Source organism: Eubalaena glacialis, chromosome 12 (assembly GCF_028564815.1).
Source record: "Eubalaena glacialis isolate mEubGla1 chromosome 12, mEubGla1.1.hap2.+ XY, whole genome shotgun sequence".
NCBI classification, from domain to species: domain Eukaryota; kingdom Metazoa; phylum Chordata; class Mammalia; order Artiodactyla; family Balaenidae; genus Eubalaena; species Eubalaena glacialis.
In genome coordinates this window covers 16,671,781-17,248,496 of record NC_083727.1, presented here as the reverse complement: position 1 = coordinate 17,248,496, position 576,716 = coordinate 16,671,781, and the positions used below count along the sequence as shown (strand labels likewise).

At 40.9% G+C, this 576,716-nt stretch overlaps 2 protein-coding genes across 2 annotated transcripts; both read left to right on the top strand.

Annotated features, from left to right (window-relative positions):
* Positions 1–117,350: 117,350 nt before the first annotated feature.
* Positions 117,351–421,116, top strand: UST (uronyl 2-sulfotransferase). The gene is made up of 8 exons (XM_061206883.1): positions 117,351–117,837; positions 236,828–236,871; positions 295,281–295,436; positions 306,912–306,991; positions 317,231–317,384; positions 357,631–357,728; positions 359,609–359,766; positions 418,165–421,116. The coding sequence occupies exons 1-8, from the start codon at positions 117,585–117,587 to the stop codon at positions 418,446–418,448; spliced, it is 1,227 nt and encodes a 408-aa protein (XP_061062866.1). The 5' UTR covers positions 117,351–117,584; the 3' UTR covers positions 418,449–421,116.
* LOC133102617 (serine/threonine-protein kinase 3-like) lies at positions 328,040–355,444 on the top strand. The gene is given in 5 exon segments (XM_061207659.1): positions 328,040–328,452; positions 332,161–332,167; positions 332,584–332,809; positions 332,812–333,226; positions 355,258–355,444. Coding segments are annotated over 5 exon segments (1,248 nt in total).
* Positions 421,117–576,716: the final 155,600 nt, after the last annotated feature.

The following is a 576,716-nucleotide window of genomic DNA, read 5'->3' as shown; positions in this document are numbered from 1 at the left end:
TTTTTTAAGGAACCTCCATATTGTTCTCCATAGGGGCTGTATCAATTTACATTCCCACCAACAGTGCATTCCCACCAACAGTTTCTCCACACCCTCTCCAGCATTTGTTGTTTGTAGATTTTCTGATGATGCCCATTCTAACCGGTATGAGGCGATACCTCATTGTAGTTTTGATTTGCATTTCTCTAATAATTAGTGATGTTGAACAGCTTTTCATGTGCCTCTTGGCCATTTGTATGTCTTCCTTGGAGAAGTGTCTATTTAGGTCTTCTGAACATTTTTTGATTCAGTTGTTTGTTTTTTTAATGTTGAGCTCCATGAGCTGTTTATATATTTTGGAGATTAACCCTTTTTCCGTTGATTCGTTTGCAAATATTTTCTCCCATTCTGTGGGTTGTCTTTTTGTCTTGTTTATGGTTTCCTTTGCTTTGCAAAAACTTTGAAGTTTCATTAGGTCCCATTTGTTTATTTTTGTTTTTATTTCCATTACTCTAGGAGGTGGATCAAAAAAGATCTTGCTGTGATTTATGTCAAAGAGTGTTCTTCCTATGTTTTCCTCTAAGAGTTTTATAGTGTCTGGTCTTACATTTAGGTCTTTAATCCATTTTGAATTTATTTTTGTGTATGGTGTTTGGGAGTGTTCTAATTTCATTCTTTTACATCTAGCTGTCCAGTTTTCCCAGCACCACTTATTGAAGAGACTGTCTTTTCTCCATTGTATATCCTTGCCTCCTATGTCATAGATTAGTTGACCACAGGTATGTGGGTGTATCTCTGGGCTTTCTATCCTGTTCTATTGATTTATATTTCTGTTTCTTCGCCAGTACCATATTGTGTTGATTACTGTAGCTTTGTAGTATAGTCTGAAGTCAGGGAGCCTGATTCCTCCAGCTCTGTTTTTCTCCCTCAGGATTGCTTTCGCTATTTGGGGTCTTCTGTGTCTCCATGCAAATTTTAAGATTTTTTATTCTAGTTCTGTGAAAAATGCCATTGGTAGTTTGATAGGGATTGCAATGAATCTGTAGATTGCTTTGAGTAGTATAGTCATTTTCACAATGTTGATTCTTCCAATCCAAGAACATGGTATATCTCTCCAGCTGTTTGTGTCATCTTTGATTTCTTTCATCAGTGTCTTATAGTTTTCTGAGTACAGGTCTTTTACCTCCTGAGGTAGGTTTATTCCTAGGTATTTTATTCTTTTTGTTGCAGTGGTGAATGGGATTGTTTCCTTAATTTCTCTTCTGATTTTTTATTGTTAGCGTATAGGAATGCAAGAGAATTCTGTGCATTAATTTTGTATCCTGTAACTTTACCAAATTCATTGATTAGCTCTAGTAGTTTTCTGGTGGCATCTTTAGGATTCTCTATATATAGTATCATGTCATCTGCAAACAGTGACAGTTTTACTTCTTCTTTTCCAATTTGTATTCCTTTTATTTCTTTTACTTCTCTGATTGCTGTGGCTAGGACTTCCAAAACTATGTTGAATAACAGTGGTGAGAGTGGACATCCTTGTCTTGTTCCTGATCTTAGAGGAAATGCTTTCAGTTTTTCACCATTGAGAATGATGTTTGCTGTGGGTTTGTCATATATGGCCTTTATTATTTAGGTAGGTTGCCTCTGTGCCCACTTTCTGGAGAGTTTTTATCATAAATTAGTGTTGAATTTTGTCAAAAGCTTTTTCTGCATCTATGGAGATGATCATATGGTTTTTATTGTTCTATTTGTTAATATGGTATATTACATTGATTGATTTGCATATACTGAAGAATCCTTGCATCCCTGGGATAAATCCCCCTTGATCCTGGTGTATAATCCTTTTAATGTGTTGTTGGATTCTGTTTGCTAGTATTTTGTTGAAGATTTTTGCATCTGTATTCATCAGTGATATTGGTCTGTAATTTTCTTTTTTTGTAGTATCTTTGTCTGGTTTTGGTATCAGGGTGATGGTGGCCTCATAGAATGAGTTTGGGAGTGTTCCTTCCTCTGCAATTTTTTGAAGAGTTTGAGAAGGATGGGTGTTAGCTCTTCTCTAAATGTTTGATAGAATTCACCTGTGAAGCCATCTGGTCCTGGACTTTTGTTTGTTGGAAGATTTTTAATCACAGTTTCAATTTCATTACTTGTGATTGGTCTGTTGATATTTTCTATTTCTTCCTGGTTCAGTCTTGAAAGGTTATACCTTTCTAAGAATTTGTCCATTTCTTCCAGGTTGTCCATTTTATTGGCATAGAGTTGCTTGTGGTAGTCTCTTAGGATGCTTTGTATTTCTGCGGCGTCTGTTGTAACTTCTCCTTTTTCATTTCTAATTTTATTGATTTGAGTCCTCTCCCTCTTTTTCTTGATGAGTCTGGCTAATGGTTTATCAATTTTGTTTATCTTCTCAAAGAACCAGATCTTAGTTTTCTTGATCTTTGCTGTTGTTCTCTTTGTTTCTATTTTGTTTATTTCTGCTCTGATCTTTATGATTTCTTTCCTTCTGCTAACTTTGGGTTTTGTTTGTTCTTCTTTCTCTAGTTCCTTTAGGTGTAAGGTTAGATTGTTTATTTGACATGTTTCTTGTTTCTTGAGGTAGGATTGTATTGCTATTAACTTCCCTCTTAGAACTGCTTTTGCTGCATCCCATAGGTTTTGGATCATCATGTTTTTGTTGTCATTTGTCTCTAGGTATTTTTTGATTTCCTCTTTGATTTCTTCAGTGATCTCTTGGTTATTTAGTAACGTATTGTTTAGCCTCCATGTGTTTGTGTTTTTTACATTTTTTTCCCCTGTAATTGATTTCTACACTCATAGACTTGTGTTCGGAAAAGATGCTTGATATGATTTCAGTTTTCTTAAATTTACCAAGTCTTGATTTGTGACCCAAGATGTGATCTATCCTGGAGAATGTTCCATGTGAACTTGAGAAGAAAGTGTAATCTGCCATTTTTGGATGGAATGGGCTACAAATATCAATTAAATCTATCTGGTCTATTGTGTCATTTAAAGCTTGTGTTTCTGTATTAATTTTCTGTCTGGATGATCTGTCCATTGGTGTAAGTGAGGTGTTAAAGTCCCCACTATTATTGTGTAACTGTTGATTTTCTCTTTTATAGCTGTTAGGATTTGTCTTATGTATTGAGGTGTTCCTATGTTGGATGCATATGTATTTATAATTGTTGTATCTTCTTCTTGGATTGATCCCTTGATCATTATGTAGTGTCCTTGCTTGTCTCTTGTAACATTCTTTATTTTAAAGTTTATTTTATCTGATATGAGTATAGCTACTCCAGCTTTCTTTTGATTTCCATTTGCATGGAATATCTTTTTCCATCCCCTCACTTTCAGTCTGTATGTGTCCCTAGGTCTGAAGTGGGTCTCTTATAGACAGCATATATACCAGTCATTTGGCAAGACTGTGTCTTTTGGTTGGAGTATATAATCCATTCACTTTTAAGGTAATTATTGATATGTATGTTCCTATTACCATTTTTAAAATTGTTTTGGGTTTGTTTTTGTAGGTCCTTTTCTTCTCTTGTGTTTCCCACTTAGAGAAGTTCCTTTAGCATTTGTTGTAGAGCTGGTTTGGTGGTGCTGAATTCTCTTAGCTTTTGCTTGTCTGTAAAGCTTTTGATTTCTCTGTCGAATCTGAATGAGATCCTTGCCGGGTAGAGTAATGTTGGATGTAGGTTTTCCCTTTCATCACTTTAAAGATATCATGCCACTCCCTTCTGGCTTGTAGAGTTTCTGCTGAGAAATCAGCTGTTAACCTTATGGGAGTTCTCTTGTATGTTATTTGTCGTTTTTCCCTTGCTGCTTTCAATAATTTTTCTTTGTCTTTAATTTTTGCCAAGTTGATTACTATGTGTCTCGGCATGTTTCTCCTTGGGTTTATCCTGTATGGGACTCTCTGTGCTTCCTGGACGTGGGTGGCTATTTCCTTTCCCATATTAGGGAAGTTTTCGACTATAATCTCTTCAAGTATTTTCTCTGGTCCTTTCTCTCTCTCTTCTGCTTTTGGGACCCCTATAATGCGAATGTTCTTGCATTTAATGTTGTCCCAGAGGTCTGTTAGACTGTCTTCATTTCTTTTCATTCTTTTTTCTTTATTCTGTTCAGCAGCAGTGAATTCCACCATTCCGTCTTCCAGGTCACTTATCCGTTCTTCTGCCTCAGTTATTCTGCTATTGATTCCTTCTAGTGTAGTTTTCATTTCATTTATTGCATTGTTTCTCTGTTTGTTTGTTCTTTAATTCTTCTAGGTCTTTGTTAAACATTTCTTGCATCTTCTTGATCTTTGCCTCCATTCTTTTTCTGAGGTCCTGGATCATCTTCACTATCATTATTCTGAATTCTTTTTCTGGAAGGTTGCCTATCTCCACTTCATTTAGTTGTTTTTCTGGGGTTTTATCTTGTTCCTTCATCTGGTATATAGCCCTCTGCCTTTTCATCTTGTCTATCTTTCTGTGAATGTGGTTTTTGTTCCACAGGCTGCAGGATTGTAGTTCTTCTTGCTTCTGCTGTGTGCCCTCTGGTGGATGAGGCTATCTAAGAGGGTGTGCAAGTTTCCTGATGGGAGGGACTGGTGGTGGGTAGAGCTGGCTGTTGCTCTGGTGGGCAGAGCTCAGTAAAACTTTAATCCACTTGTCTGCTGATGGGTGGGGCTGGGTGCCCTCCCTGTAGGTTTTTTGGCCTGAGGCGACCCAGCACTGGAGCCTACCCGGGCTCTTTGGTGGGGCTAATGGCAGACTCTGGGAGGGCTCACGCCAAGGCGCCCTTCCCAGAACTTCCACTGCCAGTGTCCTTGTCCTCACTGTGAGACACAGCCACCACCCCACCTCTGTAGGTGACCCTCCAACACTAGCAGGTAGGTCTGGTTCACTCTTCTATGGGGTCACTGCTCCTTCCCCTGGGTCCTGATGCGCACACTACTTTGTGTGTGCCCTCCAAGAGTGGATTCTCTGTTTCCCCCAGTCCTGTTGAAGTCCTGCAATCAAATCCCACTAGCCTTCAAAGTCTGATTTTCTAGGAATTCCTCCTCCCGTTGCCGACCCCCAGGTTGGGAAGCCTGACGTGGGGCTCAGACCCTTCACGCCAGTGGGTGGACTTCTGTGGTATAATTGTTCTCCAGTTTGTGAATCACCCACCCAGCAGTTTTGGCATTTGATTTTATTGTGACTGCGCCCCTCCTACCGTCTCATTGCGGCTTCTCCTTTGTCTTCGATGCAGGGTATCTTTTTTGGTGAGTTCCAGTGTCTTCTTTTCGATGATAGTTCAACAGTTAATTGTGTTTCCGGTGCTCTCACAAGAGGGAGTGAGCGCACGTCCTTCTACTCCGCCATCTTGAACCGATCGATTAACTTACTTTTCAATATATACATCCCTCTTGGGCAAGTAAGTTGTGTTTTTAAATAAAAGGAATAGAGGAAATGTTGTAATTTTCTTTTAAAGTAAAAATTAGGACCCAGTTTAATGAATACAGAATGTATTTTAAAAGGTAGTGGAACAGAATATTTGAAATCAGGCCTGTTCTAGAAAAATCTAAGATATTTGTAACAAAATCATTATATCTCCTAAATTCATCGTATTTCTAGTACTTAAACACTCCTAGCCCACCGGAGAGGAAATCAGAACAATATTGGCTATAGAAGCTGACCAATGGGATTGACTGCCCAACAAATGTGACAGGAACCTTCCGCCCACAAAAGTACCATGTCTTTTTTCCACAAACTCACCCTGCAGTGATTACGTATGTGTACTTGAGAATGCTTCCAAAGGTTTGAGCAATCCATCTGGCAAAAGCATTTGACATTATGGGATTTGTTATTGTGGTGCTGTGCCAGCACCAAGACTTATTTAATTGCATTAGTCATCAAGCAGCAGTGCCACTAATCTTGGATCTTACTGAGTGCCGTCTGGATTATATGTGTGAGAAACGAAACAAACAAAGCTAAACAACTACAAACGTCACCCATATTTAAGTCTGAGGTCTGGATGTTCTGACCCCAGCTCCCAACCAGTCCTGTGGTAAAACTGTAAGGGTCACCCCCATGCAAAAGAAGCATAATTGAGGTCAAAATGGTGAGAGTTGAAGCTTCCAAAAGGCCTTGTCTATCCAAAACACAATTTCCCAGTCACATGCTAAAGGTCTCCAAATTCTTACTATTGGGTCTTACTATACTATTCTGTATATTTGAGTGATACTTCCAAGAAGTCCCAGTTTAAACACAAATATGTTACCTGGAATTAGTTACCTGTTAACCCCTTAGTTCTCTGCTGTGATCTGTAAGAGCTAGCTAGCTTCCTCCAGCTGGATCCTGAGGGAATTGAAGTCAAGTAGGTTGGTTGTTTCGATGGGTTCAAAAATGCAAAGGCTATAACCATGAGATACTGCTGGTTAGAAATAACAGGGTGATAAGGATGTATCCTGAGAAGCTAGACTTAGTAATGAGGGGGAAGAGGGAGAACAGGGAAGAGGAAGAAACTTCCTACTTTATGACTTTGCCTATCTCTGATCTGACATTCGTGACTACTTCCCATACCAGATGTCATGAGACTAAAGCCTAACCATTATTTTGTGAAGCCCTTTAGCTTTGCCAATTGACACATTAGAAACTTACTCAAAACTTCCTCCCAACTCTCTAAAAGTTCAGCCAAGAGAAAAGAAGTTAAAAGGCAAGGCAAAGAGGAAGATAAAAAACAGACGTTCAGTTTCCAGAAAAATCAACTTCCTTCTTTGTCTAGAAAATCTCCCTTTCTGCAAAATGTTGCCCTATTTTGGAAGGTTTTGTACTTCTACCTTAACACCCACTTGGAGTCCTCTCTGTACTTCTCTGTGTATTCTAGGATAAAATAACCAAACTCCTTATTGCCTGTGGCAGGAGGACTAAAAAAGTATTTAGAAGTGATTGGGCAAAGTTCCTGACAGAGACTAATATGGGTGGGTAGCCTCCCAATGGATGGATAACTGGCTAGAAGCAGTATGCGGAGCTCTGGTGGGAACTTGTGAGGTAGAGGAGAGGGACACACACAATGAACCACATCAAATGATTCACTAGAAACATTCTTCCCGCCCACTGTTGATTTGAGACCTCTGTCCTAAGAAACGTAACTTCAATATCACCTGAATATAAAATTTTGGTTTACTTTAATGGGCACATAGATATTAGTTAAAATATCAGATTTTGTGATATTAATCTTCATGATATAAAATAAACACTACTACCCTCTCATCCCTTTTAAACTGCCACTCTTCTACCTTACAATAAAATTGGCTTTCCCAGCAAGGGTCTGGGAGGGAAAATATCACTGAATAAGGTTACAAATATAATTCACATGCCTATGATTTTTATTTTAAAAATGGAAATCAAAGCAAACTTCATTCATTAGCAAAACAAACCGAGGACTTGTTTCTCCACCAAAATAAACTTTTAGATGCTCTGATTACATCAAGAGCCAAAACAAAATTTTTTTTAGTTGGTCTTCTCTAAGAGCACTCTTTTGGCTGCTATGATGCAATCATCTGTCACATCTGGCCTGGCCCACCTTAGTCCTCTCTGCCTGGTATGGAAGAGAGTGGATTGATTGCAGCTGTACAACAGAGTCACTGGCTCATCCAGTCAAAACTTATGAAGAACTTTAGCCTGGATCTCAAAGATTTATCCCTCAAAATGATCCCAGTGATTGCTCTGACTATACCAAGAAGGTCCTGAAAAGGGCAGGGTTTGGAACACCACAGGATCATATACATGCTTCCTTCACAACTCATCCTTCACCTTGGCAGGCAAACGTCTGCAAGTTCAGTTCAGGACTTACAATTATCAAGAGACTGAGACAAAGTAGATTTGGCTCCCTGGCTTGGAGTGGATTCCTGGCCAAAAACCCAGGGCAATGACTTGAGTGGTCAGATTTCCAAAATATAAGAGGAAATAGCAAGGGCAAAGGAGAAAAGAGAATGGTGTGTGTGTGCGTGTGTGCGTGTGTGTGTGCGTGTGTGTGTGTGTGTGTGTGTGGTTTCAGAGGTGTGTGTGAGTGAGAAAGATGGGTAAAACAAAACAGATTAGAAACCATGCCTCGCCTCTGCTATGCTCTGTGCTGGATGCCACTTGTTCACCTCTCCAGGTTCACTTTCCACCTTTTCGAATGTGATCTTGCTCTAGAAAGCTGACCTTTTACAGACCTCATCAATAGGTTCCCATGCCCTCTGACTCCCAGTGGTTTCAACCACTGGAAGGCCCTGGCAGGAGTTCTGAAAGCTAAAGAGAGTAAAGCTGTACTTGGCAAGGGTGTGTCCGCCTATGAAGGCCACACCTCCTGCCAGGTGGCTTCTCCATGACACCCTCTCTGGAATTTCATGACTTTGCTCCCCTTCTGCCTTTCACACCTAAGGGTGGTAATGGTGATAACAGACCTTTGCTGTTGCCAGTTCTGGGATCCGACACTATCCTCTGTTGGTTCCCTTAAACCTTGCCCACACCTCAGTAAATTATCCCTTTATTAAACTCTCCCCAAATCAAATTATTTGAGCGTGCCATTGGTTTCCTATCAAGACTTGGATTGACACATGTTCTAAATACAAGAGTTTTTGCAAAGGAAGTGTTGGAGATTGAGCTTAGGAAAGGCAGGTTAGAACCATAGTAATGTTATTTCTGGCTCCAGCGTTATTGATGCCAATGGAACAGGCCTATCCTTTTGTCTCCACACACAACACAACATAAACAAAAAGAAAAAGCAGTAAACTAGGAGTCAGAAGACTTAGAATCCAGCCTGGAATTTACCCCACACTGGGTATGTGGCCTTGGTCAATTAATTTAATTTTTGTATGACTCAGTTTTCATTTATGTAATGGAAATAATCTGCTCCATATACTTCACAGCACTGTTAGGAGATTCAGATAACATAATGCTTTGACAAAAGCCTTCTCCATATTTATCTACTGTAAAAATTCTGTAGGCTCTTCCAGGCCTAGCAGCAATATCAGCTACTTTGAAGATTTCCTTGAGTCTCCCCATAAGAATTAATTCTCTTTCCTTTGTTTTCACGTAGCAACTGATCAAACCTCTATTAAAGCATCTATCCCATTACATTATAGATGAGCGTTTATAAATGTATTACGTTAGTTACATGATCTGCTCTTTACAAGTTGTATTCCAAACACCAGGCATGAAGATCTCAGCATGAGTTCATGAAGGACTGCATAGCACAGGCTCTTCTCCTTTATTCTCATGTCTCCGTCATGTTTATATACTACTAGTTATCTCACCATCACCTTGTTTTGCTCTACAATAGCCTTGCTCCACAATGCCCGTCCCACTCATAACTTCTAGGAGTAGCCCGAAGGACTGCACAACGCCACACTAGCTGAGCCAGGGATAAACTCCAAAGGCACCTGAGCAGACAGCTAGCCATGTATTGTCTGGTTTGGACCAATGAGCTATCCCTATCAAAGTTTTTTTCTAAAAATTTGAGCTATTCTGTAGTCAGTCAAGAGAGCTTTGAAGCAGGAAGGTACTAGAAACCTGGGACATGGGCATTTGTGAGGTCATGTAAAAGCTGATGAGTAAGCTAAGGAGGTGAGCCTGCAGAGGGGACAGAACAGAGGAGGCATGCGGAGATGAGTGAGGTGAGAGGCCACACCGTGCCGGCAAATGGGAATTCTACTCCGGGGCTTTATAGACCCTAGGAGGCTGGGTTATGTTGTGTTCACCAACCTTAGATTCTGTGACGCTTCTCCGTGTCCCTCTGCATCTCCTGTGTGTGTGTGTGAGCGAGCTTCAGGGGGTTTCTAGTTCTTGGCAGTCCAGTGAGCTCCGACTGGAAGATCCATCTTAGTTTTCTTTCATGGTCCCGACAGGGTTGTTGAGATAGTGAGTGAGTTGAGCCTGGCATGATACTAACTCTGCTCCTGGGGGGATCTGCTATGGCCACTTTGAATTTGTCAGATACGGCTTACGGCTCGTCCTATTTCTTATATGCATGAGCTTTCTTCTTGTTTACAAGGTTTTCACAGCTTGGATGAAATCTTCTTTCTCTCATACCTGCTGAGCAGATGTCTCCTTTCCTTTGCCATCAAGTGTCACAATTGTTTTATTCTTAACCACTTTATTCCCTTAGCTCATTGTCCCTTTTCTCTACCTCATAGGTGCTCACATGTCACACATGTGATAACTTCTGATAACCCACATGTCTCCAGGGAGCAAAACAGAGTAAGAACAAGCAAAAAAAATGAAGTTTTAAAGCAAACAATTATAATACTATAGGCAAGCCGTAGGCCTGGGGGACCTCCAGTCTTTTTTTTTTTTTGGAATTTTTGAATTTTATTTTATTTATTTTTTATACAGCAGGTTCTTATTAGCTATCTATTTTATACATATTAGTGTATACATGTCAATCCCAATCTCCCAGGTCATCCCACCACCCCCCGCCACTTTCCCCGCTTGGTGTCCATACGTTTGTTCTCTGCATCTGTGTCTCTATTTCTGCCCTGCAAACTGGGAACCTCCAGTCTTAACCCTGTCTCCCACATCTGGGACAGGGGCTATACTTCTGGGCTCTTGGTTGACAGGGATTCCAGTGGGCCCAGACTGCACTGAATCAAAATGATACAATTGATCTGGGACCCCCCTTATTGAGTTGCTTCTGGGGTCTGATGAAGAGAAACCTTAAACTGTGTCCCAAAGCAGCTGAGCGCCATCCGAATTCCTAAGAATTGGAACCAACTGACTCTTTTCCAGTATTCAGGATGGGAAAGTTTCTAGGGGCAGTTCTATTACCCGGAGATGCTCAGAATCAGAACTTGTCATATGGCTCTAAATTTGATATCAGTTTCTGTAGCAGTGGTTTGAGAAGTGCTGAAACAGAGGGGGGAAGTAGGAACCTAAAAGAGGAAGAGGAGAAAAATGGCCTTGGAAAAATGGCGGCAGATTTGCTGCTTTCTTACTGTGAAAGTGTTATTTTTCAGCAACTACCTTGTGTATAAAGTAGTTTCTGTGGCGAAATCCCACCCTTTGAGCTACAGTTTAAGTGTGTGCATTCTGCTTTAAGGAACTTATGCTAATGGTTTCATTAAATAGTTATCCATAATAATAAATTCATGAAATACTTGCTTAATTATTAAAGAAATGATGTAACATCCAGTTATAGAGTCCACTAATTGCCTTTATAAATATTGTAAGTTGCAAACTTTCTTAGAGAGGTGGTCTTTTTATTTTTCTTTCATTTTTTTGCTTCATAATGGCTTTCATGATAACAATGATAGTACAGAAGAAATATTGACAGCATGACCAACAACTGGGCTTTACTTCCAAGGATCATAAGTGATCATCAGAGGTTATGCAATGGCACTTGAAGGAGGGAAAAACGGAAGGAGGAAATCTAAGTTTTTCAGTCAGATGTTCTGTTTGTTTTGACTGGGGCCCTTTCACCAGCTCTCCAACGTCTGTGATCAGGGATTCATTGCAGGCAGCTGTGTTACCTTTCAATACGTGAGCAAGCCAATATCCTTCAAACCTCAGAGTGATGAATATCACCCCCAGTTACAAAGAGGTTTGTTCCTTGCTTTTTTTTTTTTTTTTATGATTGATTTTTTTTTTTAATTTTTATTTATTTATTTATTTATGGCTGCATTGGGTCTTTGTTTCTGTGCGAGGGCTTTCTCTTGTTGCGGCAAGTGGGGGCCACTCTTCATCGCGATGCGCGGGCCTCTCACTATCGTGGCCTCTCTTGTTGTGGAGCACAGGCTCCAGACGCGCAGGCTCAGTAATTGTGGCTCACGGGCCCAGCCGCTCCGCGGCATGTGGGATCTTCCCAGACCAGGGCTCGAACTCGTGTCCCCTGCATTGGCAGGCAGATTCTCAACCACTGTGCCACCAGGGAAGCCCTGTTCCTTGCTTTAAAGTGAGAATCCAAACCTTGAAGTTTATGAAAAACCTTATTGAAAAAACAGTGAGTGGTGAAATACAGTTCAGTGTCACAGTTTTTTAAAAGAAGAATATGGGCATCTTTAAAAGGAGGTAATGATAAACACATTTAACCTGTTAGTCCCTAGTGAGCTGTAAATCAAGTTCTGAGATCTCAAAGCCTGAGGTAATCATGTGTGCCTGGGCAAGGATGGCCTGAAATCATATTCTGGTGACATTATAACTTTGGCATTGACCTAAGGTTGTTATTTAATATCTCCAAGCCTCAGTTTATCTGCAAAAAAGGAGAGTGGTAGGATTATTTCTCAGGATTAATATGGAAATTAAAATAGATATTTTGTAAAAGCTCAATAGTTGCTGGTAGAGGTGTTCCCACATATACGACTGTATATCCCAGTTCATCTGAACCGCATTCAACTCCCGAAGTTATGACATCCAAATAGTGGTGTCTTACTCTGTTCAGGCTGCTATACCACAATACCACAGGGTGGCTTGTAAATAATAGAAATATATTTCTCACAGTCCTGGAGGCTGAGAAGTTCAAGATCAAGGTGCCAAGGATTCAGTGTCTGGTGAGCCCGTCTTCCTGGTTCATAGACGGCTGTCTTTTCATTGTGTCCTCGCATGGTAGAGGGATAAAGGGTCTCTCTGGGGCCTCTTTTATAAGGGTACGAAATCCCATTTATGAGGGCTCCACCCTCTTGACCTAAGCACCTTCCAAAGCCTTACCTCCAAGTACCATCATATTGGGCCTTAGATTTCAATATAAGAATTTTGGGGGGGACACAAACATTCAAGGAACTCATAGTCTTGTTGGAAAGACAGACAGTAACAATTCAGAATGACAGATTCTCTAGTAGAAGTTACCACTGGAAAGTAGTGAGGGGATAGTGGATGCCAGGTGCAGTGGTTATTACTTTTCTGTTTTAAGAAAAGTATTTTTCAGTGTCTCCTGTGAGATAGGTTAAGGTTAAGATGGTGAAATATGAGCTGGATTAGAGAAATGTTAGACAGTTTGCAGCTGGCTGGCTAACTAGACCCAAAGGATATTAATGAATAGTCAGTTAACCTGTATAGATTTCTAGTGGTAGACCGCAAGGCTCTGAGCCCTTGTCTTATTCAGCTTTTGTATTAGTGGTTTAATAAAGTCATAGAAGGCATACTCATAAATATATGCAGCAGATACACACCTGCCAAAAGCAACTAATTTAAATGATAATGGAATCAAGATTTATAGTGATTTAATCTGTTGGGATATGGCATCAAAATAAATCAGATCCAACTTAAAAAAGGAAGAAGCCTTCATTTATGATTGTACTGTTGTATCCTCATAAACATCCTTACTGTTTGTGCTGGTTATGTCAATTTCTTTTCTTGCACCTAAGAGATCCCCAACTGAGACAGCTGATAGCATCAAGTTCTCGGGGGCCTAACCCGGGAGAACTGTGGAGCTGCTAGGGGGTAGATGAGGGGAGAAGATTGGACTCTATGGCTTCCTACATAGGTAAGGGAAGTGTGTTAATCAATTTTGTTTGAAGTTGAAAATAACATAAATAAAACTAAAAAACAAACAAAACGCATTGCATGTCATACTTACAAATCCCAGAGGTAAACCTGTGTGCAGCGTAGTTGGAGCCAAGTGCTCCCTGTAGGGAGAAATCTGCCTCTCTCAGTCTCTTGACTTTTGTTTCCTGTGTGCTGTATTTATTCTTAGATTGGTTCTCATTATATGGGGATAAAGATGACCCTCAACATCTCTGACATATTCTACTAACTTAGCAGAATGAAAACCCCTTTCCCATTAGTTCCCCCAGAGCCCTAAGGTGGGCTCTCATTGACCTTAGGTCACATCCCAACACCAGTCACTGTGGACAGGGTAGGGTGGCCATATGTAGGTCGTGTTCCCATTCTAGGTTTGGAAGGGTTAGTAGCAGCAGGTAGGATCATTTCTATCAAAACCACATGAGGTAGGTTCCCACACAAAGAGGCATCCTATGAATAGAAGCGGAGGGAAATGGATACTAGATAGGCAGACACAACAGATGATCAGCCTGGAGGTAATATTCCCACTGTACTATTCACAATAACACTGGATAAGACGGGATGGAAAATGGTTAGAAGAACTGCGATGAAAAAACTAAGGGGAGGCGTGAGAGCTGTTTTAAAGCTTGTGAAGAGTCTTCCTGGAGAAGAGGGCGCTGGCTTGATTTCTTATATTCAGAGGATAGAAATAAGATTACTGGATAGAAGATTCTAGGAAACCAGTTTTAGTTCAATATGTGAAAAAAATTCTATAATGACTTATGTTGTCCAACCATGGTCAGTCACAGAGCAAGCTCTTCCCAAAGGGAGGGACTGATCACGAATTCCTGTTGATGAAGACCCTTCCATTGGGTGGGAAGCTGAATTAAATGACCACCAAGATGTCTGTTTTATCTTTAAGTTCCTATAACTCTTTGATTTTAAATGATATGGCAAGCATCCAATGCATTACCTAGACAGATTTGTTGGAATCCAGCTATTTCAACCTGCCAAAGCCAGAAATTTGAACCCTCTGACCAAGTTAATTAGGAGTGCCTGTATACATGGGGATGTGTCAGTATAAATGTAATCTTTATGAAAGTACTTCTTGTTGCTGGAAAGGCCCATGTAGCTTCTGGAGAGTTATTTTGCATTTCTTGGCTTAAGTTGAAGCACTAAGAAGTCTCAGAAATGCACCCAATAGCCTGACTTGAGATTTCCATTTATAAATACTTTGACTGTATTATGATTAAAGGAAGTTGATTAAAAGGAAGGAAGATAAGTTTTAAGTTCTGTAATGAGTGGATCTGGTGAGTTTGGAAAATTCCATATTAAATGCTTCTCTCATTCACTTATAGTCTCTGAATGATGATAATGATAATGATTATAGCTTTCATTTGTCGAGTGCTCACTCCTAATATTAATAGCTAACATTTATTGCTATTACTAAAAAATAGCTGATATCATTTACTGGGAATGATTCCAAATACTTTATATGTATTATCTCATTTAATACTCGTAAGACCCCTGTGAGGCAGGTACGAGGGTTATCGTCATGTTATCAATGAGCAGATGGGGGTGCAGAGTTTAATAGCTGGTCAAGTTCATACAGTTGTAAGAAGCAGTACTGCGATGTTCCAGAAATGGTTTCACATGTGTTATCTTCTTTAAATCACAGAACAGCCCTGTGAAGAAGGTATAAATAGTTCCATTTTTAAAATGATGACGATAAGTATCAAGAAGTCACTTGTTTAAGGTTATGTCACCTAGCTATCCGGTAGTGATCGGAATTGGAGTCAAGCTGCCTCTGAAACTTGTGCTTTACTTTCTCTTATATTCTGGAATCCAGAATGGTGGATGCAGCCCTGACTGGATTGGTCTTGGACTCCGCTGTGAACTAGTCTTTTCTTTGGGACAGCTTCTGTCACATTGCCCTCTGCTGGTCTGGGGTGTAACTGGTGGCATCAAGTGTCTGCTCAGCTCCTCGGGGTTCCAGAGAGGGGCAAGAAAATCCTCAGAGTTCGTCACCTGCCTTGTCTTCAGATTGTTAGTTCCTTGGGTGATACCACAGTTCTTTTGTTTCTTAGCCTGTGGATTTTCAGGGATTTCCCCAAGAGCAGAGTTTCTTCACTTTCTGCTGCCAGGGACCATTAGGGAAAGGAGCTGGGGAATCATTTTCCTGGAGCATAAGTTTATGTAGCAGTTGACAGAGATTAGGAGAATGGAGTGAAAGGTCAGTGACCATGACTTATCGTCTTAGAGTGTCCTGTGCCTTATAACAAATCTGTTGTATTTTTAATCCCGTTCAGAAGAAAATGAAACATCTGGCTACCCAGGGGCCTCTGTATCTTTGTAATTAATCTGAGGTACTAAGTTATATTGTGTAGATCAAGAATTCAAGAAACAAAATAATCTCCCTAAATTCTCATGAATTATGTATATAACATCAGTATATATGTGTATATATATATATATATATATATATATATATATATATATATATATATTTACATGTATAGGATCTCTACTAAAGTATGTGTTCAGAATCTCCATTTGTCTGTCTGATCTCTTTATATCTTACTCCATGTTTTAATCTACACCTCATAAATTTTATTATGCTGAATACAATGACTTTTTCCAGTGAACATTCTGGAAACTGTCCTACAATGGTAGTAGTGACTTGGATTCTGCGTGAAAGGGTCATTCCTAAAATGGTGCCAGGGGAAGAGGGTCCTGAGCTGAATCAGCACAGGAAAGAGCAGAGTCAGTATGGAGAATTGGACGAAGGTCATGGATGGGAAGGCAACAAGCCCGGGGATCAAGAACAGAACAGAAATAATTAGAGACTCGGCTGTGATATCAGCTCCCAGATAATGATAAGGTCCCTAATAGATTTGTCAAAAAAGCATAACATCAGCTACATTTTGTATTTGCATTTGTTTTCTTTGTTTTTATTTTCATAAAGATAGAAAATAAAAACAAAGAAAACTTGTGAGCTCTTTGTAACGGTTTTTCCTTTGTGCCATCTCTATTCCGGATGGTATCCTGTCTGCCCAGGCTCACTTCTTCTCATGGCAAGTTTCTCAAAATGAAACTCCGTTTAGAACTTACAAATGAAGGAATAAACAAATGCACAAGAATTTAGAGACTCGATGCAAATATAATCTCAGCCACACAGAGTTTAACTTCATCTGTTGTTGTTATCAGCTGAATCTTAGCTGCTGCTTTCACAGCGAGGCTGTCCAGGTCTCAGAGGCATTCCCCATTATATGACTCCGGAAGCCCCGCCAAGGACTTCGGGGAGCGCAAATGTTGTTTGGTCCATGATATCTTTAAAAAGTGTTTCCCAGAATCATGAAGGAAGAGATCTCAAACACCTGACTGGAGGTTGTTTATCTAGAATTAGTAACCAAGCTGAAAGCGCCGCATACACCCAGCAGTGTTACAGAGAAGTTTGTGGAATCAGCTGAGAGATGAATGATACTTTATTAATTTATTTTTAAAAAATTTTTATTGGAGTATGTTTAATTTACAATGTTGTGTTAGTTTCAGGTGTACAGCAAAGTGAATCAGTTATAATACTTTATTAATTTAATCTCACCTTAAATCACTTGGCTCTTTGGTTCGAATACTTTCGCACTTTCTCTTTTCCATGTTTATCTCAGAGGTCCTAAAGCATTCTTTTTTTGTTTACAGGAATGTGGTGATGGTATCATTGGCAAAATAACATAGTGGGAATAAACCTGCTAATTTATGTTACTCAAAACATAAGCTATTAATTTATGAGTAACTTGTGAGTAACATTAACCTGAAATTTCTTATAAAGCTCCTTGCTTGCCCCTGTCCACTTACGTAGAGGTCTAGCGCTACTATCATGAGTAATTACCACTCCCTGCGTGTCATCCGCCTCCAGTATTAATTTACTTCCCTCATCTACAGTGAAATTCAGATGCAGGATGGGAAGAGGGTTGAGGAGCACATAGAAACAAGCAGCTCAAGACTGACTTTGCAAGCGGGACCCTGCTCCTCTTCCATGTGGTGCTCTCATGCATGGGACTGGCCCAAGTAGTTCAAAGGGTCAGTGGTGGATTAGGAGTAACAACAGATGTACTGTGGATGAAAAGGAGAAACGAAAGGGAGAAGTGTCAAACTGTAGTTACATATGCTGGTTCTTCAGTAAATCCAAAGATATTCAAGTGCCGACTGTACACTTAACACCATGCTCAAACGTCACTGTGGTAACATTTCCCTAGGGAGTTAAAATGGCTTGCAGACTACTGAGTCCTCCAGATAAACCTGCATTTTATATAATACCCTATATGACTATGATGTAGACAGTCAATGAGACATCCTTCAAAATGCTGTTTTGGGTACCATTTGGAGCTTGGTGTGGAAAAAATAATTTTATCATCCTTTTTTTGGGCGTATGTGACTTAGTAATGAAATTTACTATTTAATAAGTGATTATCCAATAGTACCATTTTTTGGCAATCATAATAAAAGATATTACAAGGGGGATCAGTTGTGAAAACCATAGAAAATAAGTACATATTGTGCATATTGACACATGAACTGATTTGAAAATGCAGGTGAGAAAGATTGTGTTATCTTGGAGAAGCCAGAATGGGGGTGGGGTGGAGGATAGTTAGTAATAGGCGGGCTAACTGAGCGTTTGGCTATGCCAGGGGCCCCAGAGGCAGGCAGGGGGGTTAGTATCTGCTTAGGCATGAATAGGCTCTGATTTATTCTGAGGCAAAGCAGAAATCCCAACTCACGGGCAAAGACAAAGAATGAGTTTCAACCCATTGTTTGCCTGTTGCTACAGTTGACTTTTATGGGCTTGGTCACAGTTGTAGGTGCTCACACCCCAGGGAAAGGAAATAATTTTCGATTGTCTATTTATGAAGAGTTTTCAGATAGGTTATGAAATTGAAGCCTCCAACAGTTCTGTAAAATGGGTATCATTTCCCAATTAGGTTAAGGAATATCAATTGTAACTAAAAGTTTCCATTCAAACTCAGGTGTCCTGACTCCAGATTTAGTGCCTGGAATTTAGTTATGCTATGCCCTTGGGAAGTAGCTGTATATTAATTATTTAGGTCAATTTTAAATTTCTCCAGAGCTGAACAAAATTGGGATGACCCATATTAAGAGTTATTCTTAAGAGATTGGTGCAATAGCCTTCTACTGAAATGAAGATTTGCTTTGCAACAGAAATTGCTAAAAATTTTGTAAATCAAGTTAACAGAACCATTTGGATAATGTTAAAAAGTATTTACCTAAACATGTTTTACAGCTTCATTTCCTAGAATCCAATTGTTTAAATAACTGCACCATTGTAAACACTCAAGTGTAATTTTGCTAAGGAGTTGATTCTGACCAGAAGCAATCAGATTGGTTAATTACTAAAAGGATGATGTAGTCCTTGGGGGGGAAAGTACTTAAATATGACATTTGAAAAACTTTTCTAAACATTAATGTTAAATCTTTAAACTATTTAGAGAGAAAAACTAAAGATTTGTAACGCTAGGGAACTTGCCTACATTTCTTTGTCTGAGTTCAAAATAATTATCATGTAATTCCTATAGATCATACGGTTCTGAAATAAAATAAATAGTATGAAATAAATGCAGGGAATTTGATAAATTATGATCCCCTTTAGGAGCAAAAGGATTTATTTATTTATTTATTATAAATTTATTTATTCATTTATTTATTTCTGGCTGTGTTGGGTCTTTGTCGCTGCACGCGGGCTTTCTCTAGCTGCGGCGAGCGGGGGCTACTCTTTGTTGCGGTGCGCGAGCTTCTCATTGCGGTGGCTTCTCTTGTTGCGGAGCACGGGCTTTAGGTGCACGGGCTTCAGTAGTTGTGGCACGCAGGCTCAGTAGTTGTGGCTCACAGGCTCTAGAGTGCAGGCTTAGTAGTTGTGGTGCACAGGCTTAGTTGCTCCACGTCATGTGGGATCCTCCTGGACCAGGGCTTGAACCCGTGTCCCCTGCATTGGCAGGCGGATTCTTAACCACTGCACCACCAGGGAAGTCCAAAAGGATTTATTTTGACAGCATTTTTATTTGCACCAGTTGTTCTAATAAAGATAATTTTCATATTTAAAAAATTATGAGGTTCTGATTTTTCTCCTTTATGGAACACACCTATCGAATAAGACAATTTGAAAAACTTACAGAGCCCTCCTAAACGGAGGCATTTAAAAAAATATGCCTGCACTTTTTCTGCCAGCCATTGGTGGTTGAAAACGTGTAGTGTTGCAGCAAGAGCCTGAGGTTATCGTAATAACTGAGTGAAAATATAATAATGCACTTGAAAGCTCCTGGCATGTGGTAGAATCTCAATAATCAAGCATTAAATTCTTCATGGAGCTGGATATTTATGGGAAAAAAAGAATTCATTTGGAATTTTACCTTCAAAAATCTTAAAAATTTACTTGGCTCCAAACTTTCAGCAAACATATATTGTGTCCTTATGCATTTGTGACCTCAGAGCCACGTGCTATTTTCCCACAGCAGTGTAGTTCATGTGCCAGTGATTAACTGCAAGCATTGTTTATTTTGTCTTCATTAGCAGGAGCTGACAAGAGACCCAGTTTTCTTTTATTTTTTATTTTTTATTTTATTTTTTATTTTTTTTATTGTTTAAACATCTTTATTGAGGTATAATTGCTTTACAATGGTGTGTTAGTTTCTGCTTTATAACAAAGTGAATCAGTTATACATATACATATGTTCCCATATCTCTTCCCTCTTGCATCTCCCTCCCTCCCACCTTCCCTATCCCACCCCTCTAGGTGGTCACAAAGCACCAAGCTGATCTCCCTGTGCTATGCGGCTGCTTCCCACTAGCTATCTATTTTACATTTGGTAGTGTATATATGTCCATGCCACTCTCTCACCCTGTCACATCTCACCCCTCCCTGTCCCCATATCCTCAAGTCCATTCTCTAGTAGGTCTGTGTCTTTATTCCCGTCTTGCCACTAGGTTCTTCATGACCTTTTTTTCCCCCTTAGATTCCATATATATGTGTTAGCATACTGTATTTCTTTTTCTCTTTCTGACTTACTTCACTCTGTATGACAGACTCTAACTCCATCCACCTCATTACAAATACCTCCATTTCATTTCTTTTTATGGCTGAGTAATATTCCATTGTATATATGTGCCACATCTTCTTTATCCATTCATCTGATGATGGACACCTAGGTTGCTTCCATGTCCTGGCTATTGTAAACAGAGCTGCAATGAATATTTTGGTACATGACTCTTTCTGAATTATGGTTTTCTCAGGGTATATGCCCAGTAGTGGGATTGCTGGGTCGTATGGTAGTTCTATTTTTAGTTTTTTAAGGAACCTCCATACTGTTCTCCATAGTGGCTGTATCAATTTACATTCCCACCAACAGTGCAAGAGTGTTCCCTTTTCTCCACACCCTCTCCAGCATTTATTGTTTCTAGATTTTTTGATGATGGCCATTCTGACCGGTGTGAGATGATACCTCATTGTAGTTTTGATTTGCATTTCTCTAATGATTAGTGATGTTGAGCATTCTTTCATGTGTCTGTTGGCAATCTGTATATCTTCTTTGGAGAAATGTCTATTTAGGTCTTCTGCCCATTTTTGGATTGGGTTGTTTGTTTTTTTGTTATTGAGCTGCATGAGCTGCTTGTAAATCTTGGAGATTAATCCTTTGTCCGTTGCTTCATTTGCAAATATTTTCTCCCATTCTGAGGGTTGTCTTTTGGTCTTGTTTATGGTTTCCTTTGCTGTGCAAAAGCTTTTAAGTTTCGTTAGGTCCCATTTGTTTATTTTTGTTTTTATTTTCACTTCTCTAGGAGGTGGGTCAAAAAGGATCGTGCTGTGATTTATGTCATAGAGTGTTCTGCCTATGTTTTCCTCTAAGAGTTTGATAGTGTCTGGCCTTACACTTAGGTCTTTAATCCATTTTGAGTTTATTTTTATGTATGGTGTCAGGGAGTGTTCTAATTTCATACTTTTACATGTACCTGTCCAATTTTCCCAGCACCACTTATTTTTTTTTTTTTTTTTTTTTTAAACATCTTTATTGAAGTATAATTGCTTTACAATGGTGTGCTAGCTTCTGCTTTACAACAAAGTGAATCAGTTACACATATACATATGTTGCCATATCTCTTCCCTCTTGCATCTCCCTCCCTCCCACCCTCCCTATCCCACCCCTCTAGGTGGTCACAAAGCACCGAGCTGATCTCCCTGTGCTATGCGGCTGCTTCCCACTAGTTATCTATTTTACATTTGGTAGTGTATATATGTCCATGACACTCTCTCACCCTGTCACATCTCACCCCTCCCCCTCCCCATATCCTCAAGTCCATTCTCTAGTAGGTCTGTGTCTTTATTCCCATCTTGCCACTAGGTTCTTCATGACCTCTTTTTTTTTTTTTTTTTTTTTTCCCTTAGATTCCATATATATGTGTTAGCATACTGTATTTGTTTTTCTCTTTCTGACTTACTTCACTCTGTATGACAGACTCTAACTCCATCCACCTCATTACAAACACCTCCATTTCATTTCTTTTTATGGCTGAGTAATATTCCATTGTATATATGTGCCACATCTTCTTTATCCATTCATCCGATGATGGACACCTAGGTTGCTTCCATGTCCTGGCTATTGTAAACAGAGCTGCAATGAATATTTTGGTACATGACTCTTTCTGAATTATGGTTTTCTCAGGGTATATGCCCAGTAGTGGGATTGCTGGGTCATATGGTAGTTCTATTTTTAGTTTTTTAAGGAACCTCCATACTGTTCTCCATAGTGGCTGTATCAATTTACATTCCCACCAACAGTGCAAGAGTGTTCCCTTTTCTCCACACCCTCTCCAGCATTTATTGTTTCTAGATTTTTTGATGATGGCCATTCTGACCGGTGTGAGATGATACCTCATTGTAGTTTTGATTTGCATTTCTCTAATGATTAATGATGTTGAGCATTCTTTCATGTGTCTGTTGGCAATCTGTATATCTTCTTTGGAGAAATGTCTATTTAGGTCTTCTGCCCATTTTTGGATTGGGTTGTTTGTTTTTTTGTTATTGAGCTGCATGAGCTGCTTGTAAATCTTGGAGATTAATCCTTTGTCCGTTGCTTCATTTGCAAATATTTTCTCCCATTCTGAGGGTTGTCTTTTGGTCTTGTTTATGGTTTCCTTTGCTGTGCAAAAGCTTTTAAGTTTCATTAGGTCCCATTTGTTTATTTGTGTTTTTATTTCCATTTCTCTAGGACCTGGGTCAAAAAGGATCTTGCTGTGACTTATGTCATACAGTGTTCTGCCTATGTTTTCCTCTAAGAGTTTGATAGTGTCTGGCCTTACACTTAGGTCTTTAATCCATTTTGAGTTTATTTTTGTGTATGGTGTTAGGGAGTGTTCTAATTTCATACTTTTACATGTACCTGTCCAATTTTCCCAGCACCACTTATTGAAGAGGCTGTCTTTTCTCCACTGTATATGCTTGCCTCCTTTATCAAAGATAAGGTGACCATATGTGCGTGGGCTTATCTCTGGGCTTTCTATCCTGTTCCATTGATCAATATTTCTGTTTTTGTGCCTGTACCAAACTGTCTTGATTGCTGTAGCTTTGTAATATAGTCTGAAGTCAGGGAGCCTGATTCCTCCAGCTCCATTTTTCGTTCTCAAGACTGCTTTGGCTATTCGGGGTCTTTTGTGTTTCCATACAAATTGTGAAATTTTTTGTTCTAGTTCTGTGAAAAATGCCAGTGGTAGTTTGATAGGGATTGCATTGAATCTGTAGATTGCTTTGGGTAGCAGAGTCATTTTCACAATGTTGATTCTTCCAATCCAAGAACATGGTATATCTCTCCATCTATTTGTATCATCTTTAATTTCTTTCATCAGTGTCCTATAATTTTCTGCATACAGGTCTTTTGTCTCCTTAGGTAGGTTTATTCCTAGATATTTTATTCTTTTTGTTGCAATGGTAAATGGGAGTGTTTTCTTAATTTCACTTTCAGATTTTTCATCATTAGTATATAGGAATGCAAGAGATTTCTGTGCATTAATTTTGTATCCTGCTACTTTACCAAATTCATTGATTAGCTCTAGTAGTTTTCTGGTAGCATCTTTAGGATTCTCTATGTATAGTATCATGTCATCTGCAAACAGTGACAGCTTTACTTCTTCTTTTCCGATTTGGATTCCTTTTATTTCTTTTTCTTCTCTGATTGCTGTGGCTAACACTTCCAAAACTATGTTGAATAATAGTGGTGAGAGTGGGCAACCTTGTCTTGTTCCTGATCTTAGTGGAAATGGTTTCAGTTTTTCACCATTGAGGACGATGTTGGCTGTGGGTTTGTCATATATTGCCTTTATTATGTTGAGGAAAGTTCCCTCTATGCCTACTTTCTGCAGGGCTTTTATCATAAATGGGTGTTGAATTTTGTCAAAAGCTTTCTCTGCATCTATTGAGATGATCATATGGTTTTTCTCCTTCAATTTGTTAATATGATGTATCACGTTGATTGATTTGCATATATTGAAGAATCCTTGCATTCCTGGAATAAACCCCACTTGATCATGGTGTATAATCCTTTTAATGTGCTGTTGGATTCTGTTTGCTAGTATTTTGTTAAGGATTTTTGCATCTATGTTCATCAGTGATATTGGCCTGTAGTTTTCTCTCTTTGTGACATCTTTGTCTGGTTTTGGTATCAGGGTGATGGTGGCTTCGTAGAATGAGTTGGAGAGTGTTCCTCCCTCTGCAATATTTTGGAAGAGTTTGAGAAGGATAGATGTTAGCTCTTCTCTAAATGTTTGATAGAATTCGCCTGTGAAGCCATCTGGTCCTGGGCTTTTGTGTGTTGGAAGATTTTTAATCACAGTTTCAATTTCAGTGCTTGTGATTGGTCTGTTCATATTTTCTATTTCTTCCTGGTTCAGTCTCGGCAGGTTGTGCATTTCTAGGAATCTGTCCATTTCTTCCAGGTTGTCCAATTTATTGGCATAGAGTTGCTTGTAGTAATCTCTCATGATCGTTTGTATTTCTGCAGTGTCACTGGTTACTTCTCCTTTTTCATTTCTAATTCTATTGATTCGAGTCTTCTCCCTTTTTCTCTTGATGAGTCTGGCTAATGGTTTGTCAATTTTGTTTATCTTCTCAAAGAACCAGCTTTTAGTTTCATTGATTTTTGCTATTGTTTCCTTCATTTCTTTTTCATTTATTTCTGATCTGATCTTTATGATTTCTTTCCTTCTACTAGCTTTGGGGTTTTTTTGTTCTTCTTTCTCTAATTGCTTTAGGTGCAAGGTTAGGTTGTTTATTCGAGATGTTTCCTGTTTCTTGATGTAGGCTTGTATTGATATAAACTTCCCTCTTAGAACTGCTTTTGCTGCATCCCATAGGTTTTGGGTCATCGTGTCTCCATTGTCATTTGTTTCTAGGTATTTTTTGATTTCCCCTTTAATTTCTTCAGTGATCACTTCGTTATTAAGTAGTGTATTGTGTAGCCTCCATGTGTTTGTATTTTTTACAGATCTTTTCCTGTAATTGATATCTAGTCTCATAGCGTTGTGGTCGGAAAAGATACTTGATACGATTTCAATTTTTTAAAATTTACCAAGGCTTGATTTGTGACCCAAGATATGATCTATCCTGGAGAATGTTCCATGAGCACTTGAGAAAAATGTGTATTCTGTTGTTTTTGGGTGGAATGTCCTATAAATATCAATTAAGTCCATCTTGTTTAATGTGTCATTTAAAGCTTGTGTTTCCTTATTTATTTTCATTTTGGATGATCTGTCCATTGGTGAAAGTGGGGTGTTAAAGTCCCCTACTATGATTGTGTTACTGTCGATTTCCCCTTTTATGGCTGTTAGTATTTGACTTATGTATTGAGGTGCTCCTATGTTGGGTGCATAAATATTTACAATTGTTATACCTTCCTCTCGGATCGATCCCTTGATCATTATATAGTGTCCGTCTTTGTCTCTTGTAATAGTCTTTATTTTAAAGTCTATTTTGTCTGATATGAGAATTGCTACTCCAGCTTTCTTTTGATTTCCATTTGCATGGAATATCTTTTTCCATCCCCTCACTTTCAGTCTGTATGTGTCTCTAGGTCTGAAGTGGGTCTCTTGTAGACAGCATATACATGGGTCTTGTTTTTGTATCCATTCAGCCAGTCTGTGTCTTTTGGTGGGAGCATTTAATCCATTTACATTTAAGGTAATTATCGATATGTATGTTCCTATTCCCATTTTCTTAAATGTTTTGGGTTTGTTATTGTAGGTGTTTTCCTTCTCTTGTGTTTCTTGCCTAGAGAAGTTCCTTTAGCATTTGTTGTAAAGCTGGTTTGGTGGTGCTGAACTCTCTCAGCTTTTGCTTGTCTGTAAAGGTTTTAATTTGTCCATCAAATCTGAATGAGATCCTTGCTGGGTAGAGTAATCTTGGTTGTAGGTTTTTCTCCTTCATCACTTTAAGTATATCCTGCCACTCCCTTCTGGCTTGCAGAGTTTCTGCTGAAAGATCAGCTGTTAACCTTATGGGGATGCCCTTGTGTGTTATTTGTTGTTTTTCCCTTGCTGCTTTTAATATGTTTTCTTTATATTTAATTTTTGATAGTTTGATTAATATGTGTCTTGGTGTGTTTCTCCTTGGATTTATCCTGTATGGGACTCTCTGTGCTTCCAGGACTTGATTAACTATTTCCTTTCCCATATTAGGGAAGTTTTCAACTATAATCTCTTCAAATATTTTCTCAGTCCCTTTCTTTTTCTCTTCTTCTTCTGGGACCCCTATAATTCGAATGTTGGTGCATTTAATGTTGTCCCAGAGGTCTCTGAGGCTGTCCTCAGTTCTTTTCATTCTTTTTTCTTTATTCTGCTCTGCAGTAGTTATTTCCACCATTTTATCTTCCAGGTCACTTATCCGTTCTTCTGCCTCAGTTATTCTGCTATTGATCCCATCTAGAGTATTTTTAATTTCATTTATTATGCTTTTCATCGTTGCTTGGTTCCTCTTTAGTTCTTCTACGTCCTTGTTAAATGTTTCTTGCATTTTGTCTATTTCCAAGATTTTGGATCATCCTTACTATCATTATTCTGAATTCTTTTTCAGGTAGACTACCTATTTCCTCTTCATTTGTTAGGTCTGGTGTGTTTTGACCCTGCTCCTTCATCTGCTGTGTGTTTTTCTGTCGTCTCATTGTGCTTATCTTACTGTGTTTGGAGTCTCCTTTTCACAGGCTGCAGGTTCGTAGTTCCCGTTGTTTTTGGTATCTGTCCCCAGTGGCTAAGGTTGGTTCAGTGGGTTGTGTAGGTTTCCTGGTGGAGGGAACTAGTGCCTGTGTTCTGGTGGATGAGGCTGGATCTTGTCTTTCGGGTGGGCACGTCCACGTCTGGTGGTGTGTTTTGGGGTGTCTGTGGCCTTATTATGATTTTAGGCAGCCTCTCTGTTAATGGATGGAGCTGTCTTCCTGTCTTGCTAGTTGTTTGGCATAGGGTGTCCAGCACTGTAGCTTGCTGGTCGTTGAGTGAAGCTGGGTCTTGATGTTGAGATGGAGATCTCTGAGAGATTTTCACCGTTTGGTATTACGTGGAGCTGGGAGGTCTCTTGTGGACCAGTGTCCTGAAGTTGGCTCTCCCACTTCAGAGGCACAGCCCTGATGCCTGGCTGGAGCACCAAGAGCCTTTCATCCACACGGCTCAGAATAAAAGGGAGAAAAAATAGAAAGAAAGAAAGAAAGAGGATAAAATAAAATAAAATAAAGCTATTATAATAAAAAATAAGAAAAAAAATTATTAAGAATAAATTTATTAAGAAAAAATTTTTTTAATTTTAAAAAATAGATTTATTAATTTTTTATAATAAAAAATAAGAAAAAAATTATTAAGAAAAAAATTTAAGAAAAAAAAATTTTTAATTTTTTAAAATAAAAATATGAAAAAACTTACTAAAAATATTTTTTTTAATTTTTTAAAAATAGAAAATAAGGAAAAAATTATTAAGAAAACATTTATTAGGGAAAAAAATTTTTTTAAGTAAAAAAAAAACAAAAACAAAAAAAACGGACGGACCTAACCCTAGGACTAACGGTGAGAGCAAAGCTATACAGACAAAATCTCACCCAGAGGCATACACTCACAAAAAACGGAAAAGGGGAAAACTTAATATATCCTGCTCCCAAAGTCCACCTCCTAAATTTGGGATGATTCGTTGTCTATTCAGGTATTCAACAGATGCAGGCACATAAAGTTGTTTGTGGAGCTTTAATCCGCTGCTTCTGAGGCTGCTGGGAGAGATTTCCCTTTCTCTTCTTTGTTCGTACAGCTCCCGGGGTTCAGCTTTCGATTTGGACCCGCCTCTGCATGTAGGTCGCCTGAGGGCATCTGTTCTTCACTCAGACAGGACGGGGTTAAAGGAGCAGCTGTTTCGGGGGCTCTGGCTCACTCAGGCCCGGGGGAGGGAGGGAAGGGTACGGAGTGTGGGGCGATCCTGCGGCGGCAGAGGCTGGCGTGATGTTGCACCAGCCTGAGGCGTGCCGTGCGTTCTCCCGGGGAAGTTGTCACCGGATCACGGGCGCCTGGCCGTGGCGGGCTGCACTGGCTCCTGGGAGGGGTGGTGTGGAGAGTGACCTGTGCTCGCACACAGGCTGTTTGGTGGCGGCGGCAGCAGCCTTAGCGTCTCATGCCCGTCTCTGGGGTCCGCGCTGATAGCCGCGGCTCGCGCCCGTCTCTGGAGCTCGTTTAGGCGGCGCTCTGAATCCCCTCTCCTTGCGCGCCGTGAAACAAAGAGGCAAGAAAAAGTCTCTTGCCTCTTCGGCAGCTGCAGACATTTTCTCGGGCTCCCTCCCGGCTAGCTGTGGTGCGCCAGCCCCTTCAGGCTGTGTTCACGCCGCCAACCCCAGTCCTCTCCCTGCGATCCGACCGAAGCCCGAGCCTCAGCTCCCAGCCCCCGCCCGCCCCGGCGGCTCAGCAGACAAGCTTCTCTGGCTGGTGAGTGTTGCTCAGCGCCGATCCTCTGTGCAGGAATCTCTCCGCTTTGCCCTCCGCACCCCTGTGGCTGCGCTGTCCTCCGTGGCTCTGAAGCTTCCCCCCTCTGCCACCCGCAGTCTCTGCCCACGAAGGGGCTTCCTAGTGTGTGGAGACCTTTCCTCCTTCACAGCTCCCTCCCACTGGTGTAGGTCCCGTCCCTATTCTTTTGTCTCTGTTATTTCTTTTTTCTTTTGCCCTACCCAAGTACGTGGGGATTTTCTTGCCTTTTGGGAGGTCTGACGTCTTCTGCCAGCGTTCAGTGGGTGTTCTGTAGGAGCAGTTCCACGTGTAGATGTATTTCTACTGTATCTGTGGGAAGGAAGGTGATCTCCGCGTCTTACTCTTCCGCCATCTTGCCCCTCAACCCTTGAAAGCCTATGTTAATGTTCACAGTAGTGATACTTCATTTCTATTTTATATTTTTCTGTGCTTTCCAAATCTTCTATAATAAATATGTATTACTTTTATAATCAAAAAGAAAAAATTCTAAAATGTAAAGTTAGTTAACAGGAAAGAGGTGATTTGTATGCCAACCAGCGAGTAATCCCAAGTTTGTGGCGAGACCCAGTTTTCTTAGCCTCAGCTAAGAAAGGAGGAGTCAGCTTTGATAAACTTGCAATACTTCAATTTCAGTGAAATAGTGATCTGGAGGCAAAGCCAACACATGAATCGACTGTTTCTCAATTCATATGGAGGCCACATCTAGATTGCACAGGTACTCCATTTTCACTTGCAAAAATGTCAGATAATTCTATTGTTTCTTAGCCCAACTACCTTGTCCCATCTTTCCCCTTTCATATAGAGAAAGGAAATTTATATTTAAATGAAAAAATAACTGACAACTAGTTTATTGATTGTTTTAATGTCTTTATCAAAGACCATATTAGTTTTTATTTGAGAAGTCTTTTTAAAGTACAAATAAGAATACTCAAATGTGTATTGAGAAGTAATCTCTAATAAACAGTAAATGTTCATTGAACAATAATGAACAATAGCATCTAATAACAATAGTTGAACAATTGAATAATAATGTCCAATGACTTGTGACACTGATCAAAATGTGGCTCCTGAATCTTTCCAGCTGTATCAAATGAATAATCATGATTAACCTGGAAATAGCTTTAGGGTTTTTACAGATTTCTTAATTTAGAAAATATTAACAAGGTGTTGGGGAAACCAAAATGTTTATCCCTCTAGTTTCAATCCTGTAACAGTTATATGTCAACTTAAATGTCTCTTGTAGCAAATCTAGCCAGCCAGCCAGCCAACCACTCTCCCATGATTGTACTAGACACAATGAGGAAGTTGAGGGAGAAAAATTCTCAAGAAATTTGGAGATACCAGACATGAAAAATGTGAGATCATAGTGTAAGGGAGGAAAACCTTTTCCTCTACCCTCTTACTTTACTCTCTTATTCTGAGGCCTGTGAATTAAACTGACAAAAGACAGAGTAACAGAACAGGTTTATTTCATATAAACATGGGGAGCCTCACAGAAAAGAAGTAAAAACCCCCAAAGTGGTTAGGTCTGGGAGCTTATATACTGTTTTCACAAAGGATGATAAAGTGTGGAGAAGTGATAAGACAAAGGAAAAGGGGTTTGGGCTTCTAGGGCAGTAAATTATGGGAAAGTAAACACATGGAAGAAACTAATGGAAGATAAGAGTAATTTGGTAAGATTTGTTGTGCAGACTCAAATCAGTGCTTTCTCCAGTGATGAGAATCATCTCCTCTTCCTGGTATGGGAAAAGGGAGAGGGGACACTTTCAGAAAGGGAAATTTATGCCCTGCTTTTAGGTAGCAAGGGAGAGGGCAGAGAACTCCTCCTGTGTCTGCTGTTTCTCAATTGCCTTCAGCTCAAAATAATCCTTATGCCAAAGTGACATATTTTGGTGGTGGCATATTCGGACACCCTTCAATAGCATGGTGCAAAAAAAGCAAACTAAATATAAATCCCAGCCTGGGTCTCCCTCTTACTACTAATGTGTCATTACAGATGTGGTTTAACTTCTCTGATATTAAGCTATCTTATCTAAGATGGAGATGATGATATTGATCCCACCTGTAAGGTTGGAATAAGGACCAACTGAGAACTGCATGTGAGCCCTTTATAAACTGTTAAGAACTTTATGCATGTTGAGTATTACATGTTAAGTGCACCATGTGGGGTAGACTCCAAATCAGTTTTTACCAATTAAAAAAAAAAAATTGCACCTAGAAATTCTGATATAAAGAGGGGTGGGTGCAAGAGAGGTCTACTCTCTCAAGAAGTTTATTCCTTTTTCACATCTATAAATCAATGCAAATAGTTTTATCTTTTATCTTAAAATACATTATGATATCCTTTAAAAATTATGCCTAAGATTCTTATGTGCTTCTCTCCCCCTCATCCCTACCCCCAGTTGACAAGCTTTGCTCAAAATGGAATAAATAGTTCTCCAGAAAAGTATTAGTGATGGCTCAAGTTTTAGTGACAGGCCTCCTAGAGGAAATGGCACTTAAACTGGCGCTGAAGGAAGAAAAGGCTTGGCCAGGATGAGGACAGAGAGAGAATAGTCTTCGAGAATAAAGCAAAAGCATAAGCAAAAACAAAGAGATGGCAAGAACAGAGTGTGAAGGGAAATTTAACTGTGAAAATATCTTAAAACATTTCAAAATATAACCCAAAAAGTAATTTAATATTTAAAAATGATTCCTTCTGAGAAGTCACTTCAATGAAGCTCTTTGTTCTATGAGTCCTGGCTATTTTGTTTTATTCTTTATCTTTCTGAAGAGCATGATCTAATTAAATCTATTATTTTGAAGACCAAGATAAGTGTCAAAATGGCCACATGTAAAGTCCTTTAAAAGAATGCTCTTCTTTTATAACAGAAGGCAGCCTTAATTTGGCTGAATGCAATAGTAATTTTTCTTTTGATAAGAGCTTTGGGTAAAAAAAATAGTTATCCAACTTTTGAAAAATGCCAACTCTTCTGAAAAATGCAGCAGATTTTTTTGAATCAAATGAAAATGACCTTTTTAGACACAGGATGCCAAGTAATTCATGAAGATGCCCAGCTTTGTTTTAGCAGCGAACCAAGAAGGTGCACTTTGACAGAGTTTGACAGAGTTTATTTTCAAGTTGGTGAAAAGGAAAGGACAGTGAGATGCTTTCCTGTATTACCAGTGAGATGCTTTCCTGTACTACCCGTAGAGCATATTTGTCACTTCACCAGACTTGATAATGAGATGGACTGAGCCTTTCTAGAGACATTTGGGATAGAAACTATTATCACACACGTGAATAGTATCCTTCAAATCTCTTATGTTCAACATAAACATTAAATGTGTTCTTCCTTCTCTTTGGAAGATTCTAGGGGCGTTCGGCAAGAAGAGGCTGCTGACTGGAGTCCAGAACCGAACTAATCAACTCTCTGAAGTCAAAACAGTGTCTGAATGATGAGTCCTCAGGCAGATTTCAGGAATGTAGAACATTTGGTGAGTTTGCATATTGTACCAGGAGCCTCTTGTTTTCTATGCAGGTTAAACCAAAACCAAGAATGTTCTGGGGAACCAGAAACTCTTGGGCTCTAATACTGTTCTTTGAAAAGCCCTCTTTCACTCCTTCACTGACAAATGCAATCAGATTCCTGCAGTGTGAAGTGCATTGTGCTGAGGGCTAGAGAAGACAAAGGAATATGAACACATAAATCTGTGTCTCAGGGGAGTGTTCAGTTTTTAGGGGAGACAGGCATACATACAAATAGATATAATGAGATTAAATAAAAAATTAGAGCCATGACATGCATTCATTCTCTCTTTCAACAGATTTTACTGATCATCTGTTGTCAGCTAGACACTCTGCTTGCCTTGTTAGGAAGTTTAGACTTCATCCTATGGGCACTGGAAGCCATTAAAATGTTTAAGCAGGCACTAGCTTGACAAGATTGTGTTTTAGAAGGGCCTGTCTATTCTAAAGTGGCAAGATTAGAGTCAAAGCAACCAATGGCAGTTGTTTCAATGATCAAGGCAAGAGATGATAGTGGCCTGAACTAAGGCAGAGGAGTAGAAACGGAGGGAAGTGAACATGTCTGAGGAAGTACTGTTGGAGAACTTGGGCATTGATGAGATGCAAGGAAGGGGTAGGGAAGGGGAAAACCCCAGACTGGGACTCCGCAGAAGATGGGTGTGAGCCCATGTTTGGGAGGAAATCTGGACATAACACTGGGAAATAATACTGATGTTCTGGTTTCACTTAAGGCAAGAAGTGGAGAGGACTTTCAGGGAGAATTTAAGGATCTAGGGGAGTTTGCTTAGTATACAATACGGCAATGTTTTCCACAATGGATCATGACCCATCAGTGGGTCAAGAAATCAATTTAGTGGATTTTGACTACCATTACTTTTACTTTCTTAAGATAATTAATTAATTAATTAATTTTTGATTGCATTGGGTCTTTGTTGGTGCATGTGGGCTTTCTCTAGTTGCGGCGAGCAGGGGCTCCTCTTTGTTGCGGTGCGTGGACTTCTCATTGTGGTGGCTTCTCTTGTGAAAGAGCATAGGCTCTAGGCACGCGGGCTTCAGTAGTTGTGGCATGCGGGCTCAGTAGTTGTGGCACACGAGCTTAGTTGCTCTGCGGCATGTGGGATCTTCCCGGACCGGGGACCCGTGTCCCCTGCATTGGCAGGCGGATTCTTAACCACTGTGCCACCAGGGAAGTCCTGTTTTTACTTTTAAAAGCAGCTTTTTTGAAGTATAATTTACACACCATAGCATTCACCTATTGTAGGTGTACAATTCAGTGATTTTCAATTTATACAGTTGACCGTTGAACAACAGAGGTTCGAACTGCGCAGGTCCACTTATACACAGATTTCTTTCAATAAACATATTGGAAAATTTTTTGGAGACTTGCAACAATTCGAAAAAACTTGCAGATGAACCACGTAGCCTAGAAATATCAAAAAAATTAAGGAAAAATGTATGCCATGAATGCATAAAATGTATGTAGATACTAGCCTATCCTTACATGCATGTAAGGTGAGTGAGTGATATTTAATCTAAAATTAATAATGTGTTAGGGTTTTTTTTTTTTAACTATTTTTAACTTTGCTTTCAAAGAATTATATTACTGTACAGTATGCCTCTCTCTCCTGTAATTGGAGCCTATTATCACAGGTAAGTGGATTTTTAAAAAATGTAACAGTGTTTCCAATACTGTATTATGAATATGACTGTAATATTGTATGACATAAAGTTTTTTATAACGATTCATTCATTAGTCTATATGCTAGGCTACTGTGAAGCAATTGTATTGATTACACTAGGCGACCATAAAGCAATCATATTGCTGCTTCTTTGTTATCAATGCATGAATTGTTATACCTGTAAATAAATATGAATTTCTTTTTCACATTATCTTTTCATTTTTGATGTCTAGTGTTAGTAATACACATAACATCTACAGTGTTTTGTATCATATAAGACAATACCGATGTAGGTACTGACAGATGATTCATCTTGTAAACAGATGATGTAAACTTATGGTATAGATAAGTATAGTATAGTACTGTAATTGTGCTTCCTCTTCCTTATGATTTTCTTAATAACATCTTCTTTTCTCTAGCTTGCTTTTTGTAAGAATACAGTGTATAATACATATAACATTCGAAATGTGTGTTAATTGACTGTTTATATTATTGGTAAGGCTTCTGGTCAACAGTAGGCTATTAGTAATTAAGTCTGGGGGGAGTCAAAAGGTATACATGGATTTTAAATTGCCCAGGGGGTCAGCATCCCTGACCCTTGCGCCGTTCAGTGGTCAACTGTGGTTGTAAAGCCATCACCACAATCCAACAGTAGAACATTTTTAACACCTAGCAGGTTTCCTTGTGTTGTTTGAAGTTCATCTCTGCTTCCATCCTCAGCCCTAGGCAACCATTGATCTGCTTTCTGTCTCCTTATATTTGCCTTTTTTGGACGTTTCATATAAATGGAATCATAGAATATGCAGTCTTTTGTGTCTAGCTTATTTCCCTTAGCATAGCATTTTTGAGGTTCATCCATGTTGAATAGGTATCAACAGTTTGTTCCTTTTATTGCTGAATGGTCCGTTGTATGGATACATTGTGTTACCCATTCACCAGTTGATGGACATTTGGACAGTTTCCAGTTTGGGGCTAATATGAATAATGCTGCTATGAACATTTGTGTATAAGTCTTTGGGTGGACATGTCTTCATCTCTCTTGGATATATCCCTAGGAGTGGAATTGCTGTGTCATCTGAAAAGTTCATGTTTAACTTTTTAGAAACTGCGAAATTATTTTTCAAAGCGGCTGCACCATTTTACATCCCAGCAGCAATGCGTGAGTGTTTCAGTGGCTGCACACTCTCCAACTGGTAGTGTTAGTCCTTCTGACTATAACTCTTCTAGTGGGTGTATTGGTATCTCATTGTGGTTCTAATTTCCCTAATGACTAATGTGGTTGAGTACACAATGAGCTTATTAACCATTCATATGTCTTCATATCTTTTGTGCATTTTGTAACTGGGTTATCCTCTTATTATTGAATTATGAGAGTCCTGGATATATTTCCTTACTAGATACAAGATTAGCAAACACTTTCTTCTAGCCTGTAGCTTGTCTTTTCATTTTCTTAATGGTATCACATTAGAAGCACAGAAGTTTTTAATGAAATCCGATTTCTTAATGTTTCTTTTATGGATTTTGCTTTTGGTCTTCTATCTAAGAACTCCTTCCAACCCAAGGTCACAAAGATTTATATTCTCTTCAAGAAGTATTATAGTTTTAGCTGTTATATTTAGGTCTCTGATTCATTTTGAGTTAAATGTTGTGTATGGTATGAGGTAAGGATATAACTTCATTTTTTTTTTTTTGCATGTGGGTGTGCAATTGCCTCACAACAGTGTTATTTATTTAAAAAAGACAGTAGAATGCATTGCACATTTTAAAATAAACTGTGTATATATTCTATGTGGTTTCTGAGTTATATCAAAGAAAAAGATTTAGTATTTTGCTGGTTTGTGATCAAAATATCTTCAAAGCTACTGCAGTATGGCTTCCAGAGTGTACAGTGCAAAAATTTGGGAAGGAGGAAAAGGAGAAGGTAGGAAGCAATTGAGGTTGGAAGCCCAGAGTCAGGACTTAACGTCTAGGGCGATGACCAAGTTCAGAGTGAGTGATATGAGCTGGTGAGGGCCCTATAATATTGGGGAACTTGGGCTCTAGACAAAAGCCAATCATGAGTAAAAGAAATCTATGAAAGTATAATGAAGGGAGTGTGTAATTCTAACAAGGAGGATTAGAGTAAATTCCCCACTGGGAGAGAACATTTGAGTTGGACTTGAAGGATGAATAGGCTTTATCAGGCATCCCAGGGAGGGAGGCACTTCACTCAAGGGAAGAGCAGAGGTAAGAAAAGGAATAGATCAACTGGGAAGAAAAGAGCCACTAGCCCATCGTGGTGAGAGACGATAGAAAAGTAAGTCAACTGTGATGAAAATTCCACTAATGTAGGAAGCTGGGTTTGAAGTTTTTAAAACCAAAACCTTACTTGGTCTCACCACCTAACTAAATAAAAACTAGTGTTTGTGTTTTGCAGTCATCTTCTATTTAAAAGTTTGATTAAAATAATTAAATTAATGTTTGTTGTATATACATGTAGGAAAGACTTTTATCCATTCACTGTTCAGTCTTTCAAAATTTGTCTTTTTTCATTCTTTAAGACTCGCTTTTTTCCAAGTGATAAACTTTTAAAATTGGCATTGCCTGTAATGACAACCTGTCCACCCTTTTCATTTTTACTTAAAAAAAAAAATCTACAGCATCACGAGAAATTAGAATATCAGGCCTGCCCCTCTGTGTTGTCCTTCTTCCCCAACCTTAATAATCCATGTCAATATTTAAACCCCTTTAGTAGTAGAACATTCTCTTCACAAGGTTAATGGTACATTCATGTGGGATCTTTAACTCTTCCAGTTGTAATTTGAATTATTTTCTGCAAGTTAATTTTAGCCTACAGGCCAAAAAGAGGTGTGGGCAGGTGCACACCATTTTACAGGTCACAAATATGTTTTCAAAATCCCTATTGGATATCTATCACAAATATCGATGTCTGTCATTACCTTGCTTTTTGGCCTTGAACAAATATAATTTACCAGGCCTTGATTGCCTTACCTGTAAATTCAGAAGCTTGGACTATTCTAAGGTTCTCTTCCTACAATAGAAGCATGACTATTTTAGCCATTCCCATGGACATCTTCAGCATAAATTATTTTCACTTATACAAGCCAAGATCCAAAAGCAACAGATAAATCCACCAACTGGACAGAAAAGTGTGATGAATAAGAATAATGGACATTCATACACATTTATAAGAAATAACATTTCCTTTCATACTAAACTTTTAAATCTTAAACACATTAAATATATTGTATTTTCTTTTGCAACTGGTTTGTACCGGATGTGATTTTTCATCATAGGCAGCAGCATGCACTTAGCCATTTATTTATTCAGAAAATATTTCTGAGCCACATATTGCATGTAGATTCTGTCCTGGGTCCTGTAATGGGCACAGACATCCAAAAATGATCATCTAAAGATCGAATAAGACAGCTAGGGCAGGGACATAAATAAGAATGGTACCAGTCAGTCTGTGTGATCACTAGGGTCAGGGAGTCACAGATAACAGCTACCATAAAGTACAAGGGAGTGAGTGCTCATTTCCAAATGTGATGAGGAAGACCACAGACGGCAGCATCTGTGGATGAGGAGAAAAAGGAGAAAACTCCTTTGCATCCTAATGAGCACCTGTTCCCAAGAATGTTGTAGACTATCTGAAGGTTAAGTCAACCTGGCAGAAAAGCACCTGCATCATCTGTGTCAGTGTGAGCCCGTGGACCAAAACAGATCGCACTTTAGGGCCGTAATACTTGACAGTGTCTCCTCAGAACATTTTAGGGTGTTTTCTATAAATGGCCTGGATTTTGGCACTGCATTTATTGCCTAGTATTTTCTTTTTTGGCTGTCAGTTTAACCTCAGAGCTACATCATAGAAGTATAGGAACTACACATAGAGGTTTAAAAATATTTACCGTAAATTGGAATAAAACTTAGGAAATAGACGATATTTTAGTATGCTATTTTAAATATCACAGTTCCTCTTTTTTAAAAGCTGGCAGAAGTAATAACTTAGTTATCTGAATGTCTTTAAAGACTAAGACATAGCTTTTTCCTGACTTATTTTTAGTCTTAAAAAAGAACGTTTTTTTAAAATCCAATTTTGGAGGCGGTAGAGACACTTTATAACAACCATATGTATGAACTTACATACATATTCAGGGTATAGTAGAAAATAGTGTTGTAGGGAGAGGCCAGGACTCAGAGATAATGTCTAGTTCTGTCATTAACTAATTGTGAAGCCCTGGATGAGTCTCTTAAGCGTACTAACCCTGGGTTTTCTCCACCATAAAAGTCAGGGGACTGAAATAAATTATCTCTAAATCCCTTTCTAGTTCTGATAATTTTTGTCTATATTTATAATTTATTCTGTGTAGAGGCAAATAGCCAAGTTTTATAGAGTAATATTTACCCATTAGTACAAATACTAAGAACGTCTCCTTGAATTGAAGCAGATCAGCCTGGGAGGACTGCCTGCGTAAAGAGATGTGAAATGATATGTCTGTGTTTGTGTTTGTGTGCAGAGCTGAAGGCTGAAGTCCAATGACTCTCTTTTTGCTTTGTGTCAGCATCGGTACTAATCAAATGGTTGAATTAGCTCTGAACCCCTCGCAAATCAACCTAACTCATTTGCGAGTGGGGAAATTCTGAGGAAGCAATTGCTTAGCACTTAGTCTGAGAGCTGTAAATAGAATCTGATTTAATTGCTCAATAATACAAAAATAATTTAGCTCCCAATAATAGAGTGGAAAATTTAGGCAGTCAACAAGAAAAACAACCCCACAAAACACAAAAGCAGTATCCAGTGGGAGACAAAGTACTTTGACCAAGCACATTTTCCTGGGGTTCCTGAAATCATCCCAGAGGCAGCTGTCTCCTCTGCCTACATTCAAGCCCCGTCCTATTTGTAGGTTTCAAAAGTAGCAATGCAAACGTTTCATCAACGTGTTTGGCGTGTGATAGACCTGTACTAAAGGATTATTTTGCCATGAGTCCTAGTTGCAAGGAATGTGCTAAACTCAGAAGAGATATTTCTAGGACACGGTGCCTGGGGATAACAGGCATTCCTACCGCAACTGCCTCAGACCATGGTACCAGATCCCTGAGCACTGGTTTTCTTTAAGTGATGCCTAGAGCATCCCAAGCTGGGACGAGACATCAAAGGAAACTGACTGAACGAATGCCCTGCTCGAGTTATTAAGTGTGTTATTAAGCTGACATAGAGCTTGTGAGGAAGGGCTGAGACTTTGGGTTAGTCGAGGACAAGAGCCTGTTACCCGTTCTGATAACAAGCTATCTTTATTTCTCCAAGTGTGTTGATTGATAATTTGGGCTGGGGAGTGCGCAGTGGTACCAAGAGTACAAGTCACTTAGTAGAGGGGGCCAAAAGGGGCAAGACACAGAGGAGGAGAGAGTGTCAGACTACAGCAGAGATAAGTCATGTGAAGTGGTGGACAGAACAGGGACTGTGAAGCCAGACAGAGTCAGGTGTTCATCTTGGCTCTGCCACTTCCTAACTGCCCGGTTTATATCTCAGTCTCCTCATCCGTAAATCAGTAATAATACCCCCTACCTCATGAGATCTTGTGAGGATGAAATAACGTGTATAAAGCGCCTCAAATACAGTGAGCATTAAAAGAAGTGATCTTTCTCTCCCGGCCCTCCAGCAATGTTATTGTGTCCCCCCAGATTCATATGCTGCAGTCCTAACCCCCAGTGCCTCAGAACGAGACTGCATTTGGAGACAGGGTCTTTCTTTATTTTTTCTTTTTTAAATTGAAGTGTAGTTGATGCATAACACTAAATAAGTTACAGATGTACGATATAGTGATTCACAGTCTCCAAAAGTTATACTCCATCTATAGCCACTACAAAGTACTGGCTATATTCCCCGTGCTGCACATTTTATATATAATATCAATAGTTTTTACTTCCTAATCCTCCACCCCAAATAGTCGCTCCCCCCCTTCTGTCTCCCCACTGGTAACCACTAGTCTGTTGTCTATATCTGTGAGTCTGCGTCTTTTTTGTTATATTCACTAGTTTGTTGTATTTTTTAGATTCCACATATAAGTGATACCATACAGTATCTTTCTTTCTCGGACTTATTTCTAAACATAATACCCTCCAAGTCCATCCATGTTACTGCAAATGGCAAAATTTCATTCTTTTCTATGGCTGAGTAGTATTCCATTGTGTGTGTGTGTGTGTGTGTGTGCGCATACACCACAGGAGATAAGGTCTTTACGGAGACAATTAAGTTAAAATGAGGTCATTAAGGTAGGCCCTAATCCAATATGACTGGTGTGCTTAGAAGAAGAGATTAGGACACAGATGCACACAGAGGGAAAACCATGTGGAGAAGCAGGGAGAAGATAGCCACCTAGGACTTCTAGCCTCCAGAATTGTGAGAAAATAAATTTCTGTTGTTTAAGCCACCCAGTCTGTGGTATTTTGCTATGGTAGCCCTAGCAAACTAATGTAAGCACCAACCCCTACCCCACCTCCAGCAGAAGGGCATATGGCAAAATATGGCCACTGTGGGGAGAGAAATCTAACATCCAGAAGTAGCTGTAGCTTGTAGGTAATAGTATACCAGGGACATCTAGACTCATGCCAAACCATTTGGTGTGTCCTATGTGAAGGAAAAACAAATACCATGAATGTGAAGTAAGTCAACATTATCCAAGCAAGATATAAATCTCTGATAAAACAAACTTTATCTTATGAGTAAGAGAAAATAAAAATTTTAATAATGGGTGTGTTAAACCATTTATACATAAAACCAGACATTATTGGAATTACGTGCTGAACAGACTAAAAAGTACAGTTGACCGTTGAACAATGTGAGGGTTAGGGTCACCTATTCCCCCAACCCAGGGTACAGTCGAAAATCATGTACTGCTATCTCCGTGTCAAAAAACAAAGGAATCAGGCTTCCCTGGTGGCGTAGTGGTTGGGAGTCCACCTGCCAATGCAGGGGACGCGGGTTCGAGCCCTTGTCCGGGAAGATCACACATGCTGCGGAGCAACTGGGTCCATGCGCCACAGCTGCTGGGCCTGCGCTCTAGAGCCCGCAAGCCTGGAGCCGGTGCTCCACAACGGGAGAGGCCACCGCAATGACAAGCCCGAGCACCACGGTGAAGAGTGGCCCCCACTCGCCTCAACTAGAGAAAAGCCCGGGTGTAACAACAAAGACCCAGTGCAGCCAAAAATAAAATAAATTAATTAAAAAAAAAAACCACTATTCACTTATTCACTTAAAAAAAAAAGCAACAAAAAACCCAAAGGAATTGATAAATGACTCATCCAAGGGCAGGAAGCTGAAACAGTTTGGCTAGAGTAGGATTCAAACCCTAGTTCTTTTGATTCCACATGTTGTGATCTCTAATAGAACACAAGCTTTCCCCCACGCTCAGGTCATTTAAAGATCTGTAAAATGAAGTACTATATTCATTGAAAAAAAATTCCACATATAAGTGGACCCGTGCAGCTCAAGCCAGTGTTGTTTAAGGGTCAACTGTAGTTATTGTTGCCATTACTGTAATGATGGCTAAAAGCGATAATAGAAATCTTAATTAACTTAAAAATCCCAGTGTGTTGGTTTAATAAGGTGCTTCAATTTAAACCCCACGTGGACATGAGTAGTCATCTTTTCCTACCAGTCTAACTCATTGAAAACTCTCATCAACCTTACTGCTGCCTGGAGGGAAGGCAGGTGAATAGGATGCACAGGGAAGGGCTTTCAAAACAATACCTTCTCATCCAGAACACACTTCAGTGTAGCTGTTGAAATGCTTTAAAATGCCTTTTCAATGTGCCAAAGGATGAGTAATGAACTTTGGAGGGCTGTGTGCTTTCTTGCTGATTTGACTGTGAATCTTTTTGTAGAAACTTAAGCCCATTTTATTTATTTATTTATTTATTTATTTATTTATTTATTTATTTATTTATTTATTTATTTATTTATTTATTTATTTATTTATGGCTGTGTTGGGTCTTCGTTTCTGTGCTAGGGCTTTCTCTAGTTGCGGCAAGCGGGGGCCACTCTTTATCGCGATGCGCGGGCCTCTCACTATCGTGGCCTCTCTTGTTGCGGAGCACAGGCTCCAGACGCGCAGGCTCAGTAATTGTGGCTCACGGGCCTAGTTGCTCCGCGGCATGTGGGATCTTCCCAGACCAGGGCTCGAACCCGTGTCCCCTGCATTGGCAGGCGGATTCTCAACCACTGCGCCACCAGGGAAGCCCCCATTTTATTTTAATGACTGCAAAGTGAGGCAGGAATGTAAATTCACTCTAATGAACAGGATTGTCTCCTTAAGGAAGGCCAGCACCATCACCTCTAACCCGAATTTAAAGGAATACGAATCACTGAGATTAAACAGATATTAACATTTTGCCATATTTCATCGGAAGGAAGGGAGGGAGGGAGGGAGGGAGGGAGGGAGAGAGGGAAGAAGGAAAGGGAGAGAGAGAGACAGAGAGAGAGAAGAAGAGAGACTTTTGGTTTCATTTCCAATATGTAAAGAGCTTGGAAGTCATAGCTCCCATTCTCACAACAAGAAAAAAGCTGAACAAAGTGATAATCAATGACGTTTCTTAGATGCATCAGAGAACTGAGGTCACAGGGCATACTGCCTCCACCAAACTGGAGAGACAGGCAAATAAAGAAAATCACAGCCAGAATCAGCTTATTGGGAGCAGAAGCTGTTAGAGCCAGTAACTGTTAGGAACACTTAAAATGGTAATTTTGACAAGTTGCTGGAGGCTGAAGTGTGGACTAGCTTGAGAGTTAAAAACTCCTGGGGGTTCAGTCTGGAGGAGATGTCGCACTTTTGTGGGTTTACCTCCAGGAGTCGCACTAGGATCTCCCAGTGAAGATCAGAGAAAACTCCTTTCCTGTTTCAGCAAGGAGGAGGGGGAAAGTAACGTTCTGAATTATGCCTGGAGAAAAAGTAATCATTTTGAAATACATATAGAGTGTTCTCCATGACAAAGACCTGTCCTCTAGGGCAAACTACTTTACCAAGCTTTATCTGACCTGGGGAAAGGGCAGTTAGACAACTCTAGGCCCCTCTAACTTTCTTCTGTCTCATAAGGGGAGAAAAACTGCCTAAGAAACACTTCTCAAGGTCAAAGTGCAGGGACTCTAGGTACTGAGAGATTGATATCTAATCATAGGATTGTGGAATACTTCCCTTCCCCAGCATCTTAACCACATCAACAGGGCTCCAGTATAATAATGCTGGATTACAATGAAGGAGCTGTAAGGCACAGACTCTATTTAAGAAGGAGGTCATAGGGAAATTCAAAGACAACAGGAAAGAGAAACAAACAAGGGAGCTAGAGGAAACTGAAGTCCCTGGCACCAACAGCTACAGAAAACAGATTAACATAAAACCTCACACTAAAAGCCTAATTGCCTTAGTTCCTGTTACCCAATACATCATGTCTGACTTTCAACAAAAGATTACAAGGCATGTTCAAAGGCAAGAAAAAACATAGTCTGAAAAGAGAAAGCAAGCATCAAAACCAGACTCAGCTATGTCACAGATTTTAAAATTATCAGATATCTAATTTTAAATAAATATGACTAATATGTTAAGGGCTCTAATGGAAAAAGTAGACAACATGCAAGAACTGATGAGTACTGTAAGCAGAGAGATGGAGACTCATTTGATGACGCCAGCATTACCCTAATGCCAACGCCATGTAAAACATCACGAGACAGGAAAACAACAGACCAATATCTCTCATGGACACGGATGAAAAAATACTCAACACAATGTTAGCAAATCCAATCCAACACAGACCTAAATGTAAAATGTGAAAACTATAAAACTTCTAGAAGATAACATAGGAGAAAAATCTAGATGACCTTGGATTTGGTGATGAGTTTTTATGTACACCACCAAAAGTGTGATGCATGAAAGAAAAAATTGATTAGTTGTACTTTATTAAAGTTAAAAATTTCTACTCTGTGAAAGACACTGTAAAGAGAATGAAGATAAAAGCCACACACTGGGAGAAAATAGTTACAAGATATGTATCTGACAAAGGACTTGTATCTAAAATATACAACTCTGGAAAATCAATAATAAGGAAAGAAACAACCCAATTTAAAAATGGGCAAAAAATCTGAACGGACCCTTCACCCTAGAAGGTATACAGATGGTAAAAACACATATGAAAAGATATTTACCATCATTTTTCATCAGAGGATTGCACGTTCAAACAACGAGATACCACTTAGAATGGCAAAAATCCAAAACACTGGCAATACCAAATGCTGACAAAGATGCAGAGCAACAGGAACTCTCATTCACAGCTGGTGGGAATGCAAACTGGTACAGCCACTTTGGAAGACAGTTTGGCAGCTTCTTACAAAGCCAAACGTAGTCTTACTATACAAGGCAGCAGTCATGCTCTTAGCTGTTTATGCAATTGAGTTGAAAACTTATACGTCTTCACAAAAATCTGCATATGCATGCTTATAGCAACTTTATTCATAATCACCAAAAACTAGACACAACCAAGATATCCTTCAACAGGCAAGTGGATATACAAACTGTGGTACATCCAGACAATGAAATATTATTTGATAATAAAAATTAATGTGCTATCATCCCCCACCCCACCCCCAAATGAGGGAGACTTACGTGCATATTGCTCCGTCAAAGAAGCCAGTCTGAAAGAAGACTCCATACTATATGATTCCAACTGTATGACATTCTGGAAAAGACCACCTATAGAGAGAGTAAAAGGATCAGGGGTTGTCACAGCTTTGGGGGATGGGTGGAAGGGATGAATACGTGAAGCACAGGGGTTTTTAGGGCAAACTAGGAGAGTGTTCTGTATAATACTCTAATAATGGATACATGACACTATTTGTCAAAAGTCATAGAACTGTACAATGCAAAAAGTGAACCTTAATGTAAATTATGGACTTTAGTTGATAATAATGTATCGGTATTGTTTCATTAATTCTAACAAAGGTACAACAGAAATGCAAGATGTTAATAATAGCGGAAACTGTGAAGGGGACAGGGTTCTATAGCAACTCTCTGTGCTACCTGCTCAATTTTTATGTAAATCTAAAACTGTTCTAAAATATAAAGTCTACTAAAGAAAGAAAGAAAAAGGAAGGAAGGAAAGAAGAGGGAAGGAAGGAGGAAGAAAGCTTTACAAGTACATATGAAGTTCCCCAAACCCATCCCTTCTTCCTCTCTCTCCTTCAAGAGGTAACCATGGTCCTAAAATTGGTGTCTTTTCCCATTTTTCGTTTTACATTTGTAACATATATACACACCCACATACTTTAATAAACAATATATAGTATTATTTTGGTGTTTTACAATTTTATATAAATGACATACTGTATACATTCATTTTGATCAACTATATTAAGGTATAATATACATACAAAATAAAACCCATCAGTTTTAGGTGTGAAATCTGACATGTTTTAATAAATGTATACAGTTGTGTCACGACCACAGCAATCATGATATAGAAATCTCCTTTGCAGATACTTCTCCCACCCATCACCTGACCTTGCAATCACTGACATGCTTTCTATGACCATAGTTTTGCCTTTTAAAATTTAAAGAATTTTAAAATTTAAAGAATTTTATCTAAATAGAATTATACAGTATATATGCTTGTTTCTGGTTTCTTTTCACTTAGCCTAATACTTATGATACTTACTCATCTGTGTTTATCAATAGGCCATTTCTTTTTATTTCTGAATGGTACTTCTTTGTATTGCTACTTCACAATTTGTTCATTTATGTACCTGTTGATGGACATCTGAGTTCTGTCCAGTTATGGGCTATTACATGTAAAGCAGCTATGCATGTTGTGTACAAGTCTTTCTATGAACTTATGCTTTCATTTCTCTTGGGTAAATACCTAGGGCTGGGATGGCAGGATGGTAGAGTAGGTTTATGCTTTTAGGAAACTGACAGTCTGCTGATGATGTTGCATTTTACATTTCCACGTGCAGTGTATGATAATTCCAGTTGTGCCTCCACATTGACACTCGGTAATAATCAGTCTCTTAAATTTTAGCCATTTTAATAGGTGTATAGTGGTACCTCATTGTGGTTTTGATTTACATCTCCGTAATGACCAAGCATGTAGAGCATTTTTTCATGTGTTTATTTGCCATCTGTGTATCTTATTTAGTAAAATATCTGTTCAAGTCTTTTGCCCATTTCCTTTTGGGCTTTATGTCTTATTATTGTACTGTGTGAGTTCTTTACACGTTTTGAATACAAATTCTTTATTAGAAAATATTTGAAAATATTTTCTCCCAGTCTGTGGCTTGCCTTTTCACTTCCTTAAGTGTCTTTTGAAGACTGAGAGTTTTTAACATTTATGAAATCCAATTTGTCTGTTTTTTTTCTTTTATACTTGTGCTTTTAGTGTCCTGATTAAGAAACATTTCCTAACCCAAGGTTACTGTGATTGTCTTCTATGTTTTCTTCTAAAAGCTTTATAGTTGTAGCTCTTCCTTTTAGGTCTATAATCATTTGGAATTAATTTTTGTATATGATTTGAGGTAAGGAACAAGGGTAATTTTTTTGCATATGGACAGCCAATTGTTCCAGTGTTATTTGTTGAAAAGATGATCTTCCCCCCATATCAAATTCCTTTGATACCTTTGTCAAAAATCAAATCAATTGACTGGGTGGGAAGTGGGGTGACGTCAGCAGATTTTCAGAATGCAGAAGTGAGAAGTGGAGCGGTCCCTTTTCTCAGTATGACAGTCATTTTACTGAAGAAAATTATATTTAAAAACAGTCATTTAAGTTTTCTGGAAATTGTCCCAAGTGTATACAGCAAATGAAGAAACATTCATTCAAGAAAATCTACTAAATCTTGATAAGAGGAAGAGTCTTTGGCATCTGAGCCATGACCGGCTCTTCCCCCCTTCCCTCGCCAAGCTGCATCTTATGGAAACACTGCTCTGGGTCCTCTACTTCAGGCAGCTGTGGCAGAGAACTATATAGGGGTTCCCTCTCCCTCCTGTGTCCCAGAACAGGGCTATAGCTTCACCCGGGGAGGGGTAGGCTGCCGGTATTTCTCATCTCCTCTCAGCCCTGTGCTGCAGAAGCTCCATTCCTATCTTATGTGGCCTAGAGGACTAAGGCTCCCTTCCTAGACTCTACTCATAGGGTGGAAACACTATTTCAGGACCAGCAGTCTGAGAACAGTGGAGTCCCCTTCGCTTCCTCTCCAGCTCGCTCGTCAGGCAGAGATTCCACAAGGAAAAGGCCAGCCAAAAAGGCCAGAGATTACTACCTACCCCCTCCAGCATCCATTAGTAGAGCAAGGATGTCACTCTAGGATAAGGAGGCCATTAACTGCACCCCAGCTCCTGTGAAGTGGTGCAGAGTTTCTGCCCAAGGGGAGAGGCAGGCTTTAAGAACAACTTATGGCAACAAATTAAATAACTCAGATGAAATGGATAAACTAGAAACACAAACTACTGAAACTGACTCCAGAAAAAAACCTGAAAATCAGAATAGACGTCTAAGAAGTAAAGAGGTTGATTTAATAATTTAAAACCTTCCCATAAAGAAAAGCCCAGTCTCAGATAGCTTCACTGTGAATTCTTCCAAACATTTAAAGAATGAATACCAATTCTTCATAAACCCTTCCAAAAAATAGAAGAAGCAGAAATATTTTCCAAATTATTCTATGAGGTCACTATTACCCTGATACCAAAACCAGATAGAGACATGAAAAGAAAAGAAATTATTACAGATCATTATTCCTTATTAATACAGATGCAAAAATTCTCAGCAAAATGTCATCAAACTGAATCCAGCACGTAGGAAAAGGACTGTGCACAATTACCAAGTGGGATTTCTCCCAGGAATTCAAGATTGATCTAATATATGAAAATCAAATATAATATGCTGTAGTCCTATAATAAAAGGCAAACACCTCAATAGGCACAGAAATAACAGGTATTTTTCAAATGGCCAATATGCACAAGAAAAAAATGCTCAACGCCATTAGTCATTAGGAAATGCAAATCAAAAACAATTAGATGCCACTTTGCACCTGTTAGGATGGCCATAATTTAAAAAAAAATATGGTAAGATGTGTTGGTGACGATGTGGAGAAATTGGGACCCTCAGTCATTGTGGGTATGAGTGTAAAATTGTGCAGCAACTTTGGAAAACACCTGGAATTTCCTCAGAAGTTTTAGCATAGAGTTAGCATATGATCTATCAATTCCATTCCAAGGTATAAAGCAACAAGAAAGTAAAACAAAAATTTGTACATGAATGTTCATAACATTTTTAACAATAGCCAAAAGTGCAGATAACCTACATGTCCATCAACTGATGAATGAATAAACAAACTGTGGCATATTCGTACAATGGAATATTATTTAGCAATAAAGGGGAATAGAGTACTGATACACGCTACAACATGGATGAACCTTGAAAACGTTATGTTAAGTCAAAGAAGTCAGACACGAATGGCCACATATTGTTTGATTCTACTTATATGAAATGTCAAGAACAATCAAATCTATAGAGAAAAAAGTAATTTATTAGTTGCCAGGGGCTAGGGGAAGAGAGGAAATGGGAGTGACTGCTAATGTGTATGGGTTTCTTTCAGGGGTAAAAAACATGTTCTAAACTTAGAATCACTGTACAACTCTATGAGTATACTAAAATCCAATCAGCCATAGATTTTTGGGCCTACTTACGGAATTTCTATTTTATTCCACTGATACATATGATTGATCTCTATGTCAATATTTACAGCAATCCTACACTGTGTTAATTACCTTACTTTTTTAATGAATGTTTAAATCAGGCAGTGTTAATAGTCCAAGTTTGTTCTTCTTTTGCAAAAGATTTTGGCAATTCTAGATCCTGTGTCTTTCCATGCACATTTTAGAGCCAGCTTACTAATTTCTACAAAAGTCTGCTGGAATTTTGATTAAGAGGCATTGAAACTGTGGGTCAATTTATGGAGAACTGACATCTTAACTGTATTGAGTCTTCCAGTGTGCATGTGCATGACGTATCTTCCCATTTTTTATGTCTTCATTTATTTTTCTCAGTGATGTTTTATAGCTTTCCATGTACAGGTCTTGCACATCTTTTGTCAAATTTATCCCAAAGTATTTTATAAATGATGTTTTTTAAAATTTCAATTTCCAGTTATTGCTACTATATGGGTATATGATTGATTTTTGTATAGTGACTTTGTATCCTGCAACCTTGCTAATCTCATAATTTCTAGTAGCTTTTTTGTAGTTTCTATAGGATTTTCTGCATAAGTGACCATATCTGAGGATAAGCTAAAAATAACAGTTAACCACAACAAGCCCCCAGAAGTATTTATCAACTGTAGTCAGGCCCTTCTCTGGATCTCTCTTCCTAATTTAGCATATTGAAGAAAAGTGAGGACATCAGACACAGGAGTAAATGATCAATACACAACTTTTCTGTTTAGAGACGTTCTTATCGGTGCTTACAGAGAGTTTTCCGGAAGGCAATTTGACAGTATATGTCAAAAGCCACTTAGGAGTACATATCGTTTGACCTAACTGCCTAAAAATGGAGAAAGGGAGCATAACTTTTGTGCATTTTCATGGTTTGGCTTAGGGTTGGCCATGTTTATTTTTAATACTTTGAGGATAAAACAATTTGAGTTGAGAATAGATATTTTTGTTATGCCCTGCAGTAAGAACATCACCTTGAGCACTGAGCTGTGGTAATAAGCCAACTATGCTTTATGTTAATTCATGATTTTTATTTTTAAACAGAATTTGCTCTAGCAGGTACTTTCCTTTTAGAAGATCTGTTCATCAAGGTCACTCTGTGTGATCCATAGTTGCCGTGCTAGTCACCTTACAAATAGCATGTTCTATGGTTTTTTGTCCTGGGCTGATAAGAGTGTGGATGCACTGGGCAGAGCATTCTAGGAGTTACCCAAGGGAAAAATTAATTACTGACAAATAGCGGGTGACAAGCATGGTTAGGGTATTCTACATGGTTTTCTCTTTCAATCCACCATTTTCAGCATTTACTGTGTGTCCTTATTAGATCTGTCCAGGGAAGATGGGGATAAAAAAGATGAAATAGACACAGTCTCTGTACTAAGGGCTTTGTAATATAGTGAAGAGGGTCTGTTCTTTTTGGTGGGACCTCAGCTGCTGGACTGCTCTTTCCTCCATCTTTTGGCTTTGACTATAGATGTAATACCAAGTGCTTCAGTAGCCATGTTGTGATAATGAAACAGCAGTTGTGAGGACAAGAAGCCAACATACTAAGAATGGTAACATGGAAATATAGAAAGCATCTGGTTCCCTAATGACAGTATTGGGCTACTGTACCAACATCGAGACCACTGCCCTCTTAAGTAAACAATAAATGTCATCATGGTTAAGGACAGGTCTTCAGTTACCTACAGCTGAAAGTGTTTCTCACTTTTACACATGAAATACCAGGGAACCAGAAGTTTTGAGCCTGAAGCTACAGTATAAAATTTTACATTAGGTTTAACTTTTTCCAACAGTAACTTGCAAAATTTTAAAACATTCCTGCCCAACTCCACTGGCACCACTTTTGCTATAGAATGCCTCTTTTTCATTTGGGCACATTGTTTCCGAAAAGCTACTGAGCCTGGCGCTTTTCCTATGATGAGTAAACTAGACATTTCAGCAAGGAGAAAACAAATCTAGGCAGAAGGCAAAGCTGGAGGCTTTTCCTTCTGCCGTGAGGTAGGTATTTTCAGCACCATCCTTAGAATTAATTAATTAAAAGAATATGCTAAGTGTTTCCAAGGCTTGTTCTGAAATGACTCCTTCAATTAGAGGTTCTTTACTTTTGGCTTCTTTAAATCTTGCTGGTCCATTTTTTTTTACACTTAAATCAAGGAGCTTTTACATTTTTCTAGACCTTCAGGCTATTCTGCTTCTATAGCTGCCACTTGAAGGGCAGAAGAGAGGCAGATCAAGACTGAAATTTTTAATTTCTCTTTTCCTTTTTAGTTTTCAAATTAATGAGCTGTATGCAAATAGATGGGTGGAAAATGGGCTCAGGTTAGTGTCTTCCTTCATCTTCCTTCCTTCATCTCATGCTCACCCGTGTCATCTGGCAGGCTGGGGCCTGCATAATGTTCCATTAATGATCCAATTTGGCCCATGTGAACTTCACCTCCTGTCCACATCTATATCAGCTTCTGCTTGGGAAGGCTTTGCATTTTCTTCATGACTGGAGATCATAGTGGGCGCTATGACTGAAACATCTGTAGGAAAATGAAGTAATGGGCCTGCTAATATGCTTGATGGCCTTAATAGCGTTAAAAACGAATGTGCTTAATGCTCGTTTCATTCATAGCTGCCCTTGGCATTATGGATGGCAAGCCCATGCATTATGCTGAGACAAAAATGGCCCAAATGTCACTGCAAGTGTGAAGAAGAGTGAAAGAAAAATATTATAGCAGCATCATAAAATTTCATCTCAAATCTATCTTCATCAGAAAGAATTACATTAAATGAGAAAAGAGGCAGCCACCCAGGAGACGGTTGCTGGCTTGAAGGAATTTAGCTCGTGTGTAGAAAAGAAGAAATCCTGGAAGGCTGTGCTGAGGGATCCAGTGAGCAAGACCAATAATATGGGAGGAAGAGACTCTTCCGGGAAATAGGGGATTTTTAACTGGGGAGGTCACCCTTTCCTTTCATGGTTACGGAGTTTTCTCCTCATAGGATAGGCTGTGTTCCACACCTTCCCAGACCTCCCCTTCTTGGCTCTGTGTCATATTCCTCAGGGCACTATTTACCAGAAGTAGTTGGGTGAATGAATTCAGTTCACTACCTCACAATTAGCCCTACACGAGAAGCTATCTCTGATGAGATTCTCTGCAGAAAGGTCTCAAGGATCATGGACGGTCTGGACACTTGGCACCACTGCAGGTTCTAGCAGGGCCCTCTGATATTGGAGGCAAGCTTTTGCCACCTCCAGAGGGGCACAGGGATGGCCCTGGGGAGACAATTAGCAATAATGTTCTAAACTCTGAAGATAAACTTCATAGCAACTCTGGGGCCTCTTTTGTGGATTCTGTTCCCTCAGCTCTCAGAGAATCCTAGGGGGAGAAGGATAGTCTTTCCATCTCCCGCAGGGATCCAAACAGTGCTAGAGGCCCAGACAAGGTAGAGGCTAAAGAAGAGTAAAAGAAGTCCTCAGAAAATGAAGTCGCTATGTCAAAGAGACATCTGCACCTCCATGTTCACTGCAGCATTATGCACAACAGGTAAGACGTAGAAACAACCTAAGTGTCCATCAGTGCATGAATGGATAAAGAAAATGTCACACACACACACACACACACACACACGCACGCACGCACACGGGCAATGGAATACTGTTCAGCTCTAAAAAAGGAAATTCTGCCATTTGCAACAACATGAATGGATCTTGAAGGCATTGTGCTAAGTGAGATTAGTCAGACAGAGACAACTACTGTATGTTATCACTTATATATGGAACCTAAAAAAGCCAAACTCATAGAGACAGAGTAGAATAGTGGTTGCCAGGGATGGAAGGTGGGGGAAGTGGGGAGATGTTGGTCAAAGGGTACAAACTCCCAGCTATAAGGTGAATAAGTTCTGGGAGTCTAATATATACCATGGTGACTGTAATTAACAATACTGTACTACATACTTGAAAGTTGTTAAGAGACTAGATCTTAAGTGTGAATCATCACAAAAAAATGGTAACTATATGAGGTGTTGGAGGGGTTAACTAACCTTATTGTAGTACTCACTTTGCAATATATACATGTGTCAAATTATCACCTTGTACGCCTTAAACTTACAAATGATATATGTCAATACCATCTCAAAGCTGGAAAAAAAATAGTTTGATTTGATATATTATGGTAGGAAGGATTTTCTAAAGGTGAATAATTTTCATATTATATTGGAAAGTTCTTTTCTGCTCTGATAAAATTAAACTATAATTATCAATTTAAAAAAGTCCTCAGAATTATAGAAGCAAACTGTGGACATGAAGAAACTTTTTACTTACTGATAACAGGCATCGGTGTAGAGACACTGCCAGGGGTTGGATCCAGAGATAAACATGGCCGGTCAAGCGCTAGCATCTGACATGGCTGCTACACTGCTCCTGACTCAGCTTTGCAGGGCTCCTGCCTCTTAGTAAGATTGCTGAATGACTTTTACCATCAACTCAGGCAGGAGGTTGTGATGTTTCCCGGAAAGGAGAACTTAAAAAAATTTCTCTCTGTAGAATAAATACTAGCGATGTAACCGTTGGGATTTGTGAAAAGTTTGGGTTTCAGCCAAGGCATGTATATATCAAGGTCATGAAGGTTCATTTCTCTAAATTTTCATCACAATTTTAATTTGGCCACAGCATCTTTGACTGTACTAAGCATTTGTGTTTACTTACAGCTGCTCACCCCCAGGTCTTAAAAAAAGCATTCTGTATTAGTTAGTTTTTGAGGACCCCTGGGACTTTCCTTGGTGACAGGTAATTCAGAAATTTTAAAAATTAAGGAATAAAGAAAATGATGAGAAACAGTGTGTCTTCTGAATGATTCTGGATAATCTGAAGAGAGTCCAGCTACCAAAGCTCTTTAAAGCTCGGATATTTCATTTATTGCCCAACCACACCTAAATAATTGCTTTCACAACTGATATTTGATTTCATCGTATTTGAGTTTTTTCCTTGGAACGAGTTTATAAAGTGAACTATCCCAGATGAAAGTAAAATTTAATTTCCCAACTTTATTTTCTAAATGGCTTATTGATACTCTTTATTCATCACTCAATTTTGAGGACACATTTAAAAGGGGGAGATAAATATAAATTATAGTACCCGTAATATCTTTTTTACTCTCAACTACTAAGAGGAACTTCATTTTGTTAACATGTAAGAAGAAGTCATCCTCAAACTATAATTCAGTAATGCTGGGTTTTTTTCATGAAATAAAGGAGCAGCTGAAACTTGGCTTAATAGTCCCTATTTTCTGACACCTTTGTTACTAATCCAGATGTTTGGAGTTGTATTTGCATAGATCAGAATTTTAGAGAGGGTTTTTTCATGACCAAAAATATGTAATCTAGTGAAGGGCAGCTAAGCCATGTTAAGAACAGCAATTCTTTCTTTAGATATCGAATACAAGTATAGTGTTTTAAAATGCCGTAATTAAGCATAAGAAGTTAAAGTGGAAAGATGAATTTACCAGCAATACTAAATTTCTTTTATAATCTTTAAAAAAAATATGTGGAAGTACTATGTGTCCAATATTTTAGTGCCTTATCATATTTAGTTCTCTCAGTTGCCGTATGAAATAGGCATTATGAATTCCTTCTTACAGACAAGAAAACCAAGGCTCAGAGTGTCTGAGGGAACTTCTCAAGGTCACAAAGTCAGGAATGGTAGGACTGAGACCGCAGCTTAAGCTCATTATCTTTCCACTACATTATGTTCCCATCCTTTGGAACAGCCATGGAAGAACCAACCAAGACAACTATCTCTTTGTCATGAATATGATATTAAATTGAAGGCAGAAAAATATCAGTAGCTTCTACCCAGAAGAAAATCTGCTTTGCCTGATCTGTTCTTCATCTTTAAACTTCTATGCTCTCTCCTTTTACCTGCCCATCACCACATAAGGCATGTGGACTCGTGCTGGTGCAGGAAGAAAATGTCCTCAACTGAAGAAATTACATCAAAATATTAACAATGGTTGTGTTTAGACTAGGGAAAATTTATTCCTTCTTTCTACATTTCTATATTTTATAATAAAAAATACACCTTAAAAATAAGATTTAAAATGCATATTTCTATTTTTTTTTAATTAAAAATATGTCTTTAACAGGGGAAAACAAAGGATTAGATAAGTTATTGAGATGTAAGAATTTTGGTGGAAAGTCTGCTGGCTATGAAAACCCAACTTGTAAACGTACCAAAATTTCGGAACTAATTTAGCTGTTATCTCTTACTTGATTTAATTTCTTTCACAGCCTTTGGATGTACTTCCGAGTGTCTTGTGAGGACATGTGACAATGCTCGGCCATCATTCTCTGGGTTTCAAGGGCTCTTCTTGCTTAATCTTGTTGGCATTAACCTTCTTGCCCTTCCCAGCCCTTCATTTGCCTCCAAGGTTTTTCCAGGACAGTGATGGGTTTATTTTGTTTTTTCCTCTTTCCAGTATTAGGTCAGATTATGCTCCGATGCTCCAGAGTACACTCTTTCTTTAAACACACACATTTTTTTCTCCTATTACAAAAGTAATGTTTTGGAAACCTTAGAAAAAAATAGGTGAACCAAACAATGAAAAAAAATGCCATATATAATTTAATTACCCAGAGATGCTTTTGTGTATTTCCTTCCATTACTTTGTCTATTCATGTGTGTGTGTGTGTGTGTGTGTGTGTGTGTGTGTGGTTCATAACAAATGGGACAGAATTTTTTTAAAAATCCCAATTTAAAATAGAATGGTTCAGTCTAGATGTAAAATGAAAACCTAAGATATGGTTTTATTGTGCCATGATTGCTTTAAAGACACCTCTCTACAACTTTTGCCAACTCTCCAGTAGTTTATATAAAATATCAAAAACTAAATTTGCCTCTTAGCTTTATCTGTCTTGAAGGAAGGTACTTTTCTCCCCTTGAACTCACTTTCATGTATAAAATAAGAGCTTCCTTCTTCTCCACTGGTATGTCCACCATCTCCAGGATGTACTGAATAAGGAAGCTTCAGAATTCTTTCCACCTCTTCACCAGCTCCCCCCTTTGGAAGAAGGAGTGACTTTCTGCCTGGAAAGATGGGAGAGCCCAACAGGCTGTGAAGCAAGCCAATGCAGAAGTGGAACTCGGCATCAGAAAACAGGCCGGTGTCTATCTCCTCCCCATTCCATTTTCCCCTGTGGTGAGCACAACAGGAAGGGCACCTCCTGCCTGAGGTTCTCCAGCTGCACTGCCTACTGGTTGCAAGGGCAAGCCAGATTCAGCTCACCCTCCTAACTCTGCTGCACGCTGGGTCCTCCCAACTGTTGCCTGTGTGTATGTATCCAATTGGTTAAAACACAGCAGGAAGGAGGAGCATGATTATCAGCACCCAATTTCAATAATGGTCTCTATAGGATACACTCTGTGTGTTATAATGTACACCTGTGCAGTGTGTGTGTGGTATAAGTGTATATTATTTCTCAGAATTTGAATTGCAAGTAGATTTTTGTCAGTTGCAGGAAGACGTTTTGATTTCCTTTAGGGCTCCATAATTAAGCTTCCTAGAATAGCTCAGAAAACAATTCTGCAATTATGTCAAAGCTAACCTATAACTTTAGTATAAAATTTAGCAAAAAATAAGTTGAATAAAGTGCCATTCACATATACACTGAAACCACCAACGCATGCTCACTTAGTTGAGAACAACAGAGCAAATTGAATAGACTTAGAGCCAGTTGAGTTGTTTTCTAGCTGAGGGGCTGGCTAAGGTGCCTTTATTCCCTCTGCCTTCCTCATGTCTCAGTGTCTCTAAACACCATGAGGTGCTTCCTGTGGGGAACTGATCGGGAGCATGTCATCCCATTCTGTGATGGTAATTTTATGTGTCACCTTGGATCATGGCATGCCCAGAGATTTGGCTAAACATTATTTCTGGGTGTGACTGTGTGTTTCCAGATGAAATTAGCATTTGTATCAGTGGACTCAGTAAGGCATTTGCCTTCCCCAGTGTGGGTGGGCATCACCCAATCCCTGAGGGCCTGAGTAGAACAAAAAGGTGGAGGAAGGAGGAGTTTGGCCCTTCCTGCCTGGCTGCTTGAGCTGGGACATCCGTCTTCTCTTGCCCTTGATGCTTCTACTTCTCAGGCCTTCAGACCCAGCTGGAATCTATACCACCAGCTCCCCTGGTTCTCAGGCCTTTGGATTCAGATTGAACCACACCACTGGCTTTCCTGGGTCTCCAGCTTGTAGATGGCAGATTGTGGGGACTTTTCAACCGCTACAGTTCCGTGAGCCAATTCCTTATAATAAGTCTCTTCATATTTGTATCTATATATTTCCTATTAGTTCTGTTTCTCCAGAGTGCCTTGACTAATACACATTCTAAGTCCCAAATGGAATCTGTTCTTTTCAAAGAAAGAGGGGTCTCTGAAACAGAGCTGTGGCCAAACTGCCAGACATCCAGACAGGATAGAGGGATAAGAAGAGAAAGAGGACATACTCAGAATTAAAGAAACAAAACAGGGATGCCGGGCCTTGTCCCTATGACCCAGACATCAGTGTGGATAGATGGGAGATGATCTGAAAGCTGACCAAACATGATTCTAAGCATGTGTGAAACTCATATGGGGAATCTGCAAAGTGAGGCTTTGTAGTAGCTGGGGACCCACATTAGCAGGTAAACACTTGTTTCAGTAAAACAAGAATTACACCAGAAGCTATACAACCTGAAAACAGGAACATCAGTACTAGTAGAAAAGGTAGAAATGACAGAGAGAGAGGGAGGGAGAGAGAGAAAAACTGTCAAGGGTTTTAGTGATGTTTGCAACCTCAAAACACATTCTGTTGCAGAGCCTGGCAGGGTATATTTGCCCGTTTATGTAATTTAGAATGTTCTGTTCAACCATGATTTTCTAGGTTGAGCAGAGGTAGGTTAGGACATTGATATTCATTGTTGCACATTGTTGTCCAAGATCACACAGCTAGTAAAAGGCAGATCTGGGACCCAGACCCAGACAGTGACTCTAGCATCCCTGCACTTAACCACTGCACTCAGTGTGTCTATAGATACAAACAATGAGTCCTCCTAAAATGAACTCCCAAGAGGTTACCAAACCAGAAGCCACCTTTTCTCTCTATAGATACATGTCAAAGAGAAATGTTGACATCTGACAATCCTTAACAATTTTACATTTATACATTTTTAACTAGGGACTACTTCTTTCAGTGTTCTTAAAATTTTCAAGGTAATGCTACTTCAAGTAAAATAGCCACAACTGGGAATGTCAGCAGAGTATGCTATACAAAATAAAACTGGCAATGTCTTTCAAAGAATGGTCAAATGTGTTTTGTCATTGCACAGACGGTCTCCTTCCATGGCAACATAGAAAAGAGCTTCCTTTCCATCCTGTTGATGAACTCCTTTGTTAAGAGTATGAAAAATAGAAAGAAAGAAAAAATAAAAGTTTTTCAATTTCTTTTTAATAGAGGGGTTAAACGTAGTGTTTCATTGATCTGTTTATTTTTTGAAACTTAACAATTGGCTCGCTCTGGGTCCTTTCCCATCCAGCCACACTCCTCTCAGCTTCTAGGTTGAAAAGGGGTGTTCTCATTATCTAAACACTCATTACTGAATCCCTAATGTTATGAGGTTCAAAAGATGACACAACCTGGAAATCTTTAACAATAAACTGACCATATTTATAAGAGAATTCCTACTCAAACAGTTTCAAAACATGTTTTACAACCTTTGGTTATCTGAATATTGATGATGGTTTGTTTTTATTAGCATGCTACAAGGCAAATTCACTCAAAAGAAAAATGGCGAATCTTGCCATATATAGAATTTCATAAAGTCATTGAAATGAATGGCAAAGAATGGCTTCACTCACTCACAAAGCCACTGGCAAATAAGTTTCCAGCAGAGTTAGAAGACTTGACAACTGAAGAAGAGACATTCGACAAGGATGATGATGCTTTGAAAAGGAATGACTTGAATATCAAAGGATTAAGAAAAGATCTTGTAAAATATGAGGAAATCCTTGAATATATTTGTGGAAAAAAAAATGACCACCTTTCTAGTTTGCATTGAAAGTCCAGTGTGAAGAATGTCAAACTGTGCTATAAGATAACTTTGCTGGGACAAATTTATACCCCTTAACCTTGCTGGGACAAAATACTTAATTCTTCCTTTAGCCTAAGAATTATCACATACATGCAATGATAGGCTAACATTTTTAAGGTAATATAAAACTGATTTTCATAATTTTGGCTTCATTTTCAAGATAACAGCCTAATCAAGCTTTCTTTTTGATTTTCTATTTACTATTAAATGTTGGTTCCTATATTGTGCAGATTTACTTTTAAGTGGCTCTTTCCTGGTACCAATTATTCTTGGATAATGAGGACTTTCTGTACTTTATTCTGACAGAGCAGGGGCTAAATGGGGTTCATGAGGCTAGATGGCTCGCTCATCTTCAACTTCACTTCAATAAAAAACTCTTCTGAGGACCCACAGAGTCTGGAATTCCATGAGTTGAATTACTTTTCACCTTGCTTCACATCCAAGGTTTATCTCCTCATGGCTAGGTTTGATGAACGCTTTGCAGACCCACAGAAACAGGTCCATGATGACAGTCCTAGATTTAGTAGAGACTCAGTAAAGAGCAGCTCTCCAGAGTAACCCTGGCTGCCCAAAGTCAGGGGTCCTCAGTTAGAAAGTCCTTTTCCTCAGAAAATGCTTCTGACTAAATAGTTCACATTGCCGTACACAGAGAAGTATTAATTAAGCTAATGCTTGGAAAAGCATCTTTTTCTTTGCCCCAGCAATTCACCTTTTAAGTTCTTACACACTGTGGATATTACTGAAAGGGTAGCTGAAATGATCTTCTGGCATAAATCAGTTTATTTACTTATGGATGCATCATGGTGTTATTTTCTTGCAAAAAACTTAATGACAACCTATTATTTTAAAAAAAACTCTCTCAAAAATGATTTATTATAAACACATTCAGCTGCTAAGAACTCTTGTCTCTCTCTCAAGACCTAAACCTTCCTCTAAACTTTGCAACCAATTTTCTCCTGTACAATAATCTCAAATTGATGAGTAAGTGTAAGGAAAGTGACTAATGCTAAAGAGTAATCCTCAACTGGATAATTTTTTACTTGGGGAGATTCCATTGAAACTGAGCAAATATCTCTAAAAAAGAGTAAAAATTATTTTTTTATTTGATAAAATCTTTATTTTTTTACCAAAGCAAAGACATTGATAAAGCAAATACAATCTGCAATAATAAATACATCTCAATAGAGGCTAAATATCATTAACTTATTACATAATTTAGACAGTAAATATGGTCTATTTTTGCTTCTTTCCAATAGAATACATTTGATCACATTTTTTTTTTATACAGCAGGTTCTTATTACTCATCAATTTTATACACATCAGTGTATACATGTCAATCCCAATCGCCCAATTCATCACACCACCACCACCACCCCCCGCGGCTTTCCCCCCTTGGTGTCCATACGTTTGTTCTCTACATCTGTGTCTCAATTTCTGCCCTGAAAACTGGTTCATCTGTACCATTTTTCTAGGTTACACATATATGCATTAATATACGATATTTGTTTTTCTCTTTCTGACTTACTTCACTCTGTATGACAGTCTCTAGATCCATCCACGTCTCAACAAATGACCCAATTTCGTTCCTTTTTATGGCTGAGTAATATTCCATTGTGTATATGTACCACATCTTCTTTATCCATTCAACTGTCGATGGGCATTTAGGTTGCTTCCATGACCTGGCTATTGTAAATAATGCTGCAATGAACATTGGGGTGCATGTGTCTTTTTTTTTTTTTTTTTTGGATGACCGCAACAAAAGCAACAATGATTGCAATTACCAAACACGAAACACACTCATACTATGTCATAATATTGACATTCAGTCCAGTAATCCCCCACTGTAACAGCTCCTTTACTTTGCAGTGAAAATTGATTTGTATATTTTTTGCCTCTGAGTCCTTGTGGGATTTTATTTTTTATTCAAACAGAAAGTCACAAAAATTATAATCATCCTCATCAGTTCACTCAGTCCCATGTAATTAATTTTTTTTTCATCTTGATCTTTTGTTAGCACTTTTATGAATTCATCAGTTTTCCATTAGAGTTCTGAAAATGCTTATTCATTCAGTTCAGCAGTACAGTCAGTTACCAGAAACTTGTACTTGTCAGAGTCTTTTCCATGAATTCCTTGAAGATGAAACCCTTTTATAGGAACATATTTGCAAAAGCATCAGAGTACACCCAGAACTGTCTGTAATTGACAAAAGACTTAAAAATGACCACGGTTAAAGATTTGATGAAAGTTCATAATAATGCAGTTGACAAGAAAATTAGTTATTTCTGAGATATACATTTTAAAGTAATAACTAGAATTATGACTTATAACATTATACCAGAACATATAAGATTTTTAGAAATTTCATGTAATGTCTGAAACATTTATATTAACATATTTCCATACAAATAACCCAAAGAAAGTTTAGTATTAGTTGTTTTGTTTGTTTGTTTATACTGCAGGTTCTTATTAGTCATCAATTTTATACACATCAGTGTATACATGTCAATCCCAATCACCCAATTCAGCACACCACCATCCCCACCCCACCGCGGTTTTCCCCCCTTGGTGTCCATACATTTGTTCTCTACATCTGTGTCTCAACTTCTGCCCTGCAAACTGGTTCATCTGTACCATTTTTCTAGGTTCCACATACATGCGTTAATATACGATATTTGTTTTTCTCTTTGTGACTTACTTCACTCTGTATGACAGTCTCTAGATCCATCCACATCTCTACAAATGACTCAATTTCGTTCCTTTTTATGGCTGAGTAATATTCCATTGTGTATATGTACCACATCTTCTGTATCCATTCGTCTGTCGATGGGCATTTAGGTTGCTTCCATGACCTGGCTATTGTAAATAGTGCTGCAATGAACATTGGGGTGCATGTGTCTTTTTGAATTATGGTTTTCTCTGGGTATATGCCCAGTAGTGGGATTGCTGGATCATATGGTAATTCTATGTTTAGTTTTTTAAGGAACCTCCATACTGTTCTCCATAGTGGCTGTATCAATTTACATTCCCACCGACAGTGCAAGAGGGTTCTCTTTTCTCCACACCCTTTCCAACATTTGTTGTTTGTAGATTTTATGATCATGCCCATTCTAACTGGTGTGAGGTGATACCTCATTGTAGTTTTGATTTGCATTTCTCTAATAATTAGTGATGTTGAGCAGCTTTTCATGTGCTTCTTGGCCATCTGTATGTCTTCTTTGGAGAAACGTCTATTTAGGTCTTCTGCCCATTTTTGGATTGGGTTGTTTGTTTCTTTAATATTGAGCTGCATGAGCTGTTTATATATTTTGGAGATTAATCCTTTGTCCGCTGATTCATTTGCGAATATTTTCTCCCATTCTGAGGGTTGTCTTTTGGTCTTGTTTATGGTTTCCTTTGCTGTGCAAAAGCTTTGAAGTTTCATTAGGTCCCATTTGTTTATTTTTGTTTTTATTTCCATTACTCTAGGAGGTGGATCAAAAAAGATCTTGCTGTGATTTATGTCAAAGAGTGTTCTTCCTATGTTTTCCTCTAAGAATTTTATAGTGTCTGGTCTTCCATTTAGGTCACTAATCCATTTTGAGTTTATTTTTGTGTATGGTGTTAGGGAGTGTTCTAATTTCATTCTTTTACATGTAGCTGTCCAGTTTTCCCAGCACCACTTATTGAAGACACTGTCTTTTCTCCATTGTATATCCTTGCCTCCTTTGTCATAGATTAGTTGACCATAGGTGCGTGGGTTTATCTCTGGGCTTTCTGTCTTGTTCCATTGATCTATGTTTCTGTTTTTGTACCAGTACCGTATTGTCTTGATTGCTGTAGCTTTGTAATATAGTCTGAAGTCAGGGAGTCTGATTCCTCCAGCTCCGTTTTTTTCCCTCAAGACTGCTTTGGCTATTCGGGGTCTTTTGTGTCTCCATACAAATTTTGAGATGATTTGTTCTAGTTCCGTAAGAAGTGCCATTGGTAATTTGATAGGTATTGCATTGAATCTGTAGATTGCTTTGGGTAGTATAGTCATTTTCACAATATTGATTCTTCCAATCCAAGAACATGGTATATCTCTCCATCTGTTGGTATCATCTTTAATTTCTTTCATCAGTGTCTTATAGTTTTCTGCATACAGGTCTTTTGTTTCCCTAGGTAGGTTTATTCCTAGGTATTTTATTCTTTTTGTTGCAATGGTAAATGGGAGTGTTTCCATAATTTCTCTTTCAGATTTTTCATCATTAGTGTATAGGAATGCAAGAGATTTCTGTGCATTAATTTTGTATCCTGCAACTTTACCCAATTCATTGATTAACTCTAGTAGTTTTCTGGTGGCATTTTTAGGATTCTCTACATAGAGTATCATGTCATCTGCAAACAGTGACAGTTTTACTTCTTCTTTCCAATTTGTATTCCTTTTATTTCTTTTTCTTCTCTGATTGCCGTGGCTAGGACTTCCAAAACTATGTTGAATAATAGTGGTGAGAGTGGACATCCTTGTCTTGTTCCTGATCTTAGAGGAAATGCTTTCAGTTTTTCACCATTGAGAATGATGTTTGCTGTGGGTTTGTCATATATGGCCTTTATTATGTTGAGGTAAATTCCCTCTATGCCCACTTTCTGGAGAGTTTTTATCATAAATGGGTGTTGAATTTTGTCAAAAGCTTTTTCTGCATCTATGGAGATGATCATATGGTTTTTATTCTTCAGTTTGTTAATATGGTGTATCACATTGATTGATTTGTGTATATTGAAGCATCCTTGCATCCCTGGGATAAATCCCACTTGATCATGGAGTATGATCCTCTTAATGTGTTGTTGGATTCTGTTTGCTAGTATTTTGTTGAGGATTTTTGCATCTATATTCATCAGTGATATTGGTCTGTAATTTTCTTTTCTTGTAGTATCTTTGTCTGGTTTTGGTATCAGGGTGATAGTGGCCTCATAGAATGAGTTTGGGAGTGTTCCTTCCTCTGCAATTTTTTGGAAGAGTTTGAGAAGGATAGGTGTTAGCTCTTCTCTAAATGTTTGATAGAATTCACCTGTGAAGCCATCTGGTCCTGGACTTTTGTTTGTTGGAAGATTTTTAATCACAGTTTCAATTTCATGACTTGTGCTTGGTCTGTTCATATTTTCTGTTTCTTCCTGGTTCAGTCTTGGAAGGTTATACCTTTCTAAGAATTTGTTCATTTCTTCCAGGTTGTCCATTTTTTTGGCATAGAGTTGCTTGTAGTAGTCTCTCAGGATGCTTTGTATTTCTGCGGTGTCTGTTGTAACTTCTCCTTTTTCATTCCTAATTTTATTGATTTGAGTCCTCGCCCTCTTTTTCTTGATGAGTCTGGCTAATGGTTTATCAATTTTGTTTATCTTCTCAAAGAACCAGCTTTTAGTTTTATTGATCTTTGCTATTATTTTCTTTGTTTCTATTTCATTTATTTCTGCTCTGATCTTTATGATTTCTTTCCTTGTACTAACACTGGGTTTTGTTTGTTCTTCTTTCTCTAGTTCCTTTAGGAGTAAGGTTAGATTGTTTACTTGAGATTTTTCTTGTTTCTTGAGGTAGGCTTGTATAGGTATAAATTTCCCTCTTAGAACTGCTTTTGCTGCATCCCATAGGTTTTGGATCATCATGTTTTTGTTGTCATTTGTTCCTAGGTATTTTTTGATTTCCTCTTTGATTTCTTCAGTGATCTCTTGGTTATTTAGTAACGTATTGTTTATCCTCCATGTGTTTGTGTTTTTTATGGTTTTTTTCCGTGTAATTCATATCTAATCTCATAGCGTTGTGGTCAGAAAAGATGCTTGATATGAGTTCAGTTTTCTTAAATTTACTGAAGCTTGATTTGTGACCCAAGATGTGATGTATCCTGGAGAATGTTCCATGCGCCTTGAGAAGAAAGTGTAATCTGCTGTTTTTGGATGGAATGTCCTATAAATATCAATTAAGTCCATCTTGTTTAATGTATCATTTAAAACTTGTGTTTCCTTATTTATTTTCATTTTGGATTATCTGTCTATTGGTGTAAGTGAGGTGTTAAAGTCCCCCACTATTATTGTGTTACTGTCGATTTCCTCTTTTATAGCTGTTAGCAGTTGCCTTATGTACTGAGGTGCTCCTATGTTGGGTGCATGTATATTTATAATTGTTATATCTTCTTCTTGGATTGATCCCTTGATCAATGTGTCCTTCCTTGTCTCTTGTAACATTCTTTATTTTAAAGTCTCTTTTATCTGATATGAGTATAGCTACTCTAGCTTTCTTTTGATTTCCATTTGCATGGAATATCTTTTTCCATCCCTTCACTTTCAGTCTGTATGTGTCCCTAGGTCTGAAGTGAGTCTCTTGTAGACAGCATATGTATGGATCTTGTTTTTGTATCCATTCAGCAAGCCTGTGTCTTTTGGTTGGAGCATTTAATCCATTCACGTTTAAGGTAATTATCGATATGTATGTTCCTATGACCATTTTCTTAATTGTTTTGGGTTTGTTTTTGTAGATCCTTTTCTTTTCTTGTGTTTCCCACTTAGAGAAGTTCCTTTAGCATTTGTTGTAGAGCTGGTTTGGTGTTGCTGAATTCTCTTAGCCTTTGCTTGTCTGTAAAGCTTCTGATTTCTCCATCGAATCTGAATGAAATCCTTGCCAGGTAGAGTAATCTTGGTTGTACATTCTTCTGTTTCATCACTTTAAGTACATCATGCCACTCCCTTCTGGCTTGTAGAGTTTCTGCTGAGAAATCAGCTGTTAACCTTATGGGAGTTCTCTTGTATATTATTTGTTTTTTTTCCCTTGCTGCTTTCAATAATTTTTCTTTGTCTTTAATTTTTGCCAAGTTGATTACTATGTGTCTCGGTGTGCTTCTCCTTGGGTTTATCCTGTATGGGACTTACTGCGCTTCCTGGACTTGGGTGGCTATTTCCTTTCCCATGTTAGGGAAGTTTTCGACTATAATCTCTTCAAATATTTTCTCTGGTCCTTTCTCTCTCTCTTCTCCTTCTGGGATCCCTATAATGCAAATGTTGTTGCATTTAATGTTGTCCCAGAGGTCTGTTAGGCTGTCTTCATTTCTTTTCATTCTTTTTTCTTTATTCTGTTCTGCAGAAGTGAATTCCACCATTCCGTCTTCCAGGTCACTTATCCGTTCTTCTGCCTCAGTTATTCTGCTATTGATTCCTTCTAGTGTAGTTTTCATTTCAGTTAGTGTACTGTTCATCTCTGTTTGTTTGTTCTTTAATTCTTGTAGGTCTTTGTTAAACATTTCTTGCATCTCCTTGATCTTTGCCTCCATTCTTTTTCCGAGGTCCTGGATCATCTTCACTATCATTATTCTGAATTCTTTTTCTGGAAGGTTGCCTATCTCCACTTCATTTAGTTGTTTTTCTGGGGTTTTATCTTGTTCCTTCATCTGGTACATAGCCCTCTGCCTTTTCATCTTGTCTATCTTTCTGTGTATGTGGTTTTTGTTCCACAGGCTGCAGGATTGTAGTTCTTCTTTCTTCTGCTGTCTGCCCTCTGGTGAATGAGGCTTGTGTAAGTTTCCTGATGGGAGGGACTGGTGGTGGGTAGAGCTGACTGTTGCTCTGGTGAGCAGAGCTCAGTATAACTTTAATCAGCTTGACTGTTGATGGGTGGGGCTGGGTTCCCTCCCTGTTGGTTGTTTTGCCTGAGGCAACCCAACAGTGGAGCCTACCTGAGCTCTTTGGTGGGGCTAATGACAGACTCTGGGAGGGCGCACGCCAAGGAGTACTTCCCAGAACTTCTGCTGCCAGTGTCCTTGTCCCCATGGTGAGCTACAGCCACCCCCCGCCTCTGCAGGGGTCCCTGCAACACTATCAGGTAGGTCTGGTTCAGTCTCCCCTGGGGTCACTGCTCCTTCCCCTGGGTCCTGATGCGCACACTACTTTGTGTGTGCCCTCCAAGAGTGGAGTCTCTGTTTCCCCCCAGTCCTGTCAAAGTCCTGCAATCAATTCCTACTAGGCTTTAAAGTCTGATTCTCTAGGAATTCCTCCTCCCATGCCAGACCCCCAGGTTGGGAAGCCTGACGTGGGGCTCAGAACCTTCACTCCAGTGGGTGGACTTCTGTGGTATAAGTGTTCTCCAGTCTGTGTGTCACCCACCCAGAGGTTATGGGATTTGATTTTACTGTGATTGCGCCCCTCTTACCGTCTCATTGTGGCTTCTCCTTTGTCTTTGGATGTGGGGTATCTTTTTTGGTGAGTTCCAGTGTCTTCCTGTTGATGATTGTCCAGCAGCTAGTTGTGATTCTGGTGTTCTCGCAAGAGGGAGTGAGAGCACGTCCTTCTACTCCGCCATCTTGGTTCCTCTCCTCCCCAGTACATCTTAATATTAGCCTTCTCTCAATAATTTAGATGTTGGTTTGCCAGACTGCCAGTTGTCTTGTCCTGTTGCTAGTGTGTTTCACTCTTGACTTCCCTCCTTTCTAAACACATGGCTCTAGAAGGAGAATAGAATGATAAGAACTAAAACTTAAATTCATTAATTTCAAGAGTTGTTTGGAACTCTAATTCAAAGAGCTGAATTTAAAAAGTTAATAGATTTGGGACTGTTTTATGTATGTATGTATTTATTTATTTATTTATTGTTGACTGTGTTGGGTCTTCATTGCTGCGCGCGGACTTTCTCTAGTTGCGGCGAGCGGGGGCTACTCTTCGTTGCGGTGTGCGAGCTTCTCATTGCGGTGGCTTCTCGTTGCGGAGCACGGGCTCTAGGCGTGCGGGTTTCAGTAGTTGTGGCACGTGGGCTCAGTAGTTGTGGCTCACGGGCTCTAGAGCACAGGCTCAGTAGTTGTGGCGCATGGGCTTTGTTGGTCCATGGCATGTGGGATCCTCCTGGACCAGGGCTCGAACCCATGTCCCCTGCATTGGCAGGTGGATTCTTAACCACTGCACCACCAGGGAAGTCCCTGGGACTGTTTTTTATGCGCTTCAATTATTTGTACCATTCCTGGTGAATTTTCTTTCTGCATGATAGATGTCTACCTTCCCGTACCGAGTGTTAAGACATGAAATATATCATTCACTTTACTTTTTCAAAAATCAAGTTAAATCTAACTCTGAGAGGAAAGTTAATAGTAATCATTATTGGGACTCGATTCTCTGTGTCCCATCTTCCCTTCCTGCTAGCCAGGACCTTTTGAGGGCTTCTGAGATCTTACAGTAAAGCAGAACATTTGGGAAACTCCACTGCTCTGTGGCCTGTAAGTGCTTGATATTACAGTTGTCGATGACTTTATAGGCCTTGGAAATTGCTCCAGTTTTAGTTCCACCCTTGGGAAGGGTACTCAGTGCCTAGGGACTTTTCACTCATGGTACTCTGAGGTTCTGTACCTTTCCTCAGTCACTAAGAGTTAAAATTTAACTACTGTTCCCTTCTTGTATTAATCATTCTCTCTTGTCCCTTATCTTCTCCCTCACTCCCAAAGTGGATACCTGTCTCACTTTCCTCTGTCAAAATCTCTTAATATTTTTTTTTTTTAATTTTCAAAAACAAAAGCCAGAAAGAGAGGTTGTCTTCAGGCAACTTTCACTTGACTTTGAAACATAAACTTCTCTGAGAAGAAAAATCCCAAAGTTCATCTCACTTCCTGGAAAAGGATTAAAAAAAATAATAAACAGGAAGAGCCAAATATATCTCAATAATTATCATTTAAGATATGGTTTATAATTAGATAAAATGTAAGAAACATAACAATGCAAAATAAATGTAATGAGTAAGATAATGAATGAAGGATATAAAATGGAGGTAGAAAAAAGTTGTTGGCAATCATTAAAAATTAAGTTGTTTTGGTTTAACCTGACCTTGCTGACAAAGATTGCCTATGTTAACACGACTGCTGGATTTTTCCCCCCCATTCAAAGGAGACTCTCCAGCCTTGATATTTAACTTTTGACTTCGAAACTCAATTCCAGCAACATTCAGTGTTCCTCCAAGGGAGGGCATGAGACCAAATGTCCTGTCAGAATCACCAAGTGCAGATTCCTGGACCCTCTCTAAGACTGCTGCTCCTGCAATATTGATGACTTTTCAATATTGATGACTTTTCAGTATTGTGGTTGGAGCAGTCCACACGCTCTGGAGCAACACGTGAACCAGTCAAAGCCAAATACTCTTTCAGTCACTGGCCAGTTGAAAATTTCCATCCCAGGACCTCCATCCTCTTCTCATGCCTAACACAGGTTCCTCTTTCTGGTTCTCCTAGTTTCGAGGGACTTGCTTGTGTCCCTCCCTGGGCAGAAGCAGCGAGGGCCAGGTGAGTCACCTATCTGATTGGCTCCTGACTGGCCCCGGGTTGGCTTTCAGCGGCTCTGGTTATGGCCACAAGCATCAGTCTGTCACCTGATGATTATCCACCTCATGAGTAAGTCTTTGCATCCTGGAGCACAGTCAAAAGAAGTTACTCGTAGAATTCTTATCTTTAAATATTTAGTCTAGCTTTTTGAACTCACCTTGGGCTCTGTGCTAGGTGACGCTCTTCTCCAGCACCTCACCAGGAGTTACCACAACTTTCTGTTTTCAACATTTCTCTTGCTTCTGAGAATTCACCTCTAATCTGCACCCCATTTCTCAATGGCTCAGCTCCACTTTGATATTTAGGGTTATTTGTTATTTAGTAAACCTGTATAACAACTCTCGAGTGGGTTATGACTAGGGTGCCCTTGCAAATCCAAATTGGAGCCCTGTTGAGAGTGAAAAGGATGCTATTGATAACGCTGGGACTGGAGTCAAGTCAAACAAAATGATGATCATCTTAGTGATAACAGGCACTGTGAGAAGTGCTACAGTGCCAGGTTTTCTTTCCTTTTTTTTTTTTTAGTGACTGTTCTCAGCTTTCCCCTAAGCCTCTATTTCTGCTGACAGTTGCAAACACTTGATTTTGGCATTTAAAAAGAACCTAATTCCAATTTAAAACTTACCCCAGTCTCTCTAGAGGCAAATGTTCAGGCTCTCAGAGACTTGCCCATCTCTCCTTCTTTCTTTCTCCTGGTAACATCTGGGTGTTGGGGAAGTTTCCTGAAGATTGTGCATTTAAGCAAGGATCCTCTGGTCCAAGGGCTATTCAGCAGTCTTTGCTGAGCCTGTTGGCCTTTGGTTGATGGGCAGCTCAACCCTCTAGGTCATGAGGTGCAGAACTGTGTCCTTGTCGCATCTGCTACCCAAATGGCTGCAGTGGAGCGCCTCCCAGGGTTGTCAGCATTCTCTAGGCCCAGGAGTCACTTGCCCTGCTATCTTGCCCCCATCCTGGCTCCCATACTGCTACAGTCCCTCTGAGTCCCGCCTCTATTTAGAAGCAGGCCAGCTTGAGAGGGTCCACCTCCCAGCCTTGCTTTCAGGTTCTTTTGACTTCTTCTGGAGCACTTCCTGGCAGATCTATCACCCAGTTAAGTCTGCATACTCTGCCAGGGCATGGAGGGTGTCGTCTGGACCCCAGAGGTACCACCCACGGACTCTGGCTGGAAGGGGTGGGTAGAGGGGGAGTTGCTTCTTCAATTGTTAAATCCATGATACATTCTCACCAGCTACCTAGTTCACTGTTTTAAGGGATTTACCTATTTTAACTCTTTTAATCTTCACAGCAAACATGTAGTGTAGGTAACATTAATACCTTCAGGTTACAGATGAAGAAACAGGAACAGAGAATAAGTAATTTGCCTGAGGTCACCCAGCAAACAAGGGACAGAGCCAGGACTTGGGTCCGGGCAGCCTGGTATCAGGATCTGTACTCTGAACCACTATGCAGGGAGAAGTTTTGGGATTAGGCTGATAAAATGTGATTATTGAACAAGAAGTTTCCTCCTAAATAAATTATTTAGGTGTTAAAAATTCTTCTGACATGAACAGATACTCTGACACTCAGTATTTTGGAGACTCTAGGTCAACCCTTTTACTCTGTTAACCTAACTTTTCATTAAAAAGCAGCATCTCCTACCATTGTAACTCATAATTAAAATAATAACTTTACTGACTTGCTGTTTATAAACCCCACTGATACAATAATTTAGTAAATAAATGTGATTTCTTCAGAATTAGGCATGCTGATCTCACGTCTTCTCCTCTTAGGATTTTAATTAATTGGATGCCAGTAAATATTGGAATAGTTTTTAGTGCTTTAAGTGTATACTTTTTTTTAATGAAATGTCTTTTTGAATACTTGTGGTTTTCTTCTTTTCTTTCTTTTTATTTTCTTTTCTTAACAAAGCAAATAGTTATTTCCAATACAGAGAAATTCGTTACTCTGGCTTGGATGTTCCCTTATTGTTACATCTCTAATTTAATCTTGTACTAATTCCAGAGAACAATTGTGCAATTTCTGGATCTTCTAAAGTACGTCCCATTCATTTCCTGAAGCCTTGGAAACTCGTTATGCATAATGCTTTCCTCCCCAAGCCTTTATTCATTTTTTAATTCTTTTTGACCAAAAGTTTGCACTTCTCCCAAACCTCTGTGTTTTTAAAAAATCTTCTTTATCTTATTTTTTCAGTTATTAGGTGAATTTCTACTATCTTTCTGTCTCTGTTTTTTCCCCCGGGTTGTTTTGGTGATTCAGTTTCTGGCCTTCAAATGTATAGTTGCCACATTTTTACTGCCATTGACTATAAAATTCTGCCCAGTTACTAGGCTGTGAGAAAGTAGATGCAAAATTGTTCCTATTGCCTGCTGCCCAGCTGTGTGGCACTGGCACCAGAGTCCAAGAAAGCATCCTTTTTTCCCTGTATTTCTTAGATTCAGGAGGCTGTTCAATATGCATCATCTATGGGACCAGCCAAGTAATTGCCTATCGATAACCACCTAAAACCTCTTACTTGTTTAAATAAAGTTAGTTTCACTTTCATTTTGCTTCAACTTCCACATAGAGAATGCTATTTATCTTTTTCCATTGGTATTTAAATAATTATTATCCTAACCCTGCAGGTTCAGTGAAGCGATATTGCCATTGGTGTTTTAGGTACAAAGGAGTTGCTCTCCCTTTGGAAATAAGCAGCATTGGCTTGCTGAACCTTGGCTGGAATTCGAAGACCCAGAAACTGGGCTGGGGACAGAAGCAGAATTCGATGAAAAACAGAGAGATAAGGCGCAGCACCCTGCAGAGGAAAACAAAATAAAAGTCATCCATCTTGTCCAATAGCATTAACAATCCAAATGAGCCAAGCAGAGAGTCAATTTGGTAGGCATTGGAGTAAAAACCAGAAAACACCTAATATATTAATTCATTTTTCTCATTTGATTCTCAAAGTCTCATGGCCAGAAAGGGACAGAGCTGGAATCTGATCTGCGTGGTGGGAGCAGAGAGCCTCTACACATCATATCTATGCTTGACTGCCTTCTGGTTTCCAGTCTTTGAGAGGTCGTCACCTGCCCTAGGTCATCCACTGATACATGGGGATCCAGGCTTGCCACATTCTCTGGCTGCTCCAGAGCCTTCTACACTCTCAAATACTCTACTGAGATCGGGGCAGGGACCCAGAGACCTGGAAAGGGGCTGCTGACCTGGAAAGGGGCTGCTGCAGTTGACTTTTATAGGACATCTGTAGAGTGGGCATTTGGCCCAACTTGTACACAAAACCTCAGTGAGGATGATTTTGGGGTGTTATTGGTGCTTTTGCTTGTATCACAACCCTTTAGAATGCTCATTTTATTACCTTGTGGTTATGTTTTTTTCTATTTTGAGTAGATACATTATTTTCTTTCTGGCTGCTTATTTTCTTACCTTTTTTGTTTTGGGTCCAATTTACCACAAAATATAGATGTTCCCAGTAACTTTTTTCATGTGTCTTTTTGTGGCTTGATAGTTTTTTATTGCTAAATAACTTTCCATTGTATGGATGCACCACAGTTTATCTATTCACCTATTGAAGGCTATCTTGGTTACTTGCAAGTCTTGGCAATTAAGAATAAAGCTGCTGTAAACATTCACATACAGGTTTTTGTGCAGACATAAGTTTTCAGTTCATTCAGGTGAATATCAAGGAGTACAATTTCTAGATCATATGGCAAGGGTATGTTTAGTCTTGTAAGAAACTACAGACTGTCTTCCAAAGTGGCTGTACCAGTTTACATCTCACCAGCAATGAGTGAGAGTTCATTCCTGCTGCTGTGCATTCTCACCAGCATTTGGTAGAGTCCGTTTTGTGGATGTTAGCCATTTTAATAGGTATGTAGAAATAACTCATTGTTGTTTTCATTGGCAGTTCCTAATGACATATGATGTCGTGCATCTATTTTTGTTTTTTGTTTGTTTGTTTGTTTGTTTTTGGCTGTGCCACGTGCTGTGTGGAATCTTAGTGCCCTGACCAGAGGTCAAACCTGTACCCCCTGCAGTGGATGTATGGAGCTCTGACCACCAACCGGACCGCAAGGGAATTCCCAGATGTTGTGCATCTTTTCACATGCTTATTTGCTATCTGTTTGTCTTCTTTGGTGATGTGTCTGTTCAGATCTTTTGCCCATTTTTTAAATTGAGATTTTTGTTTTTTTACTGTTAAGTTTTACAAGTTCTTTGTTTTGGATACCAGTCCCCTATCAGATATGTGTTTTATAATTATTTTCTCCCAGCCTGCGGCTTGTCTTTTCATTCTCTTGAAAACAATGTTTTTCACAGAGCAGAAGTTTTAAATTTTAATGAAATCCAACTTAACAATTTTTTTCTTTCATGGATCATGCTTTTGGTATTGTATCTAAAAAGACCTTGTCAAACACAAGGTCATCTATATATTTTCTCCTTTGTTATCTTCTGGAAGTCTTATAGTTTTGCATTTTACATTTAATTCTGTGGTCTGTTTTGAGTTGATTTTTGTGAAAGGAATGAGGTCTGTGTCTAAATTAATTTTTTTGCATGTGGATGTCCAGTTGTTCCAGCACCAATTGTTGAAAACACTGTCTTGTTTCCATTGACTTGCCTTTGCTCCTTTGTTAAAGTTCAGTTTACTTTATTTGTGGGGGCCTATTTCTGGGCACTCCGTTCTGTTTCATTTTTCTATTTGTTTATTCTTTTGCCAATGCCAACTGTCTTAATTGCTATAGCCTTAGAGTAAATCTTGAAGTTGGGTAGTATAAGTCCCCTGTGTCTTCCTTCAATATTGTGTTGGTTATTCTGGGTCTTTTGCCTTTCTGTATAAACTTCAGAGCCGGTTTGTCCACTTAGAGGGGTGGGATCGGGAGGGTGGGAGGGAGACGCAAGAGGGAGGGGATATGGGGATATATGTATATGTATAGCTGATTCACTTTGTTATACAGCAGAAACTAACACACCATTGTAAAGCAATTATACTCCAATAAAGATGTTTTAAAAATATTTAAAAAAATAATAATAACTTGCTGGGATTTTGACTAGGATTGCATTGAATATATAGATCAAGTTGGAAGAATTGACATCTTGACAATATTGAAGTCTTCCTATATTCACGCACATGGAATATCTCGCCATTTATTTATATCTTCTTTTTTTTTTTAAGTATAATTTCTCCTGAATTCACTAATTAACTCCTCTTCTTTCTTTTTTTTTTTAAATTAATTAATTAATTAATTATTTATGGCTATGTTGGGTCTTCGTTTCTGCGCGCGGGCTTTCTCTAGTTGTGGCAAGCGGGGGCCACTCTTCATCGTGGTGCGCAGGCCTCTCACTATCGCGACCTCTCTTGTTGCGGAGCACAGGCTCCAGACGCGCAGGCTCAGTAATTGTGGCTCACGGGCCCAGCTGCTCCGCGGCATGTGGGATCCTCCCAGACCAGGGCTCGAACCCATGTCCCCTGCATTGGCAGGCAGACTCTCAACCACCATGCCACCAGGGAAGCCCTATTTATATCTTCTTTGATTTCTTTTATCAGAGGACTTTAATTTCCTCATGTAGATATTATACCTATTTTGTTAGATTTATACCTAAGGATTTCATTTTGGGTGCTAATGTAAATGGTTTTGTGTTTTTAATTTAATATTCCAATTGTTCATTGCTGGTATATGAGAAAGCAATTAACTTTTGTATATTAATCTTGTATGCTGCGATCTTGCTATGATTGCTTATTAGTTCCAGAAGGTTTTTGCTGTCGTTATTGATTCTTTGAGATTTTCTACACAGACAATCATGTTATCGGTGAACAAAGGCAGTTTTATTTCTTCCTTCTCAATCTATATACCTTTTATTTCCTTTTCTTGTCTTACTGCATTAGTTTAGGACTTTCAGTATGATGCTGAATAAGAGTGGTGAGAGTGGTTATCCTTGCCTTGCTCCTCATATTAGAAGAAAAGCATCTACTTTCTCACCATTAAGTATGATGTTAGCGGTAGGGTTTTTGTACATGTTCTTTATCAATTTGAGGAAATTCCCCTCTATTCCTAATTTGATGAGGTTTTTTTTTATCATAAAAGGATATTGGGATTTTGTCAAATGCTTGTTCAGCATGTGTTGATATGAGCATATAATTTTTATTCTTTAACTTGTTGTTATGATGGATTACATTAATTGATTTTCAAATGTTGAACCAGCCTTCCATACTTGGAATAAGTTCCAGTTGGTCAGGGTTTATACATCATTTTATGCATTGTTGGATTCAATTTGCTAATATTTTGTAGAGGATTTCTGTACCTCTACAAAATATTAGTGTTCGTGAGAGATATTGGTCTGTAGTTTTCTTTCTTATAATGTCTTTGTCTAGTTTTGGTATTAGGATTATGTTGGCCTCATAGAATTAGTTAAGAAGTATTTCCTGTTTCTATTTTCTCCTTACTCTGTTTACTTCTAGACTTATTCATAAGCCTCAAAAGAGTCAATAATCCTAAACTCATATGTCTCATTTGGTATGTTGCATCATATTTTATGTAAGAGAACAGGGACAGCTAGTAGCTTTTAATTATTTTGTGGCCTTAGCTTTTAACATTTAGTAAAACTCCTGTTCAAGCCAGAAATATCTTATTATCAACATTAGCATAAAGAAAAATTTTCTGAAAGTCATTCTTGCCTTGGCATTAGTACCAAGATTGTCAATAAATGCCTGTCTATTTGTTTGGCATCATTGTAAATTGAGCAAAGTAGCTTTCAGAAAATTTCCCTTTATAGGGATAATGCTAGACTGAAGAGATGTATGCTCAGAAAATAAGCAGCCTTTTGTAAGGAAAATTCCTCTGAATAAAACCGCCTTCAAAATACTTTGCGACAACAACAAAAAAAGAGCTTCTGCAGGAAAAACCAGAAACAAAACTCTGACTCTAATTCCAAGGCCAATGATACCACACTGTATATAATACACTTCCTTTTGTGCAAAAGTAAGAACATGAGTGTAAAGGGAACATTTATGAGAGCCAGCATGATCGATTTGAAGAAAATAACGGCCAGAAACTGCAATCCAATTTTTTTCCTGTCTCGAAAGTCAATGAACCACAGGCATCTAATAAATCAGTCAATTATACTCAGATGCCAGACTCTACAAAAGATGTAATATTAGGTTTTGCAAATCATTCCTGTCTTACAGAGATTTTATGACAGTAAGTTCCACTGATTAAAATGCCAGTATAAAACATTGCCTTTCATTCCAATAGCTAGTGCAGACTCATCCTCTGTAATGATGGAAGGTAATAATTAGATAGTGGGCAAAACCCACATGTTAGCAAACAACAACAACAAAAAAAATCAGACTGCTCAAAGAAAATGGAAGAGCTGATGCGGCACAGCTGAGGTGGTTTCAGGCTTAGATCCCCAATGAAAACACCCAGAGCAACACCCAGATCCCTCAGATGGCAGTTGCTGTGCATGTTTCCATGATAACTCCAAGGACTTGGCTGGGGACTTATCACTGGGGTTGTAGAGTTAGGATTTCTCTGAAAGGGGAATTAAAAAATTTTTTTAGTTAAAAAAAAAATTTATTCCTAATTTTAAAAAATGGAGATCATTTTTAAAGCCTTTGAGTTCTTTCTCAGCCCCACTGCCTAGGGTACCATTGCACGGCATGACAAATTCCCCTTTGTATTCTGTAGTCTGACCTTTTCGGATAGACCAGGCCAGAGGCTTCCTGACTTTACAGTAGGGCTGGCTTAGTTTCTGTCACCAGCCAAAAGTTCCTAAGAAGGAGTCTGGGCCTGAGTGAAAATTCACTTTTGGGGGGAAGGATGCTCCTAACAATGATGGACTAGATAAAAATCATTATATAGGACTTGCCCTGGCCCCCCTTTGGACCTTACCCCTTTATTTGTATTGTCTGCTCCCATTTTCCTCAGCCCTGACTACCCAGGAAAGGAAAAGGAAATCTCTGTCTCCAGTCTCTTTCCTCATTCTAAGGGAAAGCTCTGCTGAAAAATCTATAGTAGGCCTAATATTCAATCACGAGAGATGCTGTGCTAAATGCTTGACCCGTATTGTGAGCAATCTTCTGTCTCAGACTGGTCTGGACAATGGCTGTTAGGGACTGAATGCTTGTGTCCCCCCAGAATTCATGTATTGAAGCCCTAATTCCCAGTGTGGCTGTATTTGGAGATGGGGTCTCTAAGGAAGTAAGTGCAGCCAAATGAGTTTGTAAGGGTGGGGCCCTGATTTGATAGGATTAGTTTCCTTTTAAGAAGAGACACAGGAGAGCTCTCTCTTTCCCTTCCTCTCCCCACCCCGACCCTCCATCTTTCCACACACATGAGAACAAAGCAAGGAGGCAGCTGTTTGCGTCAGAAAGAGCGCTCTCTCACCAGAAACCGAATTAGCTGGAACCTTGAACTTGAACTTCTCACCTCCAGAGCAGTCAGAAAATATATTTCTGTGGTTTAGGCCACCCAGTCTATTGGGTTTTGTTATGGCAACCCCAGCAGACTAACATTCCCTCAGAGAGGGAGATAGCCATTACATAAGATTCTGTCAGACACAGATGGTATCAGCCCTGGCAGTCCAGAAGCCTGCAATAAAAAACACCACATCACTGACCTTCATGTTTGGAGTGATGGCATTTTCTCCTATACATATAAGTGTGTCTGGAAATCCTAAGATAAGACAGCATTTTTAGTGTGACTTCTGGGTAATGACTGCCCTTGTGTCTGCTTAGCTTGTTATGAAAGCAGCTCAAGCTTCGTGACACAACTATTGGACACACTGAGCATTGTCATAACATCTACAGATGGGACACAGATGGTCAGTAACTTTCACCCAGACTAACTAACCTGTGGGTGATCAGGAAAGAAACCACAAGGGACTGGAAATTGAACTCTGCTTCTCTGCTTGATCCTTGAGTGCCACTTTTGGCAGCAAAGTAGAGAATTTATTTTGACATCTTTACCCCATCAAAGTCTGTGGTTCTTCCCGACACTCCTCACCACCTCATTTGGTAACCTGCAGCCTGTGCTAAGGTTGTGACTAACGGCCCCTTCTCATTAGGAGCAGCTTAGAGGGAGTATATGCAGGTTGTATAAGGGGAGCGAGGCGTGCAGGCACTGGGCTGATTGTGATTTGTTCATTTTTTACAGTAATCAGTGAAATGTTGATTGATTCATTCTTATTTTCGTGCTCTGGTTGTTACTGCTTACTGTGAATATTCTTTTCTTTCAGTTGTGTCTCTTTACTGTTTTTTTGGTTTTTTTCTTTTTTTTTTAAACTTTGGATTTATTTATTTATGGCTGTGTTGGGTCTTCCTTTCTGTGCGAGGGCTTTCTCTAGTTGCGGCAAGTGGGGGCCACTCTTCATCGCGGTGCGCGGGCCTCTCACTATCGCGGCCTCTCTTGTTGCGGAGCACGGGCTCCAGACGCGCAGGCTCAGTAATTGTGGCTCACGGGCCTAGTTGCTCCGCGGCATGTGGGATCTTCCCAGACCAGGGCTCGAACCCGTGTCCCCTGCATTGGCAGGCAGATTCTCAACCACTACGCCACCAGGGAAGCCCTCTTTACTGTTTTCTATCCTCCAAATGAACATTCTCAAAGAGACCTTTGACCCTGAATCTATTTTTAGTTTATTGTTTCTGAAATACAATACATTGAAATCTAATTACTTGCATTGTTAAAGTATATCAATGGGGACACTCTTTTAGTTACTCATTTTAAAATAAATTCCCAAGGAGCTTCAGGTTCATCCTCTATGACTTTTCAGATGTTAAGTGAATAAGCACAGTAGAGATCCTGGTTTGGAATCCAGTATTAGGTTTTGTTTAATGGAAATACCGTGTGTGAAGCCCCTCTACTTCCACTCTGGCAGTTCTGTCAGTGGTACCTCTACCTAATGGGTAAACGTTGAACAGTTGGTGCTCTGGAGGGGTTTGTCAATATCCATGGTATAAACACTCCCCCACCACCTATTTCAGGCCGCCAACATGGTGTCACTAATGTGGTGTTGGTAAGAGGTGCATACAGTTGGCTTTCAGGCTCCTGCTTGGTATGGATCCCAGGTCTAATTATGTCATAGAAAGGGAGATTTAACCTCTGCACCAGATCTTTGATTAGACCCCTGCTCTTAGGGGTTCCTTGTGCCTTGAAACCAGCCTTTGTCACCTAACCATGCATCTCTGCTGTGTGCACTAGCTCCCCAAACGTGATGGAGAAAATACACCAAGTCTTTAAAAATGCAGCAGAATCTGACAGTCTTCCCACACCCTTGCTCCCCGAGGCCACATCCCTCACCTCTTTAGTTCAAAAGCAATATTTCTCCATAGAGAACCACTTCCACTCTGTCTGTATGATCCAGTTTATTCAGTAAGCGTGGATGAGTACAATTTTCTGCCTCAGTGGAAGATGGAATGACATTGGTGAAATTGTGATACACAGTTAATTTGGTTTATACAAAAAAAAAAAAAAAAAAAGAGCAAGGGAGACCTTCAGTTATCTGCTCATGTCAAAAATAAGGAAAAGGTTTATTGTACCTATCGTATGGCACATCCATTGGTCAGTGGTGGTCGAAAGGACTGTGGTTTTCTCACCAGGGCAGCTCTGCCCTGTGGTTTCAGGAATTGTTCCTGCTCTCTAGCCTCATGCCTACTTCTCCAGCATTCCCCAAAGTTCTGTGGGTGGCCCACTATCCTTTGAATAAACTCCTTTTCTACTAAGTTGAACAAAGTTGGCTATTGCTTGCAACTAAGAAGTGTTCAGGCTCTGAAGCTACACAACTTTGGGTCAACTCCCAGATGCCAAACCTACTAGTTTGTGTCCTTAAGCAAATTTCTCTATATGACTCAGGTTCCTCAACTGTAAAAGTGGGATAATATCTCTCATGGCGTTATTACGAGGCTTAAATGAGTTAATACATATACAGCCCTTAGAACAGTGCCTGGCACATAGTAAGCCCTCAATAACTGTTAGCTATTATCATCATGCTGGGTACATTTTAGCAAAAATTGGTTGATGTCAACCAACTCCAGATACAAAGGAGAAACAAACAGGCATTAAACCATTGCTTTTTATGACACTTATTTTACATTTTCTCAAACATAAGAAACCGCTTCATAGTATAATAGCTTCAAACTTGATACAGAACAGAGAATATGTATTTAGTTTTTCCGTGGAAATCAGCAGTTTAGAAGTTGATCACTGTTTAAATCCAGCATCTGTTAATGTTTAAAGCAATTCAGAGTTTTTCTCAGAGCACATGATTTTAGACAAAAACAACAAACAAAAGTGCCAGAATGGGCTCACTATCTGGTTTGCATAAAATGAAATGATTTGAATAAAATCTCTATATGAACTGTGTGTGTGCTTCTTCAGTTCCATATGAACAAAATCTTTTATTATCCTTCTCAAAAATTCCTCTGATACTTGCCATTTCAAATTCTGGAATGGCTATGCTAATTTTAATGTCCCATTCTTGTTTCCTTCTTGGCAAAATTCATTGTTTTGCTTTAGTGTTCTAATTTTTTTTTAATGTTTCCAACATTTCTAACACATGGGCAATTTTTAAAACTCTGGCCTTTTACATTTTTTCCTGTTCATTTTGATTCAAAAAAATAGGAAGGAGGGGAACCCCTTGCATTTTCCAAAGTATATTTTACAATGAACACAGTTGGCTACTGGCTTGGCTAGAGATGATTCATTTATTCATTCAACAAATAGACACAGAGCTCCTATCTTGAGCAGGACAGGAATAGATGCCAGGGATGTCGTGGTGAACAAGGCATGACCCCATCCTCAAAAAGTTTACAATTTAGTAGGAAGAGAGACAGGGAAACAGGCAGTTCTAATACCCCTCCACTAGAGGTAAATTCATTGTGTTGTGGGAGCACAGCAGAGGGACACCCAGCCCAAACTCAGCGGGTCAGGAAAGGATTCCCACAGGAACTGACATTTAGCTGAGACTTGTACAATAAATAAGAATTAGCCTAGTGAAGAACAGTGTTTTTCTTTAATATGCTTGTGTAAGTGTATATAATTAAACTATATAATGCTATGAATATCTTTTATGAATCTTTTCTTTTAGAAAAGATGATCACAATTTTTAGTGTCCTATAGACATTTGATTTCTTTTGACAAGCAAGATGTAAGCATAGCAGATTCCGCAACTGAGAATTTTACATGTATTTGCAGCTTAAATTGTACCCCTGATTTTAAAATACTTTAGAAACTTGTCTTAGTCAACTCAGGTTGCTATAACAAATACCACAGACTGGGTGGCTTAAACAACAAACATATATTTCTCACAGTTCTGGAGGCTGAAAGTTTGAGATCAGGGTGCCAGCATGGTGGAGTCCTTGGTGAGAACCCTCTTCCTGGCTTGCAGAGGGCTCCTTCTAGCTGTATCCTCACATGGGAGAGAGAGACAGAGAGAGAAAGAGAGAAAGCTCTGGCCTCTTCATCCCCTTTTAAGGGTATCAATCCTATCTTTGCTTATGACCTTGCCTAAACCTAACTACCTCCCAAAGGCCCTACCTCCAAATAGCATCAGGGACTAGGGCTTCAACGTGTAGATTTTGGGAGGACACAAACATTTAGTCCCTTGCAATACTTTACTATGTAGTTATTCTTATGTTTTATTTTTCCTGTGTGAGAAAGTTTATTTTCATCACATTTCCCTAGCAATAAATCAAATTCATTAAGAACGAAACAGTGAATTTTTAAGCCCAATAAACATAATAAACTACAAAACTGTTTCTTTAATTCACATTGAAAATTCATACATAAAATTGAAATGGATTTTTTTATAATTACAAATCAGAGGGAACAAAATTATTTTCTATCTTTGCTCAAGATACTTCTGCAATGTATGCAGTGGCTATTTTGAAAGAACAACCATGAGGAAAGATTGCACCCATATCTCGTATTTGTTTTGAAACATTACATTGCATTTTTCAATTCTAACATACTAAAACATGACATATCAAAATTGTCAGCTCTCATCAGCCTTGCCTCTCTCTCCTTCCTCTTATATACAGTGCTTCACAGGCTAAGCCCCAACCTCAGTCAACCTGCTCACCTGCAAATGGTTGAAAATATCCTTTCCACCAGGTTGACTATCAACACTTTAATAATAGCCACAAACCTCCAGAGGCACCCAATACTGCTCAGTAACCCTAAGTTTCCCCAGTATGTTTATTATTCCCCTCAGTGATGTCTATTTCAAGTCTTCTCCCTTCTGCTTCAGCAGCCCATGCACCCTTTCCCTCCCCACTCTCAGCTGATGACCTTGTCTTATTTGTCATTGAAGTAACAGGAGTATAGCTGAAGCAACTCTCACAACCACAACTGCATGTGTGAGAAAATGCTTCTATTTTTCTGTAACTGAATTGAGTTTTACCTCTAACTGTTATTCCATGGATGGCAGAAAATTGAATTCCAGGATCTGGAGTCACTTCAGGACTTTCTCAGTACTTTCAAACTCAGTGCATTCAGGACTGTTGTGTTTCCTTTATTCTTTCCAGAGTGGCATTTAGAATCTGGGGTATTTATGTAGTGTAATCAGGAATAGGTATATATTCTAGCTCTGAACACTGAAAGGCCTAGAAGGAATGACCAACCTAGTAGTAATTTTGATCTAAAAATAGCATTTCCCACTAAAAGATACCAGGGCTTCTAAATTTAAGACTACAGATTTTACTTAATCTTTTCAATATGAAATTCGTTTCTTCTTCATTCACACCACAAATCCTGGTTGTCAAGAACACTGGATATGAAGAATTAGAAATTCACATAATTACTCATTTGATTTATTCCAAATCACAAATAAAGCAACCTAAGATGAACAATACCAGTATTTCGAACATACTATATAGCACAGGGAACTCTACTTAATGCACTGTGATGTCCTAAATGGGAGGGAAATCCAAAAGGGAGGGGATATATGTATATGTATGGCTGATTCATTTTGCTGTGCAGTAGAAGCTAACACAACATTGTAAAGCAACTATACTCCAATAAAAATTAATTTAAAAAAACAATACCAGTATTTTTAGCAATATAACTATGAAAATACTTTCAAAATAATTTTTTCAAGAGCTTGTCTTATTTTTTTGCAATTGTACTATTTCTATGTTGTCAGGCAATGTAGTCTTTACATACTTTCCTCTTTCCCTTCTATTTCTCAGTTAAGTTTAATTTATTAGCTCTTCAGAGCTTACCACCAGTCTTTATGTTAATGTCTTTCCTATAATGTTGGTTGTCTGAAGCTCATTCTTCAGTTTCTTAAGGAAGGACTCATGGGAATAGTATTTCATGAGTTCTTGAATTTTGATCACAGTTTGTAGGCTTTAATACTTGAAAGTCATTTTGGCTCAGCAGTTGTGGCTCACGGGCCCAGTTGCTCCGTGGCATGTGGGATCCTCCCAGACCAGGGCTCAAACCCGCGTCCCCTGCATTAGCAGGCAGACTCCCAACCACTGCGCCACCAGGGAGGCCCCTAGAATATATTTTAATGTTGGTCATCCTGGGTTGGGTTTTCCTAGGATTGCACTATGCCTTTTCAATATGTAGTGTCAGTTTTATTATTGTTGTTACATAGTATAGGAAAGCATTTTTTCTTTTCTTTTCTTTTTTTCTTCTTCTTCCTCTCCTTCTTCTTCTTTTTCTTTTCTTATTATTTGTTCTGTTTCCTTGATCAGAGCTACTTATATATGTATGTTGGGTCTTCTTTGCCTGCCTCCTATGTTTGTCATTTTCTTTCTAAGCTTTTTTGCCTCTTTATTCTTTAATTTTTATCATAAATTTTTACTCTTTTTAATCTTCAACTTTTCTTAAAGCATTATCTATTCTGTATATTCAGTCTGTGTTTCTTTTGGCTTAGATTTTATTTTAGAAATAAATTCTTTTCTTTAATTTTTAATTCTTTCCTGAGTTCTGTTTCCTCATTCCTGAGTTTTTCTTCTGATCTATTCATTTAGATATTATATCATTTTCTAAATGTGTTTTATATTGTTTTGAAATATTTGTTTATGTTTTCCATCTATTTGAAGACATGTCTTTCTGGCTTGCTTTCATTGTTTTCAGGGATATATGGCATTTTCTTTTCTTTTTTTCTTATAAATTTGTATAATTCAAGCTTAGTGCTTTTCTGTTGCTCATTTTTACATGAAATTAATTTTCCTGAACTTTAGATTAACTTTTCCAACTTGGTAGATATAGAACTTCCTCTTTTGTTGTTTGTGATGTGTTTGAAAATACAGTGGCTTACTTTCTGAGATTTCTTGGCTCTGTCACCTTTTCCTATTTTTCTCCAGACCTCCCTTTTTCCTTTGACTCTATTGATCCCTCTCCTGCTTAGTTCTTTTGAGCAGGAGAGGGTCCAACTTACAGTAACAGAAACTAACACCAATTCTCCAGTAAAACATTATCTTCCAGAAGGCCATATATACTCTAAATCAGACCTTTATATGGTACGGTGTCCCCATTGTTGGAATACAGGGTCCATGAACCTGTGGGTAGAAGCAGGAGGGGTCTTGCTTACCATCACTCTCAGTGACCACTCAGGGAATCTGTGCTTCCTGTCTCCACAGTTCTGTGTTCTGTGGGTTTGGGGATTCTGATTCACAAAGAGAAATACTTCTACCAAGTGACACATCAATAGTCCCACCGATCAATAAGCCATGACTGTTGTCTAGGCACTTTGATCTTCATGTAACAGGGAACCAGCAGGAATGAAAAGTAGTTATTATCTTATTAGGGACAACTGACCCTAATCCTTATAAGAAGGTAGGGCTGCTGTTATATAATGGGGGAAAGGAAGAAAATTTTCGTCACTTAGTGATCCACTTGTGCATCTCTTGGTAGTTCCCTGTCTGATTTGATGGTTAATAGGCATGTGCAGCAGTGCTGGCCTGAGGAAGACATGGTGGCCAGCAGCTCAGATCCCTCAGTGATGAGGGTCTGGGTCACACTACCAGGTAAGCCACTGAGACCAGCAGAGGTGCTAGCTGAAGGTGAGGGGAATATAAAATGGATAGTGGAGAATGGATTCACTGAGCTTCAGTTGTAACTTCAAGACCAGATGCAGTTCTTCTTTTCTATTAACTATTTTGGGGGCTGTAGTTCACTCCTTTAACCTTTTGCTTACAAGTTTCTCCCAAGAAAAGAGGTCTGATGGAATCCAAAGGGGCTGCTTATGGAACTTATATTAAAAAGTATATTCAAAGGCCATATAGGATGCACAGCTGTGGATGCTGTTATATACTGCTCAGAGTTTCTGTTAGGAATGAAGGACTTACTCCCCCAGTTGCTGGAAGTGCTGCTAGCAGCCCCCTGTTTTCAGCCCTGTTTTTCTTTTTAACTTTTTATTTTATATTGGAGTATAGTTGATTACCAATGTTGTGTTAGTTTCAGGTGTACAACAAAGTGATTCAGTTATACATATACATGTACCTATTCTTTTTCAAATTCTTTTCCCAATTAGGTTGTTACAGAATATTGAGCAGAGTTCCCTGTGCTATACAGTAGGCCCTTGTTGGTTATCCATTTTAAATATAGCAGTGTGTACATGTCAATCCCAAACTCCTCAATTATCCCTCCCCCCTACCCTTCCCCCCTGGTAACCATAAGTTTGTTCTCTAAGTCTGTGAGTCTGTTTCTGTCTTGTATATAAGTTCATTGTATCATTTTTTTAAGATTCTGCATATAAGTGATATCATACGATATTCCTCTTTCTCTGTCTGACTTACTTCACTCGGTATGACAATCTCTAGGTCCATCCATGTTGCTGTGAGTGGCATTATTGCATTCTTTTTAATGGCTGAGTAATATTCCATTGTATTCATCTCAATAGATGCAGAAAAAGCTTTTGACAAAATTCAACACCCATTTATGATAAAAACTCTCTAGAAAGTGGGCATAGAGGGAACATACCTCAACATAATAAAGGCCATATATGACAAACCTACAGCTAACATCATACTCAATGGTGAAAAGCTAAAAGCATTTCATCTAAGATCAGGAAGAAGACAAGGATGTCCACTCTTGCCACTTTTATTCAACATAGTTTTGGAAGTCCTAACTATGGCAATCAGAGCAGAAAAAGAAATAAAGGAATCCAAATTGGAAAAGAAGAAGTTAAACTGTCACTGTTTGCAGATGACATGGTACTATACACATAAAATCCTAAAGACACTACCAGAAACTACTAGAGCTCATCAATGAATTTGGTAAAGTTGCAGGATACAAAATTAATGCACAGAAATCTGTTGCATTTCTATACGCTAACAATGAAAGATCAGAAAGAGATATTCACGAAACAACCTCATTTACCATCGCATCAAAAAGAATAAAATACCTAGGAATAAACCTACCTAAGGAGACAAAAGACGTGTACTCTGAAAACTATAAGACGCTGATGAAAGAAATTGAAGATGACACAAAGAGATGGAAAGATATACCATGTTCTTGGATTGGAAGAATCAATATTGTCAAAATGACTATACCACCCAAGGCAATCTGCAGATTCAATGCAATCCCTATCAAATTATCAATGGCATTTTTCACAGAACTTGAACAAAAAAATCTTAAAATTTAGATGGAGACAGAAAAGACCCCGAATAGCCAAAGCAATCTAGAGAAAGTAAAACAGAGCTGGAGGAATCAGGCTCCCTGACTTCAGACTATACTACAAAACTATAGTCATCAAAACAGTATGGTACTGGCACAAAAATAGAAATATAGATCAATGGAACAGGATAGAAAGCTCAGAGACAAACCCATGCACCTAAGGTCAATTAATCTATGACAAGGGAGGCAAGACTATACAATGGGGGAAAGACAGTCTTTTCAATAAATGGTACTGGGAAAACTGGAGAGCTACATGTAAAAAAAAATAAAATAAAATTAGGACATTCTCTAACACCATACATGAAAATAATTTCGGCCCTCTTTAGGAAGTGACTCACCTGAAAAGAGCTGTCTCACCTGAACTCATACTCCCTTTCCAGGGCAATCCACATGCAATGACTGACCATTGCAAGTGAACAAAGGCCCAGCCCCATTTACTTAACTTGGAAGAAGTCTGAAGGGCCATCCCAAGCTCAAAGATAGACCAACTTTTCCCACTGCCCAATTCATAGGAGTTGGTCCCAAGGGTGCTCCCTAATAAACTTCCTGTATGAAAACCAGTTTCAGAGTCTGCTTCCAGGGAACCCAACTTGCATCAGTCAGTTAGAATCACCCTTGACTTCATATGACAGAAACTCTACCACCATAGCTAGACCAACTGGGCTTTTATATATCTCTAAATAAGTGCTGCATTGTCTCCATGCTGGCATCAAGGAACTAGTTTCCTTCTAGCTTCCTGCTGTATTACTATTAGACTGTGGCTTTCATTTCCATATAAGAGGATGGTTGCTCCACTTCCACTTTCATGTTCTAGGTGAGAAGAAGAGTGGAGAGCAAAAGACAAAGGAGCATGCCTTTTAAAATTTTTAAAGAAGTCTTACCTAGCGACTTATATTTCAATGGCGAGAATGGATCACTTTGCCATCCTTAGCCACATGGAAGACTAGGCAGATAATTTGACTGGGTATATTGTTGCTCTGAACTAAATCAGGGCTCTGATAGTTAAAAATAAGGCAGAATGAGGTTACTGACCAAGTAACTAGTAGTGTCTTCCTTTCCTCATAGCATGTAAACTCCTGAAGGGCAGGGACATTACTTGTCTTCTTTACTTCCATATCCACAATGCCTAGAACAATGCCTGACCTCTAACAGAAAACTAGTAGTTGATGAATGAATGACTGAATCATTTTTACTTCAATTGAGTTGTATTTCTATTATCACATCATATTGAAAATATAATGATCTGAAGAATGTGTGGTTTGGCTAAGAAGAGGAGAGGAATCCCATAAACAGAAATTAAATTTAAAATTTCCTTGTGGAAAGGATAATGAAACGACTAAGATTAAGTAATTTAATTGGTCCTTTGTCATTCTTAAATGAAAAGCATTGCAAGATTTCAAATCAAAAACAGACCAGTATACAAAGCCTTTAAACAATTTAAGAGGAGCCAGGATTATTTGACCTTATATCCCTGGCACTGGTGTAAGAGGGATCCCAAGAGGATTTGTTGAGTGCACGCTGATAGAAGTGAGTGTTGAATGAATGAGACAGAAGTAGTCTGGCAGCTCTCATGTTCTTATGTAAAATAATCTCTCAAATATTTGAGAGAATGCACATATAGTTTAGTCATGTGAGTTATGATATTAACACGTATATAGTCCTAAGAATATAGGCAGTGGAGGCAAGCTGGTTCAAACAACTTTGTATTAAGAGAGCATTGTTAAATTATAATATGAGTGTACTTTCATAAAGAAGTGCTAAGTAAGAGTTCTTCAAAATCTTTTTATATTATTCTCTCTTTTTATGTTTACTCCTGTAAAAACAGGAGTAACCTTAACTTAAAGGGAAAGATGAGAACAGCTAGTTAGGAAATCAGTCTTTGTCTCTCTGTGTCTCCGTCTCTCTGAGTCTCACTCCTTAATTCCTTGAAAGCAGAAGAGAAACTGAAAGTATTGAGAAAATCAGATTTGGTAATAATTCATCAAAATACAACTTATAAATCCTTTAAATGGGTTTGTGCTTAGGAAAAATGGGAAAAGACATGGGGAAATCTGAAAATATTTTGTACTAACCAATGTACTCAGTTCCTTAAACTTTCAAAACATCCTAGCAATTGCTTTTAATTTTCAAACCCCTGCTTATTTCAGTGAGAATTAAATTAGTCTACTTTTAAATAATTGAAACATCTTTCATCAAAATGCAGATTTGTAAGATTTAGTTCACATCCAAAGAGAAATTGATTTTATAAGCAATTTGCATTTAATCACAGGGTGTTTAATTTGCATTTGGGGGAGCCTAAACCTGGAAGGATTTTTTTGGATCAAGTTGCAAATTTGAAATCACAAAATTAAATGACAAATTAAATGTGTTAAAAACTTTGGAAAATGTCTTCTATTTCTGTTAATAACTTTCTAAATATTTATTTGAAAGCAGATTCTCCCAGTATATTCAAACCAGTCACATAATACTATTTAGAGTCGTGAGTCTTGGACACATATGAAACTAGAATCCAAACTGTGGGCCTGAAAGGTGTAGGTTCGGAAGTCTTCACCTTCCCAGGCATGTGGAAAGGGCTGTGTGGGTAGCACTTCTAGAAAGGTATTGGAATGAAGAACCAAGGCACACAGTGTGTGAAGGGAAAAGAAATCGATGCTCAGCGGGCCAAGACTTCTGAGACGCCCCCAGCTCCCCCTCAGCTCCTGGGAAACCAGGGACATCCTTTCATCTCCTACACAGTATGCCAGGTGGGGAAGGACTCACCCTGAAGAAAGAAAGAGTATGGGGAAATGATTTAGGGTTGCCACGGAGGGCCTGTTGCGTATGTTTTGATGTGATATCACTGACAGTTCTATTCCTTTTTAGACCAAGGCTAGAGTCCTACATAGACTGTGGTATGGTGACCCGAACAAAAGCCATCCCCAGCGTCTCAGTGAAATGGAGGACATGGGACATAGTGCTTTCAGCTTAACGCAATCATACCACCAATAAGGAAAAAGCATCTCTTTGAAGGGAGGCAGGAACATGAGTTGACGGTTATTGTGAGGACAACCATCAAAGGTAGAAGCAGGCACCTGACACATTGGGAGCATGTGGCACTGCCAGCTGCAGCCACCTTGGACATCACAAAGCCAGGTGGGAAGCTGGTGGAAGATAGTAATTTATGAGATACTAACGAGAAGGAATTTGAAAGGACTGGGTCCCAGTGAGGCCACTGATGTCCTGGGAAACATGAAGTAAAATGGAGACAGATCAGACTCCTGACCATAAACAATTCTCCATTGATCTTGTCTTGATGTCTAATGTTTCTCAGCATGGCCTCTGGACCACCTGCATTAGAATCACCAGGGACACCTGTTTAAGTTGCAAATTCCTAAGCTCTACTCTTTTTTAAAAAATTTTCTCTCTTTTCTTGTGGTAAATATACATAATATAAAAGTTATCATTTTAATCATGTTTAAGTGTTCAATTCAGTGGTATTAAGTACATTCACAATGTTGTGAAACCATCACCATTAGTCAATCCAGAACTTTCTCATCATCCCAAACCGGAATTCTACACCCGTTAAACAACAACTCCCCATTCCCTTCTCCCTCACACCGTGGTAACTTCTGTTTTACTTTCTGTCTTTGGATTTGCTGAGGCCCACTCTTGAGTGGAGAGTGGCAGAACTGACCAAGGAATCTGCATTTTAAAGACATATTTCCCAGGATATTCAGGTATATTGAACACTTAAAAAACCACCAGCTAAGCAGTCACCTGACAAATTAATTACTCTAGATTTTGATGACCCATATGACCCAGCAATCCCACTACTGGGCATATACCCAGAGAAAACCATAATTCAAAAAGACACATGCACCCCAATGTTCATTGCAGCACTATTTACAATAGCCAGGTCATGGAAGCAACCTACATGCCCATCGACAGACGAATGGATAAAGAAGATGTGGTACATATATACAATGGAATATTACTCAGCCATAAAAAGGAACGAAATTGGGTCATTTGTTGAGACGTGGATGGATCTAGAGACTGTCATACAGAGTGAAGTAAGTCAGAAAGAGAAAAACCAATATCATATAGTAACGCATGTATGTGGAACCTAGAAAAATGGTACAGATGAACCAGTTTGCAGGGCAGAAGTTGAACACAGATGTAGAGAACAAACGTTTGGACACCAAGGGGGGAAAGCCACGGGGGTGTGGGGATGGTGGTGTGCTGAATTGGGCGATTGGGATTGACATGTATACACTGATGTGTATAAAATTGATGACTAATAAGAATCTGCTGTATAAAAAAATAAATAAAATTCAAAAAAAAACTAATACTAAACTTTCTTTGGGTTATTTGTATGGAAATATGTTAGTATAAATGTTTCAGACATTACATGAAATTCCTAAAAAAAAAAAAAAAAAAAGCCTGATCCTACTTCAATGCCGGAATCATCTGGTCTTCCAGTAGCCTCGATGCTCACCAGCTGAATAAAGCCTTTAACAAATTAAAAAAAAAAAGATTTAAAAAAAATTTATTTTATTATTTATTTTTGGCTGTGTTGTGTCTTCACTGCTGCATGCGGGCTTTCTCTACTTGCGGCAAGCGGGGGCTACTCTTCCTTGCGGTGCGCAGGCTTCTCATTGCGGTGGCTTCTCTTGTTGCGGAACACAGGCTCTAGGTGCGCGAGCTTCAGTAGTTGTGGCACGCGGGCTCGGTATTTGTGGTGCACGGGCTTAGTTGCTCCGTGGCATGTGGGATCTTCCCGGACCAGGGTTCGAACCCGTGTCCCCTGCATTAGCAGGCGAATTCTTAACCACTGTGCCACCAGTGAAGCCCATAGATTTTGATGATTTTCTAAAGTTTGCACTTAAACATTTTTGAGATGAAAACACCATTATTATCAGACAGTGAAATGAGACCCAAAGAGAAAGCCAAGTGTGGAGGGGGAAGCTTGGCTACATGAACATTGACTCCCCACCCAACCAGTGGGTTGTCACACTAGTAGAAAATGCCCACATAGCCAGTCTTTCATGATAAAGAATAATAAAGAGAAGAGCTTAGGGGCAGAGGAAGCTGAACAACACAGACCAAAAGCACTGGGATAAATCACTAAAGCAGATTCAAGTTTGCTCCAGTATTTTCTGGGATCAAAGCTCCCCCAGCTGTGGCCTGAGAGACCTTCATTCTGAACAGTTCAGGAAGTCTTCTGATTTCACTCTTTCTCCAGTGCTTTTCCTCTCCAGTTCCAACTTTCCTGGAAGGCTAGACTACTTCTTTTTCCTTACAGAACACATGTATTATATATATGTATATGAGGGAAGCAGGTCAAAAATTTGACTCAGTAATAACTTATGTACTGAAAAAATAAGATTTCTCTATTTGGTATATAATCCATACAGTCTTCCACAGCTCCCAATCACTGGCTAGCCATATGAAATGAATGGAATGCCCAATATGGTTTAAAGCTTAGTCCAATCCAGTATTTTATGTTGGCTCCCTATTAAATCAAATAGTTTTGTCTCTCAGATAGACCTCCCCTCCCCTAAGGTAATGTCAGGGTACAAGCAGAGAAGGGGGACTCAGCGTCCTTGGGTAAGCTGTCCTATGGTCCCTTGGGCAATGTCCTATCCACTTGATTGCTGGGCACCCTGTTGGTCTGCGAGGCTGAAGTCTGAGGTTGTTGAACTCATGGTCTGTCCTTTGGGCACAGGATCTTCTCCCAGCACCACTCCCTGTGCTGACGCAGCTTGACCTTGGCTCCTGTTGGCTGCATACCCTGAAGCCTTTGCCAGGGTCTCCATCCAGCCAGCTAGACTGGCTGTCCACTCCCAGTCTTTATTGTGGGGTCACCTTGCCCATGGCTGGCCCACCAACTCTCAGGCTCTGCCTCTTCTCGATCACAATATTCCATAATAAATTTAAAAGCAGTTACCCACAAATTTAACACTTATTTAAATGTATACTTTATATCAATCTAGAGTTAGTACTTAGCTATATATCCCTTCCTCACCCTCAAACTCTAAGACTCCTAGCATGCTTTCCCCTTTGTCCCTCTCTTGGTTGACCATCCCCAACAAGATTTCAGGTTCACTAGCTTCTTCTGATTTGTGTTATACCAGATCTATCTAAGCTTGATATAGAAATAAATATCTTAAGGAAGTTTACTTCATTGTTTAATTCACTCTCCTGGTACCTGGGGATACTTTCTTATTTGCTTGAGAAATTTTAGTAAAAGTAATGAGCGATATTCATTTGGCAAATATTTACTGATCACCCGCCATGTGCTGAGCACTGTGCTAAATGATGGGGAATATAGCTCCTTACAAGATGGATAAGGTCTCTACTGACGTTGACCTACCACTGCAATCATGACATACATTTCTAGTACTGATCAAAAGTTTTTTGGCAAGACTTCTTTAACTAGTTGAGAATGGGTAGACAATGGTGAGTTGGTTAAAGCTCTTTAGCTTTGGGTACTGTAAGAGTGAGGATGTTTTGATTGTAAGGTGTAGACCATTCAGTTAAAAATAGCTTAAACAATATGGAGTTCATTATTCATATTTCAAGAAGTCTGATGATAGGGTTTTGCCTGTGTTGGTTAGTTTAGTGGTAGAGCAATCTAGGGAGATCAATCTTCCTGGTTTTCTCAGGGCTGAAGGGTTTCCTGGGACACAGGACTTTCAGTGCTAACACTGTGACAGTCTCGGGTCAGCTGGGATGGTTAGTAACCCTATCATATCATCAAGGGTCCCGTTTTGGCTTTTGTCCTCTTGGAGCAGCTCTAAGCATCATATCTTCATTGGACAACTATCAAAATCAGGACAGTTAGTGAATTCCTGCCTATATTTCTTTGTATAAGAAAGAAAAACCTTTCCAAAAGCCACCTGGCAGAATTCTCCTTTTATCTCATTGGCCAGGGTTGTGTCATAAGCCCGTGCCTATAGGAATAACTCTCAAGAGATATGAATGACCATGATTGGCTAAGATTAATCAGTATTTATGACTTGAGACTGGGAAGGGGCATATGAAACATATATCTTACAATATGTGAACACATGTGATATAGAAAATGCTGATATTACTTTACTAATAGTAGAAAAGAAGAAGTGGAGAGGAGGGCTTCTCCGTAGACAACCAATGCAACTAAGAAAATTCATAGACATTCAAAGAAACAAAACAAATGTACAGGTTTTAAAAAAAAGTTAATGGAAACTGATGCCAGGTGGACCCAGATATTGGATTTTAGTGTAAAAAGACTTCAAAATAAATATTTTCAAAGAATTAAAGTAAAATATGTTAACTATGAGTCAAAATTAGAAAAATGGAAGCTCTGAAGAGAACCACATGGAAATTCTGGAGCTGAAAAAGTGCAATAGCTGAAATTAAAAATTCACTAGATGGATGCAACTTTAGATTCAGGAAAAAGAATCAATGAATTTAAATATATATATATATATATATATGTGCACATATATATATATATGTAATTAGATTATTCAGTAAAAACAAACTAACAAAAAGAAAAGAGATGAAAACAAATGAACAGTCTCAGACATATATGGGGCAATATCAAGTACTTCAACATGTATATAAATGGGCTCACCCAAAAAGGAGAGAGAAAAATGGATAGAAAAAAATTTTGAAGAAACACAGTCTCTCAAATTTCCCAGTGTTGTGAAAAAAATTAACTTATGGATCAAGAAGCTCAAAGAACACCAAGTTGGCCAAAAACAAAGAGAACCATGCCAAGAGACATGGTTAAACTGCAGAAAGACAAAGAGAAAATCTTGAAAGCAGCAAGAGAAAAATGACAGATCGCATGCAGGGAACAATAGTATGAACAGTGACCAACATTATAAATAAAATGAAAAATAAAAAAAAATACAGAAAAATCAAGAAAGGCAAATGTCAGTTTTTTGAAAGAAGTCAACATAATTGATAAAACTTTAGCTAGATTGATCAAGAGAAAGAGGACAGATAATAATTACCAATATCAGGAATGAAAACAGGATATCACTATGGAAATTGTGAAGAAGGAAGAAGAAATTTGTACTAGTTTTGCTGTTTCACCTCAAACTGCAAAAGTATAGCCACAGTGCATGATATGTGCTTAGTTAAGATGAAAAGACATTAAATTTATACAAGAAGATATTTTGAGAGAGGCCATATTCATAGAACATTTATTACAGTATATTATTATCATTGCTCTATTTTATTATTAGCTGTTGTTAATCTCCTACTGTGCCTAATTTATAAATTACACTTTATTATAAGTATGTATATATAGGAAAAACATAGTATATATAGAGTTTCGTACTATCTGTGGTTTCAGGCATCCACTGGGGGTCTTGGAATGTACCCCCCCCCCATGGACAACGGAAGACTACCGTACTCGTAAATTCCTAAGTAGGATGACAAAGTCTGTGTAAAATTTTTTCCCTGTCCGTCCGCATTAAACTAGTACAATAAAAAAAAAAAAAACCAAAAAAAAAGTTGGAAAAAATAAAACAATATAGAGTTGCTTAAGCATATTAAATTTAGGAGGTTTATACATGAGAAACAAACCATGTGAAACTTAGATTTAAAATTTTCCATTTATAATCACATTTAAAATACTTGAACATAAATGTAAGAAAAGATTTCAAAGTCTTGCACTGAAAACAGAAAATATTACTAAGAGGAATTACAAACTGCCATATAATTCAGTGGAGGAAAGGATTGTTTCTTTCAATAAATGAAGCTAGAGTAACTGAATAGCTATATGGAGGGAATGAATACTCTTTCCTCATGCCATAGACAAAAATTAATTAAAAATGGATAATGGACCTAGATAAAAGGGCTAACGCTATAAAACTTCTAAAAGAAAAAAAAAATAGAAAAAAATCTCTGTGACTTTAGGTTCAGTAAAGATTTTTTAGAGAGATCATAGGAAGCATTAACCACAAAAGAAAAAGTTGATAAATTGGACAGCATCAAAAATTTAAATGCATGCTTGTTGAAAGCCACAGTTAAGAAAATGAAAGTACAAGGACAGATTGGGAGAAAATATTTGTAAAATATATATTTGAAAAGGAATATAAAAAGAATTCTTACAGCTCAATAATATGACAACTCAGTAACAAGACAAACAACTCAATATATGTATGTCAATCATACCTCAATAAAGTGGTTTTAAAAAATAAATAAAATAGACCCCCCCAGATGGGCAAAAGAGTTAAATAGATACTTCACAGTAGAAGATACAAGAGCCCAAAACAAACATGTGGAAAGATGTTCAACATCACTGGAAATTAGGGAAATGCAGACTAAAATTATAATCAGATACCTCTACATGCCCATTAAAATAGTTCCAATAAAGGAACAAAGAACTCAAAAAGGTAGACATAGAATTACCATATAATCCAGCAATTCCACTCCTAAGAATATACCTAAAAGAATTGTAAACAGGGACTCATATTGCTGTGCACCTATGTTCAAAGCAGCATTATTCACAATAGCCAAAAGATAGAAACAGCCTAAATGTCCATCAACAGGTGAACAGATAAAAATGTATGTACGTACAATGGAATAGTATTCAGCCTTAAAAAGAATGAAATTATAATAAATACATGCTACAACATGAGTGAATCTTGAAAACATTGTGCTAAGTGAAATAAGCCAGACATAAAAGGATATTAACTGTATGATTCTACTTATATGAAAGACCTAGAATAGGCAAATTCATAGAGACAGAAAGTAGAATGGAGGCTCCTAGAAGCTAGAGGGAGGCTATAGGGAATTAGTGTTTAATGGGTACGTAGTTTCCATTTGAGAAGATGAAAAATTTCTGGAAATGGTTAGTGATAATGACTGCACAATATCGTGAATGTACTTAATGCCACTGAACTGTACACTTAAAAATGGTTAAAATGGTAAATTTTATGTTATGTAGAGTTTACCACTAAGAGTTCTGCTCCCAATTCCAATGTAAGGAGTATTTCCCCACACCAAGCAACAATTCTCAGACGCCAGCTGGATGTCTGTCCTACAGTTCAACTCAATCCTGACACCATTTACTCAGAAATATCAATAGTATCAGATTTCACAGATTAAAGGTTCAGTCTCACAAGACTGCCCTCCACTTCAGCTGCCAGTCACAAGTCCAGGAGGTTACCTGTGCTTCTGACTAAGTGGCTATAAATCAGAGGTTCCCACAACCCCCTCCTTGGGTTCGATTAATGCTGGAGCAGCTCATAGGACTCAAGAAACCAGTTTACTTACTAGACTGTGGGTTTATTACAAAGGATATTAAAGGATATGAATCAACAGCCAGATGAAGAGATGCATACATCGGGCAAGTCATGTGGAAAGGCAGAACTTCTGTGCCCTCTCTGAGACCACCATACTCCAGCATCTCCAAGTGTTCACCAACCCAGAAGCTCTCAGAACCCCATCCTTTTGGGTTTTTACAGAGGTTTCATTAAGCAGGCAGGGTGATTAAATCATTGGCCATTGGCTATCCATTCATCCTCTAGCCCCTCTCCGCTCAGGGGAGGGGAGAGAGGGGAAGAGAAAGGGAGACAGAAAGTTCCAACCCTCCAATCACCTAATTGGGTCCCTTGGCAACCAGCCCCCCTCCTTAAGAAATCTAGGTGCTTTTTCCAAAAGTCACCTCATTAACATAACAAAAGACAACTTTATTACTTTCCTCACTTAGGAAATTCCAAAGGTTTTAGGAGCTCTGTGCCAGAAACTGGGAGGAGTGAAATATGTATTTCTTATTATGAATTACATCACAACCACAATAAAAATGGTTAAAATGGTAAATTTTATGCAAAATTTACCACAAGGAAAAAAATTAAGTACAAAACCCAAATGAACAAAATACTACTACATGACATGGGTGAATCTCAAACACCTTCTGACAGAAAGGAGCCAGAGAAGAGAGTACACTCTATGATTCCACTTGTGTATTTACAAAAGCAAATCAGTGGCTGCCTGGTGCTGGGGGTGGTGCAGCAGCAGTCACATTTGGGGGATGATGGAATTGGTCTCAGACATGATTGTAATGATGGGTTGCAGGACTGTTTAAGTTTGCTAAACCTTGTCAAAATGTGCAACTAAAATAGGTGAATTTTATGCTGTGTAAATTATACTTCACTTACACTGAAAAAAATTCCTTGGCTTCCCACCTATTCTATTAGCACTGTAAACTGGCATTGATAAAGTCAGTTTTCAAACTCTATAACTTCCTCAAAATATTTTTAGGTTCTAAACAACAGCATTCCAAGAGGATCCCATATTATGAGTTTTGTAAGGATGGGATATAATTATCCATTTTCCGATGGACAATTTCTAGTTAGAGAGATGCTTCCCCTTATATTTAGTCATATGCTTCAGTTTCTACTGTCTAGTGCTTCTACAGGTACTAATTTGGTGGTGGTGGGGGGTTCTAGGTTTGTCTTCTTTTTTCAAATGAAAGAAGAAATACCCTATTTAAATAATATTTTATCTTCACAGAGTTGTTCAAATTTTCAGACTGAAAAATTTCCCCTGAAATTCCTAATTTAAGGAGTAATTTCACTTTCCAACTAGCTAATAGGACGCTATTATAAGATGAAGATTTACATTTAGACCTCGCTTAAACTGTGAAATGGGATTTGTTATCTGCTATCCTTGACACCCTCCTTCTACCTCATCGCTCTTGGCTTTCCAGACTGTGGGTCAGCATCAAAACCTACCTGCTTTGTTTTCTCTCACATCTCATTAGCACCCAAATTAGACTGTGTGCTAAAATGACTTTAGAAACTAAACCAAGTTAATGCATCTGTTCCAGATAAAACAGTTACATTTTCTGGATATATGCCCAGGAGTGGGATTGCTGGATCCTATGGTAGCCATATTTTTAGTTTTTTAAGGAACCTCCATACTGTTCTCCATAGTGGCTACACCAGTTTACATTCCCACTGAGTGTAGGAGGGCTCCCTTTTCTCCACACCCTCTCCAGCATTTATTATTTGTAGACTTTTTGACGATTCTGGAAAAGACGATAACTCTAATTCGAAAAGATACATGCACCCCAGTGCTCATAGCAGCACTATTTACAATAAACCAAGACACAGAAGCAACCTAAATGTCCATTGACAGATGAATGGATAAAGAGGATGTGGTATATATATATATGATGGAATATTACTCAACCATAAAAAAGAATGAAATCATGCCATTTGCAGCAACATGGAAGGACCTAGAGATGATCATACTAAGTGAAGCAAAGACAAAGACAAAGACAAATATCATATGGTATCATTTCTATGTGGAATCTTAAAAAAATGATATTTACAAGTGAACTTATTTACAAAACAGAAACAGACTCAGAGGCTTAGAAAACAAACTATGGTTACCAAAGGGGGAAGGTGGCAGGGGTGGTGGGTGGGGGAGGGATAAATCAGGAGGTTGGGATTAACAGATACACACTGCTATGCATAAAATGGATAAACAGCAAGGACCTACTGCGTAGTACAGGGAACTATATTCAATATCTTCTACTAACCTATACTGGCAAAGAATCTGAAAAAGAATATATATATATATATATATATGTATGTATAACTGAATCATTTTGCTGTACACCTGACACTAACACAACACTGTAAATCAACTATGCTTCAATAAAACAAAACAAAACAAACAGCCTCCTGGAAGAACTTAAGGGGATATTCCAGTGAGGGGAGTTTCAGGTCGATCTGTGAGGCCGACATTTCTGAAGAAGCTGGTTCTCAACGGCTCTCATAAAGCAAGATGGAGTGGGTGTTGGGGGCCTTGCAGTAAGGCAGGCCCTGCAGAGGGATTTAGTTATAGCCTCGATATTACCAGCAATAACAGCTCTATGGGGCTGTTCATCTTTTGAGAAGTCTGATACCCATGAGCTATTTATTTATTTATTTATTTATTTATTTATTTATTTATTTATTTATTTATTTATTTATTTATTTATTTATTTATTTATGGCTGTGTTGGGTCTTCGCTTCTGTGCAAGGGCCTTCCCCAGTTGCGGCGAGCGGGGGCCACTCTTCATCGCGGTGCGCGGGCCTCTCACCGTCGCGGCCTCTCCCGCTGTGGAGCACAGGCTCCAGATGCGCAGGCTCAGCAGTTGTAGCTCACGGGCCCAGTCGCTCCGCGGCATGTGGGATCATCCCAGACCAGGGCTCGAACCCGTGTCACCTGCATTGGCAGGCAGACCGTCAACCATTGCGCCACCAGGGAAGCCCCCCATGAGCTATTTTAATCCATTTATTCGATTGCGGCAGGGTTGCAAAGTATTAGTGTGGTTTTCTATTCCCATGTATTTCTCTTCTCATTGGTGTCCTCACCTGAAGCCTGCAGAGGGAACTCCAAGCCCACAATGAAGCAGAAACCAAGCCTCAGAGAAACTGTTGGCCCAAGTATGGAACCCAAAGATTTGGATTTATGCTTTCCTAGTCCATCCCGACCCGCCCTCCTCCCTCCACTGCTCACCATGCACCCCCGTGCAGTTCTGGGGCTGGAAGGGACAGATCAGTTAGGCAGCGGTCCCCAACCTTCTGGGCACCAGGGACCGGTTTCGTGGAAGACAGTTTTCCCATGGACGGGGTGGGTGGGGGTTCCGGCGGTACTGCGGGCAGTGGGGAGCGATGGGGAGCGATGGGGAGCTGCAGGTGAAGCTTCGCTCACACGCCTGCCGCTCGCCTCCTGCTGTGCAGCCCGGTTCCTAACACGGGTCCATGTCCCGGGGGTTGGGGACCCCTGAAGTAAGGGACAACTGGGATAGCAGAGGAAGCTGTGGGGGACTGGATTTCTCAGGAAGGAAAGCAGTCTTTTAAAATTTCATCATTACCTCTGATCTCTCGGTCCAAGCCAGAGGCAGATTTACAGGAAGCTAACGAGGCCTGTTGTAAGGCCTTCCCCAGAACTGCCCATTGCAAGGTCTGGAAAGGGCTCTAGCAAAGCATTCACGTGGTCAGATGTTTTTTGTGGTGAGTATGGTCTTGGAGTGACTTTTGGACCATTCTACATGTCTTAAACTATAACAAACAAAAGCTTTAAGATTAATAATGCTTAAAAATCGAACGGGAGAAAGTCACTTTAGGAGAAAAATGGGCAAAGGATAGAAACTGAGACCCTTGGATAGATGCTGTTAGTTATTTAACAATACCAATTAAGAGTGCTGTTCCTTTCACCCTGCCTTCCCTTCTATCCCATTTCCCTGAAGTATGATGGTGTCAGTGTGGCAGTGAGCATTTTTAGGACACAGCTAAGGGAAAGCTGTTGGGGACACATTTAGATTGGTTTTCTTGGGATGGAAGATTCACAGTCACCTGTGATTATAGGCATGTAGTCCCTAGGTGTTAGTGTAGCAATGGCTTCAGGATTCTTCCAACTGCCTGCTACACCACCTCTCCTCATGTCATGAAACGAAAGTGCAGGGCAAGGGGACAGATCGCTACCTGACCTTGTGCTGCAGGTAGTGGAAAAGAAACAGTATAGGTAGGGTGTATATGTCAATCTCAATCTCCAATTTATCCCTCCCCGCCTTTCCCCCCAGTAATCGTACATCTGTGACTCGATTTCTGTTTTGTAAATAAGTTCATTTGTACCATTTTTTTAGATTCCACATATAAGCGATATCATATGGTATTTGTCTTTCTCTGTCTGACTTACTTTAAGGACCTACTGTAGAGTACAGGGAACTCTATGCAATACTCTGTAATGACCTATATGGGAAAAGAATCTGAAAAAGAGTGGATATATGTGTATGTATAACTGATTCACTTTGCTGTACACCTGAAACTAACACAACATTGTAAATCAACTATACTCCAACAAAGATTAAACAAACGAACAAAAAATGTAGGGAAGCCTGTCCTGTGAAATTGTGTAAGTGATGCCTTTGATTCTCACCAATGCACAGTCAAAACCGAAGCTGTCTCCTGTTATGAATATTCTTGATAATGCAACATATATAAAATGCCCTGTAAACTTTTTTCTCTTATGAGAAACTTTTCTCTCTTTTTTCTCTTATGACAGAAACTATGTAAAATAGAATTTATCAAAATTCCTACAGTAGTAGGGCAGAAACCTGTAGCTATACTACAAAGAGCAAGTATATCTGTGTGTGATGTTACATGGTTACATCCTAGATATCAAGAAACATTTTTCAGTCATCCATACTAGAGAAAGGACTGAATTATCTTTCTATTTTCTGTATTAAAAAATTATTACAAAATTGTTGTCACATGAAGAGGTGACCAAAGTTTATGCAACTAAAATATGTAAGGAAAATAATATAATAGAGATGTTTCAGTCAGTTAATAAAAATATCATGTAAATGCTCTGGATTTTGTTATGTTTATGGTATATATCAATGTATTAGTCAGGGTTCTCCAGAGAAGCAGCACCAGTAAAATATATATAGGTATATATAAGAAGAGTTTTATTATAGAAATTGACTCTTGCAATTATGGAAGCCAAGAAGTCACAGTCTGTGACTGCAAGCTATAGAACTAGGAAAGCTGGTGGTATAATTCAGTCTGAGTCCAAAGGCCTGAGAACTGGGGGACTGATGGTGTAAGTCCATATCTGCATCCAAACGCATGAGAGTCAAGAGTGCCAGTGTCCAAGGGCAGGAGATGGATGGCTCAGCTCAAGCAAGGAGAGCGTGAATTCAGCCTTCCTCCACATTTTTGTTCTATTCAGGCCCTCAGTGAGTTGAATGATGCCCATCCACATTGGGAGGGCTGTTTGCTTTACTCAGTTCAGTAATTCAAATGCTACTCTCTTCTGGAAACACCCTTGCCAACAAACCCGGAAATAATATTTCACCAGCTATCTGAGTATCCCTTATCCAGACAAGTTGGCAAATAAAATTAACCATCACAGTTAGCTTTATAATGTTCACAACTTCCTGTAATTATTTTTGTCATCTTAAATAAATATTAACTCCCATGCTTAATTCTGTATTCATAATTTTGTATTCTTGTCTTTAAGAGGGCCTCCCAAGCTGTATTAGTTTGGGGCCCACAAAATCTGCATCATTGGTCCCCTCATTTGATTATTTTTCTTCTTACTCAGTTTAGATTCCAGCGTCCAACATTGTACTCCTCCTTTGCAAATACCCTTAAAACCACTGCCTTCCCCCCTTTCCCTGGTAAAACTCCAGCTCAGGTTAAGCACAACTAAACACCTACACAGCACCTGTACACAAGTAAGCAAACTGGACCACAGGAAAACACAACACTGGTGCCGACAAGATTCACTTTAAATTTGGAACCACCCATTGCAAATGAGCTCAGTACTGTTCAGCAATCTCACTACACTTTCTTCATGTGTGTTTTCCACTCTCTGAAACAATCATGCCACAGCATGCTCTCTTTATTCAAACCTCCTACGTCTCCTCTTGCCCACATCTTCATTCTCAGTTACCTCATATTCCATTGGTAAAACAGGTGCCACCACCCAAGAATTTCTCTATTTCCGTGCCAGTAAATTTCTAACATATGCTCTCTTTTTCAATGGATAAATTGTCTGCTCCTGTTAAAGACCAAACCCTCTACTTAATTCTGGATCCATCCTTTTCCTGCAAATATGACCTGTCTTTCCTAGATCATCAATTCACCCCTTTCTACTGGATCATTCCTATCACCACACTAATATCTCCTGCCTTCAAAAGAGACAGAGTGACAGAGACAGAGACAGATAGAGACACCAGAGAGACAGAGAGACTTTCTAAACCCCTATAAACTTTTCAGCTGTTGCCCCATTTTCCTGCTCCCTTTCACAGCAAACAGATCGTCTCAAAGATGCTTCTATAGACGTTTATAGCCAACCCCAGCACACACACACTCTCCAAATCAGACCATTTCTCACCACCTCCATCACTGTTATTCAAGTCCAAGCCACCATCATCTGTAGCCTGGATTACTTCAATCAATGCCTGCATCTAGTTCTTCAAAGAGCAGCAAGATCAATATTTTAAAATGCCAAACCTGATTAAAACCTCTATCATTACTCCGACAACTTCTTACCACACCTGCAATGAAATTGAAACCCCTTACACCTGAAACTAACACAACATTGTAAATCAATCATACTCCAATAAAAATTTTAAAAAAATTTGAAACCCTTTGTCCTGGTCTACAAGGACTTCCACAATCTGGCATCTTTCTTTTTCTCTAATTTCATCTCTTGCTTTTTTCTACCTCATTTACTATGCTCTGTAGCACATCAGATTGCTTGCTATTCCTGGGGCAAGTGAATTCCTGCCTGGGGGGACTCTGTGCTTTCTGTTCCCTCTACTTGGTGTAGTATTCTCTAAGATTTTCATGTAGCTTTTCCCTTAATTCCCATTTACTAAATTCTGCTCAAAATTAACCTCTTCTAAAAGTCTTCCCCAACCACTCTATCTAAACTAGCACTTCCTACCTACGTTCTCAGCTTTGTTTTCTTCTTAGCACATGTCACTACCTGGCATTCATATCTGTTTATTCATTACCTGTCTTTACGTTTACTCTTTGTCTCCTCCACTAGAATACGAGTTCCATGAAGGCAAGGGCATTATCTATCTTGTTCTCTGCTATATCCCAGGGCTTAGGACAGTGCATGGCACATGGTAAAAACTCAATAAATATTTTGAATGAATGTAAGAGTGAATGAATGGATTAGCTCTTCAATCTATCCTATCAGGTTTTAGTCCCAGTGATACCTCTGAAATTGTCAAAGTCACCAGTCAGCTCCATGTTGCTCTCTGCTATTTTCTTGATGTGTGAATAGGTTATGGTACAGGCTAAGTTGCTAAAATAGAGACCCCAAATACAGTCATTCTAGAGAGAAGTTAATTTCTTTCACAGTGGAGTTCAGAGGGAAGCGGGCATTCCATAGCAGATGGGGGCAGTTCTCCACAAAAGCATTCAGGGATCCAGGTTCCCTTCTTCAGTTTCTCTGATATTCCTTAGAGTACTGTCTTCATGTGCATGATTGAAACTGGGTCACTTCCATGTCTACATTCCAAATAGGAACCAGGAAAAGAGAGTCTCTGCTCTAACCTCTAAGGAGCATTTGCCACAGTTGATCATTCTCTCCTTCTTGAAATGCTTTTTTTTATTCCCTTGGCTTCAGTGACACAGTGCTCTCCTGGGTTTCCTCCTACTCTCTGCCGATTCTTTCTCAGTCTTTTTTGCTGGCTCTAGTTCTTCTGTTTGACCTCAAAATGTTGGACTTCTCCAAGGCTATGTCCTGTGCCATCTTCTATTCTTTTTATTTACGTGCTTCTCTAGTTAATTTTATGCAATCATATGATTTTATATACCATCTAGATAGAAATAATTTCTGAATTTATGCCTTTAGCCTTGACCTCTCACTGGAGCTCTAGCATCATATATCTAACTTCCGACTTAACATAGCAGATCGTAACTCCTGGTTGCTTGTCCTCCCCCTCCACCTCCCGCAAGCCTGCCCCTGCTCCAGCTCCAGTCTGCTGCACCTCAGGAAACAGTGGCACCATCGATCCAGTTGCTCTGGCCAAACCCTAAGTATCATCCTTAGGTTTACTCTCCTTCACCTCCTCACATCCAGTCTATTGGCCAGTCCTATACTCTCACCCTCCAGAAAACATCCCAAATTTGTTAGCTTTTCTCTATCTTTTTTTAAAAAAAACCCTATCTACATTTATTTATTTTTATTTTTGGCTGCGCCATGTGGCTTGCGGGATCCCAGTTCCCCGACCAGGGGTTGAACCCCCGGCCATAGCAGTGAAAGTACAGAATCCTAACCACTAGGCATCCAGGGAACTCCCAGCTTTTCTCTGTCATCATCATTACCATCCCTGGACTACTCATATCCTTTTTTTCACTCCTGCTCCCCAACAACCCATGCCCACACAGCAGCCTGAGCGATCTTTTATAAACATGAATCAGATGCTACTCGCCTAGCCTCTCCAATGTTTTCCATCTCCTGTAGAATAAAAGACAGAGTCTTTACCCTGGTCTACAAGGCCGTACAGGGACCGGCCCCACCTACCTCTCCAGGCTCATCTCCTGCCACTTGCCCTCTGGGTGATCCCACTCCCACCACAGAGGCACATACCAAGTCCATTTCCATTTGGGGGTTTTGGATGAGGTATTCCCTATGCATGAAATATTTGTGCCCCAGATCTTCCCCAGACAGTTACTTTTCATCCTTTCAGTCACATCTCCAATGCCAACTCCTCAGAGAAGTCTTCCTTGTCCACACAGCCTTCAGTATATCCTCCTTCTCAACACATCACTCTCTGTCACATCACCCTGTCTTATACCCTATGTGGCATAATATATTTGTTTATTGTCCATCTCCCCTCACAGGGAATATAAATTTCATGGGAGCAGGCTCTGCCTTGGGCTCCACTGTAACACCAGGGCCACACAAATATTGGGCCCTCAGGAAGGACTGGCTGAATGAATGCCTGAATGTGGCTCAGATTTTGGAACATTCTCAGCATCTCAGGAGTGCTTTAAAGATCATAACAGTCTGAAGAAAGGTTTTTTATTTCCAATGTCACTTAAAGACTTTCTGTACCGCTTTAGTACCATAAAATCTATCCTTCTCTTCTGACATAAGGATGAAAATTGATGTTCTTATTTGGTAGATGCACCCAGAAGTATTTAGGAGAGACCACAGTCTGTAGTGTAGAGATTCTTAATCTGGGTCCATGGTCCCCTGAGAGGTCCGTGGATGAGCTGAAATTATATGCAAAAATTACATGCATTTTTCTGGGAGGTGAGTTAATAGATCTGTCAGATTCTCAGAGGGGTTTGTGGCCGAAATAAAGTTCACTTTATTGTAGAAAAAGTATTTGAGATAGAGTCACAAGATCTGTATTTGAGTTCTGGTATTGCCACTTACAAATAATATAAATCTGTGGAGACTATGTAATCTATTTGCATTCTAGTTTCCTCATCTCTAAAAATAACCTTTTGTATTCTAATTTACATGTACCTGGCACTGTAAAGAGGTGTTTAATTCCATCACTGAATGCTAGGTGCTTTATTGCATCTCATGGGTAATGACACTGAGGCTCAGCGCACACTTGGGTTACTTGCTCAAGATCATCTTCATCCCCAGGGAGGTTCTTGACCAAGACTCACGCTCCTTCCACCATCTGAATCGGCTGCTCTTTAAAAGGAGTTTGCACTGTCATACATGCTGCAGTCCAGTTTCCCTGGGTAGGATAATTTCTTGGACACTTCACTGCAAGTACCATAGGAAAGCAGCTCGCTGGTGATGTGCTTCTTCCCCAGGTAAGTCTCATCCTGAACCAGAAAAGACTGTGAGTTCAGGAGTGCAGACCTTATTTTCCATTCCTTACAGAAGTGAAAACTGAGGTGCAAAGAGACGAAGTAACTGACCTTGGGTCAGAAAGCTAGTAATTCGCACAGCTGGAAGACTATACTTCAAACTCTAATATTTTCTTAAATTTTCTATTAAGATGACCTTGGGAATCTTTGTTTAACTAAGATTTTTGACTAGAGAGCTGACTCCCTATCTTCATAGTTCATTTTCTGGCTGTTCTTCAGAAAATTATTTTAAAGTACTTTGGAAAGCTTGAGCAGTATTTTTCCCTAAGAGGACAGAAAGGTATGTGACATGCCCATTGAACAAGGACTAATGACATTGTTAAGCAGGGAGGGAAAAATAATATCACTTCTACATCGATTTCGGCTCTTACACATTAACATCAGACAATGACCTCTAAAATGAGGAAAGCACCAGCTTAACATTGTGAATTGACAAGGATCTTGGAAATGAGGAATTAAGGTTGAGTAAAGACTCAACTCTGCAGGTACACGGCTGAGTAAGAGGCAGCTGAAAATAACACAAAAGCAACTGATGAGTATTTGACTTAAACTTTTTCCCTTTCACTCTATCTATACCCATGTCTATGACACTTTGTAAGAAATAGGTAGCAGAGTAAGACAATATTCAACAGAGCCTTTAGGTGGCCAATGATAGCATATTGTCCAGTCCCAAGAAACAGCTGTGCAGTACAACATTTGATTTTAAATACGTTTGTCCTTAACTATAAGTTAAAAGCTCAGTTTTTAAAAGTTTGTGCCATTGCATAGGCGCTTAAATATAAGCAATAGTTTGTTGGTAGCTGAGTGTTTGGCTTTTATTATCCTCTCATCCAAATGTACCTCTAGATCAGGTAGACTTTCTAGAGAACATTTGGGAAAAGGGCAGGAGCTATGAGCCCCTGATTGTTTTCAGTGCATTTCTGCCCCATATTATCATGGCAGCTCTATAATTGCTTTCTTTCTCTTTCTTGTCCTTTTGCTTCCCCTTCCTCTCTTTTATTAATGCCTTAGTCTGTTGACCAAATAGCTCATCCACTTTACTCCACAGATTTGCCTTGGAATAATTTTGGCCATCTCTAAAAATCAAATCTTCAAAGGATGAGAATAAGTTCCCTTCAAGGAACTGCTGATACCAAAGGAAATTTAAAAATAAAAGGGCCAAAGGTGCATAATGAAGATGATATAGTTTGAATTATTTCTCTGAATTATTTTCCTTGTCTTCTAGTTTCTTTCCCTGTAGCTCTTTCATCAATATGGACAAAGAAAGCAATTCGGGTTCATGGGGGCTGAGCAGGAGGACAGAGAACAGAGAAAAGGAGAGAGAAAAAAGCAAGTCATGAGAAACATTGGTCTTAGCTGTCCCCCTCCAGGGCCAAATCCTGTTCAGGGAAGTTTGAAAACAGCCAGATAGTTTGGGGCTACCATGGGCCGGATGTTTGTGTTCCCCACAGATTCTTGTGTGGAAGCCCTAGTCCCCAATGTGATGATACTGTATTTGGTGGTGGAGCCTTTGGGAGATTATTAGGTCAATCTCATGCATGAGATTAATGCCGTTATAAGAAGAATAAAGCGTTCCCCACCTCCCGCCATGTGAGCATACAAGTCAGGGTGTGGAATCTGCTGGCACCTTGATCTTGGACTTCCCAGCCTCCAGAACTGGGAGAAATAAATGTTTGTCATGTAAGTCATTGAGTGTATGGTATTTTGTTATAGCAGCCTGCACTGACTAAGACAAGGGCATTCCCAGAATGGCGGGGTTTCTTTGTACTTCCTTGGAACAGATGTGGGATACATGAAGCCTCTTGGAGAATCACTGGGTTACCATAGTGCCAACCAGACAGAGGCTAGAAGTGGCTGAGGAAGGATTTGAAGCCGAGATGGCCTGATGGCCCCTCAAGTCTGCCTTGGGCAAGCAGGACGCCCTGAAATCCAGAAAAGTTCCTGGGTCCCTCGAGGTGGCGGAGGGGGCACAGAAGGTTCAGAGCTGGTGGTCACGTCATTTGGGGTGAGACTTTGAAGCAGAGGCTGTAGAGCAGATGGCCCTAAACTAGGAGCCACACCAGTCAGAAGCAGAGGCGCAAACAGAGAGCCGTGGACTGCAATGGCCGTGAGACACGGCGCCCGCGCGCCTGCCTGTGGAGCACTACGCTCGCCGCGTGGAACCATCTCGGCCAGGAAGAGGGGGAGCCTTTGCAGGGAGTTTGCACCTTGAATTTGACTGAATATTAACCCCAAATGACCAAGTATAGTAAGTGTGCCCTGAAAGAGATTGTTTCCAACCAAAAAAGGCTGAGCTAGATCAACTCCTGCCATCCCTAACCCCTACCCTTTGAGGAAGTAGGACCTGAGTAAGATGTGATCAGTTACAGGAAATAAAGTGTCAATTTTTATACTTTAAGTAATGCATTGGGACTTAAACAAATATCCACACTTTAAATGTGACAACACTCATTTGGATTAATAATTTTTTAAAAATCCCATTACTTTATTTTCGTATCTTTTAAGCAAGGCAGATGAGTCAATCAAATCACTCATCTAATTAAAGGCAAAAAAGATATCTTATGATAAATGAATATTTGGGGATTCATATTGGTACTCAGCTACATGGAAAGCACCAGGCATATTTCATAATAAACCAGTAACACTGCATTACACAAAGTTCATCTGAAAAAGAATTATTCAACTAGTTATTGGAAATAATGTTTTTAGAGGTCCCACGTAATTTCCCACTTTCCCAGGCTTTTCTTGCCCCCTGCAGACTCCTTGGTCTCTCTGCTGGGACATCCAACTTCCTCCCACGGAAAATGTGCATCAGATACAGTCAATGTAAAACCTGCACAAGGAAATCAAATCCAAGAGTTCAGAGTCACACCACTCTTGGATCGAAAACAATAACCAATTGAATCATCTATTTTTCTTATTTGCTTACAAATAACTCTCAAATCTAAAAATCACTTCTACACTCAAAGGACAAAGGTTTGTAAGACAATTTTAAAAATCGAAGAAAAATTATTCCTTTGGAAATGAATATTGGGCTTCTCTAAAGATTTGAATGACTTTGCTATTTACAATGTGTAACAAACAATTTATCATGTAATTACATGCTGCCTTGCATTATTATCAAATTGCTTCACTTATGAACACTCCTGTCTTCCAGAAAAGATTGCAAATTCTTCGAAGGCTGAACAGCTGGTCTTAACACTTTTCTGTTTTGCTTCATGGCAATTCACAGAGTGGTAGGCACATAATAGTGCTAAATATATATTTATTGGATGATTGCAAAGAATGTATTGATTTTACACTATATTAACATAGATTGAGCCTGGTCAAGAATTTTTAAAAGAAAAAGATAAGCAAAAAATTGAATGCAGTTTAGAACCTCTTAGGAGCACTGTGAAAAATAATTCAGCCAGAATATCCACTCTAAATTTAGTGTAATAATTTGTACTGCAGAGATTCAAAAAGATGGTCCAAACAGCAGTCTGCACTGTTAAAGTAATAGAAGTCTTACTGTAAGGTAACACATTCAATATTTGGACATATTAAGGTTTTTCTTTTTTCATTAATTGTAAACAGAATTAATTTTTTAGGCTTTTTATGTAGACTGAATGAAGACTCTTAAAGAAAATTCACTGTAGGAAGAAAATAGCCATCGTGGGCCCACCCTTTTCTCAGAGTTGGAAGCTATCACCAAATTGCAGCAATGAGGCTTCACTGTGCTATGTTAGGACTAGGAAACAGTGTCTGCACTTAACAGTACCTTTTTGGATAAGTGGTTTCTTTCTGCAAAATGTAAGCCATCTCTGTCTTTTATGCATTCCCTATATTAATATTGTTTTCTCTGCAGGATCTGTTTAATTATAATAGAATCAAGAATTTCTGCTCAACACTTGCCTAAGAGCTAAGAGGCCTGTGAGCACTGGCTCGAAGGGGAGAATCTCTAAAGAACCTTTAGACAAAACTCCAGTTGGTTCCTGTGATTGGGGTCCAGTATTCTTAGCAATGATGCAGTTTCACAGATCTCCGCTGTCCCTCTCCAGGCACGGTTGCCACTGTCCCCCAAACACATCTCTGTGCTCTTTCTGTCTCAGTTAGTTCTCATTACTTGGCATGCCCTCTGGGCTACTGCCCAGCTATAAATCCTACTCATCCTACAATCCAGCTCACGTACCACCTTTTCGGGAAAGCTTTTCAGACTAAGTCTCTCGTATCTGATATTCGTTATTCGTATCGTCTATTTCCTCATCTGTAAAATGGGGAAAATAAGAGTATCTGCAGCATGAGGTTGTTGTGAAGATTAAATGACAATTCAGGTAAAGAGATTAGAACATGCTAGGAATGTAGCAATACTAACATAGTCTAGCTATTATTTTAAATACAAAATACTTGAGGTAAAAGGCCCTTTGGTTTAATGCTTTCTTTGTTTTTCTGCGTATTTGTTTGCTTGCTTTCTTGTTTATCTGTTTATGCCTTGTCTCCTCAGGAGAGGGGTAAGAGTCATAAGGGTGCAGGGGTGGAGAGCACCTCTTGTTCTTTGTGTGTGTGTGTGTGTGTAGCTGTGCGCAGAAGGATGTGCTTGCTGCACACTGGGAGCATACGGGGAACCTAAGACCAAGTTCCCGTCCACTCAGTGGACCAGGGACCCACAAGACTGGAAACCAGCAATGTTTTAATGTTGTTATTAAAACCTTATTCTTTCATTTAACTTCTCAAATCCGAGGCAGAAAAACAGAACAGGCTGGCTTGTAATTTATCATTATTACAATAGGGACATTCCAACTCAACAACTTTCCTGAATATATATATATATATGTATATTCAGATTATTTTCCATTATAGGTTATTACAAGATATTGAATATAGTTCCCTGTGCTATACAGTAAATCCTTGTTGCTCATCTATTTTATGTATAGTAGTTTATATCTGTTAATCCCATACTCCTAATTTATCCCTCCCCCCTCCCTTTCCCCTTTGGTAACCATAAGTTTGTTTTCTATGTCTGCGAGTCTCTTTCTGTTTTGTGTATAGATTCATTTGTATTATTTTTAAAATTCTACATGTAAGTGATATCATATGATATTTGTCTTTGTCTGGCTGACTTACTTCACTTAGTATAATATTCTCTAGGTCCATCCATGTTGCTACAAATGGCAATATGTCATTCTTTTTTATGGCTGAGTAGTTTTCCATTGCATATATAAACCACATCTTTAGCCAGTCATCTGTTGATGGACATTTGGGTTGTTTCCACATCATGAGGCATTCTTAATCACAGGGAGCAGTTGAATTGTTAATTAGACTATGGGCCATGGAGGTGGTGAGGGATTACTTCATTCATTCATTCTTTTTTTCCCCTCAACAATATATTTTTCATCTCAAACAACTCCTTTAATGATCATTTGAATGTTCCAGGAGGATGCAGACCTGCTGTCCATTGTGCCTCCATCTCTCATCCCCAGTTGGCCAGCCATGGAATAATGAGATGTGACCCATTGAACTTAAGATCCTTCATATTAAAACTAACCTTCTCATTCAATAAATATTTACTGAGTGACCACTACCTGTCAGACTGTTCTAGGTGCTGGGGAAAGAACAGTGAATGAATGAGACAAAATCATGGCCCTCATGATGCTTGTTTTCCAGTGAGGAGAGATACACAACAGATAAAAATACCAACATGTCAGATTATGGTAAGTTCTACGGAGAAAATTAAAGAAGGTCAAGGGAATAAAGAATGCAGGTCATGTGTACATTATGTATAGGGTAGTCAGAAAAGATTCCTTGGCTAAGGTAGCATTGTGCGGAGACTGAAGGAAGTCAAAGGGCAAACAAACCATGTGGAGATCTGGGAAAAGAACTTTTGAGGCAGAGGGGACCACAACTGCAAAGGCCCTGATGGAGGAGCAAGTTTTGTTGGTCTGATGAACAATGATGAGGTAGGACGAGTAGGGAAAAGTGACAGCAGATGAAGTCAGAGAGACAATGGGGCCAAATAGAAGGGCACTTGTAGGGCACTAGAAGAACTTTGGCTTTGACTCTGAGTGTGTTGGGAGCCACTAGCAAGTTCTGTGCAGAGGAGTTACCTCTGGCTGCTGTGAAGGGGATGAAATACAGAGTGAAAGTCTGGGATCAAGAAGGAGGAATGGCAGGGACCGCTGATTGCCACTTAGTAGTCACTTGTCCTTTCTTACTTCAGTAATAGGACCCTGATTCTTCTGTGGCAGCAGTGTGCCCAGCTGAAACCTCTATTTCCCAGCCCTCCATTGCAGCTGGACATGGTCCTGTGACTATGTTCTGGCCAAAAAAGTGTAAGAGGATGATTCATAGCATTTTGGAACACTGCTTTAAAAGAACCCACTCTATTTGGAGGAAGACTTTTTTCTTCTTTTGCTTCCTCCTGTTGCCAGCCTGGAATATAAGCATAAGGGGTGGAGCTCCAGTGGCCATCTTGAATTATACAGTTACCTTTAAAATGAAACCACATGCTGAGGATGGTGAAAGCTCCGATGGTTCCTTGATGAGAGCATGGAGATGCCTCACCAACTCTGCACTGCCTATTTCTGGACTTGTTTCATATGAGAAGGAGATACACTTCTATTTTGTTTAAGCCATTGTTATTTTGGGTTTTTCAGTTACACACAGCTAAACCTAAATACAACTGACATAGGAGGCCACTGCAGTAACCCAGATGAGAGAAGATGGTGGCTTGGACCAGAGTGGTAGCAAAGGAAGTTGGATGCTGGATATTGTTTTGAAAGTAGGGCCTATAGGATTTGCAGATGGGTTAGATACAGGAGTGAGAGAAGGAGAAAGACTAAGGAAGACTTCTGGGTTTTGCCCCTGAGTGATTTGATAGTGCCATCATTTATAGAGGTGCAGAAGCCTTGGGCGAGAGCATGCTTGGGTGTGGGGTTGGGTGGATTCAAGAGTCTAGGGCAGTGACAGACTAGCCTTGCTAGAAGCAGAGAGGGACACAGTGAAACAGAAGGAAGGGTAGAGTGAGGGTTTAGATTGGTGGGGAAATGAGGTCACTCCTGTCCTACTGCTCTTATTTTCTCAATAAAGCATGAGGCCAGGTCATCAGCTGAGACAGAAGAGATGAAAGTAGTGGGAGTAGAAGAGAGAAGTATGAAATAGCCATTTTAGAGAGTGGGGTTGCTGGACGGCAATGAGTGAGCGTCCAAGGAAATTTGTGCTAAAGTGAAGCAGTTAGCGGTGCTGGGTGCCTTCTGCAATCCGGTCCAGTGGCACTGCTGTGTTTATCTGGGTTTTGCCAGACAAGTATGTACCATTTAAGGTGAAAGGAACATGCGAATGAAAGGGTGTCTGCAAGATAGGGATCAGAACGATGGATCAGGAATCAGAACTAGACAAAGGAGGAAGTAAACATACGAGATGGGTGATGGATTAAAAAGTTGAGGGTTCTTGAAAAGACTGAAAATTGCTCGAGTGTGGGCGCTTGTAACATGAGCAGAGGAGAGAAGGTGATGATGGCCAGGTGTTGCGATTGTTGAAAATGAGCGGCTCAGGTGAGAGAGATGAAAATCACCAGAGAGAGAAGGGATGAGAAAGCTCAAACTATTAAATAAAGGTATTAAATGAAGTATGTTGCATTATAAGACTAATAATAAATATTGTTCACAAATTCCTCTAGTTAGTTGGTTTGTTAACTAGTTTGAATAAAGATACCATTCATCAGTATAAGTACTTTAAATTGAAAGGTTTTTTGTTTTGTTTTGTTTTTTTGATGGGACATTTATAGGATTTCAAAGAACAAAGTTTTACCCAAACATCTAAGTTTTTGTGGGGTGAAAATATAAAGCAATTTTCTCTATGTAAAATTTCTTCATATCTTAAGATCCTTTCTTTTCCCTCTGTGAGTTTTTTTAGGCAGTTAGTCCATTAACACAATGTTTTAAAAACTGACCGGTTTTTCCCGTCTACAATTTATTTATTTATTTATTTATTTATTTTTGGCTGCATTGGGTCTTTGCTTTTGTGTGCAGGCTTTCTCTAGTTGCAGCGAGCAGGGGCCACTCTTCGTTGAGGTGCGCTGGCTTATTGCGGTGGCATCTCTTGTTGCAGAGCACAGGCTCTAGGTGCATGCGCTTCAGTAGTTGTGGCACGTGGGCTCAGTAGTTGTGTCTCGTGGGCTTAGTTCCTCTGCAGCATGTGGGATCTTCCTGGACCAGGGCTCAAACCCATGTCCCCTGCATTGGCAGGTGGATTCTTAAACCACTGTGCCACCAGGGAAGTCCCCCCTCTAAAATTCTTCATGTCATAGCTTATTTTTTCTAAGCCAAATGTTGCCACCTGGTATTTTCCTCATAACTTTTTCACTGTTTTTTAAACTCTTATTCCCATATTTAGTTATTTTTTAAGATGTTTATTTCCTTTCTTCCTGCTCCAACTGCCTGTTATTACCTCGCTCTTGCTCAGATTCCATTCCTTAGGAGAAAGATTGGGAAGTTTCCCAACTCATTCTGTGAGAGAAGTTTCTAGACCCTGGGGGTCTCATGAGCACAGAGGATCTTGCACATTATCCTACATCTAATGAAAAACATCCAGATGATAGGGCCAGGCCTCAGGTACGGGTCCAATTTGTCACAGGTGGTCTCTGAAACATTATGCAAATTGCTTTGCTCCTCCCATCTCCTAGTCCCTCGTCATTAACTCAAAAATTATTAATTGGGAGCCTATTCTCAGCTACTCAGCGTGCTGATTAAAGTAAATCACATTAGTGGGCAATGCCTGATTGGCTTAATTCTCTCAGGGGCACTCACATTTGTAAAATGTGCATATTAATCCAAATAAATCTCTGATTCATGGAATCAATGTGAAACAAACCATTAACACTTTATTTTAGGATTTTCTGTGCTAGAACACAGGGACTTCCCTTTTCTTTCCGCCTCAAAGCAGCCTTCCTATTCATGAGAAAGTGGGCCAGGACAACATAAAATTGGGAAGTAGAGTATGTGTGTGTGGATGTGTGTGACACCACTCACCTCATCCACAACTGTCTCCAGTTGATGATCTATGTGTCTTCTTCTTCGGGAATCAGAGATACTCACGTCTGGATGATGGTTAAACCGTATTATTCTTAAATTGTAAACTCTTGATCTCAGGATTCTACTCCCTGATTTTCCATAGAAACTTTCTCAGATACCGAACTTTATAAAGGTTTTCAGGAAAACAGTCTTGGAATCATAGATGTCCCTGGCTCCTGGTTCTTCCTTTAATTGGTTGTCAGTCACTGGAATGTACAGAGTGAATAGGAAACCAGAGGTGAGAGGCAGGCACAAGGAGCCTGGAATTTCCATTTCTGTTTCTCAAAGTGGCCTGGGCTAAATGCGTGTATCCCATCCTCCAGTCACCGTGCAAGTTATTAGGAAAAGCACCCTGCCTGGGAGATAGTACCATGCAGTGGTTATTATAGTGGGCTTGAGCGTCAAACAGGTTTGAGTGTGGCATGCAACTCGACTCCTGGTATCTCCGTGACCTTGGGCAAGTCACTTAAGTCTCAGGTGGCACAGCTTCTATATCTAGCAATGAATTATTCTTATTGAAAGTGTGGCTGATGAGAGCAGCCCTTTCTGTGCATCACCCACCCTCGCCAGCGGATCTGTGTTTGATGCAGCTTTCCTGCCCCGAAGGTGCTGTTTCAGGTCCAGAAACTTCCCTTGGAAGGAAGGGAGGCAGCGATGAAATGGGTATGTAAGGGCTCTTTCCTCTTCATAACTGCTAGAGGAAAGACCTCCTTGAGTCCGCCCTATGACACCCCTCCTCACCCCCCTTGCCTTTCTGGTCGCTTCGTGGATGAGCAGCTGTAGAGCGAAGGCGAGCAAGAAGCAAGCATCCTCCTCTGTTTCTCTTCCAGGAGTTGGGGCGATGAGCCTGGCCCTATGGAGTCATGTTTTAATTATAATTTACACCACTTGCTCTTTTACCATCTCAGCAAAGTCTTGAACCTATCCCCAAGTACCTTTCATCGGCCTTTTGTAAGCAGCTCGGGATACAGAAGGAGAATCAAGTTTCTGAAATGAGAAAACAAACAAAAACCAAAAACCATATAGTACTAAAAGAAGTCGTGTTTCTTCCTGCCAGTGAGTGTTTACGAGAGGGAAGTCAGCGGGGCCCCCAAGAGGTCGCTGGTGGCGCAGGAACTGAGGCCAGATTGTAGAGAAAGGGGGAAGGAAAAAAAACCCAGAAACTTTCTTCCTTGTTGCGAATAATCGCCGCCCCCCCTCACCCCCCCTCCCCCGCTCCAGGCAGAGGCAGTAACGTGACACCCGAGAGAAACCCGGAGACCCGAGCCGAGAAAGGGAGGGAAGAGGGAGGAGAGAGAGCGGCGGAGAGCCGGAGGGAGAAAGGGGAGGAGAGGGAGGAAAACCCCTGTCAAGGAGGTGGAGCGAGGGGATGGTGTCCGCCTCCCGTTCCTCCCTGCCGTTTTTTAGAGGAGCCTGAACCCGGACAAAACACGCCGAGACCGACAGACACAAAGCCGGGGGGTCCACGCTGGCGCTGGAGGCGAGCCCCGGCGGCCGCGAGCGAGCCCGAGGCGCGGCGGGGCGCGGGGCACGGGGGCGCTAGCGGGCGCGGGCCGGGCGCAGGCAGCGCCGCCGAGCCGGGGCCGGGCACCTCGGCCGCTCGGGCCGCGGCGGCGGGGACCATGCCGAGGAAAGTCTCCTGAGCCCGGCAACTTCGGCCCCTCCCCGCCCCCACCCGGGCTGCCCTCGGCGCGGCCCTGTTCATGTGCAGCCGGCCGGCCAGGCTCTCCTCCTCGCAGGCGGATGGGTGACCTTTTCCTGGCACGGGCAGGCTGTGCAAGGCGGCGGAGCAGGCGATGAAGAAGAAGCAGCAGCAGCAGCATCCCGGCAGCGGCGCGGATTCCTGGCCCCATGGGGCCCCTCTGGGGGGCGCCCCTCCCGGCCTGGGCAGCTGGAAGCGCCGGGTCTCCCTGCTGCCTCTCCTGCGCTTCTCCCTCCGGGACTACGGTTTCTGCATGGCCACCCTGCTGGTCTTCTGCCTGGGCTCCCTCTTCTATCAGCTCGGCGGGGGACCCCCGCGCTTCCTGCTCGACCTGCGGCAGTATTTGGGTAAGGAAGGGAGACGGGAGCGAGGGCGGCGCGCGCTGCTCGAAGTTGTGCAGGGGAGAGTGGGGCGCGCCGGGCACTTTGGAGCTGCCCCCGCCGCCGCCTCCCCGAGGCTCCCCAGGTGGGGCGCCGGCGAGCATCGGTGCGGCGGCCGCGAGCGGCTGCTGCCTCCAGCGCGTCCGTCTGTCTGCGCCTAGGCGGGGGCGCCGCGGGGTTGATGTGCCGGGCAGGTACCCCGGGGCTGGGCGCTGCATACCTTCCCCCGCCTCCGCCACCCTGTCTGGGCGGAGTGAAGGCGTGTGAGTGTGTACGAGTGTGTGTATATTCAAGCCTGGCAGAGTGGGGAGAGGCGAGGGGCAGCGACAGCCCGTCCATGGCAATACCGACCACAGTCCCGGCTTGTACGGCGCTCGGGGTCGCGCGGGTGGGATTGGCTCCTCCCCACGGCCCGTTCTGTGAATTGTGCCCCACAAGAGCTCCTGCCCCCTGGCCTGGGTGGTCCAGGGGCAGTTTTCAGGCTCCACGCTGTCCCTGAGCTGCCTTGTGCTTGGGGCACCCCCTGCCCACCCCACTGTCCTCAGCGAATGAGACGCGGGGAGCCGGGGTCCGGGGCGCGAGTCACCCTGGCCAGCAGTGTCGCCTACTTCGACTGAACGATCCTCAGCGCTGTGTCTCAAGTCTGAACTTTTGGGATGGGGGGCGGGTTGTGCCTGGTTTATTAGGAGCGAGGTCGCCTATTTTAGCAGAGGTAAGGAAGGAGTGTGCGAAGAGAGAAAAGAGCGTCTCCAGAGAGAGGGCGTGACCCGCAGCTCGGTGGTCCGGGCGCGGGGAGAAAGGTGCCAGGGCCCAGCGAGCGTACCTCCAGGCCCCCGGTGCGCGCCTTGGCTAAGGGAGGATGCACATCTCTCACAAGCCTGTGGCCAGAAGAGGTCTGGCGGGGGGCGGGGGCCGGGGCGGGGGCGGCGGGGGGAGAGGCTGGGAGGGATCCAGCTAATCGCAAACGTCCAAGGGGATAAACGTAAGCCCCCGGCAAACTTCGGCATCTGCGTGACGGGAGCGAAGGCGCAAAGGGAAGCCCCCGGAGCGCTGGAACCGTAATGGGCCAAACGACTCCGGCGGCGGGAGGCTGCCACCCTCACCCACAGAAATCCCTTCGTCGCAGAAACCACAGGTCTGGATAGTAGATCGTTTTCGAAGGAAAAAACCACTTCAGCAAAGTGACAAATGTGTTAGAGCGTTTTCAAATGTACACGCAGATAAAATAATGTTTTTTTCCACGTAGAGAAGCTCAGATTTTAAAAGTTACACTTCTTTTTCAGTAGAAACTTTGGGGAACTACGGTTTTTCTAAGATGCTTTAGGGAAAATTAAAGGAAAATATTGCCCAAGTAGATTTCCAAACATATCTGGTTTCTTAGAGGATTTGGGGTAATACGCACTTTTGCTAAGGAGTCAACTCTCTGCTTTCGAGTTCTGTGTTTGGAAGTCTCACGGCCTCATAGGCTCTCCGATTCCTGCTAGTACCACACAGGTCACAATTATTACGATTACCGACAATCACTGTTAACTGGCATAGGGAGGGAAGTGATTTGGAAGCTCAGGGGCCTTTCTCCATAAACTCTGATAATGAATTCTTTGGTGAGGTTCTTTTAAAGCAAAATAAGCAGGCAAGTGATGTAGGGAAAGTACAGTGGATAGGGAAGGAAGACATCTGTGGTGTCCTCAGGAGCACTTGGCTTTGGGCAGGGCGCTGGAACCACATGGGCCTCGGTTTTTCCATAGGTAAAATTCTGGGCGGGACCAGATTGTCTCTGACACCTCCACCCAGCTCTTAAAATGTTATGGTTCTGATACCCTTCTTGGGGCTGGGGAGCCTGGGAGGAGGAAGGAGCAAAGGCATGTAGTGAGGCTAAAATCAGGAAACCGCAGCATCTAGCATGTTAACCTCTTGAAAATTCAGCCAAATATGTGTGGTATCCAGAATTTAGTGTGCTTTCATTATATATTTCAAAAAATGAGGCCTGATAAATTTGGGGGCTTATTTGGTGGAAGGGTGAATTCACAGCATTCACTCAGGGAACCGGGAAGAACTGAAGGATGGAATATTGCTCCTGTTACTAACTCATCATTGAGTTTCTGACTGATGTAACAGGTTAAAAAATGACATCATTGTGAACTGAAAATAGGATACCCTTGGCCAAATTTGTTTCCTGTTGTTTTGTTATGTAAACATAATGATTTTCAGGAAAAGCAGGCTTGTGGTCTTTAAGAGGATCTAAAATATACCCTTAATAAAATAAGGCCAAGGTATCTGCAGAATTACTCTCCCCTTGTTTCCTCCATTCTATTATTTTAGTGTCTGTGAAAACAAAATTGTGGTTAGTAAACACATCCTCTCAATTTTCCTAGGTAGCCAATTTTGGAGGCAAGTATTTTTCTTAAATATAAGTTCATATAAAGTCAAAATTTTCCAAATCAAAATAATATTTATAGCAATATTTGTCTTGACAGGATATTATTTTTAATATACTTGTATAATATATTACATCTGACATAGCAGCTACTAAATAAATATTTGTCAAAGTGATGACTGCACCTATTGTATCAAATAGGTAGTGTGATATTTAACATATTGAATATTGAATATTCTCACAGGAAAAAAAAAGGACCATTTATGATAGAAGCTAACATTTATTGGGTGTGTGCCAATCAGTGCACATGTAGAATGAAATTGTATTAGCACAGCAATATCATAGGTAGGTGCAGCTGTTATTCCCATTTTTGATACGGGAGAAGGGAGGGCAAAGAAGTTCACCGACTTGCTGAAGGACGCATAGTAAGTAAGGCAAGATTTGAACCCACATCTTGCTGAATCAAGTACCCATTGCATTAGCACTACAAGCAGTTAGAGAGAAAAAGGAAATAGAGCCAAGATGCGAGTGGAAATCTAAAGGGCTAACTGGCAAAAAAGGATCATTTTTATTTCCATAATTTCACTTTCCTTTTCTTGATACTTTTACTGAGTATCTTGAGGGGCCAACAGAGAAGGGAAATAATTCAAGCAGCTGGCCTGCTCTTAACTCCACCTTCCTGTATTCATCTCCGTGACGCTGCTTCCATGTGCTAGGCAACTGAACTCTCCCAGAGCCACACAACTGGAGGTGATGTGAATTGGAATCAAATTAAATCTTAAATTCCTAATTTCTTTCTCTCTTTCTTTAGCGGTCATTCTCTGTCTGGGCCAGTAGTTCTCAATGTGCCGTCCCTGGACCTGCAGCGTCAGTCAGCATCACCTGGACACTTGTTACAAGAGCAGATTCTCAGGTCTCATCCCAGACCTATGGAATGAAAGAGTCTGGGTGTGGGACCCAGGAATCCATTTTAGCAAGTCTTCCAGGTGATTCTGATGCCTGCTTAAGTTCAAGAACATTGTTCTAGAGTCAAACATTGCTTTCACAAAGTTTCCTATGTATTTGAGAGAAAGAGGGGGGGATGAAAGAGAGAAGAGATTTATAAAATATTTTAAAAGTGATGGACATGGTTTCATTTTTTAAACTTCAGCTTTTAAAAATGCGTCTGCTTTGCTGCTTGCGCCCCATTGTTTCAAGGGAAGGACCAGCCAACAGCTGCAGCCCCAGCTGGCTTTCGAGTTTCTGAGGTTAGAAGATGCACGGAATGAGGTGAAGGGGGGCAACCAGAAAGCACAGTGTGGAGAAAAAAGGGAAAAGAGTCAGTAATGGTGCTTTTTCTTCTCACAGGAACTGGGATCAGACAGCTTCTTTTTTCTAGTCAGTTTGGGGAAGGGCAAAGTCTGTTCTTTTTAAAGATGCTTTTTGCTGCAACAGATTTATTAAAAACAAAAAAGGAAAGTAAGTAAGTCAGGGAGAGGAAAGTTATGCAGGCATAACTCTTGTCTTGCTTCTTTTCCTCCTTGAAATGGGTGGAGAGAGGAGAGCATAAAACACACAATGGGATAAATAGATGAATAGAGCAAATTGCTATACTTAACTTGGAGACCATAGTCTTTCCAGTTCAGTGAAATTATTTCATTTATTTTGAAGTGGCATTCAGACTTTGACTTGCTATGGAAAACCAACCAAAATAAAATAAAATCTCCCGCAGAAATTAGATTATGACGCAGCCTCTGCCAGTAGCCTCATTACTTATGAGCTGTGGAAATATCAAAAACTTGGAATAACACTCGTTACATCAATGTAAACCGAATAAGTCAGATGGCTTACTACTGATCCTGTACAACCGGCAAACTCTGATGATTTATTATCAAGACTTGGGTATGTGATTTAGCCTTTATGGGGACTAAATCTGTTGGATTGATCTCAAGTTGATAGGCTTTCCTTTCCATTTTTAACTTATACTATTTAAAATGGAGATATATTACTTTAGTTTTCAGAATTGCTAATCTTGATATGTATATTATATATGAGCATGGCAATTTTGAGTCAAAAATGAAAGAAAAAGATGTAACTTTATTGAACTTGAAGTTCTCTGAGTTTAAATGAATTTAAAGGAAAATGTGAAAATTGAGGTCCAGACCTGTTACAGAATAGTTTCTCTAAACCTTAAAAGTCAAATTAATTTTCCTTCTGCACATCACGCATGGTTTAAATATAGTACTCCAGGCCCCAGACAGCAATCTAGGAAATGAATGCATAAAATATGATGTTATCAATAGAAATTGTTGACATAAAAAGAAAATGACATTCTTGTTCATAGCTGCAAATTTATCTTACAGGGTTGGTTGGGGACACAGTAGCACTGTATTAGAAGAAGACAGAAAATGGAATTCAACTATGGCAGACTGTTCTGTAAACACACAGCATGAATGAAACACACAGCATGAAACTGTTTTTAACATAGACTCGTCTCAGTATGAATTGTTTTAAAATACAGATAAATATGCATTATCTGGATACTGTCTTTCTTCAAATTCCCTGTCATCAGTCCAGGTTTAAAACACTAGTTGGTTTTGTATTTGAGAAACTAGAATGAAAGTGCTCAATTTTTTGAGTCCCCAAAGAAAGAGTATCTTTTACTTCCTTGCAGCTGTACTGATGGGGTCAGTGATGGACAGTGAAAAGGCATCTTATTTGACAACTGTAGCTGCTAGAATGATTAGGAATTGTCACTTGCCTTTTTTTTTTGGAAAGAAATGAGACTTGACCACAAATAAATTTTGTCTTACCTATGTTTATTTTTATTATAGAAACTCAACTTTAAGCAGTGATATACATAAATCCTTTTATTTGTCAGAAATGGGGACAGAAACACTAGCATTTCACCAAAAATTCTTAGTTGCAAAAGTCAAAAGAATGTAGCAACTATTGTGCAAGAACGTTCCAAACAAAGCACATTTCAGTGTATGCTATTAATTTTTAAAATAACTTTATTGAGCGATAATTCACAAACCATACAGTTCACCCACTTAAAGTTTTTAATAGGTTAATAGCTTTTAATTGTTCTTAGTATATACCTAGATAAGGGAAACCATTACGATAGTCACTTCTAGAACATTTTCATCACCAGAAAGAGAAACCTCGTTCCCCTTAGTTATCCCTTCACTATTCCTCTGTCTCCCCAAGCCCTAGGAACTAATCTGTTTTCAGTCTCTATAGATTTGCCTCTTCTGGACATTTCATAGAAATGAAATCATATAATATGTGGCCTTTTGTGACTGGCTTCTTTTACTTAGAACATTGTTTTCAAGGTTCATTCATATTGTAGCATGTATCAGTACTTCATTCATTTTTATGGCTGAATAATATTCCATTGTATGGATATACCACATTTTGTTTATCCATTTATCTGTTTCTCATTTCAGTTGTTTCTATCTTTTGGCTATTGTGCATAGTGCTGCTGTGAACTTTTGTGTGTAAGTTTTTGTATGTACACGTATTTTCTGTTCTTTTAGGTGTATACCCAGGAATGAATTGCTAGGTCATATGGTAATTCCATGTTTAATTTATTGAGGAACTGCCGAGCTGTTTTCCACAGTGGCTGCACCATTGCACATCCCCACCAACAATGTACGAGAGTTCCAGTTTCTCTACAACCTCACCAACACTTGTTCTTTTTCATTATTTTGATTGTAGACATACTAATGGATGTGAAGTGGCATCATATTGTGGCTTTTTTTTTTTTTTTTTTGCATTTTCCTAATGATTAGTGATGTTGGATATCTTTTCCTGTGCTTGTTGACCGTTCATATATCTTCTTTGGAAAAATGTCTATTCACACCCTTTGCACATCTTTGAACTAAGTTGTCTTTTTCGTTTTGAGTTTTAAGTACAGTATCTGGGTATAGAGTAAAACCTAAATAAATTCCTAACAATTGAACACAAAGACCTCTTTAAAAGAATCTTGGGGGTCTTACAGTTATGGATGACTTTGAATAGTAAACACTTTGCATTTAGCTCTAATGTATGAATATTCATAAATAGGTAGCACTTAACTATTTTACAGATGTCACAAAGATTATTGTGACTTATATGTGGAATATGAGTGTAGTCAATCTTGAGCAGCAGACTATAGTACAATGGATATGAGTATTCTGTCTTTGTGTTTGCTCACTAGAAAGGAGCTGATGAGCTCAGCGGGGGGAAACATTTGGGTACGTTATGTTCCTTATACACTGTACTATGAGGCTACCAAGGAAATCTTGAGAAATTTGGAATTCATATGCAATTCATTTTTATTCACATTGTGGTATAATATACAGGACAAATATATAGTCCTTCAGTAAATTAGTAAAATAAGTTAGGAATTTAACTTTAGTAAAGTAAGTTAGGAATTTTTAGGAAGAAATTTTTTTTTCCAAAAGTGTTAGAAATTTTCAGTAGGTTTTAAAATATATATTATCAAAATAAGAAGCTTTAAAATAAGTACAGTCAATTCCATGCTGCCTGGTGAGAGACTCAATTTGAATAATTTGTGACACTCTCATATTAAAATTATCAGGGAGCCAGATAGCAGTTTAGTGTTGAGGGTATGCTGCACCTCTCGGTCTATCTCAGGTTTTATAGCGGTTGTTTGTAATTTCCCAAAGCTAGCCACTGGCTCAGTTTTCTTGCCTCACTACCTGCCTTTGCTTCTGCTATTGCCTCTTTGCTGATAGTTAAGGAAGCTCAAATTCCAGTGATGATCTCTGAACTCCTGTAGTATTTATTTCATGATCACTTTCGAAGTTTTGACATTCTACCTTGTATTGTGATAATTTGTGGGCAAGCTCCTTGAAAGGAGGAAGCTCGTTCAAGTACTTGCCATCTCTACTGTGACACCTCTGCTGGGTACTCCACAGGAACCCTTAGGAAGTGTCTGTTGATTCCATATATTTGCTCAGCAGACTATTCTTTACTAGGGTTCCATATTCTGCTTTGTTTTGCCCTTACTTTAAGTAGAGACCATGGGGCGGTGTGCCAGGAAAGACTCAAGCCAGTTGATTCTACACCCCATCTCTTTCTGGCTGTTTGAAGCATATGCTACAAGCAAAGATGTTAAAACCACTATGACATATACTTCTATAAACATTTCCTTCTGTGCATGGGGATAATTGTCCACCTCTTACCTGTGGGGATTTGGACTTACATTTATAGAGCTTTCCCTGTAATTGAGAATGCCTGCGGTCATCCTAGAGATTTGGCTGCATACTAGAATTCAAACTTCTTGTTTCTTGTCATTTTCCTGAACCCTGAACCAGTTTTGGGAGTTTGCAGAATAGCAGTTTATCTCTTGCTCTAAGTCAGCGTCTTCCTTAGGTAGCAATTTGTGTTAGATTAGCTAGTACGTTTCAAGCATGACTTTGACTCTTTAAGGAGATGAGACCATAAGATGATGTGGTTTTTGAAATAGTGACTGAGCAGATTTTAACCTAAATGGCAAAATGATAGATTATAAGATTAAGGCTCAATGCATGAACCCATTGACCCTTGTTTAATGAAAGATAGGGAAATAACCTTAAGTCATGGCCTCGATTGAATAATTCTTAGTTCATTCATTGAGAGATGATTTAAATAACCATTTACATTAAGCTGTAATACATTTCTGGAAACACCATTGATGTTTTTCTAGCTCAGTGCATATGACTTTCACAGTCGTGATGAAAATAAAAATGAAGGTATTCTGAAACATATAAACTTCTTTGTTCAGTCACTCAGCAAATATTCATCGAAAGCTTTCTGTGGGCCAGAAGCATCCAATACTAGAAAGAGTACAGGTTTCAGAGCAGAGATCTGGGTGTGATCACTGTGCTACCACTTATTAGCTGGGAGAATTTGGGCGATTCTCTTAACTTCTCCGAACCTTAGATGTTTTGGTCTATACGTTGGGATTAATAATTGCTATTTTATAAAGTACTTATCTGATTCAAGGCATGGCATTTGATTTCAACAAGTGCCAATTTTCTCACCTTATTCTTTGCTTCTCTCAGATCCCCTTTTCTTTTGGCCCACACACGCATGCACGCACACACTTGCACAAACACACATACTAGTGGAGTGTGCAAATTCATTCATGGTTTGCTTCCATTTGAAAGAACCATTCTACCCAAGAAATATGAAATTACTGAATCAGCATTTTTGTGGCTTATCTTGTCACCCTTACCCTCAAACTGGTGAGGGCTCTTCAACAGCTGATAAGCTCCAGTCATTTGCCCTGTTAACTTTACACACAAACCTTTCTGCTTCTCATCCTCTCTTCTGCTTCCTGGAAACAATCTTTAAAAAACATATTCTTTGCACAGCCTGCTTTCCTCTGTTTTGAGTTTATCCACGCGTTCCCCTCCCCCCTCCCCCGCATTCGCAAAAGAAAAGTAGTTGTACAGAGGGAGTATGGCGCAACTCACTCTCTGGGGTCGCCAGCCGTTCTAGGACTGGACTGGTGATCCACATGAATCAGACCCTTTCAAACGATCATGGTGCCAGGCATACACTGGGACTGTTGCTAGAGCTTCTCCCACTTGTGATGGAACTACCGCGTCCAGTAGTCTGGCACTGGTTTTTCTCTGGTTCCCATTTCCCTTCCATTGGAAGTCAGGGCAAGAGCAACGAACCAGAAAGTAGCAGATCATGTCTTTGTCAGAAGGCTGGGGAACTTGCTTCTGTTTTCCATTCTCCGCTTCTTCACGTTGCCTTGACCTGCCCAGACACTGATGAGTGTAGGGGCCAGAGCCACAGGGCCATTACTATCTGGTGTGGATGGTTACCCAATTCCTTGAGAACTTGAAAACAAATGGGATCTTACATTATTTGATAGAAAGTTAAATTCTGTCTAGGGAAACCATGACCTTGCAGCTCCAGCACAGAGCTTCCTGTTTTGACACGTGGGGTGTTTGACACAGATACCTTCTCACTGGATAAGCAGAACCGTCAGGCAAAGCTGTGCGAGTAGCTGGAAGGGCCAGCGGACCTGGGTCTGGAGGAGTCCGCAAATAGTTCAGTGCTGTTAAGTCCCACGAGCCTCCTAAGCTTATGTTTCTTCACCTCCAAAATGAAGACGTTTGATTAGGTCCGGGATTCTCAATTGTTTTTCTTTCCTAGGACCCTCATCAGCAGCAGTGTTTCCGTGTGGTCTTGATGGTCTATCCGGGAATATGTCCCAGTGGCCAGGAAAGGGAGAATGGGTGTGGCTCTGGGGTTCTTTAAAGAAGCTCTCTAGATGATGCTGCCTCTTTTTTCTTTTCTTTTTTTTTAAAATTTATTTATTTATTTTGGCTGTGTTGGGTCTTCGATTCTGTGCGAGGGCTTTCTCTAGTTGTGGCAAGCGGGGGCCACTCTTCATCGCGGCGCGCGGGCCTCTCACTATCTCGGCCTCTCTTGTTGCGGAGCACAGGCTCCAGACGCGCAGGCTCAGTGGTTGTGGCTCACGGGCCTAGTTGCTCCGCGGCATGTGGGATCTTCCCAGACCAGGGCTCGAACCCGCGTCCCCTGCATTAGCAGGCAGATTCTCAACCACTGCGCCACCAGGGAAGCCCCTCTTTTTTCTTTAGAATGACTGAATTAGGCGCTTTCTAAGGTCCCACCTACTTTAAAATCATGTGTTGAAAGAGTTAAGAAGCCATTTAACTGTAACAACTGAAACTATAGGGTATTTCCTTTGGAGCCAAATGTTTATTTAAAAGATTGCAGTAGTCAAGTGACCAAGGCAAGAAGAATATGCCAAAACATTTTAGGCCATCATTTTCAAAGTCTTAATCATTGTTTCGTTTTGTTTTGTTTTGATCTTAATTAAAATTAGCAGCACTCCCCATCCCAGCCCCCATCACCAGTTTGCCTCAGCCTATCTGGGCAATAAGGAGAGGATCTTGCTTCAGAAACTGTGGGAAGCAGAATGTCCTTAGGAAGGCAAAGAGAGAAAGCAGAGTAAGTCATGGCTCTCCAGAATTCAGAGTATAACTGTGATAGGAAGAAAGAAGGAAAACAAGTAGGGATAAGAAAGCTGTGTTTTCAAAGAGGATTCTCACAGTCTTGGCCCAGCTGCCTGCTGCTGGTCATCCCATTCCATTGTGGACAGCTCCAGTGGCTGAGGGAGTTCGCACAGTGTGGCAGGCTACTTCTTTGTGGCTTCTCTCTACTTCTGCTAGTTCTTCTGGGAGCTACATAGAATAGTCTGTTGGACTTCATCCTCTTTCAGAAAATTGAAGCTATGAAGGTGACTGTAATGCCCCCGCCATAAGTCTTGTCCAGAAAAACAGATCTATCTTCCAATAGTTCCTCATCTGAAGTTACTTTCAGATGCAGAAAGCACAAACAATAAATGAAAAAAAGAAAACAACATAAAAGCGAAACCTTCTGAACAATAACATCCCATAAACAAAGCAGAAAGACCCAGATTGGAGACAGATGTTTCTCTAGAAAATGGGATTAGTATGCAGATATGTAAAAGATCAATAAATCAATAAGAAAAGGAGAATTCATGAGATAAACGGGCAAAGAATATGAGCAGGCAATTCACAGAAGAGCAAACACAACTGACCAATAAGCACATGAAAAGATGAAATGATTTTCATTCCCTTATGCATCTTAATCACTTTCCTCTGTCTATATGGCCCTTCAGTGGCCTGTAGAACGGAGGAATTCTCCAGTTCCCTTGGTTTGTGAGCCTCCTTTATGGAGAGGAGTATCAGAAGTGACTCTCTTCTAAACTGTCTTCTTTTGAAATGACTGTGCCACATCCACCCCTGTTCTATAGTCATGACAGGTGACTGGAGCCGGGGGTGGGAGGTGAGGGCGTGCAGCTCTCTGGAGCTCTGTCTCAGGTCCTGAATACAAGACTTGCTGAGTCCTTGGTGCCACATTTGTGTTGAATGGTCTGCCCCCTGAGATGCCCTTCTCCTCACTCAGAAGCACAGCCAGCAAGCCACTCCCAGTTCACAGCAAATAGCACCGTGCATTCTGCTCTGCTTCCTTCCATCCCTGAGACTTTGCTGAGTTTGTAAGAAGCAGAGGACAGAAGGAACTGACGTGGTGCTTAGAATGCAGCATCTTGCCTGGAAGTATTTTCTCAGTATTCCAGAGAACAGTGGAACTGACTCATCTGGTTGGAGTTTTACAGAAATGTGATTGCAGATTTTTTGCGACTTCATTCTGCTTTAGTGTCAAAATTCAACCAACGATGTGCCAGAAAAAGTGTGTAAAATCACATACAGATTTAGACGCTTGAAGAGGAAGTTATTTTTACTATAGTGGGGAAGAAGACAGAAAGTGATGATTGGCAGAGAATCCAAGGCAGGGCTGAGTCAGGAGGCGAGGCTGGGGCACACCTGCATCTCCAGTCTTGCCGGACTGGCCTGAGAATTGTGGTGTGGTTGCCTCTTAGCAGGTCGAGTGAGGAGTTCCGGTGTGGAGGACCTGCCTGGGGGAGGAGGATGTTGACGTAAACTCTGCGTGTGATGCCAGTTTAAGCCGTGTGGGGTTAATGTTGGTTCCTCCTGAAAATGTGTGTGTGCTCTCCAGGGTCCCTCCTTAGAAGCCGCTCTCTAACTAAGAGCTACGTAACACAAGGAGGTAAGAATGGAGAAACGGATTCTGGAAAGCTCCATAAACATGAAAACCAAATGGTGCAGCGCCTTTAGTTTGCTTTAGCAGATGACAGGATTGAGGTCGTATTATTTTCCTTGCCCGTGCTTTTCCCAGCTCAGAAGGCTGCTCTTGTGTGCTTGCCCAGCGGAGATCTGAGGCCTTACGGAGTCTGAAATGTTTGTGGTCGTGTTCTTCTAGTCCTGTTGTGAGATGAAGAGGTTCCCAGAAATAAAGGGAGGGAGAAAGAAATATGTGTTAGCAGCCGTCATCTCTATCTTTTTATTGCTCTTTTCACCTGGGCAAATGATACCTGCAGCTACCATTTAGTGATAACATTTCCAGTCTCATGAGTTTGTAGCTTGATGGTGAACTTTTCAAATACATTTAGACAAGGCTTTATTCAAGCCTTCTTGTGTCTTGCTCTCCTGTTCCTTATGGCTGGGGAGAGGTGTGTAGGTTTCATGAGCCTGCGTCTTGAAACGTGCACAGTTACGGTGGTGCCACTCTGTTTGTGACCTGCACTCTGGCATAGAAAGTGTGGGTGTGGGCACATTCTTAGGTGTGCTCCCTAGCTTGGATAGGGAGAACCTACTAGAACATACTTTGGTTATTGGGCGGGCTTCTACTTTTGTGTTTCGTTTCTTTTATGGCATAATGCATTGCTGTTTCAAAACACAGCTCCCTTTCGCCAGATATTTCCCGGCCACCTTGTTGGAATGATAGGTGACTTTTTGTTAATTTCAGAGTAAGTCTTCCCCACAAGGCTTACACTTCATTGAAGTTTCACATCAATGAGACTTAAAGGATCAGAGAACATGAGTTTTCCTATTGCTTTCATATGCCCGCCCTCCTTCCCATTTGGGTTCTCTCTGTCATCTCTTCCATCTAATCAAGTTCATTCCTTCAACAAATGTTCATCAAACTCCATTACGCACTGGGTGCTGGAAGTAGTGTGACTAATAACTCTGTCCCTGCCCTTGGGGGGCTGCATTCTACTAGGAGGGGCAGAGAAGGACTTAGGATAAATGTAAAGAGTGATGAACAGGGGTGTCTGGGAAGCCACAGGAGGAGAGTAGAAGCAGGGATTAGATCTGCCTGGCTGTGATTAGGCTAATGATGTCTTTGGTTAAGACCCTGTTTATGCCAGTAGCTAAGGGGTTCTCAAATCTGGCTGCACGACAGAATTACCTGGAGAGCTTTGGAAAATACTGATTTCCATTCATTTGGTCAGGGGTGGGGCCTGGGCATCTGTATTTGCTTAAAGCTCCTCATGCAATTCTCATAGGCAACCAAACTGGAGAACCTCTATAGTTGATAGATGGCCGGATAGCTTTGTGTGTGCGTTAGGTCTTCTTGTGGTACTATTCAGAGATGCTTAGCCTATAGTCTTTTATTTGGCTGTGACTTATAACACTTTAGCTTTCAGCTTCTCTATACCAGCTCTTCTCAAACTGTACTGTGCGTTCAGATCACCTGGGAATTTGTTAAACTGTAGGTTCAGGTGCAGTAGGTGTGGGGCGGGGCCTGAGATTCAGCATCCCCAGCAAACTCCCAGTGTCACCAGTGCTGCAGTTGGAGGACCACACCTTGAGTAATAAGGGTCTACGCTGTAGCATGTTTGGAATGTGATTAATACTTGTAAACAGAAAAATGAGTGAGGGTTCATCCTAGCCCACTAAAGATCTGTGCTATTAAACATTTTGTAAGTTTCTTTTAATTGAATTCTCATTCACCAATTTGATTGTTCGAATTTGAGAACATCAGATTTTTCTTAAGAATCGCACAGTTGCCTGATTAAAGTTTAAAATGTCTGCTTTTATTAATTTCTGCAATCCATAGTATTAAAATGCAGGCTGTTTGGAGATTTGTGAACATACAGATTTGACTTAATGTCAAGTTCATTAATAAGCATAGGAAGTTAAACAGTTGGTCTTGGATGTAAAGTTTCTTCAAACAGTTATTGCAGATTCTTGCACTGTTTTAAATTTTAATGATGTCAGAATTCATTGCTAAGTGTCCTATTATCCAAATACTCCAGGTAAAGTTTTTTGGTTTTTTTTTTATGGTCAGAGTGAATAATTGGATATAAATAAAGCAAATAATTAGAATGACTCGGTGTAATGTTTTGAAAACACAATTTTAATAGATAACTAAAACCCTTACATGCTCATTGTAGAAAACTGGAAAATAGAGAGAAGAGCACAAAGAAGAAAGTAAAAAGCATGTTAATCCCTTTACTCAGAACTGCTTTGGTTTGGTTACATTCTTCCTCTACTCAGCAGTACCACAAATGTTATTCCATGTCTTTACATATTTTTCAACAACATTGGTTTTCATAGTGGCAGAGTTTCTTATGAATGTACAGTAATTCCTGTAGCAAGGCCTTTTGATATTTAGCCTATGTCCAGTTTTTCATGATTCTGCATAAAGCTGTGATGAACAGTATTAAATTTTTGCACACTTCTCTACTTCCCTGGGAGAAATTCCTAGACTTGGAATTGCTGGGTTAAAGTGTGCACCTATTTAAAAATTGCTTTTAGTATAAATTGCCATTTATCTCGGTGTGTTTCACCAGCAGTCTGTTTTGCTCATATTTTACAAGCACTGGATATAATCTTATAAAACTCCTCACCCATTCAGTTGGTGAAAAATTATATTTTAAGCTCTAATTCACATTTGTTTGAATATTAGTGAAATTGAACAATTTGACTATGTTTTGGGAATTACAGTTTTACCCTTTCCCATTTTTTCCCATAGATGTGTTCTTTCTCTTACTAATTTTAAGAATTCTTTAGAGATGAAGGGTATTAGCCCTTTACCATACATGCAAATATGTTTTTTTAAATTGCTCTTTAGTTTTTAAAATCAGTTTATTTTATTTTTCCTTTATGCTAATTAAGTTTTTTCCATTTATTATTTTTCCTTTGCTTTCATGCTTAGAAAGGCCTTATATCCTGTCCCTATATTTTCTTCTAATTCTTTTGTTGTTTCACCTTTTCATTTACTTTTTACATCCTTTCGGCGTTTATTTTGGTATAAATTAACTCAATCGTTTTGCAAGTCTAGCTGGAGACAAAGTCATACTTGAGTGATGTCATTCTTTAACATTAAATTCATTTTTCAAACGTTGAAACTGATTTCAAGCTTAACTCTTTTTAGAGGGTTTGAAACCCCTGTTTGCCATTTAATTCCTAAACTTTTGGGAACAAGGTCCCCCAGCTTCCAGCCCACTGCCATTGTTTCTGGAGAGAACTTTTGAGAGTCAGTGGATTGTGGAATCGCTGGCAAGGCCAGGCAGACAAGACCACTCTCCTTGCCCACGCTGCCTGAGTTGCCTGAGTGAGTGTGGGACGAGGCAAATTGATAGGTCTTAGCCTCTTGATTCCTTTCGGGTCTCTGGAGTAAAAAGTGAGCACACCCCACCTCCAGACACATGCATCCTTTTCAGTTTAGCTAGAAACCTTAGGGGGGTGGTGATAGGTGAGCTCCTCATCAACAGCCTGGCTCAAGCCGCCCTCAGCCCTTTGCAGCACCTTGTAATAAGGACAGCACTCTTTTAAACACTATTTTTATAAGCAGCTAGATAAGTTTAGTTCCTGTGTGTTGTTATTCTTTTTAATGTTTATAAAATTCAAGAGACCACAATTTGAAGACACAGACATTTAAAGGCCAACCATATGGTCTAATAGAGCTATATTTTCTTCTTTGGAAATCAGATTTCTTCTGTGAATTTACCTTTAACAGGATGTTTACTATTACAAGAGGCAATGTAGTGTAAAAGAGCATTGGGCTTCAAATCAGAAGTCCTCTGTTTGAGTCCTGGCTTTGCCAGCGTGCAGCTGTGTGACCTTGGGTAATTCACTTAACCTCTCTGAGTCTCCATTGAAACTTTAGAGGGACTCTTTCTGTTCCAGAACAACAACCACTAGATTATAAAGAGAATGCTATCTGCTACTCTGCTGACTGGAATACTGTGAAAATTTGCATTTTTAATATCTGCTAATACACATCTTCATTTTAATTATCCAGGCAGAAGCCTAGCCAGAGCAGGTGGCACTCCAGAGTGTAGGAGCCAGAGGGATGTTACTTACTGTGTGATGTGTGTGTGTTGTGTCGACAAACAAACAAACAAACACATCCATCAAAATTCTGTCTCTAGGCATTCACAAACAGTGGTTATTTGTTGTGTGTATTCCTGCCCTTTCTGTAATTTATAGTTTGTGTGTAGGAAGAAGACCTCCAAAGATCATGTAAATTGCATTTTAGTCTATCGGATATTTTTATTCTTTGAAAGAATATTCTTGCAAAGAATAGTTTGATGACTAAAACTTCTAAAACATTTACCCTGTGATCATTTTATAAGATTTTAATTTTTCAGTTTTATTTTTCAAACCTGAGTGTGCCAAAGACACAAAGATTTTCTCAAGAGCTGCTAGTCGAGTCTCTGTTATAGATGTATAAATTCATTACTTTCATATATGTGTTTGTAGCAGTAGAGATTCATTCACATCCCTTGGGGAGCATGGGGGTGAAAATAGGGAGAAGGGGAGGGCTTCATGGAAGAAGTGACACGAGCTGGGTGTTGAAGCATAAATAGGAGTTTGCCTGACAGAGATGTGGGAAAAGGGCATTCCAGAAAGAAGGAACAGCACTGGCAAAGGCAAGCCAGTGGGCACAGTTGTGGCCCCTTTGAGTCCACTGAGTAGTACGGGTGGCTGGTGAGAGACTGTGACAGAGAGAGGGGAAGTGGGGTTGCTACAGGGAGGCTTCTAGGGGAAAGGGTAGATTGTAAAGGAACTTGTATCTTATACTAACTGGCAAGCAATGGGGAAACCACTGACACTTTCAGACCACAGTGTGATAGCAGATTTGTTATTCATGAAGATAGCTCTGGAAACAGAAAGCGACGCAGAGGCTAAGCACGTGTCTGAAATGGTCCTCAGATTTGAATGGTGTTTTAAAGATCAAAAAATACTTGCACGCGTGTCACCAAGCTCACTTCGTTACTTTCCCGAATCATGGGTGTTAAGCTCGCTTTGCAGATGAGAAACCTGAGCCCAGAGTCGTTTGAAGGGCCCTGAGTTGCTCCACTGATGGGGTGGGGAGAATTTTGCATTCAGTTTGGGTCTGCCCAGGCCCCAGAAATCTCTTCCGTTTCACCCCATGCCATATGGAAGCGTATTTCAACAAAAGTACTCAAGTATTTTTCTCACTCTTTTAGCTTGAACTTTCAAAGTACTTTTAATCTTGATAAAGAAAGCTTGACAGGAAAATCAGCTTAACTCTTATCCTGCAGGTGTTTATTTAGTATACTATAGTCATGTCGAGTTGCCTCTTTGCTGACGTTTTCCTGTTATGATAGCGTTCTACAAGTTGATGGTTTATTTTCTCTGAGTAGCTGAAACGGGAGGAAAAATCCGCACTGCGTTTTTATTAGGATAGGTTATAACATCTTGATTTTATGTTTCATTTATTTCAGTAACTTTGATCATGCCATTTTGTCATAGATTAAGTTGGTATTTAGGCTATGATTTCTTGCTGTTTTAAAAATGACTTTTCACTGTGTATGGCAGGTTTATTTTCTCTGCAGCTTTACTGAAGACTCTTTAGAAGTGACTCCGTTTATGTCTCACCTGAAGGCCCATATTCTGGGGCTATTGATCTCACATTCCAAGTGTAGCTTTTTGTAAAGCAGTTCAGCTCTTCCAACCCCGGCTGGAAGACATCCAGCCCTGCCTGTGCTGCCACCTGCTCTGTGACGTTTGAAGCAAAATGGTCTAATTGTTTTGGTTTTGTTTTTGTTTTTTAAACCAGAAACAGGTTTCTAAATCTCCAATTTTGTTAAAACACAGTTGGAGGAGAGGTGTTCAGGTCACAAAAGCATTGAACTGTGCTAAGATTGCGGTGGGTGGGTAGATAGTCCTTGAAATGATTTTTTGATCCCTTGAATTTCAGGACACTTTTTAAGAGAAGAGGCAAAGGGAAGAAAGCCCAAAGGGATGCTCCATGCCCTGAACGAGACTATGTGAACTTGCCCAGGGTCTGGCACTTATTGGGTGATAGATGTTTATTAAGGTAATTAGAACATGTGCCTGGAATGAGAGAGTTTTTGTAGCTGAACATTAAATATATATCTGAAGGCAAAAAGGAATAAAGTGTGTCATGTCATCATTATTTAATGTAAGAAGCATAGGTGTTCATTGGGAACGGGTGGCCTCTCTTTTCCTCCCTTCAACTTATAGGAGAAATTGATTTGATCTTAGAGTATTAGAATAGACGATGTCTTCTACAGTAATTTTTTCCAGAAAGTGACATGTTCTTCTTGAGGCTGTGCCATACACTGGCCCTTTATAAAAAGTGAAAAGTGTGCTATAAAGTCCCTCGTCAGCAATTGCATTTCCCTGGGGAGCAAGCTGTCACAGTTGAGTTGTCTTGCTTTTCAGTGGGTTTAGGTGTTTAGAAAATGGATATTGAACTTGGCCCTGATTGTTTCTCTCAAGTGTCAGTTTCTTTGGGCTTATATTTGGCAGGAAGGGGAGAGCAATCTGTTGAATGACGTGCTGGAGTGTAGAACTTCAGTGTGGCTGAGTGAGTCTGTGTGTCGAGATGGTGGATGTCTAGGCAGCAGGAGCAGCGTTCAGGTTCATTCACCCTCCCTTGGGCTGAGGAGGCTGCTTGGGATCTGCTGGGCCTGCTGGGGGCTTGCTGGGGGCCTGGCCTTAGATGGGACCCTCCTGGACTCTCAGCATCACTCCTGATCAGCAGGAATCAGGCTCTGGCAGCTGAGATCTGGGCCAGGATCTTTGTCAGAGGGAGAAGTTCTGAATAAACATATTTTGAATGCCTTAATGCCTGATCTCTCAAAGGCCTTTTCAAAAAAAAAATATCTAACATATTTGTCAATGAGAGAATGGAATTCATTTTACTAGTTTTTCTTCTACAATTTTAATAATAATAATAATAGCTATTATTATTATTATTGAGGACCCCTTTTTCCAACTGAGCAAACTTTTGTTAGTCTTGCCATAGTTTAGACCCTCTTGGGTACGTGATCTCACAAAAATATCTGAGGAACTTTGAAAAAATCATAGAAAATAAAGGATATTGGGCAATCAACTGTAAAGGAGGTTAGAATTTGGGACTTAAATTTCTTTCCATATCTTTTAATTTCATCCAAATTTATATGAATTGGAAAATGGTCATTTTTTTCATGTTTGGAATAAGATGACACGCATATTAGAAGTCTAATTTATTTTTCAGGTGTACATGAGGTAAATGGAAACACCAGAAGACTGTTTTACACACACACGCACACACACACGCACACATGCACGTATTTTTTGTACACCGGAAAGGTAAATATTCAAGTCTTTTCCATTGGGTGACATTTTGTTTAAATATTTTTGCAGAACATTCATATTTTCTATTTTTACCTTTTGAAAGGGACAGTGTAAGGGACAGATGTAAGAGTAAATTTGTGAATTTGCACCAAATGCCAGGTGTAGGGTTCTGTGACATCTCAGAATAGGGTTTCGTATGCCTTTGGGCATCGTGCACTCAAAGACTTTCCAGGAGGGACTGAGAAGGGATTGTCTGAGAGAATCAGATTCTCAGTCGTCAGCTGCCCAGTTATTCTTTTCTAAAATTGATCTCCCTGAGAACATCACACCGGCTGTCGTTTCCCACCAGTTCCCCCTTGATGCCCTCCCCCCACTTTGCATGAGTCTTGCTATGCTGGGTGCCAAACACCGCCAGGTGCTAAAGGAAGAATTCAAAGGCTGGTGTTAAGGAAATGAATGACTAGTGAAGGTGATAAACCTTTTTCCAAGTCAGGTGGTTTCAGTTCGTTTTTTTTTTCAACCAAAGTGAAGGAGTTCAAGCTATCAAGGAATCAAGTTATCTCTTCAAGTAGATGATCCACAGATCACTATGGGCTTTAGAAAGCGTTAAAGAAGTAAGTGGCAGGGCAATAATATAACTCGTCCCTTTCCTATCTACTAATTTGTGTGAGCAAGTCTTCTCAGTGTTCACACTTATTAAAATGAAAAATAGGAATAAAAGTGAAACAAGTAAAATTCAGTTATAGATACATTAACTAGTTAAATACCACAGCCCTGTTCATCTCATTAATAGATGCATTTTCAAGAAAATTTTACTTTTGCTTTTTAATCATTATTTGTGAAATTTGTGAAACCTTTATGTTGTTTTGATCAGTTGTGAACCAATGGCAATCTTAACAGTAACTCAATTCAGAAGACATTTTTGAAACCCTTAGACATTTTGGTCACAGGAAACATTTAAAGATAAACTTCAATTTACATATGTGTTTTCATTGAGCAAAATAGAATAGAGTGATCAAAAAATATTCTCAAACATAAAAATATGTTCTGTTAGAACAAAAATCTGTAGGGGAAGTGTAATGAAAATACATTGTGTTAGTGGAGAAAAATGAATGCAGGAAAAGCCAGTTAATTCCTTCCTCCGCCTTGTCCTTCCTTCATAATGGACTCACCTCTAACAAGGATTTCCCAGTGCTGAGGATAACTTACATATACCTGAGTTATCTTCTCCCACTCTCTCCTGGTCTTCCAGGAGACCGAGGTAACTAGTGTTCTCAATCATCTATTTTCTGTTCTCTGCCAGGTTTTGCGGGGCTTGAATAATCTGTGAATTTGAGAGCCTTCTTTAAGAAGAAGAATTAAAAATCATGAGTTAAAAATGCCCAACCAGCACCATGTCACCCAATTCGAGATGTTGTATGAGGAACGGGAAATTGGAGAGGAAGGTGACAGTGGTCTTAACCCATTGCAGTTACACAGCTTACCATTGCAGAGTTTACAAAATCACGTGACCATGTGTTTATTGCTAGTAAGTTTATTTATGCAAGTAAGGGCTCCTGAGGCTTAAGCTTCAGTAATTTCACTGTGAATCTGCCTCTCTCTGTGTGTGTGTGTGTGTGTGTGTGCATTCTGTTGGATATATGTGTAAAATGATGTAATTGTTATATTTTAAAATGTTGATATATATCATGCTGGCAATCACATCCCTTGAAGCTTTTTAAACATATGAAAAATTCTGGATGTTAACCTAAAATGTGCTAGGGCATATAGAGCTTTTCAAAATTCTTATGGGGTTATGTGAGCACAAAAGTCTGAAGACCAGCACGGTACAGGATAGTCCATGCTGTTCTAACACTTAGAAGGAGAACGCGTACCTCAGCACCATGGGTGGAAATGAATCCCCCAGTGTGTTGGAAGGTTTCTGAATGGAGGAAACGGTCCTGGTCACCAAAGGCTGTCACCAAGTCTTGCTACTTGAGAGCATGGCTGCACATTGAGCTATGTCCTGGCTTCACATCTGCTTGCCAGGGAAGCATAGAAAACCAGTTTCCTCCATCTGTCTGCCTCTCCTTCCCCTTACTGCTTCTCTACTCCCCTCTACCTGCCCAGCCTATCACTGATCTGAGTTACACCCTGGATTAAGAACAAAAATTAAATGTTTCTATCTGCAAGGCTCTTAGATCTCATTTGGAGCATTTAACTCTGAGTCTTCCAAACTTGACATTCCCACACCCATTCCTTAGCAAATAGAGAGCCCTTAAGTTGCCCGTTTCTAAGAGGCATCAGGGATTATAAATAGCTCGTAATTTTTTTTTCATTGCCCCAGTAAAAATCCTGTTCCATTTTGGTGGTGGTGGTAATGGTGGGTAGAACTTAACTTGATCCTGATAACATTTATTGGATGTTATTTAACTGTGCCATGCACCTTATTTCAATATGTTTGTAAATTCTTTGATGACAGGGTAGGGACTATGCCTTACACATCTTTTTTTGATTCCTCACCGAATCTGGTGCCATGTTAGTACTTATCAGGGAAAATGCAATATAGATAGAATTAAATTGGAAATTTACTGAATTTAGATTGCATTGATGTATTCATTTAGTCAAAAATATTTATTGAGGGGCTTCCGTGGTGGCGCAGTGGTTGAGAATCTGCCTGCCAATGCAGGGCACACGGGTTCGAGCCCTGGTCTGGGAAGATCCCACATGCCGCGGAGCAACTAGGCCCGTGAGCCACAGTTACTGAGCCTGCGTGTCTGGAGCCTGTGCTCCGCAACAAGAGAGACCACGATAATGAGGCCCGCGCACCGCGATGAAGAGTGGCCCCCACTTGCCGCAACTAGAGAAAGCCCTCGCACAGAAACGAAGATCCAACACAGCCATAAATAAAATAAAATAAATTTAAAAAAAAATTTATTGAACACCTACTATGTGCCAGGGGGCTTCAAGGAGCTTGTAGTCTAGTGAAAAAAAAATTCTAATGTTAATTGTCTACTGTGGGCTTGTGGCAATGTCATTTTTAAAAATTTTATCATCACAAAATCCTATTCATTTTACTGATGGATAAGCTGAGGCTTAGAGATGTTAAGTACCTTTCTGGGTCAGCAGAGATGCGGGATTTGAATCCACACAGTCTCACTCCAGACCACGAACTGCTCCATTGTCAGTCTGTGGCAGTGAAAGACAGACGGCTGGCCATAGTTTTAACCTTATTGGAAAAGAATCCCAAATATGGGGACCATTTTTATGATGTCACAATTAATTATCTACACTTGATAAAATATGAACTTTATACTTGGGACTGTAGGAGAATATGACATATATCTTTGTCTTTTTTTTTTTTAACTGAAAAAATAAGCTGAAAACTTTGTTATTTATATTTTCTTTTCTGTATTTTTTAAAGGATATGTGAATTTCAGAGAATCGTTCTTATTTCTCTTGGCTGAAGTAATGGGGCAAATTTAGCTCATCTCAAAGAAACAAGCAAAAATGATAGATCTTTATTTTTTTCTTTCATTTGTCTATTCATTTATTTTATTGAGGTATAGTTGATTTACAATATTATATTAGTTTCAGGGGTACCATGTAGTGATTTAATATTTTGATAGATTATACTCTATTTAAAGTTATTATAAAATATTAGCTAAATTCCCTGTGCTGTGCCATATATCCTTATAGTTTATTTTATACATGGTAGTTTGTACCTCTTAATCCTCTACCCCTATCTTGCCCCTGTCCCCTTCCCTCTCCCCACTGGTAACCCCTAGTTTGTTGTCTGTATCTGTGAGTCTGTTTCTGTTTTGTTATATTCATTCGTTTCGTTTTTTAGATTCCACATATAGGTGATAACATACAGTGTTTGTCTTTCTCTGGACCGATCTTATCTTTAAATCCCAGCACGATGCTATTCTGAGCCAGGGCAGTTGTGACATTTACTTCAGACCTCTGGTCCTGCTTTCCAGCAGAGATGTGCTTTCTGGTTCTCGTTCAGGCATTTAGTGAATCTTCTTCCAAATTGAAAAAAAAAAAAAAAAAAAAGACCATTAGCTTCCATTTTGCAACACATTCAACCCTTTTGTCAGCAAAAGTGTTTGTGGTGGATTTTTGAGGGTAGGAGTGTGGTCAGTGATGTAACTGAGAATTTCTGGAACTTGGAAATAGAGCTGTTTTATTGTGACGACCAGTTTTAGCAGAATCATCTAATTCTTCTCTGCACTTGGTTAAAGTGTAACAAAGTTTAACTAGACTCAGGAGTTGGAGTTGAGCATTTTGAAAAGACATACTTGTAATCAAAAGTATTGTAAAACCTTCATTATCTGGAGTGCCAGTATATAGAAGAACATCAGCTCCAGGCAACAGTGTTTTCTGGAAGGAGAAGGTTTGCACCTTTAACCATCATGCTGCCCCTTTTCTTTAACCATGTTGATGGAAATCTCTCTAAAGCATATTACACATTCTTTTCTTCTCACATGGAACTGTTATTCATTGTTTGATTTTTTTTTTAATGACTCACAATCATTGCTAAGGCCTTGAGTATGGAAAGCAGCTGGTATTCAGCTGTGTTCCCTGGATCTGCAGGTGGGGCTGGTGGTCCTCACCACATCTACCCCTTGGTCTGCTTAGCTTTGTGAACTCTTGTAGTTTTGCTGTCTCCTGCCTTGTCATGTGGTGCTTTGCCCTGCTCTCAGGTGGCTGCGAGTAGCAGCTCTTTTCCCACCGTTAACTTGCTGCTTCTAATAGCCAGCGAATTTAGACAACAAATAACAGAATCCAGTGGAGTTGTTTGTAAAACAAGGGGGGCTAGCTTCAGTAGAGCTCTAAATGCACGCTTGATGTTTTCTTCCCTGCAAACAGGAACCGTGTCTGATTTTGTTGTCACTTTATCTTCAAAGTGTCCGGCTCACTTACCAGCTTAGTAGCGACTATATTTAATGAATACATGATGAGCATTCATGAACCTTAATCTCCTCGGCTTTAGACCATTAGCTCATCAGAAGCCTTTTTTATTTGTTTAACTCCTGTTTTCAGCTGTGTTTTAGATGCAGGAGCCTGATGGATAACTCTGATTAAATAAATGATTTGATTGAATTACGTGATTTTGATAGGTTTTTCTCAGATAATACCAAATCAAACATAAAGCCAAACAAACATTAAAGGTTCTTTTTTCTAAAACAGGGCATGACTATTTTATTTTGTTTTTTTAAAATTTTTTATTAATTAATTAATTAATTTATTTTTTGGCTGTGTTGGGTCTTCGTTTCTGTGCGAGGGCTTTCTCTAGTTGCGGCGAGCGTGGGCCACTCTTCATCGCGGTGCGTGGGCCTCTCACTATCGTGGCCTCTCTTGTTGTGGAGCACAGGCTCCAGACGCGCAGGCTCAGTAGTTGTGGCTCACGGGCCTAGGTGCTCCGCGGCATGTGGGATCCTCCCAGACCAGGGCTCGAACCCGTGTCCCCTGAATCGGCAGGCAGACTCTCAACCACTGCGCCACCAGGGAAGCCCAGGGCATGACTATTTTAAATTGACTTCCTTATGTTTACATATCAATAAAATCAGAATCTCAAAAATAAAACTAATACAATAATAATAATAATTTAAAATTCAGCTTTAATTTAATTTTCCATGTAGAAAGAGGGCAGGAGACGCTTTCTGGGGTGTAGGGCTGGTCTCTTTTCCTGTAAGGAGTACAGAGTCCCAGTTCCCCAATTTTTTTCTTTTTCAGGTCACTCATGCGATGTTGTTAACTTCTTTATTTTCTTTCTTAAAAAATAATTTCAGAAGCAAGGTAGGGGGATTTTGGCCTATTTGAGATACTTTCTGTCTTATTTACTTATATCAAGTGATTTGACTAAATGGTTTAAAGTCCTGAGTATCCCAGGCCCTGGCTGGATATCCTGTACCGTGGTGAGAAACAGAAAGAAGTATCCCTTTGGGGATAACTAGTTATACAAGGGTGCCCATCCTCGGGGAGGATGCAGGCACCATGGCTTGGTAAATAGAGCATGGCCTCCCTTTCAGCCCTGCCTGCCCCCCGCCCCCCAGACCACCTCGTGCAGCGCACACTGGTGTGCACAGTGGTCATGCCAGGCTCCCGATGTCACGGGGGGGACTTGGCAGGAGGATCATTCTAGGGTCACAGGTCTGAGTCCTCCACTTTCAGGGCCCATCCAGGATACCTGTGGTCTGCAGGCACATAAGACATCATCACTGACATTGTGTTGACTCAGGGACCGAAACCCAGGGCCTTGGGGCAACTTATGAGGATTATAAAGCCAATACACGGTGGGGTGTGGCCTGGAGCCAGAGCTCTGGCCTTTTCTGGCGTTGCCCAAGTCTTGTCCTCTCCATCCTGTCTAGAATGCGCTGACCGCCGCTTATCCTCCGCTCTCTTCTCTCTGTCCTCCATCCCATGGTGGGCACAGAAACCCAGCCCCTCTGCCCTGTGCTGTAAGGCCCTGCCCCAGCCCCCCTGGGCCCACGATGTGCTGTCCTTACCAGCTGTAGCACCCATGTGGGACTTCTCTCTTTTCCTGCTGAGTGACTAAGCTTTTACTTTACCAAGTCGTTTCTTTGTGGAACTTCTTTTTTTTTTTTTTCAGACAGAAAGTATTACCAAAACCTCCTGGAAAATTCCTCATTATTTCTGAAACATCACTGGACTTCCGTTGACTCAGCATTTTTGTTCTAATTTTCAAGTGTGGATTTCAGACACCATTTCATTGAGGGAATGAAGTAGACATGAGGGGAAGTATTATGTAATATTAAATTATCATCACAACACTCTCAGACAGTACTTTTAGACTTTTTGGGTGTTTTCAAGGAAATCTCCTAAACATTAGTTTCTCCTGGAGGTTCCTCACTGGATGTTTTCAAGGAAATCTCCAACTCTATAGAAGAGATGTGATGGAAGGACCGGAGAATTTAGTTAACTGACTCCAGTGAGAATGTTGGCATCTGGAGGAAAGAGCATGGGTTGAGGGGTTCTTGTTCTGGCCTGCCTCTGTTTCTTCCATAGTCACAGGGAAATAAATCCCACTCAGCCCATTCTGTGAGCTGATGCAGTACATGTGAAAGCACTTGAAAAATTCAGAAGCTTTAGAAATGTAGGTATCATCCTTACTGGAAATATAAATAGGACTTTGAGGTAAAAGAGGACCTTTGGTCTAAATAAGTTTAGGAAATAGTGAATTATTCTCTTCTTGGAGATTCACAGCATATTTTAACATATTAAAGGTTCCCCCAAGCCCTACAGGTAAGAGGTCCTATTTAATTCTATTTAACTTTAGTCTTTCTCCAATTTTTTTCCTCCTATAAAGGATGGAAAACTTTTCCTCTGTCCTTTTATATTATGTCACTGGGGCCTGTGAATTAAATTGGCAACAGGCAGATTAACAGGAGAAAAGGCATACAAATTAAAAAATTTTTACATATGCAGGGGCTTCATAGAAGAGAAGTAAAACCCCAAAGAGGTGGTTAGACTTGGGGACTTATATGCCATTTTAACAAAGGGTGATAAATTGAAGAGAAGTGACTAGACAAAGGAAATAGGGATTTGGGCTTCCAGGTGAGTAAATTGTGGGAAGGAGACTAGAAAATATATGATGATAATAGTTGTTTAGTAAGGTTTGTTATGCAGACCCAGTTGTCTCTGGTAAAAAAAGTCATTTTCAGAAACATTTTCCTCTTCCTGGTACAGGAGAGGGGGACATCTTTACAAGTAAAACTTTGCGTCACCTTTACGAAGGAAAATTTGTGCCCTTCTTTTAGGCAGAGAGCTGGAGGACAGAGAGCTCCTCTTATGTCTGCTGTCTCTTAATTGCCTTCAGCTAAAAAAATAATCCTAATGCAAAGTGGCATATTTGGAGGGTGGTATATTCTGATCCCCTTCACTCCCATGTTGTTAGTTGCCTCTTTCAACTGCTGTGAGTGGAATTCTTGGAGGGCACATGAACTTAGTAAAAAGACTTTATGCTATTTATTTTGGCAGCTTCCTTACTGATTCTCAGGTTTATTCCACCTGAGAAGTCTCCAGGCACTGAGTTATGGATCAGTGAGGTATTACTATGTTTTATGATATACTGTACATATACAAATACATGTACAGATACAGACACATGTCTCTAACTAGGTAGGAGTGTTTTGCCAGACTCAGTTAAGTCATATTCTCCTTGTTGCCAGAGCTCAATTTTCAATCAACCTTGCAGAGAGTATTTTTCTCCTGGAAACTGGCTTACGTACACCTTTTCCCTAAAGAAGTAGAACTATCATTATTTTTTAAGAATTCTTTCTTCTTTGGGGAAATTATGGACGTATTTTCTTCACACAGCTACCAAATGGTTTTGATATTTTATTTTATTTCATTTCATTTCATTTCATTTTTTTGGCTGCACCCCACGGCTTGCGGGATCTTAGTTCCTGGACCAGGGGTTGAACCTCGGCCCTCGGCAGTGAGTACACGGAGTCCTAACCACTGGACCTCCAGGGAATTCTAGAAATGGTCTTGCTATTTTAGCGCTGACATTTATATGTAAAAATAGAGCTTCTTAGAGTTTTAGAGCTGGAAGAGGCCTTAGAGACTGTCTTGTCCAATGACTCTCAACCCCCAAGCATGTTTTTAGCATGACAAAGAACATACACTTGGGAGTGAAAGCCTGGGGAACTTTGAAAAAGCACACATTTCCTTCTAATCTTCCAGTTTCTCCTCCTCCGTCATTGCAACCGTGAGATCGCTCTGCCCAACAGGAACCTGTCACATGCCTAGGGGGCTGGGGACAGAAGCGTTGCATTACAGATCCATTTCATCCCCACATTTACAGATGAAGATGGCGAGGCTGCCAGGTTCAATAACTTGTTCAAAGTCACACAACTTGGCCTAGAGCCTGGCTGCTGCCGATCAACCCACTGCTTTTTTTCCCTACGAGTTTTTCCCAAATGTCAGCGAATTTTGAACTACTTCTATAATTCATGCCATATCATGTACCCCCCCATCTACCATCAAAGACTGACTTTTATATGTAAATAATTTGTAAGAGAAACTTTATATCAGTATTCTATCTGGAAATATAACAACCAGTTCCACTTGCTATGAAAAAAAGGTAACATTAAAAATAATGCAATGAGGGCTTCCCTGGTGGCGCAGTGGTTGAGAATCTGCCTGCCAATGCAGGGGACACGGGTTCGAGCCCTGGTCTGGGAAGATCCCACATGCCGCGGAGCAACTGGGCCCGTGAGCCACAACTACTGAGCCTGCGCATCTGGAGCCTGTGCTCGGCAACAAGAGAGGCCGCGATAGTGAGAGGCCCGCGCACCGCGATGAAGAGTGGCCCCCACTTGCCGCAACTAGAGAAAGCCCTCGCACAGAAACGAAGACCCAACACAGCAAAAATAAATAAATAAATAAATTAAAAAAAAATAATAATAATAATGCAATGAAAAGATACATTAAATTTTAACTCAATAAAGTTACCTGTTCAACGTTCTGAGCCTGAACCTTTCGCTCTGCTACAAAGATTATTCAGTTATAGAGATGTTAATATATATTTGCCCCAAACTATGCCTTTCTTGTGCAATCAGAAAAATTGAAAGAGAATTTTGAAGGCGATAACTTTCTCCATATTTAAGTCTAAGTAATGTTTGCCCACTGACACATCATCTAAAATCCTCTCAGATTCCCCCAATGAGTGATCTGTGTGCCATATATTGGGTGCTGGCTCCCAAAATGGAGGACCATGTCTAGCAAATCATTAGTTTGTATCCAGACTAGTTATAAGATCATAGACTTAGTTGCAATCAGAATATGCCGTTGGAAAGAAGAGCAAGTGAGAGGTTGAATAGATATTGGCTGTTTATGTTGTGTGTATATCCACTGAACCACTGGAAAAACTCAAAACACAGTGCTTGCTACATAGTAGAAGCCCAATAAATATATGTTGATGAATGAATGAATGGAAAGTGATAGTGCTATATCAAGTCAGGTAGAATCAACAGACTGTGGTACTAGCAAGTTGCTGTGTTTTATCCAAAATCACCTTAAAATTCTTGGCAGTGGGCATGAAGTAAGGAAGACCCAGTATCAGCAGAGCATGGCCATGGACTATTTAACGAATTTTGTGAAGAGCACATATGCATACAGGCATTAAGAAGGCTTAGCCCTTTATCGTTTATAGTCTATGTCACACTTTCCTGTATGTTATCTCGGAGAGGCAGTGCATCTTGAGAAGATCAGTGAAGACCCAGATTTGAATCTTGATTTTACTACCCAGTAGCTAGGTGATTTGAGGAGAACTGCATAATCTTTTTATGGGACTCCTTGAATCTGAAAGTGAGGTTATTATAATGCCCACCTCAAAGGTTGTTGTGAGGATTTAGTAAGGCAATACATATGAAAATACCTTTTTGAAGACTAAAGTACTATACTCATTTGTCTTTATTGAAAGTACATACCATTAAAATGACCAGTAAACCTCAATTTATTCAGAAAGATTGGCGTACATGGAATTCCGATTATTTTAATATTCTGGATAATAGAGGTATTATAAATGTCTTTCTAGTTAAAAGAATTACAATAAAATATCCTTACTATCAAAGCTATATTGAACACAATTAATCCCTTGGATGAGAATTCCAGATATTGCTGTATATTTCATGACCAGCACATGAACACTGAAATGGGATGTAGAAAAATACAGGAAGATAACTGACTGAGATAGGTTTGGGCATCCAGTTAGAGTCATTTATCTTCCTATAGTTTACTCTAAAAAAAGTAGTTCATAAAACACATGTTTACTTATTCTCGATCCCTGAGTATAAAAAAGTATATGAGTTGAGGAACTGACATGGGATGTCGGAAAGTAGAATTATAGAATTCTCTTTTTATGGGTATTTTGGGGGAGTAGAATTTAACAAGAATTAGTTTATTTTGCCCTGTTAAGACAAAAAAAATTAAGCCAGTTTTTTTCCATAATATAATACCTCTAGAACCCAAACTTAAGACTTTTTGCTTAGTATAAATTCTTACATCACAAATCTTGGTAATTCAAGTAGTGACAGTGCTATTAAAAAAATTATAATCAAAGCCACTAACATTACATGGTAAATCTTTTTAAGTAGTTTCTTCCTGTTAGGTCATATTTTAATAGTTTAACCTTCTTGAATTTTAGTTAAGTTTTAATAATAGATTTTTAAACTAAAATATACACATATATATGTATACGTGTATTTAGTTTTATTAATTAATCCAGATAAGCCTCAATGGGTATTTAAATAATAGAGATATAAGTCACTTTGAGGAAGAGCTATTATATGAAAAGATCACTAAAATACATTAGTAATTTCTTTTTAAAATGCTGTTATCATGCTATTATTCATTTTATAAAGTTCTGCTCATGTCCATAAAATTGGACCATTCCCAAGGATCCACTCTTCATCCTCTTATAATAATTATCTGACACATCTAATCTGGATGACTATGATAAAAAATATGATCCAAGATGCTTTAATATGTCTTATGAGCTCTTTAAAAAATGATAAAATTCTTGAATGATGCCAGGCATTAGAATAAAACTGTCAAGAGAAACTCAACTACTTTTGGCCCTGACAGACTTTGCTTAATTTTAGGACCAACTCTTACTCCTTTATTAAAAATGTTCTGTAACTATCTCATCAACATGATGTCTGTTAGCAGATTATTTTCACTTAAGGGCTAAGCTGTGACATTGGAAGGGAACAGTTGTGAATGCCAGTTCAGTTCAGGAAAATGCTGTGGTTAAGGGCTGGCCCATTTTCACATGGAGTGATATTATTCAGGTCTCGTTTTGTGGTACTTATATTGTAAATAATATTTTCAAAGTCCATGTAACTACCTGAGCCCTCCAGCAAATGGTACCAGCCTACTTGTTGTCTTAGATCCAGATGTCTAATGTTTAAATATGGGAGGAAATATCTCTGGTTTGTTGAAAGTTTTAATTAGGGTTCACTTTGCTGCTAACACAGCAGAGTTTAAGCTACTAGATTCTTGGTGCAATACTGTTTCCACATTTCTTTTTCTTTCTAGGATGCTCAATTATTTCTTCACCTGAACTTTAACAATCATTTGACCTGAATGATCTAGAAACTTGCTCCTCAACATGCAGTCTGTGAATCAGCAGGGTGAGATCACCTATGGACTTATTAGCAATGAAGACTCTCAGGGCCAAGCCAAACCCATGGAATTAGAATCTGAATTTAATATCAATAGAATGCACTATTTGAGCATACTTTTATTTTTTTGATAGGCCAATATTAACTTTATTATAATGCATGGTTTCACGGTTCCCCCTGCTTCTAAAGCTAATGATAATGTGTAGAAAAATACTTTTTTTGGCTCGGTTTGAATATGCATTTTTTTCCCCTTTAGAGTTAGCAGCTTGAAAATTTTAACAAATAATATCCAGGGTGACTATCAATGAAGTGTTGTTGAAACCAACAGCTGTGTTTGTGTGTTTTTCCAAAAATAATGCCTCCTAGGAGTACAAACACTACGATTTCGCACTATCTTGTTGTTCCTTTATCAGCATCACCACCCAAAATAGCTAATCAGTATCTGAATAATAAAGAGATTGTATGTTTTCTTTATTGACGGGAGGCACTTAGCATAAGAGACTGGTAAGTGGAAATTTTCAGTTGCTTTGGAGTTTGGGCCGAGGCCTCGCAGCAAAGTTGAGTGATATGTGCACACATGTTAGAAAGAATGTCGACATATTTGTGCAGGACTTCAGAAGCCTGATGCCTTCCCTCTGGGACAGTACTTTTGAGTACCAAGGATCTAGACCTTTTACAGATCACACACACACACGCACACGCACACACACACACGCACTGTTTTCCAAAAGTCTTTTCCAAAAATTTTATAAACTTTTTGCTCATTGAATTAAAAGAAAATAATGTAACACTGAAAATATTTTGATAAGGAAAACTCATAAAATAAAGATCACACATGTCAGCTAAACACCAAAAGTTTTTTTCTTAGTCATCACGATTTCAGGATATTTTTCAGTTTTCAGCTCCTATTGTTTTTCTCTGGAAAAGCTGATTCTTTTAGCACTTTTCTTTCTCTGGAAACAGTAAATTCACATTGTTGTCATATTTATCCTTAAAGTGATTTCAGACTTTAGCTGCTATGGTGATTTGTTCACTGTTCCTTTGGCTGCAGCCTATCTCGGTGGATTTAGCAGTTATTTTAGCTTTCACTTCATGCCGGTGCTAATCTCACTCCTTGCCCTTCTATACCTTTCTGCTAGAATGACAGCTCCTGGTGAGCAGAGACTCTGTTTTGTTCCCTACTATGGATCTCCATTGCCTAACCATGCCTAACATCCATCACTATCTTTTTGCTGACCATGAGCAGTGGTAGGGACCACAGGGTCTGAAAAAGAGACCAGTGATTCAGATGGAGACAGGTCAGTGTGCCCATGGGTAGCTGGGATTCCTGCCTCTCTAATCTGATTCTGAGGTCCTTGCTCTTAGTCCCCTCCACATACGTGTTCATGCCTGGTGAATCTCACTCCCCGTCATTCGGATGCTGTAGTGGCGCTGTGGTGTGCCGTCCAGCACTTCATCCCCTGAGTGTTGTTGGCTGCTGAGGGCTCACAGCTGGGCCCCTCCTTCAGCCTTGCTCTGTGCTGAAGGCACCCTTCCTCGCCCAAGGTTATGCCTCTTTCCTGGGGGAAGCCCACATCCAATGCCTAGTTGGTGTGAGGGTGCAAAGGCCTGATCCCCTTGCCTCGATTTGGGTCAGCTCTGAAGAGCCATCCCAGTTCCGGAGCTCCCCGTGGGACTGACTAGCTGCGGTCTCTGTTGCAGTTGCATTGCAGTTGACCTTCTCCTTCTGCCCAATCCTGCTTCCCTCATGTCTTACAGGTCCTGCCTGAGAGCATGCAAATCTCTGCCTGAGAGTCTGAGCATCAGCTAAAACAGGTGCTTTACGTGAACCTCAGTGAACCTCAATAACCGGGTTACACAGTCAGCTAACTGCTGAATCTAGACTGGAGCCTGGCTCAATTGAATGCTTTTCCAGTCCCGGTGTTCTGACTCATTCCGAGGCCGTGGTTCTCAACAGGGTGATTTGATTCCCCAGGAGACATTTGTCAATGTCTGGAGACTTGGGGGTTGTTAACTGCATCTAGTGGGTGGAGACCAGGGATGCTGCTAAGCATCCCACAATGTACAGGACGGCCTCCACGACAAGGACTGTCCGGCCCCAAATACCTGTAGTGCCAAGGCTGAGAAACCCCGCCCAATGGATGCACGAGACGGGGGGAGTAAAAATTAAAAAGTGCACTTCCATGGAGTCAGTGTTTTAAAAAAATCTTCCATTTTAAAACTATTATGTGGATAAATGTATTTTTGTTACATAGGTTTTGCAGACTTTCCATTTACCAAAGGCCGGCGCATAAGTGTGTAGGGTTGTAGAAAAGCCACTCGAAGTCAGTATTTCCACTCCTTTGCTCCCTGGGGGGAAAACGGGGTCTACTCTGTAATCTTCAGGCTGGCAGCAGTTCTGATCATGAAGCCTGTGGAGAAGCATTTAAATACAACACTCCTTTTGTCCTGGGTCTTATGACTACTTGTCCTAGATTTTCTGTTTTTCTTGGGATGTAAATAGTAAATCCTTCCTCTTGCTTCTGTCTTAAGTAACAATAAAGGGGAAATGTGAACCTAGGAATTCCATATCAAGGTCCTGGAGTCTAGGTTTCCTGTTTTTTCTTGACAGTCTCATGTGTTAAATGGGCACTTGGATCTATTAGCACAAAGCTCAAGAAAAGATTGTTGAGCAAATGAAGAAGTCAGCACTAAAGAGTCATATGACAGGATGTATGATGCTGTGTCTAAGCTTATAGGTTGACTTTAGGACATTCAAATGGGAACACCATTGGACTTCCCTGGTGGTGCAGTGGTAAAGACTCCGAGCTTGCAATTCAGGGGTCATGTGTGGGTCTGATCCCTGGTCAGGGAACTAAGATCCCACATGCAGTGCTGCCAAAAGCAAAACAAAACAAATGAGAACACCATTCTCAAATAGTTAATCTAACTAACTCCAGTGCTGGAAAGCAGCATGCAAGAGGACATAATTTGCACAGTGCTCCAAGGAAGTGGGTAAATGATGTCTGGAAAGAAGGGCAAGAGGCAGAAGGGTCAGCAGGTGGCTGGAAGGAGAAGATGCAGGCTCTCCCCAGCTCCATTCAAATTTTGTAAAATTTCAAGATATTGGGATTAATTGTGGATGATGACCTGGAGAATAATCTGTTTCCTGTTAGTGGAATTTAAAAAATATTTTCTCTGCTTCAGTAACTGCACCTTGGCACTATGCAGACCAAAATATATTCAAGTTGCATTGAGTTTCATAAACTGAAAAAAACCAAGAGGCTGTCACTTGTCCAGAGATGGTCCTGTGCTGGCGGTGAGGGCTTGCAGACTTTCCTGCTAATTCCAGGACCCGGGCTTCTGTGTCCAACAAGACCCAGAAGTCCCCCGGGCCTGAGGTGTGGAAACTACTCAGCCTCCCAGGCAGTTCTGATTGAAGGATCAAGACAGATTTGGAAAATCCTCCAAAAGGGAACATGTGAGGCCGTCTGGACGTCAAGTGCCTCCCGTCTGTCCCTTTTCTGCTGTCATCTTATGACTCGATACTGTCCAAAACTGCCTGAGCTCACGATTCAGATTGAGACCCATTTAAGTCTTGTGTAGCTGGAGTTTTCAATTTTATGGGAAATTTTATGGTTTAACGTCTTTCTACATTTTCTGAGATCTATTTTTAAAATAGGTGAGGGAAAAAAATCTATTATTTGAAGCGGCATTGCTTTAACTACCTTTTGCTGCACTCTTCAAAAATTAATGTCATGTGAGTAGGAACTCTTAAACACAGCTGTTGGGAATGTAAATTTGCAAAACTCCTTCCTGGGGGTAGTTTTTCATATACCCTTTGATCCAGATATTCTTTAGGGAATTTATCTTAGGGAGATAATTATAGATGTAGTTAAAGATCTAGCTAACAGATATGTTTATTACAGTATTGACTGTAATAATGATTAATTATAAACAACCTAAATGTCTAGCGAAGCAAGTGTTTGTTAAATAACTTATTGTACGTTTATAGTATGGGTTGTGATACGGCAATTGAAAAGATATAGTAGAAGACTATTTAATGACATGAAATGATTTATGACATTAAGTGAAACAAGATTACGGTGGTAGGGAATGATCCCTATGTAGTTATCCTGAAAATGTAGCTAGTGGTTATCTTTGGATGATAGGCAGGTTATTTGTTTTTTTCTCATCTGTGTTTTCTATCTATTCTACATTGAATAGGAGTTACTTTTGTAATAAGTAAAAAAAATAAAAATTACTCAAAATGAAAGTTGTATGTGTGAAACATATATAGAAAAGTACACAGATTATAAATGTTCAGCTTATTTTCTCACAAAATAAATACACCCATATAGCCAGTACCCAGCTCAGCTAGAATGTACAGGGCCCCGGAAGCCCCCTTGCTCACCTTCCAATCACGAATACCTGCCCCACTATCCTCTACCAGGGATAATCACTGTCCTGACTTCTAACTGCAGTGGTTCATTCCTGTTTTCGAACTTTATATAATTGAAATCATGCAGTATATGTGCTGTTGGGTTCATGGCTTCTTCTGCCCCATATTGTGCTTGTGAGTCCTTCGTATTGTTGTGTGTACCTGCAGTTTGTTTAGGTTCATTGCTCTGTACTATTCCATTGTGTGAATATACCAGTTTTAATCCATCTCTTGTGCTGTTGAGGGACATCTGGGTTGTTTCTGGTTTGGCTCTATTATGCGTAGTGCTGCTGTGAACACTCTTTCCGTTAACACATTTCTGTTGGAGAACACCTGGGAATGGAACTGTTAGTTCACATGGTATGTTTCTGCCAAAGTTTTCCAAAGTACCTGTAGCAGCTCACACTTCCACTCTGTATTTTTTCCCTCTGTATTTTCTAATACCACAAAATTTCCCCAAGCTGTTTTGAACTCTCCTGGATTGTTTGATGCCATCTTACTGGAAATAATTTCTACTCTGTTGTGATTGCAACTATACTTTGAATATCAAATAAATGTTCTAGAAAACTGAGTCATTGTCTACATTTTTTTAGAATCTTCTCTTTGCTCAGAACAGCTTTAAGTTTCTTATGCTTCTTGTGCTTGAAGAACAGGTGACAAAGTTTTTCTTTTAATAATTGTATTATTTGAATTGCAAGAGTACCACACTCTTCCATTCCCATTGGCAGAATTTTACTTACACGGAAGTTGATTTTTTGATTTAAAAAATTCTGGAGTGGTATGGCTAGAGGTACAAAATCCTCTTATAAGTTATTGTCAGTCTTGGATTAGGAACCAAAGATTTGATGATCGTATAGATGATATTTTTTTAGCCAATGTTCCCCCACTTCTAAGCAGAAATACTTGATAAACTGCTGGGAGGCCAGCAAGATCCACTGGCAGAAGATTTAATTCATATAATGCTTGCTCTGGACCGACAGCCAAAACATTATCCTGCTCTGGCCGGACCCGGACAGGACTGGCTGCTGGTGTTGTCCTAGAACACCTGATGAATTCACAAAAGCTTTGGGTGGAAGGGCTTTCATTTGAGGCCCATAAAAACCTGGAAAAATTAATAAAGTATGGAGGTCAAGGGCACTTATTCCATCTGTTTTTACCACGTTCTCTACTCTGCCATGGGTGTCCTTCGTCCTTTTAAAACTTCCTTCTGGGCTTGTCCCTGAGTGCTCAGGCCCACAGTTCTCTTTGCAGGCTGCTTGGTCTTTCCTACATCTTAAGGAAAGGCCATCAGTCATCTATCTAAATACTGACTCACACTGCTTTTAAGTATTACAGGGTACTGGTTGTTGAGGCAAAGCGTAATGAATCTGGAGTATTTTGACTTCTGTTTCTGGTCAAATTGCAATGAATCATTTCTCTAATTTTTTGCAATGTGATTTGTAATACTTTTTTTATAATGAAAAAATAAATCTCAAAACTTTACAAAGATGTCGTAAGAAATATTTGGGAGTGTCAGGGCTGGGGTAGAGGTGTGAGCTGAGTGGGGAGCGCTGATGACAAGGGGGTGTCACTGGCTCGTGTGTAAAGGCATAGTGGGAGGAAGAGGCTGAGTTATCCCGTCTTGGGCCTTCCCCAAGTTCTCGGACGAGGCAATGAGACTTCTTGCTGGTTAACTTTAAAGGTTGCCTTGCTCAGAAGAGCGTGTGTGTCGTGGATGTGCTTCTGATTGTGACACAAAGTGCCTCCTTGTTGGACTTCTTGGTCTTAGTGTGAACATGTTTTCTTAAAGGCTAGGTTTTGGGCAGGGCTCAAAACTCTTTACTAGGGTTTAACAAGTTTTTTTTCTCTACCATATATGAAAAAATTCCTCTCAACACCTGCTATATTTTACCTAGGGATTAAAAAAAATTATACCCTTAAGTGGAATAACTTCTTCAGGTGGGGTTGTGGAATGGGTGGGAGGGACCTCGGCAGGTCTGTAGTCTGGGGTTAGTTTTGCTCTAAAATATTCCGTCTTTGCTCAGATTATGTATTCAATATTTTTGCATTCTAATGGAGCTATAAAACCATGCTGTGGACTTGATTTGTATAACTGTTATGTCAGGTGTGATACATTTTATGTAATAATACTGATTCACTCACTCTGCGCATTCATTGTGGGCCGGTTAAAGTGATATACAACCGTTCATTTTGTTTTACTTTCACAGGTAGTTTATTATAAGCAAAACAAAAGGTTGGCTCTTAACTACACCTGCATATACTATCACCAGGAAAATATTTATAGTTCAGCTAATCTTGTTTAGGCCTAAAGTAACTGTGGTTTAATCAGTCAGCAAACAAGGTAGGGCAGCATGGGGGATGATCTCACTAACAATTCCTGCAGAGAAGCGAGGGCAGAGTGCCCCCCTTATAACTTTCACAGCCCAAGAAATGTAAAGGTGATTTTGAATTCTTATCCAGGATGAGGATTGAGATAAGAATCCACATGGGACTTTGCTGTTTTCTTCAGCACATGCATCCACATACCTAGAAGGGAGGTAGGGTTTCGATTTAAAAATGCACATTTCTTTTTTTTTCCTTGCTTCCAAAATTTTATTGCTTTGGTTTCCATGCCACTTTTATTTATCCTTATAGTTTGAACTTTTATTTTTTGTTGTTGTTGTTGAAGTATAGTTGATTTACAATATTATATTAGTTTCAGGAGTACAGCATAGTGATTCAATATTTTTATAGATTGTACTCCATTTAAAGTTATTATAAAATATTGGCCATATATCCTTGTAGCTCATTTATTTTATGGTCATTTGTATCTCTTAATCCCCTACCCCTATCTTGCCCTTCCCCCCACTCCCCACTTGTAACCACTGGTTTGTTCTCTATATCTTTGAGTCTGTTTCTGTTTTGTTATATTAATTCATTTTTTTAGACACAAACATTTCTTGATCATTGTCTATAATCTGAAGTTTTGTAAATCAAATCAAAATGGTTTAAGAGTGGAAAGGGAGAGAGAGTGAAGCATACTGAGCTTAAAGAATGTGCTCCTAGGCCTCAGAAGTGAAACCCAGGGACACTTGCCTCTAAAGTACAGGCTATTTTAACCACATGGTATCTCCTTAAAAGCCAATGTTCTGTGATAATTTAAAACAGTTTAAAAAGCACTATCTTACATATTGTTTTGTTAATTTTAGTTCTCACAGATTAATCCAAAAGTTAATACATTGGAAAAGCAAAGAAGCATGTTAAGAAACAGTCCTAATATTTTATTCGTTTATTCAACAAACTTTTATTGAACACCTAGTATATGCTGGGTCTTTTGGCATGCATTGGGAATACAAAATCTAGAAAGAATCAAGCCCTGCCCTGAAGGGAAGACAGGGGGATAAATGAGTGCGCAGAGTACCGGGTGATAAAGTATATGATGGAAATTGTACTCATAGGATGTTGTGCGAGCACAGAGGGGCAATGGGATTTTGTGGAAGGAGTAAGCAGGGAGGGCTTCCCAGAGGAGTTGATGCTTGCACTGAGTTTTGAAGGATGAGGAGGAGTTGCTCATATGAAGGAGGGAAGGAAGCCAATCAGACAGAAGGAACATGCATTTGTAAGCCAATGTGATGATCCTTGAGGATTGCCCATCATTCAGTATGTCCAGAGCCTAGTGCCTAAGGAGATGTGTGTTAGGGAGGGTAGGAATGGTGGCAAGTGATGCGGCTGGGTAGGTAAGCAGTGGGCAGTACATAATGGAGCACATCAGTGTACTCCATTGGGAAGGTAGGAGTTTGGCCATCATCCTGAAAGATGGCAAATCATATTAAGTAGGTGGGCAACAAGGTCAGATTTGAGTTTAGGAGTGTTCACCATGAGGCCAAGGTAGGGAATGGTGTGAAAGAGGCTGACCTGGAGACTGGGAGCAGATATAGGAGTGATCCAGATGAGAAAAGGAAACAGCCTGAACCCAGGCAGGCACGCTGGCGAAGAACAGAATGGGATATTAGAGAAGGAGAATCTGTGGGCTTGGTAGATTGACTGTGGACTGGGGGTACGTCTGCGCTACACAGCTCAGCTTTGAGCTTGCCTCAGAGCCAAGGTGAGAGAGCAGTGGCTATTTTTAGAATGAATAGGTTTTGTTTGTTTGTTTTCCAACTTGCTGAGATAGGGAATACTTGAAGAGGAGCATGGGGAATGGGAGGGAGGTTAATAGGTTGTATTTGGGGAATATTGAATTTGAGGTGTAAATAGTTCATCTCAGAGGAGATGATCCACAGATGGTTGGGTCAGGTTAGGGGCTCAGGAATCCGCTCGGGCTGGGAGATATGGACTGGGGAGACATCAGCATATTACTGCTGAATAAATTGGAGGATGTAGATGAAGTAGCCTTGGAAGTGGGTATACTAAGAAGATCTAGGACCAAGCATGGATCCTTGGAGACCACCCACATTTACTTGATGAGCAGGGCAAGAGGAGTCACAAAAGGGCATAGGTGCAGGAGGCCAACCAGGAGTGATGTGATGGAAGCTGGGAAGGGGTAAGTTTCTAGAAGGGGTGCTCACCAGGGTCAGGCACTGCAGGGGTGCTCAGCACTGTGCTTGGTGCAGAGTAAATGCTCATAAGCATTTGTTACTGTTGACTTAGGAACACAGAAGAGAGGGAAATGACTGAGGCTTGGCGTGGTCAGGAAAAGCAATGAAGGAGGAGGCAGGATTTAAACAGAGACGTTAATGGAGCTTCCCTGGTGGCGCAGTGCTTAAGAATCCACCTGCCAATGCAGGGGACACGGGTTCGAGCCCTGGTCCGGGAAGATCCCACATGCCGCGGAACAACTAAGCCCGTGCACCACAACTACTGAACCTGCACTCCAGAGTCCGCGAGCCACAACTACTGAGCGCACGTGCCACAACTACTGAAGCCCTTGCGCCTAGAGCCCGTGCTCTGCAACAAGAGAAGCCACCGCAATGAGAAGCCGGCGCACCGCAACGAAGAGTAGCCCCTGCTCACCGCAACTAGAGAGAGCCTACGCACAGCAACGAAGACCCAACACAGCCAAAAAATAATAAATAAATAAATAAATTTATTTTAAAAATAATAATAAATAAATAAAGACTTTAAAATTATATATAGAATTTAGATAATGGAGGGAAGGTAGGCAGACATCCCAGGTCAAGTTAGTGACTTAACAGTCATGGCAGTGACAAAGTGACAGTGGTTTAGGAGGAGACGTCTCCACTTGGAGTGGAGGACACGTCTTTGGGACCCATAGGAAATGAGGGTCAGCTGTGCCCTCAGGGCCACTGCAGCCTGATCTCTTATGGGCAGCCTTCTTTAATCTCCATGAAGCCTTGTCTCTGCGCAAACTGGGAGCCGTCACTCCTTCCTGATTGATGGTCCATAACACTTAATCCATATGCCACCGTGACGTGTAGCACTTTCTGTCTTGTAGCTAGTTGTTCACAAGTCAGATCTCCCCAGAGTGACCCTAAGCTCCCAATAGCCAGGGCAGTAGTTTGTTCTTCTCTGTATCTGCCAATCACATGACACGGTTTTGTCGCAAAGTGGTCAGTTAATAGATGCCAGTTGAGAGAATTGATGAGGTGGGAGGAGCTGGCGGGACACCACACTGAGAGGTGAAACTCCGCTCTCGCAGTTTCCTTCTGGTTCAGGGAAATCAACTGCATCCTCCCTACTTAAACCATCCAAGAAAAGACTTGTTCCTTTTTGCCTCTTTTATCTGCACTTTGTCTCTTTCATTCCTCTTCTCTCTTTCCCTTTCTCCATTTCTCTCTATCCCTTTCTCCATTTCTCTCTTCTTTCCTCCCTTTCCCTTTGTTTTCTCCCTATCCCCTTACCCCCTCCTTCCCTCCTTCCTTCCTCCCTCTGTTTGTTCCCAGTTTCTTATCTCTTTCCTCTTATCCCAATTGCTATTTGTATGCTCATTATCTGAATGTACCCAGAAGCTCATATGTGTGTACTCAATCTTTATTTTGCCCATATGCAAAATACAGGTGGCATCCTTTTGATTGGTGGGATCCTTTTCATTGGTGGTTAGTGAAATACTTTATGAAATATTTATATAGAAGCCTCAGGCCTATTATGTGAAGTAGAATTAGGAGGAGGTAGCAGGGCAACTGTCTCTCATACACACACATACATACGTTTTAATAAATATAAATGCTCTCAAACCTGTCAGATGTCAATGTAAAAAATATTTCATTAAAACTGAAAACCCAAAGAGGAATACCAGAACTTTCTGAACCCAGAAGAGTAAGATACTTCATGAACTTTTGGTTTGAACATGGACTTCATGAACAGAGGTTAATGAAAATTCTGGGCTTTGGAGTCAGAAAGACCCGATAAAGGCTCTGCCACTTAGTGGCTCTGTGGCCCTGGGCAATTACTGACCCTCATTGGGCCCAGGTGTTTTCCCCTGTAAGTCAGTTCAGAAGCCAGCCTCATAAGGATTTTGTGAGGCTCAGTGACATAATATTTGTAACTTACCTAACACAGGGCCTGTATCATAACCAGCACTAAGGTCCCCTTTATTCCTTAAATCCACATTTTTTACTTCAACTTTCTTCCTCTTCTGTCTTTTGTTTAAGGACAAAACATTGAAAATCAGTCAAATAATCATTTTATGCAGAGAAAGAACTCCTTTTCCTCCATTTATTTAAGTATCTGGCTTTGGGTGTGAGCTGGAAAGTGTCCTTGCCTCATGGTATGAGACTTGGGCTATCCTCTGTGGCCTGCCTTAACGGTTATGAGGAATGATTATATATTTGTTTACAACAGGCCACTTTGGATTTCTTCAAGGGATATTTGTATCATCTGTGAATCACAATGAGCAATATTGCCAAATACAAAGGAGCTGTGTTTTTCTATTGTAGTTACTGTTTTTGTTGGCAGACAATGCAGCCTCCTTACCCACCCTCTTTTTGATCACAGCCAATGATTGCATAACATTTTTAGATCAGTTTTTTTTTTTGGGGGGGTGGGCGGACAGCTGATTGAGACACATGGCTCTAGAGGAATCCTCACAGAATCCTAAGACTCTAAGGGGATTCAAGGAGACAACTTTTCCACTTGCTTTCCTCCAGCGAGGCCTATGTTTAAATTATCTAAGAAAGATATTGGTAAGTCCTTCTGTTTTTAAGAATTAGAAGGCTATGCCCACTTTTCCCTTAAAACTAAATTCAAAGAGAAACATTTTTGAATAAATGAACAGATTTTTTTGAATTAATAGAATAGTAGAGGATGGCTTGCATTTCCATAAGTAATAGTTCAGGAGTGAAGCTGTCTTAACAGCTCAGTCTTTGGAAAGTTAAATGGCAGGAAGAGCACTTGGAATTTGAAAGCATGAGGATCTAGTTTTGCTGTTTATTATGTCTATTGATGCAGTCAGGGTAGATTGTTCCCCACTTGGGTACTTTGTAGTTTTGATTTGTGGGCTTATCTTCAGTGGACTTCATCTGTGGGATTCCTTGGGGTCTGGTTAAGGCTATTTCTGTACAGAGCGGTGTTATGTTTACTGCTGAGTGGTGCTCTAGGATATCTCTGACCTGAGACCACTATGTTAATCTCTTATCCCAAGGGTTCCTAGACTCACCCTAGTGTAGATTTGATTTCAAAACCCAAATGAAAATCAGCTTCTCAGGGAGACTTCTTCTTTTTTCATTCTTTTTTCCGCACCTGAAGCTCACACTGAGACAAGCGTCCTTACTGTCTCACTGTGCTAGTGGGTAGACTTTGTATCTAGTTCATCCTTTTAGTGTAGCCTGTGAAGTTCTCAGCTTTACATGGGGTTCTCAGTTTTCATTCTACCCCACTTTGGGGTCTAAGATCAAACTCTCGATCCTCTTTGGCCATTAAAATCCGAGCTCCTGGGTCTGTGTCCTCTTTCTTTTTGGCCTCTGGACGTATCCTGTTCTCTCCCTGAGCTCAACCAAGCTTGTAAAATGTTTATTATATTTTATCTAACATTTCTAGGTATTTTATGCTGGGGAAGTTTTCAGGCTGTCAGGTTCAATAAATGGAAGTTGAAGTTTGAAGATTTGGGTTACAGTTACAGCTCTGCTAATTGATTCTCTAGCTTTGTAGGACTGACTCCACCTCTCTGAATTTGTTTTCTCCTCTGTAAAGGGAGAGGAACATCATAACCTCATGGGCACTCCACATATGGAAAAGTTTTAGAAGAAAGCAAATTCACGCTGGGAAAACAGCCTGTAGTGCATGTCGTGGGTGCCCTGCCCACGTCCTTCTCTGGGCTGGTGTCCCCAGTCCCCAGCTTCAGGTCTCAGGCGAGCCTTCCCTGAATCCTTGACTGGATCAAATTACCCTATAAACTGCTTTCCTAGCTCCTCATCATCTCCCCTACTTAATTACGTGCTCCATGAGGCCAGAGAAGTTGTATGGTTTTGGTCTTCACTGTATATTCAGGGCCTACAGTGGCCTCACACATAGGATTCAATAAATATTTGTTGAATGAATAAACTAAAGGAAATGAGGGAAATGCAGGAACTGAGCAACAGGGCAACTAGCCCACTCTTGGGCAATCCTCCTGGAACTCTAGAGATGACTTCTGTGAATCTCTGAGCCATTCTCACATCAGGAGGGGTCAGATGGAGTGGCTCATACAGAGTTTTGCAAGTGATCATGCTGTGATCTCAGAGATGGAGGGATTGGAAACTCTCCTTCCCGTCACATGGAGGAAACTCAATTTGATGATGCTTATAAATCCTCCCTGCAAGATGATCCCTTCTAAATGTTCCCTCTAATTTTTAAATGTAGTATTTTTCCAGGGTGGTGTCCCTGTGTGTCCCTGTGTGTGTGTGTGTGTGTGTGTGTGTGTGTGTGTGTATTCATTTTGAGGAATTCCACATGACTAAAATTCTCCATCAGAGGGTTGATATAAATATGTGCATAAAATAGACCATTTTATGTAGCTAAGGGCTTCAAATTGTTCTCCCAGATATTTTTTTTGTTTATTTCCTATTTCATTTTTGAAGGACATTCTTCAGTATCCCAAAGTAATTATGCAATTTGGTTGTTTATGTAAACGTCTTCAAGGGATTCTGCAGAAGAATTATTTCAGTGTTTATGTTGTGTAGAAATGTTCAGAAATCATGTAAATTAGAAAAGAATAGGAAATGAATAATCTGCCTGCAGATTTGATTCCATGATTAGCCATCCAAAGTCAACTGGAAAAAGTCCGAGACACTGGAAAATTAGGGGAGGTTTTTTGTTTTGTTTTTCTTCTAAAAGGTATGTAGAAAAGACATGAGAAAAGTGGGGGGGAATGATTCTCTCTTAAAACCTTAGTGTTCTCAAAGTCATTTTATTGTAAGTGAAAGTAACAATAAAATGGTGAGGATTTCTAGAATACGTTTCCTAGAAAAGGGAGTACATCTCTTTTTAGGGCTATTCACATTTGGAGGGGAAATTGAAAGCTGATGTAATTTTCCAACACTATTCCAGAATTCAGGCTTTAAAGTTTCATATTCTTAAACTTTTCATTTCCTTAAAATCAGTTGGCACTTCGGAAATTTTAATTTTATTCCGTTGTATCCTGAAAAGTAGTGAATATCCAGAGGACTCAGATTATGAAGGCAGTTAGAACACATGTTTTATAACTTCAGAACATTTTTTGCATTCTTATCTCTACAAGAAAACTTTATGGAGCCGGTGAATGGAGATTTAAACTGCAGGATTCCCCGTTAGGTGCTCTGAGCAATTCTTGTTCTTTTCTTATTATTTTTACAGAGGTCGTAGAGCTTATTCAAGGGGAAAAAAAAGGTGGGGACTCAAGTTTATAGGAGCCAGGAACTGTTTCTTTGCTGGCCTAAATATACATTTTGAGAAATCAAAGGGCCAAGTTTTCCTCTTATCACTGTTTATGATGCAATTGATGCTTTGTTTGAAAGCAGCGGTGCTTTGCTGCTTATAATCTGAACCAAGTTTATCCAGATTGAATTTTGAGAAGAATCCTGAATTTGGTTAACCTTTTTGCTACTGTAGGCTCATACTTAATCAGGCCAATTTTTAACAGTTGAGATACAATTAACATATAACATTACATTAGTTGCAGGTGTATAACATAATGATTCGATGTTTGTATATATTATGAAGTGATTACCACAATAAGTCTAGTTAACACCCATCACCACACATAGTTATAAATATTTTTTTCTTGTGATTTTTTTTTCTTCTTTTAAGATCTGCTCTTTTTTTTTTTTAAACATCTTTATTGGAGCTTTACAATGGTGTGTTAGTTCCTGCTGTATAACAAAGTGAATCAGCTATACATATACATACATACATCCCCATATCTCCTCCCTCTTGCATCTCCCTCCCACCCTCCCTATCCCACCCCTCTAGGTGGTCACAAAGCACCGAGCTGATCTCCCTGTGCTATGTGGCTGCTTCCCACTAGCTATCTATTTTACATTTGATAGTGTATATATGTCAATGCCACTTTCTCACTTCATCCCAGCTTACCCTTCCCCCTCCCTGTGTCCTCAAGTCCATTCTCTACGTCTGTGTCTTTATTCCTGTCCTGCCCCTAGGTTCTTCAGAACCTTTTTTTATTTTTTTTTTTAGATTCCATATATATGTGTTAGCATACGGTATTTGTTTTCTCTTTCTGACTTACTTCACTCCGTGTGACAGTCTCTAGGTCCATCCACCTCACTACAAATAGCTCAATTTCGTTTCCGTTTATGGCTGAGTAATATTCTATTGTATATATGTGCCACATCTTCTTTATCCATTCATCTGTCGATGGACACTTAGGTTGCTTCCATGTCCTGGCTATTGAAAATAGAGCTGCAGTGAACATTGTGGTACATGACTCTTTTTGAATTATGGTTTTCTCAGGCTATATGCCCAGTAGTGGGATTGCTGGGTTGTGTGGTAGCTCTATTTTGAGTTTTTTAAGGAACCTCCATACTGTTCTCCATAGTGGCTGTATCAATTTACATTCCCACCAACAGTGCAAGAGGGTTCCCTTTTCTCCACACCCTCTCCAGCATTTATTGTTTGTAGATTTTTTGATGATGGTCATTCTGAATGGTGTGAGGTGATAGCTCATTGTAGTTTTGATTTGCATTTCTCTAATGATTAGTGATGTTGAGCATCCTTTCATGTGTTTGTTGGCAATCTGTATATCTTCTTTGGAGAAATGTCTATTTAGGTCTTCTGCCCATTTTTGGATTGCGTTGTTTGTTTTTTTGATATTGAGCTGCATGAGCTGCTTGTATATTTTGGAGATTAATCCTTTGTCAGTTGCTTCATTTGCAAATATTTTCTTCCATGCTGAGGGTTGTCTTTTCGTCTTGTTTATGGTTTCCTTTGCTGTGCAAAAGCTTTTAAGTTTCATTAGGTCCCATTTGTTTATTTTTGTTTTTATTTCCATTTCTCTAGGAGGTGGGTCAAAAAGGATCTTGCTGTGATTTATGTCATAGAGTGTTCTGCCTATGTTTTCCTCGAAGAGTTTGATAGTGTCTGGCCTTACATTTAGGTCTTTAATCCATTTTGAGTTTATTTTTGTGTATGGTGTAACGGAGTGTTCTACTTTCATTCCTTTACATGTAGCTGTTCAGTTTTCCCAGCACCACTTATTGAAGAGGGTGTCTTTTCTCCATTGTATATTCTTGCCTCCTTTATCAAAGATGAGGTGACCATATGTGTGTGGGTTTACCTCTGGGCTTTCTATCCTGTTCCATTGATCTATATTTCTGTTTTTGTGCCAGTACCATACTGTCTTGATTACTGTAGCTTTGTAGTATAGTCTGAAGTCAGGGAGCCTGATTTCTCCAGCTCTGTTTTTCTTTCTCAAGATTGCTTTGGCTATTCGGGGTCTTTTGTGTTTCCATACAAATTGTGAAATTTTTTGTTTTAGCTCTGTGAAAAATGCCAGTGGTAGTTTGATAGGGATTGCACTGAATCTGTAGATTGCTTTGGGTAGTATAGTCATTTTCCCAGTGTTGATTCTTCCCATCCAGGAACATGGTATATCTCTCCATCTGTTTGTATTGTCTTTAATTTCTTTCATCAGTGTCTTATAGTTTTCTGCATACAGGTCTTTTGTCTCCTTAGGTAGGTTTATTCCTAGGTATTTTATTCTTTTTGTTGCAGTGGTAAATGGGAGTGTTTCCTTAATTTCTCTTTCAGATTTTTCATCATTAGTGTATAGGAATGCAAGAGATTTCTATGCATTAATTTTGTATCCTGCTACTTTACCGGATTCATTGATTAGCTCTAGTAGTTTTCTGGTAGCATCTTTAGGATTCTCTATGTATAGTGTCATGTCATCTGCAAACAGTGACAGTTTTACTTCTTCTTTTCTGATTTGGATTCCTTTTATTTCTTTTTCTTCCCTAATTGTTGTGGCTAAAACTTCCAAAACTATGTTGAATAATAGTGTTGAGAGTGGACATCCTTGTCTTTTTCCTGATCTTAGAGGAAATGCTGTCAGTTTTTCACCATTGAGAACAATGTTGGCTGTGGGTTTGTCATATATGATCTTTATTATGTTGAGGTAAGTTCCCTCTATGCCTACTTTCTGGAGGGTTTTTATCATAAATGGGTGTTGAATTTTGTTGAAAGCTTTTTCTGCATCTATTGAGATGAAGATCTGCTCTTTTAACCAGGCTAATCTTTAGGCCTTTACCCTGTGATTATATGACTTTAAAAGTTATTGCTCTCCAAGCTTATTTTTGAAATTAAAAGAGAAAAGAATTTACTTTCCTAATATTTCTAATTCATTTCCTTTTTTCTCTGTTAATCTCTACCTATTGAAAGCTGGGCAGTATTAGAGTTTTGAGGGTGGAAAAGAGAGGAGCAATTGAAAGTTTTCCAAAATGCGGAAGAGTTAGTTTGGCTAAGCCTGGAAAGTTCGTCTCTTCTGGGTCTGGTCAGTACCTCCATCACCTGCCCAGAGTGGGAAGCATTAACCTTTTGGCTAATATGTGGATGCAGGTGATTTGGGCAGGTGGCTGGAAGAAATGTCTGATGAAGCCTCTGCTGCATGGTCTGATTGGGATGGAGAGATGCTACATTTTCCTCATTGTCCTTCCATCCTTGGGCCTTCAAATGAGCCATCAAGGAATAGAGGGAAAGGTATGGGCTACGGGGTTAGTGGTTTCTATCCTAGGTTTCAATTTCCCAGCCTTGTGGTCATTTACAAGTTACTCAAGCCTTTGTTTCTTTGAGGTGAAATGGGGATAATAATGAACTTACAAGAATTGAATGTCTATGAAAGCACCTGTTGCTTAGTACCTGTACATTAAATACTGGCTTCCTTCTCTTTTCTAGAGGTAAGCAGGTCAGGAGTGGGAAGACAGGGGGCTGGACCAGCAGGATGAATTGTGCCAAGGGGAACTCAGGGTAAGATATTATATGGGACATTTATAGAGGTAGCTGTAGTTTTATTTAGCTTGAGTGTTTGGGTGGGTTGGGCAAAAAGAAGCCAGAGGGGAAGGCCATATTTTCATATTGAGAAATAGTGATAAGGTGACCTGAAACCACGATGTGACCTGTGTTGTATGTCTGAAAGAGATTACAGGGTCACTCTGGAGGATTGTTATATAAGGAGAAGATACTGGCTATGGATATCAATGCTGTGGTTTTAAAGATGTGAGACAGGAATGTGAATAGGCCCTCTGAACTCTCTTTCTGGCTGAGAAGAAACCAACCAGCAAGGAGAGATAAGACGCTCCTGGGATTCACAGCACCACGCTACAGGCCCTGGTAGATGAATACTTACTTGTGAGTGGTGAACAGCAGGAGCTGGTGGGGAAGCCTGGACGGCAGGCAGGGCTGGGCTGGTATGCGGTCAGAGCCATCAGTACTAGGGGCGAGAAATTCCAAAGATCAGGCACCTTTGTTCTCGAGGGGGCTGGAGTTTCTATGGGTGTTCTAGGGAGATTGGTGTAAGGAGCATTAATGCTTGAATCCTGAGTGTCAACTCACAGAAAGGGTGTTTCAGGCAGGCCTCGAGGGAACCAAGTGTCTGTGAATGAGCAGGGTCTCCTTGGGGACACTAAGTCTTCTTACCCTTTCACTCATGTGCCCTGGCTTTGGGGACAGCAAGAGCAACAGGCGCCCTAGTCTTCCACCTTCACAGGCCAGTGTTGTCCTGCCTTTTCTTTCTTTTCTGTTTTGTACCAGTGCAGGATCCCCAAGGGGAAATGGCTTTTGCCCTGTCCTAGTGAAGGGAGGGGCTTTCCACCCCTCCCCCAAGGCAGCTCTCCTTACCTGGGATGGCAATGGGGTGGGTGGGAGGGCTTCCTGCCCCTTCCCTGGTGGCATGCTGCTTTTGCCTCCCCTCAAAGCCGGGTCAGGTATGCAACGTGGGCAGTTTCTTGCCCCTGCACAGCAAGATGGCTTTTGCTTGCTGTTAGAGACGGGTCGGGACACAGGCAGGCTTTGTGCTTGTCTGTTATGGATGGAATGGTTGTGTGTCTCCCCCAACCCCCAGATCCATATGTTGAAGCCCCAACCCCACTATGATGGTATTGAGGTGGGCCCTTTAGGAAGTAATTAGGGTTAGATGAGGTCGTGAGGGTGGAACCCCTATGATGGGGTTAGTGTCCTTCTGTCCTTAGAAGAGGAAGAGGCATCAGACTGTTTTCTCTCTCCACCCTATGAGATCACAGCGAGACAGAGACCAGGAAGCAGACCATCACCAAGAACTGCACCGGTCAGCACCTTGATCTTGGACTTTCCAGTCTCCAGAAGTGTGAGAAATAAATGTCGATTGTTTAAGCCACCCCGTCTCTGGTATTCTGTTATAGCAGCGCAGGCTGGCTGAGACACTGTCCCTCATCTGCAGCTGCTCACCACCTTGTATTCGTGTCAGGCCCAAAGCATGCATGGGCTTCCCCAGCTGCCCCTGCTCCCCACCTCAAACCTCAGCAGCTCTGAGCACTGAGGGAGCTCGTCAGGTCTTGGCTCTGTCCCCAGAGTTGCTCATGGGCATTCAGTGGAGGTTTGTGGAAAAAGAGTTATGCCTTGTAGGGATCCAGGGATCCCTAAATTACCACACTAACCTACACAGAATTTGTTAAAATCTCAGTTTGCTTCTCACCTGCTTTTCTGGCTTCCACCTCTTTCTCTCAGGCTTTATCAAAGGTAAGACAGCTGATGTGTCCTTTCTCCCCACAAAGGCACTGGCCACCCTTTGGGGCTCAGTTCATCTAGCTGCCTTTGACCTCAACATTCTTTTTTTTTTAAATTTAAACAGCAGATTCTTATTAGTCATCAATTTTATACACATCAGTGTATACATGTCAATCCCAATCGCCCAATTCATCACACCACCACCACCACCACCTCCTCGCGGCTTTCCCCCTTGGTGTCCATATGTTTGTTCTCTACATCTGTGTCTGAATTTCTGCCCTGCAAACCTGTTCATCTGTACCATTTTTCTAGGTTCCACATATATGCGTTAACATACGATATTTGTTTTTCTCATTCTGACTTACTTCACTGTGTATGACAGTCTCTAGGTCCATCCACGTCTCAACAAATGACCCAATTTCGTTCCTTTGTATGGCTGAGTAATATTCCATTGTATATATGTACCGCATCTTCTTTATTCATTCATCTGTCGATGGGCATTTAGGTTGCTTCCATGACCTGGCTATTGTAAACAGTGCTTCAGTGAACATTGGAGTGCATGTGTCTTTTTGAATTATGGTTTTCTCTGGGTTTATGCCCAGTAGTGGGACTGCTGGATCATATGGTAATTCTATTTTTAGTCTTTTAAGGAACCTCCATACTGTTCTCCATAGTGGCTGTATCAATTTACATTCTCACCAACAGTGAAAGAGGGTTCCCTTTTCTCCACACCCTCTCCAGCATTTGTTGTTTGTAGATTTTCTGATGATGCCCATTCTAACTGGTGTGAGGTGATACCTCATTGTAGTTTTGACTTGCATTTCTCTAATAATTAGTGATGTTGAGCATCCTTTCATGTGCTTCTTGGCCATCTGTATGTCTTCTTTGGAGAAATGTCTATTTAGGTCTTCTGCCCATTTTTGGATTGGGTTGTTTGTTTTTTTAATATTGAGCTGCATGAGCTGTTTATATATTTTGGAGATTAATCCTTTGTCCGTTGATTCTTTTGCAAATATTTTCTCCCATTCTGAGGGTTGTCTTTTCGTCTTGTTCATGGTTTTCTTTGCTGTGCAAAAGCTTTGAAGTTTCATTAGGTCCCATTTGTTTATTTTTGTTTTTATTTCCATTACTCTAGGAGGTGGGTCAAAAAAGATCTTGCTGTGATTTATATCAAAGAGTGTTCTTCCTATGTTTTCCTCTAAGAGTTTTATTGTGTCCAGTCTTCCATTTAGGTCTCTAATCCATTTGGAGTTTATTTTTGTGTATGGTGTTAGGGAGTGTTCTAATTTCATTCTTTTACATGTAGCTCTCTGGTTTTCCCAGCACCACTTATTGAAGAGACTGTCTTTTCTCCATTGTATATCGTTGCCTCCTTTGTCATAGATTAGTTGACCATAGGTGTGTGGGTTTATCTCTGGGCTTTCTATCTTGTTCCATTCATCTATGTTTCTGTTTTTGTGCCAGTACCATATTGTCTTGATTACTGTAGCTTTGTAGTATAGTCTGAAGTCAGGGAGTCTCATTCCTCCAGCTCCGTTTTTTTCCCTCAAGACTGCTTTGGCTATTCGGGGTCTTTTGTGTCTCCATACAAATTTTAAGATTTTTTGTTCTAGTTCCGTAAAAAATGCCATTGGTAATTTGATAGGGTTTGCATTGAATCTGTAGATTGCTTTGGGTAGTATAGTCATTTTCATAATATTGATTCTTCCAATCCAAGAACATGGTATACCTCTCCATCTGTTGGTATCATCTTTAATTTCTTTCATCAGAGTCTTATAGTTTTCTGCATACAGGTCTTTTGTCTCCCTAGGTAGGTTTATTCCTAGGTATTTTATTCTTTTTGTTGCAGTGGTAAATGGGAGTGTTTCCTTAATTTCTCTTTCAGATTTTTCATCATTAGTGTATAAGAATGCAAGAGATTTCTATGCATTAATTTTGTATCCTGCAGCTTTACCAAATTCATTGATTAGCTCTAGTAGTTTTCTGGTGGCATCTTTAGGATTCTCTATGTATAGTGTCATGTCATCTGCAAACAGTGACAGTTTTACTTCTTCTTTTCCAATTTGTATTCCTTTTATTTCGTTTTCTTCTCTGATTGCCGTGGCTAGAACTTCCAAAACTATGTTGAATAATAGTGGTGAGAGTGGACATCCTTGTCGTGTTCCTTACTTAGAGGAAATGCTTTCAGTTTTTCACCATTGAGAATGATGTTTGCTGTGGGTTTGTCGTATATGGCTTTTATTATGTTGAGGTAGGTTCCCTCTATGCCCACTTTCTGGAGAGTTTTTATCATAAATGGGTGTTGAATTTTGTCAAAAGCTTTTTCTGCATCTATGGAGATGACCATATGGTTTTTATTCTTCAATTTGTTAATATGGTGTATCACATTGATTGATTTGTGTATATTGAAGAATCCTTGCATCCCTGGGATATATCCCACTTGATCATGGTGTATGATCCTTTTAATGTGTTGTTGGATTCTGTTTGCTAGTATTTTGTTGAGGATTTTTGCATCTATATTCATCAGTGATATTGGTCTGTAATTTTCTTTTTTTGTAGTATCTTTGTCTGGTTTTGGTATCAGGGTCATGGTGGCCTCATAGAATGAGTTTGGGAGTGTTCTTTCCTCTGCAATTTTTTGGAAGAGTTTGAGAAGGATGGGTGTTAGCTCTTCTCTAAATGTTTGATAGAATTCACCTGTGAAGCCATCTGGTCCTGGCCTTTTGTTTGTTGGAAGATTTTTAATCACAGTTTCAATTTCATGACTTGTGATTGGTCTCTTGATATTTTCTATTTCTGCCTGGTTCAGACTTGGAAGGTTATACCTTTCTAAGAATTTGTCCATTTCTTCCAGGTTGTCCATTTTATTGGCATAGAATTGCTTGTAGTAGTCTCTTAGGATGCTTTGTATTTCTGTGGTGTCTGTTGTAACTTCTCCTTTTTCATTTCTAATTTTATTGATTTGAGTCCTCGCCCTCTTTTTCTTGATGAGTCTGGCTAATGGTTTATCAATTTTGTTTATCTTCTCAAAGAACCAACTCTTAGTTTTCTTGATCTTTGCTATTGTTCTCTTGGTTTCTATTTCATTTACTTCTGCTCTAATATTTATGATTTCTTTCCTTTTGCTAACTTTGGGTTTTGTTTGTTCTTCTTTCTCTAGTTCCTTTAGGTGTAAGGTTAGATTATTTATTTGAGAGTTTTCTTGTTTCTTGAGGTAGGCTTGTATAGCTATACACTTCCCTCTTAGAACTGCTTTTGCTGCATCCCATAGGTTTTGGATCATCATGTTTTTGTTGTCATTTGTCTCTAGGTAGTTTTTGATTTCCTCTGTGATTTCTTCAGTGATCTCTTGGTTATTTAGTAACGTATTGTTTGGCCTCCATGTGTTTGTGTTTTTTACGTTTTTTCCCCTTTAATTCATTTCTAATCTCATTGCGTTGTGGTCAGAAAAGATGCTTGATATGATTTCAGTTTTCTTAAATTTACTGAGGCTTGATTTGTGACTCAAGATGTGATCTATCCTGGAGAATGTTCCATGCGCACTAGAGAAGAAAGTGTAATCTGCTGTTTTTGGATGGAATGTCCTATAAATATCAATTAAATCTATCTGGTCTATTGTGTCATTTAAAGCTTCTGTTTCCTTATTCATTTTCATTTTGGATGGTCTGTCCATTGGTGTAAGTGAGGTGTTAAAGTCCCCCACTATTATTGTGTTACTGTAGATTTCCTCTTTTATAGGTTTTAGCAGTTGCCTTATGTATTGAGGTGCTCCTATGTTGGGTGCATATATATTTATAATTGTTATATCTTCTTCTTGGATTGATCCCTTGATCATTATGTAGTGTCCTTCCTTGTCTCTTGTAACATTCTTTATTTTAAAGTCTGTTTTATCTGATATGAGTATTGCTACTCCAGCTTTCTTTTGCTTTCCATTTGCATGGAATATCTTTCTCCATCCCCTCACTTTCAGTCTGTATGTGTCCCTAGGTCTGAAATGGGTCTCTTGTAGACAGCATATATATGGGTCTTGTTTTTGTATCCATTCAGCAAGCCTGTGTCTTTTGGTTGGAGCATTTAATCCATTCACGTTTAAGGTAATTATCGATATGTATGTTCCTATGACCATTTTCTTAATTGTTTTCTGTTTGTTTATGTAGGTCCTTTTCTTGTCTTGTGTTTCCCACTTAGAGAAATTCCTTTAGCATTTGTTGTAGAGCTGGTTTGGTGGTGCTGAATTCTCTTAGCTTTTGCTTGTCTGTAAAGCTTTTGATTTCTCCATCAAATCTGAATGAGATGCTTGCTGGATAGAGTAATCTTGGTTGTACGTTCTTCTGTTTCATCACTTTCAGTATATCATGCCACTCCCTTCTGGCTTGTAGAGTTTCTGCTGAGAAATCAGCTGTTAACCTTATGGGAGTTCCCTTGTATGTTATTTGTTGTTTTTCCCTTGCCGCTTTCAATAATTTTTCTTTGTCTTTAATTTTTGCCAATTTGATTACTGTGTGTCTCGGCGTGTTTCTCCTTGGGATAATCCTGTATGGGACTCTCTGTGCTTCCTGGACTTGGGTGGCTATTTCCTTTCCCATGTTAGGGAAGTTTTCGACTATAATCTCTTCAAATATTTTCTCGGGTTCTTTCTCTCTCTCTTCTCCTTCTGCGACCCCTATAATGCAAATGTTGTTGTTTTGAGTGTTGTCCCAGAGGTCTGTTAGGCTGTCTTCATTTCTTTTCATTCTTTTTTCTTTATTCTGTTCCACAGCAGTGAATTCCACCATTCTGTCTTCCAGGTCACTTATCTGTTCTTTTGCCTCAGTTATTCTGCTATTGATTCCTTCTAGTGTATATTTCATTTCAGTTATTGTATTGTTCATCTCTGTTTGTTTGTTCTTTAATTCTTCTAGGTCTTTGTTAAACATTTCTTGCATCTTCTTGATCTTTGCCTCCTTTTTTCTTCCGAGGTCCTGGATCATCTTCACTATCATTATTCTGAATTCTTTTTCTGGAAGGTTGCCTATCTCCACTTCATTTTGTTGTTTTTCTGGGGTTTTATCTTGTTCTTTCATCTGGTACATAGCCCTCTGCCTATTCATCTTGTCTGTCTTTCTCTGAATGTGTTTTTTGTTCCACAGGCTGTAGGATTGTAGTTCTTCTTGCTTCTGCTGTGTGCCCTCTGGTGGATGAGGCTATCTAAGAGGCTTGTGCAAGTTTCCTGATCTGACCTCAACATTCTAATGGGCTCCAAAAATGATGACTTCATGGATTGTTTGTTTCTCTTTTTTCTTATTGTTAGGGGAGAGTGATAGACTCTTGTAGCTCTCTATATCCCAAGCAGAATGGAATTGGGAAGTAGTGTTTAGAAATTGAAAGCGAAGAGCTAGGGATGCTGATGGCCACTGTTGTAGCATTGTTTCTAGAAGGTCTTCCTTTCCTTGAATATCTCAGCCTGAAACAAGTTTCTCTTGCTTCCAAACTTTTTTCCTATTTGTTTGGATACTCATTAGTGAGTCTCAGGATTAGAAGAGCCCATAAATGTCACTTTGTCCAATCCTGCATTTTATTCTCAAATTCACATTCTGCCCTGTGGCATCTTTCCAATGGTTATCTTGACCTTTTATTTAAATCTTATATTGTTCAGCCCAGTGTGTATATATGTCCATCCTCAGCCCAGCTTTGCTGGTGTATGTCAATTGGTGTCCACAACAATGTCATGAACAGAAAATTTGATATCAGTCTGACTGGGAAGGAATGTTCTCTGCTGGAGGACAGGGAGCAGACAGCAGAATTTGTGTTTTTACCACATTTTTTAATGTATTGCCAGAGTCAATTTTAGGATGAAGTTGAGTTAAATTAGTAGCTTGAAGAGAAAAGTCAGTAGCCAGACGTAAGCTGAACATTAACATTTTTGAACTTTGACCATAGTATTGAACATTATGGCTGACCATCTTGAGGTTAAAAGGTTAGAAGGAGGGTGGACTGAACAGCAATGTATTTTTAGTCTGCTTAGAATTATAGCTGCTTTTGGAAATTTTTGGTAAGCTGCCATGGATCAGGATTAGAATAAAGGCCATAAATATGGTTCAAAAAATGTCCTCGACATTTCATTATATGGTTTGCTATTGGCTTTAGTGGTAGTGCATTATCTGAATTGATGTAAATAGTGTTTAAGTTTATCTTTTCCTATGAGTAATAAGTATTGTATGTAGAGATTTCCATTTCTATTACTTAAATAGATCACCATAGTAGTTTGGTACATGGTTGCCTTGCACATAATTACCGCATGGCTGCTATTAGGAAAATTGTGTGGGTAAAATCAACCCTGCTATTTGGTTATGTCTGAACCTTACTGCCCGTCTGCTAAGCAATGTGGGGTCAAAATAAGTACCAGGATAGTTCTGACTTTGGCCTTTTTGGAGGTGAGTTCAACTCTTCTCTTTCAATTCTAAAAACTACAATAGGAGGTGTCACCAGAGAGGAAAAGCAATTTAAAAAACCCCCAAACTCACCAAATTGTTATTCCTAACACTGCTTTGCCAGTGATCCTTACTCTGGGGTTAAACTACTTCTTTTAAACCAGTACTCCTTCATATACATCATGACTTACAGGTTACAGTTAAGCTGCAAAATAATTCTTAAAACAAAGTTGAGAGTGTTGTATGCTAATTAGTCTGCATTAAGTCATGAAAGAAATTTTGACATATGTAATATAGCATTACTGAACTTTTGCAAGCTGGCATTTTCACATTGTGTAAAGGGTACATCGGTTTATCGAAGACATTGCTTTTCTGCAGTTGTTGTGTCAGTCATCTGTTGCCACAATGCTGTGTAACAAACAACTACAAAAAACTCACTGACGTACAAAAAGATACATTTATGAGTGCTGGGCAGTTTTTGTGGTCTGGCATGGAAGACTCACTCATGTGTTTGCGGTCAGCTGGTGGGTCAGCTGGGAGCTGGTTGGCCTGGGAGCACCTAGGACCACTGGGTTCACCTCTACAAGCACTTTTATCTTCTGGTTGTTCTTTTAGCAGTAGCAGGGTGTTGAGAATGTGGAAGGGCAGAAGGCCATTTGAGGCCTAGGCTTGAAACCAGTACACCATTTCTTCTGCCATATTCTGTTGGCTAAAGCAAGCCACAAGTCAAGCCCAGGTTCAAAAGTGGGGAAAGAGACTCTACTTCTTTATGTCACATAGTAAACAGTATGCATAAGGGGATTGGTGAGAATTGGCACCAAATTTACAATCAGTTTGTTCTGGTTACTACTGCTTTTCCACATTTCCTAAAACTTAGTGATATAAAACAATATCTGATTTTGCTCACGATTTGGTGGTTCAGGCATTTGGGAAGGGCTTAGCTTGGCAGTTCTCATTTGGGAGTCACTGGCACTGGGTCTGCAGTCATCTGAAGATTCAGTGAGGCATCCTGGATGGCTCCCTCACATGGCAAGCAGTTGATGCCTATGCGTGGCTTTTCCGACATGTAAGTAGTCAGACTTCTTACATGACAATGGCTTCCCTCAGAGTGGTGTCGCAAGTGAACAAGGCAGAAGGTGAATGGCCTTGTCTGATGTAGCCTGGGGAACCACATGGCTTCACTTCCAGCACTTTCTATTGGTAACAACAAGCCACTAATATCAGCCCAATTCAAGCAGAGGTGAAATAGACTCACCTCTTGGTGCAAGAAGTACTGGAGAATTTGCAGACATGTTTAAAAATCTCCACAAATCTACAGCAGTTATTCACGGAGAGAAATCAATTCCCTCATTCTGTGATGTTAAGTCACAGTACTATGATCTTTACATCTTTAGCACTCACCATTCCTATTAAATAGTGCACTTATAATTTTCATACTCAAATTTCTTATTTTGTATAGTTCTGTATATTATAAGGTAACCCAAGAAATGATTAAGGGTAGCTGTTTACTTCATTCCAGATTCTCAATGATCTTTGAGAAAATGCATACATACGTACTTTCTACATAGTTTAATTAGTGTATATATTTGTGCTTTAGTTTTTTACAGGTTATTTTATAGACAAAAAAATGCTTGTAACATTTATTTTAATTATCTAGGAATTCATCAAGCTAATACTAGCATAATTGGCTTAGCAGTTTCCCAGTTTAGGTAGCTCAGTTACTTACAATTACACTAACTTGATGGCGCCATGTTTGGGTATCTATTGCTATGTAACAAATTACCCCCAAACTTAGTGGCTTGAAACAATAACCATTTATTACCTCATGCAGCTTCTGTGGGTTAGGAACCCAGGAATGGCTTGGTCCTTCGTGAGGTCTCTCGTGAGGTTGCAGTCTAGCTGTTGCCTGGGCCTGCGGTCTCATCTGAGGGTTTCACTGGGGCTGGAGATTCCGCTTCCACCTTCACTCACTTGGCAGCTGTCAGGACGCTTCTGTTTCTGGCCACTTGGATCTCTTCACAGGGCTGCCCAAGATATGGCCGCTAACTTCCCCAAGTGAGTGATGAGAGGGAGAGAGAGAGAGAAGGAAAGAGAGAAAAAGGGAAAGAGAGAAAGAGATGCTGACCAAATGGAAGCGAGGTTTTTTTTATAACTTAGTCTTGAACGTTATATACCTTTACTTCTGTCGTACTCTGTTGATCACACAGACCAACCCTGGTACAGTGTGGGAGGGGACTGCACATGGGTGTGAATGCCAGGAGATGGGGGTCATTGATGGGGTCTTCTTGGAGCTTGTTTACTACACATTGCTGTAAACATCTTTGCACAGATTGCTTTTTATTGATGAATGGAAAGGAGAAATTTACTCTCAGCATATCCCCCCAGTGTGGAATTACCAGATCATAGAGATCAACAATTCAATGGCACCTTTTGAAAAAAATTGTAAAGTATTCTTATAAATATTTTTTGTGTTGTAGGATATTCTTATATTTAATTACATTGCAATTATTCTTATATTTTAAATGAGTACACAAAATACTTCAGAACATTTTACAAAGCACTTGGCTGCTGGTGCCCTCGGTAAGCTTTGGTTTGAGAAAAAGAGAAATAAGGGGGGGAACTGCTGGGTGCCATCATCTCCCAAAGCCTTTTTTTTTAAAATTTAGTTGCTGGTTTCCATAAACTAGGCCACACTGACCCCAACCTAATATAAGCCACTGCCATTAATAGCTCGTTTAATGGAAGAAATTTTAATTGGCAAGAAACTTGACCATTACAAAACAGAACATGCTCTCCGCCATTCAGGCTGTTACAGTTCTGCTATCTTTACCACTTTTGAGACAGCATAAAGGAAATGTGCTCCAGACCAGGGTACTGAAAGGACTGTTCTATGTCAGGTGATTTTTAAAGCTTTTATTACAATCTGTGAACTAATTTAATATGTTATAAATGAATACTCCTACGTTTTGTGAGTTCACACCCCTCCCTTCGCCATTTATATAAAATATAACTGATTCATTTTCATGTCTGTAAAAGTCTTTCCAGCTTTTCCAGAAATACATTGGATTCATTTACATGATGCACTTTCAATCATTTCAAAATTTCATGAATTTTATAGCACCTTCCATGTTGTGGGCTCTCAATAAATTGCCATGACCAAGTTAAATGATGGGGTAATAAGGATAGAACTCTGGTCGTTTACACTAATGACAAGGTTTGCATTTATAATGAAGTCCGGCCCCCGAGGGGCTGGGAAGAGTACCTGTAAGAGGCATATGTGAGGAAGGGCTGCATTTTAAAGCTTGCAGTGAGGATTATGCTGCACGAATAAACCAGGCTGTGTGTGGGTGGTCCTCTCTCTGCCCCCTTCTGCTTTTAAAGACTTAGAAGAGATGCCAGAGTACCTATAGAAGTGTTTGATTTAAAAGGTTTAAAAGAAAACACTCCAGTTTGCCTTCTTGTAGGGGCATGCAAGGGAGTAGAGTTTGCAACTGCGTGGACGGATAAAGAAAAACTGAGCATTTAACAGAATTAAAAAAAAATCATGCCAGAAGGGCCCTTGACCAAGAAATTCTTACAGGTTTATGACACCTGGTGCCTGAACTCCATCTGTGACAGCAGGGTTACAGTTTGCAAGCCCTTAACCCTGCAGCTGATCTGGTCAGCTTCTGGCTGCACTGGGGCCTGATGCAGTTTGCTGTAGTTGTTTGTAGACTTCACGAAAAGAAGATGATTATTTGTAGATTTCCAGTATCTCTACTAGATTTCTTCACTTTTTTCTTTCTCACAAGGAAACTTTCCAGGATACATAGCACACCAGTATCTGAATGGCATTCTCTTTGACATCTCTGTTTAGGGGTGGTGGAGGCTTCACCCATATGGAGGGGTCAGGGTCAGCCCATTGTTGCTGCTTATGGGTTGGAGAGTGCCTGCATATGCAAGGACTAAGCTATGCCAAGTAACCCCGTTAAGGATGGCTTTATGTATCATAATGTGTGTGTGTATGTGAACGATAGAATACATGTCGATAGTTTGTAATAATAAAAGATTGAAAGCAACATAACCGTCCATCAGAGGCACTTGATAAATAAATTGTGGTAGATCCACACAGTGGAATACGACACAACTATAAACAGGAGGTACCAATATGGGATGAACTCCAAGTCTTGTCAAGTATAAAAAGCAAAGTGCAATACAGAGCATATAAATGACGTATTTATTGTATTTAAAGTAAAGGAAAGATAGAGTATATAATACTAGATTGCTTGAGTAGTATAACATTTTCTAAAAGGCTATATATGAGCTAATAATACTGGTTGCCTCTAGGGAGGAAACTGACTAGCTGGAAGACAGAATGGGAGGGGTACTATTCATTGTATAGCTTTCTGTGCCTTTTGAATCTTAACAAGTAAATAAGATGAAAAAAATGTATTGAAAGAAAACAGTGTTGTAACAAAGATGGCAGAAGTGAACCAATCCCTGGAGGGCAGAGAACCAAGCCTCTTCTACTCCCTTTTTCTTTTGCCTTTATGTTCCCAGTGCACAGTGCTTGGTGCATGGTAGATCTTCAAAAATATTGTTAACTGAAAAATACATACCACATGGAAAATCACTGTTCATTTTTATTTTAAAGTGTATATTACAATCCTAAAAATCAATGCTGTTCAATGAGAAAATTGTCTTGGCCAGAAAAAAAAAAAAAAGGAATTCAGAATGAAAAGTTGTCTGGGTCAGGAGTTTGGATTTGGAACCATATTTTTATCAATGTTTGTTAACAATTTTCCTATTCTGTGTAAAGCCCTGTTGTCAGATTTAAATAGTTGATTATGTGAACTTAAATTATAGAATGAGAGGATTTTATCACTAATTAGGTGCTTATAGATGTTGTAGTTAAAGGCAGGCTGAGTCCTGAGTCTCCTTCTTTCCACTCAGCTTCCCTCCTTCTTCCCTATTTCCCTCTCTGACATTTCACTGCTCATGAGTGGTGGACCTGATGGGCCTCCCACCAGATGGTAGACTCTTCAAGGGGGCTTGACTATGACCTACTAGGCGCCATGATTCTGCCATGCAGGGGACTGTTGGGTACCTTGGGATAGCCTGGATGTAAATGGAGGGATTGAAATTGCATATTGTGTTGTTTTCACCCAGATTCACACACTTGAGTTAAAATTCTCAAGAGAGGCTAAGAAAAGTAAGCTAATGACTTATGCGCCATAGTCCCCGGTTGGTCCCAAACAGTGAATTCCGGCTCTGCAGTCACTGTGTGGGGAGAATGAATGACACCTGATATCAACACAACATTTCAGGTGAAATATGACTGTGACATCCGGAGACAGACAAGCGGATTGTGCAGAGGGGACCCTTGTGCTCACCTGAGAGGACTTTCTCACTCTGGAAGAAGAAGATAATTAAATTCCAAATTGAGCATATATTACTGAAGGAAGAGATAGGATAAAAAGGAAATGTCCTTTGTGACCCCTGGTAGGGACTTCTGTACAAACTCTAATGTGTTAAGGGAATTAATAGAGTTCTATGCAGCTGTCTATACATGTTATATAGCCAATTCCAGTTGAAATAAGTTTTTTTGAGATACCAAACTAAAATAAAAGAGCAATGCTATCAAGTACATAAACAGAGATGTATGAAGAATGGATTGTAAAGTATTAAGCAATTAAGGTTTACATCCAGTTATTTACATATAAGAAAACCAAAGCTGATATTAAATGGCTTTTATATAGGAGAAACAGAGAATAGAATATGGAACATTTATTTCCTTTTTGTTGTATTTTAAATTTTTTCTTAAACAAACAGCAAAATGTTACCCATCTGTGGGGTAATAAATGGTCCTTGAGATGAGAGTGAATCTCTCTTTCAGGTTTAAGGTTTGGATAATAGAGTTTTCTGTGTTATTCTCACACCACCACCCCCCAGCAGATGCAGAATTTTATAGCCTATCTCACTTTGAAGTCATGGCCCTTACATTTGGGGCTCTAAGAGTTAACTGGGAAGCTTGTAAACATGTAGATTCCTGGGCCCCATTCTTGGGGATTCTGATTCAGTAAATTGGGATTGGCACCCAGGAATATGAACGTTCTTCAAACATGCTAGGAGATTTGGATGCGGATGATGTATGGACTATTCCTTTAGAAACCCTGTTCTTGTGTTTCTATTGTTTTCTTGTTGTTGTTTTTCTATATAAAGGCTAAGTTTTACTATAGAGCAAAGCCAAGAAATATTAAAGCTGAGGTCGGCAACCTACAGCCCATGGACCAAATCTAGCTTTCTTCCTATTTGTGTAGATATAGTCTCATTGGCACACCACCATGCCCAGTTGTTTACGTATTGTCTGTGACTGCTTTTGCGCTACAGGGGCAAAGATGAGTGTTTGGGACAGAGACCAAAATGGCTTGCAAAACCCAAGATATTTGCTATCTGACCCCTTACAGAAAAAGTTTGCTGACCACCATGTTAAAGGACGAGCTTGTACCCAATGTATTACATATATTTCCCTAAGAACAAATAAGACCTTCACCAGAAGACTGTGATATTTAGTTGGTAAGTTGGGAGTCTGTTTCCATTAGTCAGGAAAATTAAAAAGACTCAGAATGCAGTAAATTCAAAATATAAGATTAAAGTAAAATGGCATAGAACTTGAAGGAGAAGATATGCCTCAGGCCACTGAAATAAATGATTTATTTCACTTACCAAAGCATGGCTTGGGGTGAGGGATATACCTGGCCCCCTACTGGGTGTGACTCTCCTTGTGTTCTCATCTCACTTTTCACTGGAAGTAGACAGGTGCATTAACTAACCTAGAGAAGGAGGTAACACAGAGGTCTTCATTTTTCCATTGACAGAGAACACTGTCATTAATTCAGTTAGTAGGAAATGGATTTCTTGGCCTTGATAATTAAGCTGGCAAAGCAAATTTGGTTCCAACGTTTTAATGAGCGAGGGTGGGTGGCCAGCAAATTGCAGGTTCAGACATAAATGTTTCAAACGTGGGTGGCTGGCTTTTAACCCTGGGGCAAATTCTGTGATTGCAAGGAAGTTTTAGGCTGGTAGCCAAGTTCAAAGAGTATTTGCCAAATATTAAGAAAAATGTAAACTACTCTAAGGAATATTATATTATTTGAGGACAGGATTATGTTGTTCATTGAGTGTGTTCATTGAGTGGGATATAAGTTAACATCATTTGAGTCCATTCAAATTATATATTTGTGAATACTCATATGTGTGTATTTGTGCTTGCACTTCATACACAGGGAATTATCTCGAAGGAGAGAGAGAAATGAGAAAGGAAAGGAATGGATTTGTTTCTCTTTTCCTATCTTCTAGTGCCTAACTGTTAAGGTATTCAGACCCATATAGTACTTTCTGTCCAATTTTGGTTTTCTATCTGGGGGGTAATCAAAATCTGGGTTCTTATGTAATGCAAGACCACTGGATGGGGGAAAAATGAGTTGGACCCAAGAAATAAAGGGTTAATACGTTCATTGAATTTTCACTTACTTAGGGAGGTTATAGTTGAAGCAGAGTCCCGCTGGGTTCTGTGAGTGAACCTCACATCACAAAGAGAGGGCAGATTTGCAAAAGAAGGTAATAGATTTCAATTTAGGTTGCTTTTCAGCCTGAAAAATAGTCTGAATTCAATAGCTGATCCTGTTAGCAGAGATAGTAATGAAATGCAAAACAAGTATGGCTTAAATGTTAAAGGAGACTGTAAAATACCACTGTAGCTTCTTGGTTTACTCTCTCCCATTACTCAGTAGAACAAAATATGATTTGACATAATGTTCACTGTGTAGTTACCCTGGGCTCAGAAAACTAGCCTGTTGCCTCATACTTCTTACATTTGCAAAAGCAATCAAGACTGTGACTTGAATTGGACTGGTAAATCTATTGACTTAGAGATAGAAAGATATTGGAATCTCTTACCTTACTTTCTCTTATTTCCCTACTGACAACTTGCACAGGCTTTGTACCTTTTCTGATCGAAGGGTATCCAGATGGATATTAATGCATTTTATGCTCTTAAAGAAGTTAAGAATTGGAGTTGTATCTTTTGCCAATTGTTTTTAAAAGTCAGTATGTTGTGGGTGTTAAAAAGTATTATTTTGTATTCGTATTGTTACCAAGGGTCTTGCCCCAGAATCATACTCCTGCCCCTCCCTCGAATGGAAGCCAATTACTCTTATCTAAGTTTCAGGAGGAAGTTGCAAAGAGAAAAAAACAAGAACTGGTTAGAACCAACTAGGCCCAAGATGGAGGAAGATTCCAGTGGACGTTGAGCCTCATTATATGCTCATTGTAATATGTTAGCATGCTAAATGACACACCCACCAGTGACTTGACCATGACAGTTGCTATGACAATAACCGGAAAAGCCCAAACAAGGACCAAAAAGGAGTGTTGCATCCATTCTGGGTCCAAAGCACACCTTGTTCTTGGATAACTCATGAGTATTCCTCCCACTCTTTCCAATTCCCTCACTTTTACCTTGACCGTCCTATATATTTGTGTCTCTGCCCAAGTTGGGTTGAGAAGTTGATTTGCGAACTAGGTTCCCACTTCTCCATTCTCTGCCCATTGAATCAAGCTTGTGCTGTTCCAGTTTCAGCATCGGTTTCGTTATTGGCTGCACAAATCCGGTCGGAAGAAGAACTTCCCTGGCTGAGACAAGGGGTCTCGGCCTAGGCTAGGACCCCAGCACGGGTCTAGTAGACCAATTCAGTAGCAGTGTTAGTAGTAACTTATGTTCATGAATAGTGAGTGTGATCGTCAAGGTTAGTGATAGTCTCTTCTTTCATTGCACCAAATGTAGTGTAGGCTGTCTGGAACCTCTCTGTGAATGAAAAAGGAAAAGTAGCATCTTCCACTGAAAGTTCTTCTGATTAAGAGTAGCCTTGTTATCCACGCCTCCTTCCATGAAACTCTTATTCCCCAGCTATTTTGGGTTTTATTACCCTTCAGTGTTCTTCCATGTGCTGCTGCTGCTTTTTCTTTCTAGAATGCCCTTGCAGTCCATTTGTGCCTGCTGGTGGCTTCCATCTCTTAGTCTCAGGTGTTTCACATCATATTGCATGTATTTGCTCATTAGCCTCAAGGTCAGGTCTGGTTTCTCTGTATATTCCCAGTGTGTTGCAGAGCTTGGCAAAAAATAGGTGTTCAGTGAGCACCGTCTGAAGGTATCGGTATATTAAAATCTCTAATCTTTTTCCTGTAAAAAATACTTCTTTAGAAATGATTTCAAACTTCTAGAAGAGTTACAAGAATAAAACAAAAATTCTCATATACCTTTCACTGAGATTCCCCCCAAATCAATAGTTAACCACACTTGCTTCACTCTCTTTCTTGCTCTTTCTCTCTTTCTATGTCTGTGTATGTATACATAATACATACATAACACATGTATGACATGTAACACATGTATCTCCTCTATATATGTTATTTAATTTTCTGAACTATTTGAGAGCTGGTTGAAGACACAATGTCCCATTACCCTTTAAACCTTTAATATATATTTCCTAAAAAATTAAGAGTTCTCTCTTATACAACCACAGAACAACCATCAAAATCAGAATATTAACATAGATATAATCCTACTAGTAAATGCTTTGACCCCATTGAAATTTTGTGAGTTTTCCCAATAATGTCCTTTATAGGTCCAAGATCTGGTTTAGAATCATGTATTACATTTAGTTGTCATGAATCTTTAGTATCTTTCTGTAGCAATTTTTTCCAAGTCTAAATCAATAACTTTGTAGAATGTCCCTTAATCTGAGGTGGTCTGATGTTTCCTCATGGTTGGATTCAGGGTATGCTTTCTTGGAGACAGGAATAAATACCAGAGAAGTGATTCTGAGTTCTCAGTGCATCATGTTGGGGTACATTTTGTTGACTTGTCTTATCACTGGTGATGTTAACTTTTAACACTTCAATAAAATGGCACCTGCTGGATTTCTACATATAAATTTAAATAACAAGTATCATGCACTTGTTAGCTAATAAGTAGTTAATAAATATTTTATGAGGAGACATTGAAAATTATATAAATATTCTGTTCTTCATCAGATTCTTATGCCCTTATTTTAATATCCATTGACAAGTCTTGATAAAATCAATTATTACTAAATGTATTGAGTTATTACCAGGTTGTTACCAATGGTGATTTTCTACATTCTCATTTTTTCTACTTTTATTGTTTGACACTCCACTATAAGGTAGAATTTTCTCCTCTTCTTTATTTATTTAAATATAGATTCATGAAGTCTTATTTGATTCAGTGGATTATAACTCATTACTATCATTATTTATTTCCCAGAATTGGCCAGCAGTCGCTCCGTCAAGCTGGCTTCTGTGTCCTTTGACATATCCCCATCATTCTTAGTGCACTTCCTTTTTTTATGGTCCAATAGGATGTTCCAGACTCACCTTGTACTTTCCCTGCCCTGGAATCAAAATTTTCTCCAATGGTATCTGGTTCTTTTTAGTAGGGAATAGTATTTAAAAACCAAGATCTAGGTGCTAGGTATGCACTTTGCTACTGGAAGGTCATTGCTTCTAGGCCATCAGTGAATGAACAGAGCTAGAAAATATGTGACATTACGCACACACACACACACACACGCACACACACACATTTCTACACCGATTTCTGTATCTATCTGTATCTAGTAATGCACACAGTCTGTAAAAACAAGCCTGGTATACGGTCTCAAGGCAGGTTTTTGACATATAGAGCCTAAGTAGCCATGGCCCATGCAACACTTCTGTGGGGGAATACAAGTAACTTGGTATTTCTTAAATGATATGAGCAAAACTGATTTTCCTTCCTTTGGGAGGGGGTTTGTAATCTCAAAGGTAAAAAATAAATATATAAGCCTAAGACATTATTTTTGCATCAAAAGTCAGAATCTTACTGGAAGAACTTGAAAAGGCAAACTTTATATACTGTGGTTAGTAGAAAACAGTTTTTTTGGAAAGAGCAAGTAAGATTTTAATTGTTTTTATTAATAAGCTAATTAAATAGGCTCACCATTAAAAGGAGCTGATGCAAAGTATTCATGGCTCTTACAAGACTCATGGATGTTTGTGTTTGTGCGTGTGGGAGTGGGTGGGTGTATCTGCATGTACGTGCACACGCTGAGAGGAGGGTGAGTTTGCCACATCTTCCCGCATCACCAGAGAGGTATAGATAATTTCCTTTAGTTTTAGAAGAGACGGTTGCAAGAAACCATTCTTTTAGTTGAAAAATGTGAAATAGGACACAAAGTGCTGATTTTTGGAGACTTTTTCTGACATAATGGCATGCTTTTCCAGACTGCGTAAAAGTTTATGACAAAAACCAAAAGGATGATTTAGAAAGGTTTTTGTTTAAAGAAAAAACCCTAAATATAGCAAACTGAAAAAAGGAAGTTTATCGCTGACTATATAAAATTTACCCTTGGGGAAAAAAGGTAATCTATAAGTTAATATGCAGTCCTTTGCTCTAAGAAAGCCTTTTGTATCTCCAGCTAATATCAGGTATTCTTGAAATCAATAGTAATCTGATTGCCTACAGAGAACAGTTGCCCTCCTGTGCTTTAAGCCAAAGAGGAACTGTGCACTTTTGTGATAAACATAATTTAGAGGAGGATTATATTTTCTTCCTTAATTTATTAGCTACTGGTGCTGCCTTATTCTGTTACCCATATTTCCTTTTCATTATTCAGTTGATAGCACAGAAAAAGAAATATGATATTAGGATTGGTAGCAGTACACCTTAATTTGGAAGGGTGGGAAATAAAGACTTTCTTAAAACTTGTCTCCTTAATTAGAAAGATTAACTAGTGTGTTTAGAGTTTCGGTTAACACTACTCTCTGGTGGATTCTATCTTGTGTACTGTAGACTGGAATGAGAGGGATTTTTACAGATTTTAGATTCAGAATGAAGTGATGTAACCAAGACGGCAGAGTAGGAGACCCCAGCTCTGCCCCCACCACAAAGATCAACAATGAGACAGCTATCCACAAACAAAACCAGCTCTGGGAGAGCTCTGTAGTCCACTTAAGAAACTTGAGCAACACAGTGGAACAAAAAACTTGAGAATAACCACACAAAAGGGAAGGAAGAATGGGTTCATTTTGCCTGCATCATTGCATCCCTTAAGCCGGCATTCCTCAATTTGAAGAGGGAACTCCCCAGATAGAAAGAGTTTGCTTTGCTGGGAAAGGGTGAGCAACCAGCTCCCTCAGTCTTTTGAGGCACCACATGAAGGACGTGCTTTGGTTTCATCCCAATAGCCTTTGCAGTCTCTGTGGATCACTCACAGTGCTCACCAACCACCACACAGTTATAGATGGTGTGGACACTAGTGGCCTCAGGGGATGAGTCATCATGTCCCCCTGGGCCTGGAGCCACCACGCTCCCCCACGTTTAGTACCCTGCACCCCTAGACCGAGGGTTACAGCATGCTCTAGCATGCCCCACCCACAGGTGAAGATCTTTCCTTAACAAAGTCAGTCCATAAAGTCTGAAAGAGGTGACTGCTTCTTCAGATGTTCAAACATCTACACAAGGTTACAGGGGTCATGAAGACTCAGGGAAACATGACTCCACCAAAGGAACACAACAAACCTTCAGTAACTGACCTAAAGAAATGGAGACACAGAAATCACATGACAAAAAACTCAAAATAATTATTTTAAGGATGCTTGGAGAGCTACAAGAGAACAGATAATAAACAATTTAACGAAATCAGGAAAACAATACAAGAATAAAATAAGTTCAACGAAAAAATTAAAAAAACATTTAAAAAGAATCAAACAAATTTTGGAACTGAACACTATAGTGACTGAACTGAAGAATTCAATAGAGAGCTTCAGCATCAGACTGGACCAAGCACGAGAAAGAATCAATGAGCTTGAAGACAGATCATTTGAAATTATTCTGTCAGAGGAGCAAAAAGAAAAAAGAATGAAAAGAAATGAAGAAAGCCTACAGGATTTATGGGACACCATTAAGAGAAGCAATCTATGCATCATTGGTGTCATAGAGGAGAAGAAGGGGAGAAAGGATTAAAAGCTTATTTAAAAAATAATGGCTGAGAACTTTCCAAACCTGGTGAGAGATTTGGGCCTCCAACTTCAGGAGGCTAATATGTCACACCAAAATTTCAGTCCAAAGCTATCTTCTCCAAGACACATTATAATAAAACATCTAAAATCAAAGACAGAGAATATTAAAAGCAGTAAGAGAAAAACAATATTATTTCATACAAAGGAACTCCCATGAGGCTATAAGCTGATTTCTCAACAGAAATGTTGCAGGCCAGGTGAGAGTGGAATGATATATTCAAAATGCTGAAAGAAAAGAACCACCAACCAAGACTATAGTTGACCCTTGAACAACACAGGTTTGAACTACATGGGTCTATTTATCCACAGATTTTTTTTCAATAGTAAATACTACAGTACTACATGATCTGCAGTTGGTTGAATCTGAGGATGCGGAACCATGAATATGGAGGGCCAGGGAATACAGAGGGCACACATATACAGAGGGCCAACTATAAGTTACACACAGATTTTCGATTGAGAGGAGGGTTGGTAACCCTAGCTCCGGCATTGTTCAAAGGTGAACTGTACTTTACCCAGAAATAAAGGTTCTCCCTAAGAAAAGCTGAGGGAGTTCATCATCACTCAACCTGCCTTACAGGAAATGCTGAAAGGAGTTCTCCAACCTGAAATGAAAGAATGCTAACTAGTAGCATGAAAATATGTAACACACTGGTAAACGTAAGTATTCAGTCACATTCAGAATACTCTAATGCTGTAATATGGTAGTGTGTTAACCACTTAACTCTAGTATAAAGGTTGAAGGAAAAAAGTATGAAAAATACCAATACCTACAATAATTTGTTAATGGATGCACAATATAAAAAGATTTAAGTTGTGGCATCAAAAACATAAAACGTGGAGGGGGGGGAGTAAAAGGGTAGAATTTTTGTATGCAATTGGAGTTTTGTTATTGGCTTAAAATAGACTGTTATGTCTATAAGCTATTTCAAGTAAGCCTCAGTAACCACAAAACAAAAATGTATAGTTGATATGCACAAGATAAAGAGAAGCGACTCAAAATAGGACCTTTTTGGGTCAAAATCATCAATTTACAAAGGAAGACAGCAAGGAGGAAGAAAGGAACAAAGGAACTGCAAGACAGCCAGAAGACAATTAACAAAATGACAATAGTAAGTCCTTCCTACCAATAATTATTATTTTTTTCAATAATTATTTTAAATGGAAATGGATTAAATTATCCAACCCAAAGGCACAAAGTGACTGAATGGATAAAAAAATAAGACCCAACTATATGCTGCCCGCAAGAGACTCCTTCAGGTTCCAAGACACACATAGGCTCAAAGTGAAGGGATGGAAGAAGGTATTCCACACAAATGGAAACCAAAAGGGAGCAGGGGGGAGCTATACTTACATTAGACAAAGTAGATTCAGAGTGGATGAAAGAAGAAAAACTTGACAAATACAGCTCAAGTGATGATTAGCTTATGTTTGATGTTTTTATTTCTCAAGGTAGAGTTCTAGTCTTTCACCACTTGTCTGTAGCAATTATCCTATCACTTATAAATGATCAGAAAAAAAAAAATTCACGTTAGGTTTAAAGAGAAGATTTGGAAGTCTGAGGATGGTTTTGACTGATACAAGGAGATAACAGAAGGAAGCTAAAATGCAAGGAGGAAATGAGAATGAAGGACCGATAACACCAGGGAAATCTGAAGATGTACTTAATGTTCTGAGTATTTTTCCACTACAGCAGGTATCTTTGGCCTGTTAGGAGCATCTGAGCTCATTTAGCTTCATGAACTTTAGATCATATTTCTGGAGCTCTAAGTTCAAGTTATGTTGATGAAGTGTGCTCAGATGGCCCAAAGAAGTTAGGTTTTAGGGGCTGAATGACAAGAATGTGTTGGATAAACCTGGCTGTTCTCTAGCTCTGAAAAGAAGATGAATTGGGCCAAGGTCTGTGCTATAGCTACTGGGTGATTGTGCAATCACAGATATAGTAAGAGACAATTCCTTGGCCTCCTGCTTGACAAACTCAGGGCCAACATACTTGACACAAAACACAAGTTTTCTTTGAAGGCTTATATTGTGCACTATAATACTAATAGAGAGCTTTAGAGATCAACTTCTGCTGGATGGGTGGGGTGGGTACTATTTGAAAACATCCAATCACTGTCACACTAGAGAACACCGATACACTGAAGGGGCCATGCACTACTGGGAGATGGTTTTTGCCAGAAGGTACTCTCCTCATTTATTTTCACTATCTCTGGATCGAACTTGATGGGGATAGATTGTGTTTTCTTAGTAACAGAATCTGGTCAGTACAGCTGTCTGGGTTACTTGAATCATTGCAGAATGTTATTGGTGTGTGTGTGTGTGTACAGCATCTCCTTTCTAGAGTTGAAAGGCAGCTGGAAGATTGGGAGATTGAAAGTGGGAGAGTCGTGGGTTGGCAGGTTGGTCTGACTAATATGTCCCCCCTAATGGTAGGCCAGTATATTCTGCCACCCTAGTTGGAGCCTGAAGTCACTTTATTGGCCAGGCTGTCTTGAAATCGCTTGTTTGGCTTCAATCATAGCACAAGACCTACCCCCTTCCTTCAGCTTCAAACCAGCAATGTCAGGTTGTGTCCTTCTCATACTGTATTCCTCTGACCTTGCTTTGGTGGTCACAACTCCTTCTCTGACTTTCTCTTCTGCTTCTCTCAGTGATTACATCAGGACCAACTACAAAATCCAGTATAATCTCTCCACCTCGAGATCTTCAACTTAATTACACCTGCAAAGTCCCTTTTGCCATGTGAGGTAACATATTCACAGGTTCTGGGGATTAGGACATGGATATCTTTAAGGACCATTATTCTGCCTACCAACAAATACCAAAAAATAAGGGCATTGCTGATAATGGCTAAATGCAGATGATCTTGGTCTCTCTACAGTGTGAGCAATTAACAGGACGTACATCTGGTTTGCTGGCAAATGGACTTTTGGACATTCCAATTATCATCAAAATAGATTCAACTTTTATTCTATGTATAGAGTGGAACAAGATTCTGAATGAAAAGAATTACATAAGATTTGTTCTTTAATTCTGAGAGAGGAGTCCGTGGCCTCTTATTGGAAAAAAAATGTCTAAACTTCAAATGAGATGATCTCAGCAAGAATATTCATCATGATCCTGGTCATCTTGCCATGTTATCAATTTTTAAATTATTCTAGTTTGTAAAAAGAAATGTAATTGTTAATTAAAGAACTTGCTCTTTATTTATTAAAATAGTAATGTTGACATGATATTTAGATGAACATATGTAGTTTTCTAAAACATAGGATAGGAACATTTTACCCTCAAGCATGTATTTTTTTAAAGTGTTTTTATACCTTTTTTGAAATGATTGGATTAAGGAGAGTGGGAAAGTCTATAGCAGTCCATTTTCATTTGTTATTTTGAGAGACAAAAAATTTTTCATAGAGGTTGTCAGTTGTTTCCATGCATTTACAAGTGAGTTTGAGCTATTCACTTTCTGGATTTTGGGTAATCCTACAGGGTTTTGACTTCTAAATTTCTATTTGTTTGACTTGGGTCTGACAGTTGATATTCTCAAATACTTTGTTAGTCTATGTGTTATTTTAAATAAAGAAAACTGTGATTGTGTAGAAATCTGATTCATATTTTATCACCAGATTTGAAGTCAAGAATTATATAAAGAAAGAGCTCGGAAAGAGCAATATCATAAGCTAATAATGCCATGATATTATTGTTGGAAAGATTAAGCTTGCAGAGTGAGTTATTGGAATATAATATTTGGGAATACATCTAAGTGACCATATGCTCCTTAAAATAAAAAAAATTCTTTTGCTGAAGAGGGGCAGGATAATGTGATATGAAGAGCACAGACTCTAGAACAAGTCTGTCTGGGTTGAAATCCTTGGCTCTGCCATTTGCTAGATATGTGTTCTTGGGCAGGTCACTTTACTTCCACCTGGCTTCATTTTCCTCATCTGTAAAATGGAGGAGAAAACGAAACAAATGTATGTACCTAAAGCACTTGGAGAAACACCTGATCCGTAGCAGGTGAATCAAAGTATTTGTTATGCTACTGCTGCTGCTGCTGATGGCGATGATAATGATGATGATTATATTTAAGCTTTACAGTAAAAATATGCATTAAATAATCATTATTAAGCATTTTTCAAGGCTTAAAAAAATCCTGAAATTAATCAGATCGACAGTAGACAGAATTTAATGTTACAATGACATTTCATAACCAGTAGTATATTGTGGTTAACTTTTTCTTAGTACTCCATTGGAACAGGCCAACGAAAACCAGAATTTCCTCTTTCTTAGAAATTAGAAAGCAGATGCTATTTATTTGCCAGGAAATAAGCAGGAATTACTCAAAATATACATCGTCCACCGTAAACACAATGCCACCAATTCCTTGAAGTAAGGAGTGGAAAATTCATTTAAGACATATGTCCCTGATCTATTTAATTGAGGGTTCCCAGGGACAAAGTGGATATTTCAAGTTACACCCTGGGATTTTTTTTTTTTTAGTTGTTAAATGTAAGACCACACATGTTTAAGAGTGGTAGGGGAAATAGATCCCTACTTAGGGCTTAATATGTATATGCGTCCTCTGCTCCCAAATTCCCTTTAACCCATGAATGCATGTTGCCTGGTTCTGCCCCTTCCACCCAACTATTGGAGCAGGGCACTTGTGCGCTAATGATCCTCTCCATGCCAAGTTCCCAATCTGGAAAATGCAGAAATTGTCAGCCATGTCCCGACCTCATAGTGAAGCTGGGAGGGCACATGGGATAACAGTGTACTATGTGAAAGGCCAGGTGCAAGTATTATTAAATATGCTGTGTTCTGTTCAGTCTGCTTCCAAGATTCATCTTGAATCTTTCCTGTTCTCTGCATCTCCACCTGCCTTTTTTTTCAGTCCATAACTTCTTTTCTGGGCTCTGTACCAGCCTTTCCCTCGCAGTCTCTTTTCTCTTTGTCTTCACTAGTTATTTTTACCCCCTGATTATTTTAAATTTTGGGGAGTTGATTTTTTATGAATTCAAAAATATTTAAGACGTTTTCTTATTCTTCTCTGTATTCCTCTTCTTTTTAATAGTGACTCGTAGCTTCAGTTCCAAAAATGAAACAATTTTACCACACCCATCATTATGTATTTCTCTACTTACTTTGGTATGACCGAAGGAATATTATTTTGGAAGCTGTTATTTTTAGTAATTTCACAGTTTGTGACTTAGAGAGCAAGGACATCCTGGAGTTAGTAGCATGGGCAAAGGCTTTCACACCATCTCCAAAACATTGAAAAACCACTGGGCACTGGTATTTTATGTACCATTGCTGCATAAAGGGCTGCGAGTTCTAAAGCATCTTGTCTGTGAGGCTGGGTAGTGCTTCAAGAAGTGTGAGTACAAAGCAGCAAGACTTAAGATCTATAATTTTTAAGGTAATTTGAGGAACAAATGCCTCCCTAAAATAGTTCCCTTAATAAAGCAACTTGCTGAATTATTTGGGGACAGACACGAGGAGGTACTTTGTAGAATTAGTTGGAAACTGGACCAAACGATCAATCTCCTTTTGCCAGTTTATGGCAAGTAGGCCAGGTTTTGTTGGCAACATGAGGTATATGTTTAAAAATAGTATTTTCCATTGTCACCTCATTTTTTACATTTATAGCATAACTAGTTTAGAGCATGAAAGAGGGATGACAATTAATACAGGAAGTGGTACACCCAACATAGGTTCAGTCCGATTCTCCCCTTGCAGGGGCTACTGAACAGCAGCCCCAGGGTCCTAGTACATTATTTCAGGTTTACTGAGCACCCACTGTAATGTGCAGTCTATTGAAAATGCGACCATTGCCCTTGATCACAGAACTGTGGAATATTTGTGCAAGATGAGAAGTTGAAGGTTTTCTAGTCCAATGGTTCCCAAGCTTTTGGATGAGAAACTGGTAGGAATGTTGCTTGGGGACTGCCAAGTAAGCACATTAGAAAAAAAGCCTGACCTTGAAGATATTATGCTAAGTGAAATAAGCCAAACACAAAAGGACAAGTATTATATGATATCACTTATGTGAGGTACCTAGAGCAGTCAAATTCACAGAGAAAGAAAGTTTGGGATGATGAATAAGTTCTGGAGATGGATGGTGGATGGTTACACAACACCGTAAATGTACTTCATGCCACTGAACCGCACACGTAAAATTGGTAAATTTTATATTATGGATACTTTATCACAATTAAAATAATCTACCATCTACTTTCATAACTGTTGCATAAAAGAAAGGATGTTTTCACATCAAAAAGCAAGGAAGAAAGGAAAAGAAAGAAAAACAAGAGAAGGAAAGAAAGAATAAAAGGGAGGGGGAAGAAAAGGAGAGGAATGATCTCAGATTAAAGAATATTCCTTTAAAATTATTAAGTGTAACCTTATGGAAAAAAATCAATTCATTGTCCTTTGTTTTCTCCTTTTGTCACAGACTGGATCAGCACCGACTGGTTCACAACCACGCACCAGCGTTTAGAAATTAACGTAGTACAGTTCTCTCATTCGCAGATTGAAACTTCAGATGCAGAGAGGAAGTGTCTTATCCAAATATCACAGGGTGTATTTGTGATTGGGACAATCATTTCATGACTCATGGAGAGTGTTCTTTTGACTATACGATGCCCATTATTACAGGAAATTGGCTGTATAGTTTTAGTGTTGTTTTATTAAGGCTGTACTGCTATTGGTTTCAGATGTAGCTCATTTATTGAATCCCTTCTAATGCCGGGCATTGTAAATATTTTCTGTTTTCATTTAGCAGACATTTATATAGTGCTTATTAAGAGCAAGGCATTGTTCTAACTAACTGCCTTACAAATAATAACTCATATAATTCTTATAATAATGCTAAGAGAGAGGTATAATTGTTATCCTCATTTTAAAGATAAGGACACTGAGGCCCAGATTGCTTAAGTACTTGCTCCCAGTCATAGAGCTAGTACGTGGTGGATTAAAATTCAGTTTTGACTCATTACAATTAAACTCAGTTACCTACCCTGGTTATAGATAGTGGGTCTGAGACATACAAATGCATTTGATTAAATTTTAATTAACATGAGACCGGACATCATAAAATGCATTTTTTTAAAAAACTCAGGATGTATCTGTCTAAGGATATTGTTAGATCCCTGTCGAACTCAGCCATAATTAGATGCCAAGATTTGGTGAGTGTCTTAGTTAGCTTGGGCTGCTATAACAAAATACCATAGACTGGGTGGCTTAAACAACAGACATTTATTTCTCATAGTTCTGGAGGCTGGGAAGTCCAAGATCCAGATGCCTGCAGATTCAGTTCCTGTTGAGGGCCTGCTTCCTGGCTTGTGACAGCTGCTTTCTTGCTGTGTGATGACATGGCCTTTTCTTGGTGTATGTGCCTGGAGAGAGTAAGATTTCTCTGCCTTCTTCTTATAAGGGCTCTAATCCTATCATGAGGGTCCCATCATGACCTAATGTAACCTAAGTATCTCCTAAAGGCCCCACTTCCATATATGATTACATTGGGGCTTAGCGCTTCAACTTATGAGTTTTGCGAGGACATAGGCATTCAGTCTACAACAATACTGTGCATATTAATTTTCTTTAGTCCTTAAGAAATCTATAAACTGAATATATTGCTTATGGATGTGATTTCCATATCTTAGTGTGAAGCCCTTAGGATCCTAGTACAGTGCAAATTTAATTTAAAGGTATAACTGAGAAACACCTAAAAACTAGTCAGCATCTCACAGAGGGAAAGGACAATATATAGCACTTCCCCAGGTCTGCACTGCCCTGTTACAGTAACGTGGTGATAGGGAAATGAAGGTGAGACTATTGCATGTTGAATTAGTGATAACGATTATGGTGATTTAGTGGTTTTGAGGAGCATTTTCAGGAGAAAAGTCAAAGTAATCTTGTACAGGAAAGCGAATCAGAAAACACAAATCCAATTGCATAGCAGAATCCTATACCTTATTAGAGTTGAGATACCTATTGGAGAAATGTAGTCAGTTTATATTAGGACTTTTGGCAGATAAATTTTATTTGATATGTAGGCAAGGATTCAAAACTAATGAACTATTTATAGTCCTTGATTTTTTTAAACTTGCTTCTTATAACTAGCAAGCAGTGCCAAGTCAGTATTGTATTTCTGTCTTTTCTTTGTCATAACTGTCAGAACAAATAGCCAGTAAAAAAGGATGCAAAAAAGCTTTCATCTTGAGATGTTAATAAGAAGAAAAGAAGGTATAGGAATTCCCTTCTCCAGCACCATTTGATGGAATCATTCTTTACCCTTTTGTCCTCCCCGCAAAAAGCACCAGCCTATTGGAGACCTTCTCACACTGTTTCATTTAGTTCTGTGAAGACGTTATTGGTAGGGCATAACAAAACAATTATTTGCAGTGATAGGAAAACATCACAAACATGTTTTTTAAAATTGTGGAGCCTATAGAAAGAAAGAAAAAAAAGACAACCCTGGTTTTATGAAATGAGAACAAGAAAGTTCCCAGTGGAAAAAGTGTGTGTCCAAGATGAAATGGATACCTTGTGGTCCAGGAAATTTAGGAGAAAGACAAGTAGGCTTTAGATGTTCTAACCTTGCTGGAAACACTGTCACCTTTCCAGGGAGCCACCCACCTGTAAACTTCACAGAGTCTACTGTAGAGATCTGCAGCTCGGAGAAGTGGAGTGACTGAAATTCAACAGGCACAAACCTGAATGTTAATTTTTAAAAACATACCTTTGAAACCAGCCATTTCATCAAAAAAGGTTAAAGGAAAAAACATTTTTCCAGATTTAAGCACAGTCTTAAGGGCCTGCATACATCTTTTTTTTTTAATAGAGCAGTATGTATATATATGTGTATATATATATATATATATTTATTTATTTACTTACTTATTTATTTATTTTTGGCTGTGTTGGGTCTTCGTTTCTGTGCGAGGGCTTTCTCTAGTTGCGGCGAGCGGGGGCCACTCTTCGTCGCGGTGCGCTGGCCTCTCACTGTCGCTGCCTCTCTTGTTGCAGAGCACAGGCTCCAGACGCGCAGGCTCAGTAGTTGTGGCTCACGGGCCTAGTTGCTCCGCGGCATGTGGGATCTTCCTGGACCAGGGCTCGAACCCGTGTCCCCTGCATTGGCAGGCGGATTCTCAACCACTGCGCCACCAGGGAAGCCCTGCCTGCATACATCTTGATGGTTAAAGAGCAAGGTCTTTTTCTTATCGATGTGAGTGTTCTGTGAAATGACTGATTTTGAGAGAAGCACTTGCCATGCTGAGCTTTACCTCCACTTGTTTTTGTTCAGAAATTGGTGCTGTTATTGAAACAATATGGGTGAGCATCTGTCTCAAACATGTAATTTTTTCCACCTATTCTCTCTATGGCTTTACATTGTTTAACAGCTTTTAAAGGGACTTCCAAAGAATAGCACTGATACTCACAAGAGGAAAAAAAAAATCACATACAGTTATAAGATTCATTTCATTTTAATCTTTTTTTTTTTTTTTTTTTTTTTTAAACATCTTTATTGAAGTATAATTGCTTTACAATGGTGTGCTAGCTTCTGCTTTACAACAAAGTGAATCAGTTACACATATACATATGTTGCCATATCTCTTCCCTCTTGCATCTCCCTCCCTCCCACCCTCCCTATCCCACCCCTCTAGGTGGTCACAAAGCACCGAGCTGATCTCCCTGTGCTATGCGGCTGCTTCCCACTAGTTATCTATTTTACATTTGGTAGTGTATATATGTCCATGACACTCTCTCACCCTGTCACATCTCACCCCTCCCCCTCCCCATATCCTCAAGTCCATTCTCTAGTAGGTCTGTGTCTTTGTTCCCATCTTGCCACTAGGTTCTTCATGACCTCTTTTTTTTTTTTTTTTTTTCCCTTAGATTCCATATATATGTGTTAGCATACTGTATTTGTTTTTCTCTTTCTGACTTACTTCACTCTGTATGACAGACTCTAACTCCATCCACCTCATTACAAACACGTCCATTTCATTTCTTTTTATGGCTGAGTAATATTCCATTGTATATATGTGCCACATCTTCTTTATCCATTCATCCGATGATGGACACCTAGGTTGCTTCCATGTCCTGGCTATTGTAAACAGAGCTGCAATGAATATTTTGGTACATGACTCTTTTTGAATTATGGTTTTCTCAGGGTATATGCCCAGTAGTGGGATTGCTGGGTCATATGGTAGTTCTATTTTTAGTTTTTTAAGGAACCTCCATACTGTTCTCCATAGTGGCTGTATCAATTTACATTCCCACCAACAGTGCAAGAGTGTTCCCTTTTCTCCACACCCTCTCCAGCATTTATTGTTTCTAGATTTTTTGATGATGGCCATTCTGACCGGTGTGAGATGATACCTCATTGTAGTTTTGATTTGCATTTCTCTAATGATTAATGATGTTGAGCATTCTTTCATGTGTCTGTTGGCAATCTGTATCTCTTCTTTGGAGAAATGTCTATTTAGGTCTTCTGCCCATTTTTGGATTGGGTTGTTTGTTTTTTTGTTATTGAGCTGCATGAGCTGCTTGTAAATCTTGGAGATTAATCCTTTGTCCGTTGCTTCATTTGCAAATATTTTCTCCCATTCTGAGGGTTGTCTTTTGGTCTTGTTTATGGTTTCCTTTGCTGTGCAAAAGCTTTTAAGTTTCATTAGGTCCCATTTGTTTATTTGTGTTTTTATTTCCATTTCTCTAGGACCTGGGTCAAAAAGGATCTTGCTGTGACTTATGTCATACAGTGTTCTGCCTATGTTTTCCTCTAAGAGTTTGATAGTGTCTGGCCTTACACTTAGGTCTTTAATCCATTTTGAGTTTATTTTTGTGTATGGTGTTAGGGAGTGTTCTAATTTCATACTTTTACATGTACCTGTCCAATTTTCCCAGCACCACTTATTGAAGAGGCTGTCTTTTCTCCACTGTATATGCTTGCCTCCTTTATCAAAGATAAGGTGACCATATGTGCGTGGGCTTATCTCTGGGCTTTCTATCCTGTTCCATTGATCTATATTTCTGTTTTTGTGCCAGTACCAAACTGTCTTGATTACTGTAGCTTTGTAATATAGTCTGAAGTCAGGGAGCCTGATTCCTCCAGCTCCATTTTTCGTTCTCAAGATTGCTTTGGCTATTCGGGGTCTTTTGTGTTTCCATACAAATTGTGAAATTTTTTGTTCTAGTTCTGTGAAAAATGCCAGTGGTAGTTTGATAGGGATTGCATTGAATCTGTAGATTGCTTTGGGTAGCAGAGTCATTTTCACAATGTTTATTCTTCCAATCCAAGAACATGGTATATCTCTCCATCTATTTGTATCATCTTTAATTTCTTTCATCAGTGTCCTATAATTTTCTGCATACAGGTCTTTTGTCTCCTTAGGTAGGTTTATTCCTAGGTATTTTATTCTTTTTGTTGCAATGGTAAACGGGAGTGTTTTCTTAATTTCACTTTCAGATTTTTCATCATTAGTATACAGGAATGCAAGAGATTTCTGTGCATTAATTTTGTATCCTGCTACTTTACCAAATTCATTGATTAGCTCTAGTAGTTTTCTGGTAGCATCTTTTGGATTCTCTATGTATAGTATCATGTCATCTGCAAACAGTGACAGCTTTACTTCTTCTTTTCCGATTTGGATTCCTTTTATTTCTTTTTCGTCTCTGATTGCTGTGGCTAACACTTCCAAAACTATGTTGAATAATAGTGGTGAGCGTGGGCAACCTTGTCTTGTTCCTGATCTTAGTGGAAATGGTTTCAGTTTTTCACCATTGAGGACAATGTTGGCTGTGGGTTTGTCATATATTGCCTTTATTATGTTGAGGAAAGTTCCCTCTATGCCTACTTTCTGCAGGACTTTTATCATAAATGGGTGTTGAATTTTGTCGAAAGCTTTCTCTGCATCTATTGAGATGATCATATGGTTTTTCTCCTTCAATTTGTTAATATGATGTATCACGTTGATTGATTTGCGTATATTGAAGAATCCTTGCATTCCTGGAATAAACCCCACTTGATCATGGTGTATGATCCTTTTGATGTGCTGTTGGATTCTGTTTGCTAGTATTTTGTTGAGGATTTTTGCATCTATGTTCATCAGTGATATTGGCCTGTAGTTTTCTTTCTTTGTGACATCTTTGCCTGGTTTTGGTATCAGGGTGATGGTGGCCTCGTAGAATGAGTTGGGGAGTGTTCCTCCCTCTGCAATATTTTGGAAGAGTTTGAGAAGGATAGGTGTTAGCTCTTCTCTAAATGTTTGATAGAATTCGCCTGTGAAGCCATCTGGTCCTGGGCTTTTGTGTGTTGGAAGATTTTTAATCACAGTTTCAATTTCAGTGCTTGTGATTGGTCTGTTCATATTTTCTATTTCTTCCTGGTTCGGTCTCGGCAGGTTGTGCATTTCTAAGAATCTGTCCATTTCTTCCAGGTTGTCCATTTTATTAGCATAGAGTTGCTTGTAGTAATCTCTTATGATCGTTTGTATTTCTGCAGTGTCAGTGGTTACTTCTCCTTTTTCATTTCTAATTCTATTAATTTGAGTCTTCTCCTTTTTTCTCTTGATGAGTCTGGCTAATGGTTTATCAATTTTGTTTATCTTCTCAAAGAACCAGCTTTTAGTTTCATTGATTTTTGCTATTGTTTCCTTCATTTCTTTTTCATTTATTTCTGATCTGATCTTTATGATTTCTTTCCTTCTGCTAGCTTTGGGGTTTTTTTGTTCTTCTTTCTCTAATTGCTTTAGGTGCAAGGTTAGGTTGTTTATTCGAGATGTTTCCTGTTTCTTGATGTAGGCTTGTATTGCTATAAACTTCCCTCTTAGAACTGCTTTTGCTGCATCCCATAGGTTTTGGATCGTCGTGTCTCCATTGTCATTTGTTTCTAGGTATTTTTTGATTTCCCCTTTGATTTCTTCAGTGATCACTTCGTTATTAAGTAGTGTATTGTGTAGCCTCCATGTGTTTGTATTTTTTACAGATCTTTTCCTGTAATTGATATCTAGTCTCATAGCGTTGTGGTCGGAAAAGATACTTGATACGATTTCAATTTTTTAAAATTTACCAAGGCTTGATTTGTGACCCAAGATATGATCTATCCTGGAGAATGTTCCATGAGCACTTGAGAAAAATGTGTATTCTGTTGTTTTTGGGTGGAATGTCCTATAAATATCAATTAAGTCCATCTTGTTTAATGTATCATTTAAAGCTTGTGTTTCCTTATTTATTTTCATTTTGGATGATCTGTCCATTGGTGAAAGTGGGGTGTTAAAGTCCCCTACTATGATTGTGTTACTGTCGATTTCCCCTTTTATGGCTGTTAGTATTTGCCTTATGTATTGAGGTGCTCCTATGTTGGGTGCATAAATATTTACAATTGTTATACCTTCCTCTCGGATCGATCCCTTGATCATTATATAGTGTCCGTCTTTGTCTCTTGTAATTGTCTTTATTTTAAAGTCTATTTTGTCTGATATGAGAATTGCTACTCCAGCTTTCTTTTGATTTCCATTTGCATGGAATATCTTTTTCCATCCCCTCACTTTCAGTCTGTATGTGTCTCTAGGTCTGAAGTGGGTCTCTTGTAGACAGCATATATATGGGTCTTGTTTTTGTATCCATTCAGCCAGTCTGTGTCTTTTGGTGGGAGCATTTAATCCATTTACATTTAAGGTAATTATCGATATGTATGTTCCTATTCCCATTTTCTTAAATGTTTTGGGTTTGTTATTGTAGGTGTTTTCCTTCTCTTGTGTTTCTTGCCTAGAGAAGTTCCTTTAGCATTTGTTGTAAAGCTGGTTTGGTGGTGCTGAACTCTCTCAGCTTTTGCTTGTCTGTAAAGGTTTTAATTTCTCCATCAAATCTGAATGAGATCCTTGCTGGGTAGAGTAATCTTGGTTGTAGGTTTTTCTCCTTCATCACTTTAAGTATATCCTGCCACTCCCTTCTGGCTTGCAGCGTTTCTGCTGAAAGATCAGCTGTTAACCTTATGGGAATGCCCTTGTGTGTTATCTGTTGTTTTTCCCTTGCTGCTTTTAATATGTTTTCTTTATATTTAATTTTTGATAGTTTGATTAATATGTGTCTTGGTGTGTTTCTCCTTGGATTTATCCTGTATGGGACTCTCTGTGCTTCCAGGACTTGATTAACTGTTTCCTTTCCCATATTAGGGAAGTTTTCAACTATAATCTCTTCAAATATTTTCTCAGTCCCTTTCTTTTTCTCTTCTTCTTCTGGGACCCCTATAATTCGAATGTTGGTGCGTTTAATGTTGTCCCAGAGGTCTCTGAGACTGTCCTCAGTTCTTTTCATTCTTTTTTCTTTATTCTGGTCTGCAGTAGTTATTTCCACCATTTTATCTTCCAGGTCACTTATCCGTTCTTCTGCCTCAGTTATTCTGCTATTGATCCCATCTAGAGTATTTTTAATTTCATTTATTGTGCTTGTCATCGTTTCTTGGTTCCTCTTTAGTTCTTCTACGTCCTTGTTAAATGTTTCTTGCATTTTGTCTATTCTATTTCCAAGACTTTGGATCATCCTTACTATCATTATTCTGAATTCTTTTTCAGGTAGACTACCTATTTCCTCTTCATTTGTTAGGTCTGGTGTGTTTTGACCCTGCTCCTTCATCTGCTGTGTGTTTTTCTGTCTTCTCATTTTGCTTATCTTACTGTGTTTGGGGTCTCCTTTTCACAGGCTGCAGACTCGTAGTTCCCGTTGTTTTTGGTATCCGTCCCCAGTGGCTAAGTTTGGTTCAGTGGGTTGTGTAGGTTTCCTGGTGGAGGGAACTAGTGCCTGTGTTCTGGTGGATGAGGCTGGATGTTGTCTTTCTGGTGGGTTCGTCCACGTCTGGTGGTGTGTTTTGGGGTGTCTGTGGCCTTATTATGATTTTAGGCAGCCTCCCTGCTAATGGATGGGGCTGTGTTCCTCTCTTGCTAATTGTTTGGCATAGGGTGTCCAGCACTGTAGCTTGCTGGTCGTTGAGTGAAGCTGGGTCTTGATGTTGAGATGGAGATCTGTGAGAGATTTTCGCCGTTTGGTATTACGTGGAGCTGGGAGGTCTCTTGTGGACCAGTGTCCTGAAGTTGGCTCTCCCACCTCAGAGGCACAGCCCTGATGCCTGGCTGGAGCACCAAGAGCCTTTCATCCACACGGCTCAGAATAAAAGGGAGAAAAAATGGAAAGAAAGAAAAAAAGAGGATAAAATAAAATAAAATAAAGCAATTATAATAAAAAATAAGAAAAAAATTATTAAGAGTAAATTTATTAAGAAAAAAAATTTTTTTAATTTTTAAAAATAGATTTATTAATTTTTTATACTAAAAATAAGAAAAAAATTATTTAGAAAAAATTTATTAAGAAAAAAAAATTTTTTAATTTTTTAAAATAAAAAATATGAAAAAACTTATTAAAAATTTTTTTAAAAATAGAAAATAAGGAAAAAATTATTAAGAAAACATTTATTAGGGGGGAAAAAAAAAATTTTTAAGCCAAAAAAAAAAAAAAAAAAAAAAAACGGACGGACCTAACCCTAGGACTAACGGTGAGAGCAAAGCTATACAGACAAAATCTCACCCAGAAGCATACACATCTACACTCACAAAAAAAAGGAAAAGGGGAAAAGTTAATATATCCTGCTCCTAAAGTCCATCTCCTAAATTTGGGATGATTCGTTGTCTATTCAGGTATTCAACAGATGCAGGCACATCAAGTTGTTTGTGGAGCTTTAATCCGCTGCTTCGGAGGCTGCTGGGAGAGATTTCCCTTTCTCTTCTTTGTTCGTACAGCTCCCGGGGTTCAGCTTTGGATTTGGACCCGCCTCTGCATGTAGGTCGCCTGAGGGCGTCTGTTCCCCGCCCAGACAGAACGGGGTTAAAGGAGCAGCTGATTCGGGGGCTCTGGCTCAGTCAGGCCAGGGGGAGGGAGCGGTACGGAGGAGGCGGGGCGAGCCTGCGGCGGCAGAAGCCGGCGTGACATTGCAGCAGCCTGAGGCGCGCCGTGCGCTCTCCCGGGGAAGTTGTCCCCGGATTACGGGAGCCTGGCCATGGCGGGCTGCACAGGCTCCCGGGAGGGGCGGTGTGGAGAATGACCTGTGCTCGCCCACAGGCTGTTTGGTGGCGGCAGCAGCAGCCTTAGCGTCTCATGCCCGTCTCTGGGGTCCGCGCTGATAGCCGCGGCTCGCGCCCGTCTCTGGAGTTCGCCCAAGCGGCGCTCTGAATCCCCTCTCCTTGCACGCCGCGAAACAAAGAGGCAAGAAAAAGTCTCCTGCCTCTTCGGCAGCTGCAGACTTTTTCTCGTGCACCCTCCCGGCTAGTTGTGGTGCGCTAGACCCTTCAGGCTGTGTTCACGCAGCCAACCCCAGTCCTCTCCCTGGGATCCGACCGAAGCCCGCGCCTCAGCTCCCAGCCCCCGCCCGCCCCGGCGGGCGAGCAGACAAGCCTCTCGGGCTGGTGAGTGCTGCTCGGCGCCGAGCCTCTGTGCGGGAATCTCTCCGTTTTTCCCTCTGCGTCCCTGTTGCTGTGGGATCCGCGCTGATAGCCGCGGCTCGCGCCCGTCTCTGGAGCTCGTTTAGGCGGCGCTCTGAATCCCCTCTCCTTGCGCGCCGCGAAACAAAGAGGCAAGAAAAATTCTCTTGCCTCTTTGGCAGCTGCAGTCTTTTTCCCGGACTCCCTCCCGGCTAGCACCGAAGCCGGAGCCCCAGCTCCCAGGCCCCGCCCGCCCCGGCGGCTGAGCAGACAAGCCTCTCGGGCTAGTGAGTGCTGGTCGGCACCGCTCCTCTGTGCGGGAATCTCCGCTTTGCCCTCCGCACCAATGTGGGTGCGCTCTCCTCCGTGGCTCCGAAGCTTCCCCCCTCTGCTACCCGCAGTCTCTGCCCACGAAGGGGCTTCCTAGTGTGTGGAAACCTTTCCTCCTTCACAGCTCCCTCCCACCGGTGCAGATCCCGTCCCTATTCTTTTGTCTCTGTTATTTCTTTTTTCTTTTGCCCTACCCAAGTACGTGGGGATTTTCTTGCCTTTTGGGAGGTCTGACGTCTTCTGCCAGCGTTCAGTGGGTGTTCTGTAGGAGCAGTTCCACGTGTAGATGTATTTCTCATGTATCTGTGGGGAGGAAGGTGATCTCCGCGTCTTACTCTTCCGCCATCTTGCCCCTCCCGCCCTCATTTTAATCTTGAATACATTTAAGCAAAAGAAAAAAAGTACCCAATGTCAAAATAAAATACTTGTTTGACTACCTTAAAAAAACACAGTGTATTATCATTTAGTCACTTCTTGCAGGAAAGCCCTTACTAGGAGGTAACCTTTAGATTTTCTAGGTGAAAGTAAACCATTTTGAGAAAGCATTATCTTTGCTGAAACAGCATTATTTCCAATAAATAAGCCACTCATTCATTTAGTTCTTTGTTTATTGAACAGTTACTGAGGGAGTACTGTGAGCTAGAGGCTGTGCTCTGTGTGGGGATAAATAAAATACAGATCCTGCTGTCATGGAATTCACACTGTTTAAAGGTAAATTTCAACTGAAGATTGCCAGTAGAAAACAGCCATTTTTTTTTTAACATCTTTATTGGAGTATAATTGCTTTACAATGGTGTGTTAGTTTCTGCTGTATAACAAAGTGAATCAGCTATATGTATACGTATGTCCCCATATCTCCTCCCTCTTGCATCTCCCTCCCACCCTCCATATCCCACCCCTCTAGGGGGACACAAAGCCCCAAGGTGATCTCCCTGTGCTATGCAGCTGCTTCCCACTAGCCATCTATTTTACATTTGGTAGTGTATATATGTCAGTGCTACTCTCTCACTTCATCCTAGCTTACCCTTCCCCCTCCCTGTGTCCTCAAGTCCATTCTCTACATCTGCATCTTTATTCCTGTCCTGCCCCTAGGTTCTTCAGAACCTTTTTTTTTTTTTTTTTAGATTCCATATATATGTGTTAGCATACGGTATTTGTTTTTCTCTTTCTGACTTACTTCACTCTGTATGACAGACTCTAGGTCCATCCACCTCACTACAAATAACTCAATTTTGTTTCTTTTTCTGGCTGAGTAATATTCCATTGTATATATGTGCCACATCTTCTTTATCTATTCATCTGTCGATGTGCACTTAGGTTGCTTCCACGTCCTGGCTATTGTAAATAGTGCTGCAGTGAACATTGTGGTACATGACTCTTTTTGAATTATGGTTTTCTCAGGGTATATGCCCAGTAGTGGGATTGCTGGGTCATATGGTAACTCTATTTTTAGTTTTTTAAGGAACCTCCATACTGTTCTCCATAGTGGCTGTATCAGTTTACATTCTCACCATCAGTGCAAGAGGGTTCCCTTTTCTCCACACCCTCTCCAGCATTTATTGGAAAACAGCCATTTAATAAGACCTATCAACATTCAGTGCCTACAGTATATAGGTAAATAGTCAATCTTTAAGGTAGTATGTTGGTACCAACTCTGAATTCCATTCCAGGAAACTCAAAGACTTTTTATTGAATTAAAGAGGAATTACAAAACGTTTTATGATCCCTGTGCAATATAAGGGAAGGTGGCCAATGGTCTATTTTTCAGTTGGGAGAAAGGTAATAAGCTTAATCAAGCCTGTCTCTGGTCCCTGGTTAGCTCTCCTCAGGGCTTGTTAAGATTTAATCGATTTATTAGTGAAGTGGTCTTTTCATGTAGGGCTCAAGTACCGTCGTTTTCTGAGTCTCTAGTCTATCATTTGACATGTTGCAAGATGGGTACCGCCCCCCGCCCCCATGCACTGAGTGAGACAGCTCACTGGCACCCAGAGTGTTGGCCAGCCTGCATGCTTAGTTGGGGGCCTGTAGGGTTTTCCAAGATGACGCCTAGTTGATTCATTTCTAAATCTCAAGCGTTGACATTTGTGTAAAAATATGGGAGTGTGTAGGGCAGGAAGTTCAGAACAATCAGCTTTCCTTGGAAAATATTTTCCCTTTTCAATTTCATGGCTATTTTTAAAAAGGGATGTTAGAAACTTGAGTTAGTTTAAAGATGAGTATATGTTTTCCTTTCATGATGGCACATAATTATTTTCAGTAAAGACGAAAAGAAACCATCGTTTTTTGTTGTCTGGCCAATAACTCACTAAAAGGAGCAGTGCTGCTTTAGAGGTCTGGGTTGTGGTGACTGAAAGCAGAACTTCTGGGAGTTTCACTTTTTTCTTGAATTTGAGCTTGCAGAGTTCATGTTCTGTGGAGAGGGAGGAGCAGTCCCAGGCACACACGGGGGGAGCATCTGCTCGATCGCCTACAGGGGGAGCATCTGCTCGATCGCCTACAGGGGGAGCATCTGCTCGATCGCCTGCAGGCGGAGCGTCTGCTCGATCGCCTGCAGGGGGAGCGTCTGCTCGGTCGCCTGCAGGCGGAGCGTCTGCTCGGTCGCCTGCAGGGGGAGCGTCTGCTCGGTCGCCTGCAGGCGGAGCGTCTGCTCGGTCGCCTGCAGGGGGAGCGTCTGCTCGGTCGCCTGCAGGCGGAGCGTCTGCTCGGTCGCCTTCAGGGGGAGCGTCTGCTCGGTCGCCTGCAGGGGGAGCGTCTGCTCGGTCGCCTACAGGGGGAGCGTCTGCTCGATCGCCGTCTCAATTAATCCGCACGGCTCCCTGTCCTCAAATGCATTCTTGCCAAAAGTCAATGCGAGGCGAATGTGTATGGAAATTATCTGTTCTGAGTCATGAGTTACTCTTCTTAGCTATAGTTGTTATTGATACTGTAATAACTTGGCAGCATTTCATCATTTTTTTTTATGTCTGGCTCATGTTAGCTTGTGTTAACTCCATGTCACAAAAACCCAAACAAACATAAATTTCCTAGGACCTACTTGGCATCTGGCAGTGTTTCACACAACTACCTAATTTATTTATTGACATTCATAGTAAAGATGGCTCATCATGAATTGATACAGTGTTCAGGCCCTGCCACGCTCCTAGCTGAGTCACCTTGGGTGAAGCACTTAACTTCTCTGAGCACTGGAGTCTTGATACAGGGATTGAATTAGAAAATCTCTAAATTCCCTCTAGTTCTGAAGGATTTGATGAATGTAGTTGTTCCTAGGATGAGTTTGAGCTCTCTGTTACCATTTTCGGATGCCATTGGAAACACTGAGAGGCCCTGCAAAAAGATGGACACTGGGTCCACCAAGTATCCAGGATGGGAGGGTGGGCAGTCTGAGGGGTGCACAGGTGATCCCCTGGGGAGGCAAGAACTTCCCCCCAAGGTGGGTGAGAAAGCAAGGTTCTTCCCAGGTGACATAGCTTGCCCTGAGATGTTGGAGACTGGATTACTATGCCATGAAGAAGAGATTAACAATTCTCTTCAGAAGTAATGGGAAACCACTTGAGTCAGAATCATTTTCCTCAGTTGATGACTCATGAGGGCTTAAATTGGAGGAGAAAACAGAATTCTAGATAGTTTCATGGATATTTGAGTAAAACATTTAGCTCTCCAAAAATACCCATTTATATTGATAGGTATTATCAGTATACCTGGCATGAGTAGTGATATGTGTTAGAATTTCAGGTGGCTTAATAACACTGCTTTAGTCCTCTTCTGAATTTTAGACCAATTCGGAACCATTGGAAACAGGCAATTCGAGATCAAAATGGCTTCAGTTTGCATCCCCATGGGCTCGCTAACTCTCCTCTAATTTGAAGATATCCTCCTGAACATGCTCTATGTTCCCTTACTGGGACAAAGCCCACGCCATTAAGAGAACGGAGTGGCAGAGGGTATCAGAATTGAGGAGATAGACTGGTTCCAAAAGCCGGAAATATTCAGTTACTTTCTCCAAAACTCATCCATCAAACAAGTCACTAAAAAAAGTTGGGAGAGGTCAGACCAGGAATGTTCTCTGGCTGAAGTTCCTTCACTTGGGTCCCAAGACGTAGAAAAGGACACTCCTAACAGTTAGCATCAAACTCATTATAGTGTTGGGAACTGTGGTTGCAAAATATGAGAGAAGTATACATTCAACAAGTATTTATTAAATGCCTATCAAGTAGCCAGCACTCTTCTGGGCTCTGAGATATAGCAGAGAACAAGACATCCAAGGTCTCTCTTCTTACGGAGCTTACATTCTTGGGGGACGAGGCAATAATAAACATATAAATAAGATAATTTCAAATATTCGTAAGAAATTAAAACAGGATAATATGACAGAACAATTAAGCATGGGGTGAGGGAAAGGGGACTCACGATAGGATGGACAGGAAAGGCCACCCTCAGGAGGTAACAGACGACCTGGGGGCCTGGGGATGAGGCTTAGGGGGAGCAGCCTGTTCCAAGGCCCTGAGGCAGGAATGGGCTTGGTGGCTTGAGGAGCAGAAGGAAGGCCGCTGTGACGCAGCAGCATGGGTGACAGCACTGGGATGCCAGGCTGGAAAGGAAGATGGGCCAGGTCATCTGGGAGCGCAGTAGCATGGGTGACAGCACTGGGATGCCAGGCTGGAAAGGAAGACGGGCCAGGTCATCTGGGAGCGCAGTAGCCTGGGTGACAGCACTGGGATGCCAGGCTGGAAAGGAAGACGGGCCAGGTCATCTGGGAGCGCAGTAGCCTGGGTGACAGCACTGGGATGCCAGGCTGGAAAGGAAGATGGGCCAGGTCATCTGGGAGCGCAGCAGCATGGGTGACAGCACTGGGATGCCAGGCTGGAAAGGAAGATGGGCCAGGTCATCTGGGAGCGCAGTAGCCTGGGTGACAGCACTGGGATGCCAGGCTGGAAAGGAAGATGGGCCAGGTCATCTGGGAGCGCAGCAGCATGGGTGACAGCACTGGGATGTCAGGCTGGAAAGGAAGATGGGCCAGGTCATCTGGGAGCGCAGCAGCATGGGTGACAGCACTGGGATGCCAGGCTGGAAAGGAAGATGGGCCAGGTCATCTGGGAGCGCAGCAGCATGGGTGACAGCACTGGGATGCCAGCCTGGAAAGGAAGATGGGCCAGGTCATCTGGGAGCGCAGCAGCATGGGTGACAGCACTGGGATGCCAGGCTGGAAAGGAAGATGGGCCAGGTCATCTGGGAGCGCAGTAGCCTGGGTGACAGCACTGGGATGCCAGGCTGGAAAGGAAGATGGGCCAGGTCATCTGGGAGCGCAGCAGCATGGGTGACAGCACTGGGATGTCAGGCTGGAAAGGAAGATGGGCCAGGTCATCTGGGAGCGCAGCAGCATGGGTGACAGCACTGGGATGCCAGGCTGGAAAGGAAGATGGGCCAGGTCATCTGGGAGCGCAGCAGCATGGGTGACAGCACTGGGATGCCAGCCTGGAAAGGAAGATGGGCCAGGTCATCTGGGAGCGCAGCAGCATGGGTGACAGCACTGGGATGCCAGGCTGGAAAGGAAGATGGGCCAGGTCATCTGGGAGCGCAGCAGCATGGGTGACAGCACTGGGATGCCAGGCTGGAAAGGAAGATGGGCCAGGTCATCTGGGAGCGCAGCAGCATGGGTGACAGCACTGGGATGTCAGGCTGGAAAGGAAGATGGGCCAGGTCATCTGGGAGCGCAGCAGCATGGGTGACAGCACTGGGATGCCAGGCTGGAAAGGAAGATGGGCCAGGTCATCTGGGAGCGCAGCAGCATGGGTGACAGCACTGGGATGCCAGCCTGGAAAGGAAGATGGGCCAGGTCATCTGGGAGCGCAGCAGCATGGGTGACAGCACTGGGATGCCAGGCTGGAAAGGAAGATGGGCCAGGTCATCTGGGAGCGCAGCAGCATGGGTGACAGCACTGGGATGCCAGGCTGGAAAGGAAGATGGGCCAGGTCATCTGGGAGCGCAGCAGCATGGGTGACAGCACTGGGATGCCAGGCTGGAAAGGAAGATGGGCCAGGTCATCTGGGAGCACAGCAGCATGGGTGACAGCACTGGGATGCCAGGCTGGAAAGGAAGATGGGCCAGGTCATCTGGGAGCGCAGTAGCATGGGTGACAGCACTGGGATGCCAGGCTGGAAAGGAAGATGGGCCAGGTCATCTGGGAGCGCAGTAGCATGGGTGACAGCACTGGGATGCCAGGCTGGAAAGGAAGATGGGCCAGGTCATCTGGGAGTCAGGTTCCTCCTGGTGTAATAGAAAGCCACTGGAATATTTAAGCAGATCCGTTTGAATCATCTGGGGAACTTGCTAAACGGAAGACTTTGGTTCATTAGACCTGGGGTGGAGCCTGAGGGTCTGCATTTCTAACAGCAAACAGGCGATGCTGTTTCTGCTGGTCCGTGGACCCAACTATGAGTATCAAGGTTCTCAGTCATGTTTGAAAAGATCACTTGGCCCTGTGGAGGGTGGAGAATGAATTGCAAAGTTTAAGAGTAGAAGCAGGGAGATCAGTGTGAAGCTATTGCAGGACACACAAGGGCATGGACATTTAAGATCGTGTGACTGAGGCCTGATATTCCAGAATAGAGGTTCCAGTAGGTTCAACTCAAGGGTATTGCACAGATATGTGCCCCAATATGCAGCAACCCAATATTCAAATTCAATAAGTATTTATTATTTTGCAATAAGTATTTCAATAAGGCTAACATTCAGCTCCTACCATTGTTCATTGAGTACCTACTATATTCCAGATCAGTGTTCCTCAAGCTGTAATGTACATAGGAATCATTCAGGGATCTTGTAAAATGTGGATTCTGGTTTAATAGGTCTGAGGTGGGGCCTGGGAGTCTGCTTTTCTAACAGCCGACATTGACAGTGCTAGTCTGCAGAGCACACTCCGAGCTCTACCCCGGTGGTTTTCAAATCATACTATGAGAATGAGTCACCTGGGAAATTTTAAAACTACCAGTGCTTAGATCAAACAAGATGAATCTTCAAACTCTCTGGGGAAGGAACCCAGACGTGTATTTTTTTAAAGACGTTCCCCAGGTGATGCTAATGTGTAGTTAGGGCCGAGACCGTCAGAGCTAGCGATGGTCACCCAGTTTCTCTGGGGAGGTGGCTAGTACTATTGTTCCCATTGCACAGAGGAGGTAAATAGGTGCTAATTAACTTGCCCAAGGTCACATGTCCAGTTTAATGATAGAGCAGAGATTTCAACCTAGTTCTTCTAACTCCAAATTTAGTGCTTTTTTCATAGTACCATACTAATTCCCTACTTCCCTGTTTTGGGCAAAGCTCACTGTGCTAGTTATTGAGGGGAACATTGTATGAGGCAGGGTCCGATGAGGAAACTGAAACTCAGGTATTTCAAACAGAGGGAATCTAGTACAGGTGACTGGTTACAATGGCACTGAGAGGGCTAGAGGGAAAAAAGGAAGGGGCAGTTGCAGAAGGAGCAGAAAGGAAGAAACGGTTGTTGCAGAAGAGACAAAAGGAAAGGATATTCCCTGAGATCAGGAAACCGCCATGGTCCTGGGCTGGAAACTGTGAACTTGCATCTGGTACTGCACTGCCAGAGATGCTGTCTTTTGTGGTCACGCTGCAACCACTGGACCCACGCTTCCCCCAAACCCTAACCCCACTTGAATCTAAGCCCTGTTTAAAAAGGGTTGTTGGTAGGCAAATGGGGTTTGACTTATGCATTCTGTTTGAAGGCTGTATTTGCTAGAATGCGCCTCTTCTGTATGCAGAAGAATAGGATAGATGATGTTCTGAACACTGAAACTTTTAGCTGTTGGTCATGTCCTAGTGGTCACCATCAAAAGGAAGCAGATATTGTTCTTTGGTATTTGGAGCCTGACCCTCTTCCGCTCTGAGCCCTACCCCCAGGGGGCGTTTCTACTTGCTGAGCCCTGGTGATGGACACCCCCAGGTCCCCTGTCTTCGCCCTGTGCTCGCTGTCTCTTCCCTTGGTTGGTGATTACCCTTTCTCTACTGCGCAGTGTGTGTGCTTACCATGCTGTCCCTGCTGGTGTTTGTTAGTGATAACTTGCCCTTGTGCTTGACCATGCCTGCCTTCTGAAACTTGATTGAACTTCTTCAGTGACCAAGAAACTTTTGCAAAGAAAGAAAAAAACAACTGTAAAATTATAATGGCTCTTCTGGATGTTTTGATAGATTTTTAAAAATAAAGACGAGTAAGGTTTAAAATAGAATAAAATTGTCTTTCTCATAACTTGTGAAGAAAATGTTTTTAAAAAGCAGAGAAAGATCACCTCTTATTAAGTGGTACATTAAAAAATGAAGTTAGCATGGACGTATAAATACTACCTAATGTAAAATAGATAGCTAGTGGGAAGCAGCCGCATAGCAAAGGGAGATCAGCTTGGTGCTTTGTGACCACCTAGACGGGTGGGATAGGGAGGGTGGGAGGGAGACGCAAAAGGGAGGGGATATGGGGATATATGTATATGTATAGCTGATTCACTTTGTTATAAAGCAAAAACTAACACACCATTGTAAAGCAATTATACTCCAATAAAGATGTTTAAAAAAAAAATGAAGTTAGAAAATTTCTTATGGTATCAGCAGTTAATTTTTATCCATAAAACGAATTCCCATACCCGCATTTATTTACATAATTTCCTCTCTCATGATTAATTTAATACTTACAAAGAGAAGAAATTATTGAAATAGTTTTTTTTCCTGCCAGAATTTCACCCTGTCCCAATTTCCATCTATGATAAGAATATTTATGTTTTTGGAACTAGGAAGAGAGAAAATCCCAGTAAATTAATAGATGTTATTTTATATTCTGCCATGATTGAATTACTATTTGGTAATTACAAATGAGAAGAGCAAGAAAGAGGTATTGGTTCTGATCACTAGGGCTTGTGGAGGCTGCTGGCTTACTTTGTTAAGGAGAATGGTGTGCAGCCTTCCAGGAGGGGAGTTAACAGGTATCATTCCCCCAGAGGTGTGAGTAGCCTGAGGAAAGCTGTGGGGATTTTCTTCCCATCTGCACGTCCCTTCTTCTGTGGTTATCCTAACAAAGTGAGAATATTATTTAAACCTTGTACTTTATTTTGCTGGAGTATTTGATATGTTTAAAAAGTGTAAGACCATTTCCTCAGGAGACATATGCTTGCACTTAGCCTTAATTCATACCCTTGGAGGCAGCAAATACAGCGGGGCCCTATTCTGTGTATTTTAAGAGGTTTCTTATAACAGGGCTGGTCTGTTGGCGATACTGGTGAGTAGCACTTAGAGGGTTTACAAACCACTCAGTGGTGGTGATGACATACTCAGTGTGGTTCTGGAAGCTAAATAAAACACAGGAAAGAGATATTCAATAAAATAAAGAACACACCTATGTAATTATTGCCAGAAGTGAAAATTTGAAACCCTAAATTTGAATGTGGTCTAGGCACCTGAAGATTCTGTAGATAAACATAATTTCCCAGATTAAAATTTCAGGGAAGAATGTCTATCTCAAGTGTCTTATTTAGATCAAATATTTTGAAAACGTTTTGACTGATCGTAGGAGAAACAGGGAGCACATGTTGAGAGAGATAGGTGCCCACAAAACAAACATTCCCTCCTTAGTGGCTCCATTTACGGTTAGTAAGCCTGAAGAGCGCCCCATCCAGGTGGTCATCACGTATTTTCTACTAGGAGATTTTTGACCATCTTGTAAGATGTAGACCATTACTGTGGAATTGTTTTGTGATTTAAAATGCAGATCTAAAAATAAGTTTTTCTTTTAGAAGGACTGATTTTTTAATGACAGTGAGCCAATCAATTCTATCACAGTTTGAGGTTAAGAGACACCCCTTCTCCTGTGGATAAATTCTAATCCAAGTCTTTAGATTTTTTTTGGTAGCTATTTGCGTGGGAAGTCAGCTAATGTCTTTCAAGTCTCTGCTATACTAAATACTCCACTGTCCTAGATGTTTTCACTCAGGCTATCTCATTTAATCTCCAAGATAACTTTCTTAGGTATTTTCCAGGTAAAAAAACCTGAGACTCTAAAGAGGTGAGATAATTTGCCAAAGGCCACAGGGTAAGTAGGTACTCAATTCCAGATTCCAATCCCAGCTTGTCTGCCTAAAGCCGTATCATCTCCCCAAAACACTTTGATAGCCATGATTCCATGTGATATGGGCCTCGCAGGGTCAAATACATTTGTAATGTGGCTGAGTTTTCCATTTTACCTGAAGTTAATCATACTTCCAGTATAATCCAGGTATTTTTGGTTTATTTTTGTGTTTTGTTATTTCTCCCATTTATAGTTCCTAGTGTGATGTGCTGTATATAACACATAATTAATGAATACTTGAATCAATCCATTTTCATGGATCTTGAGCCCCATGAAAGCTGCTTAACTTACAGGGGTCAGAGTAACCTTGGCTGGAAAAGGTACAGAGATGGAATATCTCCACCTTTTTTTCTACCTGGTAAAATCCTATAACAAAGGCCAGTACATACCATCATCTCATTTATATAGCTTTCTCTGACCCATTTTGTCACTGAGGCAGAATTGCTTCTTCTTCTGTGTATGACTTAGTACTTTATATATACTTTCATGTGTTTTTTGTTTTTTTGCTTTTTTTTTAAGAATGATCATGCTAACTTCTATTTATTGTGCACTATGCCAGGCATGAAGCTAAATACAAATGTTATCTCTTTTTAATCCTCAAAACAACCCTGGGGGACAACAAACCTTAGGCATCATTATCGTATATTACAGGTGAGGAAACTGAAGCTCAGAGGGATTAAATAACTTGCCCTCAGTCTCAGGGAGTGCATTTCAGAGATGCAGTGGGAACCCAGATCTAACCGATTCCTAAAGCCTGTGCTTTCAATGTATTCTTTTATTTTTAATTGAGGCAAAATTTATACACAGTGCAGTACACATATCTTAAGTGTACAGTTTGATGAGTTTGATAAGTGCACACATCTGTGTATCTGTCTACCCATCAAGATACAGAACATTTCACTGCCCAGAAAATTCTTTCATGCCCCTTCTCTGTCAGTTCCAGCCACTCAAGATTAAGGCTGCCTGTTCTTGAACTTCATAGAAATTGAACTAGAGAGTATATATATATATATATATATATATATATATATTTTTTTTTTTTTTTTTTTGTCTATCACTTTTTTCATTCAACATAATATTTTTGAATACGTATATGTATAACTGATTCACTTTGCTGTATACTGAGACTAATACAACATTGTAAATCAACTATACTCCAATAAAAATTAAATAATAAAAAAATATTTTTGAGATTCATCCATGTTATGGTATATAATGATATCTACCATATCAACAGTCCCTTCATTTTAATTGCTGAGTATTAGTCCATGTTATGAATAAACCACAATTTATTTATCCATTCTCCTATTGTTGGGCATTTGGCTCTTTCCTGGTTTTGGCTGTTGTGAATAAGGCTACTATAAACATTCTCGTACACAAGTGTTTTTGAGGACATATGTTTTCATTTCTCTTGGGTAAATACCTAAGTGTGGAATTGCTGTGTCATAGAGTGGAAACATGTTTAACTCTATAAGGAACTACCAGTTTTCCAAAGTGGCCGCACCAATTTACACTCTCATCTGCAATGTCTGAGAGTTCTAGTTCTCCATTTCTTCTCCAACATTTGATACTATTGGTCTTTTTAAGTTTTATGCTACCTTTTAAAATGCTCTCTTTCCCACTTAACTGTGAGCCTTTCAAGGTCAGAAGATAGGTGCCATTTATTTCTGTATCCAGGCTTAACTCAGTGTCTGGCACAAATCTGATGCATGTGAAACTAATTTTGAGGATTGCAAAAATGGTTGTCATGGTCCTTTCTTTTTTAATAATTTTTTTTTCTTTTTTAAAATTTATTTATTTTATTTATTTTTGACTGTGTTGGGTCTTCGTTTCTGTGTGAGGGCTTTCTTTAGTTGCGGCAAGCGGGGGCCACTCTTCATCGCGGTGCGCGGGCCTCTCACTATCACGGCCTCTCTTGCTGCGGAGCACAGGCTCCAGATGCGCAGGCTCAGTAGTTGTGGCTCACGGGCCTAGTTGCTCCGTGGCATGTGGGATCTTCCCAGACCAGGGCTCGAACCCGTGTCCCCTGCATTGGCAGGCAGACTCTCAACCACTGCGCCACCAGGGAAGCCCGTCATGGTCCTTTCTACCAATGAAAATCTGTAATTCTAACCTGATGCCATGTGGTATGCAGATGGTTTTATCTGAAAGGGCTTTGGACAGTTCTCTTCAGAGGGTAGCAGCCTTTCCAAAGGGAGGTGGAGATTGGTGATCCCTATTGAGAAAGGGAGTGACCAGTCAGGCATCTGTTGTCCTGAGTGAGGTGGCCTGGTGAGTCCCACTCTTTGCTGGGAGTCTGTGCCGCAGCACTAGGCACATGTGACATGGAAAGTCCACTTGAACATCACTGAAAGCACAAGTGTTGACTTCTGACCTGCATTCTTTTAGGACTATTGCTGCATAACAATATGACAACAAACTTAGCAGCTTAAAACAGTACATATTTATTATTGCAGAGTTTCTGTGGATCAGGAGTTTGGGCATGGCTTACCTGGGCCTTCTGCTTCACAAGACTGTAATCAAGGTGTTGTCTGGGGCTTTGCTTCCAAGCTCACATGGTCACTGGCAGGATTCAGGTTCATGTGGGTTGGTGGACAGAGGGCCTCAGTTTCTTGCTAGTTTTCGACCATGGGCCACCCATAGTTCCTTGCTATGTGGGCTTCCCTGACATGGCTGCTGGCTTCATCAAAGCCAGCAAGGGAGCAACTCCTAGCAAGATGGATGTTGGAGTTTTATGCAGTATAATTATGGAAATGACATCCTGTTCCCTTGACAATATTCTGCTGGTAAAAAGCAAGTCACAGATCTTGCCCACATTCAAGGGAAGAAGATTACACAAGGACATGAATACCTTGGTGGGGATAATGGGAGGCCATCTTAGTGTGTCTGCCACAGATGGTCAATTAAAATTCTTTATAAAAAAAGAAAAATACAGATATTATGAGGAAAATAGTTGTTTTGATCCAAAGAGGGCATTAAATTTTTTCACTGTTCTAATGAATAGATTCAGAGGCTCCAACATTACCCCAACAGAGAGAGACCCTGTTCTGGATAAATTATCTGCAGTTAATGTCCTGATGGCTAGGAAAGCATGAAGTGATGTCTGGATAAATACTTCTCAGTGGGTTCATTCAGGGTAGATGAATTGAGTCTTTTCTATGACCTGCTACTGGACAGAGCTTCTGCTCTGAGATTTGCCATGGATTAAAGAAGGAGAGAGATTGGTAGAGTGACGCCTGTACCCCCAGTGTGGGAAGCCAGACTTTTTGGCAATGAATTTACTTATCTGGAATAGAATGATTGACTCAGATCAAACACAGAAAAAGACTAAATTGCCATACTTTGGGGGAGATTATTTTTGATTAAAAATGTCACATGTATAAAGAAGAGCAGTGCAAACAAAATATTTTACTTGTTAAAAGATACCTGGAAGATGTTCAGGCTTTAACCCTTAGCTCTGGAGAGTTTAGACAGTCAAGGAAGACAGGAGAGCCTCGTCCAACCTTGACCATGTGGTATTTATTCTGCCTATCCTTGATCACTAAGGAGTTTGAGCGCCCTAAATGTTTTTCCAAATTTAAAACAAGCACAAAAGTTCATTTCCAGACTTTTGGGAAACATTATTATAATCCTTTAATTGTTTAGAAAGCTTTGGGAAACTAAAGGTCAGATAGCTAGACTTTTAAAAAAAAAAGTTTGTTTCAAAATTCATCTCCTCAATAAGCTGCATAACCTCCTTCCTCAAGTATAGGAATGAATCATTTCAACAAAATGGAAAACAGTGTATTTATCTCTTTTAGTTAAAAAAAAAGACAATATTAATAGACATTTGGAAACTAGTTTTGCCACATTCTAGGCACTTTACATTGAATGCAAAAAAAAAAAAGCTTCTTTTGATGGATGCACATTGAAAGAGCAATTTTATTTTAGTTACAAAATACTAATAATGGTGACAGTTATATAGGGTTTATTATGTGCTAGGTACAGTTCTACTCAGCATAGTATATATAGTATATACACACATATACACGTATATATCTATGTAAAAAATATATATATACTGATTTAATCTTCATAACCACCTATTAAAGAAATCCAAAATATATGTATACCAGCCCTACTTATTCTCTTTTACACCAGTGTTCTCCTCCTGCTGGTTCTCTTGTTAATGAGTGAAATAAATATTTCATTCATGCTCACTTTATATTTTCTTGAGAGTGGTGTTTTAACTTTTTCAAAATTATGCTTTGATAAATCCTATGATGTAGGTATTATTATTATTCCCAGTGTACAGATGAGGCAAAAGAGGCACAAGGAAGTTGGGCAGCTTGCCTGGGGCTTCACAGCTGGTCCATGGTGGAACCAGCATTGAAACTCCAGCAGCCAGAACTAGAGTCTCTGCTGTTAGCTGTCACACTATCCCCAGGCTTGAGGAATTTGTTTTCACACATAGGCCATGGCCACCCTTACCAACACTAAGGAAGCAGAATCAACAAAAGACTCCAAGACAAACCAGTGCATTCCAGCTTAAGGAAAACAAACAAACCAAAGAAGCACACTCCCTCCAGCCTGGTCCAAGCCTCTGGCTTAGGACAAGCAATATAAGAAAAAACCCATACTTCACTATTTAAAAAAAATAAACATGACGATAACGGTCTAATTATGATTCTGAAGGACAACATAAAATGCTTCCCAAATGGATTAAAAAACCACCCCCCAAAGTTTCAGGAATAATTGGAGCTCTACGAAAAGTCTCAATGGGTATCTTGAAGTGTGGTCTCCAGGTTGACATAAGGATTATAGAGCAGCCAAGGAGGGGAAGACCGTGAGGAGAGGTGAGTAGTTCCTGAAGAGCAGTGTGGCCTCGCCGGCGTCAGGGACTCTGCACTAACACCCACCCCCACCCCGATTCCTGTTGTCCTGCCCTGAAGAGTCCTTCCGTAGAGCCACATTCGGAAGCCAGGGGAGACTTTCTGCTCGATCCATCCATAGACACCCTGTGCGCGACTTGCGTGGCATTGGGGTGTCCCTGGGCTGGAGGGGAAGCAGAGCCTTCTTCCTTTGAAGCCTACCGTATGAAAACGGCCTTGAAAGGGCATTGTACCATTCCGGAACTTATCCCTGTAAAGCAGACAGCTCAGGGCCTCCTGCCCTTGTACGGAGGACTTGATGGGGGAGACAGCAGTGAGAGCAGAGGAAGGCTCAACCTGCCGTGTGGAGCCTGCTGGAGCTGGCCTGACTCCTCATGCACATCTGCAGAAGCAGCTACTGTCATGGACCGTTAACACCGTTTGTCGCTGAAATGCAGCCTGGGGACAGTCTAGCCAGCTGCCCCTTCAGATCACCCTGGCTTACTTTACTTTAAAAAGAAACTATAAATAAATATGTGTGATTATACATAAAAATAAATATATAAATATCGACATACATATATACATATTTATGGTTTTTATAAATATATCTATGTAAAACTTTATAGTTTTTACATGTACATATTTATTTATAGTTTTTACTGACAATAAAATAAAACCTTCCCATGATAAAAACAATTCAAACATCACAGAAATTTATAAAGTAAGTAGGTAAAAATCCCCTAAAATCCGGTCACTCACAGATATTGCTTTATTTACTAAAAAATGAACATTAACATTTTAAACACCCTTTCAGGCAAATATCTATGCATATGTAGCTATGTAATACTCATACAGTTGTATGAGGATTTATTCATCCTAAGAAGGCCATCGGTAAACTTTTCCACCCAGTAAGGTTATGTGGAGGTCTTTAATGGTGTATATATCCAGATAGATAGATAGATAGATAGATAGATAGATAGATAGTTTTTTTTGGCTGAGCTGAGCAGCTTGTGGGATCTTAGTTCCCTGACTAGGGATTGAACCCGGGCCACAGCAGTGAAAGCACTGATTCCTAACCACTGGACTGCCAGGGAATTCCCATGGTCAATATATGTTGATCCAAACCATCAATGTAGTCAATAGAAGTTAGAAGAATATTGTGACTAGGCTTTCTTAAGGTAAGGAGACATCTGGGAATAGAATTATCAGAACAGCTGGTCATGTGCAGGTTTTCTTAAATCTTTGAAAACTTCATGTGGACATGGAATGTGGAAGTACGAGGAAGGGCATGAGCGAAGCCAGGAGGAGCCCTCCAGCTCGCTGGCTGGTCACTTAGGGCCCAGCAAGTGAAGAGACAGAGGGGTTGATATTCACAAGCGTTGCCTGTGGTGTTGACCCTGGAGCTGGTCCTGACAAGGTCTCGAGAGTGAGGCACACGCTGCGTGGGGCTGGGAAAAGTTTTGAATGATGACTTTTTACTCTTGTTCCTACAAGATGCGAGGAATCCTAGGGTGATGGCTGGTGCTGCTTTAATTAGCAGCAAAAAGAATCAAGCACACCAGCAACTAGATGCTTTCACCTCTCTCCAGAAAGGATGGTTTTAACTGTACTCATGTTATGAATCTGTGATAAATGCCAGTGTTGTAATTAAGAAAGGACCTAAAGCAAAGCAGAGGCAGGACCATTGTGTTTAAAATGTTTAGAAACAAACATGGACAAAGACTACTGATCTTTCCTTTGGGAAGAAGTGACGGTCCGTGTAAATAGACAGATGATACCGAATCTATTAAAAACACATGTTGTGCTTGGTTAAATGCTAATCTCTTGTTTACCCTCCTGCTGCCAAGGCCTGGGGTGCATGTCCTGGATCTGAATGTATGTTTGAACTGTTATAGCACAGGAAGAGAGTCGTTTTGTTTATGTTACATTGAGGCTCCTATCCTCAAATTTATTGATTTTCAACCCAGGGATTCTACTGAAATAGATATTACTGTGTGTCCCTATATAAACTAAATCCATTTTTTCTTCATCCATTTGGATGAAGAAATATTCATATCATAATATTCAGAACTTTGGAAGCATAAGAAATTGTCTCCAGTGCATGTAAGATGGGAGTTGCCCAGAGAACTCTGTTCACTTTGCCAAGAATGTGCTTCTCTCTCACCAACCACTCTTGATATCTTAATTTTTATTTACCTTTCTCATTGGATTACAGATAGTACTTTCCCAGAAAGCCTTTGCTGAGCCCTCCAAGCCTGACTTGGTTACTTCTCTGCATTTCTCCATCCTTCCACTTGTCACACCTGGTTGTGGTTGTCTGCACCCTGTCTCTATCCCTCAACAGTGGATGGTTGGTGAGGATGAGAAGCACATCACCTGGGACAGTGCCTGCCCTAGGATTTTAGTAAACATCTGTTGAATGAATGAGGATGCCTGTCTTCTCAAAGGCATTTGTCCTCTAGTGGGGATCTGCTGAGTGCTGCTAACACTTCCTATTCCCAGGGCCACCCCTGCCATGTCCCCTGCATACCCAAAACCTTGTTGTGACGTTGAAACAATTTCTACTCTGCTAGATACATAAGGACCAAAATGTACAACTTTTTCATCATGCAACAAACTCCTTTCTTTATTCCCTAACAGATACCATACATGATTAAGTCTGATAACTCCTGGCAGGTAACTGATCAAAAAACAAACAAACAAAATTTTTAGATAAAAGCAAACCTGTGGTCTTCAGGATAAGATCCTGGTCTTCAGGATAAGACCACTTTGACTGAATTATAGAAATAGGACTTGGAAACACTTCAGTGAGCATTCCAAATACAGCCCCTCTGCCACCATCTGGCCTGGAGCCCGCCACTGGCTTCTGTACTACTGAGTCTGCTCTGTGGGATCTCGAAATTAGGGGATGGACTTGGGCATTGCCAGGACATGGAGGGCTGACGTGATTTTGAATGTATGGCTGGGGAGGAACTCACCCAGTCTATTTCAAGACCATCCTATTTCCTCCAAAAACTCTCGCCCACGCTTTCTCTTCTCCTCTTGCAGAACTGAGAATTACAATTTGTCTAAATGTGCTTTTCTTCATAGTTACTTACACTCTCCCCACTGTGCTATGCTGTCTAACACGTTAGTAATGAGACTGGTTTTGTCCTGGTGTTTCATTTCAGGAAAAGGTTATTTCTGAAATATCTTTGTTTGAATATCACCATGCTTGGGGAGCAGTCAGTATAATAAAGTTTTAGACAGATGTTGCATTAGAATAGAAATATCAGGGAGGACAAGGAGCGAGGGTGGGGTAGAAAGGTTCTGTCTCCTGATTAATGAGGTTAATATGTGGATGGTGTAGATCACAGTGTAATGGGCAACACTTGGGTGGAGAGGATAGATGTTAAAGGTAGAAAAATATTTCCCCTACCCCCGCCCCAATAGTGGAAATTCAGATGAGACACAAATGAGTGTAGCTGAGTTTTAAAAAATAAGATTAATGAAAGAAGTTAGGTGGGGCTTGAATGGCTAAAATTTGGATGAATAAAAAGTGGTGATAAAATACTTCAGGTGAAGACCACCTTGGGCGAGGCCCGTGTCATCTCTCACCTAGAATTTTATCTGCCTCTCCTCCGATCTTCCTATCGCTAACGTGATCCATTCCCATATTTTCCCCCATAGATTTATCTAAGTTGAAAATCTGACCATGTAATTCTCATGCTTTCAGTCAGTTAATGAATGTCTTTGTGATACAAATGAGATTTAGTGGCAAAAAGAAATCCTGGATTTTCCAAGTATTAAATGTGTGCTCTTGGGCATTAAAAAAACAAAACAAACACTTTACATGAGAAAACAACAATAACTATCCATTGTAAACTTGACTTAAAGGTTTTGTAAACTTAAATGTTTTAGGGAATGTGCGTGGAATTTATTTAAAAATAGAATGAGTCTTTTCAATTGAGACAAATATCTTCCCAAGACAAATATCTTTTACATATATGTACAGCTTTGTGCGACATCATTTACTGAACTTTAGAATATATGTGTGGTGTAGATGAGTTTTAAAGTCCTTTCCTACTATGTCCCATGACAACATTAGTTATTTTATGTAGTAATTAAAAAATAAAATAACATTTTAAAAAACCTATGATGGGCCCCCAACCTTACTTCTTTCATGGATTTGAAAGACTTTGTAAAATCCCTGATTTTATTAAATTACGGGTGTTATGCAGGCAGAAGAGCCAGTAGTGCGTGGTGGGTCTGAGTGGCAAGAAAAATCTGCAGAGGGTTCTGGAAGTGGACTGGTCCTGCTCCGTCCTGGCCCTGCCCTTGTTTAGTTGCCCCTTCTCAGGAAAGTTTTTTGACCTCTCTGAGGGTTTGTTTCCTTATCTACAAGATGAGAAAACAATATCTACCTGAAGATTGAATGGCAGAGCTATATGTAATGATTTGCCTAATGTACAATCTGTGATTGGCACATAATAAATATTCATTCCTTTCCCTACTTTTCTGTACCTCAGGAAAGGATCAAGACATTCCTACCTAAAAATCCATTTTCCAACGCTTTATATTTCTATTAGCTATTAACATCTAATTCTCTATTTCTAATTTTCATCATCACAATTTCATTAGCATATTCAATTTCTCCTATTATTTATAACCCTACATTATTATTTTTATAATCCTTACAAGTTATTTTTGTTCCGGTGCCTCTTTGCATTGTCATGAAATATATTTTCTCCATTGCTGAGTGATTTCTTCAATTATTCTCAGTTACGTATAAAAGCATTCACATACCCTCCTATGATTTATCTTTTCACAGCTCTCAAAGAGCATGATTTTTTAATTTAATCTTTGTAATGGCCTCGCTTGAGTCTGAAGTGTTCAAGGCCTCTAGACAAACCAGAGTCTTGTTCTTATTGTTGCCTGGCCTACGGCTTCTCCTTGTAAAACCTTAGCTACAAAATCCTTAACAAGAACTTTTCAGTTCTCCCATACTCAACTCTCACTTCAGTCCTTTGTCTTGAAATTAGACTGTCTCATCCTCATGCAGCCCCAGTTCCTACCACTTCGGTGGGCGTAAATCAGGACATGTCTGCCTGGCATTCACAACAGAGAAAAATCTGTGATACTTCTGTCATCTGCCTGGCATAAAGTTGTTCCTAAAAGAAAAACACATTTTTTGTTCACCAGCTTTCCCTTCCATTCCTACCTTTCTTTTGTAGGATTGAAGTTCAGTATATATATTGAAGTTTCAAATATATATATATATATTTGAAAAAGCCATATGTCAAATTCTGTGCTAGAAAGAGTCGTGCCCATGTTAAAATGTCTTCTTGATATCATTGCTATCTCTGTTCTTGATATTACTCACACTTACACGAATGACTGAAATCTACACGATAAAGAAGGTGATTTTTGAAAGATGAGCAGTTTCATTTGCTCATCGCCGTAAGGGGTCTTCGGGGAATCTGAGAATCGGAAGGAAGGTCGAGAGGTCACCACGCACCTCCTTCCATCCAGCGAAGGCATCCTGTCCTTGACGCCAGGCAGGGTCTGGTCAGCATGGCTTCAGCAATGCCTCTGGGAGGATGCTGCTCTGAGGCCCCATTCCACTTCAGACGACTCTTCAGACTGAAAGTTCTGTCTTGATGAGCAGAGGCTCCCTTTGCACCATACAATTAAGTTACTTTGGGTGGGCATGCATTCATTTGATTGATGCTTTGTGCTCTTGGGGAAAACTTTTTATTAAGAAGTATTTTTCCAATAAGCAAATCGATATTAAGTAGGCTTGCATATATTTGGAATTCATGAGCATGAAACCCAGGAAACTATTTGTTTGTTTTGCTGGAAAGAAGGACTCCAATTTTCTTCCAGCAGAGCTCATGCTGGTCTTTGCTCCCAAGTTCTATATCTGTCTCCACCCTCAGACTCAGTCCTTCAGTGGTTCAGAAAAGTGAGTGACTCACTGTAACTTTGAAAGACCATTAATATTTCCAGATCTATGATGAATTCAAGGCAGCCAGGCTTTTAAGAAAGACTCCTCTTGCTGGGTATAAGAAAGCACACCTCCCCAACTCATTTTGTTGAAAGGCAGGATTAAGACTTTGCTAGAAAAGAAACCAATCTACTCTGTGCTAGAGAGTATTTATGACCTCCAGTATACTTTATCTTTCCGAATGATAATACAGCCATACAAATAGCCAAATTCTGCCAGGTTTTTAAAAATTACATTTCATTCATGCCCAGGTATAACCTCCCATCATAAATCCTGGAGATTGTGGAGGAAGACCGTGACAAGCCATTCTAGTGCATGATGAGAGATGCATATTTCAGTGCTGGGACTGATGTTTATGTATGTGATTACTTGGAAGAGGTTTTATTTAATGCACCGTGTCTTTAAATTAGCTCTATTTTAAATATAATCATCAGAGCTACACTTTATTGTATGCATGCCAGGCAGTTTAGAAATGTAATTCTAATCCCCCCAGTCCTATCAGGTAAGTTTTATTCTCCCTGCTTTTCCTGTGGGGAAACTAAAAGCCAGGAACTTCAAGACCTAGCCCAAGGTCACATTCAATAAGTGGATTGCCACCTTGGACTGATTTGCTGCAAAGCCCACATCCTTTCTCCTGCATTCTGTACTTCAGCTCTTCTTTGGCAAAGAACATCTGATTTTTAGGCACTTATTTGTTTGTCCTTTTCTATTTTGGGGGAAGGGTGTTTATCTGTGCCTACAGAGTAACATATGGTGGTATAAGACCCCTCTTTTATCTTCCAATATTATAGTTCCATGAACCACAAAATCTCACCTAAATCCTATTAAATCTGATACAAAATAGAACTAGGGAGATGATAGAAAAGGGAGCAATGTTGAATTTATTGAAACCTACTCTTTTTAAATAGACACCGCCAGGCTTATCTGTTCGATTGCTAGTTAATTTTGGGAGGATTACTGTTACGAATGACATCAGTAATTTCTGCTGCTCTATTAAAAATCCTCTTTTACATTTGAAGACCTAATAAACAAGAAACTATGATCTCTTCCTTGTGTTACTTGAACGTTCATATGAAAGTATAATCCCAGATGGGATAGTTCTGTCTGCACTACAACGTCTGTATGAGACTGACTTCACCATGAAATCCATTTCATCCAAACAGCATTTATGAGCAACTCTTCAAATCTCTCGTTTGTATGCATATCATTTTAGTGCAGTTTATTTGAAACACCCCGTAGAATGCTCTTTCGTACTAATTTCCCTACAGCGTGAAAAGAATTGGCAAGTGACAAGTAATTCTCTGTCAAACATATGACTGTTTCATTTAGAATATAGAGGACACAGATGCTCATTTACCAGTGGCCTCAGGCCATGGCCCAGAAACCCATCAAGCAGCAGACAGAACTAGAAACATAATTTTTTTTATCCATTAAATAATATGTATGCTTTGACACCAATCTTTCAGAAAGTAGTGATCCATAACGCAGCATGAATTATCTCATTCATAGGACATCACCAAGGCCCGCTAATGACTTTCCCATGGTGTTTTCCTACTTAGACCTCACAGAGTTCTTCCATCTGGATTCTGGGTTCAACCTTCCTCCAGGCTCACAGTGGTGTCGTTTTTGTACACACGGTGGCCGCAGGAAACTCTCCCATCTGCCCACTGCCCCACCTTGCATAGAGCCCTAAGGAAGTGTGGACTGGGGTTCCTATGAGCTTGAAACCAAGTTCAAGTCCAGCTCTGACACCTCCAGATGTGTGACCTTGGGCTCAGATCTTCCCTGTAGAAAGGGACCCTCACTCACTCTGTCCTGCTGACCTCCCAGGGTTGATGGGGGTGTGGGCTGCTGAGAAGATGCATGAGAATATTAGAGCTCCAGACACACGTAAGCTCATTTCCGATGTGCCCCAAAGCCCCTGGAATCTTTGCACAAACTTCCCTTTGCTTCTTAAATGAGATTTTATCTTCGGATCTTGATTTCAAGGTCACAGGACATCCTTAATTTAGACTCACAATCCTCTTTGACCTACTCTTTCTCCTCCGTGAGTTAAGGAGCCTCTGTTGTTCCTTCTCATACCACCCTGTACTTTACTCCTTAGAGGACTCATCACAAACACTACTGAATACTTATTTTATAATCATTTGTTTAATGTCTGTCATCCATTTTTATTGCAGACTTCAGAGGGCTAGTGCTATGGACTGTTTATACACTCCTAAAATCTACATATAGAAGCCCTACCCCTAATTTGATGGCATTTGGAGGTGGGGACTTCATGTGGTATCAGGTTTAGGTGAGGTCACGAAGATGGGGCCCCCATGATGGCATTAGTGTCCTAATTAGAAGAGGAAGAGACCAGAACTGTCTTTCTCCACCATGTGAGGACACAGCAAGACCACAGCCGTGTGCAAGTTAGGAGGAAAACTGGACCATGATGGACCCTGATCTTGGACTTCCGGCCTCCAGAACTGTCAGAGATAAGTGTTTGTTGTTTAAGCCACCCGGTCTATGGTACTTTGTTATAGCAGCCTGAACTGACTAAGACAGACAGGGATCATATCTTTTGACTCATGCCTATATCCCCATGTACAGTGCCCGGCACAGAGGAAGCACTTGAGAGGTATTTGATGGGTGAACTAGTGAGTATCCTGCCCAGACGTTGCTCAGAGAGCTCAGACCCCTCTCCGCTTCATCCCTGCGTAGCCCCAGACTGATCAGCCTGAGGAGCCCTGAGAGCTAACAGGCTCAGTATCTCAAAGCACCTGGGGCTCCCAGACTGGAATCTCTGAGCGAGGCAGGGAGTGTGTGGTGAGCAAAAGGGCTTCAGAGTCAGGCAGCTGGACTCAGATCCAGGAGCGCCTGCTGATGAGCTGTACGAGGTGGTACGGGTCACTTCACCTCCCCCAGCCTCAGCGTCCTCTGCTGTAAAATGGGGATAATAGAAGTCCTGTCTCAGAGGTTGTCATAGGAACGCAATGGGATGAGGTCTGTCGAGTGCTTAGCACAGAGCTTAGATCAGCATTGATGTGAACCGTCGACGATGATAAGGAAGGTACGGATTTTTTTGGCCTTGTTTTGTTTCTCCCAGCGTAGATTCTTAGTCATCTTCGTCCTCCCCATCTTCCACTACATTTTCCACTACATTTAGGGGTGCTTCATGCAGTAAGCATCTGTTGGAAAGTGTCCATCCTCATGGTGGCTAGGTCCTAATAGAAGAAGATTATCGGGCTTGGGTTAGAGCCTTGGGGTGTGCAGCCTTGTGCTGGGGCTGCTCTGTTAATGGGTGTATTAGAGTCGCAAAGGTGGGATCAGTTGACTGTAGTAATTACTTTGGGAGGAAAATCTAATGGAGTGAAACAGAAACCTAAGTGATTCCATCTCGCTTTGATACTTTATTCCTACCTGCATAAGATCATATAATACAATTGCGATGAATTCCTGAGCTAATTTGGCAATAATTCATATTTATATTCAGGTTGTTATTATAGCAATATTGCACTGATCATTTGATTTCAAAACTAATTTCCTTCTACAAATATACCCTCGACATCCTATAATGTATATTCAGATTTAATGGGAAAAAAAGCGAGGTATTAAAAAGCAAGGCAGTGGTTTTGAGCCTGAAATACGCAGAGAAAAGCATTAATTTGCTTTTAAAATTAATTAGAAATGGAAGACAGTTTCTAAATCATAATTGATAACAATTTGGATTTTTTTTCATAGTCTGGAATGCTCATTTTTATTATTTAGGCTCAAGAAAATTTTTTCAGGCTATTTTTGCCTTTGTTAACTGGTTGGGTGGAATATTCAAGATTTTTTTAAAGGTATTTTTGTAAATATATTTAAGTATTGATAGTTAACAAAACCATTTGTTTTAATTTAGTGGAAAATAATTTTACTAAAGCTTAAATAAATTTGTGCAAGCAGTTCGCCTCCATTACAGTGTCTTTGGGGCTACGTTAATTATAAGAAATGGAGCTCTTAGAGATGTTTACTCAGTGCACAAACTCCTCATTGTTAACCATGGCTGGTGTGTGCTGACAGCTGCCTCTTAGGGAAACGTAACCCATGGTTAATGGTGGAAAGTGTGGCATTAGCATAATTTTTTGGCAAGGACCGAGCTGGGGCTGCAGTGCTGCCTCCCACCCTCCTTCATTAACAGTGTCTCATCAGAGGCCCAGACTCTAGGGGGGAGATGCAGCCACATGACTGTGCTGTAGGTAACCAAAATCCTGTGTGAAATGCCCGCTTCTGAATAAAAAAAGAAAGGATTTCAGTTGCTTATGATTATGATTTTAAAAGGGCCCCTGGAAGAAAGACTCTGAAGAGAATTGCTGGTGTTTGATCAAAATTGACAGTGTAGAGGCGGCTTTTTTTGACATTGACACTAATGCATGTTATGGTTTCTATAAGAGGAATTCGAATTAAAACAGCTTTATTCTTCAGGGACCAATTCAGACAAAAATAGATCTGCTAATGCACGACTTAGAGCCAAGAATAAATTACATCCCCTGAGGGGTCCATAAGTTCATTTGCGCATTGCTAAAGGTACTTCAGACAATTGGGAAAGAATTTTTGTATGTTTTGGAGGACATATCAAGCCAGTATTGGAAAGTAATAGAAAATATCAAATAGTTATTTTATAGTAATATTCATTCTTGATACGATAAACTATTCCCCTGGCCTGAGGATTCTCTTTGATTTCCTCAATAATAAATAATATTACAAACTTGAATATGACGGATACAATTGGGTAATATAAGATGAGGAAGTAGCTACCACTCACTGAGGGCTTAATATGTGCCAGGCGGGCACTATGCTAATTGCTTTATACATGTCTTGTTTCATTTTCATAACAACCCTATTGCTTAGGTGCTATTATTAATGTCCTCAGTTGCAAATGGGGAGATTAACCCTCAGGGGAATTTAGTGATATTTCCAAGGTCACTCAACCAGTAAGGGGTAGAACTGACATTTGAACCCAGGTCTCTTTGTTCTGGCTCCTACAGTAATCCCTCGGCCACCCCTGGGCTTCTGTCCCTGTTACCAGTGATGGTCACTTCTATTAGCAGTGTCTTCCTGAATCCATTAAATGATTCCCCTGGGGCTCCTTTCGACTCTTCCTCTTACATAAGAGTGACTATTGCTACTTAAAGTACAGGGCACATTGATAACTCTATTCAGTAGTCCTTCAGTATCAGTGCTTTCATGTCAGTGCTTCTGGCAGTTTCTTCTTTATCTGGCTGTGTCGGTCTCTGTTGGATTCACATGGGCGTGGCAGTGGGCTCCTCTGTGTCGGCCAGGTCCCCTCACCTCCGCTTCACTCCAGGCCCCCAGCCTGGAAAGACAGGTAGCCTCAGTGGGCTTGGACCAGCCAGTGTCTGTGCTTCAGATTTTCTAGAGGCTTTTTCCTTTTAGGTCTTTGTGGTCCCTCAAGGTGTGTGTAGGGAACAAACATGGGTGTCTCTCAGACCGATGGAACACCCCCTATTTGTTAAGTCAAGTGGGGTCTGGAGAGGCTCTGGGCAGAGGGAGAATTATGCGTTTATCTCCTTTTTTACCATGAAACAGGAGGGTCAGCAGAACAATATATGTGAACGGGAACGTATTTGTGCAGGAACAAATATGTTCTGAAAGTGTAAGCTCAGAAAATTTTTCTTCAAAAGATCTGTGGAGTCCCGGAAAGGTCTGGGCAGCCCATGTGGTTTAAAGTGTAATCTCTGTGCCTAGAGCCGGCCCGGCCCCCTGGAGCAGGTGCTAACTGGAACCGCCAGGTCGGTCCTCCTGTGATCATCAGCGTTCTCCTTTGACGGGAAACTCATGTTGTATAATCTCTCACCAGAAATGATGGCGGTGACCTCTGATGAAGATCTGCCTGAATAAGATCTGTTACTTTTTATTTCTGGAAAATGAGATTCAGCCTGAATTAAGAAATTTAATCTGTGTTTTTTTAGCTCAGTGATTCTCAGCCTTGGCCAGACATTAGAATTACCTGAAGGACTTGAGAAAATACCGATTGTCAAATGACTTGTCCCCAAATAATTGAATCGGAATAGCTAAGGCTGGCGCCTGGCATCCACAATCCTTAAAAATTATTGCAGGCAGTGGACCGTGCAGTGGGGGTGGAAGACTACTGAGTTGGGAGGATGGAGAGGCAGCGAAGGGGCGGCCTTGCACCGCTGCCGCTACTCAGTACAGCTCGTACTGCTGCAACTTACTAGGTGCTTAGTATGTACAGGTATTGTTCTAGGCATTTTTCATAGAATGAGATTACCCTCATGTCCTCCTTACAGTGACCTATGAGCTTATTTCATTTCTCCAGATATGTATACGGGAAACTTTGAGGAGGTAAAGCAATTTATTCAGAGTGAAATGACACTTCTTGTGGATATGCTCTGCTATGAAAGTGAGACTTAACCTGTTCATCTATGTACACTCTATCTGGTTTTTCATATCATTGCTCTAGTAAGTGCACAAACAGTAACTCCCATGTGCTTGGACTTAACATCGTTGCACATTCCCATATGATCTTTCATGTTATATTAACAGCCTCGCTGGGAGGTCTCCACCAGGAAGAGCTAGGTGGGCAGGGTGAGATTTAGAATGTGTTATAATTTAGTCTGAGATCACTTGCCTTCTAGGGAGGGCATTTTTAAAACCATTAAACCGCGAGTCTTTTGTTGGTGGTGGTTTTGGTGTATAACTCGATCAGTTTTAACCCATGGATAGAGCCATGTAACCACTACCACCATCAGGATATAGACCAGTGCGTAGAGCTCAGAGGGCTGGAGTGTTGCTTCAAATCAGTAACCACCCCGCCTCCTGCACCCACCTAAGCCGATTCCACAAGCCTGACGTTCTGTAAGAGGTTTATCTCCATGCCAGCCAGAGCTAGTGATTTCTTGGCAGTTTGGAGACAGGCCCTTCTGCAAGTTTGACTGATGGTAGGAGTGGACCCATGTGGGGTGTATGCCTTTCTTTTTTTTTCTAACTTGACAAGATACTGTAATCCTTGATCCCCAAAGGAAGGACTTGAGACACGAAGAGGAGGCTGAAATCAGAGCTCTAAAGGTGTAGGTTAATTTCTGGAAAGAAATGAAATGATATACCCCTCCAGGCCTCCAAAAATTACAGGGATCGGAGACTGAGGTATCAAAAGTGGACATTCGCAGGGCAGTGGAGAGGGGTGGCAGGTAAGCATTTGTCTTCTGTCCTGGCCCCAGACCCTCGTCAGCCCTCCTCCGCCTTTTCTTTTCGAATTTGCATTGTGAGCTCTAAGCTCAAAGGCTCCAAGGGCTGGGGTCTGATCTTCCCCACCACTTGACACCTTCTATAGAATCCTCCCTAAGACGGAGCAGCAAGAAGCCTCTTTGATGCCTGGGAGCCTGTTTAGGGAAGCTCCTTTTGATAAGAGCGCTCATCCTTTGATCTCCACAGCCCACAAGTTACCAACTTCAGGTTTGAAAATCCTGACAATCTCGTTTATTTTGCACTCGGAAAGTGTAAGACCCTAGGATGAAAAGCTCTACCTAAACACCAAAAAATAACACAGTTATACCCTAGGAGAAGAAAAACTTGCCGTCTCCAGCTAAAGAAATACTTTTTATTTGTGTAGCTTTTCTTTTTCCTTTTCGTGCCTCTGCTACAAGCGCGAGGCCCTGACAGCCTCTGTGTTCTAATAAACCGCAGGAACATAGCTGCGGATGGGCGCTCCGGGATCTGCCGGTGGCGGTAACAACGGGGTCTATGGCGCAAGTGCCAACGCTGGTCAGCCCTGGTCCTTTCTTTGTGCAGAAAGAAGTGATGTCTTAGGATGAGGGAGGGAGGGATGGAGGGAGGAAGGGAGGTAGGGAAGGAAGGAAGAGCTGAGAAAGCAGGGACATTTGACCTGAGCCTGAGTGAAGAGGTTGGGAAAGAGCTTTTTCTGGTAGAGGAAAGAACCCATTCAAAAGGTCCCTAGCTGGGCTTCCCTGGTGGCGCAGTGGTTGGGAGTCTGCCTGCCAATGCGGGGGACGCGGGTTCGGGCCCTGGCCTGGGAGGATCCCGCATGCTGCGGAGCAATTAGGCCCATGAGCCACAACTGAGCCTGCGCGTCTGGAGCCTGCGCTCCGCAGCAAGGGAGGCCGCGATGGTGGGAGGCCTGCGCATCGCGGTGAGGAGTGGCCCCCGCTTGCCGCGGCTGGAGGGGGCCCTCGCACAGAGGCGAAGACCCAACACAGCCAAAAATAAATAATAAATAAATAATAAATTTAAAAAAAAATTAAAAAAAAAAAAAGTCCCTAGCTGACAACAGGTTGGCGTGTTCTGGAGCAGAGAGAGGGCTGTTGTGCTGGTGTCAGGTGTGGCAGGAGGCGGGGCCTGAGTCATGTAGAGTTAGAGACCATGGTAAGGAATTGATTATTTTGTTCTTAGAGAAATAGATTTTAAGCAGAGGGCCAACATGGCCAGATTAATAAGGTTAAAAGATCTCTCTGGTTGCTGTGTGGTAGGGGAGAAAATTGGCGATCAGCGAAGAGAGGGCTCTCGCAGTTGGCCCGGAGGGGTTGGTGAGAAGTGGTCTGATTTGAGTAATATCTTGAAGGCTGAACCAGCAGGACTTGCAAATGGGTTGGTATGGATGGGGTAAGGGAAAGGGATGGATCAAGGGTGACTCTTGGGCTTTGGAGCCTGTCGGGGAAGGGATGCGTTGTGTAACCTGATGAAGAAGACAGGAGAGACAGCGATTTGGGGGATGGAATAGGAGCAGATAAAGAGTTCTGTTTGGACGGTGAGGTGTGAGATGCCTGCAGACATCCAGGCATCCAAGCTGAGGTGCTGAGGAGTCAGGGGATACCCATGTCTGGAGTTTGAGGTAGCAGTCAGGCATTGAAATCATTCCTTTTAAGGAGTTCCTGGGAACTTTGGTTTATGGAAACTTTTACTGTTTTAGAAACATTTAGTTGTTTGAGCTCCCTTTGATTCCTGGGATGAATACCTGGAGAACATGCTGGAGTGTGTTGGGATTTCTCACATCCCTCCTGGGGAAGACACGTTCACACGATGAGCAGACAGGACCCTCTGCAGCTATCCTGACTGCATTATGGTGGAATTCATTCTGAGGATTTCTCTAGACTTAGGCAACCATTTTTCTGAATTCTTTACCGCACGTCCTCTTTACCAAGTCAGTTATAAGATCAACTTCCTATTCATGTGTGTTCCCAGTGGAGTGCAGCACAATAATTAAGAACTACAAATTGTTCGTCATGTTCACATTTCATAGGTTACTGAAAATAACCCAATCACGAGCATTCCAGGTGTTTGTGTGTGAGTGTCTTGTACACGAAAATTGGACCCCATTTTCCCTCTGCCTCACACAGACAGCCAGAGTACAGTCATTGCGCACATCATGTGGGTGATAAATGAGAAGACTGTGAAGAAAAAGGGGTTGGATGAGGCCTCAGTATGGAAAAAAAATCTGTAAGCCAAAATCCACTTATTTATTACGTTTGGATAAGTTTCCCCACTTGAACTGTCCCTGGCTTAAACTCTGCTTCCCTTTTTTATTCCTATTTCTTAAGTTACTTTGCTCTCTCCCGAAAAAGCACCTTTCATTGACCTTATTCCCTAATCTACTGTCTTCTATAAGCCTCCTTTTGCTTTCAATATTTCCCACATTTTGCTCTGTTAGAAAGTCTGGTCATCTTCACTTTCCCCTAAACTCACCACATCATTGTATCCCCTACACGATCAAACTCAAACGTGTGGCCAGCTGGTAATGTTGCTGGCGCCCAGGCTGCACGAAAGCTGGAGATGGCAACACTCCAGGTGGGCTTTTCAGATGAGCAGATGCCCGAGCACCTTCTGGAAAAACCTGTCTTCCCTCCTCTCTGCAGCTTAACAGCTGTGTGACTGCCAGCAAACTACTGGATTTCTCCAGGCCTCTGTTCTCTTCTTTGTAAATGGGGGTAATTCTAACTGACCTCTGATATGTGAATTAAGTGAATAAATACCTGTAAAACACTTAGCAGAGAAGGAATTCAATAAGCTTTAGGTCCGGTCAGAATCCCCCCCGAGTCTTTATTCATCAGGAAACAATAACCACGCACTCTGAAAACACACATGCCACTAAGTGGCTATTAGGGAAGACAAATCAAGCTTCGGAAGCAAGCTAGACTGAAAAGATGAAGGGAAATTGACAATCAAGACAAAGTGGAGAAACAATGCAGTGGTTCTCAAAGTGCGGTTTCAGGACCCATAGCATCAGCATCATTTGGGAGCTTGGTAGAAATGCAAATTCTCAGAGCTACTGAATCAGAACCTCAGGCCCGGGCAGTCTGTGTTTTAGCAAGCTCTGCAGGTAATTCTGATGCACGCTGAAGTTTGAGAACCACTGGTCTAAAGTAAACTCAACAGATATTGGGTGGAGAATGATGGTGCATGTTTCTGCATGTGTATGTCCGTGTGCATACGTACCCACATGGGTAGACTGTTTGTAACTGCTGAAACTGTTAACCAAGCCTGGTAGTATCAGCAAAGTCCCACCAAACTGGAGATTAATTACCCATTTTCCTTTGGGGCTTTTGTCTGAATAGAAATATATCTAGAGTACTTATTTTCAATGACTTTGCACTAAATTCGTTTGGGGTTTAAGACTATTAATTCATCAACGTTTTCTTCTTTTTTCCTAGGAAATTCCACTTACTTAGATGACCATGGACCCCCTCCTAGTAAGGTAAGACCTTTGCTTGTGGTATAAATCCCCTTTTCCTTTTCTCAGTACCTACCGCCTTCAATAACCCCAACCAGATCCCTCTGGGCCCTGAACTGTTCACAAGAAAATAGTAGGTAGCAGATGTCAAGTTAATCTTTGACTTATAGTGGGTGGATAAAGGAAGCACACAAAGATAGCCTAAATGGTGAGGGAGCAAGAGGCATCATTTCATCAGGAGCTGAAGCTATCCCAGGCACTGGAGCCTCAAGCTGACTTCAGACTTTTGGTTGCTTCTCCTGTTTGCTGCCTTCTTTGCCTTTACTCTCCATGTCGGACTGTGATGTGATGTGATGTCCACAACCCAGCCTCCTCATGTCTTCATGCTTTGGGCTAGCCTAACCTCTGCCCCTTTCTCCATGGCCTGCCTTACTTGGGATACTCCACGCAAGGCTCAGCCCTCTGGAACCGGCCTTCTCTGCCAGTGCCCTTGCAAGTCTGCCGTGGCCTGGCCTGTACAATCACTTTTGTTCTTAGCAGCAATTTTGGTCTGACTTTTAAGGGTCAGAACAGTCCAGTGAAGTATTAGTGGAGTTCCCCCCACCGCTCTCTACTTTCTTGAGTGCAATGAAAACCAAATATCAATCTACTGAAAAATGAGGAAAAATACAGACACTCTTTGACCACTTAAGGTGATGCCTGCAAAGTGTGGTTGTAAGTACATAGCGAAAAGATAATCAGCCAGTAACCTTAGAGGTTGGAAATTTACCCTAAAGTTGGCTTTTGCATTTGTGGGATTTGAAGAAGAACTCCACCACATTTAAGACCATGAGCTTTGGAATAAGGTATTTCTGGGTTCACCTCGGGCTCTACCACTATCAATATATGACATTAGACAAATTACTTAATATTTCAAGCCTCAATTTTTTTTTTTTAAACATCTTTATTGAAGTATAATTGCTTTACAATGGTGTGTTAGTTTCTGCTTTATAACAAAGTGAATCAGTTATACATATACATATGTTCCCATATCTCTTCCCTCTTGCATCTCTCTCCCTCCCACCCTCCCTATCCCACCCCTCTAGGTGGTCACAAAGCACCGAGCTGATCTCCCTGTGCTATGCGGCTGCTTCCCACTAGGTATCTATTTTACATCTGGTAGTGTATATATGTCCATGCCACTCTCTCACCCTGTCACATCTCACCCCTCCCCCTCCCCATATCCTCAAGTCCATTCTCTAGTAGGTCTGTGTCTTTATTCCCGTCTTGCCACTAGATTCTTCATGACCTTTTTTTTTTTTTTTCCTTAGATTCCATATATGTGTGTTAGCATACTGTATTTCTTTTTCTCTTTCTGACTTACTTCACTCTGTATGACAGACTCTAACTCCATCCACCTCATTACAAATACCTCCATTTCATTTCTTTTTATGGCTGAGTAATATTCCATTGTATATATGTGCCACATCTTCTTTATCCATTCATCCGATGATGGACACCTAGGTTGCTTCCATGTCCTGGCTATTGTAAACAGAGCTGCAATGAATATTTTGGTACATGACTCTTTTTGAATTATGGTTTTCTCAGGGTATATGCCCAGTAGTGGGATTGCTGGGTCATATGGTAGTTCTATTTTTAGTTTTTTAAGGAACCTCCATACTGTTCTCCATAGTGGCTGTATCAATTTACATTCCCACCAACAGTGCAAGAGTGTTCCCTTTTCTCCACACCCTCTCCAGCATTTATTGTTTCTAGATTTTTTGATGATGGCCATTCTGACCGGTGTGAGATGATACCTCATTGTAGTTTTGATTTGCATTTCTCTAATGATTAATGATGTTGAGCATTCTTTCATGTGTCTGTTGGCAATCTGTATATCTTCTTTGGAGAAATGTCTATTTAGGTCTTCTGCCCATTTTTGGATCGGGTTGTTTGTTTTTTTGTTATTGAGCTGCATGAGCTGCTTGTAAATCTTGGAGATTAATCCTTTGTCAGTTGCTTCATTTGCAAATATTTTCTCCCATTCTGAGGGTTGTCTTTTGGTCTTGTTTATGGTTTCCTTTGCTGTGCAAAAGCTTTTAAGTTTCATTAGGTCCCATTTGTTTATTTGTGTTTTTATTTCCATTTCTCTAGGAGCTGGGTCAAAAAGGATCTTGCTGTGATTTATGTCATAGAGTGTTCTGCCTATGTTTTCCTCTAAGAGTTTGATAGTGTCTGGCCTTACACTTAGGTCTTTAATCCATTTTGAGTTTATTTTTGTGTATGGTGTCAGGGAGTGTTCTAATTTCATACTTTTACATGTACCTGTCCAATTTTCCCAGCACCACTTATTGAAGAGGCTGTCTTTTCTCCACTGTATATGCTTGCCTCCTTTATCAAAGATAAGGTGACCATATGTGCGTGGGCTTATCTCTGGGCTTTCTATCCTGTTCCATTGATCTATATTTCTGTTTTTGTGCCAGTACCAAACTGTCTTGATTACTGTAGCTTTGTAATATAGTCTGAAGTCAGGGAGCCTGATTCCTCCAGCTCCATTTTTCATTCTCAAGATTGCTTTGGCTATTCGGGGTCTTTTGTGTTTCTATACAAATTGTGAAATGTTTTGTTCTAGTTCTGTGAAAAATGCCAGTGGTAGTTTGATAGGGATTGCATTGAATCTGTAGATTGCTTTGGGTAGCAGAGTCATTTTCACAATGTTTATTCTTCCAATCCAAGAACATGGTATATCTCTCCATCTATTTGTATCATCTTTAATTTCTTTCATCAGTGTCCTATAATTGTCTGCATACAGGTCTTTTGTCTCCTTAGGTAGGTTTATTCCTAGATATTTTATTCTTTTTGTTGCAATGGTAAACGGGAGTGTTTTCTTAATTTCACTTTCAGATTTTTCATCATTAGTGTATAGGAATGCAAGAGATTTCTGTGCATTAATTTTGTATCCTGCTACTTTACCGGATTCATTGATTAGCTCTAGTAGTTTTCTGGTAGCATCTTTAGGATTCTCTATGTATAGTGTCATGTCATCTGCAAACAGTGACAGCTTTACTTCTTCTTTTCCGATTTGGATTCCTTTTATTTCTTTTTCTTCTCTGATTGCTGTGGCTAACACTTCCAAAACTATGTTGAATAATAGTGGTGAGAGTGGGCAACCTTGTCTTGTTCCTGATCTTAGTGGAAATGGTTTCAGTTTTTCACCATTGAGGACAATGTTGGCTGTGGGTTTGTCATATATGGCCTTTATTATGTTGAGGAAAGTTCCCTCTATGCCTACTTTCTGCAGGGCTTTTATCATAAATGGGTGTTGAATTTTGTTGAAAGCTTTCTGTGCATCTATTGAGATGATCATATGGTTTTTCTCCTTCGATTTGTTAATATGATGTATCACGTTGATTGATTTGCGTATATTGAAGAATCCTTGCATTCCTGGAATAAACCCCACTTGATCATGGTGTATAATCCTTTTAATGTGCTGTTGGATTCTGTTTGCTAGTATTTTGTTAAGGATTTTTGCATCTATGTTCATCAGTGATATTGGCCTGTAGTTTTCTTTCTTTGTGACATCTTTGTCTGGTTTTGGTATCAGGGTGATGGTGGCCTCGTAGAATGAGTTGGGGAGTGTTCCTCCCTCTGCAATATTTTGGAAGAGTTTGAGAAGGATAGGTGTTAGCTCTTCTCTAAATGTTTGATAGAATTCACCTGTGAAGCCATCTGGTCCTGGGCTTTTGTGTGTTGGAAGATTTTTAATCACAGTTTCAATTTCAGTGCTTGTGATTGGTCTGTTCATATTTTCTATTTCTTCCTGGTTCAGTCTCGGCAGGTTGTGCATTTCTAAGAATCTGTCCATTTCTTCCAGGTTGTCCATTTTATTGGCATAGAATTGCTTGTAGTAATCTCTCATGATCGTTTGTATTTCTGCAGTGTCAGTGGTTACTTCTCCTTTTTCATTTCTAATTCTATTGATTTGAGTCTTCTCCCTTTTTCTCTTGATGAGTCTGGCTAATGGTTTATCAATTTTGTTTATCTTCTCAAAGAACCAGCTTTTAGTTTCATTGATTTTTGCTATTGTTTCCTTCATTTCTTTTTCATTTATTTCTGCTCTGATCTTTATGATTTCTTTCCTTCTGCTAGCTTTGGGGTTTTTTTGTTCTTCTTTCTCTAATTGCTTTAGGTGCAAGGTTAGGTTGTTTATTCGAGATGTTTCCTGTTTCTTGATGTAGGCTTGTATAGCTATAAACTTCCCTCTTAGAACTGCTTTTACTGCATCTCATAGGTTTTGGGTCGTCGTGTCTCCATTGTCATTTGTTTCTAGGTATTTTTTGATTTCCCCTTTGATTTCTTCAGTGATCACTTCGTTATTAAGTAGTGTATTGTGTAGCCTCCATGTGTTTGTATTTTTTACAGATCTTTTCCTGTAATTGATATCTAGTCTCATAGCGTTGTGGTCGGAAAAGATACTTGATACGATTTCAATTTTTTAAATTTACCAAGGCTTGATTTGTGACCCAAGATATGATCTATCCTGGAGAATGTTCCATGAGCACTTGAGAAAAATGTGTATTCTGTTGTTTTTGGGTGGAATGTCCTATAAATATCAATTAAGTCCATCTTGTTTAATGTATCATTTAAAGCTTGTGTTTCCTTATTTATTTTCATTTTGGAGGATCTGTCCATTGGTGAAAGTGGGGTGTTAAAGTCCCCTACTATGATTGTGTTACTGTCGATTTCCCCTTTTATGACTGTTAGTATTTGCCTTATGTATTGAGGTGCTCCTATGTTGGGTGCATAAATATTTACAATTGTTATATCTTCCTCTTGGATCGATCCCTTGATCATTATATAGTGTCCTTCTTTGTCTCTTGTAATAGTCTTTATTTTAAAGTCTATTTTGTCTGATATGAGAATTGCTACTCCAGCTTTCTTTTGATTTCCATTTTCATGGAATATCTTTTTCCATCCCCTCACTTTCAGTCTGTATGTGTCTCTAGGTCTGAAGTGGGTCTCTTGTAGACAGCATATATATGGGTCTCGTTTTTGTATCCATTCAGCCAGTCTGTGTCTTTTGGTTGGAGCATTTAATCCATTTACATTTAAGGTAATTATCGATACGTATGTTCCTATTCCCATTTTCTTAAATGTTTTGGGTTTGTTATTGTAGGTGTTTTCCTTCTCTTGTGTTTCTTGCCTAGAGAAGTTCCTTTAGCATTTGTTGTAAAGCTGGTTTGGTGGTGCTGAACTCTCTCAGCTTTTGCTTGTCTGTAAAGGTTTTAATTTCTCCATCAAATCTGAATGAGATCCTTGCTGGGTAGAGTAACCTTGGTTGTAGGTTTTTCTCCTTCATCACTTTAAGTATATCCTGCCACTCCCTTCTGGCTTGCAGAGTTTCTGCTGAAAGATCAGCTGTTAACCTTATGGGGATGCCCTTGTGTGTTATTTGTTGTTTTTCCCTTGCTGCTTTTAATATGTTTTCTTTATATTTAATTTTTGATAGTTTGATTAATATGTGTCTTGGTGTGTTTCTCCTTGGATTTATCCTGTATGGGACTCTCTGTGCTTCCAGGACTTGATTAACTATTTCCTTTCCCATATTAGGGAAGTTTTCAACTATAATCTCTTCAAATATTTTCTCAGTCCCTTTCTTTTTCTCTTCTTCTTCTGGGACCCCTATAATTCGAATGTTGGTGCGTTTAATGTTGTCCCAGAGGTCTCTGAGACTGTCCTCAGTTCTTTTCATTCTTTTTTCTTTATTGTGGTCTGCAGTAGTTATTTCCACTATTTTATCTTCCAGGTCACTTATCCGTTCTTCTGCCTCAGTTATTCTGCTATTGATCCCATCTAGAGTATTTTTAATTTCATTTATTGTGTTTTTCATCATTGCTTGGTTCCTCTTTAGTTCTTCTACGTCCTTGTTAAATGTTTCTTGCATTTTGTCTATTCTATTTCCAAGATTTTGGATCATCTTTACTATCATTATTCTGAATTCTTTTTCAGGTAGACTGCCTATTTCCTCTTCATTTGTTAAGTCTGGTGTGTTTTGACCCTGCTCCTTCACCTGCTGTGTGTTTTTTTGTCTTCTCATTTTGCTTATCTTACTGTGTTTGGAGTCTCCTTTTCACAGGCTGCAGGTTCGTAGTTCCCGTTGTTTTTGGTATCTGTCCCCAGTGGCTAAGGTTGGTTCAGTGGGTTGTGTAGGCTTCCTGGTGGAGGGGACTAGTGCCTGTGTTCTGGTGGATGAGGTTGGATCTTGTCTTTCTGGTGGGCACGTCCACGTCTGGTGGTGTGTTTTGGGGCGTCTGTGGCCTTATTATGATTTCAGGCAGCCTCTCTGTTAATGGATGGGGCTGTGTTCCTGTCTTGCTAGTTGTTTGGCATATGGTGTCCAGCACTGTAGCTTGCTGGTCGTTGAGTGAAGCTGGGTCTTGATGTTGAGATGGAGATCTCTGAGAGATTTTCGCCGTTTGGTATTACATGGAGCTGGGAGGTCTCTTGTGGACCAGTGTCCTGAAGTTGGCTCTCCCACCTCAGAGGCACAGCCCTGATGCCTGGCTGGAGCACCAAGAGCCTTTCATCCACACGGCTGCACAAGTGCGTGTCGGCAGCACATGGCCCACTTCTAAGAGGACTGCACATCAGGATCAAGACATGGAGAGCAACTACTCCCTTTTTTTTTTTCCTTGACAGTCTAGTTTCACTCGTTTGCAGGGTGTGGCTTGCAGAGGCCTTGCTCCCGGCCCTTCAGACCGGCGTTCCTAGTGCGAAACAGCTGCACCCAACAAACACCTCAGTTTACACCTCAGCTTGGACCGTGTATGGAAGCCAAGCCTCAATTTTTTGATGTACAAGGTGGGGTTAAAAATATGACCCACAGTACAGGACATGTAAAAAGATTGAACGAGCTGATATATGACAAGCACTCAGCACCCGGCATGTGATAAGCATTAAATAAATGGTGGATAGTGTTAACTAGACTGGAATAGCATTAAGATTATTGATGAATGGTACAGTGGTATTTATCACAGTGGTGAATGGTTTACCACTTGGCCCACTGCGTATGTATTGAGTGCCTGCGATGCTGCAGGCACTAGGAATACAAATATGAAACAAAACAAGAATAACCACAAGGTGGCCCCTACCCAGGAGAAACAAAGGAATATAGAGGATTAGACACCATCTGAGGATAAGGACTGCATCCAGCTCATCTCAGTATCCTCACATCCTTGCATTAGCCTCGACACACAGAGAGGCACATCGTGACTATTCATTAATTCTCACTGAACTGAACCATGGAATCCAGAGCTGTAATCTGAATCAGGTCTCCTGGCTCCCATCCCAGGTTCTTTCCACTAGGCCAGTATTCTCAAACTTTAGCTTGCACCAGGATTTCCTGGAGGCTTGTTAAAAACATGGATTGCTGGGCCCAGACCCCTGAGTGTCTGATGCAGTAGGTCCAGGGTGGGACTTGAGAATTTGCATTTTTAACAAGCTCCCAAGCCATGCTGATACCGCAGGTCTGGGGACCGCATTTGAGATCCACTGCTCTAAAAGGCCTTGAATATAAAGAAAACTGGTTCCTGGACATTTTCTGTGTTGCTTTGACTGCTAATAGCCTAGAGAGAGTGGCATGGCTTATTACATAAAGGCTATTAATTAATAATGATGACTCACCACTGTAACTTTTCTTGTAGTGAAAACATATTTTCTTTGGTCAGTAACCTGCCTAGGAAGGAAAATAAGTGGAGGTGGGGAAGAAGAATGCTGCGGATGGCCTGCTAGGTTCCTTCACCACTTACAGCATTTCTTTCCTAAGTAGGGCCAAGTCAACCTCCCCACCCCCTCTGCTCTGCAGGGAAGGGGGTTAGGGGGCTCTGTTTGTGGGATATATTAGCTGTTTCCCTCAGTGGCTTGTCAGGCCATTACTTTGGGTTCCAGGTTTGATAAATGGGGTTTTACCTGGTCAGAAGACCCAGGCCCACTTTACATAAACTTGCCTTCTTGAACTCAGTCCTTGGTGACCCATCTGGGGCTACCTTTAGTCTGTCTGGGGACCTTGCTCTTGCCAAGTTGGCCATCCTGTCTGCCTCTTTGCTAGTATCCTTGGTGCCTGGATTCTGTGTTTGCTGGCCTCTCTCCCCCTGCCCCTGCAGGGCTTTCCCTGGCTGTGCATTCTCCCGTCCCTGCAATCTGGTCTTCACCCTCCCCCTTCCCCACCCCCAACTAAGGCTCCCCGTGATACACAAAAATGATCAGGTCATATCATATCATTTTAGACCGTTTTCAGAATAAATCGCGTTTTATAAGCTCCAGTCCAAGTTTTAAAATTGTGAGTATAATCTCTTTCAACTAGCAGAAGTTTATATAATACAGATTCTTTCACTATAACTGTGTTTTCATTATCTAGGAGTGGAGTGGCAAAAACACTCAACTTGCTAAACAGTAGCCAAAATAATAAGAAGAATATAAAAATGGGTAAAAATAATATTAGTATGTTAACATCTTTCATCCATGCTTATTACTTCTGGCAGGGTGGAAACGAATCCCAGAAGTGCTGAGGTCAGGGCTCCAGATGAAGGTCCCTTAAGTGTCCCCCGAGGTGAAGCCTCAGTTATGTAAATCTACAGACCACTGGTGTATTCAGGGACACGGTGGCACCCAGGGGATAAGGACTCACACATGTGTGGCCTCCGGAGTGAACCCCCAGCCTGGCAGTGAGAAGCAAGACTGAGTCCAGATCCACAGTTTTCCTATTTGTTTAGCACTCAGAAATAACTTTTTGATGCCAAGATCGAAAGAGCTGTGATCTAGATGAAATAAGGTTTTAAACCCTGAAAATGTATGGACTGAGGTTTACAGGCAAGTTCTCCTTTTATTAGAAGATTCAGTTCCACAAGTTTCACATTCCACAAGTAATAGCCCTTAGGGAATGGGGTGTGTGCCACACAGCACATCCAGAGCCCAGGTCTTCATTCTCTCCAGTATTTTCATGAAAAAGAACCAAATGCCTCTGACTTTTACTTGTTTTTCAAACCTACTTTAACCTCACAGCTCACCCCAGTTTTTGATCTAAGTCATTATTTAAAGGCGAATGTTAATATTTTCTTTTGTCGACCACTTTTTACGACCGCTTTATGTGTACACAAAATTTAACGATTTACGGTTAGAACCCTACTGAGACTGACATGGAGATCTCTATTGAATGAATTAGAAAGATATTCTTGGGTACAAAAACAGGCATGAAACAGCAGTATAGTGTGATCTTACGTCTTAAAAACTTGTGTGCATATGCATGTGTGTGTACAGAGAAAAGCCTGGAAGGATAATGATGTTTACTCCAGACGGTGAGACTTCAGGAGGTTTTTACTCATTTCCTTATTTTCTGTGTAAATTTGAGTTTATTAAAGTAATACTTGCTCAGTCTAAAAATCAGGGTGTGTGCAGTGGTGGTGGTGGGGAAGTACCATGTAAGAGAAGATTAAAGTTGGGCTGAAAAGCCTGAGGTGCTCTGGCCTCTGCAGCATCACCTGTGGTTCCGTCCACCCCGCCAGAGCAGCCTGACCTCTGGAGGTGATGTCTTCTCCTTCCTGGCTTCACTTCGCCTAGGACGTAGGTCCCTGATGTGAGCTGCTGGCATCGGCAATGATAAATTCTGGAGGTAGCAGATAGAATACAGTTACTATTTCACATATGTTGGGTTCCCAGATCCGATAGGTAAGGAGAGCTGGTCTAAGCAACTCAAGGAAAATAAAAACACTGTCCATCGCTGATGTCTACCGTTTCCTATGTGGCAAGCACTTTGCTAAGCACTTTGCATGGAAGTTTAGTGTCTATAAAACTCTATAGAAGAGGAAGTAATTATTTAACCATTATTTTACAGATGAGGGAACCGGATCTTAGCGAGGCCAGGTAACTTGCCAGAGGTCATGCACTACTAAGAACCGGACTTGGGATCCCAGCCCAAGGCTGTGTAGGTAGCTCCAAGGTTCACGCTTTTAACCATTCCAAGATTACTAATTTAATATAAAGACAATAATTTTTTACCTTATTTCTGGAGTTTTACCCTTTTATATAAGATCTCTGGTACTTTAGTACAGTACACAAAGTCTCAGTATAATATCAGAAAAAAAAATAGTCATCACCATTTACTGTTGGGTCCAATGGACCTTTTTAACTTTTTAAAAATATCAATCCAGAGATTTTTTTTCATCTTTTTCTCTCTAATCACCTTTCTATACATACCCACCTTCGGCATTTGTTCATTTACATACTGTATACAGAGTAAATTTTGGTGTACAAACCTCATCAAAGGTGAAAGAAGACTGTCCCATGTCTTAGCAAAATGGGATGGTCCAGGTTCTTGTTGCAAAATAATGTTTGATGAAGTCCTTCCCCTGGACGACTAACTGCATGGGAATACCATATTTTCTTTTTGTCCTTAGAAAAAAATATTGTTCCCTCATAGACTCTTGAGTTTGAGAGAATTAATCTAGAATATCATCATTGCAAGAGTCATGGTCTGAGGTTTCACTTTCATGATTAATTTCATTTCATCATCATCATCAGGGTCTTGAGTGTTGCTCTCTGACTCTAAGCATTTGTCTCTGATTCTTCTAATGCCTGGGAAACCTCTCCCTCCGTCGATTTTCTTCTCTTTGTCATTATAGGCAGGAATGAAACATTCTGAATCTCCACTCTGGTCAATGAAAGTTAAAAGCAGGGAATTCCCTGGCGACCAGTGGTTAAGACTCCACGCTTCCACTGCAGGGGTCCCGGGTTCAATCCCTGGTCGGGGAACTAAGATCCCGCAACCCGCGCGGTATGGCCAAAAAATAAATAGATAAAAAATAAAATTAAAAAAAAAAAGAAAGTTAAAAACAAACTACAAAGATGGTATCTTCAGTCTTCTGCTATATCTTTTGTAAAGATGATGTAACACTTTAGGCAGCACAATAAAATATGAAGAGTGATGAAATAGTGACAATTTATTTCCCTAATGAATCGTTCTAAGCCTGCACTGTTCAGTACAGTAGCCATCAGGCTCATGTAGCTATTTAAATTCATTAAAATTCAAAAAATAAAAATTCACTTTTTCAGTTGCCCTAGCCACATATCAAATTCTTTGTAGCCATGTGCGACTAGTGCTACTGTATTGAACGACACAGAATAAAACATTTCCGTCATCACTGAACAGCAGTGTAGTTCTAAGCTATTCCATCATCCTTCCATTTTTCTGTTACTTTAGTCTTTTTAAAGCATAGTTGGGAGTAATTAATGCATAACTGGTAGGTAATTATTTTAAGATGATGAACTAGCAAAGCATTTCAAGATATAGGAAAAATAAAATCATTAAGATTCCATAATGGATCTTAAATTTTTAAAAGAGGCTAGTAGATCCTATTACATGGTAATTATATTACATGCTATATATTATTATTATATAATTATAATTATATCATATGGACCTATTATATGGTAATTACAAGGTAGGATGAGTTTTATTCTCTTTATTTTAAAAAAAGTATATTCTCTTTGGAACATCTCTAAGAAAGAATAAAGTCAAGAAATATTAATCCATACAAATGGTTAGAACTGCTCAAAAAAACCCCCAAAAACCTAAAACACTAAAACTGAGTCCGGGGAATCCTGATGGTATACTGAGGGTTAAGATATATTACTGATGTCTACATTTGTATGCAAATGTATTTTGACATATAATACTTATATGTTATTTTTGTATATAAAGTAATGTGCTAGGTAATTTAGTGTTCGAAATTCTGTTTTTAAAGGGGTTCATTAGAAGAGGGTTTACAATTTATTATGCTGGGAAACCTCCAAATGAATAAGTGGTAATATTAATTGAGGTGACATTTATATGCACCTAGCAGTGTCTGGCAATGAACAATTGTTCATTAGAGGTTAGTCCTTCTTACCCACACCCCAGAAGCTAATTTCCCTTTAGTACCAATTAATGAGTGACTACTTTGTGCTAGGGATCAGGAGGACATGATAAAACTTGAAAATAATCCCCTGCTATCTAATACTTTATAATCTAGTTGCATTTTAAGGTTTCAAAGAGTCAAAGACTATGGGAGCACATGATTCTGCGGTGGATGTATTCTTCAGTCTAAATGACCGTATACAGACAACCATTCATTCATTGAGGTGTTTACTACGCCCCAGATTTGTGTTGGGCTCTGTGCTAGGCGCTGAGGCTATAAGGCTGCAGAAGGCACAGTCCCTGCCCTCAAGGAGTTTAGAGTCTAGTGGGAAGGACCGGCTAGCAAACAGGCCCACTCTAATACATTAAGTAGGTGGCTAGTCGCTATGATAAGGGTGAACCCGGGAGGCTCTGCCTGACCTTCCTTCCAAGTGAGAGTCCTGAAAATGGAGTAAGATGAACGAACCAAGTCAAAGAGTCTGGTATGGATGGGGTGAGGAGGGACAGGCCTCGTTTCTGGGATTTGAGGGGTGCTGGGTGGAAAATGGAGATATGAACTGCTTTGAGGAGCTTGGCTTTAACAGGAAAGAGTGAAAAAAATGACAGCCTAGGAGATGGAGACCATGTTGGCATAATTGTATAGTAGAAAAATTTGACTAGTAGGAAAGGAGTGACAAATGACAAATTCAGTTCTGAATGGTGTTATGAATTGAATTGGGTCCCTCAAAAGATCTGGTGCAGTCCAAACCACCAGAACCTGTGAATGCAGTCTTCTTTGGAAATAGGCTCTTTGCAGATGTAACGAAGATGAGGTCACATTGGGCCCTAAATCCATGTGACTGATGTCCTTATAAGAAGAGGGAAATTTGGACACAGACAGAGACACACAGGGAGAATGCCATGTGACGTTGGAGGCAGATTGGAGTTATGCTGTCACAAGCCAAGAAGCACCAATGATTGCTGGCAACCACCAGCACCTAGGAGAGAGGCAGGGAACACATTCTCCCTGTGAGTCCCCAAGAAGGAATTCACCCTACTGACACCTCGATTTCAGACTTACGGCCTCCTGAACAGTGAGAGAATAAATTTCTGTTGCCTTAGACTACCCAATTTGTGATTCTCTGTCATGGCAGCCCTAGAAAGTAATTCTACATTGAGTTTAATATCTTCAGTTACCAGGATAGCATTGCATTATGCCCTGTTAGGCATTATTTGGTTTGACTTAATAAACATTGAAACAATCCTTAGATGTCTCTCATTGGGATAATTTAAGTGCATTTTCGTATTTTTTTCAACATTCAGTACTACTCACGTCTTCCCCCAACATTCCTTCTTCACTTCGTTAATTTTTTTCTTTGTAATTCCCATGCCTTAGCTATTTTATTATCCCCAATATTCTCCCCAAATTCTTCTATTTGACATTTGTTTCTACTGTTCAAATTGTGTTTTTTAATATTCAAAAATCATTTTATATTACATCATATTTTTTTCTGGAAAGGATCTCAGCGACAATGCTTTTAGGAAGTTACTTAAAGGAAACTTCCTATTTTCACTGGACCAGGGAGCTATGAGAGCAAGAAGCTAAAACAGTACAGAAGTCCGTTGCACTTCAAAAAATATGTCCCTATTTCTATCAGGGATGTCTCAGCTGCCCTTTAACACCACTACCACTGAGTCCCTAAGAAAGACTGCATATTTGTTTAGGTTTGTTTTTTCCCTTTCAATAACTCCTTTCAACTTGGAGATACATTTGCTGAAAGAAGCTGTTTTAATGTTCTCTACTGAAGAAACCATGTTTTCCATTCCCCGCCTGGAGCCTACAAAGGAAAACCCACATATCTGGTAATCATAGTAGGTAAGTGACTTCCGGAAGATACTGGGAGTACAATTACTTTCAGGTGTCTTGGCCAAACATCGACCAACTTGGAGAGGGTTTCTGCATCCAAAATTCCCCCTTTCCCTGAAGGCAGGATTGCTGAGCTTTATGTGCATCTACAGTCTCCTTTGGTCAGAATCACTTTTTACTTGGAAGAGGAGAGCTGAGATTCAAGAGGAACAGTAATTTCTTGTTTTTCTTCCCTCGAAACCTCAAAAGCCATTTTTCAGGGTACAGGCATGGCCATCCACCTTACTTTCCTCTTGTCTGTGAGGACCTGCAAGAAGCAAATGAATCTCTGGCACAGAATTGGGCTGTGTGCTGGGCTTGCCTTGTCTGCCTGCTTCCATTCCCACAATTGCTGGAGCCACTGCTGCTGAGAAAAGGGCCCTCCTTTTTTGTCCTGCTGTAAATAGCATCAGATGTGGTTAAAGACCCCCGTTATCTGGTTTACTTTTGGGAAAAAAATCGACATTCTCCCAGAAGTTTGTATCTTCTTATTTTTAGCTAAGGCAGAAACAATGAAGTTTCTTTAGAGTCATTCTTAAATTATGAAATATTCCAAACACAAAAAATTAGGGAGACAAATAATACATATATGCCTGATACATCCAATGTGCCCACCCCTTAAATTTAAAACACGTTACTATTTTAACTTGCCAGATTCTTCATTTTGACTTTCATATTTACTCTTGGTGGCTAGGAGGCTGAGAAGCATGGATTTTGCAATCGGACCTCAGTTCAAATTCTAGCTATGTGCCTAGTTACCCTACAATAAAAACTTCACCTCTTTGAACTTCAGTTTTCTCTTTCTAAAAGAGGATAGCTATATCCACCTCTTAGAGCTGTGCGGCTTAAATGTGATAAATGGAAAGCACTTAGCATGATGCCAGACACAGGTGAGCTCCCAGCACTGGGTCCTTAGTACTATAGGTGTTTCCTTCATATGGCCTTTTACAAATTCTGGTAGCTCACTTTGCTGTTATGTAGAGTAAGCCTCATTCCCAACCCCCAACCTTATTTTCTTTGGATTTTTAAAAGCAATTAATTACATGTCATTTGGCATCCCAGATACCATCTCTTAACTTACAGAAACTTTCAGGTCCTGTGGTTATCTCTTCTTTTATTCCCTGGGCTAGTTTAGCACACCAAGCAAGGCCTTCCACCATCCCCTTGCCGTTTAGCTTTTCTTAAAGCGCATACTGTTCTTTGTGTCCACACCTGACCTTACCCAAAGTCCTTTTTAAAAACTACAGAAGTGAAGCTGATTTTTCATTTTATGGGCAAATCAATTGCACTGGGTAATAGGTTTGTGTTTAATGATTCATGGTAAATATATTAGGTTTAGAGAAAGAGAGAACTAGCAGGACAGAATGAGGCAGAGAGTCAGGAATCAGTTTCACTCTGATGAGCGTGACCTTGAAGGCATCCCTTCCACCCTCTCATTTTGTTGGTCATTGCAAATGATAGGAAAATTAATGACTTGAGTATTTTATTTTTGAATAACTCTTAAGAGTGTCTGAGCTCAGCGTGTGCTATAAAGAACTTCACGCTTTGGTATTTGGTTTAAGATGGGTAATCAATAGCTTAGAAGGTTAAAGAAAAATCAGCCTTACATAATCTTATCCTGAAGTCATCTGCATTCTTGCTTCACTCTTCCTTTGCACTCATCACAGTTGTCAACCATTAACGTGGGAGTCTTGGGCCCAGCTAGTGGCCTCTTGAGATTTCAACTTTCCATGGAGGTCTGTGTCCAAGTTCAGAGACAGTACTTATAAATTTATCAATTTTATGAGCATGTAATGTGTTCTCTTTTTCCCAAGAGAAACATAATGAATCCATTTCTTCTTCCACATATGTTTAGTGCTATTAAACACATCTTCCACTTCTTTTTTTTTAATTAAAAATTTTTTTGTAAAACCACAGGTTTAAAAATATGTGGTTTATGTAATTGTTCTTTTAGCATTTGCCCCACCACACTCCCCAAGGCCCAAGGGCCAGTTATCATTGATAAGATAGATGTTCTCCAAACCTTATCCAAACCAGCACCGGTTACAATCATGGACTTAGTAGTTGGATTTGGGCTGCCTTTAACAAAAAAGAAAGGCTTTAAATGAAGCATGAAATTTCAAAACTGCATATTGTTGTTGGAAAGCATATTTAATCAAGAAATTGCTTTAGTAAATTAAGAAAACCCATGCTGCCATTCTTTGGCAGGGTAGCAGTTGGCCTCGGGATTTTCAAAGTTGTAGTAACTTAATCATCTTAGCAGTTCCCAGTATAGTTACCTAATTCTTTTTGTTTGTTTTATTTCTTCCTTGACCGTCTGATCAGTTTTTTTGTTTTAAAAATTATACATGCTCCTATTTTGTTTTGATTTGCAAAGTACAGAAAATTATCGAGTAGCAGGAAAAAAAAATCACCCATAATGCCACCACTCAGAGGCAAACCATAATGAAGAGTTTTTCAAAATCCTGTCCAGTCTTTAGACTATATTAAGAATATTAAAGTCTTATGTGCCATTTGTTGCAAATAGTTTGCCGGTCCTTGTATGTGACCTTCTGCACATACATAATGCACAGACTTTAAAGCACCAAATGCCTCATTAGCTTATTGTGAAAAAGTGAACCCTGACTACACCCTTCCCCATTACTTCCTGCTCTTGAGAAACAACTATTGATACTTTAAACTCTTTTAACTGAGTCTTTAGCGCTAGTTTTCATATCTTTGAATAACTTGCTTATGTTACTTCCTCTTGGATTTCCCCGGCTTTAGGCATTGTCCACTGACATCCTTCTGTGAACAGAAGGGTTTAGGTCTTTCACTGGAGCCCACCTGCCACCACACAAGCACTCTTCTCATTCCCCATCCTCTAAACTGGGTGTGTGTTATTTAGTGAGTCCTAAATCAGTACTCACTGTTTTTGTTGTTGACACTAGTAAATAATACAATGGCAGCTGAGCCATTACGATAAAGTTTCCTTTCCTGTCCATCTTTTTGTTTTCTTTGTAACAAGTAATTGTCTTGTTTTGTACATTTATTTTCATGCTTTTCTGTGATCCCCAAGTTATCTCAAACTCTTCTCCAGTTGTGGAAATATCCTCTCAGTGCCTCCAAACACATAGGTATTTTATCAATGTTGAGCTGCTGAAGTCTCTCCTGGGCCTTCTTGCCTGTTCCCTCTGGGCTGGTTGCGCTCAGCCTCCTGCTCAGATATGCCTTGGGAGCTCCCTTCACTCTCTTCTGTTTGCTCCCACTTCCTGCATCCCATGTTGTATTAGTTTCCTGTTGCTGCTATAACAACTTACTACAAACTTAGTGGCTTAAAACAATGCAAATGTATTATCTTATAGTTCTGGAGGTCAGAAGTCTGAAATGGGTCTCGCTGGGCTAAAATCAAGTAGTCGGCGTGGCTCTTCTGGAAGCTCCAGGAGAGAATCCATTTCTTTGCCTTTTCCAGCTTCTAGAGACCACCCGCATTCTTTGGCTCATGGCTGCTTTCTCCAACTTCAAAGCCAGCTGTATAGCATCTTCAAATCTCCGACTCTGTCTCTCTTCTCTCCCTCTTCCACTCATAAGGACCCTTGTGATTAAATTGGGCCCACTTGATTAATCCAGGATAATCTCCCCATCAAAAGATCTCTTTTTGTGATGTAAGATACCATATTCACAAATTCTGCAGGTTAGGACTTGGACATCCTCTGTGGGAGGGCCATTATTCTGCTTTCCATGCATATCTTTCTCTTTCCTCAGCCTACTGAGAAAAGGTACATGGGATGGAAATTTTCTGAAATATTGCATTTCTGAAAATGTCTTTATTCTATCCTTGATGAATTGTTTGACAGGATAAAATTCCAGATTGGGAATCTGTATTAATCAGGATAGGCTAGAGTGATGCAAGATCTCAGTGGCTACACACATAAGAGTTTACGTCTTGCTTATATAAGACCCTCAGTGAGTCCAGTGGGTCCACTGGTTCTTAGGGAAGCTCATTTTAGGAGTTCACGAAGGGATTTGGGCTGTTTCCATCTCATGGCTTCACCATCTCAACTTGGACCTTCATGTCACTGTGGCAGGGCAGACGGGAGCTGGGTGTGTGTGTGAAGACTTCTAATTCCTTCATCCTGGAAATGACACTTGTCACTTCTGTGAGCAGTCTGTTGGCCAGAACTGGTCACAAGGCCCTGCTCAAGTGCACGAGGGCTGAGAAATAGAGCACATGGGTGCTGTGAGCATTGTGTTTCTGCCTCAAAATCATTTCCCCTCTGAATGTTAAGGTCCTTCTCCACTTTACTCTAGCTTCTGGTATTTCTATTGAGAAGGCTAACTGTTGGCCCATTATATGAAAATATAATCTGTCTCTGTTGCAGCCTCTTATTCCTAATATTCTAAAATTTTATAATTTTGTGCCTGGTATGTGTCAGTTTTCAGGTACTATTGTTGATACTCAGCGGACCTTTTGATCAGGAAACTGATATCCTATTCTGGGATATTTGCTTGACTTTTCTCTCTCTTTTTTTTAAATAAATAAATTTATTTATTTATTTATTTATTTATTTATGCCTATGTTGGGTCTTTGTTGCTGAGTGTGGGCTTTCTCTAGTTGCGGCGAGTGGGGGCTACTCTTCGTTGCATCGTGCGGGCTTCTCATTGTGGTGGCTTCCCGTGTTGCGGAGCGTGGGCTCTAGGCACGCAGGCTTCAGTAGTTGTGGCACACAGGCTCAGTAGTTGTGGCTAGCAGGCTGTACAGCGCAGGCTCGGTGGTAGTTGTGGCACACGGGCATACTTCGCGGAATATGGGATCTTCCCAGACCAGGGCTCGAACCCGTGTCCCCTGCATTGGCAGGCGGATTCTTAACTGCCGCGCCACCAGGAAGCCCTTGACTTTTTTTTTTTTTTTTTTTTTTTAAGTATTTGTTTATTTATTTATTTATGGCTGTGTTGGTTCTTCGTTTCTGTGCGAGGGCTCTAGTTGCGGCAAGCGGGGGCCACTCTTCATCGTGGTGCGCGGGCCTCTCACCATCGCGGCGTCTCTTGTTGCGGAGCACAGGCTCCAGACGCGCAGGCTCAGTAATTGCGGCTCACGGGCCCAGCTGCTCCGCGGCACGTGGGATTCTCCCAGACGAGGGCTCGAACCCGTGTACCCTGCATTGGCAGGCAGATTCTCAACCACTGCGCCACCAGGGAAGCCCCACCCTTGACTTTTTTCACTGATGATTTCTTCCTCTGCATTTTCTCTTTCTGTCTTTCTGGATCCCCTCTTATTTGGATGTTGAACCTCCAGGGCTAGGTGTTTATATTTCTTATCTTTATTCCTCTTATTTTTTATTTTCTTTGTGTTTTTGCTCTACAATCTGGAAGAGTTTCTCGACTTGGTCTTCCAACTTTTCTGTTGAGTTTCTTCTTCATTGTTCTCATATTTTTAATGGCTGAGAGCTTTGTTGTTATTCTTCTCTGTTCTTTGGTTTCGTAAAGGGCCTTTGCATTTCTTACAAAAGGTTATTCCAAGATATTTTACCTTTTTGTGGTTGTTATTTTGAATGGAACATTTTTTCTACTATATTTTAAATTGACTGTTGTAATACTGAAAAATTATTGATTTTGTGCATTATATATACTCACGTTACTGAACTTTTTATTTCAATACTTTTTCAATTCTTCCTCTTTTTCTTGATAGGGATTCATGTAACAGACAAACAATATTCATTTTATCTCCTTCTACCTAATTCTGTTTCAAGTTTTATAACATTATCCAGAATAATATTAAGTAATATAAAGTCCATGAGGGGGACTGGGTATTATCACCATGTCATCCACATTTATAAAATGTACCTGGCACACAGTAGCACTCAGTAAATATTTGTCAAATCAATGAATGGTTGTTATAAAAGCATCTCTGTTTTGTTTGAAATTTTAATGATAATGCTACAAGTGTTTTATTACTAAGTGTAATTTTGACATTTAGTTGAAGATAGATATTCTTTATCATGTTAATGAAATATTCTTAACTTTCTGGTTATTTAAGAATCATGTTCCCTTTGTGACTTGTGACCTTGCACTTGGAAACATGTGTTGAATTGAATTAATTCACTTTTATTTTAATGGGGGTGAGATAGATATATTTGATAAGTATAAACAAGCACTTCTTATCAATGTTTGATTTGTCTTATCTTTACGGATGACCTGGAAGAGGAAATGGTCAGAAAAACCTCTGCTTTACAGGTACTCTAGTCTTTTGCGGGGAGCAGTGGTTGAGGGCTAGTACTAAACCACAGGAGTATCTGCTAAGCCCAGTGTCTTTGTCAGCCATCATCTAGGGGCTTCTACCTAATATGATACTGCAGCCCAAAGAGGCCATCAAAATGTTGGACATCCTCCAGCAGAGATCGTAGCTGTGCCCTGTGCAAGCTATGATTTATCTATACCCGAAAGATTATATGCAGTTTTCATCAACAAAGAGCAAAAGAGGCATAATTGAGCTGGAGTACATCCAGAGAGTAACAACTAGAATGATCTTGGAAGGAAGAAGATAAGACTAAATTGATTACGATTCTTGTCAGGAAAGACATTGGTATGGGAAAATGATCAAAATCTATAAAGCCAGAAGGAGTATATGTTTGAGGTGAACACAGAACTGTTCACCAAGGCCTTGAACACATCTCTGGTCTGAAATAAATAGACACAATGCCCCGCAAATCTTAAATAGGGTAGGTCAAAGATAAATTGAAGAATATTCTGCTTCTTATGGAGGATAGTGAACCCCTGGATTTCATTTGCCCAGTTGACAGTGCAGGTCAAAACTATAAATCTGTCCTCATAAAAGTTTATATAATTCATGGATGACAAAGCTATACTGGATTAGGTCGAGAACAAGGTTGCTTGGAGGGACAGCCTAATGTTTCAGAGTTGATGTTCTTGAATCCAGGAAGATCACGCTCATTTTATATAAAATAGAAAATGAACATTCTTCTTTCCCCAATTAGAGTATCATTTAGTAATTATTGACTCTTATTTACAATTTAGTCATTATTGATGCCTATCTTTACATCATTCACTGGATTGCTACTGTTCAGATTACCCATCTTGTAGGGCTCTGCTTAAATCCTACACCTCCAGTGGCTGCCCTAGCTGGAGACCCTATTGTGTGAATACTTTAGAACAAGGTGTTTGAAGATCCTGGTACAAGCCTGGGCTCCAGCTCTTACTAGTTCTTAGACCTGGCAAAAGCCAACTATTCTTTCCGAGTTTTGTTTTTCTCGTTTATAAAATGGAAATAATGATTTTCCTGTATTCTTCACATTGGCGTTTTTGTGAAAGGAAATAATGTTCGTAAAAGTGCTTTGGAAGCTGTAAGGTGCTGGCTATGTCACTAATAGGTCAAGATGGGGATGGCCTGTTTCCCGAACCTATAAGCCCTCAGGGAGCTCCCTCTCTCTTCCCAGGTTCCTGAGGGGAACCCCCTCCAACAGATGAACCCCACTGTGGCCGGCGGCTCTGGTGAGCTGGCTTGACTCCGTGGAGCTACAGGGTTCTTTTTGCCCCTGAAGCCTGAAGCCTAGTGAAGGGCAGAATGAGTGACAGCCTGACAACCCTCTTCCAGGCTCACACTCTCATCTTGACCTTGAGCTTTTACCATCTGAAGGTGACCTTTTATCATGTCACTCATCTGACGGTGAGAAGATGTAGAGAGGGAATGATAGCTATTTTCCCAAGACCCAGAGCAGAGCGGAGCCAGCGGGACTCTCCCCATAGCCTTTCCCTGCGGCCGTGTCCAGACTCCCTCTTGGCCTTTTTTTTTCCCCAATAAGGGAAATTGGGAACCATTTACTTATTTCACTATCTATACAGAACATAGGAGAAAATGAGCAATGCAAAGAAGGCCAAGAACAGGAAGAGGACAAGATAGGGAGCCAAGTGGAAGATGACTTTAAAAACCTTTATATTGTCCCTTGAGAGCATTATTTCTTGCCACCATGGCCTAATTTTGTCCTTGAGAAATACATGACCTTAGGATTCCTCCTCCTCCATGAAGAAGAAGGTAGTCTTGAGCTCCTGTTAGAGATCATAGTGTGCAAAACTATAAAGCACCACAGATGTTAATTATGATCTTAGCATACTCTCCTATAACAGTAGATAGCATACACCATTATGCTTTGTACTGTCACCTGTGTGTATATGTCTTTATCTCCCCAACTATATTGTAATTCCTTGAGGGCATGGAACATGTTTTATACATCCTTTTTGGTTTAATGGATATGTACTGATTATATGTACCCAGAGGAATCCTTTCATCTGGCAGTCAGAGGTATCCAATGAGCTTGCCAATTATATAAGCTATATCCAGCATGATTCCATGATGTAGGGCTAGCTTAGCATGGTGCTGTAGAGTATTCATAATCAGAGGTGGCCTGGAATGGCGGATGCTTCTTGCCTGGACTCACTTCTTTCTCCAGCTTTTATTCTCATGCCTTTCCCACTTTTTTCCTCCCCTTTTCAAAACTAGATGCCCCTCTTGCCTTGGACAAAAAGAATATCCCGTTAGAAATATATGTCAGGGCATTAAGGGAAATGTGCAGACTCTAGTTGTATGAGGATTTCAGGTCCCTGGAATTCAAACTCTAAGAATTTGATTCTGTGCTACAGTTTAACTGCATCGTGGGTAAAAATATCAGAAGAGGAAAAAATAAGCTGATCTGGGTTTGTCATTCGTCTACTTAACAGACAAGTTATGAGGGTTATCCAGTAGATGTTTCTAAAATTACGAAATTTGTTGAGGTAACAGATGGTCACTGAGGAGTGATACTGTTAGCGTGATTGCCCTTGTAACACTGTGGATGAGAGATCAGCTTCTAGAGCTTAGTGAACCTGCATGCATATTAAGACTCTGCCTCTTACTAACTATGTCATTTGGGTCAGATTTCTGAATGTCTGTTATTCAGTTTCCTCCTCTGTATAATAGAGAGAGAAGTCCCTATTTGATGGAGTTGTTAAAAGGGTTGGTTGAAAGAAACCATATAAAATGCTTAGCACGGTCCTAGTACAATTTACATTACCTAAGTTATATTCCCTAATGCCACTAATTGATGAACTGTGTTTTACTGGATCCTGATCTGAATTGCTAAATATTTGTAAATATTATTTTAACAACTGTCCATTTATAATATCCGTTGAGGCCTTTCAGGGTAAAGTTTTAAATAAATTTGTTGTGGCATTTGGTTCAAGCCAGATCAACCTGCTTAGCCAGGTTTTTTTTTTCCTAGCAAAAGTGTTTTTTGTCATTGAGCAGTTTTAATAGGTATACGTACTATATTTTTAAGCAGTGATATATTGGGATACGTTTATAGATATTGTTTTATCCAGTCAGATATGTAAAGGGCTACTTGGTTATTGGTATGTACTCAGAGCCAATTAGTACTTTAGTGAAGTGTCCCAGAGAAGAATAATTTCATTTCAATATCCTGGACTTTTGAGGGTGCATTTTTTTATGTTGGTGTGTGTGAAAGTCAACCATTGTTATCCAGAATAACAAAAGTTTCTATTTTATTTATTGTATTTGATTGTTTTACTTATGCTTTTCATATTTTGAGTGTATATTCACAGACATATAATTTTATATTTTAATTATAAATATCAAATTTCTTTTGACTATGTGAACATGAGTAATTTGAATGAGTGAGTTATACGACAATATATTTTCAACCACATATATATAATACAAAAAATGCAAATGAAAGATAAATTTTCCCTTATTTTAATTACCAAATAATTTTGTAACATTTTGGAATATAATATTTGAAAAGAAGAACAGTTTTTTACAGCATCACAAAAAGGCTGTTGATGAAAATACTAAATCATCCCTTTATGTCTAAGAACTTAGATTATTCCATCAGTTCACATGGATTTCATTCGTTAACCTTAGCAAAAATATTTTCAACAGTTTACTCTTAATCTAATTATTTACAGTTGATGTTACGGTTGTATGATCCTTAAATACTTAACAGCTCAAAGCCACGATTCACTCAAAATTAAGGATTATAGAGATGTTTATTCATACATTTTTTTGTATGTATTCTGTATTTCACAATTTTAAAAGTAGAATTATCTTTTTGTAACACTTTCTTTAAGTGTTATATGAGTATAGTGTTTCCAATATGTTATTGCAAATTATATTTATCTTATAATGTTCTCTTTAAGTATAAATATATTTTAGTGAAACGTCTCAATTTATTTTGTCAGAAGCTCACATTTAACCATAAGTAATTCAACTTTTTTATATTTAAGAAGCTCTGATAGTAATGGATGCTAAAGTATGTAAATGAATAGTGCCCTTGTGCTTTTGGCCTTGAAAAGTGTCAACAAGAGTTCCAAACGATCCACCAACAGCATAGAGAGAAATGCTCTTCCTATTTCTCAGAAGTCACCACATAAAGCATAGAAAAAGAAATGGTTTCCTAATAATTGTGCTAATGGCACTAAAAATAGATGGTCGATTTTTTTTTTTTTTTGATGGTCGATTTTTTAAATGTATGATTTAATATTCTTCCATATATGTGTATATATAAAAGGATTGAAAATTTCCATCTCACTCTAAAGAGCTTTACTAGTATTTCATTTCAGGTGTCCAGAGGAGCTTTGGGCAAGCAGTTTTTGTCATTTTGTTTTTGTTTTTGCAGTGGAGGCTGCAGGTCCCTAGCTACCGAGAAGCTCTCAGAATCTGTTATTATTCGTGCGGTGTTGTTTAGCAGTGCCGCCCTTGGGACCGCACATTAGCAGAGGGGACGCTGTGCTGGCAGACCACCTCCATTCTCACTTAGAAAATTGCCGGCCTCCGCTTCTGCCTTCTAAGTGATTACTTTGCTATGGTCGAAGATTTTTCTTTCCTGGCAAGAAAAATCTTTTGCTAGATAGAAATTCCTCAAGTACTTTTCCCCCATCAAAAACGATGGCAGATGTGATGGGTTCAGATGACCAAATAGGCAAGTTCCATTTTCACAGAATCAATAGTGCATCCTATTTTAAAAATTATTGTCTTACTTATGCAAATGTAGAAAGAACTAACAGAGCTTACTGAGGAAGAGCAATAGGCAACTGTTCTGCTTTATTTAGGGGGGAGGGATGTTATCTGCTGTTTAATGATTTAGAAGTTTGTTTCCTGTTGATGGAGCCTAGAACTAATTTGATTGAGTTGGGGAAACAGGTAAATTTTACAATCAAAATAGACTTTAAATCTTCTAAGGTAACCTTGAATGATTTTTGGACCTTCCCTCTTACCTAATGCCCCCTCTCCTTCCTCCAGAGCTCTGTTCCAGGTGTGAATGACAATTTAAGCCATCTCCATCCTCAGTCATACCACAGCCCACCTATTCTTTAAGGCACAACCACAGGCTCACAACCTTAAAGAAAGTTAATGAAATTAACTCAGAACTGTTAGCTGGGCCCCTCTCTCCCACTTTCTCCATCAATCAGAGTTAGTTCAACTTTCTAGTAAATTTAAGTATATATACATATCTGTATACTATACATACCTGTAAAAGGTATGAGGTTGGGTGTGCAAAAATGTAACATTTTAGATTTTTTCCTAATATAAATAAACCTAGCACAGGAATCCCCATTTCCACTGATGATAGAAAGGTATCTCAGTTTCTTCCAATTTAAATCAAATTCTCAGGGGTCTCCCCTTCCCTTTCCTTTCATCCCTTCTCCTTGTGGCTGATCAAGTTCCCTGGGGGTTTTGTGTGACCTCAGGGGAGTGACACCTTGTCCAGATGCTGTCTTCTCTCTGGGATCGTCCCAAGTCACCAGGCCTCATCTTGGTTTCAGCCTGTTGCTTCTCCATCTGAGTCGGCTGACCTTGGCCTCACTAGAGCCTCTGATCAACAAGCCCATGTGTGCTGCATCTTCCTTGTCCTTGCCCCAGCTCCCTCTGGCCCTGTTTCATAGCTTCGGAAAAGCCCCAGAAGACTTCTCGTAGTGACCTGTCCCAGGACCATGTGTCTGAGTAGCTCCCTAGCCCTCACCACCTTAAAGCTCAAGCTTTGGTCAGAAGCCTGGCCTCTCAATGTGGCCTAGAACCTCTGAGGACACATCTGTGAGGCCAGCCCCTTGTCCTCTGGGATTCCCACAAATGATCCATGGTTTCTATCAACCTGACTCTCCCCAAACCACTTGGCTGGGGCCCAGACCTTTTTCTAGGGAGCCAGACAGCTTCTAAGATCTAGTCTTGACCCTCTTCATCCTTGTCTCAGTGGCCAACTAAACCTTTATTGCCCTTTGGGAAGCAACTAAAACTCTTACTGTATTCCTTCACCACTCTTTGATTTTGTTGATAAACGATGTCTTCTTCCTTCAGGCTTTGCCGTTTAGAATTCCAAATCACTCTTCTCTCGATCACTTAGGGTTGGAAAAATTTGGCTTTCAAAGCAAATAGCTTTCTTAGTAGGTCACAACTGAAACCTTAGAAGCTCAAAACAGAAACATAAAATAAAAAGAAATTCTCAGGAAAAATAATCAGGTCTGAAACTGAAATTGTCTTCTTTTTGTATATTGTCTCCTTTCCTTTTTACTTATCTGTTGGTCTTTTGTTCTTGTTTTAGTTGCTTTATTGGTTCTGTGCTTTTTTGGGGGACAGGGGGTGGTAGAGAAGACAGTGGTCAACTGCCTCAAAACTTTTTAGCAGCAAAGAGATGAGAATTTAAAAATAGATTCAAATGCCCCATCTATGGGTCTTTTTTTGTGGCACCTTGTTTGTTTATTGTTTGTTTTTTTAATTTTTGGCCGTACCGCACGGCATGTGGGATCTTAGTTCCTGGACCAGGGATCGAACCCGTGCCCCCTGCTTTGGAAGGTGGAGTCTTAACCACTGGACCACCGGGGAAGTCCCTGTGGCACCTTGTGTGCATTTCCTGATTTCATTTAATTCACTGGAAAATATATCAATGAAAATTTCAATTCATGAATTGTTTATTTTCATCTCAAGGCTGTGTATCAGATGACATACAATGATATGTAACCATAACAGAAGAAAAGGACAAAGGGAGAGCAAGGTGGTATCACTGCATCAGTCCTGAGCTGTTTCATTAAATTCTGTACTTTGGGGGATTTCAGGCCTTGCTGTTGTTAATCAGTAACTCTAACCCTGTGGTGTATAATTTAAGAGAACACAAGGATCAAGGAGAAGCAACTCTTATCTCCGTTGCTTTTGCTTGTAATGGCTGCCATAATTTATCCATAGGGAGAAACAAGCAATTGGAAAAATTCCTTTCTGGCCGGCCAGAACCTGTTCATAGTTTGTTTGGCAAGAAATGAAGATAAAGAGTTATCAGGTGTGGTAGATTATCCCTGAGAGTCTGTGTTTTATTTTTATCTTTCCATGAATCACTGTCTGATAAGCACAGAGGATGGCACTTAAAAAAGAAAATCTCTTTGGAGAATAAGTATTTAATTCTGTTGCAGAATGCCAACTAGATGATCATTTCACAATGAACTGTTCACTGCACATTATTTCAGAGCATATGGGGGCACCGAGGTAGTTTTCTGAAAGATCGGGTATCAAATGATAATATGCATATGAATCAAGGGGAATCTTGTTAAAATGCAGTAGATCTGGAGTGGGACCCGAGATTCTGCATTTTCCAGCATGTTCCCGGGTTACATTACTACTACTGGTGCCTGGTCTCACTTTACACAGCCAAGTCTTAACTCAGGTGTTTCAAATAGCTTTGTGCAGAAATTTCTTATTGAATTAGTGGAGCCAGTAGGGACTTGCAATGCCGGTGTTTTTTACGGGCCCCTCAGCTTGTCATCATTAAAGAAATTGCACCTGGAAACCAAGAGTTTAAGCGAGGATAATCTGTAAATGCTTTGCTATGGCCAGAGCAGCACCTGTGCAAACACCCATCCTGAATTGGTTCTGATGTTCTGACCCACCCGTTGGAAGGGTTGCTTGAAGAATGCCTTTTTTCTAGACCCACTCCACCTGCAGGACTCCCTTCCAGAACTATATAAAACCTTGTAATTACATGAGCAAGCAATTTCTGCAGCTGTGCAGTCTTATAGGGACCAAAAAACTTCTGTGAGGATTGGGGTGACCCAAGAAACCAACTGGAAAAGAGTAGACGTAATTATGCTAATTCATCAAAAGATAATTTCATTTTCAGTGATGAATGTCCCTAAAAGTTTTGGACACATGATAAGAAGGATTTTCAGAGGAAGGCAGTAAGCAGTGAGTAGTTTATACATTTCCTGGGATTTTGGTTCCTTAACGTGAAATCCTGATTCCAATGCTTTGGCTTTCCTATGCCAATTCAAATAAGCTTCTGATTCTATTAATTATTGTTTCTGTAGAGAAGAATCTGCCGTATTAGAAGAAAATTGCTTCAGTACTCATATCCCAGCTGCACCAGTTACCAACACACGAGGCTATGGACTGACTGTGTCCCCTCAAAATTCATACATGAAACCCTAATCCCCAGTGCAGTGGTGTCTGGAGGTGGGACCTTTAGGAGGTAATTAGGAAATAAGGGTGGAGCCCTCATGAATGAGATTAGTACCCTTATAAGGAAGAGACATGAGAGATATGATATCCCTCTCTGCCATGTGAGGATATAGCAAGAAGGCAGGGCTTCCCTGGTGGCGCAGTGGTTGAGAATCTGCCTGCCAATGCAGGGGACACGGGTTCAAGCCCTGGTCTGGGAAGATCCCACATGCCGTGGAGCAACTAGCCCCGTGAGCCACAACTACTGAGCCTGCGCGTCTGGAGCCTGTGCTCCCAACAAGAGAGGCAGCGATAGTGAGAGGCCCGCGCACCGCGATGAAGAGTGGCCCCCGCTTGCCGCAACTGGAGAAAGCCCTCGCACAGAAACGAAGACCCAACACAGCCAAAAATAAATTAATTAATTAAAAAAAAATTTGTTTAAAAAAAAGTTTGTTTCAAAAAAAAAAAGAAGGCAGCCATCTGCAAAGCAGGAAGAGAGCTCTCACCAGGAACCCAATCAGCCTATGGTGTGGTCTTGGACTTCCCAGCCTCCATAACTGTGAGAAATAAATTTCTGTTGTTTAAGCCACCTAGTGTATGGTATTTTTGTTATAGCAGCCCAAACTGACTACGACACATGGTCTATTTTATTTCCTATATATCCTCAAATCCCCCACCTAATCCTTGGATTGTTTTGTATCAAAAGTCAGATATCATGTCCTTTCATCTATAAATATATCAGTATGTATCACTACAAACATGTATATAAGAACTTTAAAAATGTAATTGCAATACCATTATTACAACTTTTAAAATTAGCAGTAATACCCTAATATTATCAGAAATCCATATGGCATTTGCTTTTCCCTGATTGCCTCAAAATGTTTTCCGTTGGTTTGTTCAACTCGGTATCCGAGGAAGTTTCTATACACTGTATTTGTCGATATGTCTCAAACCTCTTTTAATGTGTAAATTCTTTTTCCTTCTACCTCACCTCACTCCCCACCCCCGACCTTGCTATTTATTTATTTATTTATCTATTTATTTATTTTTGTTTTTTGTTTTGTTTTTTTTTTGCTATTTATTTTGAAGAAACTGAGCCATTTGTCTTCCTAGAGTTTCCTACATTATGGATTTTGATGATTGCATTCCTGTGGTATTATAGAACATATTTCTCTGCTTTCTGTATTTCCTGTAAATTGGTGGTTAGATGCAGAGGCTTACTCAGATTCCAATTCAGTGTTTTGGTAAGAATACATCATAGGTGGTGCTGAATGCTTTCCATTGCATCTCATTAGGAGACATACACAATGTCTGGTTTCATCTCTTTTTTTGCTATATTGTTAAATACAGTGTTATCTTTCATATGAGAGTTCAGAAATCTGAATCAAAGTTTGATGCCATCTTTGATAAGTGAAATATTGTATATAGGACTAAATATATAACATGTAATTATACATTTAATATACATAATATAAAAATATATAAGATTAAATTGGGCTACATAGAATAAAAAAGACAAAATAAAAGTGGTATATTCAAGAATAGAAGTTTATTTTCCTTGTTTATGAAATAAGTTCAAAGATAGGCAGTTCTAGACTGGCATCACAACCACATAATCATCCAGGAGCCACTATTTTTGTGCATGGCTTCCATGCTTAAGATTGCTTCATGGTCCAAAATGGCCACAGAAGCTCCAGACATCACATGTGCTTCTCAGGCTGGTAGCAGGGATGGAGGTGAGGAGGTAGAAAAAGAGCCTACCTCCCAGCTAAGTCAGTCTACTTTAGGAAGCTGTCCCAGAATCCCAACCAAGGAATTCTGTATATTTCTAAATAGTCACCCATAACTTCAAGGGAAGCAAGAAAAGTTGTTCACACAGTGGAAAGCTGTCATAATACTGATAAAGTGTTCAAAAGATCTCAGGCAGCCACAAATGATAAATGTCCATTACATATAGTATGGAATTGTATCCTAGTGCAACCCACTATTATGTGAACATAATTACCAAATTCTAGAAAAAAAAATAGTGATCCAAATAGGAAAAAAAGAGGCATGCATAAAAATGCAGAGAAATTCTTGGCTAACATATTGCCAGCATTTGATAGGTTTTTGTTGTTGTAGGACAAATTTGACTGATTGTATCCAAGAAATCCAGGCTGAAGTGGGAACTGAAGTCAAATTTGTCCAAGAAAAGGAAGGATACTTCCAATTTGAAGGGTGGAGTGAAATATGGTTTCCAGAAATCGGTACAGGAGGGTAGGTGTGGGGGGAATGGGTGCTTAAGCCAGGTGTGGGGATGTAGGTGTTATATAGATGTACCCACTGATGCAATGGAACACAGAACTAATAGCTTCTCTAGGAACTATGTTCAACAGACTGTCACATCTCTAAACAGGATGTGCCTTTAAAAGGATGTGCCTTGGGCTTCCTTAGTGGCGCAGTGGTTGAGAATCTGCCTGCCAATGCAGAGGACACGGGTTCGAGCCCTGGTCTGGGAAGATCCCACATGCCATGGAGCAACTAGGTCCGTGAGCCACAACTACTGAGCCTGCGCGTCTGGAGCCTGTGCTCCACAACAAGAGAGGCCGCGATAGTGAGAGGCCCGTGCACCGCGATGAAGAGTGGCCCCCGCTTGCCGCAACTAGAGAAAGCCCTCACACAGAAACGAAGACCCAACACAGCCAAAAATAAAAATAAAAAAAAAAAAAAAAAAAAAGGATGTGCCTTTTATAGAAATAAAAGCAAAAATAAACAAATGGGACCTGATCAAACTTATAAGCTTTTGCACAGCAGAGGAAACCATAAACAAAACGAAAAGAAAACCTACTGACTGGGAGAAAATATTTGCAAATGATGCGACTGACAAGGGCTTAATTTCCAAAACATACAAAACAAACAACCCAATCAAAAAATGGTCAGAAGACCTAAATAGACATTTCTCCAAAGAAGACATACAGATGGCCAATAGTCACGTGAAAAGATGCTCAACATCGCTAATTATTAGAGAAATGCAAATCAAAACTACAGTGAGGTATCACCTCACACTGGTCAGAATGGGCATCATCAAAAACATCTACAAACAATAAATGCTGGAAAGGGTGTGGAGAAAAGGGAACCCTCCTACACTCTTGGTGGGAATGTAAATTGGTGCAGCCACTATGGAAAACAGTATGGAAGTTCCTTAAAAAACTAAAAATAGAGTTAACATACTGTCCAGCAATCCCACTCCTGGGTATATATCTGAAGAAAACTCTTAATTCAAAGAGACACATGCCCCCCAGTGTTCATGGCAGCACCGTTTACAATAGCCAAGACGTGGAAGCAACCTAAATGTCCATCAACAGATGACAGATGAACGGATAAAAAAGATGTGGTACATATATGCAGTGGAATACTACTCAGCTATAAAAAAAAATGAAATAATGTCATTTGCAGCAACATGGATGGACCTAGAGATTATCATACTAAGTGAAGTAAGTCAGACAGACAGAGAAATACAAATGTCATATAATATCACTTATATGTGGAATCTAAAATATGATACAGAGGGAATTCCCTGGCGGTCCAGTGGTTAGGACTTGGTTTCACTGCTGGGGCCCAGGTCTGATCCCTGGCCAGGGATCCTCAAGCTGAGCAGTGCGGCCAGAAATAAAAATTCAAAATTCAAAAATAAAATAAAATATGATACAAATGAATTTATTTACAAAACAGAAACAGACTCAGAGACATAGAAAACAAACTTGTGGTTACCAAAAGGAAAGGTGGGGGAGGGATAAATTAGGAGTTTGGGATTAGCAGATACAAACTACTATATATAAAATAGATAAACAACAAGGTCCTACTCTACAGCACAGGGAACTATATTCAACATCTGATAATAAACTATAATGAAAAAAATAATAATAATGAAGGATGTGCCTTTGTTCCACTGAAACTGGAACGTTCATGCACTTATATTTCCAAAGTAAGTGGTCTATTCAGCTGTTTTGTTTTGTTAGGAACTTTAGAAAGGGAAAGAATAATAGGTAAGGTGTATTGGGTGCTTACTGTGTACTCACAGTTTTGGGTAGTTTACGTTTAAACGTCACAGCCCATGAAATTGGTTCTACTATTGGCCCATTTTACAGATGGAATAAGTGAGGCACAAAGAGGTTAAGTAACTTGCCTAAAGTCACAGTACTGGTAAGAGGTAGGCTGGAATTTGAACCCCGGCACCATGCTATATTGTAATAGATCAGTTGTAATACGTATTTGCCTTAAGTATTTTTTGTGGATTGCTAGAGGAAGCAAGAGGAGGGAGATGGGGTGTTGCCACTAATTTTGTTTCATAATAAGTAGTAACACGGACAAGAGATCATCTGGGTTTCACAGTTGAGTACAGACATGGCTCTGCGTCCTGGATGCCCCATCATCCATGCTGGGAGGAGGGCACTCACTCTGGCAACTCTCAGCCCAGGAAATTAATAGGAGATCTTAGACCCCAGAACTTGTGTCATCCTTCTGAACCCGCCTCCCTCCCTTCTACTGCTTCTTCATTTCCTCCACCTCTGCGGGTGGTCTTGACAGGGGAATGCCGTGGCCCTTCCCTGAAGCTGACCGCGTACATACCCCAAACACCTTGCACTGGAGCACAGCACTTCTTAGATTTTGCAGGCCTTAGATTTTGAGTACGATGTTATGATTTGTATTTGGCCTACAATTGGCCATGAAATTCACTGACCAATAATTCTAATTTAGCTATTTAGCAGGAGACAACCTTGGCGGAAAAAACAGACTGGAGCAGAGGAAATGTTTTCTTGCCTTGCCCATCACGTTGTCCAGTTAGGGTCAATCCCTCAAGCCCTCCCTCCCTCCCCGCCTCCCTTCCCAGCTCCCACGACGTCCCCGTGCCTGTGCTCCTCTGATCTGAACCGGTAACACGGCCCAGGCTCCTGGGCAGCGTGTGAAGGGCAGAGGGGAGTGGAAGGAGGGAGGAGGAGAGGGGTCCTGGCAGGGCCCCCAGGCGGCCTCTGTCACCCTGTGGGCTCCAAATTGGAGCACTGGCTTGGGGAGGAAGGACTGCTTATGATTCGAGGGGAGCAGCCCTCACTGGCTTTTCTGCCCCAGCCCTTGGCTCAGTTTTCTGGAAAATCTGCATCTCTCTCCTCTGCCAACATGTGTGCCCTCCTGTGAGAGCTGGGACCATCTTGTACACCTTAATACCTGCACTTACCCCCATGCTAGTCCACAGAGGCTTGCACATAGCAGGCCCTCAATAAATATTTAATGAATAAAATGCATTAGTTATTATCATAGCCCTTGAACTCAGTAAAGCTGAAGTCACATACTGATTGGATATAAACACACTGACTGGTATAAAAACCCCAGCATTGCTCAGGATACCCCACAGCAGTGATGCTCAGACATTCGTGGATGTAACAGTTACCTGTGAGCTTGTAAAAAAAAAATACAGGTTCTCAGGCTCCAGCTGAGAGAGAGCCTGGTTCAGGGGCAGGCAGAGTGTAGCTTGGGGATCTGAATTCGTAACATGTGACTCTAAAGCAGGTAGACTGTGGAACTCACCTTGAGATACAACCTAAGAAGCATTTCTCCATCTTTCTGACAACTGTGGCCTGCTGGTGCATACACCCTTTGCGACTGAGTCCCCACTTCCTTAAGAATGGAACCTGAGTCCTCGTGCGGTTAAAATTCCAGAAGAGCTTAGGGTTTGCTCAAAATAATCTGTAAGGAGGGAAAAAAACCATTGCTCTATGATTGAATAATAACCTGGAGCTACTCCCAAATCAGTGGGACTTTGGTTTTCCATTCAGAATCTTCATTGAATGCCCTTAAGTGAGTTTTACGGTACCATTTCCATGTAAGAAGCATATAAAGACTTGTTTTTTTAAGAGTAGGCTTGGAAGAGAAACATTTTTATCCTGTACTACATATGTTATCTGAACTAATAGGTTTTTTCCAATCTTCCTCTGCTACTTCCAGCTATTGAATAGCCATTTGATTTAATATAGCATCTATGAGACCCCCGTTCTTGAGTGGTTCTTTATCAGCCGGCGCCTGAATTTGTCTGCAGAGTGTTTTTTAAAAATTGGCCTACACGGTGCTTTTGATATAAATTTTATAGGGCCATCTTCTTCAGATTTTTCTCTGTCAAACAAAATACTCTCTTTTTTATTATTCTTACTTGCTTTCATATGATGATTAAAGTTTCACAGGAAATGTGTGACTGAGTTCGTATTTCCTAACAATTGGGTTGGCCAAAAAGTTCGTTTGGGTGTTTCTGTAACATCCCACCAAAAACCCGAACGAACTTTTTGGCCAACCCCGTATATTTTATGATTAGGCTCAGACAGATGATTCCTGCCATATCTAGTAGAATACCAGAAATCCATCAATAGCCTCTTTATGGTGTGCATTTTAGCTCTAACTCCCAGTACCATGTTAGATCCCAAGCCTTGTACCTTTTTTCTTTAATTTATTTTTCTTATTAATTTAAAAATATTTTGTCCTGTTTTTAATTTGTGCTTCTTTGATATGTGGAAGATATCTTTATGAGCTACCTATCTTGTATCCTTTCTGAAATAAACTAGAATGTGTCAATACATATCGTTAATACGCATGAATAGAGAAAACTAAGATATTCATCTCTGTTCATCCAACTTTTGGTTCATTTTGATTCACAGCATTATTTTTGCATGGACATCGCTGTAGGCCTGTGATCCCTCCAGAGCACTCTAATCTCTCCCAGAAAAATTAACTTGAGCCCCCTTAATATCCAGTCTCCAAATCACAAGTATCCCCTACATACAGATGCCTCCTTCCACCCAGGCAGGATGTGTCTTTCTTCTCCCAGCACCCCTACCACCAGGGGGCACCCCCATCTCCTCTCCAGTGATGCCGTCTGGGACCCACTACCTCCTCACAGCAGCCGGGTATCTTCCAATATGGCTGCCACCACCAGTAATGGCGCCAGCTGATCACTGTAGTAGTTCTTGCTGCCCCAGACTTGCTCCGGCCCAGCAAAGGGAAATGTTAGCTCACCATGGAGCAGGGAGAGCCTCTCTCTCTCTCTCCACAGTGTTCTCTGTGTAAGGGTGGTGTGTGTGTGTGTGTGTGTAAGGACACTTCTGGTGGTAGGGGCTGCAGATAGGTGACAGTGGATGCCTGCTTCTGTTACCATGGTGAGTTCACAGTCTAATAAGGAAGAAGATTTATATAAGGTTTTTCTGTATAATGAAAGAATCAGGCTAATAATATTATCCCACAAGTATCATGGTAGTTATGGCAAAATACAGGACCCATAAGTTTTCAGAATAGTTTGTCTTCTGAAGACAGTTACTCAGCAGCAATTTTTTCTTGGGGTTTTTCTTCTAAACATTTCATCATCATTGATAGAAGCAAGTAATCTTCATAATGGCCATTATTTTTTTTACATGTATCTCAGGTTTTACGGCTTTGGTGTCAGTTAAGCCTTTTAGACTTTCTAGAGTGGCCCTAGGTGATTTCTGACCACTGTTGTCCATGAAAATGGCTTAGATTGAGTGTGAGGTCTAGAGTCAAGCAGACATAGGTTTGCAGACCAGCTGTGTATCTACTAGCAGTATGAACCTGGTGGCTTACTGACCTCTCCAGGGTTTCCTCACCCGTAAGTTGAGGGTGACAGTAGCCCCCCCCACCTCATAGGTCTGGTGCGAGGGGTAAGTGAGGTCAGGCCCGTGGGCACAGAGAGCAGTCTGGCCACGTGCCCAGTGAACTGCCACCGAAGCGTCATGCCCACCCTGAGAGGCCCCATGGATGCTTCCCCGCAGAGCCCCTGACCTCCTCACACATCGTCTTGGAATCTCCTCAGGAAGCTTTATCTCACACATTGAAGAGAAAGCAACGTCAAGTGCTTAAACATAGGTAGACTTTGTTTCGTTTTCAGGGGTTTCACGTTCTACATTGATCTTTAGAGGACACGTCAGTACTGTGAGTTTCGTGCTCCCAATTACTGTTACATTTTGAGAGAGATCTCACAGATCTCCTCCCCTCCAGCCTGTTCTCCACATTCTCGACAGTGTGGTTCTTCTGGGCCCAGGTGTGCTCGGGCACCCCTGCTTCAACCTCTTCTGACGCCCCCTGGACAAAGCCTGAAGACTGAGGAGGACGTAGGGCCTGGGCCTCCCCCAACCCCTTCCCCCTCTCTCTACCCTGGGCAGGTTTTTTTGTCTGTTTGCTTTTGTTTTTAATAGCGTGCTGTGATTTCCTGCCTGCTCTTTTTAAAAAGTGAGACTACGAATATTTAAGAGATGGTGATTGGAAATTTGTCTGGGTTATTTTTATCAAATCTCCATTTGTACCTTGGCTGTGTTCCTATCAGGTGTGTCAAACGGACAAACCGCAGCCACGTGATCCCGCGCCAGGGAGCGGAGAGGGGGACAACACACCAGCTTGGAAGCTTTCCTCATTAGGCACTGCTGGCACCTAAAATAGATGGCTTGAGAGTTAATTAGATGCAGTTCCTTGCAGAAATCTCAGAGGCATTTTCTTGATCGTACATGAGTCTATTAATTATTTCTAACGAGGAGGCAATTGGTTAATGGCCAGTTGCTGGTGGTAAGCAGCAGGCAGAAGGAGGTGCCCCGGGGTGAGCGTCACCTCTTCCCCGAGCGGGAGAAAAGATCTATGAAGACAGAGCTACTGACTCTGGGAGCCTGCAGCCTACTGGGGAAGATTACATACGTGTAGATGCAGGATGGAATAACTTAGTGCCCGCCTCTGTCCTTGTGACTGTCAGTACAGTGGGTGAACAGGAAATCCCTGAGAGCTGGAGAAGATGTGAATGTTTGGGTCCAGCACAAATCACAAGTTGCTTTTCCTAGTGAGTTTATAGTACAGGCGGTGTTTCATGGGTCTCTTGTGAAAAAGTATTCAACCCCTATGGTGTGTCTAGGCTAGGACCCCACCGGCGAAGTTTCTTCTTCTCCAGGGGCCTTCGGTGCCTGGTATTTGGCCATGAACAAGGTATTGTGTTAGAGTGAAGCACTGCTCTCTTTCAGGTCCTCTTTTGGAATACACATACCTCTGGGAGGAGGGATCCCGCTGAGCCTTCAGCACTCCAGGGTGGACTCTTAGATCAGAAGCTTCCTGGGCAGGAGGGACTGAAGCAGCCTTGTGATGATGGAAGCATGAAAGGGGAGAGAGGACCTCCAGCATCCAGGCCAGTCTCGGAGTGCCACCCCCCATGGTCTGGAGCCCGTCCCTCTGCAGCCCCATCTCCCTCTTTCTTACTATTCCCACCATCCCCATCCAAGCCCCACTTTCCTACTCTCCAGCCATGTGGGGTTAATCGTGTTTCTTAGGGCTGCTCCCACTCCTGCCTAGAGCATGGCCCCAGCGCTGTTCCCCCTCCTCCCACGCCTGGATAACCAGAATCAGGGCCAGTAACTTGGATACCTGACACAGCAAACAACCTCAGATCAGTGAAGGCATGAAGGGGAGAGGGGGAGGGTGGGCTGGAAGGCCTTGTGGTGGAGGAAGAGAGAGAAAATAGTATTTTTAAAAATTGAGATATTATTTACTGTAAAAGTCTCCATTTTATAGTGTACATTTCAGTGGTTTTTAGTAGAATCTCAAAGTTGTACAACCATCACCACTATCCAATTTCAGAACATTTCCATCACCCCAAAAAGAAGCTCTTTACCCAGCATCAGTCACTCACCATTTCTCCCCCACCCCCAGCCTCTGGCAGCCACTAATCTACTTTCTGTTTCTATGACTTGGCCTATTCTGGACATTTCATATAAGTGGAATCATATAACACGCGGCCTCTTGTATCTGGCTTCCTTTACTTAGCATATGTTCTCAAGGTTCCATGTATCAGTACTTCAGTCCTTTATAGAGCAGAGTGCTATTGACTGTATTGTATGGATATACCACATTTGGTTTATCTAATCATCATTTAATGGGCATTTGGGTTGTTTCCACTTTTTGGCTATTTTGAACAATGCCGCTATAAACATGTACAAGATTTTATGGGACATATCTTGGGTATTTACCTAGGAGTGGAATCTCAGGGCCATTAAGGAACTCTATGCTTAATTTTTTTTTTTAGCATTTTTAAAAATTAGCTATCTATTTTTTACATATCAGTATATACATGTCAATCCCAATCTCCCAGTTCATCCCACCACACCCCCCACTTTCCCCCCTTGGTGTCCATACGTTTGTTCTCTACATCTGTGTCTCTATTTCTGCCTTGCAGACTGGTTCATCTGTAACATATTTCTAGATTCCAGATATATGTGTTAATATACGATATTTGTTTTTCTCTTTCTGACTTACTTCACTCTGTATGACAGTTTCTAGGTCCATCCACATCTCTACAAATGACCCAATTTTGTTCCGTTTTATGGCTGAGTAACATTCCATTGTATATATGTACCACATCTTCTTTATCCATTTGTCTGTTGATGGGCATTTAGGTTGCTTCCATGGCCTGGCTATTGTAAATAGTGCTGCAGTGAACATTGCGGTGCATATGTCTTTCTGAATTATGGTTTTCTCTGGGTATATGCCCAGTAGTGGGATTGCTGGATCATATGGTAATTCTATTTTTAGTTTTTTAAGGAACCTCCATACTGTTCTCCATAGTGGCTGTATCAATTTACATTCCCACCAACAGTGTAAGAGGGTTCCCTTTTCTCCACACCCTCTCCAGCATTTGTTGTTTGTACATTTTCTGATGATTCCCATTCTAACTGGTGTGAGGTGATACCTCATTGTAGTTTTGATTTGCATTTCTCTAATAATTAGTGATGTTGAGCAGCCTTTCATGTGCCTCTTGGCCATCTGTATGTCTTCTTTGGAGAAATGTCTATTTAGGTCTTCTGCCCATTTTTTAATTGGGTTGTTTTATGCTTAACTTTTTGAGGAATTGCCGAACTGTTTTCCAAAGTGGCTGCACCATTTTACAATCTACCACCAAGGTAGGAGAGTTCCAGTTTCTTCACATCCTTGCCAGTATTTGTGATTGCCCATCTTATTAATTATAACCATTCTATTGGGTACGAAGTGGTATCTCATTGTGGTTACACAGTATTTTTAAATAATTATTTAAAGTATTAGCATGTTCTATAGTGCAGGGATCTAGGCAAAGCCCTAGTCTTCCTCCTTACATTTTCCTTGTTACGGTTCTAAAACTGATAGTCTTTGAGCCAGTTAGGAATAGGCACCCCCCCCCAATCCCTCCAGCACAGCCTGACAAATGCTGGCTTGATGAGTAGGTGACATCTCTGTGTAAAGAAAAGGTCATCGTCCCCTTCCTTGTGCTGGACACAGCTGCTCACCCAGACTGAGGGCTTGGCCAGTGGGGTGTGGGCTGGATTTCAGCCCTTCACCCCTCTTCTGCGGGTGCCTTTATCCAGAGCATGGCCTACACAAGTGTACTTGGCCTGCACTTGGCTACTTTGAAGCCAAATTGACCTGGGCTCCAGTCTCAGCTGAACCCTAGGGCTGTGACTTTGGGCAAGTGATTTAATGTCCCTGGTCCTTTTTCCTCATCAATGAATCATAACGATAATAGAACCCTCTTATAGTATTGTGACGATTAAATGAAATGAACTTTATAAAGCAACTCGCCCAGAACCTGACAAATCAAAGTGCTTTTTCAACAGTAGTTAATTTTATGTCTTGTCCTGAGGGATTCAGCACAGTATTATTTCCTCTGGAGGACTAGAAAACACCATGGCCCAAGAGTCAAGTCAGCCTTATATCATACCTCCCACAGGCTAAGAATGGTTTTTACATTTTTAAGGGGCTGTGGAACAAACAAAGAAGAATATGCAGCAAAGAAAATATGTCCTCTATGTCCTAAAATATTTCTCCCAATAATTGCTATCTGGCCCCTTACAGTAGAAGTTTCCAGCCCCTGCTCTGGAACCTTTTTCCGACAGCCCCCCTCCCCTCAGGCTGCCCACCCCTACTCCAGGGCTAGATGTTCCTACTCATGGCCCCAGTCACCTTGGCCCTGACTCCATCATAGCCTCTCACACAGAATCCCCCTCGAGACCACCAGCGCCTTCTTCACCCCTGCATCTCTTGGCACATAGTAGGAAGTTAACAGACATTAGTTCAGGGAAAGAAAGGGGAGGGAAGGGGGGACACTGAAGAACAATTTTGTCAACTTCACAATTTTGCCTGAGTCCTGACGTGAGGAGACTGGCCCTTTAGTTTAGCTGTCCTCCTATGCGTTGCATTTTAGCTGAGCAGCACCTTTGGCCCCAGTATGAGGGACACCATCCAGTACTTTAGTTGGAAAGACATTCTGAATTCCCCCTTGGCTAATGTGCATGGTGTGGACTTCCCAGGAACACATTTCTCTGTGATTCACAGCTCCCCTCTGGAAAGGAAGCTTGGCCTGTGGGGAATGGGTCCCCATCCACTAGCCCTGTGGCCACTCTCAGAGAGAAGGGACCATGGCTTTCTTTCAACTAGGCAGCGTGAATTCAGGATTTGCACCCTCTTGGACAAGGCTGGACTGAAAGAAGTTGTGAGAGTGTGTTTGAGAGTCTAAATGAGAGAAGCAGGCATGACTCTGCCTGCTTGACTCTATGACTTAGGGGCATTTTAAAAGAATTTCTTAAGCCTCTACTTATTTTTCTAATATTCATGCTTATGTTGAATTCCTTGTGCAGAAACAGATGATTTGCTTTTACCCTAGAGATTTCACTGCAGTTTTATGGAATCAGCCGCGCAAACTATGTTGACATGATATACCTTCATTGCTTGGTTTCTTATATTCTAAACATGATTTTTAAAATTTATTTCTAAGAACTTGAGCTCTGTGTGTATGAGAGAGAGAGAAAGATAGAGAGAGAGAGAGAGAGCGCGCGAAAGATTGATTTGTGCCCTGACCACTTGTCGCCTGAAGAAAGGCCAGAGGGTCTGAGATGAAAAGACGTAAGATGTGAGCAAGACAGCACATGTTCAAGGGAGCAGATGTTCAAGGTGCTTTCAGGTATCTGAGTAGTGCAGTTTATAACTTTTGGCAAAAATGAGTATAGAATTTTTCAACGGACAAGGAAGAATTTTTAAAAAGGAAAGTGCCAAACACAAATGAAGGATTTGCAACTCATAATGATCTGTTAACTTTCTACCTAGAAAGAAAAGAAAAGAAAAAAGAAAAGAAATCATTACAGTTGATAGCAGATTTTCTCCTAAGGTTTCCAACATACATGTTGTTTGCAAACATATTGACCAGTGGAAGGAGTAGTAAAAGATTTTCAAGTCACAATTCTAAACAATTTATGTCAAAGCTTACCAAGTACAGTATTACTCCTCTGAAACTTCAAAGGAAATGTTTATAAATTCCTGAAAAATAAACTTGCATTTTTATCCTTGGAGGCAAGTGATCCTCTGGATGAGATCACTCCCCGTGACGGACTCGAGAACATAGTTTGGCCTTGAGAACAACTCAAAGAAGTAGGTCAAAAGTTGTTTATTGACCACATAAGTTTCCAGGTGCAAAGTATATACTTAATGCACTTACACTGAAGTTGGCGGGAGGGGACATGAGGGCTGAAGGACTCTAGCTGTGTTTCTGAGCAAATTAGTGTGTGTGTGTGTGTGTGTGTGTGTGTGTGTTGTAAGTAAACCTTATACATCTTCAGGAGGAAGTCTTTACCATAACTGAGCAGATTAAAAACACTACAGTGAGTTACGTTTGACAGGCTGCTGGTGCAGATGTATGTTTGTAACAAACGGGCCTCCTCATCCAGGCTACCTTTGACTTCCAACTATAAATATTTTATAAACTACCCAGAAAAGAGAGCACCCTGTTATGGGAAGGACTTATAAAGTTAAAGCACTTGAAGAAAGAAAGCAGGCATACTTTAGGAGAACCTTTTCGGGGACATATTTTGATCATAGATGTAGAATTTTTAAGCTGATCGTTCTGCTACTGCAATGTCAGTGCACTGTGGGCCCAAAAGCAATGGTTAGACCTGATTTTCACCTTTGCACCAGGATTGCTCTTGATTTTCTCAGAGGATAATAATACCTGGGGCCATTTTTAAAAAGTAATAAAATCATCAAAAAATTAAAAAGGGAAAAGTCTGTATCAGTTAGAAATGCATTTGGCCAAAAACCTAACTACAGTGGCCTGAACAGGCAAAGAAGCTTATTTATTTTATGCAGTAAGCAATCCAGGTCTGGTACAGTAGCATGGTGATGTCATTGGGGACCTACCTCTTTTCTTCTTTCACTGTTTTCATTAGTTTGTAGATCGTAGCTTTCAGGTTATCCTCATGCTTGTTTCCTCATTGTCACAAGATGGCTGCTGCCCCTCTAGGCTTTGTGTCTGTGTTTCAGGAAGGAAGAAGGAATTGAAGATCAATGCAAAGGATTGAAGAAGGATGCTAGATAAGTCTGTCCATTATTGAAAGATTTCTCAGAAGGCCAAGTTAGTGACATACATTTATATCCCATTCATTTGTTGAATGAATGGCCAGAATTTGATCACTCAGTCAACCTCCAGGTTCAAATGAATCTAAGAAGGTGAATATTTTTAGCTGGCTATATTGTTACCTATGATGAAACCATGATTCTATTCAGATGAGAGGAAGAATAGATATTAGGCAGGCAACAAGCAGAATCTGCCAGAGGGCTGGCAGTCATTTCAAAGTATTTTATGTGGTTGATAGCAGTTAGGTTTGAAAAAGCTATATGGTCTATTTTTATCTCCCAGTTCTTGGGCAGGCTAACTCTTAGGTAGATCCTCTCTTTTGGTAGTTAGATGGATCCCTGCCGGTCCAGGCCTGCACCCAACTTAGAAACTATAGTAGGAAAAAGATCTTGACTTTCAATAGACGTACAAAATCCTGAGATGGAGTCTCACTGGACACCCTTGGGTCAGGTGCCTGTTTCTTAACCAGTCACTATATTCAGTGGATGGATGTGCTGATTGGCCATGCCTGATTAAAACACCTTCCCGTGAAGCAAGAGTTGAGGGTAGGCCTCCAGAATCCCATGAACAACAGGGGAGGGAGTGATGCTCCAGAAAAAAATGGAGGTATTGTTGCTAGAGGAAGGAAGAACAACTACAATTGTTAATTTTAATAAACTACTGTGAACTGAGTCAGGTTTGCAGGTAGTCTACCATGAGGTTGTGGATATGACTGTAGGCAAAGAAAGATAAATCATAAACTGATGCTTTAACAGTCAAGAGAGTAATGGGAATGCATTTTATTTGTTTGTTGATGGATTTATTTAATATTTTGCTCACCTTCAAATAATTTGAGGCTATTTATAGAAAATGTAACACAAAAAATGATAAAATATAAATGAAAACATATCAGGGACATGGAAAATATAAATTAAAATAGAAACTATATAAGAGAGACCATAAATTCCAAACAATTGCTGTAGTTGAACAGCCTTTACTCTGAATTTCCTAGTAGCTAAAGGAAGAACGAGGCTGTAAGTGGTTGCAGAGTTCTTATTTTCCATGAAGCAGAAATATACTAGTTTTTCAGATAGTGAGTGGGATAGAGAGCGTGAGTTTGGGGTTGAATACTAGCTTTGCAGTTGACCTTGGACAAATAATTTAATCCCTCTAATTCTCAGTTTTTTCATCTTTTATGTGGGCGTACTTGTGCTCATGGTATTGGGTTGTTTCACAAATTGAAGATAACTGCATATAAGGTACCAACGAATAAGAGCCCTGAGATGAGAAAAAAATGAGAAAGTTAGGAAACAGTGTGGTCAATTACATCCCAATCACAAACACAAAACTGAATTGCATGATGCTGTATCTTATAGTGTCCCTTGATGACCACCAGGGACATGATGACAAAATATCACTTGGTCAAAGCACCTCTTAATGGAGCTAAGAAATTATGCTCCAAAAAACAGCCTTGTGATGGCCTAACTTGGTCCAAGACAAAAAAATCCGGAGGGTACAGAGAAATGACTGAGTCTGTTCTTCAAACAATCTTCCTTACGTATCATGTCCATCAGCGAGCCTTTTGATAGACTTGAACAGAGAGCCACTCAAAGATATAGTCCCTGATGGGGGCCTGGAGTGGAGGTGTTGGTGGCTGATAAGCCCCTGTGAGTCGGTGATGTAGGTTGGACATCAGGCCTCACTAAGGCTCTGGTCCAGGACGAGGGTCATCCTGTGGGCAAGGACTAAATTTTACCCCACTGCTCCAGGAAAATTCCAGTCAGAGAATCAGCAATGGACTCTCAAAACCTGTGCCTCTTCCTCTCTATTCATTCTTCAGTTTTCTTAATTTTACCACATTTATCTGTCTTAACATAAACTGTCCTAAGAACAGTTTTCTTATTGCTTATTCCAGTCAACTCCTTGACAATTACAGGGAAAATCAGAAATTTTATATCTGATGGGGACTTTCTAGCTATTAAGACAGTTGTTGCTCTGTAAATTGTCTTCCTTTTTTCTCTTTCTATTAGATGGTAGAGTCTTGAGGGATGGCAAATATTCATGTCAATTAAAAAATATTTTGGAGGATAATGATTTCTTTCATTTAGCAGTGTTTGATAGCCTGAATGTAATAATAGTTCCCTATAGGAAGTGGGATGCTTCATCTATCTTGGTGGGGATTTCTGAAAAAGCTGTTTACCCAGCACCAAGTAGCAAATGAAAACAAATAAAAACCAGCCTACAGATACTGTGGAAACAGACTCTCCATGGTCAGATCCATGCTGATGGATTGGGTCGATATTGCATGCCACACTTGTTCAAAATTAATTCATTTATGAAAAAGTTGTACTTGTGAAAAGCCTCCAATATATAGGCAGTATGAAATTTCTTCATCTGAGAGCAATTTTTATATCTTATTACCATCTCTAGCTAAAAATACCTTATGAATTCTAGATTCTTGTGTGGAGTTAACCTTCCAGCTCAAGTTCACCTTGTTGCTAATTCTCCATCTCATTTCAGTGCATGGGGGTTGATGTCATTTTACGTAGAAGGGGAATGTATTTCATCTGTCCGCTTCTCCAGCTGTCAGCAAACCTGTGCCTGGGAGGAAGCTGCAGGGGTATATATGGGCCACAACCAGCAAGTAGAGCCTTGTTGTTGTTTAGAAATGTTCTCCGTGTCTGCCACTCTTACTCCCTTTTCTGCAGCTGAGGAACGGGGTTTCATGAATGGGTGTTTGAAGAATCAAGAACAATGGGGCCTTTGCGTACTTTGGTACAGCAGGCCCTATTTGTTGCTTACCCCACATTCATTTCCCCTCAGTCTCCTCTTCTTTAGCAGAAATCTGATTTTGCTCAAATTTTACTCTGTGGGGAAGGTAATCCCATCCCCAGCTCAAAGGTGAATCATGAGTAATTTAAGCCTATAGTGGTTGTCTCATTTCGTTTGCTAATGGTTAGTTGAGATGTGGGCTGGTGGCTTAGATCTGACCAAGGAAACGTGAGGGGAAATTTTCTCAGGACCTTCTAAGTAAGATTTTCAGATCTTAAAGGAAGCACTCAAGAAAGATAGTCTCTTCTTCCTCTGGAGTTTGACATTCTTCATGAGATGGCTAGAATTGCAGCAGCCATGATGCAACCTGAGGAAAGCTAGTCTGAGGACAATACTGACATACGAGGATAGCAGAGCAAAATGGAACAAAAATATGGAATGAATCCTAAAATCTCCATACCTAAGGACTTCTGTTTTGAAAGAGAATATAATTTCGTTTTGTTTATTTATTTCTAAGAGAATACAGAGATATTCAGGTTTGGTTCCCGACCACTGCAATAAAGTGAGTATAGCAATAAAGTGAGTCACATTCATTTTTTTGGTTTCCCAGTGAGTATAAAAGTTATGTTTACTATACAGCAGTCTATTAAGTGTACAGTAGCGTTATGTCTAAAAAAAACAAATTACATACCTTAATTAGAAATACTTCATTGCTAAAAATTGCTAACCATCTTCTGAGTGTTCAGCAAGTTGTAATCGTCACATCAAAGATCACTGAGCACCATAACAAATATAGTAATAATGAAAAAGTTTGAAATTTTGTGAGAATTACCGAAGTGTGACACAGAGACACAAAGTGAGCAAATGCTGTTGGAAAAATGGCGCCAGTAGACTTGCTGGGTACACGGTTGCCGTAAACCTTCAATTTGTAAAAAAAAAAAAAAAAAAAAACCACAATATCTGTGAAGTGTAATAAAGCAAATCACAGTAAAACGAGGTATGCCTATGTATTTTTCTTATTGTTTGAACTGGGTTGGATTTTCTGTTACCTGCCAACAAAAGCATCCTTACTGATATATGGAGATAAGACATAAAGCAATCATGGAAATCCTTAGCCACGTTCAACCCAGTTGTTCTTAGAGGCTGCAGTGCCTCAGTTTTCCTGCCTTGTCTTTCTAAGCCCAGTGGGCATGAGGGGGCAACACTAGCAGTGGGTGAATTTTGCATGGTGCGTTTTCCTTGCATATCACACATGCAACGCACACACTCATGAATGTGAAAAATGCCAAGAAGCCAACTCTATGTAGCCAAGTCAAGCTTGGAGGGCAAGAAAGTTCCTTATCGGTTCATACCAACAAGAGTTAGGTAGGTATATTTTGGCAAAGGGAGAATGACTGAATTAAAGCAACAAAATTTCTAGAGATACCAAGGCCCAGCTTAAATGTTATGCTCTCTGTGAAACCTCCCCTGAGTCCCCAAGGCCAAGTTCATCACTCTTTCTCCCTGTTCCTGTATCATATCCCTGGCAGGGCACTTGCCACAGGTTATCCGAGCAAGTGGTGCCAGTGGTTGGTTCACTTGCTAGATTGTGAGTTCACACAGGGCAGGGAACTAGTTGTAACCTTTGTTGTATTCACTCATTTAACAATGATTTATTCTGTATCTACTATGTGCTAGGCATTGAGCTGTATTGAAGATACAATAGTAAGGAAAAGCAGATGTGTCCCTATAGTCATGGAATTTAGACTCTAATCCAAGACAGATAATCAGATCATCACAATAACCAATTAATTTCTTGCCATTAACCAAATGAATGGCACTCAGTAATTATCATCTGTTGAATTCAGTCACAGAATTTTCAATATTCCATAGGGTCTCTTATCCTCCCGGAGGCTAGCCTAAGTTTATATTGCGGGGGGAAGGCTCCCAGGGACAAGCAAGATTCAGCCCCAGTGTACAAGCTCTTTTCAAGCCTCTGCTTACATTTGCTTGCCAATGTCTCATTGGCCAAAGCAAGTTGCAAGGCCAGGCCCAAGGTCCATGTGGGAGGACGTTATACTCTTCGTGGATATAGGCAGGTGGAATTGGTTGGGGGCAGTTGCTGTCCCAATCTGCCACACTATTTTAAAGTGTGGTTTATGTTATAAAAAGCTTAAACTCAGCCAAGGAATTCAAACGATGATCATCTGAATCCAAGAATAAGGTTCTTGCTCCAAATTCACAAACTAAAATTTGATTCAGACATTTTAAACAGAAAAAAAATGATATGGTTCACAATGAACAATGGATCTAAGGTTTTGGTTTTAAGAATTTTACATGGTGCCTTGATGAGAAAGAGGAGTATTGGCAACCCAGCGTGGCTGGTCACCCAGCATTTGTACCATTTACAATGAGGGCAGTCTTCCCTTGTGAAGTCTGTCATGAGAATATTTGACTCTTCTCCCCACCAATAACCAAAGGAAACCATTCTAAACTGACTGGTTGGCCCATACCAGCAATACCTGCTGTAAATTATGACATGTACAATCAATAACCAACACTTCTCCTCTATTGCATTATAACAAATGAATTTTTAGATTAGTTTCAGAGTATAAATTCTTAACTAAAAATAAAAATAGGACAGTTATAAATAAATAAAGCTTAACTTTAAGCAGACTTTCAAATCTTAAAGGTCTATATAAAGTATCTATGCATGTTTTATTTGAAGAAGTGTGTGATTAAGAGAAAATGTGTTATAGATCTGAACGGCGAGTTAAATGAAGTATGTGGGTCTGGTAGAAAGATTATCAACCCAAAGGCATCTACAAAATTACATATTCTAGTTCAAAAGTTAATGTATAAAGTCACTTGAATTGATTAATAATCGTAATGGAACAACTCCAGATCTAAAACTAATTTGAGGACCTGAGTTCTTCTCTGTTCTTACTGGGAAATCCGCAACTCTGATTCCCAGAGTTTTGTTTAATGAAGACTTTTGGATCACTGAATACATAGCACAGAAGAAAGTGCCAGAAATGGCTAGAATTGGTCCAGATTTACTACAGCAACAATATTACTTACAGTGCCTTTGAGCTCAACAAAACATATAAGGCATATACACATGCATGTACACACACACAGGAAGATGAGGGTTAAATAGGATTGCCAAACCCATATTGGGTTACTCCATTTCGTTTTGATTATAAAAACCGTAGAGAAGGTTTAAGAGGCTCTTACAAGAGTGGTCAGAGGGTTCAAACACAAGTGCAGTAGGGCTACCATATGTATTTGGAAGCAAGACCGAGTCCTGTGTAAACAATTTGAAATATTCCTTCAGGATGTTTTGTCCTCTAAAACTTGTGCATCCTCCCCATGGCGTGTGGACTTCATTTCTCTTTTCTGTCAAACATATGCGTATTCCATGCACTCAGTTTTCCATGGGCTAAACTGAGGTTTGAATTTTAGAATCTGTAACATACTGTAGTAGTGAGATACCCAGATCATGGACTTCTTTTCTATGATTTGCATACTGATCAGAGAAAGAAGCATAAAGAATGTTGCAGAATTAGAAGTAAATCTGCCTTTTCTTAATATGTATATTTTCTTGGCATCTGTCAATTTGAAATTTGAAAATGTTCATCTGTCCATGGCACTGATAGCATTCATCCAAGGTCACCTGAAATTTGAGTTTTTAATCAAACTGGAAGTCATTTTTTTCTGAAGCATACTTCACAGTTCAACTATGATAGTTTAATAATCATCACTCCCAAAAATTACTTCTGGCTCCTTGTGAAAATTGCATCTTTGAATGAGGATTTTGTTACGGTGTGCAGAGTATTACATTCCTGGGAATAGTGTAATGATGTTGTACATGATGGAGATAAGGACATTAGATAGACCAGAATGGAATATTTAGAGCACAGGATGCCATTTAGATAACCCTCTGAACATCTGTAAGTATTGTGTATCCCTGCCTTGACATCGTGGGATGTGAATAGGAAGGAACCTTGAAATCATTGCATTCAGTACCTCCAATTTATCCTTGAGGAAAATTTGGCCCAGAGATGCTATTCAAGGTCACTTGTTCGAGGTCACTAGTTTGGCCAAGGGGAAAACCAGACTTTCCTGACTTTGAGTCCAGGGGACTTGCTTTACTTCACCATACTTTTTCTTATGTAATATAGCAAATAAGAGTGTTTCAGGGAATTCCCTGGCCGTCCAGCGGTTAGGACTCCATGCTTCCAGTGCTGGGGGCCCGGGTTTGATCTCTGGTGGGGGAACTAAGATCCCGCAAGCCGCACAGCGCGGCCAAAAAAAAAAGAAAGTTGCAGAATATGAGTGTGAAGAAAAAAATTGATAAACTTCCCTTACAGTCTTAGGGAACAACCAAAACAGCATCTTCTAAATAATAAATATGACAGCATTGGTTCTAAAACAACATTTAATAGTATTTTCATCCCAACAGTTTGTCTATTTAAAAGACAGATATTTATTAAGTATCTACTATGCACATACCAGGTAGACCCAGTCTATTAGAGGAATAAAACAGATGGACTTGTAAAGAAGTTATAGCTATATTTGTCTTTCTGTAGATAACATTAGACATGGAACTATTTCAAGTAGGAGCAGGGGGAAAGGAGAAAGCATAAGGTTCAGATTTGGCAAGGCTTCTGGAAGAAGATGGGTTATGAATAATTAGAAGATACAAGGATGTCATTCGAGAGTTGCAGGTAGGAAGAGCTTTCCATTCAGGAGGTGGCAATGAGGGAAAAGATAGTTCTTTAACGGGTCCTATATGTTTCCTCCTCTGGAATGGAGGAAATGAGCCTAGGGGTCTGGAGAGTCGATGGTGATTAGAAAACATGCATCTGGGTAACTGATAAAATTATCAGTTAAAAATTATGCATTAGAGATGCATCTGTTAGAAGACCTAGAATGGCTTGATGGGCAAAAGCCAGTGAGAATCACTGCTGAGTTCTGGACAGCACTGCTGGAAGGCTGAGCCCTGTACAGACTTCGGTGTTTGTTGATGGTCTTAAAAAAAACAGAGAACTCGAAGTGACTAAAGCTGTAGAAGGGAGGAGAAAGCATAAGAGGAGCACGAAGGAAGATTTATTACATGACAAGCCCAAACAAGAGTGGGACATGTACGGAAATGCCAGAGGTCCCAAAAGAGAACCGTGAATGCCCGTGGAGCTGGAATCCATGTCTGCAGCACAAATTACTGGAACTTTTTTTTCTGTTTCTTTTATGAATATATTTGACAAGGAAAAATGTAAAAATCTTGTGTCGATTTTTAAGGCATTTCCAGGTGATATCTTGATAATATAGATTGAAATTAATCATTTAATAGCCTCAGAAGAGAGCATAAGATTTACTGGGTTTTTTTTTTTTTTTTAATAAATTTATTTATTTATTTATTTGGCTGTGTTGGGTCTTCGTTTCTGTGCGAGGGCTTTCTCTAGTTGCGGCAAGCGGGGGCCACTCTTCATCGCGGTGCGCGGGCCTCTCACTGTCGCGGCCTCTCTTGTTGCGGAGCACAGGCTCCAGACGCGCAGGCTCAGTAGTTGTGGCTCACGGGCCCAGTTGCTCCACGGCATGTGGGATCTTCCCAGACCAGGGCTCGAACCCGTGTCCCCTGCATTGGCAGGCAGATTCTCAACCACTGCACCACCAGGGGAGCCCGATTTACCGGGTTTTAACCCAGCCCTCCCCTCTTACCGATGAGGATGCTGAGGCTCCGAGGTGTGATGGGACTAGCTCCTGACACCGCAGTGTCCTAGGAAACTTTAAAGCAGGGATTCGCTGAATGCATTTGAACTGCTCAAAGTCCTATGGGCAGTGAATACCAGAACTGTCCCTGAGTTCAAGCCTCACAAAGGCCTGGCCGTGACTCTTCCCCACATTGGTGTGAGGAACTGTGGAATGGAGATGCTGTGAAATCACAAAGTGAATTTTATTCCTCAAAGAAAATCATTCATCTTTAGCATAATATTGGTACTAAGGGTCTAATGCTCTGACAGTGTTCAGTATAAATTTCAGTCAACCTACACATTCAGTTACCCAGCACACCTGTTCTCTAATCATTCTAGGCGAGTAGGCACTTACCATAGTGTAAGCATATTTGTCAGGTTGATCATGACTTTGAACTATGGGTGGGAGGCCAGTGGCACTCCAGGGAGACCCAAGGAGGACATGAGAGTGCCTTTCACCCAGACTCTTCTCCAGTATCATGCAGGCAACCCTCTCCCCACCTTAATCCCTCGTCAGGCTGTATGGAACCACCCAGCAGCTTAACATGGAAGGCTAGGAGTCCTCTACAAGAGCAGTTCTTAAAACGGACCTGGAAGTAGTAGGGCCTCAGGGGAGCTCTTAAAGCCAGACTCCTGACCCTCATCATCCTAGACTTTCTGTTTCAGTTAGTCTAAGAGTGGAGCCCAGAAATCTGGAGTTTTAAAAGTTCCATAGGTAATTCAAATATATAGCCATTTGGGAACCACAGCTTGTCACATACTATACAAAATATCATTTTGCAAAGACTTAAAAGCAGGATTGATGTTCATTCTTCCAACAAGACCAGTCCGCGGAGAGACCTATAATCATGGACTATGAAAGTCTAGGTGCAGACCAAGTTTACTTTTTACCTAAAAAGTCTTCTTTCCCTGCCCCATTTCAAACCTGGGAGAAGCTGTTGAATTGTGGACATCATCTGGTGGTATTTACTGTTGTGCTTAGGATTTTGGACAGACTTCTGTTTATTGGGCATGCTCCACACAAGCCTGTCAGGCCCTGGGGATTTGTGGCATTTGCAGAACTTACAAGGCAGGCAACATAAAAATATATCATTCATAGAGTGAAATATTTTGGAGCTCCCTTTGCTTTTACAAATTGGCCATAAAATAGAAACCACAGACATAACATTCGTATAACCATAGTTGCCAAGAATGAAGAATCATTTGGGGTGGGGGGGTGAGGGTTTTTGTTGTGTACTTCTTTATAGGACACTCAAAGAAAGAGTAAGTATTCAAAATTTGTGTGCAAATGATAATAGGAACATCAAAGTTGAGATGCCTGACAATTGGCAAATATCTGTTGAAGAAAATAGGGATTTGAGGTTGATCTTAAGAGGTCTTTAGGCGTCTTTTCACAGTTGTTAAGTTTACCATTTGCTTGTCTTGATAGACATTTCAAGTGCATTTAGGATTTTATATATATTTTACTATGACTTATTGCTTCCTGTTTTTTCCTTTCCTAGTGAAGTGGGTCACACTATCCAAGGCAGCTGTGACTGCCTATGATAGATTAGGGGAAGGAATAAAGGGAAAACTATATCCTTCTGCTGTTCTCCCACTAGCTGCTCTGACACTCTGGGCTTACATTAGCTTATGAAATCTGTCCAGAGGAAGGAGAAAGAGAGGCCAGTCGACTCCTGTCAGTTCCAGCTGAGGATCTGGGGATATAAGTAATGGATGAGTAATGCCCGATGATACGCGTTGTGATAGTTGACTGTTGAACAGTAGCATTTAATGAGGTTGGACACATTCAAGACATGACAAAAAGAAAGAGCATCTCTGTTGCAGAAGCCAAACTAGAGGTCATTTTCACCCTTTGATGTGGTAGTATATTAAATAGAGTGTCGTTTTGGGGTCAGGAGAGCTGCAAGCTGGGCTTTAGTTGTTACGTGCCACTTTTTGGCTTTGTCACCTTGAACATGCCAAATGATCTCTCTGGCCTCGTTTTACTCACCTAAATATAATGCTACTATCTACCTCACAGGATGCTCGAGAGGATGAAAAGACAAGGTCAAGGTAAAGACCGGGTGAAGCTCTAGCCAAGTCAAACGCAGATTGGGTTGGGGATGGGGGTGATAGGGGTGGGCGTGCAGGGCGGGGAGGGAGTTGGAATGGATGGATTAGTCCACATTGCCTCTAGACCTCATACCCTGTCGTTCTGTGAATCTATGATCTATGGGACAGAGGAGGGCACACAGGAGAGTCACTTAGGTGCTATGAATGATGCTTAAATCATTTGATAATTTAAACTCCTAGAGAAAGGCACAATAGAGTGAAGACGATTGTGCTATTTGATTCACTGTCTCTAACAAGGATTAAAAGAATTTACATGGCACAGAGCCTGGGACAGGGTCTTTTGTCATCAACAAAAGATGACAGTGATTGGTAAAGCAGACTTCAGGAGCAAATTTATAGTTCTACCAAAAGCAGGGATGAATCAACTTGTTGCCATTGTTAATTTTAACACCTTATCCCAAACCACCAAATCAACACATTGATTTGGCCTGACTAAACTTGCCAATTTCCAGTGGATTCCATAGGTTTTTAGAAAAGGACTTAAGAGCCCCACCCTAAATTTGAGAGAGGTTTATGTTTGTGATGGTGTATGCTGTGTCTTTAAAAGTCACAAGACTGATTCCAGAAGTTTTATCTGAAAACACAGTTCCTAGTTCTATCTTTATACCCTGTAGCTGTACATTGGCATTTAAATAAATGGTAAAATTGGAGTCACGTTGGGGATTTTTCAAACATTTTTGTAGATATAGCTATTTTTTTCAAATATCATTGCATTATAGCAGCAGGAATGATGCAGGGATTTTTGTTTTTATATGTGTTCTTTTTAAATATCAGATATTTATAATCATTATTTGGGAGCTTCCCACAAAACTAATGAAAGAATTGGAGTGAACATATTTTTAAAAACTAACTAACCAATAACCCAAAAGTAAATAACATCCTTAGCTATTAGCAAAAGAGTAGATAGATATTAAGCCTGCTACTGTGTTGATTACCCAAGAAATTCAGGAGAAATTAAGTGTTTCCATCTAAGGTTTCTAAGTACCTCTGTTCTTCATCTAAATCTTCTAAGATATACTCTGCACTCTTAAAATAAAGTGCTTAATATGTGGTAACTCACATCTTCTAGGTCATCAATTTAGTCATAACAAATTCTCCCTTGCTGTTCTATGCTGGACTAGAAGACAGGGAAAAATGCATTCACCCAATTCTTGAACAGTTTAATTCCTGAAAGAAATTAAAATTTGTGTTTATTTTGGCAGCTTTGTCACAACCATAGTCTATCCCCCAGCCCGGTTATTATGGAAAATCCAACTTACAAACACTATTAATATCATTCTATTAAACACGAAGCCCAGTTCAACCTCGTGCGTCATAACCTCATAAAGTAAGAACTAAATAATTTATCTGAATATCTGAACTTCTGCAGTCATTGCCAGAGAACAGACTTTTGGGGTACTCACTGATTGAACCATAAGTAAAATGACCTATTATAATGATGGTCTTTTACCCTGATGACTTGTATTAGCATTTGGTCAGGAAGATCAGAGCTGCATTGGAAGATTCTCCTGGTCTCACAGTTTAGTGGAATCACTGCGTTAGTGTTAAACAGTACATTAAACCTATCAGAGCTGCCAAGAACCAATCGATGTCTGTTGAGACCCTATGTATCCAAGGCATTTTCTAGGCACTGTGAGGGCACATAATAGAACATACTGACTGGCCCTAAGGAAACAAAGTACTGCTCATTTAAAAATATATATATATGAAGAATTATATCAAAATGGTACATGACTGGTTGCTAAGTGAGTGATATAAGTATTATATTTTACTCCAATGACAATTAGCCTTGAAACTCCAAATTTATGAAATGCTGCTCTGCATATAAAACATTTTAGGAAGTTAAACCTAGAATTACAAAGGCAAAAATTCAAGTTGCATACCATAGGCAAGTTTGGGGTATGTTTATGTTTATATTGTACTATATTCTTTAGCTTTGGGTCTCTTTATGGCCTTCTGTTATGGATATGTGCTGAATGAAGGAATCTTTTGATTATCATTTGTCAATTATTGCTCAATGCTGAGCATTCAAAATGGAAATAATATCTTTATTGGGGATATAAATATTTAATCAGATACTTGTTATAATTACTTCTTAGTCTATCAAAATTGTCATAACTGGGCAATTAAAAGAGAAAAAGAAATAAAAGGCATCCATATTGGAAAGGAAGAAGTAAAACTATCTCTGTTTGCAGATGACATGATCACGTATATTGAAAATCCTAAAGAATCCACACCAAAACACTATTAAAGCTAACAAATGAGTTCAGCAAGATTGGAGGATACAAGATCAATATACAAAAATCAATTGTATTTCTATCAGCTAACAGTCAATCCAAAAATTAAATTAAGAAAACAATTCCATTTATAATAGCATCAAAAAATAAATAAAAGGATTGTAAGGCTTCTACACTGAAAATTGCGGCATATCAATGAAACAAATTAAAGGAAAATCCAGTAAGTGGAAAGACATCCATATTCATGGATTGGAAGACTTAATATTATTAAAATGGCAATAGTCCCCATATTGATCTACAGATTCAACACAATCCCTATCAAAATCTCAACTGCCTTTTTTGCAGTAATTGATAAGCTGATCCTAAAATTCATACCGAAATGCAAGGGACCGAAAATAGCCAAAACAATCTTGAAGAAGAAGAACACAGTTGCAGGGATTCACCCTTCCTGATTTCAAAACTTATAACAAAGAAATAGTAATCAAAATTCTGTGGTACTCAATGTTCATTGCAGCTCTATTTACAATAGCCAGGACATGGAAGCAACCTAAGTGTCCATCAACAGATGAATGGATAAAGAAGATGTGGCACATATATACAATGGAATATTAGCCATAAAAAGAAATGAAATTGAGTTATTTGTAGTGAGGTGGATGGACATAGACTCTGTCATACAGAGTGAAGTAAGTCAGAAAGAGAAAAACAAATACCGTATGCTAACACATATATATGGAATCTAAAAAAAAAAAAATGGTTATGAAGAACCTAGGGGCAGGACAGGAATAAAAACGCAGATGTAGAGAATGGACTTGAGGACACGGGGAGGGGGAAGGGTACGCTAGGATGAAGTGAGAGAGTGGCATGGACATATATACACTACCAAATGTAAAATAGATAGCTAGTGGGAAGCAGCCACATAGCACAGGGAGATCAGCTCTGTGCTTTGTGACCACCTAGAAGGGTGGGATAGGGAGGGTGGGAGGGAGACGCAAGAGGGAGGGGATATGGGGATATATGTACATGTATAGCTGATTCACTTTGTTATACAGCAGAAAGTAACACACCATTGTAAAGCAATAATACTCCAATAAAGATGTTAAAAAAAAAAAAAGATTCTGTGGTACTGGCATAAGGATAAAAACATATGAATCAATGGAATAGAATTGAGAGTCCAGAAATAAACCCATACATTTATGCTTAGTGGATTTTCAGTGAGGTACCAAACAGTTAAATGGAGAAAAAAAACAGTATTTTCAGTAAATGTTGCTGAAGCAGATGGATATTCACATGCAAAAGCAGGAAGTTAGATCACTAGCTCACACCATACACAAAACTAACTCAAAATGAGTCAAAGACCTACATGTTAGCACTAAGACTGTAAAACTTTTAGGAGAAAACACAGATGTATATCTTTGTGACTTTGGATTAGGCAGTGGTTCCTTAGATATGATACCGAAAGCATGGGCAACCAAAGAAAAATTAGATAAACTGGACTCCATTAAGATTAAAAGCTTGTGTTTTGACACTATCAAGAAAGTGAAAAGGCAATCCGTAGAATGGGAGAATATATTTGCAGATCATATATTTGCAAATCCAGAAAAAATATAAAACTTAAAACTCAACAATAAAAAGACAAATAACCCAATTTTAAAATGGGCGAAGGATTTGAATAGACATTTCTCCAAAGAAATTGTACAAATGGCCAATAAATACATGAAATATGCTCAACACCATTAGTCATCAGGGAAATGCAAATCAAAACCACAATGAGATACCGCTTCACACCCATTAGGATGGCTATGATAATAATAAAAAAAACAGGCAATAACAAGTGTTGGAAAGGATGTGGAGAAACTGAAACTCTCATACATTGCTGGTGGGAATATAAAATGGTGCAGCTGTGTTAAAAATAGTTTGGCAGTTCTTCAAAAGATTAAACGTAGAGTTACCATATGATCCAGCATTTCCACTCCTAGGATTTATTCAAGGTGAATCAAAAACATGTGTCTTCACAAAGACTTATAGACAGATGTTCATAGCATCATTATTCATTGTAGGCAAAAGGTGGAAACAAGCCAAATGTCCATCAGCTGATGAGTGTATAAACAAAATACAGTATATCCATACAATGTAATATGATTTAGCCATATAACGAGATGAAGTACCGATTCATACTACAACACTGATGAACCTTAAAAACATTATGCTCAGTGAAAGAAGCCAGACACAAAAGGCCACATATCCTATGATTCCTTTTATATGAGATGTTCAGAATGCTATAGGCAAAGCCATAGAGCCAGAAAGTAGATAAATGGTTTCAATGGATCAAGGTAATGAGGTAAATGGAAGTGACTGCTATGGGTATGGAGTTTCTTTTCAAATGCTCTGGAATTAGATAGTGGTGATGGTTCACAATTTTGTGAATATACTGAAACTCACTGAATGTATACTTTAAAAGGGTGAATTTTATTGTATGGAAATTATGTCTCAATTTTTAAAATTACTGTATTTCTCCTGAGCAGTCTACAGATTAAGTTCTGATAAAGCATAATATAACTTGCAAAAGAACATTATCATTAAAGCACATATTTACATATTTTGTTCCTAAGAAAAAAACAAAAGTAGTTTCACAATCAGTATTATAGATGGCATGAAATTTTACCAGTTTTAAGTATCAGGGCAGATGGATAAGGAGTCCAACGTTTCTCTCAAGTTATACTGTGAAGATAAATACGAGTTCATCACTTCCATTCTCTTGTTAGCTTCGTATGGACACTTCTCATTTAGATTGATCAGACATTTATTGTTCTGAAATTGAAGGAAGAACCCGAAGTATTTTAACCCACACCCTTTCATTTGCTCTCTCCTTCTGCCCAGGCGCTACCTTTCCCGAGCCAGGTGGTGTACAACAGAGTTGGCAAGTGTGGGAGCCGGACCGTGGTCTTGCTTCTGAGAATCCTGTCCGAGAAGCACGGATTCAATTTGGTTACGTCAGACATTCACAACAAAACCAGACTTACCAAAAATGAACAAGTAAGTTGTCTTTGCCCATGGTTAAGTTGTACTTCGCTGCAATTCATTTGTGTAATTAGTGGGTGCCTTCTGGAAGACCCTTTGAGTCCCTAACAGATGCATACCAGAGTTATAATGTCATACTGTGTTTTTGCCAGAGGGCGGAAGGAAATTTAAGTTAAGGGTTCGGACAGAAGTCTTCAAACCAGGAAGTTTCCCTGAAGGGATACTTTTATTAAGACCAATGAAGGCTAGAGTACTCTGGTCATTGTATATTTAGCTAACATTAGCAATGCTTAAATATCAGAGAGTTACACCACTGAGCTATAAATAATGGTGACATTTTGGGAGCAAAAGTAAGAAAACTTTATTTTAATATTTCTTCCTCTGTGTTTTCTCACAAGTGTCCTAAGTCTTTATGGTTATCATAAAGAGAAAACCCTCTTTGGTCCAGGAATTTTGTTGGTTGATGGGGACATGAGCTTCCTATTATGGTAAGTTCAGGGGATCTTGAGTCTCCAAAACAGCTTTTGGCATATTCACTGGTAACAAAAGAATTACCCCATTTCCCGGGAATAAATCTGCCCTAATACAGCTGAACCATACAAGGGTCATGCTGGTGGTAGTGTAGGAGTGCTAGGTTCTGCCAGGAAGCTATACAGACAGATTCTACTTTGTAAGCGTACACGAAGTAGGCTTAACCATCTCCATTGAAATACTTTGCTAGTGCAGAAAAGTTAGGCCTAGTGCTCCCACAATCATTTTACAGGGTCAAGTGTGTTAGCTTGCTCTCACAAAGTTGCTTCGGTCCCCTTAGGTATTTAGGATGGATGAGTAGCCACCATTGTAAGTCAGGGTTCTCCAGAGAACAGAACTAGTAGGATGGAGATATATTGATAGATAGATAGATAATAGATAGATAGATAGATAGGTAGATAGACAGATAAGAATAAAGAAAAGGAGATGTACTATGAGGAATTGGCTCACGCAACAGTGGAGGCCGAGAAGTTCCACCATCTGCCATCTGCAAGTTGAAGGCCCAGGAAAGCCATTGGTGTAATTGAGTCTGAGCTTGAGTGTGAAGGCCTGCAAACCAAGGGAGCCAATGATGTAAATCCCAGTCCGAGGGCAGGGGAATGTAAGATGAGATGTCCCAGCTTAATCAGTGAGGCAGGAAAAAAAAAATCAACTTCCTCCTTCTTCCACATTTTGTTCTATTCAGGCCTTCGAGGGATTGGATAAGGCCCACCCATACTGGGGAGGGAAATCTACTTTACTGAGTCCACTGATTCAAATGCTCATCTCATCCAGAAACACCCTCACAGGTACACCCAGAAATATTGTTTAATCTGGGCATCCCTTGGCCAGTCAAACTGACACATAAAATTAACCATCACACCACTCAGTGACAAGGTAAGTTTGGGGAATAAACAAGGTATATGGTTGACTGTCAGGTTGAGACCATAATTATGGAAATTTCCACCCATGTCTGCTTCTTTCTGACATAATCTCCACCTTTGAGGCATTCAAAACCTCACACACAAAGGGAATATGCAATAAGCCTTCCTGTCTCTCTTATCACGGGGGATGGTAGGACTGTTTTAAGTGCATAACACAGCCAGCAGTACTTGCTATAAAGGCTGTATGTTTTGTGTTGTCCACAGTATAGAGATTAAAATGCCCATTCCTTTGGAAACTTCCATTAAAGAGTCTCTGAGTAACAAGTCTAAATAGTCATTATCAATCAGCAAAAAATATTTTGAGATTACCCCTTGCAGGTTCTGTAGTAGGTGCTCAATAGAAAAATTATGTTTGGTGACATTTAAGGATATCACAGTTTATCAATAATTTTCATAGGGGTAGGTTCTCTTTGATTGCCTTACCTTACTGAAGAACGAATAAGATTAGGGCTGAAAGAGAGTGACTATAATAAATAGCCTATGCTATTTTCACTACCTGAAAGAGAGTGACTATAATAAATAGCCTATGCTATTGCAATTTTATTATAAATATAAAAGTTGGTTTTCTTTTGAGTCTTTGGGTCTGCTTATCAGGTTAGACTTAAATGTTCCTATGTGTGGAAACTATGCTCAGTTCTTGAAGCCTAACAAAACACAGTAGCTGGATTTTAGTTCCCGCTGCTGAAAAGTGTAACAACCCAGAGGGAGCAAAGTAACAAAAGTATTAGACCCTGAGATGTTCAAGAAGGCCCTAGAAGAGCAAGCACAAAATATGAAATTTAAATATACTATGGGATTTTACACAAATCAACCTACTTTGTTTCCTATGAGGAACTGTCAAGGGAAGAATTTAGATTAAAAATGAAGAATAATTTACTAATGGTGCATGAATTGTTAAATCTTTTAGAAAGGGTTAAAGCCAAAGTCATCCTTCTTCTCTAAAATAGAGGTTAGCTCTCATCTGTTTGGAATGACTGGCTTGTCTAGAAGCCAGGGAATAGACTAGACAATCTTTTAAGGTTCTTTCCAGCCCTGTGATTCTGTGATATATTTATACAACTTCTACCATAATCTGTGTATAATTAGTTGAAACATTTCTGATTCCTGTGGTCAGTGTGACCTAGAATGTATTTCATTACTTAGTTATTCCAGATTCCTATTAAATTATAAAGCAAGTTTTAAAAACTTAAGGGAAAGGTAAAGATGTGGTAGAAAAAAACAAATAAACAATTTTGATGTATTTAAAAACAAACATAAGGATAGTGACAGTTGCCTCTCTGCAGCTAGCCGAGCAGGCTGTGACATACAAGGAGAGCCAGGAAATGCCAGGACAAAAAAAAACAAGTTTGAAGGAGCTCAAGAATGCTTAAAGAAACTCTTTTTCTTTTTACGTGCATCCTTTTTCTAAAGTTTCAAAGGGCGTGAAACAAGCAAAGAAAAAAATATTATTTTAACCTAACGTATTCAAGAAATAATTTGTGGTGTGAATAACTCCTCTTCTTGATAATTTATTAAAGGAAAAGGGGGTAAGTGATTTAGGAGACAAGTTAAAATTTTATAGTCAGTGGTTCTCAACATTACAGAGTAGAACTCTGAAAATGTGTTTCCATGGAAATACTGTTCTCTGGAGTTAATAACAATTCTGCTTCAGGTGCAGTACGAGTTAAACAGGCTCTTGTGGGCTGGCCCGGGACTCTCTCCACCATGTAGAACATTTCTTTTACGAGAAAATGTGATCCAAGTTCCAAACTACTGACTTACAAATGAACTTCAGAAAAGTATCCACATATAAGGCTGGAGTCATCTGTACCTTTGCATTCATACACAGTGGCACCTCTCTGGGCCAGAGTCAAATTCACACATACATTTCTCCCTGGAGGGTAGCTGTCATCACACAACACACAACACACACACACACACACACACACACACATACACATACACACACATTCCCATTCAGTACTAGATTTTAAAAATCTATTTAATGGGATAAGACACTGAGGGATTATTAAAAAGGAAAAAGAACCTGAAAGACAGCAAATGTTAGAATGTCTATAAAAATCCCATTACATCTGCCCTTATAGAAATAGAAATGCCTTTGAAGTTAATATTTTAGAAAACTCTGCCTCAACAGAAGAACATGGACAGCTGGTGCTGGCCAAATGTTGGACCTTTGCAGGGCATATAATGCAAACCTAGGATGACATCATTTCATTTATGCTCTAAATCCAGATTTCAATTTCTTCGGCTAGTTTAGATAATTTCTTGGAAAATGGAGATTATGTACAATCTAAAAGATAAAGAACTATTTTCCAGAAGACATGGGGCGTGATTTCCAAAAGACTCATAACCATCTTTGTTAATGGTCTGACCCTATCTTTCAGAACATTGCTCTAAGGGTAACAAAAGTCAAAGTGTCACAGGCATATCACAGACATAAGAGTTCAAAATTATTTCATTCCTGTTGGAGAAAGGCAAAAATTGTTGGCATATGAGCCTAAAAGATGGAGAAAGCAAATACTTTTTCTATTTTTATTTATACTGAAGCTATTGAGGATTCCAAATTGCAAACAGCACCTACTCTGTGCTAATTGTTTTACTTCATTATTTCATTTAACTCTTCTGGGCCTAAAACTGTACCAGTGAGTGAGTATGATTTCCTATTTTATGGATGAGAAAACTAAGACAACCAGATGAAGTCACTTTCCAAATATAATAAAATGACTATCCGTGGCACCTGGGCTTGAACTTAGGCCTTCCCGAATCCAGGAGCCATCCTCCTAATGCAGTGGCTATCTGCTCTGGCTGCACAGCAGAATACCCAGCTGAGCCTTTTGAAACATATAGTTGCAATGGCCCTTCTCCTGGAGATTCTAGGGTAGAGTCCAGAAAACTTTTTTTTTTTTTTTTGATCAAGTGCCACGGGAGTTACAGAGTTAAGGATCCCTATCAAAACCATCATATCAGCATTTCCCTAAGTGTGTTACTGAGTATCCTAGTCCCCTAAGACACTGAAAAAAAAGAAAATACCATGATTCAATAAATTTGGGAAATGTTGTCCCCTTGTCCCCCTCTAGGAAAGTCATGACAATTATTCACATTTTAAAGACTCTGAGAATTCTTTCAATTAAAAACAAAATGAAAAATCTGTTTAACCAGCTTTCACCTAGAGTTTCCCAGTCTTAGTTGGCCAGGGGACTCTTTATGAGTGTTTGTGGCTCTCAGTTGCATCCCACAGAACTCTCACAGTTTGGAGCTGGTGGACCAGCCTACACGGTTCCACCAGCCATATCAGTAAAGGCTACTCTTTCACTATAAACTCCACATCTGCTCTGACTCTGTTCAACAGCCATTCAAATGACTAAAATCTTGAAAAGTATTCAGAGGGTAGAGGAGACAGAGCCCCTACGTCTGTGTGCTCTAGATTGCTTTAGCTTCTTGGTTGTAAACAGAATTTCTTTATAGTGTTTTTACTTCCCTTCCCCACTGCTCTCACCCACTGCAAAGTACAAGTCTGTGACTACAAAGCATTGCGACTCGAGAAGAGAAAGTGCGCCTAAAGAAACCATGTTAGATTTGGAAACGGTCTTGGGGCCACGGGGATTCCTCCTAGGCTTCCCTAAAGCAGGGTCAACGGCCTCTGTTTAAAGGCAAAGGTTCACTCATTTGTTTTTGAGGCAGGTCTCGCCATTGTTTCTTTATCCATTGTGATGTATATTCATTGGGGACCTACTGTTATTGGTGTATACTGAGCACCAGACAGCACGCTAGATGTTTGTGCATCTTACTTTAATCCTTTAAGCAACATTATTAGGAAAGTATTATCACCCTCTTTTATAGGAAAAAGTAAGTGCTCAAGAAGAATGTGGGAGAATAAGAATTGAAAGTGAACTGTGGTCAAATCCTGGAGAACCTTGAATGTTAGGCTAAGGAAATAGAACATTATTCATGGGCAGTGGGAGGTTAATAAAAAAAATTGGTTCTTAACTATCATGGGCATCAGAGTCTTCTTGGGAGCTTTTTCACAACACATATTTCTAGGTCTTACTACAAAATACTGAGTTATATACTCTTAATGGTGGAGCCCACATATTTGTATCATGGGGGGGAAAAAACTCCCCAAGAGATGCTCATGCACAATTCTAGTGAAGAATCATTGCATGAAAGCCTCTAATTATTAGAAAGTTTTCTCTCTATTAAGGGGAATCCTCCACTAAGCAAGAAAAATTCCTCTCTCACCTGAGAATCCCTCAAAACTCTGAAGACATCTTATTTCCCCTGAAGTCTTATTGAGGGGTGTCTCCTCAGAAGCCAGCACATTTATCTCAGAAGCCTTACCCTTGCTTGAGACGTTTTGGAAAAGTCTCCTTAGAATGACCCTCAGAGTTTCCTGACTTTAGAGTAGGAGGGATGTGTCCACAGGCATCAGAGGTGCTCCAACCGGACTTTGGAAGCAAACCAAAAAGATTAGCTGAGTCCGTCTCCAGGCCACAGGGCGAAGTTCACCTAGTTCTGCAAACGAGGTCTTATCTTGGAATCCTATAGACAAAAGCTGAGTCTGCTAATGAAAACTCAGTGGAAAGAAAAGCGGGAAAAAGAAAGAAGCAACAAGGCCTGAAAAATTAAGACGTTTTCTCCTCTCCTTCCAGTTGTAGCCACGAGATTGATTTTTCTCTATTCAGACGCAGCCTCTGCATGTGAACAAGCCTTAGCCTTGTTCATATCATTGCTCCCCCTGGTGGTCTTCTTCTTCATTGCAGGCATGTGCTGCACTGACTGCACAGCTCCAAGCTGAAGGTGGGAAGATCATCCTACCTCCTGCAAGAAGGGCTTCCTCTTTGCAGGAGGAAGAGGGAAAGATAACCTGAGCCCACCGCCAACCTCCTGGCCTCTGAGGTTAAAGGACCAAGGAGTTCTCCTCTGAGCTACTCCTTATTTGGCTTTGCTGTGTAAAAACATGCTTTTCTTTCATTTAAGATTTGTGCAAAATTATAGGGCATCTAGTTGTTCACGAGTGACTCAAGAATTCAGATCAGAGTAGGGTCAATACTCTGCCAGTTACCGCTGACAAGCATTTCCCAAAGAAGTCTTTTACTAACCAGCTGTGTTTGTAGAACTGCAGTGTAAAGGTTTTCTGCTCTATCATCTCAGGCAGTTAGGTTGACAGTGAAAGATTAAAAGCTACTGCCTGGCATATCCTCTGCATTATAAATTCTGTTTGATTCTTGCCTCTTTTTTTAAACTTCAATTCTGTCTCATTCTCAGATGTGCTGTGATTTAACTTCTTCCTTTAGATCCATTCCGTTACATAGTTCTTTTTCTTTCTTTCTTTTTTTTAGTATTTTAAATTCATTCCTGGCTTGTTATAATATACTGTTTTCCTACCTAGAACTTTAAAAAATATTCTCTCAGGTATTTTAATGCTTTTTTAAAAAATTATTTTTAATGCTTTTCCACCTGTTAGAACTTTCTTTTAATTTTTCAGCCCATCACATAAAAGGTAGAAAATTCATATCCCCGTAAACCCTCTTTAGTCTCCAGAGTTGTTTTGCTAACCGACCCCTTCCTCCCATTTTAACAGGTTATATATAGATTGAAAAGCAGTGGGAATGATAAGGAGATTGTAGCTTAGTGATAAGTAGCAGAATTTTTGGTGTCAGACAGACTTGGATTTGAATCCTGGCTCCAACTTTTTCTAGTGGTGAGACCGTAAGCAATCTATGTAGCCTTTCTGTGCCTCAGTTTCTTAACCTGTAAACGCTGGATAATAATACTGAACTCACGGAGTCGTTTGAAGATGAAATGACGGTATGTGTATAAAGAGCATCTCGATACAGTGCATAGCCTGGGAACCACTCAGAAAATGATAGTTTGTTTGGTGTTGTTACATCCTAGATGTTGTAGTAGTAAAACTGTTAACTCCACATGACACCACGGTAATGAAGGCACAGATCTGCTCCAGAAAGGCTGAATTCATTGCCTTAGTGCTAATTCTGTTTTCAGTGAACTGTATATTTCTTAACTCCAAAAATATTTTTCTAAAGAGGGTACTTCGTTGCATAAACAATTATGGGTATGTCTTCTATGTAGGCACCTGGGCTTGGCTTTCTGGGGGAGAAATAAAACCTGACCACAACCCTCAAGGAGGTTTCAAGCTGGTTCAAAGCCAGCACTCAAACTCAGCTATAATGTAACATAAACAGATCATGTCCTGGAAAATTCTCACAGTGCTGTGGGAAGTTAAAGAAGGCAATGTCATCTCTACCCAGAGATGTTCGAAACCAAACCCATTTCCCCTCACTTCTGGAGCCAGATTGCTTCCTCCTGCAGTGTTCCCCGTCTCCACCAATGGGTGCCACCACATGTTCAGATCCCAGCCAGGACTCTGAGAAGGAAGCTCTGTTGACCACACCCTCTCCTTCCCTTCTGCTGCCAGCTGCCACAAGGCTCAGCAGATTCTCCCTCCTTAAGGTACCCAGATCTCTCCATTTATTTTCACTTCCATGCACTTCATTCCGTGGTTCTGAAACTGTTAAGCCTTAGACTCTCCTGGCGGGCTTGTTAAAACGCGGATTGATGGGCCCCACCTCCAGAGTTTCTCCTAATTCCGTAGGTGCGGAATGAGGCCTGAGGACCTGCGTTCTTGTTGGACACATGTCCAGTTGATGCTGGTGCTGCGGGTGTGGGACCCCCACTGAGAAGTGACGCGTTCATGACCTCATCATTTCCTGTTGGGATTACTGCCGTCTTCCCAGCTAAGCTTTCTGCCTCTCTAATCCTCACCCTCTTCTTCACATTCTCCACCTGACCTTAGATCTGAGAGAAAAAAAATCCTTTCTGGCTGTGGACTGCCCAGAGGATAAATGTCAAAATCCTTCATGTGACCTGCAAGACCCTCAATTACCCAGCTCGTACCTTCCTCTCTAGTTATCTGCTGCCTTGCTGATCCCATGCCTGACCTCCTGGCAGTTTTAATATCCATGTCATTTTTGTGTTTTGTCCTTTGCATCCACTGTTCACTCTGTCTGCCATGCTGCGAGTCCCTTTCTTCACTTGTTAACTCCTGTGGGTCCTTGCAAACCACTTAGAAACACCTCCGTGGGGAAACATCACCTCTCCATCTGCAAGCAGGGACAGGTGCCTCACCTCCGTGCCTTGTACCCCATGGTGATTATCACATGATGGCCCCTGCCTGCTCGTCCACTTCTCCCCCGAGACTCTGAGCTTCCTGAAAGCAAGAACCTAATCTTTTATCTCTATAGCCACAACCCGGAGTGGCACATTGCCTGACAGAGTTGGAAATCAATGGATGGTGAACGAAAGGAGACATCCAGGAAGGCTACTGGGAGGAGGCGAGCATTTTAGCCAGATGTAAGAGTGATTAGGATTTGGACATGCAGAGAGAAGAGGAAGAACATTCTATAAGAAGAATCTTGAGCCTGAGCTTGGACATCAGTCTTGGACATGGTGTGAGGAAGGAATATGGAGGAGTCTAGTTTGGCTGGCCACAGGATGTGGGGTCTTGAGAGCCAGCTGAGGGAGATAGTAAAGACAGAATTAACATGACTCAGCAAGGGATTGAATATGGGAGTTCAGGAAAGACCCAGATCAAATGTGAGGATATGGAGAGTACCATTAACTGGAAAAGGAGTGAAGATGGGCGAAGATCAAGAGTGTGGTTTTGGCCAGGGTAGATTTGGGAACATCATTAGGACACATTCCACTGTCTTGTCTTTATGTGTCTTCCCACTGATTTTATTCAGGTTTTGATGTCCAGGGCTTAGTAAGCACCCAATAAATGCTGAATGAATGAATGCAGTGGAATTAAAATAAAGGCCAGCAGTGGTCCTTCATGAGCCAAGGAAAAGGAGACTTAGTTTCTTTGATAATTTTAGGTAGTGCCGTTGCCACCCATGCAGATAAGAGTCAAACGAGAGAAAAGGCAGGCTGCTGGCAGCAATGGGAAGACCAAGAGGGAACTCAGGTGATGACCAGCAGGGGCTCAGGAGACAGTCGCTTGTCACTAGACATGGGGAAAGTTAGCGTTTGTGAAGACCATCATGTGACACCGTGAACCTGATGTCTTATGGTACTTCACGTGGGTTTTCCTATTTGGTGTGCGGGTCAAATGCATGAGAGCTGAGATGTACTCCCTGACTTCCCTGTACTAATGCAATAAATGCGAGCATTAGTAACCTTTATTCTTTGTTTAAAGATCCGTCTCGAATGAGTTATGCCTTGTCACTGCTAATCCATTTTTCCTCGTGAAATAGACAGCTTTATGACTATTATGACACCGTTCTCATAATCTAACCACTACTGTTCTTCCATTAAATTTAACACATTGACATGTGTTTAGAGAATGTAATATAATGTTGAATATGTGAAAGAAACGGGTTTTCTTCTGACCTGTTTTTCCAGTCTTGTGCAATGCTAGGGTGCTTTCTCATATTATTCTTATGTGTGCAGAGAAATATCTGAAGAAAAATCATCTAAAGATTAAAGCATTAAATGGTCTTTATATTAAACATCCACAGTTATGCTTCTAAGCAGACATCCTCAGAGATCAGTTACCTTTGGTTGTGCTTTCAAATTGTTACCTTTGGTTGTGGCTGTGCTTCCGAAACGGTGATTCTACTGGCAGATCAACAAAAATCAAAATTTACAGTATGAAGGAAGCCAAAAGTTTTATTACCGAAAACAAGCGCTGGGGCATGCAGGGGGGATGTAGAGGATAAACAGTAGATAAAAAGGCAGGATTCAATTTCCTTTTACGCTCAAGCGTGGGGACAGGCAGACCATTATTTACCCGTGCCTGCCACTGACGAACAGAAGCATTGGTTACGAACTGCAAGTCATTTACTTTTAAAATTCAATTTCATTTCTTCTAACAGTCGTTGTGAGCACGAACATCTGATGAAAGGGTTTAGGCAACGACGTCCTCATGTAACGATCTGTAAGTCATGCACTAGTTGGGATTAATTCATTTAAGAAATATTTATTGGGCATTTCCGTGGATGTCAGCCCTGAGCTGGACAGCAGGGAACAAGGCAGACCAGGTTTCCTCTCATGCTTGAGACGAACCTGGAGTTCCAGACTGATTTTTTTATTGTTATTGCTATTATAGTTTACACATGAATGACCGTTTTCGTTTCCAGTTTTCAACTTGAACTATTTTATAAAATGTGAAGTGCTGCCCTTCTGATGTCTATCCAAAGTAGCAATTTTCAACGTGCTTCTTAAAAATTCCAGTGTGTCAGCTTTGATGGGGCAAATTAGAAAATCTAAGGAAAGTGGAATTCAGGAAGTCAGGGAGTCATAAGAATGCTTGGAATTTCTAACAGATTTTACTAAACATTTTCTGTATCATGACATGTTCCAGAAGACCGTAACTGTTAGTTTATACAAATTAAAACTACTTTTTGCCTTGCTGATAACTGCAAATAAATAATTCAGATGACCACCCACCAAAAAACCGAGACTTTGTGTGTGTGTTTGGGGCGGGACGGTGGGGGGTGGGGTGGAGGAGAGGATTGTGTGTTTCCTATGAAATACTTGCTTTGTAAATTTTATAATCAAAGAGAAAAATAATGAGGTATTGCCTCATTTTATTCCCACTTTTCAATTCTGCAGAACTAGTTTCAAATACTTCTGTATTTCCCAGTAAGATCATTATAGAAATGTAAAATAATAACCTTTGTCTTGATTTGACTTTAAAGGAGGGGATTAAAGGCATTTTCTTATTTGCATTTCGGTGCAGCAACAGGCTGACTTCTCCAGCTAAAATTACTTAACCTGTCACTTTGTTTTCATGGTGGCAATCAACTAAATTAAATACAGGACTATACATTGGGATAGCTGTGTTTTATTTAGTAAGAAGCCTTATGTAAAGTTCATAAATGTTGCACAAAACACAGCTGTTTGGCCCTGGTCCAAGAGGTAATGAGGATAAAAAGAGTAGGGGAGATAACCTTTAGCTTAATATAGCTTGGTAAATTAGACCCTATATATGCTAATTTTGTACTTTTTTTAATAGATGGAACTGATTAAAAATATAAGTACTGCCGAACAGCCCTATTTATTCACTCGACATGTTCATTTCCTCAACTTCTCAAGGTAAGATATTTTCCAGTTTAATGGTTCTTTCGTTTCTTTTCAGTGCTTAGTCTCCTTCTAACAAACAATTACTTTAAAATCTACCTTCATTTCCTAGGTAGTGTAATTGCCCTTCAAAAGGCATTTTTAATCCATTTATTTTTGCTGTAGAGGGATCAAAATTTGAAATATTTGGACAGAAGTTCATTTCTTTCTAGAATATTAATCTTAAATCTTGTGGAAACTTGAAATTATTTTTAATGAGAAGCCGTTTGACCCGATAGTTCTCTCTTAAAAAAAAAAAAAAAAAAAATTAGGTTTTGTATTGAAACAAAATAGGCAAGAGATGGATATTTTGGCAGACATATTTCATTGCACATTTTTATACAATTTGAACTCGCACAGGGCTCTGGCAGTAACTTAGTGGTGGAATTATGTGTATTTTATAGGGTCCAAAACGTTAGGACCAGCCTCTCTACCTTTTTAATACTCCATTTGATTACTCTAAGCCTTGCGTGTTTGATGCTGGTGGGTATTCTAGAAATCTGCTTTTTTCTTCAGCTGCAGGGACCTTTTGATAATAATGCAAATCTTCGAATTTATGTGTTTAGACCCTTGACCTGTCAAGTTGCTAACTGCAAGTTCTGGGCAAGTTCCTCTCTTCCCCCGGAATCCATTAGCACAGGTTGCCTTGTCACTGTGCTAGGAGTTCTCAGATTCCTCCTCGCAGGCTGGCCTGTCTGAGCTCACAGTTGGTTTGGGCTGACAGAGCACTGGGTCCAGGGGCAGATCTGCTGACCAGCCCGGGACCCTGGGCCTCCCTCATCAGCCATCTGACCGGCACTTCCCTCACTGCTTTTCCGGTGGGGATAACGGGACCTCATAGGCCCACAGGAGAGTCCTGCTAGCTGTGCTGGCCTAATGGCCCCGAGGGCCGGGCCACCAGGGAGGCCTGAGTTTGCACTGGGCAGGCACTTTGGCTGCCCTGCCCCAGGATGCCTAACAGTCTGCCGGGGTGGGAGAAGGTTTTAGCCTTCAAAGCACTTTCCTGCTGTGCAGCAGGCCCTGTGCAAATGAAGTGCAAAGAGAATGAGATTCAGCAAAGCAAGTTATTAAACAGCAAAGAGGAGTTGCTGCCTTATCTTTGAAAGCAAGTTTCCTCTGAAGTTTCCCCAGCCTGTCTGATACCCAGAGTCCCCTCGGGTGGTGAACAGGTGAGGAGGACACCTGCGGATTATCCTCAGTGGCCCAGGGCTACAGCGTCCAGGAGAGCTGAGTGGGTCTCCAACTACATTTCTAAAGTGGCTTGTCACTGGACTGTTTGGGGTACGTGCCCTGCCTCTCACTTCCGGTGGGCCAAGAACATATAATTAGACATAATTAGATAACGAGGACTGGGTAGCTATTTCGGGCCTTGTGTTTTATGACTTGTAGACGGCAGAGCACGGACCCTCTGACCCCTTGCTTCTCTCATGCGCTTCCTTCCCTCCTTCTTCCTGCGTCACCCCTGACGTCCTCAAGCCTCATTCATTTCTTCTTCTTCTTTTTTTTAAACTTTTTATTGGAGTATAGTTGATTTACAATGTTGTGTTAGTTTCAGGTGTACAGCAAAGTGAATCAGTTATACATATACATACATCCACTCTTTTTTAGATTCTTTTCCCATATAGGTCATTACAGAGTATTGAGTTGAGTTCCCCATGCTATACAGTAGGACCTTATTAGTTATCTGTTTTTTTGTTTTTTTTTTAGAAGGTATTCTTTTTTTTTTAAATGTTTCTTGGCTATTGGATTTCTACTTCTTTTTTTAAAAAATTAATTTATTTATTTATGTTTGGCTGTGTTGGGTCTTCATTTCTGTGTGAGGGCTTTCTCTAGTTGTGGCAAGCGGGGGCCACTCTTCATCGCGGTGTGCGGGCCTCTCACTATCGCGGCCTCTCTTGTTGCGGAGCACAGGCTCCAGATGCACAGGCTCAGTACTTGTGGCTCACGGGCCTAGTTGCTCCGCGGCATGTGGGATCTTCCCAGACCATGTCCCCTGCATTAGCAGGCAGATTCTCAACCACTGCGCCACCAGGGAAGCCCCCCGTTATCTGTTTAATATATAGTAGTGTTTATATGTCAATCCCAATCTCCCAATTTGTCCCTCCCCCTGCCCCTTACTCCCTGGGAACCATAAGTTTGTCAAACCTCATTCATTTACTCCTCTTGCTTCAAGGACAAATCTTTACAACCAAAACAAATTGCAACACAACTAATTTTAATCAGGATAGTATAGCACTCTAGTGACAAGCCAACACCAATATCTTAATTGGATCAGCAGAGCTGGGCACAGCCTGGTGGCCATATTTTATCATGGCCTACACTACCGAGAGTTTAATCTTGATTGATTTAGTTCTGAAAGAAAAAAAAATGATAAACACCTTTTAGAAGACACTGCATTTCAGGAAGCAGTGTCAGCCTGGCTGTCAGGACCTCTGGGTGTCAGACCTTCCTGCTGACCATAGGCTCGGCGAACAGTTTAACCTTTTGAGGGGAGAGGGTCTCCGTTTTCCCATCTATAAAATAGGGACAGTTCCTGCCCACCCCTGGTTTGTAGGGATGCTCGAAACACGTGAAGGAAAGCCTTTCAAGTTCTTGGAGAGAAGGATATTATGTGTACTCCAAGTGGCATTTAAAAGGCATTTCTGTAGAAGCCTCAGTCTGCGCCCCCAGTTTGGCTCCTGTCCCAGTGCAGCCTGGCAGTGTCTCTAATGTAACGGCTTGAGGACAGGGCCCTGCTCTCGCTGGTTTCTCCTCCCTCGATTCCATTTTGTTCAGTTAAATACATACATATTGACGACCCTCCATCGCTGGACCCTGCGCTAGGACTGGGGCTTCGGCAGTGAACAAGAAATGCTGTCCATGCCTTCAGGGAACTGTAAGTTCTTCGTCCATTAAGGAAGAAGCAGCAACGAAACATGATGAGCTTTAGGAGAAAGACTCAGTGGGTGTCCCCTAGGGGAAGTGGGAGGGCAGGACCCTCCCTCCTGGAGCAGGAGCCATTGCTGCTGGGCTGTGAGGGATGGGTCAGCTTTAGACAAACGAAGGGGAAGGGCACTGGCGGCCCAGGAACCAGCCTGAGCAAAAACTGAACAAAGAGAAGGATGGAAAGGAATCCCGGAAATGGGAGCACAGCAGGAATGGTACGGTAGTGAAGAGTTTTAAGCAGGAAAAAGTAGACACTGGCCTGATCAGCTCGAAAAAACTCACGCTGACTATGGGTTCAATCTCATTTTCTCTTCCCATCCCACATGCACAAGGCCCGGGGCCTCAGCTACGAGACCTCCATAAGCATAAACAGAGGGACACGTTGAATTTTAATACATTACAAGACTATTACTCTCATTGAACATGGGAATTTAAGCCATCAGCTTTTCTTTTTCGAGGGAATAGCTTTATTTAAAGAAAATTTCTTGGGTATAAATGGCAAGCTGTGGGCATACAAGGAAAGCCCCCAAATACACAATTAATAGAGAAAAACAACTATGTTGGGACTTGTTTAGAGGGATTTCACAATACTTTTAAAACTGAGTTCTGTAGTTTGAATTATAAGGCATAGAGATAATTAAGCTGCTCTTAAGACACCTACCCTGATCTTTGCTGACACGCATTGTTTCACAATAATGAGGTTATTAAGAGAAGAATTGGCGCTGCAACCTAGTATTCTGTATTCATGCTTTATGTCTAAGTTTCCTTACATTCTTGACATGCAGCAAAACACTTGCTGGGAAGTGGAATGTAAGAATGAAAGTCTAACCTCCTTCCCAACACCTTCTTTTGTACATTTAGGTTCCGAACTCTTGAAGTGTACGGCATTATACCAAAATGAATCGCCCCTTATTTCTTTTTCTCCATTAAGTATGACATTCTTGTCTGGAATTTAGGTACTCTGAGTGATGTAAAATTCTTTCCTGTGAGTTTTTGGTGATTCAATAAGTTTCATTTATTCATAACCTAGGCATCTTGTCCTGTCCCATTTTTTCTCTTTTTCTTTTAGACCTAGAAGGAAAAATTTCACCATATCCATTTTTATTAATTCAACCATAGAAAGCAATACTATCAGACCAAAATAGTGCTTTTGTAGTTGCCTCGGGGAAGGCTTCCTGCCAGAGGAGATAAACACTACGAGGTCAGCAGAAACCTCAGATCAATTTGGGTTCGTGAGGTTTTCCACTGCTCTTTCACATGGTTTTTGAGCTACCTGAAAGTTCAGGCCAGACAAGTGTTTTTCACCTGGTCCACCTGGAGAAGTGAGTCAAAATTACCTCGGCCTAAAAGGTGCTACTCTTTGTTGTGATGTTTAAGTAGGATGTTTAATATTTTTGTACTCTGGTTTCATGTGTCTGTTCCCAGTTGTTGAAGTCACCTAAAGAATTAGAATTTTTGACAAAGTTCAGCTTCCCAACATCATCTCTTTAAGTATGTCTTAGATCATCAAGACTGTGACAGACAGTTCAATTTGTCTTCCCCCCTCCTGCCCCGTTTTGTTTTCTAAGATTATTTTTTGGCGGGGGTGGGGGGAAGTAATTTTTTTCCTATCTACAATTCCCCTCAACCCCCAACTTGGGTCTTGCAGGGAAAACACTGTGAAGGTATGTGTCAGAGCGCAATGCTATGAAAATAGCCCAAGCGAATTATGAGATATCAATACACTAACTGATCTCAAACTACCACTACTCTTAACCTTTTTCCGTGTCTCTTCCTTTCTCACCCATGACCCCCTTACCCTTCTTTGTGTCCATTTCTCTTTCCTTATTTGTCTCTGATGGTGGCTCCAATGTCAAAACTAACTTGCAAAAGCAAAACATTTAAAAATCAATCAATCGCTGCAGAAGTAAGTAGGGTGTGATGTGCAAGGACACGATGTGAGTTTTGGACACTTTCTTTCTTCCCTTGAAGGGAGGTCTTAGTTACTGATGTGAACAAAGTCTGCCCTCTGATGGCATCATTTAACAAAACAAATCCGATCTCGCTAATTCCATAATTCAAACGGGTTTCCACATCTTACTTCTAAATGTTGACTTTGTTTTCATTCTCATTAGCAAAGTCATCCATTTTAATTGTGTCCTGCAAATCTTTTGTAATAGTGACAGACGCCTCAAGCTCTGAAGAGAGCGTCAAAATAAAACTGATATTAGCGTTTATTGAATGCTATCTTTACCTGCTTAGACAGAGCCCAGAAGTTTGATTTTCAGAATGAGAGTCTTCTCTCAGTTTATCCTGTGAAGACATGGCTGGACTCATCTTCCGAAAATGGCGCTCTCCGCCTCCCTTTTCTCTTTTCCCTCCACAGCAAGTGGACTCTGCCGCCCCATGAGCCCACACCCGGCAGGGGGTAGTATCATCTGGACTTGCCCTGAGCCCATCTCCCTGCACACCACGAAGGGCTTCCTCCTTGTCCTCTATTTGCTTCCATCAAGTCATCTTCCTCTCCCAGCAGGAACCTTACCTCCAGTGTCCCAGCTGCCCCACCCTCACTCAGCAGAAGCTCCCGCCTCTCTTCCCTCAGGACACTCAGGGAGCAGAGAGGAGCTCAGACTCTGCTTGCGTTTCGTGATGGGAGGCTCTGTCCTGGGCACCAAGGACCAAAGTGTCCACTGAATAAGGTTGTGAGGACGGAGGGCGGCCCTTCCACCCCGTTGCAGCAAATGACCATTAACTAACCATCTTCCCCCTCCTCCGCCTGCAGGCAGCCCCTCATGCTGCCCCCCAAACAACTATATCCTTTTCCACGGTGGCCTTTCCCTCTCTTCAAAGTGTCTCCTTCCTCACTGACAGGGGTCAAAGCACGGGCCACTAGCCTTGGGACACTCTTCCTTTTTTGATGTGGGTGGCAGCACAGGAATCACCTCTACTTTTAGGCCAGAGGTGAAAAATACGGATATACTTTCAGTAGAATGGAAATTGCCAGGGGTAAGGAGGAAGGAGGGGAACGGGATTTATTGTTTAATGGGCACAGAATTTCAGTTGGGGATGATGAGAAGATTGTGGAGTTGGATGGTGGTGATGGTGGCACAACAGTGTGAATGTACTTGATGGCACTGAACTGTACCCTTAAAAATGGCGGAAAAGGTAAATTTTATGTTATGTGTATTTTAGCACAAGTAAAAATTATATATGTGTATACTTTCAAAAGCTGTTTGCACTCATAGAAAACTCTACTGTAGTAGGAGGATAAAATAGTCTTAACTCTCTAGAATAATTTTTTTTTCACTTTCATGCTTTATTGAAAGTAAAATATGAATCAAAGACAGGTATTGGTAAGCAGGTTATGTCTCTAAAGAATTACTTTTAGTTCAGAGCAGAATGTTGTCCCATCTCCTGTGACACAAATCCTTTGCGGACCAATGCATCTGGCATGAAACTCAAGCAAGGAAATGTAACAGAACTTTATTCCCTCCCGTGCCTATAAATCTCATATGTAAACATGATTTACTGATACTGCTACTAAACTTTTTCAGTCTTTACTTGCCCATTTCCCCCCCACCCCCCTTAAATATAAAATTTGAAACATTTCCTTCAAGTCTGATGGCCTTCAGTGCAATCTGCTATATTTGACATAAGGCATTTGGGGACAGTCACTTTTGAATGGTTTTCTGCCTTGCAGAGGAGTCATGTATATAGTTTTGGCCTTAAGTCTTGGTATTTAATACATGCAGTAACGGCCCAGGAAGAATATCATCAGCAATCTGATGAAAGTGTACCTAAAATTCTTTCCCAAGTGCTTTGTGTAGCTACTGGGAGGTGACTAGTGTTGATTGAAGGGTTGATCCATGGAGGTAGCTGTGTGGGGCGAATGGTGAAGAAAATCCTCAGAATGAGACATTCAGGAATGCACGGAAGAAGTGAGAACAATGCAGTTATTATTTCTAGAGAATTATGTCCTGCTTTGGATCTTCATCTTCTCATCAAAAAACCAAAAACAGAATACGGTAAATTTGCCGAGGGTCAGAAGGAGACCCACAGGGGTAATTAAAGAGTTGGTAAATATGACCTCTGAACAGATATCAGTGAAATTGGAAATACCTGCTATCTTAGGATGCCTGGAAAGAGCTCGAAATACGCAGTGGTTGTTGTGGTGACCAAGGACAAAGAGGGGGTCATCAACTGTGGTCAGCTCAGGTTTTTTAAAAACTTGATAAAGATGAAATTAGAGCTATAGATTATAAAATTAAGGGAAATGAATCTCAAGACCAATGCTAAAGGGATTTCAAAAAGAAACACACGCAAGAAAACGTTAAAGGAGCTGGGAAGGCTAAAAGTTGTAAAAGCATCTGAAGAGGAGCTGATCTCTTGTGTCGAGTGGATCAAACCAAAGGAAATGTGCACAAAAGGAAGATTAGGAATTTCGGTCCAGCGTAACAAGGCCGCCTCGACTGATGGGCTTCACAGGGAGGCTGTGGAATCTCCTCTCAAGGGTTTTAAAAAATACGGCAGAGTGTCGTGCTTCCTGGGAAGGCGGGGGAGGGGCGGGGGGAACAGTCAGTTCAGGTGACCCAGAGACCTTCCAAGGGTGACCTGGACTTCTGACCAGAATTTTAAAATTACTGAGAGAAGACAAACTGATCCTGAGAGAGGATGGGATGAGGCTGGGACATTTGTTTCCCTTCGCAAGCCCAGGGACACATGGGTGGTGTTTGGCCCCTTTTGTGTAACTGACATGTCACCCCAGATTTTGCCAGTTTGGGGAGGAGCTGTGTGTCCTAGAAAAAGGATGAGGGTTGGTGGTCTGAAACCATTATTACTGTCATTTTCTGGAAAAGGAAAGATATGTAGCAGATACCTCTCTCACAGTTAGAAATTTCTAGAGAGGCTATTACAGTATCTGATACCATTTGACAATAAATTCCTACATTGTCTAAAACTTCTTCTGGAAATCTTGCATTGGGTCACAATGTGCAGACAGGAGCAGGTCACCCCGGCTCGACAAGCCTTGTCATTCTTCTCATCTATAGCCTTCAGTGGAAGGTGGCTGGGACCAGGCTGAGAACATCTGGTAGTGGGCAGCCGTGCGTGGACCCACAGCACCGGGCGCTTCTGCTAATTAGCGGTAATAGTCATTCTTCACATGACCGTGGAAACACAGTTGAGGTTTTTAATAGCATGTTGCAATTTGAGGGTTGAATTGCATTCACATCTGGTATGCAGGCTTTGTCTTTCTAATCCCTAACCCTATTACTTTAGTTGCTGTTTAGCATAGATATGAAACCCAATTTAATTCAAAAGAGGAAGATACATCCAGGATGATGGTGGTTAGCGGTGGTTGGAACAGCTGACTTCCGGCACTAGTTAGTTGTTCGCCCAGCTGCGTGAACGTCACCTTGTGTACATCTGGGATCTGACAAGAGTCGCGCTGGCGTGGCTGACCCTGCTCCTGAGTGGTGTGTTTTCCAATGTGGTGTATTCGAGGAGTCCAGAATCGCATTCACGCATCCTGGCGCCTGAAATCACACCATCGGAGAGTCATTCCTTCTTGTGCCTTTGGATTCTTCTCTCTGAAGATTCTCTTTTAAAACGCAAAGACCTGGAGGGACTTCCCTGGCAGGCCAGTGGTTAAGACTTCGCCTTCCAATGCAGGAGGTGTGGGTTTAATCCCTGGTCGGGGAGCTAAGATCCCACATGCCTCGTGGCCAAAAGCCCAAAACATAAAACAGAAGCAATATTGTAACAAATTCAATAAAGACTTAAAAAATTGTCCACATTAAAAAAAACAAAAAAACCTGGGGAAAGCATTCTATGTATCAATACGCAAAAAACAATTGGTGGCTCGTTACGTCTACTTTCCTTTACCACTGAGCCCTGTGATAGTGGCGGAAACTTGCAAACTCAGAAACATCCATCCATGGTGTCTTCTAAGACCACGCCTTCATTGGTTGAGCACCTACTGTCTGCCACACACTGTCTAAAGGACATTGTTCCTGGCTTCTGGAGGCCCATAGTCTGATGGGAGGGGCAGACGTGTACACACGGTGTGGAGAGAGCATTTGAGCCAGAGGAGGGAGGGATCGACATGAGGATGGGAGTCAACTGCGGAAGTATGTGACGGTGATTCTCGGCTGGGTCTTGAAAGGTGAACAGTCTGCCAGCTGGAGAGGTGGGAGCAGCATCGTGTCAGTTTGTTTTCTCTGAGCTCTTTCTGACCCCTGACAGAATGTCTAGGCATCCTCATCGGAAGGTCACGGGGTGAGAGAAGCCTGTGGGTCCCTCAGGAGGTCCCCAGAGCAAGACCTCTGCCCAGAGCCTGGAGAGTTCTCCCAGGCCCTTCAGGGTCACTGCTTTCAGGCAGTTCAAAGAGAAAGGGGAGGAATCCGTAAGACAAATTCAGCCAACCTAATCCTTTTGCCTGGCGAAGGCCTCGCTCTTGGGCCAGAATTCAGTGCATTTGTCTAGTGCCTTTGTGGAAGGAATTAAAATGGCACACTTAGATATTTGCTTTATTTTTATCTAAAACCCCTTGCCATCATTTGAGGATAATTATATTGATTTTTGTTGTGTTCATGTTATCCCTTACACTGTTACTTTTCTCAGCTTTGGCATCTCCTTTCCATGGTTCAGAGCACAGATTCTGGAGTCACACTGCCTGGGTTCATATCCGGGCTCAGCCACAAGTTACGAGCTCCCTGCCTCCGCTTCCCCCGTGTAAATGGGGATAATTATGATTTCTATTCCACTGAGGTGTTGGGAGGGTTCAGTGAGTCGGTTACAAAGTATTTACAGCAAGGTGAACAGGGAGCGTTTAATAAATGTTGGCTGTTAGTATCCACTTCCTGCAGAGCCCCTTATCTGAGACTGTTTGAATTAGAATGTAGAATAAGTACCATTTCACCCAATGAGGCATTCGGAATTTACCAGGCAGTCGAAACATTCATTCCATGCGGGCCAGTGGGAATACAACACCCAGTTCAGCGTGGCCCCGCCCTCAGCAACCTGCGGCCTCCTGAGAAAACGAGACCGCATCTATACCTTCACGTTGACAAATACCGCAGTTTGCACAGCCCTCACCGCCTCTCAGCAGGTACCTGGACGGGCACCTCGCGCAGGATAGTAAGTGCCCCTCAGGAAACACTGCTTGCTGGTTAGATCGTTCACTGGCACCTGAGCAGACAGGGTCTTCTGAGGATGATATATTAACCTAGAGGGGAGCCAGTATCTGAGTGGGCTTGATTTTCCTCCCGAAGTGATGGCTTGTAACCAACTCCATGTTTGCGTGCGTCACAGGTTTGGAGGAGACCAGCCTGTCTACATCAACATCATTAGAGACCCTGTCAACCGGTTTTTATCTAACTATTTTTTCCGTCGATTTGGAGACTGGAGAGGAGAACAGAATCACATGATCCGTACCCCCAGCATGAGGCAGGAGGAGCGCTACCTGGTAAGTCCTGTCGCCTCGAAGAGGTGGCCCCTCCCCTCCCCATGGCCACCCTATCCACGAGCTCCACGTGATGAGGGCACGTCCTCAGGGAGCAAGTGTTTGCTGGTGAGAAATTAATTTTCCTGATGACCCAGATCTTAACGCACGTTTTCTCAAATGACTTTCTAATCTTGTTTTCCTCAGTTTGTCTTTAGTGCTCGGTTTTAGGTCCCAGAGAAGAAATAGTCTTTCCCAGGGAATCCTGACCAGCACTATTGTTGTTTTGGCGTGTTTGGGGATTTCTCTGGAAAGGTCACAAAGTACTTACTCATACTTCATGCCGTTCAATTCCCGTGACAGTCCCATGACGGAGGGGTATTTTCAGATGAGAACCCTGAGATTCCAAAAGGATGTGAGCACAACCATGACTGACGGTTTCCAGGTCCTCTGACTCCAAGTCCAAGGTCCTTTCCACCATAGCACAACAGAATCAGGCATCTTGGCAAAATCAGTTTGCTTTTCTGGACCTTGTTTTGGGACCCTCAGCTTCATAGGGATGTTCATTTTGATCCCAGTAATTGTTTCCACAGCTTGGAGTTGGTAACAGATGAAAATAGTGCATCTTGCAGCCAGCACCAGAATAAAAGGTGCGTTTCCCACTAGTTTGTGACCTAGATGGAGAAACACTTGCTGAGTGGCTTAGAGCCTCAGCCGCTAAGGTGTTAAAGAGGCTGAAATGCTGGTCTCTGTGTCTGAGAGAGCCCGTCAGACACAGAGAGACCGTCCCAGGCTGTCAGGCACAGCGGAAAGAGAAGGATGTATGGAGGGCTCTGTGCAGATCTGCTTCCACGGCTGGCATGTAACACAGAGCCCATGCCCACCGCTGGTGTGTGCACAGCAGCATCCTCGAGCTAAAGAAAAGTATCGTTACTCACAGTTCCAGCACAACGCCAGAACTTCTCTTTCCTCATTTGATTTTAAAAAGCATGATAAAAGTATGTGTTTGGAGGATGGAGCATTTTTCGATAATGTCATTTCATGTCTTAAAATTCACAATTAGAGTTGAGAAAACTGAGATGCACAGAAGTTCATTATCGTATCCGGTGCTACGCAACTAGTTATAGGTGGGCCAACACTAGAAACCAAGGCTTTTCACTCACCATTCAGCATTTGTTCAACTACCTAATGCTTCAGTGAAATACTCTGATGGTATATTTTTAAAGTGGCTTTTACTTCTTTTTCTTTTTCACTTTTGATGGCAAAAACCCTGATCTTTTTCTTTAAACTGCATGTTATGACTATGGCTCTGTATTTTTTTATTCAGTGAGAAGTACATATTCAGAGTATAGAACCACTTACTAGAGGAATAGTGTCTTTATAGTTTTTATTGGACCTGATTAGCATTATATGTTTTTTTGAAAACATATAGCATCTTCCATGTAATCAAAATATACTACGAAGTTTCTGGCTCAATCCGATACTACAAAAGTTAGAACCGAGTGTAGCAGAAGATGTTGAAAAACCAAAGATATGAAAACAAGTTTTATGAATCCTACTCTTCAAATATTAATGTAGGTAATAAGTAAATTCATAGTCTACCAGAAGGTGAAAAGTGATTCGGGAAAGTGGAGGGGCAGTCCCAGGGATCCATCATGCAGCGGGGGAGATGAGGGACAGGCTGCCATGCGATGTTAATAAGCAGGTCAGGGAAGGCATTGGATCTGGCATATAAGCAACAATTAGAATGAGAAGTGGAATTGGTCACTCGGTCGGTTGGGAGAATGCAGCTCCAAGTGGAGGGGGCAGCTGGACCAAAGGCCTGGAGTGGGCACTTGTGTGCTCATTCAGAAATCAGCAGGGAGAACAGAGTGGCTGGTATAGAGTGAGGGGTGGGGAGAGGGAAGTGGCAGGAGGTAAATTCGGAGAGGTAAGTCTTGGAGACCACAGATCATATAAGGCCCTGTGAGGCACTGCAGTAACTTTGAGTTGGGAAGTAACATGAATAACTGCAAATCGTTCACACCCTTTTTTATTGAAGTATAGTTGATTTACAATGTTGTGTTAATTTCTGCTGTACAGCAAAGTGACTCATTTATACATATTTATACATTCTTTTTTTTTTGTATCCTTTTCCATCGTGGTTTATCATAGGATACTGAATGTAGTTCTCTGTGTTATATGGTAGGACCTTGTTGTTTATCCATTCCATATAGAATAGCTTACATCTGCTAACCCCAATCTCCCACTACATCCCTCCCCTAAACCCCTCCCCCTTGGCAACCACCAGTCTGTTCTCTATGTCCGTGAGTCTGTTTGTTTCGTAGATACATTCATTTGTGTCATATTTTAGATTCCACATATAAGTGATATCATGTGGTATTTGTCTTTCTCTGTCTGACTTACTTCACTTAGTATGATAATCTCTAGTTGCATCCATGTTGCTGCAAATGACATTATTACATTCCTTTTTATGGCTGAGTAGTATTACATTGTATATATGTACCACAATTTCTTTATCCATTCATATGTCGATGGACATTTGGCTTGTTTCCATGTCTTGGCTATTGTGAATAGTGCTGCTATGAACATAGGGGTGCATGTGTCTTTTTGGATTAGAGTTTTGTCTGGATATATGCCCAGGAGTGGGATTGCTGGATCATATGGTAATTCTATTTTTAGTTTTCTGAGGAACCTCCATACTGTTTTCCATAGTGGCTATACCAACTTACATTCCCACCAACAGTGTAGGAGGGTTCCCTTTTCTCCAAATCGTCTCCAGCATTTGTTATTTGTAGACTTTTTAATGATGGCCATTCTGACCAGTGTGAGGTTATACCTCGTAGTTTTGATTTGCATTTCCCTAATAATTAGCGATGTTGAGCATCTTTTCATGCACCTATTGGCCATTTGTACTTCTTCTTTGGAGAAATGTCTACTTAGGTCTTCTGCCCATTTTTTGATTGGGCTGTTTGCTTTGTTGTTGTTGAGTTGTATGAGGTGTTTTTATATTTTGGAAATTAAGCCCTTGCTGCAAATTGTACACACCTTAATCAGTGATTCTTTCTCCCGTATCTCCACTAAAAAGCGGAGCCCTCCTCCCAGCAGAGGATGTGGCATCTCATGAGCCTTCAAACATCCTCAGCAATTCTCCCCCTTCTTTCTGGGAGTCAGGACTCCTCCCTGCTGCTCTAGACCTATATCTGACACCTGGGTGCTTGTTCTGAAGTCTCACAAGCCTCCTCACACTCAAAGTTTCCAGGGGTTCTATTGAAAATGGGGTCTGTGGGATGGAGACCCCAAAGTTGTGCAGTGCACAACCTACACAGCTGTACATGGATGTCCCAATATTCTTCTTCAGTGCTCCCACCAGGTTCTGCGCTGGCTGGCCATGTCATTTCTCTGGGTGATATAATGTCTTCACATCTCTTCTGTCCTCCCGACAGCCTATAAGCTCTTTGAGGACAAGATAAGATCAGAGTTCCATCTATGTCCTTGGTACTCAGAAGAGGGGCTGAATTAGTAGAAGCCTCAATACACTCTACTTAATCAATAAAATAAACAACAACAAAAATATTAATACAGTTATAATGTAGTTAATATGGAGTTGGGGGAATCTTCTACGTTTTTCTACCCTGCCAAGTTTTTGCCATCCTGTAAATCATTCCACATAACATAGTCTTCACACAAACAATAAGTTGTAATCATTAGCGAGAGAAATTTTGTAAACATGAGAGAAAAAACTCATGGTTTAGTTTTTTTTTTTTGAAGCCCATAAAATGTTGAAAGTTGGTAATGGAGGCAACTCTTATATTTTTGAAGAGCCTTTATGCTGTGATATGAGAGATTCCGGGGAAATTTCCCTGCCTGGAATTCTACCCTTAGAGATTTGCAGGGGCCCCCGTTCCAAATGTAAAACACTGTGTCCTGGGAAGGGCCGGTGTCAGATGAGCTCAGCTCATTCCTTGGCAAGACCCCAGCAGGAGAGCACTGGGCTCCCCAAAGTAGCAGAGGGAGAAATCAGGGGAGCAGGAGTGGAGAGGGGCCCCAGGGACACGTGACTCCTTTATGAGCCAGCTCCAGCCTGACCCCGTTAGGAGGGCTGTTTTCTTGTTCAAAGGATGGTTTGTTTATTTGGAAGAAGACAGTCTACAGCCTTTTTTTTTAATAGCTGAAACTTTTCATTCCATCTCCTTGGTCCCATCAGACCCTTGAAATAAAACTGCCCCCTTTCAGAGCCTGTCCTCATTTTGGCAAGCCTGGGTGGTCAGTTGTTTCACTCAAAAGAGGGTGTTGTTTGTGTCTTGCTGGGGTGCAGGGCAGCTGTGAGGAGACCGGGTCCCCTCAGTGAGGCCCCGCCTGGGCGTGAGGGCCCAAAAGGGGATGCACGCAGGGTGACCCCGTGCCAGAGGGGGCAAGCAGGGCAGGCCACCCCCTCGGGGGACCTCGGGGCGAGGCCTCTCCCTGCTCGCTACACACACACAGAGTCACGGGGGGGTGGCCTGAAACGGGTCCACTGATGTCCCCACATGATTCCAGATCTCAGCGCTCCGAAGCCACTTGCTTTATCCGGTTGCCAAAAATCAGGCAGCTCTGCTCCTGGCCTTGAGCCTTGCAGAGCTGCTTAGCATACAGCTGAGAGAGGGCCGGGGCCTCTGGGGCTGAAATATTATCATCTCTGATGCCGGGTGGTTGGGAAGAAAATGGAAAAGGGCGCAGGGATCGTAGGATTCGCAGGGTCCCTGGAGGTCGGTCATGAGGAACCTCTCATTTCACAGATGTAGGAACAGGGCCTGGGTCTAGTGATGGGTTAGGGGTCCTGCCAGGCGTAGAGGCTGTCCTGACTCCACCGCTGTGTAGCTGGATCACTTGGACCTTATGTTTGACTTCCTGAATGGTAAAGGGAGAAGAGGACTGGGCCAAGTTCCATGCTTTTTGAGCAAAATCATTTTGTCTGACACATCTTTACAAAGACATAGCTGTTATAACAATTTTTTTCAAACAAACACCCAAGCATCTTATAGCTGTTTTCCATATTTTCTGGAAACAATTAGATTTTTCTAAGAGTTTCTGTTTCTTCCCAAACCAATCTTCACTTGTATTTTTCAGGAAATAATTTTACAATAAATTATTGCTAGAACGGATACAAATTCAACTTATAGCAGCCACGCTGTGAAAAGGCAATTCTCTTAGGCTCATTTCTCTTCGTCCAGAGCCAGAGTGCAGATGTAGCTGCGTCCTTTTTTGGTTTTCGACTCAGGAGGTGGGGTAGATCTGAGCCCAGGCACACTTTGACACGTTCCAGCACTTGAGACTCTTCTCCAGCTGGAGTTCAGGCTGCGTTATTTCCAGGGCAGGGAAATACCTGGCACCCAGAATGCAGTTCATGAGAATGAATGTCTGCCCATGAAGAGCAACTGTTGTGATTTACAAGCAAGGGGGGAAAATCTCATTCCTGCCGAAGCCACTCTCTTCTCCAGTCCCTGAGTTTCCAGTCAGCTGCCATTTCTACTCTGTCAGTTACACGTGTGTGATTTGTGCTTGCTGTTTGCCTAAAACCTGGCCTGAGAAAGTTTCATGGTAAAATATTCTGCAGAGACAGCACTTAGCACTTTCAAACTCCAAAAGATACCAAGTTGGGCTCCTTACCCAAACTTACGGCAACTTCACCAGAGCATCCTTCACTAGGTGACCCTCCATTTGAAGAGCAAGAAGAGAGAGGAGGGCATTTTCCCAGGGAGAAAACTGCCTCTGTGATACTGTTTATTCATCTTGGCTATAAAGCGTGGAAAGTAATGCATGTTTGAAAAAACAAGTGGTAATTTACAGCTTCTTAATTCATAAAGAATTCAGTGAATCATGTTGGGCCATTTGGATTCTGGAGAAGCCTGAACATTGGCCAGCGTCAGCAAAGATTTTCAGAAAGCTATGCATTTTAATCTGCTTGAAAGCTTTGGACTCTGAGCATCCTTTAGCTTTGGAAGTGTATGTATGAAATACTTGTTTCTGGAAATTTCCACTCTGTCCTGACTGGCTGAGGCTGTCCTGGGAATGAAAACTCAGGCTGTGCCTTCATCCCTAAAGCATCATTTTTCTTAAAGGAAGAAAACGAATAAGGGATTTGGATCATCTGCTTTTTACGTATTTCAGTAAATATCTGTGTTTTCCAAATCTTTGAAGGTAAGAAAGTTCTTTGTCTCCAACTAGTTCAAATTTGGCTTATGATTGCAGGCTGAGCTAACGGCCCAGGACATGGTGTACTTAGGTTGCGCTCTCGGCTGCCCTCGCTGCGTGACTCAGCCAGTGATTTAGCCTTTGCGAACCTTACTCTTCTCATCTGTACAATGGGAACATATTACCTTGCCTGTATCACAGGCTTCTTGAGAAAATAAATTGAACATTCTATACAGAGGTGCTTTGAAAGCTAAAACTTTACAAAACACGTTTCAGCATTGATGCTTTCATACCCCGGCTCTATCAGTGGCTCCACGAGACCATTTTTTTCTATAGACCCGGGGAGCTTCTCTCCTCTGGGGAGCCAGCAGGGGCTGCTGTTCTCTTGTGGCTCAGGCCACTCTGGGCCGTGTCCTGAACCGTCAGGTCCATGTGGCTTCTGCTGAGATCTCAGATGGCCCCACTAGACCCCTTCTCCTGGGAATCCGTTTCTAAGGAAACAGCTTCTCTTTGTGTTCCCAACAGCTGGAGACACGTTTTGATCCTAGCCTGCTGGCACCCATTTGTCCCGTGTTTATTTACTTGGAAACCTAAGCTGGTGTAGGCACGCGGTTGTAAAGTCACCGAAGCGGCACGTTCTGACCCCCGAGGGGTGGGGAGGAGAGGTGCACGGGGCCGGCAGGCTCTGACATGCTGTGAGCCGCACAGAGGACAAAGGAGCCCCCCCGGAGAGAGATGTCTTTGACATCCATTTGTCCTGAAGTATGTCGAAAGCAGGGGTCGCAGGTGTTTTTAGAACCAAAGACCAGTTCTGCAGTTTAGCAATACAGGGAGTATCGCTGGGAGCTTGGGACAGAGAAGTTGATGGGCATAGAAGGAGGAGAGGCACGAGGCGAATAGGAAACAACAAAGGGATTTTGGGGGAAAGGAGGGGTCATGAAAGAGCCGTGAGCTTGGAGCCTTTGCCAGGGGAGAACAGAATGCCACCAGCCACCACCTGAGATGTCACCGAATAACCGCACACACAGCCGAGTGTGTAGCTTGATGCGGTCAGCGGGCTGTCCCCATATTATCACATTCATCCCCAGGGCATCCTCTGGTGTAGGTATTAGCACCCCCCCTTCAACCCCCTTTTACAGTAAGACCCCTACATACGAACGAGTTCCATCCCAAGAGCGCATTCATAGCCCAATTTGTTCTTAAGTCCAACAAAGTTAGCCTAGGTACCCAACTAACACAATCGGTATATATATCAATAGTACTGTACTGTAATAGGTTTATAATACTTTTCACACAAATAATACATAAAAAACAAACACAAAAAATAAGGAAAACATTTTTAATCTTACAGTACAGTACCTTGAAAAGTACAGTAGTAGCAGCTATATCACCACTGCTTTTACGCTTGCTTCCAGACATCCTGGGCTTGAAATAAAGATCCTGTACCACTGTACTCTATACAGTACTGTACAGTAAAGTACAGAAAAGCACAACCACTTGTAGAGGATGCACGCACATGGCAATGTACACCAGACACGTGAACTAACTTACCTGATTGGACATGTGAACGCACGTTCGCATCTTTGAAAGTTCACAACTTGAAGGTTCGTACGTAGGGGACTTACTGTGTAGACTAGGAGGGCGACTCCGAGAGGCTAAGTGGATAAGACCAAACCTTGAACATGAGGAAGTATGTTAGGCTGCATGAGTTACAAGGAGTTCAGGTCCACTCAGGTTGCCTCAGGGGAAGAGAAAAGTAAGAGTTATCCTTAGGATGTATCTGGTAATGAGGACAGAAGTGCCACAACTTCCAGCAAAGACCAGGAGATGCCACGCAGAGCCAGGCCACATGGAAAGAGCAGAGCGCAGCTCAGCCTCCCTGTGGGAAAACTAGAAGTGCTTCAGAACGGGCGCCGGGTCCAGCGACCGGGTTATGTGGGCACCTGGTCAGCCCAGGGGTTCCCTTCTCCCTGTTCCCTGGTTCTTGACACACTTCAGCCGCTCGCTGTGCTCTCCCCTCTGCTCCCACGATGGATGCTTCCTGGTGTTTCTCTGTAGCTCACATTCAGGCTTCTAAGAGTGACTTATTCGTCCACTTGGTCACTCTGACCAGCCATAGGTCATGTTTGGCTGCCCCTGGGACGAGTCTCATCCGTGCTGTGGTCAAGGGCGTGGTCAGACAGATGGGACAGGATGGGGTCACCTCCAGGTATAGTGTTTGTGTTAATTTCCCATTACTGCTGTGGCAATTTACCACACACTTAGTGGGTTAAACTACCAACATTTCTAATCTTCCAGTTCTGTAGGTCAGCAGTCTGACACCAGTCCCACTGGGCTAGACTCAAGGTGTTGGCAAAGTTGATTTTTTTTTTTAAAGATTTTTTTTTTTTTATGTGGACCATTTTTTAAAGTCTTTATTGAATTTGTTACAATACTGCTTCTGTTTTTTTGTTTTGGGTTTTTGGCCGCGAGGCATATTGGAATCTTAGCTCCCCGACCAGGGATCGAACCTGCACCCCCTGCATTGGAAGGGGGATTCTTAACCCCTGGACCACCAGGGAAGTCTCCAAAGCTGATTCCTTTTTGAAGGCTTGAGGGGAAGACCCATTTCCCTGTTCATTTGGGTGGTTGAGACTGCACGTCCTGTGGTTGTAGACTGAGATCCCATTTTCTTGCTGGTGGTCAGATGTGTGCCGTTCTCATTCTCTAGAGGCATCTACGCTCCTTAAACTGTGAGTCCCTCTCTCCATCTTCCAGGTAACTGGTGGTGGGTTGAGTACCTCCTAAGCTTGACATTTCTCCCCCTTCTTCTTCTTTTTTTTTTTTAAATTTATTTATTTTATTTATTTATTTTTGGCTGTGTTGGGTCTTCGTAGCTGCACGCGGGCTTTCTCTAGTTGCGGTGAGCGGGGGCTACTCTTCATTGCAGTGCGCGAACTTCTCAATGCAGTTGAGGAGCACGGGCTCTAGGCACATGGGCTTCAGTAGTTGTGGCTTGCGGGGTCAGTAGCTGTGGCTCAGGGGCTCTAGAGCGCAGGCTCAGTAGCTGTGGCACACGGGCTTAGTTGCTCCGCGGCTTGTGGGATCTTCCTGGACCAGGGCTCGAATCCGTGTCCCCTGCATTAGCAGGCGGATTCTTAACCACTGCACCACCAGGGAAGCCCTCTCCTCCTCCTTCTTCCATCTCATTTCTCTAACCAGCTGAGAAGGGTTCTCCACTTTTAAAGCTTTCTGTGAATCGACTGGGCCCACCCAGATAATCTAGAATCATCTCCCCATCTCAAGGACTGTAAGCTTAATCACATCTGCAGAATCCTTTTTGCTGGATAAGGTCCCATATTCACAAGTCCCAGGGATTAGGGTGTAGACGTCTTTGGGGTCTATTATCCTGCCACCACAGTGTCACCTAGGACTGCGGGGACTGAGGGGGCTGTGGAGGGGTTGCGAGCATGACAGGCATTTTGAAACTTGGCTTGTCCCAGCCACCGGTGGGGAGCCCACGTCTGCTTTCCACTGTGGCATGCTGCCATGCAGTGGCACCAAACTATGGCTTTCCTGTCTCTGGTCTGCAAAACCAAGGGGCCAGTCATACATTTTATTTTTACTCCTATGGGTGACTTATTCATCCATCCATCTACTCATTCATCATTCATTTATTCATTCAATAAATATTGATTTAGTATTCTGTGTGACAAGCACAATAATAAGAACTGGAAATAAAATGCTGAGCAAAAATAGACCCCGTGTCTGTCCTCACAGAGCTCAGAGTCCTGAGAGGGAAACAGGTATTAATCCCAAAACCACACAGATTCATGTGAAATAGTAACTGCATCACATTTTACAACACAGAGAGATGTGCCACTGTCCAGGCATAGAATGGGGTAGTTAGCAAGCCTAGAAGTCAGACAAGTGATGGTTGAACTAAGATGTGAAGGGAAAGAGGAGAAGGAAGAATATCCAGACATTGGGAACAGCACGTGTAAAGGTCCTGTGGCAGAAGGGAGCAAAGTGAGCATGGGGGAAGAACCAGGGAGGCTGGAGTGGGGTGAGCTGAGGGAGGAAGGAAGAGCTGAATCCCATAGTGTGGGCAGGCAGGGGTCGGGCCCCACAGAACCTCCCAGGGCTTGTTCAAGAGGACTGGGGAGACACTAAGGGATTTAAAGCAGGGCTGGGGATGGGGGAGCATGTTTTCATGGGATCCTAAAACTTACATTTTGGAAAAAAAATTCCTTTGGCTTCAATATACAGAGCAGAAAAGGGCTCCAGTTAATCTGAGGCTACTGCAGTGATCAAACGGGGAGATAAACAATCAAGGAGCAGGTGTTTATGGAGCGAGGACCATGTGTGAGGAGCAGCTCTGGGGGCAGGGGTGGTGATGGGGGAGCATTTACAGTGGGGGGGGGCACCTCACTGTCCTTCCAGTTGCTAACTGCCTGGCTGGCAACAGAATAGCCAAACTTGAGGAGTTGTCATTGGTTGGGACATGTTTAATTAGCAAAAGAATGATGCAGACACCGGAGAATGCAGGAGGAGAAACATCAGTGAGAGGTGGGATCCTTGCGGGAGGCTCCCTGGACGAGGTGGGGGCTCAGTCTTTGGGGACGGATGCAGATTCAGGCGGGGGTGAGGGTCAGGAGGACCGCAGTTTGTGTAACAGCCTGAGAGCCCGAGGCTTGCTCTGTGGTCAGCCACCCAGCTTGGCTGGAGCAGAGGGTTTAGGGAGGCGAGGAGCTTTGGGACTGAGACGCGATTCTCCAGATGTCCCCGAGGAGGCTGCCAAATCAGCTTTGCCTGACCTGCTTTCTCAATGGACGGTCCCATCAGGAGCATCAAATCCAAGCTGCCAGAGCGCAGCCAGGTGCATCCCGCTGGCCACCTGTCAGCTGAGCTCATCTTCTCCGGACCCCCGCATCTCACTGTGAGTCAGCGACCAGCTGCAGCTGCCTCCTTGCTGGGGGCTCAGCCCTGCACCCCAGCTGGGACGGATGGCTCAGATTTATGAAGGTGGTGGTTCTCAGCCTGGCCGCTCATTGGAATCACCTGGGAGGCTTTTAAAACTACTGATGCCTGGGTCCCACACCCAAAGATTCTGGTTTAATTGGTCAGGGGTGCAGGCTGGGCTTTGGGACTTTTTAAAAGCCCGAAGTGAGGCCAACATGTAGCTAAGGCTGAGAACTACTGAGAAATAACAACACATCCATTCTTGTCTGTATTAGCAGGAGCTATTTTTACTGAGAGATATACCTCCCGAATATCTTCTAGAAGCTTACTTTCTATATCCTCTGCACATTTGGAAAAGCTCTATTTGCCTTCCCCTCAGGAATTTTTTTTACTTGTTAGACTTTTAGTTGGCGTGTGCAAATAAATGTCATTAAAGGAGTCTGATGGTATAGTGTAAGATTTGTTGTATTTACGAATACTCTGTGTAGGTCTTAAGTCAGGCTTTCTTTTAAACTGAAGTGGGAAACCAAAGAGTATATTATACTGTACATTTAAGATCTCACTTTAGGAAGCGTGCTTTAGGCAATAAAACAGAGAGTAAGTACTTTGATGAATAGAATATTTTAGCATGAAGACATCTTCTTATTTGGCCGATGAGGCATTTAGAATCCAATGCCATTTTTCCAAAGAGACGTGCGTCACTCTTTAAATGCAGGCCAGTTCATAAAATACAATAAATGCTAAATTTAAAGACATGGATGAATAGAACTACACTTTAAATGCAGTCAGGAAATGTTCTTTAAAATAATGTTTTTTAAATGCAGCCAGGGAGCTTGCTATTCAAAGAAGTTATGCGGTGAAGTTTTATATAAAGTAAAAAACTAATGGCTCGGTTTATGTGTTAAAATTTTGAATTTCATATCCTACACTTGTTTTCCAGAACTTGGCACACCTCTGTAGTTTTCCTGAATTTGCTTTGCCAAACTGTAATATTTTTTCACTGCCCAACTGTTTTACATACGCAGCATAAATTCCCCAAAGGCAGAAGGACCTCCAAACGTGTTCTTAAAAATATTTCTCGAAGTCTAAAGACAGGAAAAGTAAGTGTAAAACATCTAAGAGATTTATTAGAATCTCAGCTTGAATTCTAATTGTAAGTACTTATGAAAATGTCAAAATTAACATGAAATAGCTGGCAGTTTTTCTAATAACTGTAAATTGAGTTAGATAGTGTGTAATTGGAAAAATGCTTGCTTCGCTCAGGCTCTCTCAAAACAAGTCTTAGAATCTGTTAGCTGCAGCAGCCTTGCCCTCTAATGGCTGGAAATTGAAGGACAAGGCTAAATACTTTTGACTGCAGGGAGGATAGAAACTAAGCAGAGGGATATGGCACCATGTCAGGAGACTCTTCCCTGACATGACATGAATCTTCATTCATGATTAAATGAAAGGATTTTAACCAAAGCCTACTCGATTTCAAGTCAAATGAAGCTTTTCAAAAATGGCTCTGCATTTCATATTACAAACTAAAAACACAATGGAATTGTATCAACATGTAGCTAAAGGTTTCTATACTCTTTTTTTTTTTTTTTTGCATTGAAGAGGAAGGTTATACCGTTATGACTTTTTTTTTTTTTTAAAGGGGAGGGTTTTTTAAAAAAATTAATTTATTTATTTGTTTTTATTTTTGCCTGCGTTGGGTCTTCATTCCTGTGCTCGGGCTTTCTCTAGTTGTGGCGAGCGGGGGCTACTCTTTGTTGCGGTGCACAGGCTTCTCATTGCGGTGGCTTCTCTTGTTGCCGAGCACGGGCTCTAGGCACACGGGCCTCAGTAGTTGTGGCACACGGGCTCTAGAGCGCAGGCTCAGTAGTTGTGGTGCACAGGCTTAGTTGCTCTGCGGCATGTGGGATCTTCCCGGACCAGGGCTCGAACCCGTGTCCCCTGCATTGGCTGGCGGATTCTTAACCACTGAGCCACCAGGGAAGCCCCTGGTATGACTTTTATAGTGAGATGGCTGCCCCTTCACCACTCTGCAGAGTTTTAAACACTCACTGCCAGTTTTTGAAATAAACTAAACTCTTGGATGAGACTTGTCAAAAGAATCAGCAGATGCATAAAAGAAAGTTATCAAGTTCAATAAGAGACAGAGGAAACTTTGTTGACGATGAAATCTCACTATAATTATGGCATTCCATATCTGACCACTATTAATAAATAAAAACCCTATGAGATTAAGAAAAGTGATCTAAACCAAGACAATAGGGAGTTCCCTTGTGGCCTAGTGGTTATGGGCTTTCACTGCTGCGGCCTGGGTTCAATCCCTGGTTGGGGAAATGAGATCCCTCAAGCCATATGGCACGGCCAAAAAAATAAAAAATAAACCAAGACAATAAGATTAACCTCAGCCAACCTTGATTACTGCTAATCTTTATTTCTCCAGGTAATTAGTACTTGGTGTGAATTATATTTATTTTTTACATGCTAATATAAATAATATATATTTTTTACTTGTTAATATATATTGCTTCTAAAATCCTTCAAATTATTTCACATTTGTATATGTCTTATATGTTTAACTAAAATATAATTCTCTCAGATGGTAGGACATGATCTCCTCTTTTAATCCCAGCACCCTTCACAGCCACCTGGCCAACACCCAGCCCAACTTTCAGTACATACTTAATAATAGATACAAATGTGGACCAAGCACCAATGTTTGCCTCTTCTCTCCACTTACAACTTCAATATATTCTGAACACCTGCAAAGCGTCAGGCACTGTGATGGGAATAGCTATGGCAAGATGAGCATCTGTTCCTACTCTGCCTCTACCACACACAAAGAAACCCATCTCCTCCTGTATTCCATTAATAGTGAGTAATACCCCTATCAGTTCAGTCACCCATACAAGAGACTCTGGAGTCATCCCTGCCTGCTTTCTTTCCCCAACCCCCCAACCCATATGCAATCAGTCACCAGCTTAACCTGGAATCCTCCTGAAAGCAGAGCCTGAGGCAAGGGTTTGGATGAAGGGTTTTAGAATTTGGACAGTGATCCCAGGGACTAGGAGTGGGGGACTGGAGAGAGAGGGGAGGAGGGAAGGTCAACACAAGGGCGTGTCCTGACATTGGTCACTCCTGTGGAAACCGAGGCTCAAGCCTGCCAGCACTGTGGGAGGACAGGGTAGAATTTGCCCTAGAATGTTTCTGACAGAGGAAAGCAGAAAGCATTTGCCCACTGCTTTCGTCGTTTGTTGTCAAGTTCATTTCATGAAGCCTTAACTCCCCGCACATCTGGGCTGTGCACACATGGGTGCCATGTGGGTTCCTCTGGGTGTAGCACTGGGAACAGAAAGCGAGGTTGCTCTCAGGTTACTTCTGCGTGAATCTCATGGCTGCAGCAATGGCTAGAGTAAAAAGTGGCCAAGAGGATGGGAGGCAGGGCACAGGAGTGTCCAGTCCAGCTGCCAAGACTGTCGCTTCTTCCTCCTTGACGTCTCTCAGATCATTCCCCATCAGGGTCACCAACAAAGCCCTCCTCATGTTCCACCCAGATATCTGCAAAAGCCTCATAGCAGGTCAACCTGGCTCCAGTTCATCTTCCAACCCACAGTCATAGCATCTACTGTGCAAATCTGACATTGTCCTTCTCCTGCTTAAAACTCTTCTGTGTCTTTCTGTTCCCTAGGTGTAATGTCAGCTATCGATATTGTTATAATATTATCATAATATTTAGGGTTGTTTGGCCTGAGGCGACCCAGCACTGGAGCATGCAGGCTCTTTGGTGGTGCTAATGGCGGACTCCGGGAGGGCTCACTCCAAGGAGCACTTCCCAGAACTTCTGCTGGCAGTGTCCTTGTCCCGGCAGTGAGCCACAGCCACCCCCCGCCTCTGCAAGATACCCTCCAACACCAGCAGGGAAGCCTGGCTCAGTCTCCTATGGAGTCACTGCTCCTTCCCCCTGCGTCCCGATGCACACACTACCCTGTGTGTGCCCTTCATGAGTGGAGTCTCTGTTTCCCCCAGTCCTGTCGAAGTCCTGCAGTCAAATCCTGCTAGCCTTCAAAGTCTGATTCTCTGGGAATTCCTCCTCCTGTTGCCGGACCCCCAGGCTATTTTTATGATTCCCACAAACCCACCACCAACATTCAGGAAGCCAGAACTTTGTTCTGATGGTTTCACCAATTTTGTTAAAAAGTGCCTAGTGAGGAATCCTGAGCAGAGAGCTACTGCAACACAACTTTTACAGCACCCTTTTATCAGGAATACAAAACCTGTACCAATTTTAAGAGACTTGATCACAGAAGCTATGGAAATCAAGGCTAAAAGACATGAAGAATAGAGCAAGACTTGGAAGAGGAAGAAGAAAATTCGGATGAAGATGAGCTATATTCCCACACCATGGTGAAGACTAGCTCGGAAAGCGTGGGCACCATGAGGCCCACAAGCACGATGAGTGAAGGGGCCCAGGCCGTGATTGAACATAATAGCACAATGTTAGAGTCTGACTTGGGGACCATGGTTATAAACAGTGAGGATGAGGAAGAAGAAGATGGAACTATGAAAAGAAATGCAACTTCACCACAAGTACAAAGACCATCTTTCATGGATTACTTTGATAAACAGGACTTCAAGAATAAGAGTCATGAAAACTGTAATCAGAATACGCATGAACCCTTCTCTATGTCCAAAAATGTTTTTCCTGATAACTGGAAAGTTCTTCAAGATGGAGACTTTGACTTTGGGCTTCCCGGGTGGCGCAGTGGTTGAGAATCTGCTCCAATGCAGCGGACACGGGTTCGCTCCCTGGTCCAGGAAGATCCCACATGCCGTGGAGCAACTAAGCCCGTGCGCCACAACTGCTGAGCCCGTGTGCCTAGAGCCCGTGCTTCGCAACAAGAGAAGCCACCACAATGAGAAGCCCGCGCACTGCAACGAAGTGTGGCCCCCGCTCGCTGCAACTAGAGAAAGCCCGCGCACAGCAACGAAGACCCAACACAGCCAAAAATAAATAAATAAATAAATGTATTTTTAAACAAAATATTATCATAATATTTAACCAAAAAGCATCACAACCACATGTGAATCTACAATTATCTCAGTAAAAAACTTCAATGAAAAAAAGCATCACAAACCAAGAGAAAAAGGATAGGTTAACCAATGAATAGTATAAGAAAAATGCAAGTGAGAATGAGCCAGTTTTGGAAACAGGATGTGAGAAGCATGGTTTGATTAACACGTATTTATTTAGGAAAGCAGTAAGTCAAGGCTGGCAGGACAGGACCAGATTACTGAGAGTCTTGAAAGCTGCAGAAAGGACTTGAAAATTCATCATAGAAGGCAGGACTCACCAAGCGTCTTGAGCAAGGAATTAAATGTCAAGATGTGAAATGCTGCTTCTAAGTTGTGTGTTACACTTAGAAAGACCTTCTTCGCTCTGAAGCTATTAAAAAAATTCTCCATGGTGTCTTCCGGGGTTTTTGTTGTAATTCCTATTGTTTAATATAAAATCTTTGATCCATCCTGCTGTCAGGTGTAACATATGAATCCAATATCTTTTTTTTCCAAGATGGTTAACAAATTATCTCAACAACGTTCACAGAATAATTTATTTTTTCACACTAAAGTGTTGCCTTTACCACATAATAAATTCTTATTTTTGGAGGGATCAATTTTTTGACTTTTTATGTTATTCCATTGATCTGTGTCTTTAGGTATAGTAGAACACTATTACATATATATGTGTGTGTGTGTGTGTGTTCTTGTGTGTAAACTAATATATAATCACATACATTTTATTATATAATAGACAATAATATCATCAATACAATTAATGTACTATACAATAACTATTATATACTAAATATTTTATTATCTGGTAGGCTCTAATCTCTTCTCACTAATCTTTTCCCCTAACTGTTCTAGCTCTTTTGTCTTTGTTGATTTTTCTATAGAAACTTTAAAATCAGCTTGGTCAGCTCTCCCTCCCCCCACATACATCCCCAGAAAACATTAAGTTTTAGATGGACTTGAGAAGCACCGTGGGAGACCTTGAGTGACACCGCATCTCCCACTGTGTTCACTCTTAGCCCTGTGTGATCAGCAGGTTCGCCGGATGAGTGTCATTTCTCCTTTACTTGTGGCAGCTAAGTTGAAGTCAGCAAATAAAACCCCTCACTTGAATTGTTCTGACTGAATATGCATCTGAGACTTTAACTTGGTAACTTCCAGCTGCTCCCCTCATTAAATTCAGATCACTAATATCATACATTAGTATATGCCTTTTACCTTTGTGTGCAAACCCCAGATGTGAAAGCCTGAGTAATTCATCATTTACTTTGAATGGTGGGTTCTGTTTCTGGCCCTTCACAGGTGGGCTCCTCCTGTCGCACAATATTTCTTTCTTTCCATTAATACCTTGGCTCGGCATCTTCATCGGGTTCTCATGTTCAGTCTTCCGTGGGCATCCTGTGAGAGTTCTGTGCAGGCAGTTTCATGCATCTTGCCTATTCTATGTTTGCCCAATCTGATCACTCTGCAATTGAAAACATTTGAATAATATACATACATCATCAATATACCATTACCCTGATTTTTTTTGGAAAGTTCTTCTCCTTCATCCATTCAGTCCAATCTGCACTGAAACCCTTTTTATTTTGTTTAGAATGCCTCTCAGCGTCGCTCACCCTCTCTCCATTGCCACTGCCATTAGCACTGTCTTTAGTGTTTTTCAGCACTGGAACAGCCTCCTAACTAATCTCCTCTGATTCAACCACTTTCTCGCTCTTTCACCCTGTATAGTGCTGCCAGATTCGTTTTCCAAAGCAGCACTTCACATCCTGTCATTTAATTCCTTGCTCAAGAAGCTTGGTGCGTCCTGCCTTCTGTGATGAATTCTCAAGTCCTTTCTGTGGCTTTCAAGACTCTCAATAATCTGGACCTATCCTGCCAGCCTTAACTTACTGCTTTCCCAAATAAATGCTAATTGAACCAAGCTTCTCAAATTCTCTCTTGAGAACAGGCTCCTTTCCTTTCTTTTCCTTATGTTGCTACTCTAAGCTGGAAAGTCTTCTTCTCGTTTCTCTCTCCATCCATATCCTATCCATCCTTCAAAATCTCATCACCATTCTCTCTTGATCCCAACCTCTGGGTAGCTGTTCCTTAGTACCTGAATACTTAACTTGATCCTCATAACACAATCTTATGAGATTATTATTATGTTATCGTGATCTCAATTTAATGATTAGCCTGTTGCTCAGGAAGGTTAAGCAACTTGCCCAGAGTTAAGTTACACCCATAAAGTGAGGAAACTAGGATTCAGACTGCGGCAGTCTGGCTTCAGAGGCCATGTCCCTAACCACCATGCTGAACTGCCTCTTTTCATCCTGTGTGACTCTCAGCTTGTTTCCTTAGTCCTTTCTCAGCCTGACTGTAAAGTATTCCATCTGCTGTTGGTCACGTATCATCTTTCCTGCTTTGTATACATCCCATTTATTGCTTCCCTGGAGCCCATCATGTAGGAAGGACTTAATAGGATTTACTGCATATGTGCAGGGAACTTAGCGGCCTTACTCACCAGCATTTCTTCAGCACCTAAAAAAAGGTTTTTTAAAAATAAAAAAACAGGATCTGACACATAGTAAGTGCTCAAAGATTATTTGTTGAATAAATGACTAAATGAATATTGGATTGATTCACAGTTTGATAAATATATGACCATGTCAGTGTATCCTTCTCAAGTTTCTCCATTCATATAAATGTGCACATCTGTATTTTATGTACAGGTCTCTCAGTTGCCTCTAGGCCATGACTGATGATTAGCTGGATTTTTTTTTCTGGATAAAATGGATGCTTAGTTGTTATCAGCTAAGTTAGTTGTTGCCTCTACGGATCTAAAGGCACTTCCCAGGGCACGGCAGGTCTTGGAGTTCAGCTCTCTATTATAGCTGATGAAATTAAGTTACACCAATTTAATTAGACTAATATTTTACTATCAAAAGCAAAAAGAAACACTTTTGCTAGGTTTAGCTGGCTTAGCAAATAGTACTTTTAAACTTGAGGTCTATAGCACTTGCTTATTTATAAGTAAATAAAATGTTACCGATAATCCAACAAATTTTAATTTTTAGAAGTGTTTCTTCTTCGTGAAAAAGTTCTTCTAACCTGGAGAAGGGCATTATTTGCTTTATACGCTATTCCTGAAGACTACTTTGGTTTCTACTTTTCATCCAGTATCAATTTTAATATTTTGGCTAAAAGATACCTCAAGTAATCCTCTCTAAATGTTATTAGTGGAAGTCAGGCTTCTGCAGAGCAAAATCTGTATTTAATTTATTTGCAAAGCCACATTTAGCATTGAGAATTTTAAAATTCAGTCAAAATAAATGATTTTACAGCAAGGGCTGAATTAACACCAAGTTTTCAAAAGGCTTTTCTTTTGAGAAATTCAAAGCTTCTCAGTAAGTCTACAGTCTTCCAAAATTGTGCTGTTCTCCAAGATAGCCTTATTAGTCCCATTTTGCAAATAACAAAATTGTGGCAAGAAGCAATTAAATATCTTTACCAGGGTCTGTTGGAATGGTGTCATACTGGGTAGGCCCTTGACTTATGATCACACCATCATTGGTAAATTAGAAGAGGCTACAAACAAAGAAGGAAGAAAAAAGATTAGCAAGGAGGAAGGCAAACGTAAGAACAGGATTTGTCATCAGGGCCCTTTTAACATGGGGTCCCAGGGAGTTGAGAAAAGGGAGGAAAAAAAAAAAAACAGACCTTAATTAATCACAGTACTTTTCAAGGCAGAAAAGAAACATAGAGGTTATCTCATCTCATCCACTCATTTAAGGAGTTAGGACTGGAGCGTGAAGGTTGGAAATACCACATGGAGTTGCCCTCATTATGATGGTGTTGACTGTAAAGGCTAAGCTAAATCAGGTATTTATCAGAGAAAGTGAATTTAGAAATAGAATGTCATGAACAAATTTGTGAAATATAGGAAAGTCTGAAAAGGGTGTATGTTAAGTTCTGGAACAAAATTATAAAGCCCGGAAGTGATGGCCATCTCCTAAACTTTTCCAGTCTCTTGCTCACCAGTCTACTTATTATGACGGTCTAGTTCAGTTTCATGCTTGTGCAGAAAAGGAGGACACAGTCATCTCAAGATGACCAAATCACCATGGTGGACCCCCTGTCATCACCCCCCCACACACATACACACACACCTACACATGCTCACTCACACCCTCACAGTGACTGAAATTGACAGCTTTTTTTTTTTTTTTTAATGTTAAACTCTTCTTCCTGGGTTCTTTTCTTTAACTATAAATAAAACTGGTAGGTCTGGCATTTTGTTACCAACATCTTTTAATGAACCTACCCATCCACAAGGTTATGTATATCTTGTGCATAAATGTTTGGACTATTTATATTCTGATATGGTTAGTTCATTCTCTCTTTCTTTCAACAAGTACTCAGCACCTACTCTGTAGCCAGTGCTTTGGCAGATACTGAGAATGCAGTACTGAAAAACACAGATGTAGTTCCAGCTTTCATGGAGTGTATAATCTGTCAGGGAAACAGACATTAAACAAGTGACTGGAAGAGGTGATCAGGCTGTGGGAACAGTATGTATGTAAATCAAGAGTCCCAGGTACTACAAAACTTATATGGATGGAGTTTAGAAGGCAGGGCACAGGGGTATGCTATGCAGATGGAAAGGTGGGCAGGGGCAAATATATCATAAGTATGTGAGGCTTTATTCTGAAAACAATGAAAAGTCTCAGACAGGTCGAATTGTGGTCGGGGAGGGGGGCGTGACATGATAGGATTTGCATTTGAAATCTTGTGCAAGGGGAAGATGCTTGGAGTAGGGCAAGATAAACTATTTTGGTTTGGAATAGAATTGGCATGGTAGAGGAGACTGATAGGAATGAAAAGATTAAGACACATGTCTGAGGTAGAATCAGTCATTGCTTCCTGAGTGATTGAATGTGGAGCTGGAGGATGAGGGGAGTTAAGGAAGACCCTGGGTTTCTGGTTGGAGCAATTCGATGGAGGGTACTACTGTAGGTGGGGAACACAGGTACAGAGGGGCGGGAAAGATAAGTCCTGCTTTGGATATGCTGAGTTTCAGATGCTCATGTGAATGGAGACATCCAGCAGTCAGAAGAGAGGGCTGGGCTAAATATATAGAATTGGAAATTATCAGTATCCAGAGAAAGGGTAATTATATATACCTATCTATATATCTACATCTATATCTATATCTATATTCCGTGAGGGGTGAGATCATGTCTGGAGCAATGGCGGTGCTCACTGATTATTTGCTGAAAGTTGTTGAATTGAAGCCATTTGGTGAAATCCAGGATGAGGATAAAGAGCCTGTGGGTCACCCATTTTTTAGCACTCTTTGAGGAGTGGGAAACAAAGGAAACAAGAGCATCAGTCCCAAGAAGAGGATAACATAGAGATGTGGCATCACAGAATCAGAGGGAACAAGTTTTGAGAAGGGAGGATGGTTCGTCATCGTTGGAAGTGGCTAGGAGGGGCAAGCGAAAGAAAACTAGAAAAATGGAGATAGTGATGGAAGTGTTGGTCTGCATTGCCCTGATGAGGTAGGCAGAGGCACCCCTGGGTTGATAGTCATCGTCTCTCCTAAAGAGGATGTTCTCTCTCAGGATCACTTACCAGGGGAAGGAGTAGGTCCTCAAGGGCAAGGGAATCCCACATGACTCTTCTTTTTTTTTTTTTTTTTAATTAATTAATTAATTTATTTATTTATTTTTGCTGTGTTGGGTCTTCGTTTCTGGGCGAGGGCTTTCTCTAGTTGCAGCGAGCGGGGGCCACTCTTCATCGCGGTGCGCGGGCCTCTCACTATCGCGGCCTCTCTTGTTGCGGAGCACAGGCTCCAGACGCGCAGGCTCGGTAATTGTGGCTCACGGGCCCAGTTGCTCCGCGGCATGTGGGATCTTCCCAGACCAGAGCTCGAACCCATGTCCCCTGCATTGGCCGGTAGATTCTCAACCACTGCGCCACCAGGGAAGCCCTGACTCTTCTTTTTTAAAAATTAAATATTTATTGAGAACTTACTATATGCACAGTCTAAAGTGATTAGCATGCTAAGTTCCTCTGAGAAGCAGAAGCCAAGATGAGATTGGACATACAGAGATTTATTGGGAGGAATGCTGGTGAGGGAAAAGGGAATTGGAAAAAGACATCATACCTGCTGTAGGTCTGACCCCCTTGAAGAACAGAGAAGGAAGAATTGGGTAGGCAGAAGCTCAGACTACAGTGCAGTTCTAATAAAGTTTTGGCCAAGCCAGTGGGGAATCTCCAAGCCAAAGTCATCCATCGGAGGAGTCCTGCAGCTTGCAGGAATGGGCCTCCTATAACCTCTCTGCCATTCTTTGGCTTAGAGCAGCCCGTGGCCTCAGCAGGAATGAGGTGATAGATTCAGAGCAAAGCATCTCGAGCCATTGGTCAATTACTCTCCCGACAGCAGGAGAGGTTCATACCTGCCACACATACATTATCTCATGTAATCTTTACAGCATCCCTCTAAGATAAATATTATTATGCCCATTTCACAAATGAGACACTAAGGACTACAGAAGCTATGTAACTTGCTCAAGTTTACACAACTAGTAAGAAGCAGAGCCTCGGTTTCAACCAATGGTATGCTGGAGCTGGCTTGGACTGGCTCTGAGCAACTGTTAAATTTTCAGCAATTGTGCTATTTAGTTGACATCAAGATGGTGGCTTGAATTTGGCCATGGTAGGCGTATTTACACCATGGAAATCTGCAAATGCTATAAATCAGGTCTTTGTTTTTTCAGGAAGTGTGGTTGTTATACATTTGCCAGCATGCCACTGATTTGAATCCAGGTCATCTGACTCCAGAGTTGCCCCTCCAACTTCTATATTACAGGCAATTCGCTTAACGATTTTCTGATTCATTTCTGATACCAAAAATTCCTTAAGCCACCCTCCTTCCTCTGAATCCCTGTAGCAAGGGTTGTCATGCCCTGTGTTTTGTCCTCCCTGCATTTCATCATCACTGTTGTGCATCCTGCTCCCTGCCTACACAGAAACTTTCTCCAGGATAAGAAGAGAAATTATCTTATACTTCCTTGTATTCCCGCCCCTGCCCACCACCCCACTGCTGAATAAGTATTTACCTTTGAAGGTAACACTGATATATGTACATATCTCTACTGATGATTAGGGATTGGTAATCTATGAAATTATGTAAAATGTTAGGTCCGGTACAGTTATATCTGTTACCACTCATATGAATTCCTGCATCTTACATTTATAAAGGCAGACACTACTGGAAAGTGTGTTTCAACCTCAAGATGACCTTTGAAGAGGACTGTAACATCCATTACAGCCCAGTGATGTAATTGATATGCTTCCTGCCTACTCCCACCCACAGACCAGAGGATATATTAATTTCCTGCCTGCCTGGCCACTGGCAGCTTATTGTGAAATTGTTTATCCTCCCAGCTCTGCACTCTCCAGAGTGCATGCTGCCTGTGTCATGTGCTCCAGAGTCTGAGAGCACAGCATCTGTAGAGAACAACCCAAGAAAGGTTAGGATGAAAAGAAGCCCGGGCACTTTGGCCACTGTAGAAAGTAATGTGCCCTAAGTGTCCCTGAGAGTCAGAAGACTCAGGTTTCAGAGTCACTTCAAACTGCAAAATATGTGAGCTACCAAAAATATTTCTAGTGCACATGAACCAGCTGAGGAAGAAGCTTATGCCAGGAAGCCTGCTTCCAGATGAAAAAGCAGGTCTGTCATGACAGCAACCCTTGCCCGCAAGCAAAGCTCTTTGAAATCTTTTGACATTGCAAAAGAATCTGTAAATCACCACTTCTGCACCACTTCCAAAAACGTTTCTTCCTTTTTAATTTATTTCAAAATACTTTTTAAATAAAAAGTACGAGAGAGGCCCTTTTCTCGGCACTTGGGACCATCAGGGAATGGGACACAAATTGCTATTGCTGTGGAGCTCACGTTCAAGTTTTATTCCTTGCTTCAACCCTCTTCATCTTCATCGCGTGTGTATGTGTTCATTTATCAAACGTGTATCATTCAGCCAAACAGGCACTGAGCGTCTGCTCTGGGCCACGTGCAGTGGTAAGGGCTGGGGAAACAAGATAGACTTTGCTCTTAGAAATACAGTCTAAGGGGAGAGGCAGGCACATAGCCCTTGGGTCCTAACACCAGGGCATTATCTACAGGCATCAGTGGATGGCTGTGGAGGTCATGTCCAGGAGGCTTCCTGGAGGAGGTGACACGAGTTGAGTCTTGCTGGATAAGTAGAAGGCAGCCAGGCAGAGAGGGAATAACTTGAAACAGCTTGCTGCACGGGAGGAACTAAAGGCAGCAAAGGTTGCTGGGGCATAAAGGATGAGGCGGGAACAGGAACCCAAGATTGGACAGGTAGGCAGAGCCTGTATCATGATGTAAATTCCCTGATTAATTTCATTTAATTAAAAATCAGCAACACCCTCAACTTCCTGACGTTCATTTCGGCTGGTGTTCTCCATTGAAAGACAGGCAGGAAGCCAGAGGAGGCTGCCTCTCTGGTCTCTAAGCTGCAGGTGTAGACCTGCGAGGTGATGCACTGTCTCATGCTCCCTGCCCCCTCCCAGCCACGCCCCAGCCCTCTGCACTTCAACACTGCAACTCACCTCTTTCCATTGCCAAATCCACTCCTCAAAGGAGACTTCTGCCTGTTTCCAAGGATGCAGCTTGTTTGTTCCTCCTCCACATTGCCCTGCTTCCGGGTAATTCATGGTAATTCACTGGCCCGTCAGGCAGCAGCTCAGAGCCTGCACTCTCTCCCACCCACATTCCAACACCCCTTTACCACCAGTGAGTGAGCCAGGAGTGAGCTTTACAGCCACTTCTGCTCCTCTGAAATGGCCCTTCTAGAAATGTAGGATCCTCATCAGTCCTCCATCAGCCAGTAAAAATGGGATAATAGATGTTCAAAGGCTTTGAAAATACAAGAAACACGGAATTCACAGTGTTCTTGTTATTTGAAGCCTCTAGACTGCTAAAGAAGCAATTTATGGCTTTGTGGGAACTTCACGAAGGTGGGGTTCTTTGACCTCAGTAAGTGCCCCCAAATAAAAACCTTGGTTAAAAAGTTTAAAAGGTTCAAAAGGATTTAGGACAGTGAAGGGAGGGAAGAACCGAGGTGGAATATTGAAGTCAGAAATTTCAGGGCCTTCCCTCTTTGAAGGAGTAGCTAAGCCACAGCAGAAATCCAACACCTGGGTCTCCATTACTTTTTACAAACTGCATTAGCATTTTACCAACACTGTAGACTGATTTGACGGAGGGCCAGGGCATTAAGGGGAAAAAAAGTAACCCATGAGACCCTTACCAAAATAATGGGTAAACAAAAGTGATTGGACTTTATCCTCGTTCAAATAAACTGAAAACAACTTGGATTGCATTAATAGAAGCATCTGTTCTAACAACAGCAAATGCAGATTATGTGTCCCCAACTCTGTCCCGTGTCTTTCCAGGTTAACAGATAACTTACTAATTAAGGCAGCCACATTTACTCTTCCAAAACGGGACCTGTAAAACTGAGACGTCAAAGCCCAACCAGGGCCATTGACCATTATCATTTGAGAGGTGAAGGCTCTGTCTAATCTTCACATCTCTTCCTCAGATACAAGAGTTAATAAGTTGCCAGTTCATATGGTAAATAACAAACTTTCCTGAGCTTTTTGGTAATCAATGAGTTTTTACTTTATTAATTCCACTCTTCTCCATTTGTAATTTAGATGGAGGAACATTTAAGTCAATGGAAATGCAACTAAAGAAACAGGGCCACTTTGTGAAGAAATTTCACATTTAAATATAAAAAAAAAAATGTGTGTAGGGTAATAAAGTTCAAAGACCATTGCTTCCTTTGTCCTTTTTAATATTTTATTTGGAATTTGGCATTAGAGCCAGGACAACCCACAGTAACCAAAATAGACTTTCATATAAAAAAGACTGAAAAGGGTTATACACCAAAATATTTTTCTTTTTATCTATTATATTTTAATTCCTTATATCTTTTATTGTAAAATATTTATATTTGTGTGGCAGATTTATGGTTGCTTTTTATTTTCCTTTTTTTGCTTAACCGTATATTCTATAATAAACATGGGTTGATTTTATAATAAAAATATTGGAGGAGCAAGCCTAAGCTTTGGCACCAAGGAGATCTTTCTTGCTTTTGAATTTGAATAGTTAAGCAAATTAGTGCATTAAGATCGAGAAGCCAAAGAAAACATTCAGGGACAAGTTAACTGGATGCTACTTCTCCATTTACCTGTTTGACCTTGTTCACATGACACCAGGGTGTTCTCATGGATAAAATTATAATCCCAGATATACAGACTTTCAGATTCATATTTTCCGTCTTAGCGCACAGAAGCTTTACTTTGGGGATTTTGCAGAAAATTCTTGTGTTTCAGTCATTTGCCTTTTCTCTGTGAAAGCCAGTAGGGAACACTAGTAGGCGCTGATCATCCCCAGACTCCCAGAGAATAGTGCTAGGAGGCTCTGTATGAATTGATTGAGAAGTTCTTTTAAAGCACCAACTTCTTTCTAAAACAGTTTGGATCAAATAATGAGACTGGCTGCGAACCACAATATTTATAAGAGGTGTAAATTTGAAATCTGCAGTGATGTTCTTTTAGGAGTCTAACCTAGAAGTGGAAAGAGGAGAATGGGCCAAGTTGATTCAGTAGGGCCTGGAACTGATGGTACCTCCTCATTCACTCGAGAAATGCTGACTGAATATCTGCTCCGGGCCGGGCACCCTTCAAACCCCTGGGACCGCTCTGAACAACACAAAGTCCCACCTCTCTTGGAGCTGATACCCTAGTGAGGCGAGACAAATAGTAAACAAACAGATAGGCAAATAATACGCAGTAGTCAGGAGGTGATAACTGTCCGTGGATAAAGTCCAGGAGAGTCTATGAACTCCACTAGAGGAAAACTAATACGTCATTATTTTCACTAACTTAACATTTCCTTCATTTTTGAATATAGGCAACAAACTATAGCAGTATTCACAATACCTATAATGTCACCAATAGAATTCATATCTATTTTATATCAATTACTCTTACTGGAGATCTCTTTAAGTAACCATTCACACTACCATAATACCTGGATTGATATGATGGTCGATATTAGACCCACTGAGAAATCTTGTTATTTAATATTTTAACAAGCACATATATTACTTACCCCGACTTTTTAGTATTTTGATAAATAATTCAATATATTTGGTTTCCTTTCTCCTATTATATGTTTTATTTTATACATTTAAGCACATTGATCTGAGAAATGGGTCCTTAGACTCCACCAGACTGCTGAGAGGTCAATAGCAGAAGTGCTTTATGCAAACTTCCCTTATCTCCTCATAGAGTTGAAAGGGCTGAAATTGAGTACAACTAATAGTTTTTACTGCTCCTTCAAAGACATTCTTAAGTTAAAAAAATTTTTGAAGTGTGTGCAGTGGTGAAGAGTACCATGATATCTAGTCAAGTCTGGTCCACTGTCTTTTCTTTTCTTAATTAATTAATTAATTAATTAATTAATTAATTTTTGGCTGCGTTGGGTCTTCGTTGATGAACGTGGGCTTTAGTTGCGGCGAGCGGGGGCTACTCTTTGTTGCGGTGCGCAGGCTTCTCATTGCGGTGGCTTCTCTTGTTGTGGAGCATGGGCTCTAGGCGCACGGGCTTCAGTAGTTGTGGCGCGTGGGCTCAGTAGTTGCGGCGCACGGGCTTAGTTGCTCCGCAGCATGTGGGATCTCCCTGGACCAGGGCTCAAACCTGTGTCCCCTGCATTGGCAGGCAGATTCTTAACCACTGCACCACCAGGGAAGCCCCTGGTCCACTGTCTTGATTCATGCTAATGAGCCAACCACTTATCACCACCGTTTTGCACCATCAGTGCCAATGTTGACACCATCAAAAATACAAATAACACCTTAGTATGATTATGAAAATAGTTTTGATCTTGTGGACCCCTAAAAGGGTCTCAAGTCCCGCCAGCAATCTGTGAACCACACTTTGAGAACCACTGTGCTAGATTAAGTGTCAAGTACAGAAATTCTTTTAAGCACTTGAAACCACCAAGGGAACTCTATTTGCATAAAAATATTGTTGGTGGTTGTTGTAGTTTGCTCTCCAACTCTTTGAAATGGAATTTTTAAAATCTTGGTCAAAAATAATCTTCTGTTGACAGTTTTGGATGGGCCAATGCTGTAATACAAGTTAGGAAATACATCTTACGGCAGAGACATATGCCTCCTGTCAATATCCAATACAGAGCGTCTTCACCTCCTTCATGTCATGAACCGCTTTAGCAGTCTAGTGAAGCCTGCAGACCTCTCAGAATAATGTTTTTAAATGCATAAAATAAAATACTTAGGATTACAAAGAAAACAAATCATACTGAAATACAGTTATAGCCCCAGACCCCTTTGCGAGGGTGGGGGAGTATCTGTACTCTGTACTACAAGTTAATAACCACCTGCCTCCCTCAGTCTTTACTGGCAAGGAGAAACAGCTAGGGATGACATTTGTTTTTTAATGCATTTGTTTCCATGTCAGTTGACATCTTAAATCCCCAAATTCTGACTATCAATGAGATAGATTTAGACCTAACAAGTCCAGAGCAAGAATGTGGAATAAGGAGAATGATTTTCTCCTCCACCTTCTATAAGACTGAGCAGCACATGTCTCCTGCTAAATCCTGACTCTTTCTAAAGGAGAACGGTCATGGGCTGCAGACAGGAAGATCTTGGGCACTGTCTCCCTAATAGTCTAGGACTACCGAGAATTCTCCGATGGGACTTTCTAAAATTTTGGTTACTCTTTTTGAAAAAAAGTAATTGTTTCATATCAATAACTCCCTTCCTTTTCTCTGCTTCTTAAATCAAAGCAGCATCCTTAGGCTTATAGTATTTTGAGAAACTATCTAGCCCTTAGTGCTAAAAGTGAAGAAGCAAAGAATTTACAGTATGGTTACCGAAAGAGTGAAACCAATCATAACCCCCTGGGGAAATTTTCCACTCTTCTGGTGAAAGGTTTGTGGATTATTGAAAACAACTCATTTATCCACTTCCATAGAAGAGAATGTTGGTGCTGATAATTGAAAACAGCTGATAATCCAAAAATCAACTGTATTTAGTCTTGGAATTAATAACGGTATTCTAGCATTGTGACCTCCTCTGATTGTGTTTTTCTTGAGCTAATATTGAAATGAATTCTTATTCTTTGACTTAAGGGTGGAGAGGTAAGTTGGTGATTTGAAAGTATCCCAAGAGTAGGACGCCAGCCTGCGATTTTAAATTTGCCACAAATAATCCACCAGGTGGCTATTCATCACTTCGTCAGTCAAGGGTTTCACTGTGGTCCTAGTAAGTCTTTTCATGAAGGAAATCATGCTCCCTATAAACCACAGCTCTCCTTCCGGACCCCACTACTAAGCTCTTTTAGTTTTCACCCTGCTTCCCTTGTATTTCTCGCTGCATAGCTTTCCTTCTAGGGGTGAGCTGAACTGTCAAGCCCTTGTATTTCCACGACTACTTTATCCAATGTTGCTGAATCCTTGATAGCCCTTAATCAATGCATTCAAAAACAAAACCGCCTATTCACTCCTATGGTTCTCTCACCCAGTCAATTCTTAGTCACTCATGATTACAGGGTCTTAAGAAACTGAAATTCCCAGTTCTAAAATAATCTAAAATAATCATTCTGGCTCTTTAGTTTCAATTTCTCTTTATTAAACCTATTGTGGATTCTTTATGACCTTCTGAGTTGGGACTACAGGGCCACAGAAAGGAGAGGCTGTGAGCCTAAAGAAATCTACAGACATGTTGTTTATGCCCTGGATAACCGGAAGTTGAAAGTGTGACTTTTGTGGTTAGTTTTGGCCTCTTAGGCCAAAACTATTAGACTATTGGATGTGAAAGAAAGAAAAGGGAATTCTAAATCTCTTCAGCTGGGAAGGCAAAATCATCAAAATTCTATGAGGTTAAGACAGTTTCTGTGGCTTTTAGAAACTTGTGTGGCCCAAAGGAGTCATAAATAATTTTTATGGTGTAAAACCCTTGAAGAACATACTTGGTTTCCCAGGAATTCCTGCCATTCTTACACTCACAAAGTCTCACGTCGGTGGAGAAGCTCTGTTGGAGCCTGATTTGTCTGCTCAGTACTACCTCCAGGAAATACTGAACTGTGTGGGGACTTAGCCTACCCCTGAGGCTTCTTTTAACAGGTGAAATGAACAGATATGAGGTGCGTGATGCATTTCTTTCCAGTTCATAATTCAACTTTGAAGTAAAACCTGCAGTGGCCCTTCTGATCTCTGGCCTAGGTTTTACCGGCATCTTTTCTTTCTGGTGTTACACGGAAAGCAGTCAAGTTAAAATGTATTTCCATGGTTTCATTAAGATCTAGAGTGGGAAAACTGTAGACCCATAAGATCCACTGGCAATCCACTCAAATGATATCATACTACCACCCCACAGAAAGCCCACAGAGTGGTGACCTATTTTTCTATGTGACTAGGTAGGCGAGAGGGCGGTGGATCTCTCCATAAACCTGTCCTGCTTATTTTAAGGTCTTGATCAGCATCTCAACATTAGTCGTGCTAGGAGGACAGAGAGTCCTATTGACTCTATGCTTCCAAATAGAATCAGCATAGCCCCCTTTTGCAAAGATTGCTGGCATCTATGTGCTGGGCTGAATGCACAGGGCAGAATTGGCCACAGGGGGCTGGTTAACCAAGATAGCACTTTCAGAGCTCATGGCAGAGCTGCTGGTGGCAGAGGTCCAGCCACATGGCTTTTCTGGGCCTTGGAGACTAGAATCGCAAAGCCCCTAAATCATTATTCCTCTAAGTGGAGCCCACATCTGGAACATACTTTTTCTAGCAGGGAGTGGGTTAGAGGTCATTTAATGACATTTCAGTCCTCCAGATGTCTACTAAAAAAAAAGTATCCGTAATGATATATCTTCATTCACAATATCATTTAAGTATTTTTTGATTAAAATGCACCAGTACTTTCATTCTGGATTTCACTCTGCTGCTGAATTTTTTGTGATGTTGTTTATTGAAAAACAGCACTGTCTTCTGAAAGCTTTTACCAGATCCCCATGGTGATTTGCTAGGCATAGCACAATTCAAATTAAAATTTCATCATCTTCAAAGGCTACTTTTATGAGCTATAAAAGAGCACCTGCCTGGCCCTGGGTGGGTACCATCATACAGAGAGGAGACATGAAGCTTTTCTTCCAGAAGTTTAGAGTCTATATAATAATAATAAAATGTGAGTGAAGATTATGCCATTTTTGTGTTCGTGGTATACTTCACATATTGGAACTTTCAGCGACACACTTGAAGCAATTAAAAGATTCAAAGCAACACCATTATAATAAAGTCACTGCTACAATATATTAATATCTTACAGCATCTGTAAGAAGAATCCTCAGGAATCACACTGTTTGAGGTCTGGCTTAAACTGTGCTTTGGCTCTATGCCTCTGACATCTTCAGGAAGCAGAAATGATCACATTTCAATAAACATGTGACCTTGCTTTGGCATGGACTTGACATTTTACCAAGCTTCTTTCCTCTGACTCAGCAAGGTGCACTCCCCATATCCATCACACACGTTTCTGCACTCAGTATTCTTTCCAATAGAACTCCCTGAAGGAAAAAATCATGAACAGCCCATACAGGACCCCCAAGCGAGATGGTATAAAGATTTCACTCTCCCTTGGCCCCAAACACGTAGCAATGATAGATAGAATATTTAAAAAGGAAATGCAAAGAGTGTCCCCATGCCTGGAACAATACCAGAGTGATGAGCAGTGGTGAAATCACAGGCCAGCTGAGCTCTGGTCCAGAATGAGGGGCAGCAGCAGCCAGACATTGGGCTCCCTGTCAAGATGGGGGCCAGCACCAGGCTCAGTGCTTTCAGGGCCTGAGGTGGGGAGCCACACTTCCCTCACAGTCAAGCAAAGAAAGCCAAACAAAACGACTGCTGACCCGTCACTGGGACTATGGCTTTTAAAGGGTAGACCTAGAGAGGTGGTAGAACAAAGCCACAGCCTATGAACAGAATAAACAAAGTTAAATTTACACTCAAATATTTTAGAGTAAAACTGCAGGATATCAAGGAAAAGGAAGAAAAACAGATGACCAGTGAAGGAAGCATAATTAGGCTGATAGCAGATTTCCCATCAGCAACAGTAGATACCAGATGACAGCAGAGTAATATCTTCAGAGTACTGAGGGAAAATAACTATCAACCTAGGATTTTATATCCAGCTACACAATCACTCTATAGACTTTTTCAGACATAGAAAGAGTTAACCATTTAACGACTTCACTAAAAGGATCATTAAAAGATGGATTATGAGGAGAAGTAAGGAAGGTGCAGGACACAAGATGCAACAGTGAATATAGCCATTGATTAACACATGTTGGTAAAATGAGTTAAATACTGAGTGCTAAGGGTTTTTTGTGTTAAAAAAGGATTAGATTTAGACAACATTGATAAGGTGGGATGGGCAGTGTTTAATGGATAATTAAAAGTGCTAAGATCTTTCCAGATTCAGGAGAAATATAGAAAAACCAAATTACTTCAGACTTTACTAGAAAAATATTAATCAAGTTTGAATGTTAAACATTTTTAAATGACTCTTCCATCAACTCACCTTTCTGACCATTCATTTATGAATGATTTCTTAAAATTCTGCACCTCTCCTCAGTACTTCTCAAGTAATGAGAGTGTTTTAAGCTGCATTGTTATCGTTTGTATTTTTTAAGCTGTCAGAACCACATATCTGGGGGAAAAAAATCTTAGAATGTTAAAAAATGTAAGGGTAATCGTGAAAATAGTAGAAAGAAAATCTTTAGATTCTAAAGCAGAAGAAGAAAGGCAGGTGGTATTATTAAAAACTTTAAAAACCAACAGAAAAGAAAAAAAAAAGCAAAGAAAAAGAATAGCAAACAAAACACAAAGAAAGATGCAAAAATAAATCCAAATATATCAATAATCATAATAGAGGTAAATGATTACATTCATCTGTTAAACAGGGAGAGGGAGTCATCTGTTGAAAATAGAGACTGGAAGTAAAGGGATGAGAAAAGGTCACCATTTAAATGCTAAAAAAAAGTTTATAAGACAAATTTTAATCTAAGGTAAGAGCATTAATAAAAAGGGACACCACATACAAATAAAGGGAACCACTACCAAGAATATATTCTATATAAATGTTAGTAAAGTTACATTTTGTAAACTACAAGTAAAGGGAGACAGGCACAATTATTTGTCAGCTACTTGAGGCCAGGGTGCTTACCATGATGCCTTATGTACAGTAGATGCCTTAATTCATAAAATAATTGAAGAACCTTGGCATTGGTTTGTTGAAGATTTCAGCTTGAATTATTTAAACACAACAAGCAACCGATTTTGAGCTACTCCAAATTAAGAATCTCTGAAATCAGATTGCATTTGACCATATTGTGGCATCATAGATGTAAACTTTATGAGAAAATTCTAGTTGGAAGTTTAAAATTAGAATCCCAGGTGAAGTTTATCTTGTGTTTCCTTTCTAATCAAGAGCACTAAAGGATTGATAGCCCTCCTCTACCTCTTTTTTCCTGAGTCTTCCTTCATCTAGTCACTGAATTCAGTTCTCATAATTTATGATTCTATAAAATTTATGCCTGAAATTTTTTGTCAAGATGGACTTTCATAAAGTGTCCCACTTGTATAAAATTCAGGGTATCCAATGGTTTCTTAAGTAACTCCCACTGGAGCTAGCCTCCGCTTAAAGATATTCTTTGTGCAGATATTCCAGACATTATATGTAGAAGGAAGGGAAATGATCGTTAGCCAAAAAAACTATAATTATGAAAAGGAGTGACTGATAATGTATTCCACTTTTACTTTTGAAAATGTTTGTACAAAACTGGGTTGGGCCCAGTGGTTTTACACTAGAATCTGTAGACGTTTATTTGCCTAATAAAATAACTGCACAATCTGGCAGAATTCTGCATACTTGGCAACCCTTCCTGCCCAGGAGCCTGGAACAGCATTGGCCCAGCAGGTGTGGCTTTCAAAACGTTCAGAGAGTTGAATTCGGGAAGTCTGCCCAGCACCCCACCTGTGTACAGTGTGCCTTCCTGAAGGCCACGTTCGTGCCCAGCTTGTCATAGGTTCAAAGGGCCTCTATGCATTCACAATTGATAATGAAAACTAAAATAATCAAGGGATTGACACTATACACCAAAATTATAATAAATTAAATTTCTCTTCCATGAAAGATGCCATGCATTTTTAAAGATATTTTTGACATTTAGAATATAGATACTCTATAGTGTTTAACACTATTGTGCACATAAGAAACCTACTCTTCCCCTTGCTAGCATGGGCTTGGTATCCCCTCTTTCCTTAGAGGGTGAGATAGGGGGAAGAATAGAACTCTCAGCAGCCTGGACCCTGGGAAGGAGACGAAGAGGAAAAATGTTTTCTCATATTTTTGGGTTTTTCCACAAGGTGCTCTTTAATCATACGACCCAAACAGTCATGACCCAGCTAGTAAGATCCGACTTCCTGGGCCCTACAATCAGAATCACCTGCTTACACAGGGCAAAGGGAGGGGCGGTGTGATGGAGGTCATGCTAGCTGTTCCAATATCCTGAGCCTCTGCGTGCTGGCCTGAAGCAATGATTTTCAGATTTAGAGCCTTTTTATCAACTGAAATCTTATACGGAACCCAATACATAAACCCAGGCAAAGCATAGCTCTTCGGTTTTGGTAGGGCTGGAGGTGCTGGAGCCCTGCCCATCTGGCACAGCCCTCACCTCACCATGGACCGTATGTGTAGCTCAACTTTTCCTTTTACTGGAACTCCTTAAATCCCTCCTTTCTGGGCCCAAGATGAGCCATACGATTGGAGAGGGCTTGATGACGAAAGATCGTGGAATGAATGAGAAATATACTAGAGACTTCATTTATTTTGTCTTACTAAATGAACAAAGTCCCAGGACCACTCTCAATTTGGTAAGAGGTGAGAGGATTTTTTTAAATGGGGACTCGGGGTGCTTAGGATGCTACAAACCACACTATGTAGGTTGTATGTGCTTTGTCTACTCAGAAGGCTCACCAGGAGTTACCTTGAACTTGCTGTCAGATCCTGAATTCTTCTCCAGCTTCTGGAGCCTTCCTTTCTCTACAGGTAGACTGGCATGTACTAACACCCATCCTGCCAGGAATTCCACCAAAACCTAGGCCTGCTATGGGGCCAGGGGAGGAGGCAGAAGGAAATTCCAGGCAGGGGACCCGGATGAGCCAGGCATGGAATGACCTGCTGGCCCAATGTTGAGGCCCATGAAGGGCAACCAGGTTCTCAAAGTCACCAAGGCTCCTTTTCAAAATGCAGGATGGACACAGAGTCTGTCCTACAGAGTGAAGTAAGTCAGAAAGAGAAAAACAAATACCGTACGCTAACACATATGTATGGAATCTAAAAAAGAAAAAAAAAAAGGTCATGAAGAACCTAGGGGCAAGACGGGAATAAGGACACAGACCTACTAGAGAATGGACTTGAGGGCACAGGGAGGGGGAAGGGTAAGCTGGGACAAAGTGAGAGAGTGGCATGGACATATATACACTACTAAACATAAAACAGATAGCTAGTGGGAAGCAGCCACATAGCACAGGGAGATCAGCTCGGTGCTTTGTGACCACCTAGAGGGGTGGGATAGGGAGGGTGGGAGGGAGAGAGACACAAGAGGGAAGAGATATGGGGATGTATGTATACGTATAACTGATTCACTTTGTTATAAAGCAGAAACTAACACACCATTGTAAAGCAGTTATACTCCAATAAAGATGTTAAAATAAATAAATAAATAAAACTAAATAAGTAAAATGCAGATTTCTAGCCTTGTCCCCAGAAAAACCTGTTAAATCAAGCTCTCTGTTAAATCAAGGTAGGGTCCGGGAATGAGCATTTCTTAACAGGTGCCCTACTTGATTGCTGTTGGCACTGCCCTGTCAGTAAGAGTCCTTCAAAGCTTTTGAACAGAGGGGTGAAGTGGATGAATTTGCATTTCAGCTAAGTTACTGCAGCAACTTTGTGTAGAATGTATTCAGGGAGAAGAGATGAAAGGAAGAGATACTAACTAGCTGCAAAGGAGCTGAGCAGGGGCTGAGGTGTGGAATGGATGGGAGAAGGCAGGTTAGAAAACCATTTGGGGGTCAGGCTGCAGGGTCGGGCCACTGAGTGACGTGGCCAGTGAGGGTGAGAGAGGAACCAGGAATGACCCCCAGGGATCTGGCTGTAGTGACTGGGGTTTCCTTTGGGCACTGAGGGCCCTTTGGCATTTGACAGGTGCGTGTTATTCATCACAGTCTATCCAGTGAAAATGTTACAGGAGGAAATCAATTGAAGGTGATTTTGCTGTCCGATCAAAGTGGAAGAAGATGAATCCACTAAGAAAACCTAGAGGGTGTAAGGGTATGCTTTTAAAAATAGCACAGTTTAGAATAAATTTCAACCAAAATTGGTCTTTTTTTTTTGTAGTTTTGGCAATTAAAAGGACTCAGTTATCTGGAATGTTCGCTCCTAGAGAATATCTCATTTCCTGAATAAATTAAGAATATGGGGAGAGTGGGGTCTTATGTTTAAACCCAGTCTTACAAGAGGGCTAGTCTTGGGCAAGGGAACACTTTGTGGGGTGCCATGGTAGCTGCCAAGATCCAAGGACCAGATAAGCAAATCGTAGATCAAGCACTGGCAAGCAGTCTGGCAAGCGGGCCAGCTTGGCTAAAGTTACCACCGTCATGAAGATCTTAGAGCAAGTCTTAAAATAAATATTAAGGTTTTTGTTTAAAACAACCTTATCCTAGAAGCACTGCATGGGAAGAAAAAATGAAATTGCATAATCATTTTAAACTATATATGTACAAAGAGAACTTCAGTATAAAAAGGTGATTGTAAAACAACACAAGATAGCGAAGCCTAATGCCAAAAATAAAACCATTAACTCTGGGGGAAACCGTATGGCCCTGGGGGGGACTGGAGCAGAGCACCGGAGGAACAGCTGTGTTGACACTTGTCACATTTGGTTGCCCAAGACACTGAAAGGTCGTTCACTGAAGTTCTGGGTTCCAGTAAGAGTGGACTGTGTGAGTGGCCAAGAGCAGCTTCCCGAAGCCCCGCGTCCTTGAGCTGCCGGGAAGCAGATCAGTGTTCACTGTGGCCAAGCCGTAGGCAGCTGAGTGCGTGGGTCTTCACAGCTCGTTTCCTGCTTCCGCTTGGTCTTACATCTGAGTCATCTTGTATTTATGTCCTCCTATAGCATTTCCATAAGATGCTTGTGGCCAACACCATCCATCAACCTAATGGGCTCAAACGGAACTCTTTGAAATCTCCTGCGACATGCCTTGCTCTAAGAAAGGAAGAATTGTTAACAGTAATTCTTAAACTGGGAATTTATGTCTTCCCATAAATTGACCTTGAGAGGTTATGTGTGGATTCCAATAGAGAAACGTCCTTCCCAGGTCCCTGCAGTCCTCGGCCCTCCCCATCCCCACCAACTGATGCCCTCTGCCCCCTCCTGCGAGCCCCAGGCCAGGATCTCTGGGGACAGAATCAGGGTTGTGTGTCTTGGCTTGTTCCTTCTGCCATTTGCTCATTCAGTCACTGAGTATTTATTGCACCTCTGCTTTTTCCAGGCAGAGTGCTAAGCACTGGAGATGCAGTGAGCAGGCATCTGTGCTCTCCTGGAGTCGCCACCTAAACAAACAATTGCGCAAGTTCTTCTTAAAAGGCCACTGTAAAGTGAACTCGGAGAAGCGCAGGCGCTGTGAGAGTCTCTGCAGGAGGCTTTGGTGGGCTCAGTTGCCCCACCCCTCGTGTTAATGCAGGTCTCTGGGGGGCTGACTGTGTGTGGGGCAGATCTCTGGACACCGCCTAAATCACCACCATTTTACTCAGCCATTTGCTGTGAAATCTCGACCTCAGAGGACAGACCCTCCTGACCACGCTGGCCCTGGCCGGAGTCTCCTGTGCTCTGCTTCTCACCCAGCTCCTAGCTCCCTCCCTCTGACCCCAGCCCAGTTCCTGGGTCGCTCTGAGCTCTGATGTAAGGCTCAGGTCCCTGGGGGAAGCCAACTGCCAGAGGATACCTGGAGGGTGAGGGAGGAAGGGAGGTCAGAGCATCCTCATGGCAAAGCCTGGTCACCCTCTATACAAGTTTTAGTTTGTTTTACAATGTGTAGATCTCCTTAAACTTTTCTGATGATAAAACTAAAATACATATATTATAATTAAAGCTAACATTTCAAAAACAAATAAAGTAAAACTTCAATGTACTCCCATCTTCCATTACATCTACCACCATAAATGACTTCTTTTAACAGTTTGGTGTTTATCCTTCCAGATATTTTTGTCCTTATGTAAACACGTTTTATTTTTATGTTGTCCTACATGTTCATATTGTCCTATAATTGACTTTATTTCATCTGAAAACTCATCACAGACACTTTTCAAGACCGTGCATGTAGATCCTCCGTATCATTTCTGGGTGCCCAGTATTTCATCATAGGATGTGCCATAACTGCTCTGTGAATCAATCCCCCATTAACGAACTGTTAAGTTCTGCCGTATTTTGTTGTAATAAATCTTATAGCAATGAATAGTCTTATACATACATCCCTCTGTGTCAATTTCTATTTAGAAAGGTATTTGGGGTCTAACATCATGCATTTGTAATGGGTTTTCATATGCAATGAAGTGCTCTTAAGCACCCTCCACTTCATGCATGGCTGGATGGGCTGACGTACGCCATTCCATTTGCTTCTAGTGTATTCCTCTCTGGGAACTGTGCACCTGTGCTTCCCACAGTAGGCTCAGGTGCTCAGCTGGGGTGTGTTTCTTCCTGAATCTCTTTATTCCAGTTGAATTTGTTACTGTAATTGTGAAATTTATTTAATTGGTATATAAACCAAAGAAGCATGAGAGGGAAAAGAAAAGGTTGTTGAAAAAAAAAGATATTTTAGTTATATTTTCCAACTCCCAACTTGAACTAAAAAAAAAACTTTTAATAACTAACCACTTACCCTAATCATATTAGATTCAGTGGCTTCAACTGACTCATAAACTCCATTGACCATAGGACCATGTTTGCTGAGTTATATCCACTCGTAATTTGCCTTGCCAGTATTGTCTCTGAAAAAACATCCCATAGCTGTTTGGTTTGTTTGTAAATTGGATTATCTTTTCTCTTTAGAAATACCTAAGAACCAGACATGTCTTATCTAGGGTATCCAATGTCATCTGCCTTGATGAAAGCGGATTTTTAGCCCTTCTTTTCATGTCATTGTAAGCTCTAGTAATGCTGACGAAGACACTGCACTCAACCTCATAGAAGAGAAAATTTCTGTGCGGAAATTCCAGATTTTCTATTTGGAAGTCATAACTGTTGCTTTTGAAAGTGAGAGAATGTCTATATGCAAATATCCTGCCACTTCCTAACCCAATATAACATTAGAAATGGTTTTACAGCCCTTCCAAAATTTACAAGCCCTCTATGTGACTATTGTAGGTACTTAATAAGTATTTGTTGGACATGTGGATACACAGGGAAACACATTTCTACAGGATTGGCTGTACAAGGATCTCTGATTAAGTCTGAATGAATTAAGTCATACTGAATTCATTCAGTAAATATTTGTTAAGTGTCCACTGTATACTTCCCAGTTTCTCATAACTGCTAGGGCCACAACTAGCCACAGTCAGTAGAACTGCTCCAAGATGCTTGTCATCTAGCTAGAGACTTCAGGCCACTGGGAAACGCAGAAATTCATTTCACTCAACAGAACAAGCACTCCGTGAAATGCTCTGACCATATGTGTACCTGGCCAGTGGAGCAGGCTGGTGCAAGGCAAAAAAAGGATTTCATTTCTTCTCATGAAATCCATCAATTCTCTACATCTTCTCAAGGCCTTCCCGTATCATTAAAGTATCAATTTTACTTACACTGTATGACATTTGACAAAGCCCTGCAGAGACCGCCAGACATCTCACTGCTGTGTTTTCTCTTCTAGGACATCAACGAGTGTATTCTTGAAAACTATCCTGAGTGTTCCAACCCCAGGTTATTTTACATCATTCCGTATTTTTGTGGACAGCATCCCAGATGCAGGTAAAGACTGAAACAGGCTCATGACATGCTCATGTGGACAACAATGACAGGAAACCCACCACCTGGCACTGCGCGGGCGTCTTCTGTGTCCCCAGTCTCTCTAACTTCTAGAATTCACTTAATATTTACTGTTAATCTTTCAAGATCGCATCTGAGATTCTGAATGTCCTATAAATAAAGAAATTAACAAATCAAGGTCTGGCAGAGGCCTTGGGAACAACCCGTAAAGCTGTGTAACTGAAATGCCAACCAAACTCTTCTTCACCTTTGACGTACACCTGTCACTACCCAGCCCATGAGATAGTAAAGCCCAGGGGGTGCACCCATCCTGCTCCTCTGTAGTGACTGTGCTGCCTCCACAGCTGTCCTTGCCAGTGTGGTGTGTCTAGCTGGGTCTGAAACACTAGATGCTCACACCCAAAATTCCAGAGTGTCTCTCTCCTGACACACTTAGTAGAAAGAGAAGAAAGTACTTTCTAGTGATCCCTCCTCAGCCTTACTTGGTTGCAAGACCTTCTTTAGCAAGTGACTTATTCAGATAGTAAGGGCCCTCAGTGTGGTCCACCCACCTCCTGCATCTGCATCCCTGGGGGACTTGTTAGGAACCCTCACCTGATCACAGTCTCTGAGGTGAGGCCCAGGCATCTGTGACCACCTCCCAGGTGATTCTGGTCTAGCTACACTTGAAATTCGTTGTACTAGACAAATGTGTAGCCTCCAGAAGAAATGGTAGTAACGATGAGTATTATCTTTGCTTGGTGGAAAATAAACCCTGCTGCCAGAAGTGGCATTTTCCCCGAAAGGAGACATTGATTAGAAGGTCGTTGTGTTCCTTAAGAGACTGGGGGTTGCGGGGGACACAGCTGTTTCCAAATTGCAGCTCACTCATTGTACTTTTTGCTTACACTGTGATTGCTGCTTAGTTATTATGTGTGTTGTTATTATTGACGTTTTGCTGAGTTAACCAATTTGTTTACGGTCAGAATTCTGGGGCTAGAAGTGTCAGTTTTCTGCTTCATTATAAACTCCTGAGTTCAGAAGGCCTCCCTCACCGACCCTGTCCCCGGTAGTAAATGCCTCCTGCTTCACGGTCAGGGCTTCAGATCCTGGGAAGATTTGGGGCCAGTTGACTCGCTTTCTGTCAAAATGAGGGTATTTATTCCAAGAAACAAGATTCTAACTCCTTAAAGTACTTTTAAAATTATATAGTTCCCAGTCTTGGGGCGAGGACTTCTGATGCCTTATCTCGTGATGATTTTCAAAACGCTTTCAAAATGTCACCTTGTTTCACCTTGATGACAATTATTTGAGCTAAGTAAGGATTATTAAAATTTTTCAAAAAAGAATCCTGGCTTGCCCAAATTCCCCCAGATAGTCAACACCAGCCAGGCCGGAGCCCAGCTCCTGGGATCCCTATGCTGGACTCTTTACATTCATATCAGTGTTGTTGGCTCAGAGGTCTGCCTTACAAATAAGATTAGGCTGTTTTCCTTCCGTAATTGAAGAAAAAAAAAAAAAAAAAAGGTTTGTTTTAAAATTCCTCAAAAGAGTAAGATGATTAGTGGTCATGACCTGACACCTATTTTGATTTCTACAGAAATCAAAATCAGTAAGTTTCATATTTCAAAACTTCTGACTTTATGGGTTCGGTTTGGTCCTCCTATTAAAAGGCCATTCTAATCAGCGTTTATTGAGACCTAGCTGCCTGGGCCCATTTTCTCTTAACAAACATTTAGGTGGGGCTCGCTGGGCCCTGGAGAAAGTGGGATTTGGACTTATGTGACTGGGGATGGGTGGGAGAAGGGAGAAGCTTCCAACATGTTGTTGCTGCATTTCGAAAACCAATCTTTGATTTCAAAATCATTTTTATGTCCATAAAGGGAGCCTGGTGAGTGGGCCCTTGAAAGAGCAAAACTGAACGTGAATGAAAACTTCCTGCTTGTGGGGATTCTTGAAGAGTTGGAAGATGTGCTGCTTTTACTGGAAAGATTTTTACCTCATTACTTCAAGGGTGTGCTCAGTATCTACAAAGACCCAGGTAACTCCGTCTGTAAGCAAGTGCTTCTCTGTTTTGAGGCTTACTCACCTTGAAAAGGACTCGGGAAATAAAGGCGTGAAATCATCTCTTCTGTTAGTGAAGGGGAGCTCCCCTGGCTTCAAAGCAAGGTTAGAACCACGACATTTAGATACCAAAACCTTGAGCTTCAGGGCCAAACATAAACTCGCCATGTTTTAAAGGCCGGATGCTTCCATTTCCCCCTCTGGAAAGTGAGATTGGCAGCATTCCCATCGGCCGTGTCCTGGTGCTGGGGTGAACCAATGAACAGGCAGGTGTGTGTTGGAGTCCTGGGGGAGTGTGATGAGGTAACTCTGGCCCTACTTCCATTTGACAAAAGCAAACCCTGGCGCATAGAATCCATAAAGCAGCACATTGAGAATACAATTATGATTTTACTCTAATAAATGGAGTGGTGTCCAAACAGAAGCAAGAAAGAGAATGCAGCAAAGCAATTATAAGGGTTGCCCATAGTGTCACTGTAAATATCATTACTCTCAGAAGTCCATCATTTGTTTTTCTCATTATAATTTTATCTTGAAAGGCAAACAACCTTGTTTGTTTCTTTCCTGTTCTTAATCTACTGCTGCCACAACAATACCTGCTCACTAATCCGTTTATTGTTTTGTTTTGTTGTCGGGAAATGGAGGGTATTATTCTGCTTTGTAGAAAGGAGGCACAGAGGAAGGGCTTCCCAAACGCAGCCTCTGCCTCACATGCCACGCAGCCAGGCAGGGACCTTGTACCACACCTGCATCACTGACAGGTGCCAATGCCCAGGTGAACTGGTTTTGCCTACAGGAGCCCTGACTTCTGTTCCATCGGGTGGTCCTACCACTACCAGGGACTCGCTGGGGGAAGGTGATTTTGCCTTGGCCTCCCAACACTCTTATTCAGAGATAAACTCCCACGTACTTACATGACCAAGGACCTCGATGTATGCCCTGCAGGTGTGTCTCCGCAGCAAGAAGTGTGGTTGGAATAGCTAGAAGTATAACAAACTCTAAATTGTCATTTTTTGAAATAGGGCCTTCCTTTGCCCTTTCAACACTGGGCAATTTAAAGAGTTCTCCTGTGACCAGTTTTTAGCTCTGTAGGACAAAGTAAACTCTGGTCTTTGTGCAAAGAGGAGTCTCACCCTAAATCAGGCTCCTTTGAAGAAAAGGTTTACGTTATTCATTGTTATTTCCCTTCTTTGGCTTTATCTTGTTGTATAGTGTGTGTGGGTGTGTGTGTGTGAGATGTACACTATGAGATAAAAGGCTGACTGGGTCTTGGAGACACAGAGCTGTCAGATAAGAAGAACACACCGTTGTCCCAGCACTTGGGAAGAGTATGGGTGAGGCCACATCACGTACATCATCCGTCCTGGGATCTGGGGTTGACACCATTCACAGGATGTCACAGCCCAGCACACCAAAGGTCAACAGCAGAGGTGTAGGTCTGATAACTTAGAGGAGGACATGTTAATCTTTGTTCTTCTTAAATACAAATAAACCACAAACAAAAATCTTAGCCCCAAGGGCTCACTTACCTACCGTTGTCAGGATGTATCATCTTCACTTCCCAGCTGTTTTCCTCATTTAAATACCTGACTTCTCAGGAATTGTGGGCCTTCATCCCGTGATCTGGAAGCCCGTTAATTAAAGTAGAACATATTTTTGAAAATTGAGTGACTGTTAGCTCTTTTGTCTTTAGCTGTGATCTTTCCACCTATAAATTAAAGATTTTTCTCCCCTTTGAGTTGGGCATAGCAGTATATGAAATACTTCTGAGGCTGCTGCCCCAGGGAGAACGCAGGCCGGCCAACACGTTACCAGCTCACACAATCCAGCTATACTAGTGGTTAAAACAGCGAGACACGTCTACACGGCCCTGGGCTCCCACCCTCCGGGTGCACTTCCACACACACACACACACACACACACACACACACACACACACACCCCTCACCGCACCCCCCCCCAAGGGGGTCTTCAGGACTCTGGCCCAGGACTCAACAACTGTTCTAATTTAGTTCCTGAGTGGGACTGGTGTTAAATATTTTGCATATCACTCCAGCGTAATGGTCTCCACTGCCGCATGGCACGTAGACAACAAAATGAACATTTGAGTGATTCTTCAGTAACTTCCCCTGTGTTTTGTGGTCTCTCAGGCACCTTCTGTTAGATTTTTCTATGGTAACCTTGAAGGCCAAGCAGCTCCACAGTTGCTCTGTCCCGAAGAGTTTCCTCATCCCCTGAAGCAGGGGACAGGAGATGAGCGCCCACGCCTGGCCAGCTTTCTGGTATATTCTAGCCTCTGCAAAGACTAAGCCTCTGTACTGTTTTCTCATGGCCACAAATCAGTGAGCTGGTATCAAATAGGTTAAAGGAAGAGAAGCAGCAGGTCACTTTATCATTCACACCAGAGTCTCATCACCTGTGCATTTTCAATCTAAACTCACAGATAATGGCCCACTAAAATCATCACTCGTGCCCTTTATACAAGAATTTTATAACTGAGTAGACTAGAGGACAGAGGGAAGAAACACTAAAATCTGAGACCTTTAAATATTTGTAGATTAAACTGACTATGGAGCTGGATTAAGATGCAAACACTCCACTGGCCATTTTTCTTTGGTGCTCATCCTGTTATTTAAAAAATGCAGGTGTGTGCGGATTTCAGTAACCCCCTTCCAGCAAGACGAAAAATATTTAGACCAGTCTCACTGCTGAAGAAAAAACACTAATAACAATAACTGGGGAGCTGGTAAAAATAACGTCCTCTAGTCAAATGGGTTGTCACTTATTCTAGATTGGAAGGATAGTCATTAATTCTTTCCAGTCAGTACTGTGGGTTCCAATAACCCACCATTTAGAGAAGTTAATAACTTCGCTAAATAATAGGTCAACTCTTTGTGCTCCCTCACCCCATTCATTGCCTGTAAGAAGGTATATGCTGGTGAGTAAATTTGTCTCCTACCAAAAATATTTGAGAAACTTAGTCTTCATAAATTTTTTTGAAATTTACTCATTTTATATTAATGTTTGCATTCTGTTGGAGACCCAGTTAGTGTATCTCAGAAGAAGTTGATGATAGTAAGTACTCAAGATGAAATAAGAATGAAAGTTGTAGCCTGGTGGATAACCAGGAGAACACACTCTGGTATTTCTCGCCAGCCCAAGGGCAGTTGCTAATGTTGAGGCCAGTACCTTGGAGTGAGGGCTCAGTAAACTCCGCCCAACCTGGGTAGGAGTTTGAATTGGGGGAACCAAGGCCGAAACAGATTTACAGATTTGGGTAAGAGTGACCTCACTTCTCTAACTTACGCGGTCTCATTTTTTATTGATTAATCTCGATTACATTTGCTCATTACTTACCTTTCAAAAACGAGAAGCTTGGAGCCGGCCCAAAGAATTGGAGAGACAGCTCCATGGTCATCCACCGAAATGTGAACCAAAGGGCCACAACTTGGAGTTTCTGAGCCACAAGCGTTAACGTGTTCATGAATGCTTTTCCCCCTTAGCTCTTAAAAAGGGACACGCTATGAGCTATCAATATTTTTCTTAGTCATAGTTTCTTTAGGAGCTAAAATCACAGTGGTGTTAAAGGCCACAATAAATAAGTAAATTAATTAAAGACAGAGAATAAGTGAATATCTGTGATAGGAATAGTCCTTATATCAGCGTCTCCCATATCCGCCCCTGACTTGGTGAATAACCCAGCTGTTCCAGTTCAGTAGTGCCACTTAGCATCCAGATGTGGAACTCTAGGACCTGATATTTTAACCCTCCTACCTGAGGACTACGTGAGGACTTGAAAGCTAATCCTTTTCCCTTGTATTTTAAATACTTTCCAATCCTTTTCCCTTGTATTTTAAATACTTTCCGTTACTAGCACTACATTAGTATTCATTTTCAACTTGTTTCCATTACAAATGTAAACACTGGAACCTCAGTAGAGAATTTACAAGACTTTTGTGGGCTGTCTTGAGAATCTGGCCACCAACTATACTACAAAGGAAAAATGTCTAATTCCAAACAAAATGACTTCCGTGCTAACTTCGAGGATTTAAGTTCATTCTTAAATTGGGTGCTTTGTTTTTTTTTAAAAAAAACTGCTTATACTTAAATATTTTTATTAACAACGATGATAAATAAAGTACAAATTTAAATATTTTTTTGCTAGGCATGAATGATAATTAGACTCCTATTAAGGGTATAGCAGTGTACTCTTGGAGTTCATTTGCATTGCAGTATTCAAATCTGAGGATATTTACATAGAAGATTAAAATTGTCCTATTATTCATAAAGAAAAGTTATTCTTTAAGGAAAGAACACTGAGTTGGGAGTTTGAAGAGACTCCTAGTCCTCTTTCTGCGGTGGTTCTGCCCATAGGACCCGGAGCAAATGTAGCTTTGGGTGGCTGATCGCCAAGGTCTATATTATTATCATGCTAAAGTATCACATGGAAGGTTTTAAGGCTCCTCTTTCTACGTTCTGTTGGTTAGCACAATTATACGGTGCTTTTCCCCCCTGCAGAAACCACAGGCAGTCCCCATTGCCTTCGTAATTCCCAGGTTTAGTTATGGAGACTATCGCCACCTAGAGGACATGACGAATCCTCGCTGCAGGGTCATTCCTTCAGAATCCATTCTTCCCTAAGCCAGGGATCCCAACACACTCTCTGGTCACACTGTCCACCCTTCTCTCTCCACACCATATGCATTTCTGTCCAGAAGACAGAATATCATAATTATTAGAGCACAGGCTCTGGAGTAGGCAGCCTGGGCATTAAAGCCCATTCTCCACTTAACTGGATAACCAGAGGTAAGGTATAACCCCTGCACCCCGTAGCTTCCCCATCTGTATAAGGCACATAAACAATACTGTCTACTTCACAGGGTTGTTGTGGGAGGTGAACCTGATCGAATCCATGTAAAGCCCTTAGCCCAGAGCTTAACATATGATTAAGTGTTCAATAATTAGCTATTAGCCTGCCAACCACATTACAGGAGAGAGACAGGGCCAGTATCTGGGAGGAACTAGGGCTTCAGCTCTCTCTGTAACTTCTACATGAAAGAAAGCAAGAGAGAGAGAACAGGGTGGGGGGGAAGAAGAAAAAAAATGATCACCCTTCACTTATTTCATCAGTGACAGCTGACCTATGACTGTGAAATTGCATGCCTTTAGGAAATAGTATTTCTGACTTAGAAGGAGAGGAACAGTTATATTCTGGCCAATACCTTATTCCTGAAACAATTACAGGGAATAAGTTTAATGGAAATATTACTACGGTGACACGCTCAGGACTGGAAAACACCATGCAAGTCACTGAGGGTTTTTTAAAAATCATCTATTTTTATGCCTGAACTCTTAGCAGAAATATCAGGGCGTTAAAATTTCAACCTTAAATGAAACCCACTGTTGAGATGTGACCAGGGCCAATTACCATTAACTCGAGTTGAATGTTGAATCTTTCAGACTGTGATGCATCATGTTATTTAGTAGACATAGGATGGGTGTTCAATGATTTAATGGCGTTTTTATTGTAACTAAGACCCTAAGATTCAATTCTTGAAAAACCTTTGTTTTCCATATGCAGAATTACATACTTCAGAGCGCTGTTAATGAATTAAACTTTGTCCAGCAGGTGGCAGTGTCTCTCCATTTTCTCAAGGAAGTGCTTGTGGTTTCCTAACAGTTTGCATCTGCTGACAGGCGTTTACAGAATGCTTGAACACAGATGTACAATTATGCCCAATATGGGGCCTAAAAATGGGATCGTATCTAAAGGATTCCAAGTACAATTGATTGCAGTAGTCCAAAGGGCATTATCTGAGAGCCAGTGGGGTCGGGAATTGGGGGATAGTTTACAAATAAGTTTGCGTGGGTTAAAAATATATGTACCGTCCACTCTGGTTTTATAAAAATCATCCATCATTCTACAACGATTAGATTAAACATGCTGTTTCTCATTTTTTATTTCCATCTTATTACTTTTGTGCTACAACAAAACCCAAAAACATTCTGGAACTTCACAGGTATACAACTGATGGTTGGGAGAAATTCTGACTATCTACAGGCACCAATGAAGTTGTTTAAAAACCTCGATTATCATTTATAAAAAATAGGATACCAATCTGTTATTGGTTCATGTACCATCAATATTCTCCATAACAATTTGTTTATCACCAGTCATGTCCTAGGCTCAGATTCTAGTCAGGTTGGTACTGCATTACGTGTGTGTGTGTGTGTGTGTGTGTGTGTGTGTGTGTACACCCATTCACGTTCAAACAAGTAAACTCCTTATTACACAGCAGTGGCATCTTAGTGAAGAGTCTTGCATGCAAACATCAGCAACAGTTCCTAAATAATAATAATTTGCATAGCAATTTACCGTTTATAAAGCACTTCCATAAGATGACCTCATTTGATTCTTACACGAATCCTCTGAAGCTGAGGAAGACAATTAGTCTTTGTCTCATTTTCTAAATAAGAAAGCTGAGAGTCAAAGAGTAGAATAGCTTGCCCACAGTTATCAAGTCCTAAGTGGCCACAGACATTCAAGCTTCTGTCCCCAGAACCACCACAAACTCCATGAATCTATGACCCTCCAAAGATCCTTCGTATTTAATCACTAATACAGAGCATTAAGTGGGTATTAAGCACTCTTATGTATTGCAGTTGAAGGTAAATGCTTGAAAATAAAATCTATAGATTATCTCTATTCAACACATGGTCTGATTTTATAGTAATAACGTTCCCAAAATATTTCTCTTCTTTGAAGACTAATATTTAAATAGCAGGTATAATCTGCAAATACTAGAAGAATTCAACAAGCACTTTCAGCAAGTGTTTCCATGTCTGCAATACACTCCAGTCCTGGGCAACAGCTGTATAAAGATAAAGAAAACCATATCTGGCATGAACGCCATCGCAAACTGGATGGGCACTTCCTGCTGGAGATATTTGGGCCAGGCCTTGAAGGGTGCATCGCTCTTCACCAGGTGGACGTGGAAGGAGGCAAGTTAGGCAGAAAAAAATAACATGAGTGCAGACCTGGAGGTGTGAAGGCACAGAAGTCCCAAGTCCCATACTTGGGAGGCATGAGGGGCGTCCAGCCCACCTCGGCCCTTGCCTACTGACCTTGCCTCTTTGAGCTGAGCCCCACAATTCTTCGCAGCTCAGTCACCCTACTGCTAAGCCAGTCCTGCCCAAGGCAGGAAAAGTATCCGCAGCCTTAGATCTCTATGTGGTACAACCTGGAACTGAGTCACTCATACCAATCCCAGAACCAGTGGCCAAGCCACAGTTGCCAGAGGGCCATGTGTCACTCCTCCAACCCCTGCTTTCCCTGCCCTCTGCAAGCCTGACCACCACCCAAGGATCCCTCGCTTCCTAACGGTGCGTCAGGATACTGCCTGGTTCCCAGGTCCCTAAGGCTGGGATTCTTCCTCCTTGCTTTCTTTCCGTTTTTCTGCACCCACGACCCAGCCACCCTCCAGGCCTGGCGTAACCACTGGCTCCAGTCGGTCCTGCACTGTTCCACTGGGGAGCCCACCACACCTCTCCAGACACCACCTACTGCCCTGCCTGACCCCCAGATTCCCCTCTCTGCCCACCAGCATGGACTCCCCTCCTGTTACCAGGCGCTCTCTGACTCGGGTGAGCTCGCTGTGTCCCTTGATGCTGCCTCTGGTCTTCCTGGCCTCCCTCACTAGGAGCCCTTGGGATCATCCCTCCAGAAGTTTCCCCTAGTCCCCACCTCCCACCCATGCACCCTGGGAAATTGATCTCTTCTAGGTCCCAACCTCATCCTCTGGAGAAGCCCAGATGCTCCCCGCAGTGTGGCCAGGCATGGGGTATGCAGTTCTCTTTCTTATGATTCATTTTCCCAGACAAAAAGGTGGCTAATAATATCTGGGTGTGTGGTGGAGGTACCAGCATTCTTCTGTGTTTATAGGTGAATTTCTTCTACCTGGGAATTTATTCACTTCTACTTTGAGCAGTTTTTAGTTGAACTTGACAGTAATATGCTTTGCATTGAGTAAGAATGTTACTAAGGGTGGAATTAGTCACCACAAATTTCAATTGTTGGACTTTCCTGGTAACTCAGCAAAGCTGAAATGCTCCTAGAGCCTGGGCAAAGAAGATTAGAGACCCGACCCCAGAGGGTGATAGTTGATCTTTTTATAAAAGACTCTGTGAGCTTCCCGCTCTTTCATGCCCAAACTTCCAAGGTCTGTACCCGCTCCTGGGCCTAATGTGGTGATGTGGAAAGGGCCTCAGACAGAGAATTTCAGAACTGTCTTTGTGCCCTTGACTCACGGTCTTGCCTTGCTGACATTCTTTGCTTATAAAATGTACCCCCAGCTGGGGCGAAGTACAATCCTTACCCATTTCGCATGACTCAGCATTTTACAATGGAAGCTATTTTTGTTCAACTAAATCTTGTTCAAATAAAAATATCATTTCCTGGTCTGTATTTTTTAAATATCTCATACATTTTTATCAACATATAATGTCCTAGCTTTTCACATCTTGCAAATGGTGTTGGACTGTGAAAGAACACAGTGAAAAACTGCAAATATACCTGTGTACAGAACATTGCTGTTTTTAGTGGTTTCTTGTGAGCTATATTAAGCATATTCATTTCACTGTCCACAAACCCATAGAGAAATCCAATCTAATTCCCCACTGATGAGAGTAGGGAAGTTTTGCTTGCTGAGTGGGAGTTTCAGATACTCTGACTGGAAAGTCTCACCTCTCCAGTTTTTACAGTATGCTTCTAAGTACTTCTGTTGCCTTGTCATAGCCAGACACTACTGGAGCTACTTTTCAAAACATGTTTTCCTAGAATTTTACCTTCCTGTTTTTTAACTATACTTTATATATTAAAGTAGTGCCTGTATATAATTAAAAATCAAGTAGTACTAAAAGACATGTAATGAAAAGCAGTCATTTCCTATTTCAGCCCTCTCCATCGCGAAGTCTGGTTCTGCAGAGGCAAACACTTTCAGCACAGTTAGCTGGTTCTTCTGATAATCACTACACTAATTATAACTAGTATGCACAGGCTTGTTTTATTTTTATTGTCTTGATGTATTTATTTGAGACATTATTTAGTTCTCTTATTCCACCACCCTTACCTCTACTTCCTCCCCTCCACCATCTTCGTAGTATAGCTCTATCCATGTTTTACCTGCGTAGTCCCTGTTTACATTACTGTGACTGCATATGTTTGTTCGATGCTGATCCAAGTAGTACACCATCATCTTGTTTCATTTCTTGCATAACTTATTGTTTTTGCTAGAATTGATTATTGCCTTGGGTTTTTTATTCGCTTAGATTTATTTATACCTATCAAAATTTTCCTATGTGCCATTAGATCTGTTGTATCAATCTTACTTTTGATTTTTTTTCCATATTTTTATCAGATAAGTATATCCATTCCATTTCCTGCTCCCCCTTCCCAGGACCACTACCCTCCTTCCCACCCAGAGCTCTAACTTCCTACTTCCATCTGGGCTGATTACTCAGAAGCTCCTTTCACAGCTGTCTTGCAACTTCCCTTTACCATTTTACTGAATGTATTGTATCCCTGATCTCCTGAATCCCTCAAATTCTATTTCTTGACTTAATAACTCATTTTATTCCAAGATAGGCCCAAATTGCTTCCTGATAAAAGGTGCGTGGGAGGTAGTAAATTCTTTGAGTCACTGCATGTCTGAAAAGCTCAGTGTTCTACCAGCTCATCTGATTGCCAGTTTGGCTGGGTATGGATTTCTTCATACATGCACTTCATTTCCCACATCTTTTTCTCTGACTTTCTCATTCTCTCTCTCTCTCTCCTGGAGTGTTCCGTTTATTCCTTTTATGAAAGTTTACAACACCTCAGGGTACTGAGTATTCAGTAGATACATTTAAGCTTAAAACTTATGTTTATCATTTCTGGGAATTTTTCTTGTTTTACTTCTTTCATGATTTTATCACCACCATTTTCTCTGATTCATTTCTGGAATGCTGTTGGTCAGATATTTGAATCCCTAGGTGCATCCTCTCTATGTGCTTTATATTTTTTTCTTCTCTTAGTTTCCATTTCTTCAACTTTTTCGCTCTGGAAGAGTTCCTCAATGTGTATTCCAGTCATTCTATTGAATTTTCTCTTTTCCAAGAACTCTTTTTTAATCTTTTTTTTCTTTTTGCATAATACCTTGCTCTTGTTTGTTGGGTACAATGCCACCTTAAATCTCTGAAAATTACAGAGATTTTTAAAAAGTGTTTTCATCTATTTCTTACATTATCTCTACTTGCTCCAGGATCCTTTTCACTGTTTGGTTGATTTGGGCATCTCTTTTTCAGTCTGAAGTCTCCTCTGGTAATCTTTGTCGGAATTCGTATTTGAGGGTGAGACACTAAAGAGCTCATTGAAAGTGCTGTGCAGTAGGGGAGGCTTATCAACTAATGGACCCACTTGGGATGATCAAGCAGCGATAGAAGTTTTGCTGGGAAAACATTTGTTAGTGACTTTAGGTCTTTTTTTCTCTGGAGTTGATCCAGTTTCCCCACTGAAGAGTCCCCCAAACATCCCCTTGGGGGATGGGAGGTGAGGAGGGAATGGGGGAGCAGGACACACGTCTGATTGCTGGTGGGGGGACAGGAGCTGAAGGCCCACGTTCAGGCACAATTCACTTCATTGTTCTCATTTTAGCCCATGCTCTCCTCTCTCCTCTGGGTTAGCAAATCAGTCTGGAGCCTCTGCCAGATTCTTTGGAGACTAATCCTAAGATTGCTGGATCACAGGCAGTGGAGAATGGGGGAAGAAGCATTGCAAGATAGCTGGCTGCATGCAGGTGTGGAGGGAATTTGGGGCCCAACTGCTTCATAGCCAGACTACCTGCCTCATGCCCAGCTTTCCCATCTGGGCTACCTGGTGCCACTCCTCTCTGTCTCAGGGGTTCTTCGGGTGAGCTGACCCTCCTGATGTGTGTCTCCGCTCTGCCACCACTCCAGTGCATAGACCCTGCTCTGCCACATGCAGTGCACTCCTCCCACCACTTTTCGTCTTCCAGAAGTTGTTTGAAGTCTGTCTTCTGTTGAAATCCTTCTCCAGTTCTTTGTCCTTGCAATCTTTTTATAAAATTATTGTCCTTTACTGTCACTTTAGTGAAGTGTTTCAAAGGAGAGGTGTTGAAGGCCTGTTGTCAGCCTACTGCATTTAGCTGGCAATGTGCTAACTACCTGAACTTTAAGATTCTATTACCAGTTTTGCGTGTATAGCTTCTAGCTAGATCTGTCATAAATGTTTCTTTCATGTGATATCTGCATAGCCATGATGTGAATCGGGCTACCGTAGCACTGCCTTCAGCATCCGTATCTTGGGATTATAGTACTGATGAAATTTCAAAAGCAAAACAAACAAAAACAAGATCCCTTAATGGTAGTTTATTAGTTAAACCCCTTTGTTGTTGTTGTTGTTTTAATTTTTATTGGAGTAGAGTTGCTTTATAACGTTGTGTCAGTTTCTGCTGTATAGCAAAGTGAATCAGCTATACGTATACATATATCCCCTCTTTTTTGGATTTCCTTCCCGTTTAGGTCACTACAGAGCATTGAGTAGAGTTCCCTGTGCTATACAGTACGTCCTCATTAGTTATTTATTTTATACATAGTAGTGTATATATGTCAATCCCAGTCTCCTAATTCATCCCCCCCCCTTGCTATCCATAAGTTTGTTCTCTACATCTGTGTCTCTATTTCTGCTTTGCAAATAAATTCATCTGTACCATTATTCTAGATTCCACATATAAGCGATATTATATAATATTTGTTTTTCTCTTTCTGACTTACTTCACTCTGCATGACAGTCTCTAGATCTATCCACGTCTTTTTACTGAATGATGTTTGCTATGATGAGGCCCCAAACTACTGTTTTTTAAAATTACCTGGAAGACAGATCAGGGCCATATTGGAGACTTATTTGATGGGAGAGAATGTAAATTATAAGAACTGATAAAAAAGACACTGTCTCATGATCAGAGGCAGTACCCGACCATCCAAAGATACCATGCCAGTGTAACTTGGCAGAAACAGGCACCACCGTTTTGTGTGCTGTCATGTGTCGTTTCCCTAACCTAATGCAGGGATAGTGACACAGGTATCCCAAGCCTGGAGAGTCCAGGGCCCCGGTCCATGAGCGCTGTCAGTCAGCACATGTCCAGGAGAAAAAGCAGCCATTGAGAGGGTTTCTCGGCAGCAGCTGCTTTAGTAGCAGTAGCAGCAGCTCATATAACAAATGTTTCATGACGAATGCAAACAAAAGCCAGCTCCGAAATTCCAGCCACGCCATGTCCAAGCCAGTTCAGAGTCGTATCACCACTCCGTTCAAGTTTTTTCCCCTCTCTAAATGCATTCCATATGAGCCGTGGTGTTGGGACAGCTGGGATCTCCTGCATTCACTCAGAAGGCTGTTTTTAAAGCCCAGACTGAAAGGAAAGTAAGTCAGTGGGAAAACAAACTCAAAGAAAACACTGAGACTCAGGTGGGTGTGGGAGGTGTGTTTGTTTTCCCCAGCCAGGCATGACCCCCGGAATGGGGCTGAAGGCTGGGAATCCTTTAGCCCCCCTCCTCAGAGGCCTGGGTGCAGGACTGTGCTCCAGTGGGGCCCCTGAGTCGGCATTGGCCCTGGCTCCGGACAAGCACCGCTTCTCAAAGTGTGGTCCAAGGACCGTTGCCAGCCCGTAAGCTGCTTGCTACCAGCCCATGGTGAGATGAGGTAGAAATTGAGAGTAAGCCTGTAGAAACTTTGATGGTAATTTGGTATGGCTCTGATTATTTTTTTAATAACTCATTTTTATTGTAGTTTACAAAAGTATCAATCTGAGATGGATGACAGCGGGAAAAATTCAGAGATCTTTTGCGAAGCAATGTTGTAGATTCTCCCACCGGCTTGGGCTGCCCAGGTTAGCAAGTAGGAGGTCATCCAATTGACAAGACCAGTCCTAAGGCATTTGGGGCTTATGAGGCGCCATGATTCTTCCATATGATTTTGCCTTCTTGGCTTCAAATCTCAAACTGCTGTTCCATAGCAATGGCCGAACACCTAAACTCAAGGAGATGTGATACTTTGAAACTCTGCCTTCCTAAAACTGGTGCCTTGACCTAAAACCTTTACAAGTCATGATTCACACTAGGATAGCACTTTTACAGTTAACAGAGTACCTTAGACTTATGTTGACTCACTTCTTCCTCACAACCTGGTTAGGTAGTGTTGTTGGTTGAATTGTGTCCCCCCAAAATACGTTGAAGTCCTAACCCCATGTATCTGTGAATGTGACCTTATTTGGAAACAGTGTCTTTGCAGATATAATCAAATTAAGATGAGGTCACATTGGATTAGGGTGGACCCTAAATCCAATGACTGGTGTCCTTATAAGGAAAGAAGGATTCAGAGACACAGGAAAGAAGGCTGTTTGAAGTCAGAGGCAGAGATTGGAATTATGTTGCCACCAGCCAAGGAATGTCAAAGATTGTCAGCAAGGACAGTCAGAAACTAGAAAGAAGAAGGAAAAATTCTTCCCTCGAGTCTTCAGAGGGAGCATGGCCCTGCTGACACCTTGACTTTGGACTTCTAACCTCCTGAACAGTGAAAGGATACATTTCTATTATTTTAAGCTACCCAGTTTATGGTAATTTTACGACAGTCCTGGGAAACTAATACAAGTAGAAATCTTCATCCCATTTCCAGATGAGTATCTGGAGACTCAGTGATAATAAGCTCTGCCCATGTTCGAAGCAGCCAGCAAGTAGCAAGACCTGGATTTGAGCAAAGGTGAGCGCTACCCAATACACCAGATTGCCTGTCTTTGTGGGACAAAGGAATTGGGGGAAAAAGAAATATCTAACATATGGAGAAAGTTAAATAAATGACTTTACAATAATGCAATGAAATATGAAGAGGCCATTGGAATTTCATTTTGAAGAATTGTTCATTCTGAACCACTAATGAAAAATCAGACACACTATTATATTGTACAATATGTTTATAGTGTACACACAATATGCTTAGAAGAACAAACTAAAAGGGAAAAAAACAAAAGAACAGCAGTTTTTAATTGTGCTTGTGGGCTCTTGAGTAGTTTTCATTTGTTCCTTTAGACTTTTCTGTTTTGTCTACCTTTTTTTATAATACACATGCATCGCAGATGCCACAGTGCTGTATGTCCCGGCACTGTGCTCTGTACCCTCCATGTATCTTCTTAATCATCACAGTGGTGCAGCAAATTAGATATTATTACCCAAATTCTACTGAGGAGAAAACACACCCAGACAATCTAAGGACTCTGTCTGAGGTCTCATAGCTGGTGAGAGGCAGAGCCTGTCTGGCTCCAAACCCACCATGCTTGGTGGCCTCTTCCACTTTCATGATCAGAAAAAAAGGATCGTGGGAAGGGGCACAACTGAGTAGTGGTGAAACAAGAAGAGACTGTCACTATGGCCCCTTCGGGCAGGGCTTGCTCATCCTCGGTCATTTGCATGAAATAGAGGAGTTATCCTTTTGGCGTTAACTCTGCAGAGACTTCTTGAAGACAGGGACCATGGCTGCTACCTTCCTGATGCCCCATAGTACCCGCTGTAGAATGCTACTCATCAGAGGTGACACCTGGCTGTCCTCCCGTCCTTCCCTTCTTTCTGAAACCCCCTCCTGGCAGAGTTTTGGGAACACTAGGTAAAGCACAGTTACTTACTGAGCATTTCCAGGACAAATACCTGGGAGTGCCTGCCTGGGTGACCAGATGTCCTATTCCTCCAACCCCCACACCTGAAGGCTAGTTAGAGCATGAAAAAAAATGTGCTACTGTTCTCTGTTTGATGTAGCCCTGAACCTTTCCAATTTGAATAATTCAAACCTTAATTATAAAAAACTTAAGTTGATTTTTAATAGAGTATTGAAACAAGTTTTATTCCATTAGTATATCAAATAGTTTCATCATAGAATTTTAATTCTCATTTGTCTGATTCTTTGTTTCCATTATTTTGATCTGATTTCTATTTATATTTTTAGTATTTTTTTCCTGAAAAATATCTCCAGATACCAGCAGATAAGCATTGTAAAAATAAAATCTTATTTTTTATGTAGGTCGGTGAAAGGCCTTCAATTCAGTCTGTCGTCTGCACGCATCCTCTCTAGGAAGGTGTGCCATTTCCCTGGGTGCTAACTCCATGGCACAACTTTTTAAAGGCTCAGTAGCATCCTGGTAAGGACTCCAAAGGCCTCTTCTTACCCGATTCTATTTCCGTGATCTGAATACGTTTGTCACCCATCTTACTAATATGCTGTAGCAGATTCATTCTTTAGCCCAATGAATGAATTGTGCCCCATGCTCCTCCTTGCTCTGAGACAGTCTGTGGAGTTCCCCTAAGAGCTTGGGTGGGTATCAATTGTACAGAAATGTCACCTTCCTGGCTAAAACATAAGTAAAGCCCATTATTCCCAGGAAGGAAATTTCTTGATAGAGAGAAGCAACTGGGTCACTTACTTAACAAACATCAATTTTGCACTTACTATGAGCCAGGCAGCATGTGAGCACTTTATAGATATTAACCTGTTTAATAGTCGTGACACTTGTCTCTGTGGCTGAGTTCTCCTTGCACTGCTGGTCCCTGCGCTCCCTCTTCAACCTCCAGCCCAGAGAGGTAGATCTGGAATGTTCCGCAGGAGAGCAGAGGAGGGAAAGGCACAGAGACAGGGGCATAAACCTGGATAGTTTGGCTGCAAGGTCTAACTGGCATCCTGAGGTTCATAGCCAAGGAAAGGACCTAGAGCTGGGACATTCCTGTCTTGTGTCCCCCAGTCCATGTTCCTTGCTCTTCTGGAGATGTCCCCCTCTTGCCAGGGAGACCCACTGCACCAACCTTCAGTTTAGTCGTGCAGACTTTCTGCGACGATGGAGAATATTGACGACAGTCTCTGGTCCTTGTGAAGCGCACACGCCACGGTCTGGATGCCTCATCAGTGTTCATTCTCTCCCATAACTGGAGATCAGGTCCCTCTCTCTCACTCATGCGTCACTGTGAGTAGAATGGACCCTCCTCGTTGTGAGCAAATAAAGTTTCTCTTCTGCATCCTCCTACTGCATCATTCTCCTTTGTGCCTGCCTCCTGCCTTCCAGCACCCCTGTAAGCCAGCGATCCCCAAACTTTTTGGCACCAGGGACCGGTTTTATGGAAGACAGTTTTTCCACGGACTGGGGGAGGGGGATGGTTTTGGGATTATTCAAGCGCATTACATTTATTGTGCACTTTATTTCTATTATTATTACATTGTGATATATAATGAAATACAACTCACCATAATGCAGAATTAGTGGGGCCCTGAGCTTGTTTTCACTTGCCACTCACTGATAGGGTTTTGATATGAGTCTGCAAGCAATCGATTTATTATGGTCTTTGTGCAGTCAAACCTCTTTGCTAATGATAATCTGTATTTGCAGCCGCTCCCCAGCGCTAGCATCACCGCCTCAGCTCCACCTCAGATCATCGGGCATTAGATTCTCATAAGGAGCGCGCAACCTAGGTCCCTCGCATGCGCAGTTCACAGTAGGGTTCTTGCTCCTGTGAGAATAATGCCGCCGCTGATCTGACAGGAGGTGGCGCTCAGGCAGTAATGCGAGTGATGAGGAGCGGCTGTAAATACAGTTGAAGCTTCACTCGCTTGCCTGCCACTGCCTGCTGTGCAGCCCGGTTCCTAACAGGCCACGGACGGGTACCAGTCCATGTTCCGGGGCTTGGGGACCCCTGCTGTACACCATTCCCACACCCTAAACTGCCCTCTGCATGCTAATAGCCCTTGGCACCTGAACTATCCTCTCTTGAAATCTAGCTGTCTTATGACTCCCTTAGAGCCCTGATAAATAATTCTAGAAGTATGAAGGGCTTAACAGCTGACAGTAACACAATTTGTGCTGCCCAGGGGAATTTCTAACAATAATGATAATAATAGCAACCCCTAGAACAGTGCTTTGCACATTGTGAGTAATCAACAAAAAGTTATTGAAGTAATATTGAAGGCTTTTTATGTGGACTTTCTAATTTAATCCTCAGAACAATGCAATGACGTAGATACTTTCATTATTCCCGTTTTACAGATGAGTAAAGTGAAGTTTAAAGAGATATAGATGACATCACTCTTTTATTAGGAGATTCCTTACAAAAAGAATCATTTAAAAAAAATTTTTTATTGGAGTATAAATTGCTTTGCAATGTTGTGTTAGTTTCTGCTGTACAATGAAGTGAATCAGCTATATGTATACCTATATCCCCTCCCTCCTGGACCTCCCTCTCACCCACCCTCCTTCCCACCCATGTAGGTCATCACAGAGTACCGAGCTGAGCTTCCTGTGCTTTATAGCAGGTTCCCACTAGCTAGCTATTTTACACATGGTAGTGTATGTATGTCAATCCTAATCTCCCAATTCATCCCACCCTCCCCTTCTCCCCCTGTGTCCACGTGTCCATTCTCTACGTCTGTGTCTCTATTCCTGCCCTGGAAATAGGTTCATCTGTACCATTTTTCTAGATTCCACATATATGCGTTAATATACAATATTTGTTTTTCTCTTTCTGGGTTACTTCAGTCTGTATGACAGTCTCTAGGTCCATCCACGTCTCTACAAATGACCCAATTTGGAGTAGAGCTGATTAACAATGTTGTGTTAGTTTCAGGTGTACAGCAAAGGGATTCAGTTATATGTATACATGTATCTATCCTTTTTCAAATGAAAAAGAATCATTTTAGATACATTTTATTATGTGTGAACTAAAAATGGTTTCTAAAGAGCTCCTTAGGAGGAAACGTGTTGCTTTACTCACCTAAATTTAGTGCATTAGAAATATAGGGAGGGGATGTGAACTTCAGTTGGTCATTAAGTCAGTTTGTTATTTTCCATTTTTGGCACTTCCTTTCATTCGTCACATCAGCAGCTAGGACAGAGGGTGAACTCTTGGTTGCCTTGGGGTATGGTAATGTCCTCGCTATGCCAGTAGCCCATCCTAGGTCACAGAGCACCAGGGTTTGGATGTAACCACCGCACATCCTGCCTCCTGTGGTTTAATGTGTTCTTCCTGAGGTTGTTAGTCCACTTCAAGGGGAGAAATTATTCATGGTAGAAATCCAGACGTGGGCTATACTGCTAAGAACAAGAGCTTTTTCTAGAGGCATGGATCTTCATTAGCCCCAGAAAACCTACCATTTATAGGACTATCTGTTCTGCCCGCAGCAAATGTTCTTAACCTGAAGCTCCATCACATGGTTTTCAGGGAATCCTTACACTGCCCCATCCCCATCCATTTAATATGAAAATATTTTGTGTGCCTTCTTTTTTCTGGGAAGCAAAGTATTTTCAGACTTGCACAGATGTTCCCAACCCCCCGAACGGTAAGAATCACAGTCTGTATGTAAGGCCAGCTCCACAGGCCTCTCACGCTCGCTGTTTCACATACTCCCTTTCCAATAGCTGGTCTCTGGAAAGGCCTGCCCACTTGATAACATGCCCATCCAGCTGGACTGTGGTGGAGCCCTACCACAGAAGAGGGAGCCCCATGGCTGTGAGCTTTGACACAGACAGGCCTGATCTGATGGAGAACGACCAGGAGGACTCTTGAACTGGCCTGATGGCCTGAGGTGGGCCATCTTCTTTGGAGCCAGAATATCAAGCTGAAGCTCCAAATGGTGATGAAGCCTTGTGTTTGTTCAGGGTGATTTTTGGCTCTGCCATACTTCCAGACTTCCACATTCTAGCATAGGATATTGTTTGCCTAAGTATAATAAGGCATATGAGTTGATTCCTGGCATCGACCATGGAAGATTGGCTTACTTTCACCAACCCAGAGTCAGTCCCCATGGCTATCAAGAAAGACCACACAAATCCCAGAGTGTCTATAAGTAGATACCAAACCACATGTGTTATTATTCTTGATCTTAAACCATATTATTATTAACTTTGCTTTGGTTGAAAGTGGACCCCATCATATTGTTAAAATAGAGTTTCACAGCCTTTAAGTGACCAGGGTATGTCACTTTTAAGATGTTTTTCCAAAAGAAAATGTTAAATCCCAAATACAATTTTGGCTGAATAGTTGGTTTTAATGGTCCAGAGTCAAAAAATTGTAACTTAATTCCTTGTAAAACTTAAATCAATTTCATGAGGATTCTGCTACACAGTTCCCTCTGTTCAGCCGCAGATTTCTACTGGTCCCTAACCCTTAAGAAGTATTAGCGTATTCTTTTAAAATGCCAATATTTTTCCATTTAAAAAAGTTTCTGTTGTCAGTATCTGACTTCCATTGACATACAGTAGCTTATTTGAGGCCTCAATTATAGTACTGTGGTTATAGTTTCCCCCTTTCCCCTCACTTCCTTTTTCCTTAGTATCAGTGAGGAAACAGTGTCCAAATAACGATCTACATCTATAGTTTTCTACATTTTTGCTTTCTGAAGGTGTTGAGGGTAGATGGGAGTGTTATTCAGAATTCTGCATCTATAGGTCGAACTTAATATTGAGCATGACTGGTGCCTTCTATGTCTCATTCATGGGGTTTAGTGGTAACATGGCATCTGCTACGTGCCTGTGGCTCCAGCTTAATACCACCAGAGACAAGAATGCTGGGCCCCGCTGAAAGGCGGTAAAGCATCTGGAGAGCTCCTAAGAAAGATCCAAGTTGTTTTCAAGTTTGCCTAATAACATGCTCAGTAGTCTCATGTTCTGGACACAAACAGCCAAATCTTCTTCCAATAACACGTGCTTTGGATATCAGATTATGTGGGGCAGGAAACACTTGCAAAAAGGAATCCACCCAAAAGAAAAAGGCCAATATGCCAGCATCAAAGGCTTAGTGTTTTGTTCTGCTTTGTTTTGTTTTACAAAATGGAAAAGAATCTTACCCCGTAGTGAGCACACATTGCTGAAATAATCAATGTCTCATCAACAGTGTGCCCAATTCTGTAAGTTGATAAGTATCATTCTTTATGAGGGGGTGTAACTAATCTGGTACTGTTTTCAGATTTAGAGAGATTTAGGAGTTCTGAGGTTGAGTCCCAGGACAAAGTGTTTATCTAAAGTGTGGATGTGTGGACAGGCTTTTCTGCTTGTTGAAGGCTATCATTATTTATTTTGGGCTCAGAAATCTGTGTATTTGAAGTTCATCTTTTTTTTATGAAGCTAGTCTCTTTTGTGGGTTGCTTTTATGTTCCTTATGTTCCCATAAGTTTCCCTTCATTTTTTAGTAAATTTTTTTTTTTTTTTTTTTTTTTTTTTTTACTAAAGATGCAGCACTATAGAGGAATAAGGAAAAGGGATTTATTTGGTGCACAAACTCAATTCAGTGTCACAAGCATGTTTTTGAGCACCTGTTATGTGCCTGACCTTGCTGGGCTCAGGAAGAACTCTCGGGAAAGTGGCTTCTTGGTGGGATAAGGGTCCCCGGGGGAACCGCTCCCCATGATGGACATGCTGACTGTCTTGTCCACCCAGGGACAAGGTGCCAGGAGGTGCCAGCCCGGGAAGCCCCAGATGATTCCAGTGCAGTGTCTCCAGCTCACACACTGAGCAGCTCTCTCCTGGGATTGAAAGACTGAGCTTGAAGTCAATCAGAATCTCCAAGAGAAAGCAGCGGGGTCTTTAGGAGCAGGGCAACCCCTTCGGGTTCTCCGCTTGCTTTAATCACCTTTGTGAAATTTCGTGTTTTATTTATTTAAAGGGAGATAGATTACCCTACAGCACCACCATTTTGTCAGTCACCCAAGTTTAGAAGCTTGAAGTCATTTCAATTATAACTAAAGAGAACCATCCCCCAGAAAATCTGTTTGGGAGCACTATGGAAATTTTCCCAGCTCACGATGGAGAGCACAGATTCCAGATTGCTGGGTGCCAGACATATGTCCCTCAATTACTATTGTTTCCTGCAGGCTACAGTCAAGAAATATTCAATAGAGAATTGGAAAGAGATTTTCCTCTTAAATCCGTACAGAGCTTCAACACAATTAGAACGTGCATGTGCCTGGAGTGCATCGTTGCAACCCTAGTTGTGGAGCCTGGAATCTTACTTGGTGGACAGAATCTACGGGTAAGCAGTAATGGCTACAGCCCTATCCCGGAAGTTGAACAAAAGGAGGCTCAGAGGCTTTTTGGTTGGGTTGTGCAGGCCACACTTGGTGAGTGTTGCAGGTTGGACCCTCAGCCAGTCTACTGACCAGGGCTGGGGCCTCCACTTCCCTATAGCAGGCCGAGGGATTAACTGAGCTTCTAGGAGCCTGGTTCACTTCACCTTGTCCTCGACAGTCTGTTAGGAAGCTAACAGCTGCTCTTTGACAAAAGGCTTCATATATTATATATATACATTATATATATATATGCGCCATACCACGTGGCTTTTAGGATCTTAGTTCCCCAAGCAGGGATTGAACCTAGGCCCTTGACAGTGAAAGCATTGAGTCCTAACCACTGGACCGCCAGGGAATTCCCAGGGTTTCTTCTGTTAACAAGGTTTGCTTCTCCTTTCCTGAGATGAGAAAGCAGTATAGACACAGGTCACAGTCATGGGCTTTGGAGCCAGTAGACTTGGGTTTGAAATCAGCTCTAATTCGTAGCAGCTGTTTAACCCTGGGCAAGTTTCTTAACCTCTCTGAGCTTCAGTTTCCTCATCTGAAAGAAGAGGATGGTAACCGAGCTGTTTAGAAGATTAATGGAGACAATGTACTCCTGCGCAAATGCAGTTTCCAGGGCCCTTTTCAAACCATCTCATTCGATTCCTCATTTTCAGTCTCCCATAGGGCAGTGTTTTCAACAAGTGCTCATGCAGTCCAGTCTTTGAGTTTCAAAGGAGAGACCAACACAATGGTTCCAAAGTCTATTTGTCATAGCGCTGAGTTCCAGTATTCACTGGCATGCTCCGTAGTGGTGTGTGGCCTGAGTTGTCTGTGGGCTGCAGCTTTTCCTGTCATAGTGGAACTGCCCATTTAGTGCCTACTGATCTGGGCAGCTTAACTTTAAGGAAGCATCTCTGTTGGGAATTAAGGAGGAATTATTTTCCTTCTGCATTATTTTGAAAATCGCCTTTGAAGTCAATAGTTAGAGTTGTTTTCTGATGCAGATGTTGAGGGCACATGAAATTGACTGACCACATCCTGCGGCATATTCCCACTTGTTCTTCACATTTATTTGTATTATAAACCAAGAGTAAAAATACAAAACACCCCATCTCAGATGCAAATTGAAGCCGGGCTGTGTTTCCACATATCTGTAAAGTGGAGTAAGTAACCTAGTGGAAAAAAGAATGGTGCTAATACTTAGGCATATTTTACTAGTTGTTGCTAATGCCAAATTAACATAGCGTTTTTAAGAAGAATTAAGGAATAGGTACAGGATGGTACTGTGATCATAACCCTTATTTCTGTAATGTGCTAGAACTAGGATTTTAACACCAAAGCTCATTAGTCAGAGTCAGGGAAACATTTTCATAACCATTTACGGAGCATTTCAAAACATAAAAGTCCTCTTGGCTTGGTGAAATTTAATCTTTTGTGCTTCTCCCACCCCTTGGCCATTGGTGTGTAGTATGCTTTACGTGAGCTCAAAATTTTTCATCAATAGTTCTAGCCCTTGAGAGACCCCAGAATTTCTACTTGAAACGTGAGCACCAAACTTTACTTGGGGAAAAACAACCACCACAAATGCAAAACAGGAAGATAATCCATGTTTGTGCCTGAAAATGTAAAATATTGTAAATATGTCATTTTTCTCAAATTAGCATATAATTCGAAGAGAATTTTTTTAAAGTGATTCTCAAGCTTATCTGGAAAAATAAACATGTGAGATGGTTAGTGATTTTTTTTTTAAGGAAATGAGAGGAGATTTGCCCTACAAGATTCTAAAATATTAGAAAGTTCCTGGGTTTAGTATCACGATGTAAAGGCACAAGCTCTGACAGACAAGTCAGTGGAAAAGAAATAGATGCCAGTGTAAAAAGTGTTGTGGTGTATTTAGAGACCATTACAAAGAAGGAGTAAATAAAGGTGTCAAATAGTTGGCTAAATGTTCAGAGAAAAAAATAGAATCTCACGTTATAACATGAGCCTTAATAAATTCCAGATTGTTCTAAAGAGTTATTTTGTTTAATGGAAAAAGAAATAGAAGAAAAATCGGTGGCTATTTTTGTGATGATGGGGTATTGCTAAGGGTTTACTAAGTATAAAGGCGACAAAACACATATATACATACAAAGAGAATAAAGAATATATATGCTTACCTAAAACTTTAAAGTAAGCATGCCTAAAACACTTAGTTGGCAAAGATATTTTTTCCAGCAATGATAAGATATAGTATGGTTAATATCTTACCATTAATATATAAAGAATTTTTATAAATCCATAAGAAAGACACCAACAGAAAAAAATGGAGAAAAATACAAGTGGCCAATAAATATATTAAAAAATAAGCCCAGCCTCACTAATAATTTAAGAAATGCACATTAAAATGACGCCTTATTTTCTATTAATACGTCTGTTAAATGGACAAACTCTAGCAGAATGAGAGAGTCCCTGATGATGGGGATTTTGTAGAGAAATGGCATTTTAGAAGGACAAATTAGTACAACCTGGGGTAAAAAGTAATTTAATAATAAATATTAAGTGTAATTTAATAATACATATTAAGAACCTTCAGGGTGTCATAGCTGGGAGACTAATAGAAATATCCTGTATCTTATTTGTGGCAGTGATTTCACATGTATATGTAGCTATCAAAACTCATTGAATTGCATACTTTAAACATGCTTTTGAAAACATTTAATGACATAGGTGATTTCTCAAAATGTGATTGGACATGAAGTGCAGGAGAAAAGGATAGCCGACAGTATTTACAATATGATACCAATGTTATTAGAAAAACTATATAAACACAGGAATACAATTAAATTGGAATATCTCAAAGTGTTCATGGTCATTATTCATATCTCTGGGTGGTGGGATTTCTAGTGACTTTTTTTCTTTATTTCCCAACTAATATATAGTAAGCACGTAGAATTTTAAATTTTGGAAAAGGATTATTAATTTTCAGAAAATAATTGAATAGTCACATAAAATTTATATGTGAAAGCAGAAACAGTGCCCACTAGATCACTATGGCATTGCTGGGATTGAACAGAACTTTTATCCTTTCTCTCTTCCATGAAGCAACATTGACCGGGAAGGGACAAATGAAGAGCATCAGTTCCTGGGGGGGGCAGCACAGATTCATGCAGATGGAATCCAAGGCCCAACTTTTTGTCACTTCATCAGCCTTACTCCCTAAAGATGTTCAATCTATTATCAGCATCTCTCCTTTGGAGTTCATTAAATTGCCAGCCACACACACAAACACACACACACACACACACACACACACAGCTCTTTCTGAGTATATATTGGAGCTCTGAAATTGTGTAAAGGTTTCTAACTCTGAAATACTAAAATTGTATAACTCTGTACTTAACTCTTTAATAGTCTTGAAATTTTTATCTTGCTTTAAGAACTACGGTATAAATACCAAAAGGGCATTGGCTTCCTAGGCTTGAATCCTTGACTATTTGGGTCAACCATACAAATATTAAGATGGTTTAATTACACAAGGTTAGCTCATACATCTTTTCTATTGCAGTGTGACCATCCTTAGTCTGAAAACAAATTGACTTTATTCTGCAGTAGCTGACTCACCTTCCTCCCCACAAGTCATCGTAGTATGAAGAGTAAATGTCAGTATCACGGTTTAGCCAAACCAGATGTGAACTGTGTAATTATTTTCATGTCAGGGACTGAAGTTTAAATATGCATGCTTTATTTGTTTTTAATTGAGTGATTACAGGTGGCACCTAATAAAGTCTTCATGCTGTGATATCTTGAGGTCATTGATTTATGAAGTTTGGTAGGTGTAGACACTCCAAATTCTGGTCAACCTCCCTAGCATTCCATAGCACAATTCTAAAGGAATGTTAAAATGACATTTCCCTGTTTACTTTTCCTCTTGACTGATGATGATCCTTTCTGAGAGGTAAACACTAGTGTTATTCAGGAATGAAGTTTAGATTTTGTTGATATTTTTCAAAGTCGATTTTCAAAACTGCTTCAAAATTAAGTGGCAAAAATAAAAGCTATGGACTTTTCTTTGGATATGTATTAGCCATAATCATCACACCTCTGGTTGATACAAATTGATTCTGAGTTTTTTATAAAAGTAATGATTAATTGTACAAAAATGTTGAGAGTCAGGAACCAGACTGGTCAAGGAACCAGAGTCAGGGCAACACCTGGGCAGGCAGTTCAGCCAAGCTAGGATGGTGGCTGGGACAGAAGGCACAAGGAACCCAAGCCCTGGGCATGGCAGGTGGCTGCAGTCTAGAGACAGATCAGGAAGGCAGCCCAGGAAGACAACAGTGTTGGGGGTGGGTAGTAAGAGTGAGGGCCACAGCCCGACAGAGACCAGAAGACTCCATGGTAGAATATGGATGCCACGAGCTGAGACTCAGCAGCCAGAAAACTTCTTGTTTAGTCGTCAGTGAACTCTCAGTTTCACATTGAGCTATAGGTCTTGCCCAGCCATGTTCACGGGGAGACACCTACGTTCAAGGGGAGAGAACTCCAAAACTGCCCTCAGCAACACTTGGTCAGCCCTGTGGGATGCAGCTGACCAGAAAAGACCTCGAGGGTTAGGCAGCCCATGTGCACCTTTTGGGGTCTTCCACCAAGTAGTGGTTTTTATTCTGGAAAAAAATGGGAAAGCCAACACAGAACAGAAGAAGTTCTGGGACTGGACCTGATTTTCTTAACACCAATTCATGGGTATTGTTGGGTGTTTTGACCCACCAACTCAAATTGATCCTCTTTGTGTTTTATTATTCAGTTAAATAGCATGTCATGCCAAAAGAAAGCAAGTCTGAATTGGTTTTGGCCAAATTACGTAACCCAGGGAATTGGGCAGAGGGTTGAATGGCATAACTCCAGATCTCAACAGGGCCATGTTTTGTCCTTTCTATCTTGAGCATTTTACTGTATTTCCCTAGACTGCCCACTATTATAATGATGTGTTGGGGATGAGTTTCTAACAAAATATTACTTTTATTCTTCTTTTAAAGCATTTCAGATGCTGCAGTCATGAAATATTTTTTTTAAAGGTTGTTATTTTCCCAGCCCAGGCAAAATGCAACAGAAGAGAAAATGGGTAGAAAAGAGATAGTCCTATCCAAATGGAACTCTGGGGAGAGAAAAAGATATGAAATATCCAAAATACATTTTTGACATTTAAAGCATTATAGAATCAATTCTAGATTGTGTGGCATTAGTAAGCAAAAGGCACACTGAGAAATTTATAAAGCTAGTTAATATGTAGGTGGGGAAAGTCTATCTATAACTGTGCATGAATACTCTATAGGATATGAATCTTTACTTTCATTGACCACCAGTTCTGAAACTTTTGAAGAAGAGCATTTTGAAGTTTTGATGTGTGTAATTGCAGGAAGTATAATATATCTGCTAAGTTTCAATTAAATTTAAACTTAAATTCTTCTGTTTCAATTGGGAAGATTAGCATTTTTCTGTTTTAGTAGCAGAATACTGTTGTTCCAAGAGAACAGATTTTGAGAAAGATAATAATAGTAATCATCATCACCATCATCATCATTGCTCTTGTTACAGTAAACAACTATTTGGGAACTTATTGTGTCCTAAGAACTTTTTTTCGGCTGCGTTGGGTCTTCGTTGCTGTGCACGGGCTTTCTCTAGTTGCGGCGAGTGGGCGCTACTCTTTGTTGTGGTGCGCGGGCTTCTCACTGCGGTGACTTCTCTTGTTGCGGAGCACGGGCTCTAGGCGCACAGACTTCAGTAGTTGTGGCGCATGGGCTCAGTAGTTGTGGCTTGCAAGCTCTAGAGCACAGGCTCAGTAGTTGTGGCGCACGGGCTTCGTTGCTCTGCAGCATGTGGGATCTTCCCGGACCAGGGCTCGAACCCATGTCCCTTGCATTGGCAGGCGGATTCTTAACCACTGTGCCACCAGGGAAGCCCAGAACTTTTTTTTTTTATTGAAGTATAGTTGATTTACAATGTTGTATCAATCTCTGCTGTACAGCAAAGTGACTCAGTTTAACAGATATATACCTTCTTTTTTAATATTCTTTTCCATTATGGTTTATCCCAGGAGACTGGATATAGTGCCCTGTGCTATACAGTAAGACTTTGTTGTTTATCCATTCTAAATGTAATAGTTTGCATCTAACAACTCCAAATTCCCAGTCCATCCCTCTCTCTCCCCGCCTCCCCCTTGGCAACCACAAGTCTGATCTCTATGTCTGTGAGTCTGTTTCTGTTTTGTAGATAGGTTCATTTGTGCCATATTTTAGATTCCACATATAAGTGATATCATATGGTATTTGTCTTTTTCTTTCTGACTTACTTCACTTAGTATGATAATCTCTAGTTCCATCACTGTTGCTGCAAATGGCATTATTTTGTGTTTTTTTTTAATGGCTGAGTAGTATTCCATTGTATATATGTACCACATCTTCTTTATCCATTCATCTGTCATTTAGGTTGTTTCCATGTTTTGGCTATTGTGAATAGTGCTGCTATGAACACAGGGGTGCATGTATCTTTTTGGATTAGGGTTTTGTCTGGATATATGCCCAGGAGTGGGATCACTAGATCATATGATAATTCTATTTTTAGTTTTCTGAGGAACCTTCATACTGTTTTCCATAGTGGCTGCACCAACTTACATTCCTACCGACAGTGTAGGAGGGTTCCCTTTTCTTCACACCCTCTTCAGCATTTGTTACTTGTAGCCTTTTTAATGATGGCCATTCTGACCGGTGTGAGGTGGTACCTCATTGTAGTTTTGATTTGCATTTCTCTAATAATTAGTGATGACGAGCATCTTTTCATGTGCCTACTGGCCATCTGTATGTCATCTTTGGAGAAATGTCTCCTTGGCACTTTTTAAGCCCTTTAGTTATATGATTTCATTTCATCCTAATAACATTCCTATGAGATAGATACTCTTATTATCTCAGTTTTACAGATAAGGAAATTGATAAGTTAGAGAGGATTTCCTAGGTCAATGAGCTGGTCATCAACAGAGCCAGCACTCAAACTCAGGCCTGGGTTTTCAATACCCCTTGCTCTTGGCCACTCTACTGCCTCTCCATGTGAAGAGCAAAACCAAAAACATAAAGCTCTGAGGGAGATGAGGTAGTTAATAAAACCTATGATTCTAGGAAATTTTTTTCTGCTAAATTCTTAGAACCCAGTGTTTCTGGAAAGCTTAGAAATTCTGTTGAGATGATGTTCATTGTTATGCTAGGTATGTTACTTTGTTCTCTTTTTTTCTGGGAGAAATACTTTATTAGTTGAAATCACCAGAATTGACTGCTTTAATAAAGTGCTTGCAAAGCCTCAATCTGGTGAACAGTGAAGTCGTTTGTTTCAGTCGTGTCAACAACTTTGGCTTTCAGAAGGATTTTAATGAATCGGGGAATGGAATTTAAGAAAGCAAACAGTCTAAGGAAAATCACTTATTTTTCTAAAATAGCAAAGCAAAAATGGGAATCTTTTCCAGTCTAGTTGCTGCAAATGTCTGTTGAAGTCTTAAAAATTCTTAGAGTACATGATTTATCACATAGAACAAAAAGGTCATTAATGAGCACTTCTTTTTTTTAATTTTTTTTTTTTTTGGCTGTGCCATGTGGCACACGGGATCTTAGTTCCCCAACCAGGGATCAAACCCGTGCCCCCTGCAGTGGAAGCTGGGAGTCCTAACCACTGGACAGCTAAGGAATTTCTCAGGGTATATGCCCAGTAGTGGGATTGCTGGGTCGTATGGTAGTTCTATTTTTAGTTTTTTAAGGAACCTCCATACTGTTCTCCATAGTGGCTGTATCAATTTACATTCCCACCAATAGTGCAAGAGTGTTCCCTTTTCTCCACACCCTCTCCAGCATTTATTGTTTCTAGATTTTTTGATGATGGCCATTCTGACCGGTGTGAGATGATACCTCATTGTAGTTTTGATTTGCATTTCTCTAATGATTAATGATGTTGAGCATTCTTTCATGTGTCTGTTGGCAATCTGTATATCTTCTTTGGAGAAATGTCTGTTTAGGTCTTCTGCCCATTTTTGGATCGGGTTGTTTGTTTTTTTGTTATTGAGCTGCATGAGCTGCTTGTAAATCTTGGAGATTAATCCTTTGTCAGTTGCTTCATTTGCAAATATTTTCTCCCATTCTGAGGGTTGTCTTTTGGTCTTGTTTATGGTTTCCTTTGCTGTGCAAAAGCTTTTAAGTTTCATTAGGTCCCATTTGTTTATTTTTGTTTTTATTTCCATTTCTCTAGGAGATGGTTCAAAAAGGATCTTGCTGTGATTTATTTCAAAGAGTGTTCTGCCTATGTTTTCCTCTAAGAGTTTGACAGTGTCTGGCCTTACATTTAGGTCTTTAATCCATTTTGAGTTTATTCTTGTGTGTGGTGTTAAGGAGTGTTCTAATTTCATTCTTTTACATGTAGCTGTCCAGTTTTCCCAGCACCACTTATTGAAAAGGCTGTCTTTTCTCCATTGTGTATTCTTGCCTCCTTTATCAAAGATAAGGTGACCATATGTGAGTGGGTTTATCTCTGGGCTTTCTATCCTGTTCCATTGATCTATATTTCTGTTTTTGTGCCAGTACCATACTGTCTTGATTACTGTAGCTTTGTAGTATAGTCAAGTCTGGGAGCCTGATTCCTCCAGCTCCGTTTTTCTTTCTCAAGATTGCTTTGGCTATTCGGGGTCTTTTGTGTTTCCATACAAATTGTAAAATTTTTTGTTCTAGTTCTGTGAAAAATGCCCTTGGTAGTTTGATAGGGATTGCATTGAATCTGTAGATTGCTTTGGGTAGTATAGTCATTTTCCCAATGTTGATTCTTCCAATCCAAGAACATGGTATATCTCTCCATCTATTTGTATCATCTTTAATTTCTTTCATTAGTGTCTTATAATTTTCTGCATACAGGTCTTTTGTCTCCTTAGGTAGGTTTATCCCTAGGTATTTTATTCTTTTTGTTGCAGTGGTAAATGAGACTGTTTTCTTAATTTCACTTTCAGATTTTTCATCATTAGTGTATAGGAATGCAAGAAATTTCTGTGCATTAATTTTGTATCCTGCTACTTTACCAAATTCGTTGATTATCTCTAGTAGTTTTCTGGTAGCATCTTTAGGATTCTCTATGTATAGTATCATGTCATCTGCAAACAGTGACAGCTTTACTTCTTCTTTTCCGATTTGGATTCCTTTTATTTCTTTGTCTTCTCTGATTGCTGTGGCTAAAACTTCCAAAACTATGTTGAATGATAGTGGTGAGAGCGGGCAATCTTGTCTTGTTCCTGATCTTAGTGGAAATGGTTTCAGTTTTTCACCATTGAGGACAATGTTGGCTGTGGGTTTGTCATATATGGCCTTTATTATGTTGAGGTAAGTTCCCTCTATGCCTACTTTCTGGAGGGTTTTTTATCATAAATGGGTTTTGAATTTTGTCAAAAGCTTTCTCTGCATCTATTGAGATTATCATATGGTTTCCCTCCCTCAATTTGTTAATATGGTTTATCACATTGATTGATTTGTGTATATTGAAGAATCCTTGCATTCCTGGGATAAACCCCACTTGATCATGGTGTATGATCCTTTTACAGTGCTGTTGGATTCTGTTTGCTAGTATTTTGTTGAGGATTTTTGCATCTGTGTTCATCAGTGATATTGGTCTGTAGTTTTCTTTTTTTGTGACATCTTTGTCTGGTTTTGGAATCAGGGTGATGGTGGCCTCGTAGAATGAGTTAATTTAATTTTTTTAATTGAACTATAGTAGATTTACCATGTTGTGTTATTTTCTGCTGTACAGCAAAGTGATTCAGTTTATATATATTATTTTTCAGATTCTTTTTCATTGTAGGTTATTACAAGATATTGAATATATTTCCTTGTGCTATACAGTAGGACCTTGTTGTTTATCTGTTTTATATATAGTAGTTCATATCTGCTAATGCCAGACTCCTAATTTATCTCTCCCCCTTTTCCCCTTTGGTAACCACATGTTTGTTTTCTGTGTCTGTGATTCTGTTTCTGTTTTAGAAAAAAGTCCATTTGTATCATATTTTAGATTTCCACATATAAAAGGTATCATTCGTCTTTTTCTGTCTGACATCACTTAGTATGATAATCTCTAGGTCCATCCATGTTGCTACAAATGGCATTATTTCATTCTCTTTTATGGCTGAGTTTTTATTCCATTGTATATATATACCACATCTTCTTTATCCATTTATCTGTCATCTGTTGATGAACATTTAGGTTGTTTTCATGTCTTGGCTATTGTAAATAGTGCTGCTATGAACATTGGGGTGTATGTATCTTTTCAAATTATAGTTTTCTCCGAATATATGCCCAGGAGTGGGATTGCTGGATCATGTGGTAATTCTATTTTTAGTTTTCTGAGGAACCTGTTTTCCATAGTGGCTGCACCAGTTTACATTCTCACCAACAGTGTAGGAGGGTTCCCTTTTTCCACAACCTCTTCAGCATTTATCATTTGTGGACTTTTTAATGATGGCCATTCTGACTAGTGTGAGGTGATACCTCATTGTAGTTTTGATTTGCATTTCTCTAATAATTAACAATGTTGAGAATCTTTTCATGTGCCTATTGGCCGTCTGTGTGTCTTCTTTGGAGAAATGTCTATTTCGGTCTTCTGCCCATTTTTTGATTGGGTTGTTAGTTTTCTTGATATTGAGTTGTATGAGCTGTTGTATATTTTTGCTTTTATTTCTATTGCTTTGGGAGACTGACCTAAGAAAACATTTCTATGACTTATGTCAGAGAATGTTTTACTTATGTTCTCTTCTAGGAGTTTTATGGTGTCCTGTCTTATATTTAAGTCTTTAAGCCATTTTGAGTTTATTTTTGTGTATGGTGTGAGGGAGTGTTCAAACTTCACTGATTTACATGTGGTTGTCCAGCTTTCCCAACACCACTTGCTGAAGAGACTGTCTTTTCTCCATTGTGGATTCTTGCCTACTTCGTTGAAGATTAATTGATTATAGATGTGTGGGTTTATTTCTGGGCTCTCTATTCTGTTCCATTGATCCCTATGTCTGTTTTTGTGCCAATATCTTGCTGTTTTGATTACTGTAGGTTTGTAGTATTGTCTGAAGTCTGGGAGGGTTGTGCCTTCTTTTTCCTAAATCAATTTAATATTAATGTCTGTTAAAATAAATTATTGGCTGTCAAATATTTCCACAAAGCCTTTGTTACTTATGAATATCATTGAGATGATATGATTAAAGGCTGTGACTATCAATAAGGTTGAAAACATCCCATGCTAATGTTCAGGGTCATATTTTTTTCTCTTAAAATTGTAGGATTTTTACTATTTGCTGTGTTCACCTTTATGTCTACATACCCAAGCTCGTTGTGGGGCGAGGTGGGTAGGGGGTATCCATGACAATTATGAAAATGACCTATTTGCTGTCTGCTGTCATAAGGCATAAACTTAGGTGTCAACTGATTTCAGGTATTTGACAGTATATGTTAATGTACTTATCATACATTAGGAAAAATGGTCACTCGTATATGGATCTAACCAGGAGATGACCTAATGGTGTTATATGGAAACTAATTCCCTCATCAGCATTCTAAGTGGATATAAAGAATTATGTGCTCAGTTGCAACCATTAACTTATCAAAGAATCAGATCTGAATACCTCAGGGAATACACAAAGGTCATGATAGTCTAAAAGCCTTCAGTAATCCTCAGTGTACTGTTCCTTCAGTCCAAAAGTGCTGGAATTGGGGCTTATGTCTAGTGCCAATTTTGGACACTCAGGCATGGTGACCGGAAACACAGGCAAGAGGATTGTTAGGCTGAGCCTGGCCACAATCATTGCCAGGGACTTGAGAGAGAGGGAATGGTGGTTCGCATGCCACAATCTATCACCCCTGCCCAGGCCACCAGCAAAATTTGAGAGCAGGAGTGATTCCCTGCCCAATTCTCAGCCCTTCCCACCATGCCCAGCAGCTCTCCACCCTCTCCTGCTTTGGACTTGGTGGGATAAAAAAGGAAGGAGAGAAAGAGAAGTTCTTATGCTCCAGAGTGTTTTGCAACATTCAGAAAAGGAGCGTGAGATTAAATCTACCCAAAGAAGAGCCAAAGAGCTTTCCCTCACCTTCACTTCCAGCAAGTCAGGCCTTCATTTTCTTGTCTCAAGTAAAACCCAAGAACTGATGATTCAGTTGAGTAGCATTAAATTAGAATCTTTTTTGGTAGAAATTGTGTAAAGTTGTCAAGGAGTACATGCTAATTCCTGTTAGCATGTTCTACAATCATTGGTCTTCAACCCCATTGCCTCCTTGAGCTCATAGCTAAAGAAGGTCATAGACATACTAGCACTGTCTTTACAACCTCTTGCAATTCTAGATACTGCTGGGGCCAGAGGTGACACCAATACCTAATGGGAAAGCTAATGAATCCATACAGGTCTTACTTTAAAATCCTGATATTTTAGGTGACTTTTCGTAGATTCATCTTGAGAGGAAGTAAGGCAGTAAAGACAAGAGAAAAGTGAATCAGAACCGCGGAGCCAGCAAAGACTTGAAATACTTAGCCTTTTGCGAAGGTATGGAAACTTTGCCACTTTACAATATTCAGTGGGTCAAAAGTGTCAGCGATTTTTTCTTTTCTCCAAAGAGAAATGACAGTGAAAGAGGGACATTTTAAAACTGAACCCGGGAATCCTAGTTTGTCTGCATGAGAACTCTCAAACCTCACAGAAACTCATGAGACGCACTAGTGAAGAGACTCAGGCCCTTGGAGTCTGAGCTGTGAGAACTGGAAACAGTGCAGCCAGGAGGTTACCTCAGCACAGACTGAGTAAATGAATCATTTGGTAAAAGCCATTAGAAATGTTACCGGAAAGTCATAAATGAACCAGCCTGTCTATGCCTGGTTTTGCTAGAATGCAGGAACCATTTGAAATTTTTTAAATGTTTCTCTGTGTACGATTTAAGAAGAGGACTGTGACATAACTAACCAGTTTCTGTTATTATATCAAAATGAGGTAAAAATATGGTATGGATTTAACGCTAATTCATTTATTCATTTTTTTGCAGTTAAGTTGTTGTTTTTAGAACATCATGAAACTTCATTTCATGCCCCAATAAAACTAAAATGTAATGGGTTACAGCTTTTCTCTTTGTTGATTTTTCTCCTTCAAACATCTTCGATTTTCCATTCTTTGAACAGGTTTTTTTTCAGTGTCTTGCATGTCATTCAAATTATTCTTTTCTCCTGTCACCTCCTCCACCTGTCTCTAAAGCAGTTTCTAAAGTGAACCAATCCTGATAGAACCTAATGATACCTATGCGCAATTTTTGGAAACATTAGCACCTCCTTCTTGGCTGCTTCTAATGCACCAGTATGGTCTTGCCAGCATTGGTGGATTCTTTTTAGTTTTCCCCTCAGCCCCAATCTTGCCGAACAGGAAATTTGGTGCACAACTACACAATTTCAGGCTCGTGCCACATCCAAACCCTTCCCTGGCAATCTGTCCTCTGTCTCCCTTCGACCAAACCTCACAGGTTTCTGCAGCTTCTCACAGCCATTAGCCAGGAAAGTTCAGCTCAAGACATCACCCCTGACCGCCTTCATTTATAGCCACTAACTACCTAACACAGGTCAGTGTTCCTCCCTTTTTCTCTTTCAGTTGTCAGAATGAAAGAACTTAATCTTTCTCATCAGAAGAAGTTTACATTTCTATTCTACCTCAATAAAAATACTTCTCCCCCACCATCTCTTTCTAATGGTAACTTCTGCCCAAAGGCAATTAATCATTTAAATATCTTCTCTTGGAAACTTGTAACTTCTGTTGCCGACCATCTTTCATAGGCAAGTTCTAGTGACAAAGACAAGTTATATCACAACCAAACCTTTCAAAAATACATTGTGAAAAATTTTATCTTTTTCTTCTCCAATTAATATAAATTTTAATGTCTGTAACATTTTTACCGTATTTAAATATTCATAGCAAACATTTATTACTGTTCTTCAAAGTAGTAGCCATGGCACCCAGGCATTTTCCCTTCAGATGGTCTTGGTACCCACTGGTATTAGCCGGTCAATATCAGACCTTTCTTAAGTAAACAAATGGATCTCCTCCATACAAATGGACAGGAGGCAATTTCATCTCACTGTTCTTAGGATTTTGCTTAAAGCAAAAGCAATGTGGACATTTTAGACATACTCACTGTCTTATAGAGCATGCAGTTAAAAATCTGATATCTAACAGGGGGAGAAGGAGAAGGAGATAAAGCTGTTAATTTACATCCTCCTAAGACCTGGTACTACCAGGGTGCTATGAGTTACCCAGATAAAGTAAATTTAATTTTAACTTAACACTGGAAACTCTCTCGGTGGAATTGACAGCATCCTTGGAACTACATTTCACACTTTCCTGACTTGGGAATGGTTATTTTGAGTAGCACCTCTTATTAACCTAACTTCTTAATGCCTGGGCAAGAGGTTAAATATCTCACTTATCTACACGTTTGGCTTCCATGAACAGCTACTTCATTCAAAGCCTTTCAAGGGTTTATCAAAATCTCACCGTGTTTAACATTCCAGAGAGAACATCCAGGTTGCTGGTTCTTGGGACTTACCTTTAGTCTACTCGTCGATACTGATCACTGTGATAAATATAATGCTAAAACAATAACGATGAAAATGAAGTAGGCTATATTCTGCTGAGGAAAATTTATCTAGAATGAATGATAAAAAAGAAAAAACTAGATTCTGAGTGCCCAGTTTATAGAACCCAAGAATGAGGAACTGTTTACTCATCATATGGTAAAATTTACTAAGAATTTCTTGTGCACTAAATGTTTTCAAGCAACCGTACTCCCATATTAAGTGGTATGCTTAAGTACTTTCTATTCTCACAGACAGTACATACAAGATCTTCAAAAAGCCCTGTGCATTTTAAAGAGTTAGTAAGTTAGGTTATAGTTAGATGGACGTTGTGTAAATTTAACGTCTTAAAATTTAGGAAAAAATTTGCATTACACAAATTTCAGGATCTCTGACAAAAGAAAGTAAATGGTGTCCTAGAACTGTCAGAATTCAAGACCTTATCAGCTATCAGAGGAAGAGCACCACTCAATACCTAAAGTTACCATTTATTTTAGGGAGACAAGCAAAAAGGCACATGATCCCTTATGAACATGGATGTTTATCGCATATTCTTTAGTCACAGAAACTGAAAAACAACTCAGTTATCCAACAATAGCAAACTAGCTTATGACCTATAAGGCATCCATAAAATGAAGCACATAAAAATACACTGCAAAATATGACTTGAAATAATTAATGCTATAGGCGAATGCTTGTCATCAGTTAAGTTTTAAAAGATTATAAAACTAAATAAACAGTGTAGCAGAGGTCTATTTTACAACTCATATACATAAGCAAGAAAAAGACTAGGATATATATTACTACAATAAATGTGGCTTGATTTAAAGTCATTTTATCACTTAGTTTCTTTCCAAAAACTATACATTTGCATGTGTAAGTATGTATACGTGAGTGTGTATGTATATGTTATGTATATATTATGTACATCATAACCAGAAAAAATGAATTTTTAAGTTGTAAAAGACCTTTCCAAAAATTCAAAGCTAAAACTTAAACTGCCCAAGGACTTTATTTTGACCCTATACATAAGTAGATATGTAGCTTGATGTATATGAAACCCTGGAGAAAAAAATAACAGAGCAACATAAAAACTGAGATAAAGATATGACTATATGTAGTGTGCCCAGAATGACTGTGGGTGTCAGCAGTTGTCTTTAACACCATCAGGGCTAGACTCAGACAACGCAGTGTGATTCCAGGAGAGGGCCTCTTCCCTGCCAAAGAAGGGATGTGTGCGTGCATGCATGCGTGTGTTGTCAAAGAAGGGATGTGTGCGTGCATGCGTGTGTGTGTGTGTGTGTGTGTGTGTGTGTGTGTATGAGACAAATAGCCTAGGCCTGCTAACAATATACAGACTGTGAGAAAGAGGAAAAAAAGGAATCTTGCAGAGAAAGTAAAAGCAGAATTTATGAGATTGTCAGATGCCAAAAAAATTTGGATAGAACTACCAGGTCAGTGTTTCTCTCGATCTTTTTTGTTCAGATAAATCCATTTGATCTGGATGCCCTCATCAGTCATTGATAAGGGCCACCATAAAATGATTCCAAATAAAGTAGAAAAGGTAACAAAAATGCATTTCTCAATAAAGATTTCAAATAAAAAGTGTATTTCCAACAAATACATTTTATTAATATTGCCATAGTAAGTCTTCCAATAAGTTTTTTTTTTCAGAAATAGATACTTTCAAACAGAAATGTTTGGTTCAGTTGTTGCTGTGAAAAGAAATCCTTCTGTTATCGCCATTCTCACGATCAAGCCAGTATTTTGATGGCAAAATGCTGTGTTGGGGAAAGCATGCGTGTATAATTGGGTGGGCTATACTTTCAAAGAAATATAGTAGCAGCTTTTTTATGATCTGGGTCATGAGGCCAAAGTTGGGGAGAAAGAAACAGGAGCAAATGGCCCTCCACCCAGCGAACCAGGGCAGCAGGGAAAGCGGGGGAGCTGGGCCAGTTGACCCTGTGGGCACTGGAGTGCCCCTCGCCCCCGATTACTCAGAGCACATGAGTATCTGAACAGATGAGCTGGGACATCTTTCCAGCCCTGACGTGTTTCATCCTAAGCTTTAGGATCTGAGTGGGGTTGGACAGATCCCACATCAGAATCACCTGGGGTGCTCATCGGAAATGCAAGTTCAAGGGCCTGGCCACAGACCCTTGTAGGGCAGTCGCTGCGGGGGTCACCCGGCTCACCAGGTGAATTGTTGCATATTAAGTTTGTCTAGCCAGGTGTTCGTTGGTCCTACAGAAGGACACCAAAGGTAGCCCTCAACGCCCACCCCTTGGTGGTGGCCCCCCTTCTCATCCCTCCTCTGATGCCCCCCTCTGAGGGAGCCCTTCCTGGCTGCCGTGAAGCAGGGATTTTCAGATCTCCTGGGAAGTTGTCGGGTGGATTGTACATTTGTTTCTTTCTTTATTGTTTACTTTTTCTCCTCCAGCAGGGAGCCTGTGTTTTCTGCTTTAGTGGTTCCTTTATTTCCTGAAGTCACTCTGCTTAGTAGGTGCTCAATGCAGAGGTAATGAATGAGCAAACAGAGGCCACGCAAGATAGTAACTAATTACCACCACTCCCCACCCCCAGCAATTAGGGCAGATTCTGAGGGTAAGTGCTGTGAAAGAACCTAGAAGCTCCTCCGCTGGGCCGCCCTCACCTCAAGATTCCACGGGGTTAGGACATTGCCTGAGCAATGTCTCTGGAAATGCATGCCTCCTTGCAGGGCTGGGTGCCTGCTGCCTTCCCAAACAGGGCCAGTGCCCTGGCCTTGATGCGCCCTCGTGACCCACCCCACACAGGCCAATGACTTTTTCTTTCTGGTTCCTTTTGTTTTGCTCCAGCTTCCAAAATTCAAAGCAGAGTAGAAGCAGTATAAAAAGTCTTTATTCTCTTCCAACAAAGGAGCCTAGCAGTTTCAGGCGTTAAAAAAAAAAGTAAATCATGTTAGTTTCACTTGGCCACAGAGAGTAAAGGTTCTCTTGAAATTCAAAGTGAACTCGATTTATTTTTTAATTATTGATATTTCCAGATCTGAAGATTGCAAAAAGAAAAAAAAATCCCTCTGTGTACTTTACCAACCCCAAGCTCCGAGTCAGCCATGAAGTGCCTTTTGTTCTTTTCTCCCCTAATTGCCTCACCTCCAAGAAGCTGGTCTTAACATTCCATCCATCATCCCAGTGACAAATCAAACGTGGCCCGTTCAGCCCAGCTCGTTGCTGCGAGCCACAGTGACACACCTTCGTTTCCGGCGCAGGCAACTGCAGGGGAGCCGCATGTGTTTGAACTGTGTGGCCTCCCTGTATAATTCAGGAAATGAGTTTACTCTATCTCTGACAAGCATCGTGTTCACATGGTGTGGGGAGCAGCCGGCAGGGTGTAGGGCTCTGCAGCAGCAGCCCAGGGATGTGTACCCACCGTGCTTCCCTCACGCTGGCCAAAGCCCCGGCCCCTCTCCACCTGGCCGTGACTTTCATCACACCTGCCACCTGAGAAAGTATGCCTCATCCCTTGGGTGCTGGAAATGTCTGGATGTAATCTAACCTGAGATTCGTAAACCCCAGTTTTTGACACAGACCACTTCTTAAAACAGCAGGGCCTGTTGGTGGGTCACCACTGAGCTCCCCTGAAGCTGAAGAAGTGATGCCTGTCTTCTGATGATGCTTTTTTTTTTTCCAGTGGTAAAATTTGGCCCAACTTCTGGTTGTTATTCAATTTGTATTCATCGCTTGCACATAATCTTTGCTGGACCAGGTTCAAACAAGCTCGGGTTGTTGGGGAAAGGGGGCTTTGGTAGGTGTGGAGTGTGCATTTACTTAGATCAAGGGAAGGAATGCCAAAACCAGCCCAGCATCAGAATAGACGGCAAGGCTGTGGTGAGGTTTTGTTATTTTGCATATGGTTAACCATCTCGGAGGTCATAAAGCGAGGCCTCTGTCCTCCGGTGCAGCAGCTGGGTTTACACAGTATTTCCAGATTGTTTATTTTGGCCCAGAGCCAGGGCTACATCATTTTTCCATTATGCACATTTGACAGGGAAGGGGGACTTCACGGGGCAGGTCTGTGATTTCCTTTTTATTTACATTAGAGGGACTCTTAAGAGTTCTGAAGGTTATGAACCAGTCCAAATACAATGTCAGTGAGGCAGAGGTAGAAGGAACCACTGCTTTTGCAAAAATGCCCAGATCTTGGGCAGTAAAGCAAAATCCATGTATGACCTCAGCCTGAGGCCACGTTGGGAACACGGTTTGTCACTGCTCAATCTTGCATACAGACAGGTTACTGGTAAATGATATTTAGCATCACATTCAAAAGTTAAGCTCTCGGTGTTTGCTTGGCAGTGCCTTGGGAGGAGCAATGAGTTGGGGAACCCAGCCTGCTTGCCTTCCACTGGCCGGCATTCTGTGCAGACAGGCGGAGGCGTTTACAAAGTCATTGTAGAACTTCTGCTTTGCGGTCCTTTCCCGGAGACACCAGCCTTCTGAAGATACTCCCAATGGCCTGGCCTGAAGTTCTTTCTCCAGGGAGCGCGCAAGACTGGCCAAAGAGCCACAGTTTAAATTACATCCACAGCGAAGCCCTTTGCACTTGGGTCAAGTGCATGTGATCTGAATGAATGTTTTCCTTCCAAATGAAACATTTTCTTTTGCTGATGGAGAAATGGCAATTAAAAAGCACCCCAAACGATGACAAATTAAGTAATTGAACAACTTAATTACTTAACTACAATTAAGTAATACAGCAAAATGAGGTCACACAGATGCCTTATTGTCCTAACAGTGTTTGGATTTCTTTAGTGAATGGCTGTAAATAATATATGTGGCATAAATTCATTAGCTACATGGTCATGGTGTATATTATGTTTCTACAAAGGTATTTATGTTTGTAGCAAATGTCCCTTATCGAGGTATTTCTTAAGCTTTGCTAAGTCTTTGTAAGTGATCTGTCACCATAACACAGTGTTCTCCAATGGAGTGGCCCAGAAAAGCAAATACCGCTCCCTCTCCAGAACAAGCCTAAGCTCCTCTATCAGCCTACCCTAAAGAAATTTGATTTCTAGAAATGGAAAGTTTGCTCAGGCAGGACCTTCCGCTAAGGAAAGAATTTTGCAAAAACAACATATATACAGTCAACACCAAAAGTTGCCCTTTGGGTTAATCCAGTCTTACAGATGGATTTAACATACAGGTTTCAAATCAACAAACCTTTATTGAGGGTTGTTATGTGCCAGGCGTGGAGCTGGGCACTTGGGAGCCAAAAATGAAAAAGACACAGTCCCTTTCAGCCTGAAAACATTTTTGCTGGCTTGCAGGTTTTTCACCAGACTCTCCCAGACTTACCAAAGCATTCCCCTTGACTTAGAACACTCAAGCCCTTATTTTCAACCAATCTCCTTAATGCCAGAGTACACACAGGGCAAGGGGAAGTGGGTGGTTATAGATTTCCACTCAATTTGGAAATTAACAGCCAGTGATGAAGCAAAAGGTGCTAGACTGGGAATCAGAAAGCTCGATTTCTAGCCTCAGGACAGTCATTTGTACAACCTCGAGCCAGTCCTGTGACTTCCCAGGCCGTCGTGTCTGTGGGACAGGTTGTGAGGACTGCATGAAGTAAGGAGGGGATATTTGAAAGCACGTTAATCCGCGGAGCTCTGTGCGGACGAAGGGGATGCTATTTTGATGGGCTGCGGGAAGAATATGTGTGTGTGGGGGGGGTTGGTTATTGAGCTATTTATACCACTATCTATAAAGCTTTAATAATGCAGAAAGCTGACCCAACTCAGCAGTCTCCCAACTGACCTTATTATATAGTCTTGGGTTTTTTTCTCTCCCAGCATTGGATGACCAACTGCAGATTTTTCTGTTGTTGAGGGTCAACAGTATAAAAAGGGTCCCCATTCAGGGCCACTTCTCAGAAAGAGGCCAGAGTCTGGGAGCCCAGAAGAGTCTGTCCCCACACAGTCCTGATTCTGTGGCTGACTTTGGACGTGTCTATAAGGAAAAATCATCCTTCTTTTGCTATTCAAATCAGAAGATCAGAAGTTGTTTTTTGTTTGCTTGTTTGTTTGCCCTTCTGATCATTTCACAGCTCAAAACCAGTGCTTACGTTGAGGAAATTTTCAGCGATTATTGTGATTTAATGGGCTTCTTTGGCCAATTCCTCAACGTAAATAAGAAAAATGAAAAAAAAATTAAAAGCCTCCTGAAACCACAGCTTCCCTTTGCCAAAATGTATTTATTAATTAAAGGACAGGGGCAGAAAAACATGACATGGCCAGCACTATGGTTCCAAAGAGGCAACTGAACCACAAAGCTAAACACTGGAATTAATAGACTCCAGTGGGAGCTAAAAAATCCCAGATGTGAGGGTACACCCGGCATTCATGGGTCTCTTGAGAATTTTCTCTTAAGCACACTCAGATACTGCCTTTGTCTCCACTTGGCTGTGTCTGCACCTCACAGACACAGCCAAGCCTTCTTCGGGTCTGACCACACCCTCTTCCTTCTGTTGGTTTCTTTCATTCACTCGATGGTCATGTACAGAGGGTGCTGTGTTTCCCCAGGTGCTGAGCTGTGGAAGTACAAAGACAGAGGGCTATCACCCCTCTCCGGACACTCGCAGCAAAATAGGCTCCATTAGGAGAACAGCTAGATGAAACTGGTGGGCATGTGAAGAAAACAAATCCAGGGAAAATTTTTTCAAAGTTCAATGGTGCCTCAGAGGCCTCCTAAAAGTTTTCCATCTTTTGGTTGAAACACACACACACACACACATACACACACACACACACACACACACAAACATACCCTATACACTCAGACTTGCACACACAGCACCTCTACAGGATTCAATAATCATAGTAGTTATGAAAGACCCAACTCCATGTGGAGTAGTTAGACACGTCCACTGGGCTTGGTCCCTCTTCTAGGGATATCTGACCAAGGAGAGGAAACACTGATAACATCAAACCAACCGGAGGGAGATGCCCCGTCTGCCCCGCCGGTGAGCAGGCCCGTGAGGAGGGATGCTCCTCTTACACTGTGAGCCCCCTTCAGCCATAAACAACATGAAGGGTTAAGAGCTTGGGCTCAGTAGTCAGACTGTCCCAGACCCAAATTGTGGCATCTCCACTTACGAGCTGTGTGACCTTGAGCATGTTACCAAATTCCAGTGTCACATCTGTAAAATGATGATAATAAGAGAGCCTGACTCACTGGGGGCTTTGGAAAGATTAAACGCATGGTAGATAACTTGCAGTCCTTACACTGAGAAAGTGCTCAGAAATGCCTGATAATGATGATGATGATGATGATAAAGTTACATTCACTGCTAGTAACTCCTATGCCTGGTGCAGAAAAGTCATTCAATAAATACTTACAGAAAAAAAGGAAGGGGGGTGACATTGGACACACAAATGAGGCTGAACTGAAGCCTTGATTTGGACACAAAAGCACTTGCTTCCTAGTTTTATGAAACCCAGAATTTCAAAACCTTTTCAACAGAAGCATAAAACTCCAATTTCTATAGCAGCCGGGCAGGTAACATAAAAGAATGAACTAGCATTTAGAGTCTGAGACAAAACAGAGAGCGCTGGCCTCTCTGAGGGGACAGCCATACTCAGCTCCTGAAGAATATCACCCCACTTTGAGAGAAGCCAGAAATCCAGATTCCCTGTGAAGTAAACCAAATCTTCCAACAACTCAGTCAGTTTCTTAAAAAAATACCCCACAGGTCAAATAACACAGAGCCTGCCAGCCAGATCTCAGGCTGCCTGCTTGCTGCCCCTGCCTTAATGGAAGCTGCTCTGTATTTGTGTCTTCCTTCTGAAATGTTCACCGGGGGCACAAGAGCTGTGAGCCCCTTGGAGTCATCTCGGGGGTCCTGCTTTTCAGAGGATGCACGTGGGGTTAGGCCTCCACTTCTTGATGATTTTGCTGTACAGTATATGCCCACCTAACGTGGGCTGCTTCATTTCCCAAAGAATGCTGATAATAAGTATGGATTTTTAAAGCATGATTGTTTTCTGGCTTAAATAACAACAGTCTCCAACAGTTCCTAACAACTTCCTCTGCTACTGCTATTACGGCAACCTGGAAAGAGCCTGATTCCATAGTTCACGTAGCTTTGTTTTGTTTGGAGGGAAAGTCTGGCGTTTTATAAAAATGTGGAACACTTAGCACTGGAATGACTTTTCCATAGCACTGATTATTGTACAGCAAGACACTTAACCATATGTCTTCGAAATGTGATTTTAAAAATTCTCCACTAACCATAAAAGGCAGACTGCCCTCTACTCTTTCCATATGAAGGTGATAATTTTGGCCAAGTACTTAGGGGAAACCTCATCACAAATGAGAGACCTGGGCTCCAATTCCAGCTGTGTTGCTTACTCACTAGCTATGTGACCTTGGGTAAGTCATTTAATTTCCAAAAGCTTCTATTCCCCCATCTGCAAAATAGGGGCCAAGACACCTCAAAGGGTGATTGGGAATATTAAATAAAATAACATACGTGGGGGCATAATCCAAACCCATAATAGGTATTTGCCATCAGTGTTGGTTGAATCTGAATCTCTGCTTCTCCTGCCACGAAATTGCACTCTTATTTCTGACCATGACATACCCCTCTGGCAATATCATTAACCTTCCTATCAAATTTGGCAGCTCTGTGGAAAACAAAAGGACAAAGAAGCTATAATTGTTTCATATAAACTTTTGGTTTTGTGTCCACAGTGGTGTGAAAACTAGAGGGTGGAGGGTTGGATGACACTAGCCAGAGAAGAAGGAAGGGAGAAGGGAAGAGGCTGGACCAGAGCCCTGGGAGTGCTGACACTTAAGGGACAAGCAGGGAAAGAGCACCGGGCATAGAGCACTGAAGGGGAGCAATCAGAAAGAGTCCAAGACCACCAGGGAAACACTCTTGTAGACGCCACAGGAGGACGGTTCCAAGATGGCGTGTGTGGCCATCAGTGTTGTGAGGTCATGCTAAGAAGTCATAGAAGGCCTGAGAAATGTCCACTGAGTTATCAACAAGGAAGCAAGAGCAATTTGACTGGACTGGAGCATTGAGAGGACAGAAAGCAGGTTTTGATGAGTCCAGTCATGTGAGTACGTTGAAAATCTGGTGACGACAAATTTAGACACCTCTTCAAGAAGTTTGGTTGTGATGGAGAGGAGAGAGACAAGATAGAAGATAGAGGAGGACATGAGACTTAAGGGTTTTCTTTAAGGAGACTTGACCACATTTGATTTGCAGGGGGTAAGGAGCCAGTTGAGAAGGAGAGGTTGACAATGAAGAAGAGAGAAGGTAGATAGAGCAAGAGTGAGGGAGAGAGAAGGCATAGATGGATGGAGCGAGGATTGGATATCAATGCAAAACTGGAGCTTAATAAAAAAAAAATCATCTGTCATAAGTGTCCTCTGAACCAGCTGTCAGTACCCCTCATGTTTAGACAGGGGCTAAGGAGGGTAAGGAGGATTGAGGTAACCGAAATACACTTGGCAATCTGTTGCTATCCAAAAAAGGATCTTGCACAACTTTGTCTTGTAGCCACAAATGAAACATTTCCCTTTACTCTTACCCTAAAAGTCTGTCCTATCTGTAGAGTTTTCTAGCAAGCACAGGACTCAGTCTCCTAGTGTTTGTTTACCAGTAGCCAAAACACTTTCATCAGGATAGTGAGGTGATATGTAATTAAAATTTGGTTCGAAAGGCCAATTGGGATCTTATCAAATATAAATCTTATTAGAGATCTCCCATTACCTTATAAAATTTGGATAAAATAAGTCAATGAATGGGGCTGTAAGTGGGCTCCCCAGCACTGACTTGATGGAGAACACTATGAAGTCCAGACTCTGGTCATTGCAAGAAGGCTGACTTTTCCCAAACTTTGTAGATCCTGGGTCAGTTTCTGATGGGGTTTCTGAATAATGATTCCTACTAGAAACACATAATTATAAGTTCAGGCTAAAGAAAACACCAGGAAAAGGTTTCCTGGAACTGAGGAACTCTCCAAATACTGATGATTATGTTCATTTTCATCATTGACTCTGGATATTGGCCTTTCTTATTGGACCCAGAGATAACCTAGTCCAATTTCCTTTTTTAAATCAACCTTTTTCTTCCTCCGGATTATAAACCCACTAGCCATCCCTACTAAAATGCCTGCTTATTTCCTGCAAGATCTACTACAATCTGGACACCCCGGTCAACGTGAGGAGTGGTAGGCTTTAGGCCCACCTGCCGACTACTTTATGTTCCATTGCTTTTGGAGAAACATGAGAGGGACCGTGATAAGCTTGCTGGCCTTTCTGCAGCAAAAGCACAACACTTGCTTACCATGCAGACCCTCCTGCCTCTGCCTCTTTTCAGCTACATGACCTTGAACCAGTCAGAGTCTTGCTCTGCCTCAGTTTCTTCATCTATAACATGGCTCTTCCACTGAGGGGTTAATGTGAGGATTAAATACGATTCCGTGTATAAGTGCCTAGTTTAGTGCTTGGTACACCTTAGTCCTCACTAAATGTAGCTGTTACTCTAAAAATACACCACAAGGGATCAGGCTCAGCTGAGACCATCCCCATCTCTTGACAAATCAATTAATTAATGATGTAAATATATCCTGGTTCTTTCCATTGTGCTTGAATGACATACTATCATCTTTGACATACCTGCTCTGCCCACCCAACAACTTGCCCATCCCCAGCCACGGAGAAAAACATGCAAGGAAGAGAGTTTTGTTGTGATGAACCAGGAGTAGCTTTAAATCTATCGACCTAGTTACTTAATCACAACCAAACAGGGAAACCTATAAACCCATCATGCCATCATTTTAAAAACACTTCACAAATTTTTACTGGCTTGATATTAATAACCCATTAGAGCAAGTCAACTCAATCCATTAAATACATCAACATTTTATTTATTTATTTATTTATTATTTTAATTTTTAAAAAATTTTTATTGGAGTATAGTTGATTTACAATGTTGTGTTACTTTCAGGTATACAGCCAAGTGAATCAGCTATACATATACGTATATCCACTCTTTTTTTTAAACATCTTTATTGGAGTATAATTATTTTACAATGCTGTGTTAGTTTCTGCTGTATAACAAGGTGAATCAGCTATATGTATACATATATCCTCATATCCCCTCCCTCTTGCATCTCTCTCCCACCCTCCCTATCCCCCCCCTCTAGGTGGTCACAAAGCACCTAGCTGATCTCCCTGTGCTATGCAGCTGCTTCCCACTAGCTATCTATTTTACATTTGGTAGTGTATATATGTCCATGCCACTCTCTCACTTCGTCCCAGCTTACCCTTCGCCCTCCCCATGTCCTCCAAGTCCATTCTCTATGTCTGCGTCTTTATTCCTGTCCTGCCCCTAGGTTCTTCACAGCCATTTCTTTTTTTTAGATTCCATATATATGTGTTAGCATATGGCACTTGTTTTTCTCTTTCTGACTTACTTCACTCTGTATGACAGACTCTAACTCCATCCACCTCACTACAAATAACTCAATTTCGTTTCTTTTTATGGCTGAGTAATATTCCATTGTATATATGTGCCACATCTTCTTTATCCATTCATCTGTCGATGGACACTTAGGTTGCTTCCATGTCCTGGCTATTGTAAATAGAGCTGCAATGAACATTGTGGTACATGACTCTTTTTGAGTTATGGTTTTCTCAGGGTATATGCCCAGTAGTGGGATTGCTGGGTCGTATGGTAATTCTATTTTTAGTTTTTTAAGGAAACTCCATACTGTTTGCCATAGTGGCTGTATCAATTTACATTCCCACCAACAGTGCAAGAGGGTTCCGTTTTCTCGACACCCTCTCCAGCATTTATTGTTTGTAGATTTTTTGATGATAGCCATTCTGACTGGTGTGAGGTGATACCTCATTGTAGTTTTGATTTGCCTTTCTCTAATGATTAGTGATGTTGAGCATCCTTTCATGTGTTTGTTGGAAATCTGTATATCTTCTTTAGTGAAATGTCTATTTAGGTCTTCTGCGCATTTTTGGATTGGGTTGTTTGTTTTTTTGATATTGAGCTGCATGAGCTGGTTGTATATTTTGGAGATTAATCCTTTGTCAGTTGCTTCATTTGCAAATATTTTCTCCCGTTCTGAGTGTTGTTTTTTCATCTTGTTTATGTTTTCCTTTGCTGTGCAAAAGCTTTTAAGTTTCAATAGGTCCCATTTGTTTATTTTTGGTTTTATTTCCATTTCTCTAGGAGGTGGTTCAAAAAGAATCTTGCTGTGATTTATGTCATAGAGTGTTCCTGCCTATGTTTTCCTCTAAGAGTTTGGTAGTGTCTGGCCTTACATTTAGGTCTTTAATCCATTTTGAGTTTATTTTTGTGTATGGTGTTAGGGAGTGTTCTAATTTCATTCTTTTACATGTAGCTTTCCAGTTTTCCCAACACCACTTATTGAAGAGGCTGTCTTTTCTCCATTGTATATTCTTGGCTCCTTTATCAAAGATTAGGTGACCATATGTGCATGGGTTTATCTCTGGGCTTCTATCCTGTTCCATTGATCTATACTTCTGTTTTTGTGCCGGTACCAGACTGTCTTGATTACTGTAGCTTTGTAGTATAGTCGGAAGTCTGGGAGCCTGGTTCCTCCAGCTCCGTTTTTCTTTCTCAAGATTGCTTTGGCTATTCGGGGTCTTTTGTGTTTCCATACAAATTGTGAGATTTTTTTGTTGTAGTTCTGTGGAAAATACCAGTGGTAGGTTGATAGGGATTGCACTGAATCTGTAGATTGCTTTGAGTAATACAGTCATTTACACAATGTTAATTCTTCCAATCCAAGAACATGGTATGGTATATCTCTCCATCTGTTTTCTTTCATCAGAGTGTTATAGTTTTCTACATACAGGTCTTTTGTCTCCTTAGGTAGGTTTATTCCTAGGTATTTTATTCTTTTTGTGCAATAGTAAATGGAGTGTTTCCTTAATTTCTCTTTCAGATATTTCATCATTAGTGTATAGGAATGCAAGAGATTTCTGTGCATTAATTTAATATCCTGCTACTTTACCAAATTCATTGATTATCTCTAGTAGTTTTCTGGTAGCATCTTCAGGATTCTCTATGTATAGTATCATGTCATCTGCAAACAGTGACAGTTTTACTTCTTTCCTGATTTGGATTCCTTTTATTTCTTTTTCTTCTCTGATTGCTGTGGCTAAAATTTCCAAAGCTATGTTAAATAATAGTGGTGATAGTGGGCAGCCTTGTCTTCTTCCTGATCTTAGTGGAAACAGTTTCAGTTTTTCACCATTGAGAACGATGTTTGGCTGTGGGTTTGTCATATATGGCCTTTATTATGTTGCAGTAGGTTCCCTCTCTGCCTACTTTCTACAGAGTTTTTATCAAAAATGGGTGTTGAATTTTGTCGAAAGCTTTTTCTGCATCTATTGAGATTATCATATGGTTTTTCTCCTTCAATTTGTTAATATGGTTTATCACATAGATTGATTTGCGTATATTGAAGAATCCTTGCATTCCTGGGATAAACCCCACTTGATCATGGTGTATGATCTTTTTACAGTGCTGTTGGATTCTGTTTGCTAGTATTTTGTTGAGGATTTTTGCGTCTATGTTCATCAGTGATATTGGCCTGTAGTTTTCTTTATTTGTGACATCTTTGTCTGGTTTTGGTATCAGGGTGATGGTGGCCTTGTAGAATGAGTTTGGGAGTGTTCCTCCCTCTGCTCTATTTTGGAAGAGTTTGAGGATAGGTGTTAGCTCTTCTCTAAGTGTTTGATAGAATTCACCTGTGAAGCCATCTGGTCCTGGGCTTTTGTTTGTTGGAAGATTTTTAATCACAGTTTCAATTTCAGTGCTTGTGATTGGTCTGTTTATATTTTCTATTTCTTCCTGGTTCAGTCTCGGAAGGTTGTGCTTTTCTAAGAATTTGTCCATTTCTTCCAGGTCGTCCATTTTATTGTCATATAGTTTCTTGTAGTAATCTCTCATGATCCATTGTATTTCTGTAGTGTCAGTTGTTACATCTTTTTCATTTCTAATTCTATTGATTTGAGTCTTCTCCCTTTTTTTCTTGATGAGTCTGGCTAATGGCTTATCAATTTTATCTTCTCAAAGAACCAGCTTTTAGTTTTATTGACCTTTGCTATTGTTTCCTTCATTTCTTTTTCATTTATTTCTGATCTGATCTTTATGATTTCTTTTCTTCTGCTAACTTTGGCGTTTTTTTGTTCTTCTTTCTCTAATTGCTTTAGGTGTAAGGTTAGGTTGTTTATTTGAGATATTTCTTGTTTCTTGAGGTAGGATTGTATTGCTATAAACTTCCCTCTTAGAAATGCTTTTGCGGCATCCCATAGGTTTTGGGTCATCGTGTTTTCATTGTCAATTGTTTCTAGGTATTTTTTGAGTTCCTCTTTGATTTCTTCAGTAATCTCTTGATTCTTTAGTAGTGTATTGTTTAGCCTCCATGTGTTTGTATTTTTTACAGATTTTTTCCTGTAGTTGATATCGAGTCTCATAGCGTTGTGGTCGGAAAAGATACTTGATACGATTTCGATTTTCTTAAATTTACCAAGGCTTGATTTGTGACCCAAGATATGATCTATCCTGGAAAACATTCCCTGAGCACTTGAGAAGATAGTGTATTCTGTTATTTATGGATGGAATGTCCTATAAGTATCAATTAAGTCCGTGTTGTTTAATGTATCATTTAAAGCTTGTGTTTCCTTATTTATTTTCATTTTGGAGGATCTGTCCATTGGTGAAAGTGGGGTGTTAAAGTCCCCTACTATGATTGTGTTACTGTCGATTTCCCCTTTTATGGGGCTGTTAACACTTGCCTTATGTATTGAGGTGCTACTATGTTGGGTGCATAAATATTTGCAGTTGTTATATCTTCTTCTTGGATTGTTCCCTTGATGATTATGTAGTGTCCTTCTTTGTCTCTTGTAATAGTCTTTATTTTAAAGTCCAGTTTGTCTGATATGAGAATTGCTACTCCAGCTTTCTTTTGATTTCCATTTGCATGGAATATCTTTTACCAGCCCCTCACTTTCAGTCTGTATGTGTCCCTAGGTCTGAGCTGGGTCTCTTGTACACAGCATATATATGGGTCTTGCTTTTGTATCCATTCAGCCAGTCTGTGTCTTTTGGTTGGAGCATTTAATCCATTTACATTTAAGGTAATTATCGATATGTATGTTCCTATTACCATTTTCTTAATTCTTTTGGGTTGGTTATTATAGGTCTTTTCCTTCTCTTGTGTTTCTTGTCTAGAGAAGTTCCTTTAGGATTTGTTGTAAAGCTGGTTTGGTGGAGCTGAATTCTCTTAGCTTTTGCTTGTCTGTAAAGGTTTTAATTTCTCTGTAGAATCTGAATGAGATCCTTGCTGGGTGGAGTAAACTTGGTTGTTGGTTTTTCCCTTTCATCAGTTTAAATATGTCCTGCCACTCCCTTCTGGCTTGCAGAGTTTCTGCTGAAACATCAGCTGTTAACCTTATGGGGTATTCCCTTTTATGTTATTTGTTGTTTTTCTCTTGCTGCCTTTAATATTTTTTCTTTCTATTTAATTTTTTTTTTTTTTTTTTTTTTTTTTTTTTTGGCTGTGTTGGGTCTTCGTTTCTGTGCGAGGGCTTTCTCTAGTTGCGGCAAGCGGGGGCCTCTCACTATCGCGGCCTCTCTTGTTGCGGAGCACAGGCTCCAGACACGCAGGCTCAGTAGTTGTGGCTCACGGGCCTAGTTGCTCCACGGCATGTGAGATCTTCCCAGACCAGGGCTCGAACCCGTGTCCCCTGCATTGGCAGGCAGATTCCCAACCACTGCGCCACCAGGGAAGCCCCCTAATTTTTGATAGTTTGATTAATATGTGTCTTGGCGTGTTTCTCCTTGGATTTATCCTGTATGGGACTCTCAGCGCTTCCTGGACTTGATTGAGTATTTCCTTTCCCATATTAGGGAATTTTTCAAGTATAATCTCTTCAAATATTTCCTCAGTCCCTTTCTTTTTCTCTTCTTCTTCTGGGACCCCTGTAATTCGAATGTTGGTGTGTTTAATGTTGTCCCAGAGGTCTCTGAGACTGTCCTGAATTCTTTTCATTCTTTTTTCTTTATTCTGCTGTGCAGTAGTTATTTCCACTCTTTTATCTTCCAGGTCACTTATCCGTTCTTCTGCCTTAGTTATTCTGCTATTGATTCCTTCTAGAGAATTTTAAATTTCATTTATTGTGTTGTTCATCATTGTTTGCTTGCTCTTTAGTTCTTCTAGGTCCTTGTTAAACGCTTCTTGTATTTTCTCCATTCTATTTCCAAGATTTTGGATCATCTTTACTATCATTACTCTGAATTCTTTTTCAGGTAGACTGCCTATTTCCTCTTCATTTGTTTGGTCTGGTGGGTTTTTACCTTGCTCCTTGATCTGCTGCGAATTTCTCTGTTTTCTCATTTTGCTTAACTTACTGTGTTTGGGGTCTCCTTTTCACAGGCTGCAGGTTCATAGTTCCCATTGTTTTTGGTGTCTTCCCCCAGTGGGTAAAGATGGTTCAGTGGGTTGTGTAGGCTTCCTGGGGTAGGGGACTGGTGCCTGTGTTCTGGTGGATGAGGCTGGATCTTGTCTTTCTGGTTGGCAGGACCACATCTGGTGGTGTGTTTTGTGGTGTCTGTGAACTTATTATGATTTTAGGCAGCCTCTCTGCTAATGGGTGGGGTTGTGTTCCTGTCTTGCTAGTTGTTTGGCATTCGGTGTCCAGCACTGGAGCTTGCTGTTCATTGAGTGGAGCTGGGTCTTAGTGTTGAGACGGAGATCTCTGGGAGAGCTCTCGCCAATTGATATTACGTTGGGCCGGGAGGTCTCTGGTGATCCAGTATCCTGAACTCGGCTCTCCCACCTCAGAGGCTCTGGCCTGACACCCAGCTGGAGCACCAAGACCCTGTCAGCCACGTGACTCAGAAGAAAAGGGAGAAAAAAAAGAAAGAAAGAAAAAATAAAATAAAATAAATAAAGTTATTAAATTAAACATAAAAAAATATTATTAAAATAAAAAAATTTTTAAGTATTAAAAAAAAGAGAGAGAGCAACCAATCCAATGAACAAATCCAATGATAACAAGCACTAAAAACTAAACTAAGATAAACATAAAAATCAGAAACTAGTCAGTCGCATACAGCAAACCCCAAGTCTACAGTTGCTCCCAAAGTCCTCCGCCTCAATTTTGGGATGATTCGTTGTCTATTCAGGTATTCCACAGATGCAGGGTACATCAAGTTGACTGGGGAAATTTAATCCGCTCCTCCTGAGGCTGCACGGAGAAATTTCCCTTTCTTTTCTTTGTTCGCACAGGTCTTGGGGCTCAGCTTTGGATTTGGCCCCGTCTCTGCATGTAGGTCGCCCTCTGGCATCTGTTCTTGTCTCAGAGAAGACGGGGTTAAAGGAGCAGCTGATTCGGGGGCTCTGGCTCACTCAGGCCGAGGGGAGGGAGGGGTATGGATGCAGGGTGAGCCTGCGGCGGCAGAGGCTGACATGACGTTGCACCAGCCTAAGGCGCCGTATGTTCTCCCGGGGAAGTTGTCCCTGGATCACAGGACCCTGGCAGTGGCGGGCTGCACAGGCTCCTGGGAGGGGAGGTGTGGAGAGTGACCTGGGCTTGCACACAGGCTTCTTGCAGCAGCAGCCTTAGCGTCTCATGCCCGTCTCTGGGGTCTGCGCTGATAGCCGTGGCTCGCGCCGTCTCTGGAGCCCATTTAGGCGGCGCTCTGAATCCCCTCTCCTCGCGCACCCCGAAACAATGGTCTCTTGCCTCTTCGGCAGCTCCAGACCTTTTCCCGGACTCCCTCCCGGCCAGCTGTGGCGCACTAGCCCCCTTCAGAGTGTGTTCACACAGCCAACCCCAGTCCTCTCCCTGGGATCCGACCTCCGAAGCCCGAGCCTCAGCTCCCAGCCCCCTCCCACCCCGGCGGGTGAGCAGACAAGCCTCTCGGGCTGGTGAGTGCTGCTCGGCGCCAATCCTCTGTGCGGGAATCTCTCCGCTTTGCCCTCCACACCCCTGTTGCTGCGCTCTCCTCCGTGGTTCCGAAGTTCCCCCGCTCCGCCACCTGCAGTCTCCGCCCGCGAAGGGGCTTCCTAGTGTGTGGAAACATTTTCTCCTTCACAGCTCCCTCCCACTGGTGTAGGTCCTGTCCCTATTCTTTTGTCTCTGTTTTTTCTTTTCTCTTTTGCCCTACCCAGGTACGTGGGGAGTTTCCTGCCTTTTGGGAGGTCTGAGGTCTTCTGCCAGCGTGCAGTAGGTGTTCTGTAGGAGTTGTTCCACATGTAGATGTATTTCTGATGTATTTGTGGGGAGAAAGGTGATCTCCACGTCTTACTCCTCCGCCATTTTGAAGGTCCTCCTCTTTTTAGTTTTTAGTATTAAAGATTTTCTCTTTTAATGATGCATCCAGAGTCTTTGTATTGCACAATGTGAAGGAATGCATTCATATTGTAATTAATGCTGGAATGCTGAAGCTCTGAATGCACTCGTACACAGGCATAAATCCTCAAGAAGAGATGAAAGCAGATGAGAGGTGTCAACAAAATATGGGGATGCTCACAATCCAACATTGATGTTGCAGAATGGACAACATTCCTCCTAGTTGTGATACTGTGATCCAGGCTCCTTCCATTTGGGGTCTTTCCATTTTTCGCCACATGGCTACTGAGTCTATTCTAGGAGCTTTCTCTAGTCCATTCAGCTCACCTTTAACTTATTTGATCAGAATTAGCACAGTGGGTCCCAGGTGATGGTTTTTCACATGCACTTTTTGAAACTCTTGTCTCATAGGGTGCCGCGTGCAAAGGCCTTGCACTCAGCACTTCAGATCAGAGTTCCTCGTGCAAAATGGCTATGCAGACAACTCAACTTGTCTGGGATAAGCGCCACGCAGAGCACTGCTATCCACTCTCTTTTTTTTTTTTTTTTAAGATTCTTTTCCCATATAGGCCATTACAGAGTATTGAGTAGAGTTCCTTGTGCTATACAGCAGGTCTTATTAGTTATCTATTTTATATATAGTAGTGTGTATATGTCAATCCCAATATCCAAATTAATCCCTCCCCCCTTAAATAGATCAACATTTTGTATCTAATTTATTTTAAAGACTAGTCTAAGAAGTTATCTTGCTCTAGGTTAAAAATTCACTGGGTACTCTCTTGGGATGGCTTTGTAGTTAGTGATTGCACTTGCTATACATTATTTTTAGGAAAACAGTGTTTCAACCTTAAAGAACTTTGAGGCCCTGCAATAGAGCAGACCCCAAGTTACTTCTTTACAAAGACCAGGCTCCCCTATGCTTACTCTCTTGGGCCTTCCTCCAAAACAGGGTAGGGTGGCCTTCTATTTAAGTTCCGGGCACTGTTAAGCCCCTCCCTTTTCATAAAATGTAAATCTAAGTCCTCCTCTCTTTGCCATTGCAATGTTTATGACTGTATATCAGGCCAGCACATAAAATAACTAATTCCAATATTTATCAGTTACACTGGGGCTAATATTAGAACAAACAAAGTATATGAAAGATTGTTGAAGGAAATGCAGTTTTTTGGTTTCTCAAAATCAGGGGTTTCTACAGATCCATAAATGCCTAAGATCTTCATATATGGGTTTCCATGTACCCTCCCTATCTTCCTGAACATGAGCTTTAGTCAGGTTTTCAGGAGAGTTAGAAATCTCTGCTCTAGATTTTCTGTAATGTGTTCCCCAATCAAGCCAGAGTTGAGAACCTGACACGTGCCACTTTCCTCTGGCCCCCATGAAACCCATGGCTGAATTTACTCTAAGGATGTTAGCAAAATATTGCTAATTCCATTACAGTTTTTTCTTATGAAAATTCATAGAATATATTTCTTTATGGCATTACAACTAGGAATAGATGTGAATGGATTGTTTTACACGAAGAGTAATATACACTGTTTGTTAGCTGCTAGAAAGTTTAGGGCCAAACTCTTGACCCACCTCCTACATAAGCAGTTAGGACTTCACAACATATATTTTGTGTTCCTCGATACTAAGGTCTGAGAGATGACTAAATAACACCCATTTCCTCCTGCCTGGGTTCTAAACTACGTGAGAAATCAATACTGGAGACAGAGAGATGGAGGTCCAAATGTCAGCTTTATTACCAAGTAAAGCTGGGTGGGAGAACTCAGCTGAAGTATGAGGAGAAATGGACCGGTAACATTCCATCCTGACTTCCACAGACTTGCCCATCGAGTCACAAATTGTGGCTGAAAGCCCTCGCCCTCCTCTGCAGGAGGATGTGAAGTCTCTGCAGACAGGCACACTCTCCCCAGAGGAGAGAACATCTCAATCCTTTATCCCAAAGGCACAATCAGAAAAACCGTCTGGCCCTGGAACCTGGCTTACCTCCCCGAATGAGGGGCTGGGGCAAGAGGCAGGAGCATCTCTATGGAGAGCCTCCCATATGGGGAGGGGCAGCCGTTACCCCCAACACTGACCTTTCTCCTTTTTTCTTTCCTACCTTCAATCTCCCTTTGCACAATTTCCTTAACTGTTTAGCTAATTGCATCATATATATTTTTGTAAAATTCTTTACATTCTTTTTGGAATAGGTTGGGTCAAATAATTTAACTAAAAAACTTATTTTAAAATCATAGGAATCCTAATATTTTTCTGGCATGAGATAGCAAGACTCCACACATTTAGAGTGCTTCAAGAGGAAGGGACCAGAGGAGTCTGGAAATGAGCGTATTTTTTTCCAGGGCCTCTGTGTGCCTTGTCTATCTTAAATACCAGCTTTTTTTAAGCTCTGTCTTTTAAAAACCCAAAGAGATCTATACTTCAAGCCTATTAACATGTGTCGCTTCAGAGTAGCTATAGTTAATATCTTTAGTGAAGACAGATATTACAAAATGTTCTATCACAAACCCACTTTGTACAGGTAACCAAAAAAAAAAAAAATAAGTTGGTCTTCATTAAAATGAAAGATTTCTGTGCATCAAAGAAAACTATCAACAGATAAAAAGACAACCTACAGAATGGGAGAAAATATTTGCAAATCATATTCCTGATATATATGTAGAATATCCAGAATATATTAAAAAAAAATACCAACTCAACAACAAAAAATTAAACAATCCAATTCAAAACAGGCAAAGGACTTGAATAAACATTTATCAAAAAAGGATATACAAATGACCAACAAACACATGAAAAAGATGCTCTGCATCATTGACCATCAGTGAAGTGAAAATCAAGACCACAATGAGATACCACTTCACACTTACTGGGATGGCTACAATTTTTTGAAAATGGAAAATAAAAATTGTAGAAGAGGATTTGGAGAAATTGGGACCTTCAGACATTGCTGCTAGGAATATATAGTGGTTCAGCCACTGAGGAAAATACTTTGGTGGTTCCTGAAAAAGTTAAACACAGAATTACCGTATGAACCAGCAACTCCACTTCTAGGTAGAATCCCAGAAAAAATTGAAAACAGGGACTCAAATGAAGACTTTTACAGAAATGTTCATAGCAGCACTCTTCACAATAGCCAAAAGGTAGAAGAAACCCAAATGTCCATCAATGGATAAATGGATAAACAAATTATGGTACTTTCATATAATGCAATATTATTCAGCCATAAAAGCTAATGAAGTACTGATACATGTTACAAAATAGATGAACCTTGAAAACATTATGTAAGTGGAAAAAAGCCAGACACAAAAGGGCAAGTATTGTGTGATGCCACTTATATGAGGTACCTAGAATAGACAGATTCATAGACAGAAAGTAGATTAGAGGTTACCTGGGGAAGGGTGGGAAGAGGAGAGGTATAAGGGAGCTATTGTTTAATGGGTACAGAGGTCCTGATTGGAGTGATGAAAGAATTTTGAAAATAGCGGTGATAGTTGCACAGCATTATGAATGTAATTAATTCCACCAAAACGTACACTTCAAAATGTTTAAAATTTTGTCATATAAATATATATATATAACATATAAATAGCATTTTATGTTATTAAGTGTTAATATAAAATTAAACAAATTTTAGTTATATATTTTACCACAAGAAAAAAATAACCATTCAAAATTGACAACAGTTAAAATTGTATTTAGGGAATCTAACAGTCCTTCCTTTACTTTTCTCAGCAGACACCTTGCTGAAATAGTGAAATGCAATGGCGTTTGTATCAAATTAAACTTTAAATAATAGATGTCGATATTTTAAAATAAAAAAACAAGATGATTAGAAAGTGGTGAGACAGCTTTTTTCTGTGCTTCCTTCTGAAAGTAACAGGAAATAAAAATGAAAAGCAGGTAGATTTTGCTGCTCAAAAGAATGTATAACTTATAGTTACCATTGAATTGTGGTCAAATCTCATCATTCACATCCCAGGAAAGGGATGTTAGCTAGTTTAAGTTTAGTCAACTGGTGTTGATATTAACACATGGAATACGGTGAAATCTTTCCCAACGTTGTTGGGAAGCCATTTACCCCTTCTATTCCTTGAATGTTTAGTTTCTTTCCTTAGGAGCTGCCAGTATTATGCAGGTAACACAGGACCTCACCATATCCCCTTTAAGCTGCAGCATTGCAGACAACGGCTCACGTGCAACCCTGCTTCTTTTGCAGAGCATAGGAAACTTGGAAACATGACTGTGACCGTGAAGAAGACCGTCCCCTCTCCTGAGGCTGTGCAGATTCTCTACCAGCGAATGAGATACGAGTACGAGTTCTACCACTACGTCAAGGAGCAGTTCCACCTGCTGAAGCGCAAGTTCGGACTGAAGTCCCGGGTCAGCCACCCCGTGCTGAGACCCCAGTTCTTCATTCCGACCCCACTGGAAACCGAGGAGCCGATTGATGACGAGGAACAGGACGATGAGAAGTGGCTCGAAGATATTTATAAGAGGTGATGCCAGCTCTGTGTTGCCTCCAATGGCTTAATCTCCCTTTCCAGAAAGTTTTTTGTTTGGGGAAGAAAAACCTTTAAGGGACGAAATTAATGCTCGGCAGCATTAAAAAGAACAAAACGTTCCCACAGGTTGGGGTCATTGGGAGATGCCCGGTTTTGCGGGTTTTATTTGTTTGATTTTATTCTGTGTTTTTCTGGCTCCTTGGGTCCTTCTGAGGTACACTACATGGCTCCATCACAAGGCATCTCATCATAAAATAGCTTTTCTTCCCCTAGCATAAATGAGAGAAAGCAGAGAAATAGAGCCTATAGCCCAATAACTTATCATTTGTAAGATGACCTATGAAAATATTACCTCAGTGGTAGGAAACATCCAGACTTGTATATTTCAGTAGAAACACAAAACCACTTCAGAGACCAGGGAATCTACTCTAGAAGAGGAGGAGAGGAGAGTAGAGGAGGAGAAGTAAGTAAGAGGAGAAGGTCAGACAGATAAGGACATCAGAAGGAAGGATGTCCCTGGGTAAGTGGTTTCTGCCCACACGGGGAGAATTCTGCCTCTGGTCCATCTCAGGGGACACTTTCACCAAGAGCAGCATGCTTATTATCTCTGAAAGAGCAAGTAGGCTTGTGCCACACCCTTCACCAGTCCAGAGCCTTGAGCACCTCTCAAGGTCAAAGCGCATGGCAAACTCCATTGAGGCATTTCATTTCCAAGCACCATTCTGACAGATTTCAAAGTAGCATAGCCAGAAAAAGAGTTTGTTGGCTGTGTAAAGAAGAGCATGGGCAAGACAGATCAACTCTGGAGGACATGTGGCATAGGAAAATGGCATGGCTGTGTCCTTTGCACCCAACATGAAACATGTCTCTTACCAGCATTGCTTTAACTGGAAACCCAGGAACCAATTTAGCTCTGACATTTGACTCCTGTGGCATAAGTTGTAAGCCTGACCACAGACAATGCATGATCTATCAGGCACACCCCTGGCCAGCTGTGTCCCAAAGTAGCTGGTATCTTTTACCTTCTAGGTCCCTTAAGAGGTACTTGTTTGTTTTGGGGGCTCAGAAAGGGATACTGAGTTCTGTGCAGGCAGCAGTCAAAATACAGTTCCACTTATTATGGGAGCAACTCCCTGCTGAGAACCCTTACTAGGACATCGGGAAGAGAAGCAGGAGCTTCTGGGTAAGAGACTGCTTGGCCAGATTTATGAGTAGGTGTCTGCCCCCAAAGTGATCTGAGTAGAAGTCGGGCAGTTCCATTCCTCCAAACTATCTCCTCCCCATCCCTTTCCCATCACCTGCCCATCTCCATGATGCCTTGGTTCAATCATTAGAAATCTATTTCTTTGGATTTGAGATGTTTTCATCTTTGACCACCCCCCCCCCCCGAAAATACATATACTCTTGGGTGGATAATATACAGCCATATGAGAGGCAGGGGTGCAGGTGCTGGTGACAGGCAAGGTACTTGGGACAAATTTTGTCTCCTTCATGTTTTTTCCCCTAGAGCCAGCCCTTCAAGAGCCCTAGCAAAGTGTGAGTTGGGAATACTTAATAGTAAATAAGACTCTGACTTTACACAAGCTACACATTTTCTGCTTTTCAGAAACCAACAAGTCTCTCTAGAATTTTTTCTTCGTTCACTAAAATTGGACAGTAGCCAAGATATAAAGCAAGTCATTTGGAACCTGTCAAGTGTGCACTAAAGCTACTTTATTATGAGATGTATTGAGAAGGCTCCACCCCGCAGGAGTCCAGTGAAGGCTGGGACCACAGAGGCACAGAGTCCAGCATTTGGCCACTTGTGGGCCTCCTTTCTGCCTCAGAGAACTGGGGCAGGGAAGTGATGAAGGGAAATGTTCTTAGAAGAGGAAATATCCTTTGTCCTGTTTAGAGAGACCAGGGCCCTACCGTTAGGCTTACTTTAAAAATCAACCCGGAGAAGAGCTATCATACTCAACAAAAGAGCAAGAGCTGCTGCCTGGTACCTTGTGAGTCCATTCCTTTGAAATCGCATATAAAGAATGATCGTTAGTTTACACACTGTGCAATCTCATTATCTGAAAATAAGGTCTGCTAAGGGTTCTCTGCTGTTGTCAGCACATCAGGACAATTGGTCATTTTAAAAAAATGCATCCTCTTAGTGCAAGTTCACGTGAGCACTTCTACCTGTGTGTTCAAAGGCATTTATTGTCAGCAGTGATCATTATAACATCACAGCGAACGAGGCTGGCTGATTTACTTACGGGGCCTTAATGTAATTTTGCCCCAACAAACAGCCTCTAGGCCCTAAAAGTCAAGGCACTTCATCAGTTTATCTGGCACACACGACAACGTTTCTTTGGCCCTGAGCCCAACACAGTTTGTACTTCATGAAATATATTGTACATTTTACATAGTTTAATTTAAAAAATACATTTTAAGCTGGTTGATCTTTGACTGCCTTATTTATTATAAGCTTTCAGCACATTCCAAGGTTTTAGTTACTCAGGAAGGAGTTAATTAAAATGATTTTATTTTGGTCTGATGGATGTTTTTTAAAAGGAAAATTATTATTATGAACCTTCAGCCTACTTTCCTTGAGTGCCGTAAAAGTGCTTGTAAATTGTTTTGTTTTTTTTTTTTTAAGAAGAAAAAATGGTGTTTGACATTGACGGAAATTCAGAAATATATATGGGACTGAAACATTAGCTTAGCTAAAATAAAAGCAATCTGTGTTTGAGATGAAGTGTTCCTTAACTTATTCATTACCCATGTAAATAAATGAATATAAATAAGTTGAAATTTTTTCCATTCTGTCGATAGCTGGAAATAAAGGTGCCTGCAGATCCTCACCGCCCCCTCAGCCTTCTTAGTAGGCCAGGCTTCTTCCTTAAGATGTGATTTTGGGAAAGATGTATTTTTAACAATCTAGAAACTCTTATTCTTATAATTAGATGACACTAAACACCTGCTGGCTGCGTTGCTCTGTGCACTCTGGTTGGTTGGGTGTCAGGGTGCTTCATCGGAATCCCCAGCCATGCTAGCGGGGTATCTATGCTGCCCGCCTGCAGTCACGTGGGAAAATAAGGCTGTGCCATCCCACATCGCTCGGCGAGTACTCTGATCTCCTTCTCAGGCATGTAGAGCCTCCAAAGGTGGGTGATTCTAACCTCCCAAGTGAGCAGGCTCTAATCCAGAAATGCTCTTCCTGACAAGTTTCCCTGCTGCATCAAATGGAACTCACAGAGAGAGAGAGGGAATCCCCATGCTTTCTACGTACTGGACACTCCAGGCCAACTCCATGTGACTATTTTGTAAAAGAAGAGAACCAGAATCTTGGTACTAGCTGAAAGAAAAATCCATTTTGGTAAAAATAACATGCTTAACTTCAGGTAAGAATCTGAGAGTCTTAAACAGCAAAGTGATAAGTGGTTACCTTTCTTTATCAGTTAATTTGTCTGTAACCCAGTCACAAGATGTTTGACTCTGAGTGAACTTTAAAGGCAAAAGTACTAAACAAAACCAGGACTCTGCCCCCTCTGGAGCTGCTTGCGTGTTCTGAATTTCGTTATAAGTATGCTGTTACCTGGGGGCTTATCCAATGAGCTATTTGGCCTCAAGTGAATTTTATAGGTAATGGCAGTATTTCTTAAAAGGCAAAATGATGATCCACAGCCATTCAGGAAGACAATTCTGTGGGTCAAAATTGTGAAACTCCCTTCAAATAAAAATAAAGAGGATTTATTTTACTAAAATAATTTACTTCCACCTGATGACAAAGAAATCGATTTTTTAAAGTATTTTGAATACCCTGCCAAAGAAAAGTCTATTTTAGGCTACCAGTATTAAGAGTCTGTTAAGAAAAACACATGGAACTTCTTTCACAGCTCAGAAAACTCATTGTGGTGTAACCCAGTGTATTCGTTTGCTAGAGCTGTCGTAACAGAGTTCCACAGACAGAGTGGCTTAAACAACAGAAATTTATTTTCTCGCAATTCTGGAGGCTGGAAGTCTGAGCTCAAGGTGTCAGCAGGGTTGGTTTCTTCTGAGGCCTCTCTCCTTGGCTTGCACATGGCCGTCTTCCCCCTGTGTCTTCACGTGGTCTTCACTCCATGTGTGTTCATGTCTGTATTTTCCTCTTTTTATAAGGATCCCAGTCATCCTGGATTAAGGCCCACTCTGAAGACCTCATCTGAATTTGATCACCTCTGTAAAAACCCTACCTCCAAATATAATCACATTCTGAGGTACTGTGGGTTAGGGCATCAATATATGAATTTCATGGGGACACAAATCAGCCTGTAACACCCAGATGACAGGAGAAAAGTTAGAGCAGATGAAGTAAACTCCAACTAGGAGAGAAGCAAACCTAAACTCACAGACCGCTAGGGCTGCAGTGGGGCTCAGCAGTCATCTGGTCCTTTCCCTCATTTTACAGATGAGGAAACCAAGGTCCAGATGGGAGATGCAAATACATCACGGGCTTTTTCCGTTCAGAGTTTAATTAACTTTTGAGTATCTACCAAATTAAAACCATAAAATAGTGGTGGAACCAGAGTGCATCTACTGACCTAGAATCCGGAATGGAAATGATAAGGCACATTTAGCCACTCCCAGTACCACCTGCCGCCTGAAGGGAGCACAGCGAGCTGCCCTCTGCTGCTCTCCTAGGAGCTGGGGGTGTAGGACCCTCTTCCGCAGAGGGAGGCCCTATTGGTTTTCAAGCACTTACGTCCTCAGAAACTGGTGTCAGTCTAGATTTTTCTCTCTACTCAGAGCTTCTTGTTTTTGGATAAACAGACTTGCACCACGTTTGCCGATCTCAAATTATAGAGTTTCATTTTTCTTAGAGGCAAAATGAAAAGTCATGTCCTACTTCCTGTAAGGCATTTTAGATGGACCCATCTCAAAAACTAAAGTCAAATGCAGCTCATAAAGCTAGTTGAAGGTGAGTGCAGACATGCCCCTGGAAAACCAGAACTAGAGGATAACCAGGCCCTGATCACTCGCAGGCCTCCTTGCTCACCGACTCTTCCACTCACTTGAGAATTCCTTTCTGCCTAGGGCAGGCTTGGCTCACGGCTCGGGCGCTGCTCACTCCCAGGGAACACCCAGGCCCACAGATGTTCATGGGTCACAGAATTGTGAACTGACCACTTGTGCATTTTGGATTTCAACTTGTAAACATGGGGATTCCCTTTTTTTAAAAAGAGAAAGAAAGAAAGAAAAGAAAGAAAAAAAAAGGAAGGGAAGAAAAATCACCACGCAAAGGAAAAATGTGAGCTAAGTTTTTCCTTTTGGAATCTTGGCGTGTGGGTGTAGCTATCTTCAATCTGGCTTTTGCCAGACACTGTGTGCTTTGAGCAGGCATGGAGCAATCTGCCTTACGCTGCACTGCCAGAACATTCAGACTTGACCTGTAACACGCCTCGTTCCAGTCCTGAGCAGGGACAGCCGGGAGGACAGGCTGCGCCAGGCACAGCACACTGACTGCGTGGTGCAACTCAGAGAAGAGGCGAAAAGCAGGCAGCAGAGCGTTGACTGACTGGGACAAGCAGCGAAGTCCCCAAGGCCAAGTCTCAGATGGTCTAGTTCACTGGGCACTTGAGTAAATCACTTGACCTCCCACGCCTGAAGTCAACCCAGCTGGAAAGCGTTAGGAAGAACATAGGACGTCCCTTGACAACGAAGAGCTGCTTCTGGGATGAACCTTGTCCCACCCTCCACCCCCATAGGCGAAGAGACTAAGAACCACAGTCCTTCTGGGGCTGTGTCCCCAGCAAAAGAGAATAGAATTACACATAAGTCCAGATCCACTGATGCCCCCAATCCCTCACGTCTTCCAGGGCTGTTGCCCAGTGTACCAATGAGTTGAAAAGCAGCACTTCCGAAATGTGAACGGAGCTGATAGGAAGAGGCTCATTCTACTGGATGCGAGTCAGTGTTATTATCCAAGACAAACCGCTCTGTGGATTTCCATTTTTCTCAACACTCCCTTTGGGAGTTTATCTAGCTGAGTTATAGGATTCCTCTGTAACTCACAGCTTCTACTAAATACAGGCTTCCTCTAAGTCCTTTAAAGTACCCTGTGTCTGTGATCCTATTAATAAGAAGGTGCTTAGACCATCCTTGCGAATTAGCACAGGTTGTGTACGAGGAAAAGTTCCAATAAAAGTTGAAAACCTGACAGGACGGGGTGCTGCCGTTTTTGGAGTCTTGTTTCTCATTCTCAGAAGTGGCATCACTGCTGTGATGTGGGAGAAATCTGGTAATGATTTTTGTGGGCTGCTGATGTGTTCAGCATGGCCGATCCTTCTGAGGGCCTTCCTTCCACTATAGGACGGCCATGGTTTGAGACTTTAATACGTTGGTTACTACTGTTTCACATGCAAAGGAGAGTTATGACACTAACCATAAACTTCCTTACAGCCACCCTATTTACTGCTTGTATCAAATGTACTGCTTTCTTTCCTCCTTTGGAACACTCTCCTATTTGTTCTCCATCTTTGATTGAAAGTTAATGAAATTCTAATCCAGTGCATGTTCCCAAAGGATAATTCACGAACCAGGTGTGTGAGATGATAGGCGTGGAAAAAAACATTGTGTTAATCTGGGAAATGCCGAAGTTCAAAGACTAGTGTCATACAGTACAGTGGTATCTTAAGAGCATGCTAAGGGCCTGGAGGAATATTGCAGTTTAAAAAATCAGTTTATTTTGTCAAACCCTACATTTCTCAAAACTAAGACCCATTAATAGCCTGTGGAACTAGTGTTCTGGAGATTATGCTTTGAGAAGCATTGTTTTAATGTAAGTCATTTCCTCGTCATTGGAAGAGTTTCTTTCCCTCTGCTATGGTTCATATTTTGGTCTTCCAATGGTCCATGTATCCTGCTTGAGGAAAATATATTTACCGATGATTAACATTTTGACAAATAGAAGATGAAGGCAAATAACATTTTTAGTAAAATAATTAACAAGGAATCATATTCTAATTTTGCTTATTCGCCCTAATTTCAATTCCCTCCCTCATGAGAAAGTCTTTTTAAAATAAAACTTTTTATGCTTTTTAATATGATTTGGGTACCTCAAATCAATTCAGTCCTTCCATGACGATGGTGCTCAAATCAAATTGGGTAACAGACATCTGCACCCTATCTTCCCTGGTCTGTGGCTGGTTATACAGTAGGAAGGAAACAGTGGCAAAAGAGAGATCTCAAGTTGTTCAGATAAGGTTGGTGTTTGGAGATAAGGACTCTCAGCTCTTGAACTTGAGCTCAGCTTTTGCACACTGGGGCACCTGTGTTGTTCAGCACACTAGGGGGAGCCGTATCCACAACAATTTACTCAAGAAATTCCAAGGTCTTTCCAAACCTAATTTTTCTCCCATACCTGCTTATTTTCCTTCAATGCTTTAGGGTAGTGTGGGCGAGAGGCAAGTCATGGTTAAGGTATTTAAAACACAACATACACACTGTCAATTGAGCAATAGGTTATTATTTCTCCCAGGCTGTGTAACCTACTTTAGTTTTGTTGCTCTTGTTCTAAAATCACTATAGTATTTTTAAAATCAGTCTTTATCAGACAATCTTTCCTGAGTGTGTTGTATAATTACAACATGATTGAAACTCTGATTTGATGAGTCACACGAGGTGACGCATGTGATGACTCGATGATCGTCATAACCCTCAAGCAATCCCGCCATTGCAGCTATAAAGGTAAGTAGAAAGTAGTACAATGAAACAAACATGGATGTCAGAAGAAGTCAAGAATGCCATATTGCCCTGTCATCAAGGCAGCCCAAACTAGAAAATTCAGATAATTCTCAATTCAAATTCTTTTAATATACAAAAACTCACTGGCACACAGAGGGGCTCAATGTGGAGGAGGTGAACGATCAGTGAAGACCTGAATAAAAAGGTTTCATGTGGGATTTGTGCTACACCCCCAGGGACAGTGGAATTTGCAGAAAATAGCAGGGCAGATCTAAAGCACAAAGATCACTCTACCTTTATAGCAGATCTGCAAGAAAGGTCTTGTACCCTGTGTGTATAATAGGAAATAAAGGTCCCATGAAGTTAAATAATGAGCTCCTGGTAGCACAGTAAGTAGCAGGGCCAGGATGCATGTCCAAAAAGGCAAGATACGACTGAGGCTGACTGCCAAGGACTTTGGAAGAAATTTGTATTTCACTCTAAAGGCAACGAGAAGCTCCCTTGGGCATTTCAGAAAAGGAAAGTAACATGAGGAAACCATTTTTCTATTTCTAAATTAATTAACAGGTGAGCTGATTATTCTCCCTTTGTCCTCCTCCCCTTCCATTCACTACCCTTCTTCACAGACTCCATCTCCTGAGATGCCGATCTCTGTGAGTTGTGTCACCCGGCCTCACTGCCTGCTGCCTCTCTGGTGGATTTGACCAATGGGTGGCGTGCAGGAAATGGGGAACTTCTGAATGGAATTCTGCCTCTGACTATATAGTGGGGGAAGAAATGCAAGGCAAAACTCTGGTTTAGTCATCCCATGTGTGCATGGGGGATGGGCTCATGGGTGTTGGCCATGAGACTGGAGAAGAAGGACAGAAGCCAGAACTTTAAGTTGGTTCCATGACCGATTTCAATCAGTGGAAAACAGTGCCTTGCACAGAAGTGCTCAGTAAATATTTGCTGAGTTGAATACACCACAAGGAGCTAAGGGAAAATACAGCATTAACTCAAATATTTCAGCTTGGGTAGAGATGTAAGTCATAGAAATGAGATGATGGGGTGAAAGAGCTGACTTAGTGGGTAGAGGAGTCCAGCTGGAGATGTGTGGCTGTGTTGAGATCAATGTGCTTGCTCACCCCTTCCTCTATTTCATTGTCTTCAGAGGCAGGGTTCCCAGTGGACATTACATGGATCCCCCCAGCCCTCTGTGTGGCCACAAGCACCTGGGACTGGGTCCCAAATTCCCTCTAGTCAGCACTAGAGTGCTATACAAATCTAACCATTTCTAGGTGTGCCATGATATGGAAAAAAAGGTTGGGAAGCCCACTTCTAATTTACTCTACCCAAAATACACACAATTCTTTTGTTTATTTTTTTTTTTCTTAACACAAGTCTTTTCTTTCCAGGTCCTGCAATTCCTTTTCTTTTACACTAATCATTATTTGACTTCCATTAAGCATATACAGATACCAGAGCACTGACTCACCATCAATAAGGGGACCTGTTTAATTTTTCTAGCAAAGGTGATGGATTAGAAACCTGTCCATCTTAGACTGCTACAGACCAATTTGGAGAACATGGCAAAATTAATTGACATAAAAGCAAATCTTTGATTTCAGCCTCATGAGCACCAGCCTCGAACAAACTGGCCAACCATATATCCCAAGAAAAATAGGAATCAGACATTTATTACCATTCTCATGCTGAAAATAATTAAGCTGTGCACCTAGAGTCTCCCTGTCACTGAAATGATTAAAAGGTAAAAAGTTTCCATAATTATAAATGGTATTTAGTATTGATCAGCTAAACCATGATCAATATCCAGTCTTGATATTCATCCCTAAAGAGGGTTTTATATATATTACTTGGCATTCAAATATATACATGCTAAAATTAAAATAGTTTGAAATTAATATTTTAGAATTCATAAATTAAAAATGCAAAGGGTAGTTTATTTGACTGGATAGTTTAGGAGTCAGAGGTAAACATTTATTTCAGTCGCACGTACTGTGCTGCACATTTGCATAGTTCCAAATCATGTTTAAAAACACTTTCATATATGTTATATCAGCCCTATGTGTAGACAGCTATATGATAGGAGTATATATAGGAAACTGAAACTCAAAGAGGCAAACTGATTTACATGAGGTCACAGAGTAGCTGAACTGATTCTAGAAACTTCTAATTCCTTGTCTGTTGCTTTCTTGTCTAAATTATGCCTCCACAGCCAACATACAGGAAATAATATTCTTTTTTCTTCATTCATTAGATATGGACTCCTGGGAGTCCATAGGAGGGTAACATTTGAACTCTTATCCTAAGAGTTTGATTTAACATAATAGAAACAGCTGCTCCTCATTTGGGGCATTTTTTGAAGCTCTTAATCCAGACACAAGCCTTTCACGGGGAGATTCTACTGAAATAAGACCTACATTTTACCTGGTTTGATCTTTACTACATAATACCTATTAGTGTAAATTTTAGTTTCATGGAAATAAAGAGAAAAACTGCAATGTGATTGGATTAAGACATAAACTTAGTTGAGTGGAAATCTAAAAATGTCCCCTTTTCCCATTCCTTGTATATTAGTGTCCAAGTCTTGGGGGCAGGTTGTAAGAATGAGGAAGCGGGAGGTGGGGGCAGAAAGAAAAGATGTCAGGAATCAGGTTTCCCAGCCTCCCCACACTTACCTCCTTCCCCAAAAGACTCCCCTTCAATTCATCCCTGGATTCCAGGCACTTAATCCCTGTGATGGTCAGGTGAGATACGTGTTCTAGTTGTAACTTGCACTGGGGCTGTCGTGGGCAAATCCAGGCCTCTAGCTATCTTCCTGACTCTGGCCAGAACGCTAGCTTGAAACCCAGGAGCACCACGAGGGCAGAGGCCAGTAGTTGGCCTCTACCCAGAGACTCAGATGCAGCAAACACTCTCGGATCTCAGGGACTATGGATATTTGCCCTTTTATTATGCCCTCTTTTCTTGTTTTCTCTTTTCTTTCTTTTTTTAAAATAGCACAAATAAAAAATACTGTTCAATATCACTTATATGTGGAATCTAAAAAAAATGATACAAATGAACTTATTTACAAAACAGAGATAGACTCACAGACATAGAAAACCAACTTATGGTTACCAGACGGGAAAGGGTGGGGAGGGATAAATTGGGAACTTGGGATTAAGAGATACACACTACTGAATGTAAAATAGATAAATAAAGACCTACTGTATAGCACAGGGCACTATATTCAATATTATCATATAGGTAATAACCTATAATGGAAAAGAATCTGAAAAAGAATATGTATATATGTATAACTGAACCACTTTGCTATACACCTGAAACTAACACCACATTGCAAGTCAACTATACTACAATTTAAAAAAGGAAGAAACGAAAAGAAAAAATTAAAATGATTTTACTTTATTACCCCATATATGCCTCTATGCTCCAGTGAATTGACAGGCTTTATGTTATATTGTGCAAGTGAACACAAATCATAGAGGACTCTGATTTGGGGGTGAGGAAGGACTTTAAACAGAAGCACAGTAGGAAAACTCACAAAGAAAAAAGTATTAGAATCTCTGAGGTTAAAAAAAAAAGAATCACAATTAAAAAGTAAATAACAAATGGGGGGAAATGCAGCAGAAATGGCAGATAAAAGATTGAAACTGCTACATAAAGAACTTACATAAATCAATAAAAAGAGTAAAACATGTGCAAAAGACATGTTAGTTCTCAGAACTCAGCTCTACAAAAAGCGAAAAACATGAAAAAATTGTCAACCTCATAAATAACCAAAGAAATTTGAACTGAATCAATGTGATGCCACTTTTGACTCTTTAGTGACAAAACGTAAGACATAAAAGTGGGCTAATGTCTGGGATGAGCAGAGTATGGTGAAACATTCTCACTCTGCTGATAGCAATAAAATCAGTACCTTTCTGAAAAGTAATTTAGTAATTCATACCAAAACCCACAATAAAGTAAACACTGAGATGCTAACTAGTTTGGAAGCTCAGCTGAAAGTGCTGATTTCATAGCATCATATCCAAACTCTAGCATCATCTAAAGACATCAGGCAAATGACTCAAAGTCTTGGTCTAAAATATTGTGATAACAGTATCTCTCAACCTCCAAGAAATGTGAACATGGCTTTTATTTGATTTAGAGTATTTAGGTTATAGTATATTGAATCAAAAAATGTTAAATTAGTCTCATTATCTTATAGTCAGTCTGGATGTAAACTCTTTCCCACTGACTGTGCCAGCCTAACCAGCCTCCAAAGGTGGAATTGGCTCCATCACGGCCTGCTTACCACATTATCCTGGGCAGCCCATTTCTAAAATCAATAGAAACACACATTTGCCAATAGAAAATATAGTTTTCCATACTTTCACTGGGGATATGGATAGGACTGGATTTGAAGTTGGAGCTTTTTGCTCGGATGAGTTATATTTTAATTTTTAAAAGTTGTAAAATTTCACTATGTCAAGCATTCTTAGAATAATTAAGCCATGTCTCAGTATTTTTTAACTGCTTTCACCACAGTTAAAGATTTGTTGAAATGGAATTGGCTATGGAGAGTACAAACCCACATGTAAAGTGATTATTCTTACTATCTCTACCAATTTGCTGAGATTTTTCTCTTTAACAGAGCTCAGATATCTTCTGGTTGCCAGATTCATGCAGGGATTAATTTCTAGCTTATTGAGTGATGAAATACATTTATCTTTCATTCACTTGTAAATTTGTCATCCCAAGCATCACGTTCATAAATGAGAGAAGAGACTTGCAATTTTTATGGTTATGACCAAGGTTTGAACAATCCCATTATTGTCTGTTTCTACACAGAGCCAAGAAGACAAGTTCTACCTCCTAAAGGAACAGAATGATCTAAAGATCTGAGCCAATCAACCCAGTTTGTCTCTGCTCCTTGAACCTCCTCTTTCCTGCACAGAGCCAGACACCCCAAGCCAGCCGCTTTCTGTGTCCAGAAATATCGTTGATTTCATTTCTTTCACAGCTTGGGTCAAATTTTATTCTTGAGTACTCATAAATCTACTTCTGTTAATTGTGTGGACTTGTTGGTTTCAGGGCCAGAAACCCAATTTTAACTAGTTCAGACAAAAAGGAAATCTGCTGTAAGAGTAAAAAGTATAAAATCAAAGGAAGAATTGAAAAAAACAAAATGCAAGACGGCCTGGGGGGCAGCTGGGCTCCGGGGCAACTGGAACCAGGAACTATCTGGTGTCTCTCTGCCTCTCTCTGTCTCTCTCTCAATTAACAGGCCAGCGGGAATGTGTCCCCCTCCTGGCTCCAAAGCTCCCAGACCTCACTCAGAGCTTCTATCAATCACCACAGAGAAACTGGCTCCTTGCTTGAACTCAGAAAATTCTTGGGGAAAGACAATGATTGGCTTAGCTGAGTCAGCCCCCGCAGAGGGCCCGTAGGAAGGTTCCCGTGGTATAGATCACATGATCCCAGAGACTGGTAAATATTGTGAATGATGCAGCCATCAAAAGGAGTGTCCACTGGACCTTCTTTTTAGATTTGCTTTTGAAAGTTCTGTTCAGTATTTCTATAATCAGTCGTAAGAAACAGATATTTCTGTGAAAATAAACTAGTGAAAATGTCATTATTAAATTGCGAAAATGTAACAAAATTAGAGAAGAAAATTAAAATCAATCACAATCTCATCACCTAAATATTTACATTTTAGGGCATATCTTTCCAGTCTTTTCTATATACATGTATTCTTTCCTATATATAGTATATAACTGAGATCGTGTCAAATATACAATTCTATATTGTGCTGTTCATGTGAATGTAAAAAAAATTATTGATAACCTTTTATACTTATAAATCCCTTTAGATAAGGGGCTCTATAATACATCAGAAGATGCGTGAACTTCTTGACTTTATATGCAAAATCTTATAAGCATATTGGTGCGTATTTCTTTTGGGAAAGGGTCCAAATTTTCACCAGATACTCAAAGTGGTCTGTGACCAAGAAAAAGGTTAAGAACTATGGCATTCAAGTTTTCAAAGCACTTCCACACACATTACAATAGACTCAGAACTGCTGCATATTTAATATTTTACTTGCATCTAGTCACAAGTGACACAAAGGTTGGTGTCATTAGGCACAGGCACACTGTAACTTGTAAATGAATGAATTTGAATCACAAATGTTCATGCCAGACCCTTAGCTTGTGGGCGAGCCTAGCTGGTGTCCACCAGCATCTCCGCTCAGCCAAGCACCCTTATCCTCACATAATGACTAATGCTTGTGAATGTCAGAACAGTCTGTTTCTATAAACTGTGAACGTTAACAGTTGAAGGGGGCTGGCAGGTGCAGGGAGGGGAGCGGTGTGCTATAGAGATAAGATTATGAGACAGAACACAAGATCTGAGGGGCTTGCGGTTAGGGTGCTGCTGGTGAATTACAGAGGCATGGATAGAACTGGCTGAACCAATTTAGCCTAAAGCTATTCCACTGCCTGAATTACTAGGGCTCCTAGGCACTGACAGAGCTTGGAGCAGTGCCTTCAGGACAAGATCATTCAGATAATTCAAAGCCAAAAGCAGAGGTTTTAGGCAAAGTATTAAGTTCATCTATATAAATTAAATAGCCAACTACTATTCAAGTCTCCCCTTCGTGGTGAATTGTATACAACTTCAGTGGATTTAACCCTCTTTGATTCTGCTCTGATTAAACTATTTGATAGCGGCAAACTTTCCTTCCATCCAGTGCAGCCTTGTACGCTCTCTTTACCTCACAGAAGTCATGTTCTCTGTTCCTAGGCACACACTTATCTTAATCTTCGTTTGCCAACTCAATTGTGGTATTTCACTGGAATACCCTTTCACCCTCAACAAAAACCACATACACATTTAAACTTGCCTTGGGTCTCCATGCTGCAGGGGAGCCCGGGTCCAGCGTAAACAACCCCCAGCTGCCACTTCAATGGTACACTCTCAGGTAGAGCCAGGTCTCCACCTGCTTTGTGTTATCATGCTGCTACTTAAAATGCCTCTGTCACCCTCAAAAGTATAATAGCCAATTATTTAACCAGCAAACGCGAGTTTATTCAAGAATAACCAGAAGACCTGCAATCCAGGATACGTGAAATATGGCAGAGCATAGGCAAGTGCAGAGACAAAGAAGGGGAACTTGTTTTTATAGGGAAAAAAGGGGGAGTTGGGCGGGGCTGAAGTAACCAAAGAGTCCATTGGAGGAAGCTGAGAATCCAAAGTATGGAGGCTTCTCATTGGTTGGACTGCTAGTCTCTGATTGGCTGGGCTGTCGTCCCGCGAGAGAACTTTTCTTCTTCCGGCTGGGTAGTGAAGTAAGCAACATCTTCCTGCTGGAGATGTAGGTGTACATCTCTTCCTATTCAGAGCGATTGAAGATGCATGGCGGGGGTTTGAGAGCTACCCCTACAGGCCTGTTGGGACTCCAATTTTAGCTGAGGTTTATGAATTCCACACCTCCATTCAACGTTTCCATTCATTCAGATCCATTCTCTGATTCGCCCTATTGGTAGGTGTTCATCACGGTCATTTTCCTCAGAAATGTCAAGATCCAGTTCTCAATTATAAAATTCTTTTAAGTTTCTCAAGGTTAAACTCACACTCTCTTTCTTATTGTTGGATTCCCATTCGGCCCATGGGAAGCAGATTTTAGAGTTTACCTTGATGAGTGAAAAAATGTATTGATCAAATAGGTTCTTTACTACACAGAAAGCAACTAGACCCAACAACTGAGAAAATCCAGTGGAAACAGCTTGGAATGGCAGGGTTCACTCCCCAGTGCCCAGGGTTCAGCCTCCAGTTTAGGGGGAACCTTCTGGAAGCCCCACCTGACCCTCAAAAAGTGCTCCTCCCTAGCACTCGCCGCTCTACATTGTAAATGCCCATCTAACCATTACCTTACCCTCTAGACCACACCCTCTTTGAGGGCAGGGACCTTGCCTGTCTTCTTCGCTTCGGGGTCTGCACCACCTAACACAGCACTTGGAATGAATGAGTGAGTGAATGAATGAATGAATGAGTGAATGAATGAATGAGTGAATAAATGAACTATTCCTTTTTCTCTGAGCAAAGAGGGGTGGGAAAGATGCAGTGAGACAGAGGAAGGAGAAACAAATAGGAGAAATGGAGAGAGAAAGAAAGCAACCATAACCTGTTACCGCTTGGAAACCATCACTAAGGGTCTGACAGGACTGGAATTCCCCTGGTCCGCTTCTAAGGGATACTCCATGGGTATTTTATTTAAACATTTAAAACACATACAAAGAAAAAATCTGAAGAGAGAAAATCATTCAATATGGGAATCTTACTCTGGAAGAACCTAGCAGGTAGGTCTAATAAATCAGGCTTTTCCTCTGCTCCATGGTGCGTGGAATGATTTACTACACCCATAAAGCAAACTAAAGGACTTTGAGCTGAGAGACACTCCAGAGGCCTGGAGCTGGGATGGTGCAGACACGGTTGTATTTGAAGGCGTGGCTCTGAGGCTCAAGGATGGACGGCTCACAGTTGCCCTGAGTCCATGGGGGATGGAGTTCAAAAGAGGAGACGCGTCACCAGCAGCTCTGTCCACGGCTGATTAAAACGATGGAATGTAAAGTCAGCAAGGGGAGGAGGGTGTGGATCAAGCTGCAGATTTTCTCAGTTGGTCCCCAGTTTGCAGCACTTCGTTCAAATGTAAGGGGGCCATCATACCTAATACAGCCTAATGCAATTTCATACTGTTTGTAAAAATCATTAGAATGCTTGAAATAGAAAAAAATACACTCAGGCTTTACATACAAAGAAAATAACTGTGTATAAAACAAAATAAGAGTGGTCTCAGAGAGATATTAACTGATTTGCACATTCTGTCAGTTCAAGAAGCCAGACATAGGGAGAATACAGGAAGGAAAAATGGAAATCTTAAAGGAACAAGAGGCTGCAGCTTACAGAAGAGATGACCTTTCACTAAAACGTCCCTAGTAGTCCTATCTACAGTTTATCATCAAACTTGAACCAAATGTACTGTGTCAGCAAATCCTAAATCAAATTTTCAGCACATTACCTAGGCCATGGGTGTGGCCCTGGATTCGAGAGCTGTGCTAGTCTTAAACTATGAAGAGTTACTTCATATAAAGTTGAGGTCCCAGACTTCTGGAATTAATGGAACAACAAAAAAAATTAATGGAAACATGGACCCAAAATAGGATTGTCAGGGGGTTTTGTTTTTGTTTTCGGTCAAGTTAAAACAAAGAGGGAGGAAGAGAAAGAGAAGAAATGGAGGAAGAGGAAGGGAAGGAGTAAGAAGTAGAGGAGGAAGTGGGGAAGAGGAGGGGAAGAGAAGGAGGAGGGGGAGGGGGAAAGAAGTGGGAGGAAGAGGAGAGAACTTCAGTCCACCATGACCATGATTTCGAGAAAAGAATGGACAGTGTAACACACACACACACACACACACACACACACACACAAAGCTAAGAACATAATCTCCAAACTAAAAAGACATGAATTCGTATTTATGGAAAAAATCACTCATTTTTATTTTCTCATAGGCAGGCTTTGGGGAACGAACTGATGGACTAGTGTAGAATATGGGCTTTGAAGCAATACAGGGTCAAATCCCGACTTGACCACCTACTAACTAACTAGGGCAGGTTGTTTCAAGTCCCCCAGACATAGCGCCCTCTTCTGTGAGGCAGGGACACTCACTTAAGGGCAATTGTGAGCAGGAAATGAATCCGGCACATTAGGGTTAATAGTATCTGCTGTTATTCTTGGGTGTATCCTTTGAGCCTCCTTTATCTCTAAGACTAAGTGTGAGTATATGTAAGTGTTGGGATTGGGGCCAAGGGTAGAAAGAAAAGGTCACTCCTGATACTCCCACCCCCCAACGTGAAGCTGTGCCTCTTTTGGACCACAAACCCCTCCCCTCAGACGAGGTTCTGTGGGATCTTGTCCTCTTCCCTGTTAGGGAGTTCAGTTAAACTTGATCTCATCTGACTAAAGATGGTACCTGAAGAGACAAGTTAGGTGGGAGGGGCCTCTGGGTCCTGCCCATCCCGGGATTCTCCTGGGCCAGCGCTGGAAGCCCCCTAGGGCTCCTAAGAAGCCCTTCATTTTGATTTAGAATAAAATTGATTTGTTTGTCGACCATAAAGACAGATGGAGTACGTGTTGCCAAAAAACAGAGGATTTGGCCGTGACTGTCTTGCATTCCGTAGACCTTTTCAGCTACAAGATTTATATCAGAGTGGAAGATACGGCCGCAAAATGTACGAGAGTTAAGTGTGATCACACTTCTCCCTACTTCCCTCCTGCAGACACATGACAAGCAGATTTTAAAGGAAAGAGCTAAGGCTCTGGATTTGGGATGTTCCGGGCAAAATGATACCACCTCCTCACTGGGGTACTCTGAAATGCTGTTTTAAATGTTGATTTGCTCAGAATTAGAACTGAACTCTGTAGCTATTTGAGAGGAAACTAGAACACTAAGAACCAAGGCCCTTCCCAGGTAACCTTGAGGAGAGCTGCCAGCCCAGCTGTCAGGTGAGCTGCCCTCAACTGTGTCTTTATCGTTCATCTCTTTGCGCCTCTGTTTCCCAACAGGAATGTAAAACTAATACCAGCCGATTCTCTCTGACAAGACTGGGGCAAAGATCAAAGAACACTGTAAATCTGAAAAAGTTCACAGCACAGTAAATTTGAAAAAATGCAATATGGTATAAAATTGTGATCACGGTAATATTACTGGAGTTTCAACTCTGTTCTTTCTTTAAAGGCCTGAAGTTTAAAATTAAAACATACCAAATAAAATAAATGCTTGTCTCAGTCTACAGGACCTCATGGAAACTTGGCTTTCAGCCATGGAGTAACCTGGATGCTCTCAAGGGTCTCCTGCCTCTCGAAACGCCAGGCAACACGGGCTCCGACACCACCACGAATTTCAGCTCTGCAGCCCATGGGGCCTCCGGACCCTCTGTAGGATCCTTGTGTTTTCCAGAGAGCCTTACCTTCTCATGGCCTCTTCTCTCCTGGGTTCCTGCCTCTTTGCGTTGAAGATTCGGGGAGGGCACATGGGGCAGAGGGAAGAAGCAAAGAGAGGTTTTACAGCGCACAGCACAAAAGCCTTCAAAGGAGTGGCTGGCCCCGAACCTCACCTGCCCCTTTTCTCCTGCCTTCCTTCTCACCCTCTCCATCCATCTCCGCCTCCCCTTCAGGAGCAAACCCCACACATTCTTCACATTGTCTCCCTAGGAGTCACTTCCTCTTCCTGATATCTTGGTGCTGGCTGACGCCCAATGGGTCTCACCCCTTCCAAGCAGAGGCTGATTCTTCCTGAAGAGGAGCTCAGATGCCAGCTGTTAAAATAACACCTGGGTAAAATAGTGCTGTCACTAACTGCTGTGAGAACAAACCGGGGCTCCAAAGGTGGTTCTCTTCACTAACAACACCTGCATCACCTGGCAACTTGTTAGAAATACAAATCGGAGGGCTGCAGACCTATTAGGTCAGAAACTCTGAAGGTGCAACCCAGCGATCTGTGTGTAAACAGCCTCCAGGAGATTCTGAAGTATGAGGACCACTGAATGCTCTAAAGATGCTCAGAGCCTCTGTCTCACGTACCAGTTATACAGCAGCCAGCATGGTGCCTGATGTACAGGAAAGTTTCAGTAAATGCTCGTTAAATTAATGAGTAGACAAAGTACTGCATACCCAGCTCTCTGTTACCATATGGAGAGCAAGAGGAAGCAGAATATAAAACACAATTTCTGCTCTTGTACGTGAAACCAGCAACAATGAGAAAGCAATGTGTGAGCTTGAAGTCATAGAGCAACAAGTCAACTTACAGATATTTAGCCCATGTTTCTGATGATCCAGATGAGGAAACAGAGACCACACAAATTGACCCAGGTGAGAGGGAGCAGAGTCGGACCAAGACCCAGTGTCCAGGTGTCCTGGCCTCGGGGGTCCTGGGATTTCCCAGCTCCACAACCCCTCTGAGGTGGAGGATGATTAACGGCTGGATTTCATGGTTCAGGCCCCGAATCTGTAGGGGCTCAAAGGGAGAACTCAGTGCGGGGCTGGAGGAGTTGGAGAAGGTCATGCCACTGATGGGGAGCTCGACTGGGCTTCTTTTCAGAACAAGAAAGGTCTGGATGAGCAGAGATTTATGGGATTTTCTTTTTCGGTTTTGGTAACATTCCAAAGCGTGGAGAGAAAACATGCAGCCAGCTTGTATTTAGTGGACATAAATTGTATTTACCCAAAGAAGGAATCTAGATCCAGCCAAGCAAAGATGCAGCCCAGGCCCCTAAGCCTAGAAGGAAATTGTGGTTGGGTTCTTGGGTCCTAAAGGGTACCAGTCTCCTCCACCCCCAACTCGCCCCTCAGGGATCTGGAGGCTAAGGTTCGTTCTTTCCCTTCACCTTGATGCTTCTCTTGGCTGTTTCACTTCTCTCTTCTTGGGCACATCTGCCCCTCTTGTCCATCCCTTCTTGGTAAATTTGGCAGCAACAACAAAGTCTGATGATTTCTTTGAATTATAGGTTCCCCCACCCACATGTCTGTGTCACTGCCAGCAAAAGGTCCTCTGAGTAGTCGTAACCTTGGAGGACTTGTGATGTGGATGAAGGTGAGTGGGAGGTGTGAAAAAGCCGAGTGAAACCTTGACAGTTTTGCTTCAAAGAAAGTAGGCTGGAGCGCAGGGGGAGTACAAAGAAAAGAATGCTAAATTCACTAATTTTGAAAAGAGTGGCAAACTTTCAACCTACAGCATATTGGAAGCATTAGAGCCTGTAAGTGACATTTGTCATAAAACCTCCAGCAGCGAAATCTGACACACCACATGAATGAATGAATGAACGAATGAATGAATGAAAAGAGGAAAAGAAAATAGCTTTTCAAGAACTTGAAGTGTAAAACACTCATGCATGAGTTGAAAGTTGTCTTTCAACAGTATTATAGTTTGGTAAGCTCTAGGGAAGCCAAGTAATGGTTAATAAGTGGCTTTGTCAGAATCTTTGTTAAGCTAAAGGCAAAAACAGTATGTTTAGCTATTGAGGTGATAACCTAAACTATTCTGCAAAAGAAAAAGCTAACTGAAATTAGGACTAACCACAAATCATCTAGAATTTCAGTTGATCTTATTTGTTAAAGACATCAGCTGCTTCATCACAGATTTATGTTTAGAGGGAAGTGGTGGGTGAGATGTAGAAGTAGGACGTGAAGCATAAAATCAATAATTCAATAGCAGAGCTTCTTCAAAGGGAAAGGAAAAAAAAAACTTTGTGTCATACCACAGAACAAGAACAAGCAACGGTGCTGGCCATATAACAAGGAAATACCTGTGTATTCCAACTTTAGCAAGTACAATATCACTGTCTACTAGGGGAAAAAACATACTTCTGAAGGTCACCAAGCATTTTATGACTGGAAATCTAGATGTTCTTAACAGTTAAGCAGCAATGAACTTAGGTTGAAAAGCACGATTTCTTTCATTTAATTTTTTAAAAGTCAACTCACTCCATCTTTTCATGTACTTTTTGAGTTACTCCTGGAAAGAAGTCAACATCTTAGGAACGGAACTGCCCTAGGGCTGGTGTGCAGACTGGAGGCTGTGATTCAGGAAATCTGGGACAAACCTCAACACTACCCAGAGCTCAGGAAGCCTAATTCTCAGGCGGAAAAAAATGACCAGAAGTTACATATTTCTCCCCTTTGAGATCTTAGGAACTAAGCACTTTAGAATGAAAATTCACAGGAGATTCTTGGGATTTCTGACCACTGTGTGCTCAGCTAAGTGCTGTTTAACCGAGGACCTCAGTGATCTGGGGGTCTTTGTCCACCTTCAGTGTGGAGAACTCAGAGATCACAAATAAACTCCCATTGATCCCAAATGATTGAAGAAAGAAGCAGTCTAGCTAATCGTCTATTCATTTCATCAACTATCTACTCAGCTCCGTGGCTCTTGCTCTCATGATTCGTGCCCATGTCTGGCTCCTCAAGCTATCCTATGAGCTCCTGTAAGGCGCATTTCCTCATGGCTCTTCCTGGTGGGGACTCCGTGCCTGACATTAGGAGACATTCAATAAACGTGTACTAAATGTAAAAACTAAATTTTTTTCACACGCTACAGCAATGCATGTTTAAAAATGTTAAAATATTATTTCACCTTTGTATATTCAAGTTATTTCAAGATACTAAACTTTCTCTGTATATTTAATCACGCATTGAAAAGTGTCTATTCTATGACAGTCATTTGTGTTGGGTGCCAGTATGTTTTTTTTTTTTTTAAACATCTTTACTGCAGTATAATTGCCTTACAATGGTGTGTTAGTTTCTGCTTTATAACAAAGTGAATCAGCTGTACATATACATATATCCCCATATCTCCTCCCTCTTGCGTCTCCCTCCCACCCTCCCTATCCCACCCCTCTAGGTGGACACAAAGCACCGAGCTGATCTCCCTGTGCTATGTGGCTGCTTCCCACTAGCTATCTATTTTACATTTGGTAGTGTATATATGTCCATGCCACTCTCTCACTTTACCCCAGCTTACCCTTCCCCCTACCCGTGTCCTCAAGTCCATTCTCTAGGTCTGTGTCTTTATTCCCGTCCTGCCCCTAGGTTCTTCAGAACCATTTTTTTTTTTTTTTTTTTTTTTTAGATTCCATATATATGTGTTAGCATACTGTATTTGTTTTTCTCTTTCTGACTTACTTCACTCTGTATGACAGACTCTAGGTCTGTCCACCTCACTACAAATAACTCAATTTCATTTCTTTTTATGGCTGAGTAATATTCCATTGTATATACGTGTCACATCTTCTTTATCCATTCGTCTGTCGATGGGCATTTAGGCTGCTTCCATGTCCTGGCTATTGTAAATAGTGCTGCAATGAACATTGTGGTACATGACTCTTTTTGAATTATGGTTTCCTCAGGGTATATGCCCAGTAATGGGATTGCTGGGTCATAACTTAACATCCCTAAGTACAAAAGATGCCAACATTACAATAGGGAGTTGACTAAAGTCAGTTCTCACCTCAAAGCACATTGTGGAAGCTGCTTTCTAACAATCAGTCCCACATAGAAACACGTCCACTCAGAGATTCTCCCCCTCGTCTCCTGGTATCTCCTCTTCCCGCCCCTCCTCCACTCCCCTCCCCTCTCCCAGCCCCTCCCCCATCAGCAGGCTTCTCTTCCACACATCAGCAGACCACCAAGGAGAAAACTTTGTATCTCACCATAACGGGTATTTAGATTCCTGAGAAATGGAAGTTTCCTTATGAAAGCAACATTGAAACACACTCATTTTCAAGTGTCGTCGCAGAATTTGCAATGATTTTTTTTTTAATAGTATTGATGACCTGAAAGTGCACTTGACAAAGTGACTTCATATCATTTTATAAGACTGAATTGAGTTAGGGGCAATGTTCCTGATGTTGGTCCCCATTTGGTCAACCAAGCTTGGTCAACCAAGCTACAGAGGTTGGTGGACGAAGGGCAAGGCTGGGCTTGGGCCTCAGGTCTCTGGGACACTCACCCCAGAGGACACATTCTTGAGTTTCTCCTTCCACCCAGGAATGCTCTTCTGAGTGTGAGTCAAACCCCTCTGACCATATCTGCCTGGCCCTGAAAGGTTTGGTGCTCTGTTACTTGAAAGTAAATGCTTATTATTATTATTATTATTCTCAGATTGGTCCCCTCGGAAGAGAAATAATGGCTCCCGAGCCAAATGTTTATTCAATTGAGAGTGAGAAAATTCAAGCGGCAGAGGGGAGAGATCTTGTTCTTGCCAAGGGGATGGGCGGTGGCTACAAAAAATAAGATGTTGCAATGCTCACATCGCAGATTAAAGTATCATCCCTTCCTTTAATTTCCCAAACTCCACTCTAAACTACCATTAGTATAATTTTAGCTAATCTATCCAATGGATCTTGTTCTGAATTTTATACATTTGGCGGGAAATTTGTGGTTAAGTGAGCCTCAAAAAACCTCTCACCCACAGCAACCATGATGCTTAGAGAAGAGGCGGGGACGTGGAAAAAGGTTATCTGTAGTTCTATTTGAAGAAAATGTTATTTGAAAGACATCCCAACACAGGCCCATTTGGGTTCCTGAGTGAGACCCAGAAATCCATTCTATGTGGGGAAACAGGATACACAGGAACATTTAAAAATCCAATTGCCTCTGCTCCCAAAGGAATAATGAATCAGTTGGGAAGGCAAGGTCTAAACAGAAGAAAAATCAAATAGCAATATACGGGGGCAGACGACGAGAAAGCCAACAAAATGAAAAATGACCCAGAACCGTAAGTTCAGGAAAGGGAGAAAAGACCCTAACATTCCACACACACACAAAAAATTAAGACAATATTAGCGGTTTTAAGAGTGGTCATGTATTTCCACTGTTTAAAAAGAATATAGGTTTTTGCTAAAGGGCCGTAAGGACTATGTGTGTTGTTGACGTGGTAGTGAGACCCAAGCTTTAGGGTCAATCCACTGAGCTGAGCCCGCAACTCTAGATATCGGGGACCCGATATATTGCTTTACTGCTGCTACTAATCATGGAAATGGCTAAATTCATTACCTGATGCTCCTTAACGCCAAGCCAGTGTCCCAGTAAGACAAGAAACAATTGTTTTTTTCATTTTAGCACATTTGTTCTTGTTTCTATGTCATAAAAAAAAAAAAGCAAAAATTTGTCCTGTGTCCTGTTTTAGTGACAGAAAGTAAAATAGGCAGTTTCCACGTGTTGGTTCATGGGCAGTGCACCTTATGGTTCCTGTGAGGGCAGGTCCTGCTCCAGCGCCAGGAGGAGGCGTGGCCTCTCCCCTCCTTACAGCTGTGATGGTCTCAGCTCCACCAGCTGCTCCCAGGGCCAGTGCTCAGGCCCGAAAACTGCAGGTTCCTGCCCTGCTCTCCTCGGCCAGACCATCCCCTGAGTCTCCTGTAGTTTAGAGGAGAGGAACGTGTTTACTTTTAAGACTAGGACCCTGAGCCTGAAACATGATTGGCTGCCCTTATAAAGCAGAAATTTGGGCCAAAGAGGGCCTATCCAGAGAGAAATGCGTGACTTGTAATAACTAAAAAACATGTACAGTTGATCGTGAATGATAACGTATTAGGTTGTTTTCAAATAACTTAAAGACCTTTCACTGGTGGGAGACTGACTACCTTGGCTGTTTATTAGATCCCATTGCAAGTAGAAACTACTCTTGAAAAAAAAAAATGCAGCTGTCTCTAGTCCAAAACTGTGGAAACCAGCTCTCTCTGCAAACAATGAGCCTGCTTCCAGCCAAGGCAGCAAGAGATTCTCATTTCTCATGATTTTCTTCCAAATCCCAAACAGCAAATGCCTTTGAAATGCACAAAAGCGCAAGGAGCCTACTGAATTGGCAATTATTCCTGTTCCTTTTTAGTAAAGGAAGGGAAAGCATAGAAAGATCTGTGTTTTACTCCTTAGGGGTTTCCAAAGACAAGATGGCCTTAGGACAAGTTAACCCTCCCCGTAGAGAACTGCTCAGAGCTGCAGAGGGGGAGTGTTTTGCATTTTCAAGGCCAAGGTATGTTTTCTTTTCGGCAGAGGCTTCGTTCCAGGGGGAAGCTGAAATGTACTAGTTCCAGAATGAACCCCATAGAAACCACACTGCTTTTCAACGTGGTTATAGTCAGCACATAGTTTGCCAGTTAAAAACCACCCTCCCCCTCATTCTCCAGCCCAGATAGTCTGCAGTCTGCTTCCCAAACACACTCTTGCAACAAATAGCGAGAGCCCAGATAAGTTGGAATTTTAAATATGCACCAAAATGCAGGTCATGTTATCAGAGTCATCCTACGAGGCCCGACCTGTTCACCCAGTGGCTGACCCAAGCAAAACTGTGAGACAGCTGAGGCCTGATGCTGGTGGAGGCTGTCTACCTCCCTGCCTCGCCGTGTCCGAAGACCCAACGCAACGTCCTTCTTGACCAGGACTCTTCGTCCACGTGGGACAGCTGGCTGATACACATCCGTGCAGGGCGTTAGCAGCCCAGGCTGGCTTGTTATCTCCTAAGAACTTCTCTGTTGCCCTGGAGTGGACCCCACTCTGTTCCCAAAAGATCCTGCACTTCTGCTGTCCTGGCATCCCTCCCCCACATAGTCCACAGGACTGGGAGCTCTGTTCCACTCACGGCTGGGTCCCTAGTCCCAATAAATATTTCCTGAATATTGTTGGAAAGATGTTGCTCACAGAGACCCATGCTAGCTCTTCAGTCGTTCAAAATGAATGTCTACGTGTGGAATTTCAGTGAAAGACGTATCTGAGTGAGAGGTATTTTGAGCAGAGGCAACTGGTGAAAACCCATCAAATAAGATAGTATTTACTTATCAGGCCTTCCCCATGCAAAAATCTGTAACCTTTACAGTTTCCTGGAGTGCTGTGAGAATATGATTAAACCTATACACCCTCTACCCAGAAAAAAAAATGCATGAGAGAACACACACACACACACACACACACACACACACACAGATACATGCACTCTTGTCTGCATTGTCAAGATATTAAAGGATCCACTGAAGTACATTCCTGGATCCCAGAGTAAGAACCTCTGTTCCATCTTAATTGGATACTTTTCTCCGTTTCTACTTTAGACTCCTACCTCCCTGAGGGCAGGAAGGAAATCGTGGTTGGTCCTGTGTCTACCAGAAGTGACCACAGCTCCTTGCACGCAGGGGGAGCTCAATAAATGGTCAGGGGAAAAATGCACATGTGCCAACAAAGGGTGTCCCGTTGACCAATAGTTTCTGTGCTTTTTCTCCACCTGTCCAGACCCTCCCCCAAAGAAACAGAGCATTGCTACAACTTGCAGAGTGGGGAGTAGGGGTGCTTCTCACACTTATGCAGAGTCAGTGATCCGAGGCACCTGCCCCAGACCAGTTTGGCCTCTGTGGTCCGCTGTCCTCTGTGGTGAGGGGGAAGGTGACAAAACTGCCCCAGGGGATGATTTGAAAATTTATGGGGGTACTTTTCGCTTGCCACAATTATTAGGGATGCCTATCAGTGTTAATTGGGAGGGACTCCAGACATTTTGCAATGTGCAGGCAAATCTTACATAGCAAACAATTGTCCGAAATCCCACATGACCTCTGCATGTGCCATCAGATATTCATGTAGGTGAAAACATGTTCATAATTCTGTGACCCTCGATATCAGCTCAGTGTTACATAACACAAAGTAATCTTTTGCAACGCTTGAATGTACACCGAATTTTCCAAGAATGAGGCTACCACGCAAGTCAATGTAAGATTGTACATTGTTTGGTTTGGAGCGTCACTAAGAATTGTTCACCTTTTGAAAAATCTCAACGCCGGCATCTACACCTCTGAAGAGATTTGAGTCACCAACACAGCACACCTGGCTGCATGTGAGAGCTGTTTCATTCATGGCGATCCTACACAGACCTACAAGCTCTGACTACATCCTCATGTCTTCTAGCATAGCTGTGCCCAATCATTTACACATTTAAATGCACATTCTTCTTTTAAATTATTTAATAGTCCTCCTTTACATTATAATAAGGGCATCTATTGATTTTTAAAAATTGTGTGTATAGGGAAGTTTTATTATCTAGATATTTAATTCCAAGAGAGTGAAAGGAATGTAACAAAAAAGGGGATAAGTCTGATAGTGAACTATGGCAGTGCCATTTATATGGGGAATCGTTAAGGATGCCCAAATGCAAGTAACAGTGTGCTAAATTTGGCTTAGAAAAAGAACACAAAGACAATTTTTTCATATAAGGAAGCCCAGAGGCTGGTAGTTCCAACATCGGTTTAGTAGCTTAAGGTGGAAAACAACCCAGCTGATGATGTCCTGCTACCTTCAGTGTGCAGGCATTTATCCTCAGGCTTGTCTCGTCATGGATGCAAGAGAACTGCAGCTGCTCAGGTTGTTTCCAAAAAGAAGAGTCACTGATTTTCCCTTGTATGGCTCTTTTTATCATAGAGGAAGACTTCCCCAGAAGCTCCAGGGAAGACTTCCCTTCTGGCTGAATTCACCAAGATTTAATTAGAGGCCCATGGGAATTTACTTAGATGCCCTTGGCTGCAAGGGAAGCTGGGAAAGCCAGCCTTTTCAGTATTAAGTAGAGGTGGGTTCTGCTGGCAAAGATATGGGGGGAGGGTGGCTATAGTTTACAATCAAAACCATTTGCTAGTCACCGTTTCATGATTTCTCAGGAACAAATAACAAGCAAAAACAAAAAACAAGAGCAAATGTAGCTTTTAGAATGATGTAACTATGTGTTTATACTTGAACCAGAAGTATGAAAACATTGGGCAGTTAATCTCTGTTTGACACTATTGATTCTTCATGCCCCTTTGCTTTTTGTTGCCATAATTTGATTCCAACTCAAAGTGGCATGTTCTGTGTTCAGAAAAAGGTTCAACCCTGCCATCCACCTCACAGCTTTAGTGTGGGTATCAAATGAGAATAAACTCAATTATACAGAACTCTTTACATATGTAGGATATTCTTGATCTGATAACATCGATCCCAAAGAATAGTTAAGGAGCTTAACTGTACATTTATTTTAAACTAAGTTTCACAGCCTAGATGGGATTTGAAATGAAAAAAAAAAAACCCTGCATATTTGAATTGAAATTTTAAAATATAACTTTCACATTCAAACTAGAGACCTAATAGGCTAAACTATTTGAATACTGAGAATGTGACCTTTCTGAAAAATACAGAACTAGAACAAAAAAGAATCATTATAGACTAAAGATTCAGTAAGAAAAAAAGAGAACAATCTGTCCTGTTTTAATCCCCATTGACAAGGCGCTGACCTTGAACACAATCAGGCAGTGGAGTCAAGAGCCAAGAAAGGGTGATGCTGTTATTTCCAGCTGCTCCCTGGTGAGCATTTAAATGCTCTTTCGGGATGTTCAGCATCACTAATTATTAGGGAAATGCACATCAAAACCACATTGAGATACCACCTCATGCCTGTTAGATTGGCTATAATAAAAAAGACAAGAAATAACAAGCATTGGCAAGGATGTGGAGAAAAGGGAACCCTCATACACTGTTGGTACGAATGTGAATTTGTGCAGCCACTATGGAAAACAGTATAGGAATTCCTCAAGAAATTAAGACTAGAACGATCATATGATCCAGCTATCCCATTTCTGGATATTTATCCAAATACAAAAACACTAATTGGAAAATATGTATGCACCCTTATGTTCATCGCAGCATTATTTACAGTAGCCAATATATGGGAACAACCTAAGTGCCCATCAGAGGATGAATGAATAAAGAAGATGTGTACACATATAGACACACACACACACACACACACACACACACACACACACACTGGAATATTACTCAGCCATACAAAAGATGAAATCTTGCCATCTGCAACAACATAGATGGACTTTGAGGGTATTATGCTAAATGAAATAAGTCCTATGGAGAAAGACAAATACCATAGGATTTTACTCATATGTGGAATATAAAAAACTAATAAATAAAAACCAAACCAAACAAAACAAAAATAAACACTTAGATACAAAAAAACACAGTAGTGTTTACCAGAGGGGAAGGGGTGGCGGGGGTGGGAGGGTGAAATGGGTAAAAGGGATCAACTGTATGGTGATGGATGGAAACTAAATTTTTGGTGGTAAGCATACTGTAGGTTATACAGAAGTAGAAACACAATGTTGTACACATGAAACTTATATAAGGGGACTTCCCTGGTGGTCCAGTGGTTAAGAATCTGCCTTCCAATGCAGGGGACGAGGGTTTGATCCCTGGTCGGGGAACTGAGATCCCACATGCCGTGGAACAACTAAGCCTACGTGCCGCAACTACTGAGCCTGCGCACTCCGGAGCCCGCGCACCACAACTAGAGAGAAGCCCGCCTGCTGCAACTAATGATCCCGCATGCCACAGTGAAGATCCTGCGTGATGCAACTAAGACCTGACGCAGCCAAATGAATAAATAAATAAATAGAATTGATTTTAAAAAAAGAAACATATAAGGTTATAAATCAATGTTACCTCAATAAAAATGAATTTCAAAACTATAAAATAAAATAAATGCCCTTTTGGTGCTGTGCAATGGAGCTAAAGTTAAAACGGTGATCACGTGTCTGGGCTTTTCATTCTCAAAAGTGTCCTGGTTTGGGTGATAAATTATAAATGGTCACCTCACTAACTGATTTCAAATTTCTAGATTATAAACATGCACTTATTCCCAAACCCCTAGCTTTAGGGCTGAAGAAGGAAAAGCTAAGAGAGGGAGAAAGTTGTAGGGTTGGGGGTTGAGCAGGAAAAAAAAAAAAAAGAGTAGACAATTTAAAAAATAAAAAACAAACCTCACGTTAGAAACAACAAAAATCCAGAAGCCATTCCTCCAGGTACTCTCCTCCTTGGCTGGGAGGGCTGGTGGGGAAGGAAAATTTGACAAGGGCCTGATGAATGGATGGCTTGTTTCCATCCGAAAAGACTTACAGCTGGACACCAGTAGTCCGAATAGCAGTCCTGTTTCTCAGGCAGCCTTCCAGGGCCGCCAAGCGTTACAAGCCCCTCACAGAGTGACAGATTTTAAAGGTGAATTGAACCCATTTTAAGATCCCTCTAGGGCAGCAGATGGATAGAATGACGGACGGTTACTATGTTGTAGCCGTTTTCTTTCCCGGCCCAACTATGCACACAGCACTGTGGGTTCGTGACTGGTGTGCAAGCAAGATGCATTCTCTGAAGTATGCAAAGGGAGTTTGCAAAGAACTAGTTTACAAGTTCTTCTAGACAAAATAGAAAAATATTGACCAGGCCATAGTAAGACTAGGCAAGCTGATGTGCAACTTTGAGATGCAATTGGGAGAGAGGGAAGTGACGTGTAGTGAAATTGTCCTTTCATGCGTTTCTTCAATCTATCAAAACTGAGAGTTCTTTGGATTGGATCAATGTCACCGAATTCTTTGGCCAAAATAATAATGAATTTTAGTGTAGCTCAATGGTTAAGCATTCCAGTTCTGGATCAGATTGCCCTGGTTCAAATCCCAGCTTCACCAATTACCATTAACTTGAGGCAAGTTTCTTGACCTCTTTGTATCTGTTTCCTCATCTAGAAAAAGGGGATAATTATAGTATCCACCTCATAAGGTTGCTGAGAAGAGTTGATGAGTGCAATGCTTAGAATAGTGCCTGACACATAGTGGTGCTTGTTAATGTCAGTTGTGGCCCGTCTTCACTATTAAAAAGTGCAATTGCAAGGTTTCATTGTAATCTCTTAAATGTACAACTTGTTATGCTCAGCTTGATGAGCCAGGGCAAACTGTTTTTTTCAGAGATTATATTAGAGTGATAGTTTGATAAATGTCCTAGTTTCCTTCCCTTGAGTAGGCCGGGAAGAGAAGTTTTGTGAAAGAACAAAGCTATTATAAAACATCGTTACAGGGTGATATAGCTCTACAGAGCTTCTGTGCTGCCCTGGCTACAAAACACTGAGAGAAGAAAGTCATAAGAAATTGATAGCAATTAAAGAGAGTTTCCAAAAGCTGGGGAGTTAGGACTGGAATGTTTTCATTCCACAAACGTCATCTAAGCATTTGCCTGCACAGAGCACTTTACTAGGACCCTTCTGTGCTACAAACACATATGTAATGCTCAGGAGTTCATTCATTCACACATTTATTCCACAAATTTGGGTTTATTACCCACTGAGAACTGTTCTAAGGGTTGTGGATAGAATCACAAATGCAACAGGTCCCTAAGCTCAGGAACCTCTCAAGAATACGGGGACGCTGACCAATAACAATCCTCAGATGCGGGCTAGACAAGAAATAGCTGGGGGAACTCAGGGAGCACAGAGAAAGAATGCCAAACTCAGCCTCTTAACACTTGAGAAGTCAATCCCAGGTTTGGGCACGGCCAGGGTCTGCATATGGAAGGGTTTCAAAGTGGGTAATTCCTGACTTTATGTGAGATGGGGACAGACAGGAAAAGCTCAGTCAACTTAACATGAGCAGCCAGGGGAGAGGGGGCCTAGGGCAGGGCTGACACAGCACACACTGGCTCTTTGAGCACAATCCAGTGAGGTCAGGGTTACTGTTGACTTTTGACAGATGAGGAACCAGCTCTTAGCTGTGGAGCTGGGTGAAGTAGGTGGGTATGGCTCCAGCCCTTGGTTTTTCCACTGCCCAACTGGGGCTCGATTCCAGGAAGAGTAATGGAGCCTTGCGAGGACATTGCAGAAGAAAACTAAGAGCATATGGTTACATTCAGAGTGATAGCAATATGTTTCAAATTAGATTATATTAGGAAGCTGACAATGCTAGGTGTCTCTAAGTGTGATCAAGCCTGGAGGAAGATTCAGGCAAATTATCATCTAAGATCAGGAACAAGAAAAGGATGTCCACTCTCGCCACTGTTATTCAACATAGTTTTGGAAGTCCTAGCCATGGCAATCAGAGAAGAAAAAGAAATAGAAGGAATACAAATTGGAAAAGAAGAAGTAGAACTGTCACTGTTTGCAGATGACATGATACTATACATAGAGAATCCTAAAGATGCCACCAGAAAACTACTAGAGCTAATCAATGAATTTGGTAAAGTTGCAGGATACAAAATTAATGCACAGAAATCTCTTGCATTCCTATACACTAATGATGAAAAACCTGAAAGAGAAATTAAGGAAACACTCCCATTTACCATTGCAACCAAAAGAACAAAATACCTAGGCATAAACCTATCTAGGAAGACAAAAGACCTGTATGCAGAAAACTATAAGACAGTGTTGAAAGCAATTAAAGATAATACCAACAGATGGAGAGATATACCATGTTTTGGATTGGAAGAATCAACATTGTGAAAGTGACTATACTACCCAAAGCAATCTACAGATTCAATGCAATCCCTATCAAATTACCAATGGCATTTTTTACAAAACTAGAACAAAAAAATCTTAAAATTTGTATAGAGACACAAAAGACCCCAAATAGCCAAAGCAGTCTTGAGAGGAAAAAAAGGGGGCTGGAGGAATCAGGCTCCCTGACTTCAGACTATACTACAAAGCTACAGTAATCAAGACAATATGGTACTGGCACAAAAACAGAAATATAGATCAATGGAACAGGATAGAAAGCCCAGAGATAAACCCACACACATATGGTCAACTAATCTATGACAAAGGAGGCAAGAATATACAATGGAGAAAAGACAGTCTCTTCAATAAATGGTGCTGGGAAAACTGGACAGCTACATGTAAAAGGATGAAATTAGAATACTCCCTAACACCATACACAAAAATAAACTCAAAATGGATTAGAGACCTAAATGTAAGACCAGACACCATAAAACTCTTAGAGGAAAACATAGGAAGAACACTCTTTGACATAAATCACAGCAAGATCTTTTTTGATCCACTTCCTAGAGTAATGGAAATAAAAACAAAAATAAACAAATGGGACCTAATGAAACTTAAAATCTTTTGCAAAGCAAAGAAAACTACAAACAAGATGAAAAGACAACCTTCAGAATGGGAAAAAATATTTGCAAGCGAATCAACGGACAAAGGATTAACCTCCAAAATATATAAACAGCTCATGCAGCTCAATATTAAAAAAACAAACAACCCAATCAAAAAATGGGCAGAAGACCTAAATAGACATTTCTCCAAAGAAGATATACAGATTGCCAACAAACACATGAAAGGTTGCTCAACATCACAAATCATTAGAAAAATGCAAATCAAAACTACAATGAGGTATCACCACACACCAGTTAGAATGGGCATCATCAGAAAATCTACAAACAACAAATACTGGAGAGGGTGTGGAGAAAAGGGAACCCTCTTGCACTGTTGGTGGGAATGTAAATTGATACAGCCAGTATGGAGAACAGTATGGAGGTTCCTTAAAAAACTAAAAATAGAATTACCATATGACCCAGCAATCCCACTACTGGGCATATACCCAGAGAAAACCATAATTCAAAAAGACACATGCACCCCAATGTTCATTGCAGCACTATTTACGATAGCCAGGTCATGGAAGCAAGCTAAATGCCCATCGACAGACGAATGGATAAAGAAGATGTGGTGCATATATACAATGGAATATTACTCAGCCATATAAAGGAACGAAATTGGGTCATTTGTAGAGACGTGGCTGAATCTAGAGACTGTCATACAGAGTGAAGTAAGTCAGAAAGAGAAAAACAAATATCGTATATTAACGCATATATGTGGAACCTAGAAAAATGGTACAGATGAACCAGTTTGCAGGGCAGAAATTGAGACACAGATGTAGAGAACAAACGTATGGACACCAAGGGGGGAAAGTAGTGGCAGGGGGTGGTGGTGGTGGTGTGATGAATTGGGAGATTGGGATTGACATGTATACACTGATGTGTATAAAATGGATAAGTAGTAAGAACCTGCTGTATAAAAAAATAAATAAAATAAAATTCAAAAAAAAAAGATTCAGGCAAATTAAATTCATTAGCAGTTGTGTATTAAGAATCAAGACAACACAACGATTGATCTGGAGATGCCAATGAATGAGAGACCTTCCAATATTGTTGAGTTTCAAGCCATTAGTGGACATCTAAAGACCTGGAACAAATCACTTTTTATGAGTTTCTGCTGGGAACTGTACAGATGTGTTTAGAAGAAATACATTGAGGAGATAATTGAGATGGAAAATGAGACCCTATGAGGCATACTGGAATAACAACAGGAGGTTAATACAGGCAGACCTCAGCAACACTGCAGGTTTGTTCCACATCACCACAATAAACTGAATACTGCAATATGGCAAATCACACAGATTTTTTTGGTTTCCCAGTGCATATACAAGTTATGTTTACACTATACTATAGTCTATTAAGTGTGCAATAGCATTGTGTCTGAAATAAACAATGTATATACCTTAATTAAAACATACATTATTGCTAAAAAAAAAATTCATTAGCAGTGGCCTGATAAGTCCAAAGACAAGTGTTCATTGACTCAGGGGAACAGAACTGCCCAGTCAATCAGACTACTTGTGACTTTTCTCTCCCTGAGCCGCCCATATGGCTCCAGGACTTACACAAATGAACTTTTTAAAAAAATTTATTTATTTTATTTTATTATTTATTTTTGGCTGCATTGGGTCTTTGTTGCTGCTCGAGGGCTTTCTCTAGTTGCAGTGAGCAGGGGCTACTCTTCGTTGCGGCGCGCATGCTTCTCATTGCTGTGGAGCACAGGCTCTAGGCACACGGGCTTCAGTAGTTGTGGCACGTGGGCTCAGTAGTTGTGGCTCGCAGGCTCTAGATCGCAGGCTCAGTAGTTGTGGCACACGGGCTTAGTTTCTCCACGGCATGTGGGATCTTCCTGGACCAGGGCTTGAACCTGTGTCCCCTGCATTGGCAGGCGGATTCTTAACCACTGTGCCACCAGGGAAGTCCCTCAAATGAGCTTTGAATGTTCACAAGATCTCTTCCTCCGTTCCCAATCCAGGTATCCTCTCTTTCACCTCTCTCTGTTCTTTGATTGGTTTTGCTTCTCCATTTGTAGGACCTCCTTCATCCATCACCCCAACCTGGGTCAGTTAGAGTTTATGTTCTATCCAAGGAACAGCAGACTTGACTGACCAATGGCTTCGACAAATCAGGAGGTTTAATTTTCCTTATCAGCCATTGCCAGCACTGGTAGAGAGGCTTAAGGAGGTAAGGCTGAGATCTCTGCCAATTTTTGCTGCAATCCTGTTATCATAACCATATTCTAAGCAGAAAGAGCAGGACACACCAAGGAAGAATGGGCAATACCTGCCTTTGAAAAGCAAAACTTGTCCAGAAATGTCCAGCAGACTTCTCCTAGGTCTTGTTGGTCAGAGCTGAGTTTAAGCCCGCCCCAGCCGAGAAGGGGGCTGGAAAGTGCAGTTTTTTAACAGCACATTGCCGCCTCACACAAATCAGTAGGGAAGACCTTCACAGAAAAGAACATCAAGCCAAGACAGCTATACAAAGACTGCCGACAAGATCACAAATGTGTGCCAGCCTGTGAGAGCACAAGCATCCTCAGAGAGTATTGGAATTTCTCTTCCACTCACCGGTCACGTCCCAAGGCCTGTGCAAGACTCAGGGCAGAATCAGTGAGCAGCTCACAGACTGGCCTTGAGGAGCTTGCCTCCAGTGGGGAGATGCACACAAACACACGTAATGACAATATGCCTGGGTTCTGATTTACAGTGTGATGGTTTTGTATCCATAGATGTGTCAGGTGTTTTATAAAGATTTACGGTGAAATTTCTTTTTTCATAAGAAATTAACAAAGGGCTTGAGATATGTTTCAGGAGGTTGAAAAATGTCAGTGGTCTGCTCAGTTGCATCATCAAGAATAGTAAATAAGCCCGTTATGGAAAACATGAGTACGGCAAATATTTATAAAATAAGCATCAGAATTCACTAACAGTGTCTGATCACATCACAGATCATCCTTCAACCTCTAGCTCTGGGTCTTCCTCACTGGAATGTTTGGAGAGAAGGTTGGGTGCTTTTCCAAACTCAGAACTTTCACCTTGGTGACGTCCGTCCGTGTGGTGAACCACTTCACGTGGTCAATGGCATGATCCCTGTGCCATTTTCAGAGCAAGTGAAAACTTTTACTCACCCTGGTCAGGATTGTTTTTCACTGCTTCTCAATCTGGGAGCCCACGTGCAATGTTCATTGGCATTTTCTGGTTCTATGTTTACTCAGACGTGGAAAAACTCTCAAGAAACATGCTTTCACAGAGCATAGACTCAGACACCTGACCAGGCCAGTGACATTGTCATGAGAGGCCCTGGAAGTGGATCCAGGTTGGGAGGTTGCCCTGCCACGCTGGCAAGAGTCTCTCTCTCTCTCCAACTCTCTCTCTCTCCAAGGCTGCTTGGTCAACCTGCACCAAGCAACCTGTAAGAGACCACTAAACCTTCACTGGGCAGTTTAAATCACATGGCCCTTAAACGTTTTATGTGTGTGTGTGTGTGTGTGTGTGTGCACACCTATGTGTGCCTATTTGAAATTTTTACTTTTTAAAATATTTTATTTTGAAAAGGAAGCATATGGTGTGATATTTCCATAGGGATAAACAGCGCATAGGAACCCAAAGGAGGGGAATTCAGTTTGAGGGGGTCAAGCTAGGTCCCCCAAGGGACGTGGCATGCAAGCTGACAATTGAGAGATTTTGAATTCCTTGACTTAGACCTCCCACCCAGCCTCCTATTTCTGCAACCCCATCCTAGATGCTGTGCAGCTAAGCCTTCTTGATGGAGAAAGTTCTTCCCGGGAGAATGCTGGCCTCACATGTAACAAACCTTCTCTCAGGGCGGGTTTATTCCACTTTGTGTTGATTGCTTCAGCCTAAAATTCAGATGGTGACTTTCTGAGCCTTCCCCAGGGCTGGGTCTTCCTGTGCAGACAGGAATAATGAGACGCTTCATCTTTCCACCCGAGAGGGTAGGATTTTTTCCTTCCATACGGGAACGGCCTCAACTCATTATCAAGATTTCCAAGACAGCTTTTAAATGTCAGTTTTGTGAGTTTCTATCCAAGACATTTGAAAACAGTTTTCTGTTTGGCTTATCTACAGTGGTTTGAAAATGGAGTTTGGTGTTTTTATTGTTTTCGACCATGTTAACTTTGGAAGACCTCACCGATGGTTTCTTTTCATATTATCCTAAGTATGTCAAAAGCTTTTAATATAGGCCTGAGCTATGTTCTAAGAATTGATTGAAAAGCAAACACATCCCCGGTTCCAGCACTGAAACTACCACTGTGGACAGACCAAGGCCCTGGGCATAGCCTTGCCCCAGCCCAGGAACAGGAGAGGGAGTTTAAGAAGTGAGAGGGTCTGAGCAGGCCCCACGGAAGCATTAGCAGCACCAGAAGGTAAGGACGTGACCACAGTGAGCAGGCCGTGGGGTTCCCCGATGTGTTCAGTGTTGCAAAGAGTGAAAGGACTCTTCAATTCTTCCTAATTCCCCACTGGACATCCTTGCTAACAAATTCCCTTACTACCCACCTTACCCCCAGCCTCTCCCTATTTTTAACCAGCAGCCAGTCCTGGGACCATTGTCCAGCTGGGTGTCTTCTTAAGGAGATAATGAAGAGAGATGATTTTGCCCATCGCCGAAGAACCTTGGGTCCTCTGGTGTACTTTCTTACTGATGTGCTGGTGTGGTCCTGTCACTAGTTGGTTATTTTCTAGTTTAAAATTTCTTACTTTAATATTTAACTAGTTGGTTATTTTCTAGTTTAAAATTTCTTACTTTAATATTTAACCTAAAGGATTGAAAAATTGCAGTGTTATCCAACTGTTAGGCTACGTAAGTGATCATTTTCAAGGAGCTGGAAGGATTTTCAAGTGAAAATGTTGATCCCATCAGGAAGCAAACTGCTTACTTGGATGGGAGGTTATTTAATGTGCCCTGGGTCTCTAGATTAATATCCACCATCCTAGAGGGGCCACTTAGTTTCGTGACGGCTGCTGACTGATGCTGGTCACTGTGTTCCCTCCAGCTGTCCCGGCTCCATTCTGGATTCAGGCTGTTACTGGCTAATCTGGCACCTCCCCAGAGGCTGCTCCACTTGCCAGTGGTTCAGGAGGTGGGTTCTGGGTCGGTTCTGAGCTGCCCTCGCTTTCGAGGAGCTTGAATAAAGCCCTAACACCTCCTTGCTGTTCTCTCTTCTCCTCGCTCCCCAAGTTCTGCCAAGAGTGCAGGGAAACTGTGACGTGGGAACGTGACATTATTGAACACCTGTGGTGTGGCAGGCTCTTTGCTGGGCACTTTAGATGCAGTTTCTCCGCAAAACCTCAGGCAGACCTAGGAAATGGACCCTATTAAAATTTCCATTTGGTAGATGAGGCAACAGGTTCAGAAATGTTAACAAGTTATATGGCTTGGAAGGCTCAGTCAGTCTGGTTCCAAAACCTGAAATCTTTCCAGTCACACTGTGCTGAGTCCTGAAAGTTCTAAATTGTCCTAAATTCCTTAGATGCTCCCATCATGTGTGGGCAGGGATAGAGAGGGGAAGACAGAAAAGACACCATATCGTAGGGCACCTGAGATAAGGCCAGGACACCAGGGTCTGTGTTGCTAAAAGGAATTTTCCTGGAGACTGTTATTGGCCCAGGCAAGGATCACTGGTGGTCACACAACAGCTATCGTTCCCCCAGAGGGTTAGTAGCCATAATGGCAGTAACAGGGGAATCCCTGAGCTAGTGTAGATATTCGATAAGAACTAAGAGAAATCACATCTTGGTCTGCACTAAGGTCAGATAAGATTAAAATGCTGAGTTGCTTTGCTCCTGGTGGGAATCACATCAACTCCAGGTGTTGATGAGCATGAGATAACACCACGGTTACCTCATGCTCATCAAAACTGTCATTGGTAGTTCTCTCTCTCTCTCTCTCCCTCTTTCTCTCTTTTCCCAAATGACTTATATTTAATCATCAGAAGCAAATGAAATGGAGCATTTACAACAGAGAAGAGAACACTTCAGTGCCTTTTGCAAATGGCCCTGGGGCAGAGAGGGTCTTCAGGCTGCCCCCTAACTGATCCCCACCAAGCAAAGATGCCCGCAGTGGCCCTCGCAGTCTGTCCCAAGAAAGGGGAGGTGGAATCTGCTGGTCTTGTGGGCTCAGGTCTCCCTGCTCCTCGCTCACTCCTGACCAGTGTTAGAAGTCCCCCATGCCCCCTCTGGTCATCACTCTTCACTTCATGGCTTGGAGCAATGTTGTCAACCTGCAGAACAGGACTTCTGTGTCCACAGTGGTCTTTGCAACTTCTCGGCCAATGGCTACCAGATTCGTTCATGTCCTCCAAGATAACTATCCCATCAGATCTCACAGTTCTCCTGGGGGTAGTTGGCCCTAAGGGTGGTAAGCAGAGGATTATCTCTGCTACACCTATTTACCAAAATGACTCGACCTGGGTAGCTGTAGAGAAGACATAATAGAAGGGAAGACTGAGTGCATTAAGCTTTTGAAAAGAGGGTCGATGAAACCTAAGGTCTTCCAACAGAGTTTTGGTGTGGGCTCTACGACTTAACTTGAGGGAATATGGTCCAATATGGTGCTTCCCGTCCTCTTTACTGTCACAGTACACAGAGAATATGTTCATACCTGAACCACACACCAGGGGACAGAGTAAAAATTGTGTCCACTCACAGCCAGAAGCAACAGGCCAGGAGGCTCTGGAAGCCCCAGACCCACCCACCCCCACCACTCTGAAAACTGAGGGACCACAGTCTGGGCACACCTTTGGGAACCTCTGGACAAGCCAATAGAATGGTCTGCTGCAAAGTCAGAGGAGGCCAGTCCTATTACTATTAATTATGTGGATATCTCTCCCTCGGGCAGCTCAGGAACCAACACTACTGTTTGGGGTCTGGAGCAAGGTCTTAAACCCTCCCTTGTCTGAGCCTAAACCCCACCTCAATCTAATCCCCCAGCTATACTGAACTCCTGATGGTGAAGAAGGGTCAACTGGACGACACAGCGTCGATTCCGTCTCTCTCAAACAGCCAGAGTGTTGACAGTGCACTAGAGAAAGTATATGAAGGAAGAATTTTCTCTGATTCCCATCACTCCTGGGCATTTTGTACCTAATCTCCTCTTTCCATGAAATCTTTGGAAGAAGGCTGCTTTATTTTGAAATTCAACATCCTACCAAAAGGTCTCAAGATATATCTTCTATTTCATTTCAGATAATCCCCTCCTTGCCACATCTCAGGTCTAATGTAAAAAGTTGATCTATAAATTTTTATTTTTATTTTTTTATTATTTATTATTTTTGGCTGTGTTGGGTCTTCGCTTCTGTGAGAGGGCTTTCTCCAGTTGCGGCGAGTGGGGGCCACTCTTCATCGCGGTGCGCGGGCCTCACTGTCGCGGCCTCTCCCGTTGCAGAGCACAGGCTCCAGACGCGCAGGCTCAGTAGTTGTGGCTCACAGGCCTAGCCGCTCCGCGGCATGTGGGATCTTCCCGGACCGGGGCACGAACCCGTGTCCCCTGCATTGGCAGGCAGATTCCCAACCACTGCACCATCAGGGAAACCCTGACCTATAAATTTTTAAGTGGCCGTATTTTTATAATTTATTTTACCTTCAATTAAATTTATGATATAACTCAATACCACAAAGATATGTGATATCCCTAACTGAAGTCTGTGGAACCATACTAAAAATAACCTAACAAAGGAAAGAAGTGACCTAAACTTGCTTGTATCAGTTTATAAAATTTAACTTAATAAGTGGTTTTGATATGACCCAGCAATCCTACTCCTAGGTTTATATACCCAAGAGCAATTCGTGCATAGACCTGCCAAAAGGCATACACAAGAATGTTCTAAGCAGCTTTATTCATAACAACCCAAATTGGAAACAACCCACACGTCCAGAGAATGGATAAGTAAATTGTGCTATATCCAGTCTCTCCCCGTCTCTCTCTCTCCCCACTCCCACCGCCAATACAACGAGAAAACAGCCATCTGCAACCCTGAAGAGGGTCCTCACCGGAACCCGACAATGCTGGCACCCTGATCCCTGACTTCCAGCCTCCAGAACGAGGCCCAGTTTTGCAGCGAAGACACACAGGAGCCCGAGGTCAAATTCTGGGTAGCTGAATGGTGCTGCTGGAAAGGAACAACAGTTGGTCTCCCAAGCCCGGCTCTTTCCTTCTGAGGAGAGTGTGGCTGGAACAGACAAGATCTTGCAACTCACAGGCCCGCCAGCAGGGATCCCACAGACCCGATGCCCTGTGTGGACGGACTCCTATGCCATGCCCCTTCCCCACTTTGGGTCTCTGCTCTGACCACAATAACCTCCTCCCTGTACCAGTGGTGAATTCCCTCTAGCCTTCCCTTTGAAGCCTTCCCTAAGGCCCAAGGAGAACAGATGAAACCTCAGCACTTTCTACATTTTCTTTATTTAAAATACCCGTGATCCTGTACGGTAACTATTTACCCATTAATCGTCACTCCTACATATATTGTGAACACACCGAAGAAAATACATGTTTCTTATTTCGCCCCCCCCCCAAAAAAATTGTGCTATATCCATATAATGGGATACAATTCAGCAAGAAAGGCTACAAATTACTCCCAACAACATAGATGAATCGCACAGACATTATGCTGAGCAACAGAAGCCAGACACAGAAGAGGGTGCATTGCATGATTTCACTTGTATGACGTTCAATAACAGATATCTGGAGTGGTTACCTCCAGGTGGAGAACCAAGGGTTGACTGGAAGGAGAACAAGGAACTTTCTAGACACATGTGCTGGACATGTGCTATGTCTTGATCTGAGTGGTGGTTGCAAAGGTGTACACATATTTGAACACGGAGCAGCACATTTCAGATTGGTACATTTTATGCTCTTTACTGTTATATCTCAATTTTAAAAAAATTTCCACTTTCACATTTTCCTATCTGAGGCTTATTATAGACTGAATTGTATCTCCAAAATCCATACGTTGTAGCCCTAATCCCCCAATGTGACTGTATTTGCAGATAGTCTTTAAAGAGGTAATTAAGGTTAAATGAGGTTATGGGGGTGGACCCTGATCCAACCTGACTGGTGTTCTTATAAGAGGAGATTAGGACACAGACACACATGGGACAGACCACGTGAAGACATAGGGAAAAGACGGCCATCTGCAAGCCAAAGAGAGAGACCTCGGAAGAAACCAACCCTGCTTACACCTTGAGTTCAGACTTCTAGTCTCCAGAACTGTAAGAAAATGAAATTTCTGTTGTTAAGCCACCCAATCAGTGGTGCTTTGTTATGGCACCCAAGCAAACTACTCCAAGTTCTTCCCCTGGTTGAGATGACTCACATTCCCGCTCTTGCTTCCTGCTGACTGTGGTGGTTTCACCTAAGTAGTTTAACTTATCCTTAATCTGTGTCCAGACCTCAGTTCCAGAAGATGTTTGGCATTCTGGACCCAAGACATACTCCAAGAACAAACCACGTTAGGCAAACACGGAAAGCCCAAGCCCCATTTTCTGAGAGAGGGAAAAAAGAAAAGGTAGAGAGATGGAGTCTAACAAGCTCACAGTGACCCAAGCAATGTCTCAGTCTCCTTAGCTTCAAGCTTCTCCCCAAAGGAAGTGACTGTTTTGCCCTATTTGGGGACTTAAAAAAAAAAAAAAAAAAAGAAGTGGGAGATGGAGCAGATGAGGTCCAGAGCATCAAAGAGCTGTGTTTTTTTTAATTTTTAAAATTTTTAAATGTTACTGTATTGAAGTCTCAAAAAGCTGTGGGTTTTTTTTTAATGTTAACATTGTTAAAACCATAAGAGACTGATGTCTACTTCCAGGAAGATGGGGTAGTTGCAATCTTCTCTATTCCTTTTGTTAATACAACTAGAAACCCTGGATGTTACGTATAACCACAAAAGATGGAAAGAAGAGGGCAGATCAGCTAGAGACCTGGGGACCCAAAGAATGACACAGTGGTGAGTTCCTGAGTTTTCTTTTTGCTTCATGTGTCCCAGACTTGAGCTGAAGAAGCAGGCAACTGGGAAACACCAATGGGCACAGATAAGAGAAAGTCCCAAGTGAAGTTAGCCCTCCCCATGCCCTCTCTATGCCCTCTCCATAACCTCTCTATAGCCTCTCTATCCCCTCTATGCCTCCCTCTCTATCTTCTATGCCCTCTCTATCTTCTCTCTATGCTCTCTCCATGCTCTCTCTAGCCAACGAACAGGGACAGGGCCACCTGGGACGACAGGTTATTTTAGACAATAACTGTTCTACTCCAGTCAAACACGACAGAAAAAACTGTGACCCCACCCATGCCAGAAAAGGCCAAGTAGGGAGCTTAGACTTTCATCTTTACAGGCTTCAAAGAGGCACCCCTCCCCCATGCACTTCCCTATCTGCATGGGGGGTGATATCAGAGGAACCTGAATAGGGAGCTGGGACTTCACCCCACTGGGTGGTAACACCACTCAACAGCAGCAGAATGCACATTTTCTACACGTGCCCACAGAACAGGTATCAAGATAGACCATATTGGGGCCATAGTGGAATCAAACTAGAAATCAATAACAGGAAGATAACAAGAAAATCTCCAAACACTTGGAAACTAAACAGTTGATTACTATGTCTTCTCAGTGGATTGGCCCTTTAAGAATTATATAATCTCCTTATCTGTCTCTGGTAGTTTTCCTTTGCTTTTAAGTCTCCTTTATCTGATATTAATATAGCCATTCCTACTTTCCTTCAAATAATGTTTGCATGATATATCTTTTTCCATCTGTTTGCTTCCAACCTGCTTATATCATTTTCTCTGATGTGGATTTCTTTTAGATAGCATATAGTTGGATCATGTTTTTTAGTTTACTCTGCCAATCTCTATCTTTTAATTGGTGTATTTAGACCATTTGCAGCACTGAATGTTTTCCACCTAAGATTGGGAACAAGGCAAGAATGTCCACAACCACTACTCTAATTCAACATAGTGCTGCAAGTTCTAGCTAGTGCAGTAGACAAGAAAAGGAAATAAAAGACATATACACATAAGAAAGGAAGAAATAAAACTGTCCCAATTTGTAGACGGCGTGAATGTCTACATAGGAAATCCCAGGAATCTACCCAAAACTCCCTCGAATTAGTGAGTTCGGCAAGGTCACAGGATACAAAATAAACATACAAAAACCAATTGATGGGCTTCCCTGGTGGCGCAGTGGTTAAGACTCCCCCTGTCAGTGCAGGGGACACGGGTTGAGCCCTGGTCCGGGAAGATCCCACATGCCGCGGAGCAATTAAGCCCGCGAGCCACAACTACTGAAGCCTGCGTGTCTAGACACCGTGCTCTGCAACAAGAGAAGACACTGCACTGCAATGAAGAATAGCCCCGCTCACCACAACTAGAGAAACCCCTCCTGCAGCAACGAAGACCCAACACAGCCAGAAATCAATAAATAAAATAAATAAATTTATATAAAAAAGAACAATTGACACTGAAATTAGAAATACAATATCATTTATAGTTGCTTAAAAAATGAAATGCTTGGGCATAATTCTAGCAAACCATGCATAGGATCTATATGCTAAAAACACAATGCTGAGGAGAGACACCTCATGGACAGGAAGACTCAACACAGCAAAGGTATTAATTCTTCCCAAATTTATATACAGGTTCAATGAAATTTATATCAAAATCCCAGCAAGATTTTTTGTAGTTATAGATAAAATATTATTCCAAAATATATATGAAGCAGAATAGCTAAAAGAAAGATTTAAGAAGAATAAAGTGGGAAGAATCTGTCTGTCTATATGATTTCAAGACTTATTATGTAATAAATAATACTACATAATAAGTAATCAAAACAGGGTGGTATTGGCAGAGGGATAGACACACAGATCAATGGAATAGAATATAGAAACCAGAAATAGACAATATGCCCAACTGACTTTTGACAGTGATGCAAGAACAATTCAATGGAGTAAAGGCAGCCATCTTCAACAAATGGTGCTAAAGCAATTAGACATCCATAGGCAAAAAAATGAACCTAGACCACAGTCTCACACCTTCTACAAAAAATAACTCAAAATGGACCACAGACTCAAATGTAAAAATACAAAACTTTTAGGAAAAAACATAGAAAATATTTGAGATCTAGAGCTAGGCAAAGACTTCTTAGACTTGACATCAAAAGCACAATCCATAAAAGAAAAGATGGATAAATTGGACTTCATCAAAATTTAAAACTTTTGTACTATAAAAGACTTTAAAAAAATGAAAAGACAAGCCACAGACAGTGAGAAAATATTTGAAAACTACACATCCAACAAAGGACTAGTACCTAGAATATATAAAGTACTCTTAAAATTCAACAATAAAAAATTTTTTTATTAGAAAATGAGCAAAAGACATGAAGAGGTATTTCAAAAAGAGATATACAGATGACAGATAAGCACACAAGAAAATGTTCCACATCATCAGCCATTGGGCAAATGAAGATTAAAACCACAATGAGGTATCACTACACATCTATCGGGATAACAAGGATGCAGATATATTGGTGAGAATACTGGTGGGAATGCAAAATGGTACAGCCACTTTGAAAAACATTTTGGCCGTTTCTTAAAAAAGACAAACCTGCAGCTACCTTATGACTCAGCAATTGCACTCCTGGGCATTTGTCCCAGAGAAATGAAACTTATGTTCACACAGAAATGTGGCCACAAAGTTTTATAGCAGCTTTATTCATAATAGCCCCAAACTGGAAACAACCTACATGTCCTTTAGTGGGTGAATGGTTGAACAAACTCTGGTATGTTCTTACCATGGACTACTTCTCAGAAACAAAAAAAGAATGAACCTTAATACACACAACAACCTAGCTGAATCTCTAGAGAATTACGCTGAGCTAAAAAAGCCAATCCTATATTTGATTCTATATATATAACACTATTGAAATGACAAAATTATAGAATGGAGAACAGAGTAGTGGTTTACAATGGCTCAAAAGGGAGAGAAGTGAATTTGGCTATGAAACATCAACACAAGTGATTCTTGTGATGATGGAACTGTTCTATACCTTGACTGTGTCAATATCAATGTCCTGGTTGTGACACTGTTACTATAGTTTCGTGGAATGTTACCCCTGGGGGAAACTGGGTGAAGGGTACACTGGATCTCTCTGTATTGTTTCTTACAACTGCATGTGATTCTGCAGTTATTTCAAATTAAAAAGTTTAATTAAAAAAAAAAACAGAAGAGAGAAAAAAGTCAGTACAAGGGAAAAAATTCTCAATATAGACTCTGGTTCAGCTTACTATTTATCATCCTGGTGCATTTTATGACAGTCTTTCTTAGAGTTTAGTTTGGACTGATTCAAGATGGAAAGGAAAGGAATAAAACATCAGCATAAGGAATAAGACATCAGCAGAGGGAATTTGTTTTGCTAATGTAAACTTGTTGCTCACCAGCAGCTGACTCTTCAATGAGAAATGGAGTGTAGCTCTCAGTGGTACTCAAAGTCTATCCAGAAGAAGTCCTCCCAGCCGTGTGTTGGCTTCTCTTTGTAAACATGTAATGAAAGAGAAGCTGATAAGGGTCCTGTTTTTGTGAGCCCCATGCCCCTGATTCCCGGAAAGAAGGGGAATGTGGCACGAACACATTTCAAGATTTGAAAAGACTATCCTTCAGTCAAACATCAGATCCATCTTTGCTTCTTTAAATGATAGAAGAAGCTCATCTTTGACTTCTGCCTAGTTTCATGGTATCATCAATAGACAGATGGGGTGGAGATGAGCACATATGCAGAATCGCTCCTTATTTCTGCCCAGAACACTGCGGAGGAAGTGCAGCCCACCCAGGGGTGGGGCATCAGGGGGACATGACTCTGGGAGAGGCACAGGGAGTGACTGGCCAGTGACAGTACACAGCCCCTACTTCTGTGATGCTGGTCCCAATGTCTATGGAGATGCTCCTTTCTCATCCTGCAAGGCTGCTGGCATGACCTTCCTCTTCCCCCTTCCTACTCTTCACATTGCCAAGAGGGAAGAAGGGTAGACCAAAGGTCTAAGGCAAATGGGAGAGATTCTATTATCAGCACCCAACATCTGACCCCACTGCACACTAAAAATTTCCTTGAGGTTGCTTATTTGCACAGAACTCCATACCATATCTGTTTTATCAATGTAAAAAAAAAAAAAAGCGATGTGTTGAATTACTCACCATCCAGCAACCTGATGTTTCAGAGACATGGCCACACTCAGCTCTCAGCTATGGACATAGAGGTTGTGTCGTGCTGTAGCTGAGGGTCTGCGCTTGGGAACCAAACTGCCTGGAGGCAAGTCCAGCCTCTGCCTCTTGCAAACTGGATGACATTGGGCAAATTCCTAATCTTTCCATGCCTCAGTTTCCTTATTTACATTATGTGGATTACAGCAATGCCTACCTCAGAGCTTGTTGGGAAAATAAGAGTTAATACGCATCAAACACTTGGTACACATGTGCAATAAATGTTAGTTGGTATCGTTATGATTTACTCTCTGGCATTTCACACCAGTGCATAGATCCCTCTAGAAAAGCAGTTGATAGCACAGCAGAGATAAACTTGCAAGGTAAAAAAACTGAAAAATTATTCCTACTTCAGGATAGTGGATTTAGACATAAAGCAATATGTTTTTGTTGTGTTGGCAAGAATGTTTGGGCACAGACATAATATGGCCACTTTAGAGTGAGAGTTCTGAATCTATTTGGTAATTAAAACTGCCTCCCTCTTTTCACCAAGCTGCCAAAGGATTTGTGCTCTGTGAAACACTGAATAGTATAAACGAGACCACTCAGAGCTTGGGCCCCTCAGTTCTGCGTGTCAACACTCTGCATACTCCCCTTTTTAATAAATGGGTGAATTCTACATTTCAACAACAGTGACACTATCCATGTCCTCCACGGTGGCTACTTTGTTGGCTGTGCTCAGGAAGTCTGAAAGGCTGTGGAGAACGTTAACAGGCCTCAAATGAGGCCTTTCGTGGCAGCTCTTAGTCGGAATGTGGCGCAGCGAGAAGCTTCTGAAGCTGGCCCAAGCTAAACACAGGATTTGACACATGCATGGCAATGACATAAAACTGGCGTATGCCGGTGCCCCTGGTTTTCCTGAAATGCGAGACTCTACCCCAACCCTCTGTATTAGGGACGGCTGCTCTAGTGAGCTACCTTTTCATCAAAGATCCTTAGAAGCCAGAGTCCTTTGTGTTGTACGAGGAACAGTCACCAGCTGTTTTCTGTTTCCACTAAGGGCAGGACAGGCAGAAATAAAATGGATCAAACAGCACAGACAGGATTTAGCTTAGATACAAGAGAAAACATCCTGACAGTGAGAATCATTGAACAGTCAGGGAGAGCTATAGGGGAAGCATAGAGTCCTCTTCTCTGAATATCCTTTTTTAAAAAACCTCAGCATGGACTGAGGGGGAGATGACGCTCTCTGAATCAGTGATCAGCAATCAATTTCCTAAAAGGAGGTACCTTTTTACTAACTCCTCATTTTCTGAAATATTGGTGGAGAATGAAAAGCCCTCTGGGCTAAACAGTGTACCAAACACTCCCAAAATTGTGGTTATGGCCTTCTCTTTTAAAGGGTAAATAATGCCAAATGGTAGGAACCAACCATTCCTACCAATGTGAATCACAGGAATCAGATAACTTCTTAAAGCCCAACCACATTGCTCCGCCCAGGGAATGAAAGTTTAAAGGACTCAGGAGAAAAGGCCCGGGTTCACCCTGAGCTACAAGCTGAGATGGGCCCTTGGGTGCCAGAAAGAAAGAGAGCTGATAAAGTCGGAGAAGATGAAAGGGAAGCAGGAAGACCCCAGAATCATCGTCTTCATGGTTTTATCAAAGCTTCTATCAACTCACACAACTGCCGAGGAACACTGAGCATCCTCTCCTACCCATTGTGTCTGGCTCTATGCTGTGAATTCCTAATGTGAGAATTAGAAGATGGTCCAGATTCCCTCCACACTTATCATTCTCTGGTCCTGGGATGCCTCTCTTTCCCAAAAAGTCACACACCTGTTTTCAAGGGAAGCTCAGAGAGTCCCCAAGGGGAGGTGCCATGACATGGATAAGCTCAAAATGGAGTCATCAAGGGATGCAGGTATGGGGCCACCATAGGGGTGGAGCATTTACTAGAACATAAAGACAGCATATATAATTTTATAACAATAGCTAAAATTTATGGAGAACTTAATATGTGCCAGGAAAATATTCCAAGCACTTTTCATATGTTATCTCATTGCATCCTCACGACAACGCTTCATTATCCCTATTCTAGGAAACCCTGTGTGGAAACTGTTACACCAAGTGGTTAGGAATCCTTACATCTCCCAGCTGGTAAGGGGAGCCGCTGGGTGTCCAATCACTGTGCTCCCTGGGATGTGCCTGGCGAGTCTCTCTTTTCTCTTTCTTGAGTCACCCCTCCCGTGGTTCTCTCGTGGCTTGTCTCTTGCTGAGCTTGTGGGCTAAGACTGGATAGTCATGACTAGGAGGCACCAAAGGAGCCGCAGGGATGAGAGGAAGGAGGAAGAGGCTTAGACCAGCTCAGTTCTGGGAATCGGGAGAGCAGACAGTAGAGGGAGTAAGACCCCAAGGGCCAAAACTCTTGCTGCCATTCCTGGCTCCCAGGCCCACCAGAGACCACCCCCCTCTCACTGAGCCGGGAAAAAACGTCAGTCTTTGTCAACACAGCACTCTAGGCAGCCGGCACTGGAACTGGCAATCAACTTGAAAACTTTTCACTTTCCCTGCCCAACACAGAGCTGGTTTCCTTTTGAAACATCTCAAACCCACTTACACCTCAGGCATAAGACTTATCATAGCAGAACTGCCCAATCGGTAAATCACGATGACAAAAGCAAAGGTGTGACCAGGTGGTCACACACAGCTCTGCTGAACCGCCCACTACTTCCTTGGTCCTTAGCGCATCCCCTGATAATGCTCTGAAGTGCTCTTCTAAGGACACCCCCTTTTGCTGCCTGGGCCAATTCATGATAGAGGTAGAAGCAAACACCTGTGGAAAGAGAAGAGAGCACTGGAGAGGGGCCCAGGGGTCTTGGCCTCAAGCTGGGAGTCCTGGGTGCTACACTCAACCCAGGCCGGGAGGGGGAGCGGAGCCTTTGTAGAGGTTTCCCGGCCTTGCTCCAGCCCACAAACCAGCAAAAGGATCTCGTCACCAGACAGAGGGAGAATGTCTGGGACGTTACTCCAGGGGACTCTCCCAGCTTTTCAGACATGGTGTTCACCTTTTCTTTTTTTTTTTTTTTAACATCTTTATTGGAGTATAATTGCTTTACAATGGTGTGTTAGTTTCTGCTTTATAACGAAGTGAATCAGTTATACATACACATATGTTCCCATATCTCTTCCCTCTTGCATCTCCCTCCCTCCCACTCTCCCTATCCCACCCCTCTAGGTGGTCACAAAGCACAGAGCTGATCTCCCTGTGCTATGCGGTTGCTTCCCACTAGCTATCTATTTTACATTTAGTAGTGTATATATGTCCATGCCACTCTATTAAAGGACCTTCAGCCCAGTTAAAACATGCTCCAGCCACCTTACCTCCCCAGCACAAAGAAGAAAAATACATCTGAAGAACCAAAGAAAGCCTGCCCACAGGAAATGTCTGCATATCAAAAGGACTTGAAATTGGTTTGCAGAATGAGTTTGCAGAAGTAACTGAGAAGTAATTCTAGACCTTAAAGAAGAAATGTTTCTGAAGAATGAAGAGTCTAGAGGGAGAGAATGTATAAGACAAAAAAGGGGCTTGGCGACTACCCTTGGTCACAGCAGATAGAGCAGGAGTCTCTCTTTCTCTGTCTCCCTCAAAGGAAACTGAAATGACTTGGAAGCTGATGGTATTTCTTAGGGCGACAAAGCAGGAAACTTTTGCTCATTACTTTGCCTTTCAACTATTTCCCCTCCAGGAAAGAGGTTAATAAAGCAGTTGTGTGTAGGTTTGAGTTTTTCTTTTTGTCCTTTAAAGTGGCTAGCTAGCTATCCCTGCTACATGTGGAGGTTGAATTCCAAGTTCACCTTCTCAGACAAAGTCCAGAATGGTAACAATGGAGCTCTTTAGGAAAAGAAAATTTTTTTCACCCTTAGGATATGTTTCAATAAAACTACAGAAAAAGAAGATGATGTGGGAAGAGAGGAGTTGCCATGACTCTGGCAAAATGCTGAAAATGAGAAAAAGAGACAGGAGCAAGAGAGATGAGCAAGAACCCACAAAAAGACCAAGAAAGATCATGAAAGAAGAAAAAAGAACAGAATCATGGAGAATGTCTGAACATCAGGACCCACCATCTGTTTATTCCTTCTTTTATGTCTCCCATTTGGCTAGGTTGAATCCAAGAGAATTCAGGGAATAAAATGGTCAAACACTCATGCTTTCACTACAAAGTGGAAGCTGGCATATCATCATCATCATTGCCTTCTATATTCAAGTGCCAGCTTGCTAAGATGGCCCACACTTTCTGCCATAACTTGGAGAGATGAGAAAAGGAAAGATTCCCAGAGAAATGCAGGAGATGCTGCTGGGCTGGTTCTTGTCTGACTCTGTTGAAAGTCAGTGACGGTGAAACCAAGTCTCCCTAAAACTGAGTTTATGATTAAGCACTCTATCAAAAACTGCATTCCCTTTCTTGTCTTGGTCCTGTTCCCCTCAGGGTTGAGGAGTATCAAAGAAAAGGGGAGTGGATTAAAACCAAGCAGGACCCTGTGGGGCCCTCCTGGGTACAAAAACCCCTCCGTGTCCCCCATTTCTTGTTTGTAGAAAAAGGTTTTATTCTCCTAGGCTTTCCCCGAGTTCCAAAGAGCAGACTTAAGCAGTTACTAATTAGGGAAGTGAGGGAATGAAGAAACCAAGGGAAAGCAGTCAAGCAAGAAAAGTAATGACAACTTAAACAATAGTTCAGTGATAAAACAGCGTCCTAGTTCCTCCTCAGGTAATATACATAACAATCTGATGCATATCTTTGAGTTATTCTGAAGAAACTAAGACCCCCACCCAGGTGGAGGATGGTGACAACCTGCTGACCAAAAGCACATAAGCCCCAGACTGGTTGGAACCAAAATGTTGATGATTAAGATTCCCAAAATGTCACCCTGTTACCTCACCACCAACCAATCAGAAGAAAGTCTAAGAGCTGCAACCCTCGCCCAAAATGTTGCCGTTAAAAACCCTTCCCTGGGCTTCCCTGGTGGTGCAGTGGTTGAGAATCTGCCTGCCAATGCAGGGGACACAGGTTCAAGCCCTGGTCTGGGAGGATCCCACATGCCGCGGAGCAACTAGGCCCGTGAGCCACAAGTACTGAGCCTGCGCGACTGGAGCTTGTGCTCCGCAACAAGAGAGGCCACGATAGTGAGAGGCCCGCGCACCGTGATGTAGAGTGGCCCCCGCTTGCCACAACTAGAGAAAGCCCTCGCACAGAAACGAAGACCCAACACAGCCAAAAATAAATAAAAATAAATAAATAAAAATTTAAAAAAAAAAACCCTTCCCTGAAATCCATCAGGGAGTTTGGATATTTTGAGCATGAGCTGCCCATTCTCCTTGTTTGGCTCGCTGCAATAAACGCTGTACTTTCCTTCACCACCACAGAGTCAGTAGATTGGCTTTGCTGCATGGCAAGCGAGCAGACCCAGGTTTGGTGCAGTAACAATTTAACAGAAAACTACCTAGAATTTAAGGAGAGACTTAAAGACAGCGCCAAGTCTCAAGAGAGAAACACCCTTTGGTACCATCTCTGGGACTTGTAGGTAGGTTTCTATTTTGAAGCCCTGGATTTTCAGATAAGTAAAATGTTACTAGCAAAAGTAGTCTGACTATCCATCAGGCAACTTTCATGGGTTTCAACTACTTTCAGTAGTTCATTAGGAGCAGAAAGCCACTAAAGAGGGTCTTGACATGATCTGGGGGCCCCAAAAACATAAAAAGATCTACATCCTAAGTAATGCTTGGCTCTTGAGTGAAAGAGGGGACACACTGGGGGTTCTGGGGAAAAGAGAGAACACTGACAGGCAATAAAACTGAGTTTCTGAAGTTTACACAGGAGGCTTTTACATCCTCCATGTATACAAAGATATTGAAAAAAGACATTGAGTTTTCCACTGTTAATTTCTTAACCTATCTAAAACAAACAATTAATGAAAAAGAAAACCTGCATAAACAAAATTTCCTTTAGACTAGCCCATTAAAGAAAGAACTGCACATTTAATTGCTGCACACTAACAAAATAATAGTCATTAAACAGAAAGATAAGAAAAAGACCCCCAAAAAAGGAGGGACAGGGAGAGATTCTAGATAAAGAGCTGTATTTCCTATCAAAAAAGTATGTAAACAAAATAGACCAGGCAAAAGACACTAAAGGAAAAGAGAAGGAAGCTAAACAATGGCTTTATTGATTTAAGACATGTGGATTTCATTAGGAAAGCTGAATGCATAAAAATGGGTTGTGATATCTGAACCGAGGCAAGGAGCAAAATTAGGTCACAGAGCTCCTCGGACAAAAGGAATGATGAATCTTTATTAGGTAATTAATTGGACTCAGTGGTAGGAGGAAAAAAATAACTCTTTTCCTTCCCAACCCCACTTTGGATAGTTTTTAAGCTTTCAAAGGTAACTCTACATGTTGAACTAAAATGGCAAATCCCAGAGCTCCACTTTTTGGTACAGCATCTGTACTGCCAAAGAATCCCTGAGCCAGAAACTGGAGATTCCTGGGAAAAAAAACACTCATGCTGATATGGAAATAAATAATGTAGAGATCAAAGTAATTCTTGTAAGATGCCCTAGTGGCCCCAATGCAATGCTTCAGCTGAATTTGAAAGTAATAAAGTAGCAATAATAATATTTTTTCACTTGGATAGACATTTACCTCTGAAGAGCTCATAACCCATGGTAGCTTATATAAAGTTGATAAGCTATTCATATGGGAGCCTCATTTTAATAATAATGGACAAGAAGCAACAATCACCAAACTGTTCAAATGAGAAAATGAGCACTTCAATAAATACATAGAGAGCGTGATGGGAATCCTGTTGTATAAACATCTTAATTTAATTTTTGACCCTTTGGCTTGGCAGGTCAAGCCTAGGCAAAATTTTTAATTAAGAGAAACGGTCTTTTTAAACTCTTATAACTTTCTTTCTGTTCTCTTCCCTCTGTGCATTCCTTTTTCTAGAAATTTCTCACTTTTATCTTGTGACCTAGCTGCCTCTTCCTGTTTCCCACCAAGAACTATGATCCCATAAGCTGGCCCTTCCCTGAAACCCTTGCCTGCACATCTGATCTCCCCAGGATCTTGTTCCCTTGGGACGAGCCCGGGGAAGGGTTCCTCCCATCAACCAACACAGGAAGGCTTAGTGATGGATCCCTATCAGATAATACTTACACTTGAATAGTTGCTTAAATACATTTCAATATACAATGTTATAAATTGAGCTAAATAACTATGGATGAATTTACTGACTGAAAAAAATTTGATAACCTTTTATATCTTAGAGGAGTAAATGAGTTTTTAGAGCACCTGATTTGTGCAAGGTATCCTGCCAAATTCTTTGAAACGACACCCACAAATACAACATGTAACCAGCCTGTTACCAAGGATTTAAGACTTACTGAGGCAAGTAAGTCAAGTAACTTTAATGCAAGGCTGGTGTGTGGTGTGAGGGAGGGATACAGAGACCTGGGGCTGGGAAGAGTTCCCTCCTGGGTGAAGGGCCTGGGGGCAGATACACAAAATAGTGCCTTTGTCTATGTTTTGAAGAAGGGTCAGATTTCAATAAGGTCAGGGAGGATAAAGGCAGACCAAAATGGTTGAGCAAAGGTGAGGAGGGTCCTAACAGGAGCTTGTTCCTTAGACAGCCCTCAGGGACGTACCAGTGATAAAAGGCCTGGAAGGTGTAGATAAGGAAAGAGGGGTCCCAGCGTCAGGCCAAGCATCCACTTCATGGCCTCCCTTTTGGCTAGTGTGGTCCAGGCTGTCATCCATAGGACTCCTGATGGAGGATATATTCAGAGAGGTGTGGGAAAAGAAAGGGCTGGAAAAACATGTTGGGATTCCATGTGGCAGACCCCAAATGCCAAGCCAAAGAGTTTGAACCTAATTCCAAGGGTATTAGGGAGCCTCAGAAAGCACAATAAATTAACTTTTCAGACTCACACCTGTGCAAGTGTGTGTGACTGTGTGTGTGTGCATGTGTGGTGTGTGTGCACCTAGGTGTGAGTGTGAGGCTGTGTGGGAGATCATATGTATATGTGTGGGTCTCTGTGTGTGTCTGCGGATGTGTGTGGGTGTGTGCGAGTATGTCTACCTATGTCTGTGTGTGTGTGATATGCCTAGATGTGTGGATGTGTGTGAGTGCCATGTGTCTGGGTGTACGTGTAAATGTATGAGTATGAATGTGTGGGTATGTGTAGGAGTGTGTGAAGGGGGTCGGGGTGAGTCAGTGACCATGATGGGCTACTCAGAGTGGAGCGAGAGCTGAGTTTCGTGCAGGGGGCAATTGATGGCTCTGATATCAGCCAATACTTCTCCCTGATGCTGGACAGAGCCCAGCCTTGGGAAGCAGGGCTGACAGCCCCAAGGGTCTCTGCTGCCCTGGCCAGGAGCTAAGCCCTGGCACTGATCCTCTGTGACATCACCTGCCCATCAGTGAAGGATGGTGGTCAGTGAAGGATCAGAGCCCCTCCACTGTGCGCTTCATCACTTAGGGGAACACACGTCTTCCTTTCCTCATCCTTTTCTCTTCCTTGTGCCCTATTCTTTGAAATTTCATATATATATACACACACACACACACACACACACACACACACACACACACATATGTGCATGTGTGCATATATAATTTTAAAAACATAGAACACAAGGAAGAGATGTGTTTTGGGGTTTTATTTGGATCCTGTTCCAACCTGTCACTTATTAACTATGTGACCTTGGACAAATTACATAACTCATTTCTTCATTCTACAAATGTTTGCCTAATATATACCTAGCACTATGCTTCTTTGCTAAAGTGACTTTTATGAACAAAACAAGGGTGGGGCTTACTGTCTAGCAGGGGAACTAGATGTTAAAACAAAGCATCCAAATCTGTAAATATACACTGGGAAAAATGTTGAATGAAAGGTACAGAATGCTATGAGAGGATATATTTGGGGGGGCCTACTTTCCTCCAGAGGAACGGAAGGAAGCTTCCTAATGTTAATTGGGGGTATTGGCACTGAGCCAGCAGGGTTGCTGTGACAATTAAACGTGCTTGTGTGTGCACCACGGTGCCTGATAAAACGGTGCTTATATTATTGTGATGAAGGCAGAACATTCAGGAATGTATCCTCTTGGCTCAGATTATGGACAGAGGAGGAAGGACATTGGCTGCTGATGACTCCTCCCCTGAACAGAAGGGAGGCTATCCCCCAGCAGGGCTGGCCAAGAAGGCCAGGAAGGTAGCTGAGCTGTGACACACATAGGACAGCAGACTGTCGCTCAGAAGGAAAAGCATCAAAGGGCTGGAGCACTGAACTCTGAAAACCAGTCTCAGAGCCGAGCCTGGGGAGAACCCCAAGGGCAAACCACCTGTGGGCCCCCAGTGCAGGGAGGGAGCTGGCACCGCCAGGTCTCCTGGCTTCCGGCCCAGAGACTGCTCCAGTCCCTCTTTCCCACTGATACACGGCACCATCTTGAAACACACAGGTGAAATGTGTGTGACTGAATCTGATCCACACACACTTTTCCAAATTAGAAATATTTCTCAGGTCAATCCCCAACTTCCGAAGTGTTCAAAGAAATTGAACACAATTTTTCCATTACCTGGCAACTCCTAGTAACAAGAGGATACTCTGTATTCAGTAAATCACAGGCCTATTAAAGAGAATCCTAGTAAGGTTTTGTTTGTTGTTGGGGTGGTGGTTATTTGGGGGTTTTTTATTGTGATAAAAATATACATAACATAAAATTTAACGGTTTAGTCATTTGTAAGAGCACCGTTCAATGACGTTAAGGTGCCACCAGCACCACCCTCCATCTCTAGAACTCCTTTCATCTTGCAAAACTGAAACTCTGTACCCATTAAGCAACAACTCCTAGTTCTTCCCCCCAGCCTGCCTCTATGACCTTGATAGTCTAGGTACCTCATATAAGTGGAATCATACAGTATGTGTCTGGCTTACTTGACTTAGCATAAGGTCCTAGTGGTTTTTAGAAGTTAATGCAGCTTCCACATGTCTATGAGCCTGGGAAACAGGTTAAATACGGAGCACAGCTGGCCAGAGATGTATCACAGCCGAGCGTGACGAGAGTGGGCAGCTGAGGCAGACTGCCTGGTGTGAAGCCTGGGTCCAACATTCCGAGCTGTGTGATTTGGGGCGAGTCATTTAAACTCTCTGTTCCTGGGTTTCCTGACATGTAAAATGGAAATAATGACAGTGCCTATTCATGGGGCTATTGTGAGGATCAAATAAGCTAATGAATGTAAAACACAACAGTGCCTGGCACAGGGTCTGCTCTGGACAGATGTTAATATAATTTAAAATAAGTGACCTACAGGTACATATGTCTAAATGTAAAATTATAAAGTTTATATTCTCATGAAACACAAATAGTTTGAACTAATTATTATGAAGAAGGCAAAAATGTCTACTCTCAGAAAGAATGCCTTATATTCATTTGGATATTAAACGTGAATTTTCTATTTGAGACATAGAAAGAAAAATTTGTTAAATGCAGCGGCCCTCAGTCTTAAGAAAAGATGAGATCTAAAAGGATTTTGGGAAGGTTTACAAAAGAGATGCCTCAAACCTCCACCTGACAGACACCACAACCAGAAGGGTGGATAAAGTAGGTCCCATTCAAGAAGTAAAAAGTAAAACTTAAGACACTTAGTGACGAAGCAAAATATCCCACTTTTGCTCATTTTCAGAGGTTGAGATTTGGAGATAGTATAAGCAATGAACTCTCAAAGAGAGAGAAAAAAACCCCTCTATTATTGCATATTTATGGAAGAAATTTCCCCATTATTGAGCAAAGAGGTGGCTGTTTATCTTCAAAAAGCTCATTTTATAGGTTCTAAAAAACCAAAAATCTCGTTTTGAGTGTAGATACTGCAAATGGAATTCCTTATCTACATACTAACTTTCTCAGCCCAGTTTTTGTTTTCTTATCAGAGGTCATCACTGTGGCTTGTGGCTTAATGATGCAGATACACCTTCTACAATCCTGTTGTCTGCTGTCCTAGGACTTCTGCAGGGGAGCCAAGCTGCCCCCGTGGTGGGGCAGTGGCTTCCCAGTACCATAACCGGTGAGATTTGCATCGTCTCCTCATATGGTCACAGATCGGCCTTTTTTCCCCCATCCCTTTTACACATTAGGCGCACAATGAACTTTGGGAGAGACCAAAATCAAAAAAGCCTAATGTGGTTTACTGCGGAAACATGGAGAGGGCCATTTGGGTCAGGCCATGGGTTTAAGAGTGGGATGGCCAGAGGTTAAGTCCATCCCGGGTCTGAAATCGAGTGGTTCTTCACTTACAGCAGGACTATATGGACAAAGAATTAAATTGTTTTGACTCCACAGAGCCCATTTCAGAAATACAGCTTTCTTTTAGGAGAGAATACCCATAATTCTCTCTTATCTTAAGCTTTTACTTGGCCCTTTTTGTGCTGTGCTGGCCCAATTAGCGTCTTAAAGGGTTTTTCTGAAATGTTTACTCAGGAAGCACATGGAATGCACTCTGACAAGTAAAGCCCACATTCCCACTATTTACTGAGGCTCTTTGTTTTCACGTATCAGGTATCTCTTGCCTTTACCCAAATACTTTATTTGCCAATAAAGATTCAAGACTTCAGCCACAGGGAAAGGAAAGGGGGACCAGTGGAAATTAGTGGAATCCCTGTAAAAGGGGAGATGTTTTATTAATTTTTTTTTTTAAAGCAGGTTTTCAAAGGCCCTAGAAAATTCCCCTAGAGTTGTTTCATTAGAGAGAAAACAGTATGTGTCAGGGTATGATAACAGGAAAGGGGTGAGAGAGTAGCCGTTGTTTGATCATCTCAATCAAGGGGAAACTTGTCTGAGGTAAAGAGTTCTCAGAAACAGCAATCATTTCATGAACTTGATTTTTAAAATGGTTGTGGTATCTTCCCAGTCAGGCCTGGACTGAAAGTCCACACTGTTTAGGGATATGAAAGCCAGTATAAGTCAGTGGATTATCTTAGGACTTTAAAGAATTAACTTGGGACCCAAAGTGGTGATGATTTTACTATCAGGGAGTCAATTAGAGACAATAAGGTCTAATTTGTGTGTGTGGAGTGGTGCTTCCCTGGCAGTCTAGTGGTTAAGACTGCACGCTTCCAATGCAGGGAGCACAGGTTCGATCCCTGGTCTGGGAACTAAGATCCTGCATGCCTCATGGCACAGACAAAAAATTTAAAATATTTTAAAAAAAGTCTAGGGACTTCCCTGGTGGTGCAGTGGTTGAGAGTCTGCCTGCCAATGCAGGAGACACGGGTTCGAGCCCTGGTCCAGGAGCATCCCACATACCACAGAGCAACAAAGCCCGTGAGCCACAACTACTGAGCCCGCGTGCCACAGCTACTGAAGCCTGCGCACCTAGAGCCCGCGCTCTGCAACAAATAGAAGCCACTGCAATGAAAATCCCGCACACCACAGCAAAGAGTAGCCCCCGCTCGCCACAACTAGAGAAAGTCCACGTGCAGCAACGAAGACCCAACACAGCCAAAAATAAATAAATAAATTTATAAAAAAATAAAAGCTCTAATTTGTGGAGATTAGAAAATAAAAACAAAATAGAATTAAATATCTGACAATAAGAGTATGGAAATTGATTGAGAGGCAATTGTAGGTAAGACATCTGGACATACTTGGATTTTTCAAAAGGATAAAATATTAACATTAGAGTTGTTAATTAGATATGCATGATAAAATTTCTAGTAGAGCCACTGAAAGACTAGAAATAGAGGGTATAACTTCCAAACTAGTAGAGGGGAGAAAACAATACAGAGAAGGAAACTTGTCTCATAAACTAATATAACCATTATATTGCTTACGTTAAAAAAAATTACTGAACTAAGCATTTGATTTAAGAAGTTAACTATGAAAAACACAACAGAATCCAGCCAAAGAGCATAGGAAAAAGAAAATAATAAAGATAAGAGTAGAAATTAATGAAACAGGAAAAATAAAAACAATAGAGTAGATCAAGATGCCAGAAGTTGGATCTTTAAAACACAAATAAATGGATACACTTCTCGCAAAAGTGATCAAGAAAAAGATAGATGATATTAGTAATATTAAGACTAAGAAAAGAAAAGGACCAAACCATGGATGTAGCAGAGATTACAAATATAAAGAAGAATATTATAAACAAGTTCATAAAAATAAATTGAAAACTTGGACGAAGTGGACAAATTCCCAGAAAAATATAAATTACCAAAAATGATTCACACAGTAATAGAAAATCTGAATGGTTTGATAAATACAAACAAAATTAAATCTCTAGTTTAAAATCTTCCCACAATAAAACTCCAAGCCTAGATGGTTTTACAGGTGAGTTCTCCCAAAATTCAGGAACAGATACTTTCAATCTTACCAAACTCTTTCAGAAAGCAGAAAAAGAGGAAATATTACCTCAACTTATTTTATAAATTTAGTATAATTCATTTTATAAAAAACAAGAAAATATACCCTACACATGAAAATAGAGGCAAAAATTCTAAAAAATATTGGTAAACTGAATTCAGTATAATATATATTACAATATAATCAAGTAAGATTTATTTTAGGAATGCAAGGTTAGCTCAAACTCAGAGAATCTATCGATATAATTGACATAAAGATTAAAGGGAGGAGGGTATGTGATCATCTTAATAGATTCAGAATCAACAAAATTCAATATGCAGCAGATTAGGAATAAAAAAGAATTTCCTTAATTGAAACAAAGGTGCCCAGAGAAAATTCCAGTAACTATTTTATTTAATGTTGAGATATTAAAGACTACTTCCTTTGAAATCAGGAACAATTCAAGGATATCCATTCTCACTTCTATTTAGTATTGTTCTAACAGTTGCAGTCATCCTGGATAAGCAAAAAATAAAAAATAAAAGATATAAGAATTGGAAAAGAAGAAACAATATTATTACTATATACATAGCCTATGATTGTCTGCATAGAAAAACTGAAAAATATCTACAAATTATTAACATTAGAGCTTCCAGCAAGGTTACTAGTCATAATCCCAATTTGTAAGAGTCTCTCTATACCAATAACAAACATTTTGAGTTTTAAATTTTAAAAAGATACCATTTACAATATCAAGATATATACATATACGTAATATCAATTAGTAATAAATCTAAAAAATACATGCAATATCTTTCTGTCAGCAAAGGTCTATAAATGTATATTAAGAGACATTTTAAAATATCTAAATAAATGGAAAGACATTACCAACTTCACAGATCAGAAGGTTCAGTTTTGCAAGGATGTCAGTTCTTACAAAATTTATTTATAGATTTAATGAAGTTGCAATCAAAATCCCCAAATGATTTTTCTTGGAAGTTGACAAACTAATTTTAATATTTATATGAAAGGTCAAAGAGCTTATGGTTGTCAAAACACTCTTGAAGAAGAAGATAGAGAAGGTAGGGGAACTTTCTCAACCTGACAGCAAGGTTCACTACAGTACTATAGTAGTTAAGATAGTGTGGGCAATCTTAATAGGATGGACAAACAGACCAACGGGATACACTAATCAGCCCAGAGCCATGCATGTGTAAAAACCTGATATTTGTTGGAAGTGTCATTACAGAGGAAAGCTTGGACTCTTCTCAGATAGGGGGGGACTATTAGTTACCTCTATAAAAAGCCATATTGGATCTCTACTTCATAACTTACTCAAAAATTAATTTCTGAGGGATAAAGGATTTAAATGAAGAATACAAAATTTTAAAACTTTTAAAAGACTATCCCTATTTTTAGAAAATATACACTGAAGTATTTAGGGGGAAGAAAAAGATTTATTTACCTTATCTTCAAATGTTTCAGGAGAGGAAGAGAGAGAAAAAAGTGAGAGGGAATGCAAAAGGAAATAGAGGTAAAAATGTAACAATATGTGAATCTGGGTATAAAGCATACTGGTGTCCTTTGTACTATTTTTATCCTTTCAACTTATCTATAAGCTTGAAACTATTTCAAAATAAAAAGTTTTGTTTTCCCAAAGATCTTTTAGAAGAAAATATAGAACATCTTTATCACCTGGTTTAAGGCCAAGTCATTCTTAAATACAACTCAAAGTATGACACTTATAAAGAAAAATATAGACAAAATAAATTAGATTAAAATAATTTCTGTTCATTGGAAGATACCATAAAGAGGGTGAAAAATACATGCCATCAACTGGGAGAAGACATTTGCCACGCACAAACTGACAAAGGGATTAGGATCATGAATATGTAAAGAACTCCTATCATATAGGAGTATAGTTTTTCTTTTTTTTTTTTAACATCTTTATTGGGGTATAATTGCTTTACAATGTTGTGGTAGTTTCTTCTGTGTATAGTTCTTTATATATTCAAAAAACATGTATATTTATACATATTTCTATGTGCTAAGCTCTGTTAAAAAAGTAATAACCAACTGAATGGAAAAATAGGCAAAAAAAGAACACATATTCCATAATGGGGGGAACCAAATATTAATAAACATTCTAAGATGCTCAACTCATTTGTACTCAAAGAAATGCAAATTAAAACCCTAATGAGACATAATTTCAGACCCACATGATTGGCAAGTTTTAAAAATCTTGCCAATATCAAGTGTTCATAAAGACCTTTAGTAAGAGGATGTCTTATATGCTGTAGCACAGTAGAAATCAGTGCATCACCTATTAAAATTGCCCCATCAATTCCATTCCTACATACTTATAGACACTAGCAAAATTCTTGCACAAGTACAGCAGGAGACAAGTATACAATTATTTATAACAGCATTATTTGTAATAAATAGAAAGACTGAAAACAACATGAAATTTCTATCAACAGTGAAATGAATAAATAAAATGTGACATAGTCATAGCATGGACTACCCAATAGCTGTGGACAGCAGCCTAAATTAATCTCAGTAATGTTGATGGGGGAAAAATAAGTCCCTGAAAAAATATATTCAAGCAGTCAGGAAAAGATGAGATTTTGAAAACTGAGGAGTAAGTTAGACAAAGAGAAGAAAGGACGTTGCAGTCATAGAGACAAGGAACAGCAAGACCCATTTAGGAACTGCAGATGCATAATACCTCCCCCATTGCATGTGTCCCTAATGCGGACTTCTGGTATACCTGAATTCACTGCTCAATACCTTTTTTTGAACGATGAGAAATTCTGTAAGTCAATTAGTTGCTTGTTGGGAATAGTTGCAGAAGAGTGAGGTTGGAAAGCCAATAAAAGAGATAAAGCAGTTAGGAAAGGAATAGAGATGTTTACAATTAATTCCTCTCTAGGAAGCCAGGTAGGGGAAACTAAATCTTGTGTTTCTGCCCACCCTCCAGTGGCATCCCCAAAGAGGAAAGGAGCAAAGGAGCAAAGGTCAATGTCAGTCATGCTTCAGTGTCAAGATTGCCAATATTGAAGGAAGGTACGCTAAACTGGAGATAGGAGAGGGATTTTAAAAGTCAGAGAAAACTAACTTAAGGTTTTCTCTGAGCTTTTTCCATCTCAAGCACTTAAGTTACTGTATCTCTGATATCACAATGGGAATGATCGATGGAGTTTTTAAAAGAGAATTTTAGTGTCCCTAAGGAAAAGTTTTCTGTAGCAGAGCTTAAAATTAGTGCTGATTAAAGCTATAAATTAAGAATCTCAGTTTTTATGAACATTTAAATTCAACTTGCAAAACTTGTTTCTTTTTTTTTTTAAGAAATAGAGTAATTGTCCAAAAATAAGAAAAGTTGTTTTTATGTTTCTTGATTAATGTTTAAATTAACTTGTAAATTAAAGGACTAATTTCTCCTCTCTTAAATTACCAACAAAATTTCCTTAGGCATTTCATACTACAATTATATATTTAGCACATCTATAATTAGTACATCTTGTCAAATGCCTGTCAAGTAAATTTAACAAATTTATTTTGTTAGTCACTATTGTGACTCTAATAAACTTTAAAATATAGGAAACCATTAATCCTAATATCACCTATCTTAAAATCAGATAAAGTATATTCAAAGTAGCATAGTAATGACAACACATTACGTTCATATGATCCCCACAAATACATATCTTACATAACAACATCAATATTACATTAATCTCTTTATCCTGGATTTACAAACTTATTCAATGAAGACCAGCATTAGCACTTCTGGCTGGCTGCAGCAATGTACCATTGGGCTGGCAGGGAACAATACTATCCAAGCTACAGGCCAACAAGAGGAGCCCTGGTTTAACCTTAGTCTCTGTCAGCTTACCCAATCATTTACTGAAATATCTTCATAATATTTTTCTGCTTCCCCACACTCTCCTCCAATTCCCTGCCCCACCCAGATTGCAACTTTTTTTTTTTTTTTAACGCATCAGGAAGTCTTTTTCAGATCAGTTTATAAGGAACTTCCTCAGTCTTTTTAATGGGTGTATTGGTTTTCATTGTATGAATATATATACCATAATTTAGTTAAGTACTCCTCTACTAATAAATATTTATATTGTCTCCATTCTTTTATTAATACAATCAATGATGCGATATAAAAACTCTGTGCATATGTAACTTCTTTTTTGTTTGGTTTGGGGTTTTTTTTAGCTTTATTGAGGTATGATTAACAAATAAAAATTGTAGGAGATCTTAAGGTGGTGGAGGGGTAAGATGTGGAGATCACATTCCTCCCCACAAATACGTCAGAAATACACCTACATGTGGAACAACTCCTACAGAACACCTACTGAACGCTGGCGGAAGACCTCAGACTTCCCAAAAGGCAAGAAACTCCCCACGTACCTGGGTAGGGCAAAAGAAAAAAGAAAAAACAGAGACAAAAGAATAGGGACAGGACCTGCACCTCTGGGAAGGAGCTGTGAAGGAGGAAAGGCTTCCACACACTAGGAAGGCCCTTCACGGGTGGAGACGAGGTGGGGGTGGGTGGCGGGGAGGAAGCATTGGAGCCACAGAGGAGAGTGCAGCAACAGGGGTGCAGAGGGCAAAGCGGAGAGATTCCCGCACAGAGGATCAGTGCCGACCAGCACTCACCAGCCTGAGAGGCTTGTCTGCTCACCCGCCGGGGCGGGTGGGAGATGGGAGCTGAGGCGCGGGCTTCGGTCAGATCGCAGGGAGAGGACTGGGGTTGGTGGCGTGAACACAGCCTGAAGGGGGCTAGTGCGCCACAGCTAGCCAGGAGGGAGTCCAGGAAAAGGTCTGGACCTGCCGAAGAGGCAAGAGACCATTGTTTCGGGGTGCGCGAGGAGGGGGGATTCAGAGCACCGCCTAAAGGAGCTCCAGAGACGGGCACGAGCCGCGGCTATCAGCGCGGACCCCAGAGACCGGCATGAGACGCTAAGGCTGCTGCTGCCGCCACCAAGAAGCCTGTGTGCAAGCACAGGTCACTATCCACACCACCACTCCCAGGAGCCTGTGCAGCCCGCCACTGCCAGGGTCCCGGGATGCAGGGACAACTTCCCTGGGAGAACACAGGGCGTGCCTCAGGCTGGAGCAACGTCACTTTGGCCTCTGCTGCCGCAGGCTCACCCCACACTCCGTACCCCTCCCTCCCCCCGGCCTGAGTGAGCCAGAGCCCCCGAAGCAGCTGCTCCTTTAACCCCGTCCTGTCTGAGTGAAGAACAGACGCCCTCAGGCGACCTACATGCAGAGACGGGGCCAAATCCAAAGCTGAACCCCAGGAGCTGTGCGAACAAAGAAGAGAAAGGGAAATCTCTCCCAGCAGCCTCAGGAGCAGCGGATTAAATCTCCACAATCAACTTGATGTACCCTGCATCTCTGGAATACCTGAAAAGACAACGAAATATCCCAAAATTGAGACGGTGGACTTTGGGAGCAACTGTAGACTTGGGGTTTGCTGTATGCGACTGACTAGTTTCTGATTTTTATGTTTATCTTAGTTTAGTTTTTAGTGCTTCTTATCATTGGATTTGTTCATTGGATTGGTTGCTCTCTCTCTTTTTTTTAAAACTTAAAAATTTTTTTATTTTAATAATATTTTTTTATTTTAAATTTAATAACTTTATTTATTTTATTTTATTTTTTCTTTCTTTCTTTTTTTTCTCCCTTTTCTTCTGAGCCACGTGGCTGACAGGGTCTTGGTGCTCCAGCTGGGTGTCAGGCCAGAGCCTCTGAGGTGGGAGAACCGAGTTCAGGATACTGGATCACCAGAGACCTCCTGGCCCAATGTAATATCAATTGGCGAGAACTCTCTCAGAGATCTCGGTCTCAACACTAAGACCCAGCTCCACTCAATGAACAGCAAGCTCCAGTGCTGGACATGCAATGCCAAACAACTAGCAAGACAGGAACACAACCCCACCCATTAGCAGAGAGGCTGCCTAAACTCATAATAAGTTCACAGACACCACAAAACACACCACCAGATGTGGTCCTGCCAACTAGAAAGACAAGATCCAGCCTCATCCACCAGAACACAGGCACCAGTCCCCTCCAACAGGAAGCCTACACAACCCACTGAGCCAACCTTACCCATTGGGGGAAGACACCAAAAACAACGGGAACTACAAACCTGCAGCCTGTGAAAAGGAGACCCCAAACACAGTAAGTTAAGCAAAATGAGAAGACAGAGAAATTCGAAGCAGATCAAGGAGCAAGGTAAAAACCCACCAGACCAAACAAATGAAGAGGAAATAGGCAGTCTACCTGAAAAAGAATTCAGAGTAATGATAGTAAAGATGATCAAAAATCTTGGAAATAGAATGGAGAAAATACAAGAAGCGTTTAACAAGGACCTAGAAGAACTAAAGAGTAAACAAACAATGATGAACAACACAATAAATGAAATTTAAAATTCTCTAGAAGGAATCAATAGCAGAATAACTGAGGCAGAAGAACAGATAAGTGACCTGGAAGATAAAATAGTGGAAATAACTACTGCACAGCAGAATAAAGAAAAAAGAATGAAAAGAATTGAGGACAGTCTCAGAGACCTCTGGGACAACATTAAACGCACCAACATTCGAATTATAGGGGTCCCAGAAGAGGAAGAGAAAAAGAAAGGGACTGAGGAAATATTTGAAGAGATTATACTTGAAAAATTCCCTAATATGGGAAAGGAAATAGTCAATCAAGTCCAGGAAGCGCCGAGAGTCCCATACAGGATAAATCCAAGGAGAAACACGCCAAGACACATATTAATCAAACTATCAAAAATTAAATAGAAAGAAAAAATATTAAGGGCAGCAAGAGAAAAACAACAAATAACATAAAAGGGAATTCCCCATAAGGTTAACAGCTGATCTTTCAGCAGAAACTCTGCAAGCCAGAAGGGTGTGGCAGGACATATTTAAAGTGATGAAAGGGAAAAACCTACAACTAAGATTACTCTACCCAGCAAGGATCTCATTCAGATTCTATGGAGAAATTAAAAGCCTTACAGATAAGCAAAAGTTAAGGGAATTCAGCACCACCGAACCAGCTTTACAACAAATGCTAAAGGAACTTCTCTAGTCAGGAAACACAAAAGAAGGAAAAGACCTACAAAAACGAACCCAAAAGAATTAAGAAAATGGTAATAGGAACATACATATCGATAATTACCTTAAATGTGAATGGATTAAATGCTCCAACCAAAAGACACAGACTGGCTGAATGGATACAAAAGCAAGACCCATGTATATGCTATGTACAAGAGACCCAGCTCAGACCTAGGGACACATACAGACTGAAAGTGAGGGGCTGGTAAAAGATATTCCATGCAAATGGAAATCAAAAGAAAGCTGGAGTAGCAATTCTCATATCAGACAAAATGGACTTTAAAATAAAGACTATTACAAGAGACAAAGAAGGACACTACATAATCATCAAGGGAACAATCCAAGAAGAAGATATAACAATTGTAAATATTTATGCACCCAATATAGTAGAACCCCAATACATAAGGCAAAAGCCAACAGCCATAAAAGGGGAAATCGACAGTAACACAGTCATAGTAGGGGACTTTAACACCCCACTTTCATCAATGGACAGATCATCCAAAATGAAAATAAATAAGGAAACACAAGCTTTAAATGATACATTAAACAACATGGATTTAATTGATATTTATAGGACATTCCATCCATAAATAACAGAATACACTATCTTCTCAAGTGCTCAGGGAATGTTCTCCAGGATAGATCATATCTTGTGTCACAAATCAAGCCTTGGTAAATTTAAGAAAATCGAAATCGTATCAAGTATCTTTTCCGGCCACAACGCTATGAGACTAGATATCAACTACAGGAAAAAATCTGTAAAAAATACAAACACATGGAGGCTAAACAATACACTACTAAAGAATCAAGAGATTACTGAAGAAATCAAAGAGGAAATCAAAAAATACCTAGAAACAAATGACAATGAAAACACGATGACCCAAAACCTATGGGATATCACAAAAGCAGTTCTAAGAGGGAAGGTTATAGAAATACAATCCTACCTCAAGAAATATCTCAAATAAACAACCTAACCTTACACCTAAAGCAATTAGAGAAAGAAGAACAAAAAAACCCCGAAGTTAGCAGAAGGAAAGAAATCATAAAGATCAGATCAGAAATAAATGAAAAAGGAATGAAGGAAACAATAGCAAAGATCAATAAAACTAAAAGCTGGTTCTTTGAGAAGATAAACAAATTGATAAACCATTAGCCAGACTCATCAAGAAAAAAAGGGAGAAAACTCAAATCAATAGAATAAAAAATGAAAAAGATGCAACAACTGACACTGCAGAAATACAATGGATCATGAGGGATTACTACAAGAAACTATATGCCAATAAAATGGATGACCCGTAAGAAATGGACAAATTCTTAGAAAAGCAAAACCTTCTGAGACTGAACCAGGAAGAAATAGAAAATATAAACAGATCAATCACAAGCACTAAAATTGAAACTGTGATTAAAAATCTTCCAACAAACAAAAGCCCAGGACCAGATGGCTTCACAGGTGAATTCTATCAAACACTTAGAGAAGAGCTAACACCTATCCTCAAACTCTTCCAAAATAGAGCAGAGGGAGGAACACTCCCAAACTCATTCTACGAGGCCACCATCACCCGGATACCAAAACCAGACAAAGATGTCACAAATAAAGAAAACTACAGGCCAATATCACTGATGAACATAGATGCAAAAATCCTCAACAAAATACTAGCAAACAGAATCCAACAGCACTGTAAAAAGATCATACACCATGATCAAGTGGTGTTTATCCCAGGAATGCAAGGATTCTTCAATATACGCAAATCAATCTATGTGATAAACCATATTAACAAATTGAAGGAGAAAAACCATATGATAATCTCAATAGATGCAGAAAAAGCTTTCAACAAAATTCAATACCCATTTTTGATAAAAACTCTCTAGGAAGTAGGCGTAGAGGGAACCTACTGCAACATAATAAAGGCCATATATGACAAACCCACAGCCAAACATCGTTCTCAATGGTGAAAAACTGAAACTGTTTCCACTAAGATCAGGAAGAAGACAAGGCTGCCCACTATCACCACTATTATTTAACATAGCTTTGGAAATTTTAGCCACAGCAATCAGAGAAGAAAAAGAAATAAAAGGAATCCAAATCAGGAAAGAAGTAAAACTGTCACTGTTTGCAGATGACATGATACTATACATAGAGAATCCTAAAGATGCTACCAGAAAACTACTAGAGATAATCAATGAATTTGGTAAAGTAGCAGGATATTAAATTAATGCACAGAAATCTCTTGCATTCCTATACACTAATGATGAAATATCTGAAAGAGAAATTAAGGAAACACTCCATTTACTATTGCACAAAAAGAATAAAATACCTAGGAATAAACCTACCTAAGGAGACAAAAGACCTGTATGTAGAAAACTATAACACTCTGATGAAAGAAAACAGATGGAGAGATATACCATACCATGTTCTTGGATTGGAAGAATTAACATTGTGAAAATGACTATATTACTCAAAGCAATCTACAGATTCAGTGCAATCCCTAGCAAACTACCAATGGGACTTTCCACAGAACTAGAACAAAAAATTTCACAATTTGTATGGAAACACAAAAGACCCCGAATAGCCAAAGCAATCTTGAGAGAAAAATGGAGCTGGAGGAACCAGGCTCCCTGACTTCAGACTATACTACAAAGCTACAGTAATCAAGACAGTATGGTACTGGCACAAAAACAGAAGTATAGATCAATGGAACAGGATAGAAAGCCCAGAGATAAACCCACACAGATATGGTCACCTAATCTTTGATAAAGGAGGCAAGAATATACACTGGAGAAAAGACAGCCTCTTCAAGAAGTGGTGTTGGGAAAACTGGACAGCTACATGTAAAAGAATGAAATTAGAACACTCCCTAACACCATACACAAAAATAAACTCAAAATGGATTAAAGCCCTAAATGTAAGGCCAGACACTATAAAACTCTTTGAGGAAAACATATGCAGGAACACTCTATGACATAAATCACAGCAAGATTCTTTTTGACCCACCTCCTAGAGAAATGGAAATAAAAAAAAAATAAACAAATGGGACCTATTAAAACTTAAAAGCTTTTGCACAGCAAAGGAAAACATAAACAAGTTAAAAGACAACACTCAGAACAGGAGAAAATATTTGCAAACGAAGCAACTGACGAAGGATTAATCTCCAAAATATACAAGCAGCTCATGCAGCTCAATATCAAAAAAACAAACAACCCAATCAAAAAATGCACAGAAGACCTAAATAGACATTTCACCGAAGAAGATATACAGATTGCCAACAAACACATGAAAGGATGCTCAACATCACTAATCATTAGAGAAAGGCAAATCAAAACTACAATGAGGTATCACCTTACACCGGTCAGAATGGCCATCATCAAAAAATCTACAAACAATAAGTGATGGAGAGGGTGTGGAGAAAAAGGAACCCTCTTGCACTGCTGGTGGGAATGTAAACTGATACTGCCACTATGGAGAACAGTATGGAGGTTCCTTAAAAAATTAAAAATAGAACTACCATACGACCCAGGAATCCCACTACTGGGCATATACCCTGAGAAAACCATAATTCAAAAAGAGTCATGTACCACAATGTTCATTGCAGCACTACTTACAATAGCCAGGACATGGAAGCAACCTAAGTGTCCATCAACGGATGAATGGATAAAGAAGTTGTGGCACATATATACAATGGAATATTACTCAGCCATAAAAAGAAACAAAATTGAGATATTTGTAGTGAGCTGGATGGACCTAGAGTCTGTCATACAGAGTGAAGTAAGTCAGAAAGAGAAAAACAAATACCGTATGCTAACACATATATATGGAATCTAAAAAAAAGAATTGGTTCTGAAGAACCTAGGGGCAGAACCAGAATAAAGACGCAGACGTAGAGAATGGACTTGAGGACATGGGGAGGGTGAAGGGTAAGCTGGGATGAAGTGAGAGAGTGGCATGGACATATATACACTACCAAATGTAAAATAGATAGCTAGTGGGAAGCAGCTGCATAGCACAGGGAGATCAGCTAGGTGCTTTGTGACCACCTAGAGGGGTGGGTTAGGGAGGGTGGGAGAGAGATGCAAGAGGGAGGGGATATGAGGATATACGTATACATATAGCTGATTCACCTTGTTATACAGCAGAAACTAACACAGCATTGTAAAATAATTATACTCCAATAAAGATGTTAAAAAAAAAAAAGTGGATATACTTATATGTATAGCTGATTCACTTTGTTATAAAGCAGAAACTAACACACCATTGTATAGCAATCATACTCCAATAAAGATGTTAAAAAAATAATAAAAAAAATTAAATATAGAAATTGTATATATTTAAGGTATACAATATGACGTTTTGATATATATATGTTGTGAAATGATTACCACAATCAAGCTAATTAACAGATCCATCACTCACATAGTTACATTTTGTGTGTGGGGAGAGGGGGGAGAACACTTGATATCTTCTTTCTTAGCAAATTTCAAGTATACATTATATCATTATTAATTACATTCACCACGTGCATTAGATCTCCAGAACATATTCATCTTGCAACTGAAAGTTTGTACTCTGTGACCAACATCAGATTGCAACATTTTTATGTCTTTTCATTTGTGAAATTCTGTATCCTCTTAATATGTTTCTTGTCATACATTTTATCATTTCTATAATTTTTAATTTACACAAGGCAAACCCAGAGATGGGAAATTAATGCTCTAAATCGTAAATTCAGAAAGGAATTGGACACTCAGAAGATGAGCCAGAGACAAAAATTATTCTTAGAATATGAAGTCTCTCCAATAAAGAAAAAAATTACAGACATCTTGAAACTATGGGTAAGGGAATTTCTCAATTGTTTCTGACAAGCAGGGGTTGATAAGTAAAATTAGTTCAGCGCCTGTGTCTTAGTTTGGGCTACTATAACAAGATACCATAGACTGGGTGGCTTAAACAACCAAAATTTATTCCTCACAGTTCTGGAGGCTGGGAAGTCTTAGATCAAGGTGCCAGCAGGGCTGGTGCCTGGTAAAGGCCGGCTCCCTGGCTTGTAGACAGCCACCTTCTTGCTGCACCCTCACTGGCCAAGACAGCTGTCATCTCTCTTGTGTCCCTTCTCTTAGGGCATTAATTCTAGCGTGAGGACTCCATCCCCATGGCCTAATTACCTCCCAGAATCCCCACCTTCAAATACTATCACACTGGGGATTAGGTTTCAACATCTGAATTTTAGGGGAACACACACAGTGGATAACAGCTCATTATAACCAGCTGAAGATCATGTAAAATGTCACTGCTTTTATCTGTATCCAGGGTTGACCTCACTGGGGGGACACAGATGCTGTTCCCAAAATAGTAGTAATCTAAATATACTCAGTTATTGCCCCTACCTGTTAATGTATGACCTTGGGAGCCCCTAAGTTCCACCCAAATATTTTTGGTGGTCCCACGTAAATATCTGATCTGTTTTCATAAACAAGTTCACTCATGCAGATGAGGCATCATTAGTTTCAGTGTAAGTATTTTTAAATGAATGGCTTGCTCGAGACCCTGAAGCTGTAGTGTTCAGCTGTGTTTCACATACACACAGGCGGACGTGGGTGACATCCTGCAAGAAGCCTCCGGCGGGACACAGCCGCAATTTTCTGGGTGTAGAGTTTGGAGAAATAGCTTTTCTATGAGGCTTTCCCAAGAAACCAGATCTAAGATATGACAGTATTTAAGATTTTGGAAGAAGACAGAGAAGGAGAAGCAGCAGATTCTGCTTGTGTCCTTGCCGGGTCTCTGAACAATCATATCATCCTCTCCTCACCCACACTTTGCAATTCCAAAATAGAAGCAAGAAGCAAAGCCAGCCAAAGACACTCCAGTCTCCACAGAACCTCGTCTTAGCTCCAGTACATACATTACCCAGGTAGCGATGGAGGATGGGGGGAGGGAAGCTGACATCCCTCAAAACTCTGTCCCAGCTGCACATGGCCAGGTTCACAGTCTTCTATTCACAGAGACCTTCTCAGAAAAACATGAATAAAAGAGCCCCTGGCTCTTACTATTTCAACCTTGGACTATGTAACAGGTATTTTTCAGCCCCCTGCTGGGTTAAAAATCACACCAATCCAGACAATATCCAGTTTATTACAACTCTATTCCCACTGGGCTAGCAGAAACAGCTAATATTATTGTTTTAAGTATATTGAAACTAAGTTTGGGGGGTTAATTTTTGTTAGTACAAGCCAATAAGACAGACAAGCTCCTTTTTTATTCTCCAGAACAATTGGGAGGTGTTTGGGTTTTTTGAAGTTTTTGCTTTTTTAAATCCCAGCTGACTCATTTGGTGGGAATAAATTTATATGCAGCATGTGTTTTGACCGATACAGACTTATCCGTAGAAGAAAAATCCATAACATTTTCAAACCAAGGTATATTCAGCAGTTATGCATTGTTTTAATTTGTCCTTGTTCTTTAAATTTTATTGACCAACACCAGGCCATACAAGCAAAGAGCATGTGCCTGAGACTGCCGTGGTAGGAAGATTGATCAACATCAGTCCCATTGTTTTGGTCGGGATAATTTGGTCATTTCAGTCAGCTTGAGTAAAGGGGTTGTTTATTACAAGAAGAAAGGAGTATTTCATGAAGCTTGAAAATGTATACCTAGGAAATTCTGTTGGTAACCAAATGCTTGCTTGCTCTGTCTCTTTTTTCCACCTTCCCCAACCCCACCCTGATGGTTTCTCACCTCTACTTCCCTCTGTGCCTTTGCTCCATCCTCTGGCTTCTCTTGACAGACTGGCTCTCTGTTTACTCACAGTACTCATGGCCCCAATATGGCTGCACTGGTCCAGTCTTCTAGCTGAAAAAATGTCCATGGAACAACAGAGTCTCTTTGTCTCTTAAGTCAAATTTTTGTGATTTATATCTGAATTCTTCAGGTTGAGTCAGATGTCTCTGATCACTGTTACAAAAATAGTTGCCCAATCCTACACTTAAACAAAGTCTATGAAGGTATTTGTAAGGAAGAGGGATGGGCTTTGCAGTCACCCCAAACATGTTTACCACACTTCTTGCATTCACATTTGAACCTCTCAGCACATCCAACCCTACCCCCTGTGGCAGATGGTGAGATGAGAGACAAACTGTCCATCTTGGTGAACCTGTACATCATATTTGGTTTTGCATAGGGGTGCCCAACAGAGATGGGACTAATAATCCCAAGTTTCAGGTGTATAATATTTATTTTTGAAAAAAAGTAAGTGGGGAGGAATTATTACAGTATTTTTCAGTATTTCAGAAGAAGCACCTTTTATTTTTAACCAAAAATATATTAATTAAAAGCATGCAAATAATCCCTTGACTTAAGGAAATTGACTTCTCAGAAGGTATACTAGGGAAATAATCAGAGCAGTACACAAAATGTTATAGAGAAAAGTACTCATTGCAGATCTGTATAACTGGAAAAAAAGCCAGATATCTATCAATAGGAATTTCAATGACAAATTTATGTTCCATGCATGTGGTTGGCTTTCATGAAGCCTTTAAAAATCATCTTTTTGAAGACTATTTACTAACATGGGGAAATGTTCATAATAGTCTAAAGGAAAAAACCAAAATGCAAAACTATATGTCTACTCCTAATTTTATCTTAAATTATTAGATATAATGCATTTAAAGAAGATGAGAAGAAAGTGTATCAAAATTTTAACAGTGATTATTTCTGAATGGTAGGGACATGTTAATTTTAAATTTCTTCTTGATTGTTATTTTATTTTCCTAATTGTTTAAGACAGATTTACATTGGCTTTATAAGATAAAATATGTTTAAAATACCAGGCAACCTTGGAGATATTGTGGGTTCAGTTCCAGATCACCGCAATAAAGCATATATCACAATAAAGTGAGTCACATAAATTTTTTTGTTTCCCAGTGCATATAAAAGTTATATTTACACTATACTGTAGTCTACTTAGTGTACAATAGCTTTATGTTTTTAAAAATGTACATACCTTAATTTAAAACTACTTTATTGCTAAAAAATGCCAAAACAATTACAATGGTAAAATCAAAGATCAGTGATCACAGAATACCATAACAAATACAATAATGATGAGAAAGTTTGAAACACCATGAGAATTACCAAGATGTGACACAGAGACACAAAGTAAGCAAATGCTGTTGGGAAATGATGCCTATAGACTTGCCCAAGTTAAGGCTGCCACAAATGTTCAATTTGTAAAAAACACAATACCTGCAAAGGGTGATAAAGCGAAGAGCAATAAAACAAGGTATGCCTGTACGTATTCTAATGGCCTTGCTGCCTGAATTTTCTGATTTGTTACTTCAGCTCTCCACCTTACAACAGTGGGTTCAGTAAAATGAATACTAAAGGGGGAAAGAGACAGAAGAAACTACTAGTGAACTACCATGAAACATGACCAGAGTTTACTTTTGTTTTCAGCTTATCTTTTGTTCTTGTGGGAATTACCCACAGAAGCCAGCAGTTTCCGTGGGACTGCCATCTGACAGCAGCTGTTTATTTTCTTACTCTTTGTTATGAACTACAAATGCCCCAACCTAACATTTGTGATCACCAGTAGTCAATTGTGCATTTCTGCTTCCACTGATGCATGGTGAGACTGGCAGGGTTTGTGAAAATCGTCAATCCCATCTTTTTTTTTTTTTTTTTAAACAAATGTTAAGTTTATTATTAGAGTGTTGACAAGCATGGCAGAGACTAAAAATATAGTTCCTTTTTGAAATAAAATATTCAGCATTTTGACAGGCTGAGGATTTATTTGGCAATAATTTCTTGGTTAAAATTCCCTGAGGTTTGTTTATATGGCTATTTTAGTTCTTTATTTTAAGTACATCAGCATTTTTCCACAGCCTCAACCTATTCTCATCTCAGCATGCAGGAAGTTAATAGGTAGCACAGAAGCTCATTATTTTAATTCCAGTAAAAACATAACTGGCTAAAGAAGCATGAGTACTAACGCCATTCCTCCTGGTACCCTGAAGGACCAGCGAAGATGACCACAAACTCAAACTCATCATGGCGATCAGGACCACTGGTCCAGGTGATGAAAGGGATGGGCTCAGCCACTGTCAGTTCCAAATAATCTACAGGCACTGCCTGTAAATATGGAATAAGGACCACTTGGAATTTTGTTTTTCTAATGTGACAAAACTTCAAAAGATTTTTTTAAAGAAACATAAGAGGAATGTAGTTCCATTTAAGGTGTTTGCCCACCTAGATTATACACTTATTCCAGTGGTACCACCATTCTTCAAAACATCTGTGGAATTCCTGTTTGGAATTGATCTCAGATATAGTTTATGGAATGCATCAGAAAATTAGTCTTGTTAGTTTCTAATCACATATGAATGAGATTAAAAAGTTAAATTACTTAACTTACTTACCAGACTGGGCTCCAGATGCATTTTGCATTTTCTAAATAGCAGATCTTCTCACAACCAAGTTTGCCACCAATAAATCCTTCAAAACCACATGCCTTGGTCTAAGATAGGAATTCCAATAAGAGAATTCCAAAAGGGATTAGAATAATGGCAGAATCATTGGAATAAGTGTATAGCCTTCCAACCTAAGAACTCTGAACTGGGCATTTGGATCTGTAAGATCAGGCACACTTCAATTAAAAAAGAACAAAATTCTAACATTCTTTCATTCAACTAGTGGTGAGTGAGTGCCAGGCACTGTTCCAGGGGATGCAGCAGCAAACACATTCGATTTAGCCTTTGCTCTGTGACTATACCAATCTTGAGAGAACCAATTTTAAGAAGTGATCTAAAATGCTATTTTAGCATTATATTAATTTGAACTATCTCAGAAAAAAATATGCATAGAATAGGGTGCTTTGAAAGTTGGAAAGTGAGGGGAAAGCTTTTGAAGTCCTTTCTTCTGTTTTTGTTTTTTGTTTTGGTTTGGTTTGTGTTTTTTGTGTGTTTTTTGTACAGGACTTTGAAGCAAGGCAGGGAAGTACATTTGTATCCAGCTAAATTTAATTTGAATGCCTAGATAGCCTCTAAGAATTAGGGAGGCTACTCAAGCAGGAATGTACCACTGAAACTACCTATCTACTTCACAGTGGCTGTTATGAGACAAAGGACTAAAACCTTAAAGTGATGTTTGATTAAAGTATATTTGCCATCATCAATAACATCAACATTACCTGCTAGTTGAGAGATGTCCTATGTTTCATCCTTTTGAGGGATGAAAGCAAAAGTAGTTCAGGAAGGTCAGTTAAATTTAATTCACTTCCAGTCAACAAATATAATTCAGACACCAGGAATGGTGCCAAGATGGGAGGATACAAAAATGAATGTTCTGGTGAGATTTCATCAGTTGCAAGGAACTCATCCTAGTGATATCAAGTATTGGGGTCTTACTGAGAATAAGTAATAGGAATGCACATTCTCCCAGCTTCAGCTGAACAAGCTCTAGAAGCTCATTCCTTTCCTTCTACTCATCTAGATATTTGGCAATCCCTTAAGCTTAGTGGTATCTTGGGGTAAGGGAAATAATCTCGTTCATGAGATGACAGTAGTTAGGCAGACAATATCTAGAAAGACAGGCAGCTTGATATTCCCATCCAGAAGAAGACCAGAATCTTACAAAACAGAATTGCATTGCAGTGGGAATACCAGACCACAGAGCATCACCTCATATTGGGTGGAGCCCTTCATCCCTTCTGAGAATTCAAGGGCTGTCACTCAGATTGCTCCTCCCACTTTCCAAGTCACCCCCAAATTTGGGGGTGAGAGACATTCAGCTGATCTAGAACCAGGTCCCCTTTTCCCTGCCCCTTTTCCCAAGCCCTACCTTTCTCTCCTTTAGGTCCTCAAGGACTGGTCCATATCAGAGAATAACCTTACACAGTTTTTTCATAAATGATGTTATCATTACATCTAAGAAATGAAAGTACCTGCCCTCATTATTCATGTTTATTTCATCTATATTTCTCTTGTGTCCTAAGTTCTTGACTTTCTAAGATTTTTAGATGCTGTGTAGCAGGTGTCTGTTGCTGCACTCCTGGCCACCCACTGCCCGCCCCCCCAAATCTCCTTGATGAGTAAGCACCAAAATTGTTGGTACTGAATCTCAGACTAAGGAAAATTACTCATCCAACCCGAGGATTCTCTCTTCGTTAGAAAGTATTAATCAATCCTCCCCAACTCTTTAAAAATATTAACTGATTACACCCAACTGTCTAAAGATTCATTCCTAAAATCCCACCAATTCAAATCAGTTCCTCCAGACCGCCTTGAAAAATGAAGAAGTGGTATTGCTCTCTGGAAGTTCAAGTCCCTTTCAACACACAGGTCTATGAATATGTTAGTATATATAAATATATACAAATTCTCCTTTTAAGTTACCATTATATAAATGAGTAGTGGGTGTAACTGAAATTTAGGAATATAATTGGCACTGTCTACTCTGTTCTTTAAATTAATTTGATATAAGAAATGTACATTCAGTAAAATTAAATTACTGAGATTAATGGTTCAAGATGGGTAAAAATTCAAATAATTTCTTCTCATATAGGGAAGTTTTGTGAGCAAAAAGTGAGAATTGAAATTGACCTGTGCCACTGGCTTTTTCTGTGACCTTATTACTATCCCTAAGAAGTTAAGGAATATATTTTTAAATCATGCAAATTTGTACTGCCTTTGACATTCCAGTCACCTTAGTGGCCAAGAATTTAGATAATAAATGATGGAAAAGGAAATTGCCCTCAATTTTGTTCAAATCTAAAGATGATGATGTATATTTTTTTCCTTTGCTATCCAGTGAAGAGTCCCCTGCTGTGTCTTATCTTCTAACATTCTATCACATACCTGCTTTGAATCTATGCATAGTGAATGTTATATTTACTCTTTCAGAGTATCTTGTAACTGCATGATCAGAATATAGGAAGACTTCAGTTGTTGGTCTATACCTTCATTCCTTTGACATTATACAGTGCCTAATATATGCCAGGCATTGCATTGGACTTTGAAAATATAAAGATGAAGATACAGTCTCTATCCCCAAGGAACTTAAAGTATATCTGGGAAGACAGATGGATAGATTACTAATGATGACAGAATGTGATGAATACATTAATGAAAACATGAACAAAGTGCTTTGGAGGCTGAGAGGCGGTAGTGAATAATATATTCTTTAAAAATTCAGGATTAATCAAAGTTATTTCTGCCACCTTTGGACTAAACTGAAACGGCAGTTGTAAAGTGGATGAATTGTGAACACACACACACATACACACACACACACATATATACTCACCTGTAAGAGTACAATTTCAGATATCAACGTAAAGTTGTATCATGTACCTATTTCACAGCTGAGGCAATGGAGACGTGCACTTCTCTGGAGTCTCGGTCAGTTTCGGGGCTGTCAGGGCTGACCCTGGCATAGTCTGGCACGTTTATTGGTTTTCTCTGCCTTGTTTGCTAGAGAATATTGTGCAACAGCGGACCTTTGTGATTTCCAAGTATTCAGAAGAATGCTGTTTGACCACTGAACAAATTCTTCTTGACTGCTTTGGATTAAGAATTGCTACTCTGCTGAAATTAAGCCAAAGCAGCATTCAGGAAGCAAGGTATTTTATTTGAATGCAACATAAATCAAAGCCGGAAATGGGGGCTGCTTGGGCTCCCCATTCTGATGCCCTCTTGAGTCAGTGAATTCCATTGCCAAATCTCTGCTTCCAGACCTTGGGAACACGGCTTCACGGATCTGCCTGTTCCAAACTCACACTTCCCATTGCTTTCATTCTGTGGCTTCTAGGCCTGTTTCAAGAATGCAATGCAAAATTATAATTTCATGGAATATTGTGCATTTTTTTCTAATGGAAGGCCACTTAAATTATCAAATTTCATTGATTACCAAGCCACATAGATGACTGACCAATGGTTACAATTTGAATGGTCCATGAAGGGAAAAATAAATGGAATAATTCCAAAGTAAATATGGGCCCTTTCATGGCTCTTGTTAGGGTTTTTCCTCTTGGGATAGAGATGCAAAGAACTGAATGATGACTGAGGAATGAGAATCACTATTACCTTTGTGCTGTGTCTCTGATGAACACGCCCCCCCCTCCCAAGAGGTGACAATAGTCAATAGGCCTACTCACTGTGGGATCTTAGTTAAGCTATTTTAGATTCTTCCTAGCTTTGGTAACCCACCTATAAAAATAAAACAGAAAACTGTATTGAATATTTGAAGCACTCAAATAAAAGATGATATAAGAGTAGAGAAAACCCCATTTTTATTTCATTGAAATAAAATATTGCTATGAACTGAATGTCTGTGTCCCTCTAAAACTCACACTTTAAAGCCCTAATGTGACGGTATTTTGAGGTGGGGCCTCTAGGAGCTAACTAGGTCTCCATGATAGGATTAGCGTCCTTATAAGAAGAGGAAGAAAGCTAGCCCTCTCTCTCGCCACCATGTGAGGATACAAGGAGAAGACCGCCACCTGCAAACCAAGAAGAGGGCCCTCACCACACACCAGATCTGCTGGTACCTTGAACCTGGACTTCCCAGCCTCCAGAGCTGTGAGAATAAAAGTTTGTTGTTTAAGCCACCTACTCTATGGTGATTTGTTACAGCAGCCTAAACTAAGACAAACATTATTTAGAAAACAATTAAAGTGATACATTATGTCAAGAGATTCTCAAACTTGTAAAATTAGAAACTCTTTGTTTTAGCTCTGTGACATCTTTACATTTCTCTCCTCTTTTCAAAAAAAATTGAAAAAAAATATAAAATTTATATATAGTGCATTTTTAATATTAAAAGTGATACATGCTCACAGTAGAATTTGAAACAGTACAGAAATTGAAAAAAGCATGAATTTTTACTACAACAACCACTGCTACAATAAAATCCGTATCCATTGGATACATTCCTAGAAGTGGAAATAATGGATCAAAGTGTATGTACATTCAAAATTTTGATAGATATTTGTCAAATATTCTCCAAAATCTATGCCTCAACCAACAATATTTGTTTCCATGCACCTCCCCACATTGGGTATTATCAAGCTTTTAAATTTTACCAATTTTGTGGTTCTGAAGAACCTAGGGGCAGGACAGGAATAAAGACGCAGACATAGAGAATGGACTTGAGGATACGGGGAGGGGGAAGGGTAAGCTGGGACGAAGTGGGAGAGTGGCATGGACATATATACACTACCAAATGTAAAATAGATAGCTAGTGGGAAGCAGCTGCATCGCACAGGGAGATCAGCTTGGTGCTTTGTGACCACCTAGAGGGGTGGGATAGGGAGGGTGGGAGGGAAGCGCAAGAGGGAGGAGATATGGGGATATATGTATGTGTATAGCTGATTCACTTTGTTATAAAGCAGAAACTAACACACCATTGTAAAGCAATTATACTCCAATAAAGATGTTAAAAAATATTTTTTACAAATTTCAGAGGTTTAAAAAAATAGTATTTGATTGTGGTTTCAATGTGCATGTATTTGATTATAGGAAACTGAGCAAAGTTTTGCTTTTATTAAAGTCAATTGGAAGATCTTATTTCAAAGGGAATTTTATAGTATTTCTTGAAATACTAGATAATGCCCTGAGATAATCTAATAAATTAAGGGCAACCTAACTTAAGTTAGAATAATAAAAATGGAAAGTACAACTCTTTTTTCTGTGGGTTTGTTGACTTTTTTATTGAAGTATAGTTGATTTACAATGTTGTATTAATTTCTGCTGTACAGCAAAGTGATCCAGTTATACATATATATACATTCTTTTTCATATTCTTTTCCATTATGGTTTATCTCAGGATATTGAATATAGTTCCCCGTGCTATACAGTAGGACCTTGTTGTTTATCCATTCTATATATAATAGTTTGTATCTGCAAAGCCCAAACTCCCACTCTATCCCTTCCCTACTCCCCTCCTGCTTGGCAACCACAAGTCTGTTCTCCATGTCTGTGAGTCTGTTTCTGTTTCATAGATAGGTTCATTTATGTCATATTTTAGATTCCACATATAAGTGATATCATATGGTATTTGTCTTTCTCTTTCTGACTGACTTCATTTAAGTATGATAATCTCTAGTTCCATCACTGTTGCTGCAAATGGCATGATTTTGTTCTTTTTATGGCTCACTTGTATTCTACTGTATATATGTACCACTTCTTTCTCCATTCATCTGTCGATGAACATTTAGGTTGTTTCCATGTTTTGGCTATTGTGAATAGTGCTGCTATGAACATACGGGTACATGCTTCTTTTTGAATTATACTTTTGTCCAGATATATACCCAGGAGTGGGATTGCTGGATCGTATGGCAACTCTATTTTTAGTTTTTTGAGGAACCTTCGTACTGTTCTCCATAGTCGCTGCACCAACTTACATTCCCACCAACAAGTGTAGGAGGGTTCCCTTTTCTCCAGTATTTGTTATTTTTAGACTTTTTAATGATGGCCATTCTGACTGTGAGGTTGTACCTCATGGTAGTTTTGACTTGCATTTCACTAATAACTAGCAGTGTTGAGGAAGGTACGACTTTAAAACAAGCAAAATAAAACGTGAGACGGCTGTGGAAAGCAGTAAAGGAAACAAAAAAAAGAAGCCATGATAAATGGAAAACATGAAATCAGATGGCAGAAATATATAATATATTCTAATATAATAATAATTATATAATATTATTTATCATATATATAATATACAATATACTACCATTATTACTAAAATATAAATTAAAACAGAGATCTAAAGACAGACATCCACAGCATCTATATTATTAATTGTTAATGTTATCTCCAATATTTTTTATTTTATTAAAATATACAGAAAGGTTGAAAAGACTGTGATGGAAAAAAGGATGCAACAGTTAAATATGGACCAAATAAAGATGCAATCACAGTTTTAATATTTATATGTAATACATTATATTTAATCTAATAGTAATATTAGGGAAAACAGAATTTAAGGTAAAAGAAATCATAAGGTATATTTCTTGGGTAAAGATGGATTATTTAGAAATGGTGTTATCTCATTACATGGCAAATACTAAAGTTGGAGGACTACCTCACAAATCTCACTAAATCTAAATCTCATTAAGATTATAAATGTGAAGATAAAGGTATAAAATTAATGGGAGAAAATATTGGAGGATTTCTTGAAAAAGTTCTCAAAAGCAGAAACCATAAAAAAGTAAAAATTAATGGATTATATCAAAATTAAAGATTTCAGGTTTCAAACATCTGTAGCTTACATGATAGAACATACAAAAAACCCCTGCAAAATGACAGGGGAACAAAAAGGAAAACCTATAGAGAAGTGGGCAAAGGGTATACACAGACAATTCACAGAAGAGAAAACCCAAGTAGCTAGCTAGTCTGGGAATGAACACTCAGCCTAACTGGTAATTTTTTCTAAGTTTTTTTTTTTTTAATATTTATTTATTTATTTATTTTGGCTTTGCTGGGTCTTAGTTGCAGCACACGGGATCTGCGTTGCGGCATGCAGACTACTTAGTTGCGGCATGCAGACTCTTTAATTGCGGCAATGCATGCGGGATCCAGTTCCCCAACCAGGGATCGAACCTGGGCCCCCTGCATTGGGAGCACGGAGTCTAACCCACTGGACCACCAGGGAAGTCCCCTAACTGGTAATTTTTAAAAATGCAAATTTTTTAAAAGATAGGCTTCACTGGCCTTGCCCCAGGACCTCCCCTTTTGTCTGTTGAAGAAATAATGAATGAGTGAATGAATATACCTTGAACAAGAACACTGTCTACCTGTGTACTTCTTCCAGCCTCAAGCAAGAGGCATCACTGGATCTCAGGCCCCACTTTGGACCTGATTACTTACACCGTAACATCTACAGTTGGATGTGATTCTGTTTTCCTCTAACTCCCTAACTTATCTGCTTGTACCTTTCCCCTGCGTTAGATATGTGTTGCCTTCTACTGCAGTTCTTTGTAGATTTATCCTACAATATACCTGCCACATGCAGGAGCTCTTAGTCATCTAGATTTCTCTGCAGGATGAGCACAATATTTTGTACGTAACAGCAGTCCGATAAATATTTATGTAACTGAATTAGGTGGAAGCATGGTATGTCAAACTCCCAGCTAGTAGTCAGGAAACCATACAAGCTTTGAAAATGAATAAAAATGAAGGGGAAAAAAAAGGACAAAGTTGAACTAGATCAGAAATTTCCAAAGTATGCTCCAGGGAACACAAATCCTATAAAATGCTACCGGAATAAAGGGTCCTGGGTCAAATAATTTTGGAGAGTACCACGTAATAGACCCCCACCCAACCCCTTTGGGGGTCACAAGCAGTGGTGTGCTAGGGCCAGCTTGTTCCCACTTGCACAAGTCAATTGTTGAATGTTCAGGAATTTTGTGAGCCAAATGTTATACACGGTTATTATTAAAAATTAAATTATATAACTTAAATTAAATGAATTGTATTAAAGACCAAGGTAATAATTACTCAAAACAATACTTCCTAATTATTTTACTACATTTTGTTTTTATTATACTCTTGAGATTGTATACGTCTGTTGTATGTATTGTAGAGTATGTAATACTGTGTTACTGTGTGCATCTCTCCACAACTTCACAATCATTGATGTTGTGTTGGTGGCTGGTAATGGACCTTAGTAGGAATATTTACACCACAGAAGTCAATCACAGAAATCACCTGCAAAGCAGAGCTTTATCTCTGGAGAATTGGTTGTTAAATACTTAATATGTGATCACCTATCACAAACGTATCAGTCTATTAAATCCCGCTAGCCTTACAGTAAACACACCTGCTTAATTATCTAAATCACTGTTTTGAACTTTATTTGCTCATGAAATTCTTTTAATGCATTATGTGTATTAACATCCTGAGACAGTACTTTGGGAAAGACTGGATTAGATGATCGCTAAGGCTTTTTCTAGTTCTTACGACACACGTAGATGGCAAGCCTTCACATACAAACTTACTGTCTCACTTCTTAGCTTTTCAATTTATTGAGGGTGTGGATAAAGTTAACCAATGCTACCTTTAAAAGTAAGGTCAAAATAATTTAAAAGGAGTCCTACTTTCTAGGAACTATTAACTGATTTATTTACAATTCCTAAGTTCAAAGCAATTTGGTTAAGGGCAGAGTATTATATTCAAAGATTCTATTTTTAGTCCATCTGTGAGCAAGGAACTTCATGCCTCTAAATCTCATTTTCTTCATCTGTAAAATGGGGTACTTTACAGGATTTTTGAGAAAGAAGACAAGGTTACATATGAGGAATCACATGGAAAGCTTGCAGTTATTATATATGAAAGGAAGTATGATTTGAGTGTTTCTCTCTGAAAGCGGTGTGACAAATGTGGTTCATGAACCATCTTTAGCTGAGTTTGCCAGATCTCAGAAGGCTTCTCCCAAATGCCCATAGCGAAGGGGAGAAATCCTTGGCTCAAACTCCAGAGTAACCTTGCCTGCTTCAAGCGATAGCTCAAATGTGATTGTTAAGACGCCTCTTGGCTTCATGACCAAGCTTACAGAAAACTGCAGATATGTTTTCAAAAGATCTAATCGAAGCCAATTGTATCCAGACTGATAGTAAATGTGAAGAGGCTGGGTGGTCTCAGCACAGATGGGATTCGTGGTGCGGTGTTTTTAAGAAGTGGCCCTTATAATTGTGAGCAGTTACAGTTCGGAGAGGCCACATGAGATTAGACGTAAGCTCAAGGAAAGGTGATTTTAATCTCTCAGGTCAGCCTAGTATAGCCCAGATCTGCTCTGGAATAATATTTTCATAAATATGGGCATTTTCATTTTTCCTAAGGGTCTAAACATGTTAACCTGCCCCTAGGAGGTTGCTTTCAAAGGTGAGTATGAGGAGAGGGGAGGAGAAGGAGGAGGAAGCTATAACTAGCTCTCTTTCTCTCTTTGATCCGAAACAGGTAAAAGGATGGCAAAATGCCCAGCACATGCTTTCCCTTTGGCTGGCCCCCACCCAAGGATTGGGGCTCCTCATCTGAGGGCCACTGTGAAGCCCTTCCTCTTTTGCCTGCAGTGGTGACCTGCTAGGTGGTTAATAACCAGAGCAGCGTGTGCACCAACTGGCCAGAATGGACACCAGCTGTGGTGCTGTGAGCCACACCCTGGAGGCCCAGACCTGGGTGCTTGGAGTGACAGGAGCCATAGTGGGAAGGAGGCTCAAGGAAACAGCTAACGACCCACCCAAGTGGACTTATTTCATATTTTAGCAACTGCTCTGGGTACACCAGAGCATACTGGCTGAATGTCAGCCCTGCTTGCCTATACCTCTCCTCGGAAGTAAGACTTTGCTAATGACACATTTTCCAGTTTCCTGACTCTAGCCATGTGGGATGATTCGGGTATGAGCAGCTACAGAATCAATGGTGTAAGTAATAGTACAATGACCATCTATGTTTTGCTTAGGAATAAAAAAGCGGCATCACCACTTCTTTACATACCAGAGCGTTCAGTGCTTTTATTTCACGATTATCATCTTATTTTATCCTCAGAACAGCCCTATTGGATAAATATTATCACCCTTATATTGTAGATGAACCTTTAGATCATAGATGGTCAGATTACTAACAAAGTCACACAACTAATAATTGATAGAGTTAAATTTACAAGTGGGTCTGTCTTGCTCCCACAAAGGGGCTCTTTCTACTGTACCAGACAACAAAGTGGTTGAAAGCACAGGCTCTGGAACCACACTGCCTGTATTTGAACCCCATCTCTGTCACTTAGCTAAGTTCCTCAGCAACTATGTGTCTCAGTCTCCTTACCTACAACACGAAAATAATGGCATTTTTCTCAGTTTTGTTGGCGGGTTAAATGAGCCATAGTCTTTGGAAGAGTCCAGGCACATAGTAATCCCCCAATAAATGTTAGACTTCTTGCGCTTGCATCCCTCAAGACTGCACCAAAGTCCAGCCTACTCATGGTCCGGATCTTTCTAGGTCAATGGATCTGAAATCTACTTCTTAATTTCACCTAGTTTCTACGCCCAGGCCAAACACTGGGCACCTAAAAAAATAGATTCTTCAGGCCTCCTTTCATCCTGAAATACATAATTTCCGAGGTAATATTAGGCACTTCTGCTAACTGCTGACTCTTGGTTATACTTTAATTTTCACTTTAATTTCACTTAATTGACTTACTTATTAAGTAGATGAAGTCTCTAATGCTCAAGAGAGAAGAGAGCCACCGGGAGTAGTGGAGATAGGAGTGTGGGGGCTGAGGGAGCAGGCTGACCTGGGTAGGGCCCCGGCTTATGAGATTTTTTTAGAACTGAACAGTTTCATAGGTTTTATTATTATTCACGTATGGTGAGGTCAACAGATCAAGAAACGAAAACCATTGAAAAGATAGTTTGTTACTCACAGCTCCCAAGAGGAGGGGGCACCTCACACCACACCACGAGGGGTCATACGGGGAAACCTCAGGGTGGGCAGGAGAAGGAGAGAGAAGGGGAACAGCTGTGGGCAAGAGCCTCGATAGTGGTTTCTGCAGGAAGGAACAAGCAGGGCAGTGTGTGCTAGGTAGGGTTGGGCCGCTTGAATAATTTCAGTGGGCTCTGGGACACAGGGGCTGTCCCTAGTTGTCTGGTGCCTGGCTCTGGGGTGATCAGGGCAGGTGGATAGTGGCCCAGAGGGTGAGGACCAGTTCAAGGAGGTGTTTGGATGTAGATTCTGGATCGGTTGGTTTGTATTTGAAATGTGCGCTTGTGGGCAAGTTGTTGACTACCTCTAGGAATTGGCCAGCCCTGGGAGAGTCAGTCCTTCCAGAGTCAGCAAGGACCCAGATGTCAAAGCGTCAGAACGCAGAAAACAAGAGACATGGTGAGTATACCGAAGCATGGGGCACGAGACATGTGCGTTAGAGAGAGGGAAGAATTCAGAGAGTGAAGAGGACGAGCCAGCCTCCCTAGAAGCACCTGTGCAGGTGCTCTCAGCCTGACTCGTCTTTCTCCCCTCCTTCATTACCCTTCCTCCACGAGGGCCTCAGCACTACTTAGCCAGGCTTTTCTTCTCCCCCATCTGTGCCTGGCTGCTCCTGCCCACCTCTCCCCATCCTCCCCGACACACACCTGGTTGTCAAGGCTCTAGTCTCCCCTTGGCTGGGCCCTGGAAAGCCTGGCTCCTCAATCCTTGCTTCTCCAGAAGGCAGAGACTCTGTCACACTTCAATCCTTTCAATTAGAGTATACAAACAGGCCTTTTTACTGAGTAGCCACGGGCAGCAAAGACACACACAGACTCACAATGCGGCACATTCATCAGTAAAATGTGAACTTCTGGGTCTGGGCTTAACATTTCAATGCGCTTTGTCAAACAGTGATCTGTGCCCTCCCAGAGGCGCAGGGCCAGGGCAGAGCTCTGAAGCTGACCAGGCTCAGCGTTTGGGCAAATAGCCTAAATGCCTTTTGGGTGTGGTTGAAGCCCCTGAGTCATCTTTGTGCTGTACCCGTTGGGCAGAAGAGTCAACGATACCAAGGAGACCCCCCAGAGGTGCCCCTTGTATTCCTCACTTTGTGGTACTTGCAAATTCAGTGTGGATCGTTTGCAAGTGAACTGGGAGAAGGACAGGAATTTAGGGTCAAGATGGCAAGAAGTTTCCGTGTGTTCTGGGGCGGTCCCGAGGTCTGTCTGCTAGAAGCCAGTTTAACATGGATGAGAAAAAGGCAGCCATGCTTCCTTCCTTCCAGTTGACACTTTGTAAACTGACATAAAGCCCTAGATCTAAAACCACCAGTTTTCCTACCCTATGGTAACATTCTGAAGTTCTGTCTTAGGACTGGGGAGGTTTCCGTGAAGTTCCCTCAGCTAGAAGCTTTACTTCTAGTAAATTAAAGTGCATAGAAGTAAGACAAACATGAGTATTATTACATAACTGTTTTCTCATTGAGAAACCCTCCCATGTGAGATATTTCAAACCACTTTGGACAAGGCAACATTTCCTTCTATAATTAAAAAAAAAGACCTGACACAAAAAGATCAAAGAAATTGTATAAGAATTGGCCTTTTAAACTCTGATTTTTTTTGTTTGTATCTCAGTATTGCTGTATACAATATTGATATAAAGTTTTACAATAAAACATGCATTTAAACATTTCTGCAGTAAATAAGCCCAGATTATCAGCAGTTATTACAAAATCTGGAGTTTGTGGAAAAGATTTCTTTTCCTCCCATTTTTCTCAGAGTATTTGTAAAACATGAAGTCCAAATGCTTGAGCTTTTCCCAGCATCTCTACACAGTTTCTGCTTCTCCTGATCACATCTTTCCATCTCCCACTTCTTTCTGCCCACCTAGAAAGACCCCCATCCTTTCATCTGCTAACCTCTTACCCACCCCCATGGTCAAGCCCGACTTCTTTTCTGGCCTCAGTTCCTTCCTTCCAATGCAGAACAAACGCTGCTGATAGGATTGCCTTGGCAATTAGCCCAGGATGACCATGAAATTGTTCACCCATTGCTCTCTTGTAAACTGTCACTGAAACACTTTAATGCTGTTTAATTTTTCCCTGAGTTACATCGTTATCTTCCCACATGGACCGTAAGTTCCTGGCGGGTCAGCACGTCTAGTTTTTGCATCCCTGAGAGAGCCCAGCAGAATGGTCCTAGGAGGTAATTTCACTGTTGTGAGGTCTTATTTTTGCCATTTAATCCCTTACTGCCTATGTTCTGTGAGCCCACTTAAACTTTTACGAAATGCCATGTGCTTTACATCTTTCTGGTAATCTGAAACTTTTAGTTCTGTTTGTTTTGGAACCTGGAACACATATCAACTGTTCTGTGAAGAACTTTCTTTAAAATGGGAAGATTAGAAGATTTGAGTAAATAAGTTCTTTCCCATCAATGACTTTTCAAGATTTATAGACCAATATAAGTTAGAGCTTAGTCAATGTTACTTCTTAAAAATGTCTAACTTATATTTCCAGATTCTGTCCTAATCAAGCTTTCTCGTGCAGTAAGACAAGCCAAAACATTTCCAGAGCTGTGACTAAATGAAGGCAAGCAAGATGCTATAGAGCTGGTGAGGCTGAATTACCCCTGTTCACTTCATCTCCAGAAATATTAGAGGGCTCAGCTAACTGCACTGACTTGAAACATACCAGGGAGACCCAATCTATGAAATGGTAAGAAAGATATTTATTTTATTGCCAGACTTGAAACCAGGCCTGAGTGGTAGTTAAAATTTCAATTACATGAGCAAAGGGGCTTCTTTACACTTGAGGAAGGGAACTCACATCTCCAAGTTGGAATAGGTTCAACAAAGGGGGTCTATGAGCCATATGTTGGCTGCCTCTACTAATCATGAAATAAGAGTGCCTGCTTCAGCAGCTTAAAACACAAAACAAAACAAACAAACAAGCATACATGCACAGATCTGGCTCTCACTCTTGGGGACAGAGCCACTGTGAGTGTTCTGTCGTCCTCTTTTCCACCAGAGATGCGCCAGTCCTGCAGTGTCAGAGGCGCAAGCGTCTGCTCCAGCACAGAAGTGCCAACTAAAATTGCAAGACTCGCCTGTAAGGGTGCTGAGAACTCTGAGTCATTTAGTCCCTAATCTGGTGGTAGCCCCATCCCAGAAGATCCAGAGACAACATCTGTGCTGTGTTTTGAGAAGGCTTGGGGTGTCTCAGCAGCCCGCAGTCAAGCTTCAAATACCACCATTACAGAGGCGGCCCTTCAGGTTAGACCACCACCTCCTACTAAAATGCAACATAAACACAAACACACATGCACACATGAGCATACACAACCCTGGGACCAGGGAAAATGAATGCAAATACCCCAGGCCTGGCCCTCACAGGGTCTGACCCTCACAGGGCCTGCCCTGGAGCCTGAGTCACTAAGAATCTCTCCATAAGGCATGTGTCTCGGTCAGCACAGCCTGTTGTAACAAAATACCATACGCTGGGTGGCCTAAACAACAGACATTTATTCTCACAGTTGTGGAGTCTGAGAAGTCCAAGATCAAGGTGCCAGCAGATTTGATTCCTAGTGAGAGGCCTCCTCCTGCCTTGCAGACAGCCATCTTCCCACTGTGTCTTCACATGGCAGAGAGAGAGAGAGGGAGAGAGAGAGAGAGCACTCTGGTGTCCCTTCCTCTTCTTATAAGGGCATTAATCCCATAATGCGGGCCCCACTCTCATGACTTCATCTAAACCTAAGTATAGGCAGACCTCAGAGATACTGTATGTTCAGTTCCAGACCACTGTGATAAAGTTAATATTCCAATACAGCAGGTCGCGTGAATTTTTTCGTTTCCCAGGGCATATAAAAGTTATGTTACACGATACGATTCTACTAAGTGTGTAATAATTATCTCTAAAAAACCCACTGTACATACCTTAATTAAAGAATACTTTATTGCTAAAAATCGCTAACCCTCATCTGAGCCTTCAGCGAGTCATAGTAGTAACATCAAAGATCACTGACTGCAGATCACCATATCAAAAATAATAATCATGAAAAAGTTTGGAATACTGTGAGAATTACCCTAATGTGACACAGAGACATGAAGTGAGCAAATGTGGTTGGAAAAATGGCGCTGATAGACTTGCTCGACGCTGGGTTGACACAAACCTTCAGTTTGTAAAAACGCAATGTCTGCGATACAGTGAAGCACAAGAAAACAGGGTATGTCTGTACCTCCCAAAGCCCCCACCTCCAAATGCTACCACGTTCAGGGTTAGGACTTCAATGTATAAATTTCAGGGGACACAAACACACAGTCCATAACAGCATGAGAACTAAGAAGCATGACAAGAATGTGTCAGTTCATGGTGTACCGTGTAGCTGAAAGGTCACAAGGTGAACTCAGACCTGGAAAAGCCAAATCAGAAAGAAGCTGCAGTTAGGATAGGGGAGCAAAATCAGTGAGAAGAGATTGGAAATCACTTTTGTTGTGGGGCAGGAAAAAAGCAGCACTGCAGTCCGGTTGAGGTATGTTAATGACAGAGCACAAGAATGGATCTCCATGCCTCAGGGCCCCCCGAAATCAGGAATCTCCTTCTAGCTCCAGGACCAACCCTATTAGGCTCCCATTCCAGGATGTTATGACTCATTTTTATTGTATACTCCTACCATGAGATGGCCTTCTTTACCTGAGTTTGTCTGAGTCAAGATTGACTGGAACGGCCACTGAGATCAAGTACCACCTCAAAGGCTGAGTGAGCTGACAGCCAATCCGTGTGGAAAGATGGCTGTTATGGGTTGAATTGTGTCCCAAAAAAGCTATGTTGGAGTCCTAACCCTGGGTACCTAAGAATCTGAACTCATCTGGAAATAGGGTCTTGGCAGATGTAATCAAAATGTAAGTTAAGATGAGGCCATATACTGGAGTAGGGTGGGCTTTCCATTCAATGTGATAAGAAGAGAAGAAAAGAGACACAAACACAGACACCCACGCAGGATGCCATATGAAGATGGGGGCAGGGGCTGGAGTTCTGCAGCCAAGGGAGGCCAAGGACTGCAGGCAACACCAGAGGCTGAGAGGAAGGGATGGAACAGATTCTTCACGCGCTCCTTCAGAGAGAGCATGGCCCTGATGAGGCCTTGGTTTCAGACTTCTAGCCTGAAAGAATAAATTTCTGTTGTTTTAAGCCTCCCAGGTTTTGTAATTGGTTACAGCAGTCCTAGGAAGTTAACACAGGTGCTCCTAAGGAGTTCAGAAAAGTCCCAGAATGCTGAGTTTTGACCAAAAAGGGCAGGTGTGAACAGGTGCTAGAGCAGGAGACTTTGCATGGAGGGGCATTATAAAGATGCTGCCTTCCTGCCTGGGGTGAGGCAAAGAAAAGAAGAGGTGGAGGATGCAAAGCAGGGTCCACGTTGCAGCCGCTCACCCCCTAAGCACTCACGGAAAACACCAGAATGTCCAGTAAGTGAATGCTGGCTATAAGCAAAGAGGGAGAAGGAAAAGGAGATCAAGGAGGAGGAGGAGGAGGAGAAGAAAAGAATGAGAGGGATGGAGATGAAGAGGGGAAGGGAGAGGGGGAGGGGGGGATGAGGACCTGTGCCATGTAAGGTAGCGTATGCACAGGTGTCTGGGATTAGAACTTGCATATCTTTGGGGAGCCATTCAGCCTATCACTGGGTCCTTAAGTCAGTGCATGTTTACACAGATACATAAATATGTCTTTCTCTACTACAGGTCAGAAAAGAATTGAATTCAATCGAATTGCCTTTCAGTTGGAGAGATCATAAAATAGAACTTCCCGCATTTATTCCGCTCTTCTTCCTTTAACCACCTATACAAATCCCTGGAAGAAGAAACAATCACCTGATAACCTCAGTGATAAAACACCTTCAATCATCGACTTTAACAAATGTTTTCTGAGCCAGCATCATGGCCTAGCAAATCCACCTTGCTTGATTTTTCACACCGGGGCCAGCAGAGTGCTGTAATCAGCATAACACTCAGTATTGCCTTAAACTGGCAGTTTGCACTAGAGTGCTGGGTCACAAAACAAAGGGTCAATTCAGAGGAGAAAAAATGAGTAACATTGGTTTTTTGACTTTCACGTAGGCAAAACAACCATTTGGTTGATGGACTCTTTTCATTTTTCATAGTTATTTTAGCACCTTATAACTACAAGCTAAGTGTGCCATTTATATAACTGTACAGTAGTCTATTTACAGCGTTATCAAATGTTTTAATTCATCTATGAAATCAATATTAACCACTCCCAACATTTATATTTGCCTACGGCACACCCAACCTTCACCAACCCACTCACCACCTCCGTTTTTCCCTTTAACTCAAAGTAGAGTTCTCCATTCAGTTGGGTCACTAATTTTTAAATTTTTTACTCAACAAATATTCTCTGAATGTCTATTATGTGCCTGGCACTGAGCTGGATCCAAAGACAGAAAAATGTGGCAGACTGAACATTTTTTAGCAAGAGAGTTGATCTTCTGATCAGTTTGGGAAGGCTTTCCCAAGTTCAGGAAGGAGTCATTGGCATGGCTTGTTCTCAGTGTTCTTAGTTAGGCCAATATAAGGTTGGTAGGCACCATTCATCCTGGGAGAAGCAGTATTAGATCTTACTATGGTTTGATCAAATGCACCTCACAGTTTGCAAATGGATAAATTTGCAAAAGTGTCCCAGGCATCCGCAGGGTAGGAAATGTAGCAATACGACCTCTGAAGTTCTGGTCCCATGAACTAGTTCTTGTTGTAGTATTTTGAAGCTTGGAAAAGGTACAGCTCTGAGATAAAAAGAAGGAAACTCTAGCTACACAGCCTGAGAAGAAAGCCCAAAGAACCAACCAGAAATCAGATTCTTCATAAAGACATATGAAGAGCTATCAGGGGACAGAAATTCAGTCAGGACTTTCAATCTGCCATCTTAACATGACCCCAGTGGTTTGGGTCCAATTCATGGAGTCAAATGTCCCAGAAGAATTCACCCAACACAGTGATATTCAAAGGGCAGTCAAGTTACTATATTAATATTGCACACATAAACATATATATGTGACAATTCTGTTTTTCATTACCCCTCCCCTTTTGTTTTTAAAAAATGTTGGTTGACCGTTAAGATAATAAAAAAAATTTTGGGGGGTGCTTTAATATTAAAGGGGCTTTAATATTCAGCTACCATCCATTGCTCTTGTCATATATGACAAAGCAGGACATATAAAAGAATGGCCCTACAATTCAAAGAAGCCCGTGACTTGCTTTGGTTGTCTTTCAGATAAACAAAATATGAGATAAAGCTTTCTGGAAACAGTTTCATTGATTATTTCATGATATTATTAAAGTAGTGTATGTAGAGCGCTGTGCTAAGATTGGAGAGTCCTGGTCTCCCAGATCGCTTATTGACCAGCTGTTCTATTTTGGGCCCTTGCCTTAATTTCTTTCTTTCTCCTCTCTAAAATAATGGGTTTGAACTAGTTGATTGCTTGCAAGTTCACAGATTTTGTGGTTCTCTTCACTGCCAAGAAAATAGCCATTTTGAGGTTCCATGTTATGGAGAAGTGATCTAATAGGTTGGAAGGCTGAGGTCTGTTGGCAGGAGAAGAGCTCTAAGGCTTCAAACGGGACACCCCCAGGGATGAATGAGGAGTTTGGACTGATAACCCAGGCTTAACTCCAGCACCAAGTGGATGGGGAAAGGATGGTGGAGGGGACAGGGATGGCTGAGGATGCAAATCCCTCCAGACACAGCCCTTTCAGCACAGAGATTGGGCTTTGGGATCATTTGGCTGAGCATGTGAGTGTAAACTTTAAAAAACAAAATCGTGCTATCAAGACCTGGCAGATCTAGCTAGCTGGAAAGGGCATCCTTAAAGCACTAGACAAGGACACATTGGACTCTACAGGTCCATTTTCAACTGTGACACCACGGTAGGGCTGAAAATGAATCATGGTAACCAAAAAGTGGGACCTACAAGCAGACTAAACAGATTTTCCAGTTCTTTACCTACTGACCCTTTGAACTGAACAAGCTCCAGGATGCTTAAGTAATTGTGGGAGTGGGGGTAGGTGAGATCAAGAGCAAGAAATATGAACTTCCTGCTACATGAAGGAAATGGTGGCTCCAGCGCATCACTGGGGAAATTAAAGCTGTTACTATATTTGTACCTCAAGACTGTGATGTGGGTAATGCACCTCTGGCTGTGAATATCCAAAGCTGAATGATATACTCGGACAATTATCAGGATGACTGCTGGTGCTCTAGAATGTTTTTGGGCTAGGAAAGAGAGTGCCCTGTGTAAGGAAGGAAAGGCCTGCAGGGACCGGGCAGGGGAGATGAGGCTAGAGACAGCAGGGCCACAGCAGGAACACCTTCTAGGTTCTAGATTGGTAGGATCCTCCCTTTCTTGCCGTAAAGAGGGCATGGAAGTGCTGCTGGGCCAGAGCTATGGATTATAACTAGTGTCCTTTAACGCAACTAGTCTCTTGTGAGTAATTTGCACTTCTGGAGATCTCCAGATAGATTGATATTGATCTCAAAGTCTCCATACTAGAAAAGTCACCCAAAGACATTTCCTTTTGATCCTCAATTTACTAAAGAGCTGTCATGTCAAATTTCTTCGGTATAAAAGTACAGCAACACAGTTGGTTAAAGGTCAGCTAAAGTAAACTTTTTAAAATGGAGACCAAAATATCACACTAAATATAAAACCATTTGATGGAAACTTAATCTTGAATAATAAAACTAAAACTTATAAAAGATAAGTTTATATTAAACTTAACAAAATTTAGGCTAAATTGCAATTATGCCTTAAGTTTTAAAAAAAGATAAATTGCGTAAGGTTTTTCTTGAGGGTGAAATTATTATTTTTCAAACAAATTGCGTGATAAACATAGTTCACTTGATATTTACATTTGCCTTTTCAGTATGGCCATAAAGAAAGTAATTTAAAAAGATATCTTGACCATCATTAATGTTTCAATGCTTTTCTCTTAACCCTTTGATAATCAAATCAGTTTCTGCCTGAGGATATATCCTGTCCTTACTTGCATTAGATTTCCCTCCTTCAATTGTTCATTAACGCTGACAAACTCTCATTGTTTAAAATTTTGAGTGTGATTCCAGCAATTTTCCAACATTACTATATGAGTTCCTGAATTTTCTGTGTTTGTACTTTACTGTTGTATGTTAACATCTGACCATCAACAAAAGTCAGGCCCCAGAAGGCCTTGACATGATAAGCAAAGAAATACTCTAGTGTTAAGCTGGGATGGTTGTTTGTCTAAGGACCAATTTCCCAAGCCCTCAGATCACTAGTGAATACTTTCAGGCCTTGATGGGTTTTGCTTGCCCCTGACTTTGTCTCCCTTATGCATCCTCATAACTATAGAGACTCCTCTAATGAATAAGAGGATAACAAGGACCCCCTATAGTTTGGAACTCATACTGTCTCAGACACTAAGTTCCTCATCCAACCCAAAAGCCAATGTAGACCCTCATATATGCAGACTGGAGTAGGATAATCTGTCTGCAACTGTACTCACTCTCATTTGTGAATGATTTTTATGAAAAATGCATCCTGGGTTGTGAATATATCAGGAACATATCTTCCCTTCCAGACAAAACACAACAGCTACAGTGGCAGCCTTCTGGGCACCAAGAATCATTCACTCTACTGTAAAATGAATAAGGGCACTTGATTATAAAATCCCTTCTAGCACTAAAGGTTCATGGCCAGGTTATCCTTCATCAGTTGAAGACACCTTTCTGGGTGGGGAGCCATGAGTATTGGTAGAAACACTGACAGACCATTCTCCTGGTCAGAAGTGACTTATACACTCAAATGCCATGGGGATATTTATCTGTATTTAGTCTCACTGACTGATTTTTTAAGAAACACTAGGGTATATTTTTAGGCCCTGGGTACATCATGTGCAGTTATTCATGGTTGGGACATAGTCTACCTTGATTCTTTGGTGGAGACTATTCATGTGCATAAATCATTTAAAGCAAGCAGGTATGCAGAAGGAGAAAAGACAAAAAAGGAACAGAAATACCAACCGCCTTAATTAGTTTCTAATGTGTGTAGTTTTATTTATACCTATGACCAAAGTCTATCCTATTTTCTGTTCTGTGAGCTTTGGATTTATTACTGTAATAATCAGGCAAAATGTTTTTTCTATGTTGATGATAAAACTAATATTATTCCTAACAAAGTAGTGAGTGTACTGTATCCGAGGGTACTGGTAACCACTGAATTACCATGCAGTCATAAATAACTAGAAAACTGGATGAAATATAGAAAAGAGCTATCTTCAGACATTATATAACAAGTCATGCAGTACTGTTCTTCCTGAGAAAAGAAATACAAATGAGAAGGGCCCTACCATTGACAAGTCTTTCTGAACTTCAGTGCAAGGGGGTAAAATGCAAACAGACCCCAGTTATCTTGCTGAGTTGAGGAGACAAAGATATGAATTTGGGGAGTCCAAGGCAACTCTGTGGGGCAGAATATATGAGAAGAGGGAACCATGTAGAGAAAGAACTCCAGAAATCTGCATAGGGATCCTCTGGAGTCTTTAACTGAATACCAGTCTGTGCCTGTCTGGGGTGAAAACCCACAAGGCCAGGCAAAAACAACTTCCAGGGAAAGAACAATCACCAGAGAAGTGTACAGAGACAACTCCCAGAGTTCATACCAGGGTCGGTAATATTTCAGGTTCTCATGAGGCAAAGTAGAGAAACTTCACTGAATACACAGGACATTTAGTAACTATTCTAGGAGGGCCATGCTCTAGAAATAGATCTAAAGTAAAGGCTAATTTAGCCCTAAACTAAAAGAGTTGAAAAATAAAACACAAAGGGATTAAACCAGACTGCAAGTAACTTCTAATTGCCTGCTGTAAAAAAAATCCAACACTCTTTAAAGGAATTTAAGAAAATCCAACCATTAACAATATAAAATTCATGATGCTTAGTACCTAGTCAAAAATTACCAGGCATGAAAAAGAGAAGGAAAATATAATTCATAACCAAGAAAAACAATTAATCTATAGAAAGAAACCCAGAAATGAAAGAAATGGAATTAGCAGTCAAGGATTTTTAAACTGCTCATACAAATATTATAATTATGGTCAGGATATATGGAAAACATGCACATGATGATGTGAGAAATAGAAGATATGAAAAAGACACAAATGGAAATTCTAGAAATGAAAAATGTTATATCTGAAATGAAAAAATATACTGGTTGGAAAAACCAGTATAAAAAAATATAAAATACAGAAGGAAAATTTAGTAAACTTGAGCATAGCAATGGAAATGATCTAAAATGAAGAAAAAGAAATGGAAAATATGTTATTTAAAAAAAAACAATTTTTACTCTTTTAAAATATTTTTAGAAATAAGTCTTCAAAATAAAATAATGACAATATATTATCAGGAATCATGATGCCTGAGTTGTGGGGTAAATCAGCCCTAGAGTGAAGGTGACTGTGGACTCACCATAACAAGCTTACAAGAAAGTCTTGATAAAATTGATCCCAAATAACCTAACTGCTTGCCAAGAGGAAAACCAATGCTCATTAAAAGAATACAGCAGGGACATGGAATGGAATGGAGAGAGGGAAATGTCTTATACATTCATTGGAGTAGTGATTACACAGGTGTACACATTTGTCAAAACGCATCAAACTCTACACTTAAAATAGATGGGTGCATTTTATTTTATGTACATTATACCCCAATGAGTTTAGGGAGAAAAGCAAAGAAATGGCTATATTTAAGTCTTCCTTCGAATGTGTGTTAAGGGGAGGTGGGATTTTTTTCAGCAGGTCTAGACTGGTCAAAGCATTTAAAAATCCTGTGCAAAACTGTCTGGACCGAAGACCCACTGTTTTATTCTAGAAAGTCTCCCTATTCTGAGCATAAATATTATTTAGTGCTCCAAGGAACATCAAAGTAAGTTCAAAATAAGTGTTATCTGTTTTTTAAAAACTTCATCATCTATATCAGTCTCAGTGAAATGCTTTACAAGTTTTAAAAGGTAAATTTAAATAGCAAGTCTTTTAAAAGTAAAGGAAGAGGCAGCTACCTAGGTGTTTTTGAACTTAGTGCCTTAGTAGTGTTGGTGTCCTTGACTGCAGTCATTTAGGGATAAAAAATACTAAAATATCAGTGTGTTACTAAAATAAATGTGGGGCATTGCCCAGCTCTCCCTTTCAGACCGAGGTACTCAATCCTCCAGCAGCTGGGAGTGGTGACCTCCAGTGGCTTCTGGAATTGCCCTCTGCTGAAGGGACTGCCTTGTCCAAGCCTACACCTCCTCCTCAAGGGCAGCCCATGTCCAGTGAGAGGTCAATGCTGGGGTTCAAAGACCACGCCCTTTTTTGTCTTATCTCAAGTCAGTACAACTCTGCAGGGAGATCCTAGCTCTAGAGCTCCCTATGTGACCATTTGAGGTCTCTGTTTCAGCCCCACTCTGGTTCAATTTCTCCCTCTCCCAATCCAGCTTCCCTTACCCCTCTCAGATGCTTTCTTGAGGGAAAACTGCAATAAATCTCCTGTACACGTGAGATCCATCTTTCAGTCTGCTTCCCAGGCAACATGACCTATGGCAATCAGTAAATGTGAAGGGACTCACCTGTGTCTGGTGTGATATTTCTATGCCCAAGTGAAAAATAAATATCCACAATCACTAGCTTTCTTGATAACCATAATTAACCAGCTGTAAAATAAAATGAAAAAATCCCAGTCACAAAAACAAAAAATACACAGAGAAAATAACTAGGAATAACCATAACAAGACAAGCGTAGGATATACATTAATAAAACACTACTAAAAGTCATTTTAAGAGATGTGAGCAAAGGGATGAAAGTATATTGTTCTTAAGAAAACTCAGTCCTGATAAAGAGAGTGATGCTCCGTAAATCTACTCAACATAGTTCAAATTTGAAATTTGATAAAAATAATACATAGTTCATGGAGGAGAATTAACATAGAAAAATGGGGCAGGGGAATTTAAAGAACAGGAATAGGCGAACCGGAGAGAGGGTGAGCCTTAATGCTGTCAAATATTACAATATAAAGCTGCACTCACTTCCACCAAGATTCTTTGTCCTTCCGGAGGCTGACTCCCTCTGTCGTGCTTCTCTACCTCCCCTCTTTCCTACTGTATACCAATTGCCTGTTTATTTTGTCTCCCCCATTCTGCTGTAATCACTCAAGAGAACAATCTATGCTTTTCAAGATATGTCTTTAGCACCCAGCCCAGTGCCTGCACAAAGTGATGAATGAGTGAATGAATGACCAGTTAAAGGGACAAAAAAGCAAGCACAAAACTGGCTACAGTGAAGCTTAGTTCATTCCTTCTGAGATATCTAGGAGTCACTGTCATTACAATCTAAGCTGCTGCTAATGCCATCAAGTAGTAAATACTTATTTCCTGCGGATATGCCCCATTTCCTCTGTGTCTAAATTTACATTTAAGCTAATGCATGCACATATTGTGCAGCACAGGGAATATTACCAATATTTTATAATAACTACAGAGTATAATCTATAAAAGTTTTGAATCACTATGTTGTACACCTGAAGCTAATATAATATTGTAAAACAACTATACCTCAATTAAAAATTTAATTAATTAATTTAAAATTTTTTTACTTTAAAAAGAAAAGAAAAGAAAAGAATGCTTGCATTTGTAAACATGTCCATGTTTGAACAATTAAACTGCACGTCAGATTATGTTCCTAAGACTGCACGGCAATGGAGACCTTTAAAGGCCAATGTCTCAGCCCCCTTTATGAGAAAAGATGCTTTAGATATTGTAGTTGAGAAATAAAAGCCAATGTCATGAGATCTGTTTTTCCTTGGGAAAGTCAAGGAAGGGCACTGCATTTACACCAGGACGTGCTGACAATGCCTAACTACATCGAATCTTATCTACACAAGCAGTAAATCCCCTCACCCATCTAGCTGGTAAGAGGGCGGGTTTCCTCCACCACTGCTGCCAGCCAAGTTTTTAGCCCTTCCGCTACCTAAGAGGTTTCATTTCAGGATGGAGATGATAACATGCCCAAATAGTACAATCCAAGTCCCAATGAATTTTAATAATGGCAACTCCCTTTGCAAAGCGGGAGAGAGAATACACTGTCCTACTGTAAACTTCCTGGAGATCCACACAGTAATCTGACTACCTGTGCCCATACGGGTTACCAGAGGGCAGGATTCACCCAGGTAATGAAAGGTTAAATCTGGACTTAAAGTTACACACACCTCAAAACACATTTCATTTTGAGTTGTGTAATACAGCCCCAGTCTACCAACTGATGACTGGGTAGATTTAAAATTTCACCTTTTATCAGCGTATAGCTCAGAGTTGCAGAATGCCAACTGGGCAAATGACTTTATGAAAGCAGAATAAATACACAAGCTCTAATATTACTAAAAGATGCAGTGAAGTTTTTTTAAGGAAGATAGGTAAATCTGATGAAAAAAATTTAGTTTAAGCAAATTGTACTTTAGAGTGCCCTTGAAAACATAATAAAAACTCTTCCCAAGTTAGAGATGTACACATTTGGGTCTTTCACAATCTAGCCTTCACATCCGTACAACTTCAGGGCCTGCACTTCTACCACAGGTGAGCCAGGCCACAGATTTGATCTGGATGCCATAATGAGGATTCAGTCCATGGTCCTAAAACTTGGAGCTAGACTCCCCAAAGTCTGAATCTTTTAAGGAAAACAGCCTTGTTGGTGTTTATTTGTGTTTTTCCTTTGTTGCTTTTGGCCCCAATTATCTCATAAAAGAGCTTGAAGAACATGCATAAAACATGCATGAAAATATGCATAACATGCATAAAAGACCTTGAAAAACATACATATTGAAGAACATTCATAGAATTTAAACAAGGCTGATGCCTTTTTTATCTTCATAGCAGCTCTCTAAGGTAGGTATTGTTATCACAATAACTAGCCCCAAGATTCAGAAAGAACATACTTGAGACAAAGGGGCTGCTGACTTACCTTAGAGAAGGAAAAGTTAAGTTTTCTGATTTCCCTTAGGTTGGAGGAAGATATCTCATTTCCCAGAAATCTCTTTGAGTCGGAGATGCCTGGAAATAGCTGTTTCTGGGGAAAGCAATAGGCTGAATCAAAAGTAACATACTAATTCTAAATCCTGGCAATTACATGTTGAGAGCTTGCCTAGATATTCTAGGTGCCACCGTGCAATAGGCCAGTGGTGTCGCTGACAGCTCAGTGCGTATCAGGGAAAAGACACACTCTCAGTGGGCGCCTCTTATAGCCACATTAATCCAACTGAAGTGTGATTCTGGATCACAGCCAGTCTACCCCGCTGAGGCAAGGCTCCATGGAACACCAAGCTAGCAAAGGCGGACCTGACCAGCTTAGAAGATGAAGGATAGGAGAAGCAGGATAGTTAAAATATCGGTATAGTGAGTTTTCAAGCATCGCTGATATTAAAAAGACACATGGAGTCCCAGCATCCCATGGCATCCAGTGGAAACAAAGGCAGTCACCTGACTCAGAGGGCTGAGAGTGATCTGAATGAAGGCTTATTTTGAGCAGAAGCCATGTGGCCTTCAATGCAATGGTGTTAAATCATGAATATAGAACAATCCTGGCTAACAGAAAGTCATTGACCAAAGGACAGTGTTCACACTTCCAGAGTGACAGCACCAAATATTCATAGTCTGCCTATCCTTCTCAGCCCCTAACAAGGCATATGACAAGTTTCAACATAGTCCTGATCTGGAGGAGGGATGTCCAGCCACAGTGACAAGAGTAACACTCATCAAACCAGAAAAAGACATACCGCAGTCAGTATGTCTAAATTGGCTAGCCCAAATGACAAGTGCCTTAGCAGTTCTGAGTACACAGGAATCCTTAAGGGTGAGCTGGACCCTCAAGGGTACATGATTTTAATTGGTAGGGAGGCAAGCATCCCATGGAGAGGAAGCAGCATGTAAGAAGAAAAGAAGGTGTTGGACATTGGAAACATGGAGAAAATCAAACTGTACAACAAAGACTTGACCCCCAAAACAAAAGCTTCACAATTGATGATCAGATCAATGATTTTCAAACAACTTGAAAATTTCTCTAAGTAGTCATAGCAGAAAGTAATGAGAGAGCCAGTGGAACCCCCCATGCCACCCAACCCTACCGCCACCCCTGCCAAGTATGTTTTAATCAGGAGATTCACCTTTGATCTGTTTTGTGTATTCAGATTCCAAGTAAGATTTTGCTTTAGAGTAAGTTGCTTTAAAAAAAGCTTAAAAACATGATAAGGACCCTAACAACAACAATAACAAGATAAGCTACAAAATCATAGCTTTTAAAAAGCCAAACTCAAATGAAACTTAATTTCATAAAAGTGACGAATCCTTTCTGAGAGAGAAGAAATCCATAGTGGCTTTTGTACTTGGCAGGGCAGTGGGAAGAGGAAAAAAATCTTTCATAGATGGGAATCAAGAGAAGCCAGTTGAACTTTGAACAAACATGTAACAGTTACATAGGCTCACTTGATGGACTAGAGTCCTGAGCAACACCAGCCAAAGAGCCAACTCTTTCTAACAGGCCTTCATCAAGTTCATGAAAAAGTCCATCCAAGACTGAAGGCAGGGAAGGAGCTTAAAGAGAGATTCCTGCTCGGGTACACAGGCCTTCTCCAAATACTAGATAATGGCATGCTGAAGGCTGGAAGAAAGGCAGGAAAGTGGAGAGAAATCCCTGCGAGGCACACTAGGCCTTTGCTGAGTACATAGCAACAACCCTGTGAAGTCTGGGAGCGGGGTAGGAGGGGAGGGAGGAATCCCTCTAAGACACTCTGGACCTTCACTAAATGCCCGGTGGTGGCCCTCCAATGTCTGATGTGGGACAGAGGGCATAGAGAGATCTCCCAAGGAGTAGAAGTCTGGGGTGGAACTGGGAGCAAAGAGAACTCTGCAGAGACCAAAAATGTTGGCAACTAGCTTGTAAAGCAGAAAGCAGTCTTGTGTGGTTTGGAAACTTGGTGGCCAGGCTCTAAAGGTTGAGTTATAGGATGAGTTCTTTCAGCATCACAAATGAGAGTTGCTTTTTTTCTTTTTCTTTCTTTTTTTCTCCAGTGAACCTGAGCAGTAGGAAAGCTCTGATAATCCTTCCCACCAGGGCCTGAGAACAAGCCACTGAGAAAACGTCTTTTCTTCTCCTCTCTTCCATCCTGCAGGATTCAATGCCCCCAGCACCCAACAGTGGGACACCAGATTAATCTGAAGAAGAGGATGGAGAGCTGAAGGACAAAGAGAGCTCCATGTGTGGTGAGGTGGGACTCTGGGATTGGGAAGGAATAAAGAGAACTTACTCTGACACTTGTTAAAAACAGCAAGGAAGACTTTATTCAAGACTACTGCAATAAGGGAGAGAGATTGGCCTTACCTCTGAACAACAGGCACAGCAGGAATTCATAGCCAATAGGCAGGGTCTGGGAGTGGATGGAAAATTACTAAGACGAATAGGTTAGGTATCAAGGGTAAGTAGAAGGAAGAAGAGACTGATTGGATATCAAGGGTGGGGCAATTCTCAATAAACTGGCTTAGCAGGATGCTTTGCTAAAACTGGACGGACTCAGCAAGCCAAGGATGGGACCAAGGACGAGGCCTACTTGAAAAGAGAGTTCAGAGAAGCCTGACTAAAATTTAGTCAAGGGGAGAGCACTTGTCATGAGTAAAGGGGGGTTCTAGGCTTGAGAAGCCATGGGAAAGGAAGGAGGTGTGGAAGGTAAAAGTCAGAGAGGGTGACTGGCTACACAGGGGTGGCCACATGTGTACCCAGAGAATTGATTACCAGGCCCTCCCAGTGAGAAACTAGGCACTTGGATAGAATCAGGAAATACCTAGAGCAGGACAGAGAATGGAATGTATAATCCAAATTCAAAATAAAGTCTTATTTTACACATTTTTTCCTGTATTCTGTGTGCACTTGACTGGCTAACAGTCACGTAGGGGAGGTTGACTGCCCACTCCCTTCCACATCGGGGAGTAGTGTTGGGCTAGTATTCATACTTTGAAAGGTTACTTTATTTTTCCCATTAATTGCACTTATTAACCTCTTTCTAGACCCCTCTCCTTAAAGGTCTCTCAGCTGTTTAGAACTGATAGCTGGAAAGAGAGTTTTAAAGAGCGTTTGTGATTCCGAGGAGATAGCTACACACAAAGGGAGGAACCACAATTTCCAGTCTACACTGTCACTGGCCATCGGACCCAATGTCTCCAGTCCATGGTAGCTGCCTGACCAATACCTAAAGATGGACAGAGATAAGTTGGTACCCTGTGCCTGTGTCATCTCTTCTATTCTGAACTCCGTGATACTTTAACTTGTTCAACCATTAGCAACATTTTCCTGGAAAACTGCTGATGAATCAAAATACAGTGTTTTGTGGAGCCTTTGCTGAGTGCTGATATTAGTGTAGGTGAAGCTGAGGTAAACCCTGAGAAGTGCCCTACCCATCTATCAACATAAGAGACAAGCTGTTGAACACCAAATGGCACCTTGGAACCTTCATTTTCCATCAAGTCATTTAAAGTTTGTCAGTGAAGTAGACTACAGGGTTAAATTAGAAATCTCACAGTTTCCAGATTCATTTAAATGGATTTCTATTTATTAAAAATACCTAACTTTAAGGAGTTAATTATTTATTTTTATTAATGAGAAGCAAGCCGGACTAAAAGGAGTGCTGTTGGTCTGAATTTAGTGGAGAGTTTTTTGGACTGATGTTTCTGTTTTTATTAAAGCTTATTCCAAGCAATGCAGATAAAGACCTGGTTCAAACGATTCCCCGCAAAAGGCACTTTGCTACTATTGTTGCCAGGGCTAAGCAGAGGAGCGCTAAGGGAATGAAATATCCTCCTTCCCACTGTTCTGTTGTCTTTCAAAACAGCAGAACTGCCAAGATCGGCAGATGGAAAGCCTCCTTTGAGGTGTTCCTCATCCCTCTTTCACTGGCTCAAGCAAAACAAGCACCTAGACTGGGTGCCCAGTATCCAAGGAGACACCCAGGAGGCGACACAACCAGTACAGCGAAATGGACAGTGGCACAGTGAAGGCAGGGAAGCCACGGGCTGCCAGGGGTCAGATCCAGGAACTCAGAAACACGGGCTTAAGTCACTATAAATACCCTTGAAAAAGTGACGGGGGTGGGAGAGAGCAGGAACAGGTGGTCGGGGGGCCCTGTATGCACATCACCAGCCTAGAACAATCACTCTGGGGGCATGAGCCCTGTGTGCTGTATTCCAAGTCCACATTTACCCAAAGACGGGATAATTGTCTCTTTTTGAGGCTTGATGCACCTCTCCCTCATGCTAAGGATTGGTTTATATCTTCACAAACATCTGGCATGATTTTTTTATACAACATCATGTGCGCCTTCACAATTTACAATCCCGAGGGGGGAAAAAAACCCCTGTCTCCATCACAAACATGACAGAATATCTTTCAGAGCACAATTAGGGAGGAAAAGAACCTCTCAAATCTTCTAGGGAATATACAAAAAGATAGCGGAGAAATAAAAGAAGACCAATCAAAGAAGAACAAGCAAAGGCTATTTATTCAGAGTTGCTATAGCAAGGGAGTTGGCCAAAGTCATTTACATTTTGACAGAGACTCAAAGGCAGGCAGAGTAGTGGGAATCTTTTAGTGGAAAAAAAGGGAAGGCTTCCGGTGTCCCCTTGTTGGAGGTCGTTAGCCCGGGCAGCTGTAGGTGAGCTAACTATAAGTGGGGCTCCCGTGTGATGGGCTGGGGTACATATTTGGCTTTGCCTGGTTGATCCTAAGCTGGAAGCAGCAATAAAAATTAGAGTAGCTGGCAGTTATTAATCAGGTTCTGGTGATTCCGGGCCAGTTGTCATAGAAATTATTCTTTAGCTTCCTGGATTGTTACTAGAGATAGCAATCCGCAAGTCTGACTCACAGCAGGCTGCCTGCCTGGGTTGTTTATTGTAGATAAAGGGCTTGGTTTCCTGGGCATGTTGCAGATCAGAGTTCTATTTTTATATATGCTCTGGCCATTGTCCATTTGCATATCCAGTCTCTCTGTATTTTCTGAAACAAGGAGATCAGCAAGTAGGAAGAGCAGCTTATGCGTAAAGCCATGTCATCTCTCTGGAAGAAACCATAGCTGGGATTTCATGAGGCTGGGCTGAAAAGTCAAGATGTATTTTTTCCTGTATTTTATAACTCTTCCAAGTATTTGGTTTACTTGATCGTGTAGCTTCTTGGTCCGTATTCTCCCATGCTTCATGAAGGAGGGACCCAGCATCCTGCAGAGTGGAGGAAAAAAAAAAAAAGGCTGTTTCTTCATCCTTCCCTGGAATTCAGGCTCCAGACATGCTTTCCTTGAAGACAAAGACAACCTTAATTTGGGAGGAATGGAGAAATTCCATTCTTAAAGAATAACTTTTACTTGGATTAAAATAACTCCTAGCATTCATAGGTAGAACGAGAGTTTGATGCTGGATGTTGCATTAGTCAGCTCAGGCTTCCATAACAAAGTACCACAGACTGGGCCCGTAAACAACAGACATTTATTTTCTCACAGTTCTGGAGGCTGGAAGTCCACAATCAAGTGGCCAGCAAGTTTGGTTTCATACTGAGGCCTCTACTTTTGGCTTGTAGGCAGCCACGATCTCACTGTGTGTTCCCATGGCCTTTCTTCTGCATGAGCACTGAGAGGGGCGCAAGCTCTCTGATGTCTCTTCTTGTAAGGACACTAATCCTATTGGCTCAGGACCTCATTTAACTTTAATTACTTCCACAAAGGCCCGATCTCCAAATACAGTCATATTGTGGTTAGAGCTTCGGCATATGAATTTGGAGGGGTCACAAAATTTCAGTCCATAATAGTTGTGGAAGGTGGACTCATCTCTCTGTGAGGTGGTATCCTATTTGCCGATAGGTGTTCAGTGAGAGCCAGTGAGACGACCCTCAGATGTTCTTAGCTGAATTAGCCCCACCAAGCTCCCTACAAATGAGGATATAGAAAGTTGAAGTTGTGGAGTTTTGTTCTGTTTTTTAGACTGAATATGTTTTTGATTATGAGACAGAAATCTTCACCTAAAGTCAGATGTGGATTGATAGAATAATCACAATCTGACCAAATCCCAATAACTTTTAAAGTATGATTGGGTTTAAGTTGTGCTCTTTTTTTTCAAAGATAAGATTTTGAGATAAATTTGTAATGAGGTGGCTGGACATAGAGTCTGTCATACAGAGTGAAGTAAGTCAGAAAGAGAAAAACAAATACCGTATGCTAACACATATATATACAGAATCTAAAAAAAATGGTTCTGATGAACCTAGGGGCAGGACAGGAATAAAGACGCAGATGTAGAGAATGGACTTGAGGACACGGGGAGGGGGAAGGGGAAGCTGGGACGAAGTGAGAGAGTGGCATGGACATATATACACTACCAAATGTAAAATAGATAGCTAGTGGGAAGCAGTCGCATAGCACAGGGAGATCAGCTTGGTGCTTTGCGACCACCTAGAGGGGTGGGATAGGGAGGGTGGGAGAGAGACGCAAGAGGGAGGGGATATGGGGATATATGTATACATAGAGCTGATTCACTTTGTTATGCAGCAGAAACTAACACAACATTGTAACATAATTATACTCCAATAAAGATGTTAAATTTTAAAAAAACCAAACATAAATATAAATACAGCATTTAGGGAACCATGGGTCCCGAAAGAGAGGTCAATTTTTATTAAACACCACCTCTCCCATATTACTCTTCTGCTATCAAACTTTCCTTTGTTTTCCATCCCCTACAGATTAATGTCGAATCTCTTGAACGCCAGTGTATCTTTCTGAAATTCTCTCCTACTTTTTCTGCACTAATAACAGTAATAATAATGGTTATCACTTGTTGTGTGCTAAACCCCCTCTGCTAAAGGCTTTATATGCACTGTTGTTAGTTGTTAGTACTTGCAGTAAACATATGAATAGGTACTAGTACTCCCTTCTACAGAAGAGGAGGTTAAGTAACTTGCCTAAAATCTCAGCAGTTATTCACGCAGCATTTCCATTTGAGAAATGGAACTCACACTCAAGACTATCTGACTCCAGAGCTCTAAACCACTATATACTATATACTCTTCCCCATTGACAGCTTGCTTTTCTGCAAATATTCTTTTGCAGCTCTTGTTCTCTTTAAGATTGGTATGTCTGACACTGCAGGCCCCGCAAAGTATATGTTACTAAAATGTTGAACCAAGTTCAGAAAACCAACTCCTTGAAGTGGGTAGACTTTCCTAAACAAGAAAGTCAGAAAGGAAAGGAAAGACATATTTGATTATATAAACTGTTTTTTAAAACTGTTTTGTCTTTTGCCATTCAAAAGACATATAGTAGCCTGAAAAAATATTTGCTATACATATGGCAGGCATAGGGTTATATCTCTAACATGCAAAAAAGTGTCTACAAGTTGACAAGAAGAGAACAAACGAGCCATTAGAAAAATGGACAAAGGATATAAACAGGAAATTCACTGACGAGGATCTAATGGCTAATAAATCTATGATGAACAATTTCATTAGGATTCAGGGAAATTAAAATTAAACAACACTAATTATCTATTTTCATTCATTAGATTGGCAAAAGTTGAAAACAGAAATAACTCCAGTGCTGATAAAGGTGTAGAGAAATAAGCTCATTTATATACAGCTACTGAGAATTGGGACTGCTATATTTTTGAAAACTGCCAATATCTTTTGAAATTTAAACACGTATATATTTTAACCAAGTAATATAGCATTTGGGACTCTATCCTAAAAGAAATAAAAGCACCAGTACATCGAATATATGAAAAGAAATGTTTATTGCAGCATTGTTGTATTGGGAAAAATAAGAAATAACAACTATCAATCACTTGGGGAACGGTTGGATGAGTTTAATACATACACACTATGAAACATCGTGTAAACATTGAAAATAATGAGTTAGATATAGCTCTGACCTGGAAGGAATAGCAGAGATGCTGGCCCTGCTACAATTCTGTCTCAACTGTGCCACATGGCCACTGTCAGCTGCAAAAAGAGGCTAAGGAAACAAATATTTGTTTTTTCCAGTATTCAAAGGGAAGGCAGAGAAGGGAAAAGGGATTTGAGAATGGGTTACGGATTAACCAATAAGTGCCTACGTAGAACCCATGTCACGTATTTCTTGGTCATTCTCACCATGCTTTAGCAAAGGGCAACACACAAGGTAAGTGCTCTCTGAATTTTTATTGAGTGAATGATTAAGGAAGCTTCGGAGCAAAAGGTGAGACACCTTGAGCATCTCCTCATGGAAGATACCATAGGGAAACTGAGTCTGGAGCTCTAGGCTCAGGAGAAACAGAGTTAGGGAGAGCCTGAATTCAAAGTATCAGGACTCCATGAACTAGAGCCCAGGTGACTGCCACCAAAATTTACACTGGGCAGTGGGGTGAAACTGGAACCCTGCCAGAATGGATATTACTTCTCCAGGAAGCTAAGCGACTGGGCTCTGGTATGACCATGAGCTGTGAGACGGCTGTGAGAACACATAGGGATCGTGCTGTTGGGAACCGAGCCTCTGCTCTTCCCGGAGCTGGAACATGACCTCGGTGCCATACCGACACTGCAGAAGCCAGACAATAATTCCCATTCCTATGGAACACACAGTATTGTTAAGAACACGGTTTTCCAGTGAAGTCAAGCAAATTTAGTCAGCTTAACCCTTAGAAACAGTAGGGTTTTTATCACCAAACCCAGTCCGTTTTGCACGAAGCCAGAAAAATGAGCAAGTATGTGCAGACCTCTCTGGGATCATAACATAGAAAGTCTTGTTGAGAGAATCCTTAAGACAAGTTCCTGCTTTCTCCTTCCCCCAGACACAAAAAAAGCAAGATGTAGCTTTACAAGGAGTGTTTCCATTGGAAATCAGTTTACTGCCATGGAGGTGGAGAAAAATAATTTAAAACAGATAAAAGGGTGGATCTGGATACTTCATTTATTTATTTCTTTATGGCTGCGTTGGGTCTTCATTGCTGGGGGCAGGCTTTCTCTAGTTACGGCGAGCGGGGGCTACTCTTCATTGCAGTGTGTGGGCTTCTCATTGCGGTGGCTTCTCTTGGTGCAGACCACGGGCTCTAGGCTTCAGTAGTTGTGGTGCGTGGGCTCAGTAGCTGTGGCTCGCGGGCTCTAGAGCACAGGCTCAGTAGTTGTGGCGCATGGACTTAGTTGCTCCGCGGCATATAGGATCTTCCCGGACCAGGGCTCAAACCCGTGTCCCCTGCATTGGCAGGCAGATTCTTAACCACCGTGCCACCAGGGAAGTCGCAGTTTTTTTCTTTTCTTTTAGATCTTAAACACCATGCACTTTAATACCACAAACCCATGTAAGAATGCCATTCAAAATAATGGTTTTATATTTTCTAAATTTTTAGTATTAGTCATTTTGAGGGAGTATCATATATCAGAAGGTTGCTTTTATTTTTTTCCCATCAGACAAGACTACCCTAAGCAATTACTAAATAGCTGATTCAGTGCTCATGATAAGAACATATGGGAGTTCTAGATGTCATGTGGTTCTGTGGTCCCTTTAAACCTGGCGGGTCTGTAGGCACATAACTAGTAATTTTTCTCAGAGCTAGTGGTCAGTCATGTCTCAGGCTGTTGGTACCACATGGGTTTTTGAGCATGTTGTTATTGCTATTGTTATTGCTGTTTGCTTTTTAAGAACTCTTAGAAATTTTAGAAGCATAGAATGTGATTAGCCAGAGGAGCAGAACATATTATCCAGCACTGGTTATTTGTAAGAAACATTAGATAACATTGTTCTTAAAAACGTTAACCATGAACAATGATAAATTAATCATCTAAATCTTCAGGAAAGGCATGAGTTCTCTTTCTAGATAAGATAGATATTTTCATAGATAAGCCCCAGCATTCCAATTATTTTGACAAGTTATATCAATCAGTAAGTTAAAACTCAAAGGTTCCCTCTTCAATAAATGAGGTGTTGTGATTTCTTTTACGCAAAACCTTGTTTTGTGTTTGATATGCTGTGTGTGTATTCACTGTATTCACTGTATGTGTAATTGGAAGACCTCACCCCCGGACAGGAGGAGGTGAGGATGCCCTAAACATTGAACCTTGCCCATGTTGGGTGGTAGGGTTCTGCTTTAGAATGGCAGATTGAGGGTTAATGTTTACTTGCTCTCCTTCATGGAATTCCATTGAAATGACACTTGGATTGGAATGAGTCCATGATAGTACTGAGTACCATGGACCAGAGATTTTGACGTATTTTTGAAAACCAAGAAGTACATGAGATCATATTGATATAAAATCATTGCTGAGAAAGTTGTAGCCTAGAATACATGTAAGAAGTGAGAGCACTCTTCCCAGGAGAATCCTCTGCTCATCTCTCTTAGTTTCCTAGGGCTGCTGTAACAAAGTATCCCAAACTGGGTTGCTTGGAACAATACAAATGTATTCTCTCACACTTCTGGAATCTTGAAGTCTGAAATCAAGGTATTGGCAGGGATGGTTCCCTCCGAGGAGTATGAGGGAGAATCTGTTCCATGCCTCTCTCCTAGCTTCTGTGACAACCAGCAGTCTTGGGCATTGCTTGCCTTGTAGATTCATCACTCTGGTTTCTGCCTCTGTTGCTCCATAATGCTCTCCCTGTGTTTTTCTGTGTCCTCCATCTTCTTATAAGTACACCAGTCATATTAGATTAAAGGCACACCCTACTCCAATATGACCCCATCTTAACCTAACTAATTATATCATCAATGACCTTATTTCCAAATAAGGTCACATTCTGAGATACTGAGGGTTAGAACTTCAACATGTCTTTTTAGGGGGATATAATTCAACCCGTGACACCTCATCCACCTGTTTGCTCTCAGATCCTCTCTCTACTAGTTCTGTCTCTCAAGTTACTAACCCCTACAGTCTACATTTTTCAGATTCCCTTGCCAATCTGGCTTCTGGCTAGTTTCAACTAACAGGGGGCACTGGTGAGAGACTGGCAGTGGGAGGAGGGAAGAAGCCAGGGTGTTTCTTCCCCTCTTTCTTGGCTTTGAGCCGTGTCTCCATCAGTAGTTAAATCTTCTCCATGGTCCCATTCTTACGTGGAGGCCTTGCTCCAGCTGCGTGACCTACTCTGGAGTTCTGACACCCAGCAAGGGGGAGGCTGAACTACTAAACTCTGGGGACCCCATCCCCTAACTCTCCTCTGGTTCCAAATTCTGAGCTGTTTCATCATCCTGTTTGCTCTGTCAGCTCTTCCAAGGCCTTTGTAATTAATTCCCCTAATTAGATTCCCTCTATTGAATTATCTGGCATGAGTCTTGTTTTCCTGATGAGACCCTGGAATGACACAAGTTTCAAGAGATGCCAAGCTCTGAGTCAACCAGTAGAGAACAGGAGTGAACCGGGGGTCAGGCACCAGGGTAACTGTTGAAAGGACTGCCGATGGGATAGATGGGCAGACACTGGTCTTCTCCCTTCCCTCCCCAGAAAATGCAGTACAATTGCCAGGAGGAGGGCATGTGGGAAATAACAGTTGTTAGTATGCAAAATCCTTCATCTTTCTTAGTGGGCAACCAATAGATACTAATCAAAGTTAAGAAATTAAGAAAAAGAAGTGTAAGCATATTTCTTGTAGTTCCCAAAATAACTTAAACATCAATAAATAAACTTAGATATCTCTCAGGCCTTAGACCTGAGATTGGGGAGGAAAGGTCTTATTTCCTTCCGAAAAGTATATGTCCTTCTACACTATTTGAATTTTGTAATGCTTGTGCCTCTATTACTTCTTAAATTTTTAGGCAATAATTTCAAAGATTTGATTAGGTCTTAGAATAGCTAAGGAGCAAGTGATCTTTTTCTTCAGTTCAAATTCTTATTTTCTGGTTGGACAGGGCAGGGGAAAGTAAAGAGTGAAAAAGTAAGAAAGTTTGAAAGCAGTCACATGAAAAAAGAAGCTAATGACACTACTCATTAATTAAATGAGTGAATTGCTTTAAACTGCTTTATATATTACAACATGGATGAGGGAAATCCATGCAGAGTGTGTTTCAAGTTGGGGAAAATGTCTCTCTTTTTTAATATCGATGTTTCTGAGAATTATCGTTTGTTCTTGGGAGATGTGTTCAGTATATTCAATCTAGTTTTTTAAATCCCCACTCTTACTTCCCTAACATGGGAAAGGAAACAGTCACCCAAGTCCAGTAAGGGCAGAGAGTACCACACAGGGTCAACCCAAGGAGGAACGTGCTGAGACACACAGTAATCAAATTGACAAAAATTAAAGATAAAGAGAAAATATTAAAAGCAACAACAATAACAACAAAAAATCCCCACTCTTATCCCTGCTGTCCAAGATCAGGAAGAATGAGAGGCAGAGACCATGGAAAGTACCAGAGCTGAAGCGGCTCAAGCCTACTCTGGACCTTTATAGTGAACCCAGGAGTTGTTGCATAGGCTAGATAAGTAGTACTGGGTGATTAGAAACTTTCCTCTACAATAACCCAAAATTGTTTTAAAAAAAAAGAAATGACATAAGCTTTGGACACAAGCAGACTTGCATTTTAATCTCAGGGTTGCACTCTATGACATTGGGCAATTTACTTGGATTCTCTGAACTTCAATCTCCATTTCTGCCAAATGGAGAAACAACATTTAGTCCATATGGTTGTCATGAAAAATAATGAGATAATGTATGCAAGGAGTCTTATAGAATGCCTTGCACATAGGAGACCCTCAATAAAATACAACCATCGTTGATGAGGAAATAGGTCAAATAAGGCTCTGCATATTTGAACATGTGCAAAGACTCCATTGAGGGGGTTTCTTAGATATTAGTGGGTTTTTCAAAGCACTGGCTTGCTTATTAATCCCTGCAAAACGTATTTACTGACTATTGTACCAAGGGTCTTAAATAGGATGACAACAACAGGAATGATCCCAAGCAGGCCAGCCTTCTCACACCAGCTTATTGCTAGCTGTGGTTCCAAGGATCAGATTTAGATGAGGCACTTCTCATGAAGATGGGCTGGAAAAGACTGGAGTCCTCAAGACTTCACTCCAGATTTAGGGTGTGCCATTGAGTCTGGAGCTCATTTATAGTGGGTAGGTGGTAAGAAGATATTATCCAAACTGTGGTCCAATGAGGAGACCCAACATCCTTTGACATCGGCTTCCTAATCTCCACATTTCCCCATCTCTTCTGGAGCAAGGCAGGCAAAATGGGAGAAGTCCAGAACAAAGAGAGTGAGTGGGTAAGTGAATGAGTGAGTGGGTGAAGTAAATTCATAAGAATCTCCTGGGCAGTTTAATAAACCTCTAACAGCAACATCAACAAAATGCTTAGGTGAATGGTAATTATAGGTGTAATGGGAGACTCACCATTAACCCTGTAAATACTGCTAGATTCTACGTGTATGTGTATATCTGGAAAACTAGTGAGGCAGACCCAACAGAAATCTCCTGTGTAATATTTTACTCGAAGAGTTGAGAGAATTAGACAGACAAGCTTGACTTAGTGATTAAAGGGGAAGGTAACTCTGACTATAGCATTGTGTACTCATGAGGATTATCTACTGGTTTCGCCCCAAAATAACAGAAATAGTGCCCAACTGCAGATGGTCCCTCAGATGTACTCAGCATCAGCAACGTCCAGGGTGAGCAGGAAGGAATACCTGGCAGAGAAGGTGGGACCCAATGGAGGAGGCTTGTACAAAAGAAAAGATGGAATGTGCCATTTGACAGCTATAGATAACCAGACTTGTTCATTACTGTGTAGGAGGCATCCTCTAGGGACCCCCAAGAACACTTGAAGAGATTTTCACAGGCTCTATACCAGAGAGCAGAAAAAGAGATAGCGAAACATGGAAGGTTACTATGATCCCAGCTACAGCTTACTCATAGGTTCGTGTGGCTTAGGGGGATTCCAGCACATGAGTAAATTATACAGAAATAGTCATTCTTTTGACTGCCATTAAGTTGTTGCCTTAAAGGAAAACAACCTTGGTTTCTTGTCAGAAGCCTATTATTGTAGCTTATGGTCCACAATAATAGCTCAATGTAAAGACCTCTGGAAATTTCTGCAAATATATAGACTATGATCTTAAGGCCAAGGCAGACCTTTGCAGACAGCTCTGAGATGGGAAAACCCTGCTGTCTCATTTCAATATCTGCTACCTCTGGGGACTTGTAAAAGACCTTGTCTTTCCTGATAAGGTGATATCATTTGGTTTGTGTATTAGTCGGGTTAGGGCAGGCTTTGCTACAATAATAGTAAAATCCAGAAAACTCAGTGGCTTAATGCAATAAAAGTTTATTTCTTGATCACATAATGCCTGATATAGATTGGGTGGTGGTCTTCCATCTTAAATGCATGCCAACTAGAACACATGGCCTCCATTGTCATCATAGAAGGGGAAAAAGAGCCAGAAAATCCTGTGGGATGATTTCAAGTGCCAGACCTAGAAAGGGCTTAGATCACTTCTGTCCATCTTCCCGTTGGCCAGGTAGCCCACAACTCCACGTGGCCTATGTGAGCTGGGAAATGTGGAAGAGCCCCCGACCACTGGATGAACACTAAGAATCTCAGCACACCGTTTCTTTAAACAATTCACTTCTCTAATTAGTCACCTTATTTAAATTGCCATCATTAAATAAGTTTACTTGTGTCCCTTCCAGGGACAGAATTAGTCAAGACAGGAGAAATTTATCAAATCATCACTCTGTACACTTTAAACGTATTACAATTTTATTTGTCAGGTATACTTCAATAAAGCCGAGAAAAAGAACATAAAATAAGACAGGAAAAAATTAAAAACTGGTACCAGATACCTCTTCTTCTGATCCGTCTCAGTATGATTTATCTAGTAATGAGTTAAATGCTTGCTGTATATTTACCACAGAGGAAGACAGAGCAGCCTTTATGTTCTCAGCAACAGCTCAGAAAGCTGCCAACGTTAGAACCTATTTGTTTTATTGAGAAGAGGGATTGTTGGCTGGAACACAAGGGCTCCCCATTACTGTCTCTGGAAAAAGCAATGGGAACTTTAACTTTCCTCTGGACAGCGACCAACATCTATCAGGAGAAACACGAGTTTAACATCTCTTTCTGAAGAGCAACACTTAGAATTCCTAACAGGCCTCCCCAGCCTCTACCGGTGTCAGTGATGGCTCAAGGTCCCAAATCCAAGCTCTTCTGTGTTTAATGAAAGTGCTAAAACAAATCAACCCGGCAAATTGCAAACAGCCAACTGGCCTGACCTAGAATACTAAATGAAACTGAAGTCTGGTGGAACTGGGCTAAATAGTCAAAGCCAAGGCTACCCTCACAGGATTAAATCTGAGTTCTGACAGAGAATCATTCTGTGACCCGAGGTGGAAGAGTTCATAACTCGGTTAACTCGAGTTCCAATTGAGTCTCGTGGGCCGAGAGGTTTTGCCTTGAAGGACAGTTCTAGAGGTCAGGATAAGACTGAAATGTGTATTGAAGTCTTCTGTTTCTCACAGTTGAGTTTTTAAAACTCCCTGTCTCTCAAATTCACCCCTGATTTTCATCTTCCACACCGCTGCCCTCAGCCTCAGGTCATCATCTGCCACCTCCTAATTCACAGAGAAAACAGATCAACTTGGGGGAGAAATCCCTCAATTCTCTGTCCACACTACCCACAAGTTTTCAACTGAGTATTTCCCACATCCTGAACTAACCGTTTGTCCCTCCACCAACCACCGCCTGACGTCCACCTTCACCACCACTGACACTACTCTGGCTGATGCTACTGCCAAAGCCCTTATCCAAAGGACACTTGTAAGACCTCCTCTCCTTTGGCCTTTCCTTGGCATCGGGTACTTCCTTTGACCATTCCCTCACTTTCTACTCTGCTGGTTTCTGGATCCCCTGATGTCCAGTTCTCCTGCCACCTACCAAGTCTCCTTAACGTCTACCTCTAAAAGGTTGGCGGTTCCCCAGGTTCTGCCCTTACCTCTCTTCTAACCCATTCAACCAGACCTTCTTGAATAAGGAAGCATTTCATGGAGACGCTAAAGCAAATCAGCTCCTCAGACTGAAAAGGAGCCCTGGGGTTGGTGCCGGAAACACAGGATGGGATCAGATTGGATCTACCCCGCCCTCAAGGACCTATAGTCTGGATCTCATTTAATGGCCCTGACATCTACCCAGACCCCCAGGCTAAAAGACTGACTCAGTAAGGACTCCTCTCTCACGCTCACAGCCAAAAAATCTCCGAGTACAGTCGAATCTATCTTTTGAAAATCTTTTGAATCTGCCTCCTCCTCTTCTTCTAGAAGGTCGTTGGCTGAGTTTCAGCTTTCATTCTCTCTCACCCGTTGAGAATAACTCTTCATTGTTCATCCTGAATCCAGCCTCACGCCCCTCCAGTCTCCCATGCCTGATGCTTTCAGAGTTATCTTCGAAAAATTCAGTGTGGTGACATCATTCTCCATTCAAATCCCTTCAAGAGTTCCGCATCATCTCCGTCCAGGGCCTTCCATGAGCTGGCTCTTGCCCTCTTCTCCTATACACCTCCTACTCCTCTCCTGCACAAGTCTTAGCTTCCAACATCAATAATCACTTTGGATGTTCACTCTTTATCACACTTCCAGAACAATAGCCTTAAGAAGTCCTTTCTAATCTTATGACTATGGTTTTCTGTATGTTGTGTATGTAGTTCACCTTGCATACCATGGGCCTTGCACATAAAAGTATATTGACTTAAATGCCTAACAGGCATATCAAACTTAACATGTCCAAAACAGAACTTCATGTAAAACCTGCTTTTTCCTCCATCTCCATTGCTCCGGCCAAAAACCTAGGAGGGAAACACGATGCCTCTCCCTTTCCAACATATCCAAGTTATCTGTCAACTCCGTACCCAAAATATATTCCCAAGCAATCCACTTTCCTCCCTTGCTGTAGTCCACGTCACCCATCTCCTTCCTATTGTAAACACCTCCCGGCAGGCCTGCCTGTATCCAGGCTTGCCCCCCTAGAATCCATTCTCCACAGTGCAACCAGCGTGAACTCTTAAGAACATCAATCAGATCATGTCACTCCCCTGTTTAAAACCCTCCAATGGCTTTCTTGAAACTCACAATGAAATTCAAACCCTTTCAGAGCCCCCTGTGAATCAGCCACGTCCCCCCTTCCGACCTCCTGTGCATACTTGCCTCCCCTTCACCCCTCTGCTCCAGCCACACTGGGCATCTTTCCATTCCCCAAACACCCTAACCTCATCCCAATCCTTCTCTCAGAGGCTGGCTCCTTCCTGACGCTAGGTCCCAGCTTAAAGATCACCTTTTTAGAAATGCCTTTCTCAATCACTGCGCCTAAAGTAAACTTCATCACACCATCTTGGTTTTTTGTTGTTGTTTTCATTGCTTTTTATCCAAGTTTGCATTCCATTTCTATTGACAGTCATTCAATCCAAAATTAAATATCTTAATACAGTAATCTAAGTACAAGATGAAAATCAGGAAATGTGTCACCCTCATAGCATCACCCTGTTTTATTTGTTTTATGGCTCTTTCCAACGCCTGACTTCTTTATTTGTTGATTTTTTTTTCAGTGGACTCTCTCCTCTCATGAAGATGTAAGTTCCACAAGGGCAAGAATTTGTTTATTGCTGTATCCAGTGGTGCTATTCAAACTATTTAAAACAGTTACAGCATGGACACCAAAGCATCAGAAAGGACATCGATCTCAACACACTGGCTGGATGTCAGCCTTCTTATTCTTATTCCCAGCGTCCCAACAGAGCCTTGCTCTAAATAATTGTCCACCAAAGGTATGAATGAATAACTCAACAAATGTTTCTTGGTTAATTTCATTGTTACAACATGAGCACAGGTCTATATTAATAAAGAAGGGGTTATTAGGCACCCACCCTGTGTCCAGGCCTGATTTGCACCCCTCGTGAGGCTCTTGGTTTTCTTCCACTGGTTAATTCTCTTCAGGGACTGCTACTGCTGCTTTTCCATTTTATTTGGACTAGTAGCTCTAGTGTTTGGATAAAATCTGTTGTCTTCAGAAAACCCTGACATCCACCAGTGTTGACTTCCTTGTCATACTCTCTAAAGGGACCCACAGCTGAAAACTAGTAAAAGGGGCAATGAAACTGATTTTTGAAAACTGACTTCAAGTTCCAGCAATATCACATATGAGTTGAGAGTGGTCAGGGAAATTACTTAACTTCTCTAACTCTGCTTCTCCCTCTGTAAAATGGGCACAAAATTATACCTACTTCCTAGGAAGGGGGAAGTACATATCAAAGTATCCAGGCAATCACACCAATAGCATCCAAGGTCAATGTGTATTAGTTTTATTCTGCTCAACCCTTCCCTTCAGAGTTTTTATGAAGACTAAATGAGATAATGCATATACAAGTGCTCTGAAAATCATATGTATTGTTCAGATTATTAATATTCCATGAATAATAAATTATTCTTTTTTTAAACTTATCTTTTTTCTATTTTATTTTTCCCAATCTTATTGAGATATAATCAGTATCTAACATTGTATTAGTTTAAGGTGTACAGCATAATGATTTAATATACATATAAATTGTAAATTGATCAGCACAATAAGTTTAGTTAACAATCATCACCTCATGTAGTTATAAATTTCTTTTTCTTGTGATGAGAACTTTTAGGATCTACTCTCTTATTAAGTTTCAAATATACAATGCAGTATTATTAACTATAGTCACCACAGTGTATGTTACATCCCCAGGACTTATTTATCTTATAACTGAAAGTTTGTACCTTTTGACCCCCTTCACCCATTTCCCCCACCGCCCATCCCCCTGCTTCCGGCAACCTCCGATCTGTTCTCTATTTCTCTGAGTTCGGTTTTTTAGATTCCACATATGAGTGAGATCATACAGTATTGTCTTTCTCTGTCTGACTTCTTTCACTTAGCATAATGCCCTCAAGGTCAACTCATGTTGTCGCAAATGAGAGGATTTCCTAATAAATTATCCCTGATTTGAGAAATCGGGTGGCATTCCAGGAGTCATAAAGGAGCTGGAAAGGAACTCTGGGCCTGTGGTGGCAACGCAACGCTCCAGCAGAGGAGGCCCAGGCTTTGCTTAGCTGAGCAGCTCTCCCTGGAGACCACATCGTTCCAGAAAAATCTGTTTCTATGTCATGCAAAGCTGTTAGATGCTGAAAAGTGACTTGCCAGTTCCTCCAGAGAAAAAAGCCTCTCTGCTGGGTTCAAGCATTTCCCTGAAAGCAAGCCCTGTCTCCTTGGTCTCGCCTCGTACCCAAATGTTTGAAACAAACCTCACCTGGGCTCTGGCCTCCACTGACATAGGCTGAGGTCTCCGTCTCATTTCTCCAACTCAGCCAGGCTTTTCTTAGCCTCTGAAATCCTGTCTCTTTCCGCCCTCACCTAACACTAGGACCACCTCAGACCGTGATGCAGAAAGTGCACTGTACAGCCCCACGGGGCCACACGCCTCCTCGCCGTCCCATGGTAGCATATGGCCGTCCCAACCAACTCACACCTCCGTGCAAGCGTGCCCTCCCACCAAGAGCCCTCACCAATGTCTATATAGCAAGTTATCCTGAGCCAAAGAAATTAGGGTGCCCAGGAGAACGCTTACGGCAAGCCTTAAACCAACAACGTGATCCGTGAAGTGGCTGACAACAGGTTTCCTCACCAACCTTCTCTAGGTAAGAGCTTCTTCCCATTTTAACTATTCTTGCGAATGACGTGCTAAGCGTTTAAACTCATTACTTGTCTTTTGTGCCCTCTAAATTTACTGCCTTAGAGCAAATCCCTGGTCGCATGGCTCTGGTTACCCCTTGTCCAGACTTTTTGGGGGAGCAGGGGAGAGTGGGCCGCAAAGTCAATGTCTCCGTCCAAAACCCATCTGCCACTCACCAGCTGTGTGACCCTGAGCAAATCACTTAACTTCTCCGAGCCTCAATTTCCTCATAGATAAGACTGATGAGGATGATGAGACCTATTTCATAGAGTTTTTGCAGCATTAGTTAAGAAAATGGCTGTGAGGTGCTCAGCCCAGAGCCTAACACATACACAGGAAATGGAGAATAAATGTTATTTTTAGTATTAGCATTATTGTTTAGCCCAGGAAAAGGCAAACTAAGGCCCAAGTGCCAAATCCAGCCATACACATTTACATCTTGTCTATATGTGCTTTCACTACAGGAGCAAAATGGAAGAGTTGCAACAGAAACAATATGGCTGCAGAGCCTAAAACATTTGCTCTCTGGCCCTTGACAGTTCGCCAACTTTTGGTTTAGCCCATAGCACCTCCCCCTCCATGATGAGATTAACGTAAGAACTATGGGTGGCAGCAGCTGCTCCTTGCCTCCTTCTTCTACAGTAACTGAATCCATTTTTAGCCTGCACAGGATTGCCTGGAATAAAAACTGCATTTCCACGCTCTCTTGCTACCCGATGGAGCCACGTGATTGAGTCTTGGCCAGTGGGATGTAACCTGAAGTGCTTTATGCAACTTCTGGAAAGAATCCTTACAGGTCTTCCCTCTCCTCCCTCCTGATGCCTAGAATGCAACACGGGGGGAGAAAGCTGAAGCTGGAAGAAAGGTCTTAAAACATGACGTGACCTTGAGAATGGAGGCCACTCATGGCAGAGCCACCAGATAAAGCAGCCTGTGTCCCTGTCACTGCAGACCTGCATACTAACCCGGTAGCATCCCCAGATCCCTATTTGGAATTTTCTGCACTCAGCGATGAACCTAATCCTAATAAATAGACTAGTGAAACCCATTTAGAAGAATAGAAAGCTTATCGTTAGCTCTCGAGGGCTCCTATTTCATATACGACCTAAAAAAACTCTTTGTAGTAAATTTGATACTTGAATAAATTGGTTCCTGGCCACGCAGACCACTTATTCTTACAGAATGCCAAAAGAACATTGCACATGTTTTATACTTATTCAGGAAAGAAGATTAATGCTCATTCAGGGGGAAAAAAGATTTATTAAAATGCTTATTCTGGAAAGAAAGATTAATTTGGAATCAAGGTTTAGAAGGAGATTTAAAGAGAGGGAGAGAGAGAGTGACATTAAGCCTTGAAGAAAGCATCCAATTCTTGTGCCCACAGTAGATCAAGCTGGGTTGCTGGTCCTCGCAGCCAAAGAGGATAAAACAGGCCCATGCTCCCAGAAAGGGCTGTCCTCTTAGAAGCCAGCGCTCTGAGCTGGCAGGGTGGAAAATAAGGATAAAAGGACACTGCTTTCATTATCTCACAGATGAGAAGTCTGAGGCTCACAGAAGCTAACTCGTCAGAGGTCACACAGCTGGTGAAGAGCAGACCCCGCCTGCCTGGCCATCACCCTTCACCACCCCACTCTCCTGGGCAAGGAGGACCTGAGACTGAGTTTGCTTCTCCAGAGCAAGCTGACTGAGAATATACAGAGGCAGGGAACACCCAGTGTTTCTGGGAAAAGGATCTTCTGTGATCTTGGGTCCTAAGACGGCTGAGCTTCAGTGGAGAGGCCTGGGAAATCTACTAATGAGTACAGAAGGGAACTCTAGGACGTTTAAAAATGCCATTAAAATCCCTGACTGCAAAGAAAAGAGACCGCTGGTATACTGCCAGCAAAAACCAGATTTGGAAAAGAAAGAGCTGTGTCCAGGAAACTCGTGAACTCTCTTTTTGTTCTCTCATCTTTTCTCTATAAACTTACTTTTGTAGTCACTTGCTCAGTTACTAATTACAGTGGTCTTTGGGGAGGGTTTGGGGAGGAAAGGGTTGTCAGTGACAGCCAGATGAATAAAGGGACCCATGGACCCTTCTCAGAACTCAAACCACGGGAGTCCAGAAGCTTCATAGTTAGAAAAATCTCTGGCACCAGTCGCCATAGTTGTGCCAGATCTGTTCCGAAAATTAACTCTTGTCTTCCTAGGTGTTTCATATTCTGGGATGTGTGTGTGTGTGAGTGTGTGTGTGTGTTGCTGACATCTATAGAGCACTTACCATGTACCAGGTACTAAGACAGGTACATAAGAATGCAATGCCACACTTTATACCTGATAACTGTTGGTGCTACTGTCCCATTTTCCAGATAAGATAAACACTAGGATTTGCTCAGATGACACAGCTAGTGAAGTGGCCTTGCTGAGATTCCAGCCGAGTCTCTGTTCATTTAAAACCTGCTCTTTTAATCACGATTCATTTTTTAATGAAGAGCTAGAAAAGATTATAGGACCACTTAAGGGAAGGGCAGCATTTTTAAAGTTAACTGCTGCTTTATAGTGCCTTTATTTTCAGTGACCTGATTCACCCCCGGAACCTCAGACATTTATGTGGTATCCTAGAAACAGTTCACCCTTGTTTCAAAGAAACTCTTCCCCATCTCCCCAGGCCCCAAATTCTTCTGTGACTTTGGATAGTTTCCCAGTGTATTTCTAATAGGTCTGAGAGCCCCAGAGGCCATTACTGTAACCTGTAGAACAGCAGTTATCAATTTTTTTTAAATCTCAGGACCCTTTGACACTCTTAAAAATTATTGAGGACCTCAAAGAGCTTTTGTTGATGTGCTTTTGTTGATATCTACTGATATTTTACCGTTTTAGAATTTTCAACTGGGAAATTTTTAAACTATTTTAAACTATTGATTTAAAAATAATAATAACCCCATTGCATGTTTACATAAAGAACATTTTCATGAAGAATAACCATGATATTAAGAAATTAGCGAGAGATGTGTATTTTTACAAATCTCTTTAATGACTGTCCAGGTTCTTATGTCTTCTGTATTCAGTCTGTTGTGATATGTTGTTTTGGTTGAAAGAAAATTCAGCTCTATACCCATGTGTGTTTGGAAAAGGGAGGAATATTTTCATATCCTTTTCAGATAAACGTGGATATTCCTCTTTGATGCCATACCAAACTCAACTCAAGTGGGAGTTTCTCTTAGAAAGGTTAGCTGTACCTGGAATCTGAATCCATTATTAATGAATTTTTCCCACTCTGTTATTGGACTATATTTCACTATGAACCCACGAGTGATTTTGTAGCATCATGCACTGGTCATTTGGAAACTCACTGAGTTATTCAGATCTTCCAAATGTTGATGCATTTCATTGTATAATATCCTAAAAAGTTTACATTGTGAATATGGCTACAAATATCATCAGAAAAGTACTGGAGTTTGGGGAAGCTATGAAGCCCACAGTGGAAGATACAGGTATTTCAAACATCTAATTTTCACCTGAAAGCTTGAATTTTATCATTAGCAACAAATACTGTGGGTTATTTTCCTTGAAATGACAGCTTGCTTAATTCATTTTCAAGAGTACATCTGCCACATATCCGAGTCAGAATAACCAAGGTTTGCCGGTCAGTCATTCTTTCAAGGAAAAACAGCATCCCATGAAAAAAGCAGCTAGTTAAGCTCACGACTCAAACAGTTCCCCAGGTGTCTTTCCTCAAGAGAAAGTACCATGGTGATGGTACTTTTGTATGCAGCAAAGTGCTTTATGTGCACTTCCCATTTTGTCAAAATATTAAAAAACCTGTAACCGAGAATCAAGATGAATGCAATTAATACATTTTACTGCTTCATAAGGGCACTCTTAAGTGGAACTAGCATACATTACAAGCAAGCGCAGGACAGCGAAGTTCACAATGAACTGCTAGGACAGGTTGGTACCACTGCCTGGACTTCAGGCATCAGCAGCTTTACCCCCACTGCTACTGCATCATCAATGCAAAAGCCAACCCAGTGAAAACAACAAATAACATCTCAGTGTTATAAAAGTAGTTTGACCTGATGAATCTCCCTTAAAGGACTTAGGGACCCCCAGGGGTCCACAAATCACACTTGGAGAACCACTGCCACTATGAAGCTAGGGAGAACCCTCAGAGGCCAGACCCTCAGAGACTCCAGGCTCTCTGTCCCTGCCCTCCCACAATGAAACAATTAACACACTCTCTAACTGCAGCATTTAACTTATGGGGTAAAAGTCTACTTATTCTAGGGAGGAGGGAGTACAAAAGCTCTTTATAAAGTTTAGGTAGAATAGGTTCTGCTGGGTAATCAATCCTGGAATGAAAGCAGGAGAGAAATAATTTCTTAATTATCTGAGCCCAGGTCTGACATTCAGAAATGCTAGGATTCCGATTTCCAATTTCCACTTCCACTACCAGACTTGGGGAACATTACTCACCCCCTCGTGACCACATGAATGTATGTAACAGTTACTCCCTTGGAAAATAAGGAACTCATGGATATTGGAAGTATTACCCATACTTTTCTTACTGATGCCTAGCCACACAGGCAGTAGTGCAATACTCACTCTCTCTCTCTTTCTCTCTCTCTCTCACACACACACACACACGCACACACACGTCTCAGATTCTGTACAGTTAGAAAAGCTATTTTGCTGGAATCATTTTTCCTAAGTAATCTATATCCCATCTGTTAGGAATTACTGATTAATAAGCAAAGTTAACGGGAAGATCAAGAGTATTATAAATCCATCTTTCTGTTAGGTTGTACAGAATCTACCTCCCTTCTATTCATTATTTTCTGCATCAATCTCATTTTCTGAACCAAGATCAAGTCTAAGAAGAAAAATTTTTCTTTTTTGCCGAGTAAAAACAATCATGCAACAAATTATAAACTCAAAAGACTATCTTATCAGTGTCAAAAGGAACATTTCATCACAAAAGGCTTTGGGGTAAGAATGTGGGACTTCATCAGCTCTGTTTTAGTGCAAACAGAGCCTATTCTGTGTTCTTCCTGTGTAATTTGGTTCTCAGAACTTTCTGACCTATCAATGAGGACATCTCAGATGATCTTTTCCTGAACCTCCTTTCTTTTGTTTTGGCTTGCAGAATCAGTGCGACTGAAGAGAAATTAAAACAGGTCATCTCTAAGACTCATCCAGCTCTGACATGTACTAATTCTAGAACCCACATTTGTTTCCAAATTGGAGCCTGTGTTTCTTGCTGTTCATTGTCCTGCCACTTCATGAAGTATGGTCCAGATTCTCTGCCTCATCCTAATCCAATGGAAAATGCTTTCAATTTGTAATGCAAACTTAGATGGTTATAAACGACAATTCTCTCAACTCGAGTCTCCATCATCTAGGTTTTCTGTGGCTTCAGTGACCAAATGCCTGGTGTGGAGTGATTGACCCTATCGTTCTAGAGAGTTCTTTTGTTGTTTCAGCTGCTTATGTAAAAAAAAAAAAAAAGTTAAGCTATGTGATTATTTGAGAATTTGATTTAGCGATGTTTTAGATGAATGCTTTCCATTCTCGGGACACTTCATTCAATTTCTTATATGCCATAGCTAGTTTAAAACTTCAACCTTCATACTTTAAAGGCACCAGTAGCTGAGACTTCATGCAAATATGCCTTCAATCTGGCTGAGTCTACACCTCTCCCCCGTTAGGAAAAGAAAAAAAATTGGAGGGACTGTCATAAATAATTTTACTTAAGTGAATGCTGAAATTAGGCACCACATTTCCTGGCTCCTAGTAACCTATTTGCAGCCAGATATGTCGAGTACCCACTAGCCAAAGCCTCGCCTTTTCAGAAATGGAAAGCAGGAAAAACAATACGATCATCTTTTAAAGTGGCATGTTGGACCCATCCCCAAAGTTAAATATACCTAGACAGTTCTTAGTGCAGGAGCTACAGCTGACCTTGGAAGAAAATGATGGTTATAGCGGCCCATGAGCTGGGAAAGGTGATAATGAAAGAGATGTAGTCATGTATTTCTGGCACACACTTTGGATAGTACAAGGAGCTAATTACATTTAAGTATTATCTTACAATATTGTGACCCAATCATTTTGGAAGATAACCGAAGTCTCCCCTTTTGGAAGAGATATTCTATTTTTAGCAAAAATGCATTCATGTTGCACTCTGAAACTCCAAAAAAACTCTTTCTTGGATCAGGTCAAATCGCATGGATTTTTCCCATAAATCTTCCTATCTATACTGTCAAATGCTGACATGCGTGTCAGTGGTTCCCAGGCTAAACTCTGAAATGATGGATCCTGTTTTCCCTTTGCTCCTGGTAATCCTTGGTTTAGTGTAACTTGCAGCACCACTTACTGTGGTTCTCACTCAGATTACACGAAGGGAACATTTATCCTGCTGGTCAGGTGCCCATCCAGGAAAGCATGCCAGCCCACGGTGCCACAAGGGGGGAGGGAGAACACAAATGTCTCAAAGAACAAAAGAGCAACAGGAAGAAACTAGTCCTAAATGGCGGGGGAAGAGTATTCTTTGCTTTGCCTTTTTAAATCATAGATAGGTTGATACATAGATTAATGTTGCCCTACATACCTTTATGGGGGAGTTGAGTAGACTCTTGAAAAGCAAAAGGAGAACTGACAAAAGAATTAAGGTATTTTTCTCCTACATACATATCAATTACATGTGTCAAGTGTAATTGATAGCATACGATGCTCTTTGACCATTTTTCATTTCTATGTAGATACAGGATGTTGGGATTAATTGGTCTCTTTCTGGAATTTGTGTCTTGGTCAAGTGCCTATAATTTCTATTACGACTTTTTTAAAGCTAGTATTTTCAGTTAAAATGTATTTATAACTTCAATGTGCTAGGTACATTAAAGCCAAACAAAAAAACTACAAATGGACACTATCTCTGCTTTCAGGTGTGTACGTGCTACACAACAGAAATGGAGAATTTGTAATTATTCGTAAAAGTAGGCAATAGGGACACGAATCTTTTGAAAAATCCGAAATAACAACCGGAGACATTGCTTCTAGGCCTTCAAAATCCATCTCGGTTTTAAAGCTTTACCATCATTAAATCCAATTTGCACATCAGAAAAGTGGGAAGGAAAATAATATGGATCTGTTAATGAAAAGAAAAAGTGGAACTCAATGGCTCAGGGAAATTTTCAGAATTTGCCAGATTCTAAATGTAGCCCAAAGTTTTTTGACATGACCCAGGGGACACCAGGCAGAGCAAGAGACAAGGCAAACGTCTTCCTGCAGTTTTGGGCAGGATCAGAGCTGGGCTACAAGGTAGCTGGGGGCTTCCCTTAGGACTTCCCACCTCTCATGGATCAACCACTTTGTTAGAAGAATAATGGGAATTTTATTTGTCCCAAAGCTGGGGACAGCAGGGCACAATTTTTAAACGAAAGGGCCTTACCCATCTCCCCCCTCTGCCCCACCGAGTCAGCTTTATCCACTATTACAGTCACCAGGCGGTCAGCAGAAAGCAGGACATTCTCCCTGCTGGAGCCTGTGAATGAGAAAGTATGTTCTGGTGTTAGGTCGTCCCAGTGCTTAAGAATTGGGAGAAAATAGAGCGTGGCATTTCAAGCATTCCAAAAACAAGCAGAATTTGAGAAGCAGAATATTAACAGCTAAGAAGCCAAGATCAAAGCATTAGAAGTTCAAGGGGATAAGCAGGGAAAATAAGCAGGCACTAGGCCCAGGGTGGCTGCTGAAGTGGAAAGGACTTGAGTCCTGCTGAGGTCTTTCCCCTCAGAAGCTCCAAAGGCAGAACCGGGGGGTCATGCAGACAAAGTACAAAAGAACTTGACAAAGGCACAAAAGAGCAGCCACCAGGAGTGGACAGGATTAAATTGGGCTGAGATACAATGAGAAGTTCCCGAGGTCTAACCATGCAAGGTTGTGACTGTCGTTTGGTACAGCCTGGGGACCTGGCTTTGGGGCCGGTCATGTGCCTGGCCTTGACTCCAGGACCCAGGAAACACCTCCAGCTAAGGCACAGCTGTGGCTGAGAGTGAATCCAAAAAGCAGGGTATGAAGGGAGGCGTGAGGACCCACCTGCTTCCATTCCTCATTGACACCAAAGAACGTGATCCTCTGGGCCCTCGGGCAGGTGTGTGTGCGTGCGCGCTCACGCGCACACTTGTGCAAGCGTAGGTGTCCATGCAAAGGCACCCTAACTGACACCTGTGGTGCTTTTCAGCCCCTGGGTCTGCGTCCAGGCCCCACAGCCTCAGCTCCCTGCGCTGTGATGTTCACACCGCCTTATACACTTACTTAGGATAATTTGCTACTTTAGAAAAATAGATATTTGCTCACTTTCCCAGGAAATGCTATCTTGATGGCGCCGCCTCTGGAACAAGCCAGAAAGTAGAGCTATATAGAGACAGGCAGATCTTTGACCCTTCAAACCCCACCACAGGGCCATGTCTTTTCAATTAACACTGCTTTTGTAAGACAGTAAAGTGTAAAAACAAACATAAGACCTTCATGTTTCCTAATACTGATGTGCTTTTATCCCATGAGATCCATGTCAGTTACTGTGCTCAAGGAGGCCCCTGCAGAGGGAAAGAAAAGGCCAGCTGGATAATGCTGTATGCACCCAAGCCCAGATTTATGAATTGTACAAGTTAACGAAGTATTTAGAGCTCAAAAGTGATGAATGAATGAATGAATGAATGAATGGATGAAGGGGGTGTTTATTCAATTATAAAAAATCCTTTGCTTCTCGAATAGATTTATCTCAAAATCCCTGTGGAGAACTCCAGATTCAACAGAAATTATTTAGCCCTCCCCTCCACCAAAAACAAAGCAAAACAATGTATACATTGTTTTTTTCAAGAACACACATATTATAGAAAGAAAAGCTCACCTCTTATAAACAAAGGTTAATATTACAATTACAGAGGATTTTCTTCTGCCATGTTATCTGAATTATAGTAATTAGAAATGGTAAATAAATTCTTCAGCCTTTTCCTGTACATGACTAAGTATTATGTCCAGGGGCATTATCTTAAAATGACACTCTTTTCTTTGCTCCAGTAAACTTTCATCATCTTAACCACAACGTTTATTGTCTACTTTGTATTGAAAATATGAAAAGTGAGTGAAGCTTGCTTGTGAAAAGTCTAGCTCCTCGGTGTCCCAACCATATGCTAATATGAGAGACTTAAAAAATTTGATATGGGCTCAAAGAGAAAGAGAGTCATGTTACCACCAACAAGCAGACAAGGCAGATTCCCATGATGCCAGGCCACTGCCGAGGGGTGAAGGGAGGGGGAGGCACTTCAGGGCATTCCTTCAAGAGATTGGTTTCCTAGGTGATGTCACTGGGGGTGAGACCAGGTTGCTACTTGCCCTCCACTCCCATGAAACTACAACTGCTCCGGAGCACGTCACCAATGAGTCTTTACTGGACTTCGGGTACAAAATGGGCCGTATGGACCCTCCTTCCTAAGAGTCGAGAAAAGCTGCTATCAGGCTGATGTGTACTGAATGAAACAGATGAAATGATTTTTTAATGTGAGATTTGCTTTAAAGTAATCTATGGGGATAAAAGGGGATGTCTTGATAATTATTAATACTGGAGGATGGGCACATGAGGGTTCATTATACAATTCTCTTTTGTGTATGGTTGAAACTCTTCCTAATAAAACGTTTTTTTTTTTAATCTGCTAACACAGTTGGGGCAGGAAGCAAGCATGGCCATAGAGAGGGAACAAATAGAATGTCTACACTAACCTCGTTTCTCAGGATGAAAAAAGCAAATCAGTACCTGTTATTGGGTGAAATACCCCAACCGTTAAGCACTGTCTTATCCAATCAACACTGTGGCAAAGCCATTAAGCCCAGCACCAATTCCGATCAAACAGCTGCAAAAATAGAGGCTGCTCCAACCCTGAAACCTAAGGAAAATAATAATTTAAACTTTTTTAATCTCTGAAATGAATCCATTTCCCCTGCATTTACAATAACAACTTTCCACTTGAGTTATGCATCACCGTGACCATTTGAATTACAAATGTATGAATTATTCATTATCCACAATGTGACTGAGTGTTTGGGGCCCACGTGTTGAAAGCAGGGGCTAAGTTTGCCTAGGATCTGGCTGGCCAGGGGAGGGTAGCATCTGGGGACTCTGGGAGGCAGATTGCCCTTCAGAATCCTCGGCCACCTGGGTGGAAGAATGGAAGGGTCCCTTATACTGTATGCAGTTGTCAACTCTGACCTCCTTGTACCATAAAACGTCCCCACTGTCTCCTGGCTCCCCAGCCTGTAACAGCTGCTACCCACTGGCACCACCTACATTTTAAACCAGCTGGAGACAGAGTTCTACGTGATAAGCCTGTTATATTTGCAGAGTAAGCAGGAACACCTAATGGCTTGGCCCCCTAACGATTCCGGGACCGGCCTCTGACAGGCTACAGCAGTGTGCACTGGCAAAGCAGAGGAAAAAATAATTAAAAGAGTCTTTGTCAAAGCTCTCTCTGAATCAACCTTTTAAATGTGCTCAGTTTAAGAGTCCCAAAGTACCAGTTCAATCACAGTAGCCTCTAAGAACCACAGAAACCCCCAGGATAGCCATGGCCAATTAGTTAAGCAAGAGGGGAGCGTGTGTGTGTGTGTGTGTGTGTGTGTGTGTGTGCTCAGAGAATCAACACAGATGCTGAAAGAGCCCCCTGGAGAGAGGGCAGAGTAACCCCCAGATAGAACTGAACTATTCTTTTTTTTGTTTGAGAGGTTGAAACAAAGGGGAAAGGAACAATTAGGAAGATGGTAGTAAAGACTGACACATAATAAAATAGAGTGGGAAAGTTAGCACATAGGGGACCTTTAAAGGAGTGAACCTAAAACTAGTATTCTTAACAGAATGCACAAAGAAAGCAAACCATCCAGCCATCTCCAACTGAAGTGGATGAGGCAGGGGAGCAGGAGAGACAGATAAAAGAAGAAAACACAAGAGATGCCAAAACCAAGAGGGAAGAAAAAATACGTAGTGTCCGAAACCAAACACAAGAGCGAGGATGAAACTGACAACGATGCAAAGTAAAACCCTGAACTGGCACAGTGCTTTCGCTAACAAAGAAAACATGTGCTTTTTGTAGACAGCCCAGCAGACGTGAAGAAAGGCTTGCATATATTTTTTAAAGGGAGGGGTGGTGGCAACAATGGGCAGCTTTCACCACCACCCTGGCCCGCAGTTTTCCCTCCTGAGAACTGCAGACCCACCCCATACACAGGAGGCAGGCCGCTGGTACACAGAGGTGGTGTTTGGTTGCCGTGGATGCGGGAAGCCATATCAATGCTGCATGGGCTTCGTTCCATGGGGGAAACTGGAGCCTGCACAGTCAGCTGCTCACAGAGAGGAAGCCTGGCAATGGATGGCTACCCAGAGGAGCAGGGATTCTGGACTTAGTGGGTACTGTGGATGATCGGACCTGCCACCTCCTGCTTGGCTGGCTCAGTAAGACTCTGGTCTGCACCCTTGCAAGCTCTGGTCTTCAGTTTCTTGTTTGCACTGCTGGTGGCCTACAGTGTCAGCCTTAACTCCAACAGTGCCCTGGTAGGTTAAGTTTTCAAACTATCGAGCAGAGTGCTGTTGTGTTGGCTTATTTGTTCTTTCAGAGGTCATGCTATCATGTGGACCCAAGTTTTAAATTTCCCCAATTCTAATTGCAGTTGCTCAGGACATTGGTTAGTTTCAAATTCTGGAAATATGTTTGAACACCTCTCCCAGAAGTGGGTAAGAAGTTAAAATAACGGAAAGGCTTGGCTCCGAGTTCAGTGGAATGTCAAAAAGCCCATGTTTGGCTGAATGGACTTTATGTAATGAAATCCCACCTCCCTCTCTGCTCTTTCAGGCCAAACGTATATTGGATGAAACTCATGAAATTCAACAAAGCAAGAGGCTTTGGAGTATTTATTGCAATATCCTGTTGATGAGGAGTATTTACTGCAATAAGCTATTGATAAGCAACGATGGATATCTCTTCCGTTTCATCCTGCGTAAACATGGACAATCATTTACTAATTCATCTGCTCTTGTATTCGATGACTGAGCCCCTCTCATATGCTAGTCATGACAGGGAGAGTGATGAACCCCTTCAACAGGGGTGACCTTCCCTCCACCCTCATCTCAGGAGTGCTGGCCTGTGGAAAACCCCAAAGTTCTGCAAGCCTGAGAAGTTGTTCTGTTCTGCCCATGGAGGGCATGCTGCTTCTCAGTTTCCTTCTCCCACCTGTGTCAGGGGGCTTGAGTTGTTCTACCAAAGGGACTAATAATAAATTGGTCTCTGGTCCAACTTAGATCAATAATAGATATTCCCTAGGTCAATTGCCTGGAGCAAGGAATAGAGTTTTAAAATAAATTTATTAAGTTCTCTAGCTAGGGATCAGAGCCAAGCTCACTGATCCATGTAATGGCTGACTCCATTTCTTTGATGATAAACTAATCGATGACTCAAGCCAGCCATAATCCATAGAGCACAGGGAGATCTGCAAATTGAATTGGCTGGGCCATCCCACCAGCGCACAAGCAAGCTGGCCTCGACGGAAGCCTCTTTGCCCTACAAGGCCATAAGGAAGAGCTGTGTAGTGAACTGAAAGGTCTATTTTCATCCTAGGAAGTTGACCCCACTTTTGACACACTAGCGTTCACAATAAAGGTTAGGTAATTATATTAAGTGTTTTTCTACGGTCAGGTTGATATTCTGGCAGCCTAGGGGAACTGAAAACAGACCACTTAGCTCCCTAGAGCTTTCTGTGTATTCACAGCCTGTGGCTTTGCTGCATGAGAGAGAGGTGCTACGGAATAGAAACCAGGCAAGCTCAGCAACTGGGCAGGTCAGCCCACTTCTGACTTGGGGTTCACCGCAGGAAGGCCTTCTTTGAGAAATAGAAGACAGGTCTCTCTGCCTTCAGGACACTTCTGTTCTAACACCAGGCTGCCACGCTGAACTTGGACCCTTGACACTAGAGTTCAGTTCCGGTACTTCTGAACTTTGACATCAGTATTTGGGGAACATTAGGAAGGAGAGATGAAATGTGGTCAATGATTCTCTTTTATTATACATGTGACAAGGGCAACGGGGCCAATGATTAACAACCACATGCTCTGCGAACTTGAACAGTCACCACTTTAATACCAAAGACTTTATTTTCTGTTCCACAGAAAAAGCTGAAAAAAGTACTAAGAAAACAGACATGCATCTGTGGCTATATACTGATGCGCTTAAATTATACTTAACTGCATTCTGTAAATTGCATGTATATATGGAGTTACGGTTTGTTTAACAATGTTCTATGGTGTTTTCTTCTAATTTTTCTACAAATTAAATTTTAAACTTGATTTGGGGATTATGTTCAAAGTAAGTTTAATATGCTTTAAATATCTTTTCTATATAATATTGATAATCTGAAAAAACCACTTAAAAATCTCTCTGTATATAATACATAAATGAGTTTACTCTCTCTTGAAAGAAAACGTTAATTAAGCTAAGTTAGAGCTCCTGTATTAACACGATTTAATCAATCAAAGCATTTTTTAAATGAGTGTAAAATTCTCTTTTGGAAAGTTGACAATCAGGAAGAACTCTAGAATGTATCTGTATTCCTTGGTAGGATGCTCAACATCTGAGGATATAGGAGGTGTTTACATCTCTTCTTCCAGTTAAAGTGTCACAGCTTTGGAAAAGAAAGGAAATGAAGAGTGAACAGCTGGCTTTTACATGGTGTCCAAGAGCAGGGTTTGGGTTTCTGGATCAGGGCTCATTACGCTGAAGAAGAGGTAGGCAAAGGACAGCTAACACATCTACAAACTCTAGGAAGAATTTCAGCCGGAAACTTGCTGACCCAACCAAGAGGACCAGAAATGGAAGTTTGAGAGGAAGGGAGAAAACTGCCCAAATATAACTGTGAACTTTACAGGACAGGGAACAAGAAGTGTGCTAGCGAAAGAGAGAAGAAGGGTGGTTGAGGAGGTGCCATTAAAGATCAGCAGAGAATAGGAGCGATGAAGGGAGAGTACAATGCTGACCTCCAGGGACCGTCGACCAAAGCACAGAGTCAAAGGGAGCTTGATGTCTTAACACAAGATGGAACTATGACCTCCCAAGGGTCATGGAGATAGGGAACTAGGTCCGTGACAGGGATATGGTTGGGGAAAGATATGCATTGCTCCAACAACAGAAGTGGTGAGGGGGTATCACTATATTGAATAATAAAAAGAATTAGATGTATTTGGCTCTCACTACTTACTAAACATTACACTCATTGCCTTCTATTCATTATTTCCTTTAACCCAATGAAGTAGAGTTCCATTTTACAGATGAGAAAACTGAGGCTTGGGGAAGTGGAGTTGCCCAGGACCACTCAGCTGATAAGCACTGGAACCAAAGCCCTTGCTTTTAGCCTTCTGAGATTGCCTCCTGAGAAAGCATCCCAGAACAGAACAAGCCTCAGAATGTCTGTCACATCCACCAGTCCTTTGTGAGGGATGCTGCTGTGCTTCTCCCACCACTGGACTTGAAGCTGGACAAGAGTCACAGCTGAGATCCCAGCAGGGAGTACCCACTCCCATGCGAGTCCTCCGTAAGTCGTTTTACAATGAGCCCCATTTATCCTGAGGTAAGCCCATTTGTCTCCACACATCATACCAGGAGAGGGACATCCTATATGGAAATTCTCTAACCCGAAGGTGGAGGTAGCAGGAAGAGCTTGTGGGTGAGGATGGAGCCTATCCTGGGAGTTCCACCCCCAGGGAGAAGCAAACTAACCCTCCTTCCTACCTTGACCTCGAGCTACCCAGTGCCCAGCAACTGCGCTCACCTCTGTCAGACTGGGCACATATAGATGTTGTCCAGTCACTTGTCTGTCTCTTTCATTACACTGTGAGCCTCTTAAAGGCCAGGACTGCTTTTTATCCCTGAATCACCGACACAGGATGTGCCCTAATACAAGAAGCACTAGGTTAACTGTTTACCATACCATCTGTGGATATTACTTATTCTCCAGATGATATCCCCACAGGAAGGCTTTCCCTGTGTAATTAGTCCTACTCTCCCACCACATAGCTGTTACTTAGATTATACGTTTCTCAAGGCCAGAAACTAACCTTGATCCGTATCAAATGCCTGACCCATAACAGACTCTCCATAAATGGTAACACAATTTTCACCACCCTCGTCCTGCAACTCCCTACAAAAGGGAAAAGGCAAAATGCCATTAAGTCACATCTCTCAATCCTATCCTTGCATAATTCATTTTTAAACATTTTCAAATCTAAATGTAGCATTTTTACATTTATCTCTATGTAATTCCAACAGTCCTTCATAAACATTCCAAATGTTTATGAACATTTTTTTATTCTGTCTCTTAACAGTGATAATCACTCACACTTTTGTTATTTATATTTTCCTGTACGTCTATAGCAAATGTATTGAGCGGCACACCCAAGATTCACCAACAGCTTCTAACACAAAGCTTTTCCCGCAGGAGGTTTTCAATAACATTTTTAAGGTAAAATAGAAACTTAACTTAAAGGCAGACTATCTGATAAAATCTTGGCTTCTCCTGCTGTTATTTGTAGATGCAAAGGCAGTAGAAATAATAAAGGGAACTATTGCTACTCGTGATGTTTTAAATCAGAAGGTTAAAACCATAGTCCCTAGAGGTCATTCCTTTCTGAAGTGGTGCAATGAGGAGTGGCGGGGGCGGAGCGGGGGTGAGGAGTTGGCTACAGGATGCTGGGCCCACAGGAAGCCAAGCAGGCCTCTGGCCACACATTGCCCACCCAGCCCCACTTAACCGTGAGCTAACCCACCATTATCTTCTATGTATTGGGGTTTTGCTTAAGGCTTTGTTTGGGGGACCTGGCAACATTATGAACAAGAAGATAGAAAATCAACCTCCTCGTTTCAGAGATGCTCACCCCACCCCCTCACGTCCACATTGCACATAGTGCTTTCAGACAGACATCCCACAGTGTGGCTCATCATCTTCTTGTGGACGAGCAAGATGGGAAAATCTGGTATAGTGAGGCCGGATTCTCAGCAAGCAATACACTCTGTCAGGATGATTAATGAATTGACTTCCACCTTTGGGGAGGTCTCTGGTGCTGTACCATTGAACTGAGCAGCACTTTTCCCAATGACCTGAAGGAAACATCAAAGGCATGTTTGCCAAATGAGTAGATGATAAAAAAAAATGTGGGAACTATTAAGATTAGAAATAGTCAAAAAAAATTTTAATGACACTGGCGTAGAATAGACCAAAACCAAAAGACACAACATTTAACAAGAATAAATGCTAAATCACACTTTTAGATTTTCAAAATCAATTGCAAAAAATACAAAATGGGAGACCTGACATCAGCAGTTCTTATGAAAAAGGTTTATTATTAATAATAACCCCAACCTTTTAAATGCCTGCTATGTGACACCCAATCCAAGCCGAGTGTTACATAAAACTAATAAAATCTAATGCAAGTTCTATTTGTATCATATAAATAAAGTATGGAGGTTAAGGGAGGGAAAATTCTGACCATAATCTGAACTGGTCAAAGTACCAAATAGAGATCATAGTTTCAATCTCAGATGACACACTGCAAGAGGGACCTTGATAAACTGGGCTATGTGACACAAGGAAAACAGAATGGTGAAGCCTCTATAAACCATAATAGGTGAGGACGTGTTCAAGGAAATGAGGATGTTCAGTTGAGAAAGAGAGATCTAGGAGGGACATGACAAATGCCTTTAAAAATTGCAGAGGTCGTATTGAAGGGGAATCAGGTGTACTTCATGTAACAGCAGAGAGCAGGATTAAGATCAGGAGGGTGGTTCGAGTGGCAGATAATGTCAGTTGGCATTCCTTGGTTGTCAGCAACAGAAATCACCTGACGTGGATAGAGGAGTTCACCAGGCACTGGAAACGCTGAGAAACCAGACTCGGGGCTGACAAGAAAGAGGCAACTCTAGAAGATCTTGGCAACAGGAAGCTCTTGACTGTCTTGCCTGGCACTGCCTCTAGAATAAAAGAATTCCCACCATTTCCTTGGTGTTTGTATCCCTTTGTAGCAAGTCCCAGAAGCATGAATTTTACTAGACATGCTTAGGTCACCTGCCTCCCCTTTGACTGTCCCAGGGAAATAACAGGAAGAGTTTGGCAGGAGGAACTTCCTGAGATCTCTTTGAGTTCACAGAAGGAGGACATTGAGAGTTCATTGTCCAACACAGGCTGCTCCAATGGAAAGCAGGTTATGCCCCCAAAGAAAATCATGGTGCTCTTAGAAAGAGGGGAATGGATTTGAGGCATCCAAAACAATGAAAAATGACCACTACATAGAGTTCAAGGTGAAGGAATACTTTCTAAATATTAAAATGGTCATTCAAGATGTGGCACAGATATACAATGGAATATTACTCAGCCACAAAAAAGAACAAAATAATGCCATTTGCAGCAACATGGATAGACCTAGAGATTGTCATACTGAGTGAAGTAAGTCAGACAGAGAAAGACATATATCATATGATATCACTTATATGTGGAATCTTAAAAAAGGATACAAGTGAACTTATCTACAAAACAGAAATAGAGTTAACAGATGTAGAAAACAAACTTATGGTTACCAGGGGGTAAGGGGTGGGGGGATAAATTGGAAGATTGGGATTGACATATACATACTACTATATATTAAATAGATAATTAATAAGGATCTACTGGATAGCACAGGGAACTCTACTCAATACTCTGTAATGGCCTGTATGGGAAAAGAATCTAAAAAAGAGTGGATATATGTATATGTATAACTAATTCACTTTACTGTACACCTAGAATTAACACAACACTGTAAATCAATTATACTCCAATAAAAATTTTAAAAATAAAATAAAGCGGTCCTTCAAGTTATTCAAGCTGGATCAGAGGATCAAACAGGGGGTTCTGACCTGAGGTAGGAGGCATTGTTGGCTGAACTCAGAGAGCCCTTAAATTCTAAGATTCAACAACTCTAAGGAGTTTTCAACCTGGGGACATGTCAGAATCACGGGAGGAGCTTTTTCAAATTATTTCTACCTAGCTGTCCTCCCTGTCCCCAAAGGTTCCAATGTCCCTTCCCATCCCTCATCTTCTATCTCTAGTTGAAAACCAAGAACCACATCACATCTGAGGCGTCTACTGCTCCGTCAGTACCTTGTGCTGGTGAAATAGCCTGAAAAGGGAGACAGGATGCTAATCAAATGGGAAAATTCTTTTTTTATTTAAAAATGTTTTTAAGCACTTGGAATGTCTAACTTGTAGAGTTAAGCAGTGTAAGAAATATCTGTGAAAAATGAAAAGGGACTTGGTTGAAGAAAATTAATAGTTGGAGTTATCTAACAATGCTGCAAATGTTGGCTTCCTTCTACTACTGCTATTTTGTTTGGAATGGGTCCAGTTTTCCCATTGCATAAAAGGAGACAAGATCTGTTTGAAGCCATTAACAGTACCAATAGGAGGGGCATTTGAATTAATAACCAGGAGGCCAGTCAGCCAGGAGCAATTTTGAACATAATCTTTTCTTTTGACTTTTTTGGTAAGACTGATATTTTGCTATATTATACTTGGTCCAATGTGCCACTGCTGAGCCAAATAATTTATCTTTCCAACTCTCTTTACTTTTTAAATTGACCTAAGTGAAATATTTTAATTTATTTGTATGGAGGTCCCTTCTGTGGATTGTGTTAGGCGCTATGAAGCATTATTCCCGAGCACAAAGGATTCTTTGGAATTTAGCAAGAAATAACAAGATATCTAAGGGCATAAGCAGATGCTCTTGAAATAATGCTAAGTGATCAGAGTAAAATACAAAACCATATATAATGCATGATCTTCATCTTGTTTCTTTGAAAGTAAATTTATACAAGAAAAAAAAATCTTACTCTATTTTACTCACCCCTACTTAAACAGCAGCACTCTTTTTTTTATTATTATTAATTTTTATTGGAGTATGGTTGCTTTACAATGTTGTGTTAGCCTCCACTGCACAACAAAATGAATCAGCCATACACATACAGATATCCCCTCCCTTCTGGACTTCCCTCCCATTTAGGTTACCACAGTGCATTGAGTTCCCTGTGCTATACAGTATGTTCCCATCAGTTCGCAACAGCACTCTTTGCAAAGTCTTCTTGTAATGTGTTTCTGGAGGCCTCGGGAGACTGTCACATGTGCTCAGGAGCTGGTCCCCAAACATGCAATGTGGTCCTCTTCACTGTTTTCCTCTTCTCTGGCTCCAGCCTCCTTCCACCAAGAGGCACTGCATCCGCCTAGCACTCCTGCTGCTTCTCCAGAGATATGGAGTCCCCCAGGCAGCACCCTCCCAGGGCCACCGCACATACCTTTGACGCAATGGAGCTACCAAGGTGCCAAATTTGGGCCAAATTCTGTGCTGGAGTGGAGAAGCAGTCACCCCTGCCTTTCCATGGGCTACTCACTGTAACCTCCTCCCACACAGTCTATACAACACCCCAGGCTGATCTCCCTAAAATTCACATTGAAATCCAGGCCTCTCCTGCTTACAAAGCCTTCAATGGCTTCCTAAGCCCTACACTATGAAATGAAAACCCTTAGCCTCAGTATGTGGCCCCTGCTCAGCCTCTGACAGGGACTGTTTCCTAGCACTCACCCTCTCCTCTCGGGGACACCTAAGAGCCTCCCAGGTGACAGCCAGTCCCCTGGCATGATCCCTACTCTCGGGGGCTCGAACTGTCCTTCTGACTCAGACACTTCTCCCATCAAACTCGCTCAACTGACAAACGTCTACTTCTTTAATACTCGGTTCAGACATTTCTTCCCTGTGAAATTTTCCTGGACCCACCGCACCCCAGGCAGAAGTACACCCCACTCAGTATCCCCACAGCACTTGGTTCTCCTTTTTCCCTCTATTTCTGTCATACTTAGACTGGGTTTCTACTAGCAATTACTGACGTTTGCTAGTCCACTGCCTTCACTAACTAGTGAGCTCCTAGGGCAGGGACCTCCTCCTCATCACCCCAGTGTCCCCAACACCAAGGACAGTGCCTGGTAGAGATCACGCATCCAACAGCCTAACAAGAAAGAACATAACTGAACAAACATGCAACTCCACATTGAAACTTTGGAATTTCCAAGACTTCCCTCACGTCCCTGAAAGTCCATGTTTCTTTTCTCTTATTTTAGAGGGCCCCTGGTCTTTCTGCACTCCTTTTCTCCACCCAAGACAGGAGTCACAAGATGTGTTGGGTTTCTGGCCCATGCTCCTCCAGGATTCCAAACCTGGGTGCAGATGCACAAGGCACAGCAAAACTGACTAGGTTCAACTGACCGATTAAGACTGATGCTACATGACCTGGCCTGGTGACCCAGTGCTGAGCATGGGACAAATGTCCATCACTCTGGGCCCTGGCCTCACAGGGTGAATCCCCACCCCCTCCACTTCACTACCCAACAGTTCCCACCCAACCCTATCAATAAGAGTAATTTCCCTCACAGACATAGGAAACAAACTTATGGTTACCAAAGGGGAAAGGGAGATGGGGAGAGAGAAATGAGAAGTATGAAATTAACAGATACACACGACTACCCATAAAATAGGTAAGCAACAAGGATTTACTGTAGAACGAAAACCACATTCACAGACAGACAGACAAAATGAAAAGGCAGAGGACTATGCACCAGATGAAGGAACAAGATAAAACCCCAGAAAAACAACTAAATGAAGTGGAGATAGGTAACCTTCCAGAACAAGAATTCAGAATAATGATAGTAAAGATGATCCAGGACCTCGGAAAAAGAATGGAGGCAAAGATTGAGAAGATGCAGGAAATGTTTAACAAAGACCTAGAAGAATTAAAGAACAAACCAACAGAGATGAACAATATAATAACTGAAATGAAAACTACACTAGAAGGAATCAACAGCAGAATAACTGAGGCAGAAGAACAGATAAGTGACCTGGAAGACAGAATGGTGGAATTCACTGCCACGGAACAGAATAAAGAAAAAAGAATGAAATGAAATGAAGACAGCCTAGGAGACCTCTGGGACAATATTAAATGCACCAACATTCACATTATAGGGGACCCAGAAGGAGAAGAGAGAGAGAAAGGACCCGAGAAAATATTTGAAGAGACTATAGTCGAAAACTTCCCTAACATGGGAGAGGAAATAGCCACCCAAGTCCAGGAAGCACAGAGAGTACCAAGCAGGATAAACCCAAGGAGAAACACGCCAAGACAATCAAATTGACAAAAATTAAAGACAAAGAAAAATTATTAAAAGCAACAAGGGGAAAATGACAAATAACATACAAGGGAATTCCCATAAGGTTAACAGCTGATTTCTCAGCAGAAACTCTACAAGCCAGAAGGGAGTGGCACAACATATTTAAAGTGATGAAAGGGAAGAACCTACAACCAAGATTACTCTACCTGGCAAGGATCTCATTCAGATTCGACAGAGAAATCAAAAGCTTTACAGACAAGCAAAAGCTAAGAGAATTCAACACAACCAAACCAGCTCTACAACAAATGCTAAAGGAACTTCTCTAGTCAGGAAACACAAAAGAAGGAAAAGAACTACAAAAACAAACCCAAAGGGGCTTCCCTGGTGGCACAGTGGTTAAGAATCTGCCTGCTAATGCAGGGGACACAGGTTCGAGCCCTAGTCCGGAAAGATCCCACATACTGTGGAGCAACTAAGCCCATGTGCCACAACTACTGAGCCTGCGCTCTAGAGTCCACAAGCCACAGCTACTGAAGCCCATGCACCTAGAGCCTGTGCTCCGCAAGAAGAGAAACCACTGCAATGAGAAGCCCACGCACCACAATGAAGAGTAGCCCTCACTCGCTGCAACTAGAGAAAGCCCACACACAGCAATGAGGACCCAATGCAGCCAAAAATTAATTAATTAGTTATTATTTTTTTTAAAACTCAAAACAATTAAGAAAATGGTAATAGGAACATACATATCGATAATCACCTTAAATGTGAATGGACTAAATGCTCCAACCAAAAGACACAGGCTCACTGAATGGATACAAAAACAAGACCCATATTTATGCTGTCTACAGGAGACCCACTTCAGACCTAGGGACACATACAGACTGAAAGTGAGGAGATGGAAAAAGATATCCCATGCAAATGGAAATCAAAAGAAAGCTGGAGTAGCAATACTCATATCAGATAAAATAGACTTTAAAATAAAGAATGTTACAAGAGACAAGCAAGGACACTACATAATGATCAAGGGATCAATCCAAGAGTAAGATATAACAATTATAAATATATATGCACCCAAATAGGAGCACCTCAATACATAAGGCAACTGCTAACAGCTATAAAAGAGGAAACGGAGAGTAACACAAAAATAGTGGGGGACTTTAACACCTCACTTACACCAATGGACAGATCATGCAGACAGAAAATTAATAAGGAAACACAAGCTTTAAATGACACAATAGATCAGATAGATTTAATTGACATTTATAGGACATTCCATCCAAAAACAGCAAATTACACTTTCTTCTCAAGTGCACATGGAACATTCTCCAGGATAGATCACATCTTGGGTCACAAGTCAAGCCTCGGTAAATTTAAGAAAATTGAAATCATATCAAGCATCTTTTCTGACCACAACTCTATGAGATTAGAAATCAATTACAGGGAAAAAATGTAAAAAACACAAACACATGGAGGCTAAACAATACATTACTAAATAACCAAGAGATCACTGAAGAAATCAAAGAGGAAATCAAAAAATACCTAGAGACAAATGACAACGAAAACACAATGATCCAAAACCGATGGGATACAGCAAAAGCAGTTCTAAGCGGGAAGTTTATAGCAATACAATCCTACCTCAAGAAACAAGAAACATCTCAATAAACAATCTAACCTTACGACTAAAGGAACTAGAGAAAGAAGAACAAACAAAACCCAAAATTAGCAGAAGGAAAGAAATCATAATGATCAGAGCAGAAATAAATGAAATAGAAACCAAGAAAACAATAACAAAGATCAAGAAAACTAAAAGCTGGTTCTTTGAGAAGATAAACAAAATTGAGAAACCTTTAGCCAGACTCATGAAGAAAAAGAGGGAGAGGACTCAAATCAATAAAATTAGAAATGAAAAAGGAGAAGTTACAACAGACACCGCAGAAATACAAAGCATCCTAAGAGACTACTACAAGCAACTCTATGCCAATAAAATGGACAACCTGGAAGAAATGGACAAATTCTTAGAAAGGTATAACCTTCCAAGTCTGAACCAGGAAGAAATAGAAAATATGAACAGACGAATCAAAAGTAATGAAATTGAAACCGTGATTAAAAACCTTCCAACAAACAAAAGTCCCAGACCAGATGGTTTCACAGGTGAATTCTATCAAACATTTAGAGAGGAGCTAACATCCATCTTTCTCAAACTCTTCCAAAAAATTGCAGAGGAAGGAATACTCCCAGACTCATTCTATGAGGCCACCATCACCCAGATACCAAAACCAGACAAAGATACTACAAAAAAAGAAAATTACAGACCAATATCACTGATGAATATAGCTGCCAAAATCCTCAACAAAATACTAGCAAACAGAATCCAACAACACATTAAAAGGATCATACACCATGAACAAGTGGGATTTATCTCAGGGATATACAGGGATTCTTCAATATACACAAATCAACCAATGTGATACACCATACTAACAAATTGAAGAATAAAAACCATATGATCATCTCCATAGATGCAGAAAAAGGTTTTGACAAAATTCATCACCCATTTATGATAAAAACTCTCCAGAAAGTGGGCATAGAGGGAACTGCCTAAACATAATAAAGGCCATATATGACAAACCCACAGCAAACATCATTCTCAGTGGTGAAAACTGAAAGCATTTCCTCTAAGATCAGGAACAAGACAAGGATGTCCACTCTTGCCACTATTATTCAACATAGTTTTGGAAGTCCTAGCCACAGCAATCAGAGAAGAAAAAGAAATAAAAGGAATACAAATTGGAAAAGAAGAAGTAAAACTGTCACTGTTTGCAGATGACATGATACTATACATAGAGAATCGTAAAGATGCCACCAGAAAACTACCAGAGCTAATCAATGAATTTGGCAAAGTTGCAGGATACAAAATTAATGCACAGAAATCTCCTGCATTCCTATACACTAACAATGAAAGATCAGAAAGAGAAATTAAGGAAACACTCCCATTTACCATTGCAACAAAAAGAATAAAATACCTAGCAATAAACCTACCTAAGGAGGTAAAAGACCTGTACTCAGAAAACTATAAGACACTGATGAAAGAAATCAAAGATGACACAAACAGATGGAGAGATATACCCTGTTCTTGGATTAGAAGAATCAATATTGTGAAAATGACTATACTACCCAAAGCAATCCACAGATTCAATGCAATCCCTATCAAATTACCAATGGCATTTTTTACGGAACTAGAACAAAAAATCTTAAATTTTGTGTGGAGACACAAAAGACCCCGAATAGCCAAAGCAATCTTGAGGGAAAAAAACGGAGCTGGAGGAATCAGGCTCCCCGACTTCAGACTATACTACAAAGCTACAGTAATCAAGACAGTATGGTACTGGCACAAAAACAGAAATATAGATCAATGGAACAGGATAGAAAGCCCAGAGGTAAACCCACACACATATGGTCACCTTATCTTTGATAAAGGAGGCAAGAATATACAATGGAGAAAAGACACCCTCTTCAATAAGTGGTGCTGGGAAAACTGAACAGCTACATGTAAAGGAATGAAAGTAGAACACTCTCTTACACCATACACAAAAATAAACTCAAAGTGGATTAAAGACCTAAATGTAAGATCAGACACTATAAAACTCTTAGAGGAAAACATAGGAAGAAAACTCTTTGACATAAATCACAGCAAGATCTTTTTTGACCCACCTCCTAGGGTTATGGAAATAAAAACAAAAATAAACAAATAGTGAAGCTTAAAAGCTTTTGCACAGCAAAGGAAACTATAAACAAGACGAAAAGACAACCCTCAGAATGGGAGAAAATATTTGCAAACGAATCGACAGACAAAGGAATAATCTCCAAAATATATAAACAGCTCAAGCAGCTCAATATTAAAAAAACAAGAAACCCAAAGAAAAAACTGGGCAGAAGAGCTAAATAGACATTTCTCCAAAGAAGTCATACAGATGGCCAAGAGGCACATGAAAAGCTGCTCAATATCATTAATTAGTAGAGAAATGCAAATCAAAACTACAATAAGGTATCACCTCACACCAGTTAGAATGGGCATCATCTGAAAATCTTCAAACGACAAATGCTGGAGGGGGTGTGGAGAAAAGGGAACCCTCTTGCACTGTTGGTGGGAATGTAAATTGATACAGCCAGTATGGAGAACAGTATGGAGGTTCCTTAAAAAACTAAAAATAGAACTACCATATGACCCAGCAATCCCACTACTGCGCATATACCCAGAGGAACCCATATTTCAAAAAGATACACGCACCCCAATGTTCATTGCAGCACTATTTACAATAGCCAGGCCATGGAAGCAACCTAAACACCCATTGACAGACAAATGGATAAAGAAGGTGTGGTACATATATACAATGGAATATTACTCAGCAATAAAAGTAATATTTTATTTTGGGTCATTTGTAGAGACGTGGATGGACCTAGAGACTGTCATACAGAGTGAAGTAAGTCAGAAAGAGAAAAACAAATATCGTATATTAACGCATATATGTGGAATCTAGAAAAATGGTACAGATGAACTGGTTTGCAAGGCAGAAATAGAGACACAAATGTAGAGAACAAACGTATGGACACCAAGGGGGAAAAGTGGGGTGGGGGATGAATTGGGAGATTGGGATTGACATATATACACTAATATGTATAAAATAGATAACTAATAAGAACCTGCTGTATAAAAATAAATAAAATAAAATTCAAAACAAAAGAGGCATCATGCTTTCAATTTACTCTCAAAACTCTGTGTGTGTGTATGTGTGTGTTTGTGTGTGTGTGTGTGTGTGTGAAAGAGAAAGAAAAAGATTTACTGTATAGCACAGGGGACTATATTCAATATCTTGTAATAACCTATAATGGAAAGTAATCTGAAAAAAATATATATATAACTGAATCACTTTGCTCTACACCTGAAACTAACACATTATTATAGATCAATTATACGTCAATTGAAAAAGAAAAAAAAAAAGAGTAATTCCCCTGTGAGAAGAGGACCTGAAAGACACAAACCTACACAGTCTGGAAGCTTCCTTTGCCTGTGCACCTCATGTAGGCTTTGTGAACATAGCCATATTTCCTGTTCAAAGGAAGCCTCTTGACTTACCCATGGAGGCGACCACATCTTAGATGGTACAGCCAAGACTTGCATTCTTTTCAACTTCTTTAACGTGCATGTTCAAAACCACCTCACTTTACAGAGCGAGGGCTGAGGGAAGAGCTAATCTTAGCAGTAAAACTCACATTTATCATATTCAGATGACCAGTTTAGAAGAGAAGACAGCAGTGGTGGAAATATCTCCGGGACCTCTACAAGGGATTAACTCAACTGACAGTGGAATGCCGGTGCCTCACCAACTGATATCCAGCTCTGAACACGGTTCTCTGTCTGAAACTCAAGTGACTCTTAGAAAGGGATCATTGCAGATATCATACACTCGGGGCATTTGTGTTTCCAGTGAGCTTGACAGGTCTGACTGTTACCAAAACAAATGTCATAGGATCGCTTGATAGACAAGCCCAAACTCGCGCTGAACCTAGCCTTGTGGTCACCGTTACTTTAAACCTTGCCCAGGGTTGCCATGGCCAGAGCTTACTGGGATTATGTAGTGAGGTCACCTGAGCCAGTAGACGAGCCAGGAAGCAGAGGCTAAGCCTTTTGATGGGCAGGCCATGGCTCCAGCCATAAAATCACCATCAAAACAATGTCATGGGCAAGCCTAGAATTTGTGGTGATCAAAAAAGGTGCTTGAAGCACGCTAAGACCTTGCCACAATCCTAGGCTTTTGATTAGAAAGGCATATGTAAATGTTTTGACATGGTGTTGGGACATTTCAGTTAAATTTAGTGAGCTTAGGTACTGGCAAGAAAAATCAGACTGTGTTTTGCTCACGCAGCTTCTACAGGCTTCTTTTTTGTTGTTGTTGAAGTATAATTGAGGTGCGATATTATATGTTACCAGTATACAATATAGTGATTTACAACTTTTAAACACTATACTCCATTTAGAGTTATTATAAAATATTGGTTATATTCCCTGTTATACAATATATCCTTGTAGCTTATTTTGTACATAATAGTTTGTACCTTGGGATTTCCCTGGTGCAGTGGTTAAGAATCCGCCTGCCAGTGCAGGGGACACAGGTTCGATCCCTGGTCCAGGAAGATCCCACATGCCGTGGAGCAACTAAGCCCATGCACCACAACTACTGAGCCCACGTGCTGCAACTACTAAACGCCGTGCGCCTATAACCCATGCTCCTCAACAAGAGAAGCCACTGCAACGAGAAGCCCGCGCACCGCAACGAAGAGTAGCCCCCGCTGGCCACAACTAGAGAAAGCACATGCACAGCAATGAAGACCCAACGCAGCCAAAAATAAATATATAAATAAATTAATTAATTTCAAAAAAAACCACAATACTGTAAATCAACTATAATTCAATAAAAAAAAATAGTTTGTACCTCTTACTCCTTTACCCCTATATTGCCTCTCCTCCCTTCCCTCTCCCCACTGGTAACCACTAGTTTGTTCTCTATATCTGTGAGCCTGCTTCTTTTTGGTTGTATTCACTAATTTGTTGTATTGGGTTGGCCAGAAAGTTCATTCTGGTTTTTCTGTAATCTTATGAAAAACTCAAAAGAACTTTTTGGCCAATCCAATATTTTTTAGATTCCACATATAAGTGGTATCACACAGTATTTATCTTTCTCTGACTTATTTCACTTACCATAATGCCCTCCAAGTCCATCCATGTTGCTACAAATGGCAAATTTTCATTCTTTTTTATGGCTGAGTAGTATTCCATTCTACAGGCTTATTTTGTCCTTTATTTTGCTTGTTTTTAAGCATGTTAACAAGGGGTGAATTTTCTCTTGGGCTGGGCACTTGGTTACTTCCTCAAGGCTCAGAATCTCTACGTGTGAGTCCTTGTCTGACAAAGATTTACTGAGCTCCTGCTACATGCCAGGCACTGCGTAAATCACCAGGGATACAATGCTGAATGTGGCAGAGGTGTCTCCTGTCCTCACAGGAGTAACAGTCTACTGGACAGTGTGTCCTAGAGGTGAACTCGGCCTATTGTCAGGCTTTTCTGCCCAGGGTCAAGGCTAGTCTATTCAAATTCCTCAGCCGCAACACTGGTAGGAGCCCCCGAATGGTAAAAGGGCCCCTGCGACCACAACTGACATCCCAGCTATGGGCACCCCTGAGTTGAAAAAGCGGTGGAAAGCAGAAGGAGTTTCAGGCCTGAAATGGCCAAGCTGACCCTGCTTATGGTTCTGCCAAGGTTCCTGGCTGTGCTTTTATTATTATTATTAATTCTGACAACTACACTTTATTGAAGGTTCTCTAGGGACCCTGCCCTTGGCTAAGGGCCGTACCCGTGTAGCCTGTTTCTCTGTCTTGCAGGGCTCTTCCTACTTAGCCCAGTAGGAGGGGGAAGAAGAAGCTGAGAATTCAGTCTTACTGTTCCTTGTGCCAGAGAAGTCACCTAGCTTGCTACCTCCTGCAGTGGTGGCAGGATTCTTCCAAGCTATGAAAGAGGGGGGACACTCCCTGCATCCCCAGAGAGACTGTTCCTCTCTTCTGGAAACCTACCTCCATTCAAAAGACACAGGCATTCAGGGAAAGTTCTGGAGCCCAGGGTAAACAGGTCAGGTAGGTCAAAAGGTTTTGTAAACTGTGAAGTGCTATAAAACTGTAGAATATTATTATTATTATTAAACGATAGTGGTAACATCACAATTAGGCTTGCTGACTAGAGAAATTCAAATCAAGAACCATTACAACTTTATTTTTCTACTCTTTCCATTATCTTTTTTTAAATTTTTTAAAATTTATTTATTTTATCTATTTATTTTTGGCTGTGTTGGGTCTTTGTTGCTGCACGCGGGCTTTCTCTAGTTGCAGCAAGCGGGGGCTACTCTTCATTGTGATGTGTGGGCTTCTCATTGCGGTGTCTTCTCTTGTTGCAGAGTATGGGCTATAGGTGCGCAGGCTTCAGTAGTTGTGGTGCATGGGCTCAGTAGTTATGACGCACGGGCTTAGTTGTTCCGCGGCATGTGGGATCTTTCCGGACCAGGGCTCAAACCCACGTCCCCTGCATTGGAGGCAGATTCTTAACCACTGCGCCACCAGGGAAGCCCCTCCATTATCTTTTTATTCTTTCTTTATTCTGATGTATTTTACATACAATACAATGAACAGATTTTAAGTATAATAACTGTCAAGTTTTGTTTATTACTTTCGGACTAACAAAGTCAAATAGTTATGTTTTAACACATAATACAAAGTCAACTAGTTATATTTTAACTAATACAAATATTTAAAGCTACACATTTAATTATATCTGTTACGGACTAAGTGTTTGTGACCCCTCCCCCAAAATTCATTGGTTGAAACCCCATCTCCCACTGTGACTGTATTTGGAAATAAGGCTTACGAGGGGGTGATAAAGGTTAAATGAGGTCATAAGGGTGGGGGCCTAATCCCACAGGGCAGGTGCCCTTATCAGAAGAGGAAGAGCCACTAGGGCTGTCTCCTGGCTACACAAAGAAGAGATCCTGTGAGCACACAGCAAGATGGCAGCCACCTACAAACCAAGACAAGAGGCTTCAGAATGAACCCTATTCTAGCCGCAGAACTGTGAGAGAATAAATTTCTATTGGTTAAGCCTCCCAGTCTATAGTATTTTGTTATGGCAGCCGGAGCAGACTAAAACAGTACATTTTTGACTAAGTTTAATACATACAGTTGATAATACATGTAGGCAAACCACTTCTCCATTTTTTTGTTTTGTTTTCAAATGGTATTTTTTTTTTCAAATGGTGACTTTTTGCCTAAATTTCTTTTAATCAATAGGATGTTGATTCTGTGTACTATAAATTATTTCAATGGTTTTAAATTGTCATTACAAGTAATTGTAATGTACTTGCTAGATTTGTTCTGTCAGACACCAATCCAATAAATATTTGAAAAGCTTGAATATCTGCAAAGGTATTTTAGTTTGAACATGCAAATTCATTCTGTTTACAAGCCACTGATTCAACACTACGGATAAAGAAATAGAATGCAAATGAGATAAACCAGAAAGGAAGGTCAGGCTGACAGCAATCTTCAACAGAACATGTGATACTCCCAGACAGATATTACCAGAAATTAATCTCACACAATGCTATCTGGAGTGATTTACAAACTAAATTGTGATTTCTATCATAATTCAAGCTGAAAAATTAGACTTTGATTGCATCTACACATAGCCACCGAATCAGACTTCAGGATGGCTTCCCTGAACACATATGTACAAATAAGAAGCAGGAAGACTTGGGAACGGGAACTTGACCTGAAGATGACTCTGTCTTCTCACCCATGCCTCCTCTCTCCACTGCTCAGAAGGGTGGCTCCTGGGGGCCCTACGGTCTTCCTAGGGTACCACATCCTCTTCTGCCCTCCCCAGCCTTCTGACCTTTCCTCAATCACCCTCCTCATCAAAGCTTATCTGCCTTGTGCCATCACGCTCCACTTTCTGTTAGGAAACTGATAAGCTAATCTCTGTTTAATGCGCAAGTCACTGCCCAGTACGTCACTGCTTCCAGCCAGTTAAACATATCTGTATTCAAACAGCACTCTTGCAGACATCGTGCTTAAACTTACGCAATCATTTTGATGATGCCAATTCTAGTCTTTGGTCTCCAATTATAATGGTTTTATGGACCCAATATTCATCTTTATCAAGTTTGGTTAATTCTTTTTCTTCACAGGACTATCATGTTCCAAGAGTCACTTAGGGTTTGAGATCACTCAAATACCACCCTTGGTCCCATTAATACTAATGTCAATAAGAGGTAATTTTTAAATATAAATCAAAACCAATTAGCACTTTGAAATCTAAGTGAACCTATGTTTTTCTATTTATTGTTAGTGTCTTATTGTCAGTTTGGGCTGCTATAACAAAATACCATAGACTGCGTTGCTTGAACAGTAGACATTTATTTCTCACAGTTCTCGAGGCTGGGAAGTCCAAGATCAAGGTGCCTACAGTTTCAGTGTCTGATGAGAACCGGAGCACTCTAGTCTCTTCCTCTTCTTATAAGGGCACTGATGTCACCATGGGGGCTCTACCGCCATGACTTCACCTAAACTTAATTACTTCCTAAAGGCCCCACCTTCAAATACCACCGCCTTGGGAGTTAGGGCTTCAACATATGAATTTGGGAGGGACACAAGCATTTAGTCTGTAGCAGTTAGTGTTATTACAAGGTACATAAAGTTGTCCTTGAGTAAAATAAGAAATAAATTTCTCCCAATGAAAATTAATTGAAGATTTAATAACTGACTCACAATGCCCAAAAGGAGACATTTCCTCTGGAGTTGAGCTGCCAACAAAATTGGAGTGTCCCAATATGTATGGTTTCAGAGAATTTCCAATGTGAAACAAACACCACTTTTCTTGGGGAGTGTGTAACTTGTCTTTCGGCAATCCCCTGTGAACCCCAAGGCAGCTTCTGGTTCTGGGCTGTTTCGCAGTGGAGAAAAGGATCTGACATAAGGATGGCCCATCTCCTCTCCAGGGGACTGTTAGACTCACCCCCAAGGGTGGCCACTGAATCCCTGGGCAAACCACCCAAGGATGGCTAGGCTGGTCAAGTCTCTTCCTCACCGGGAATAACCAGCTGTTGACCCTGTGAAATCAGCCCTTTCATCACTTCATTATAAACTGGAATTCCCAGAAATTAGAATCTGAGTCTGAAATTCCAATAGGATCTCCACATGTGTCTGAAATCTAAAGAGAGAGAAGAAATCAGCTATCCCCACTGTTGGTCTCAGCATCTGAAATAGTTCCCTGCTGAATCATAATGTAAACACAGGGGTTAATTCCTTCCTTTGAGAAATCTGCTCGTGTGCACCCAAAATTATTATTATCTGTGTTCAACCATGAGAGCATGACGAGCTGAATGGCTGCCAACGTGGCCCTTTGCCTTCCCTGATTTAAATAAATAAATCTGGCTTTGGGCAGGCTTTCCAGACTGACATGCACTCCAGACATGAATGTTATTTTATTAAGATATATAGTGACATAAAAATATTTGTATAATCAATATGTCTTGTTCAGCTTTAAAATCTAGGACAGGGTTTTCAAGTAATCTCATTTTCACAGATTGAGTTGACTAGTCAGAAGCAATGACGAATGTTGGAGAGACATCATGTTTATTTATAACAGATTGATATTATATCTAGTTACTGTGTACTAGGAAACGGAAATAGGTTTGTGCAAACCCTTCCCTGCCCCCATAACTTAAAAAATGGAAAATACCTCTTCTGAGCCCTTTTACCATATCATGTAATATTTTATCTTTAAATGGAACAGGGATGGTCTGCATTTGCACCTTATTGACTTAACCCAAGCTTTTGGCTTGACCGAAAGGATTTCCTGATAGACTAAAGGGCTGTTCTTTGAAATGAATCTCTTCCTAACAAGGTCCCTTTAACAGGTCCCTTTTAAATTGCCTACCTTTCCTAACTGTTTTCGCTTCAGTAGACCATCAAAGGAGAGGAGTTGAAGAAAAGAAATGAAACTGACACGTGGACCTGGGTAGAGGTGACTGAAAGTTCTTCATTTAAGGGGTTGGTTCCTTTTCTCTCATTATGTTGTGGAATCTGAAAACACCCCTTGAGATTCTGGTCACTGTCTTTAGGACATCCCAAGAGAAGCCACCTCCACACCTCTTCCCTCCTAGAGTCTCCCATCCCATTTGGCAAAAAATAGTCAGGTTCAGACTCTCCTAGTGGGCAACTGAAAAAGACACCAAAGAAAGAAAATACACGCCAAGAACCAGGAAGCACACAATTTAAGTGGGAACATGACTGTATAAAGAGAGATCAATTAGACAATGTATACCAATAATACGTAAGTACTAACAGGTGCACAGCACACACAAGCACTGAGGCTTCCTGGAGTATTCGGAAACAGCCTAAATAAGGAAGGGTCTCTGGGATGGACTTACCCATCCATGTTCCTTCCAACACTTTGCCATCAGTTTAGCCTCCACTCTATGCCAGGCGCTGTGCTGAATGCTGGCCACTCAGAGATGGAGGAATCTCGATTCCTGCACTCAAGTTACTCAAAGTCCAAGAGTGAGGAGTAAGGGCAGACAATTTAACAGAGAGAATCATGGGATGAAATGTATTCAGGACACTGTGCAGGCTGCTGAGGGAACAAGAGGGAAGGAGTCTAAAAGCTGGGTCTTGGAGGGCCCTGCTGCCCAGACTGACTCTGGAGGGATGAGTGGTGATAAAGACAGGCAACATCTATAACAACACATGGCAGAAGGGGCTTTAAGCCTCTTTTAAAGTATTAACTGGTTTCATTCTCATAAGACCCTGTGTGTAGACACCAGTATGATCTCTATTTCTTGAAGTGCCGACAGATCAAGCAACTTGCCAACTCAAGCAGCTCTCACACAACAGAGCTGGGGTTTGAACTCAGGCATCTCGCTGCAGGGGCCACACTCTTAACCAAGAGGCTAAGAGTTTGCCAGACAGGCATGAAGTGACATTTTTTGAAGAGTCATAGATTTTGTGAAGTGGCAGAGGGAGAGCATGACATTAGGTGTCAGTGGAGCTTAAAGTCCAACTTTGGAAAATAGGTGGTGATCTGGACGGACTTGGCCTTTGGCTTCTCAGACTGGGCTAAGAGCACCCTTGGGTGCATGCGGCCATGACCCGAGGACTCACGGCCGTCGGATCAACATGGTGTGTTGTCTGATTCTCCCAAAGAGGAGAGCTTTGGTGCTTTTATCTCGCAGCACCTCACTTTAAAATGCAGCTTTATATTACTGAATAGGGTGTGAAATCACCAAGACATTTTTTCCTTGTTTCTTCTTCCTTTTGCTCTCTGATTCCAATTGTTTCCCTAATGTACTTAAAAAATCAAATTTCACATTACAGAAGTAATTCATACTTATTTAACTCAATGAAAGAGCCCGTGGTCACATAAATTAAAAGTTATTTCTCCTCCTAACACCTTTGCGGTCTTACTTTCCTGAGGTAACACTTCTACCCGTGTTTGTACAATGAGATGATAATACACACGCACAAAATTGGGGTGTTTTGTTGTTTCTTTTGATGAATTTGGAAGAAGTGCACCCTTTATTGCATGGCTTGCTTTGCCCACGTAAGTACACTTCCTGGACCACCGTCTAGCACAGCATCCACAACAGCTGTGCTTCATCCACTCCCCTACTGATGGATGGCTTCCAGCTTTGTATCTCTCCAAACTCTGCTGAAACATATATCTCTGTATATCTACCCCTCCTTCTTGTGCCTTTAGGCTTTAAAAATTATACAGTGGCCACCGGACTTTTTATCAAAGATGTACTCCTACCTCACAGGGAAAGAGCTGCCTAAAATTTGCTCCTAAAAGCAAATGGCTTGTTCAGGCCTCAAAATTCAATCGTGTTCAATAGTCTGCTTCCTGTAGGACACTGTTTCCCTGGCACATTGTGGGAACCAATTTCTAGCAAGTGTAAACTCACATCTTCCACGATGATTTCCTCAATCTACCTACCTAACTTGCACCATTGAAACATAGCTCTTTATAAAAATCACTACTTGGAAGTTGTTCTGTTTTCTGCTTGACAACAACTTTTTAAACTAAAAGTCGAAACGTCAGAGAAATCCCAAGGTTGAAGCAAGTGCTACTGGACGGCCCATGAAGCATGACCGCTTTGACAAGGGCCACCCAAGGTGAGGAAGTCAGGAGCCAGTGGGCTCAGCAGAGGACCTCGCTCCTATCTTGAAGAGCTAGGCGCTCTT

Coding starts and splice junctions, on each gene's coding strand:
- UST (XM_061206883.1), top strand. CDS start 117,585: ATGAAGAAGAAGCAGCAGCAGCAGCATCCCGGCAGCGGCGCGGATTCC. Junction 117,838..236,827: donor CGACCTGCGGCAGTATTTGG/GTAAGGAAGGGA, acceptor CTTTTTTCCTAG/GAAATTCCACTTACTTAGAT. Junction 236,872..295,280: donor ATGGACCCCCTCCTAGTAAG/GTAAGACCTTTG, acceptor CCTTCTGCCCAG/GCGCTACCTTTCCCGAGCCA.